This window comes from Lissotriton helveticus, chromosome 5_1 (assembly GCF_964261635.1).
Source record: "Lissotriton helveticus chromosome 5_1, aLisHel1.1, whole genome shotgun sequence".
Taxonomy (NCBI): Eukaryota; Metazoa; Chordata; class Amphibia; order Caudata; family Salamandridae; genus Lissotriton; species Lissotriton helveticus.
This window is the reverse complement of record NC_136065.1, coordinates 104,381,706-104,958,421: the sequence shown is the minus strand read 5'-3', so window position 1 is coordinate 104,958,421 and position 576,716 is coordinate 104,381,706. Positions and strand designations below refer to the sequence as shown.

General features: G+C 48.4%; 1 protein-coding gene across 1 annotated transcript; it reads left to right on the top strand.

Annotated features, from left to right (window-relative positions):
- Nucleotides 1–101,608: 101,608 nt before the first annotated feature.
- Nucleotides 101,609–573,034, top strand: LOC144754231 (butyrophilin subfamily 2 member A1-like). The gene is made up of 12 exons (XM_078641822.1): nt 101,609–101,738; nt 163,266–163,342; nt 408,254–408,613; nt 439,158–439,190; nt 470,413–470,433; nt 472,950–472,970; nt 473,059–473,079; nt 488,434–488,460; nt 488,549–488,575; nt 512,494–512,517; nt 512,605–512,625; nt 572,031–573,034. The coding sequence occupies exons 2-12, from the start codon at nt 163,267–163,269 to the stop codon at nt 572,543–572,545; spliced, it is 1,146 nt and encodes a 381-aa protein (XP_078497948.1). The 5' UTR covers nt 101,609–101,738; nt 163,266; the 3' UTR covers nt 572,546–573,034.
- The last annotated feature ends 3,682 nt before the right edge of the window (nt 573,035–576,716 follow it).

Genomic DNA, 576,716 nt, shown 5'->3' with positions numbered 1-576,716 from the left:
AATCAGAAAGTGATCGGTCCAGCCCAAGGGTTTCGGGATAGCTAAGGACAGCTCTGGGATGTTAGAAAAACAGGGTCGAGGGTATGACCGGCTAGGTGCGTAGCCCCACTCACCAGCGGGTTCAACGGTAATGCCGCTAGGTCTGCCAGTAAACTGTGTATAGTTGGGTCCCGAGCCAGATCAAAGTGCAGGTTCAGGTCTCCAAGAATTGTAAAGTTGGCAGACCTCGCCACAAGTGAGTTAGCTGTATCTAGTAAATCTTCAATAAACTTAGCGGCAGGCCCAGGTTGACGGTAGATAAAAAGTCCAGAGAGCGTGAAATGTGCATTGATGGTAATCTTAAAATGAGCACATTCCCCTCCACCTATCTCTTCCTTACTAAAGGAGCAGGGATACTGGGCTTTATAGATCACCGCGATACCACCGCCTCTAGTCTTTCTATTTAGTGCCTTCATTAGGTAGCCTGCCGGGAGAGTGAGATTGACTATCCCTGTCATGTCATCGTCTCGCAGCCATGTTTCACATATGAAAAACATATCCGGGGATTCCTCTCTAATAAGTGTCTGGACTTCTAGATATGGTTTACTAAGTGATCTAACATTTAGCTGGAGGATTGATATCGAGGCCAAAGTATCTGATTTTATATCCGATCTCACTCGACCAGGGACGGGGATTCTGAACTGACACACAGTGCATTCCGAGCAGGCTTCACCCAGCTGTGACAGTGAATTCGTACATTTCCCCCCCCCCCCTTGGTTCAAAGACAAAAGTACCTCTCTCTCATAGGACAGGGCGTCCGGTGTAATTCGGCCAGCGGTCCTGGCGAGAGGCGATGACTTGGCGAGGACGGGCGCAGACGGGCTTGACTTTGGTGTGCCTTCGGCGCGCCGCCGGCGCGCCCGCTGCGCGGACGACTATTGATTGCCATATATACGGGAGGAGGAAGGGGGCGGGGATCTCCCAACAACTAGACCGTCACCCCAGACTGGTCTACGTATGGCGCCTGGGTTCGCGGTGGCAGTGGCAGTGCAGAAGAGCAAAGCACCGCGTGGGGCGAGTGTAAGTTAAAAAGAATAACACAGTATAATTCACAATATAAAACGATTTAAAACGGGCACTTTTAAAAATTAGCAGTCAATCTTTAAAAATACACGTAAGCTCCTTGCTTTCCCGGCTGTGCCTCAGGAAGCGTTTCTATCAATCTGGCTAGCGCGCGAGGGCTTGTCGCGGTTGAAATAGCCTCAACTCCAGGGGGCGGGGATCTCCCAACAACTAGACCGTCACCCCAGACTGGTCTACGTATGGCGCCTGGGTTCGCGGTGGCAGTGGCAGTGCAGAAGAGCAAAGCACCGCGTTGGGCGAGTGTAAGTTAAAAAGAATAACACAGTATAATTCACAATATAAAACGATTTAAAACGGGCACTTTTAAAAATTAGCAGTCAATCTTTAAAAATACACGTAAGCTCCTTGCTTTCCCGGCTGTGCCTCAGGAAGCGTTTCTATCAATTATGTGTTGTGCTGTTGAATTCTGCGGCACAATGTGGAATTGTATGCTGTGGATTGGATGTATGTGGTGTGGTGTGTAATTGTGTTGTTGAGTTGTAATATGTGATTTGGTGTTACATTTGTGGTGTGGGCTGGAAATGTGTGGAGCTGAATTGTGTGGCATAGAACTGTCTGTATAGCTTTGCGTTTTTGGTGACAGAAAAGAACTAATAGGTAGGAGCTAAGCATCAGATCTCTGTGCTTAAAAAAAGGAACGAGTTGGCATTGTAGATTACTCTTACCTATGTGTTATGGATTGTAGTGGATGTATGTCATGTGTACCAACTATGTGGTTTGGATTGGACTTGTTAGTCGTGGTATTGTGTGGTGTGAAACTAACTGTGTGGTGTGGATTTGTGTAGTGGAATTAAGTTGTATTATGTGGATAGTAATTATGTGTTTTTGAGTGTATTGAAATTATGTGGAGTGGGACTGTGTATAATGGAGTATACAAGTGTGGAATGATATTTTGTGTTGTGGAGTGTTATGTAGTGGAGTTTAAAGAAGACATTATGTACAATTAAATGACTATTAAAAAAAGAATTAACAAAAAATGTTGTCTAGTTTTTTTTGTCCTTGCAATACTGGCAACCTCTCCTTGCCTGTTGTAATGCTAGTTTATTATAGCTTTTTGTTGTTGTTATGAATGAAGGGACATAACCAATAGGGGGAGGTGGGTAGAGATTGAGAAATAGTACCTGAATGACAACACGAGCAGTGGATGGGCACTAGGAGAGAATCAACAGATGCCAGATTTCAAGGGCACACTGAGGTGGTGCTAAGTAATGCGGAAGTGGGGCTGAGGTGGTGGTGTGCTGGTGCAGATGTGATGCTGAATGATACACAGGGGGTGTTGAGTGATGATGAGGTACTGTAGTGCTTGTGTGGAGGTAGTGCTGGGTGATGCAGAGGTGGTGCTGAGTAATGCAGAGGTGGTGCTGAGTGATGCAGAGGTGGTGCTGAGTGATGCTGTGGAGCTGAGTTATGCTGAGGTAGTGCTGAGTTGGTGCTGTGTTGCGGTGATGCTCTGCTGATGCTGAGGTGGTGTTGTGTTGGTAGTGGTGCACTGTTGCAAAATTGGTGGTGATGTTAAGGTGGTGCTGAGCGGGTGCTGAGCTGGTACTGTGCTGAAGCTGAATTGGTGAAAGTTTTAGAATATGAACTGAGAAACATTCCTGCCCCTGCTGTGATGACAATGCTATTAGTGAACAAAGACTCAAGTCAGGGATCATGTGTACCCTATAGGTAGGCGAGCTAGATTTTTACCATACGTGGAGCAATGGTTTAGTCTATCTATTAAATCAAACCAAAGTGTTTCTTGTACAGCAGACATGCTGAACTCCCATATTTAAAGGTACTCTTGCATGTGATAACGAAGAAAACACAATTCAGTCAAATAAAATATTTGCTTAAAATCACACAATTTGAGGTGAGTTTGTTGGTTAAGTGCATTACAGTTAGGTTGAGTAGATTATTCAAGTCACTAGACCGGCAGGTTCCGGTAACATTTTTCTGATGTCTTGAGACCTGCTATAATATTATCCTAGGGAAGGCATATTAGCAACTGTAGAAACTGGCATGGAAATGGTGCTCTACATACGGAAGAAAAACTGGTTTGACTATTCCACTTGCAAAGTAGGAAACAATGGTGCTTTACATACTGGAGCAATAAGGGATTGGCTCTTGTACTTCAGGTTCTGGAAAAGCAAAAATGGCTCCCCTAGAGTGCTTTACAAACAGGGGCACTAATGAAACTGGCATATCTATAGGGCTTCATATACTGCAGCATTGTAGGAAATTGCCTTCTAATATTAGATTACATACTGGAAACTGGTCAGAATCTGTATTTTACATATTGGAACTCTAAAAAGTGACCAGACAATGGCGCTTTACATACTGCAGAAATACAAAATGTTAGTCTGGCTATGGTGTGCAATATCTTGGTCTAATACTGGCCTTACTATTCTGCTGTACATACCAAGGAATCCAGATTTTTTTAAACTAAGGGTCTTTATTTTACCTTTCTGTTACCTAGAATTGATCCACTTCAATGCAAGTCAGTGGGGAAAATAAATTCTGGTTTGTTTTTCAAAAGCTCCCTCTTCTCGCAAACATTGTGCATGTATGCTAATGTGAACCCTGAAGGCGTGCTCTATAGACAGAAGTGGGATACATATATGGACACATACGGGCGCAGTAAACTTTCATATGGGAGATTACGTGATGAATGTCTAGTAAGGGCAGTGCTGTAAATAAACCGTGAATGAAGAATCAGCAAAGCGTGTCTAACCCAAGGCAGGTCATAAACACCCCGTAGATGCAAGCAAAGCAGAGGCGTGCAGCGGCTTGACTGCCAGCACTTCCAGAGGCGCTATGTTGACTAACGTTAAAACCTACAGGGGCTGTGTCTGCACTAGTCCACAATCCGGTGCTTGCCCGGATGTACACCTCTCTCTCCCCAGTAGGAGAGGGCTGTGCAGACAATTCACAACGCCGGAGAACACAGTTGCAATAAACAGCTGCGGCTCGTCTGTCAGCGTCTCAGCAGAGCCGGAGCCCGGGGAAGACCCTTTCATTCCACAAGGAGGCCTGCCGACACATGGCCTGAAGCAGCCATCAGGCTGCAAGCAAGCGTGCCTGAAAACAAGGGGAAGAGTTTGTCTTCAGCAGCACTGCACCTGCGCAAACAATATCACTCTACACTCTATCCCATATATTGTGGGCATAAAATATCAAAACGACAAAATAAAACAAAATCTTACAGCATCTGGATCAATCTGAGCCTGTCGCTGCCTGGCAAGGATGTGGGTGGAGGGCATGTAATCTGAAGGGACTTTTTGCTCACTTGAATGTGGGCATGGCCATAGTGCCATCTAGTGACCACATACCGAAATGGCAACACAACGTTAGCATTGTGAAGTTGAAAGAAGACTAAACAAGCATTGGCAATGCAATAGGACTTGCATTTACGCGAGACCTATTGCATTGAAAATGGGCGGGCGGGCGCGAGAAGGCACGAGCACGATCGGGAGGGTGTGGGAGGTGGGTGTGTGGGGCCCCAAGAAGTCACGGACTGCGGTAAGGAGGTAGGGAGGGACGGGAAGAAAGTAGACTGTGCAGTAAAGGGGCCAGTAGCCATGGAAGGATACAAATGACTGACATGACTGTCATGGGGAGGGACTTACAAGCTTAAAACCAATCAGAAGGCAGCATTTATAACCTAAGCCAATGAAGAAGATGGGCCGGAGAGTGGGTGGAGCTTCCAAAAAGCTTCCACACTACAGTGTATACTGCATGCCTCGCAAAGCGATGGCAGCGCATCCGCACTTCAACGCTAGGCGAGACCTAAAATGGCAAGGTTTATTCAAGTTCAGTATCTCCCTGCAGCAGGATAGCTGCTCCTCCTTTGCCAGCCAGTATTCAACAGTTTTTCTTGGGATGCCACTTCCACACAGGAATGTGGAAACCGAGCGTAGACCGTAACGTGATAGATGATGGCAGAACAATCCCTCTCCTTACCACAACCAAACAACAACTGGTTACAGAACAACAATCAAGAAAAAATAAAGTAAATAGAACAACAAGGTAATAAATAAAAAATGGCAGAAATTATCATTGGAAATGGTGAGTTAACATGGGAGGTTTTTTAAGACCTCACATAATCATCAAATACCCAGGCGGATGACGAGTTCTGATACTCCTCGTCCTTTCACCAACGGCATCACCAGGGCTGCCAAGGATTCAGATTGCTTATGTGTGACATTTTCATAATTTAAGTGTAACTATAAGTGACATTCAATGACTATGAGTGCGAGCAGAATAATGCAACAAAGTGTATGGAAAGAAATATCAGAAATGCCACTTGAGCAACGAGAAGCTTTAAAGAGATCTTGAAACTGCTACAAAATATCTGGAATGGAATGTCTCTAATCGACTCGAAAACTCTTCCATACACTTGCACGATCTGTACACGTTTTAAATTTGACACCTGCTTGCACTACTATGGACAAATCGCATTGCCTGACCATGTTTGACTCTATACACTTTATCATAAGGCAGATCATTAAATCCAAATCTTCCTTTTCATTGGTAAATAACAAATTACACCTCTCCAACGAGACATCACTCTCTAACCAGTGTATGCCCCTTTTGGACTGGCTACTTACCCATTGATGGGAAATGCTGCAGCTCAGCTGAAGTGTTTTCTAGTAGTGGTGGACTTCTGTTCTTTGCTACAGTGATTTTGCCTCAATCACACATGCCAATAGACCCGATTCCGATGGGAGACTTCCGAATTTTCAAGCAAAAAAATGCTTTTTTTCTGTCTCCCGCATGAAATTGCATTTTCTTCAATAGATGTCAATGGGGAAGTTGCATTCTCCTGATTTCTGTTTCATAATCTCCCACTTCCCTGTCCTAAAATGTTGGTTGTATGCCCACTGGTGTGCAGTGCTTGACTCCTTGGCCCTGCTAGCATGCACAGGTGGGCAAGCTCTGAGCCACCTTCTCTGGACTCGGGGTGGTTCAGATGGTGCTGCTGTAGTCAATGGTGAGCTGACTCTTTAAACTTGTCAGCCACACCTTTTAAAGACAGCAGCAGTGTAGCGCCCATCGCCAGGCACAAGCCTGTGCCCCCCTGCCCTCCAAACACAGGGGGAGAATAGATGAGTGGTTTATAATCGTGAGCCCCGTCCAGACAGCAGAGATGTCTGCCTGGGGGGGCCATGGCTGCTGGTGCGGAGGGGGAGGGTGGCTGCAGGCGCCAAACCCTCAGAAGATCTGCTGAGGATTTGCCTCATCTCTTCTGCTTCTGATGTAAATAATCGGTTTCTTCTATTTTGTAATCTCCAGTACTCCTGCATCAGCATTTAGGGTCACCTTTCCCTTAATGGCCGTGGGCCTCAGAGCGTTCAGAATCCTGGAGCCGGGCCTGGTGTCAGCTCTCCTGCTCCCCACCCGTGCACCCTGATCCCCCCATACATTTCAACATGAACCACTGAGCCCTCTCGCTGTCTCTCTCTCACTCTCCTTGTCTGGCTGTGTCCCTCTTACCACCATGCTATTTGTTCCAAGATAGTCACACGCTGCTCTAAATGCCCCTCAGTCCTGAGTATTACACACAACTTTTAAAAATCACCTTAACTTTTACCTGCAGCACCCGCTGCAATGACGTTCGCGGGGCTCATATGATGCAGCAAACTAAAGAGTACTGGAAGCTATATAAATGAAATTCGTTCATTAATTAAGTAGTGTGTGTGGATCTGCCTGATTTTTGATTGCAGAAAGTAAGGCAGCCCAGAAATGAGGTGTTTTAGCTGTACTGGCGCCGTGCTTTGCGCTTACTTTTCACCTTTTCTCTCACAAGAGGTGTGGGATGCAGCCACCAACAATAGCTGCCGAGGTTTCAGATTGCCGGTGTTCTAACTAAATTTCCACCCCCGTCGTTTTGTACACCCCCTACGTCAGAGGGGTGCCGATTCATGCAGGTTCTGCCTGTCTGTTCGTGCTCCGCTGTCTGGCTGTGCACGCCCTACGCGTGTCACTCACTTTGCGCATGCGCATAACTCTGTGTGTAAGAAATGCTATGTTTTCACAATTCTATTACAGGACCGGAGGCTTCAGATTATGCTTCTCAATCTTTACTGCATAAAACACAGCAGCCAATGAAAATGTATATTTTCAATAAACAGTAACAATAAAACTTCATTACCCATGAACACCCATGAGTATAGGCACGCCCCCACAGTCCATAAGAACCCCTTGCGTGCTCCCATCATCCTCTTTCTTTGCTGCTCAAGCCAGAGTTAAGTGCACCTTCCCTGTTCCCTCACTCTGCTTGTTGGTTTGGGGGTGCTTGGGAGACTGTTGTGTATAGTCTTTGGATTGAGGCGGGTCGCTCCGCTGCCTGATTGAGGACATACGTTTTTTATATGGTGCGCTTGTTGGGTTTATTTGGCCTGTTATGGTGTTTTAGGACTATTTGTAGTGCAGGCGGATCGCGAGCGCTCACCTTGCGCTGCGCTCGTCTTGGGCCGGCTTTTGCCTCAGGCAGCTCCCGCTGTGGAGCGCGCGCGTCCAGCGCTATTAGGACGGTCTCTGACCGGCGGGGGGCCGCCGCGATCAACAGTTGGGCCCGTTTCACCGGCAGCCTGAGGGCGCACGGGAGCTCCCTAATGCGCCCCGTGTAAAGGCCGGGTGGCTCACGGCCGACGCGCGCGCCCAAAAACGCTGCTCAATTGGGCTGCTTTTTAGTAGCTTTTGGTAGCGTTTTGGGCGGCGCGCCTCAGCTCGTTCCCCAGGCTCACTGGAACGCGCGTTTTCTCGTTCCACACACCGGCTGGCCCCTCGTTTTACCGCCAGTGCTGGCTGTAATAATCTAAGGTCCAGAGTGAGCACACACTCTTTATATATTTGGGACCTAGGTCTTTGACCTTGCTGAATACAGCTTTGCTGAGGGGGTTTGGGTACAGTTGCCTGATTTTTACCTTATTGTGTGCAGTGGGCTGACCCCCCCCACCACCCCCTACACCTGCCTCAGTGGTATATTATCAGAGAGTGAGCATGGAAAATTGGTTTAAATACCCCGAAGAAGAGGAGGCAGATGGGGAGGATAATAATGACGGGCAGCAGGAAGCTGTTCTTGAAGACAATATTGTCGAAGCCTTGGATGCCTCGGTCCAAGCTTCGGTTGAGAGAGCAATGGAGACGAAGGTCCCCCAGACTGTGCAGCAAGCACTCGCAGTGGCCCTGCACCCCATTCGCAAGCAGTTAGAAGGCTTTGCTAAGCGCCACGGATATGACAAGGGTAGGAAGCAGAAGCGTGCTACTCCCTCTACCTCTACTTCTATTTCTGAAGAGCGCAAAATGTGGCCGCATGCACAATCCATGGCCTCATTGCCGGCTCGTGACGTCCCAACTGACCATCGTTCTGGGGGCAAGGCGAAGAGTAAGCGCCAGATCGTGATAGACACGGATACTACCACCACTAATACAGATACCAATACGGACACTGATACCTCGGAGGAGCAGCCTCCTCCCCCTAAGAAGGCCAAGCCGGCTTCCAAGTCAGTGGAGGACAAAGCCTCTAAGGCTTTCCACTTTGACCCTTCGGACATCGTGCATCCCCGGTCTTCGGACTGGGTTCCGCCGGCGGACGTCTCTGATTATATTCATGACCACCTCCGGAAGAGCTTCACTCGGGAGGTGCGCAACCGACTGCGGTCGGAATGCCCGCGTCCAGATATTCCGGACTGTGTCGCGGACACACCGGAAATAGACGCAAGCATGCTGACATTTCTAAAGAAATTTTCCAAGGATCCTAAGAGAGGGCTTGACAGGGCCTGGCGGGGCTGTCAAGACAAAATGCTGGATGTCATTGGGCCCCTGGCGAAGATCCTAGAGATGGCCTTAGCGGCCAAGGAAGGGGCGACTCCTGTGGATCCGGACATCTTGGCTGAGTGGACTCAGCGCGCCATTTGCTTTCTGGGTAACGCGAATTGCGCTGTCTCTTCGGAGAGGCGCAAGTCCTTACTAATGCGCATGGACAGCAATTTAACGGAACTGGCGGAGGCTGAACCGGGCCCTCTGGCCGGTGGGTGTCTCTTTGGAGACAGGTTCGTGAAGGACGTCACCAAGTATGTTGGCACCTTCACCGCATTGGATAAGGCCCAGAGTGGTATTAAGCGCGCCCTCACGCAGGGTGTTTTCAACAGGGCCGGGCGAGGCGGGGGTCGCTCGTCAGGCCGAGGGTTCCAGAGAGGCTCCCAGAGAGGTGATTTTGGCCGCGGCCGCGGCGAGTGGGACTCTACCCGCGGAGGAACCTTCTATCCATCACGAAGAGGCTTCAACAAAGGCCGTTTCCAGTCGGGAAACAACAGGGCGAATTTCAAGGCCCATCAAAGTTCCGGTGAGTCTGACAGATGTGTCTTTCCTTCCTTTGGGGGGTCGCACGCAGCATTGTCTGCAACAATGGCAAGTGTTAACTCAAGATGTTTGGGTCTTGCAGACTGTTCAGGGATTCAGGCTGGAATTCTACTCTCCTCCTGCGCAAGCGTTCCCCCCGCCACCTCTCCATTTTTCCCAACTAGATCACAGTTTTATAGAGGCAGAGGTGGCAGACTTGCTGAGGAAGGGCGCGATCGCTTTTTGCCAGAGAAGTCCTCGCGGCTTCGCCAGCAATGTCTTTCTGGTCCAAAAGAAGGGAGGTGGCAACAGACTTGTACTCAACCTCAGAGATTTCAACCAGCATCTGGTGTACAACCATTTCAAAATGGAGGGTATCCACATGTTAGCGGATTTGTTACAAGAAGGAGATTGGTTAGTGCGATTAGATCTGAAAGATGCATATCTTTCTATTCCGATTTTTCCTCCACACCGCAGATTCCTGCAGTTTCAGTGGAACGGCCAGTGGTACGAGTATTTAGCTCTTCCTTTCGGTCTCTCCTCGGCTCCCTGGTGATTCACCAAGGTAATGAAACCAGTGGTGGCCTTCCTCAGAGAGAGGGGTGTGCGCATGATCATTTACCTAGACGACATTCTGATCATGGCGCAGGACCGGTCAGTGTTGCAGCAACACTTGACCATGACTATTTCCTTGTTGCAAAGCCTGGGGTTTGTGATAAATCTAGCAAAGTCAGTGGTGACCCCGGCTCAGGTGATAGATTTTCTGGGGTTCACGGTCAACTCCCTCACGGCGCAGCTGCTTCTTCCACAAGCGAAGTTGAGGGACCTGAAGAAGGAGATCAGGAAACTACTGGACAGTCAATTGGTCTCGCTCAGAACACTGGCCAGGATTGTAGGAGTCCTGGCGTCCTCTATCCAGGCGATATTTCCAGGTCCTTTGCACTACAGAGCCCTCCAACGTCTGAAGATCAGACACCTTCAGAAGGGTCTCTCGTATACGGACTCGGTTCCGCTTACGGACGAGGTTCGGCACGAACTCCAATGGTGGCTAGGCCACGTGGATGCCTGGAACGGCAGAGCGATCTTCGGGTCGCGACCAGATGTGGTAATCGAGTCGGACGCCAGCAGATGGGGCTGGGGCGCGCGCTGTGGAGAGGTTTCCACAGGCGGCAGATGGTCGTCTCAGGATCTGGAACTTCACATAAACTGTTTGGAATTACTGGCAGGATCGTTCGCGGTCCGCACGTTATCCCCGAAGCAGACATCATGTTGCATCCTCCTGCGCCTGGACAATGTGTCCGCAGGGAGGTATATCAACAAGTTGGGCGGCACGAGGTCGTCTCTTCTTGTCCAGATAGCCAAAGAGTTTTGGCATTACTGTCTGCAGAACCAGATATCAGTCATAGCGGAGTACATCCCGGGTCAGGCCAACCAAGTGGCAGACTGGCATTCCAGACACTTGAGGGATTACAGCGACTGGAAGCTGCTTCCCCAGGTCTTTCTCTGGTTACAGGCGATTTGGGGTCCTTTTCAGACGGACCTGTTCGCATCCAGGTTGACGTATCAACTTCCCCGGTTCTTCAGCTGGAGACCGGATCCGATGGCAACGGCGACGGACGCATTTCTCCAGGATTGGTCGGAGGGGACCCAGTATGCATTTCCCCCCTTTCTGTTGATTCCCAGAGTAATGACTCATGTGATACGGCAAGCGGCGGAAATTGTCATGGTGACTCCGTGGTGGACATCACAAGCGTGGTTTCCCAAATTGTTGCAGTGGAGCTGCGACCGCCCCCGGCTACTGCCGGATTTGAAGTGGTTGTTGCAGGGCCCTCGTCAGGAACAGCACCCGTTGCTGTTGGAGGGCAGGTTATCCCTGATGGCATGGAGGCTTTCAGGGAACAGTGGCAAATGCCAGGAATTTCGGACAAGGCTGCTGACTTTATCAAGCAGGCTTGGGCACCTTCCACCAGGAAGCGATACTCCGCTGCCTGGAAGAACTGGGTGGATTGGTGCGTGGGACGACGTCTGGATCCCGTGGGGGCAGGATTACCCCAAGTGTTGAACTTTCTATCCGAGAAGGCGGCAGGAGGCCTAGCGTATCGTTCGGTCAACAACTTTCGCTCAGCCCTCTCGGCGGGGCATGCCCTGGTGGATGGTAAACCAGTAGGCATGCATCCGGTTGTTTGTAAGTTGTTGAAAGGCATCAGGGTGGCCAACCCTCCCAAACCCAAGTATACGGGTTTGTGGGATGTCTCAGTGGTGATTTCTTTGCTCGACAGATGGCCGGTTAATTCTCTCCTGTCTAGGAAGCAATTGTGGGCTAAATTAGCCATGTTGCTTTGTCTATCCTCTTGCAGAAGATCTTCAGATGTCAGAGCGCTCGACGTAACAGGTAGAGCGTTTACCCCGGAAGGGGTTTCTTTTCATATTACAGGTTGTACTAAAACAATGTCTCGACATATATCTTATAATGCTTTTCCTGACAATGAAAAACTATGTGTGGTCCATTGTTTGAAGACCTACGAGGAATGTACAAAGGCCTTGCGGCCGCAGGGCTGTTCCCAATTATTGATTTCTATTCAAAAGCCCTTTAAACCAGTGGCGGCTGCCACTATTGCTAGATGGCTTCGGTTCATTATGAAGGAAGCTGGTGTTGATACAAATATTTTTGGTGCTCATTCAGTTAGAGGCGCGATGGCGTCCAAGTCATATGGTTTAGGATCCAGTATCCAAGATATTATGCATTGTGCAGATTGGTCCTCTGATTCAATGTTTAAGACGTTTTATTACAAGCCGGTGGGAGATATTACTTCTGTGGTATTTAATCAGCGTTAAACTAGCATAATCTGAAGCCTCCGGTCCTGTAATAGAATCAAAAATTTGCTAGCATTCGCGACAAGAATTTTCAATTCTATTAAGGACACGGAGGCGAGGATTATCCCACCCGGCTTAATGTACTGTATGTATTAAGCTTACCCACCCTTTTATGCAAGGATTACGGTGGTGTTGTTTCCTTTATTTCAGGATCTGATAAAAAGTCGGATTGATCGACTCCGGAGGTCAGGATGTTCCGCCTGAAGATGTTCTTCCACGTTGGAGGATTGTGACTGGTCAAGTTTTGTTGGACTTGTTTCGCCTCAAAGAAAGAGGATGATGGGAGCACGCAAGGGGTTCTTATGGACTGTGGGGGCGTGCCTATACTCATGGGTGTTCATGGGTAATGTAGTTTTATTGTTACTGTTTATTGAAAATATACATTTTCATTGGCTGCTGTGTTTTATGCAGTAAAGATTGAGAAGCATAATCCTCGCCTCCGTGTCCTTAATAGAATTGAAAATTCTTGTCGCGAATGCTAGCAAATTTTTGATCCATTGCACAATGAGTCACACCAACACTGCTGTGCAGACTCGCAGCAGATCAGCGTTCGGGCAAAATACACCACACTCTCGGGGTGATTCTCCAGATCAGTTCTTGCCACAAAGTCTCATTAAAAAACATATAGTTAGACTGTGGGCGGCGTGCCAAAAGCTTTTTTACTGGTAAAAAGTCTTTGGATTCAAAAAGAGGAAAAAATCCAAAAAATAACTTGCTCAGCTATCAACATCCTAGTATGTGAGCCTGGCCTGGGTGCAGTTATTTGGTTAATGTGTGGGCTTCCACATGATCTCTTTAGGCGCAAAGTTGCAGTAGCGTCAAATTTATAATCATGGGATTCCAGACACTGTATACACATATGTTTTAGGCATGGGGTGATTACGTGAATCGCCCAATCGCAGGTTATTGCGCTGAGACTGGTTATTTGAGCCTTGTAATGCTTACCTAGTTCCAGGGTTGGCATCTCTAGCCCCAAGGTCACACCTCCTCCCCAGGTATATCCCCAATGCTTCCTCCCCAGGTGCCTCTGACATCTGCTAAACAAGAACTCGTCCAACAATGTCTAACATGTTGACACATACATGTATCTGTGTGTGTTAAAACTTTAACCAAGCTATATAGATCAACATAGCACCGCAGAGCTCCTTTGATCTACAGCTTGGTTAGAGTTTTGGTGCTACCAGCCTAGGTGAGTCACGCACTCTGTCTCAGACTGCACAGTTCACTCATCTGATCTGTGCCGCATGTGCTTTAACCATATTAGGTCACTGGCTGCAATTACTCAAGTTCGTTTCCACATGAGGCTTAATATTTTTCCAAAATGCCTGGGGTTTGTATGAATGTTTTGTTTCTAACACGGAAGAAACATAGTCCAGTACTGGTTAGCACAGTGGTAAACAGCGCCATCTGTATTATAGTGCTAGGAGGCCCCAGGCAGCGACAGAAAGCACTGTGGAAATGCACATTGTTTTAAACTGAAATTGCATACAGTATATGATAGGCTGATGAAAAATGCAGAAACTTGGTGTTCATTATAAACCTAGTCTTAACTTTCCATTTGAGGGGTTTTGTAGAAGTTTCATGTAGTTTTCACAGCTTCTCATTCCTCAAAAAGGTGTAATTCCTGACATTATCTCTTTCCAAGAACTTCATTGTTTGGATTTACTTGCGAGAAAGTGTCACTCATAGTCGTTGAAATGTCACTCATAATCACACTAAAATTATGAAAATGTCACACATAGCAATCTGAAACATTGACAGCTATGTATCATTGTTTCTTTAAACTGATTCGTTCAATCCATGGACCAGCATTCGAAGTGCAATAAACAAGCATTGGCATAGTGTTAGGTCCAGGGATGATGAGATACAGTCGAGTAGATGATATAAAGATGAGTTTATTCCAAATAAAAGAGTACAGCACCAAGGAGGCTCTCCAAAGCATCTCTCTTCCCCATCCTATAGCATATAACTGCTAAACTGGAGCTTACAAGATGATAACATTCTGAAGTGCTAGGCAACAGTACAATTGAAGGATACACGCTAAGTTACATGCATAAAATGTGAGGGAGAAGAACATAACACACCTTCCCCCTAAACAAAAACAAGCATTGGCATAGCCAATAGGTCTCGCCTTTGGGACCTTATAAGTATTTCGTTATGCAGCACAATATCCTTGGTGCAACAACATCAACTGTTGCATGGCCAAACACTTATAAGGTCCCAAAGGCGAGACCTATTGGCTATGCCAATGCTTGTTTTCTCTCTCCTAATCTGCCTTCTCATGCTCTCTTCACTTGATGCCCTCATTTCCAACATTGAGAAATCAAATAAAAAAGTGGATTTGCTTGCATAGCATTCATTATGGAAAAGCACACTTTAAAAGTAATGTGTTAAAAGTAAAACAGATACTTCAGGATAAGAAAATGCGTTCCCAATGTCCCTAAAATACCACTTTCCAAAGGAAGCATTTCATATCAAACCTCATTTGTTTGTAACACCGTCCTGAACATCTCATCCATATCTATGAAGAAAAGCGCACTGATTCCATTAAGTGGGAGCTCTTCTTCTGCAGCACAGCGGTGGCCAGCTGCCAACCTGTCAGTGGGCAAAGTTTGAATGGAATCTGAACATAATGCTAGGGTTCATATTTGGATTCAAAATATTCACCAAGCCCCTAGTATTGCCACGTGGCACAAGAAGAAAATCACAAATGTAATTTAAGTACACTTTTATTAATTAGATCATATTAAAGTTAAAGTTACCATTGATGATGTTCACACCATAAATATTTCCCCACCTCGTCACCTCAGCTCCGTTCTTGCTGAGTTGCACAGAATGTTTCCATGTTGAGTTGGCGACCAGGCAAGTGCCTTGGGATGATAAAGTTGGAGCGCGCGCAATATAAGAATTATGATCACATGTGTCCCGCCCGCATCCTCAGTACACTTCATGTGCCCCAAAAGAGTGATAGTGATAGGGATGTGCAAGCTGGAAGCCTGTTTCACAAAATGACAGCGAGCCTGACCCTGTTTATAACAGTACGGAGGCCAAGTAAAGAAAAGAACAATTTTAAAAGTATGTCAAGCGCTGTGACTGAAAAAGCTTATTTTCCACCAAGAGTTCTTATTCGTACATTGTACAGTATTGTGGTACATGCAACGTGTATAATAACATAATAAATAAATCACGCCTTGTAGAAGGGCGGGTGGAATCACATAAAAGTATTACTGTCACGGTTATAGGAGTTTGTTTTTTCAATTGTGTGATAATGTTATGTTCCAAATAACACATTGAGGTGGGGCCTACCTAGCTGCATTCTTCCCAGACAATCAGCGTAGGAGTACAAGGAAAGAAGAAACACAAGCAGAGAGGGAGGGCGAAGGGCTAGGTGAGGAGGAGGAGAGAGGAAGGAGAGTGAAGGGGTGAGCAGAAGCGAGAACCGATAGGTGGAAGATGAAAGAACGGAGCAAAAAGAAGGCAAAGAGGGCAGGCTGAAAGCAAAGGAGAGTTAAAGTGTGGCAGAGGGCAGAAAAGGCAGACAGAGGAAGAAGGGTGGCAGGAGCGAAAGGAGCTGAAGAGCAAACATGGCGAGGCAATCGGAGAGGCAGAAGGGCATAGGAAGGGAGAAAAAAGGAGATTAAGTAGACTGGAAAGACGTGACGGGTCAAGATAAGAAAAGGACGAAGAAAAGATTATGATGAAGCTGACGAAGAGGGAAGGAGAGAAGGGAGGGGAGAGTGTGAGCAGCGGAGCATTCACAGCAATAGGAGACACAAATGAAACTGACAAAGAGGGAGGGGTGAGGAAAATTGAATTTTGCCTTGTCATGTGTCCCTACGTGTTCCCCATTATATGTTATATGTGCATGATCGATATGCATATGTTCCCCCATGACCGAATAAAGACGCAATTATAGTTGTGTCCAACGTTAGTATGCCAGTTATCCAGTCCTCGTGAAAGCAACGAGTATTAGGCCTATGTTGCCAACGTTTTACATTGTGCACGTTAATTCATCGAGTTGTCCCCGTTTCTAGGCCTCATGGGGCCCGGACACCAGATTCGAGCTCCAGTCTCCTGAAACCACTCCGAGGAGCGATGCAGCCCCTCCCGCATCCCTAACCCTTCGCTTACTTTCTGCCAAGCAGCGCGGTGCCCGGCCTGGCCTGCCTGCCTGTCTGCCAAGAATATGTTATGCCTCTAGTTATCAGTTCAGCTTCCCGGCTTTACATTCCTAAGCTAACGAACCGCATAAACATCTTCAGCTATAGTCTAGTCTTCCTGTCTCCATGCAAGAGAATTACTGAATTAGTATCCATAGAAGATTCATCGCACACGCAATACATGTAGAATATATGCATGCACCAGCCTTAGTGTCAAGTAGCCTTTGCCCTGATGACTTTTAGATTCAATCAACATGTACTCCAAACACAAGATACCAGATATACTATAGGTACATGTCGTCCTGACATCCCAGACTTTAGTCTCCTCTTCTAGTGCAGAAGTCAGAGCCCCAGCTCTCACTAGTTACACGTCATGGCCCGTTTGCGCGCACCAGTAGGTTAAAGGTTCCAGCTGCCCAGGTAGCCCCCTCCATGTATCCACCCATTTATGACACTTCTGTGACGTTTTCATCACATGTCTACGTGCACGCCCTGTGCACGCCTTCTTTGTACGCCCATATGTTCTTATCTTACGTTTGTCACTTGTTACGCCTACTGTATGCAATGCAATTATACTGTTTTACTATATATACTGTGTAATGTTAATGAGACGGTGCAGCTGCCATTCCATTCCATTGCATGCCACTTCATGGTCTTTAGGCTCGAGCCATCCGATTAAAGCCCATTCTGACTCAGATATCACGGATCCTGCCTCTTATTTATTGAGCTATCTGTTTTAGTTAATGTATAGAAAAATAGTACCGGTAATTAATTATTAATTTACCACATAAAATGGCGCCCGAATAGGGACGAGCCCCTTCCCCACGCGCCGGCGATGTAACGCAGGCCCCCTGACCCTTCTACAGCCGTGACGGAACCTCTACCGTGCACGTGCAGATATTTCTGCTTCAAGTCTCCCTCAGGCCCACGGAGGAGACGGAGACTGCGGTCCGGCATCCAGACGAGGCGGTGAGGAAGGCGGGTCGTTCCGACCAGAGCCCAAGCCGAGAGAGCAAGGTCCGAGGTATCCGGAGGCCCACCTGTAAACCGAAGCCCGAAGCGCATGCGTAGTGCGTAGCAGTAACCAGACGTCGTAGCAGTCCAGTCCAGTCCGAGGCCTTCAGTTTTGCTTCCCGGTGAGTACCGTTGCTGGGGGTATCTAGACGGGTGTTCATTAATTGTGCCCGGTCCGACGGGTTTGGGTACACAGATCCGGTCCGACGTGTTCACCTAGGTGGATACGGTATGACGTTTCTCTTTAGGAGACCGGTATGTTCTGTACTGTTTTAGCAGTGCATCTAGTAATTCTAGTAAGTCCGTTCTCGAGAAATTCAAGTATTACGTTCTTTATGTATCAGGTAGTATTTTGTTCGAACTGTTATTAATGTGTTCTTGATGTCGTGGTATGAATGATTGTTTTGCTATTCATTACTGTGTTCATTGTGTATTGTGTTCAAGTTCAAGTACGGTTCAAATATGCCGCTGTTTTCGAAATTACGACAGATAAAAACCAGAAAAGGGTTACTCGAAGAATCAGTTCCTGTCCCTCCTAGGGACAGTCCTGGACATTTCATGTATCATAAGCATGGCTTAGATGCCATACTGTATCTAGATTTATGGGTTGACTACACCAAACATCTTGAAGAGAAATATAGATGGCCTGTTTCAGGAACATGGGATGCCGAGTGCATCATGAGAGTAGAAGAAGCATTATGGAAAAAGAAAGCAAGACAGTCCCAGAAAGATGCCATAGAGTTATGGCGTAAAGAATCTCATAAAAGAACCGAGAAAGAATTCAGAAAAGCAGAATTAAGTAGGGAATCCTCAGAAAAAGCCCAAGAAAGGGAATTAATCGAAGAAGGTGAACGAGTTAGAGCAGAACAGTCAGACAGACAGAGAAATGCCCTTATTAAAGGTATGTATCCTCTTCTCGCCGAGGGTTTGCCGAAGGCGACCCCGGAAGCACTCCATAATTTACCGCCACCCTTGGTTCCGACTAAGCTGCGTCATAAACCGACTGCAGCCGAAATTTTTCTTTCTTCCTATTTAGACGACACTGTTCCCGAATATGCTAATACAGATCCGACTCCGCCGGTCCAAGTTCAAGTCCAGCCTCCTGTCAATAATGTAATTCCTGTGCCTCCAGTCGTTGGTCCTGTCCATGTGCCAGTTCCCCAGGATCAACCCACATTACGTATTCCTGTTTTGCCAGTCACGTTACCAGCACCCGCACATTCAGTATTAATTGATGATTCCAGTTCAGGAGGAGCAGGGGGAGGTACTCCTATCACCCCGCCTCAAACAAGGCGACGGACGCTGAGAGATGTAGCGTTACAGCGTATGCCAAAACTGGCTACGTATGACGCCCTCAGAAAGTATCTTACAGAGTGCGGACCCGATTGTAGATATGATCCAGTACCAGGCGAAGATAGCATGTTATTATATTCCATACGTTTACGTCGAGTTGCAAGCTTCTTGGTTACCATATCAAATATGGAACAACATCTAGACAGAATATATCACTTTATTCAAACAGGGGAGAATCCAGAAAGTATTCACGAAGCTATGGCACACAGGAAAGTCGAGATCCAAGGCATGATTTTGCAATTTCTGATAAATTGTTTAATAAGAGAACAAGATTATCCTGATAAAAACAAGGAAGATATGAAAGTCCTGACAAGATGGAGTGACAATATATCAGAAGGAAAACACAGAACACAAAATTGTATAGAATCCATGTACAAAAAGATTCGTAAAGAAATTATAAGTATACACCAAAAGGAGGAAGAAATGAGAGTAGCCGAGAAAGAGAATGACTCTTCAAACGAAGAGGTAGACAGCGAGATTCCCACTAGAATAGCGTATGTAGGTAGAACGAGACTTTCCGATAGACATACACGCCTAGATTACAAGAAAGCTTTTCCTCCTCCCGTACCAGAACAGTGTTCTCTTGAACAAGTATTCCAGGCTACAGATAAAGTTCTGAAACTACGAATAGGTTACAGTGAGCTTAGTACCATGCATGAACAAGAACTAGCCCGATCAGCAGTCCGATGGGTTAGTGATTCGGCCATGTTTCCAGACGAAGTAGTGGCCCAAATGTTTCTGAAACTGCCCCCAGCCGAGCAGCGACTGGTGGGTATGTACATGACCCAGCACCTCATCACACTGTACGAGAGTCAGCATTCTGATCCAGGTCCCTTATATACTGTATTGAACGAGTTACTCCTAAACAGATGGAAAGGTCTAGGTACCGATTTGATTAGTGTCATTTTAGAACAGCGCCACAAATACAGAACGTTCCTGACTCCGCATTTTGTTCCTGTTTCCCCCTCGTTCTACATAGACGGACAGAATCCGTTACGAGAAGTGCATCCAGTTAAGGGAGCGGGAGGTAATCTCGAACGAGTATTTGTTTACACCCCTATCACGAAAATAGAACTTCTAGAAATGAAAAAGTTAATACCCTGTCACGATAAGGATCCAGCAGGGTTCCATCGAGAATTAAAAGATATGCTCCGTATGGGAGAATACACGTATCCTGATATCATAAAAATGTTAAAGGTCCTGTTGCCTGCGGGCATATATGAAAAACTTAAAGAAAAAGAATGGGAGGTGGGAGAGAAAAAGATAGATTGGACCGCGTTAGAGAACGAAGATAATATACGAGTCCCAGGTACTGGTCTTGGGGATAAAGCCAAAGAGTTGCCCGAACTGTTAATACAAGTCTTGCCAAGATTATTAGCCACGAAAAAGGAAGATTGGGATGCCATCTCAGCCTGTAAACAGAAACAAGACGAAGACACTAGTGATTTTTATTCCAGATTTGAGAAATGTTTTATTATAAATAGCGGTCTGAAAACAAGTAGTGAGTCGTATCCACATCTTTTTGTTACCAAACTAGTTGAGAATTCTTTACCGCAAGTTAAAAATAGAGTATTGAAAGTCGAGAGTACTTGGCAAGCTAATACCCCACCTCAAATGCTCCAGATGCTACAATACCACCAGAACAGAATCAGGGAAGAGCAAGAACACGAAAGGAGACGTATGAAAGACACGAAAATGAAAGTACTAGTTGCACAGTCTGTTCAACCAGATAGTCAGAAGAGGGGCCCGAATCAGACTAGTCATTCTGCAGCTCCTGTTAAAGGGACCTGCAATTACTGTAAACAGCCAGGTCATTATATAAACGAATGTGCAGTTCTGAAACACAACATAGCTACAGGTAAGACAAAAGAGAGACCACGTCCTCCTAGACAAGAACAAGTTCCGCAGAATTCCCAGCCACCGCAGAACGCACAACAGACAGTTACAGTACCGCAGCCTATCGCTGCCACACAACACGTTACACAACAGATGTACCAGTACGCACAGTCAGATTATCCAGAATATCAGCAGTATTCATGAAACAGCCTAGAGAGGGAGGTTGGCTTGCCTCTCATCGAGGTTCCTGTAGATCAAGAGGGTCCCTATGTACACAGTCAAGTATTAGGGAAAGACAGAAAGTTTCTGATTGATACAGGGGCAAGTAGGACTACCATCAGTCATGACGAGGTTCCAGGGGCTCCACTCTCAGGCTCAAGAAACGTTTCCCTGGGATTTTCAGGAAAGCCTATTGTTAATGAAATATCGAAACCAGTTTCCCTAGAAGTTGGTCCATTGTCCCGAACTACAGACTTGTTGCTTACGAAATCCTGTCCTGAAAATTTACTTGGTATTAAAACATTGAAAGAATTAGGAGCGGTTATATGCTGCTCCCCAGAAGGAGTGAGATTGTTTTTACGTGATTTTAAAGGTCATTATGTGTTACGAGATTTTGATCCAAGATTACTGAATGTACCACAGCATTTATGGGCGCAAGGTCCAACTGATGTAGGTTGTATGCACATTACACCATATCGTGTCACTCTGAAACAAGGTGTTGTATTACCACGAATCCGACAGTACAAATTGCCTCCTGAGGCTGTAGCAGCCTTATCGAAAATTATTGACCAGCTCATTGCTCAAGGAGTGGTTGTAGAAACTGACTCCAATGTATGTAATTCTCCTATCATTCCGATTCTTAAACGTACTGATCCAAATGCACCTCCAGTATATCGATTAGTGATTGACCTTCGAGAACTTAATAAATGTATTATACCCCAGTACCCTGTGGTTCCAGATATCTCTTCCCTATTGACTGCCATTGATTCTGAAGCTACGTTCTTTACTGTTATTGATCTCAAGAATGCATTCTTTAGTGTCCCCATTCATCCAGACAGCCAGTTTCTTTTCGGTTTCTGTTTAAATGGAAGAAGCTATAAATTCACACGAGCTCCTCAAGGTTTCAAAGAAAGTCCTAGTATTTACAGTCAAGCGCTTAAAAGACAACTAGACAGTATTCACATGCCGACTGACACTGCCCTGCTCCCGTATGTCGATGATCTATTGGTCACAGCCCGTACAGAACGTGACTGCGAACGTGCGTCACTTACAGTCCTGTATTTTCTGGCCGAGATGGGGCACAAGGTGTCCCCTTCGAAATTGCAATTCTGTGTCCAGCAAGTGGTATACCTTGGACACTTACTGTCCAAGAGGGGTAGACAGTTGACACCTGACCGTATCCAATTAATAGCACATCTTCCACAGCCCAAGACACAGAAGGAGGTACGAGCTTTTATCGGCCTCACTTCTTACTGCAGACAATGGATTCCTCAGTATGCATATCTAGCTAAACCACTGATACAGTTAACAACACAGGAGGCAGCGACATCGACTGTCCTCCCTTGGACCCAGGAACATACACTTGTTTTTAATGAGTTAAAGAAAGCTTTATGTAATGCACCTGTATTAGCGACACCAAACTACAGTAAGCCTTTTACACTTTTTGTTACTGAACGTGATGGTACAGCATTATCTGTTCTCACACAAGATCAAGCAGGACAACACAAGCCTTGTGCTTATTTTTCTAGCACATTAGATCCAGTAGCCCAGGCTCTGCCTGCGTGCCTCAAGTCAGTTGCAGCCACAGCTCTAGCTATCAGACAAAGTGATTCCATAGTGTTAGGACACTCCCTGACAGTACAAGTTCCACACTCCATGGAAGTTCTTTTAAACCGAACACAGACTCAGCACTTGACAATTGCACGATTAACAGGATATGAACTGACACTGTTTCAGCCACACATAGAAATCAGACGCTGCAACATTTTAAATCCTGCTACACTGTTACCCTCGATTACATCAGATCCTGCCACACATGACTGTGTGGAAGTTATTAACATCATGACAAAGCCAAGACAAGACTTGACCGACATTGCATTACCTGATCCCGACCTGACACTTTATGTGGATGGTTCATGTATGAGAACAAGTACAGGAGAGTTAGTAGCCGCGTATGCAGTGACTACTGAAACTGAAGTCATAGAAACACATCGTATTGACACCCTGTCTGCTCAAGCAGCAGAGCTCATCGCTCTGACCCAAGCCTGCATACGAGCTAAGAACCTGAAAGTAAACATATATACAGATTCACGTTATGCATTCGGAGTCGTACACGACTTTGGAGTACTTTGGCAAGAAAGAGGTTTCATGACCTCTCATGGAGCCAAGATTCAGCATGGCCCCCTCATTCAAGCTCTGTTAGAAGCAATACATTTACCGACAGCCATTGCCGTTATGAAGTGCAAAGCACATACGAAAGCTACTGACACCATTTCTCAAGGTAACGATCTAGCAGATCGAACAGCCAAGCTTACAGCCCAGATTCCAGACATTCCAGTTAACGCGATCAAGATACATATTCCAGATCAGACTGCTTGTATGACGGTTAAGGACCCTACACGAGATGTACTAGACATACAGACACATGCTACCCCAGACGAAATCAAGAAATGGTCTGAACAAGGAGGGGTCCAGACAGATCAGGGATGGTTGACGAAGGGAAAAGCCACATGGTTTCTCCCCGACTCTATGGTTCAAGTCATTATTAACACCGCACATAGTCCAGCACATTTGGGAGAGAAAGCCATGTTAGACAGCATCCAGAATATTTGGTTTAACAAGCATTTACGAGCAGCAGCCAAACAGAAAGTACGTACCTGCATGATATGTTGTCAGTTCAATCCAGGTAAAGGTGTTCCGGTGGAACAAGGTGGATTCCATCCTCCTGACCACCCTTTTGAAGTCCTCCAGATGGATTATATTCAGATGGATCGATGCCGAGGTTTCAAGTATGTCCTCGTAGTTGTATGCGCTTTGTCCAGATGGACAGAAGCATATCCAGTCCCAGATTACACTGCCGCGACCACTGCCAGGCAGTTGGTTCGTGAGTATTTTCCTCGCTATGGTTTGCCTAGGGTCGTGTATTCAGACAACGGCCAGCCATTCTCATCCGAACTCATGAAACAAGTATCTCTTCTGTTAGGGTACCAGTGGAAGTTCCACTGTGTGCGACACCCCGAGGCAGCTGGCCTCGTCGAGAGACATAATCAGACTCTGAAAATCCGCATTGCAAAGGTTTGCGCAGAAAAAGGCGTAGATTGGATGGTAGCACTGCCAGTCGCCCTTTTTTACATGAGAATGGTCGCTCACTCCCGTTCAGGTCTGTCACCTTTCGAGGTTGTTTTCGGTCGTCCCCCGAATATGTGGGGTACACCAATGCCACGTAAAATAACTGATGTTGACAGTAATATGCTGACAGATTACCTGGCTTCCTTGATGTCTGCACTACTCTCTTGTCGTTCACAGGTTGCGGCTGCCTTTCCAGACAACACCCAAGTAAAACCGCACGAGGTCATACCAGGCGACCTCGTTTTAATAAGGAACTTTGATCGTTCAAGTCCGCTGGAGCCCCGCTGGAAAGAGCCGAAACTCGTTCTGATGACCACAAGGACCGCGATAAAAGTGGAGGGCCGCAAGGGATGGATCCACTCCAGTCACGTCAAGCGATTTCATGGACTCCGTCCAAAGACTTTTTTCAAGGACTGCCCAGATACTGACTCTAAACTCCCCCTGTTAGAGAAAACTCCGCAGCAGGAGTATAAACTAAAGCTTCGGTCTAGTAAGTCAGACAGTTTAATTGTCTAAGTCCCTCTCGGGTGAAGCGGTTAGACAGGTTCCTGACATGTATGAGATAGACCCCCATAGTGAGAGAGTTAGACGAAACTCTAAGAAAATACGTTACTGTAAAAATTTGCGCAGCCGATGCGTGGTCACTTTAATGTTTATGTTATTTCTGAGTCTTATGGTTACCTGCATAAGTTATGTTTTACATGTATATTTTCCTCCTATTGATTCACATGTACATCTTTCCTCTAATGATACAGTAGAGCACACTTTTAGTGAACTACCTCCTCACGAGTTATCCTATAGACTTGCCATGCGCAACAATACTTTTATCCGAATGTTACACTATTCACACCAGACTAGCAATGCCACTAATTGTTGGGTGTGTGGTCGACTCCCCCCTTTCCAGACACCGAAGGGAGTTCTAGCACTCTTTCCCTATCCGTTTTCACACAATGGTTCGTGTGGAGCATGGTTTACGATAACGTCATCCTCAGACGATAAGTCCCTTTTGAATAGAACATGTTTCCCAGACAAGGAAGGACTTTCCCATAGAACAGGGTTAGATCTAGAAAATGAAGTATATGATCTAGGTAATTATTCCTCGAATTTCATGGTTTTGAATGTTCAGTCCGAGACTACTCCAGATTTGCCTGCTATTACAGTCCTACCGGTGAAAGGCGAATTATGTGTCAGAAAGAATGGTTCAATACATCTAGGACACAGTGATTGTACTACTGTGGTCGAGTATAGAGACAGTGGGAAATGTAATTTCAAAGCCTCACGTCATTCGTATTTTGTGTGTGGTCAGACCGCATATGTACGTCTGCCCCTAGATTGGGATGGAACATGTTACATTGCCTTCCTACTGCCACCAGTTTTCCTAGCCCCATCAGATTATCACAGAAATACACATCTAGTACACATTAGACATAGAAGGGAGACTGAGTCCCCAATTGTCGATCAAACTGAAACTGCCTTAGAACAGTATACAGACTTCAATAAAGGTTTCTTTTTCTTCATAGGTCCTGTCCAGAATAGTAAGCTAATACGTAGGCTAACCAGAACCCTTGAAGCAGTAGTGAATGAGACTACTTCCGCTCTAGGTAACTTAACTGAAGAACAATCTGCTATGAGATTTGTTGTCCTTCAAAATCGCCTTGTCCTTGACGTCATACTGGCCGATAGGGGCGGAGCTTGTAGAGTCATCGGATCTAGTTGTTGCATTTTCATTCCTAATAACGCACCGTCTGTTTATTCAGCTATAACCAGACTTCATAAAATAGCCCATCAGTTGCACCAGAATCCAGGCACCTGGACATGGTCCGGTTGGCTCTGGAGTATAATATCTGCCTGGGGATGGAAAGTATTGTCATTCCTAGGAATAGTGGTAATGATCATATTCAGTTGTTGTCTATGTTTACAATGTGGCCCTGCGATTTGCGGCTTGTGCGCTACCTCTTGTATTCCTAGTCCTAAGTCCCGTTCCAAGAAAATTCGAGATGAGCAAATGATGCTATATGAACAGATAGATGGTATCATGAATATTGATGTTTCCTGAAAGAAACGTAGGGCACAAGGAGGGAATGAGGAAAATTGAATTTTGCCTTGTCATGTGTCCCTACGTGTTCCCCATTATATGTTATATGTGCATGATCGATATGCATATGTTCCCCCTTGACCGAATAAAGACGCAATTATAGTTGTGTCCAACGTTAGTATGCCAGTTATCCAGTCCTCGTGAAAGCAACGAGTATTAGGCCTATGTTGCCAACGTTTTACATTGTGTTTGTTAATTCATCGAGTTGTCCCCGTTTCTAGGCCTCATGGGGCACGGACTCCAGATTCGAGCTCCAGTCTCCTGAAACCACTCCGAGGAGCGATGCAGCCCCTCCCGCATCCCTGACCCTTCGCTTACTTTCTGCCAAGCAGCGCGGTGCCCGGCCTGGCCTGCCTGCCTGTCTGCCAAGAATATGTTATGCCTCTAGTTATCAGTTCAGCTTCCCGGCTTCACATTCCTAAGCTAACGAACCGCATAAACATCTTCAGCTATAGTCTAGTCTTCCTGTCTCCATGCAAGAGAATTACTGAATTAGTATCCATAGAAGATTCATCGCACACGCAATACATGTAGAATATATGCATGCACCAGCCTTAGTGTCAAGTAGCCTTTGCCCTGATGACTTTTAGATTCAATCAACATGTACTCCAAACACAAGATACCAGATATACTATAGGTACATGTCGTCCTGACATCCCAGACTTTAGTCTCCTCTTCTAGTGCAGAAGTCAGAGCCCCAGCTCTCACTAGTTACACGTCATGGCCCGTTTGCGCGCACCAGTAGGTTAAAGGTTCCAGCTGCCCAGGTAGCCCCCTCCATGTATCCACCCATTTATGACACTTCTGTGACGTTTTCATCACATGTCTACGTGCACGCCCTGTGCACGCCTTCTTTGTACGCCCATATGTTCTTATCTTACGTTTGTCACTTGTTACGCCTACTGTATGCAATGCAATTATACTGTTTTACTATATATACTGTGTAATGTTAATGAGACGGTGCAGCTGCCATTCCATTCCATTGCATGCCACTTCATGGTCTTTAGGCTCGAGCCATCCGATTAAAGCCCATTCTGACTCAGATATCACGGATCCTGCCTCTTATTTATTGAGCTATCTGTTTTAGTTAATGTATAGAAAAATAGTACCGGTAATTAATTATTTATTTACCACAGGGGGAGAAGGGAGGTGGGAGTGTGAGCAGAGGAGCATTCACAGCGATAGAAGACACAAATGGAACTGACGAAGAGGGAGGGGGAGAAGGGAGTGGGAGTGCGAGCTGAGGAGCCTGATTACAGCAATAATACACAGATGGCAGCTGTGCATGTGCACACGCTTGTGAACGCAAGCTGGAGGCTAGCAAAAGCCTCTGGTGGCACTTTTCAAACCCACTTACTAAATGTCTCGAAGAGACAGCATGCGCTGTCTCAGGCAAGACCTAACAAGGAGAAAGTATAAAGAGAACAAAAACTGCATGGAAAGAAAACTGAAATAAGAACCCAAAGTTAAGTAATATAAATTTCAAGATACTTAGGTTTGAACTTTTGTCTGATCCAGGAAGTATCGAAAGTATTAGAACAGCTAGGTACGGAGGATCCTTCAAACCTCCACGTGGCTTCCTTTGACAAAATTTATTTGGAAGATTATAGGTTAGAGTCTCTTTGCTGTAAGACATTTTCGTGCACATACTCTTGCTCAACAGCAACAGAAAAGTCATCTTCAAGCTTAGATGGATCATTATGAATCGGAACACTTTTCTGTAAAAGATCATATTTTTGTACAGAGTCAGGATCTACAGACACCTTCACATCAAAAGGAAAATTAGACATTCTTTTGGGACCATTTGTAGAATTAGCGCTGCAAAGAGAATCAGTAGAAGTAACAAGGCTATTTTTGGGATTGTTCGCCCCGTAAGTCAGGCAGAGGGGAGGAGTCAAGGAACCCTGCGTGAGGCTGAAAACCAGAAGACGACGCTCTAGCAAAAACATCTGGAAACCATAATGAAAAGCCGGAAGACGCAAAAAGCACAGCAGGAGGACTAAAGCGACCTATGACCCTGCTTGCAGGCAGGTCACTCCCCATGCACCTAAGGCAAGCCCGTCTGTGCCTGTCAGTGTCTGGACCGTGCCTAGCGCAAGGACCCCTTGATCCCACGAACGCCACGACACCCCTATGATGCCAGAACCCTCCACGCACTCAACACGGGCCGATCACACACCTGCTTCCTGGCCGCCCGAAGCCACTGGCGTAACGAAAAGTGGGCTGCGGGGGCCTGTGTTACGCCCCTGCCCGAAGCGCACCCACGGAGCTTTCACCTGCTGGAAGCGCAGCTTTACAAGCATCCGCCCCACCATGCTGCTGACCAGGAAAGAACCCAACCACCTCAGATGCATCCTTCTCAACACCTGCTCCGCCCGCAAACATGCTTTCGAACTCTGTGACCTACTCGACTCAACCTCCCCAGATGTCGCCTTCCTGACGGAGACCTGGCTGAACCCCGCCTCGGCACCCGACATAGCCATAGCCGTCCCGGAAGGCTACAAGATCACCCGCAGGGACCGCAGCATCAGAACAGGAGGAGGAATCGCCATCGTCCACAGGAACACTATCAGAGTCTCGACCAACACAGACGACACCCTCAGCACCGCCGAACACCTGCACTTCCAGATCCACACAGACCCAACACCACCCTCAGAGGAACACTCATCTACAAATCCCCCAGAACCCGACCACAGTTCTGCGACTCCATCACTGACTTCGTCAGCACACATGCCCTCGCCTCCACGGACTACATCCTCCTCATCCTCCTCAGGGACCTGAACTTCTACCTCGAGAACAACGAGACCAACTCAACCACCCTGATCGACAACCTAGCCAACCTCGGACTCAGACAACTCGTCACAACACCCACCCACTCCGTTGGTCACACTCTTGACCCCATCTTCTCCGCAAGCCCCCATGTCTCCTTCAACCACACCATTGAACTCCACTGGACCGACCACCGCTGCATCCACTTTACCTTCAAGAAACCCACCACGCACCACCGCACCCAACAGATGACCAATTCTGTTTAACATCTACATGGCACCGCTCGCCCGTGTCGCCCGTCGGCACGACCTCAACATCATCTCCTACACTAATGACACCCAGCTGATCCTCTCCCTCACCAAGGACCCCCACACCGCCAAAACCAACCTTCACGAAGGAATGAAGGCCGTCACTGAATGGATGAGGAACAGCTGACTGAAGCTGAACTCGGACAAGATGGAGGTCCTCATCCCCGGATCCAACCCCTCAGCCTGGGACGACTCCTGGTGGCCAACCACACTGGGAACCGCTCCAACACCCACCGACCACGCACGCAAACTAGGGGTCATCCTCGACTCCACCCTCTCCGTGACTAAACAGGTCAACGCCATCTCCTCCTCCTGCTTCAACACCCTCCGCATGCTCCGTAGGATCTACAAGTGGATCCCCACTGAAACGAGAAGAACGGTCACCCAGGTCCTCGTCAGCAGCAGGTTGGACTACGGAAACGCCTTCTACGCAGGAGCCTTGGCCAAACTCCTGAGACGGCTCCAACGCATCCAGAACGCCTCTGCATGCCTGATCCTCGACATCCCTCGCTGCAACCACATCACACCCCACCTTAAAGACCTGCACTGGCTCCCGGTCAACAAGAGGATAACCTTCAAGCTCCTCACCCACGCACACAAGGCACTCCATGACACCGGACCAACGTACCTCAACAGACGACTGAGCTTCTACACCCCCACCCGCCAGCTCCGCTCCGCCGACCTCGCCCTCGCCACAGTCCCCTGCTTCGGAAGACCGACCTCAGGCGGCAGATCATTCTCCCACCTCACCGCCAAGACCTGGAACACCCTCCCCATCCACCTACGGCAGACCCAAGACCTGCTGACCTTCAGAAAACTCCTCAAGACCTGGCTTTTCGAGCAGTAGCAGCATTCTCCACCCCAGCGCCTTGAGACCCTCACGGGTGAGTAGTGCGCTTTACAAATGATATGATTGAGTGATTGATTGAAGGAGAGCGAAGATGCCAATCCACTGTGCACAGAGGGAGAAACTAAGCCCACCGGGAGAAGGAGCGGGACAGCGCCTCGAGATTCCCAGAGAAGAGGAGGAGCCTCCTGCCCGTTTGGAACTATGCCAATCCAGCCACACCCCTGGAGGGTAGTGGCTACACCACATGCATGAAAAGTTCACCCTAAGGGGCTGGAGGGCAGTTTTGGGTGCGGGAGTGGCAAAATAATAAAAGGGGAAAACCACACTGACAGCAACCTGATAAAGAACCATTAGAGAGTAAACAAGGGGAAAAAAATATTTTAACAATTGGAAAACCCTTCTCCACCTTACATCCTGACCCAAAGAGAACCCTTATTTCCTCTTTCCACTCCCCAGCACTAACAGGCACTAGCTGCCTTCTATAGTAGAAAAAGCTTCTCTACTGCACCCAGAAGTCTGTACTAATTCACTTGAAGTACTTAACCATCTCAAAGAGCACATTTTTATCTGTAATTTTTAGGTCGAGCGTACAGCGCATGCGCTGCCTCTTAGCGACCTACTGTGTATCGTTTAGGAGTTGAACTCCACCCATTCTTAGCGGATTGTTTTTATTGGTCTCTCTTAGTGCTTGCTTTCCAATGGGCAACCCACCGTCTTGCTCCCTCCTCCTCGTTTCCCGTTTCCCCCATGCAGTACCGACCAACTACTACATTATTACGCCCCACATGTTTACGTCTTCGTTGGGGGACTACTTTTGTTCTTTATGCGTTTTCCTGCCTCAGTGCCACACTTGTTTTAAGTCCACTTCGCACCTTTGTTCCTTGTTTAACTTGATATCCTTGTTTAACAAAGTTGCTAAGCTGGTCACCCCCTCCCACCCTCACATCACAGCCATGGCATCCCACGAATGCCAGTCCCTGCTTTGTGTGAGCAGCGGTGATGCGAGGGGCCGATTGCCATTACTCTTAGAACAGGCGTCTGTTCTTTTTTAGGTCTCGTTTTAGACAAAGCGCATGCGTTGTCTGCGAGAATTATGTAAAGGGACTTTCAGAAATGTACCCAAAGGCTTTTCCAAGCGGATTCTCTGCAGTGCATGTGTGGGATCGTGTGCACATCGCACACCAAGTGTCAGCCTGGGAGCCGCCTCTCTCCGCACTCATGCTGGTTTATTTACACTTCAAAGGAATCGCTCTCCCGCCCCCCTCCGCACAATGCCAGAGCTTGTTCTAATGGCTCCTTTGCTCGCACTTCCCCTCCCTTCTCCTCCGCTTTAATCAGGCTCCTTTGTTTGTGCTCACTCCTCCCCCCTTCTCGTCACCTCTATCAGCATTACTTATTCACTCGTGCACGGCTTTTTCATGCAACTAGACAATTTGTTCACTTTGGAGATACCTAACACAACGGTGAGAGCTTAATGGAGTGTCTTATTTAATGAGTTTCAATTTGTTTAAGTAAACCTTTGTTGAGCCCTATGGCTTCTGGTCCTACTAGCGTCCGTACAAGTAGCAGGCAAAATGTAGAACTGTAGGAAGCTTCTAATTAGTATAAAATGTCAGCCACATTTGATTCAAATGTGCCATACATTCGGGGATGTATGTGGAGTTATTAGAGTACATTAGCATAATACAAACAAGTTCTTAAATTTGTTTTCACATTTGCTTACTTTAAACAAGTAGAAAGAGCTGCTTGCAACACTGTGTTAAATGCAGCCGACAAAATGCAACAAGAACAGGTCAGCAACTCTCTCTAATATCCCGAATATCCCCCTACACTCCGGGTAGGACTCTGCGCTCGTCAGATGCCACTTTCCTGTCCCAATCCCGCTTCAAGCTGACGACGGTGGGGGGCCGTGCGTTTTCCAACGTGCTTCCAGCATTGTGGAATAAATTGGACTCAGATCTCAGGAAGGAAAGTAGTCTACTTCCCTTTAGAAAAAAACTAAAAACTGTGTTGTACAAACAAGCATGGAGTAGCTTTTAGGTGCACAGCCTTTCGTTTGTAACATCTCATTATGTAACATCTTGCATGTAAATCTGGACAGACAGCGCTTAGAGACCCCTGTGGTTATAACGCGCCATATAAATTAAATAAATAAATAAATAAATAAATAATCCTGTACCATCTACAGCTTATTCATAAATGCATATCAAAAGAGGGAGTTTGGAAATGTTTTTTGATGAGAACCTGAAGCCTCCTCGTATCTATTTCCAATATTAAGCTGGCAGAGGTCTGTTCTTTTCATTTTAGTACCACCTTCTCAGTCACAGATGTGTTGATTTATCTCCCACCTCGGACAGCTACTAATTTCTGCTATCAATTTGTTCGTCAGGCATCTACGTTGGAAATGAAAGCACCCTAATTAATAATATTAGGTGATTTTAATTTTAAAGTTGAAGAAATAGAACCATTGGTTACATCGCCCATATTCTGACAGACTGCTTTCATTATTTTTTACTGTCCTCACACACAGACTCATGCTCTCTCACCCCACCCCTCGCTGCGTCCCTCCTTTCCCCGCTAACCGCTCGCACCTTTCCTCCTAATCATTTACTGAGCACTTTGTTTCTAGTTCATACTCACTGCTGCCTTGTCTGTCTGCACGCCCGGTGCGTGTGCTCACTAATTCCACTTTAGCCACTGAGAAACAATGATTCACGGTACATTTCTGTACAAGGAACGCTTCCGCACTTGGAATCACATGCTGCTATCAGTTTATTTATACTCTTAGTCAAATTATAATGAAACCTCTCCACTTTTACTTATACTTGTCTCTGTTTTTTTTCTTTCTCTTTTGCGTCACTCTACATGTCTTTCTCCTCACTCCCTCTCTCTTTAGTTTCTCATTCCTCCACCTTCTCTCACCCTTTTTAAGCCTTTTTCTTTTTTGCTGACACATTTTTCCTTACTCCTTCTCCATCACTCAGTTTCACTCCATCTCACCGACTCTTTCTTTACCCCCTCTTCTCTCTCTACCCCATCCTATCCACTCCAATTAGTTTCTGTGCCCTTCCCTCTTAGTTTCCCACTCTCCTTTAGTCTCTCCCTGTTTAACCTGTTCTCTTCCTCTTCTTTTAGTACTCTCTCTATTTACTCTAGACCTTTCACTTACTTCTTTGCTCAAAATTCCCACTCTCTAGTTCCATTGGCCTCTCCACGATGGGGATGCTCTCCCCTTCTCCCTTTCCCTCTGTCAACTGTCTGCACATCTCTATAAGCGTTCCTCTCTCTCACTCAGCCCACACCTCCCTCTGTATTTTACACTCTCCTTTTCCTTCTTTTGGTCTCTTTCTTTCGAACCTAACTCCACCTGAGAAAAACCCTTCTTTCATTCTTTTGCCTCCACTATCTCTCTCCCGTCTCTATATTATTCATTATCTTGCACTCTATAATCTCTCAGTCCTTATCAATGTATTTCTTCCTGCCTCAGTCCCCACTCCCTCTTCTACTCCTTCCTCCTTCATTCTTTACCTGTTTCTCCTTCCCATCTCTTTCTTTCAGTCTCTTTTTCTCCCACCCAACTCCAGGTTTCATATTTCTATATCTCTCCCCACCAATCTCTCCTTCTCCTACTACTTCCATATCTCCTTATTCCTCTCTAGCGACATCTCTCTCCAAGCTCTACATTCCTATCACATACTTTTCTCTCTTACTTCCCTCGTTTGATCTCTCCCCTTCTACCTCTCCCACCTCACTATCCCTTCCTCTCTATCCAACTCGCCATTTTTAGGTCTCGCTGAAGCAATGCGTAAGCATTGTTTTCGGCAAAATTCTAGAAAGCTGCTTTCAAAAGTGTACCCACTGTGGATCGCATACAGTTCATGTGAGGTAGGCGCGTGCACAGGAATTCGCTCCCCCTACCCCTCCCACAAAGCAAGACAAGACTCCTGTATTGATCTGCTGTTCATTTCCACCGCCTCCTTCTGTGACTCCCGGTTCTCTTCTCCTGTGATGATCTGCTGTTCTCTTCCACTCCGCCTCCTTCTTTAACTCCCTATTCTCTTCTCCTGTGCTGATCTGCTGCTCTCATCCACCCACCTCCTTCTTTAACTACCTGTTCTCTTCTCTCGTGCTGATCTGCTGTTCTCTTCCACCCCACCTCCTTCTCAACCTCCATGTTCTCTTCTCCCATGCTGATCTGCTGTTCCCTTCCACCGCCTCCTTCTCTAACTCCCTGCTTTCTTCTCCCGTGTTGATCTGTTGCTCTCTTCCACCTCACCTCCTTCTCTAACTCCGTTCTCTTCTCTTCTCCTGTGCTGATCTGTTGCTCTCTTCCACACCCGCCTCCTTCTTTAACTCCATGTTAACTTCTGCTCATCTGCTGCTCTCTTCCACCCCACCTCCTTCTTTAACTCCCTGTTCTCTTCTGCTGTGCTGATCTGTTCCTCTCTTCCACCCACCTCCTTATCTAACTCCCTGTTCTCTTCTCTTCTTCCCGTGCTGATCTGCTGCTCTCTTCCACCCTGCCTCCTTTTCTAGCTCCCTTTTCTCTTCTCCTGTGCCGATATGCTGTTCTCTTCCACCCACCTCCTTCTCTACCTCCCTGTTCTCTTCTCCCGTGCTGTTCTGCTCTCTTCCACCCTACCTCCTTCTTTAACTCCCTGTTCTCTTCTGCTGTGCTAATCTGCTGCTCTCTTCCACCTCACCTCCTTCTCTAACTCCCTGTTCTCTTCTCTTCTCCTGTGCTGATCTGTTGCTCTCTTCCACCCCGCCTCCTTCTTTAACTCCCTGTTAACTTCTGCTGATCTGCTGCTCTCTTCGATCCCACCTCCTTTAACTTCCTGTTCTCTTCTGCTGTGCTGATCTGCTGCTCTCTTACACCCACCTCCTTCTCTAACTCCCTGTTCTCTTCTTTTCTCCCTCTGATGATCTGCTGCTCTCTTCCACCCCGCCTCCTTCTTTAACTCCCTGTTCTCTTCTGCTGATCTGTTGCTCTCTTCCACCCCGCCTCCTTCTTTAACTCCCTGTTAACTTCTGCTGATCTGCTGCTCTCTTCGATCCCACCTCCTTTAACTTCCTGTTCTCTTCTGCTGTGCTGATCTGCTGCTCTCTTACACCCACCTCCTTCTCTAACTCCCTGTTCTCTTCTTTTCTCCCTCTGATGATCTGCTGCTCTCTTCCACCCCGCCTCCTTCTTTAACTCCCTGTTCTCTTCTGCTGATCTGCTGCTCTCTTCCACCTCACCTCCTTCTCTAACTCCCTGTTCTCTTCTCTTCTCCTGTGCTGATCTGTTGCTCTCTTCCACCCCGCCTCCTTCTTTAACTCCCTGTTAACTTCTGCTGATCTGCTGCTCTCTTCGATCCCACCTCCTTTAACTTCCTGTTCTCTTCTGCTGTGCTGATCTGCTGCTCTCTTACACCCACCTCCTTCTCTAACTCCCTGTTCTCTTCTTTTCTCCCTCTGATGATCTGCTGCTCTCTTCCACCCCGCCTCCTTCTTTAACTCCCTGTTAACTTCTGCTGATCTGCTGCTCTCTTCGATCCCACCTCCTTTAACTTCCTGTTCTCTTCTGCTGTGCTGATCTGCTGCTCTCTTACACCCACCTCCTTCTCTAACTCCCTGTTCTCTTCTTTTCTCCCTCTGATGATCTGCTGCTCTCTTCCACCCCGCCTCCTTCTTTAACTCCCTGTTAACTTCTGCTGATCTGCTGCTCTCTGCGATCCCACCTCCTTTAACTTCCTGTTCTCTTCTGCTGTGCTGATCTGCTGCTCTCTTACACCCACCTCCTTCTCTAACTCCCTGTTCTCTTCTTTTCTCCCTCTGATGATCTGCTGCTCTCTTCCACCCCGCCTCCTTCTTTAACTCCCTGTTCTCTTCTGCTGATCTGCTGCTCTCTTCCACCCTGCCTCCTTCTCTAACTCCCTGTTCTCTTCTCCTGTTGAGGTTACGTCGTTTTCGGCCCGCTTCGCTACAGCCGCCATTTTGCGCTTAGTCGCCATTTCATGTTGCCTCACTCAGGCAGCACGGCTAACGCGGAAAAATGGTCTTTCTGCCACTTTCAGCTGCTCGATGTTTTTCTCGTTGAAGAACAACCTTTGTCCTTGTGTGCGATACTGATGTCAGGGTCTGGCCGAGTTCGCAAAGCCATGTCTAGACTGATTAATCCATGACTTACTCCACTGTTTGGGTTCCACCATTCTTTTCTACCTTATCTTATTTAACTGGCCTTCACTATTCTCCTCGTGTGTTCTCTTGTTACATAGCTCTTCTTTTGAAGCATTCTACACATGTTTTGCCACCTGCAAATTGAATTACGGGCACTAGTGTTGATTAACCTGATGGGAGGAGAGCACACGGGGTCTGAAAGGAGTGTGTGCTTTAGACATCTGATAGCTTGTTTTCGAACTATTCCTATTTGTCAGTTTTGTGTATATTGGGAGTTGTCATTGTAAACTTGTGTTGTATAATAGACTGTGCGCCACAGATTGAAGTGGCAGTCTCTTGAGAACCTACCTGTGTGGTACTTCTTAGATAACTGTGCTTAGCTGCAGCTAATAAACTACTTTTCTACGCCTAACAGAGTGTCCCGTGTCTCTGTCGGTCGAGGCAGGTGAACTCGGAGATCTTAGGCGTGCCCTGCGCCGCCTGGCCCATAAGGCCGGGTTCTCCACTGTACTGATCTGCTGTTCATTTCCACCGCCTCCTTCTGTGACTCCTGGTTCTCTTCTCCTGTGACGATCTGCTGTTCTCTTCCACCCCACCTCCTTCTTTAACTCCCTGTTCTCTTCTCATGTGCTGATTTGCTGCTCTCATCCACCCACCTCCTTCTTTAACTACCTGTTCTCTTCTCTCGTGCTGATCTGCTGTTCGCTTCCACCCCACCTCCTTCTCAACCTCCCTGTTCACACACACAATCACACACAACCACACACACAACCACACACACAACCACACACACACAACCACACACACACATATATCTATCGCCCTCTCTCTATCTATCTATCGCCCTTACTCTATCTATCTATCTGTCGCCCTCACTCTATCTGTCACCCTCACTCTATCTATCTGTCGCCCTCTCTCTATCTGTCGCCCTCACTCTATCTATCTGTCGCCCTCACTCTATCTATCTGTTGCCCTCACTCTATCTATATATCGCTCTAACTCTATCGATCTATCTATCGCCCTCACTCTATCTATCGCCCTCACTCTATCTATCTATCTATCTATCTATCTATCTATCTATCTATCTATCTATCTATCTATCTATCTATCTCTCTGCCTCACTCTATCTATCTATCGCCCTCACTCCATCGATCTATCTATCGCCCTCACTCTATCTATCTATCTATCTATCTATCTATCTATCTATCTATCTATCTATCTATCTATCTATCTATCTATCTATCTATCTATCTATCTATCTATCTATCTATCGGCCTCACTCTATCTATCTATCTATCTATCTATCTATCTATCTATCTATCTATCTATCTATCTATCTATCTATCTATCTATCTATCTATCTATCTATCTATCTATCTATCTATCTCCCTCACTCTATCTATCGCCCTCACTCTATCTATCTTTCGCCTTCACTCTATCTATCTATCTATCTATCTATCTATCTATCTATCTATCTATCTATCTATCTATCTATCTATCTATCTATCTATCGCCCTCACTCTATCTATCTATCGCCCTCACTTTATCTATCTATCTATCGCCCTCACTCTATTTATCTCATTCTGTACTCCACCACCTGGTCTTCTAAAAGTACAGCCCTGCCACCTTACATGCCTTCTCCAAAAGGTGCCAGGATACAGGAACCCTGCAATGATCTATCATCTCCAATGTTGCCTTAAGAGGTTTCTGGGAGAGGGGATCTTTTAAGTGGATGCATTTTTTTTTATAGCTGACCCACTCCACAGTGTCAGAAATGAGGCCAAATTAAATGCAGGGGTGCAGGTTGTCAGCTGGTCGCCATGCCTGCTTCCAGCAGGCAGGTCATAGCTGCTGAGTCGGCCAGTGGTGCCAGTCAGCAGTTATTATAGACTGCATGGCCATACAATGGGGGTTTCAGGCCAGTGGTGGATAGGATATTTGTATAGCCGTGCTGTCCCTGTGGTCCTGTCTTTTGCTGTGCTCTGCCTGTTTAGCAGAACACAGCACCACTGTTTGTAGATGGACATTTCTGAGAGTTTTCATTTCTATTACCTACAAACATAGCACCCAATTAGTAGACTGCAAGTGCAACCCCCAGAGTTTGGTTGTGCTATTGAATGGTCAAAGATCCTCTGTTCAATGGTACTCATTTTATCGACCCTAGAAGGATGAAAAGCTATGTAAACTCACGTGGAATCAAACAAGTGAACATGTGAGTATAGGAGAGCAAACACAGATCCTTGGAGTAGGCACATTAGCTCCTTGGGCCACCAGTGTAATATATAACTGTTACCATACCTCATGTCCCAGTAAGATAACGGTGTTCGGACAGTGTAGTGACACACGCAGTAGAGTGTTTTGCTGCTACTGCCATTCGTCCCTGCAATATTGCTGATTAAACAACAGCAGGGAAAGGGCCAGTGGGGGACAAAGATGGCAGATTCTGTTGCTGCTGAGGGCGGGCTCCCTGTTTTCTAGGCGTGCCTGTCTTCAGAGCAGCCTGTGACCGAAAAGGGGGCTCTCTGTACGCTCACTGACTCCTAGCAGTCACTGCAAACCATCCTGGCCTGATAAACATGTCAACCTTGCTGAGCTCTGATTCTCTCCAAACCCACTGACCCCTGTCCACTCTGCTGTGACACCTAACACACACTGCAGCCCTAACTTACTCAGTAAACCACACACCTTCAACACACACTGCAGCCCTAACCTACTCAGTAAACCACACACCTTCGACACACACTGCAGCCCTAACTCACTCAGTAAACCACATACCTTCAACACACACTGCAGCCCTAACTCACTCAGTAAACCATACATTCCGCACACACTACAGCCCTAACTTTCTCAGTAAACCACACACCTTCAACACACACTGCAGCCCTAACCTACTCAGTAAACCACACACCTTCGACACACACTGCAGCCCTAACTCACTCAGTAAACCACATACATTCGACACACACTTCAGCCCTAACCAACTCAGTAAACCACATACATTCGAAACACACTGCAGCACTAACCTAGTCAGTAAACCATATACATTCGACACACACTAAAGCCCTAACCTACTCAGTAAACCACATACATTTGACACACACTGCAACCCTAACTTACTCAGTAAACCACATACATTCGACACACACTTCAGCCCTAACCTACTCAGTAAACCACATGCATTCGACACACACTTCAGCCCTAAACTACTCAGTAAACCACATACATTCGACACACACTTCAGCCCTAACTTACTCAGTAAACCACATACATTCGACACACACTGCAGCCCTAACTTACTCAGTAAACCAAGTACATTCAACACATACTGCAGCCCTAACCTACTCAGTAAACCACATACATTCGACACACACTGCAGCCCTAACTTACTCAGCAAACCACATACATTCAACACACACTGCAGCCCTAACTTACTCAGCAAACCACACACATTCGACACACTGCAGCCCTAATTTACTCAGCAAACCACATACATTCGAGACACACTGCAGCCCTAATTTACTAAGCAAACCACATACACTCGAGACACACTGCAGCCCTAATTTACTCAGTAAACCACATACATTCGACACACACTGCAACCCTAACTTACTCAGCAAACCACATACATTCGAGACACACTGCAACCCTAACTTACTCAGCAAACCACATACATTCGAGACACACTGCAGCCCTAATTTACTCATCAAACCACATACACTCGAGACACACTGCAGCCCTAATTTACTCAGTAAACCACATACATTCGACACACACTGCAACCCTACCTTACTCAGCAAACCACATACCTTCAACAGACTCTGCAAACCAGCTAACCCACAAAACATTCTGCAAATCTTACCAACCGAAAAAACAATTAAACCCTCATTGTGCATACAATATACTGCAAGCATGCACAACACACACGGTGTAAAACAACAAAAGCAGTAAAATGTATTTCTAATGCCAGAAATAAAGACCTACTTGAAAGCCCTAGTGTAGTGATGAGGGCAATAAGGAAAATGTCTTAGCTAAAATAAAGTGCAGTGCTTTAAATGGCCAGTGTTTTCATTTATCTAAGGCTGTGATGTGCTTGAGACTGAATCTCCGATCTGCACCAGGAGGATGGGACAAGCTCTGGGTGCTCTGGGCTTGCTTGAGCAGTGGTCTAAGAACTGCAAATAAGTAAACTACAACCTACAGGTTCTCGACCTTCGGCTGTGTGTCTGTATGTGTGGTGAATACTGTATGGTCAGTAGGAGATGCTCAGTCAGGGTCATGTGTCACCAAGGCAGGTGTAGCCTGTTTAATGCTTGTGGAGGTAATGGGGGGGGGGTCGCCATTGGGATGGTGCCAGTGCGCAGGGCCCGCGCTCCAGGTTAAGACCAATTCACTGCATTGGGGGCAAGATAATGTGCATACATGGGAGTGGTGGTACTAGACCCCACCCCCCTGCGGGAGGGGTGGAGATGTTATGCAATGTCACAAAGTAATTCCAACAGCTTATGTATATTTGTAAATTGGTGTATAGTATTGAGTGATGTGTGTGTTTAATAAATGTACTCTTACTTTTATAAAGCAAAGTACAGACTGGACAATCAATTATTGAGTGTTATTTTTGCGCACCTGCAAATGGCGATTACTAGCCCTCACCACTTGAGTAAGCCTCAGACTGCTCTGCAACGCTACCCTCTGAGAGTCAGGCGCTGACCTAGGGTGTTTGGTTCCCAGTGAAGGACAAATGTGTCATGTTATTTGTGCAGGCCTCACAGATACTGCCTCATTTTCCAACATCACTTTAAAATCACTTTAAACATGCTAATTTTAGCTCTTAAACTGATGATCTACCTACAAATGTGAACTGACGTTCAAAAATAAAACATTTGAAAACGGACCATTTTTCACCTTTCTGAAGCATGACGTAATGGGGGGGTGTTATCTCTTTTGTCAAAAATCACCTGTTTTTGCTTGAACATTAAATGCCTCCAAATGGTATTTAATTCACTTCCCGGGGTGAAGAAACCCTTTTTGAGACCTCAGAGTGAGTAAATTGGCCATTTTCATGCACTTTTAACTGTTCCACAAATCTTGTGTTTAGGGCCCCTGGAAGCATGAAAATCACTTTAAACATGCTAATTTTAGCTCTTAAACTGATGATCTACCTACAAATGTGAACTGACGTTCAAAAATAAAACATTTGAAAACGGACCATTTTTCACCTTTCTGAAGTGTGACGTAATGGGGGGTGTTATCTCTTTTGTCAAAAATGACCTGTTTTTGCTTGAACATTATATGCCTCCAAATGGTATTTAATTCACTTCCCGGGGTGGAACTCTGGAACCTCCTCGACGCTACATCACGCTACATCACCGGACATCGCCTTCCTCACGGAAACCTGGATGACCGCCTCCTCTGCACCCGAGATCGCCATCCCAGACGGGTACAAGATCATCAGGAGGGACCGCATCAACCAGACCGGAGGTGGCATCGCCATCGTCCACAGGAACACCATCCGCATCACGACCGACGCCAACGACTCCTTCGCCACAGCCGAACATCTCCACTTCCAGATTCACACCGACCCTAAGACGACCCTCAGAGGCACCCTCGTCTACAGACCCCCGGGACCACGCACACAATTCAGCGAAGACATCACAGACTTCATCAGCCCGCACGCCCTCCCCTCCACTGACTACATCCTCCTCGGGGTCCTCAACTTCCACCTGGAGAACAACAAGGACCGCAACACCACCGCCCTGCTGGAAAACCTCGCCAACCTCGGACTCAAGCAACTGGTCAACACCCCCACCCACTACGCCGGCCACACGCTTGATCCCGTCTTCTCTTCCAGCAAGTACATCAGCTTCAGCCACGCCACCGGACTCCACTGGACCGACCACAGCTGCGTCCACTTCAGCTTCAAAAGATCCACGACTCACCACCAACCGCAACAGGTACCTCACAGGAATTGGAGCAAGATCACCGCAGACCAGCTCACCACCTCCCTCAGCCAGAGCCCACCCGCCAACACAATGGACCCCAACGAAGCAGCCCGCAACTTCACACAGTGGCTGACCGCCTGCGCCGACGACCTCGCGCCACTAAAGAACCCTCCCAGCAGACCCAGAAGCAAGAAGGCATCCTGGTTCACCGATGACCTCAAGGACTCCAAGAAGACCTGCCGCACCCTCGAGAAAGCCTGGCTCCTCGACCGGACCACCGACAACATGACTGCCCTCAAACACGCTACCCGCAGCACCACCAGCTCATCCGCACCACCAAGAAGAAATCCCTGAAGGAACGACTGGACAACAACGCCCACAACAGCAAAGAGCTCTTCACTATCGTCAAGGAGTTTTCCAACCCCAGCACCGGCACCAACGACATCACTCCGTCACAAGACCTCTGCGACTCCCTCGCCTTGTTCTTCCACCGCAAGATCGCTGACATCCACAACAGTTCCGGCGCCCCACCCACGCACCCAACCGTCGAACCAACGCCCCCCACCGCCACCCTTCGCACCTGGACCACGGTGACCACCGAAGACACAGCCCGCACGATGAACACCATCCACTCCGGATCACCGACCGACCCCTGCCCACACCACGTCTTCAACAAGGCCGACTCCACCAACTCCGGAACATCATCAACGCCTCCTTCAACACCGCCACCTTCCCGGAGAGCTGGAAGCACGCCGAGATCAGCGCCCTCCTGAAGAAACCTACAGCGGACCCCACCGATCTCAAAAACTTCCGCCCCATCTCGCTCCTCCCTTTTCCTGCTAAAGTCATCGAGAAGATCGTCAACAGACAGCTGACCGCCTTCCTCGAGACGAACAGATCCCTCGACCCCTCGCAGTCCGGCTTCAGAGCAAACCACAGCACCCAGACCGTCCTCATCGCAGCCACCGACGACATCCGGACCCTGCTCAACAAGGGGGAAACAGTGGCCCTCATCCTCCTGGACCTCTCCGCTGCGTTCGACACGGTCTGCCACCGCACCCTAGTCCAGCGCCTCAGCAACATCGGTATCCAAGAGAAGGCACTGGAGTGGATCATCTCGTTCCTCGCCGGTAGAACACAAAGAGTCCGCCTCCCCCCGTTTCGCTCCGAGGCCACCGAAGTCATCTGCGGCGTCCCGCAAGGATCTTCACTCAGCCCCACCCTCTTCAACATCTACATGAAACCTCGCGCAGCCATCGCACGCCAGCACAACCTCAACATCATCTCTTACGCCGACGACACCCAGCTGATCCTCTCCCTCACCAGAGACCCCGACACCGCCAGAACCTGCCTACACGAAGGGATGAAAGACGTCGCCGAGTGGATGAAGGGCAGCCGCCTGAAACTGAACTCGGACAAGACGGAAGTCCTCATCCTGGGATCTTCGCCCTCCGCCTGGGACGACTCCTGGTGGCCCCCAGCCCTGGGCACCGCACCCAAGCCAACCGACCACGCACGCAACCTGGGCTTCATCCTGGACCCCTCCCTCTCGATGACCAGACAAGTCAACGCCGTCTCCTCATCGTGCTTCAACACCCTGCGTATGCTTCGCAAGATCTTCCGCTGGATCCCGACCGAGACCAGGAAGACGGTCACCTAGGCACTTGTCACCAGCCGACTGTGGTTCCTCTACGCCGGAACCACAGCCAAGCTACAGAAAAGACTCCAGCGCATCCAGAACGCCTCCGCCCGACTCATCCTGGATGTCCCCCGACGCAGCCACATCTCCAGCCACCTGAGGAACCTGCACTGGCTCCCCGTCGACAAGAGGATCACGTTCCGGCTCCTCACCCACGCACACAAGTCTCTCCACGACCTGGGCCCCAAGTACCTCAACGACCGCCTGACCTTCTATACGCCCACCCGCCAGCTACGGTCCACCAGCCTCGCCCTCGCAGCCGTACCACGCATCCGAAGAGCCACCGCCGGAGGAAGATCCTTCTCTTCCTGGCTGCCAAGACTTGGAACTCCCTCCCCATCCACCTTCGGCTGACCCAGGACCATCTCGCCTTCAGGAAACAACTCAAGACCTGGCTGTTCGAGCAGTAGCATACCCCTCCCCCCAAGCGCCTTGAGACCCTCCCGGGTGAGTAGTGCGCTATACAAATGGCATGATTGATTGATTGATTGATTGATTGAGGGGTGGATGGATGAATGCATGGGTGGATGGTTGACTGTGGGTGCTTAGAGCATGAATTGATGGATGAATTCGTGGGGAGGTGCGTTTGTGCACTGCTGGATGGGTAACTGAAGAAACTGTGAGGCCAGAGGCCTAACGGCCCCCAAGGCCTGAAGTGCGGTGTATTCGCCATTCACGCTGGCTTGTGACCTCTGTGTGTTTGCAACAAGGTGACCCGTTGCCACCGAAGGTGCTGCATTTTCTGTATTTGGCATTTAGTCAGTTTATTGGAAGTAAACCAAGACTCTTGCCTCAGAATGTATTGTTGAAGTGAATGCTTACAAATTAAATCCTCGTTTCCCTGTGACTTAGGAATATACGGTCACCTCCCTGGGCACCATAGAGATGTATGAGTGGGAGTCCCACAGGTGAGGGCCAGTCTCTCCCCTGAAAGTGTAGTTATCCTCTTCTCCACCGGATGTGATTTCACGCTATAGATTAGTGATGATATTTAAAAACCCTGACCGCTAGATCTCTGCAACCCGCCCTTTCACCGCCTGCCTCTCCATTCAGATCCTCCTAGTTATCAAGCCAGATAGACATCCACCCATTCATCCACCACCACTCCACTCATCCTTTCATCCACACAACCACCTTTCCATCCACCACGCATAGAATCACATACATCCACCTATTTAGCTCCCGTCCACCTGCCCAGGTATCACATCCCCTACCCAGATGTCCTTAAACGAGAGAAAAGCTCCAAGTGTCAGACATTTGGTTGTAGAAGTTACTCGTGGGGGGGGGGAGCACTTTGAGCCCAATGGGCGTTGCACAGCGTATGGTTGTGTTTAGTGCACGACCAGCATGTGCCGTGTGCACGTGGCTTGTGTTTTGGAAGGTCAGGCTGTGGATGGGGAGGGGGTGGCCCCCGGCTGTTCCTGGGACTTCAACCGCTGCCGTGGGGAGTTTCAAATCAAAAAACATATTATATAGTGCGCATGCGTGCAAGGACACGCATGCGCACTAAAACGGCAGAACACCGGGGAGCTTAAAAATACTTGTATGAAGCCAAAAGTACATTGTGCGGTTGCGTAGGATAGTGTGCATGCGCACACACGAGGGGGGAGTGCATACAGACGGGGAGCAGGGAACCACGGAACACCAGCACGTTTGTGAGACAAACGCATGCGTGGCTACTGTCAACCACACCACACACACAACCACACACACAACCACACACACAACCACACATACAACCACACACACATACAACTACACACACATTCAACCACACGCACAACCACACACACAACACACACACACACAACCACAAACATCTATCTATCGCCCTCACTCTATCTATCTGTCGCCCTCACTCTATCTCTCACCCTCACTCTATCTATCTATCGCCCTCACTCTATCTATCTGTCGCCCTCACTCTATCTATCTGTCGCCCTCACTCTGTCTGTCGCCCTCACTCTATCTGTCGCCCTCACTCTATCTATCTATCGCCCTCACTCTATCTATCTGTCGCCCTCACTCTATCTATCGCCCTCACTCTATCTATCGATGGCCCTCACTCTCTATCTATCAATCTATCTATCGCCCTCACTCTATCTATCACCCTCATTCTATCTATCTATCGCCCTCACTCTATCTATCGGTCATATCGCCCTCACTCTATCTATCTCTCTATCGCCCTCCCTCACTCTATCTATCTATCGCCCTCATTCTATCTATCTATCTATCTATCTATCTGCCTCACTCTATCTATCTATCTGTCTATCGCCCTCACTCTATCTATCACCCTCATTCTATCTATCTATCGCCCTCACTCTGTCTATCGGTCATATCGCCCTCACTCTATCTATCTATCTATCTATCTCCCTCACTCTATCTATCTATCTATCGCCCTCACTCTATCTATCTGTCTATGTATCTATCGCCCTAACTTTATCTATCGCCCCACTCTATCTATCTATCTATCTATCTATTTATCTATCGCCCTCACCCTATCTATCTATCTATCTATCTATCTATCTATCTATCTATCTATCTATCTATCTATCTATCTATCTATCTATCTATCTATCTATCTATCTATCGCCTTCACTCTATCGCCCTCACTCTATCTATCGCCCTCACTCTATCTATCTATCTCTCTATCGCCCTCACTCTATCTATCTCATTCTGTACTCCACCACCTGGTCTTCTAAAAGTACAGCCCTGCCACTTTACATGCCTTTTCCAAAGGTGCCAGGATACAGGAATCCTGCAATGATCTATCATCTCCAATGTTGCCTTCAGAGGTTTCTGGGAGAGGGGATCTTTTAAGTGGATGCAATGTGTTTTTATAGCTGACCCACTCCACAGTGTCAGAAATGAGGCCAAATTAAATGCAGGGGTGCAGGTTGTCAGCTGGTCGCCATGCCTGCTTCCAGCAGGCAGGTCATAGCTGCTGAGTCCGCCAGTGGTGCCAGTCAGCAGTTATTATGGACTGCATGGCCATGCGATGGGGGTTTCAGGTCAGTGGTGGATTGGATATTTGTATAGCCGTGCTGTCCCTGTGGTCCTGTCTTTTGCTGTGCTCTGCCTGTTTAGCAGAACACAGCACCACTGTTTGTAGATGGACATTTCTGAGAGTTTTCATTTCTATTACCTACAAACATAGCACGCATATTAGTAGACTGCAAGTAAAACCCCCAGAGTTTAGCTGTGCTATTGAATGGTCAAAGATCCTCTGTTCAATGGTACTCATTTTATCGACCCTAGAAGGATGAAAAGCTATGTAAACTCATGTGGAATCAAACAAGTGAACATGTGAGTATAGGAGAGCAAACACAGATCCTTGGAGTAGGCACATTATCTCCTTGGGCCACCAGTGTAATATATAACTGTTACCATACCTCATGTCCCAGTAAGATAACGGTGTTCGGACAGTGTAGTAGCACACACAGTAGAGTGTTTTAGTGATACTGCCTGTCTTCAGAGCAGCCTGTGACCGAAAAGGGGGCTCTCTGTAAGCTCACTGACTCCTAGCAGTCACTGCAAACCATGCTGAGTGCTCGGGTGGCAGCTATAGAAGCTATATCAATATTCCATTGCCACCAGTTGACCCGTGATCCTCCGGTCCTAATGGAGCAGAGCCTTTGAAAGTCAGCAGGATAGTATGACATTGACAGAGCTCTCCCTGCCAGTGCACCTCCCTGAGCCCGCGGCGCCGGCGTATAGGTGCAGCTGACCTGCTGTGGCTGCCATTAATAAATACAATTGATGCTTCATTCGCTCTGAGCTGCCTTTAGTTTACTGTGTCTGAGAGCTGTGCAGCCGCTGCCGGACTCCCTTCTGCTCTGTTTTCAGTTGCAGGCCTTATCCCAGGGTATTCCTGGGGTTGGAGTGTCTGCCTCTTTGGAGTATTTTCCATGTACCTGTGTTCGGTGCCCTTGTGTAATATGCACACACCACTTTGCCCTTGTAACACACGGTTGCTACCTCTCACATGTTTTTACCTTTGATACTTGCACAAGTGCCACCTTGCCTACATAACGCTTGTTCGTGTGCCTGAGTGTCTAGCACCTTTTGCAGTATTACACCTCAAATGATACTTTGTTCTCTCTTGTAACTGCACACTTGTCACTTTTTTTCTTCCTGTGCACTCTTTACTACCTCATGTATTTTTGGCTGCTCACAATTCTCACTACCTCATGTTTTCTGTGTGCTCACAACTGTCACTATTACCTTTACTACCTCATGTATTTTTGGTTGCTCACAATTTTTAATACCTATATTGTTTGATCACAAATGTCACTATTACTTTATGTAACGTAACGTATGCTTTTGTAATGTTTCTCATTATGTTCCATTTCTGTTCCTTTTGTGAAGCGCTCTGACACCTTCGAGTAAAGTCCGCGCTATATAAAAATGCATAAAAATGCATAAATAAATTGGCTGGCAGCTATGGGGTTAACGCTGCTCGAGCAGGAGGAGTGTTCGCCGCTGGATCTTAAAAGCGCATGCATGCAATCACACGCATGCGCAGTACACGGGCAGTAAAGTGGGGTGCTTCAAAATACATACAGCCAAGACATGGGGTTTCCACGCATGCGCATAATTATGCGCATGCGTGGAAACGCGGGGGGTGTAAAGCCAGATGGGGTGGCTCTATCGATAGTACACCGGCCCCTACTTTCATTTTCAGTGCTGCTGCATGAGCCCTTAATTCTTTTCTAAGTGGGATCCTCTAGCCCTAGGCCTCAAGTTTACATCCAAATAAATAGGCCTTCACCTGCGCTGCCTATGCGGAGTTCTTCATGGCAGCGGACCCAGTGACGGCTCTGGCAGGGTTCCACAGCTGCATGCAGCGCGCCTCGTGCGTGTGTGTCACGCTTATGTCACACGACTGAGAGGCGACTTGTGTGTACCTCGTCTTCGGAGAACATGGCCTACACGGTGGATGGCCAGAGCCATAGGGTCCATCATGGGCACGGTCTCATCTCTCATCTCTCTGCACCTGACACTTCCCTATCTCCCAACCTCTACTCCCCCCACACGTAATTCTGAGAGTGTCAGGCGTTGCAAAGGTTCTGCGCAGCCGGCAGTACTGAGCAGTGGCTGTGTATGATACGCTTAAATTGCATTTATATAGCACATACTTACCTTCATCGTTGTGAAGGTATGGACATTGTCCGCTACGTGCTACCAAAGGTCATCACCCATGCTTCGGTTAGTTGACTTGACTACAGTGCTAGAGCGTGAGGCCAGCTCATGAGCTATTTACAATGGCTCGGGTCTTGGTGGATATGCTCAGTTCACTAGTAGAACGGCGGCCAATGAAGCGATACACTATTTATAGGGCTATAATAGGGGTGGTGAGAGCGTCGGAGCGGGCAGTGCCGGGAGAAGGCTAGAAACGCTCTCTGCTGAGGTGGAATATAGCATGTTACAAAGCATGCCATCACATCGCGTTCTATTACAACACAGTCGTTTCAATGACCGCGTTGTTAGAACGCGATACCTTGACATCGCAAGTCATTAGATCGATTGCTGTAGAGGGTGCGCTGGACTTAGGAATAGTATAATTTACTATTCCAACTCCAGCCTGCGCAACAGTAGGGAGGGGTTTGGAATGGTAAATTATACTATTCCTTATGTTAGAGCACCTTCTACAGCAAGTTAATCTAATGACTTGCGACGTAAAGGTATCGCGTTCTAACAACGCGGTTGTTGTAACGACCGCCTTGTAACGGTAACGCAATGTGATGGCAGCGTTGTAAACGCTGTTTCCCGCTGAGGTGAGATGGTAATGCGAACAGAGAGCAGGTGGTCAATTCCAGGGCTCCTGTTCTAGAACCCCACGGTGCAGGAGCCGGCTATACTGCCCCTCCATGGCTGTGCTCCTGCCCTCATTCAGTGAGCACTTGGACGCCTCCCTCGCCGCTGCTGTGAATGCTGTAAATGCAGCTCGGATGGCGCTCTCAGTCACTAACTGCTTCACCCAGGCTGAGACACAGGTGCTGTCAAGGCACTAAAATGTGTGATTAATGCATTTTAATGAGATGATGGTGACCACCACATTAAAATGCATTAGTCTATCTCCTGATGCGTTGTACTTGGCAGGGCTTCATCACTGAGCCCAACATAGACATCAGCATCATCTCTGTCATGGGAAGACATCCTCATATTTGCACTAACGCTTGAAGGAGGGTTTAAGTCATCATCCGTCTTTAACATAAAGGCACTGTTGGTTGGTGACACTTTCTGATTCACCTTGATATCACACTTCCCTCCCTTTTGGTACAATGCAACATACCTATAGTTCCATCTCTCACCATTCACCAACACCACAGAATGAAGTACGGGTCATACCAGTCTAAACGGTCCTTTGAACTTGAATAAGCCAGTCCCACACCGTCCAGACCTAAGTTTCACCCAACCACCCTGAGAGATGCGATGAAGCGACTCGCAACACCACAGGTCTATCACCAGAACACTGTACGATTTCCTTGATCCTAGTGGTGACTAATTTAGTTCCCAGCAATCACCCACACATAACCGCAAAAGGTGTTTTACCAGTCACTCCAGGTACACTTAAGCGTAACACCCATAACATTTCTGAAACCATAGCACTCACATCTCTTCCTCCATCTAGTGCCATCTGAATGGTACCCTTGAGCAACTGATTCACCCTCTCAACCATTCCATTCCCCTGGGAGTTATAAAGTGAAGTGTGATTGTGCTGAACCTCAGAAGCCTCCAGAAATTGTCGCATTTCCTGAGACGTCAACTGCGTTCCATTATCAGTAACAACTACAGAAGGTATACCTTCCTCACACCACACCTCTCTCAACACATTCACAGTCGCCGTGGTACTAATTTCATTCATGAACCTCACAATCAACCATTTGGAATACACGACGATCAGCACTATAGCAAATCTCAAATCACCACTTAGTTCTTTCATGGGACTAATAAAATCTAAACAGACGGTGTGCCAAGGTCGCCCAGGATCAACTATATGTCCTAAATCGACCTGTGACCCTACTTTCAAACGTTTCTCACTCTCTTTGCACACAATACATCTCTCTACCCACAGATCAACTTCCATGTCCATTCCAGGCCACCACCAATCCACTCTCAATCTCTTTGTTCTGGTTTGGCCCAAATGTCCTTCATGCGCTAGCTCAATAAGTTTACTTCTCAAACTCTGAGGTGGGATAAACCGCTTTCACCTCATCACTAAAGCATCCTCATGTAGAGATACTTCATCCAGGACCTTAAAGTAAGGCCTGACAGAGGGAGACACAGCACTGTCTCTCCTACTCCCTTGCAATACCAAACTCTTCACCTCGCACAGGGCCACACCTGTTTTGTGATGGCATGCGCTCCTACTACATTCATCACATCATGAACAGAAGCAACAACTCCTTCACTTTCTTTCTTTAGTATGGAAGGTCCATCCACCTTTTGCCATTCCAAGGATAGCCTGCCCTTGATAAACAGTCTGCTTGAATGTTTCGCCAACCTTGGATGTGTTCAACCTTATAGCAATACTGTTGTAAATGGGCAGGCAACCTGGCAAGTCCGGCCGAACGTTTGCTTGTTTCACCTGGCAACAACACCTTTACTAGGGGCTAGGGGTCAGGCTGTAAGAGAATATTGGCACCCCACAAGTATGTTCTGAAATATTCCCAACCCCAAGCTGCTTCCAGGGTTTCCCGATCAATAATGGAATCATTTTTCTCAGAGTTGGATAATGTCCTGGAAGCGAATGTTACTGTTTTCTCCTGCCCTCCTTGCTCCAATACTAGTAGCACTAGCATTCACAGTAAGGATGGACGTGAGGATGCCCGCTCCACAAACCTCCTCCTTAATGAGATCAAAACAACATTGATGTTGTCCTTTCCAATCAAGAATAGAACCTTTTTTCAAAAACAACCTTAACACCTCAGTTTTCTCAGAGAATCTTTGCACAACTTTTGAGTAGTGCTCAGTGAGGCCCAAAAAATACCTCAACTTATCTTTATCGTCAGGGCTGGGGCTAACTTAACGGTATCCAAAAGATTTTGCTTAGGTCTAACCCCTTTAGCAGCAATGTCATAACCCAAATACTACACCCTGTCAACCAAAAACCTGCACTTCTCACGCCTGAGGGATAACCCCCTTCTTTTATCTTGTGCAAGGTTTGTCTGAGTACTAAGTTGTGCTGATCAACAGTACTACCAAAGACAATAATGTTGTCTTGAAAATAAACAATATTAGACATGTCTTTGAAAAACTCACTCATCTGGGGTTGAAAAACGCTCGCAGCTGAACATAGGCCAAATGGCAACCGTGTGCATTGAAAGACTCCCTCCATGGTAATGAATGCAGTAAGGGGTTTAGATTGATCATGCAGTTTGATTTGGTGCTAATCATTCTTTAAGTCCAATTGGGAAAAGTGAAAATAAGCTCATTTATGTTTGCCATGGATAGGTATCTACTACTACTTACTGGTTCAAGGATCTCAAATCAATACAAAACGTGAGCTTACCATCAGATTTTTCAGTAATAACCACCTGAGAAACCTACATGGAACTCTCAATAGGTTCGATCACCCTAGACAAAACCATATCCTTGAACATTTTATTGATAGCTGCTTGAGCTTCTAAAGGAATACTTTGTAATTTGTGTTGTACAGGCACTGCATCTGGCCTCAAAATGATTTTATGCACATACCCCTCCAGGCATCCTGGCGCCCCTCTTTAAAAACCTCCTTGGCTTCTTCCAAGATGTCTTTCAAACATAAGTCTTCAACAACCATAAACTGAATTGGAGCTCAGGAATTAACAAAAATGCAAAGATCATATTGATGCATCCAGCCCTAAATAGGTGGCCCATCTTCTGCCACATAAACATTCCCTTGTATAGTTCTTCCACTAAACTTTATGTTGGCTGCCATGTAACCCAACAAGTCTAAAACCTCACCTTGGTACCCCCCATGATTAATATCTTTTGGGGACAAACTCACTCCTGACCAACATTTCTCAATCACCACCCATAGTGTACATGGAGCCGGAATCCTCCATGAGTTGAATTCCCTTCCAATTGACAACAAAATCAGCCTTGGGTCTAGTTTTCCTACCCATTTTGTTTCAGTTTCAGTTACTCCCAAAATCCTATCCTCTTGTCCTACAACGCTATGTGTCTATTACAATAGCTTCGATAGGTTTGCCCACTTGTGTAAATACTTAATTTAATTAATTTAATTAATTAAATTAATTAATTAATTTGTGTAAATACTTGCTGCAAAGTGCCCTTTACGACCACACTTCCTGCAAATTTTATCCAAAGGTACACTTCTATGATAATCAGCAGTATGGAAGATGCTACCACACCTATAATAAGACTTAGGGCCCAATGTAGGTAATCCCAGATTACCGATTCTTAAATACCGAATCATACCGATTCGGTATTTAAGAACTGGCAATCGGGATGTAGGTAATTGTTCTTAAAAAATTACCGAATCGGTAAATTTCGGTAATTACCGAATCGTTATTTACCGATTCGGTAATTGCCATTGATTCCTATGGGCCTGGAGGCCCATAGGAATGAATGTCAATTACCGAATCGGTAAATACCGATTCGGTAAATGGGGGAAACATTGAAGGGTGGCAGGGTGTCACTTTGACACCCTGTTGCACCCCTCAAATGTGCATGGGTGCACATGTTGCAGACATGTATGTCTGCAACATGGCACTGTTTACAAAGCAAAAAAAATGCTTTTTAAAGTGTTTTCATTATTTACCACCAACTTCTAGTTGGTGGTAAATAACGAATTCTTAGACCTCTGTAGCACTGATTGCAGTGCTACCTACATGTCAAAATACAGAATCGGTAATTTTACCGATTCGGTATTTTACAGAATCGGTAAAATTACCGATTCTGTATTTTAACATGCCCCTACATCTCCATCTTCAAATACCGGTCGGTAACGACCGAAATCGGCCGTTACCGACCGGTATTTGGGGACCTACATCGGGCCCTTAGTAAGTTGTTTGGGTCTTGACACATTGCGACCAGACTAACACAACAGCTACCTCAGAATCATCCTTGACCACGGTAGAAACTACATCATTGTTACTACTCCCTTTCTGATCCATTTCTTGCATACAGCATTGTGATTGTTCAACCACTTTAGCAATGTCGTTCTTGCAAATTACCAAAGTTGTTCTTGTTATTTCTTGCAACTACAATAAACAATCAATTGGTCGCATATTAGTTCATCAGTCATGGATGCAAATTTGCATTTAAGAGAAAGCTCCCTCAAATTAGCAACAAAGTCATCTATTGGTTGACCTTCTTCTTGTTGATGAGTGTAGAACTTGTAGCGATTCATAACTGAATTGACTTCCTTTGCAAATTTAGCTTCCAACCTTTTTTTGCTTTAAGATAAACATTTTTGGTAAAGCTTCCATTGGGCTGAGTTGCTGAAGGTAAATATTTAAATATATGTTGTCCCTCTTTGCCCAAGCTATTTGAGAGTAGGGTCTTCTTGCGGGATGCGCTAAAACGTATACCATCTAAAGCTTCTATGTAGGTTTCAAACATAGTTACCCAATCTTCTGATTCTAGAAGAAGCAACAAATAATGGAGGAGACACACATAGCCCCATGAGATTGCATGACGAGATTATGGATATATATTTTTCCCTTTTTTTTAAAAAAAACTTTGAGCTGTTTAATCTGCAAACTGCAGTGAATACAACATTTTCCAGCTATCGTGACAAGAATTTTAGATTCTATCAAGGACAGAGAGGCGAGGACTGGTTTTTCGCAAAGAAAGTGGAAGACAAGATGGTGTCTCTCTATTTTGAATATTTTGACATGTTGCCATTGGCTGTTTGAGGAGGCGTGGTTCAAAGCCTCATGGGATATGATGTTTGTTTACTTGTGTAGTCTACTTTTAATTGGCTGCTGTTGAGTCAGTAAAGAAATTGAGACAGCATAATCAGAAGCCTCCGGTCCTGACATAGAATCACTGAAAAGATGACTCACCGGGATATTTAGCAGTGAACTCCTTAAATAATGAATGCAGTGGCAAAGGTGTGTGAATCACCGAATGGATGACTCACCCAGGTGTTGATTTCTTCCTTGTAAATATTATTATAACCAGAGAATGGTGTGCGAGTCACCGATGAGTGACGCGCTGGGCCCATACAAAGTACTACTCTCAAACCGATTGAAGATGGAGACAGCTGTATAAATATTGTTTTCAACATGGGGAACAGAGGCAAGGACGGGGAAAAAATGGCAGCTCACAACATGCTAGACTACGTGCAGACTGTGGGTGATAGGGCTTGCTTTGAAGCATGCTGATGCTCCATGCTTCACTGAGGTTGCGTGCGATGGCATTGAAGGTTGCAATATCGTTCGCGTGTGCAGATGCTCGACTGAGCTACGCACGATGTCTCTGTCTTGCTCGCGCTCACTCGTGCACTTTGCTTTGCCAGTGCCTATGCATCTTCGCCCAAATGAAAAGAAAGCAGCAGAACTCACCCACCAGACCGTGAATTGAAGGATGCCCTCAAGCACTCCAAACTCAGACTCACGACTGCTCCAGTACTTCTGGTCGCCGGCTGGGTTCACAGCTACCGCTTCCCTTCTTGGTCGGCTGGCTCAGCTCGTCGCCACATTCTTGTGGTGTAATTGATCACACAGTCAAGACTCGTGGAAAGAAAGGTAAGGTTTATTCAAGATCAGTATCTGACTGCAGCAGGACAGCTGCTACTCCTTTGCCAGCTAGTATTCAATTGTTTTTTCTTGGAACTCCACTACCACACAGGAATGTGGAACCCGAGCGGAGACCGTGTTCCACATTACTAATGTGATAGATGATGGCAGAGACCAAGTACAACAACAGACACATTGGTTAATCACTCTTGATCAGACGTAAGTATTCTATCCACCAGGATCTCAACTACCTTGGTTATGTGACCTCTCTATCTAAATCATTGCTTTAACTGTGTATGACCTTTGACCAACTGCTGTAACTGTCTCATGTGGTAACTCCTGCACGCATCTACAGATTTAATCGTCCAAGTTTAAATACTGGAACTGAAACTCGCTGTAACCCATGTATCCTGCTACTGTTGTAAAGCGCTCTGTTGGCTTTGGGCCAGTAATCTACCATTACTTCGCGGCCACTACTAAGACTTACCATTACTACGCATTTTTTACTTACCAGAGTCTTTTACTTCGCATCCTTTAAGTTCGCATGCTTCTACTTCGCATATACCATTACTTAGCAAAGTCAACTACTTTGCTGACTATTCACATCGTTGTTTGGTAAAGGAGGCGCTTCCGTTTCCAAACAACGATGTGTAGCTCTGACGACGCCTGAAGCAGGAGAAGAGAGGAAGCACGGTGAAGCGAGGGTCCACAAGGAGAGAGAGGTAAGTGGGGCAGTGTAGTTTTTGGGGTCATGCAGGGGGTTGTCTTTTAGGTTTTAGGGTTGTATTTATATAGTGCAGAGTAGTGTATTTGGGTTTAGGGTAGTGGTCGTGCGGGGGTTGTCTTTTAGGTTTTAGGGTTGTGTTTATGTAATGTAGAGTAGTGTATGTGGTGTTGTCGTGTCATACCTGGAATCAGGAACACTGCTGGGTTCCAGATTCCAGGGAAGACGGTTACGACCCAGGCTTCATGATTAGACTTGTAAATATATCTCTTAATAAATACTCTACTTCTACCTTTTGAATCTCAGAGTAACATCATTTCACTGGCGACGATTGGACAAGAACCGAAAAGATAAGAGCCTGGAGTCCCTACCTGCATCGTTGTATGGAGGATCACGAACTGTCCTTGAATGCCTTGAATGCTGTCAGCTCTGTGTCACGGACCGTAGCGGAAACGTACAGGTGAAATCGCCACAATTTTGTACCCATCCGTGACTGAAATATTTAATTTTCACCATTTTGCGCATTTCGAATGGTACGTCTACGCGAGTCAAGTGGCCCCATGACAAGCTTAAGCGCATGCGCGTGACGTCACAGCGTGTATGCACGCATTTTGACGCACGGCGGCCATCTTTTGGGACAAATCTAAATGAAAACCCATTGAGAACGCGTTTTAACGAATAAATGTCGGTAAAAAGCCTCGCATGTCAGTAAAAAAGTCTCGAATTTGGCACTATCTTTGCCAAACAGTTTGACATTGCAATTATCAACAGATAAACAACAAAATTTCAACTTCAACATTTTACACTGCAAAATTCACCTACTGTTAATTTAAATTTTTATTGGTCAAGATGGAAAGTTTTTCAGCTCCACCTCCTTTTCTACCAAGTCCAGGTGAACCAATTCTTGAATGGAAAAGGTGGAAAGAAGGTTTTTATGCTTACATTGAAGCTATTGGTGTAGATGACTACACTGATAAACGGAAACTAGCTATTTTAAAACACTGTTTAGGTGCTGAAGGAAGACATGTCTTAAGTCATTTACCTTTGAATTCAAGCAGTGTAACATCTTCTGAAGAAGGGATAGATGTTTTCGAAGAAGCGATCAAACAGTTGGATAAACAATATATAAAGAAAGTTAATGTTGTGGTTTCCCGTCATAAATTCTTAAGTAGAGGTCAATTACCAAGTGAATCAATCGACTCATTTATGAATGACTTGAGAATTTTAGCATCTAAGTGCAATTATTCAACCTTTCATGATCAAATGTTGCGTGATCAAATGGTCCATAAAGTTGCTGATGTCAAGCTTCAAGGAAAACTTTTGGACACTGAGGATCTGACTTTAGACAAGGCGTTAGATATTGCTCATCGTTTTGAGAACATGAAACTGGGTGTGAAAGAACTTGCGGAAAGAAAAATTGCTGAAGTCAATATTGTAAAAAAATCTAATTTTGAGGAAAGAACTTCAATTAGGAACAGAAACCAACCATTCCAAGAGAGGAAAGAATATGCATGCTTCAAATGTGGTAGTCCTGATCACCTAGCTAATGACTGAAAATGTCCGGCAATTGGACAAGTGTGCAGATATTGCAGATTGAAAGGTCATTTTAGTAAAATGTGTAAAAATAAGAACAAGTTTAAAAGTAAGGGTTTCGTTCAAAAAAGGAATTCTGATGAGCATGTACATGAAATTAATGACGATTTCATAGAAGAAGAATTTCTTTTCGCAGTGTATGAAGTTAATGCGAGTGCTAAGGATTCTCCATTTTGCACTGTGGCTATTGGGGGGAAAGATATCAGTGTTATGGCAGACTCTGGTGCAAGACATACTCTCATTGGTGAGGAATGGGTAAAAGAATTTCCGGGTTTAAAATTATCTCCTCCTGATATAAAGTTACTTGGATATGGGAAGAAACCCATTGACATTCTTGTTTTTTTTACAACATCCCTAAGTTTCAAGGGTAAAACCATCAATTCCAAGGTTTATGTAGCAAAAGATGGCTCTTGTTTATTAGGATGGCCTTAACAGAGGGACTTAATGATAAAATTGGATCCTAATCATCCTGAACAAGTGCTTAGTTTTTCAGACCTAGTCATGAATGTAGAATCTGATCTAGGTTCTGAGTGTGAAAAGAGGTTTCCTTCTGTTTTTTCTACATCTGCATTAGGTCTCTTAAAAAATTTTGAGCATAAAATCATTCTTGGATAAGATGCCGTACCAAAGGTCCATAAACTTAGGAATGTCCCTTTACATTTAAGAGATGCTGTAAAGTCTGAACTCAAAAAGTTATGTGATTTAGATGTCATTGAGGAGATAGAATCTTCTGTTTGGTTGTCCCCAGTCGTTGTCGCTCACAAACCCAACGGCAAAGTGAGACTTTGTGTGGATTTGAGAGATTTGAACGGGAACGTATGGGTGGATAGGCATCCGTTGCCTAATATTAATGAAATGTTCACAAAATTGAAGGGGGCATCCATTTTTTCTACTTTAGATCTGTCTAATGCTTACCACCAGATAGCGTTACACAAGGACAGTAAGCATTTGACATCTTTCATCACTTCGGAAGGTGCTTTCAGGTACAAAAGGATGCCTTTTGGTCTAATATCAGCATCTTCTGTCTTTCAAAGAGTAATGCACAACCTTTTTAAGGATTTTGATAATGTCTTGTATTTCCAGGACGACATCTTAATCTTTGCATCTAATCCATCTGATCATTCTGAAATTCTGTATAAGGTGTTATGTGTTTTGCAAGATAGTGGTCTCACACTCACAAAAGAAAAATGTAAATTTGGTGTGTCTTCTGTTGATTATTTGGGACATACTATTAGTAAGGAGGGCATTTCCCTGAAATTAAATTTAATCAGGGCCATTGAATTAGCTCCAGATCCTGTGAATAAAGATCAGCTCAGGTCTTTCTTGGGGCTTGCCGAATATTACTCCAAATTCATTCCCCTGTTCTCTGATAAAACTGCAAGCATGAGGAATTTGATGAAAAAAATGTTCAATTTAATTGGGATGAAAATTGCAAAAAAGAATTCTTGTTGTTGAAGCAAAACATTGCATCTGCACCTGCTTTGGCAACGTTTAATACTGCACATTGTTCATTTATCATCACTGATGCAAGTAATGTGGGAATTGGTGCAGTTTTAATGCAGCGTCAAAAGGGTCAAATGGTAACAATTGGTTTTGCGTCAAGACCTTTAAGGGATGCTGAGTGCAAATATTCTACTTTAGAAAAAGAAGCTCTTGCTTGCTGGTGGGGTATAGAGTATTTCCGCAAGTATGTATACGGTACTGTTTTTAAACTCTGGTCTGACCATCGTCCTTTAGTAGATTTATTTACTACGAAAGGTTGTGGGAAAGCGACTTCAAGGATTGCTAGATGGCAATACAAGCTTCAGGATTTTTATTTTAAAGTGGAGTATATTCCTGGTGTTAGGAATGTGTTAGCTGACTGCTTGTCTAGACTGCCTGTGCCTGATGACAATATTGTGAAGGAAGACAAGGATGATGATAATGTTGTATCAATTTGTGAAATTTCCAAGGGTTGTGTTCATGAGGATGCATGGAAATTGGCATGTTGTGGTGACTCTGTTTTTAATGATGTTTGTAATTTTGTAAAAACTCAGTGGCCACGCAAAGTTTTGTTGTCTGATGATATACTACCTTTCTTTCACGTTGCTCAAGAGTTGTCTGTAGTTGAGGGAGTATTGTTTAGAGGTCTGCAATTGGTGGTGCCTCGTGAATTGCAACCTAAGATTTTAGAAATGGCTCATGAGGGACATCCTGGAATGACATCTATGAAAAGGAGGATTAGAAGTGAATTCTGGTGGCCAGGGATGGATAAAAACATTGAACGGCATGTCAGAGACTGTATGGATTGCTGTTTGAGTGATAAGTCTCAAAAGCATGTTGCATATGAACGTCTTCCCATTTCTAGACCTTCACGGGTTTGGGAAAGTGTATCTTTGGATATTGCCGGTCCTTTGTCGTTCAACAAGAATGCGATGTATGCTATTATCTTGGTAGATCAGTTGTCCCAATGGCCTGAGGTAAAAATGGTTTCTAGCATAACGTCTAGTGCGGTGATCAAGTTTTTAAATGAAGTATTTGAAAGAGAAAGTTTCCCAGAGTCTATCACAACTGACAACGGTGTGCAATTTGTATCTTAGGAGATGAAGGAGTTTTTGGTGCGTCATGGTATAAGACATAAACGTGTGTCAGTTTACTATCCCAATAGTAATGGTATTGTGGAGAGGTGGATCAGGGTGTTTAAAGAGGGTCTCCAATTAGCATTACATAATGGTAGAGATTGTAAACAGACCATAAGTGAAGTTCTGTGGTGCTACAGAAACACACCTAGGAGTATGGGTGATCTCTCTCCTTTTGAGAAGATGAGAGGGAGGAAGAGTGTCTCCAACATGAGTCAACCTTGGATGAGAATGCTTGGTTCAGAAAGGGCAGTTGAAGTTGATCGTTCTCTGAGTAGCGATTATTCCCAGTTCAGTGTCAATGATTGGGTGCGTGTTAAGAAGTGCAGATTAGTCAAGTCTGGGGAGTCACGGTATTCGGGTCCTTTGATGGTCAAGCGTGTTGGTCGACAGGTTGTTGAACTCTCTGATGGTAATGTGTGGAGTATGTCTAAAGTAGTAAAGATTCCTAGGTGGTTGTGGCCTAAGGATGTGTCCCCAGAGTCTGGAATTCCGTCCTACTTAAGGTCCTCCAACAGTGCTAGCAATTGGAGGAAATTCTCTGATTCTACAACTCTTCACAAAGTTCCTAAAAATAAGTCTTCCTGTGCTCCTGACGACTCTGTTCCTGTCCAACGAGCACAGAGGAAATGTCTCACTCCAATGTGGTATAAGGATTATCATCTTTATAGATGATCCGATTTGTTTATCATGCAATTTGTAATCTTGTTATTTATGCCACTGTTTTTCTATTCAAAGTTCAAATTGTACTTTGTTTATTTGTTTTTGTTCTTTAAAAGTTACTTTAAAGTGTTTCTTTATTTCTCTTTACGAAGGGGAATGTGTGGTGTTGTTGTGTCATACCTGGAATCAGGAACACTGCTGGGTTCCAGATTCCAGGGAAGACGGTTACGACCCAGGCTTCATGATTAGACTTGTAAATATATCTCTTAATAAATACTCTACTTCTACCTTTTGAATCTCAGAGTAACATCATTTCAGTGTATTTGGGTTTAGGGCAGTGGTTGTGCAGGGGGTTTTCTTTTAGGTTTTAGGGTTGTGTTTATGTAGTGTAGAGTAGTGTATTTGGGTTTAGGGTAGTGGACGTGCAGGGGTTTGTCTTTTAGGTTGTGTTTATGTAGTGTAGAGTAGTGTATTTGGGTTTAGGGTAGTGGACGTGCAGGGTGTTATCTTTTAGGTTGTGTTTATGTAGTGTAGAGTAGTGTATTTGGGTTTAGGGTAGTGTTGTGGTGCAGGGGGTTGTCTTTTAGGTTTTAGGGTTGTGTTTATGTAGTGTACAGTAGTGTATTTGGGTTTAAGTTAGTGGTCATGCAGGGGATTGTCTTTTAGGTTGTGGGGTTGTGTTTATGTAGTGTAGAGTAGTGTATTTGGGTTTAGGGTAGTGTTGTGGTGTTTGTGTAGTGCAAGGTAGTGTTTTAGGGTAGTGTTGTGGTGTTTGGGTAGTGTAGGGTAATGCAGTGTATGAGGGTAAGGGTAAAAGAGTAAAAAATGTGTAGAAGTTGTATACTTCGTAATATACTGCAAAGTAAATGCATATTTAGTACTTTTAAATGCATTTGCGAACTAAAAGCATGCGCATTTAAATCTTACGTAGTAATGGTATTTGCAATGTAAAAACATCGTCGTAAAAACCTGCGAAGTAATGGTCTGCTAAGTAACATCATATATTCCTTTGGGCCATGTCCACACTATATAAAGTTGCAAATAAATGGGTACTAGAATAATAACTGTTTTATTGATTTACTAAGAACCTGGCACGCCTCCTGGCAGGTGCCTTCTCAGGATTTATCAGAGGTTTTTGTGGAAGGTTAATTTACTTATCCTAACTCCAAAATATTGAAAATTTTAATTTATCCATAAAATAGTCTTTAGTGGTTATTTTCTAGTCTTACTCTATTCCTCGAACACGACAAGGAAAGTTTGAAATTCTCCAATATTTCAAAAGAGGTTTGAAATGTTGTTACATAGTAATGCAGAGCTCTGACCACTCATGTCCACAATCAATGGAAGTGCCTGTATTTCAAAACTTCCCCTTGAAGTTTCAAGGAAAGTCTTTTACATAAAATATTGGCAGAGTAGATGATTTACTATTCTAACACTATTCTATCTGTGGTCCTCCAATATTTGGGAAACGTTTTTATGTGTTTCGTAGTTTCCTTTTTTTATAATACATTTTAATAGTTTTAGATGTATTTGTAAACCACATCAGAGCATGTGTGTGTCAGTTAATCAAGACAATGAATAAGGTCCTTTAACAGGTGCATAATCTGTCCCAACTAATATCACAGTTATATTACAGTCCATCCCTCTTTTCGCACCCCATTCACTAATGTCTTGTACTTTCAGGAGACATGTACTTGCCAACATTTTTTGATCAAAAAGAGGTAGGAATCCTTAGATTTCAAAACCACTACTTCACCAGGAATGAGAACTGTATAACAGAAATGTTCTTAATATGCACAAAGTTAATTTGTGACAGTAATTTCAGAAGAAAACAAAAATGACATTTAAAAATAAGATCATACAGGAAAAGAAAGCATGTTAAACACAAAACGGTAAATCTGTTGCTCTGAAGCTGTTACTTCCCTGCTCAAGTGTCTAATACTTTATATTTTATTAGCTGTGCAAGTGATCTCCAAAATGGAACAATGTCAGGTAGGCAGACTGCTAACCAGTGTCCTGCAGGATTAATGAATGTCTGGTTAAAGGGCCACCCTGTAATGAGATACCCCCAGCCTCCCTCATCCCCAGGAACATGGTGGGCTGACTCTGATGCCATCAGGCTGATGCTCATTCCCTGACCTCGATTCTTCACAGAGCTCGCGCAAATTTTTGAAAGGAAAGCTCTAAGAATCCCAACAATGCCCCTGGCCTGAATTGTTCAGCTGCTGTACCATGCTGATGATTGCTATTTTTGTATTTTACATGCAATTCACAAGGGGAGGACATTTCTGGTTCTGCCTGAACCTAAATAAAGCTGTTGGAAGCCTGTAACAAATCAGTAGGCTTGCTGTAAAAGCAAAAGCCTACTTCCTAAATCGGCAGGTATGAGACATGGAGAGCAAAAATACCGGTAGGTAAGTTCACAAGCTTGAATTGATTTCTCATGCACACCAGAAATTGAGAGGCATTGACAAATTGGAAGCTCGAACAGATGGAACACCACCAGCGACTGTCTTTTGGGCATCACATAACACAGAAAACTAGAAACGTCATCATTGTTTATTTACTGATCACATACACCTGAGTGTATGATATAGTCTGATATGAGTATTTGTAAAGCGATTAAAACCCCTAACAAGGCACGCTGCGGAAGATAGCATGCTACTCTGTGGGAATCAAGGGGCATATGTACAAGAAAGTGGCGGAGCATGTGTTAGCTCCAAAATTGCTAATGCTGCGCTACAACACTTTAGAAACGCAGGTATGTACCGTATTTACAATAATACAGCACACCCCCTGTGTTTCTTCCTTCGCTGGTGCTAAATTCAGCTGCCTAGCACAGTCACCCGTACATCATAGTGCAAGGGTGCCTACGTTGAGGGAATGATTGTTTATGTGCAGGAAGGTGTCCCTTCCTGCACATAACCAATCCAGAATGACGATTCGCAACTCCTATGTGTGCAGTGCACATAGAAGTTGGAAATCGTCATTTTTTTAAATGATTGTTTATGTGCAGGAAGGAACACGTTCCTGCACATAAACAATCATTCATGGCGATTTGCTGTTTCTATCTGTGCTGCACATGCCGCACACATAGAACTGCAAAAGCGAGGAGAAATAAAGTATTTCTCCTCGTTTTGCAATGTTAAGACCAGGTTTTTAATTTTGACACTGCCTCCTATTTATGCCACCCTTGTAAATAGGGGGCAGCGCCAATGGGTGTTGCGGCGGAACACCCACGGCAACACCCATTGTCCACCCCTTTCAGGTTAAGTCCAGCGTGAAAGGGAACCTTATTAACAGGCGGTGTTAGTGGCTTAAGGCCGCCTTTTGCCACAGGATCGTCGCAAAAAGTGACTTTCCTGTGGTGATAGGGGCTTGTAAATATACCCCAAGTGTTAGTGTGCGGTCAAGAATAAGGGTTCTAATCAGTCACTGTTTCTATTTGTTGTCATAGGGCAATCCATTAAAGGCACTGTTAAACCACCAGGGTCACTGGTTCGGTCACATGACCTCAAATACAGCTGCCAATAAGTAGCGTATCAACCACGGGGGAGTGAAGCAGTAAAAGGAGGGAGTGGGTGGGAGATTCAGAGACTGACACTGAGAGATTGGGAGACAAACCCAGGCACTCAGACAGTATATGGTGATGGAGCGAGGATGAAAACAAAAATTTTTGTATACCCCTCGTGAAATCACTTCCCCATAACAGTAATATGAATTACTCGTGTGGTTTTGAAAATAACCAACATAGAATAGAATGCACACTCACAAATACACATGGGATACTAATTTGCTTATGTTGCGAATTATAACTTACTAATTAAGTGAAGTTGTTACACTAATCCTGTGCGTAAATGTCATAATCTAACCAAAATCCATGTGTATATGCTTTCTATATGTCTAACTGTGGCAGAAATGATGGAGAATGGTGAGTAAACTATGCTTATTTGTTGCTAAATCTGCTAGGTATAACTAACTGGGTTACCTTAGAATGAGGGGAGGTGAACAGTAGGGCTATACTTCAAAAATGAATGTTTAATTGTGTTTGTTTCTATGACAGTTCCCATTATGGCCTATGCAGCCTATAAAAAGATGGAGGTTTTCCGCGACTCCGAGATTGTGATAATGTAGGCATGCGCGACTGAGCTCGAGAGAAGTGCAAGCAGCCTGTGCCTGTACAGCGTGGGTCAAGATCAGCGTGGCCTGGATGTTCGAGCTGGTGCCAACAGTTTGTATGTCCACATTGTGAGCCTGGGAAAATAATGAGAAATAATAAATTAAAGGACACAAGCGGAGAAGAACTGCTAAAGGACAATTGAGACTTTATTTTTTGATTATAACAATGACTTAGCGGAAATGTGAACAATGAGGAGATGAGGTTATGCTCAGGGGTGGGTGGACATTTCCGTTCCGCCCGCGGAATGGGCGGAAATATGCACCTTCCGCAAAGATGGCGGATAAATGGGGCAAATTTCCGCCCATTCGCGGGCGGAATGGAAGTTGGCCGCCCGCCTCCCGCTTCCCGCCCGCCTGCCTCCCGCCCACCTTATTACATTAAAATTAAAAGGCTAAATATAACTTAAAATGAAACTTACCTTATTGCGCCACAATCTTCCCAATCGCGGCTTCATCTTTAGAAACTGCGGCGGGCGGCCACGCGAAACGGAAATATTGCGGAGAGGCACGCAGATTGCTTCAATCTCCGTGCCTCTCCACGATAGTCCCTTCCGCGACTTCAGCCCACCCCTAGTTATGCTCATCCACCCCTCGATTTAACCAATCAGAATGAATGAAGACACCAAAAGTTATGAATTTTAGATAGATAAGTCAGGGAAAAAGGGTATAAAAGAGGAAGTATGGAAGTAAGAAGGGAGCTTGCTTTTTGATTTTATTTCATACCACGACATGCTGTCGGATTGATGAACCTTTGCTATGGTGCAAAGACTTTGAAATTTTTATGAACTTTACCTTTTGAATGGGTGCGGAGTCCTGATTGGAGGTGATCATCAAGAAAGAATAGAGAGGTGGTTTTTGGGAACTATTTTGTCCTTGTTCTGATGTCCTTATCCTGAAATCTTGGTAATATATTTCAAATTATTTTCTGAACTGTTATGCTAATAAATATAAATGTTTGAATTGAACTTCTCATTCTCTCTAGGTTATTAAATGTTTTGAATGATTATTAAAATAGAGTGAATAAAGTAAGGTCATGCTAGGAGATTTAATCTCTAAATAAAAATTAAATAAATGGAGAATTAAGCTGGTCTTGTTGTCCATTAGTTAACTTTTACTAGCAGATCCATTGACAACAATGGTGGGGTGTTTTAATAGTTTCTAAAAAGAATAAAAACCATGGTAATATTGACACACTGCAGATGTATATAGTGTATAAAATGTTGTTTATGAAATAAGACACTCCGCTAATATCCAGCAGCTCTCCTCTAGTCTTCACCAATCCTGGGAGCAGGGTGAATGTGTGTATAGATGACTCGGTGTGTAAATGGGCCCCACTGACGGGTAATGTGTGAATAGCTCCTTGGGGGGTACGGTGATGTTTTGAAGGTGTTTTCTGGAGCCGCGCTGGATCAATGGTTACTGTGGCTAGGAAGTAGGAACAAAACTTTTACCCAGAAAGGCAGATGTTTTACGCAAACAACAGCAAAAATGATTTATGTATAGTCTAGAACTATTTCTGAGATGCCATACACTACAATGTTACTTTTAAATAAAAAACTGTTTTTGCTTGGGTTGTAAGGAAACATTTCTGTCAGCAAGCGGTTTTTAATATGTATTAAGGTGAAAGAGGAAATTAAATTAAGAGAGGTGAGGTCCTGGAGGTCCTATTTCAATGAAGCAATAGGCTGCTCCTCGAAACAAAATAAAAGCAAAACATTGGAAATCCTATTATGATATTAATAGGCTTATAGTACTGATTTATAAAAGTGAACCCCCCGAATATCTAAAAAACATACTCCTTCATCACAGCTGGGAATCTCAGTTGGTAGCAGGCTATAGACACATAGGTTTGTTTGTAATAGCTACACTACAGGAGTCACAGATCACCCTGATAAACACGTATGCCCAAATGTAGACTCACCACAAGTTTTTTGAAGGGGTGATAGCATTTTTCAGACAGCACCGGGTACATAATATACTACGGGGAGCTCATTTTAAATTAACCCTGCAGCTGTCACAGCAGTAACCCATGAAGGACAGACCACCCTGGATCCACAAAGGGGCTGAGGCATGTACTAGACATGGACAGACTAATGGGTGTCTGGTGGGATATTATATTGTATTGTATTGTAATTGCATTTATATAGCGCTTACTAACCCTGACGAGGCGTCCAAGCGCTTTTTCAGAGAGTAGCACGCTACTCCGGGACCCATAGAGGATTATTGTTGAATTAGTATAGTGAAACATGCAAATACATTTTAAGTGGTGGATAGTTTAGTCAGTTATTTAGATGAGAGGTATAGACAGAGTATATTCTTATATCCACACACTGACCTCAGGTTCTTCTCCGTTGAGACAATCCAGTGGATAGTGGGCATGGAATATCTCCCTCAAACAATATTAGATCACTCCATGAAAGATCGCCGAACCAATGAGTCGACAATATGGGTGGAGACTTCCCTCCAGCTTTCTCAGAGACTCTATTTAGAAGTGAGATGCAGTTTCCCTTAAATTAGATTTTTGACAACAATAAAGGGTCTGTTCAACAGTTTCTACTGGTCTGGGAGATGTTTATACCATATATTAGGGACCATTAATAGACAAAGAAACACAGTGCTCCAATCAATATGACCACAAGTGGAAAAAATAGAACAAACCCTAGCAGTGCTTGAGGCAAGATATGAATGAGACAGACCACTGCACCATAAGAGTTATTGGGGCTCAGTTATGGAGAAGGAAAGAGACAAAGAAGGATATTGTCACGATTACTGTGGAAAGCCCATCAGCAAACATATTGTTCACTCACTAAGAATAGCCCCTGGAGAGGCAGTAGATTGAAACAGTTATATTGAGGAATTTAAGATGCATTACAAAGAGGAGTTGGCCTTACGGCTAGGGCGGTCAACCTCGAATCTGGGGAACTAGGCTCTAGTCTCGGCAATGACGCTGAACATCCTGTTTTTATTTATTTATTTTCATTTATTTAATGCGATTTTATATAGCGCAAACATTACCAGAAGGTGTCAGAGCGCTTTACTTATGAACCAGTTGAGATACATAAGGACTTGGGATTACATGAGTTACATAAAAGATACAAACAGAAAAAAATTGCAAACGTACAAGTTGCAAGTCACTCAAGGAAGAGATTCAAATGGATATACTCTAAGAGTCACATAGGAATGGTAGAGAGTATAGGTCTACTACATATACTAGTGGGTCAAGTTATCTCTATATACATATATATACAAATAGTAGATTTTCTCAGGTCAAGACCCAAAAACCAGGAGAGCAGAGTTCTATTAAGTGGAGTTGGAGGGGGACGTAGTCACAGCACCAAGGGTGGGTGGGAGGGATACAAGGGAATGGAGAAAAGGCAAATCAGAGGATCGTCAAGGGGGAAACGAGGGAAAAGGGTTAAAGGACGAGGGAATGGACAAGATGGCGGGTCAGAGTCCAGAGAAAAGCGGCCGAGAACAGCAGTAAAATGACGGGCAGGACAAAAGTAAAGCAGTCCATGGGAGTGACCCAGTGAGTATGAATCAAAGTGCCAGAAGAAGTCCGGGGGGGGTACACAGTCCAAAAATCAAAGACAGGAAGGGAGAGGAGGCATGCAGGCTCGGTCCCCTGGAGCAACGTCGAGGACAGTCAGCCGGTCGTGGCTCCTGCGCCCCCACACCTGGAAAAAGTTCACTGGGGTCTCAAAGTCGATGAAGAGGCGAGGCAAAATCCAGGAAGATAGCCTGCATGAGGGTAGCGGGGCGACGGTGAAACTTTCAGGCAGCCGGTGGGGGCAAAGCTGCGCCAAGGCTGGCACCACTCTCAACAGCGGCGATTCAGTCTGAGGCAGAAGCAGTGAACCGCAGCGGCAGCGGGACGTGGAAAGTCCCTCTCCAATGTCCAGCTGGGTAGGGGACGGTCACGGGAGAACCCATGCCCGACTCCCCAATAGTCTGTGGAGCGTCTATCCTCCCACAAGATCCTCGGCGCACCCAGAATCAGCAGCCCGCTCCACCAGCTACGGTAAGTGGAATGTCGCTGCAACGTCAGCTCCGCTCCCCAATCTCCTCACAGGAAGCCGAGGATCCTCGCCACTCGTGGGGCGGTGGGCGCCATCTTGGTGAGCACCGGGGTCCGTCGGTATTTGCAACTCTCCCGATCGCAGGGACAATTCAGCAACTGTTGCAAAAATGCCCAGTTTGTGCCTCGTGTGTTCAGCCCGCCAATGGTGTGCTTCACTGCAATCAACACGCGGGTCAGCCGCAGCTGGAGGCTCAGGAGAGCAGCGCGGACCGGGAGCCGAGTTCCCCTGTTGCGCCGGACACACCGCTGCCCTTGACGCCATTTGGTCGGGTCCAGGAGCTCTGGTCTGGCGTTTGGTTTCTGTTCAGGTGAGGGCATGGGTATTACCAGTCCCCTACCTCACCCAAAGTCTTTGACCTCTGTAGAATGGCGCTGAGTAGTTGGAATTCGATGCTCCCGGTGATAGATGGCATGGGCCCTGTAGGTTTCACGGGCGCATGGGGGTTAAGGAGCCCCAGCTGTGGTGGTGGACAGGGAATGGTGACCCGTCCGACTGCTGACATCCGAGCACCATCCAGCTTCCCAGAGTGGAGAGGGAGCTCGATTTGGCTGAACTGCCTGGTGGAGGGGGCTCAGGCTGCCCGCTGCACCGCAATTTGGGGATTTGGGGAATCACTTAATCTCCCTGTGCCTAACAAAAATGAATGTGTTCTCATGTAATGCAACTGGTGCTATGTAAAGCACTCAGATTCCCGATTCGGGTCAAGTTCGCGCTATATAAAACTCTGAATAATGTATATGCGCTTTTGACAAATGTAGACCTCTCCCACATTGAGGAATATTTAGAGGAAATAGTGCTTACTTGGCTTGGGGGATGTACTCGATCCTACTTTCAGGAACTCTTAGGATTGTAGGGGATTATAAATGCCATTGCAGGGAGGTGGTGGGTGGAGACTCTGAGGTCCTACAGACTGAAACCAGAGGTCCATAGGGAATTAAAGGAACTACGCCCCTCACGACGTGGGCTTTATGTCAGGAAGAACAGGAACAGGATAGTCTACCATCCACAATTTGAGGGGCTGGTTTCAAGGAGAACTGGTCTTGCAGCTTGAAAGCCCAAACTGGTCCAGGTTTACACAAACAACCCGTTGTACAAACTAGTCAATATGGACCACGGTCAAAGTGGCTGTAATGTGGCAGACCCACTTTTTTTTACAGTTTTATATAGCGCTATGAATGTTCCTGTCTGCATTTATTCTTAAATTTGGATAAAAATGGAAATTAAATTGCCTTTTGAGTGATTATAAATATTTTCACTCATGGCTACTAGTCTCATAGCTGTCTGAAGTGAAAGATTGAAGAGCTAAACAAGTGATACGTGTTAGGAATGAGACTTAAACAGCTGCAGCTGTGCACAAGTGTGATACTAAAATGTTCATGTTTTCATAAAAGTATATTACATTTATTATCTAATGGTGTTCATTGCATTAAAATCTGTCAGGTGTTCAAGTACAAGTGTGCTTCTATCGGTTTAATAAATGTGGAATATACTAGTTTCAGCTTCAATTTGTTTGACAAAAATCAAAATTAATTTGAATAAACATTGATAAAATGAGCAAAAAGTAAATATGGATAAATACAGGTGGAAATGTCCAAAAAATAAATACCATAAAAGCAGGAGCCATATTTATAAATGCTTTGCACATATTTACTTATTACACAGAGCATGCAATATCGGTGAAGTGGCGACTGGGGCTTACAAGGGGGGAGGACTGCCCATTTCTTTCCCTTCTTCGATGCTCTTTGCAGCACTTATGCCTCCAGAGTGGTCTTCTTCACAGTGGGGTAACCACAGACTGCTCTGGTGTTCCTCTTGCCTTTTATTAGTCAGGTTTTGTGCAGTGGGTTTACTGGAGAGGGAAGAAGCTATTAAACCAGGCAAGAATATATGATGAGCACCCTCAGGGCTGTGGAGCGGGGCTGCTCCAGCGCAGCTTTCATCAGAAGCTCTGAGGTGGAAAATGGCCTGTTTAAATATTTATGGGCCTTGACTGCTCCAAAGCTGCCTGCAGCATCAAGGCAGGGCCCTGTGGTCTGCAGGCTTGCTGCTGTGCAGGCCAGCGGTCTGCAGACAAAACGCTGACCTCAGTGGGTTTCTTCAGGTTTGTGATTACAACCTCGGTGCAGGAAAAGCCTTAAATGTACTTACAGCCATGTCCATAACATCTCTCACATCCCCTCACCCATCACACCGCCAGGTGCTGCATGCCATATCACTGCAGCCACACTTTGTTGTTTATCACGCATGACATGGCAAAACTTCTCTCACCTACTTCCTTTAGCAGGTGAGGGAGGGGCCCGCCCTTAGCAGGGGAGGGAGGGACCTTCCTTTAGCAGGTGAGGGAGGGGCCCACCCTTAGAAGGTGAGTGAGGGGGCCAGCCCAGGTGAGTGAGGGGACCGCCCTCAGCAGGAGAGTGAGGGGGCCCACCCTTAGCAGGTGAGTGAGGGGACCGCCCTCAGCAGGTGAGTGAAGGGGCCCACCCTTAGCAGGTGAGTGAGGGGCCCGCCCTTAGCAGGTGAGGGAGGGACCTTCCTTTAGCAGGTGAGGGAGGGGCCCGCCCTTAGAAGGTGAGTGAGGGGCCCGCCCTTAGAAGGTGAGTGAGGGGCCCGCACTTAGAAGGTGAGTGAGGGGCCCGCCCTTAGCAGGTGAGGGAGGGACCTTCCTTTAGCAGGTGAGGGAGGGGGCCAGCCCAGGTGAGTGAGGGGGCCCGCCCTTAGCACGAGAGTGAGGGGGCCCACCCTTAGCAGAAGAGTGAGGGGGCCTTCCCTTAGCAGGAGAGTGAGGGGGCAACCCATAGCAGGAGAGTGAGGGGGGCAACCCTGGTGAGTGAGGTGGCCCACCCTTAGCAGTGAATGAGGGGCCCGCCCTAAGAAGGTGAGTGAGGGGCCAGCCCTGGTGAGTGAGGGGCCAGCCCTGAGCAGGTGAGTGAGGTGGCCCACCATTAGCAGGTGAGTGAGGGGGCCAGCCCTGGTGAGTGAGGGAGCCCGCCCTTAGCAGGTGAGTGAGGGGGGCCGCCCTTAGAAGGTGAGTGAAGGGGCCCGCCCTTAGAAGGTGAGTGAGGGGCCCGCCCTTAGCAGGAGAGTGAGGGGCCCGACCTGAGCAGGTGAGTGAGGGGGGCAGCCCTGGTGAGTGAGGGGGCCAGACCTGGTGAGTGAGGGAGCCCGCCCTTAGCAGGTGAGTGAGGGGGCCAGCCCTGGTGAGTGAGGGAGCCCGCCCTTAGCAGGTGAGTGAGGGGGCCCGCCCTTAGCAGGTGAGTGAGGGGGGCCGCCCTTAGAAGGTGAGTGAAGGGGCCCGCCCTTAGCAGGAGAGTGAGGGGCCCGACCTGAGCAGGTGAGTGAGGGGGGCAGCCCTGGTGAGTGAGGGGGCCAGACCTGTTGAGTGAGGGAGCCCGCCCTTAGCAGGTGAGTGAGGGGGCCCGACCTGAGCAGGTGAGTGAGGGGGCCAGCCCTGGTGAGTGAGGGGGCCCATCCTGAGCAGGTGAGTGAGGGGCCCCACCCTGAGCAGGTGAGTGAGGGGGCCGGCCCTTAGCAGGTGAGTGAGGGGCCCCACCCTGAGCAGGTGAGTGAGGGGGCCGGCCCTGAGCAGGTGAGTGAGGGGGCCGGCCCTTAGCAGGTGAGTGAAGGGGCCCGCCCTTAGCAGGAGAGTGAGGGGGCCGGCCCTTAGCAGGTGAGTGAGGGGCCCCACCCTGAGCAGGTGAGTGAGGGGGCCGGCCCTTAGCAGGTGAGTGAGGGGGGCAGCCCTGGTGAGTGAGGGGGCCAGACCTGTTGAGTGAGGGAGCCCGCCCTTAGCAGGTGAGTGAGGGGGCCCGACCTGAGCAGGTGAGTGAGGGGGCCAGCCCTGGTGAGTGAGGGGGCCCATCCTGAGCAGGTGAGTGAGGGGCCCCACCCTGAGCAGGTGAGTGAGGGGGCCGGCCCTTAGCAGGTGAGTGAGGGGCCCCACCCTGAGCAGGTGAGTGAGGGGGCCGGCCCTGAGCAGGTGAGTGAGGGGGCCGGCCCTTAGCATGTGAGTGAAGGGGCCCGCCCTTAGCAGGAGAGTGAGGGGGCCGGCCCTTAGCAGGTGAGTGAGGGGCCCCACCCTGAGCAGGTGAGTGAGGGGGCCGGCCCTTAGCAGGTGAGTGAGGGGGGCCGCCCTTAGAAGGTGAGTGAAGGGGCCCGCCCTTAGCAGGAGAGTGAGGGGCCCGACCTGAGCAGGTGAGTGAGGGGGGCAGCCCTGGTGAGTGAGGGGGCCAGCCCTGTTGAGTGAGGGAGCCCGTCCTTAGCAGGTGAGTGAGGGGCCCCACCCTGAGCAGGTGAGTGAGGGGGCCGGCCCTTAGCAGGTGAGTGAGGGGGCCGGCCCTTAGCAGGTGAGTGAGGGGGCCCGCCCTTAGCAGGAGAGTGAAGGGGCCCGCCCTTAGCAGGAGAGTGAGGGGCCCGACCTGAGCAGGTGAGTGAGGGGGCCAGCCTGGTGAGTGAGGGGGCCCATCCTGAGCAGGTGAGTGAGGGGCCCCACCCTGAGCAGGTGAGTGAGGGGGCCGGCCCTTAGCAGGTAAGTGAGGGGCCCCACCCTGAGCAGGTGAGTGAGGGGGCCCACCCTGGTGAGTGAGGGGCCCCACCCTGAGCAGGTGAGTGAGGGGGCCAGCCCTGGTGAGTGAGGGAGCCCGCCCTCAGCAGGTGAATGAAGGGGCTTTTGCGCGATGCTGATCCATTGTCAATGTGTAACATCCTTTTCTTAGGGGTCCTCTCTGTAGGCTGACCCACCATGTCATCTGTGTGACTCAGCACTTCTTTCACAAGAATATCTAGATCTTAACCCAATCCCACCATAGTGTAAAAGTGTGCCTATCTCGGTTCTACGCCTCCAGCAGCTGTCTGAGGTGTGTGGGTATGCAGTATGCAATCTGTGTGGTATGAGGTACCACCACATCCTCAGTTTGTATTCGATCTCTCTAGGGCTACACCCTGAAGCTGTTTCTGTGTACCTTGACAACTGTCCTTCCATTGAGCCCCAGTCATCTCCCTCCTCACTTCTAGCCCCCATTGTGACTGGTAGTTCCACTTTGTACAGTGTCCCCCAGGGTTGAGGATCACAAATATGTTTGAGATCAGAACTTCAGTGGCTTTCAATGTATATAGACATGCTTCAAAGGCAGTTGATGGTCTGGTAGTTGCCATTTTGTTACATTGTAGTCACATGGCTAGAATGCAGTATGCCCAGATACACCAGTGGCATAGTTGGGCACACTGTATTCTATCCTGCTCAGTTGTCCCAAATGCATGTTTACACTCAATGATGAATGACATAAAATTGCCCTTCGCGAACAGGTCTCTGAGCACGAGGCACTCACCCAATTGTCTTTTACAAACAGTTTCCCAAACCTGGGCTGGAGTAAAGCCAGGATTCTGAAAAAGGGCGATAAAAGGCGACAGATAGTGGACAGGGCCTTTGCAAATTGCGATCCCCTAAATGCAATGCAACAAAAAAAACAGGCATTGGCATAGCCAATAGGTCTCGCCTTTTGGACCTTATAAGTGTGTAGCCATACAGCACATTATCCCGGGTGTTGTGCTGCCAGGGATTGAAGAGCTAAACAATTACTACACAGTGTGTGTGTCAGGGTGTTATTCTGAATGTGTGTGACCTATGTATAACCACGCTAAAAGTACCCTATGAATAATGCATTGTTTACAGTCTGTGTCTGGCTGCACGGAGCTCGTGATACACTATTTACAGAGTGTGTTTTGTATATGCGGGGAGCACATGACACCAATTGTGAAGCAGTAATCATCCCTGCAGCTACACCGAGCTGACAATGCATTTTATTATCATGAAAACAGAGAGATGCCTCTTGGCTAGGTCAGTGCCCAGCCTCTCAGTGCAAACGTAAACATAGTAAAAGATGCAGTCTGTAATTTGGTGAAATATTTACACTCACATATTCAGGATTGGGGGCATGTCTTGCTAAAGTGACACAAGGAAGTAGTGAATTGTGTCTGTGAGAGCAAAGATGGGGGAGCCGGTGGAGCACTTCCTGTTTGTGCGCCTTGAAATGCCAATGCGGGGACAGCTGGGCACTACAATGAACCGGCTGTATGAGCGCGGGAGCTGAATCTGTCTTCAGTGTCTGCATCTAGAGCTACCGACCATGGAGCTGGGGACCCACATTCAAGCCTCGGCTCAGCATCCTGTGATTCTGGTTGTATCACTTAATCTCCCAGCACCTACAAAAAAATGAATGTGTCCTTGTGTATTGTAACAGGTGCTCATGTAAAGCGCTCCAATACCTTTGGGTCGAGTTCCCGCTATATAAATCTGCACAAAAAAACTATGCAAGAGGCAGATGAAGTGGGGGCATTGTCAGCTTTGTGGTCCTAATCACAACACACTGTGTGACTGAGGATGCCTAGGATAAGGAGGAACCCAATGCTTGTAGCATGGACTCGGCAGAGTACCATGGCCACTGACTGCTTTTTGGTGTCATGAAATTGGAAGCAGCACGGCGCAGCTTGTGTTGCAGGCATTGGGACAGATAACAATCTTAGGTGATAGATTATGGAAAGTGCTTCATATGTTCGATGCCTGGAGACATTAATCTAAAGCAGGGCAGAGCATCCGGGCTTCACACCATCGGGGTTGCATAGATCTACTGCAGAAAGAAACCTGCATGTACACTGCATGCACCCGGCATCGCCCCGCGATTCCCAGCATGAACATCTAGCACTGCGAAGCCACTTTTGGCGATGTCAGTGAAGCGCTATATAGATACACGGTTTACAAAATACACACGTGTTGAGTTAGCATCGCTGCTGCTTCATGCATGTATCCATGCCTCGGCTCAGACATGCATCGCTAGCGAATAGCTCGCCTGGAAACGCGGAGACGTGTTTGTGTCATGACGAATACATTCCAATGACGTCTTTTAAAGCCTCGATTGCTGCTTTGTTGTATGTGTGCACATTCAGTGTTTCTGCGAGGGTCTGTTAAGGGACTGAGTTTATAGGATTACTTTTGTTCTGACAGCCCCAGGCAGGGGCTCACTGATACCGGTTTGTAAATGAGGGAGGCTTTGAGAATTCACACAGCAGCAAAGTTTGTCACCTTCACATAATTCTCCGATGCCAGGGGGCAGGAGGGTGAGGTATGACCCCATTTCTCCGGGATGCACCGGCTATTAAATGTAAACTGCTCTGACAGTTCCTGCCTGTGAGGGAGCTCCCACTAGGGAAAGGGAAGAAAGCCAGCCAGAAATATCTGCCACTTGCCAGGTCGGAGCGTATATGCTCGGTTCAACAAAAGGGCACAAGCGGATGGGGGAGAAACAAGCAAAAGCGAAAGCACGGATCGTTGTGTGTAACCCGACCCATGAGGAATGCAGCTGCCCCCCTGCACGCTGCTGCTCGCTCCCGAGAGCAAAACGCCGTGGGAGTGGACATTAAAAACAAAGGTGGGACATGCACCGCCTTTAGACATTTGCGTGCTTTCAATAGTGAAAGACACACGCAAAAGCCAATCCTATGTGTGGGAGGAGTCAGAAATCAATCAACAAAAACTATTGCTGTTTTTAATATTTTTGTTCTACTTGTATTATTTTAATCCTGCTACAACTCTTCTCAAACAGTATACTGTATAGGCACTGAAAGTGTTAATGAATATATGTATTTTTAATAAATTGTACAACTGTTTTTAATTCAAATCAACATTGTGTTTGCATGATTCAGCCAATTGACAATATTGTTATCTACATTGTGGTTTCTTAAAGTCCAGGGTGTGTGTGTTCCTTAAAGAGGGGTACTAGCATAATTCTCCCAAAGTTGTGGAATATAGGGACTCCCCTCTCTTGACTTTTGGGAGGAGTCAGACCCATACGGAGTAGTTGCGAGTGCTTACAAGAAGCCTCTCAGAGCAGTGCATGCGCGCTGGCTCAGGCTCGATCTAAAAATTTGCGATTTCGCTTTTAAGAGACACAAATTACCTTCAACTTAAAGTTGATGGTAATTTGCGAAAACTTTGAAAAATGAACAATATTACATTTTTCAAAGTTCTATGTTGCACACAAACATGCCCTGGGGATGTGTGTGTGCAACATGGTTTTTAATTGCACTTCCAGGGGTGCATATGGGTATCCTTTTGGCACCCTTGAAATTGCATGCGCAATTTGGGAGTACCTATTTGGCATTCGTGCAGGCTCAGGCTCAACCTAAAAATTTGCGATTTTTCTTTTAAGAAACGCAAATTACCATCAACTTAAAGTTGATGGCAATTTGCAAAAACTTTGAAAAATGAAAAATAGTGCACTTTTCAAAGTTCTATGTTGCACACAAACATGCCCTTGGGGCATATGTGTGTGCAATATGTTTTTTAATTGCACTTCCAGGGGTGCATTAGGGTGTCCTTTTGGCACCTTTGCCCCGTTGAAATTGCATGCGCAATTTGCGAGTACCTATTTGGTACTCGCAAATTGCGCATGCAACTTCCATTAATTCATTCCCATAGGAATCAATGAAAAGCCATTCCTTATTTGCAATTCGCAACTTGCGAGTCGCAAATAAGAATGTGTAGGAATCACAGTTTTTTGTGCGATTCCTACATGCATAAGGAATTGCGATTCCTAAAGTGCGAATTCTTATAAATCACAATTTAGAAATCGCAATTCCTAAATTTGATGCATGTGGCCCTTTGAGAGGGCCAGTTAAGCTTCATCCAATTTGCAATTGTGCTTGAGATGTTAATGCCCAAGTGTGTTATAGTAGATGTGTTCCATCGTAAGGGACTCTACGGCTACTTTTCCTACCAGAAGGTTAATGTTGAGGATTTCTGATTGATCCTCACTGATTCAGAACCCCGATATGTGCTGAAATACCTCTAAGGCTTTACTGATCTCTGGGAGGGTAGATTCAGGGTCTGTGAACATTGTAAGCAGCACATCGGCTGCAAATATACCTGTCGTCAGGGCCACTGGAATTATGCGCCAGGGCTGAGTAAATTATGTGGCAAGAAAATGCATATTATGCAGCATATTTTGTGAAGAAACTACTTCATTATTTTGGTATTTAGAAGCTTGTTAACAGTGTGTGAGCATTAGGTGTGTCTTATTAGCACCAGTTTAACACTCAAATATAACAATAAGCTATATAAAGGTGGCCAGTCAATCTTTGCAAAGGGCTTTCCACTGTGCAGCAACATAAGTCGCTATGTTTTTTCTAACTTTTGAACCGTTTGATCCAGAAACAAATCTGCAGATTGTACAGCAGATAAAGATTATGTTGCAAATGCAGAAAAACTACAATTATGCAAAAATCACATAGGTCCAACAAGTGCATAATTCCATTGACCATGTTGTATGCTCAGTATGCTCAGAGATTATCACCATAATCTCTGAAGATTTTCGTATATGCGCTGCCAGTGGCTCAATGGCCAGGGCAAAGAACGAAAGCAATAAGGGACACCCCAGTCCCCCAGAAAAAATGTAAAGGATGACTCATCTGGCACCTAAAATACGTATAATGTTTCTGTCTAGCCACACAGTGATGCCGGCTTCGGTGCTGCTGCAGGAGGAGAGTCAGTTAAAGGGAGAGAAGTGGCGGCAGGGACGGACACTGGTAAGTCATATAATTACTTGCTTATTGACAATTACTAAAATACTTAATAGCTAGAACCAGAGCGTCTTCAACAAGTGACCATGAATCCCTCAGCTTTACCAACTGCAGCTGTCATTGAGTTATTATGTCCTGGGTTTAATCCATCGGTGATGGATTAAACCCAGATCTGTTGACTGGGTGTGAGTGTTTGATTGGTTCAGATGCTCCGTCCATCACCACCCCCTTTTGTACCACTTTGTTCGCCATAAGTTGGCAGGGTATGCTCAGACGTGAGTCCCTTGCTCCTTTTGCCACTGGATTCAAGCAAGCTGGGCTGAAGACGGCTGAAATGCCAGAAACCGGTCCTCGGAAGCTTGTTTCACTTATTCAAACAAGTCATCTTTACTGAATTTTAAACTAGATAGACCTGTGGTTTTGGAGCCGTGGGAGAATGCCTTCCTGAACTAACAACATACTTTGAATGGTTACAAGTGAATTAGCGTAAGTAGTAAATAAAGATGGAAATGTACCCCTGTACTTGTTATGTAGACACAAGGCTCAAAGAAAAGACGCGCTCAAAGAGAGAGTAAGCGGTCAGCTATTTGAAGGGGAGGGTGTCTTGACGGATTCTACCAAGGAACAAGACTTAGTTTACAGTTTTATCGAATCTAGATGTCCTGCGTCTGTCGTTGCACCACTTACAGACACCAAACTGGTCTTGGGCGGTAAAAATATTGTCTTTTTTGTTTGGTTTTAACAAAACAATTGTTTTTTTGTTTTTTTAGCAAAACAATCATTTTCATAATAAAGTTGGTGAGGAATATTCTGTAGCTTTTGGATTTGACTGAGTGTGTTATTGACAGTTACGCGGACGTTTTTGTGTAGGGACTTTTAATTGACTAACATTGGCTCTGTGTTCTTTACATGGAGAGGCGCCTGTGGGCAAAAGAAAATGACGGGAGAGGGAGAAATATGTTGTCTTATTTCTTAATGAAATGTCACAGTCATTTTAGTTTAGTATGTCTATCGCAGAAAGTCTTGTCGTTTCGAAGAGGAATTATTTTCTTTTTATGGGCCTGTATATTAAATGCAACTCTTTTCAACTAGGTGAAGTTTTGAGGGTTTCTTTTTTTTTTTGCATTTTCCACCATTTACTCTTATTATCAAAAATAGTTGATTCCTCCTGCAAAAACGGAAAGAGGGTGTGGGTAAAGTACAGACTCAACATACATCACATTGTTATTCTTCCTATGGCTTTAACCCTCCCTCCCACCAGAAACAAAATAAAACTACCGAACCACATTCACAGAAATGACACCAGGGTATACTACAAAACAGAAGGTGGTGCCATACCATCTGTATCCTAATATTCCACCTGCAGTTTATAGAGGACACTAGTACCCATCCATGTACATGCTGTGTGCTAAATCAAAACACTGTTAAGTTTTCAGTGTTCCGGGGCACAGGGAAACCAAGTAATTTTCAAAGAGAAAGGGTGGGGGAGCACAGACTGACACATTTTGGGTTCTTAGGTCAGGCGCACTAGAGATCCCAAAAAAGACTGTCAACTGCACTTCGAATGATTGAGGCATAGGCACTTATCTTTGGGCATTTGAGAAACTGACCGCTTCCAAATGCATGCATCAAGCATGGAAACTACCGATGCATGGGGCGCCGCCGCCCAGGCTGCCCTCTGGGCCCGGTGCTCTCCGCCTGACTGCATTTCTTCTTCCCCTGGATTCCCGCGGTGCCGCGGCGTCTGCAATGAACCCAGTGAAAGCCACTGCTCTCTACATTTCCGTGAGCCACCTGGTGCTCCATTATCAGCCCGGGGACCTGCAGCACTTTTCTGACATCAACAAACTACTGCCCTTCTTCCGCCAGTCTCTAGCCTGCTGTTTATAGTAGTGCTGGAGATGATATCAAAACCGAAGAGCTTTCTGGCATGCAAAGTGTCTGTGATGCAGTCTCAGCCAGTGACCTTTGCACAGAGGATATGGACATTTGTGCTTTTGATGATGATATAAAATCTGGCGACTCTTTGTTGATTAGTGTGGAGGAAGTGCTCTGTATTTTGGAAAACGTTTTACGGGTTTCTTTTAACTTTCTAAAGAAACAAAGTTTTCTTCTCTTTTGGGTTTACCGGCAGCCAGGTCACGGGGGTTTCTGTTGCCCTGCCACTTATTTTGGCACACATGCGGAGTTTTCTGCTCCGCATATCATATACAATCCCACTCCAGAGTGTGTAGGAGACCTGCCAGGGACCTGTAAAAGAATGTTAGGGGACCATAAAGACAACCGTGGTGACAGCGCATTGCCACTCATGTAGGGAGGAGTCAAATGGGAATAACATCACCATTTAGAGACTGTGTGGGGAAAATAAAGGGATTGAAGCGAGATTAGTATGCGGCCACGAGGGCCAATGGCGTGAAGCCCTTGCTATGGACACTGACACATCCTTACGAATTAGGGCTTTGGCACGCCTCCAGCCACCTCTTGTGGAAAGTCACTGGAGGCTGCGGACAAAGCCTCATTAACAAGTCAATGGTCTTTTAAAGACCTGCAAAGTACTCGGGTGCGGCTCGCAGATTAAAAACTTGTCTTTGTGTGTGCCCTGGAGCTGCTCAGCCCGGGCTGACACACACAATGGGGGGGAAGAGGTGGGAGGGGGGGACGGGACTGTAGCCCCCTGAGCCAAATAGGTGTCTGCTTACAAGCTCCCTGGTGGAGGGTCGGCTGCCAGACATGGCACAAAACCGCAAGCAATGAAGATTGTTTGTGCGATCAGCCCCGCCCCAGGGAAGCCAGACGAGGGGTGGCACTATTGACTGCACCCGAGCATGGGACACAATAGTGGATAGCTTTACCAGTCCTGACTCTGACACTCCCACATTACCAGCGGGGTAAGTAATAAACCCTCAGAGAGACCCTCGGATAACTAAGGCTGCTCCAAGACGCTACCGTAACCTAGAGGGACTCAGTCCCTGTAAGGAAACTACACAATCCCGTCTGGTCTCACCCGACAGTAGCACACCCAAACAGGGTGCGGGAGGCATCACACACAAGACAAAGAAGGGGCTCAGGGAGGGAGGGGGCTGGGATTGTTTTGTTAGCAGGGGGTGACGGCAAATGACTGTAACTAAATGTTGAACCTTAAACCTTGCTAAAGCAGTAGACCGCTAGTATCTCACTCATCTGTAGTGTGTAAAATCCCATTCTGAAACTCTAGTACAATGGGTGCTAGGGAAGATTCATGCCTAGTCAGCATTTGTAAGGCTGAACACCCGCCCCCTCTTTGCCGATTTTATAGCCTCTGAGCCAAGACAATGGCTCTGATATGTGCTCCGGTATTTATTCTGAAGTATTTGAAAATGCATATGCATCACGTTATGCACGTAAAGTACAAATACTTTGGACTTTGATAAAAAAATAAAAAAGTATTCTGGGCTTTCCTATACTGAAGGTGGGTTACAATCGTTTAGAGCAGAATGGTGTCCCAGTCCAGCAGCCCGCTGACGTAAAACACCCCAGGCTGATCTTCAAGGGTGTGCGGGGGCAGAGAAATATGCCCTGGCAGCCAATAAAGTAAACAGACAGGAGGGGGAGCAAACAGCTAAAGATCTACCTTCGAGAATACTCGGCAAATGAACAGCGAAGCCCTTTACCATAATTTCTCACAATTAGATGCACACTCCGGGGCGGGAGAGGGTGCTGGGGGCGCAGTGGGAGACAAAAAAAAGTGTAAGCATTGCTGTGAGCCGTGGTGGAGATAGGGTAGCCAGAAATAAAAACAAATATGCTGAAGACAGGTCCGATTGCATATTCAAATTTTGCTCCGGCATCCAAAGACAATTATTTGCACTGCAATAGGGGAGTTTAAGCTATTGTCATTTATAATGGCAATAGATCCAACTCTCGTAAATGAGAGCCAAAGAGGTCGCCATTGTCCCGAGCTGCCATCCAACAACAAAGCCTCGTTATGCACATGGTCATTTTAAAGACCTGTGAAGTAACTGGGTGCGACCGCAGGCAAACGGCAGACCACAACAGCTTCTCTCCCCCATGTTAGCCAGGCGGGGGGCCCTTGCAAAACTATGCACGTTCGGAGCTGCTTCCTACTCGGGCCGAAATTGCAGTTTGATCTGCGGTGCTTTGGCTCCATCAAGTGGACAAAAGGTGCAACAGCAATGAAAATCAGTGACACTCGGGTTCAACCGAGTCAGCTGATTTTCATTCGGTAGGGTACTATCGGTCAGGTTCGGTTTTAACCGAATTCCGGAAAACCTAATTATACGTTTGTTAGTGATAAAAGGTGGTCTATTAGGTGTAATTACAGCAGGGAGAGTGTGTCTGAATGGGTTGTAGTTATGTATGGTGTTGATTGGTGTTGTGTTAGTGATGAGTGTATTGGTTAGTGGTATAGGATAGCGTTGTGTACTGTTTGTAGGTGATGGTGGATATGTGTGGTAGTTGGGATAGTAGGGTGTGTAGATGTGGTTTGGTTGGGTTTGTAGTGCAGGCTGGTATATTGATCTGTGCATAGTGTTGTGCGTGGTGTACATTTGGTCTTAGTGTATTGCTCTGTTTGTGGATGTGGATGGTGTGGGCTGGGTATTGCTAAATGAGAAAAGGGCAGCATTTCTGGCCCTAGTCCCGACCAGTCTCGAACAGGCTCAAACAGGAAACTGCCCTTGCCCTCTCTGCCCTTAGCCTCGACTCCCGGGCTGAGACGCCCTAAGCCTGGCCTTTTTTATAGCCCTAGTAATCAGGTGACCCCTTCAGCCAATGGGAACCCTAGCCCTAACACTATCCAATCACAACACTAGCCCTAAAATCTAGGAACCAATAGGAGACCAGGACCTTACAGCCAATCTTAGCCCTAGTCCAAGCACCCAATCAGTTCAAAAACCCTGATCTCTACGTCCAATAAAGGCCCTAGCCCTACCAGTAGTCCCAAAACAAATCCATGCAACCAATGACACAGGTAGCCCTACTTCCAATAGAAAGCCTAACCCTACTAAGTCCTACACCTAGTCCAGCAACCAATCACACCAGAAGCCCTAATCGCTACTTGCAATTAAAGGTCTAACCCTAGCCCTAGTGCCACCCTACTCCCAACAACCAATAACATAGGAAGCCCTAGTCCCTACTTCCAATAGAAATCCTAACCCTAGACCTAGTCCCAACCCAACATTGAATCACAGACCCAGAAACCAATCAGAACCCTCAAATACCCAACCAATGAGGACATTAACCCTAATCCAATAGACACACCAGATACAACCACCAATCAGTGTAGACATGTACCACCCACTAGCAGACCATATAAGGTCCCAGCGACCTTAGACAAGGTTTGCTGGCCAGGGAGTTGGAAGCTGCTTCTCCTGTTCAGAATCTCCTAGGAGACAGACAGGCTCAATCCATACTTGGACTTCAGCAGGTAACTTGAAATCTAACAATACTGTTAGAATAAAACTTTACTCCCCCTGCTGGCCAAAAAATGAAGTGCACAGGCCCTAGTAAAACACAGTTTAAACAGCTCACAGAGGCACCCTCTGATGTAGAAAAATCCCCGTTGCTTGGGGGGGGGGAGCAGGGGGGGCTGGTTTCACTGGCTTGTGAACACAAAATGGTGGCTGGGAGTGCACTGTTTTAACATACAGGTCTTAGCACAGAGCAAAGGAGAAATTTGGAGGGAAAACAGAATTGTCACCAAGGAATGAGAGGGACAAACTACAGAGGTTGGACTGCAAATCCCACAATTCAGCACACTAAATGGAGGCAATCATGGGCAGGGAAAACCACAAATTCAAAACACAACACAGGTGATAAAATATGCAATTACAGGCAGGCTAAAACTACAATTTTTAACTGTAACAACCACAGGCATAGACAGTAAACACAGAAAGTGAAAATCGTTTTTTAAACAACTTTTTGTCTTGGGAAGAGACAGCACTAGTCTGTCTTCTTACCACTTCCTAGACTCTGCTCACTGCAATCTGGGGCACAGGTAGGCTGTAACTCACAAGATGGAGGAGAATGATTTGGGGTGTACCCAGCAAGGCCTTAAGGGGGCTGGGCAGGTGTGAGAGGAGGGCTCAGACTTGCCTGGTAGCTGAATAGCCAATGGTCTGCTGGCCTGGGGGTGAGGGCTGGGCAGCTGCTTCTCCTGTTCAGTATCTCTTAGGAGACAGACAGGCTCAATCGACACTTTGGACTTCAGCAGGTAAGGGCCTCACTAACTTGAAATCTAACAATACTGTTTGAATAAAACTTTACTCCCCCTGCTGGCCAAAATACGAAGTGCAAAGGCCCTAGTAAAACACAGTTTAAATAGCTCACAGAAACACCATCTGATGTAGAAAAATCCCTGTTGCTGGGGGGTGAGGGGGACAGGGGGGCTGGTTTCACTGGCTTGTGAACACAAAATGGTGGCTGGGAGTGCACTGTTTTAACATACAGGTCTTAGCACAGAGCAAAGGAGAAATTTGGAGGGAAAACAGAATTGTCACCAAGGAATGAGAGGGGAAAACTAAAGAGGTTGGACTGCAAATCCCACAATTCAACACACTAAATGGAGGCAATCATGGGCAGGGAAAACCACAAATTCAAAACACAACACAGGTGGTAAAATATGCAATTACAGGCAGGCTAAAACTACAATTTTTAACTGTAACAACCACAGGCATAGACAGTAAACACAGAAAGTGAAAATCGTTTTTTAAACAACTTTTTGTCTTGGGAAGAGACAGCACTAGTCTGTCTTCTTACCACTTCCTGGACTCTGCTCACTGCAATCTGGGGCACAGGTAGGCTGCAACTCACAAGATGGAGGAGAATGATTTGGGGTGCACCCAGCAAGGCCTTAAGGGGCCTGGGCAGGTGTGAGAGGAGGGCTCAGACTTGCCTGGTAGCTGAATAGCCAATAGTCTGCTGGCCTGGGGGTGAGGGCTGGGCAGCTGCTTCTCCTGTTCAGTATCTCCTAGGAGACAGACAGGCTCAATCCTCACTTTGGACTTCAGCAGGTAAGGGCCTCACTAACTTGAAATCTAACAATACTGTTTGAATAAAACTTTACTCCCCCTGCTGGCCAAAAAACGAAGTGCAAAGGCCCTAGTAAAACACAGTTTAAATAGCTCACAGAAACACCCTCTGATGTAGAAAAATCCCTGTTGCTGGGGATGGGGGGGGCAGGGGGGCTGGTTTCACTGGCTTGTGAACACAAAATGGTGGCTGGGAGTGCACTGTTTTAACATACAGGTCTTAGCACAGAGCAAAGGAGACATTTGGAGGGAAAACAGAATTGTCACCAAGGAATGAGAGGGGAAAACTAAAGAGGTTGGACTGCAAATCCCACAATTCAACACACTAAATGGAGGCAATCATGGGCAGGGAAAACCACACATTTGAAACACAACACAGGTGATAAAATATGCAATTACAGGCAGGCTAAAACTACAATTTGTAACTGTAACAACCACAGGCATAGACAGTAAACGCAGAAAGTGAAAATCGTTTTTTAAACAACTTTTTGTCTTGGGAAGAGACAGCACTAGTCTGTCTCCTTAGCACTTCCTGGACTCTGCTCACTGCAATCTGGGGCACAGGTGGGCTGCAACTCACAAGATGGAGGAGAATGATTTGGGGTACACCCAGCAAGGCCTTAAGGGGCCTGGGCAGGTGTGAGAGGAGGGCTCATACTTGCCTAGTAGCTGACTAGCCAATGGTCTGCTGGCCTGGGGGTGTGTGCAAGTCCTGTCAATGTTTACAAAATTAAAAACTAGAATAAGATATAATCATCAGACAGATACCATAAAAACCCAGGTATCAGACTTTAGCTAAATAGATGCTTCACTCCAGGGATATTGAAGCAGAGGTCATGCAGGCTGGGAGCAGAAACATCAGTCGGAGGTGACAGCAGTGAGAAGTGGGCTGCTGCCAGTCACTGTTTATGTTCTAGCTTCCCCTGCAACTCCGAGGGAGGCCGTCCAGACAATGTACCTTTATAGCACAAATGGCAGGGCTCAGAACATCTGGATCTTTGAGCAGTTATTGATGACACACTCAAATAAACAATGATTACAGTTTAAGGGGAACTTCTGATGTAATATCTGGTACCTCCTTCATATGAGATGGGTAGCCCTTGTTTACTGTAGGTCTTTGGAGCTAGACCCCATCCCTGCCAAGTACAACTCATCAGGCGCCAGACTAACAATTTCAGTGTGGTGGTCCACATCACTGCACTAAATGCATTGTCACACATTTATTGCACCTCTACTGTCTGCCTGAGCACTGCTATTTAGCACCGCCACTGAATGAGCAAAGCTCTTAACTGGCAGAGCACTGTCCCACTGTGCTCTGCTTGTGGCAGGCTTTGGGGTTGATTCAACTTGCAGTTGGCTACAATGTTTCACTGACTTCATGTCACAAGAGGCTTCAGTCTCATAATTTCATTTTGACCATAGCTACTGCCAAGACAGCCAGGAAAGACAGTGACTCAGTGTCACACACACTTAAAGGTGGGCCCGGCTGCCCACTGTCCCAGTGGGTGGGAGTGGCACAGTTTACGTTGTTTGGCAGGCAGCACAGCTGGGAGCCCGCTGCTGCAGCTTGCACTGCGGAGCCTGGTGTACATTAAGACCCTGACCGACCCTTGGACTGCAGCCGCCGCCGGAGAGTGGTGGTGCATGCCTAAGCAGGTGGCCTGGCCGCCCTGCAGCCATGAATCAATACTGCTCAGGTAGGAGTGTCCTGGACCGCGGCGCTGCCCGGACCAAAAAAGGGACAGTGCAGGGGTAGACCAGAGAAAGTGCCACTCACTGTACTACTTTTATTCTCCTTGGCTCCCAAATTTAATTTAAATTTAGGTGTGCATAATTCAGCTTAAAGCTACATCTGAGGGGGGCATGGTCCCACTGAGCAGGAAGAGGGCCACTCTATAGAGGTCTCTGCCAGCGGTACTTACAATCCGCTCAATAGCTGGCTATATTAGGGCCACCCAACACCGAAAGATTTCTGCACAGAATTAATTTACACTCAGGATCCGACTGTTGCAGTCTGGGGTCAAGAATAGCTTCTGGGGTCCACAGTGGGGGGCCTACATGTTGCCTGGTGTAGCCTATTCAGAGCTGTGCATTCGACTGGGTCTGCTGTCCTGGGCCAATCTATCCCGAATCATCAGGTGATGTGACTGTGGCTTCATTCCCTTACTGATTCCTGCCACACTACCACAATTTCTAGGGCCACAATTGCTCACTACTCTTCATGTGACACAAGTCACACACAGATCCACAATATGCCTCCCCCAATAGATAGTATAGCCACCATCACATGTATCACTTAGAACATTTGTGGACTCAATAACCACAGAAAGGCATGCCTTGTCCATATGCAGGGCTCATCGGTCCCAGGCTATGCTCCCGGCGGTGGGGGAAAACCTACTCTTCAGCTACAATACTTCCAATCCAACAACACTGACACCCTGGACAGGGTCCAGGATAATCTATCGGAATTCCAGGAGAAAGCCATCTGCAACACTCAGTACCTACACAGCAACACTCAAGCTAGACGCTCTGGGAAAGGTGACTGTCTGAGCAAAACACGTACAAATCTTCTATACCCTCCGAAGGAATCTAATTATGTTGCTGAGCTCCTAGATCCAGAGTTCAATCTCATGTTTTCCATGACAAAATGACTAGATGTCTTGACATCCTTTTATACTCAACTATATTCTGTAACCCCAACTCTTGGCCCAGCTGCACTGACTGACAATTTGCAACAGCTCTAGCTTGATTGTGCAGACCACGAATATCTAGACTCACCCATTTCCACTGAGGTGTTGTGTGGTTCCTATAAATTTATATAAGATCTGTGCGTTTAGACAACATAAACTGTGGGATTGGTGTCCAGACTGATTCTGGACGCCCCCACCGGATATGTTTGTCGGTATACCACCTAGCTCACAGTGCCACTGTAAACTCCTCTTACCAAGGAGAGAATAGTTCCTGGCAACTCCAGAACATGACAACCCTGTCCCATCAGGGATCGTGGAAACAGTATAGAACTTTTCGCTCAGTCACTCGTGCTCACTTTGTCTCAGGAAAATACACAGAATAAATGGTGGGGACGTTTTCAATTAGCATTTATTGAACCAGCATTATTCTAGTGTAAAATAGGTGTGCTGAAACAACCTTAAGACAGAAACAGATATAAATGATTATAAGCACCAACAGAGTAAATGGATGGTAGATTTCTACCATGGTGCAAAAACAAGGACTATAGGCAGGTATATAACTACATGACAACATAATGTGTACCCCTACAATGCAACCCTAACTAGATGTACCTAAATGTACCTATCATGTATGTAGGTGTAGAGCCAAGAATCCCCCTAGGATGAAGCCAACCCCATTACCTGGTGTGAGAGAAGGAAGGACCGCGTCCTGGTCTCGGGATGGAAACCCTGCAAGGGATGTCAGACTACTGCGTGCTGGAGTGTCTGCATGCAGGAACCTCAGTGTCTCGTCTCAGTGTGTCAGCATGGAAGTCTTTCTTCTCTGCCTGCCCCAGCAAAGATATGGTGTATGTATACCCAAAAGGTGCCCTCAGGGGTTCTGCTTTGCTGTGTCATGTCGGCCGAGGATTGCGGAATGGAGGACCCTTATACATAGTTATTATGCAGAGATGGCAATCCTGCTGTGGTTTCAAGAATCCTTTTGCATAATTAATGAGGCTAGTTTTCAGGGAAAGCCACACAACATTTATGCAGCGCTTAACAAGGTAAAAGGTTAGTACAAAAAACCTGTTATGCAGTACAATGGTACGGTAAATGTAGGTGAAGGGTCAGGTGACTACTCAAGCCTATATTGGGGTACCGTACGAAAAATAACACCCACTCCTCATCCGACCAGACAACATATTAAAAAAGGAAATGTCCTTCTAATCAAGCATTAAACATTGTTAAAAAGACTTTAAAAAATGTTCTAGAAGTTCATAAAATCTCTAAAAAATAAAATCTAAAATTCCCTTAAAATATGTTCATATATATAGTCTGAGCAATTGAGTTCGTTTGAAAAGGCCATGGTGCTCAGCAAGAGTAGATAAGAGAGGGAGAAATCCAATTTCTGTTTCTTTTTGGAAAAACAGACAAATGTTTATGTGTCCTGTGTGGGAGACACAACATCATTGCTGCTTGCCTTAGCAGACGAAGGTCCCTGTAACACCTCATAGACCAGGTCAATCTAGCAAAGATGATTTTCCTCCGTTCCCACAGCTTATGCTGGGGGAGCATTTGAAACCTCCAAAGCATGTGTGCCTGTAGTGGAGCAGGTATCCAATCCAACAGGAGCTGAAGCATCTCATGGTGGCTCCAAGAATGCCGACCTCATCATGGGAATACACTGGGGACACTGCAGTACGTGGACCGTTAGTGGGTCCAGTAATACATCTACGTCCAGAGCGCAACCGATGGAAGTGTTAGACAGAGGTCCAACAAGCATTCATATCCACAGAACAAGCAGCGGAGAACAGGTAAAACACAGTCAATCCAGACTGATCAAAATGATAGGAACCAAGACTCGCTTAGCTCCCAAAGTCAGGTGTGCCAGGATGGAGTACCATGCAATCACGATAACGTCGCTCCAATAGTGCTTTTTCCATTACCTCGGTGACTGGAATGTCCATTGCGTAGTAGAAAAATAAAAATCAGGATTCCCACTACCAGTAGCAGGCTTAGCGGAAGTCCTCCAAAAATGCTTCCAAATATGGAGTGTATAAAAGCTGGAATCACTCCGAAAACTGTCTGAAAGGTGCTTAACAGTCCAGAATCTATTGTCTTAAATAGGTGTACTATACCCTTCGTTCTCTGAAATGGAAAGGGCAGTTAGTTCGTACCAGTGCCTGTATCTTAGCAGAGGACCTTGCAACCTGGAGATCAAAAGTCTCTCAGGCTGAGGTTAAGAGCACATCTTTCTGTAAAAGCTTGGCTTTCTTTCGACTCAGAGTATAAAACCATATAAAGTAAACATTCAACGAAGGCCATAACGGTTCCTCCCAGACTGTGTGAGTCGGTAGAAGCAATACTTGCATACAACAAGAACCCTGGAACTTACAGTAACAAGATAGGCGATGCCTAGAAGCATCCCACAACAACCTTAATCATTCAGCATCGGTGACTCCCATTTGAGAGCAGCGAACACTGGATTAATCACAGCAGCTGGGGAACCCTGCAACTGAACTGTTACAGGCCCTGTGAAGCATAATATCCTTGCAAATGAGAGATCCACTAAAACAATTCTCACAGTCTGTACCGCTGAGAAACACTTCAGTGTTCCCGTTCCTGAATCTAAATCTACACGGTAATTCCCAAGATTCATAGATGAATTCCCTACCCATTGCTTCATACCTGCCTACCTGGTTGTGTTGTAGGCAATATTAAAACTGGAAAGTTGTTACTGGTAATGTTATATGGCCATGAATTAACCATTCTGTGGACGGTGACTGTGTGCCACAGTGAAAGGTAATCAGTCTAATTTCTCAATGCAAAGCATTGTATATTTCTCATCCCTTTGTGCCATGGTTATCTGCTTTTCAGTCAAATTATATTCAAAGAACAGAGACATAGGGTTGATATATCGCCAGGGCACAAAACCAGAGCGCAATGCTTGTGGCGTCCATCTTATTGACACAATAGAATGCAACTGTGATTGTCCGTGTTGTAAGATGGACAGATCCTGTTCCATTATATCTATAGGAGAAGATACAATGCTGCTCAGTAAATAAATTCTGGATGGTAGTGTCCTCATACCATTGTCAACCACAGCCAAAGCTTTTTCTAGATTAATTCTGTCAATTTCACGTAATCTCTACGCAGCTTCTTGTCGAGAGATTTTCCAAATTTCATTATAAACAGCATAAAGAAAGCATTTCTGACTTGGCTTTCAGGGACCTGACAAAAAATCCCTAAGATCCATGTCATCTGAGAGTAAGGATAAGTATTGTTTCACAGTGTTGAGGTTCTTAGCTAATCTAGGCATAACTTCTCAACACTGTGTGATGTCACCACCCCGGATTTTCTAGTTATAAATAACATACGTCAGGCATATGGATGCTAAACCCTTTGGCGGTACCCCTGAATATGGAATGACACCTATCTGTGTTGATAGGCCAAACTAACAATCCATTCCAATTGGTATCTGTTGAATTGTATGAAATGCCATGCATGATGTCATTGAGTGTACCCTCACCATTTTCTGCATAGTTTTGCCATCCCTCCAAGTTTGAAAGGGAGGGAATACAAGGTGTGTTCAAGTCCTTAATCTTGGCTAGCCCAAGACAGGAAGTCTGTTGCACAGTGTTATTCAGGAAAATTATCTTTTGTGTAATGAGGCATGCTCTAAATAGTGCCTCTGTTTCCTGAGCCCCCTTAGTACCCCAGACTAATTTTTGTGTCTATAGTGTCTTTCCATACGTCGAAACCCTGTTCAAACAGTTGAGCATTAAAGGATGCAGAGTATATCTGTTTCAGTTAGTAAGCATAATTACATTTACAGATATAGGTGCTAAATTATAATAATATGAGCATGGATCTGATGTATTAAACCCAGCAAAGTAAGCAAATGTTTGTGCAAATGTTTATGATCTACCTTTCGGTGGTGTTGGGCAATGTTCCCATTGGTGATATGTGAGAACATTACATGGGGCACTTGCTTTATGCAGAAAATGATTACCATAATGTTGGTAACAGTACATTGTGTCAAAATCAGACGGGTCATCAAACATTTCATTTTTCGTAAATGCTGCAGACAGTTCTAAATCAGACAACATATTATTAACAGTTTCAAAATCCTAATCATCAGAGTATGTACTGGAGGTGATAATATCATTTCAAGAAACTTTGAATACATGTAGTATTTTTAAAAGTTAAGTGGGACCAAATACATCATATGAAACTCTGATCCAAACTATACCGTCAGGAACTGTAACTGCTGTAATGTTCACATAGGACAGGACTCTCTGTTCACGATGAGATGGGGTTTGAGTACCAAGTTCACATGTGATACTTCAGAGCGTTTTGGGAGATAGTGTCCATTCACGATCAAGGAAAAGATAGTCACTAAACATATCCAGAAGAGATGGAACAGTATTCCAATGATTATCCAGAGCTGTGGCAATGGTGATACTAGGTATGTCTTTTCAGAAAAATGCTAAAATCATGTTGTTTTTTGCGGGAAACTGAAGCTGACGGTGACTTAGGTTTACTTGAATCCAGAGAAAACGTTTCAAAATGAATGAAGTAGCCAGATGCAGTTCGATCTATCTTTGGTAGCTCAGTAGGTTTTGTTGAACTGGCAGATGTCTCCTGTAGAGGCATATTGATATAGATAAGCGAAATTGATATCTGTTGTTCATTTGTGTTTTGATGATCAATTTAAGTAGGAACGAGTTCCATTTCATTGTTGGTGACTCCATTACTAAGTATAGAGGATTCTTCAAATGTTATCAGTCTTTCTGTCTGAAACTCCTGTATGGTAGTGAGACGAGAGTGGCAGCTACCCAGGAGCCCATGCGGCCTGCTATTCGGAATTGGCCACATAGTGAGGTTTAATCAGATCAATGGAGACAAATCTCTTTTCTTTCTTGCAGGCAAGAGGCGGAAGAAGTACTGTTCTTGTTCTTTTGACAGCCAGGAGAGGTACAGGCTTATGATGGCCCAAATTGATGGCCCAAATTCTTCCTTGTCCACAATCATTTCTCTCACCAGATCACTGACTTTTGGGATCCAGGCAGGTCTTGCCGTGACTGTTTTTACTTCCCCAGTGGTGGTGCGTTTTACTTGGACGTTGCTTTGTAGTGCCCGGAATTCATTGAGTTCCAGTAAAACAGGCAAAAGTTTATTGATGTCTAATGCTTTTTCATCCACCACTGTGCTGCCACAATCGAGGTCAGGTACCCACATTCTCATCCCAAATAGGACTTCGTAAGGGGTGATACCTTTGAGGGAACTTCTTGGCATGCTATTAAGTACCCTCTGGACCCCATATAGGTCATTTGCCCAACTAACACCCAAACCTAATACCCAAGCTGTTAAAGATTGCATTAAGTCCCAGTTTTTCCTCTCCACTACCAAATTTCCCTTATGGGGGTACGGAGAGGAGTCCCGCAATGTAACATCCAAACTTCCCATTGCTTCCTTGCAAGCCCTAGAGCTAAACGCAGACCAACGGTCAGAATGTAATATGCCAACTGCGCATGTCCCTATGAAGACTCACATATCTTTTATAACAGTTAGAGCGTAAGCCGAGCGCTGAGGCCAAACCCACAGGAATCTAGACATGAATCCACTGCAACCAAGATGTACTTGTAAGCACCATCAGATTGTAAGGGTCCGCAGTGGTCCACATAGACACATGCGAGAGGTCTGTCTGAAATTAGTAGTGGTGTTTGTGCCGGACGTGCTACAGTGGAACCCTTCATCTGCTGACAGATGTCACACTTAAGGACAAAAGCTTTTGTCTGTTTTGTTAAGCCTGGCCACCAATAGCGTTGCTTCAGTAAAGAAACTGTTGCGCTAATCCCTGCATGTGCCGAACCCAGACCCTCGTGTGCAGCTAGAATTAAACCTAATCTGTGATCCATGTTTGGTATTACCCTGTCCCCCACTGGAATTTGAGCATACGGAATATTTTTTGCATCTAACTTGTAGGAGTACTTATGTGGAAAGACTTTTGGCAAGGCTGTGCTGTTTTTGGGTGAAGCAATGACAGCTATCATTGTGCTTCCGTCTATTCTCATGCTCGAATGAGTGACTGCAGCTACGGCAGCAGTTTGCAATGTCACCTTGGTGGCTTCATCAGCCAATGAATTCCCTTCAACTTGAACGCCATCATGTTGATGACTCAGTGTGTGTATCACGTGAGCTCTTGGCAAGTCTTTTTCCAGCTCTGCTACTTGTTCCCAATCCAATTTGTGCTTTATTGTGCATCCTTTTGAGTCTTTAAACCCATTCTGACCCCAGTGGTGAAGATATTCATTGTAAGACTGGGTACAGTAAAATGAATTGCACACTATAAGAGTAGGGAATTCCCTATCCATTTATATTAGTGCCAGTAATAGGGTATATAAATCCGCCAGCTGTGCCATGCAGTCTCCCAGAGACTGCGTCTTCGTACTGCTAGTACAGAACTTGCCTTCCTGCCTACGTCCTTTTACAATTGCACAAGCTGCACTGTATTGCTATGTATTTCCTATGGCAGACCGAGCAGAACCGTCAGTGTAAATAATGTATTCATACTGATCTAGAGGCCTTATTTTATTCGGAAAAGGATATGCTTGTTTGTTTGCAAAAGGTTTGTGTTTTTTTATGGGGAATCAAATTTGTAGTCTGCATCTGTTGCAGTGAGAGAATTTGCCCATTGTGTCCATTGCGGTTGTAAGGCTTTTGCATTTGGAACGCTTGCCTTTGTAACAGCCTCTAAGGCCGGTACTGGAGTTATGACAATTATTTGTTTTCCCTGTGCAAGTGCTCTTTCTCTCACTACAGCAGTCTGTACTTCAGTCAGAATTTCTTCTTTAGAAGAAAAGCATATTTGAGCATTTGTGTACAAGTGTGATTTGTATGCTCTGGTTACTGTTTCGTCTTCATTGAAGGTTAGGTCAGTGTACCCTGATTGACCCGCAATTATATGGATCACCAGATTTGTGGTATTTACACGTGTGTGTAGGTGTTTAGAAGCTATCATGTCAGCTTATAAGGAACAAAGGATATTTGTGTGTTCCTGTGTCCAATAGCTAATTGAAAAATCAGGTCTGATTAGATCATAGAAAGGTTTTACTTTTTCTGCGTAATCCAAAATGTATGTTTTGCCAAAATTTAGGAATCCCAAAATAGATTGTACATTTTCCAGAGTTTTTGGAGTTGGAACAACACACACTTTTTAAAAAAGTTAGCTGCTAGGCTTTTCCCTTCACTTCATAATTTGTATCCCAAAAATTGATCATTGAGATGGGCTATTTTCGGTTTTTAAAGTAGAATTTTGTAGCTCTCAGAGGCGAACCCCAAAATTATATTGCTCCCCCTGGTCAAGTGGTCCATTAAATCAGTGGTTCGCAAACTTTTTTAACCCACGGCTCCCTTGACCTATTGCCCATTGGCCTGGCCTCTGGAGTACTTCCATTTTTCTCCCCGAAAATAATTGGGATGAAGCCAATGACTGTATTACATCATAGATGTAATTAAATAAAAATATAACCGTTGTTTAATATAAAAAACTTTAATTACTTAAGTCAGAAACAATACTAGGGAAACTCTTCAGCACTGGGGTCTGCATATGGAATCATGGGTGTACAAAATACTAAACAATACTACAGGAATATGAGAGATAGGTCTGCGCCTTTAAGGCTATTGTCCTTGGAAATACACTGCTGTATATATGTAACACAGAGCTCCTTGGACGACAAGGAACTTCATCAGTAACAGATTCTGCTGATACTCCAACACGAAAATCATCTGTGCCCTCTACTAGTGTGTGTTAAAGGAAGTCTGAGGACCTGCTGGAGGGAAACACCAGATTGGTGTTTGATGAGCTGTTAAATGACCCTGAGGTGAAGACGTGATTAACTCTAAACCCCTCTGACCAGATCACACCTCTAAACAGCACATTTTAGACGTTACGAGGAAACACCCAGTCATTACATTTTGTTGGTACTGTGACCAAGTGAAGGGCAACACAGGTCATCACTCCTTTCTTTAATGAGGAAGCTGTACCTTAAAGATTGTGTTTTTCCTGTAAGTTACTTTAGTTAAGCAGAGCCTAATAAAATGTGTTGGCCACTTCCCTGAGATAAGCTAAGAAGAAACTGAGACTGAATGATATTGGGAATAGTGGTCCATGGGTCCCTGGCCTGTAATCTGAGGATTCCTGACCTACTAAACACTGTCCATCTGCATTAAATCCTTTTGCTCTTCTTCTGAGCTTGTTTTCAGTTCAGGCAGAGGTAGCCATGTTCTGGCACAAACACACCATCTGAAGACATGAGCACACCACGCCAAGCACAGTGCAGTCTCCTGCCTTCCGCCGGTCTAAGAAGCTCCTTTAGCTTCCTTAATATCTTCCTTGCATACCCAACGAGCTATGCCTCGTTTTATGTACTTCATGCTCTCTAGCGAGGCCTCTAGTCCAGGAGGGGCAGATTGGTTTCCTTTTCTATCGCTTATTATGCTACCAGGCTCTTATTAGAAAAGACGGGTGCTTTCTTCCCACCTCGCATGCCTCTGAGCTGTGACGGTGCGAAGTGATTCTGGTTTGTGTAGGGTTTACTTTGCTTGAAGCTTTGTTTTGTGGTGTCAGAGGTTCAAAAACATACAAACAAATACCCAGTTGGAAAGCGTGTGAACGCTATGTTGGAATACCAACAACGTAGAAAGAACATAGGGGCACATGCATCAATGGAAATTGCATTCGCAAATGGTGCGAATCGCAAAATTCGGCCGTTTACGAATGCAATTCCAATTTTTGGGATGCATTATCATTTTTGTAATTTCGCAATTTAAGAAATCCCAAAATTGCGATTCTCAATTAGAGAATCGCAATTAAGGAATTTTAAGAAATCGCTATTTTTTTTAGCGATTTCTTGATGCATTGCAGTTTGCAATTCCTTAATTGCGATTCCTTATTTTTCGCAATTAAGGAATCGCAAAATGCAATATTGATGCATGTGCCCTATAGCTGCCTTCCCTGCCCAAGGGCTTTTATGCTTGTGGACTCTGCAAAATGCACAAACTGGCACACAATTATGCAAAATATTTTGGAAAGAGGGAAAAAGAAATCTTTTAATTACCATATTCATTTATTTTTAAACTGTTTAGCATCTTTTTGATGTTCATTATAAAATGCCTTTGCGGTAAGCAACACATTGGGAGCATGTCCAGAAGTCTGAAAATACACACTGCGTGACATAACAGAGCCACAGAAAATAAAAATATCAATTGTGCTGCAGCAGAATTTTATTTTAGAAAAATAAGAGTGTAAAGGGGATGGAGTTATACTTTTGGAACCAATAAGAGTACTACAAAATATAAAGAGGGGTGAAAAATGTACGCAAAACTAAAAGAAGAATGTTTACTTTAACCTATTGAACCTTTTGTTTCTGTGCTACAGATGAATGAATATTGCTGTAAAGGTGATTGATCTTGTTGGACGATGTTGAAAGCTTTAAGACTGTTATAGTAATGAATGTTCTAAAATTATTCCAGTAGATGGCGATAAAGATAAAAAGATACCTTTCGTCTTGGAACTATTATGTATGGTTAAGGTATGGTTAAGCTCGGGATTGAAGTGCACTGTTAAATCGTGATTTATATTGCTCTACCTTGCTTGCAGTGTGCTCGGTGCGCATAGAAATGAATGTGAAGTTATTCTCAATTTGCGATTCGCAATTTGAGAATCGCAAATTGAGAATAATTTTAAGGGTGCAAGGGTGTCATAAGGACACCCTGCTGCACCCCTGAAATTTACATGTGTGCGCATATGGCGCACATACCCACATGGCACCTTCACAAATGGCAAAAAGTGAATTTGTGAAAGAAATCGCAAATTACCACCAACTTGAAGTTGGTGTTAATTTGTGATTTCTTATTGTTGAAATGGCAAAACTTCAGTGGTTGCTGCATAGCATTTAAGGAATCTCAATTTGTGATTCCTTAAATGCTTTCGCAAAGTTAAGGAATCGCAAATTTCGCAATTCCTTAAATTTGCGATGCGATTTTAATCATACATCACATTTTCCGAAGTTTTAGTCGCAAACGCTGCTTTTTTGCGAATCGCAGCGTTTGCGACTAAAAAAACGGATGATACATATGCCCCTCAGAAAGGTAAGTTTCTACTAGAACCTTTATTACTAGTAAAATTATTAGTAAAGTAACGAGCAGTGAAATTACTAGTAGTAAAGTTACTTTGTAGTAACTTACCTTTGTGAATACAGAAAAGTAGTATAGTTAGACTGGTCTAACTATAACTTTGTGAATTGGGCCCTGAATCTCTGAAGGTGGGATCCTCAAAAAGGGAAGGTTGGAGTCGTCAAGTGGGGATGGGGAGGAGAATCTTCCGCAGTCTATGTTTGCTATCAGAGGGCTATGAGCCAATAGTTCTTGGCCCAGGTAGTCTAGCGAGGAGATAGAGGGGCACAGCTCCAAGGAGCCAACCAACCTATCCTGGCCATCGTATACATCATGGACTGGTGTATAGTAGAAATAAAATTGGATGCCTAGGTTTTGATGGTGCAAGAAGTCTGCCAGGGACCACCGCTGAAACCACATTGCTGGGCTCAGTGTGTTTGTAATCACAGGGGCATTGTGGGAAGGAGGCTATGGTAGGGTCCAGCACACAATTAAAGTCAGACCCTATCAGCCATTGGTTAATGGATTCGGTAGGCAGGTGTGAGGACAACCGGTGGAGGAATTGTGGTGTAAATTAGACTGATCTAGGTCTCCCTCCAGATCCATATCCTGGAAAATCACCTGGAGAGGGACCCCCGCCACCAGATGAGCCAGAAGACCTGGCCTCACCAGCATCTTTGGAGCCTACACCCTTCAAACCCAGTAGTATGCGCCTCTTCTAAGTGGCCCGTCTGAACTTCCCGGTGCTAGAGATAAATGTGACTCTTGTAAAGCATGGTGGGAGTATGCATGCTCCTTATATACCAAGAGGTGATGTGGTAGGATTGTCTGCTGGTCATTCCATGTGGGGTGTACCTTTCAGTCACTTCCATAAGGCAGTGGGTGCATTTCACTGTGGTAATTATTGGGTAGCGCCCAGTAGGGGCCCAGGTGATTAGGAAGGAAGAAGACCATAGTTGGGGGAGTAGGAAACATTGTTAACAGTAAAGCTGCAAACAAAAAGAATTCCGCAGGCAAGATGCCCGGGCCAGCAAAGGGGCGAAGGCTGGTGAGCTGAGTACATGGATGCGGGCCAGGCTCTGCAATGGAAGGATATCTTGTTGAGGCGACCTGTGCTCAGCCAGTCCAGGAGGATGTCCTGTCATCGAATCAATGAGAAAAAGGAGCCCAGGAGTCCAAGGCCAGGTCCCCCCCCCGAGGCCACCGCCAACCAGGATGGAGGAAGGGTCCCCCGAAGAATCCCTTCCTGGACCAATGGGCCAGGAGGGTGATAGTTTGTTCGAAAGGTGGACTTTGCAGTAACTGATCTGGTGTTGCGGAGTCACCCTGGGAAGCAAGTCAAGGTACTGCAGAGGGGTTTAGGCAGAGGAGCCAGCGTCTGAATCTTCTGATGAGCAGGATGAGAGCCCAGAGGGGTACCGGAAGGCAGCCGCTGTGTCCAGGTAAGATTGGCATCTTCTTTGAATTGTTACCTTTACTGGACAAGGGGGTGCCCCCAACGGAGGGCATTTTGCTTGCACTTTGTGGGCCCTTTCAATTGAGAAGAATGGAGTGAGGTCCTGAGGGGGCAGTTGGTCTCTGAACCAGTCCTCCAAGTAATCCTCTATGTTGGTGCCTTCACTATCCCTTGAATTCCCACTATCCTTATGTTGCTGTGCCGGGTTCGCCTTTCAGTGTCCTCTGCACAATTCTCAGTGATCTGCTTTTCAGATAGTGCGACCCTTTCTGCGAGCTTATGCTGGTCATCCACAGGAGGTTGATGTCTTCTGACATGACATCTACCATCCAGCATAGCCTCCAGGTAAGACCCTGAAGCTTCAATTGCCTGCAAGATGGTGTCCAATTTCTCTGGGCAGGCACCCGGTGAGGCAGGTCCATCCGCACCTGATGAAGGCAGTTGTGCTTCCATCCGTGTTTGCTTTGTGTTCCCCATTATGCCAAGCACATTCTTCATACTCTTCTTTTGCTGTAGCACCCATTCCCTTCTAGAACTCCGACAGGGTACCCACCAATGAAGTCTTTGAGTTGACAAATGCAGTTACCACAGCAACTCCCCTACCATCTGGGAAAGCATCACTTCCTCCTACAAACTCTCCATCTGTGATTCTGCCCGGGTGGGATCAGGATGAACATCTTTCTGTCTCTGATAGACAAGGCCTCCTTCTCACCAAGGGTCATGTGGTGCTCAGCAGGACAACGACAGCCACTACTTAATTCTGACCATATAGACCCTTCTTACAAATGACCATGAAAATAGGCTGGTATCTAGACATTCCTGGTGTTACCATTACTGGGGGTAGCCGTAAATTCGGGGGAAAAGAAAAATCTGGTCCTTTATCAGTTGGAACCTTGGAATCCGCAACGAAATGGGTAATTACAGGAGAAATCAATATTTCAGGGTCTGATTCCCACAGTAATTCTCTTTTTACCCCGGGATTTGAAACAGCGATTGCGACTGGTTTTGGCAGCCAGAATCCTCTTAAAGTAAGTAGGTGGTGGGTGTTCTTGCGGTTATCACAACTCCAATGAGGCAGTGCCCATTGTCTTATCAGCAGGGTGGCAGAAAGAAGGCAATGTGGAAATACACATACATGTGCCTCATCCTTTGTGCAGTGCTGGAGAAGCCCATCAATACATCAAGGATAGAAAAGCTGTAATGAACTTTCAGCGAACCTGGCTGTGCTCTTCTGTGTACTTAGCTCTGTTTTCTCTGAATCGCACTGTTTACATTTCCACATGTGGACATCACCTCCAAGGTCTGGCTTCAGACTTTGGTCCCCTGTCACTGCCTTTTATACCAAAACTCCTGCCTGGCCTCTCTTGTGAGAGGGTTCTTCGCTGTGGCTGGTGATCTGAGAGGCTAGAGAGGTGCTTGTCCAGCAGGAGGTGAGTTTTGCTACCACTCGTTATATATGCTGCTTATTTTTAAGAATCTCATGCGTCCTCTTTCCTGTGTAATCTCAAAAGTGAATATAGCCAATTCTGAGCACTGCTTTCCCTCCCAGGCCACTATCATCTCTCTTGTGAAACATGGTATAACGCCAACTGCAGCCAAGCTCCTCAGCAGCTCTTGAAATGTGAAAACAAATGGTAGTTCCAATCTGGAGAGAAGCAGGCCGACAAGAGACATTTGGACCTGGCAGCCATTAGAGCAGAGGTCTTCAAACTTTTGTTGGTTGAGCCTCCCCCAGCTCAATTTTTTTAGCTGTTGGGCCCCCCACCCCCACCACCACCCGACAGAATTTTCTGGAATCTGGTACACTACATAATCGACTGCCGCGCGCATATCCCGGGCCATATCCAGCAAATAATGTTCAACACAATAAGAGTGTTTAGTAAAGTGCAGGTTTGTGAGTGGGTGTGCTGAAATGACAGAGGCTAATTACACAGCTCAAACCACCATTTTCCTAGATAAAATGTGGGCAAATTGTTTTCACTAGGATGCTTTGTTTTACACATGACATTGATTGATAACACCACCAACATAATTGTGATGGGTGGGCCTATTTTTCACCACAGACGGTCAATCTGTGGATGGATTTTCGCTACTGCCATTCTCAGGTTGTGCTCCACATCCAGGGGCAGATCTACAAAGAAGTGCCGCAGCGTGGCACCGCAAGCCCTTTGGCTGTGCCACGCTACAGCACTTCCGAAGCTCAGGGATGTGACATATTTACAAGAATATGACACATCTCTGTACTTCCCCCCGCGCTGGCGCAAAAACTGCAGCCATGAGCTGGCATAGGCATCCTTGCAATATGGTGCAAGGATGCCTGCATCGTGGGGAGATTGTTTTTGTGCAGGAAGGGGCACTTTCCTGCACATAAACAATCACTACAGGCATTTCCGTCTTTCAGTGCATGCTGTAAAATGCAGCACACATTGAAAGAGGGAAAAATGAGGAGAAATGAAAACATTTCTCCTCGTTGCGCCTCGCTACGCCACCTCTAGGGTGGCGTAGCATTCAGACACATTTTCAGATTTACGATTCTTCGTAAATCTGGGGATATGCCTTGTTCCATGGGTGTTGCGTGGGAACACCCACAGCAACACCCATGGAACAACCCTTCAACACAAAGTGCTGCGTGTGAAGGGGCCATATTTACAAGGAGAGGAAAAGTCACGCAGGGTGGCTTTTCCCGTCCTTGTAAATATGGAGGAGCCCCCTGCACCACCAGTACGTCACGAAAAGTGATGTACTAGTGGCGCAGGGTGCTTGTAAATCTGCCCCCTAGTCTTTAATACCGCAAGTACTGAGAACCCAATCTAACATAAATAGGACGAGCTGAAAGGCAAGAGAGTTTTGATAGCAGTTTCCCTCAAAGCTGAATATTCTGCAGACATTTTCAGCCAAAACAGGGACTTTAAGGGAGACAGTGTTTTCAGATTTTCCGAGCACCCCCTAGCTCAGAGATGGTACACGAGAAACAAATCTTCTCTAGAAATCATTAACAAACGTTTTAGGCAGCATTATAATGGGATAATTGCCCACCAACCTGTTATGGACCCGAAGACAAAGTTGAAAGTCCACAGAGAGGGCGTTGAATGAACACCTAATTGAGAATCCCTTAGTGAACAATAAGTTGCTTGCCTGAAGCAGTTGGGGTTAAGGGCTCGTCGGGCTTATGTTTTGAAAAATGAGAACTAATAATAAAGGAATAATGTCTATTTTACTTCAGAGCAATGTTGTCTGACAGACTTTGTGGTGGCAGGGACATGTTAAGGATTTTGTGTGCCCTGGGCCAAAACTATTTTGGGGGCCCCTGTTCAGTACAGCTTTGAGTCTAAATGATACTAACGGTGCACAGTCACTATGGTTGAAACTCTAAAAGCGTTTACATCTAATATTCATAGAGAGTGATGTGAGTTTTCACTGTTGTAACAAAGCAGCAGCCCACTAATTTTACAGCGAATAATATCTGTGATATCCTTCCATTTCTCACATGTGAGGACCCGCTTGGATCTAAAATAAACTTTTTTATGGTTGATGCAGGAAACAAACACATCTCTCTGCAAATAGTTATAGACTCCTTACATTAATTACATTAAAAAGAAATGAAACAAAACGGTATTTACAAGAATCTGTTTAGGAATTATTCCAGGCCATCAGGGCAAAAACAGAGCTGTTTCTATCAAGGGGCCCCCTGGAAGGCTGGATTGCAGTGCATGTAAATGTGTCCTTTTGTAATTTAGAACTACATGCCCAAACTGGTGTACAGGGACGCAACTAGACCCAAACTTCGGGTGGGGGCTAACACTCCCAGCCATACTGGCCCTAGCACTTGCTGCACACAGTGCAACCGTCTTTTTTTGCGCCCCCTCCCACATTTCCTCCTTCTCCATGAACTACCTCACTACCACTCACCAATGATGCACCTCATCTCTCTTCATTTTTTTATAGCGCTACTCATTGTTTACTCACACTCAGTTCCGTGATTTGCATGGTACACATTCTATGGAGCAGGCACATTAACCCTCAGCGCTGTGTGGGTGGCAGGAGTGCTCATGTGAGTGTGCGGTGAGCCATGCGACAGTTTGCGAGTAGGGTAAGAGGAGTGACTGCAGAGTGCTTGAGGTGACCATATGAATTTGGGTGCAGATACAAGTGCAGAGTGGGACGAATGAATGTATGGTTAGTGTGGGCTTATTTGAGTGAGATTGCAGATTGAGCAATAAGGGGGACAGTTGAGTGAAGTGTCACATGAGCGCAGGTTGAGTAGTGTGCTCGTGTGATTGCAGGGTGAGGTACAGGGTGAACAGCGCAAGTGCATTGTGAGTACAGAGTGATCACTGAGAGTGCAGTGTAAGTGGGTGAATGGTGTGAGTGCAGGGTGAGAGGGAAAATGAAGGGCGAGAATGAGGAGTGAGTTGTCTGAATGCAAGGTGCATTCACAGACACTTGAAGTAACTCAGAATGTTATTGACGGCGGCATAGGGTTTGAAATGTGTTAAACTATTGCTAATGTGGCAGTAACCAGGCATCAGGGTGGAGGAAATAAATATTGCGGTGATCCTGCAACAAACTCCCAGTCTTGTGATTAGGGTTGCCAGCTCATCATTTTGATGACCCAGGCGGTACAAAAATAGGCAGTCACCTAAAGCTGTATTGTCTGTACTTGTCAGTGCATACTTTGACCAGCAAATATAAATAGAAATAACTTTTACTTGTGTTCTAGGGCTGCCTGAATAATCTATGGCTGATAATAAAAGGGAACATGCTTCTTTATTTATACCCATATTTAGTGTCAAGACAAGCAGTTTGCAGTCTGTTTAAACAACACATGGCTGGCTGGCATTTTGCACACCTACCTGTGTAGCTTTAAAATAAACCTTGTCTCCTTTCTGGGAAGAGCTAACCCTCCCAGGAGAGGGTTACTTCATAGAGCTGAAATGCTTCAGCTGCAGTGGGAGGCAGGATGTCTCCACTGCTTAAACTGAAAACAAAGGAACAGACAGACATTAAAGCTGCAGTGGGAGGCTAGAAGGCTCCTCTGCTATAATATCGGGTTTTAGCAGAGGAGACTTCCTGCCTCCTCACTGCAGCGGAAGCATTTCAGCTCTATGAATTAACCCCCTCCTGGGACGACATAACAAAAGCATGGGCACTTCGTGCCCTATCAATTTGCCCTCCCTCGTCCCTCCAACCATACCGGAGTTTTCTAAGAAGACTTGCGACACAGGGAAAAAAGGGAAAATTAGAGTGGAGTGCGCGCCCCCCCTAGGATGGAGGTGCGCAACACAGATTGAAGAACTCTGCATTAGAGCGACCTATGGTTCCTTTTCTAACAAGCATCGGCAAAGTCAACTGGTATAGATCACAGACATGTGCACATATATGAAGATAGCAGCCCACATACAGACATCCAAACACATCTTTAGCAAAATGCTTGCAGACATCAATGCGCACACAAACCAATATACAGACAGAAACTGACTCTGGAACCGTGGAACCAGCTTCTGTCCGATGTCGGCTCAGCATCTGACAAATCTCTCTGTGATGTGGTACTCACGTAAAGCGCTCCGAGGTCCTTGGATCGAGTTTGTAATTTATGAAAAACGAAAAAACAGCACAAAACAGCACCACTAACGGGCTGCTAGAATTCAATCAATTAAATAGGGAATTGTGAAGCGTGCTACTCACCCGTGAGGGTCTCAAGGTGCTGAAATACATCATGTCAATGCGCACATGACCTACATACATCAGTGCGCGTGGACCACCACCACCAGACATGCCGTCACTTATGCACACAAAGACTGTGAGGCTCACAGAGACAACACTGTCAGCCACACGCAGATTCACAACACACATGGGCAGTCACAAATCACACACAGACTCACGTTGGTAGGCAAGGTGCCTGACGGAAAGAGGAACGGACAAACAGATGTGTTCCGGCTTCACCCCCATGTAATGTTTAACTCCTCTGTACATCAACATAACAATCAGGGTTGTGAAAATAGTCGTTAATGCCTATTGAGTTCTTGGCCTCTCCTTCTGTGATGGGTATTGTTGCAAGTAAGCATACTGTGTTTTCAAAACCCTTCCCAAAAGGCAGTGGAGCGCCGCACATAATCAAAGGCAGGGAGGTGGTTCCCAGATGGGAGGTGGCTGTGTATGTAAGTGTGCGGCATTTGTGGATCCTATCCGAAAGGCAGTTGAGCTCTGTCCATGATGGAAGGCAGAGAGGCAGTTCTGAGATGGGAGGTGGCTGTGTGTGGCATTTGTGCAGTAGCGGCTGACATGACTCGCATGTGGGGGGTGGGAGTGAGGGGTTGTGAGGGGGATCTGCAAGGGGTCTCGCCGGGAAATAAAAATAAATACATAATATTACACTTACCTTTCCACTGGGTCCCACGTCTTCTCTGCTCCTGCTCTCCTGCACCCCTGCCTCCAACAGGAACAGGAAGCAGGCAGCCAGGCTCCCTCCCCTAAGCCAATCACAATGCTGTAATGCAGCATTGTGATTGGTTGGAATTGTGCCCAGCCAGGGGGTGGGCATGTTCTCCAAGCAGGCTGCAATGCAGCCTGCATGGAGAAGGGCAGATTGCGCATAAATGGTTTGGGCAACCCGAGAGGGCCGACCAAACAGTCGTTGTGCACTTAGGAGTGGGCAAACTACTCCTCCCCTGGCCTGCTCAAAGAGCAGAGCAACCCTGCCCACCCGCCCGCTTGCAATTCGCAAAGCAAACATAAAATGGTAATAACTAAAAGTATTTTTAAGGAAAGTTCTTTGGTTCACAAGTTTGTGGTCGTGTGGCTATTTGGGTGGGTGAATGTGCGTTAAGTTAACGTTTAGATGGAGGTGTGCATGAGTCATATAGCGCATAGATGAGATGCACCATTATGAACAGCACAAGGAGAATGGCATGCAGTGCAAATGTAGCAGTATATCAGGTGGTTCAGCAGAATGAGAGCTTCAGGAGCTGCAGAATGCGATGGGCAAAGATGGAGATGCAGCAGAATAAGGGGTGCAGGTGCAGTGGAAACAGAGATAAAGCAGTATAGGAGGTGTCAGAGAATGGTGAAAGGTGCAGCAGCGGGTGCAGCATAAAGAGAGGTGCTGAGGATAGGAGGTGCAGGTGCAGCCATACAAGAGGAGTCAGAGAATGGTGAAAGGTGCAGCAGGTGCAGCAGAAAGAGAGGTGCTTAGGATAGGAGGTGCAGGTGCAGAAGTGTGGGATGTGTCAGAGAATGGTGAAAGGGGCAGCAACAGGTGCAGCATGAAGAGAGGTGCAGAGGAGAGGAGGTGCAGGTGCAGCAGTATGGAAGGTGTCAGAGAATGGTGAAAGGTGCAGTGTAAAGAAAGGTGCAGATGAGAGGAGGTGCAGGTGCAGCGTACGGAGAGGTGCAGAGGATAGGAGGTGCAGGTGCAGCAGTATGGGAGGTGTCAAAAAATGGTGAAAGAGATGGGTGCATCAGAATTGAACCAAAACTACAATACAGAGCACAGCACCAAAATAAGTTTTAAACTGACCCTTACATTTAATTTCAATAATACACCAAAGAAAGCAACATGGACAAAGTAATGCATTCCAAATGTGAGCCTAGAATTAAATAAGTTCTTAGATTGTTGACACGTAGTTGAAGCATAGATGCAGACAGCCGACACGTCTTTCGTCGTGTAGACGACTTTCTTAAGGCTCAGTCTGTAACTGTTGTGGCTCAACTTGTTAAATTCAAATCCAATTCAAAATTCCCTGGGTATGTCGGGGAATAGTTATAACGCAAGCTTATGGATTATGCTGGGTGCAGCGGATAATATCCCAGATTCGGACGTTGTCCCTCACAAGTGAGAGTGACACTTGTGCTGGATTGGGGCTGTGTTACAAGATAACAGTCCTAAGATTTAAAAATGAAGTCCATAGTTCCTACGGAGCAGCCTGTGTGTAAGGTGCTCCCTGCTTCTTTTGGAGAAGTCAGAATTGAAGATGCATTTGAAATATTTCGATAGATGCAGAGTGACCTAGACTGACCTCGTCAGTGCCGGTCGCTCAACCTGTCGCATGGCTCCTCCTTAGGTCACCCGGTCCCCCTGCTGCCGCCCCCCGCTCGTATTTGCCGCCTTTTCCCGCTGTGCCCCTGATTATTTGTTTTTTCTACTTCTGCTGTGCCCCTGATTTTGTCCTCTGTTTTTAGCCCCCTGATTTTGTTTTTTTACTTCTGCTGTGCCCCTGATTTCGTCCTCTGTATCTAGTGCTTCGGCCGCCTTTCCCCGCTGTTCCACCCCGCTCCCTGCCGCTGCTTCCCCGTGGCCCGCCCCCTCTCCTTCTGTTCCCTCTCCCCTCTCCCATTCGCCACCCCGCTCCCACCTCCCAGCTGCTCCTCCCTCCCACTGGGCATTTAAGGCAGTGGCCAGGCGACGGGGAGCTGTGACCTAGCCTGACCTCGTCAGTGCCGGTCGCTCAACCCGCTGCGTGGCTCCTCCTTAGGTCACCCGGTCCCCCTGCTGCTGCCACCTGCTCGTATTTGCCGCCTTTTCCCGCTGTGCCCCTGATTATTTGTTTTTTGTACTTCTGCTGTGCCCCTGATTTTGTCCTCTGTTTTTAGCCCCCTGATTTTGTTTTTTGTACTTCTGCTGTGCCCCTGATTTCGTCCTCTGTATCTAGCGCTTTGGCCGCCTTTCACCGCTGTTCCACACCGCTCCCTGCCGCTGCTCCCCCGCGGCCCCGCCCCCTCTCCTTCTGTTCCCTCTCCCCTCTCCCATTCGCCACCCCGCTCCCACCTCCCAGCTGCTCCTCCCTCCCACTGGGCATTTAAGGCAGTGGCCGGGCGACGGGGAGCTGTGACCTAGCCTGACCTCGTCAGTGCCGGTCGCTCAACCCGCCGCGTGGCTCCTCCTTAGGTCACCCGGTCCCCCTGCTGCCACCGCCCGCTCGTATTTGCTCCCTTTTCCCACTGTGCCGCTGATTATTTGTTTTTTGTACTTCTGCTGTGCCCCTGATTTCGTCCTCTGTATCTAGCGCTTCGGCCGCCTTTCACTGCTGTTCCACCCCGCTCCCTGCCGCTGCTTCCCCGCGGCCCGCCCCCTCTGCTTCTGTTCCCTCTCCCCTCTCCCATTCGCCACCCCACTCCCACCTCCCAGCTGCTCCTCCCTCCCACTGGGCATTTAAGGCAGTGGCCAGGCGACGGGAGCTGTGACCTAGCCTGACCTCGTCAGTGCCGGTCGCTCAACCTGCCTCGTGGCTTCTCCTTAGGTCACCCGGTCCCCCTGCTACCGCCGCCCGCTCGTCTTTGCCGCATTTTCCCGCTGTGCCCCTGATTATTTGTTTTTTGTACTTCTGTGTGCCCCTGATTTTGTCCTCTGTTTTTAGCCCCCTGTTTTTTTTTTTGTACTTCTGCTGTGCCCCTGATTTCGTCCTCTGTATCTAGCGCTTCGGCGCCTTTCCCCACTGTTCCACCCCGCTCCCTGCCGCTGCTCCCCGCGGCCCCGCCCCCTCTCCTTCTGTTCCCTCTCCCCTCTCCCATTCGCCACCCCGCTCCCACCTCCCAGCTGCTCCTCCCTCCCACTGGGGATTTAAGGCAGTGGCTAGGCGACGGGGAGCTGTGACCTAGCCTGACCTCGTCAGTGCCGGTCGCTCAACCCGCCGTGTGGCTCCTCCTTAGGTCACCCGGTCCCCCTGCTGCCGCCGCCCGCACGTATTTGCCGCCTTTTCCCGCTGTGCCCCTGATTATTTGTTTTGTGTACTTCTGCTGTGCCACTGATTTTGTCCTCTGTTTTTAGCCCCCTGATTTTGTTTTTTGCACTTCTGCTGTGCCCCTGATTTAGTCCTCTGTATCTAGCGCTTTGGCCGCCTTTCCCCGCTGTTCCACCCCGCCTCCTGCCGCTGCTCCCCCGCGTCCCTGCCCCCTCTCCTTCTGTTCCCTCTCCCCTCTCCCATTCGCCACCCCGCTCCCACCTCCCAGCTGCTCCTCCCTCCCTCCCTCCGCCCCCCACTCTCCACTTATGGCAGAATCCGCACGTACGCACAGCGTTCACGCGCAGCAGGTGCGCCGATTGTACGCCGAAGGCGTGCCAAAGGCAAGCCCGTCTGCGCCCGTCCGCGCTAGGACCGCGCCCAGCACCAGGACCCCTGGCCCCCACCGACACCAGGCCACACGACGGACCTACGCCGCCACCACCCTCAACGCACTCAATGCTGGCCGAACCCCCGCCTGCTACCAAGCCACCCCGAGGCGCACCCACGGCCCCTTCACCTGCCAAGCCTGCAAATTCACCTGTCTCCAAACCTGCACCGCACCCGCCAAGCCAAGCACCAGCAGCAACCACCTCAAGTGCATCCTGCTCAACACCCGCTCCGCCCACAGACACGCAGTCGAACTCTGGAACCTGCTCGACACAACAGCACCAGACGTCGCCTTCCTCAGGGAAACCTGGATGAACACCTCCTCAGTGCCCGACATCGCCATCCCGGACGGATACAAGATCACCCGGAAGGACCGCGTCAACCAGACTGGAGGAGGCATCGCCATCATACACAAGGACACCATCCACATCACAACCATCTCCGACTACACCTTCAACACCGCCGAACACCTCCACTTCAAGATAGACACCGACCCCAAGACCACACTCAGAGGCACCCTCATCTACAGACCTCCGGGACCACACACACAATTCAGCGAAGACATCGCAGACTTCATCAGCCCGCACGCCCTCCCCTCCACTGACTACATCCTCCTAGGGGACCTCAACTTCCACCTGGAGAACAACAAGGACAGCAACACCACCACCCTGCTGGACAACCTCGCCAACCTCGGTCTCAAGCAACTGGTGAACACCCCCACCCACTATGCCGGCCACATGCTGGACCCAGTCTTCTCCTCCAGTAAGTACATCTCTTTCAGCCACTCCACCGGACTGCACTGGACTGACCACAACTGCGTCCACTTCAGCTTCAAAAGAACCACCACCCGCAACATGTTCCCCGCAGGAACTGGAACAAGATCACCACCGACCAGCTCACCACCTCCCTCAGCCAGAACCCTCCCGCCAGCACAACGGACCCCAACGAAGCAGCCAGCAACCTCACACAGTGGATCACCAACTGCACAGACAATCTCGCACCACTGAAGACCCCTCCCAGCAGACATAACAGCAAGAAAACCTCTTGGTTCACCGACGAACTTAAGAACTCCAAGAAGAACTGCCGCACCCTCGAGAAAGCCTGGCGCAGTGACCAGACCACAGGCAACATGACAGCCCTCAAGCACGCCACCCGCAAACACCACCAGCTGATCCGCACCACCAAGAAGACAGCATTCAAAGAACAACTGGACAACAACGCCCACAACAGCAAGGAACTCTTCAGCATCGTCAAAGAGCTCTCCAAACCCAGCGCCGGAAACAACGACATCACTCCCTCGCAAGACCTCTGTGACTCACTCGCCTCGTTCTTCCACCGCAAGATCGCTGAAATACACAACAGCTTCGGTGCAACAACCACGCACCCAACTGCCGAACCCTCGCCACCTACCGCCACCCTGTGCGCATGGACCCCGGTCAGCACTGAAGACACCATCGGCACGATGAACACCATCCACTCCGGATCCCCAACCGACCCTTGCCCCCACCACGTCTTCAACAAGGCCGACTCCATCATCGCACCCCAACTCGGGGACATCATCAACGCCTCCTTCAACACCGCCACCTTCCCAGAATGCTGGAAGCACGCCGAGCTCAACGCACTCCTGAAGAAACCAACAACGGACCCCACCGACCTCAAGAACTTCCGCCCCATCTCGCTCCTCCCTGCCAAAGTCATCGAGAACACCGTCAACAGACAGCTTGCCGCCTTCCTCGAGACGAACGGATCCCTCGACCACTCGCAATCCGGCTTCCGAGCCAACCACAGCACCGAGACCGCCCTCATCGCAGCCGCTGACAACATCAGATACCTCCTCGACAATGGGGAAACAGCTGCCCTCATCCTCCTGGACCTCTCCGCAGCGTTCGACACTGTGTGCCATCACACCCTAGTGCAACGCCTCAGCAACATCGGAATCTGAGAGAAGGCACTGGAGTGGATCACCTCGTTCCTCACCGGAAGAACCCAGAGAGTCCGCCTCCCCCCGTTCAGATCCGAGGCCACCGAAGTCATCTGCGGCGTACCACAGGGATCATCGCTCAGCCCCACCCTCTTCAATGTCTACATGAGCCCCCTCGCTGCCATCGCTCGCCAACACAACCTCAACATCATCTCCTATGCTGACGACACCCAACTGATCCTCTCCCTCACCAACGACCCAGCCACCGCCAGGACCAGCCTACACGAAGGGATGAAAGACCTCGCCGAATGGATGAAGAACAGCCGCCTGAAACTGAACTCAGACAAGACGGAAGTCCTCATCCTGGGATCATCGCCCTCTGCCTCGGACGACTCCTGGTGGCCCCCTGCCCTTGGCACCACTCCCAAACCTACGGACCACGCATGTAACCTGGGGTTCATCCAGGACTCCATCCCTCGCGATGACCAGACAAGTCAACGCCGTCTCATCATCATGCTTCAACACCCTGCGCATGCTCCGTAAGATCTTCAGATGGATCCCCACCGAAACTAGGAAAACGGTCACCCAGGCACTTGTCGCCAGCCGACTGGACTACGGAAACACCCTCTACGCCAGAACCACAGCCAAACTTCAGGAAAGACTCCAACGCATCCAGAACGCCTCCGCACGCATCGTCCTGGACATCCCCCGACACAGCCGCATCTCCGGCCACCTGAGAGACCTGCACTGGCTCCTCGTCAGCAAGAGGATCACGTTCAGACTCCGCACCCACGCACACAAGGCTCTCCACGACCTGGGCCCCAAGTACCTCAACAACCGCCTGACCTTCTACACGCCCACCCGACAGCTATGGTCGACCAGTCTCGCCCTCGCCGCCGTTCCACGCATCTGCAGGGCCACCGCCGGTGGAAGATCCTTCTCCTGCCTGGCAGCCAAGACATGGAACTCTCTCCCCATCCACCTTCGGCTAACCCAGGACCATCTCTCCTTCAGGAAGCAACTCAAGACCTGGCTGTTCAAGCAGTAAAGGACCCCTCTCCCCCAGCGCCTTGAGACCCTTCCGGGTGAGTAGCGCGCTATACAAATGTCATGAATGATTGATTGATTGATTGAGAATAAGAGATGCAGGTGAAGCTTAATGAAATTTACAGGAAGATAATAGTTGAAGGTCTGGCAGAGAAAGACATGCGGGTTCAGCATAAGAAGAGAATCTGAGATGCATTCACTTGTGAGAGCACATGCTTCCTATGCTTGTAGTCACTGTGCATCTATGCAGACTGAGGTCGACCCATGCCCTGGATCATAGAAGGAGGAATTGCCATTGTCCACAGAAACCCTCTCAAAATCTCGATAGACGCTGACGACACCCTCAGCACCGCCAAACACCTGCACTTCCAGATCCACACCAACCCCAACACCACCCTCAGAGGCACCCTCATCTACAGACCCTCCCTGGACCCAGACTGCAGTTCAGCGACTCCGTCGCTGACTTCATCAGCACACACGCCCTCGCCTCCACGGACTACATCCTCCTCGGGGACCTGAACTTTCACCTCGAGAACAACGACGCCAACTCCTCCACCCTGATCGACAACCTCAGACTCAGACAACTTGTCACAACACCCACTCACTCCGCCAGCCACACGCTTGACCCCATCTTCTCTGCAAGCACCCACGTCTTCTTCAACCGCACCACCAAACTCCACTGGACCGACCACCGCTGCATCCATTTCACCTTCGGGAAACCCACCACACACCACCACACCCAGCAGATGCCTCGCCGCAGCTGGGGCAAGATCACCGAGGACCAGCTAACTGCCGACCTCGCCCAGAGCCCACCCGCAGACCGAACCGACCCTGACACTGCAGCCTGCAGCCTCAGACAATGGATCAATGACTGCACCTACACCCTCGGCCCGCTTAAGAAGCCCCCCAACACCCACACCATCAAGAGAGCCAGCTGGTTCACCGAAGACCTCCAGGCCTCCAAGCGAACCTGCTGAAAACTAGAAAAAACTGGACCCGCGAAAGAACACCAGAAAGTTACACAGCCCACAGGAGCGCCACCCGCCGACACGCCAACTCATCAGATCCACCAAAAGGACCGCCTTCAGAGACTGCATAAACAACAATGCACACAACAGCAAAGAGCTCTTCAGCATCGTGGAGGAACTCTCCAACCCCAGCTCCAACACCAACGACATCCCACCGTCACAATACCTGTGCAACTCGCTGGCCACCTTCTTTCATCGCAAGATTGCAGTCATCCACGACAGCTTCGATGCCATCACCACCTCGGCAACCGCCGACACCCCCGATCCCACAACCACCACCCGTACCAACCACCTGCTCGCCTGGACCACCATCAACGACGATGACACCATCAAGATCATGAACACCGTCCACTCCGGATCCCCGGAAGACCCCTGCCCACACCACAACTTCAACAAAGCCAGTAGCACCATCGCACCCCACCTCTGGAAAACCATCAACATCTCCTTCGAGACGGCCACCTTCCCAGAGAGCTGGAAGCACACAGAGATCAACGCCTTACTAAAGAAACCCAAGGCGGACCCCAAGGACCTCAAGAACCTCTGACCCATCTCCCTGCTCCCATTCCCTGCAAAGGTCATCGAAAAGGCCGTCAACAAATAACTGACCAGCTTCCTCGAAGAGAACAACATCCTGGACCCATCCCAGTCCAGGTTCCGCAGCAACCACAGCAACTAAACGGCCCTCCTCGCCACCACCGACGACATCAGGATCCTGCTTGACAACAAAGAAACAGCGGCCCTCATCCTCCTGAACCGGTCAGCAGCTTTCGACACAGTCTGCCACCGCACACTAGGAGCACGCCTCCACGACGCCGGAATCCAAGAGAAGGCCCTGGACTGGACCACCTCCTTCCTCTCCGGGAGAACCCAGAGTGTCCGCCTCCCACGCTTACGCTCCGAAGCCACCAAGATCATCTGCGGCATACCCCAAGGCTCATCCCTCAGCCCAATTTTGTTCAACGTCTACTTAGCACCGCTCCCCCACGTCGCCCGACGGCACGACCTAAACATAATCTCCTACGCCGACGACACCCAGCTGATCCACTGCCTCACCAAGGACCCCCACACCGCCAAAACCAACCTCCACAAAGGAATGAAGGCCGTCACCGACTGGATGAGGAACAGCCGACTTAAGCTGAACACGGACAAGATGAAGGTCCTCATCCTCGGGTCCACCCCCTTTGCCTGAGATGACTCCTGGTGGCCGATGGCACTAGGAGCACCCCCTACACCCACCGACCACGCACAGAACCTAGGAGTCATCCTCGACTCCACACTTTCCATGACAAAACAGGTCAACGCTGTCTCCTACTCCTGCTTCAACACCCTCCGCATGCTTCTCAGGATATTCAAGTGGATCCCCACCAAAACTAGAAGGACTGTAGTGTAGTTCCTATATTCCCAATAAGCTCTGCACATTGGAATAATATAAACAGCAGTGTAGACGTAGGACTGAGATTGACTAGGTCTCTACTGACTATATTAGACTTAATTAGTTTTGCCAGCTAGCTCAGAGGTCACTAGAAACTTTCTCGAATGTTCAGGAAAGAGTTAACTCTCCGGATTTAGACATGAAGGGATTAGCTTCTGACAACCATATAAACATGACAACTTTGCTCCCTCAGAATAAAGATTGTATCTCTAGAGTCGTGTGAAAATAATAGACAGTTATTTCACTCAGTCATTCGTGCATACTTAGTTTCACCAGAGTGCAGAGAAATAGAGAGACAGGCGTTTTCAATAAAAGGTGTTATTTTATTCAGCAGTCTTCTTTCTCATGCAAGAGAAATGAGTTGCCACTATTGCAATACTTATCATAAAGTAAAGTGCGTACAGTAAAAGTAGTATTATGAAATAATACTGTAAAAGCATTGATATGGTTTCTTAGCCATATGATACTTTAAAATAGATCAAATATATACATACATAAAAACATTGACTAACGTACTCAACTGGTGCTTCTAAATACGCCTACCCCGGTGTACCTGACCCAAGCCTAATACGTGGGAAGTAGTAAGTAAGTTGCAGTTTAAGTTAAGTTGGTTTTTGCCAAGAATCTGAATCAAGAATTCTCTTAAGGGTTTAGTCAGCTCCGTACCTGGGTAATAGAATGTAGGAGGTCTTGTATCTCTCTCTCAGGACTCGATATCCCAGCAACCCGCAAGGGTGACTGGAAACACCGGAGCTGGATTTTCTCGGCAGGAGAAAAGACAGCGTCTCTCTCAGTGCGTCAAAATGGAGGGGCGGCTTCCGTGGGCTCTCGCATCAGCTGGGCTCTCGGGCAAGTAGATAGCCGCTCTGCTCCAAACCACCGTGTGTTTGCTTAAGGCAACTGTTGGTTTATTTATACCTGAAAGGTGCCGGGTTTGACGTAAGGTTGGACATAAGACGTCACTAAGAACTAACAGTTCTTTCTGGACTCCAGGAGTTCTTGTTCAAATCAAAACAAAAGCAGGGGGGATTTCCCGGGCTGCTGGAGGCTTGGTTTGTTTAAAGAACGCGTTGTACTTTCTAGGAGTCTAAGGGGAGTAGCCTTGCCGTATTTGGACTGCATGGGCTATTACTAAATATGGATATGATTCTTATGCCTTTCTAAGGATATCGTTTATTATAACCAAATAAGGGCATAAATCGGGAATATCGAATTAGGGTCCTAGATAGAAACACAACACCCACTCCACGGATTAATGTCCATCATTACTAAAACTAAGCAATAGTAAACATATACGATGCATGTGTGTTTTCCAACCCACGCCAAAATACATATTTCGCATTTGAAATGGTATATGGTAAATACACGAAAATGAGTATTGGTACTGTACGCTTTTCAAGCAGTGTCATCATTCAGTTAAATGCATATATATATCAGCTGAATAAATTGCGAAAATTACACATGAAATGGCTCTGAATACAGAAAAGAAGGTCGAGACCATTCCATCACATATTTATACAAAAATGCTGTACATGTGCTAGAGGCTGAGGTAAAATATTGTCTCTAGAGTTCCTAAAATAGAAGCTCTGTTCTCTAAGAATAGACTTTAAGCAGAGTACCATGTGCCTGAAAAAGGGTAAATATGTTGGAAGTGAAAAAAAATAATTTCGCTTTGAGGGCAAAAAATAGTTCCACATGTTTTCAGTAGCTTTGTTTATCAAAACTGAAGGCCGAATTCAGAGTTCAGGGAACGCTGTGTGCTCATTGTTTTTAAAAGTTATTCTCGTTGACTGGAGAGAACATCATATCAGACAGACTCGCAAAAAATTGGTCAACAGCATCAGGTGAAACAAAGAAACTGTGCATATGTGAGAATGATTGCTATCATCGATGTCAGGATCAGCAATGCTCACAGAAGGTTGTACCTGTTTGGTGCTGCTTTCCTCTCGTACCTCACCGCCACCTACTCTTAGTGGTGAAGTCTCAACGAATGCCGTCATCAGAATAGGTAGCCGCTTGGGACAACACGATGCATGAGTCGTTACAGGACCTAGCAAAGTATCGATATCCATTGGTACTGCTGATGGTAGTGTAAGACAGACGTCCAACACGCATTCTTCTCCGCATAGCAGGCATCGAAGCACAGGTAAGATGCAATCTTGCCAGATTGGTCTGAATGAAAAAAACCAGGTTGCACTCAGATCTCTTAGCCGGGCTAATCTGAGGACTTTAGTGATTTTGTCTCGGTAGCGTATTGCTAGGATCGTTTCTTCCATTGTAGCTGGAGTCTTGTCTGTGGCTTGGCTTGCCGTATCGGAGCAGAAGGATCCAAAATAAAATTCCTGCTACGAGTCCCAAAATAAGAGGCAGGCCGCCAAATATCGAATGGACAAAATTCGGGAAGATGCCCAGAACTGTTTCAAAGGGTGCTAACAGTCCCGAAAAAAATGTCTTAAATACATGTGCGATGCCACTGGTATCAGACATGTTTAAGTTTTGACTTAACATTTCTATGAAATGCACGGGGCAATTTGTCGATAAAAGGGAATGTATCTCTGCTGCTGTCCTTGCAACTTGCAGATCATACGTTTCTTTGGATGACGTTAAAGGCACAGTTGTCTGGAAAAGAAAAGACTTCATTCTGCTTAAAGTATCAATTCAAATAGAATAAATATTCAAAGAAGGCCATAAAGCAGCCTCCATGTCTGGATTGCTGTGTGGATACAAAACTTGCATACAGCAAATGACCCTGGAAGTAACGGTTACGAGATAGGGTTTTCCTGGCACCATTCCATAACAGCTGTGGTTACTTATTAGAACGCAGCTGCCGTTGGATAGCTGTCTGAAAAATGGCTCTATCTGTGTTGCAGGAGTGCCATGCAGGTGACATGAAAGGTTATTTGAGGACCCTTCACAGGCTCCATGTAAGTTAATACCTTGACACAGAAGTGTACCGCTTAGTGATTTTTTACAATTGTTACCACTAAGGAATACCTCCTTTTTCCCTTCACTATAACATTTGTGTGTGTAAGGTAAATCCCAGGTTGATTTGATGTATCCTTTACCCAACTTTTTATACTGGCCTGCTGGTATATACTCTTGGCAGTATTTAAACTGGAAAGTTGTTATCGGAATTGTAATTGTTCCGTGTATTATCCATTCAATGACAGGTCTTTCTGACATTGTCAATGGTAATCTCTCAAGGTTTTCAACGCTCAGAAACGTATAGTCTGCCCCATTTTGTGCCAAACTGATTTGTTTATCAGTAAGGTTAAAGATACCGAATAATGACGTTGTGTTGATTAAACGCCATGGTACGTAGCCTGAACGCAGATTTTGCAACGTCCAGCCAAGCTGTACAATAGAACGCAATTGGGACTGACCATGTTGTAACATTAGCAAGTCCTGCTCTATTATATCAATAGCAGATGATACAATGCTGTCCAGTGAATATATTCTGGAGGACAGAGTCGTTAACCCATTGTCCACTACAGAAAGTGATTTTTCCAAATTAATACGATCAATTTCTCGTATTTTTTCTGCTGTTTTAATTTGCATTGCTTTCCAAGCTTCGTTGTATGCAGCGTATATGCCGGCCGCTATGAAACGTTTTTGGCGCTGTTTGCGTGGTCCCAGTATGAAATCACGCAAGTCAGCACCGTCTTTAAGTAAAGTCAAGTGTTGCTTAATTTCAGCCAGTGTGGATTTCTGTAGCCACTCAAGGCATAGTTTCCCTACACTGTATGTTGTAACTATCCCTGGATGTTGTCTCTGGGAGTATCTTGGGTCTGGCCTGGTCAGTTTGAACCCCTGTGTTTTGTTCAGGAATCTATCTTGACAGTTATTTGTATCTGTGGGCCAGATCAACCATTTATTCCAATCAGGATTTGTTCTCTTTGGTGTAAAATATGGGATACGTCTATCTCCACATCTGTAGTGCTATTACTATCAGTTATGGGCTTCGGAATAGACGGTTTATTTAAGTCTTTTATCTTAGCTAGGCCAAGACAAGTAGTCTGTTGAATGGTGTCATTCAAAAATATTATTTGTTCTGGGATCATGCAGGCTCTAAATAATGCTTATAGACCTTGTACCTGCCAAACTTTGGTACCCCAGATGGTTTTTGTTTCAATGTTGTTTTTCCAAAATTCAAAACCAAATGTAGACATTTTGTCATAACATTTTTCAGAATAAATCAATTTAGTATTTGTCAACATTGTTTTCATTCCTGTCTTATTTAACATTTTGAAATAAAACGTTTCTGGATCACTGTTGTTAAACCCTGAGAAGTACTGGAATTTCTCATAAAATGTTTTCGAGCTGCCTTTTGGCGGAGTTGGACATTGTTCCCATTGATTATAAGTTAAAACATTTCTAGGCTGAGCAGTTTTATGCAAATAGTGATCACCAAATGATTATAACAGTATAAGTCTTCATAATTCGATGAACCCTGTATGTAATCATGTTCTGTAAATTTGGCTGACATTACTAAATCTGACATCATATTATTAATGTTTTCAAAGTCCCAATCATCAGAGAAAGTACTTGGTGTCACAAAGTCACTTAATGAAACCTTGAACTGATGTGGATATTTCAAGAGCTCAATCAGGCCATAGATTTCATAATCCGTTTTGCCCCATGCTACCCCACCGGGTATTGGATTGGCTGTGATGTTCACTGATGACAGTTCTCTTTTCTCGATGTGAGAGGATGTGTGAGGCTTTAGGACCAAGTTGATGTTCTGACTCGCTCTGTCCATTGTACTATATTTTCCATCAATGAATTTTCCCAAACATAGAACCATGATGAGCCAAAGCAGGAGGAAAAGTATACCTAACACAATCCAAAATTCAATCCATGGTTGAAATCAGATATGTTTCTTTTTGTTGGTGAAAAAGTTCAGTCAATTTTTCTTTGAAAGTTTTTGTTGCTGGCGTTTCTTCATGCTCACTTGGATCATCAGAAAAGTCATCGAAATTGATGAAGTAGCTAGATGCAGTTCTGTCAACTGGTGGAATTGCTTCCGGATTTTCATTTGCTTTTGCATTTTTCTTTGTTTCATTGGCATAGTCTGAGGCTACATCATTGTAGACTGGTGTTTCTTGACGAACTGTTGCAATTTTTGTTTCCAGAGGCACAAGTTCCATGGCTTTATTGCATAGTCCTTTTTTGTTCACTGCGGGTTTATCAAATGTAATTAGTCTCTCAGTTTGAACCTCTTGGATTGTAGCAAACTTTGGTATTCTGCTATTTCTTGGGAGTCCACTGGGCCTACTACTTATTATTGCCCACACGATTGTTGTTTTACCAGGTCGATGGACACAACTCGGTTCTCCTTTTTACCAGCAAGGGGCGGTAGTGCAACTGATCTTGTTCCGCTGACAGCTAAGACAGGTACTGATTTTCTGTAAGAAGGCCCAAATTCCTTCTTCACCGTGATCTTCTCTCTGACTAGATCCCCAATCTTTGGAATCCAGACAGGTCTTGCTGGGACAGGTGGTTTTTCTTCAGTGGTCGTTGGCTTTAACTTTATATTACTCAGACTTCTTCTTGTTTCATTTAAGTCCTGTAAAACAGCCAAACGGTCTTTGATATCAAAGGGTTTTTCTTCTACCACTGAAGTGTGACTATCTAGATCCTGAATGTGCATTCTAGTACCAAACAATAGTTCGTACTGAGTGAGACCTTTTAGAGAATTTCTTGGCAGATTGTTAAGACTACGTTGGACACTTGTTAAATGTTTGACCCACCCATCACCCGAACCTAATACCCTCGCCGTTATAGATTGCTTTATGTCTCGGTTTTTTCTTTCCACTACCACATTTCCCTCAGGATGGAAGGGAGAAGAGTACTGCAATGCAAGGCCCATGCTGGCCATGGCCTCCTTGTAAGCCCGAGAGCTAAACGCAGGACCCTGGTCAGAATGTAGCATGCCAATGGCGTATGTGCTGATATAGACTCAAAAATCTTTTATAACAGTTCTTGCGTCACCTGAGCGCTGGTGTCTACATTTTCAAGTGAATCTAGTCTTAAATCTTATGGGTACGCATTTCTCCGGCTGGATTTCTGCGCATAGATAGCCTGATGCTTTATAATAAAGGAGTCCTGGCAATTGTCTGGTCCGGTTCACAACTGCGATCTCTAATGCAGTCTGGACAATCCATTGCAAATTTGTAAATTTGCACGCTCATTCCCGGCCACCAGTATTCTGATTATAATTTTTTCGAGATTTCAAGATCTCTTGGTGCCTTAGACCCAATCCCATGTGTGCGTCTGCAATCAAGAAGACTCTCCTGTTCGTGTTTGGAATTACTCTATCCCCCACTCCAGGGATTTGAGCAAAAGGAACGGAGTTTGCATCAATTATGTATGTATTACTGAGTGGATAGTTCAGAGGTAATGCTGCATAATCGCCTTTTAATGAGGCTTTTACCGCCAGCATGGTTTCTCCGTCTATGTGTTTTTTAGAACGCTTTTTTGTGGCTACGGAAGCCGGTGGAACCGCTTCCGCTGTGGCTCTGTTACCCCTGCAACGTGAACGCCATCACGTCGATGACTCAGTGTATGTATCACGTGAGTCTTTCGTAGTTCTTTCTGCAAAAGAACTACCTGTTCTCAGAGCTTTTTATGCTTTATTGTGGCACCTGTGTCATCTTTGTAACCGTTTTTGATCCATGTCTGCATGTCATTGTTGTAAGACCTGACGCAGTAATGCAAATTGCACACTATCAGTGTGGGGAATTCGCGATCAGCATTTTCAAGCGCCATCTTTAAAGATCTTATTTCAGCTCGTTCACTTGATCAGTTTCTAAGTGATTCAGTTTTAGTGACTATTGGCCTGAATTTACCAAAGCGCCAGCGACCTTTAACAATCGCCCACGCTGCGTTGTAGGATGTTTCCTCTACATCGTAATGTTGTGCAAATCTGTCCATGTAGATTACACAAGTATTGTTGGAGAGGCAGAATTTCGATTGACAGAGGATATTCTTCTTCATATTCTAGATCTTCAATTTTTTTCATTTTCGGGTCAAAATAATATTTCACGTCTTCTGCAGCAAGATAATTTTCCCACTGTATCCATTTTGGATCTAATGTCACAGCATTTAAATTGCGTGGGCTTGTTAATGCCTCAAGGGCTGATTCTGCTGTTAAAACAGTTATCTTCCTGCCTTGGGCTTGAGTTCTTTCTTTTGCTACAGCAGTTTGAACCGCAATTAGGATTTTTTCAGTTGAACTGAATTTCATTTCAGCTTGTGTGTACAAATGAGATTTGTAAGCTATTGGTACCGTTTCTCCCTCATTAGAGGTCAGGTACGTGAATCCGCATCTTCCTGGGATGACTCGGATTACAAGGTTGCGTACGTTTTCGCGAGTTTGCAATTTTGTTTTAGTTAACATGTCTGTTTGCAATGATCTTAAAATTTCTGTGTGTTTTTGAGTCCAATTGGTTGGTTTGAAATCAGGTTTTATTAATTCATAGAGAGGTTTAACCCTCTCCGCATAATTTAGAATGTATGTTCTTCCGAAATTCAGGAAACCTAGTATTGATTGTAAATTCTTCAGCGTATTTGGAGCTTGGAGTACTGCACACTTCTCTAGGAAGTTGTCTGCAAGGCTCTTGCCTTCACTTGATAACTCAAATCCTAAAAATAGGACAGTTAGATGGGCAATTCGTGACTTTTTAAAGTTGAATTTGTAACCCTCTGATGCGAACCCTAGTATTATGGTGTTCACTCTTTTTAAGTGAGTCTCCAGGTCATCATCTGTGAGATAGATGTCATCGACATAAGATAATGCCTCATCATCATATATTCGTAGTAACTCTGTTACCCTTCCTGAGAATAATCCTGGGCTGTTCTTGAATCCCTGTGGGAGTCGACAGAAGTGTTTATGCGACCCCATTATTGAGAAAGCGGTCAAATACCTGCTTTCAGGTGCAATGTTTTGACAAAAGAATCCATTAGAGATGTCTAATGTCGTTTTATATTGTTTGCGCACGATGTTATTCATTAGTGCTGCACTGTGTGAGTTTTGTACTGCAAATGTCTTGCAACAGGAGTTTAAGTGTCTGTAGTCCAAAACTAGATGATATGAATCGTCTGGTTTGGAGACAGGAAACAAAGGATTGTTCATTTGTGAGGTGCATGTTTCAATCACCCCCTGATATTCAAGTTGATCTAAGATCTCCCTGACTTGCTTTTTAGCTTCTTGTTTAACTGGGTACTGCCTTTATGCAGTGGGTTGATTTTTTAACTGGATTTTGTGGTGAGGAGAATCCTCATCCCATCCTACATGATTTTTATATAATGCAGGAGCTTGGGCTACTGCCCATTTTCTAGCAAATGTGTATTTTTTATGAATTGGAATATGATTAGAGAAGGCAGGCATAATCATTTCTTCGCCATGAGGGCACTCCCTGACAAACTCTGGTGGCCAGTCTTTCTCAGCTAACAGTATGTCATAGCCTTTCGAAAGGTTATCCCAAAAGAGACCCTTTACTTTCCTGGTCTTGTCCCCCTCTATGCGCATTGGTATTTCGTATAATTTATGGGGTTTGCTAACTCTGGTGTCTGCAGTTTCCACTTGAATGTATTCGTTCGTGTCCACTGTCTCCAGACGATTTATCAGGATCTTGCGAGCTATGGTCACTTCTGCTGCGCTGTCTAGCATTGCTGGGCCCACTCTCCGTTTTTCAGTTGTGTCCTCAGTATCCTCGGCATGTTTAATTTTAATACTCGCTACCTTCTTCTTTGGAAAATGTCATTTTTTACTTTGATGAGCAGGTTCCTTGTCTTTGGACTTGACGTGCTCTTCTTTGTGTTCTGACCTTCCTCTTCTTTCCGATTTCTGTGAGGAAGTCTGAAAAGATCGAGAGGGACGTGTATCAACATCTTGATATCTATCAGGTTTTTTCAAATTGTCCCTATTTCTAAGGTTGTATCTTTTCTCAGAGGGCTCCCTTTGGGGAGACTTGCCTTCTTGGTCTGGAGATCTTTCTCTCCGTTGAGGAGACCTTCCTCTGGACTGGAATCTTTTTTCCCTGGGAGTGGACTGTTTATTACCCTCCCAGCTCCTTTTTGGAGTATTCAGATTATTTTTAATAAAGGTTTTTTTCAGGTTTTTCAGTTAGTTGGGGTTTTACTGGTTTCCCTCCCAAACTATCTCTACCTAGTTCTTCATAGGATTTTTCTATGATTCTGGCAAGTTCAAATGGTTGGTCTGCTACATCTGTCTCTTTTAATTTCTGGAGGTATGTTATATCGTCCATTTCCAATTGAACTAGTTCTCTATATGCCTTTGTTAATTCTTTTATTTTGACTAAAAGTTCATCGCTTGACATTTTGTTAATGTCGGGATGTGGTGTGTAGCTGGCTAGAACCGGCCACGTGGCTCCTGGTCTACCTAGTTGACCGTCCCTGGTGATGTGATTTTGATGTTTTAGGGCGCCTTTAAACCAGAGCAGATGCTCTTGGTAATTTAGTGGGATTTCAACGTCCTCGAAAGGAGTGTATTCATCCGGAGGTTCCTCTATTTTGTAATAGTGGAATTCTTTTGTTACAGCGTGTGCTGCTGGAAAATGTATCCATGAATAGAATACCTCTGTCTGCCGATATTCATGGGCCTCTACCACGAATATGACTGTACCACCTCTTGGTGATAGTCCATTCTCTATAAGTATAAGAGTTATAGTTCTTCTTACATTTACCGGAATGAATATAGCATTCGGGTCATTGTCTTGGATGGTTGTGTCATCCACTACGAACTGAGCCGCTATTCTAGCTCTCTCTGCTTCATCATCACTTTCCACCATTTTTACTGACAGAAAGGTTTTTGTTGCAGATCAAGTTTCAAGGAAACAAAGACTAGGTGCACAATATTTTGGAACACTGAATCCTTCAACGTTGACTAAACCAAAAACTAATACATAGGAATCTCTTCCTACTAAGTTCCGGCGGATATTAACCTTTTATCCACTCCAGACGTCTTTTGTAGTTTTTACGGGAAAAGGGTTCTGTGTGAAAAAGCACGTCTGAGTTACTCTAATGTCTTGCATTAGATTATCGCCTTACCAAACGTTGGGTGCCATGTAGTGTAGTTCCTATATTCCCAATAGGCTCTGCACAATGGAATAATATAAACAGCAGTGTAGATGTAGGACTGAGGTCGACTAGGTCTCTACTGACTATATTAGACTTAATTAGTTTTGCCAGCCAGCTCCGAGGTCACTAGAAACTTTCTCGAATGTTCAGGAAAGAGTTAACTCTCCGGATTTAGACAAGAAGGGATTAGCTTCTGACAACCATATAAACATGACAACTTTGCTCCCTCAGAATAAAGAGTGTATCTCTAGAGTCATGTGAAAACAATAGACAGTTATTTCACTCAGTCAATCGTGCATACTTAGTTTCACCAGAGTGCAGAGAAATAGAGAGACGGGCGTTTTCAATAAAAGGTGTTATTTTACTGAGCAGTCTTCTTTCTCATGCAAGAGAAATGAGTTGCCACTATTGCAGTACTTATCATAAAGTAAAGTGCGTACAGTAAAGTAGTATTATGAAATAATACTGTAAAAGCATTGATATGGTTTCTTAGCCATATGATACTTTAAAATAGATCAAATATATACATACATAAAAACATTGACTAACGTACTCAACTGGTACTTCTAAATACGCCTACCCCGGTGTACCTGACCTAAGCCTAATACGTGGGAAGGAGTAAGTAAGTTGCAGTTTAAGTTAAGTTGGTTTTTGCCAAGAATCTGAATCAAGAATTCTCTTAAGGGTTTAGTAAGCTCCGTACCTGGGTAATAGAATGTAGGAGGTCTTGTATCTCTCTCTCAGGACTCGATATCCCAGCAACCCGCAAGGGTGACTGGAAACACCGGAGCTGGATTTTCTCGGCAGGAGAAAAGACAGCATCTCTCTCAGTGCGTCAAAAGGGAGGGGCGCCTTCCATGGGCTCTCGCATCAGCTGGGCTCTCGGGCAAGTAGATAGCTGCTCTGCTCCAAACCACTGTGTGTTTGCTTAATGCAACTGTTGGTATATTTATACCTAAAAGGTGCCGGGTTTGACGTAAGGTTGGACATAAGACGTCACTAAGAACTAACAGTTCTTTCTGGACTCCAGAAGTTCTTGTTCAAATCAAAACAAAAGCAGGGGGGAATTTCCCGGGCTGCTGGAGGCTTGGTTTGTTTAAAGAATGCGTTGTACTTTCTAGGAGTCTAAGGGGAGTAGCCTTGCCGTATTTGGACTGCATGGGCTATTACTAAATATGGATTTGATTCTTATGCCTTTATAAGGATATAGTTTATTATAACCACATAAGGGCATAAATCGGGAATATCGAATTAGGGTCCTAGATAGAAACACAACAGGACGGTCACCCAGGCCCTCGTCAGCAGTAGACTGGACTATGGCAACACACTCTACACAGGAGCCCCGGCCAAACTCCTGAAGCGGCTCCAACGCATCCAGAATGCCTCCGCACGCCTGATCCTCGACATCCCCCGCCGCAGCCACATCACACCCCACCTGGGAGACCTGCACTGGCTACCCATCAACAAGAGGATAACCTTCAAGCTCCTCACCCACGCACACAAGGCACTTCACGACACCGGACCAGCGTACCTCAACAGCCGACTCAGCCTCTACATCCCCCACCCGCCAGCTCCGCTCCGCAAACCTCGCCCTCACCACCATCCCCGCATCTGAAGAGTGACCGCCGGCGGCAGATCATTCTCCCACCTCACCACCAAGACGTGGGACACCCTCCCCATCCGCCTACGGCAGACCAAAGACCTCCTAACCTTCAGGAGACTCCTCAAGACCTGGCTCTTTGAACAGTAGCAGCGCTCCCCCCCCTAGAGCCTTGAGACCCTCACGGGTATGTAGTGCGCTTTACAAATGCTATGATTGATTGATTAATTTATCATGGCAATTAGGTGCTTGAATAGCAGTAACTAGAAGGGTTTGTAGCTTTTTCTGCAGAAGCGTTTCACTTGGTATCTCTGAGTGATTTGGGTCTGCTGTGTACTCACACTTCTTCTATCAATAAAGCCATTTCACGTTCCTATTTAGTCACATACCCAGCAGAACAGTTCTTGTATATGGCGGGGAACGGGAGCCTGTGACTAACCTGCCAAGACCTTCTATACATGTGTCAACAAAATGCATCGTCTCAAAAGACCTCGATCTCCCTCTACTCGATGGAAGACAACGTTTATAACGATATCAACCACTATGTAAAGTTGTCACAAATATAACGATAATATGAACCACTATGCAACAGTGTCACGATTAGAATAATACCAACCACTATGCAACATTGTTACAATTATAATGGTAATACAAACCAAGATGCAACATTTTCACGAATAAAATTATTATGTGAACCACTATGCAACATTGCCACAATTATAATGATGATATCAACCACTACGCAACATTGTCACAATTAGAATGATAATATGTACCACTATGCAACGTTGTCACGTTTATAATGATAATATGAACCACTATGCAATGTTGTCACGATTATAATGATAACACGAACCACTATGCAATGTTGTCACGATTATAATGATAACACGAACCACTATGCAACAATGTCGCGATTATAATTATAATATCAACCACTATGCAATGTTGTCACGATTATAATGATAACACAAACCACTATGCAATGTTCTCATCCTGGGCTCCACACCCTCCGCCTTGGATGACTACTGGTGGCCTGCAGCACTTGGAACCCCCCAACACCCACAGACCGGGGACAAAGCCTCTGCATCATCCTGGACTTCTCGCTCTCAATGAACTGTCAAATCAACGCCGTCTCATCCTGCTGCTTCCACATGCTCCGTCTGCTTTGTAAGATCTTAAGTGGATTCCCACTGAGTCCACACCGGCACCTGTGAGATCTTCACTGGCTACCTATTAACAAAAGAATTACCTTCAAGCTCCTCACGCACGCCTACAAAGCACTCAGAACACCGGACCAGCATACCTCAACCACCACCTCGCCTTCTACACTCCCACCAGACATCGCTGCTCCACCCAATGAAATAAGCAGTGGACTGACTAAAATGCTGCCTCTTTAAGTACTGGCACTGTACAAAATAGATGTTAAACAAGATGCAGCTGTAGGCGAGACCAACAAATTCAGCAAACAAACACATTGAAAAGGGCATTTGAAATGCACCTTGTTGTACTCAAGATCATACTAAACTCTGCGAACGAAAGCCCCTCCCCTACTCCAAACACCAATCTGGGACACTCTGCCAATCTTGCAGCCTTTTGCCTTCAGTCTCCCATTACGGAATGTGGAGCTGGGAAAGATGTTGGGAATGGGAAGTGGAAGGGCTGGGGGTGCCACATCTCATATAAAAGAAGTAAATATATCTCTGACACAGGTACAACTCTTTAGTTTGTAATATATAAAGCATTGAGGCGCAAACATTCATATGGAACATATATTGAAGATGATTTATAGCACGCCCAGGCGAATCTTAGACTACAATGGTGTCATTTGAGTTAATTTGAATAATTTTGTGCTACGTTTCTAAAACAAAATCCTCAAAATTATGCCATTAAGTGATGTAATTATGTGCCATTCCTGGTAAAAATGGACAGTGTATATGCAATTTCTGGTAACAATTTACAGAGAATGAGCAGAAACAACAGAACAAGAGCAGCAGCTGTTTACAGTGCTATTTATTTTTTTCACTATTTCTTTACTCGACACAGCATTTTGTGCTAAAAGTAGACCTAGAAAACAGGTTTATATTTTGTGTAATTATGCGTAATTTAGCATAACTCGCTTAAATTTCAAATAATTGCGCAAAAACAAATTATGCAACTAACCCACACCCCTTATACATAGGCAACAAGGAAGCACATGCACTCTAAGCAAAGGTTGATATTAAAAATGACTGGTACATAAGCATAGATAATGAAAAATTAGGGGGGTCACACGATTCTGTAATAGTATAGTATGCATGTTACCACGGGCACGGCTCTAAATGGAAGATGATTATTATGCTGGTCGACTTAGAAAGATATGTTGGTTAAGTTCAGAGACCAACATTTACGCTATAAAGTCTGAATTACAGTTTGAAATAAATATGGACTACTGGGTTGTCTCTTAAACACTAACTGAAAGGAATGTAAACTCTCAACCAATGGAGTGAATGGAGAGTGACATCAGATGTTAGCTGTAGGTGACTCGACTGAATCATGCCTCACACTTTGAGTGATAGTGGATGGCCCCATCGAAGTGTACGACTCTCAAAAATAGTATTTGTTACTCCAAGACTGGATGTATTATTAGAACATCGGAGTGTTGTGAGCTCCATTGAAAACAATGGAATGCTCAGGGCATTTAATGGCTGGTAGAAGCCCGGAGCTCCAACATTCCAATGATGTTGTTCACAGCTGTTGCTGTGAACAAAGACCTCAGGGAGCCCCAGAGGATTTTAATTCCCTTGGGCTCCATAAGGCCTTTGGTTTATTTGTTAGAACAGTCTGCCCTCCAGTGGTGCAATGCTGTAATAGCCATATAGCCCTCCGTAGCTGGGGTATACCAGCATTAAAGTCCCGCTCCCTTGTTAATAGCTCACTACGGCGGGCTATAAGGCTAAAATAAGGCTATAATAAACATTTGAGTTTAATTTGGATGTCTTGCTGATTGCATGTCTTTACTGCATTTGTCAAAAAACATGGCAAATCACAAAAGTAGCAGATCACAAAAGTACAATCAAGCAGTACAGAAACACCTTTAAAAACATTTCACAAACAGTTAAAACAATCACAGTCAACAAAGAGCATGAAACCCCCCTGAAATAAACGTGACAATTAGCAGCATTCAATAGGATTCTCTAAAAACTGCAACTTCAATAAAGCTTGCCTTGCACGTTTAAATTTCAGAGGCAAAAGAAGAGGGTGTATATACTTATATCGTAATCTCGTCATTTTAGGGCAGAAAAATGTAATATGTAAAGTGTCTTGTGCAGTAAACCTATCCCATGAACAAATCAGAGGATCAGATGGATCACTGTACCTCACAAGGCTGACGGAAGCAGCCTTGCTACTTGAAAAGGCGGAGCGCTGTCCCGCAGGATATTTATCTACATTCTGGTTACAGTGCATTGTCACTGGTTAACATTTACCAAAGGGATTCCCCCCGCTACAGCTGTAGCAAAGTACGCCCTAAGCCCATCTGGCCGCATTCCAATCATTTTACTGGCAGTTTTTCCTCATATTGACGGACGGGTTCTAATGTGAGTAACTTCTTTTCTTCTATTTTTCCACATGTGGCACACAATTCACGAGACTGCCCAGTTACATCCTCAGATGTCCCTTCATTGTTTGTCCTGAAGAGACCCTACACTGACTATAGGGTTGAAACGCCGTCGACACACAGAAGAAGCAAACTATTACACAGCGCATGTCATTGCATGTTGCTGCTGTCTACATAGAGATTATTCTTGTTAATGGTCGACTTAAAAAATTGTGGCAACCTTGTATATAGAAATTCACACTGTCACTTAACTTTGGGTTCTCGTTCTCACTTGGGACATAATGCACTAATGGTTTTTGATTTTCAAAATATGTTTATATTGTTTTTGGTCCAAAAATGTATAAAAATGTTACATGAATTCTCCTGTGTTAGTGTTTCTTTCGCCCTCTGTCATTGAGGTACCCTCTAAAATATTGCAATTTTGCCTCCTTTATTACAAAGGTATCTTATCAATCCACAGGAACCGTTGTTTTTCCTTATATAACTATTACCCTGGTTCCATAGTGAGTAGGGTTCCTGTTTTCCTTCCTTGGCAGAAGAAATCAGGGCACAGCTGATTCTAGGGATCTGTGGTAAAGTCCTGCAAAGCCTCATCGTAAGGCAGCCGAACATACCGATGAACGACATGCTGGTGTTGGCATGGTCCCATGATCTTTCACCCACGTGTGCAGAAGAAATGGACTTGCCACTTGTGCGCAATACAGAAGAGGGCGTCACTGTCAAGACTGAATGTAACGATGCCGTCAGGACACGGGACAGGACCAACAAGCCAAGAGATCTCGCACCGCCAACCCCAGAAAGCCAATGTGGTTACTGTGGGTATGAGGAAGACCCACCACAGTCGTGTCCAGCACAAGGGAAAACGTGCACCAACTGTGGGATTGTGAACCATTTCGCCTCGGTATGCAGAAAGAAAGCACCATGAAAAGAAGGTTAACGACCCAAGCCTATGAGGAGACTGGTCCGTCAAATATCGAGCGTCTCACTATTGTCCTCTCCAGGAAGGAAGACGACCGGCACAACCGTCTACCAAGCAGACAACACCTCGTAGGATGAGGAAGGAGAGACGTATCTAGTCTCTTTCATCCTAGCCCTGAAAAGGCGGAGATGTCCCCAACCCCAATGCATGGTGCAGGTATCAAGGTCAGAAGTCAATGCAGTGATAAACACGGGAGTGTCCATCATCATTATGGGAATCCAATTATACAACAAATTGAAGCCCAAGCCAGAGCTGCGACCCTCCAAGATAAAGATCTTTGCCTATGGGAGTGATTTGCCATTACCCCTACAGGCTGACGACCCGGTGGCAGGGGGTCTACGCCTGAGGCTGGAGGAACAGCGGAAGAACTTTCTAAGTGTTTGGACACTTGTACATTGTATTTTATCTCACACGCGCTCTGCTGAAATAAGAGCAGGGGCGCGCTTTTAATTTGGGAACTCCTCTTCTCTCCGCTCCAAATCCCCTCCTGGACTTATTAAAATTTAAGTGGTCACTCACCTGCCTCTCACTCCCAGGGAGCAGCGGGTGCCATCTGGGTGCAGGATACACCGGCGGACTCTCGGCGGCCGGAGGCGCCATCTTGGGCTGGGCTGGCCAGGCGAGGGACACCATCGCCACGCCCCCGAGATCCTCCCCTATTTAGGAGTGCCATTTCCCTTCATCCAGTAACTACAGGCTGACAACCCGGTGGCAGGGGGTCTACGCCTGAGGCTGGAGGAACAGCGGAAGAACTTTCTAAGTGTTTGGACACTTGTACTTTGTATTTTATCTCACACGCGCTCTGCTGAAATAAGAGCAGGGGCGCGCTTTTAATTTGGGAACTCCTCTTCTCTCCGCTCCAAATCCCCTCCTGGACTTATTAAAATTTAACTGGTCACTCACCTGCCTCTCACTCCCAGGGAGCACCGGCGGCCGGCAGGGTGCAGGATACACCGGCGGACTCTCGGCGGCCGGAGGCGCCATCTTGGGCTGGGCTGGCCAGGCGAGGGACACCATCGCCACGCCCCCGAGATCCTCCCCTATTTAGGAGTGCCATTTCCCTTCATCCAGTAACTACAGGCTGACGACCCGGTGGCAGGGGGTCTACGCCTGAGGCTGGAGGAACAGCGGAAGAACTTTCTAAGTGTTTGGACACTTGTACTTTGTATTTTATCTCACACGCGCTCTGCTGAAATAAGAGCAGGGGCGCGCTTTTAATTTGGGAACTCCTCTTCTCTCCGCTCCAAATCCCCTCCTGGACTTATTAAAATTTAACTGGTCACTCACCTGCCTCTCACTCCCAGGGAGCACCGGCGGCCGGCTGGGTGCAGGATACACCGGCGGACTCTCGGCGGCCGGAGGCGCCATCTTGGGCTGGGCTGGCCAGGCGAGGGACACCATCGCCACGCCCCCGAGATCCTCCCCTATTTAGGAGTGCCATTTCCCTTCATCCAGTAACTACAGGCTGACGACCCGGTGGCAGGGGGTCTACGCCTGAGGCTGGAGGAACAGCGGAAGAACTTTCTAAGTGTTTGGACACTTGTACTTTGTATTTTATCTCACACGCGCTCTGCTGAAATAAGAGCAGGGGCGCGCTTTTAATTTGGGAACTCCTCTTCTCTCCGCTCCAAATCCCCTCCTGGACTTATTAAAATTTAACTGGTCACTCACCTGCCTCTCACTCCCAGGGAGCACCGGCGGCCGGCTGGGTGCAGGATACACCGGCGGACTCTCGGCGGCCGGAGGCGCCATCTTGGGCTGGGCTGGGCTGGGCTGGCCAGGCGAGGGACACCATCGCCACGCCCCCGAGATCCTCCCCTATATAATAATAATAACAGCCCCTATGTGTCGGCGCAGCGGAGGAGCGCAGCGGGCGCGACGAAGGCGCGCCGGAGTTGCGCCTGAGTTAAGCCCGTCTGCGCCCGTCCGCGGCCGACCGGGGCAAGGGGCATGTCACTCTGCCAGTCCTCCTGCATACACCCGCTCTGCCCTTATTTGTCTTCATGACCCCATGCTCCCTATCCCTGAGTCTTCCTCCAGGCTTGCATCTCTGGGTTTGCTCACGACTAGAACGGCTTTCCCTGAAATTACTTCCCTGCTGGGCGCCACTGAACCGACTAGTCTGACTTCAAGATCTAGCTCCCTTCCACCCACCAGGGCTTGCAACCCTAAGTACTCTGTGATTTATTTAAACACTCGCTCTTTGGTTAGCCACCAGCTGGACATTTTCCATCTCCTAGAGTCTGAGCAACCTGATATTTTATTCCTTACCGAGACCTGGCTCACTGAAGACTCTTCCCCCGACATTCTGGCTGCAATCCCGCCGGGTTATTATATTCTCCATGTAAATCGCCCTCCGGGCAAAATGGGCGGCGGTGTTGCAGCCATCATTAGGCACCCGATTCTTTTTTTTTCATTGGTCACTACTGACATCCCTTTGACCGACTGCATGGTGCTCAGACTGGAGCAGCCCGGTTCGTCCCTCATATGTGTTCTGGTCTATCGCCCTCCCCAACCTATGCCCTGTTTTGTGACCCAATTTGGCGCCCTAATTTCCCAACTCGCCATTAACAGCACCAATATATTGGTCCTTGGCGATTTTAATTATTGGCCTTTTGACGCCCATGAAACCCCTTGCTCACACGCCTTCTCGGATCTTATGTCAGGCTTGAACTGTATTCAGCACATTCTTTCACCTACCCACACTAAGGGCCACATCCTAGATCAGGTATGGACCTCCTGCCTTGACATCTCCACTCCTCTTGTCCTCCCTTGTCTTTGGTCAGATCACTTTATGATCACCTTTTCCTTGGCTGTGCCTTCCCCTATCATACACCCAATAGAAACCAACTTTACTGCTCGCAATTGGACCAGGGCTGACCTGAATAAATTTACTGTTTTACTTTGTACTTCCGTTCCCCCCACCACTGGGCCTATTGATTCACAAGCCCAGGCCTTGACCGGATGGCTCACTACGGCATCTGACTCAGTGGCTCCTTTAAAAATGGTTAGAGCTAGGCGCCTTCATGACGCCCAAAGATGGTTCACGGACGAACTGAGAGCACTGAAACTTGGCCTCCGTCAGGCCGAACGGCGTTGGCGCCGGGGCTATTCCCCTGAAACTAAATTGATTTTCTCCATCCGACTTAAAGAGTATAAGTCAGCTATATCTCTAGCTAAGTCTTTATATTTTTCCCAAAAAATTTTGAATTCTGATAACAAATCCAAGGACATCTTCTCAATAGTTGAGGAGCTGTCCAACCCGGAAAGAGTCACTATTGCACCTCTCCCCTCCCAGTTGGTTTGTGACTCCCTTAACCAATTTTTCGTTGATAAAATAGTTAAGATCAAAAATAGCATCCCCACCCAAGTTATGCCTACCTCTTTTCAACCTGTTGCTTTTTGCCCCCTATTAGATCCTCACACCCTAACCCAGATTCCCCTTATCTCATTGGATGGCTTTCTCGCCCTCCTACACAAAGTCCGCTCTGGTTCTCCTAGCGATTGCTGTCCTCCCACTGTTCTCCGTGAAGCCTTTACCGCTTGCCCTGAACCCCCCCTGGCCCTTTTGAACAACTCTCTTGCCACGGGCGAGGTTCCTTGCTCTTTTAAGCAGGCAGAGGTAGTGGCCATTTAAAAAAAAACCTCGGCAGACCCTTCCGTTATGACCAACTTTCGCCCAATATCCCTCCTCCCTTTCCTCAGCAAGGTTTTGGAGTCACACGTTACTCACATCCTTGGCTCATTTATTGAGGAATCTTGCTTTTTGGACCCCCAGCAGGCCGGATTCAGACCTGCGCACTCCACAGAGGCAGTTATACTATCTGTCATGGAGGAGTTGCGCAGAGGAGCCGACACTAACATCTGTCAGGCTCTGGTGCTTCTGGATTTATCGGCCGCCTTTGACACGGTCGACCATAATATTTTGGTCGGCCGTGTCAGGGAGGCCGGTATCCAGGGCACCGCAGTGGACTGGATCCGTTCTTTCCTGACCAACCGTCAACAGGCGGTCAGGCTGTCCCAATTTTCAGCGAGGCAGGTCGGGTTGACGTGTGGGGTCCCGCAGGGTTCCTCCCTGTCTCCCCTCCTTTTTAATTTATACCTGGCTCCTCTGATTCGATCCCTCTGAAGGCTGAATGTCACTGCGTTCAATTACGCAGATGACATTCAACTGGTCTTTACCATCGACAAATCGGAGGAATCTATTTCTACTTTTCAAACCACCCTCAGCTTCATTAGTGAGTGGATGAGCTTTAACCATCTGAAGCTCAACCCCGACAAGACCGAGCTGGTTCTTGTCGGGGGTCCCTCCAACCCCTGGCAACCATCCTTCTGGCCGACTAACTTGGGCAGTCCCCCCTGCCCGACTAACTCGGCTAGAAGTCTGGGGGTGATTATTAGTGCTGACTTGTCTATGAAACATCAGATCAGTGCGGTAGTGTCCTCTAGTCACTTCCAGCTCAGGAAGATACGAAAGATCTCCCGCCTCCTTACCACAGAGGCCCTTACCCTGGCGCTGTTAGCGCTAGTCATCTCGAGACTTGATTATGCTAATGCGCTTTATGTAGGCATCCCTGACTACCAAGCCAAGAGGCTACAACAGATTCAAAATCAGGCTGCTTCTCTGATTTTTCGCCAAGCCAAGTACCAACATGTTAGCCCTCTCTTGAAAAGCCTCCACTGGCTCCCGGTTAACGCTCGTTGCAAGTTTAAACTGGGCTGCATCATTTTTAAATCCCTTGCAGGTGGAGGCCCTTTTTTATTTCCTCCCTCCTTCACCCCTACCTTCCCTCACGCAACCTTCGTTCGTCCCAACTGGCTCTGTTATCAGTCCCCAGATTTAAGAGGAAGAAACACGGTGGTCTTTCTTAGCCCCTACCTTCTGGAATGCCCTCCCTCCCCCTCTAAGGTTGCCCCTTCCATACACCAGGTTTAGATTCCTTCTTAAAACTTTTTTGTTTACTGATGCCTATAACTAGTCCTGTTGTCCACTTCTTTATTTCTTTCTTTGTTTCCTCAGCACCAGCGCCAAGAAACCTTCAGGTGTTAGCTGCGCTATAAAAATCTTTTTAACATAACATAACATAACCCCTCAGAGGCAAAATAACCGTGCCTGTGAGGTCAGAAGACACCGAAATCACGATTGACATCCATGTCATCAACCACAAGGCAGACACACTGCCGAGCAGCCATGCAGCAGGAGACCTAGGGCTGTTGAAGTTTGCCAGAAGTTTGCAACATGACCACACCAAAGAACTACTCAGTCAGTTTAAGGGTCTGTTCGAGGGTCTGGGACGGATAAAGAAAGCTCCAATCAAACTACACATAGACCCAACCATCATGCCGGCGGCACTGAGGCACAGGAGGATTCCTTTCCACCTCCGACCGCTGGTGGAAGTAGAATTGCAGAAACTAGAAGACCATGGGGTCATAGAGAAAGCCTCATGGCCCACACCATGGGTGTCCCCAATGTTGATCGCTGAAAAGCCTCACCAACCAGGGAAAATAAGACTCTGCATTGACATGTGCCTTCCCAACTAGGCCATTCGGCGCGAACGCCACATTACGCCGACTATGGACGATATTGTGGCCGACCTGAATGGGTCCAGATGGTTTTCGAAACTAGACCTGAATGCGAGCTATCACCCCTCACAGTGGCCGAAATTCGCAGTTTCCTCGGGATGGCCACATATTGTGGCCACTTCATCCCAGATCTAGACACCATCGCGGAGCCACTCCAAAATCTCACGCGAGCCGATGCCATATGGTAGTGGGGCCCGGCCGAAGAAGCAGCGTTTCTAGCAGTCAAGAATGCTCTCCTTGACCACACCACGCTGGTGTATTTCAACCCCACCAAACGGACTGAAATACTAGTAGATCCCAGCCCCATAGGCCTAGGGGTCGTCCTTACCAAGGAGCAAGGGCCGGGATGGCTGGCTGTCCTGGCAGAACGCCGACCGAGCAACAATATGCCCAGATTGAGAGGGAAGCCCTAGCCATCCGCTGAGCGTGCCAGCACTTTCATCTGTCCATTTGTGGGCAACCATTAAAAATTATTACAGACCTTCAACCCCTGGTACCATTGTTTAAAGGTTCGGCGCCTCACCCCCGCCACGGATCGAACGGTGGGCCATTGGTCTCCAGCAGTACGAGATGGATGTGGCATAGCGGCCGGGTGCCAAAAACCCTGCCGATTTCCTCTTAAGACACCCGGGACCAGCAGATGACAAATGGGAAGAATCGGGCACCGACCCCACGTAGGCCCACTTGAACATGATCTCGGCACTCACGTACCCTCGAGCGATGACCCTATATGAGTTGTCAGCTGCAGCGGAAGTGGACCCAGTCATTGCAAAGGCCCAAGCAGCCGTCCAAGGAGGGCACTGGCATCAGTTCTTACAGTCAGCCAACTCATGGGCGGGCCAGAGAAGCAGAATCTAATACTCATGTAGAGAGTCAAGAATGAACTGAGTGTTACCCAACAGGGAATCCTGCTGAGAGGCTCTCGGATTGTGATCCCAGCATCACTCCAGTCGCGAGCGCCTTAACTTGCCCACGGAGGACACCAAGGCCTGCATGTGGGAGAAAGTCTGGTTCCCGGGTATGGATGCCCGAGTCGACGAGACAGTCTGGAGGTGTCCCTCCTGTCAGGTGAAAAGTGGCCCTGAAAGACCTGCGCCCATCCACACTGAAGAGCATGGGAAGAACCCATGGGAGACGCTGAGCGTGGACTTCGGGAGCTTCCGGATGGCAGAGTTACACTGGCTCTGATCGACAGCTACTCGAAATACCCAATTGTAGAGGTTGTCCCCTCAACCGTTTTCTACCACGTCAGCCCCATGCTGGAAAAGACATTTGCCATGTTTGGATACCCAGAAGAACTCTGAAGTGACAACGGACCCCTGTTCCAAGGGCATAAGTTCCAGGAGTTCATGCAATGCCATGACATCCGGCACAGACGCATCACCCCGCAATGGCCCCAAGCTAACGGCGAGATCAAATGATTCATGAGAATGATCAACAAAGCCCACCGCATCGCTTTTGCCAAGCATTCCGATCCAGAACAGTACCTACAGAAGTTCCGGCGAGAGTAACCGGAGCACCCCTCAAAGCTCCACACGTCAGGCACCATGGGCGCTAATGTTCAATGAGTCCCGCCGCGATGGCCTCCCTATCGCCCTAGGGTGGACACCTCCTCCCTTCGATGAAGAAGGCGCCTTCCAGAGGAGGAAACAATGCATCATCACGGCCAGCCAAACCAGAAGGAAGAGCTGTGTCTCGTCAGCTGCAACGAGGGGATACCGTCATCATGAGAAAACGGAGGCCTAGGGGGGAAGTTCCGAACCCGTTATGAACAGAGCTACTGGACTGTGACTGACGTGAAAGGAATCATGGTGACAGCCAACAAGGAAGAAGAAGTCGTAACCTGCAACATCTCATGGTTCAAACAGGTGGTCAACCGCAATAACTGTGATGAAGCAACCAGCGATCCTGGAGGGCAGAGGGCGACACCAGCGGAGCCAGGAGAGGCAGGGGACTACCATCCAGAGTCTGCCTCCCTGCCAAGATCCCCAGAAGTGACCCAAACGCCCCCAGAGACACCACCCGAGCCCAGCGAATCAGCTGCAGAATCCCAGTCCAGCCGAGGCCAGCACGGGTATGCTCTGAGAAACAACCCCCAGCCAAGCACTCGCCTGTGGGACTTTGCCTGGCAAGTAAGTTAACTATGAGACACTTGAGATCCATTCAAGGACAGAGTTGAGATGGGGTGTGGTGAGTTAGCGTGCCAGCTCTTGTGCTGACGAACGCGCCGGGAATATCTGGCCCCTGCGCTCGCGCTGGAAGGTGGAGCACGTAAATAAATAAACGGGGCGGGACCGCGCTAGGCAGTCTGCCGCTGACCTACTAAGTGTGTGGGAGTCCAGTTATTTCGGCAGCGCGTCTGCATGGTGTGAAAGGCCCGTGCAGCCACTGAGCCCCCCCCCCCCACTTTACATGTAGCAGGGCCTGCCCTTGGCCCGGGCTTTGCCAGGGTGCGGTATTGGCAGGTCCACGCGCCTCCTTTGCTGCAGGAGTACAGAGGGGCCTTAGAGGTGTCGGGAGGGCTGGCTCCGCCTCCCGCACCTCAGGTGGAATGCTGGGGGACAAAGTCCCAGCCCAGCTGGTTGCCGCTTGAGCCTGGTGAGTGTTGAGGCCTCGGATGGCCCTTCAAACAAGTCCAGCACTGTGGGAGGGCAGAGGAGCCATGGCAGTGTTGGGAGGGCTTAGTGGCATTGGATGGGCTGGCTCTGCCTCCCACCCCTCAGGTGGAATGCTGGGGGACCGAGTCCCACCCCAGCTGGTTGTCACTTGTGCCTGGTGAGTGCTGGGGCCTCAGACGGCCCTTGAAACAATACTAATAGCAGTCATGACCCTCTGTATCATCCTTTCAAGCACAGTGAGTGTGGGGGAGGGAAGGGCCACACTTACCCCTCCTCCTAGTTTTCTCAGAACTTCAGCACTCTCCCTTCTCAAACTGATGTGGACAAAAATATGTTCTACTGGCGTGGAAAATCAAAGAACCAAGGTGGAGTGCCTGCCCTGGCCTTCTCCGGTCTTGGACGGGCCCAAACTGGCCGCCCTTGGCCTTGTGCGAGTCCTGCGCTGCAGGGCTGCTGAATGCGTTGTGTAGCGTGTCACAGGAAGCCCGCCCCTTGCAGCATCTCTGCAATGGGGATCATGACAATGGGGCTGCTGGATGCTGGAGATCCCCATGCTCCTTGTGCTCTCTGGGGGCAAAACACACCCTCCTGCTGGTACTGAAGTCCCACACTGCAGGGCTGCTGAATGCACTGACTTTGTGACTCGTTGGCGAACGCTTTCGAGGAGAAGAGTGCTAAGATCCTAGAGGGTCTAACACACTCTTTACCTGCTGCTTTCGGCCCGGGAGCTCCGGTTGGCTCGCTCAGTCGACCCCAGCCAACTGTTTTCAGCACTGGCTTGGGAGCTCCGACCGAGTCATCCAGTCGACCCCGGTCGACTGTTCCTGCCCTTCTTTCAAGAGCGCCTGGTACGGGAGCTCCGGTTGGCCTGCCCAGTCGACCCCAGACGGGTGCTGCTGACCTTGGTCTGGGAGCTCCGGGCAGCTCATCCAGTCGACCTCAGCCGACCGGCTCTGCTCGTATATCGGGAGTCTCTGGTGCGGGAGCTCCGGCGGGCTTGCCCAGCCGACCCCAGACGGGTGCTGTTGACCTTGGTCTGGGAGCTCCGGGCAGCTCACCCAGTCGACCCCAGCCGAATGCCCCTGACCTCTGTTTGGGGGCTCCAGATACCCCCTCCAGTCGACCCCAACTAAGGTTTTTCCCTTCTCCTTCCTTTGAGGAATTCTGTAATGTGGCACATACGGTGTCCTCGGGGTCCCCGCTTGACCCGCTGCCCCCCAAATTTTGGAAGGCTTTCCACGCAGAACTTTTCTTGCCTTTGTTCTCGATCTGTCTCCAATCTTTGGAGTCGGCATCGGTGCCATAGTGCTGGAAGTTAGCAGTAGTGTCACCTCTGCTAAAAAAGCCAACTTTGGACCCGGCCTGCCTCTCCAATTATAGGCCTATCTCCTTGCTCCCTTTTCCGATTAAGATTCTGGAAAACTGGGCGACCCGCTCACTCTCAGGTTTCCTGGAGAACATCGGTTGGTTCGATGAGGCCCAGTTTGGCTTCCGCCCCGGACACGGGACGGAGTCCGCGCTGGTGACCGTGTTGGACAATCTTCGTTCGCGTGTCGACAGAGGCCGGGCAGCCTTTTTAGTATTGCTCGACATGTCGGCCGCGTTCGACACGGTCTGCCATCGGACCCTTGTCAGGAGACTGGAGGAGTGCGGGGTCACTGAGGGGGCTAGAGACTGGCTGATATCCTATCTTGGTGGCAGGCAACAGTTGGTTTCACTCCCGCCATTTAGCTCTGTGCCAAGGAGTGTAGGACAGGGGGTTCCACAGGGCTCGGCCATCAGCCCTATATTGTTCAACCTGTACCTTCGCCCTTTAGTCCAGCTAATAAAATCTTTCGGTGTCTCGGCATTTAATTATGCCGATGACACCCAGCCGGTCTTCTCTCTGGAAGGGAACAATGCGGTTTCGCTGGATACTTTCCATCGCTGCATGGCAGTACAGCGGACTGGTTACGAGCTAACTCCCTACAATTTAATAGCTCCAAGACGGAGGTGCTCCATTGTTCCATCGACCGGATTCCGCGGGCACTTCCAGAGAACTTTTGGCCTAGTACCTTCCTCGAGCCAGTGTTGGCGGCGGAATCAGCCCGTAACCTGGGGGTGATTTTTGGCCCTAATCTACAGCTTGACATACACGTCAATAAAACTACTGCTACGTGTATGATGCTGTTGCGCATGTTACGCAAAGTTCTGCCCCTTCTCCCCGTTCAAGCCAGGCCGGAAGTAGTTCGTGGGACCATACTAAGTCGTCTCGACTACTGCAACGGGCTTCTTCTGGAGGCCCCAAAAAACCTGACGGGGAAGCTACAGCGGGTGCAGAACATGGCCGCCAAGCTGGCTCTCTCCCGCCCTAGGTCCAGCTCCTCCACTCTTGCTTTACGTGACCTACACTGGCTCCCGGTAGATTTGCGGGTACAGTATAAAGCTGCATGTTTGGTGTTTAAAGCTGTACACCAACAGGGCCCTATTCCTCTGCAAAATATGTTTACGTGGTATTTTGCTTCGCGGCCCCTCCGCTCTTCATCGGCGCATCTTCTTGTGGTTCCGAGGTTTAACAGAGTGAGGATGGGTGGCCGCTCTTTCAGCGTTGCAGCGGCCAAACTCTGGAACTCCCTGCCACTCTCCTTGAGGAGTTACAAGGACTATTTTCCGTTTAGGAAAGCGTTAAAAACTCACTTATTTCCAAAAACGGCCTGAGCGGTTAAAGTGTACGGTTTCTTGATCAAAGCGCCAGGATGCCCTTTAGGTGACAGGTTTCTGCGCTCTATAAATACACTAAATAATACTAATAATAATTTACCATGTCACTGAAATCTCCACCCCCTTGCGGTGACTCTGCAATGGGGACTCCTGGCATGGGGGCTGCTGGATGCTAGAGTCCCCTGTGCTGCTTGGGGTGTTGGAGGCATTTGTAATAGTTTGTGCTTAACTTTTCAAAAGATATCAATTTATATCAGGATTTTCTTGATTATCAACGTTATGTTTTATGATTTTTAGAAGTCGGTCTTAATATGACAGGTATACATTCAATGCTTTATCAGTTACTTTACTGAGACATTGACTAACAGCCAGTGCTGACTTATATACTGCTAAAACCCCTTTTAACCTGAAGTTGAAAGATCCTCAGTATGGAAGTCAATGACGGCCATGTTGGATTGGTAAATCAGCTGCCATGTAAGAAACAGGCCATACATGGCAGTGGTAATTTTGAATTAGGAATAAGGCAGAGAGCATGATGAGCAAACAATATCCAGTGCTGCCCTGGTGATCATCACCACCCCCAAAAACGTGTAAGTGTGGATCTCTAAGACCCTGTAAAAGAGAAGCATGCCCCAATTTTCTGCTAATCCTGGAGTCCCCAGAACGCCTTTGTGAATAGGTCCAGTAGAAACAAGTCCACAGTAACAAGTTTGGTGGGTGGCCCCATTAGCCAGCATGTTAACCACTAGATCAAGGGTTTCCACTGGTGTAGCCAGGTAGGGCTCTTTTAGTGTAAAGCATCCTTCTCTACAATGAGGTAGAACTGCATGTTTGGAGAGGCTGCTGAACCACCAGTGTATGGCAGTTTACCTGCTCTGCCAAACTCGATGTGAACTGTGGTGTACAAAACTAGAAGGGTAAATTGGAGGATATAACATAAAAGTTCCTGGTAAAGGGGGATTTTCTCATGTGCTGAGATTGGCATATTTATGCCGTGTAAGGGAGAATGGTACAAAAGGGGGTGGTGATGGACGGAGCATCTGAACCAATCAAACACTCACACCCAGTCAACAGATCTGGGTTTAAACCATCACCGTTCTTTAGCGGACTCTGCAACCCCAGTTCAGACATGGCCATATGCAAATCAGTCTGACCCTGTGCCTTATGGGAACAGTCCAGCCCGAACTGCCAAGCCATGCCTTCCCTGGACCGGAAACAAGCTTCCGCGGACCGGTTTCTGGCATTTCAGCTGTCTTCAGCCCGGCTTGCTTGAATCCAGTGGATAAGTGAGCAAGGGACTCACGTCTGAGCATACCCTGCCAACTTATGGCGAACAAGTAGTTTTGGAGGCCGCATTTCTAAAATGTGGTGTCTGAATAAAAAAGACATAAAAGTGTTAATGCTCTAAATAAACTAGTTAAGAGGATTGATGCCCAAGATCTGGACTGTCAGAGTCTCTCATAGACCTATTCCAAGGCAGTAAGAAAACCTGCACTGGATAAGAATACTAAGTATCAACATTATATGTTTATTCAAAATGAATATCATTGCAGAAAGAAAAAAGATTCAATCAATCAAGTTGTATTTGTAAAGAGCGGCTTGTCACCCAAGAAGGTATCCAGGCACTGGCTGAAGGTCTCAGTCAAAAAGCTAGGTATTGAGCCCTTCCTGAAGTCGGGCAGGAGGGAGGTGTGGAGGTGGAGGGGTAGGCAGCACCAGGCTTTGGCGGCAAGATGGGAGAAGGAACATCCTCCGGTGTGGCAGTGGTGAATGCATGGGATCTGTGCGAGGGTGAGGTGTGTGGAGTGGGAGATCCTAGGGGGTCAGTGGAAGTGAATGAATGAATGAATGAATAACTTTATTATGTGGTTACTTAAAACCATTACATTAAAACCAAAATATAAAATTACAAAAGTTAAAACCGAAGATGTTTCTGCAGGCATTTATGAAAAGTTCCCAGGGTTCCAAGGGACACACGCAGTCGGGGACCTGGAGGGGCCGCCCAGTGTCCCGCCGCAAAGTCTCTAGTCCTGTGCGCCCTTGGCTACCATCAGCTCAGACCGAGTCTGTTGTATGAACTTTCCGAACGAGGCCATCTGTTTTACTGTACTCAAGGTGTATAATTGATGGATTGCCTCCTTGACTGTGTGTGACCCCACATCCCTGAGGATGGGCCTAAGGTAGAGGGTGCGGGGTGCACGTAGGGCAGGGCAGCAAAATAGTAAATGGGCCAATGACTCACGTTTGTAGTTACAGAGTCTACATTCCCGAGGGGGAGGGGGTGCAGTCTTTAGGCTAGGATCTTACGGAGGGCTGGGAGACCCACGGCCTGCGTGAGATGGTTTCGAGGGTTATACGCGGTGTGCGGCAAGCATAGGGACTCATGAAAAGCTCTTTTCACAAGAGACTCAAGGTCCAAGTCACGGGAGCAGGCACGCACTTGCTTGTTAATCGCGTGTTTGATGGTCGTGTAGTTGACGAGGTCTGGGTTCCACGACTCAATCGCAAGGTTAAGTTGGATCATTGCTGATTCAATGGTAGCTGACCAAGGGTTCCCGGGTTCCATGAAGATATGTTTCAAGACGGCCTTCAGTGTGTTGTCACGTGCCGCTGTTGTAAGATAGTAATATTTGCTTAGGGCTGCCATCTCCTCAAGATTTTGTTGGTTGAGTGAGAATTCCAGTCGAATTAGAGTGTTTCTTGTGCATTTTGGTAAATGGTACAGTCTCTTGTACGCCCCGCAGTGGATTTTTTCCAACTCCTTGTTCAGTTTACCTGGGTACGCCTGTTGTGCGTAATTGAGGGCCGGCATTAACTTGGCCTTGAGGACTCTTTGAATAGCCGTTGATGATGGGCTGTATAAAGAGGCCTGTAGTTTGCATAGGGCGAAGGTGATGGACTTCCCTTTACCCTGAATTTTCTTTAGGTGGGTACCACACAACCCCGATTCGTGGTAGCAGACCCCCAGGTACGTGTATTTCTGTATGCTGTCCAAGGTCAATTCGCCGAGTCTCCATTTTGCTCTTTTTTTTTTGGGGTAGTGCCCAAAGATGACTATTTTTGACTTGGTCGGGTTTGCTACCAGGCTGTTTTTGTTGTTGTATGTTGCCAGTGCAGTAAGTGCCTTTTGAAGCCCTGTTTTTGTGTGATCCAGGATTACAAGGTCGTCCGCGTATTGCATAAAATGAATTTTGGTTGCCCCGATCTTTGGCGTTGCTAAGGCGGCCCCCGACAGGGCTATCTCCATGTCGGCTGTGTATAAATTAAACAGCAGGGGTGCCAACACGCACCCTTGTTTTAAGCCACGGTTCGTGTCAATCTTGTCGGTTGCAGAGTCACTTGAGAGTTTAATTCTTACCCAGGTGTTTTGATACAAAGATTGTATCGCTCTTAACAAAGAGGGGTTGATGTTCCAATGGACCAGTTTTCTCCATAGAATGGTGCGGTCTACTCCATCGAACGCTGCAGAGTAGTCGATGAAACAGGCGAATAAAGGGAGACTTTTGCGCAACCGCGCTCGATTAACTAGGTAAGAAAGTGCGGTGATATTGTCTACAGTCGAGGACCCTGGTGTGAAGCCAGTTTGGCAGAATGGCAGGAGGTTTTCTTCACTTGCCCAGTCTGTGAGGTCCGTCAGGATGGTGCTGGCATAGGCTTTGCCCTCGATGTCCAAGAGGGCGATCATGCGGTAGTTCATTGGATCTGATTTGGTCCCTTTCTTGTGGATTGGGTGCAAGAGCGAGCCTCGCCCGTCAGCCAGCAGTCAGTATATAGGTGGGTCAAATTTTCGGACCAGAATTCAATGTTTGATTTGAACAGATGGCCTGGGAGGCCATTGGGGCCCGGTGCGCCGTTTGGTCTGATTTTTTAAAATATTTTGGACACTAGAGATTTTCCGGGAGGGGGCCTGGTATCGGTGATTAAAGCCAGATTCTCTCTTAAGGTGGGCGTGACATGTGGCTGGGTGATTGGTCGTTCTTCATTGTAAAGCACTTTTACGTGAGAGACCCAGACTGATGCCTCGAGGGAGTTTTCTCTGTGATTTGTACCACGACCAAGGTGACTTATGTAACTCCAGAACTCTTGTGATTTCCCGGGGCTCAACAAGTCGAAGATTTTCAGCCACTGGGCCTCGCAGTGGTTACGCTTTGCAGCCCATACTTTTTTGGAGTGGCTCTTTGCGGCCTCCTGCAGTTGTGTTTTGTTTGTGATTGTGCCGTTTTTACTGAAGGCTTTTCGTTTTTTGTTTAAGTCCTTTGCACTTGTTTTGATTTCTGCATTAAATCCGAAGGCCGTCGGAGGATACCAGTGAGTTGTCCTTTGTTTGTCCCCGGAGTTTTGCCGCTAGAGTCATGGTGATTCTGTCCCATATTGCTATTGCGTCCTGGCTGTGTTTGCACGGAGGCCAACCTTCCCACGAATTTGCCCAGTTGTTAAAAGTTGCAGTGGCTACCTGACCCCATTTAATTCTTCTAGGCAGCTTTATTAATTCTTGGCCATCCGTTGCCCCAATGCATACAGGCCTGTAGCGTGGTTTCACTGATAAGTTCATAGTGATTGTTAGGGCGGCATGGTCACTGTCATTGCGTTGGTGAACAGTGAAGTTTGTCATTTGGACTTGCAATTTATCGCTTAGGATGATATAGTCGATCGTCGTTTGATTGTTGTACGTGGGACCGACCAAGGCTCCCGGGGAGTTCTTTAAGAGCACTGTGTGCGCCGTCGCCAATTTGTAGGATTTTAAAAGTTCATTCAGTACTTTGGCGGCCCTGCCCTGTTGGTTTTGCTTGGTTGGGACCCCTATGTTGTGAGTGTTGAAGTCACCGAGGATGATGCAGTCTAATGATGAATGGTGTAGCAGTAAGGTTTCTAGTTGGTTTGCAAGTGTAAGCGAGTTAGCTGTGTTCTCCTGCAGGTTATGGTAGATGTTGATTAGTAATATTGGAGCAGTACCATTGGTGGAATGGGGGACTTTCAGGATGCCCGCCTGAAAGGTATCAGGTTGGTCGTGGAATTCCGTAAATTCTATGTTCAACGAGTGTTTTATGTAGACGCAGGTCCCCCCTGAGGGTCTTCCAAATATGTTGTTCTTTTTTGCTGCTTTGCCATATTCTGCGTATCCTCTTAGTGACAGCAGGTGGGTCAGCCAGGTTTCCTGTATACATATGATGTCTGCTTCCTCCAAGAAATTCACCGTGGTTTGGGTTAGTAGCAGCTTTTTGAGTCCTACGACATTCCACGTTACTATTTTTAAGCTCTCGATAACTCTCTTTTTGTTTGAAGGTTTTACACTAGTGGGAGTGTGTTGATAATATCGGGCTAAATTTGCAGGGCAGAGTGTATTAGGAGCTGGAATGTAATACTGATGACAGCCAGGACCAGTCTTTGCTTGCGTGAGTCCTAGTTATGCACAATCGATTTCCTTGGCTGGTGTTAGTTGTGATCTTGATTGGGGTTCCATTGATTGAACTGGTGTTTGTGCTGCCTTTACACCCCTGGAGGACGGAAACAACTTTTGGCCGATGGATGGAGGGAGCATTTGTGCGTGTGATGCCAGCCACGCCCTGTTCCTGGTTGTCCGGCTTAGGTTGTGGCATCAAGGTTTTTAAAATTGAGGGATATTTTTGTGCCGGCGTTATCTTTATCTTTATGCCCCAGCTTTCCAATAGAGAGTGTTGGCTCCTCAGTGCCTCTGCCGGGTCTGGGCTAATGAAAGTTAATTCCGTTGTTTCGTTTTTTTCCTCCGCGTCCGGGGGCAGGAAAGAGATGATTTCGATGTCTGTGGTTTTTATGCCTTCCAGTCCCGGGATGTTTGCGCAGAGTGTTAAAAGATTGCTGCGGTTAAGGATATCCCATTTTCCTTGCGAGGTGTATTCTGGATATAGCAGTATTTTCCGATCCTTAACGATTGCTTGACTTGCAGAGCTTGCGCTGAACTCGTTGAGCCATTTTTTTCCCTGAGTCCCAATTGGAGGTAGCGATGTCGAGCCGGGCTGGTAAGCGTTTATTTGGTGTTTTGGCCCTGTTGTGGGTTGAGGCGCCTCCGTAAGCATTAAGCTGGGTGGGCTGTTGTTCCATTGCCTGTTCGCAGCGTGCTCCAGTTTGGGGCATGTTAATCCGAGAGGGGCACTCTGGGGGTCTCCAGTGATGTCATTGGGAGTTTTTGAGTTAACAAGGTCAGATGCTCCACGCGATGTAGACTTAGTTTGCGCAAGGAGCTCAGAACTTGTTTGGTGGGGCTCCCGCGCGTGTGGCGTGGCTTTGTTTGCTTCATCGTGGCTGTATTCCTGCGATTCGTGCGCGTGATTTTGCGTTATCAAAGCTATAGCGGGTTGAGGGGCCGCAAGGAAAACTGGCAAGCTTGGATCCGTTGCTGAGGTATCTGTGTGTGGAATTTCAGTAGTTGGTTCACTTGCTTCTGCGGTGTATTTGATGGCTGCCAGGTTGGATGTTTCATCTGTTATGGAATTACCGGAAGGCTGCTTTTCGGGCCGTAACCAATTATGAATGACACTGGTGGCATATGCATTGTTTTTCTTCTCCTTGTTGAGTTTTCTTAATTTTTTCTTGTTTTTCCTTGACAGGTTTTGTGACTCTGGGCTGGGCAGTTTGGGGGGTTGTTGAGAGACTTGGTTTTTAGTCTTGTTCAGGATAACCCTTGTTCCACAAGCAGTGGACGTCGCAGGCGAGGCCGTGGGAGCAGGCTTATCCGAGCTGCTTGGGCAGAGGATTGCTGGGCCATTATCCATAGAGTGTGCCTGGGCGAGACCCTGTGTAATTAGAGGCTTGCTCTTCTGGCAGTTTTTTTTGTTTGCTTCACCCTTGAGGTCCTCTATTAATGTGGTCATGATGTTTGGTAGTTTTTCTAAGCTGTGCAGGATCGGGCTGCAACTACATGACTCTGGCTTGAGTTGTGTGCTGTCCTGCGCTCTGCGTATCAGAGCGTTCAAATTGTCCAGTTTTGAGTCTATCCCAGAGATCAAGTTTGCCACTATTTGTATTATATTGATCTGGGCGTCGAGCTTGTCCGCGTGCATTATCGCTGCTCCTGTCATTGAAATAAGGGCTTCGCTTATCAGTGATAGATGATTTGTGTTAGCAGGGCCGCTCTCAGGGAGCGGGGGCAGGGCCGATTTATCTTGTTCCGGGGAGCCCGGTCTTGGCGATTTCAATAGATGATTTGAGGTCCTGACGAATGGTTGTCGAGTTGCTCCTTCCTTTGTGTCGGGGGTACCGTTGGCCAGACCTGTGTGCGTCGCTGTGATGGAGGAAGTTGTTCCTTTCTTGTCCACGTAAGTGCTGTCTGAGGTGACGTGCGTATTCGCTTCGATTGAGGGAGGGGTGCTCCACTGACGGTCCTCTGATGGGGGGAGAATCGTGGCCATGGTGTTTGATTGGATGGGCCCGAGCACCACCCTGTCTGATGTCATAAGTTTGAGGGGTATTCCACTCTGGAGCGTTAATATTGTGGGTGAAAGGGGAATCCTGATGGCCCGAGGGCTTGCGAGTGTTGGACTCCGCCCTTCCTCCGTTGCTTTGGTAGTAGGTAAACTGTCCAAAGTCCTAGGACAAGCAGGAGGAGAGGTTGTTTTGGGGCTCAAAAAGCTTCTTATGTCTCTATTTCCTGCGGAGCAGTTTGAGCGTTCTTTGATGCTAGGACTAGGCTTGTGCACGTTTAACTTCGGGAGGCTATAAGGCTTCCCCGTGGTGTCGACCGGGGGGTGAGCTGTGGAAAAATGGGCCGGCAGTTCCACGGTAAAATCGATGTGAGGTTCCGGAAAAGTTGGAGTTGCTCCGGTCGCTCCCACTGATCCTGAGTTTTCCCCATCCCAGGGCCCTTGATAAGTCCCCCCCCCAGTTCTAATACTGGAGGGTAAAATAGCTTCGCCTTCCGTCTCTTGGCGGAGCTGTGGGGCTGGGGCCTCTCCTGGGATTGGATTAGTGTAGAGTTTCTAGTCCTCATTTTGAGGTTGGTTTAAGTGACTTACCGGGTCGCCTAGGCAGCTGCTGCTGGTTAGTGGAACCCACGTAGTAGATGGAATCTGTGGGATCTCTTGGAATCTCCTACTATGTTGAAGGGTGCCCTGTCCTCCCTGCTGCTATGAGTTCAGTGCTTGTACTGGTAGGCAAGCGCAAATTACCCGGGGAAAGGACCAAGCTGTGTGCCAAAAATGTGGGTGGCCCCCTGGTCCCCTGGTCGCAGGGAAGATGTTGTTCAGCTTCACGTGAGTAATGTTCTGCAGCTCTGGGTGTGGGTCTGCTGTGTGCTGGCCGCTGCTGTGTAAAGAATTGTAGTTTGGAGGCTTGGAGCTCTGGTTCTGGCCTGTTGCTAGGTGCTATGGCTCACGTGACCCCCGTTAATGAGTGCAGCACTGGGCTTGACGACCCCTGGCCTTCCTGGCCCTTCCTGGCCCTGTGGAGGGTTGTGGGGGGGTGGGGGGATAGCGCCAGTAAGATCTGTCCCACACCTGGGCAACCCTGGCCTCTAAAAGCGGTCCTGGCCCTCCCAGCCGTGCTTCCCCCTGATGCGCCCGGCCACCCCCTGCACCCAATCCCGAGCGAAAGTCCGCTGCTCCGGCAGCTCACTCGGGGTGGGGGGGGAGGCCGGGGAGCACAGGCAATGAGGTGGTAAGTACCTGTGAGCCGGGGGCTGTGGTGCCGCTTGCTTGTTGGCTCGCTTAGCCGCTTTCTGTGGCTTACGCCGTCCGCCGTCCGCCCGCTGCAGGTAAAAACTGTTTCCGCCGCTTTGCTTGCCCCTTTTCGCCTTTTCACCTTTTCGCTTTTCGCCGCTTGACACCAACCGCCAACCGCCCACCGCTGTGACAGGTGATCCGCTTCGGCTGCGGCTTGACAGATAGCGGCGGTGGAAATGGCTGGTGTACGCCTCTCCGCTTTTTCACTGTTTTTCACCACTTTTCCGCCGGGCTGTGGCGGGCTGTGGAGGCTCTGGCACCGGCTTCTGTCGGCTTCTGTCGTTTTGCCTCACACTGGCGTCTCACTGGCGTTTCTGGCGTCCTGCTTGCTGCTGCAGCTGCTGCTGCTGCTGCTGCTCTCTGGCTCTCTGGCTCTCTGCTGCTCTCTGCTCTCTAGCGCCATCCAAAGCTCCCTTGGCGGATGCCTGGGAGTGATTTTACACTGAGAGGAGCGCTGCTATTCGGCTCTTTACTTTTTAAATACTTTTAAATATGGACCTGATTTGGTTCAGCCAGTGATTCATGTAGGCAGGTCCTTAGTCGTGGATGGCTTTGTAGGCATTTGTCAGGAGATTGAACTGGCATCTCTTCTGGACTGAGCCAGTGGAGGTCTTTCAGCTGCTGGGTGATATGGGTTCTCTTGTGCAGGTTTGAGGATGCGTCTGGTGGCTGCCTTTTAGATCGTCTGTAGTCTTTTTATGATTTTGGCGGTGGTGTCTGTATTGAGTGAGGTGCTGCAGTCCAGGATGCTGGGGATGAGGGCCTGCGTTTCTTCCTTCCTGGTTTGATGGGGTGCATGCTGAGTGTGTGGATATGACATTGACCTGACATTTCATTGAGAATTCCCTGTCAAGAATCATGCTGAGGTCGTGGGAGTAGTCTTTTGGCATGGGGTGGGCCCAAGTTCCGACAGCCACTAGGAGTCGTTCCAGAGGGATGTGTGTGGGCCGAAGATGAGGACTTTCATCTTGTCTATGTTGAGCTTGAGGAAGCTTTTCCTTCATCCAGGCTGAGACGTTCTTCATTCAGTTGTGGAAGTTTGTTTTTGTGGAGGTGGGGTCGGCTAAAAGCGATAGGACGAGCTGGGTGTCGTCGGCCTATGAGATGATGTGGATGTTGTGCGATCTGACAATGTTTGCAAGTGGTGTCACGTAGATGTTGAAGAGGGTTGGACTGAGGGATAAGCCTTGGGGCATGCTGCAGATGTTGTGCTTGGCTTACGACATGACAGGAGGGAGTTGGATTCTCTGGGTGTGCCCAGTGAGAAAGGATGCCATCCATCTGAGCGTGTCGTCTGTTATACCGGTCTGTTGTAGGCAGTGGATGCGTGTCAAAGCCTGTGGAGAGGTCAAGCAGAATCAGGGCGGGTGATTCTCCTCTGTCGAGTAGGGTGCGGATGTCATCAGTTGCGGCAATCAGGGCTGTTTCAGTGCTGTGGTTGGTTCGAAAGCCTGATTTGGAGGCGTCTCGTAGGTTATTACTCTCCAGGTGTTCGGTGAGTTGGAGGTTGATGGTCTTTTCCAGGACTTTGGCATGGAACGCGAGAAGTGAGATGGGAAAGTAGTTCTGGAGTTCATTGGGGTCTGTAGAGGGTTTCTTAAGGAGGGGCTTGACCTCTGCGTGTTTCCAGAGGTCAGGAAAGGTGGCAGTGGTTAATGAGGCATTGCGGATGGTAGTGAGTTGGTGGCAGATCTTGTTACTTCTTAGGTTGAAGATTCAATGGGAGCAGGGGTTGGTGAGTGCCCTGAGTGGATGGAATTCATAAGGATGGCTGTGTTCTGTGTGCACAGCTGTTTCCAAGAAGAGAGCAGGTGGTCGGCGGTGGTTGTCGATCAAAGGCACAGTGGGTTAGATTGGTTGGGTATCGAAGTTTTTATAGATGGTCGCTATCTTGTTGGCGAGGGTGTTGCAGAGTTTCTGTGAAGATGGGATTGGTTTTCGGTGGCTGAGGGGCAGGTGAACTCTTTGAGGATGGTGAAGAGTTCTTTAGCTAGTTGGTGATAGTGTTGTCGGTGTAAATTGTTGAGGGCTGATTTGAAGGTGACTGTCAGTATTGTTCCTGTTAGTTCTCCATCTTCTATTTAGTTGTTTGCATATGCGTTTTGATGTGCTGAGTTCTGGGGTGTATCAGCTGGTTTGTTTGGAGGGTCTGTGTGTAGTGGCGGGTTTGATGGGGACGACTCTGTTGGCAATGTTGGCAATGTTGGTGATTAAGTCATGGACATTCTGTACTGCCTGCTCCTAGTTGGTGGTGTCTCTGAGCTGTGTTGTGGTGACGGCGTTGGTCCATTGTTGCTGTGGGACCTTGGACTAGCTGCGTAAGGGAGTGCTGTTTCTATTCGGGAGGGTGTAGGTGCATCGGGCGAAGGTGAAGTGTAGCGTGGAGTGTTCCGACCAGGTGGGTTCCGAAGTGTGGCTGCATTTGATTCTGTTGCTGGACGTGAAGATGGGGTCCAGTGTGTGTCCTGCTTTGTGCGTGGGGTCAGTAACTAGCTGCTTGAGGCTTATGTTGGCTAGTCTTTCCAGGATGTCAGTGGAGTTGGTGTTAGTGGCGTCGTCTAGGTGGAAGTTGATGTCTCCTAGTAGGACGTCACATAGAGTTAGGAGTCTATGGTGAGCAGTGTGATGAATTAGGTTATGGAGCCCATGAGTCCTGTTCGTGGTCCTGGAGGTCTGTACATGAGGGTGCCTTTTTATGGTGGTGTAATTGTCTGTGTGGAGCTGGAAGTTCAAGTGTTCCATAGTTGGAATGGGCTCCTTGTCTGTGATGGTGCAAGTGATCAATTCCTTGTGGATGATGGTGATGCCGCCTCCGTGTCTGTTGGTGAGGTAGTGTTGTTTTATCTTGTAGCCAATGGGTATTGCCATGGTAATGTCCGGGCCGAAGCTGGATTGATGAAGGTTACATCGGGGGTGAGGGTGGAGATCATGTCCCAGATTTCTGTGGCATGTTTGCAGAAAGTTCTGGCATTGAATATGATGCATCAAAGTGCAGGATCCTGCGGAGGTGGTTGGTCTTGGAGAGGAGGTGAAGCGGCAGTATAGGCAGGAGAAGAGTCCCGCTGTGAAGGGGAAGATGCAATGCAGGAGTTGTTGTTGTAGGGGGTGGCAGCAGAGTACCTGTGGTCATGGCGCTGGGCCCGGTCCAAGGGCGGACGGGTGTAGACTGACTTGCCTTTAGCATGCCTTTGGCGTGCCAGCGGCACCCTCCAGCTGCTAGACCGTGCTGTACCCACGCTGCAGCATTCATTGAGTAGGTCCTGGGAGGGACACAGGGGAGGTGGGGGATTGGGGGTGGAAATGGCAGTAAGATGGCAAAGGGCCCTGGAAAAAAAGGGCACAGGAACCTGGGAGCCTGGCGGGATGGGGCAGAGCAGCTCTGGGGTGGCAAAGGCTGCAGTGGCTGTCTGCTGAGGGTTTCTTCAAGCAGCAGAGGCCTCTCAGCAGTCAGCTGTGATAGTCACCAAGGGAGAGCCTGGGGACCTACTGAGTAGTTAGTAAATCTATTCAAATCAGTATACAGACTAACACAGAGTGTGCATCAATAGAAAGTCAACTAGCTCTCGAAGAAGACTGACATATGTGCTGCCTCCAAAGCAAAATGTAAATCTCTAATAGTCCGGCAGTGAGTTTTTCTCAATAGTACATACCAAAATCTAACTGGTACATCTCTGAAAAGCACGGCTTTTTATAATATTTTGGTACAGAAGGTACAATTCATTACATATTATTTAGAAGGTTTGGCTTAGCAATTTATTAGATGTTTTCGTTAATCAAAATATTATGCTATGTGACACCCCATTTAACACCTACTTCCTATCGAAGGCCAATTGGTTAAAGCAATGTATAATTCATTCAGCATATGAGTTAACATGGTATGAATATTGGAGTAAAATAGTTCATTAAAATACAACAGGACCAAGCTGAGTAGCCTTAAAAGACATACTTCTCTCTGTGACAAGTATAAATATTATTCATTTTGTAGTTAGAGAGAGACCACAGTTGAGACTTCATTTTCAATGTTTTTTGCAATGGAAAAACACACAAGCATGTAAAAAGTATGTTCACGTAAAATAAACATACTTTTTTTCTGCAACAAAAGAATAATTGTGAGTGCAGCAGGCTAAGGACTAGTCATGCAAACTAAAGCTCACCTAAGTTGATTATTCTTTCTCCATTGATAAAAATCTCTACTGCAAGAGGTTCCTTATATGTGTTATCCTAACCCATCATTGTGTTAATATTACTTACTGTATATTGTGGTTCAAGAAGATATGTGGGGAATTAGCATTGATTTTGGTCCTCTGCCTTTTGATGTGATATCAGTATATGAATGAATTATCTATGGATTGTTTATAATTCAAAATAAAATATATTGTATTGAATAAGTACAGTGAATGGAGAATGCTTTCTAAACACAGCTGTCACTAACTTAGTGACAGCAGCTAAGGGACTCTGCAATCTGGCAGAACATAACTAGAAACCAGAATAAGAGTGCTTACGGCCATAGAGTGTGACTAAGTCTCAAACCTACAAACAATTCTGTCGGGTAAAAGAATTGCTAATAAAGTTATTCATTAAACATTAGATACTAGAAGGGCCTCTAAGTGATCCCTTCAACATCTGGGAAACTTCTCCTGACTCAAATAACACAAATCTTTCAAGAAAAAGATTGCTTAAAACCACGGACACAACACAAATATCAAATGATGTTTTAAATTTTATTTTTCATATATATATCAACATACATAGATATCTCTTTACATATTTCTCTTCACAACGGCTGTCCAGAAAACGTAATGAACATAAAGAACAATATATCTCATTAACATATACATAGTGAAAATCAAAATCTACCAGTGATCACATACACAGACATGCGACCTTAAAACTATGTCTGGGGGGTGAACTCCACTCCGCTCACGGAGTTTGCGGAGTTTTACGCAGAGCTTGCAGAGTTTTTTTCCTTCGTCAATGTCAAGTTGGTGAACACAAGCAAGGAAAATCCACCTCTGGGTGATTTTTTTCCTCATTCGCGATCGTCAACATCAAGTTGGCGCCATGGAAAATCAACTTCTTTGTGAGATTTCTCAAAGTGGGTGGTCAGATTTCTCATTGCGAGTGGCCGCGTATGCATGCAACAGCTCGCGTTGAGAAACTGTCAGTTTGCGTGGAGAAAGCTGCCTCTTGAATAAAAATCTAATTGAGCGGCAGAAAGGAAGCAGCGCCCGCTTGCGCTGTGCATGGTGCCTTTTGCGATGATTGCTCAGTGCTGACAAGCACCTGGCACTAAAAATCATTGCGATGAACATTTATTTAATGCACACTGCCACTTGTGAAGCTCCGCGTAGAACGTTGGAGTTTTTTTGCACTTCGCGGCACTCCGCTCAGACTTACTTAGAACCACATATAATCAAAATGTCCAAAATGTTGTTTTTCAATGTATCCTTCTATCTTCATTGTGTAGGAACGAAAGAGAGCACTTGAAAAAAAATGAGAAAGTTACATTCTTTATGTTAATACTGCTGGGCATACAAACTTGATATTGAAATAAGTAGTTTATTTTTACATATATTATTCTGTGAATGTCTTGCTGCATGGAGCAGTGGGAGTCTAGACAGATGCGACCGATGAAAGTACCATACAGTTTTGTGAAGAGATCTATGGAACAAACGTTGACTTATTGGATCTATTGCTGATGTGTGTGGAACTGGAGAGAAAATTTATACTGAGCACATGAAATATACACAGTGAAAAAAACAGATAATCAGAGGATTTTGCTTGATAAAGATCAAAATAGCTGCACTCAGACAGTGATTACAAATGTAATTTATGGGGTGTTGAGTGACACGGATCGTTACACCGCGCTCACCGCATTTCTACCTCTTGTATTTTAACTGTCTAAACTGTACTTATTAAAATTTTTAAAACCATCACATTGAATTTGACTTTGTGCTGCTGCTCGTACCTACCTACACTCTGCACTTTAGGAAGGGTTAGACCTATATTCCCCTTCCTGCTGGTTACCAGGGTGGACAACTAGAGACGCCATTTTAGACAGTACGTGCTCCAGTTATTTAAGTGGCTTGCCTATTTATTTATTTTTTTGTGCATATTTTATATAGCGCACACTCGACCCGAAGGTATTGGAGCGCTTTACATGAGCACCGTATTTACATTACACATTCAGGCACGGGGAGATTAAGTGATTTTCTCAGAATCATAGGATGTGGACGCGACCTTGAGGCTCGAATCCTGGTTTCCAGCACCAGCGTCGGGCGTTTATACCGACGGACCACATCCTCTCCCCTATAAACATGCACAATGCGGTGGCCTGTTGCAGCAGCGACATGCTTCTCCTTGTTGCGTCACACTTCCATCTCCCAGTGACACACAGTCTTCTCAGAGGACCCAAACAACAGTAGGCACCTCTATGCAGGTAGAATTCCCAGCAAGGGAATTCAGGGGAGCTGGTGGTTAAGTCTTGTATCCCTGAGACTTCAGGCAGGAGGCAAGCACACTTCAAGCCCTTGGAGATTCTTCCTCAAGATTATGAAAAGTTCACAAAGTGATCTTGCCCGTTCCTTGGCAAATAAAGTAACCACTGCAGGCCAACCCCAGAAATAGCAAAAAAGCACAGGGTCTCCTCCTTCAGCTTCCTTGGTTCTTTTCCTTGGCAAAGGTTTGTCTTGATTCCCAGTAATAATCTAAAGTTCTGGGGTCTGGACCCCAATATTTATTCTGCAAAATCCTTTGTCCTCTGAAGGCAGAGGGTGCCTGTGCCCAGCCAATACCAGTTTTGTGCAACTTCCTGACAGGAGGTGGAGACAGCATTGTTGAAAGCAGACCTGGCCCATTTAGCTGGAAGGAAATCTCCTCCCCCTACTCTCTATTCTATGAGGGTGCAGGACAGTGAAAGGAAATCAATGCAGGTCCTATTCAGCCCAGCCCTGACCAATCAGACGGCTGGAGCCAAGGCCCTCTCAAGCCCCCTGACACTCACCAACCAGACATGGAATACACAAACCTAGCAGAGGCATGCTGGATGGTTAGGCAAGAAAATACCTCCTTTCTAAAGGTGGTATTTTCAAACACAGAATGTAAAAATCTCACTCACTAAAATATGTATTTTAACATTCTGAGTTCAGGCATACTAAACCGAAGTTCTACCTAGTTCCCTGGGTCAGTTAGGATTATAAGATGTTATAATCAAACTGCCCAATCTGGCCTATTGGAACAAATAGCCTTGCAATAGTGAAAAACGAAATTGGCTGTAATTCACTATCAGGACATGCCACACCCATCAGGGCATAGCCTTCCTTTTACATACAATGCACCCTGCCCATGGGGGTACCCTGGGCCTACCTTAGGGGTGACCAACATGTAGAAAAGGGAAGGTTTAGGGACTGGCAAGTGTGTGCACTTGCCAAGTCGACATGGCAGCCCCAGGCTGCACACAGGCTCTGCATTGGCAGGCCTGAGCCATATTTTACAAGCTGCTTCTGTGGGTGGCACAACCAGTGCTGCAAGCCCACCAGCAGCATTTTATTTACAGGCCCTGGGCACACATGGTGCACTGTACTAGGGTCTGACAAGTAAATCAAATAGCCAATGGTAAAGTCAATAATCCATTACACAATTTACAAAAGAGAGCATGTGCACTTTAGCACTGATCAGCAGTGGTAAAGTGTTGAGTGTCATGAAACCACCAACAACAGGTCAGAAAAAAACACAGGAAGAAGGTAAAACGTTCAGGGATGCCCCGGCAAAAAGGGCCAAGTCCAACATGGACCATTGAGAGTTTTCACCCACCTAACCGGCCTTGTAAAGGAGACCCTCCCACAAAAGTGATCCTGCCGCCTTCAGCCTAGTTTTGGCAGAGACTCAACCAGCCTTTGCCAAGGATCTGGGAGGAGCCCTGGGGAGTTTTACTAGCTGGATCTTATAGGCTGTTGAGCATCTATCTCCCATCTCAACATATAGGCGATCCAGAGACTCCCCTTCAAAACCATGGTTTTCAGATGAGCTCAAAGCACAGAAACATCACTGCAAAAAATTAGAGCGATGCTGAAGATTGGCATATTGTCCACTAGCCAAAGTGGCATTAAGGAAAGTGCAGAAATCATACTATGCATCAATATTTCAAGCTAAGAGCCTGTACTATGCCGAACGTATCACTCTCTCTAAAAACAATGCCAAAGAAATCTTCTCTATTGTACAGAGCTTCTTGGCCCCTAGTGCTGAGATTATTACACTCCCTACCTCGGTCGCCTGGTGTGAGAAACTGTCTAGCTTTTTCATCGATAAGATTCAGGCGCTCCAGGTGAATTTCAGGAGTATCACCATCTCTCCGGCAGGGAGTTCTCCTCTTAAAGTTCCAACCTCATCTCTTTCACCCTCTCTGGCGGCCTTTTCACATATTGCTCCGCAAGACTCCCTGATAACTCTCAAATCACTGAAATCTGTCTCCCCGTCGGACCCGTGCCTAGCCAGGTTGTTAGCCTCTGTTGCTGAAGTAGTTAATCTGGAGGTCAATACTCTGATCAATATGTCCCTACATCAATATGTCCCTACAGACCGCCACCATTCCCCTAGAGTAGAAGAAGTAGTAGAACATTTGTCTCTGTTGAAAAAACCTTCTTTAGATCCATCTATCCCAGCTAGCTACTGCCCTATCTCCCTCCTTGCGGCTGTGGCAAAAGTCCGTGAGAAATCTGTAAACAAACAGCTCACCAATTTTGTAGAAGGTTCTGGCCTGCTCCATTCAGCTTAACTGGGGCTCAGAGCCTCCTATAGTACAGAGACGGCCCTTGTTGAAATCTCTGAAGCAATTAGAGAGTGTTTGGATGCTGGGGGTAGAGCGGCTCTGATTTTACTAGATCTCTCTGCAGCCTTTGATACTGTGCCTCGCTCCCTACTTCTGGCCCATCTCTTGGATATCGGTATCCCTGGATCTGCATGGAACTGGCTTAAATCATTCCTGGAGGACAGATCGCAGCAAGGTTGGCTGCCCCCGTCTTCATCTGCTCTCCAAATTGTGACTACAGGAGTACCTCAGGGCTCCACCGTGAGCCCCATCCTCTTCAATAAATATGTCACCCCGCTGATTTATTTGGCATAGGAGTTAAGCGCTAAGACATTGCATCTACGGATGATACCCAGCTCCTTTTTACATGGAGCAAAAACAACTTGTCCCCCGCTCAAGCTAGAGCCTGCCTGATGGCTGTTTTCCTATGGCTCCTCTCTGTGCAGCTCAAGTGTAATGAGGATATGTCAGAAATCCTCTTGTTTGGGACCTTTCCTCCTCAGTTTAGGGAATCACTCTGGCAGGCTGACTATCCACTGCCTAATTCCCTGGGTCAGCCTGTTAAAAATCTCGGGATCTGGTTCAACGAAGATGTCACGTTCTCTACTCAGATTAACAAGCTTGCCGGGCAATGCTTCGGCACTCTTAAATCACTCAGGAAATTTCTCCCCCTTCTACCTAGGGCAGCTAAGAAAATGGTTACCCGTGCCCTGATCCTTTCAAACATTGATTATGTGAATGCCCTGAACATTGGCTTGCCAGGGTACCAGTTGAAGAGACTGCAGGTAGTGCAGAACGCTGCAGCAAGGTCTCTACTTAACATTCCGATCTGCACGATCTTCACTGGCTTCCCGTGGCTGAAAGAGTTCAATTTAAAGCCCTCACCCTGGCTCATTCAGCCCTTTACGGATTAGGCCCTGTGTACCTGAGCAACGCTTCAAGTTTCATGTGCCCCCGAGACATCTGCGCTCAGTAGTGCAGCGTCTGACAGTTATTCCGCATTTCCTCCTTACGAGAATGGGTGCTATAAATGGGGTCACCCGTCAGACCGCTGGAGCCGGGTATAAATATGGTACATAAGATTCCAGGTCACAGTGGAGAAATTATTCCAATCCAAGTAAACAGAAACAAATTCAGAAACATATACACAATTAAACTTCACCACGAGTAGTCGATGAGTGCTTGTGGTTTAATTTGCATCACAAAATGTTGATTTAATCAACCAAATAAACATAGTATGAGTCAATAATCATGAGATTGTGTGCTCAGAAAAAAAAGGAGGAGGGTGAGTGTTTAGGGAGGGTTGTGTGATGGTGTAAAGGAAAGGAAAGGTAATGTGGTTCATATATATCAGAATATTACACAACCTATCCCACCTTTTATTTGGCAAATACATATGAACAAAAACATAATATTATAGGTACAGATAGACATGTCTCTGTCACCTATGTTTGATACATAATAAAATGTCACGACTTTTCGACCCCTATAATCATAAAAGTGACTTCATCCTTATTGGGGGGTCTTCATCAGGACTCTGAGGGACTAGTGAAGGGGGGGACGGGAGCACCAATAAAATGCTTCACAAAGAATCCAGCTGTGTGTTTAAAAGGAAGGACCCGTAAGCTCTGTAAATGGAAGGGTGACCACAGTCCAATGTAGGAAAATGGTGGGTGCCCAAAGTACACCGGGGTAGGGTTGATTAGTAACCCAACAGCTTCTTGGATGTATATGAACCGAATTACCTTTCTTTTCCTTTACACCATCACACAACCCTCCCTAAACACTCACCCCCTCCTATTTTTTCTGAGCACCAAATCTCATGATTATTGACTCATACTATGTTTATTTGGCTGATTGATTCAACATTTTGTGATGCAAATTAAACCACACGCACTCATCGACTTCTCGAGGTGACGTTTAATTGTGAATACTTTTCTGAATTTGTTTCTGTTTTCTTGGATTGGAATAATTTCTCCACTGTTTCGAGAATGGGTGGTAACTCTCTGGCCTACAAGGCAGCGGTGGTCTAGAAGTCACTTCCTCTGGCCCTCTGCAGCACCCAGGACGCAAAGCTCTTCAAGAAACGGCTGAAAACTCTGCTTTTTATTTTATTATCCGTTGATTCTCAGCTCCCATTTAGGTGTCGCCCCGGGACACTCTTGAGTATCTGCGTGCGCTATAAATATCAATAACATAACATAACATAACATAACACAGAGAGCTGAACATAGGCTTGTTGGAGAGGACCTTTACCTTGTACGTGTTGTTATTGTTGAACTGTAACCACTGTACTAATCAATATACAGTTTAGACCATAGTTAATGCTAAGAGTCACAGTGAAATGATATCTGTTCAAGCAAAATAGTGGAAATGTAGTTAGTAGCTAATTGAGGAGCTGTGTACTAGGCGTACAATTATTCTATTCTGAGCTAATTGAATGAATTTCTTTCTATGTTAATTTTGTTACATTTTTAAGACATTCCATACAATAATATAGCACATTTAGTTTAATTTTTAGTTTTGTAAATTTCATGAATTAATGAACATTTATTGTAAAGATTAGTTTGGAAATGCACACTTGCCTCCCGTGGTCAAGTAGAAGCATGACAACTTGTAGCAAATATTGCAGTCTTCTGCACACACAACCTTAGTGAGAAGTATAGTTCTTTCAGTCACTGCATTGTTTTGTTCCTCACTGTTATCTCTATGAGTAACTTGTAGGCTTTGTTCTCCTATTCACAGAATGATGGCACTCCCGTGCCTCTCAGGACTCCTCCCATTACTGCTGCTGTGTATGTACCCTCAAACATCTGTTTCAGGTAGTAGAACAACTTTGTTTTCTTATTTTATAATGTTAGGCCTTATTTAAATTTACAATGACAGACTTTCAATGCTCTAGTCTAGCAGGGTCCCTGAACCCACCACATATGTGGAATCAAGTCCCTCATATTCAAAGATGCATCCAACTGTGGAGGGGGATTTTCTCAAAACGTGGCTTCTGGAGCAAAGGCTTGAAACCACCTTGGGGGTGTGAAAAGGTAGGACCGAATTCGACCAAGAACCCTTCAGTATTTGCCCGGCGTTAGTCGCCTCTCATACCATTCGAGATTACCAAACAAAGATGCAGGCGCTGGAGACAGGAAGACGAGAAACAGGAGTTTATTCCGACGGAGCAGAACACGTCAAATCAGACAACAGGGTATCTTCTCGAGGTGCTCTAACCGTATCTCTGAGGCCTGGCCTCTTATACACAAGTTTATGGCTTTATTACATTTATGACATCCGTGGTATTGCTTTGAAGTACGAAAAAGGCATCTTTGGAATCCCCGGTCCAGGCCCGTTCCCACACACATCTACAGTAGAGTTCCCACCCCGATCTCAGCATGTGGTGGTTATCGCGCAGCTGGACATTCCGCTGGGGACGGGGATGTGTGTGATCAGTCGGGTCTTCGGGGTGCGAAAGCATTGATTAATCCCCGCTCCTTTGATGTGAGGCGAGGTCCTACTGTAGGGGGCAATAAACTGCATCTGTTGGGCTAGGTGATGGCCTGGGATCAGGCCGGACAATCTGGCAGGGAGGAAGAGGTTATCAAAAGGGCCTGTTCTTTGAATGAGATGAAAAGAGCAAGGGGGTTCAGCGCGGGATGTGGCTCGGAGACAGGGTCGCGTTAGAGGTGCGTTTATGGCCCAAGCAGGGGAGACCGGGGGCTGTCGGGGCGCGGGGGAATGCTTGCGAGGCCGGGGAGTGAGGGGGAGAGACGCGCAGGCTATTGGCAGTGGGCAGAGAGGCCACGACACACAAAATGGCTGCCACTTACATGTATGATGGGGCCTAAAAGGGACAAGATGGCGTGGCCACTGTTTCACGATTTTCACTTTACTTTCAACAGTGGCTGTGGTGAACATAAATGAACGCCGCTTATATATACCTAATTTTAGTCATTTTCCACAGTCCCCAGTTTTTATCATAAGTTAGTTCATTCCTGTTCACGTCACAGGGGAGGATGTACAAGCTGACATTAGTTATACAATTCGCTTTGGTAGCCCATATGCATTACAGGCAGATGGAAATAATTCTGCTATCAATGCAGACAGAATCGTACATAACCATATGTAGTCAATGTGGTGGGCGGGGAGACAGTGCATACAAAATTACATTAGCTGCGTCATACGTTAGACCTTGGAGGCGGGGACATTACATTAGACGATGTAGGAGATTCGTTCGAATACAAACATGATGTCATACAAAAAGTGTTCTGGCAGGATAAGGGCTATTATCACTTGCGGTCTGGACTCCATGGGGGTCAAAACTAGACAGCATGTTCATGTGCATAACTGGTGTTCTACAATCATCAAGATACAGAGTTAACGCCTTCTTAGTTATCCATTTACAGTTGAAAGTGACCGATGTAAGGTTTCGAAAGCTCAATTGGGTGATAATCAATACAAAGCGGTTGGGAGAGGAATTCAACTTAATACAAGGGACAGTCAAGGGGTGGCAATGTTCAAAAAAAGTGTTTGTCTTTCCAGTGTCTTATTACAGCGAGCCATCACTGGTAGGCTCTCATTGTTCTTCTTCTTTCGTTGGCACTGTTGAGCACCGGCGGTGGAGCTATGCGTCCAGCTCGGATTCAGATTTCGCGTTGCAGGGTGTGGCCACTCTTTGCTCTCGGACCACAGTCCTGTTTGTCCTGTTAACTAACTAATCTACCATAGGTACTTTAGTCGGGGTACCCATATTCCGTTCTTCTTTCGGGACAAACCCTATTCTATCTTTTGTGCTGTGTATCTTCTTTAAGTCAAGTTCAAAAACTCCATATGGAAAAAGGGGGTGATGGGGGCGTGCTTTGGGAGGCCGAGGGAAAAGAGGGTGGAGTGGGATCAGATCTGAAACGGACCAAGGAGGGCAGAAATTTCAAGCAAGTGGGCCCATCAATCGGGCACAATGGGCTGGGACTTTCGGCACGAGCTCATCAACATGCAGGGGCTTCTGGACAGCCCTTCTTTCCTTCACTTTCCAGGTTGAGAATGGTGCCTTGTCCCGCAACTCTTTGCTCTGTGGCTCCACCTTGGTCGAGGTCATAGATATTCCCCGATCTGCAGCCAGGCAGTGCGTCACGTCTGGCCCCTCTCCTCCGACGACCTCACGTTATCTTTAAATGAGTACAAAAAAAAAAAACAAGTCTTATAGAACTGGCAGGGGAAGATGTTTACACACTTTAATTTCTCTCCCATCCCCAAGTAGTTGGGGAAACGTTTATTGATCACGATAGGGTGGATGCTTAGTAATCCTTACATCGGTGTATGCTGTTAACTCATGCATCATTGCTGTGGTGCAGGTCTGCAAGTATCTTTCTATTTTCAAACATCATGTCTGTCTGGTGTCTATTCCTGTTATATTCGCGAGCGTGCAAGAAGTCTAATATCCAACAATTACATGGTTCATCGAATTCAAACCGGCTCCTCCAGTAGAGACTTGTGTTTTTCTAAAACAAATCCTGTTGAGCTATATTTTTCTTCAAGGTCTGCTAATTCATAAAAAGTGTGAAGTGCTTATTATCATGGGCTTACAGCTACTTTTACCAGGGAAGGACATACGTTAAGCATTTTTTTTTCTCTTTCTTTTCTGACAGCAACGGCTAACTTTTATCAGTTTTTGGACGATTTATCTTTAAAAACAAGGTCATCGGCTACAGTCTTTAAGATTTTCTGGGACGGCTGGTTACAGAACTGGGACCATTCTGGAAAAACGGGGACGTTTCGGACATTCTACTTTTGTGCAATGGGCGGTGGTAATCCGAATGATGAGGGTGGTGTTACTAAAGCACTAAAACAAAAAGCCACTGACATATAGTTCCCTTTTAAGGGTCAGATTAGGGGACATTAGTCGTCTTACCTGTCCTTTCTTTCTCAGCCAATTAAGTTCCATCATTTTACAGAAAGGAGTGGTAGTAATATGGCAAAATACGATCGTTTTGTTTCTGTCAATTTGTTCAAACACTGTCATGTCTAAAGCCAATTATACCTGTGCCGGCGAGGTACAGTGTCGTCATTTATTCAAAAGGGAGCAAGGGAGCCCTCAGAGGGAGAGAGCGTCGTGTGCACAAAATAGGCTATTAGTACACGTACAACAAAAAGAGAGAGAGAGAGAAACGTGTATAATAATAGGTTATTCAGTGCACACACATATAGAACAGTACGGGTCGGTTTCACGTATAAAACACAAGCCGAGGGAAAACATAAATTCATAGTTTACGTACACACAAATACCAGATAGGGTGCGACAGCACATACATCAAGTACGGAAACCTAAGACAGAACACAGAGCTATTTTGGGCAAAAGGACTTTGTCATGCATGTTGCGTATTCTCAGTATTCCCTTTAATTCATTTTGGGGGTCGAGCTCTTTGTTTTCCTTCCTTCCTAATAGTAGACAATTTTTGTTGGTAACCTCGCTTCAAAAATACTTACTCCTTTTTAATTGGTTGGACACCAGTCCAGTCGCGCGTATACTCACGGTGGGGTCTTCCAACATCTAGCAAATGATGATCCAAGCTGAGGTAAAGGAGGGGTGTCAGTCGGACGTGCGATGGTACAATTCTGACTTTTCTATGAGGGTGGAAGGAGAAGGGGTAAATCTAAAAAATAACAATATCCCTAATATCTGGGCTGAGGGGGATTTTGGATGAACCCCAACCCGGGGTACTCTTAACTTTTCTTATTTAGTCAGCACATAAATTGACTCACTGGTGCGTATTATTTTGGGTGTACATTTGGGATATCGGTTGGGGTTGGGTTCGTCGTACTGAAATAAGCCTTCAGGTTTCTGGTGTAGGTCACTCTCCCATTCGCTAGCTCCAGAGAGAGTCGTTCCTAAGTAAGGAAAGTGCTATATTTTTATTCATCTTTCACATGCAGGTACCATGTTCGGGCTTAATTTTCCTATGCCATTAACCGTTCGATCAACGCCTCAATCATACAAAAAGCATTCTTTTATTGACCCAGACGTGCGCCACACATACGCATTCATACCGTACAAATCAGGGTCCATGCGCACATTCATACCATACAATTTTTCACGCTCCCAGAGATAGCTCCTACATATAATGTACCGTCTCACAGAGCTAGCCTATTTTCCTCGCGTGGAACACGGTGCGGTTTTAGGTCTTCTCCATACTTCAGCTGAAATTCCGATGTAACCTGCAAAAAGAAAAAGAGGGGGAGGGGGCAGCGTTCAAAGCACATCAGCGCGCATAAACACGAAAATGTTTTTACCTACCACGTACTTGAGTACAGACCGCGTGTAGGAGAGGGTCAAAGGTCAGGGGTATTCAGTATAGGGTGGGGTGTTTTCATTCGAGGAAAAGAAATGGTTTACGGTGGTATAGGGTCGTTCCAGTTCGCAGAGCATGGTATTTAAAAAAACAACCCTATCAATCTAAATGACTGTTACGATGCTAGTTCCATATATTTTTCTTTTAAAACCTTGATTGTAAAAATGTCAGCATTCAAATATGGGCCTCCAACCATACAGGCCGGCCACGGGGCAGACGGGAAACGCATGAGGTACAGAGATTACACTGTAGTATAGGAGTACGTAACGAGCGAGCCATTTTAATTAAAAAAACTAAAAGTGACAAACGGTTGCAGGATCAGTGAATGTTGATTTTATAATTGAAAGTATAACAGGATCAGTTACAATGAAATCGTTCATACGCATACCATGGGCGAGTATCATGGGTAACATTACTTCGGAGCTTTAATAATACAATAATCAACAGTAAAAAACCGACATCAATAGGGTTGTCCGCATGCCCAGTCAGTACACTTCCCCGCCCGCCATGTGCACAAAGACCGCATACATCCCCCATAACATCATGGCTTGAGCAACTAGAACGTCATAAGGAGTTGCAAGTCCCGCCCATACTGACGCCATTTTGGTCGAGGCCAGGCGGGTCCAGAGTATAGTTCAAATGCCTCCAATGACTAGCGGCCGGACCAGAATCCCTTTCGGCAGTTCAAAAAATTCCGTTAACGCCAGCAGAAAGGACAGGCGGCATGAACCGCGACTTAAAGGCGAGGAAGGCAAAATCTTCCCTACCGGGTCACGCTGAGGTCCCACCGGAGCTGATCGAGTTGACAGTCTACAGTGTCTCTTAGTAATTCGGACAAAGGCTGGTGTCAGCATGAGAGCATCACCATCTTGTGACAACGTTGTGGCCACTCCGGAGAGCGGGACAGCAGGCGTATCCCTCCACAGATGCGTTGAATCAGTCTTTCCTACGGCACCGGATGTGGATAAGGCGGCGGTCACCCGGGGCAGCGGCATATCCATGGGGGATAGTCGAGCAACAGTGGCGGTTGCCCCCACCGGAAGCCCGCGGGAGTCGAGGGCCAACGATTCTCGTAGAATCTTTAAAACTGGGAGGACGTCTTCAAGAGTGGGGCTCATGCCCGAGCAGGCAAGCATCCGAGTTCCATGGTAGCCCAGAGCCATCCTAGTGGACCAGGCCTAAATCCGGGGAGCCTGCCGCCATCTTGAGAGCCCCCCCCTTCCCGCAGCTGTCCTTCACCACAGCCGCCGGAGCGGGTCCCCCGGCCAGTCAACCATGGGGGCTCGCTGAGTGGAACGCTAATGGCAGTCTTAGTGCGGGAGAGGAACCTCCACCTGGGGGTGGAGGGGGCTGTCCGCGCCGCCTCTCCGCGGGTGCCCCACGCCATCTGCGGGCGCCCCACGCCATCTCCTGGTGCAGGTATAAGAAATGGCTGGACCAGGCAACAAAGGGGGGAGCCATCAGCAAGGCATCCCCCGCACACAACTTGCTGGACATCACCTCTGGACGATCTGGGGACGGGCCTCGGCGCGTGGGGTTGCCTCCGGCCTATTCGCACAACGGCCCTTCACCCCAGGCCGCCACCGATGCTACCTCGCTGGCTGATGGCTTTTGTAGACTTTCTATTGCCCAAAGCCAACTAAAAAGTAGCCCAAAGTAGCCCAACATTGCTACAGCGTCAAGCAGACGGCGAATGCATTGGGGTTGATGTTGCAGCCGGCTGCCATGTAAATAGTTGTATAATAAAACGTTTTAATATGTTACTTTGCTGGAGTGTTGTCTATATTTATAATATTTGCATAGGGTTCGTCGTTATTTGGGCGGGGTGGGTGGCGGAGCCGAGCTGTCTTGCGGCCATCATGGCGTCGATCTCTGCTCTTCTCACTAGTTTCATATTTCTCATGAGGGGTTGTTCCTAATGTTTCTATTTTAGCGGGGTCAAAAAGATCCCATCAGTGGCCTACTGATTTTGCTCGATTCCTTTTGTTTTTCCTAACGATTTTTATGTTATAGTTTGCTAGCACGATACAGTGGCTAATCCGTATTTTTATATATATGTCCTTTTTATTAGGGGTGTCCTCCGGTGGAGCCGGATGATCTACCTCTAATAACGGTCCGGGCTGAACAAACTACTGAACAACGGGGAGAAGATAGGCATGACGGGTTACAAAGGGGACAAAAGTCTGCACTACCTATCCTTCACTATCCGCAAAGACTAAACAGAGTATTGCGACTCTGTGCTTATTTGTGAATAGAGAATAACCCAAAGAGAACCAATTCCGAACAATCAATGTTCGGATAAACAATCAATCAAATGAGGGATAAAAATAGGCACGACGGATTACAACGGGGGCAAAAGCCTGCGTTACCTATCCTTCACTATCTGCAAAGACTAAACAGAGTATTGCGACTCTGTGCTTGTTTGCAAATAGAGAATGATCCAAAGAGAACCAATTCCAAAACAGTAAATGCTTGGAAAACAATCAATCAAATGGATAGGGAAGCAGGCACGACGGATTACAAAGGGGGCAAAGGCCTGCGTTACCTACCCTTCACTAGCTGCAAAGACTAAACAGAGTATTGCGACTCTGTGCTTGTTTGCAAATAGAGAATCTCTCAGAAACAATCAAATGAGTAATACTAGTATTTTCAAACAATCAAACAATCAATTCGCAATTTGTCGTGTTACACGACCTTACCCGGACCGCATGGACAGTTTCTCGTCTTCCGCTTCCAGCACCTGATCGTCCTCTATTCTCCGTAATTGCTGTGGCACTCCTGATGGTTCCCAGTCAGGACCGTAGATCACTCGAGAGAGGTCTGCTCGGAATCAGTGAAGTTCGGATGATCGGCTGCCAGACGAGGGTTTATCGGGCAGGTGCACTTTCCGATCGTTGCAGTCGTTCACTCTGTCGTTGGGACCTCTCCCACTAGATCCACGTGTCGCTGATGGGCCCCACGTTTGGGACGCCAATTGTGAAAAGGTAGGGCCGAATTCGACCAAGAACCCTTCAGTATTTGCCCGGCGTTAGTCGCCTCTCATACCATTCGAGATTACCAAACAAAGAGGCAGGCGCTGGAGACAGGAAGACGAGAAACAGGAGTTTATTCCGACGGAGCAGAACACGTCAAATCAGACAACAGGGTATCTTCTCGAGGTGCTCTAACCGCATCTCTGAGGCCTGGCCTCTCATACACAAGTTTATGGCTTTATTACATTCATGACATCCGTGGTAGTGCTTTGAAGTACGAAAAAGGCATCTTTGGAATCCCCGGTCCAGGCCCGTTCCCACACACATCTACAGTAGAGTTCCCACCCCGATCTCAGCATGTGGTGGTTATCGCGCAGCTGGACATTCCGCTGGGGACGGGGATGTGTGTGATCAGTCGGGTCTTCGGGGTGCGAAAGCATTGATTAATCCCCGCTCCTTTGATGTGAGGCGAGGTCCTACTGTAGGGGGCAATAAACTGCATCTGTTGGGCTAGGTGATGGCCTGGGATCAGGCCGGACAATCGGGCAGGGAGGAAGAGGTTATCAAAAGGGCCTGTTCTTTGAATGAGATGAAAAGAGCGAGGGGGTTCAGCGCGGGATGTGGCTCGGAGACAGGGTCGCGTTAGAGGTGCGTTTATGGCCCAAGCAGGGGAGACCGGGGGCTGTCGGGGCGCGGGAGAATGCTAGCGAGGCCGGGGAGTGAGGGGGAGAGACGTGCAGGCTATTGGCAGTGGGCAGAGAGGCCACGGCACACAAAATGGCTGCCACTTACATGTATGATGGGGCCTAAAAGGGACAAGATGGCGTGGCCACTGTTTCACGATTTTCACTTTACTTTCAACAGTGGCTGTGGTGAACATAAATGAACGCCGCATATATATATCTAATTTTAGTCATTTTCCACAGGGGAAAACACTGTCAGACTCTTCACCAAGGGATAAATGACAAAATATTGTGGTAAACAATATAGTTGTTAAAAATATTGTATCAAAAATATTGTTTACCAAACTATTGTGTCCCTATACTTATAATGGTAAGTACAGAAATATCAGACATAAAATATCGCTTCACACTAGTATTGTTAAAAAACAAACAATAATATTGTTTTTAATATGCATATATTTATATATGATGTGAGTAAGGCAAAAGCCGAAATGCCTCTGGGAAGTCAATAAATGTTTTTTTTTTACATTGGTGGAGTCTGAGCAAGTCTTCTTAGTAGCAGTGAGAATCTTGTCAGATATATATATATATATATATATATATATATATATATATATATATATATATATATATATGTATATATATATATATATATATATATTTATATATATATATATATATATATATATTACCTACTGGCGGTCGCCAGTAGGTATATATAGTTAGGATTTTTTCTCTATGGGATTTTTGAAAATTCTATGTCTAATAACTTTGGCGTTTGTGGACGGAATTGGCTGAAATTTTCAGGAAAATGGCACATTTTGTTTCTGAGCAGCCCTTGAAAATTTGGGGGGGGTTCGTCAAGGGGGGGCCGAGAAAAAAGGGGGGTCCCAAAACGTGTTTTTAACATTGAGTTTTCCATAGGGCGGTTGGCCTCACTTTTAGCCCGAACGGCTGAATGGATTTGCACGAAACTTGGCAAAATTGTAGGGACTGGTAGCCCGATGTGCCTTTTGTAGGTCTCAATATATGTGCTCCAGTGGATTTTGAGAAATTAACGTTTAAAAAAAGATATATATCTGTAACAGCGGACCGGGCAGCGTCCCAGGACGCGTACTTTTCGCGCAACGGAGCTTTGTGAAGCGAAGCTGATTGGTTCTCTGGCGTCTGTCAACATTCCAAAAAGTCCGTAGCGGCTGCCATCTTGTCTCTCGGTAGGATCGAGAGACAAGAGGAGGCCAAAACAAAGGGGGAAATAACCATAAGGGGGCATAGTAGATCCTCGCTGACCCCCTAGGTTTGATGTGGAGGTTTTAAAAGGGCCCCGCGGGGCAAAAAAAAAAAAAAATAATAATAATCGAACGGCTGAATGGATTTGCACGAAACTTGGCAAAATATTAGGGACTGGTAGCCCGATGTGCCTTTGCTATGTCTCAATATATGTGCTCCAGTGGATTTTGAGAAATTAACGTTCAAAAAAAGATATATATCTGTAACAGCGCTCCGCTTCGCGTAACGGAGGTTTGCGAAGCTGATTGGTCATTCTGTCACTGGGCTATAGTTGGGCTACATCTGGCTGATATTTGAGCTACATTTGTTTTTTTTGTCTCTGGCGGCCATCTTTGGGCTACATTGGGCTACATTGGGCTTCATTGGGCTATTAGATTTTTTCTCTATGGGATTTTTGAAAATTCTATGTCTAATAACTTTGGCGTTTGTGGACGGAATTGGCTGAAATTTTCAGGAAAATGGCACATTTTGTTTCCGAGCAGCCCTTGAAAATTTGGGGGGGGGTTTGTCAAGGGGGGGCCGAGAAAAAAGGGGGGTCCCAAAACGTGTTTTTAACATTGAGTTTTCCATAGGGCGGTTGGCCTCACTTTTAGCCCGAACGGCTGAATGGATTTGCACGAAACTTGGCAAAATTGTAGGGACTGGTAGCCCGATGTGCCTTTTGTAGGTCTCAATATATGTGCTTCAGTGGATTTTGAGAAATTAACGTTTAAAAAAAGATATATATCTGTAACAGCGGACCGGGCAGCGTCCCAGGACGCATACTTTTCGCGCAACGGAGCTTTGTGAAGCGAAGCTGATTGGTTCTCTGGCGTCTGTCAACATTCCAAAAAGTCCGTAGCGGCCGCCATCTTGTCTCTCGGTAGGATCGAGAGACAAGAGGAGGCCAAAACAAAGGGGGAAATAACCATAAGGGGGCATAGTAGATCCTCGCTGACCCCCTAGGTTTGATGTGGAGGTTTTAAAAGGGCCCCGCGGGGCAAAAAAAAAAAATAATAATAATAATCGAACGGCTGAATGGATTTGCACGAAACTTGGCAAAATATTAGGGACTGGTAGCCCGATGTGCCTTTGCTAGGTCTCAATATATGTGCTCCAGTGGATTTTGAGAAATTAACGTTCAAAAAAAGATATATATCTGTAACAGCGCTCCGCTTCGCGTAACGGAGGTTTGCGAAGCTGATTGGTCATTCTGTCACTGGGCTATAGTTGGGCTACATCTGGCTGATATTTGGACTACATTTGTTTTTTTTGTCTCTGGCGGCCATCTTTGGGCTACATTGGGCTACATTGGGCTTCATTGGGCTACATTGGGCTACATTTGGGCTCCAACATATATATAGGCCAATGTAGCCCAATATATATTTTTCAAAGTTAATTTTCGTAAAAACCACTGGAGCATATATCTTGAGACATAGCAAAGGCACATCGGGCTACCAGTCCCTACAATTTTGCCAAGTTTCGTGGAAATCCATTCAGCCGTTCGAGCTAAAAGTGAGTCCAACCGCCCTATGGAAATGAAGGAAATGAATGGGTAATTTGTAATTAGCAAATAGCTAATCGCAAACTAGGAATGGTAAAGAATCGCTATTTATTCCTTAAAGTTCGCTATTTAGGAAATGCAAAAAACTTTGATGATACATATGGCGGTTCATCTCTAACAAGATAAGAAGCATAGGGATAGATTTATGATGACTGGCGCATCACCAGGGATGTGTTAGTCATTCTGTGCCGCTGTTCCGTCACCTATGGTGTGCTGCATTTACAATGCGGCGCATCATGGGGCAAAAACAGCACAGATGCGTGATGTATCTGTGCCGTAAAGGTGGCGCATTGCTGGAGTTGTATCGCAAGTGTGATGAAGCTCCAGCAAGGGTCGGGGGTGCCCCTGTCGCAGGGTTTCTGTTCTCACACAGAACTGTGGACAGAGGATTGGAACCTCGGCGAATTAGGGTGTCCCAAAACTCGCGTTAGTAATCAAAAACCCCTTTGCAAGCTAGGTACAGTGTCACATTGGATATAACAAACTCTCAATGTTTAGACAATCCAGAATATGAACTTATAGTACCTCAGGATACGTGGAACTCATGAACAGTCGGTCGGTTTATATTTCTTAGAAACCAGAACATGGAGTTAAGAAGAACACATGTGTATTTGAAATGTTTATTTACTAATGCCGTCTTCTCAGGCGTAGTATCTTAGATAATACAAGTACACATATTATCAGTAGCAAAATTACCAGCATAGTTACTAGTACATAAAAAGCGAATGGTGATAGTATGTTAACATGCTGTAAATGAATAAGAGTTAGCAACACTTATAAGCAGCCGCGGGCCGTGGAGGGAGTTACGGTGGGGCAGGGAGGCGGGGAGGGGGAGGGGCAGGGTGGAGAGGGCTCCACCCTGCTTCTCCCCCTCCCCGCCTCCCTGCCTCACCGTAACTCCCTCCACGGCCCGCGGCTGCTTATATCTCACCCTCCCTAATACACATATTATATTATTTGCTAAGAAGGTCTCTTTGTGTTGGTTTAGGGCGTGCCCATACTTTAGTGTCTTAGATTTGAAGGAATCACATCAGCATACACCAGCTCTCTCTTCATGTGAACCGCATCAAGTGTTGTGTATGTGTGTTCGGCAAAGCAATATAAAACCCGCCTCATGCCCAGAATTGGCAGAAGTTGCACTTATGTTATGAGTATGAAGTCGTGGAGATCAGACCTCATAACAATTCTGTATCGTGTTGTTCTTGAAACTTTAGCACTCGCTGTACAGATATAGTTTAACAAGCAAAGCAGATAGTAGAGCAATAACATATTATTCTCATGTAAACCACGATGAACTACTAGGTTGAAAGCTAAAGCAACAACTAAGTGTCGTGTGCAGAAGTTGCAAAAAAGGAAAAATGGCGTTTAAACCGGTAATGAGCCCATGCTAACTTAACACGGTGTAAAGATATCCAGGACCTAGATGACACCTCCCCATGATCCGGAAACGAACTGAATAAGATAATAGAAGTGCCATCTCATGAGAGCAGATTGCAAGTTTATATGTGGACGGTCCGCAAGGTAAAGCATTAAAAACTAGGAAAATTTAATGCTAAAGAAAAATAAAACAGCCAAGTACTTTATCGAGTCTTAAGCCAATAGGCAAGGTAAATAATAAAAACTTGACAAATAAGTCAATGAATTGTCAATGAAATGCTAGTACTCAGCATATCAAACATGAAAAAGGTCTATGACATAACTGTGTATGCAAAATAAGCTGCTACAGCCTCCAATAGGAAGTCACCGTCTTCATCCGAAAACAGTTCAGCCATCCAATTTAAAAGCGGAAAAGAACATACGTGCTCTCCCAGCACCGGATCCTCTATCACCATCAGAGGACAGCTCGGTGGGTTTTCAAGAAAGCTCTGTTCCAAGAAAGACTGTGCTGCCGCCAGTAAATTCCAGGGACCAATTAGTCCATGCATCAATGCCACAGCCATAATCCTTTCGCCAGGACAAACCAACTCGTGAGTAATGATAGGAGTCATCAGCTGATTAAAGTCGACGTCAGGAGAAACCGGTCCGCAGAGACACAAATCAATGGCCCAATCGAAATCACAGGTCAGGCAGTGAAATACAGGCTGGACACAGGTGAAGTAGGAGAATCGAAAAGATAATCCATATGCCGTGCTTAATATCGCCAACGGCATTGTGCCATAATATTCTAGCATGCGATTGCGGAACAGTGTCAGCAGCTGCAGGGCGGGAGGTTGCATAGGAGGGACATCCATATTTAAAAATGTAAAAAAGCACAAGAGCGTCCGCTGGTAATGCAAGTAAAAATGGCAATCCACGAAGCAGAGTGGAGAAAATAGAATGAAAGAAAGCAGGGATGACTCCAAAGATTTTCTCAAATGAAGTCACGAGACCACTGGTAACAACTTTAAAAAAGTGCGCCAGGGCCTTTGTGGAGGATGCGTTAAAGATAGTCCGAACCATCTTGCTGAAATTGAAAGGCAAATCTGAATTGAAAAGGGTCTGCACCTCTGTACGGGTGTTCGCTATGTGAAGCACGAAAGTTTCACGGGCCGAACTCAAGGCCACCTCTCTCTGAGACAAAAGAGCTCTTATTCTTGCCATGCCATTGAAATCTGCTCCCAAGGTTGGTATTTGTGGCCAGATTGAAAACTCCCTATGTTCATGTGTGGGAGGAAATAGAACATTTCTGCAGCAAATAACCCGTTCACTTACTGTTACGATAAAAGGAATACTTTTAATTAACCCAGAACAATCTTCATTATTGAGCATCAAATAACTACCATTTTCCAACAACTTGAACGTGGGGATGATAGCAGGAACTGGCGTGCCTTGCAACACGCAAGCCATATTTGGTCGGTGTTTGTTGCATGAACCGTGTAACTGTATGTGCCTACACATTAGTGAATGATCTGGCGTCTCAGTGCATTCCTCTCCATTCAGATAAACTTCTTGATCATCTTTGAAACATCTGTATGTGTATGGAAGCGACCAGACCTCATGAAGAAAGCACTACCTAAAGGTTCATAACGACCTATTGGTATATATTTCATACAATTTGAAAACTTATATAAAGCAAAAGGCAGCGTTATTAAACCGTGGATAAGGCACGTTGCCAAAAAACCCGCAATCCTCTGCTGATGATGTCACTGAGCATGTCATGAATGATGTAATATGTGACATCATCAGCAGTGGATTACGGGTAATAGTATCTCTAGTTTACTCCCCTATAGCTGTCTTTCTTTTAACATAAGTGTCTGTTTCCTTCCCTTATACTTACTGTTTTTGGTTCGCTTCCGGTTCGCGTACCGGCGAGCGAACTGGGAAGCGAACTAAGAGAAATAGAGGTTGGCACAGTTCCAAATATTGTACCAATTTTTTAATACCGGGGAGGTAGTTCTGAAAAGAACATTTTTTTTTTATTTTTCTGAACATTTTTTTACTTTTTTTGAATTTTTCTGAACAGTTTTATATTTTTTGGGGTTTTTCTTGGAGGGGGCAATGAAAACGATTCATTGTAAAGGGCTCAACAGGAGCAACAAAACAAAAAAAAAGTATTTATTATTTTGGGCGTTTCGTACAAACTTGCATATGATAGTCAATAGCTCTGTTGATCAGAGTGATGCTTCTTTCTCCGTAGCAAATGAATCCATCGCAAAATACGCAGATGTGTTTTACTTCACCAAATCTCATTTGTATATTTGGCACCATCTCCCTGCCCTCTGGTCCCGTTACTTCCGGTACAACAGATCTTCTGGCCATAATAGGGAGATTATCTAGGTCGTTCCGAAACTGTGCAGCACTGTAGTTGTTAGGATGCCACCTAGTCATATGGCGATGCATTGTGTAGTTTCCGAAACTGTATTTTTTCTCGGTTCCTCTGGACAGTCTATCTTGACATATAAGGCAAGTTACGTATCTTGCATTTACTTTTTTCTGACCTTTGGGAATTTTAAAAAATTGCCAAATGAAGTTTTCTTTCCGGTGAGACGTCCTGGGCTCCTCAGGCAAAAACTGCCTCTCTTCGTGCTCGTCGTTCTGTTCCTCTTCTTCCTCTTCTTGTTGAATTATAACTTGAGCAGGTGGTCCACTCTTCCTTGGAGGTGGTGGAGGTGGTGGGGAAGCACCAGCTGAAGCTACTAAAGAAGCCATTGCTCAGTGATCACAAAGGGTCTTGCTCTCACAATGATGAAAGTCAGAGTGAGGAAAGAAGGAGGGATTTTCATCATTTGGGAAAAACAAGAGTTCTCAACCAATGAAAAGTGTTCATTTTAGATTATATGACCTAGTCTTACATCATTAGGAAACCAAAAGTGAAATGAACCAATGAAAAGTGTTATTACCAAGTCACATGACCTGCTGTGTTTACGTTAAGCGCTTTGCAGGGCCTCCCGGTTTGCTTCTAGAAACCTGCGCTTTGCGACTCGCTTCGCGTACCAGTTCGCTAACGTAGCACGTCATATGACGTATCACGCGACAACGTGAAACGTCATGCGGACGGGAGGCGTCACGATGTTGTTTTCTAACGCGGCACTTGCGGTAAAGAAACGTTTACCGGCTCGCGGTCTATTTCGCGGCATCAAGGTCAGCTAACGGGAAGCTTCCCGATTCGCGAAGCGGGAACGAAGAAAAAAAAATATTTAAAAAAAAAATTATTCATAAACATATAAAATATATTTTTGGATTTAAAGAAGAATACATTTTACAGCTACAGATATTAGCTGTTAAAAAACCAATGAAATTCACTGAAAAAACCATAGGTTATAGACCATATATAGTTAGGAATTAGCATTTACAAAACCTTGAAAATTCACTGAAAAAACCATAGGTTATAGACCATATATAGTTAGGAATTAGCATTTACAAAACCTTATTTTACTCACACAAAACCATTGAAATTCCATATGTAGTTAGTTGCACTAACTATATATCGCGCATCCGCAATCCACTGCTGATGATGTCACATATTACATCATTCATGACATGGTCAGTGACATCACTGATGACATCACTGATGACATCTCAAATGACATCACTGATGACATCTCATTTGACATCAATGACCACATCACTGATGATATAATTCATGTGACAATACAATGCATCTCCTCACATTTTAATATAACCTCTGTTACAACCAGTGTTAAATACAGAGTATAATTTTTGAAACCATTGACACACCAATACTAGTTACTACATACGCACTCACTGATTCCTACGTCTACACACACATTCACTCATTCATCCATACAATCATTCATACATACAATCACTCATCTTTACAACACTATCATATGCACTCATACACCTATACAGACATTTACACTCTGTTGCTCATCCATGGAGTTACTCACACACCTAGTCAGTCATGCAAAGAATCAATCACACCTCCATTTTCTAATCTATACAGTTAAACATAGAGCACCTTACATTTTCAAACATATACTAACACATACTTACTCTCTTATACAATCACTGATACAAGTACACATTGATCTGCACAGAGTCACACACCTCCCAACCAGCCACACACACACTCAGTCTCCCATACAAATACTTGGCCAACCAATCAATAACCCATATAGCCACTCATATAGCTACTGATCAACACATGCAGCAGCTTGCACAACAACAGACATACTGATGCAAACTTTCACACAGTTTAGTCACTAACCTATGCATTCAGTAGGACGCATTTAATCACTCACTCATACAGTCAACCACGCACCTACTAAAACCTTCATTCAGACACTTATACATCTACTCATTCTTCAATATGTAAAACATATTTTAACTTTACAGAAACATACAGTCACTGGATGTTGTCATCAGTGATGTCATTTGAGATGTCATCAGTGATGTCATCAGTGATGTCACTGACCATGTCATGAATGATGTAATATGTGACATCATCAGCAGTGGATTGCGGATGCGCGATATATAGTTAGTGCAACTAACTATATATGGAATTTCAATGGTTTTGTGTGAGTAAAATAAGGTTTTGTAAATGCTAATTCCTAACTATATATGGTCTATAACCTATGGTTTTTTCAGTGAATATATATATATATACATAGATACTATGGGGGTCATTAGTATGGCGGGCGGACCCCCGGGAATTCGGACCGCCCGCAATGGTTGCGGCGGTCCCGCAGCCACAATTAGGATGCGCCCGCCACACTGGCGGGCGCATTGGGCATTTGTGACATTGCGGCGCCCGCCGCAATGCCACAAAGGCAAGTTGTGCCTTTCAATGCACAATGTGACAGGCACCGCTCGGTGCCTGCCACGTTGTACATTGAAATGCAGGTGGGTACCATAGGTAGCCCCCATGTGCACATCCCACCCCCCAGAGTCCCTGGGGGCCCGTAACGGGCCCCCGCAAGAAAACTGCATGCCTTTCCGTGGCGGCAATGCTCCTCAGAAGTAGTGTGAGCATGGATCAGGCTCCTCAGAAGTGCTGTGTGCATGGATCACGCTCCTCATAAGTGGTGTGTGCATGGATCAGGCTCCTCAGAAGTGCTGTGTGCTTGGATCAGGCTCCTCATAAGTGGTGTGCCCATGCAAAAGCTTGCAGCAGAAAGAAATGTATGGAATTTATTTTTTAATTTAAGTTTTTAAGAGTACTTGTAGATCATACGTATGCTTTAATTGCACTAACAGTTGAAACAACCCAGTAAACTGAGAAAAGTTGCTATGGATTTTCAGCAAAGTTTTTGTGCAATATTAGCAAATGCAATTTTACACTCGACTACACAGGTATGAACTCATTTAGTGTTGTGCTGTCTCCCTCTGACGGTAGGAACTGTGTTCTTTTGAACAACATAAAGATTGGGCCTGATGTCAGACTGATTCTATGCACCCCCGCAGGATATGCTGGCCAGCAGTCTAGACAGCTCACAGTGCCCTTATTAGTTCCCCCACACGCAAGCAAGGTTACAAACCTTCTAGGCAACCGCAAAACATGACAGCCTGGCCCCCTCAGGAATCGTGATAACAGATATAAAACACTTTCGCTCAGTCAATTCAATGCAGTTCAGTTTATTAAAGTTTTGGTATTCATGAAAGAGGTCGCACACTGCTCGTCCTATCAGCGTGTTACCCCGGAGCATGACGGTTGATGAAGTCAGTATCGGCGGGTGCGCTTCTACCAGAGTCTTGAATCTTGAGTGTAATCACTGTTGTGCTGGCCATCCCTGGACACGTGTTTCGAGGTTGTTATCTCTCATTAGCAGGGAATAGGCATGTGTGAAGGGTTGCTGCGTAGGCTGCCAAAAATGTTCTTAGGTCCAGATACCTCTTGAGGCGCGCAGGTGCGTAACCTCAAGGTCGTCACCTCCACCGGCTCGAGGGAGCCTGTATAAATAGTATTCACGAAAGAGGTCGCACACTGCTCGTCCTATCAGTGTGTTACCCCGGAGCATGATGGTCGATGAAGTCAGTATCGGCGGGTGCACTTCTACCAGAGTCTTGAATCTTGAGTGTAATCACTGTTGTGCTGGCCATCCCTGGACACGTGTTTCGAGGTTGTTACCTTTCATCAGCAGGGAATAGGCGTGTGTGAGGGGTTGCTGCGTAGGCTGCCAAAAATGTTCTTAGGTCCAGATACCTCTTGAGGCGCGCAGGTGAGTAACCTCGAGGTCGTCACCTCCACCGGCTCGAGGGAGACTGTATAAATAGTATTCAAGAAAGAGGTCGCACACTGCTCGTCCTATCAGCGTGTTACCCCGGAGCATGATGGTCGATGAAGTCAGTATCGGCGGGTGCGCTTCTACCAGAGTCGTGAATCTTTAGTGTAATCACTGTTGTGCTGGCCATCCCTGGACACGTGTTTCGAGGTTGTTACCTCTCATCAACAGGGAATAGGCGTATGTGAGGGGTTGCTGCGTAGGCTGCCAAAAATGTTCTTAGGTCCAGATACCTCTTGAGGTGCGCAGGTGCGTAACCTCGAGGTCGTCACCTCCCCCGGCTCGAGGGAGCCTGTATAAATAGTATTCACGAAAGAGGTCGCACACTGCTCGTCCTATCAGCGTGTTACCCCGGAGCATGATGGTCGATGAAGTCAGTATCGGTGGGTGCGCTTCTACCAGAGTCTTGAATCTTGAGTGTAATCACTGTTGTGCTTGCCATCCCTGGACACGTGTTTCGAGGTTGTTACCTCTCATCAGCAGGGAATAGGCGTGTGTGAGGGGTTGCTGCGTAGGCTGCCAAAAATGTTCTTAGGTCCAGATACCTCTTGAGGCGCGCAGGTGCGTAACCTCGAGGTCGTCACCTCCACCGGCTCGAGGGAGCCTGTATAAATAGTATTCACGAAAGAGGTCGCACACTGCTCGTCCTATCAGCGTGTTACCCCGGAGCATGATGGTCGATGAAGTCAGTATCGGCGGGTGCGCTTCTACCAGAGTCTTGAATCTTGAGTGTAATCACTGTTGTGCTGGCCATCCCTGGGCACGTGTTTCGAGGTTGTTACCTCTCATCAGCAGGGAATAGGCGTGCGTGAGGGGTTGCTGCGTAGGCTGCCAAAAATTTTCTTAGGTCCAGATACCTCTTGAGGCGCGCAGGTGCGTAACCTCGAGGTCGTCACCTCCACCGGCTCGAGGGAGCCTGTATAAATAGTATTCACGAAAGAGGTCGCACACTGCTCGTCCTATCAGCGTGTTACCCCGGAGCATGATGGTCGATGAAGTCAGTATCGGCGGGTGCGCTTCTACCAGAGTCTTGAATCTTGAGTGTAATCACTGTTGTGCTGGCCATCCCTGGACACGTGTTTCGAGGTTGTTACCTCTCATCAGCAGGGAATAGGCGTGTCTGAGGGGTTGCTGCGTAGGCTGCCAAAAATGTTCTTAGGTCCAGATACCTCTTGAGGCGCGCAGGTGCGTAACCTCGAGGTCGTCACCTCCACCGGCTCGAGGGAGCCTGTATAAATAGTATTCACGAAAGAGGTCGCACACTGCTCGTCCTATCAGCGTGTTACCCGGAGCATGATGGTCGATGAAGTCAGTATCGGCGGGTGCGCTTCTACCAGAGTCTTGAATCTTGAGTGTAATCACTGTTGTGCTGGCCATCCCTGGGCACGTGTTTCGAGGTTGTTACCTCTCATCAGCAGGGAATAGGCGTGTGTGAGGGGTTGCTGCGTAGGCTGCCAAAAAATTTCTTAGGTCCAGATACCTCTTGAGGCGCGCAGGTGCGTAACCTCGAGGTCGTCACCTCCACCGGCTCGAGGGAGCCTGTATAAATAGTATTCACGAAAGAGGTCGCACACTGCTCGTCCTATCAGCGTGTTACCCCGGAGCATGATGGTCGATGAAGTCAGTATCGGCGGGTGCGCTTCTACCAGAGTCTTGAATCTTGAGTGTAATCACTGTTGTGCTGGCCATCCCTGGACACGTGTTTCGAGGTTGTTACATCTCATCAGCAGGGAATAGGCGTGTCTGAGGGGTTGCTGCGTAGGCTGCCAAAAATGTTCTTAGGTCCAGATACCTCTTGAGGCGCGCAGGTGCGTAACCTCGAGGTCGTCACCTCCACCGGCTCGAGGGAGCCTGTATAAATAGTATTCACGAAAGAGGTCGCACACTGCTCGTCCTATCAGCGTGTTACCAGCATGATGGTCGATCAAGTCAGTATCGGCGGGTGCGCTTCTACCAGAGTCTTGAATCTTGAGTGTAATCACTGTTGTGCTGGCCATCCCTGGACACGTGTTTCGAGGTTGTTACCTCTCATCAGCAGGGAATAGGCGTGTGTGAGGGGTTGCTGCGTAGGCTGCCAAAAATGTTCTTAGGTCCAGATACCTCTTGAGGCACGCAGGTGCGTAACCTCGAGGTCGTCACCTTCACCGGCTAGAGGGAACCTGTTTAAATAGTATTCACGAAAGAGGTCGCACACTGCTCGTCCTATCAGCGTGTTACCCCGGAGCATGATGGTCGATGAAGTCAGTATCGGCGGGTTCGCTTCTACCAGAGTCTTGAATCTTGAGTGTAATCACTGTTGTGCTGGCCATCCCTGGACACGTGTTTCGAGGTTGTTACCTCTCATCAGCAGGGAATAGGCGTGTGTGAGGGGTTGCTGCGTAGGCTGCCAAAAATGTTCTTAGGTCCAGATACCTCTTGAGGCGCGCAGGTGCGTAACCTCGAGGTCGTCACCTCCACCGGCTCGAGGGAGCCTGTATAAATAGTATTCACGAAAGAGGTCACACACTGCTCGTCCTATCAGCGTTTTACCCCGGAGCATGATGGTTGATGAAGTCAGTATCAGCGGGTGCGCTTCTACCAGAGTCTTGAATCTTGAGTGTAATCACTGTTGTGCTGGCCATCCCTGGACACATGTTTCGAGGTTGTTACCTCTCATCAGCAGGGAATAGGCATGTGTGAGGGGTTGCTGCGTAGGCTGCCAAAAATGTTCTTAGGTCCAGATACCTCTTGAGACGCGCAGGTGCGTAACCTCGAGGTCGTCACCTCCACCGGCTCGAGGGAACCTGTATAAATAGTATTCACAAAAGAGGTCGCACACTGCTCGTCCTATCAGCGTGTTACCCCGGAGCATGATGGTCGATGAAGTCTGTATCGGTGGGTGCGCTTCTACCAGAGTCTTGAATCTTGAGTGCAATCACTGTTGTGCTGGCCATCCATGGACACGTGTTTTGAGGTTGTTACCTCTCATCAGCAGGGAATAGGCATGTGTGAGGGGTTGCTGCGTAGGCTGCTAAAAATGTTCTTAGGTCCGGATACCTCTTGAGGCGCGCAGGTGCGTAACCTCGTGGTCGTCACCTCCACCGGCTCGAGGGAGCCTGTATAAATAGTATTCACGAAAGAGGTCGCACACTGCTCGTCCTATCAGCGTGTTACCCCGGAGCATGATGGTCGATGAAGTCAGTATCGGCGGGTGCGCTTCTACCAGAGTCTTGAATCTTGAGTGTGATCACTGTTGTGCTGGCCATCCCTGGACACGTGTTTCGAGGTTGTTACCTCTCATCAGCAGGGAATAGGCGTGTGTGAGGGGTTGCTGCGTAGGCTGCCAAAAATGTTCTTAGGTCCAGATACCTCTTGAGGCGCGCAGGTGCGTAACCTCTAGGTCGTCACCTCCACCGGCTCGATGGAGCGTGTATAAATAGTATTCACGAAAAAAGTCGCACACTGCTCGTCCTATCAGCGTGTTACCCCGGAGCATGATGGTCAATGAAGTCAGTATCGGCGGGTGCGCTTCTACCAGAGTCTTGAATCTTGAGTGTAATCACTGTTGTGCTGGCCATCCCTGGACACGTGTTTCGAGGTTGTTACCTCTCATCAGCAGGGAATAGGCATGTGTGAGGGGTTGCTGCGTAGGCTGCCAAAAATGTTCTTAGGTCCAGATACCTCTTGAGGCCACGCAGGTGCGTAACCTCGAGGTCGTCACCTCCACCGGCTCGAGGGAGCCTGTATAAATAGTATTCACGAAAGATGTCGCACACTGCTCGTCCTATCAGCGTGTTACCCCGGAGCATGATGGTCAATGAAGTCAGTATCGGCGGGTGTGCTTCTACCAGAGTCTTGAATCTTGAGTGTCATCAGTGTTGTGCTGGCCATCCCTGGACACGTGTTTCGAGGTTGTTACCTCTCATCAGCAGGGAATAGGCGTGTGTGAGGAGTTGCTGCGTAGGCTGCCAAAAATGTTCTTAGGTCCAGATACCTCTTGAGGCGCGCAGGTGCGTAACCTCGAGGTCGTCACCTCCACCGGCTCGAGGGAGCCTGTATAAATAGTATTCACGAAAGAGGTCGCACACTGCTCGTCCTATCAGCGTGTTACCCCGGAGCATGATGGTCGATGAAGTCAGTATCGGCGGGTGCGCTTCTACCAGAGTCTTGAATCTTGAGTGTAATGACTTTTGTGCTGGCCATCCCTGGACACGTGTTTCGAGGTTGTTACCTCTCATCAGCAGGGAATTGGCGTGTGTGAGGGGTTGCTGCGTAGGCTGCCAAAAATGTTCTTAGGTCCAGATACCTCTTGAGGCGCGCTGGTGCGTAACCTCGAGGTCGTCACCTCCACTGGCTCGAGGGAGCCTGTATAAATAGTATTCACAAAAGAAGTCGCACACTGCTCGTCCTATCAGCGTGTTACCCCGGAGCATGATGGTCGATGAAGTCAGTATCGGCGGGTGCGCTTCTACCAGAGTCTTGAATCTTGAGTGTAATCATTGTTTTGCTGGCCATCCCTGGACACGTGTTTCGATGTTGTTACCTCTCATCAGCAAGGAATAGGCGTGTGTGAGGGGTTGCTGCGTAGGCTACCAAAAATGTTCTTAGGTCCAGATACCTATTGAGGCGCGCAGGTGCGTAACCTCGAGGTCGTCACCTCCACCGGCTCGAGGGAGCCTGTATAAATAGTATTCACGAAAGAGGTCGCACACTGTTCATCCTATCAGCGTGTTACCCCGGAGCATGATGGTCGATGAAGTCAGTATCGGCGGGTGCGCTTCTACCAGAGTCTTGAATCTTGAGTGTAATCACTGTTGTCCTGGCCATACCTGGACACGTGTTTCGAGGTTGTTACCTCTCATCAGCAGGGAATAGGCGTGTGTGAGGGGTTGCTGCGTAGGCTGCCAAAAATGTTCTTAGGTCCAGATACCTCTTGAGGCGCGCAGGTGCGTAACCTCGAGGTCATCACCTCCACCGGCTCGAGGGTGCCTGTATAAATAGTATTCACGAAAGAGGTCGCACACTGCTCGTCCTATCAGCGTGTTACCCCGGAGCATGATGGTCGATGAAGTCAGTATCGGCGGGTGCGCTTCTACCAGAGTCTTGAATCTTGAGTGTAATTACTGTTTTGCTGGCCATCCCTGGACACGTGTTTTGAGGTTGTTATCTCTCATCAGCAGGGAATAGGCGTGTGTGAGGGGTTGCTGTGTAGGCTGCCGAAAATGTTCTTAGGTCCAGATATCTCTTGAGGCGCGCAGGTGCGTAACCTCGAGGTCGTCACCTCCACCGGCTCGAGGGAGCCTGTATAAATAGTATTCACGAAAGAGGTCGCACACTGCTCGTCCTATCAGCGTGTTACCCCGGAGCATGATGGTCGATGAAGTCAGTATCGGCGGGTGCGCTTCTACCAGAGTCTTGAATCTTGAGTGTAATCACTGTTGTGCTGGCCATCCCTGGACACGTGTTTCGAGGTTGTTACCTCTCATCGGCAGGGAATAGGCGTGTGTGAGGGGTTGCTGCGTTGGTTGCCAAAAATGTTCTTAGGTCCAGATACCTCTTGAGGCGCGCAGGTGCGTAACCTCGAGGTCGTCACCTCCACCGGCTCGAGGGAGCCTGTATAAATAGTATTCACGAAAGAGGTCGCACACTGCTCATCCTTTCAGCGTGTTACCCCGGAGCATGATGGTCGATGAAGTCAGTATCGGCGGGTGCGCTTCTACCAGAGTCTTGAATCTTGAGTGTAATCACTGTTGTACTGGCCATCCCTGGACACGTGTTTCGAGGTTGTTACCTCTCATCAGCAGGGAATAGGCGTGTGTGAGGGGTTGCTGCGTAGGCTGCCAAAAATGTTCTGAGGTCCAGATACCTCTTGAGGCGCGCAGGTGCGTAACCTCGAGGTCGTCACCTCCACCGGCTCGAGGGAGCCTGTATAAATAGTATTCACGAAATAGGTCGCACACTGCTCGTCCTATCAGCGTGTTACCCCGGAGCATGATGGACAATGAAGTCAGTATCGGCGGGTGCGCTTCTACCAGAGTCTTGAATCTTGAGTGTAATCACTGTTGTCCTGGCCATCCCTGGACACGTGTTTCGAGGTTGTTACCTCTCATCAGCAGGGGATAGGCGTGTGTGAGGTGTTGCTGCGTAGGCTGCCAAAAATGTTCTTAGGTCCAGATACTTCTTGAGGCGCGCAGGTGCGTAACCTCGAGGTCGTCACCTCCACCGGCTCGAGGGAGCCTGTATAAATAGTATTCACGAAAGAGGTTGCACACTGCTCGTCCTATCAGCGTGTTACCCCGGAGCATGATGGTCGATGAAGTCAGTATCGGCGGGTGCACTTCTACCAGAGTCTTGAATCTTGAGTGTAATCACTGTTTTGCTGGCCATCCCTGGACACGTGTTTCGAGGTTGTTATCTCTCATCAGCAGGGAATAGGCGTGTGTGAGGGGTTGCTGCGTAGGCTGCCAAAAATGTTCTTAGGTCCAGAATCTCCAGATACCTCTTGAGGCGGGCCGGTGCGTAACCTCGAGGTCGTCACCTCCACCGGCTCGAGGGAGCCTGTATAAATAGTATTCACGAAAGAGGTCGCACACTGCTCGTCCTATCAGCGTGTTACCCCGGAGCATGATGGTCGATGAAGTCACTATCGGCGGGTGCGCTTCTACCAGAGTCTTGAATCTTGAGTGTAATCACTGTTGTGCTGGCCATCCCTGGACACGTGTTTCGAGGTTGTTACCTCTTATCGGCAGGGAATAGGCGTGTGTGAGAGGTTGCTGCGTTGGCTGCCAAAAATGTTCTTAGGTCCAGATACCTCTTGAGGCGCGCAGGTGCGTAACCTCGAGGTCGTCACCTCCACCGGCTCGAGGGAGCCTGTATAAAGTGTATTCACGAAAGAGGTCGCACACTGCTCATCCTATCAGCGTGTTACCCCAGAGCATGATGGTCAATGAAGTCAGTATCGGCAGGTGCGCTTCTACCAGAGTCTTGAATCTTGAGTGTAATCACTGTTTTGCTGGCCATCCCTGGACACGTGTTTCGAGGTTGTTATCTCTCATCAGCAGGGAATAGGCGTGTGTGAGGGGTTGCTGCGTAGGCTGCCAAAAATGTTCTCAGGTCCAGATACTTCTTGAGGCGCGCAGGTGCGTAACCTCGAGGTCGTCACCTCCACCGGCTCGAGGGAGCCTGTATAAATAGTATTCACGAAAGAGGTCGCACACTGCTCATCCTATCAGCGTGTTACCCCGGAGCAGGATGGTCGATGAAGTCAGTATCGGCGGGTGCGCTTCTACCAGAGTCTTGAACTTGAGTGTAATCACTGTTGTCCTGGCCATACCTGGACACGTGTTTCGAGGTTGTTACCTCTCACCAGCAGGGAATAGGCGTGTTTGAGGGGTTGCTGCGTAGGCTGCCAAAAATGTTCTTAGGTCCAGATACCTCTTGAGGCGCGCAGGTGCGTAACCTCGAGGTCGTCACCTCCACCGGCTCGAGGGAGCCTGTATAAATAGTATTCACGAAAGAGGTCGCACACTGCTCGTCCTATCAGCGTGTTACCCCGGAGCATGATGGTCGATGAAGTCAGTATCGGCGGGTGCGCTTCTACCAGAGTCTTGAATCTTGAGTGTAATCACTGTTTTGCTGGCCATCCCAGGACACGTGTTTCGAGGTTGTTATCTCTCATCAGCAGGGAATAGGCGTGTGTGAGGGGTTGCTGCTTAGGCTGCCAAAAATGTTCTTAGGTCCAGATACCTCTTGAGGCGCGCAGGTGCGTAACCTCGAGGTCGTCACCTCCACCGGCTCGAGGGAGCCTGTATAAATAGTATTCACGAAAGAGGTCGCACACTGCTCGTCCTATCAGCGTGTTACCCCGGAGCATGATGGTCGATGAAGTCAGTATCGGCGGGTGCGCTTCTACCAGAGTCTTGAATCTTGAGTGTAATCACTGTTGTGCTGGCCATCCCTGGACACGAGTTTCGAGGTTGTTACCTCTCATCGGCAGGGAATAGGCATGTGTGAGGGGTTGCTGCGTTGGCTGCCAAAAATGTTCTTAGGTCCAGATACCTCTTGAGGCGCGCAGGTGCGTAACCTCGAGGTTGTCACCTCCACCGGCTCGAGGGAGCCTGTATAAATAGTATTCACGAAAGAGGTCGCACACTGCTCATCCTATCAGCGTGTTACCCCGGAGCATGATGGTCGATGAAGTCAGTATCGGCGGGTGCGCTTCTACCAGAGTCTTGAATCTTGAGTGTAATCACTGTTGTGCTGGCCATCCCTGGACACGTGTTTCGAGGTTGTTACCTCTCATCAGCAGGGAATAGGCGTGTGTGAGGGGTTGCTGCGTAGGCTGCCAAAAATGTTCTTAGGTCCAGATACCTCTTGAGGCGCACAGGTGCGTAACCTCGAGGTCGTCACCTCCACCCGCTCGAGGGAGCCTGTATAAATAGTATTCACGAAAGAACTCGCACACTGCTCATCCTATCAGCGTGTTACCCCGGAGCATGATGGTCGATGAAGTCAGTATCGGCGGGTGCGCTTCTACCAGAGTCTTCAATCTTGAGTGTAATCACTGTTGTGCTGGCCATCCCTGGACACGTGTTTCGAGGTTGTTATCTCTCATCAGCAGGGAATAGGCGTGTGTGAGAGGTTGCTGCGTAGGCTGCCAAAAATGTTCTTAGGTCCAGATACCTCTTGAGGCGCGCAGGTGCGTAACCTCGAGGTAGTCACCTCCACCGGCTCGAGGGAGCCTGTATAAATAGTATTCACGAAAGAGGTCGCACACTGCTCGTCCTATCAGCGTGTTACCCCGGAGCATGATGGTCGATGAAGTCAGTATCGGCGGGTGCGCTTCTACCAGAGTCTTGAATCTTGAGTGTAATCACTGTTTTGCTGGCCATCCCTAGACACGTGTTTCGAGGTTGTTATCTCTCATCAGCAGGGAATAGGCGTGTGTGAGGGGTTGCTGCTTAAGCTGCCAAAAATGTTCTTAGGTCCAGATACCTCTTGAGGCGCGCAGGTGCGTAACCTCGAGGTCGTCACCTCCACCGGCTCGAGGGAGCCTGTATAAATAGTATTCACGAAAGAGGTCGCACACTGCTCGTCCTATCAGCGTGTTACCCCGGAGCATGATAGTCGATGAAGTCAGTATCGGCGGGTGCGCTTCTACCGGAGTCTTGAATCTTGAGGGTAATCACTGTTGTGCTGGCCATCCCTGGACACGTGTTTCGAGGTTGTTACCTCTCATCAGCAGGGAATAGGCGTGTGTGAGGGGTTGCTGCGTAGGCTGCCAAAAATGTTCTTAGGTCCAGATACCTCTTGAGGGGCGCAGGTGCGTAACCTCGAGGTCGTCAACTCCACCGGCTCGAGGGAGCCTGTATAAATAGTATTCACGAAAGAGGTCGCACACTGCTCGTCCCATCAGCGTGTTACCCCGGAGCATGATGGTCGATGAAGTCAGTATCGGCGGGTGCGCTTTTACCAGAGTCTTGAATCTTGATTGTAATCACTGTTGTGCTGGCCATCCCTGGACACGTGTTTCGAGGTTGTTACCTCTCATCAGCAGGGAATAGGCGTGTGTGAGGGGTTGCTGCGTAGGCTGCCAAAAATGTTCTTCGGTTCAGATACCTCTTGAGGCGCGCAGGTGCGTAACCTCGAGGTCGTCACCTCCACCAGCTCGAGGGAGCCTGTATAAATAGTATTCACGAAAAAGGTCGCACACTGCTCATCCTGTCAGCGTGTTACCCCGGAGCATGATGGTCGATGAAGTCAGTATCGGCGGGTGCGCTTCTACCAGAGTCTTAAATCTTGAGTGTAATCACTGTTTTGCTGGCCATCCCTGGACACGTGTTTCGAGGTTGTTACCTCTCATCAGCAGGGAATAGGCGTGTGTGAGGGGTTGCTGCGTAGGCTGCCAAAAATTTTCTTAGGTCCAGATACCTCTTGAGGCGCGCAGGTGCGTAACCTCGAGGTCGTCACCTCCACCGGCTCGAGGGAGCCTGTATAAATAGTATTCACGAAAGAGGTCGCACACTGCTCGTCCTATCAGCGTGTTACCCCGGAGCCTGATGGTCGATGAAGTCAGTATCGGCGGGTGCGCTTCTACCAGAGTCTTGAATCTTGAGTGTAATCACTGTTGTGCTGGCCATCCCTGGACACGTGTTTCGAGGTTGTTACCTCTCATCAGCAGGGAATAGGTGTGTGTGAGGGGTTGCTGCGTAGGCTGCCAAAAATGTTCTTAGGTCCAGATACCTCTTGAGGCGCGCAGGTGCGTAACCTCGAGGTCGTCACCTCCATCGGCTCGAGGGAGCCTGTATAAATAGTATTCACGAAAGCGGTCGCACACTGCTCGTCCTATCAGCGTGTTACCCCGGAGCATGATGGTCGATGAAGTCAGTATCGGCGGGTGCGCTTCTACCAGAGTCTTGAATCTTGAGTGTAATCACTGTTGTGCTGGCCATCCCTGGACACGTGTTTCGAGGTTGTTACCTCTCATCAGCAGGGAATAGGCGTGTGTGAGGGGTTGCTGCGTAGGCTGCCAAAAATGTTCTTAGGTCCAGATACCTCTTGAGGCGCGCAGGTGCGTAACCTCGAGGTCGTCACCTCCACCGGCTCGAGGGAGCCTGTATAAATAGTATTCACGAAAGAGGTCGCACACTGCTCGTCCTATCAGCGTGTTACCCCGGAGCATGATGGTCAATGAAGTCAGTATGGGCGGGTGCGCTTCTACCAGAGTCTTGAATCTTGAGTGTAATCACTGTTGTGCTGGCCATCCCTGGACACGAGTTTCGAGGTTGTTACCTCTCATCGGCAGGGAATAGGCGTGTGTGAGGGGTTGCTGCGTTGGCTGCCAAAAATGTTCTTAGGTCCAGATACCTCTTGAGGCGCGCAGGTGCGTAACCTCGAGGTCGTCACCTCCACCGGCTCGATGGAGCCTGTATGAATAGTATTCACGAAAGAGGTCGCACACTGCTCGTCCTATCAGCGTGTTACCAGCATGATGGTCGATTAAGTCAGTATCGGCGGGTGCGCTTCTACCAGAGTCTTGAATCTTGAGTGTAATCACTGTTGTGCTGGCCATCCCTGGGCAAGTGTTTCGAGGTTGTTACCTCTCATCGGCAGGGAATAGGCGTGTGTGAGGGGTTGCTGCGTAGGCTGCCAAAAATGTTCATAGGTCCAGATACCCCTTGAGGCGCGCAGGTGCGTAACCTCGAGGTGGTCACCTCCACCGGCTCGAGGGAGCCTGTATAAATAGTATTCACGAAAGAGGTCGCACACTGCTCGTCCTATCAGCGTGTTACCCCGGAGCATGATAGTCGATGAAGTCAGTATCGGCGGGTGCGCTTCTACCGGAGTCTTGAATCTTGAGTGTAATCACTGTTGTGCTGGCCATCCCTGGACACGTGTTTCGAGGTTGTTACCTCTCATCAGCAGGGAATAGGCATGTGTGAGGGGTTGCTGCGTAGGCTGCCAAAAATGTTCTTAGGTCCAGATACCTCTTGAGGCGCGCAGGTGCGTAACCTCGAGGTCGTCACCTCCACCGGCTCGAGGGAGCCTGTATAAATAGTATTCACGAAAGAGGTCGCACACTGCTCGTCCCATCAGCGTGTTACCCCGGAGCATGATGGTCGATGAAGTCAGTATCGGCGGGTGCGCTTTTACCAGAGTCTTGAATCTTGATTGTAATCACTGTTGTGCTGGCCATCCCTGGACACGTGTTTCGAGGTTGTTACCTCTCATCAGCAGGGAATAGGCGTGTGTGAGGGGTTGCTGCGTAGGCTGCCAAAAATGTTCTTCGGTCCAGATACCTCTTGAGGCGCGCAGGTGCGTAACCTCGAGGTCGTCACCTCCACCGGCTCGAGGGAGCCTGTATAAATAGTATTCACGAAAGAGGTCGCACACTGCTCGTCCTATCAGCGTGTTACCCCGGAGCCTGATGGTCGATTAAGTCAGTATCGGCGGGTGCGCTTCTACCAGAGTCTTGAATCTTGAGTGTAATCACTGTTGTGCTGGCCATCCCTGGACAAGTGTTTCGAGGTTGTTACCTCTCATCGGCAGGGAATAGGCGTGTGTGAGGGGTTGCTGCGTAGGCTGCGAAAAATGTTCTTAGGTCCAGATACCCCTTGAGGCGCGCAGGTGCGTAACCTCGAGGTGGTCACCTCCACCGGCTCGAGGGAGCCTGTATAAATAGTATTCACGAAAGAGGTCGCACACTGCTCGTCCTATCAGCGTGTTACCCCGGAGCATGATGGTCGATGAAGTCAGTATCGGCGGGTGCGCTTCTACCAGAGTCTTGAATCTTGAGTGTAATCACTGTTGTGCTGGCCATCCCTGGACACGTGTTTCGAGGTTGTTACCTCTCATCAGCAGGAAATAGGCGTGTGTGAGGGGTTGCTGCGTAGGCTGCCAAAAATGTTCTTAGGTCCAGATACCTCTTGAGGCGCGCAGGTGCGTAACCTCGAGGTCGTCACCTCCACCGGCTCGAGGGAGCCTGTATAAATAGTATTCACGAAAGAGGTCGCACACTGCTCGTCCTATCAGCGTGTTACCCCGGAGCATGATGGTCAATGAAGTCAGTATCGGCGGGTGCGCTTCTACCAGAGTCTTGAATCTTGAGTGTAATCACTGTTGTGCTGGCCATCCCTGGACACGAGATTCGAGGTTGTTACCTCTCATCGGCAGGGAATAGGCGTGTGTGAGGGGTTGCTGCGTTGGCTGCCAAAAATGTTCTTAGGTCCAGATACCTCTTGAGGCACGCAGGTGCGTAACCTCGAGGTCGTCACCTCCACCGGCTCGATGGAGCCTGTATAAATAGTATTCACGAAAGAGGTCGCACACTGCTCGTCCTATCAGCGTGTTACCAGCATGATGGTCGATTAAGTCAGTATCGGCGGGTGCGCTTCTACCAGAGTCTTGAATCTTGAGTGTAATCACTGTTGTGCTGGCCATCCCTGGACAAGTGTTTCGAGGTTGTTACCTCTCATCGGCAGGGAATAGGCGTGTGTGAGGGGTTGCTGCGTAGGCTGCCAAAAATGTTCTTAGGTCCAGATACCCCTTGAGGCGCGCAGGTGCGTAACCTCGAGGTGGTCACCTCCACCGGCTCGAGGGAGCCTGTATAAATAGTATTCACGAAAGAGGTCGCACACTGCTCGTCCTATCAGCGTGTTACCCCGGAGCATGATAGTCGATGAAGTCAGTATCGGCGGGTGCGCTTCTACCGGAGTCTTGAATCTTGAGTGTAATCACTGTTGTGCTGGCCATCCCTGGACACGTGTTTCGAGGTTGTTACCTCTCATCAGCAGGGAATAGGCATGTGTGAGGGGTTGCTGCGTAGGCTGCCAAAAATGTTCTTAGGTCCAGATACCTCTTGAGGCGCGCAGGTGCGTAACCTCGAGGTCGTCACCTCCACCGGCTCGAGGGAGCCTGTATAAATAGTATTCACGAAAGAGGTCGCACACTGCTCGTCCCATCAGCGTGTTACCCCGGAGCATGATGGTCGATGAAGTCAGTATCGGCGGGTGCGCTTTTACCAGAGTCTTGAATCTTGATTGTAATCACTGTTGTGCTGGCCATCCCTGGACACGTGTTTCGAGGTTGTTACCTCTCATCAGCAGGGAATAGGCGTGTGTGAGGGGTTGCTGCGTAGGCTGCCAAAAATGTTCTTCGATCCAGATACCTCTTGAGGCGCGCAGGTGCGTAACCTCGAGGTCGTCACCTCCACCGGCTCGAGGGAGCCTGTATAAATAGTATTCACGAAAGAGGTCGCACACTGCTCGTCCCATCAGCGTGTTACCCCGGAGCATGATGGTCGATGAAGTCAGTATCGGCGGTTGCGCTTCTACCAGAGTCTTGAATCTTGATTGTAATCACTGTTGTGCTGGCCATCCCTGGACACGTGTTTCGAGGTTGTTATCTCTCATCAGCAGGGAATAGGCGTGTGTGAGGGGTTGCTGCGTCGGCTGCCAAAAATGTTCTTCGGTCCAGATACCTCTTGAGGCGCGCAGGTGCGTAACCTCGAGGTCGTCACCTCCACCGGCTCGAGGGAGCCTGTATAAATACTATTCACGAAAAATGTCGCACACTCCTCATCCTGTCAGCGTGTTACCCCGGAGCATGATGGTCGATGAAGTCAGTATCGGCGGGTGCGCTTCTACCAGAGTCTTGAATCTTGAGTGTAATCACTGTTTTGCTGGCCATCCCTGGACACGTGTTTCGAGGTTGTTACCTCTCATCAGCAGGGAATAGGCGTGTGTGAGGGGTTGCTGCGTAGGCTGCCAAAAATGTTCTTAGGTCCAGATACCTCTTGAGGCGCGCAGGTGCGTAACCTCGAGGTCGTCACCTCCACCGGCTCGAGGGAGCCTGTATAAATAGTATTCACGAAAGAGGTCGCACACTGCTCGTCCTATCAGCGTGTTACCCCGGAGCCTGATGGTCGATGAAGTCAGTATCGGCCGGTGCGCTTCTACCAGAGTCTTGAATCTTGAGTGTAATCACTGTTGTGCTGGCCATCCCTGGACACGTGTTTCGAGGTTGTTACCTCTCATCAGCAGGGAATAGGCGTGTGTGAGAGGTTGCTGCGTAGGCTGCCAAAAATGTTGTTAGGTCCAGATACCTCTTGAGGCGCGCAGGTGCGTAACCTCGAGGTCGTCACCTCCACCGGCTCGAGGGAGCCTGTATAAATAGTATTCACGAAAGCGGTCGCACACTGCTCGTCCTATCAGCGTGTTACCCCGGAGCATGATGGTCGATGAAGTCAGTTTCGGCGGGTGCGCTTCTACCAGAGTCTTGAATCTTGAGTGTAATCACTGTTGTGCTGGCCATCCCTGGACACGTGTTTTGAGTTTGTTACCTCTCATCAGCAGGGAATAGGCGTGTGTGAGGGGTTGCTGCGTAGGCTGCCAAAAATGTTCTTAGGTCCATATACCTCTTGAGGCCCGCAGGTGCGTAACCTCGAGGTCGTCACCTCCACCGGCTCGAGGGAGCCTGTATAAATAGTATTCACGAAAGAGGTCGCACACTGCTCGTCCTATCAGCGTGTTACCCCGGGGCATGATGGTCGATGAAGTCAGTATCGGCGGGTGCGCTTCTACCAGAGTCTTGAATCTTGAGTGTAATCACTGTTGTGCTGGCCATCCCTGGACACGTGTTTCGAGGTTGTTACCTCTCATCAGCAGGGAATAGGCGTGTGTGAGGGGTTGCTGCGTAGGCTGCCAAAAATGTTCTTAGGTCCAGATACCTCTTGAGGCGCGCAGGTGCGTAACCTCGAGGTCGTCACCTCCACCGGCTCGAGGGAGCCTGTATAAATAGTATTCACGAAAGAGGTCGCACACTGCTCGTCCTATCAGCGTGTTACCCCGGAGCATGATGGTCGATGAAGTCAGTATCGGCGGGTGCGCTTCTACCAGAGTCTTGAATCTTGAGTGTAATCACTGTTGTGCTGGCCATCCCCGGACACGTGTTTCGAGGTTGTTACCTCTCATCAGCAGGGAATAGGCGTGTTTGAGGGGTTGCTGCGTAGGCTGCCAAAACTTTTCTTAGGTCCAGATACCTCTTAAGGCGCGCAGGTGCGTTACCTCGAGGTCGTCACCTCCACCGGCTCGAGGGAGCCTGTATAAATAGTATTCAAGAAAGAGTTCGCACACTGCTCGTCCTATCAGCGTGTTACCCCGGAGCATGATGGTTGATGAAGTCAGTATCGGCGGGTGCGCTTCTACCAGAGTCTTGAATCTTGAGTGTAATCACTGTTGTGCTGGCCATCCCTGGACACGTGTTTCGAGGTTGTTACCTCTCATCAGCAGGGAATAGGCGTGTGTGAGGGGTTGCTGCTTAGGCCGCCAAAAATGTTCTTAGGTCCAGATACCTCTTGAGGCGCACAGGTGCGTAACCTCGAGGTCGTCACCTCCACCGGCTCGAGGGAGCCTGTATAAATAGTATTCATGAAAGAGGTCGCACACTGCTCGTCCTATCAGCGTGTTACCCCGGAGCATGATGGTCGATGAAGTCAGTATCGGCGGGTGCGCTTCTACCAGAGTCTTGAATCTTGAGTGTAATCACTGTTGTGCTGGCCATCCCTGGACACGAGTTTCGAGGTTGTTACCTCTCATCGGCAGGGAATAGGCGTGTGTGAGGGGTTGCTGCGTTGGCTGCCAAAAATGTTCTTAGGTCCAGATACCTCTTGAAGCGCGCAGGTGCGTAACCTCGAGGTTGTCACCTCCACCGGCTCGAGGGAGCCTGTATAAATAGTATTCACGAAAGAGGTCGCACACTGCTCATCCTATCAGCGTGTTACCCCGGAGCATGATGGTCGATGAAGTCAGTATCGGCGGGTGCGCTTCTACCAGAGTCTTGAATCTTGAGTGTAATCACTGTTGTGCTGGCCATCCCTGGACACGTGTTTCGAGGTTGTTACCTCTCATCAGCAGGGAATAGGCGTGTGTGAGGGGTTGCTGCGTAGGCTGCCAAAAATGTTCTTAGGTCCAGATACCTCTTGAGGCGCACAGGTGCGTAACCTCGAGGTCGTCACCTCCACCCGCTCGAGGGAGCCTGTATAAATAGTATTCACGAAAGAACTCGCACACTGCTCATCGTATCAGCGTGTTACCCCGGAGCATGATGGTCGATGAAGTCAGTATCGGCGGGTGCGCTTCTACCAGAGTCTTCAATCTTGAGTGTAATCACTGTTGTGCTGGCCATCCCTGGACACGTGTTTCGAGGTTGTTATCTCTCATCAGCAGGGAATAGGCGTGTGTGAGAGGTTGCTGCGTAGGCTGCCAAAAATGTTCTTAGGTCCAGATACCTCTTGAGGCGCGCAGGTGCGTAACCTCGAGGTCGTCACCTCCACCGGCTCGAGGGAGCCTGTATAAATAGTATTCACGAAAGAGGTCGCACACTGCTCGTCCTATCAGCGTGTTACCCCGGAGCATGATGGTCGATGAAGTCAGTATCGGCGGGTGCGCTTCTACCAGAGTCTTGAATCTTGAGTGTAATCACTGTTTTGCTGGCCATCCCTAGACACGTGTTTCGAGGTTGTTATCTCTCATCAGCAGGGAATAGGCGTGTGTGAGGGGTTGCTGCTTAGGCTGCCAAAAATTTTCTCAGGTCCAGATACCTCTTGAGGCGCGCAGGTGCGTAACCTCGAGGTCGTCACCTCCACCGGCTCGAGGGAGCCTGTATAAATAGTATTCACGAAAGAGGTCGCACACTGCTCGTCCTATCAGCGTGTTACCCCGGAGCATGATAGTCGATGAAGTCAGTATCGGCGGGTGCGCTTCTACCGGAGTCTTGAATCTTGAGGGTAATCACTGTTGTGCTGGCCATCCCTGGACACGTGTTTCGAGGTTGTTACCTCTCATCAGCAGGGAATAGGCGTGTGTGAGGGGTTGCTGCGTAGGCTGCCAAAAATGTTCTTAGGTCCAGATACCTCTTGAGGGGCGCAGGTGCGTAACCTCGAGGTCGTCAACTCCACCGGCTCGAGGGAGCCTGTATAAATAGTATTCACGAAAGAGGTCGCACACTGCTCGTCCCATCAGCGTGTTACCCCGGAGCATGATGGTCGATGAAGTCAGTATCGGCGGGTGCGCTTTTACCAGAGTCTTGAATTTTTATTGTAATCACTGTTGTGCTGGCCATCCCTGGACACGTGTTTCGAGGTTGTTACCTCTCATCAGCAGGGAATAGGCGTGTGTGAGGGGTTGCTGCGTAGGCTGCCAAAAATGTTCTTCGGTTCAGATACCTCTTGAGGCGCGCAGGTGCGTAACCTCGAGGTCGTCACCTCCACCAGCTCGAGGGAGCCTGTATAAATAGTATTCACGAAAAAGGTCGCACACTGCTCATCCTGTCAGCGTGTTACCCCGGAGCATGATGGTCGATGAAGTCAGTATCGGCGGGTGCGCTTCTACCAGAGTCTTAAATCTTGAGTGTAATCACTGTTTTGCTGGCCATCCCTGGACACGTGTTTCGAGGTTGTTACCTCTCATCAGCAGGGAATAGGCGTGTGTGAGGGGTTGCTGCGTAGGCTGCCAAAAATTTTCTTAGGTCCAGATACCTCTTGAGGCGCGCAGGTGCGTAACCTCGAGGTCGTCACCTCCACCGTCTCGAGGGAGCCTGTATAAATAGTATTCACGAAAGAGGTCGCACACTGCTCGTCCTATCAGCGTGTTACCCCGGAGCCTGATGGTCGATGAAGTCAGTATCGGCGGGTGCGCTTCTACCAGAGTCTTGAATCTTGAGTGTAATCACTGTTGTGCTGGCCATCCCTGGACACGTATTTCGAGGTTGTTACCTCTCATCAGCAGGGAATAGGCGTGTGTGAGGGGTTGCTGCGTAGGCTGCCAAAAATGTTCTTAGGTCCAGATACCTCTTGAGGCGCGCAGGTGCGTAACCTCGAGGTCGTCACCTCCATCGGCTCGAGGGAGCCTGTATAAATAGTATTCACGAAAGCGGTCGCACACTGCTCGTCCTATCAGCGTGTTACCCCGGAGCATGATGGTCGATGAAGTCAGTATCGGCGGGTGCGCTTCTACCAGAGTCTTGAATCTTGAGTGTAATCACTGTTATGCTGGCCATCCCTGGACACGTGTTTCGAGGTTGTTACCTCTCATCAGCAGGGAATAGGCGTGTGTGAGGGGTTGCTGCGTAGGCTGCCAAAAATGTTCTTAGGTCCAGATACCTCTTGAGGCGCGCAGGTGCGTAACCTCGAGGTCGTCACCTCCACCGGCTCGAGGGAGCCTGTATAAATAGTATTCACGAAAGAGGTCGCACACTGCTCGTCCTATCAGCGTGTTACCCCGGAGCATGATGGACAATGAAGTCAGTATGGGCGGGTGCGCTTCTACCAGAGTCTTGAATCTTGAGTGTAATCACTGTTGTGCTGGCCATCCCTGGACACGAGTTTCGAGGTTGTTACCTCTCATCGGCAGGGAATAGGCGTGTGTGAGGGGTTGCTGCGTTGGCTGCCAAAAATGTTCTTAGGTCCAGATACCTCTTGAGGCGCGCAGGTGCGTAACCTCGAGGTCGTCACCTCCACCGGCTCGATGGAGCCTGTATGAATAGTATTCACGAAAGAGGTCGCACACTGCTCGTCCTATCAGCGTGTTACCAGCATGATGGTCGATTAAGTCAGTATCGGCGGGTGCGCTTCTACCAGAGTCTTGAATCTTGAGTGTAATCACTGTTGTGCTGGCCATCCCTGGGCAAGTGTTTCGAGGTTGTTACCTCTCATCGGCAGGGAATAGGCGTGTGTGAGGGGTTGCTGCGTAGGCTGCCAAAAATGTTCTTAGGTCCAGATACCCCTTGAGGCGCGCAGGTGCGTAACCTCGAGGTGGTCACCTCCACCGGCTCGAGGGAGCCTGTATAAATAGTATTCACGAAAGAGGTCGCACACTGCTCGTCCTATCAGCGTGTTACCCCGGAGCATGATAGTCGATGAAGTCAGTATCGGCGGGTGCGCTTCTACCGGAGTCTTGAATCTTGAGTGTAATCACTGTTGTGCTGGCAATCCCTGGACACGTGTTTCGAGGTTGTTACCTCTCATCAGCAGGGAATAGGCATGTGTGAGGGGTTGCTGCGTAGGCTGCCAAAAATGTTCTTAGGTCCAGATACCTCTTGAGGCGCGCAGGTGCGTAACCTCGAGGTCGTCACCTCCACCGGCTCGAGGGAGCCTGTATAAATAGTATTCACGAAAGAGGTCGCACACTGCTCGTCCCATCAGCGTGTTACCCCGGAGCATGATGGTCGATGAAGTCAGTATCGGCGGGTGCGCTTTTACCAGAGTCTTGAATCTTGATTGTAATCACTGTTGTGCTGGCCATCCCTGGACACGTGTTTCGAGGTTGTTACCTCTCATCAGCAGGGAATAGGCGTGTGTGAGGGGTTGCTGCGTAGGCTGCCAAAAATGTTCTTCGGTCCAGATACCTCTTGAGGCGCGCAGGTGCGTAACCTCGAGGTCGTCACCTCCACCGGCTCGAGGGAGCCTGTATAAATAGTATTCACGAAAGAGGTCGCACACTGCTCGTCCTATCAGCGTGTTACCCCGGAGCCTGATGGTCGATTAAGTCAGTATCGGCGGGTGCGCTTCTACCAGAGTCTTGAATCTTGAGTGTAATCACTGTTGTGCTGGCCATCCCTGGACAAGTGTTTCGAGGTTGTTACCTCTCATCGGCAGGGAATAGGCGTGTGTGAGGGGTTGCTGCGTAGGCTGCGAAAAATGTTCTTAGGTCCAGATACCCCTTGAGGCGCGCAGGTGCGTAACCTCGAGGTGGTCACCTCCACCGGCTCGAGGGAGCCTGTATAAATAGTATTCACGAAAGAGGTCGCACACTGCTCGTCCTATCAGCGTGTTACCCCGGAGCATGATGGTCGATGAAGTCAGTATCGGCGGGTGCGCTTCTACCAGAGTCTTGAATCTTGAGTGTAATCACTGTTGTGCTGGCCATCCCTGGACACGTGTTTCGAGGTTGTTACCTCTCATCAGCAGGAAATAGGCGTGTGTGAGGGGTTGCTGCGTAGGCTGCCAAAAATGTTCTTAGGTCCAGATACCTCTTGAGGCGCGCAGGTGCGTAACCTCGAGGTCGTCACCTCCACCGGCTCGAGGGAGCCTGTATAAATAGTATTCACGAAAGAGGTCGCACACTGCTCGTCCTATCAGCGTGTTACCCCGGAGCATGATGGTCAATGAAGTCAGTATCGGCGGGTGCGCTTCTACCAGAGTCTTGAATCTTGAGTGTAATCACTGTTGTGCTGGCCATCCCTGGACACGAGATTCGAGGTTGTTACCTCTCATCGGCAGGGAATAGGCGTGTGTGAGGGGTTGCTGCGTTGGCTGCCAAAAATGTTCTTAGGTCCAGATACCTCTTGAGGCACGCAGGTGCGTAACCTCGAGGTCGTCACCTCCACCGGCTCGATGGAGCCTGTATAAATAGTATTCACGAAAGAGGTCGCACACTGCTCGTCCTATCAGCGTGTTACCAGCATGATGGTCGATTAAGTCAGTATCGGCGGGTGCGCTTCTACCAGAGTCTTGAATCTTGAGTGTAATCACTGTTGTGCTGGCCATCCCTGGACAAGTGTTTCGAGGTTGTTACCTCTCATCGGCAGGGAATAGGCGTGTGTGAGGGGTTGCTGCGTAGGCTGCCAAAAATGTTCTTAGGTCCAGATACCCCTTGAGGCGCGCAGGTGCGTAACCTCGAGGTGGTCACCTCCACCGGCTCGAGGGAGCCTGTATAAATAGTATTCACGAAAGAGGTCGCACACTGCTCGTCCTATCAGCGTGTTACCCCGGAGCATGATAGTCGATGAAGTCAGTATCGGCGGGTGCGCTTCTACCGGAGTCTTGAATCTTGAGTGTAATCACTGTTGTGCTGGCCATCCCTGGACACGTGTTTCAAGGTTGTTACCTCTCATCAGCAGGGAATAGGCATGTGTGAGGGGTTGCTGCGTAGGCTGCCAAAAATGTTCTCAGGTCCAGATACCTCTTGAGGCGCGCAGGTGCGTAACCTCGAGGTCGTCACCTCCACCGGCTCGAGGGAGCCTGTATAAATAGTATTCACGAAAGAGGTCGCACACTGCTCGTCCCATCAGCGTGTTACCCCGGAGCATGATGGTCCAAGAAGTCAGTATCGGCGGGTGCGCTTTTACCAGAGTCTTGAATCTTGATTGTAATCACTGTTGTGCTGGCCATCCCTGGACACGTGTTTCGAGGTTGTTACCTCTCATCAGCAGGGAATAGGCGTGTGTGAGGGGTTGCTGCGTAGGCTGCCAAAAATGTTCTTCGGTCCAGATACCTCTTGAGGCGCGCAGGTGCGTAACCTCGAGGTCGTCACCTCCACCGGCTCGAGGGAGCCTGTATAAATACTATTCACGAAAAAGGTCGCACACTCCTCATCCTGTCAGCGTGTTACCCCGGAGCATGATGGTCGATGAAGTCAGTATCGGCGGTTGCGCTTCTACCAGAGTCTTGAATCTTGAGTGTAATCACTGTTTTGCTGGCCATCCCTGGACACGTGTTTCGAGGTTGTTACCTCTCATCAGCAGGGAATAGGCGTGTGTGAGGGGTTGCTGCGTAGGCTGCCAAAAATGTTCTTAGGTCCAGATACCTCTTGAGGCGCGCAGGTGCGTAACCTCGAGGTCGTCACCTCCACCGGCTCGAGGGAGCCTGTATAAATAGTATTCACGAAAGAGGTCGCACACTGCTCGTCCCATCAGCGTGTTACCCCGGAGCATGATGGTCGATGAAGTCAGTATCGGCGGGTGCGCTTTTACCAGAGTCTTGAATCTTGATTGTAATCACTGTTGTGCTGGCCATCCCTGGACACGTGTTTCGAGGTTGTTATCTCTCATCAGCAGGGAATAGGCGTGTGTGAGGGGTTGCTGCGTCGGCTGCCAAAAATGTTCTTCGGTCCAGATACCTCTTGAGGCGCGCAGGTGCGTAACCTCGAGGTCGTCACCTCCACCGGCTCGAGGGAGCCTGTATAAATACTATTCACGAAAAATGTCGCACACTCCTCATCCTGTCAGCGTGTTACCCCGGAGCATGATGGTCGATGAAGTCAGTATCGGCGGGTGCGCTTCTACCAGAGTCTTGAATCTTGAGTGTAATCACTGTTTTGCTGGCCATCCCTGGACACGTGTTTCGAGGTTGTTACCTCTCATCAGCAGGGAATAGGCGTGTGTGAGGGGTTGCTGCGTAGGCTGCCAAAAATGTTCTTAGGTCCAGATACCTCTTGAGGCGCGCAGGTGCGTAACCTCGAGGTCGTCACCTCCACCGGCTCGAGGGAGCCTGTATAAATAGTATTCACGAAAGAGGTCGCACACTGCTCGTCCTATCAGCGTGTTACCCCGGAGCCTGATGGTCGATGAAGTCAGTATCGGCCGGTGCGCTTCTACCAGAGTCTTGAATCTTGAGTGTAATCACTGTTGTGCTGGCCATCCCTGGACACGTGTTTCGAGGTTGTTACCTCTCATCAGCAGGGAATAGGCGTGTGTGAGAGGTTGCTGCGTAGGCTGCCAAAAATGTTGTTAGGTCCAGATACCTCTTGAGGCGCGCAGGTGCGTAACCTCGAGGTCGTCACCTCCACCGGCTCGAGGGAGCCTGTATAAATAGTATTCACGAAAGCGGTCGCACACTGCTCGTCCTATCAGCGTGTTACCCCGGAGCATGATGGTCGATGAAGTCAGTTTCGGCGGGTGCGCTTCTACCAGAGTCTTGAATCTTGAGTGTAATCACTGTTGTGCTGGCCATCCCTGGACACGTGTTTTGAGTTTGTTACCTCTCATCAGCAGGGAATAGGCGTGTGTGAGGGGTTGCTGCGTAGGCTGCCAAAAATGTTCTTAGGTCCATATACCTCTTGAGGCCCGCAGGTGCGTAACCTCGAGGTCGTCACCTCCACCGGCTCGAGGGAGCCTGTATAAATAGTATTCACGAAAGAGGTCGCACACTGCTCGTCCTATCAGCGTGTTACCCCGGGGCATGATGGTCGATGAAGTCAGTATCGGCGGGTGCGCTTCTACCAGAGTCTTGAATCTTGAGTGTAATCACTGTTGTGCTGGCCATCCCTGGACACGTGTTTCGAGGTTGTTACCTCTCATCAGCAGGGAATAGGCGTGTGTGAGGGGTTGCTGCGTAGGCTGCCAAAAATGTTCTTAGGTCCAGATACCTCTTGAGGCGCGCAGGTGCGTAACCTCGAGGTCGTCACCTCCACCGGCTCGAGGGAGCCTGTATAAATAGTATTCACGAAAGAGGTCGCACACTGCTCGTCCTATCAGCGTGTTACCCCGGAGCATGATGGTCGATGAAGTCAGTATCGGCGGGTGCGCTTCTACCAGAGTCTTGAATCTTGAGTGTAATCACTGTTTTGCTGGCCATCCCTAGACACGTGTTTCGAGGTTGTTATCTCTCATCAGCAGGGAATAGGCGTGTGTGAGAGGTTGCTGCTTAGGCTGCCAAAAATGTTCTCAGGTCCAGATACCTCTTGAGGCGCGCAGGTGCGTAACCTCGAGGTCGTCACCTCCACCGGCTCGAGGGAGCCTGTATAAATAGTATTCACGAAAGAGGTCGCACACTGCTCGTCCTATCAGCGTGTTACCCCGGAGCATGATAGTCGATGAAGTCAGTATCGGCGGGTGCGCTTCTACCGGAGTCTTGAATCTTGAGGGTAATCACTGTTGTGCTGGCCATCCCTGGACACGTGTTTCGAGGTTGTTACCTCTCATCAGCAGGGAATAGGCGTGTGTGAGGGGTTGCTGCGTAGGCTGCCAAAAATGTTCTTAGGTCCAGATACCTCTTGAGGGGCGCAGGTGCGTAACCTCGAGGTCGTCAACTCCACCGGCTCGAGGGAGCCTGTATAAATAGTATTCACGAAAGAGGTCGCACACTGCTCGTCCCATCAGCGTGTTACCCCGGAGCATGATGGTCGATGAAGTCAGTATCGGCGGGTGCGCTTTTACCAGAGTCTTGAATCTTGATTGTAATCACTGTTGTGCTGGCCATCCCTGGACACGTGTTTCGAGGTTGTTACCTCTCATCAGCAGGGAATAGGCGTGTGTGAGGGGTTGCTGCGAAAGGCTGCCAAAAATGTTCTTCGGTTCAGATACCTCTTGAGGCGCGCAGGTGCGTAACCTCGAGGTCGTCACCTCCACCAGCTCGAGGGAGCCTGTATAAATAGTATTCACGAAAAAGGTCGCACACTGCTCATCCTGTCAGCGTGTTACCCCGGAGCATGATGGTCGATGAAGTCAGTATCGGCGGGTGCGCTTCTACCAGAGTCTTAAATCTTGAGTGTAATCACTGTTTTGCTGGCCATCCCTGGACACGTGTTTCGAGGTTGTTACCTCTCATCAGCAGGGAATAGGCGTGTGTGAGGGGTTGCTGCGTAGGCTGCCAAAAATGTTCTTAGGTCCAGATACCTCATGAGGCGCGCAGGTGCGTAACCTCGAGGTCGTCACCTCCACCGGCTCGAGGGAGCCTGTATAAATAGTATTCACGAAAGAGGTCGCACACTGCTCGTCCTATCAGCGTGTTACCCCGGAGCCTGATGGTCGATGAAGTCAGTATCGGCGGGTGCGCTTCTACCAGAGTCTTGAATCTTGAGTGTAATCACTGTTGTGCTGGCCATCCCTGGACACGTGTTTCGAGGTTGTTACCTCTCATCAGCAGGGAATAGGCGTGTGTGAGGGGTTGCTGCGTAGGCTGCCAAAAATGTTCTTAGGTCCAGATACCTCTTGAGGCGCGCAGGTGCGTAACCTCGAGGTCGTCACCTCCATCGGCTCGAGGGAGCCTGTATAAATAGTATTCACGAAAGCGGTCGCACACTGCTCGTCCTATCAGCGTGTTACCCCGGAGCATGATGGTCGATGAAGTCAGTATCGGCGGGTGCGCTTCTACCAGAGTCTTGAATCTTGAGTGTAATCACTGTTATGCTGGCCATCCCTGGACACGTGTTTCGAGGTTGTTACCTCTCATCAGCAGGGAATAGGCGTGTGTGAGGGGTTGCTGCGTAGGCTGCCAAAAATGTTCTTAGGTCCAGATACCTCTTGAGGCGCGCAGGTGCGTAACCTCGAGGTCGTCACCTCCACCGGCTCGAGGGAGCCTGTATAAATAGTATTCACGAAAGAGGTCGCACACTGCTCGTCCTATCAGCGTGTTACCCCGGAGCATGATGGACAATGAAGTCAGTATGGGCGGGTGCGCTTCTACCAGAGTCTTGAATCTTGAGTGTAATCACTGTTGTGCTGGCCATCCCTGGACACGAGTTTCGAGGTTGTTACCTCTCATCGGCAGGGAATAGGCGTGTGTGAGGGGTTGCTGCGTTGGCTGCCAAAAATGTTCTTAGGTCCAGATACCTCTTGAGGCGCGCAGGTGCGTAACCTCGAGGTCGTCACCTCCACCGGCTCGATGGAGCCTGTATGAATAGTATTCACGAAAGAGGTCGCACACTGCTCGTCCTATCAGCGTGTTACCAGCATGATGGTCGATTAAGTCAGTATCGGCGGGTGCGCTTCTACCAGAGTCTTGAATCTTGAGTGTAATCACTGTTGTGCTGGCCATCCCTGGGCAAGTGTTTCGAGGTTGTTACCTCTCATCGGCAGGGAATAGGCGTGTGTGAGGGGTTGCTGCGTAGGCTGCCAAAAATGTTCTTAGGTCCAGATACCCCTTGAGGCGCGCAGGTGCGTAACCTCGAGGTGGTCACCTCCACCGGCTCGAGGGAGCCTGTATAAATAGTATTCACGAAAGAGGTCGCACACTGCTCGTCCTATCAGCGTGTTACCCCGGAGCATGATAGTCGATGAAGTCAGTATCGGCGGGTGCGCTTCTACCGGAGTCTTGAATCTTGAGTGTAATCACTGTTGTGCTGGCCATCCCTGGACACGTGTTTCGAGGTTGTTACCTCTCATCAGCAGGGAATAGGCATGTGTGAGGGGTTGCTGCGTAGGCTGCCAAAAATGTTCTTAGGTCCAGATACCTCTTGAGGCGCGCAGGTGCGTAACCTCGAGGTCGTCACCTCCACCGGCTCGAGGGAGCCTGTATAAATAGTATTCACGAAAGAGGTCGCACACTGCTCGTCCCATCAGCGTGTTACCCCGGAGCATGATGGTCGATGAAGTCAGTATCGGCGGGTGCGCTTTTACCAGAGTCTTGAATCTTGATTGTAATCACTGTTGTGCTGGCCATCCCTGGACACGTGTTTCGAGGTTGTTACCTCTCATCAGCAGGGAATAGGCGTGTGTGAGGGGTTGCTGCGTAGGCTGCCAAAAATGTTCTTCGGTCCAGATACCTCTTGAGGCGCGCAGGTGCGTAACCTCGAGGTCGTCACCTCCACCGGCTCGAGGGAGCCTGTATAAATAGTATTCACGAAAGAGGTCGCACACTGCTCGTCCTATCAGCGTGTTACCCCGGAGCCTGATGGTCGATTAAGTCAGTATCGGCGGGTGCGCTTCTACCAGAGTCTTGAATCTTGAGTGTAATCACTGTTGTGCTGGCCATCCCTGGACAAGTGTTTCGAGGTTGTTACCTCTCATCGGCAGGGAATAGGCGTGTGTGAGGGGTTGCTGCGTAGGCTGCGAAAAATGTTCTTAGGTCCAGATACCCCTTGAGGTGCGCAGGTGCGTAACCTCGAGGTGGTCACCTCCACCGGCTCGAGGGAGCCTGTATAAATAGTATTCACGAAAGAGGTCGCACACTGCTCGTCCTATCAGCGTGTTACCCCGGAGCATGATGGTCGATGAAGTCAGTATCGGCGGGTGCGCTTCTACCAGAGTCTTGAATCTTGAGTGTAATCACTGTTGTGCTGGCCATCCCTGGACACGTGTTTCGAGGTTGTTACCTCTCATCAGCAGGAAATAGGCGTGTGTGAGGGGTTGCTGCGTAGGCTGCCAAAAATGTTCTTAGGTCCAGATACCTCTTGAGGCGCGCAGGTGCGTAACCTCGAGGTCGTCACCTCCACCGGCTCGAGGGAGCCTGTATAAATAGTATTCACGAAAGAGGTCGCACACTGCTCGTCCTATCAGCGTGTTACCCCGGAGCATGATGGTCAATGAAGTCAGTATCGGCGGGTGCGCTTCTACCAGAGTCTTGAATCTTGAGTGTAATCACTGTTGTGCTGGCCATCCCTGGACACGAGATTCGAGGTTGTTACCTCTCATCGGCAGGGAATAGGCGTGTGTGAGGGGTTGCTGCGTTGGCTGCCAAAAATGTTCTTAGGTCCAGATACCTCTTGAGGCACGCAGGTGCGTAACCTCGAGGTCGTCACCTCCACCGGCTCGATGGAGCCTGTATAAATGGTATTCACGAAAGAGGTCGCACACTGCTCGTCCTATCAGCGTGTTACCAGCATGATGGTCGATTAAGTCAGTATCGGCGGGTGCGCTTCTACCAGAGTCTTGAATCTTGAGTGTAATCACTGTTGTGCTGGCCATCCCTGGACAAGTGTTTCGAGGTTGTTACCTCTCATCGGCAGGGAATAGGCGTGTGTGAGGGGTTGCTGCGTAGGCTGCCAAAAATGTTCTTAGGTCCAGATACCCCTTGAGGCGCGCAGGTGCGTAACCTCGAGGTGGTCACCTCCACCGGCTCGAGGGAGCCTGTATAAATAGTATTCACGAAAGAGGTCGCACACTGCTCGTCCTATCAGCGTGTTACCCCGGAGCATGATAGTCGATGAAGTCAGTATCGGCGGGTGCGCTTCTACCGGAGTCTTGAATCTTGAGTGTAATCACTGTTGTGCTGGCCATCCCTGGACACGTGTTTCGAGGTTGTTACCTCTCATCAGCAGGGAATAGGCATGTGTGAGGGGTTGCTGCGTAGGCTGCCAAAAATGTTCTTAGGTCCAGATACCTCTTGAGGCGCGCAGGTGCGTAACCTCGAGGTCGTCACCTCCACCGGCTCGAGGGAGCCTGTATAAATAGTATTCACGAAAGAGGTCGCACACTGCTCGTCCCATCAGCGTGTTACCCCGGAGCATGATGGTCGATGAAGTCAGTATCGGCGGGTGCGCTTTTACCAGAGTCTTGAATCTTGATTGTAATCACTGTTGTGCTGGCCATCCCTGGACACGTGTTTCGAGGTTGTTACCTCTCATCAGCAGGGAATAGGCGTGTGTGAGGGGTTGCTGCGTAGGCTGCCAAAAATGTTCTTCGGTCCAGATACCTCTTGAGGCGCGCAGGTGCGTAACCTCGAGGTCGTCACCTCCACCGGCTCGAGGGAGCCTGTATAAATACTATTCACGAAAAAGGTCGCACACTCCTCATCCTGTCAGCGTGTTACCCCGGAGCATGATGGTCGATGAAGTCAGTATCGGCGGTTGCGCTTCTACCAGAGTCTTGAATCTTGAGTGTAATCACTGTTTTGCTGGCCATCCCTGGACACGTGTTTCGAGGTTGTTACCTCTCATCAGCAGGGAATAGGCGTGTGTGAGGGGTTGCTGCGTAGGCTGCCAAAAATGTTCTTAGGTCCAGATACCTCTTGAGGCGCGCAGGTGCGTAACCTCGAGGTCGTCACCTCCACCGGCTCGAGGGAGCCTGTATAAATAGTATTCACGAAAGAGGTCGCACACTGCTCTTCCCATCAGCGTGTTACCCCGGAGCATGATGGTCGATGAAGTCAGTATCGGCGGGTGCGCTTTTACCAGAGTCTTGAATCTTGATTGTAATCACTGTTGTGCTGGCCATCCCTGGACACGTGTTTCGAGGTTGTTATCTCTCATCAGCAGGGAATAGGCGTGTGTGAGGGGTTGCTGCGTCGGCTGCCAAAAATTTTCTTCGGTCCAGATACCTCTTGAGGCGCGCAGGTGCGTAACCTCGAGGTCGTCACCTCCACCGGCTCGAGGGAGCCTGTATAAATACTATTCACGAAAAATGTCGCACACTCCTCATCCTGTCAGCGTGTTACCCCGGAGCATGACGGTCGATGAAGTCAGTATCGGCGGGTGCGCTTCTACCAGAGTCTTGAATCTTGAGTGTAATCACTGTTTTGCTGGCCATCCCTGGACACGTGTTTCGAGGTTGTTACCTCTCATCAGCAGGGAATAGGCGTGTGTGAGGGGTTGCTGCGTAGGCTGCCAAAAATGTTGTTAGGTCCAGATACCTCTTGCGGCGCGCAGGTGCGTAACCTCGAGGTCGTCACCTCCACCGGCTCGAGGGAGCCTGTATAAATAGTATTCACGAAAGCGGTCGCACACTGCTCGTCCTATCAGCGTGTTACCCCGGAGCATGATGGTCGATGAAGTCAGTATCGGCGGGTGCGCTTCTACCAGAGTCTTGAATCTTGAGTGTAATCACTGTTTTGCTGGCCATCCCTGGACACGTGTTTCGAGGTTGTTACCTCTCATCAGCAGGGAATAGGCGTGTGTGAGGGGTTGCTGCGTAGGCTGCCAAAAATGTTCTTCGGTCCAGATACCTCTTGAGGCGCGCAGGTGCGTAACCTCGAGGTCGTCACCTCCACCGGCTCGAGGGAGCCTGTATAAATACTATTCACGAAAAAGGTCGCACACTCCTCATCCTGTCAGCGTGTTACCCCGGAGCATGATGGTCGATGAAGTCAGTATCGGCGGTTGCGCTTCTACCAGAGTCTTGAATCTTGAGTGTAATCACTGTTTTGCTGGCCATCCCTGGACACGTGTTTCGAGGTTGTTACCTCTCATCAGCAGGGAATAGGCGTGTGTGAGGGGTTGCTGCGTAGGCTGCCAAAAATGTTCTTAGGTCCAGATACCTCTTGAGGCGCGCAGGTGCGTAACCTCGAGGTCGTCACCTCCACCGGCTCGAGGGAGCCTGTATAAATAGTATTCACGAAAGAGGTCGCACACTGCTCGTCCTATCAGCGTGTTACCCCGGAGCCTGATGGTCGATGAAGTCAGTATCGGCCGGTGCGCTTCTACCAGAGTCTTGAATCTTGAGTGTAATCACTGTTGTGCTGGCCATCCCTGGACACGTGTTTCGAGGTTGTTACCTCTCATCAGCAGGGAATAGGCGTGTGTGAGAGGTTGCTGCGTAGGCTGCCAAAAATGTTGTTAGGTCCAGATACCTCTTGAGGCGCGCAGGTGCGTAACCTCGAGGTCGTCACCTCCACCGGCTCGAGGGAGCCTGTATAAATAGTATTCACGAAAGCGGTCGCACACTGCTCGTCCTATCAGCGTGTTACCCCGGAGCATGATGGTCGATGAAGTCAGTATCGGCGGGTGCGCTTCTACCAGAGTCTTGAATCTTGAGTGTAATCACTGTTTTGCTGGCCATCCCTGGACACGTGTTTCGAGGTTGTTACCTCTCATCAGCAGGGAATAGGCGTGTGTGAGGGGTTGCTGCGTAGGCTGCCAAAAATGTTCTTCGGTCCAGATACCTCTTGAGGCGCGCAGGTGCGTAACCTCGAGGTCGTCACCTCCACCGGCTCGAGGGAGCCTGTATAAATACTATTCACGAAAAAGGTCGCACACTCCTCATCCTGTCAGCGTGTTACCCCGGAGCATGATGGTCGATGAAGTCAGTATCGGCGGTTGCGCTTCTACCAGAGTCTTGAATCTTGAGTGTAATCACTGTTTTGCTGGCCATCCCTGGACACGTGTTTCGAGGTTGTTACCTCTCATCAGCAGGGAATAGGCGTGTGTGAGGGGTTGCTGCGTAGGCTGCCAAAAATGTTCTTAGGTCCAGATACCTCTTGAGGCGCGCAGGTGCGTAACCTCGAGGTCGTCACCTCCACCGGCTCGAGGGAGCCTGTATAAATAGTATTCACGAAAGAGGTCGCACACTGCTCGTCCCGTCAGCGTGTTACCCCGGAGCATGATGGTCGATGAAGTCAGTATCGGCGGGTGCGCTTTTACCAGAGTCTTGAATCTTGATTGTAATCACTGTTGTGCTGGCCATCCCTGGACACGTGTTTCGAGGTTGTTATCTCTCATCAGCAGGGAATAGGCGTGTGTGAGGGGTTGCTGCGTCGGCTGCCAAAAATGTTCTTCGGTCCAGATACCTCTTGAGGCGCGCAGGTGCGTAACCTCGAGGTCGTCACCTCCACCGGCTCGAGGGAGCCTGTATAAATACTATTCACGAAAAATGTCGCACACTCCTCATCCTGTCAGCGTGTTACCCCGGAGCATGATGGTCGATGAAGTCAGTATCGGCGGGTGCGCTTCTACCAGAGTCTTGAATCTTGAGTGTAATCACTGTTTTGCTGGCCATCCCTGGACACGTGTTTCGAGGTTGTTACCTCTCATCAGCAGGGAATAGGCGTGTGTGAGGGGTTGCTGCGTAGGCTGCCAAAAATGTTCTTAGGTCCAGATACCTCTTGAGGCGCGCAGGTGCGTAACCTCGAGGTCGTCACCTCCACCGGCTCGAGGGAGCCTGTATAAATAGTATTCACGAAAGAGGTCGCACACTGCTCGTCCTATCAGCGTGTTACCCCGGAGCCTGATGGTCGATGAAGTCAGTATCGGCCGGTGCGCTTCTACCAGAGTCTTGAATCTTGAGTGTAATCACTGTTGTGCTGGCCATCCCTGGACACGTGTTTCGAGGTTGTTACCTCTCATCAGCAGGGAATAGGCGTGTGTGAGAGGTTGCTGCGTAGGCTGCCAAAAATGTTGTTAGGTCCAGATACCTCTTGAGGCGCGCAGGTGCGTAACCTCGAGGTCGTCACCTCCACCGGCTCGAGGGAGCCTGTATAAATAGTATTCACGAAAGCGGTCGCACACTGCTCGTCCTATCAGCGTGTTACCCCGGAGCATGATGGTCGATGAAGTCAGTTTCGGCGGGTGCGCTTCTACCAGAGTCTTGAATCTTGAGTGTAATCACTGTTGTGCTGGCCATCCCTGGACACGTGTTTTGAGTTTGTTACCTCTCATCAGCAGGGAATAGGCGTGTGTGAGGGGTTGCTGCGTAGGCTGCCAAAAATGTTCTTAGGTCCATATACCTCTTGAGGCCCGCAGGTGCGTAACCTCGAGGTCGTCACCTCCACCGTCTCGAGGGAGCCTGTATAAATAGTATTCACGAAAGAGGTCGCACACTGCTCGTCCTATCAGCGTGTTACCCCGGGGCATGATGGTCGATGAAGTCAGTATCGGCGGGTGCGCTTCTACCAGAGTCTTGAATCTTGAGTGTAATCACTGTTGTGCTGGCCATCCCTGGACACGTGTTTCGAGGTTGTTACCTCTCATCAGCAGGGAATAGGCGTGTGTGAGGGGTTGCTGCGTAGGCTGCCAAAAATGTTCTTAGGTCCAGATACCTCTTGAGGCGCGCAGGTGCGTAACCTCGAGGTCGTCACCTCCACCGGCTCGAGGGAGCCTGTATAAATAGTATTCACGAAAGAGGTCGCACACTGCTCGTCCTATCAGCGTGTTACCCCGGAGCATGATGGTCGATGAAGTCAGTATCGGCGGGTGCGCTTCTACCAGAGTCTTGAATCTTGAGTGTAATCACTGTTGTGCTGGCCATCCCTGGACACGTGTTTCGAGGTTGTTACCTCTCATCAGCAGGGAATAGGCGTGTTTGAGGGGTTGCTGCGTAGGCTGCCAAAACTTTTCTTAGGTCCAGATACCTCTTGAGGCGCGCAGGTGCGTTACCTCGAGGTCGTCACCTCCACCGGCTCGAGGGAGCCTGTATAAATAGTATTCAAGAAAGAGTTCGCACACTGCTCGTCCTATCAGCGTGTTACCCCGGAGCATGATGGTTGATGAAGTCAGTATCGGCGGGTGCGCTTCTACCAGAGTCTTGAATCTTGAGTGTAATCACTGTTGTGCTGGCCATCCCTGGACACGTGTTTCGAGGTTGTTACCTCTCATCAGCAGGGAATAGGCGAGTGTAAGGGGTTGCTGCGTAGGCTGCCAAAAATGTTCTTAGCTCCAGATACCTCTTGAGGCGTGCAGGTGCGTAACCTCGAGGTCGTCACCTCCACCGGCTCGATGGAGCCTGTATAAATAGTATTCACGAAAGAGATCGCACACTGCTCGTCCTATCAGCGTGTTACCAGCATGATGGTCGATTAAGTCAGTATCGGCGGGTGCGCTTCTACCAGAGTATTGAATCTTGAGTGTAATCACTGTTGTGCTGGCCATCCCTGGACACGTGTTTCGAGGTTGTTACCTCTCATCAGCAGGGAATAGGCGTGTGTGAGGGGTTGCTGCGTAGGCTGCCAAAAATGTTCTTAGGTCCAGATACCTCTTGAGGCACGCAGGTGCGTAACCTCGAGGTCGTCACCTCCACCGGCTCGAGGGAGCCTGTATAAATAGTATTCACGAAAGAGGTCGCACACTGCTCGTCCTATCAGCGTGTTACCCCGGAGCATGATGGTCGATGAAGTCAGTATCGGCGGGTGCGCTTCTACCAGAGACTTGAATCTTGAGTGTAATCACTGTTGTGCTGGCCATCCCTGGACACGTGTTTCGAGGTTGTTACCTCTCATCAGCAGGGAATAGGCGTGTGTGAGGGGTTGCTGCGTAGGCTGCCAAAAATGTTCTTAGGTCCAGATACCTCTTGAGGCGCGCAGGTGCGTAACCTCGAGGTCGTCACCTCCACCGGCTCGAGGGAGCCTGTATAAATAGTATTCACGAAAGAGGTCGCACACTGCTCGTCCTATCAGCGTGTTACCAGCATGATGGTCGATTAAGTCAGTATCGGCGGGTGCGCTTCTACCAGAGTCTTGCATCTTGGGTGTAATCACTGTTGTGCTGGCCATCCCTGGACACGTGTTTCGAGGTTGTTACCTCTCATCAGCAGGGAATAGGCATGTGTGAGGGGTTGCTGCGTAGGCTGCCAAAAATGTTCTTAGGTCCAGATACCTCTTGAGGCGCGCAGGTGCGTAATCTCGAGGTCGTCACCTCCACCGGCTCGAGGGAGCCTGTATAAATAGTATTCACGAAAGATGTCGCACACTGCTCGTCCTATCAGCGTGTTACCCCGGAGCATGATGGTCGATGAAGTCAGTATCGGCGGGTGCGCTTCTACCAGAGTCTTGAATCTTGAGTGTAATCACTGTTGTGCTGGCCATCCCTGAACACGTGTTTCGAGGTTGTTACCTCTCATCAGCAGGGAATAGGCGTGTGTGAGAGGTTGCTGCGTAGGCTGCCAAAAATGTTCTTAGGTCCAGATACCTCTTGAGGCGCGCAGTTGCGTAACTTCGAGGTCGTCACCTCCACCGGCTCGAGGGAGCCTGTATAAATAGTATTCACGAAAGAGGTCGCACACTGCTCGTCCTATCAGCGTGTTACCCCGGAGCATGATGGTCGATGAAGTCAGTATCGGCGGGTGCGCTTCTACCAGAGTCTTGAATCTTGAGTGTAATCACTGTTGTGCTGGCCATCCCTGGACAAGTGTTTCGAGGTTGTTACCTCTCATCAGCAGGAAATAGGCGTGTGTGAGGGGTTGCTGCGTAGGCTGCCAAAAATGTTCTTAGGTCCAGAAACCCCTTGAGGCGCGCAGGTGCGTAACCTCGAGGTGGTCACCTCCACCGTCTCGAGGGAGCCTGTATAAATAGTATTCACGAAAGAGGTAGCACACTGCTCGTCCTATCAGCGTGTTACCCCGGAGCATGATAGTCGATGAAGTCAGTATCGGCGGGTGCGCTTCTACCGGAGTCTTGAATCTTGAGTGTAATCACTGTTGTGCTGGCCATCCCTGGACACGTGTTTCGAGGTTGTTACCTCTCATCAGCAGAGAATAGGCATGTGTGAGGGGTTGCTGCGTAGGCTGCCAACAATGTTCTTAGGTCCAGATACCTCTTGAGGCGCGCAGGTGCGTAACCTCGAGGTCATCACCTCCACCGGCTCGAGGGAGCCTGTATAAATAGTATTCATGAAAGAGGTCGCACACTGCTCGTCCCATCAGCGTGTTACCCCGGAGCATGATGGTCGATGAAGTCAGTATCGGTGGGTGCGCTTTTACCAGAGTCTTGAATCTTGATTGTAATCACTGTTGTGCTGGCCATCCCTGGACACGTGTTTCGAGGTTGTTACCTCTCATCAGCAGGGAATAGGCGTGTGTGAGAGGTTGCTGCGTAGGCTGCCAAAAATGTTCTTAGGTCCAGATACCTCTTGAGGCGCGCAGGTGAGTAACCTCGAGGTCGTCACCTCCACCGGCTCGAGGGAGCCTGTATAAATAGTATTCACGAAAGAGGTCGCACACTGCTCGTCCTATCAGCGTGTTACCCCGGAGCATGATGGTCGATGAAGTCAGTATCGGCGGGTGCGCTTCTACCAGAGTCTTGAATCTTGAGTGTAATCACTGTTGTGCTGGCCATCCCTGGACACGTGTTTCGAGGTTGTTACCTCTCATCAGCAGGGAATAGGCGTGTGTGAGGGGTTGCTGCGTAGGCTGCCAAAAATGTTCTTAGGTCCAGATACCTCTTGAGGCGCGCAGGTGCGTAACCTCGAGGTCGTCACCTCCACCGGCTCGAGGGAGCCTGTATAAATAGTATTCACGAAAGAGGTCGCACACTGCTCGTCCTATCAGCGTGTTACCCCGGAGCATGATGGTCGATGAAGTCACTATCGGCGGGTGCGCTTCTACCAGAGTCTTGAATCTTGAGTGTAATCACTGTTGTGCTGGCCATCCCTGGACACGTGTTTCGAGGTTGTTACCTCTTATCGGCAGGGAATAGGCGTGTGTGAGGGGTTGCTGCGTTGGCTGCCAAAAATGTTCTGAGGTCCAGATACCTCTTGAGGCGCGCAGGTGCGTAACCTCGAGGTCGTCACCTCCACCGGCTCGAGGGAGCCTGTATAAAGTGTATTCACGAAAGAGGTCGCACACTGCTCATCCTATCAGCGTGTTACCCCGGAGCATGATGGTCAATGAAGTCAGTATCGGCGGGTGCGCTTCTACCAGAGTCTTGAATCTTGAGTGTAATCACTGTTTTGCTGGCCATCCCTGGACACGTGTTTCGAGGTTGTTATCTCTCATCAGCAGGGAATAGGCGTGTGTGAGGGGTTGCTGCGTAGGCTGCCAAAAATGTTGTCACGTCCAGATACTTCTTGAGGCGCGCAGGTGCGTAACCTCGAGGTCGTCACCTCCACCGGCTCGAGGGAGCCTGTATAAATAGTATTCACGAAAGAGGTTGCACACTGCTCGTCCTATCAGCGTGTTACCCCGGAGCATGATGGTCGATGAAGTCAGTATCGGCGGGTGCGCTTCTACCAGAGTCTTGAATCTTGAGTGTAATCACTGTTGTCCTGGCCATACCTGGACATGTGTTTCGAGGTTGTTACCTCTCATCAGCAGGGAATAGGCGTGTGTGAGGGGTTGCTGCGTAGGCTACCAAAAATGTTCTTAGGTCCAGATACCTCTTGAGGCGCGCAGGTGCGTAACCTCGAGGTCGTCACCTCCACCGGCTCGAGGGAGCCTGTATAAATAGTATTCACGAAAGAGGTCGCACACTGCTCGTCCTATCAGCGTGTTACCCCGGAGCATGATGGTCAATGAAGTCAGTATCGGCGGGTGTGCTTCTACAAGAGTCTTGAATCTTGAGTGTCATCAGTGTTGTGCTGGCCATCCCTGGACACGTGTTTCGAGGTTGTTACCTCTCATCAGCAGGGAATAGGCGTGTGTGAGGGGTTGCTGCGTAGGCTGCCAAAAATGTTCTTAGGTCCAGATACCTCTTGAGGCGCGCAGGTGCGTAACCTCGAGGTCGTCACCTCCACCGGCTCGAGGGAGCCTGTATAAATAGTATTCACGAAAGAGGTCGCACACTGCTCGTCCCGTCAGCGTGTTACCCCGGAGCATGATGGTCGATGAAGTCAGTATCGGCGGGTGCGCTTTTACCAGAGTCTTGAATCTTGATTGTAATCACTGTTGTGCTGGCCATCCCTGGACACGTGTTTCGAGGTTGTTATCTCTCATCAGCAGGGAATAGGCGTGTGTGAGGGGTTGCTGCGTCGGCTGCCAAAAATGTTCTTCGGTCCAGATACCTCTTGAGGCGCGCAGGTGCGTAACCTCGAGGTCGTCACCTCCACCGGCTCGAGGGAGCCTGTATAAATACTATTCACGAAAAATGTCGCACACTCCTCATCCTGTCAGCGTGTTACCCCGGAGCATGATGGTCGATGAAGTCAGTATCGGCGGGTGCGCTTCTACCAGAGTCTTGAATCTTGAGTGTAATCACTGTTTTGCTGGCCATCCCTGGACACGTGTTTCGAGGTTGTTACCTCTCATCAGCAGGGAATAGGCGTGTGTGAGGGGTTGCTGCGTAGGCTGCCAAAAATGTTCTTAGGTCCAGATACCTCTTGAGGCGCGCAGGTGCGTAACCTCGAGGTCGTCACCTCCACCGGCTCGAGGGAGCCTGTATAAATAGTATTCACGAAAGAGGTCGCACACTGCTCGTCCTATCAGCGTGTTACCCCGGAGCCTGATGGTCGATGAAGTCAGTATCGGCCGGTGCGCTTCTACCAGAGTCTTGAATCTTGAGTGTAATCACTGTTGTGCTGGCCATCCCTGGACACGTGTTTCGAGGTTGTTACCTCTCATCAGCAGGGAATAGGCGTGTGTGAGAGGTTGCTGCGTAGGCTGCCAAAAATGTTGTTAGGTCCAGATACCTCTTGAGGCGCGCAGGTGCGTAACCTCGAGGTCGTCACCTCCACCGGCTCGAGGGAGCCTGTATAAATAGTATTCACGAAAGCGGTCGCACACTGCTCGTCCTATCAGCGTGTTACCCCGGAGCATGATGGTCGATGAAGTCAGTTTCGGCGGGTGCGCTTCTACCAGAGTCTTGAATCTTGAGTGTAATCACTGTTGTGCTGGCCATCCCTGGACACGTGTTTTGAGTTTGTTACCTCTCATCAGCAGGGAATAGGCGTGTGTGAGGGGTTGCTGCGTAGGCTGCCAAAAATGTTCTTAGGTCCATATACCTCTTGAGGCCCGCAGGTGCGTAACCTCGAGGTCGTCACCTCCACCGTCTCGAGGGAGCCTGTATAAATAGTATTCACGAAAGAGGTCGCACACTGCTCGTCCTATCAGCGTGTTACCCCGGGGCATGATGGTCGATGAAGTCAGTATCGGCGGGTGCGCTTCTACCAGAGTCTTGAATCTTGAGTGTAATCACTGTTGTGCTGGCCATCCCTGGACACGTGTTTCGAGGTTGTTACCTCTCATCAGCAGGGAATAGGCGTGTGTGAGGGGTTGCTGCGTAGGCTGCCAAAAATGTTCTTAGGTCCAGATACCTCTTGAGGCGCGCAGGTGCGTAACCTCGAGGTCGTCACCTCCACCGGCTCGAGGGAGCCTGTATAAATAGTATTCACGAAAGAGGTCGCACACTGCTCGTCCTATCAGCGTGTTACCCCGGAGCATGATGGTCGATGAAGTCAGTATCGGCGGGTGCGCTTCTACCAGAGTCTTGAATCTTGAGTGTAATCACTGTTGTGCTGGCCATCCCTGGACACGTGTTTCGAGGTTGTTACCTCTCATCAGCAGGGAATAGGCGTGTTTGAGGGGTTGCTGCGTAGGCTGCCAAAACTTTTCTTAGGTCCAGATACCTCTTGAGGCGCGCAGGTGCGTTACCTCGAGGTCGTCACCTCCACCGGCTCGAGGGAGCCTGTATAAATAGTATTCAAGAAAGAGTTCGCACACTGCTCGTCCTATCAGCGTGTTACCCCGGAGCATGATGGTTGATGAAGTCAGTATCGGCGGGTGCGCTTCTACCAGAGTCTTGAATCTTGAGTGTAATCACTGTTGTGCTGGCCATCCCTGGACACGTGTTTCGAGGTTGTTACCTCTCATCAGCAGGGAATAGGCGAGTGTGAGGGGTTGCTGCGTAGGCTGCCAAAAATGTTCTTAGCTCCAGATACCTCTTGAGGCGTGCAGGTGCGTAACCTCGAGGTCGTCACCTCCACCGGCTCGATGGAGCCTGTATAAATAGTATTCACGAAAGAGATCGCACACTGCTCGTCCTATCAGCGTGTTACCAGCATGATGGTCGATTAAGTCAGTATCGGCGGGTGCGCTTCTACCAGAGTCTTGAATCTTGAGTGTAATCACTGTTGTGCTGGCCATCCCTGGACACGTGTTTCGAGGTTGTTACCTCTCATCAGCAGGGAATAGGCGTGTGTGAGGGGTTGCTGCGTAGGCTGCCAAAAATGTTCTTAGGTCCAGATACCTCTTGAGGCACGCAGGTGCGTAACCTCGAGGTCGTCACCTCCACCGGCTCGAGGGAGCCTGTATAAATAGTATTCACGAAAGAGGTCGCACACTGCTCGTCCTATCAGCGTGTTACCCCGGAGCATGATGGTCGATGAAGTCAGTATCGGCGGGTGCGCTTCTACCAGAGACTTGAATCTTGAGTGTAATCACTGTTGTGCTGGCCATCCCTGGACACGTGTTTCGAGGTTGTTACCTCTCATCAGCAGGGAATAGGCGTGTGTGAGGGGTTGCTGCGTAGGCTGCCAAAAATGTTCTTAGGTCCAGATACCTCTTGAGGCGCGCAGGTGCGTAACCTCGAGGTCGTCACCTCCACCGGCTCGAGGGAGCCTGTATAAATAGTATTCACGAAAGAGGTCGCACACTGCTCGTCCTATCAGCGTGTTACCAGCATGATGGTCGATTAAGTCAGTATCGGCGGGTGCGCTTCTACCAGAGTCTTGCATCTTGGGTGTAATCACTGTTGTGCTGGCCATCCCTGGACACGTGTTTCGAGGTTGTTACCTCTCATCAGCAGGGAATAGGCATGTGTGAGGGGTTGCTGCGTAGGCTGCCAAAAATGTTCTTAGGTCCAGATACCTCTTGAGGCGCGCAGGTGCGTAATCTCGAGGTCGTCACCTCCACCGGCTCGAGGGAGCCTGTATAAATAGTATTCACGAAAGATGTCGCACACTGCTCGTCCTATCAGCGTGTTACCCCGGAGCATGATGGTCGATGAAGTCAGTATCGGCGGGTGCGCTTCTACCAGAGTCTTGAATCTTGAGTGTAATCACTGTTGTGCTGGCCATCCCTGAACACGTGTTTCGAGGTTGTTACCTCTCATCAGCAGGGAATAGGCGTGTGTGAGAGGTTGCTGCGTAGGCTGCCAAAAATGTTCTTAGGTCCAGATACCTCTTGAGGCGCGCAGTTGCGTAACTTCGAGGTCGTCACCTCCACCGGCTCGAGGGAGCCTGTATAAATAGTATTCACGAAAGAGGTCGCACACTGCTCGTCCTATCAGCGTGTTACCCCGGAGCATGATGGTCGATGAAGTCAGTATCGGCGGGTGCGCTTCTACCAGAGTCTTGAATCTTGAGTGTAATCACTGTTGTGCTGGCCATCCCTGGACAAGTGTTTCGAGGTTGTTACCTCTCATCAGCAGGAAATAGGCGTGTGTGAGGGGTTGCTGCGTAGGCTGCCAAAAATGTTCTTAGGTCCAGAAACCCCTTGAGGGGCGCAGGTGCGTAACCTCGAGGTGGTCACCTCCACCGTCTCGAGGGAGCCTGTATAAATAGTATTCACGAAAGAGGTAGCACACTGCTCGTCCTATCAGCGTGTTACCCCGGAGCATGATAGTCGATGAAGTCAGTATCGGCGGGTGCGCTTCTACCGGAGTCTTGAATCTTGAGTGTAATCACTGTTGTGCTGGCCATCCCTGGACACGTGTTTCGAGGTTGTTACCTCTCATCAGCAGAGAATAGGCATGTGTGAGGGGTTGCTGCGTAGGCTGCCAACAATGTTCTTAGGTCCAGATACCTCTTGAGGCGCGCAGGTGCGTAACCTCGAGGTCGTCACCTCCACCGGCTCGAGGGAGCCTGTATAAATAGTATTCATGAAAGAGGTCGCACACTGCTCGTCCCATCAGCGTGTTACCCCGGAGCATGATGGTCGATGAAGTCAGTATCGGTGGGTGCGCTTTTACCAGAGTCTTGAATCTTGATTGTAATCACTGTTGTGCTGGCCATCCCTGGACACGTGTTTCGAGGTTGTTACCTCTCATCAGCAGGGAATAGGCGTGTGTGAGAGGTTGCTGCGTAGGCTGCCAAAAATGTTCTTAGGTCCAGATACCTCTTGAGGCGCGCAGGTGAGTAACCTCGAGGTCGTCACCTCCACCGGCTCGAGGGAGCCTGTATAAATAGTATTCACGAAAGAGGTCGCACACTGCTCGTCCTATCAGCGTGTTACCCCGGAGCATGATGGTCGATGAAGTCAGTATCGGCGGGTGCGCTTCTACCAGAGTCTTGAATCTTGAGTGTAATCACTGTTGTGCTGGCCATCCCTGGACACGTGTTTCGAGGTTGTTACCTCTCATCAGCAGGGAATAGGCGTGTGTGAGGGGTTGCTGCGTAGGCTGCCAAAAATGTTCTTAGGTCCAGATACCTCTTGAGGCGCGCAGGTGCGTAACCTCGAGGTCGTCACCTCCACCGGCTCGAGGGAGCCTGTATAAATAGTATTCACGAAAGAGGTCGCACACTGCTCGTCCTATCAGCGTGTTACCCCGGAGCATGATGGTCGATGAAGTCACTATCGGCGGGTGCGCTTCTACCAGAGTCTTGAATCTTGAGTGTAATCACTGTTGTGCTGGCCATCCCTGGACACGTGTTTCGAGGTTGTTACCTCTTATCGGCAGGGAATAGGCGTGTGTGAGGGGTTGCTGCGTTGGCTGCCAAAAATGTTCTGAGGTCCAGATACCTCTTGAGGCGCGCAGGTGCGTAACCTCGAGGTCGTCACCTCCACCGGCTCGAGGGAGCCTGTATAAAGTGTATTCACGAAAGAGGTCGCACACTGCTCATCCTATCAGCGTGTTACCCCGGAGCATGATGGTCAATGAAGTCAGTATCGGCGGGTGCGCTTCTACCAGAGTCTTGAATCTTGAGTGTAATCACTGTTTTGCTGGCCATCCCTGGACACGTGTTTCGAGGTTGTTATCTCTCATCAGCAGGGAATAGGCGTGTGTGAGGGGTTGCTGCGTAGGCTGCCAAAAATGTTGTCACGTCCAGATACTTCTTGAGGCGCGCAGGTGCGTAACCTCGAGGTCGTCACCTCCACCGGCTCGAGGGAGCCTGTATAAATAGTATTCACGAAAGAGGTTGCACACTGCTCGTCCTATCAGCGTGTTACCCCGGAGCATGATGGTCGATGAAGTCAGTATCGGCGGGTGCGCTTCTACCAGAGTCTTGAATCTTGAGTGTAATCACTGTTGTCCTGGCCATACCTGGACATGTGTTTCGAGGTTGTTACCTCTCATCAGCAGGGAATAGGCGTGTGTGAGGGGTTGCTGCGTAGGCTACCAAAAATGTTCTTAGGTCCAGATACCTCTTGAGGCGCGCAGGTGCGTAACCTCGAGGTCGTCACCTCCACCGGCTCGAGGGAGCCTGTATAAATAGTATTCACGAAAGAGGTCGCACACTGCTCGTCCTATCAGCGTGTTACCCCGGAGCATGATGGTCGATGAAGTCAGTATCGGCGGGTGCGCTTCTACCAGAGTCTTGAATCTTGAGTGTAATCACTGTTGTGCTGGCCATCCCTGGACACCTGTTTTGAGTTTGTTACCTCTCATCAGCAGGGAATAGGCGTGTGTGAGGGGTTGCTGCGTAGGCTGCCAAAAATGTTCTTAGGTCCATATACCTCTTGAGGCGCGCAGGTGCGTAACCTCGAGGTCGTCACCTCCACCGGCTCGAGGGAGCCTGTATAAATAGTATTCACGAAAGAGGTCGCACACTGCTCGTCCTATCAGCGTGTTACCCCGGGGCATGATGGTCGATGAAGTCAGTATCGGCGGGTGCGCTTCTACCGGAGTCTTGAATCTTGAGGGTAATCACTGTTGTGCTGGCCATCCCTGGACACGTGTTTCGAGGTTGTTACCTCTCATCAGCAGGGAATAGGCGTGTGTGAGGGGTTGCTGCGTAGGCTGCCAAAAATGTTCTCAGGTCCAGATACCTCTTGAGGGGCGCAGGTGCGTAACCTCGAGGTCGTCACCTCCACCGGCTCGAGGGAGCCTGTATAAATAGTATTCACGAAAGAGGTCGCACACTGCTCGTCCCATCAGCGTGTTACCCCGGAGCATGATGGTCGATGAAGTCAGTATCGGCGGGTGCGCTTTTACCAGAGTCTTGAATCTTGATTGTAATCACTGTTGTGCTGGCCATCCCTGGACACGTGTTTCGAGGTTGTTACCTCTCATCAGCAGGGAATAGGCGTGTGTGAGGGGTTGCTGCGTAGGCTGCCAAAAATGTTCTTCGGTTCAGATACCTCTTGAGGCGCGCAGGTGCGTAACCTCGAGGTCGTCACCTCCACCGGCTCGAGGGAGCCTGTATAAATAGTATTCACGAAAAAGGTCGCACACTGCTCATCCTGTCAGCGTGTTACCCCGGAGCATGATGGTCGATGAAGTCAGTATCGGCGGGTGCGCTTCTACCAGAGTCTTGAATCTTGAGTGTAATCACTGTTTTGCTGGCCATCCCTGGACACGTGTTTCGAGGTTGTTACCTCTCATCAGCAGGGAATAGGCGTGTGTGAGGGGTTGCTGCGTAGGCTGCCAAAAATGTTCTTAGGTCCAGATACCTCTTGAGGCGCGCAGGTGCGTAACCTCGAGGTCGTCACCTCCACCGGCTCTAGGGAGCCTGTATAAATAGTATTCACGAAAGAGGTCGCACACTGCTCGTCCTATCAGCGTGTTACCCCGGAGCCTGATGGTCGATGAAGTCAGTATCGGCGGGTGCGCTTCTACCAGAGTCTTGAATCTTGAGTGTAATCACTGTTGTGCTGGCCATCCCTGGACACGTGTTTCGAGGTTGTTACCTCTCATCAGCAGGGAATAGGCGTGTGTGAGGGGTTGCTGCGTAGGCTGCCAAAAATGTTCTTAGGTCCAGATACCTCTTGAGGCGCGCAGGTGCGTAACCTCGAGGTCGTCACCTCCATCGGCTCGAGGGAGCCTGTATAAATAGTATTCACGAAAGCGGTCGCACACTGCTCGTCCTATCAGCGTGTTACCCCGGAGCATGATGGTCGATGAAGTCAGTATCGGCGGGTGCGCTTCTACCAGAGTCTTGAATCTTGAGTGTAATCACTGTTGTGCTGGCCATCCCTGGACACGTGTTTCGAGGTTGTTACCTCTCATCAGCAGGGAATAGGCGTGTGTGAGGGGTTGCTGCGTAGGCTGCCAAAAATGTTCTTAGGTCCAGATACCTCTTGAGGCGCGCAGGTGCGTAACCTCGAGGTCGTCACCTCCACCGGCTCGAGGGAGCCTGTATAAATAGTATTCACGAAAGAGGTCGCACACTGCTCGTCCTATCAGCGTGTTACCCCGGAGCATGATGGTCAATGAAGTCAGTATCGGCGGGTGCGCTTCTACCAGAGTCTTGAATCTTGAGTGTAATCACTGTTGTGCTGGCCATCCCTGGACACGAGTTTCGAGGTTGTTACCTCTCATCGGCAGGGAATAGGCGTGTGTGAGGGGTTGCTGCGTTGGCTGCCAAAAATGTTCTTAGGTCCAGATACCTCTTGAGGCGCGCAGGTGCGTAACCTCGAGGTCGTCACCTCCACCGGCTCGATGGAGCCTGTATAAATAGTATTCACGAAAGAGGTCGCACACTGCTCGTCCCATCAGCGTGTTACCAGCATGATGGTCGATTAAGTCAGTATCGGCGGGTGCGCTTCTACCAGAGTCTTGAATCTTGAGTGTAATCACTGTTGTGCTGGCCATCCCTGGGCAAGTGTTTCGAGGTTGTTACCTCTCATCGGCAGGGAATAGGCGCGTGTGTGGGGTTGCTGCGTAGGCTGCCAAAAATGTTCTTAGGTCCAGATACCCCTTGAGGCGCGCAGGTGCGTAACCTCGAGGTGGTCACCTCCACCGGCTCGAGGGAGCCTGTATAAATAGTATTCACGAAAGAGGTCGCACACTGCTCGTCCTATCAGCGTGTTACCCCGGAGCATGATAGTCGATGAAGTCAGTATCGGCGGGTGCGCTTCTACCGGAGTCTTGAATCTTGAGTGTAATCACTGTTGTGCTGGCCATCCCTGGACACGTGTTTCGAGGTTGTTACCTCTCATCAGCAGGGAATAGGCATGTGTGAGGGGTTGCTGCGTAGGCTGCCAAAAATGTTCTTAGGTCCAGATACCTCTTGAGGCGCGCAGGTGCGTAACCTCGAGGTCGTCACCTCCACCGGCTCGAGGGAGCCTGTATAAATAGTATTCACGAAAGAGGTCGCACACTGCTCGTCCCATCAGCGTGTTACCCCGGAGCATGATGGTCGATGAAGTCAGTATCGGCGGGTGCGCTTTTACCAGAGTCTTGAATCTTGATTGTAATCACTGTTGTGCTGGCCATCCCTGGACACGTGTTTCGAGGTTGTTACCTCTCATCAGCAGGGAATAGGCGTGTGTGAGGGGTTGCTGCGTAGGCTGCCAAAAATGTTCTTAGGTCCAGATACCCCTTGAGGCGCGCAGGTGCGTAACCTCGAGGTCGTCACCTCCACCGGCTCTAGGGAACCTGTATAAATAGTATTCACGAAAGAGGTCGCACACTGCTCGTCCTATCAGCGTGTTACCCCGGAGCCTGATGGTCGATGAAGTCAGTATCGGCGGGTGCGCTTCTACCAGAGTCTTGAATCTTGAGTGTAATCACTGTTGTGCTGGCCATCCCTGGACACGTGTTTCGATGTTGTTACCTCTCATCAGCAGGGAATAGGCGTGTGTGAGGAGTTGCTGCGTAGGCTGCCAAAAATGTTCTTAGGTCCAGATACCTCTTGAGGCGCGCAGGTGCGTAACCTCGAGGTCGTCACCTCCATCGGCTCGAGGGAGCCTGTATAAATAGTATTCACGAAAGCGGTCGCACACTGCTCGTCCTATCAGCGTGTTACCCCGGAGCATGATGGTCGATGAAGTCAGTATCGGCGGGTGCGCTTCTACCAGAGTCTTGAATCTTGAGTGTAATCACTGTTGTGCTGGCCATCCCTGGACACGTGTTTCGAGGTTGTTACCTCTCATCAGCAGGGAATAGGCGTGTGTGAGGGGTTGCTGCGTAGGCTGCCAAAAATTTTCTTAGGTCCAGATACCTCTTGAGGCGCGCAGGTGCGTAACCTCGAGGTCGTCACCTCCACCGGCTCGAGGGAGCCTGTATAAATAGTATTCACGAAAGAGGTCGCACACTGCTCGTCCTATCAGCGTGTTACCCCGGAGCATGATGGTCAATGAAGTCAGTATCGGCGGGTGCGCTTCTACCAGAGTCTTGAATCTTGAGTGTAATCACTGTTGTGCTGGCCATCCCTGGACACGAGTTTCGAGGTTGTTACCTCTCATCGGCAGGGAATAGGCGTGTGTGAGGGGTTGCTGCGTTGGCTGCCAAAAATGTTCTTAGGTCCAGATACCTCTTGTGGCGCGCAGGTGCGTAACCTCGAGGTCGTCACCTCCACCGGCTCGATGGAGCCTGTATAAATAGTATTCACGAAAGAGGTCGCACACTGCTTGTCCTATCAGCGTGTTACCAGCATGATGGTCGATTAAGTCAGTATCGGCGGGTGCGCTTCTACCAGAGTCTTGAATCTTGAGTGTAATCACTGTTGTGCTGGCCATCCCTGGGCAAGTGTTTCGAGGTTGTTACCTCTCATCGGCAGGGAATAGGCGTGTGTGAGGGGTTGCTGCGTAGGCTGCCAAAAATGTTCTTAGGTCCAGATACCCCTTGAGGCGCGCAGGTGCGTAACCTCGAGGTGGTCACCTCCACCGGCTCGAGGCAGCCTGTATAGATAGTATTCACGAAAGAGGTCGCACACTGCTCGTCCTATCAGCGTGTTACCCCGGAGCATGATAGTCGATGAAGTCAGTATCGGCGGGTGCGCTTCTACCGGAGTCTTGAATCTTGAGTGTAATCACTGTTGTGCTGGCCATCCCTGGACACGTGTTTCGAGGTTGTTACCTCTCATCAGCAGGGAATAGGCATGTGTGAGGGGTTGCTGCGTAGGCTGCCAAAAATGTTCTTAGGTCCAGATACCTCTTGAGGCGCGCAGGTGCGTAACCTCGAGGTCGTCACCTCCACCGGCTCGAGGGAGCCTGTATAAATAGTATTCACGAAAGAGGTCGCACACTGCTCGTCCCATCAGCGTGTTACCCCGGAGCATGATGGTCGATGAAGTCAGTATCGGCGGGTGCGCTTTTACCAGAGTCTTGAATCTTGATTGTAATCACTGTTGTGCTGGCCATCCCTGGACACGTGTTTCGAGGTTGTTACCTCTCATCAGCAGGGAATAGGCGTGTGTGAGGGGTTGCTGCGTAGGCTGCCAAAAATGTTCTTCGGTCCAGATACCTCTTGAGGCGCGCAGGTGCGTAACCTCGAGGTCGTCACCTCCACCGGCTCGAGGGAGCCTGTATAAATAGTATTCACGAAAGAGGTCGCACACTGCTCGTCCTATCAGCGTGTAACCCCGGAGCCTGATGGTCGATGAAGTCAGTATCGGCGGGTGCGCTTCTACTAGAGTCTTGAATCTTGAGTGTAATCACTGTTGTGCTGGCCATCCCTGGACACGTGTTTCGAGGTTGTTACCTCTCATCAGCAGGGTATAGGCGTGTGTGAGGGGTTGCTGCGTTGGCTGCCAAAAATGTTCTTAGGTCCAGATACCTCTTGAGGCGCGCAGGTGCGTAACCTCGAGGTCGTCACCTCCACCGGCTCGAGGGAGCCTGTATAAATAGTATTCACGAAAGCGGTCGCACACTGCTCGTCCTATCAGCGTGTTACCCCGGAGCATGATGGTCGATGAAGTCAGTATCGGCGGGTGCGCTTCTACCAGAGTCTTGAATCTTGAGTGTAATCACTGTTGTGCTGGCCATCCCTGGACACGTGTTTCGAGGTTGTTACCTCTCATCAGCAGGGAATAGGCGTGTGTGAGGGGTTGCTGCGTAGGCTGCCAAAAATATTCTTAGGTCCAGATACCTCTTGAGGCGCGCAGGTGCGTAACCTCGAGGTCGTCACCTCCACCGGCTCGAGGGAGCCTGTATAAATAGTATTCACGAAAGAGGTCGCACACTGCTCGTCCTATCAGCGTGTTACCCCGGAGCATGATGGTCAATGAAGTCAGTATCGGCGGGTGCGCTTCTACCAGAGTCTTGAATCTTGAGTGTAATCACTGTTGTGCTGGCCATCCCTGGACACGAGTTTCGAGGTTGTTACCTCTCATCGGCAGGGAATAGGCGTGTGTGAGGGGTTGCTGCGTTGGCTGCCAAAAATGTTCTTAGGTCCAGATACCTCTTGAGGCGCGCAGGTGCGTAACCTCGAGGTCGTCACCTCCACCGGCTCGATGGAGCCTGTATAAATAGTATTCACGAAAGAGGTCGCACACTGCTCGTCCCATCAGCGTGTTACCAGCATGATGGTCGATTAAGTCAGTATCGGCGGGTGCGCTTCTACCAGAGTCTTGAATCTTGAGTGTAATCACTGTTGTGCTGGCCATCCCTGGGCAAGTGTTTCGAGGTTGTTACCTCTCATCGGCAGGGAATAGGCGCGTGTGAGGGGTTGCTGCGAGGCTGCCAAAAATGTTCTTAGGTCCAGATACCCCTTGAGGCGCGCAGGTGCGTAACCTCGAGGTGGTCACCTCCACCGGCTCGAGGGAGCCTGTATAAATAGTATTCACGAAAGAGGTCGCACACTGCTCGTCCTATCAGCGTGTTACCCCGGAGCATGATAGTCGATGAAGTCAGTATCGGCGGGTGCGCTTCTACCGGAGTCTTGAATCTTGAGTGTAATCACTGTTGTGCTGGCCATCCCTGGACACGTGTTTCGAGGTTGTTACCTCTCATCAGCAGGGAATAGGCATGTGTGAGGGGTTGCTGCGTAGGCTGCCAAAAATGTTCTTAGGTCCAGATACCTCTTGAGGCGCGCAGGTGCGTAACCTCGAGGTCGTCACCTCCACCGGCTCGAGGGAGCCTGTATAAATAGTATTCACGAAAGAGGTCGCACACTGCTCGTCCCATCAGCGTGTTACCCCGGAGCATGATGGTCGATGAAGTCAGTATCGGCGGGTGCGCTTTTACCAGAGTCTTGAATCTTGATTGTAATCACTGTTGTGCTGGCCATCCCTGGACACGTGTTTCGAGGTTGTTACCTCTCATCAGCAGGGAATAGGCGTGTGTGAGGGGTTGCTGCGTAGGCTGCCAAAAATGTTCTTAGGTCCAGATACCCCTTGAGGCGCGCAGGTGCGTAACCTCGAGGTCGTCACCTCCACCGGCTCTAGGGAACCTGTATAAATAGTATTCACGAAAGAGGTCGCACACTGCTCGTCCTATCAGCGTGTTACCCCGGAGCCTGATGGTCGATGAAGTCAGTATCGGCGGGTGCGCTTCTACCAGAGTCTTGAATCTTGAGTGTAATCACTGTTGTGCTGGCCATCCCTGGACACGTGTTTCGAGGTTGTTACCTCTCATCAGCAGGGAATAGGCGTGTGTGAGGAGTTGCTGCGTAGGCTGCCAAAAATGTTCTTAGGTCCAGATACCTCTTGAGGAGCGCAGGTGCGTAACCTCGAGGTCGTCACCTCCATCGGCTCGAGGGAGCCTGTATAAATAGTATTCACGAAAGCGGTCGCACACTGCTCGTCCTATCAGCGTGTTACCCCGGAGCATGATGGTCGATGAAGTCAGTATCGGCGGGTGCGCTTCTACCAGAGTCTTGAATCTTGAGTGTAATCACTGTTGTGCTGGCCATCCCTGGACACGTGTTTCGAGGTTGTTACCTCTCATCAGCAGGGAATAGGCGTGTGTGAGGGGTTGCTGCGTAGGCTGCCAAAAATTTTCTTAGGTCCAGATACCTCTTGAGGCGCGCAGGTGCGTAACCTCGAGGTCGTCACCTCCACCGGCTCGAGGGAGCCTGTATAAATAGTATTCACGAAAGAGGTCGCACACTGCTCGTCCTATCAGCGTGTTACCCCGGAGCATGATGGTCAATGAAGTCAGTATCGGCGGGTGCGCTTCTACCAGAGTCTTGAATCTTGAGTGTAATCACTGTTGTGCTGGCCATCCCTGGACACGAGTTTCGAGGTTGTTACCTCTCATCGGCAGGGAATAGGCGTGTGTGAGGGGTTGCTGCGTTGGCTGCCAAAAATGTTCTTAGGTCCAGATACCTCTTGTGGCGCGCAGGTGCGTAACCTCGAGGTCGTCACCTCCACCGGCTCGATGGAGCCTGTATAAATAGTATTCACGAAAGAGGTCGCACACTGCTCGTCCTATCAGCGTGTTACCAGCATGATGGTCGATTAAGTCAGTATCGGCGGGTGCGCTTCTACCAGAGTCTTGAATCTTGAGTGTAATCACTGTTGTGCTGGCCATCCCTGGGCAAGTGTTTCGAGGTTGTTACCTCTCATCGGCAGGGAATAGGCGTGTGTGAGGGGTTGCTGCGTAGGCTGCCAAAAATGTTCTTAGGTCCAGATACCCCTTGAGGCGCGCAGGTGCGTAACCTCGAGGTGGTCACCTCCACCGGCTCGAGGGAGCCTGTATAGATAGTATTCACGAAAGAGGTCGCACACTGCTCGTCCTATCAGCGTGTTACCCCGGAGCATGATAGTCGATGAAGTCAGTATCGGCGGGTGCGCTTCTACCGGAGTCTTGAATCTTGAGTGTAATCACTGTTGTGCTGGCCATCCCTGGACACGTGTTTCGAGGTTGTTACCTCTCATCAGCAGGGAATAGGCATGTGTGAGGGGTTGCTGCGTAGGCTGCCAAAAATGTTCTTAGGTCCAGATACCTCTTGAGGCGCGCAGGTGCGTAACCTCGAGGTCGTCACCTCCACCGGCTCGAGGGAGCCTGTATAAATAGTATTCACGAAAGAGGTCGCACACTGCTCGTCCCATCAGCGTGTTACCCCGGAGCATGATGGTCGATGAAGTCAGTATCGGCGGGTGCGCTTTTACCAGAGTCTTGAATCTTGATTGTAATCACTGTTGTGCTGGCCATCCCTGGACACGTGTTTCGAGGTTGTTACCTCTCATCAGCAGGGAATAGGCGTGTGTGAGGGGTTGCTGCGTAGGCTGCCAAAAATGTTCTTCGGTCCAGATACCTCTTGAGGCGCGCAGGTGCGTAACCTCGAGGTCGTCACCTCCACCGGCTCGAGGGAGCCTGTATAAATAGTATTCACGAAAGAGGTCGCACACTGCTCGTCCTATCAGCGTGTAACCCCGGAGCCTGATGGTCGATGAAGTCAGTATCTGCGGGTGCGCTTCTACCAGAGTCTTGAATCTTGAGTGTAATCACTGTTGTGCTGGCCATCCCTGGACACGTGTTTCGAGGTTGTTACCTCTCATCAGCAGGGAATAGGCGTGTGTGAGAGGTTGCTGCGTAGGCTGCCAAAAATGTTCTTAGGTCCAGATACCTCTTGAGGCACGCAGGTGCGTAACCTCGAGGTCGTCACCTCCACCGGCTCGAGGGAGCCTGTATAAATAGTATTCACGAAAGAGGTCGCACACTGCTCGTCCTATCAGCGTGTTACCCCGGAGCATGATGGTCAATGAAGTCAGTATCGGCGGGTGCGCTTCTACCAGAGTCTTGAATCTTGAGTGTAATCACTGTTGTGCTGGCCATCCCTGGACACGAGATTCGAGGTTGTTACCTCTCATCGGCAGGGAATAGGCGTGTGTGAGGGGTTGCTGCGTTGGCTGCCAAAAATGTTCTTAGGTCCAGATACCTCTTGAGGCGCACAGGTGCGTAACCTCGAGGTCGTCACCTCCACCGGCTCGATGGAGCCTGTATAAATAGTATTCACGAAAGAGGTCGCACACTGCTCGTCCTATCAGCGTGTTACCAGCATGATGGTCGATTAAGTCAGTATCGGCGGGTGCGCTTCTACCAGAGTCTTGAATCTTGAGTGTAATCACTGTTGTGCTGGCCATCCCTGGACACGTGTTTCGAGGTTGTTACCTCTCATCAGCAGGGAATAGGCATGTGTGAGGGGTTGCTGCGTAGGCTGCCAAAAATGTTCTTAGGTCCAGATACCTCTTGAGGCGCGCAGGTGCGTAACCTCGAGGTCGTCACCTCCACCGGCTCGAGGGAGCCTGTATAAATAGTATTCACGAAAGAGGTCGCACACTGCTCGTCCCATCAGCGTGTTACCCCGGAGCATGATGGTCGATGAAGTCAGTATCGGCGGGTGCGCTTTTACCAGAGTCTTGAATCTTGATTGTAATCACTGTTGTGCTGGCCATCCCTGGACACGTGTTTCGAGGTTGTTACCTCTCATCAGCAGGGAATAGGCGTGTGTGAGGGGTTGCTGCGTAGGCTGCCAAAAATGTTCTTCGGTCCAGATACCTCTTGAGGCGCGCAGGTGCGTAACCTCGAGGTCGTCACCTCCACCGGCTCGAGGGAGCCTGTATAAATACTATTCACGAAAAAGGTCGCACACTCCTCATCCTGTCAGCGTGTTACCCCGGAGCATGATGGTCGTTGAAGTCAGTATCGGCGGGTGCGCTTCTACCAGAGTCTTGAATCTTGAGTGTAATCACTGTTTTGCTGGCCATCCCTGGACACGTGTTTCGAGGTTGTTACCTCTCATCAGCAGGGAATAGGCGTGTGTGAGGGGTTGCTGCGTAGGCTGCCAAAAATGTTCTTAGGTCCAGATACCTCTTGAGGCGCGCAGGTGCGTAACCTCGAGGTCGTCACCTCCACCGGCTCGAGGGAGCCTGTATAAATAGTATTCACGAAAGAGGTCGCACACTGCTCGTCCCATCAGCGTGTTACCCCGGAGCATGATGGTCGATGAAGTCAGTATCGGCGGGTGCGCTTTTACCAGAGTCTTGAATCTTGATTGTAATCACTGTTGTGCTGGCCATCCCTGGACACGTGTTTCGAGGTTGTTACCTCTCATCAGCAGGGAATAGGCGTGTGTGAGGGGTTGCTGCGTAGGCTGCCAAAAATGTTCTTCGGTCCAGATACCTCTTGAGGCGCGCAGGTGCGTAACCTCGAGGTCGTCACCTCCACCGGCTCGAGGGATCCTGTATAAATAGTATTCACGAAAGAGGTCGCACACTGCTCGTCCTATCAGCGTGTTACCCCGGAGCCTGATGGTCGATGAAGTCAGTATCGGCGGGTGCGCTTCTACCAGAGTCTTGAATCTTGAGTGTAATCACTGTTGTGCTGGCCATCCCTGGACACGTGTTTCGAGGTTGTTACCTCTCATCAGCAGGGAATAGGCGTGTGTGAGGGGTTGCTGCGTAGGCTGCCAAAAATGTTCTTAGGTCCAGATACCTCTTGAGGCGCGCAGGTGCGTAACCTCGAGGTCGTCACCTCCACCGGCTCGAGGGAGCCTGTATAAATAGTATTCACGAAAGCGGTCGCACACTGCTCGTCCTATCAGCGTGTTACCCCGGAGCATGATGGTCGATGAAGTCAGTTTCGGCGGGTGCGCTTCTACCAGAGTCTTGAATCTTGAGTGTAATCACTGTTGTGCTGGCCATCCCTGGACACGTGTTTCGAGGTTGTTACCTCTCATCAGCAGGGAATAGGCGTGTGTGAGAGGTTGCTGCGTAGGCTGCCAAAAATGTTCTTAGGTCCAGATACCTCTTGAGGCGCGCAGGTGCGTAACCTCGAGGTCGTCACCTCCACCGGCTCGAGGGAGCCTGTATAAATAGTATTCACGAAAGAGGTCGCACACTGCTCGTCCTATCAGCGTGTTACCCCGGAGCATGATGGTCGATGAAGTCAGTATCGGCGGGTGCGCTTCTACCAGAGTCTTGAATCTTGAGTGTAATCACTGTTGTGCTGGCCATCCCTGGACACGTGTTTTGAGTTTGTTACCTCTCATCAGCAGGGAATAGGCGTGTGTGAGGGGTTGCTGCCTAGGCTGCCAAAAATGTTCTTAGGTCCATATACCTCTTGAGGCGCGCAGGTGCGTAACCTCGAGGTCGTCACCTCCACCGGCTCGAGGGAGCCTGTATAAATAGTATTCACGAAGGAGGTCGCACACTGCTCGTCCTATCAGCGTGTTACCCCGGGGCATGATGGTCGATGAAGTCAGTATCGGCGGGTGCGCTTCTACCAGAGTCTTGAATCTTGAGTGTAATCACTGTTGTGCTGGCCATCCCTGGACACGTGTTTCGAGGTTGTTACCTCTCATCAGCAGGGAATAGGCGTGTGTGAGGGGTTGCTGCGTAGGCTGCCAAAAATGTTCTTAGGTCCAGATACCTCTTGAGGCGCGCAGGTGCGTAACCTCGAGGTCGTCACCTCCACCGGCTCGAGGGAGCCTGTATAAATAGTATTCACGAAAGAGGTCGCACACTGCTCGTCCTATCAGCGTGTTACCCCGGAGCATGATGGTCGATGAAGTCAGTATCGGCGGGTGCGCTTCTACCAGAGTCTTGAATCTTGAGTGTAATCACTGTTGTGCTGGCCATCCCTGGACACGTGTTTCGAGGTTGTTACCTCTCATCAGCAGGGAATAGGCGTGTGTGAGGGGTTGCTGCGTAGGCTGCCAAAAGTTTTCTTAGGTCCAGATACCTCTTGAGGCGCGCAGGTGCGTAACCTCGAGGTCGTCACCTCCACCGGCTCGAGGGAGCCTGTATAAATAGTATTCAAGAAAGAGTTCGCACACTGCTCGTCCTATCAGCGTGTTACCCCGGAGCATGATGGTTGAGGAAGTCAGTATCGGCGGGTGCGCTTCTACCAGAGTCTTGAATCTTGAGTGTAATCACTGTTGTGCTGGCCATCCCTGGACACGTGTTTCGAGGTTGTTACCTCTCATCAGCAGGGAATAGGCGAGTGTGAGGGGTTGCTGCGTAGGCTGCCAAAAATGTTCTTAGCTCCAGATACCTCTTGAGGCGTGCAGGTGCGTAACCTCGAGGTCGTCACCTCCACCGGCTCGATGGAGCCTGTATAACTAGTATTCACGAAAGAGGTCGCACACTGCTCGTCCTATCAGCGTGTTACCAGCATGATGGTCGATTAAGTCAGTATCGGCGGGTGCGCTTCTACCAGAGTCTTGAATCTTGAGTGTAATCACTGTTGTGCTGGCCATCCCTGGACACGTGTTTCGAGGTTGTTACCTCTCATCAGCAGGGAATAGGCGTGTGTGAGGGGTTGCTGCCTAGGCTGCCAAAAATGTTCTTAGGTCCAGATACCTCTTGAGGCACGCAGGTGCGTAACCTCGAGGTCGTCACCTCCACCGGCTCGAGGGAGCCTGTATAAATAGTATTCACGAAAGAGGTCGCACACTGCTCGTCCTATCAGCGTGTTACCAGCATGATGGTCGATTAAGTCAGTATCGGCGGGTGCGCTTCTACCAGAGTCTTGAATCTTGAGTGTAATCACTGTTGTGCTGGCCATCCCTGGACACGTGTTTCGAGGTTGTTACCTCTCATCAGCAGGGAATAGGCGTGTGTGAGGGGTTGCTGCGTAGGCTGCCAAAAATGTTCTTAGGTCCAGATACCTCTTGAGGTGCGCAGGTGCGTAACCTCGAGGTCGTCACCTCCACCGGCTCGAGGGAGCCTGTATAAATAGTATTCACGAAAGAGGTCGCACACTGCTCGTCCTATCAGCGTGTTACCAGCATGATGGTCGATTAAGTCAGTATCGGCGGGTGCGCTTCTACCAGAGTCTTGAATCTTGAGTGTAATCACTGTTGTGCTGGCCATCCCTGGACACGTGTTTTGAGTTTGTTACCTCTCATCAGCAGGGAATAGGCGTGTGTGAGGGGTTGCTGCCTAGGCTGCCAAAAATGTTCTTAGGTCCATATACCTCTTGAGGCGTGCAGGTGCGTAACCTCGAGGTCGTCACCTCCACCGGCTCGATGGAGCCTGTATAACTAGTATTCACGAAAGAGGTCGCACACTGCTCGTCCTATCAGCGTGTTACCAGCATGATGGTCGATTAAGTCAGTATCGGCGGGTGCGCTTCTACCAGAGTCTTGAATCTTGAGTGTAATCACTGTTGTGCTGGCCATCCCTGGACACGTGTTTCGAGGTTGTTACCTCTCATCAGCAGGGAATAGGCGTGTGTGAGGGGTTGCTGCGTAGGCTGCCAAAAATGTTCTTAGGTCCAGATACCTCTTGAGGCACGCAGGTGCGTAACCTCGAGGTCGTCACCTCCACCGGCTCGAGGGAGCCTGTATAAATAGTATTCACGAAAGAGGTCGCACACTGCTCGTCCTATCAGCGTGTTACCCCAGAGCATGATGGTCGATGAAGTCAGTATCGGCGGGTGCGCTTCTACCAGAGTCTTGAATCTTGAGTGTAATCACTGTTGTGCTGGCCATCCCTGGACACGTGTTTCGAGGTTGTTACCTCTCATCAGCAGGGAATAGGCGTGTGTGAGAGGTTGCTGCGTAGGCTGCCAAAAATGTTCTTAGGTCCAGATACCTCTTGAGGTGCGCAGGTGCGTAACCTCGAGGTCGTCACCTCCACCGGCTCGAGGGAGCCTGTATAAATAGTATTCACGAAAGAGGTCGCACACTGCTCGTCCTATCAGCGTGTTACCCCGGAGCATGATGGTCGATGAAGTCAGTATCGGCGGGTGCGCTTCTACCAGAGTCTTGCATCTTGGGTGTAATCACTGTTGTGCTGGCCATCCCTGGACACGTGTTTCGAGGTTGTTACCTCTCATCAGCAGGGAATAGGCATGTGTGAGGGGTTGCTGCGTAGGCTGCCAAAAATGTTCTTAGGTCCAGATACCTCTTGAGGCGCGCAGGTGCGTAATCTCGAGGTCGTCACCTCCACCGGCTCGAGGGAGCCTGTATAAATAGTATTCACGAAAGATGTCGCACACTGCTCGTCCTATCAGCGTGTTACCCCGGAGCATGATGGTCGATGAAGTCAGTATCGGCGGGTGCGCTTCTACCAGAGTCTTGAATCTTGAGTGTAATCACTGTTGTGCTGGCCATCCCTGAACACGTGTTTCGAGGTTGTTACCTTTCATCAGCAGGGAATAGGCGTGTGTGAGGGGTTGCTGCGTAGGCTGCCAAAAATGTTCTTAGGTCCAGATACCTCTTGAGGCGCGCAGGTGCGTAACTTCGAGGTCGTCACCTCCACCGGCTCGAGGGAGCCTGTATAAATAGTATTCACGAAAGAGGTCGCACACTGCTCGTCCTATCAGCGTGTTACCCCGGAGCATGATGGTCGATGAAGTCAGTATCGGCGGGTGCGCTTCTACCAGAGTCTTGAATCTTGAGTGTAATCACTGTTGTGCTGGCCATCCCTGGACAAGTGTTTCGAGGTTGTTACCTCTCATCAGCAGGGAATAGGCGTGTGTGAGGGGTTGCTGCGTAGGCTGCCAAAAATGTTCTTAGGTCCAGAAACCCCTTGAGGCGCGCAGGTGCGTAACCTCGAGGTGGTCACCTCCACCGGCTCGAGGGAGCCTGTATAAATAGTATTCACGAAAGAGGTCGCACACTGCTCGTCCTATCAGCGTGTTACCCCGGAGCATGATAGTCGATGAAGTCAGTATCGGCGGGTGCGCTTCCACCGGAGTCTTGAATCTTGAGTGTAATCACTGTTGTGCTGGCCATCCCTGGACACGTGTTTCGAGGTTGTTACCTCTCATCAGCAGAGAATAGGCATGTGTGAGGGGTTGCTGCGTAGGCTGCCAAAAATGTTCTTAGGTCCAGATACCTCTTGAGGCGCGCAGGTGCGTAACCTCGAGGTCGTCACCTCCACCGGCTCGAGGGAGCCTGTATAAATAGTATTCACGAAAGAGGTCGCACACTGCTCGTCCCATCAGCGTGTTACCCCGGAGCATGATGGTCGATGAAGTCAGTATCGGCGGGTGCGCTTTTACCAGAGTCTTGAATCTTGATTGTAATCACTGTTGTGCTGGCCATCCCTGGACACGTGTTTCGAGGTTGTTACCTATCATCAGCAGGGAATAGGCGTGTGTGAGGGGTTGCTGCGTAGGCTGGCAAAAATGTTCTTAGGTCCAGATACCTCTTGAGGCGCGCAGGTGCGTAACCTCGAGGTCGTCACCTCCACCGGCTCGAGGGAGCCTGTATAAATAGTATTCACGAAAGAGGTCGCACACTGCTCGTCCTATCAGCGTGTTACCCCGGAGCATGATGGTCGATGAAGTCACTATTGGCGGGTGCGCTTCTACCGGAGTCTTGAATCTTGAGTGTAATCACTGTTGTGCTGGCCATCCCTGGACACGTGTTTCGAGGTTGTTACCTCTTATCGGCAGGGAATAGGCGTGTGTGAGGGGTTGCTGCGTTGGCTGCCAAAAATGTTCTTAGGTCCAGATACCTCTTGAGGCGCGCAGGTGCGTAACCTCGAGGTCGTCACCTCCACCGGCTCGAGGGAGCCTGTATAAATAGTATTCACGAAAGAGGTTGCACACTGCTCGTCCTATCAGTGTGTTACCACGGAGCATGATGGTCGATGAAGTCAGTATCGGCGGGTGCGCTTCTACCAGAGTCTTCAATCTTGAGTGTAATCACTGTTTTGCTGGCCATCCCTGGACACGTGTTTCGAGGTTGTTATCTCTCATCAGCAGGGAATAGGCGTGTGTGAGAGGTTGCTGCGTAGGCTGCCAAAAATGTTCTTAGGTCCAGATACCTCTTGAGGCGCGCAGGTGCGTAACCTCGAGGTCGTCACCTCCACCGGCTCGAGGGAGCCTGTATAAATAGTATTCACGAAAGAGGTCGCACACTGCTCATCCTATCAGCGTGTTACCCCGGAGCAGGATGGTCGATGAAGTCAGTATCGGCGGGTGCGCTTCTACCAGAGTCTTGAATCTTGAGTGTAATCACTGTTGTCCTGGCCATACCTGGACACGTGTTTCAAGGTTGTTACCTCTCATCAGCAGGGAATAGGCGTGTGTGAGGGGTTGCTGCGTAGGCTACCAAAAATGTTCTTAGGTCCAGATACCTCTTGAGGCGCGCAGGTGCGTAACCTCGAGGTCGTCACCTCCACCGGCTCGAGGGAGCCTGTATAAATAGTATTCACGAAAGAGGTCGCACACTGCTCGTCCTATCAGCGTGTTACCCCGGAGCATGATGGTCGATGAAGTCAGTATCGGCGGGTGCGCTTCTACCAGAGTCTTGAATCTTGAGTGTAATCACTGTTGTGCTGGCCATCCCTGGACACGTGTTTTGAGTTTGTTACCTCTCATCAGCAGGGAATAGGCGTGTGTGAGGGGTTGCTGCGTAGGCTGCCAAAAATGTTCTTAGGTCCATATACCTCTTGAGGCGCGCAGGTGCGTAACCTCGAGGTCGTCACCTCCACCGGCTCGAGGGAGCCTGTATAAATAGTATTCACGAAAGAGGTCGCACACTGCTCGTCCTATCAGCGTGTTACCCCGGGGCATGATGGTCGATGAAGTCAGTATCGGCGGGTGCGCTTGTACCAGAGTCTTGAATCTTGAGTGTAATCACTGTTGTGCTGGCCATCCCTGGACACGTGTTTCGAGGTTGTTACCTCTCATCAGCAGGGAATAGGCGTGTGTGAGGGGTTGCTGCGTAGGCTGCCAAAAATGTTCTTAGGTCCAGATACCTCTTGAGGCGCGCAGGTGCGTAACCTCGAGGTCGTCACCTCCACCGGCTCGAGGGAGCCTGTATAAATAGTATTCACGAAAGAGGTCGCACACTGCTCGTTCTATCAGCGTGTTACCCCGGAGCATGATGGTCGATGAAGTCAGTATCGGCGGGTGCGCTTCTACCAGAGTCTTGAATCTTGAGTGTAATCACTGTTGTGCTGGCCATCCCTGGACACGTGTTTCGAGGTTGTTACCTCTCATCGGCAGGGAATAGGCGTGTGTGAGGGGTTGCTGCGTAGGCTGCCAAAACTTTTCTTAGGTCCAGATACCTCTTGAGGCGCGCAGGTGTGTAACCTTGAGGTCGTCACCTCCACCGGCTCGAGGGAGCCTGTATAAATAGTATTCAAGAAAGAGTTCGCACACTGCTCGTCCTATCAGCGTGTTACCCCGGAGCATGATGGTTGATGAAGTCAGTATCGGCGGGTGCGCTTCTACCAGAGTCTTGAATCTTGAGTGTAATCACTGTTGTGCTGGCCATCCCTGGACACGTGTTTCGAGGTTGTTACCTCTCATCAGCAGGGAATAGGCGAGTGTGAGGGGTTGCTGCGTAGGCTGCCAAAAATGTTCTTAGCTCTAGATACCTCTTGAGGTGTGCAGGTGCGTAACCTCGAGGTCGTCACCTCCACCGGCTCGATGGAGCCTGTATAAATAGTATTCACGAAAGAGGTCGCACACTGCTCGTCCTATCAGCGTGTTACCAGCATGATGGTCGATTAAGTCAGTATCGGCGGGTGCGCTTCTACCAGAGTCTTGAATCTTGAGTGTAATCACTGTTGTGCTGGCCATCCCTGGACACGTGTTTCGAGGTTGTTACCTCTCATCAGCAGGGAATAGGCGTGGGTGAGGGGTTGCTGCGTAGGCTGCCAAAAATGTTCTTAGGTCCAGATACCTCTTGAGGCGCGCAGGTGCGTAACCTCGAGGTCGTCACCTCCACGGCTCGAGGGAGCCTGTATAAATAGTATTCACGAAAGAGGTCGCACACTGCTCGTCCTATCAGCGTGTTACCCCGGAGCATGATGGTCGATGAAGTCAGTATCGGCGGGTGCGCTTCTACCAGAGTCTTGAATCTTGAGTGTAATCACTGTTGTGCTGGCCATCCCTGGACACGTGTTTCGAGGTTGTTACCTCTCATCAGCAGGGAATAGGCGTGTGTGAGGGGTTGCTGCGTAGGCTGCCAAAAATGTTCTTAGGTCCAGATACCTCTTGAGGCGCGCAGGTGCGTAACCTCGAGGTCGTCACCTCCACCGGCTCGAGGGAGCCTGTATAAATAGTATTCACGAAAGAGGTCGCACACTGCTCGTCCTATCAGCGTGTTACCAGCATGATGGTCGATTAAGTCAGTATCGGCGGGTGCGCTTCTACCAGAGTCTTGCATCTTGAGTGTAATCACTGTTGTGCTGGCCATCCCTGGACACGTGTTTCGAGGTTGTTACCTCTCATCAGCAGGGAATAGGCATGTGTGAGGGGTTGCTGCGTAGGCTGCCAAAAATGTTCTTAGGTCCAGATACCTCTTGAGGCGCGCAGGTGCGTAATCTCGAGGTCGTCACCTCCACCGGCTCGAGGGAGCCTGTATAAATAGTATTCACGAAAGATGTCGCACACTGCTCGTCCTATCAGCGTGTTACCCCGGAGCATGATGGTCGATGAAGTCAGTATCGGCGGGTGCGCTTCTACCAGAGTCTTGAATCTTGAGTGTAATCACTGTTGTGCTGGCCATCCCTGAATACGTGTTTCGAGGTTGTTACCTCTCATCAGCAGGGAATAGGCGTGTGTGAGGGGTTGCTGCGTAGGCTGCCAAAAATTTTCTCAGGTCCAGATACCTCTTGAGGCGCGCAGGTGCGTAACTTCGAGGTCGTCACCTCCACCGGCTCGAGGGAGCCTGTATAAATAGTATTCACGAAAGAGGTCGCACACTGCTCGTCCTATCAGCGTGTTACCCCGGAGCATGATGGTCGATGAAGTCAGTATCGGCGGGTGCGCTTCTACCAGAGTCTTGAATCTAGAGTGTAATCACTGTTGTGCTGGCCATCCCTGGACACGTGTTTCGAGGTTTTTACCTCTCATCGGCAGGGAATAGGCGTGTGTGAGGGGTTGCTGCGTAGGCTGCCAAAACTTTTCTTAGGTCCAGATACCTCTTGAGGCGCGCAGGTGTGTAACTTTGAGGTCGTCACCTCCACCGGCTCGAGGGAGCCTGTATAAATAGTATTCAAGAAAGAGTTCGCACACTGCTCGTCCTATCAGCGTGTTACCCCGGAGCATGATGGTTGATGAAGTCAGTATCGGCGGGTGCGCTTCTACCAGAGTCTTGAATCTTGAGTGTAATCACTGTTGTGCTGGCCATCCCTGGACACGTGTTTCGAGGTTGTTACCTCTCATCAGCAGGGAATAGGCGAGTGTGAGGGGTTGCTGCGTAGGCTGCCAAAAATGTTCTTAGCTCTAGATACCTCTTGAGGCGTGCAGGTGCGTAACCTCGAGGTCGTCACCTCCACCGGCTCGATGGAGCCTGTATAAATAGTATTCACGAAAGAGGTCGCACACTGCTCGTCCTATCAGCGTGTTACCAGCATGATGGTCGATTAAGTCAGTATCGGCGGGTGCGCTTCTACCAGAGTCTTGAATCTTGAGTGTAATCACTGTTGTGCTGGCCATCCCTGGACACGTGTTTCGAGGTTGTTACCTCTCATCAGCAGGGAATAGGCGTGTGTGAGGGGTTGCTGCGTAGGCTGCCAAAAATGTTCTTAGGTCCAGATACCTCTTGAGGCGCGCAGGTGCGTAACCTCGAGGTCGTCACCTCCACGGCTCGAGGGAGCCTGTATAAATAGTATTCACGAAAGAGGTCGCACACTGCTCGTCCTATCAGCGTGTTACCCCGGAGCATGATGGTCGATGAAGTCAGTATCGGCGAATGCGCTTCTACCAGAGTCTTGAATCTTGAGTGTAATCACTGTTGTGCTGGCCATCCCTGGACACGTGTTTCGAGGTTGTTACCTCTCATCAGCAGGGAATAGGCGTGTGTGAGGGGTTGCTGCGTAGGCTGCCAAAAATGTTCTTAGGTCCAGATACCTCTTGAGGCGCGCAGGTGCGTAACCTCGAGGTCGTCACCTCCACCGGCTCGAGGGAGCCTGTATAAATAGTATTCACGAAAGAGGTCGCACACTGCTCGTCCTATCAGCGTGTTACCAGCATGATGGTCGATTAAGTCAGTATCGGCGGGTGCGCTTCTACCAGAGTCTTGCATCTTGAGTGTAATCACTGTTGTGCTGGCCATCCCTGGACACGTGTTTCGAGGTTGTTACCTCTCATCAGCAGGGAATAGGCATGTGTGAGGGGTTGCTGCGTAGGCTGCCAAAAATTTTCTCAGGTCCAGATACCTCTTGAGGCGCGCAGGTGCGTAACTTCGAGGTCGTCACCTCCACCGGCTCGAGGGAGCCTGTATAAATAGTATTCACGAAAGAGGTCGCACACTGCTCGTCCTATCAGCGTGTTACCCAGGAGCATGATGGTCGATGAAGTCAGTATCGGCGGGTGCGCTTCTACCAGAGTCTTGAATCTTGAGTGTAATCACTGTTGTGCTGGCCATCCCTGGACAAGTGTTTCGAGGTTGTTACCTCTCATCAGCAGGGAATAGGCGTGTGTGAGGGGTTGCTGCGTAGGCTGCCAAAAATGTTCTTAGGTCCAGAAACCCCTTGAGGCGCGCAGGTGCGTAACCTCGAGGTGGTCACCTCCACCGGCTCGAGGGAGCCTGTATAAATAGTATTCACGAAAGAGGTCGCACGCTGCTCGTCCTATCAGCGTGTTACCCCGGAGCATGATAGTCGATGAAGTCAGTATCGGCGGGTGCGCTTCTACCGGAGTCTTGAATCTTGAGTGTAATCACTGTTGTGCTGGCCATCCCTGGACACGTGTTTCGAGGTTGTTACCTCTCATCAGCAGAGAATGGTCGTGTGTGAGGGGTTGCTGCGTAGGCTGCCAAAAATGTTCTTAGGTCCAGATACCTCTTGAGGCGCGCAGGTGCGTAACCTCAAGGTCGTCACCTCCACCGGCTCGAGGGAGCCTGTATAAATAGTATTCACGAAAGAGGTCGCACACTGCTCGTCCCATCAGCGTGTTACCCCGGAGCATGATGGTCGATGAAGTCAGTATCGGCGGGTGCGCTTTTACCAGAGTCTTGAATCTTGATTGTAATCACTGTTGTGCTGGCCATCCCTGGACACGTGTTTCGAGGTTGTTACCTCTCATCAGCAGGGAATAGGCGTGTGTGAGGGGTTGCTGTGTAGGCTGCCAAAAATGTTCTTAGGTCCAGATACCTCTTGAGGCGCGCAGGTGCGTAACCTCGAGGTCGTCACCTCCACCGGCTCGAGGGAGCCTGTATAAATAGTATTCACGAAAGAGGTCGCACACTGCTCGTCCTATCAGCGTGTTACCCCGGAGCATGATGGTCGATGAAGTCAGTATCGGCGGGTGCGCTTCTACCAGAGTCTTGAATCTTGAGTGTAATCACTGTTGTGCTGGCCATCCCTGGACACGTGTTTCGAGGTTGTTACCTCTCATCAGCAGGGAATAGGCGTTTGTGAGGGGTTGCTGCGTAGGCTGCCAAAAATATTCTTAGGTCCAGATACCTCTTGAGGCGCGCAGGTGCGTAACCTCGAGGTCGTCACCTCCACCGGCTCGAGGGAGCCTGTATAAATAGTATTCACGAAAGAGGTTGCACACTGCTCGTCCTATCAGCGTGTTACCCCGGAGCATGATGGTCGATGAAGTCAGTATCGGCGGGTGCGCTTCTACCAGAGTCTTGAATCTTGAGTGTAATCACTGTTTTGCTGGCCATCCCTGGACACGTGTTTCGAGGTTGTTATCTCTCATCAGCAGGGAATAGGCGTGTGTGAGGGGTTGCTGCGTAGGCTGCCAAAAATGTTCTTAGGTCCAGAATCTCCAGATACCTCTTGAGGCGGGCAGGTGCGTAACCTCGAGGTCGTCACCTCCACCGGTTCGAGGGAGCCTGTATAAATAGTATTCACGAAAGAGGTCGCACACTGCTCGTCCTATCAGCGTGTTACCCCGGAGCATGATGGTCGATGAAGTCACTATCGGCGGGTGCGCTTCTACCAGAGTCTTGAATCTTGAGTGTAATCACTGTTGTGCTGGCCATCCCTGGACACGTGTTTCGAGGTTGTTACCTCTTATCGGCAGGGAATAGGCGTGTGTGAGGGGTTGCTGCGTTGGCTGCCAAAAATGTTCTTAGGTCCAGATACCTCTTGAGGCGCGCAGGTGCGTAACCTCGAGGTCGTCACCTCCACCGGCTCGAGGGAGCCTGTATAAAGTGTATTCACGAAAGAGGTCGCAAACTGCTCATCCTATCAGCGTGTTACCCCGGAGCATGATGGTCAATGAAGTCAGTATCGGCGGGTGCGCTTCTACCAGAGTCTTCAATCTTGAGTGTAATCACTGTTTTGCTGGCCATCCCTGGACACGTGTTTCGAGGTTGTTATCTCTCATCAGCAGGGAATAGGCGTGTGTGAGGGGTTGCTGCGTAGGCTGCCAAAAATGTTCTTAGGTCCAGATACCTCTTGAGGCGCGCAGGTGCGTAACCTCGAGGTCGTCACCTCCACCGGCTCGAGGGAGCCTGTATAAATAGTATTCACGAAAGAGGTCGCACACTGCTCATCCTCTCAGCGTGTTACCCCGGAGCAGGATGGTCGATGAAGTCAGTATCGGCGGGTGCGCTTCTACCAGAGTCTTGAATCTTGAGTGTAATCACTGTTGTCCTGGCCATACCTGGACACGTGTTTCGAGGTTGTTACCTCTCATCAGCAGGGAATAGGCGTGTGTGAGGGGTTGCTGCGTAGGCTACCAAAAATGTTCTTAGGTCCAGATACCTCTTGAGGCGCGCAGGTGCGTAACCTCGAGGTCGTCACCTCCACCGGCTCGAGGGAGCCTGTATAAATAGTATTAACGAAAGAGGTCGCACACTGCTCGTCCTATCAGCATGTTACCCCGGAGCATGATGGTCGATGAAGTCAGTATCGGCGGGTGCGCTTCTACCAGAGTCTTGAATCTTGAGTGTAATCACTGTTTTGCTGGCCATCCCTAGACACGTGTTTCGAGGTTGTTATCTCTCATCAGCAGGGAATAGGCGTGTGTGAGGGGTTGCTGCTTAGGCTGCCAAAAATGTTCTTAGGTCCAGATACCTCTTGAGGCGCGCAGGTGCGTAACCTCGAGGTCGTCACCTCCACCGGTTCGAGGGAGCCTGTATAAATAGTATTCACGAAAGAGGTCGCACACTGCTCGTCCTATCAGCGTGTTACCCCGGAGCATGATGGTCGATGAAGTCAGTATCGGCGGGTGCGCTTCTACCAGAGTCTTGAATCTTGAGTGTAATCACTGTTGTGCTGGCCATCCCTGGACACGAGTTTCGAGGTTGTTACCTCTCATCGGCAGGGAATAGGCGTGTGTGAGGGGTTGCTGCGTTGGCTGCCAAAAATGTTCTTAGGTCCAGATACCTCTTGAGGCGCGCAGGTGCGTAACCTCGAGGTCGTCACCTCCACCGGCTCGATGGAGCCTGTATAAATAGTATTCATGAAAGAGGTCGCACACTGCTCGTCCTATCAGCGTGTTACCAGCATGATGGTCGATTAAGTCAGTATCGGCGGGTGCACTTCTACCAGAGTCTTGAATCTTGAGTGTAATCACTGTTGTGCTGGCCATCCCTGGACAAGTGTTTCGAGGTTGTTACCTCTCATCAGCAGGGAATAGGCGTGTGTGAGGGGTTGCTGCGTAGGCTGCCAAAAATGTTCTTAGGTCCAGATACCCCTTGAGGCGAGCAGGTGCGTAACCTCGAGGTGGTCACCTCCACCGGCTCGAGGGAGCCTGTATAAATAGTATTCACGAAAGAGGTCGCACACTGCTCGTCCTATCAGCGTGTTACCCCGGAGCATGATAGTCGATGAAGTCAGTATCGGCGGGTGCGCTTCTACCGGAGTCTTGAATCTTGAGGGTAATCACTGTTGTGCTGGCCATCCCTGGACACGTGTTTCGAGGTTGTTACCTCTCATCAGCAGGGAATAGGCGTGTGTGAGGGGTTGCTGCGTAGGCTGCCAAAAATGTTCTTAGGTCCAGATACCTCTTGAGGCGCGCAGGTGCGTAACCTCGAGGTCGTCACCTCCACCGGCTCGAGGGAGCCTGTATAAATAGTATTCGCGAAAGAGGTCGCACACTGCTCGTCCCATCAGCGTGTTACCCCGGAGCATGATGGTCGATGAAGTCAGTATCGGCGGGTGCGCTTTTACCAGAGTCTTGAATCTTGATTGTAATCACTGTTGTGCTGGCCATCCCTGGACACGTGTTTCGAGGTTGTTACCTCTCATCAGCAGGGAATAGGCGTGTGTGAGGGGTTGCTGCGTAGGCTGCCAAAAATGTTCTTCGGTCCAGATACCTCTTGAGGCGCGCAGGTGCGTAACCTCGAGGTCGTCACCTCCACCGGCTCGAGGGAGCCTGTATAAATAGTATTCACGAAAAAGGTCGCACACTGCTCATCCTGTCAGCGTGTTACCCCGGAGCATGATGGTCGATGAAGTCAGTATCGGCGGGTGCGCTTCTACCAGAGTCTTGAATCTTGAGTGTAATCACTGTTTTGCTGGCCATCCCTGGACACGTGTTTCGAGGTTGTTACCTCTCATCAGCAGGGAATAGGCGTGTGTGAGGGGTTGCTGCGTAGGCTGCCAAAAATGTTCTTAGGTCCAGATACCTCTTGAGGCGTGCAGGTGCGTAACCTCGAGGTCGTCACCTCCACCGGCTCGAGGGAGCCTGTATAAATAGTATTCACGAAAGAGGTCGCACACTGCTCGTCCTATCAGCGTGTTACCCCGGAGCCTGATGGTCGATGAAGTCAGTATCGGCGGGTGCGCTTCTACCAGAGTTTTGAATCTTGAGTGTAATCACTGTTGTGCTGGCCATCCCTGGACACGTGTTTCGAGGTTGTTACCTCTCATCAGCAGGGAATAGGCGTGTGTGAGGGGTTGCTGCGTAGGCTGCCAAAAATGTTCTTAGGTCCAGATACCTCTTGAGGCGCGCAGGTGCGTAACCTCGAGGTCGTCACCTCCACCGGCTCGAGGGAGCCTGTATAAATAGTATTAACGAAAGAGGTCGCACACTGCTCGTCCTATCAGCATGTTACCCCGGAGCATGATGGTCGATGAAGTCAGTATCGGCGGGTGCGCTTCTACCAGAGTCTTGAATCTTGAGTGTAATCACTGTTTTGCTGGCCATCCCTAGACACGTGTTTCGAGGTTGTTATCTCTCATCAGCAGGGAATAGGCGTGTGTGAGGGGTTGCTGCTTAGGCTGCCAAAAATGTTCTTAGGTCCAGATACCTCTTGAGGCGCGCAGGTGCGTAACCTCGAGGTCGTCACCTCCACCGGTTCGAGGGAGCCTGTATAAATAGTATTCACGAAAGAGGTCGCACACTGCTCGTCCTATCAGCGTGTGTAGGAAGGGGGAGTCTCTGGTTGGCGCAGTGCAACACTGGCGACAAGCAGGGCCTCTCTCTTCCTCGTCAGGGCTGAGGGTTACCTTCAAGACAACCTCTGCTTACCCTCTAGGTAGTGTGGCTTAAGCAGTCTTAGGCTAATCTCTGGGGCATGTAGGGTTAAACATTTGCAATATTACACCATCACAACCAACCCACCACACAATGACACCAAACTGTATTTGTGAAAATATATCTCTTTATATAAATCTCAAGCAGGCTTGTAAATACAGTCTTGGTTACTTTTCAAAGCAGGTTCCAGTTACTCTTTTATCAATGTCACAGTTCTTTCTTTAGGGTTTCTTACAAATAGTTCTTATTCGGCTTATTTCCCCAAAAACGGGGATTCCAGGCTCCTCACGATACTTTTCTCCTTTCTGATTGTTAACCAGGATTCCACCAGCTGCCCGTGGCCTCTCTGTGCCCCTTCGTTACTCCGTGATCAACATACGGGCCCGGTCGGCCTCCTCTCACGCTTCTGGCGGGGAGCGGCGGCCGGGGAATCAGTGCCTGCCTCGCCGGGCGGCGGCGCGGCTGACAGGGGGAGAGAGCGGGGGCCCTGGGAGCGCTCCACACGCAGCTCCGAGGCTGGGCGGACAGAGGGAGAGAAACAGTACCTTCGCTGGGGAGTCGGCTGGGCGCAGGTCAGCGCTGTAGTCCGCGTTGCGTTGTCTTCCGTCCGAGGTCAGGAGCGAGCGGCGGCTCGGCTCTGGCTCGGGGGTTGGCGGTGCGGCGCGGGCCGGGCTGCTCTGGACAAGCGCCTCCGGATTTCCTGACGGGAGGGCACACACAGAGGGCGGTGATCCTCGGGGCAGGCTTCTTTGGTTCCAGGCGACGATCAGGCACCCCACGCAACAGCTGTGTCAGCGGCGGCGCGTTCAGGGGCACAAGACTCGAAGGGGTGCAAGCAGGCACCGGGCGCCACCCTCTCTTCACGATGCGAGCTGCCGCTCGGGGCCAGTCACGGTGTTTAGATCAGCCGGGCTGGTCCTCACGTTGCTTCTGGGCCAGGCAGGCGGCAGTTACTTTGTTCAGAGCGTGGGCAGCTCCCAGAGTGGTGCTAGAAAGCGCGATTATCAGAGCGCGCTCTGCTTTTCCTGGAGAGGCTCGCAAAAGGGAATCAGCGCCTTGTAGTGGTTCCGCTGTCAGGGGGTAGCGCTCACTGTTCCTGGAGCGCTGGTCAGGGGGCAAGTTCACAGGCAAGCCCTTGGAGATCTTTAGCAGAGTTTGGCACAAAGTTCAATAAAAGCAAAAGTCTCTTGTAGTCTCTTCTTTTCCTCTCCTTTGGCAGCAAGGCACCAGACACAGGCCAGAGTCAGCACTCCTCCTTGTAGTCCTTCCAGGTCCTTCTCTTCGGGCAGAGTTTCTTCTGTAGCGCAAACAGGATCTAATTTACAAGGAGCAGGGCTCCTACTTTTATACCCAGTTTCTTTTGTTCTAGCAAGCCAGGGGGGCCTCTGCATAACTGCTCCAGTCTCTGAGTACTTGTTGTGGGTACTTATGACTTCTGCATTCAGTGTGAGGGCAGGCACATCAGCCGCTCCCCAGGGGGGCGGAGCCGGCATTGAGAGGGCAGGAGTGGCCTGAGCACTTTGTTTACAAGCTTCGGTCCTTCCTGGGCCAGGTGCAGGCTGAGTCATCAGTCGCTCCCCAGGAGGGCGGAGCCAGCATTGTGGTGGCAGGGGCACAGCCTGATGCATCATTCAGGGGAAACTCCCACCACCCATTAAGGGGTCCTCCTGCTAATCACTACCTGTCAACTCCCAGCCCTGTCACTCACACACACCAGACAGTCAGATCCACATCCAAGCAGAGGCGGGCTGAAATGGTTAGGCAAGCAAATGCTAACTTTCTAAAAGTAGCATTTGCAAACACAGGATATTAAAATAAACTTTACTAAAAGAAGTATTTTATTATTCTGAGTTCAGGCATACTAAACACGAATTTCTACCATGTTCCCTGAGCCTGCTGGGATTATAGAGTGTAATAATTCCAGCAGCCCATCTGGCCTAGAAGGGAACAGGTAGCCTTACAATAGTGAAAAACGAATTTGGTAGTAATTCACTATTAGAACATGCCACACACATCAGGGCATGTTCTACCTTACACTACAATGCACCCTGCCCTCAGGCCTACTATAGGGGTGACTAATATGAAGTTAAGGGAAGGTTCAGGGGCTGGCAAGTGTGTGCACTTGCCCAGCCAGGGTGACAGTACCAGACTGCATGCAGGTTCTGCAATGGCAGACCCTAGACACATTTTAAGGCTGCTTCTGTGGGTGGCGCAACCAGCGCTGCAGGCCCACTAGCAGTATTGGCATTCACCAGCCCTGGCACTCCTGGTGCACTTTACTAGGGACTAACAGTGAATCCAATGAACCAATCATGGACATCAATCACATGTACACTTTACAGTAGGGAGCACTTGCACTGCGGCACGGGTTGGCCGTGGCGCAGTGCCCTGAGTAGCAGACACCAGCAAAACATTCGAGGCACAACAGCAAAAAGTGGAAGGGAAACTCACGCCAAGGTGCCAGGTCTAACACGTGTCCCCTCCAGCTGAAATGTGGGGAGAACTACCCTTCCCCAGGGAGTTCCTCATCACTAAGGCGGAAAAATCTGGACAGACCATCAGCGTTGGCGTGATCTGTGCCAGGGCGGTGTTCCACCGTGAAGTCCATACCCTGTAGGGAGATGGACCACCTCAACAGTTTTGGGTTCTCACCCCTCATTTGCATCAACCATCTGAGGGGCCTGTGGTCCGTCTGAACCCGGAAGTGAGACCCAAACAAGTAGGGTCTTAGCTTCTTCAGCGCCCAGACCACAGCAAATGCTTCTCGCTCTATTGCACTCCACCTACTTTCCCGTGGAAGTAACCTCCTACTGATGAAGGCTACGGGTTGGTCCCAGCCCTCCTCAGTCATCTGTGAGAGAACAGCCCCTACACCATGCTCTGAAGCGTCTGTTTGCACTATGAATTCCTTGGAGAAATCAGGAGCCAAGAGCACGGGCGCCGTGCACATGGCAGTCTTCAGGGTGTCAAAAGCCTTCTGACAGGTGTCAGTCCAAATCACATTCCTGGGCTGCTTCTTAGAAGTCAGTTCTGTCAAGGGGGTCACAATAGTGCCATAGCCCTTGACAAACCTCCTGTAATACCCAGTGAGCCCCAGGAAGGCTCTCACTGCTGTCTGGGTCTTGGGGGGTTCCCAAGCCAGGATGGTCTCAATTTTGGGTTGCAAGGGTGCCACCTTGCCACTCCCCACTTGGTGTCCCAAGTACACCACGGAACCCTGCCCAATCTGGCACTTGCTTGCCTTGATTGTGAGGCCTGCCTTGCGCAGCGCCATCAACACTTCCCAGAGGTGCCGCAGGTGTTCTGGCCAGGTGCCACTGAACACTGCGATGTCATCCAGGTAGGCGGCACTGAACTCATCCAGCCCGACCAACACCTGGTTGACCAACCTCTGAAAGGTGGCAGGGGCATTCTTCATCCCAAATGGCATAACCCGGAACTGGAAATGCCCATCTGGTGTGGAGAATGCTGACCTCTCCTTTGCCCCATCGGTCAAGGCGATCTGCCAGTACCCAGACGTTAAATCAAACGTGCTGAGGAACCGGGCAGCCCCTAGCCGATCAATGAGCTCATCAGCTCTGGGGATAGGGTGCGCGTCAGTCTTGGTGACTGAATTGAGTCCTCTGTAGTCCACACAGAACCGGAGTTCAGGTGTGGCTCCCGGCGCAGCAGCCTTTGGGACCAAGACCACGGGGCTGGACCAAGGACTGCTGGAAGACTCAACCACCCTAAGAGCAAGCATCTTGGAGACCTCCTCCTTGATGCAGGCCCGGACCCTGTCAGTCACCCTGTAAGCCTTATGCTTCACAGGTAAGCTGTCTCCTGTGTCCACATCATGGACGCACCAATCTGTGACACTAGGAACCAGGGAGAACAGGTCTGGAAACTGCCCCAGCAACTGGCGGCAGTCTTCCTGTTGCTCAGGGGTCAGGGTGGGTGAGAGGTTAACTCCATCCACTGACCCATCCTTCTCACAGGCCACTAAGAGGTCAGGAAGAGGCTCAGACTCCTCTTCCATTCCATCATCAGTGGCCAACAGCATGCCCACTTCGGACCTTTTCAAGTGGGGCTTGAGGCGGTTGACATGTAAGACCCTTAAAGGATTCCTGGGCGTCTTCATGTCCACCAAGTATGTCACTGAGCTCTTGCGCTCCACAACCTCAAATAGGCCTGTCCACTTATCCTGAAGTGCACAGGGTTCCACTGGGGCCAAGACATACACCTCCTGTCCAGGCTGAAGCTCTACCAGAGTGGCATTCTGGTCGTACCACCGCTTCATCTCCTCCTGGCTTGCTTCCAGATTTGCCTCAGCAAGTTGTCTGAAGCGCCTGGTTTGGTTTCTGAAGGCCAGCATGTAGCTATATACATTCTGGGGAGGTTTCCTGGGAGATTGCTCCCAGCCTTCCTTTACCAAACTCAGTGGTCCTCTCACGGGGTGACCATACAGCAGCTCAAAGGGGCTGAACCCTAGAGACTTCTGTGGCACCTCGCGGTATGCAAAGAGCAGGCATGGTAAGAGGACGTCCCACTTACGCCTCATTGGACCTTCCAGGCCCATGATCATGCCCTTCAGGGTTCGGTTGAATCTTTCAACCAACCCATTTCCTTGGGGATGGTAAGGTGTGGTGAACTTGTAGGTTACACCACACTCTTGCCAAAGGGACTTCATATACTTGGATATAAAGTTGGTCCCCCTGTCGCTCACCACCTCTAGAGGGAACCCCACTCTGGAGAAAATTCCCATTAGTGCACGCCCCACCACGGGGGCCGTCACTGTCCTCAGAGGGATGGCTTCAGGGTACCGGGTGGCATGATCCACCAAGACCAGGATGAACCTGTTGCCCATGGCTGTCTTGGGGTCCAGAGGCCCAACAATATCAATACCCACTCGTTGGAATGGCGTACTGACCACAGGGAAGGGTTGGAGGGGAGCCTTGTTCTTCCCTCCGCTCTTCCCACTTGCCTGGCAAGTTGGACAGGTCCTACAATGAGCATCTGAGCTCTTGTGCATTTGGGGCCAGTAGAAGTGGGTGACAAGCCTGTCATAGGTCTTGTCCATCCCCAAATGTCCTGCTAAAGGCACATCATGAGCCAGTCCCAGTAGGAAGGCTCTGAACTTCTGGGGTACCACCAGCACACGGGCTGACCCAGGTTCAGCAGCCTTAGGCTCTGAGTACAGGAGGTCATTCTCCCAGTACACATAATGTGTTTTGGCCTGAACACCATTGGCCTGGTCTGCAGCCTGCTGCCGCATACCCACGAGAGAAGGGCATTCTTTCTGCTCCCTGCAGAATTCCTCCCTGGAGGGGCCTCCTTCTTGCTGCCAATGGGTCAGCTCAGGCAGGTCCCCCAGTTCGGCAATCTGTTCCCCAGTAGGCTCCAGGGCATCCCCCTCAAGGTCTGCTTCCTCCTGGACCGTGGGAACTTCAGGGGCCGGTTTCCCGCGCACCCTGCGCCTTCTCCCTAAGGCCGGTTCCTGGGCCTCTCCGTCAGGCCCCAGGATCTCTTGATCACCCGTACTGGCTGCCATTGACCGGGTGGTCACGCACGCCCAGTCAGGTAGACCCACCATCTTCAGGTGAGTCGTCTTCTCCACCTTTTCCCAAGGGGAGTCCTCCAAGTCATTCCCTAGCAAACAGTCAACAGGCATGGTTTTCCTCACACAGACCTGCAGAGTACCAGAGACCCCCCCCCACTCGAAGGGAACTTGAGCCATCGGACACTGACTCTCTGAATTGTCAGCGTTGACAACCCTACAGTAGGCATGGGGTACAACCTGCTCTTGAGACACCAGGTGATGCCTCACTGCAGTCACACTGGCTCCTGTGTCTCTAAGAGCCTCAGCTTTCTTACCATTGATGGTAACCACCTGCCCATATTTTTTAGTGTTAGAGGGCAGGTAGCTTGTAGGGACCATCTCACTGTCTCCTAGTGAGACTAGGGTCATCTGAACAGGATCTCCACCCCCCGGGACCATCACTTCTTCTCCTAAGTGAACACTGGTCACTTGTCGGGGCGGAGCACCAGTGGGTGCTGGTTTTCCAAACAGGCGACACTTGGGGTCACTGGCTATGTGCCCCGGGTCACCACATTTGTAACAATTGAAGGGCCCCCTTGGAACAGGTCGACCTGTCGGGGCCCCATTCTGCTTAGGGGGTGGGGGAGGCTGAGAACCTTTCTGCTGGTCCCCTTGGGGATTACTTTGGGGGCCTTTTTGGAACCCTTTCTGTTTTCCCTTGTCCCCCCCACTCTTCTGCTGGGGACCCTGCCCACCCTTGGCGGAGTCTCCCACTGGACCCTTGTGGACCCTGGTGCTGAGCCAGCGGTCCGCCTCCTCAGCAAGTTTCCTCGGGTTGGACAACTTGCTATCAATCAGGTGCTGGCGTAACTCAGGAAAACATTGATCAGACAAGTGCTCCCATGCAATTAAATCAAAGAGACCTTGAAAATCATTCACTTTGTTACCCTTCACCCAACCATCCAGTGCTCTGCAAAAAAAAGTCACAAACTCCACATACGTATTCCCAGGCCGCTTATTACACCCCCTAAACTTCTGCCTATACATTTCAGGGGTAAGCCCATACCTGGTCATTAAAGCTTCTTTCATATGGGGATAGGATCTCTGGTCTTCAGTGGGCAAATCTAGCAGGGTGTCCCTTCCTTCGCTAAGGAACCTTCCCCATAACCCCGCTCCCCAATCCTTCTCAGGGACCCGGTGGGAAAGCATGGCTACCTCATATGCCCTAAACCACTGTCCTATGTCATCCCCCTTAAAGAACTCTTTAACTACATCTTTGGGGATGTGCACTCTTGACTCTACCTGCACCGGCGTTGTGCTGCCACCAGAGGGAGGACGATCCAAGGCTTTCTCTTTTAGACTCATCTCCCTCATTTTCATATCAAACTCAAACTGGAGTTTTCTTTCTTCCAGAGCCATTTTTTTGCTTTCAAGCTCCATTTGGCCCTTCAAATTCAATTCTGCCATCTTGATCTCATGATCCCTGGTTGCCTGTCTGTCTGCCAGCTCCTCTGGCGACAGGCCTCTGCCAAAGCTAAGAACGCTGTCTGGTTTTTCCAGACCCACAGGATCCACAGGTGCATTCTGATCCTCAGGTGCCTTCCTAGATTCAATCCAGGCTCTCATGGCCTTGTAGAACTCAGGTTTGTTTCTGCATCCTGCGTGTGGAACCTTGAGTTTCCTGCAAAAATAACTCAACTGCTTCTTTGTGTAGTCATCCAGCTTTGATGCATCCCATTCTAGCCCCTGCGCACTAGAGGCTATGGACTCTCCTCCATCAATGCTGTTTGTGCCAGGCATGTTTGCAACACTAGGGATCTTCTTCTTTAGCAAAATCAAAAAATCAAAAAGTCTGTGGCTAAGTTACTGGACTGTAATCACTATGCAATGGTCAGTAGCTAAGGTAAAACACTGCAAATGTAAATTCGCGAATCCTCACCGCTGCGTCCAATGTAGGAAGGGGGAGTCTCTGGTTGGCGCAGTGCAACACTGGCGACAAGCAGGGCCTCTCTCTTCCTCGTCAGGGCTGAGGGTTACCTTCAAGACAACCTCTGCTTACCCTCTAGGTAGTGTGGCTTAAGCAGTCTTAGGCTAATCTCTGGGGCATGTAGGGTTAAACATTTGCAATATTACACCATCACAACCAACCCACCACACAATGACACCAAACTGTATTTGTGAAAATATATCTCTTTATATAAATCTCAAGCAGGCTTGTAAATACAGTCTTGGTTACTTTTCAAAGCAGGTTCCAGTTACTCTTTTATCAATGTCACAGTTCTTTCTTTAGGGTTTCTTACAAATAGTTCTTATTCGGCTTATTTCCCCAAAAACGGGGATTCCAGGCTCCTCACGATACTTTTCTCCTTTCTGATTGTTAACCAGGATTCCCCCAGCTGCCCGTGGCCTCTCTGTGCCCCTTCGTTACTCCGTGATCAACATACGGGCCCGGTCGGCCTCCTCTCACGCTTCTGGCGGGGAGCGGCGGCCGGGGAATCAGTGCCTGCCTCGCCGGGCGGCGGCGCGGCTGACAGGGGGAGAGAGCGGGGGCCCTGGGAGCGCTCCACACGCAGCTCCGAGGCTGGGCGGACAGAGGGAGAGAAACAGTACCTTCGCTGGGGAGTCGGCTGGGCGCAGGTCAGCGCTGTAGTCCGCGTTGCGTTGTCTTCCGTCCGAGGTCAGGAGCGAGCGGCGGCTCGGCTCTGGCTCGGGGGTTGGCGGTGCGGCGCGGGCCGGGCTGCTCTGGACAAGCGCCTCCGGATTTCCTGACGGGAGGGCACACACAGAGGGCGGTGATCCTCGGGGCAGGCCTCTTTGGTTCCAGGCGACGATCAGGCACCCCACGCAACAGCTGTGTCAGCGGCGGCGCGTTCAGGGGCACAAGACTCGAAGGGGTGCAAGCAGGCACCGGGCGCCACCCTCTCTTCACGATGCGAGCTGCCGCTCGGGGCCAGTCACGGTGTTTAGATCAGCCGGGCTGGTCCTCACGTTGCTTCTGGGCCAGGCAGGCGGCAGTTACTTTGTTCAGAGCGTGGGCAGCTCCCAGAGTGGTGCTAGAAAGCGCGATTATCAGAGCGCGCTCTGCTTTTCCTGGAGAGGCTCGCAAAAGGGAATCAGCGCCTTGTAGTGGTTCCGCTGTCAGGGGGTAGCGCTCACTGTTCCTGGAGCGCTGGTCAGGGGGCAAGTTCACAGGCAAGCCCTTGGAGATCTTTAGCAGAGTTTGGCACAAAGTTCAATAAAAGCAAAAGTCTCTTGTAGTCTCTTCTTTTCCTCTCCTTTGGCAGCAAGGCACCAGACACAGGCCAGAGTCAGCACTCCTCCTTGTAGTCCTTCCAGGTCCTTCTCTTCGGGCAGAGTTTCTTCTGTAGCGCAAACAGGATCTAATTTACAAGGAGCAGGGCTCCTACTTTTATACCCAGTTTCTTTTGTTCTAGCAAGCCAGGGGGGCCTCTGCATAACTGCTCCAGTCTCTGAGTACTTGTTGTGGGTACTTATGACTTCTGCATTCAGTGTGAGGGCAGGCACATCAGCCGCTCCCCAGGGGGGCGGAGCCGGCATTGAGAGGGCAGGAGTGGCCTGAGCACTTTGTTTACAAGCTTCGGTCCTTCCTGGGCCAGGTGCAGGCTGAGTCATCAGTCGCTCCCCAGGAGGGCGGAGCCAGCATTGTGGTGGCAGGGGCACAGCCTGATGCATCATTCAGGGGAAACTCCCACCACCCATTAAGGGGTCCTCCTGCTAATCACTACCTGTCAACTCCCAGCCCTGTCACTCACACACACCAGACAGTCAGATCCACATCCAAGCAGAGGCGGGCTGAAATGGTTAGGCAAGCAAATGCTAACTTTCTAAAAGTAGCATTTGCAAACACAGGATATTAAAATAAACTTTACTAAAAGAAGTATTTTATTATTCTGAGTTCAGGCATACTAAACACGAATTTCTACCATGTTCCCTGAGCCTGCTGGGATTATAGAGTGTAATAATTCCAGCAGCCCATCTGGCCTAGAAGGGAACAGGTAGCCTTACAATAGTGAAAAACGAATTTGGTAGTAATTCACTATTAGAACATGCCACACACATCAGGGCATGTTCTACCTTACACTACAATGCACCCTGCCCTCAGGCCTACTATAGGGGTGACTAATATGAAGTTAAGGGAAGGTTCAGGGGCTGGCAAGTGTGTGCACTTGCCCAGCCAGGGTGACAGTACCAGACTGCACGCAGGTTCTGCAATGGCAGACCCTAGACACATTTTAAGGCTGCTTCTGTGGGTGGCGCAACCAGCGCTGCAGGCCCACTAGCAGTATTGGCATTCACCAGCCCTGGCACTCCTGGTGCACTTTACTAGGGACTAACAGTGAATCCAATGAACCAATCATGGACATCAATCACATGTACACTTTACAGTAGGGAGCACTTGCACTGCGGCACGGGTTGGCCGTGGCGCAGTGCCCTGAGTAGCAGACACCAGCAAAACATTCGAGGCACAACAGCAAAAAGTGGAAGGGAAACTCACGCCAAGGTGCCAGGTCTAACAGCGTGTTACCCCGGAGCATGATGGTCGATGAAGTCAGTATCGGCGGGTGCGCTTCTACCAGAGTCTTGAATCTTGAGTGTAATCACTGTTGTGCTGGCCATCCCTGGACACGAGTTTCGAGGTTGTTACCTCTCATCGGCAGGGAATAGGCGTGTGTGAGGGGTTGCTGCGTTGGCTGCCAAAAATGTTCTTAGGTCCAGATACCTCTTGAGGCGCGCAGGTGCGTAACCTCGAGGTCGTCACCTCCACCGGCTCGATGGAGCCTGTATAAATAGTATTCATGAAAGAGGTCGCACACTGCTCGTCCTATCAGCGTGTTACCAGCATGATGGTCGATTAAGTCAGTATCGGCGGGTGCACTTCTACCAGAGTCTTGAATCTTGAGTGTAATCACTGTTGTGCTGGCCATCCCTGGACAAGTGTTTCGAGGTTGTTACCTCTCATCAGCAGGGAATAGGCGTGTGTGAGGGGTTGCTGCGTAGGCTGCCAAAAATTTTCTTAGGTCCAGATACCCCTTGAGGCGCGCAGGTGCGTAACCTCGAGGTGGTCACCTCCACCGGCTCGAGGGAGCCTGTATAAATAGTATTCACGAAAGAGGTCGCACACTGCTCGTCCTATCAGCGTGTTACCCCGGAGCATGATAGTCGATGAAGTCAGTATCGGCGGGTGCGCTTCTACCGGAGTCTTGAATCTTGAGGGTAATCACTGTTGTGCTGGCCATCCCTGGACACGTGTTTCGAGGTTGTTACCTCTCATCAGCAGGGAATAGGCGTGTGTGAGGGGTTGCTGCGTAGGCTGCCAAAAATGTTCTTAGGTCCAGATACCTCTTGAGGCGCGCAGGTGCGTAACCTCGAGGTCGTCACCTCCACCGGCTCGAGGGAGCCTGTATAAATAGTATTCGCGAAAGAGGTCGCACACTGCTCGTCCCATCAGCGTGTTACCCCGGAGCATGATGGTCGATGAAGTCAGTATCGGCGGGTGCGCTTTTACCAGAGTCTTGAATCTTGATTGTAATCACTGTTGTGCTGGCCATCCCTGGACACGTGTTTCGAGGTTGTTACCTCTCATCAGCAGGGAATAGGCGTGTGTGAGGGGTTGCTGCGTAGGCTGCCAAAAATGTTCTTCGGTCCAGATACCTCTTGAGGCGCGCAGGTGCGTAACCTCGAGGTCGTCACCTCCACCGGCTCGAGGGAGCCTGTATAAATAGTATTCACGAAAAAGGTCGCACACTGCTCATCCTGTCAGCGTGTTACCCCGGAGCATGATGGTCGATGAAGTCAGTATCGGCGGGTGCGCTTCTACCAGAGTCTTGAATCTTGAGTGTAATCACTGTTTTGCTGGCCATCCCTGGACACGTGTTTCGAGGTTGTTACCTCTCATCAGCAGGGAATAGGCGTGTGTGAGGGGTTGCTGCGTAGGCTGCCAAAAATGTTCTTAGGTCCAGATACCTCTTGAGGCGTGCAGGTGCGTAACCTCGAGGTCGTCACCTCCACCGGCTCGAGGGAGCCTGTATAAATAGTATTCACGAAAGAGGTCGCACACTGCTCGTCCTATCAGCGTGTTACCCCGGAGCCTGATGGTCGATGAAGTCAGTATCGGCGGGTGCGCTTCTACCAGAGTTTTGAATCTTGAGTGTAATCACTGTTGTGCTGGCCATCCCTGGACACGTGTTTCGAGGTTGTTACCTCTCATCAGCAGGGAATAGGCGTGTGTGAGGGGTTGCTGCGTAGGCTGCCAAAAATGTTCTTAGGTCCAGATACCTCTTGAGGCGCGCAGGTGCGTAACCTCGAGGTCGTCACCTCCACCGGCTCGAGGGAGCCTGTATAAATAGTATTCACGAAAGCGGTCGCACACTGCTCGTCCTATCAGCGTGTTACCCCGGAGCTTGATGGTCGATGAAGTCAGTATCGGCGGGTGCGCTTCTACCAGAGTCTTGAACCTTCAGTGTAATCACTGTTGTGCTGGCCATCCCTGGACACGTGTTTCGAGGTTGTTACCTCTCATCAGCAGGGAATAGGCGTGTGTGAGGGGTTGCTGCGTAGGCTGCCAAAAATGTTCTGAGGTCCAGATACCTCTTGAAGCGCGCAGGTGCGTAACCTCGAGGTCGTCACCTCCACCGGCTCGAGGGAGCCTGTATAAATAGTATTCACGAAAGAGGTCGCACACTGCTCGTCCTATCAGCGTGTTACCCCGGAGCATGATGGTCGATGAAGTCAGTATCGGCGGGTGCGCTTCTACCAGAGTCTTGAATCTTGAGTGTAATCACTGTTGTGCTGGCCATCCCTGGACACGAGTTTTGAGGTTGTTACCTCTCATCGGCTGGGAATAGGCGTGTGTGAGGGGTTGCTGCGTTGGCTGCCAAAAATGTTCTTAGGTCCAGATACCTCTTGAGGCGCGCAGGTGCGTAACCTCAAGGTCGTCACCTCCACCGGCTCGATGGAGCCTGTATAAATAGTATTCACGAAAGAGGTCGCACACTGCTCGTCCTATCAGCGTGTTACCAGCATGATGGTCGATTAAGTCAGTATCGGCGGGTGCGCTTCTACCAGAGTCTTGAATCTTGAGTGTAATCACTGTTGTGCTGGCCATCCCTGGACAAGTGCTTCGAGGTTGTTACCTCTCATCAGCAGGGAATAGGCGTGTGTGAGGGGTTGCTGCGTAGGCTGCCAAAAATGTTCTTAGGTCCAGATACCCCTTGAGGCGCGCAGGTGCGTAACCTCGAGGTGGTCACCTCCACCGGCTCGAGGGAGCCTGTATAAATAGTATTCACGAAAGAGGTCGCACACTGCTCGTCCTATCAGCGTGTTACCCCGGAGCATGATAGTCGATGAAGTCAGTATCGGCGGGTGCGCTTCTACCGGAGTCTTGAATCTTGAGTGTAATCACTGTTGTGCTGGCCATCCCTGGACACGTGTTTCGAGGTTGTTACCTCTCATCAGCAGGGAATAGGCATGTGTGAGGGGTTGCTGCGTAGGCTGCCAAAAATGTTCTTAGGTCCAGATACCTCTTGAGGCGCGCAGGTGCGTAACCTCGAGGTCGTCACCTCCACCGGCTCGAGGGAGCCTGTATAAATAGTATTCACGAAAGAGGTCGCACACTGCTCGTCCCATCAGCGTGTTACCCCGGAGCATGATGGTCGATGAAGTCAGTATCGGCGGGTGCGCTTTTACCAGAGTCTTGAATCTTGATTGTAATCACTGTTGTGCTGGCCATCCCTGGACACGTGTTTCGAGGTTGTTACCTCTCATCAGCAGGTAATAGGCGTGTGTGAGGGGTTGCTGCGTAGGCTGCCAAAAATGTTCTTCGGTCCAGATACCTCTTGAGGCGCGCAGGTGCGTAACCTCGAGGTCGTCACCTCCACCGGCTCGAGGGAGCCTGTATAAATAGTATTCACGAAAAAGGTCGCACACTGCTCATCCTGTCAGCGTGTTACCCCGGAGCATGATGGTCGATGAAGTCAGTATCGGCAGGTGCGCTTCTACCAGAGTCTTGAATCTTGAGTGTAATCACTGTTTTGATGGCCATCCCTGGACACGTGTTTCGAGGTTGTTACCTCTCATCAGCAGGGAATAGGCGTGTGTGAGGGGTTGCTGCGTAGGCTGCCAAAAATGTTCTTAGGTCCAGATAGCTCTTGAGGCGCGCAGGTGCGTAACCTCGAGGTCGTCACCTCCACCGGCTCGAGGGAGCCTGTATAAATAGTATTCACGAAAGAGGTCGCACACTGCTCGTCCTATCAGCGTGTTACCCCGGAGCCTGATGGTCGATGAAGTCAGTATCGGCGGGTGCGCTTCTACCAGAGTCTTGAATCTTGAGTGTAATCACTGTTATGCTGGCCATCCCTGGACACGTGTTTCGAGGTTGTTACCTCTCATCAGCAGGGAATAGGCGTGTGTGAGGGGTTGCTGCGTAGGCTGCCAAAAATTTACTCAGGTCCAGATACCTCTTGAGGCGCGCAGGTGCGTAACCTCGAGGTCGTCACCTCCACCGGCTCGAGGGAGCCTGTATAAATAGTATTCACGAAAGCGGTCGCACACTGCTCGTCCTATCAGCGTGCTACCCCGGAGCATGATGGTCGATGAAGTCAGTATCGGCGGGTGCGCTTCTACCAGAGTCTTGAATCTTGAGTGTAATCACTGTTGTGCTGGCCATCCCTGGACACGTGTTTCGAGGTTGTTACCTCTCATCAGCAGGGAATAGGCGTGTGTGAGGGGTTGCTGCGTAGGCTGCCAAAAATGTTCTTAGGTCCAGATACCTCTTGAGGCGCCTAGGTGCGTAACCTCGAGGTCGTCACCTCCACCGGCTCGAGGGAGCCTGTATAAATAGTATTCACGAAAGAGGTCTCACACTGCTCGTCCTATCAGCGTGTTACCCCGGAGCATGATGGTCGATGAAGTCAGTATCGGCGGGTGCGCTTCTACCAGAGTCTTGAATCTTGAGTGTAATCACTGTTGTGCTGGTCATCCCTGGACACGTGTTTTGAGTTTGTTACCTCTCATCAGCAGGGAATAGGCGTGTGTGAGGGGTTGCTGCGTAGGCTGCCAAAAATTTTCTTAGGTCATTATACCTCTTGAGGCGCGCAGGTGCGTAACCTCGAGGTCGTCACCTCCACCGGCTCGAGGGAGCCTGTATAAATAGTATTCACGAAAGAGGTCGCACACTGCTCGTCCTATCAGCGTGTTACCCCGGGGCATGATGGTCGAAGTCAGTATCGGCGGGTGCGCTTCTACCAGAGTCTTGAATCTTGAGTGTAATCACTGTTGTGCTGGCCATCCCTGGACACGTGTTTCGAGGTTGTTACCTCTCATCAGCAGGGAATAGGCGTGTGTGAGGGGTTGCTGCGTAGGCTGCCAAAAATGTTCTTAGGTCCAGATACCTCTTGAGGCGCGCAGGTGCGTAACCTCGAGGTCGTCACCTCCACCGGCTCGAGGGAGCCTGTATAAATAGTATTCACGAAAGAGGTCGCACACTGCTCGTCCTATCAGCGTGTTACCCCGGAGCATGATGGTTGATGAAGTCAGTATCGGCGGGTGCGCTTCTACCAGAGTCTTGAATCTTGAGTGTAATCACTGTTGTGCTGGCCATCCCTGGACACGTGTTTCGAGGTTGTTACCTCTCATCAGCAGGGAATAGGCGTGTTTGAGGGGTTGCTGCGTAGGCTGCCAAAAATGTTCTTAGGTCCAGATACCTCTTGAGGCGCGCAGGTGCGTAACCTCGAGGTCGTCACCTCCACCGGCTCGAGGGAGCCTGTATAAATAGTATTCACGAAAGAGGTCGCACACTGCTCGTCCTATCAGCGTGTTACCCCGGAGCATGATGGTCGATGAAGTCAGTATCGGCGGGTGCGCTTCTACCAGAGTCTTGAATCTTGTGTGTAATCACTGTTGTGCTGGCCATCCCTGGACACGTGTTTCGAGGTTGTTACCTCTCATCAGCAGGGAATAAGCGTGTGTGAGGGGTTGCTGCGTAGGCTGCCAAAACTTTTCTTAGGTCCAGATACCTCTTGAGGCGCGCAGGTGCGTAACCTCGAGGTCGTCACCTCCACCGGCTTGAGGGAGCCTGTATAAATAGTATTCAAGAAAGAGTTCGCACACTGCTCGTCCTATCAGCGTGTTACCCCGGAGCATGATGGTTGATGAAGTCAGTATCGGCGGGTGCGCTTCTACCAGAGTCTTGAATCAAGAGTGTAATCACTGTTGTGCTGGCCATCCCTGGACACGTGTTTCGAGGTTGTTACCTCTCATCAGCAGGGAATAGGCGAGTGTGAGGGGTTGCTGCGTAGGCTGCCAAAAATGTTCTTAGCTCCAGATACCTCTTGAGGCGTGCAGGTGCGTAACCTCGAGGTCGTCACCTCCACCGGCTCGATGGAGCCTGTATAAATAGTATTCACGAAAGAGGTCGCACACTGCTCGTCCTATCAGCGTGTTACCAGCATGATGGTCGATTAAGTCAGTATCGGCGGGTGCGCTTCTACCAGAGTCTTGAATCTTGAGTGTAATCACTGTTGTGCTGGCCATCCCTGGACACGTGTTTCGAGGTTGTTACCTCTCATCAGCAGGGAATAGGCGTGTGTGAGGGGTTGCTGCGTAGGCTGCCAAAAATGTTCTTAGGTCCAGATACCTCTTGAGGCGCGCAGGTGCGTAACCTCGAGGTCGTCACCTCCACCGGCTCGAGGGAGCCTGTATAAATAGTATTCACGAAAGAGGTCGCACACTGCTCGTCCTATCAGCGTGTTACCCCGGAGCATGATGGTCGATGAAGTCAGTATCGGCGGGTGCGCTTCTACCAGAGTCTTGAATCTTGAGTGTAATCACTGTTGTGCTGGCCATCCCTGGACACGTGTTTCGAGGTTGTTACCTCTCATCAGCAGGGAATAGGCGTGTGTGAGGGGATGCTGCGTAGGCTGCCAAAAATGTTCTTAGGTCCAGATACCTCTTGAGGCGCGCAGGTGCGTAACCTCGAGGTCGTCACCTCCACCGGCTCGAGGGAGCCTGTATAAATAGTATTCACGAAAGAGGTCGCACACTGCTCGTCCTATCAGCGTGTTACCCCGGAGCATGATGGTCGATGAAGTCAGTATCGGCGGGTGCGCTTCTACCAGAGTCTTGAATCTTGATTGTAATCACTGTTGTGCTGGCCATCCCTGGACACGTGTTTCGAGGTTGTTACCTCTCATCAGCAGGTAATAGGCGTGTGTGAGGGGTTGCTGCGTAGGCTGCCAAAAATGTTCTTCGGTCCAGATACCTCTTGAGGCGCGCAGGTGCGTAACCTCGAGGTCGTCACCTCCACCGGCTCGAGGGAGCCTGTATAAATAGTATTCACGAAAAAGGTCGCACACTGCTCATCCTGTCAGCGTGTTACCCCGGAGCATGATGGTCGATGAAGTCAGTATCGGCAGGTGCGCTTCTACCAGAGTCTTGAATCTTGAGTGTAATCACTGTTTTGATGGCCATCCCTGGACACGTGTTTCGAGGTTGTTACCTCTCATCAGCAGGGAATAGGCGTGTGTGAGGGGTTGCTGCGTAGGCTGCCAAAAATGTTCTTAGGTCCAGATAGCTCTTGAGGCGCGCAGGTGCGTAACCTCGAGGTCGTCACCTCCACCGGCTCGAGGGAGCCTGTATAAATAGTATTCACGAAAGAGGTCGCACACTGCTCGTCCTATCAGCGTGTTACCCCGGAGCCTGATGGTCGATGAAGTCAGTATCGGCGGGTGCGCTTCTACCAGAGTCTTGAATCTTGAGTGTAATCACTGTTATGCTGGCCATCCCTGGACACGTGTTTCGAGGTTGTTACCTCTCATCAGCAGGGAATAGGCGTGTGTGAGGGGTTGCTGCGTAGGCTGCCAAAAATTTACTCAGGTCCAGATACCTCTTGAGGCGCGCAGGTGCGTAACCTCGAGGTCGTCACCTCCACCGGCTCGAGGGAGCCTGTATAAATAGTATTCACGAAAGCGGTCGCACACTGCTCGTCCTATCAGCGTGCTACCCCGGAGCATGATGGTCGATGAAGTCAGTATCGGCGGGTGCGCTTCTACCAGAGTCTTGAATCTTGAGTGTAATCACTGTTGTGCTGGCCATCCCTGGACACGTGTTTCGAGGTTGTTACCTCTCATCAGCAGGGAATAGGCGTGTGTGAGGGGTTGCTGCGTAGGCTGCCAAAAATGTTCTTAGGTCCAGATACCTCTTGAGGCGCCTAGGTGCGTAACCTCGAGGTCGTCACCTCCACCGGCTCGAGGGAGCCTGTATAAATAGTATTCACGAAAGAGGTCTCACACTGCTCGTCCTATCAGCGTGTTACCCCGGAGCATGATGGTCGATGAAGTCAGTATCGGCGGGTGCGCTTCTACCAGAGTCTTGAATCTTGAGTGTAATCACTGTTGTGCTGGTCATCCCTGGACACGTGTTTTGAGTTTGTTACCTCTCATCAGCAGGGAATAGGCGTGTGTGAGGGGTTGCTGCGTAGGCTGCCAAAAATTTTCTTAGGTCATTATACCTCTTGAGGCGCGCAGGTGCGTAACCTCGAGGTCGTCACCTCCACCGGCTCGAGGGAGCCTGTATAAATAGTATTCACGAAAGAGGTCGCACACTGCTCGTCCTATCAGCGTGTTACCCCGGGGCATGATGGTCGAAGTCAGTATCGGCGGGTGCGCTTCTACCAGAGTCTTGAATCTTGAGTGTAATCACTGTTGTGCTGGCCATCCCTGGACACGTGTTTCGAGGTTGTTACCTCTCATCAGCAGGGAATAGGCGTGTGTGAGGGGTTGCTGCGTAGGCTGCCAAAAATGTTCTTAGGTCCAGATACCTCTTGAGGCGCGCAGGTGCGTAACCTCGAGGTCGTCACCTCCACCGGCTCGAGGGAGCCTGTATAAATAGTATTCACGAAAGAGGTCGCACACTGCTCGTCCTATCAGCGTGTTACCCCGGAGCATGATGGTTGATGAAGTCAGTATCGGCGGGTGCGCTTCTACCAGAGTCTTGAATCTTGAGTGTAATCACTGTTGTGCTGGCCATCCCTGGACACGTGTTTCGAGGTTGTTACCTCTCATCAGCAGGGAATAGGCGTGTTTGAGGGGTTGCTGCGTAGGCTGCCAAAAATGTTCTTAGGTCCAGATACCTCTTGAGGCGCGCAGGTGCGTAACCTCGAGGTCGTCACCTCCACCGGCTCGAGGGAGCCTGTATAAATAGTATTCACGAAAGAGGTCGCACACTGCTCGTCCTATCAGCGTGTTACCCCGGAGCATGATGGTCGATGAAGTCAGTATCGGCGGGTGCGCTTCTACCAGAGTCTTGAATCTTGTGTGTAATCACTGTTGTGCTGGCCATCCCTGGACACGTGTTTCGAGGTTGTTACCTCTCATCAGCAGGGAATAAGCGTGTGTGAGGGGTTGCTGCGTAGGCTGCCAAAACTTTTCTTAGGTCCAGATACCTCTTGAGGCGCGCAGGTGCGTAACCTCGAGGTCGTCACCTCCACCGGCTTGAGGGAGCCTGTATAAATAGTATTCAAGAAAGAGTTCGCACACTGCTCGTCCTATCAGCGTGTTACCCCGGAGCATGATGGTTGATGAAGTCAGTATCGGCGGGTGCGCTTCTACCAGAGTCTTGAATCAAGAGTGTAATCACTGTTGTGCTGGCCATCCCTGGACACGTGTTTCGAGGTTGTTACCTCTCATCAGCAGGGAATAGGCGAGTGTGAGGGGTTGCTGCGTAGGCTGCCAAAAATGTTCTTAGCTCCAGATACCTCTTGAGGCGTGCAGGTGCGTAACCTCGAGGTCGTCACCTCCACCGGCTCGATGGAGCCTGTATAAATAGTATTCACGAAAGAGGTCGCACACTGCTCGTCCTATCAGCGTGTTACCAGCATGATGGTCGATTAAGTCAGTATCGGCGGGTGCGCTTCTACCAGAGTCTTGAATCTTGAGTGTAATCACTGTTGTGCTGGCCATCCCTGGACACGTGTTTCGAGGTTGTTACCTCTCATCAGCAGGGAATAGGCGTGTGTGAGGGGTTGCTGCGTAGGCTGCCAAAAATGTTCTTAGGTCCAGATACCTCTTGAGGCGCGCAGGTGCGTAACCTCGAGGTCGTCACCTCCACCGGCTCGAGGGAGCCTGTATAAATAGTATTCACGAAAGAGGTCGCACACTGCTCGTCCTATCAGCGTGTTACCCCGGAGCATGATGGTCGATGAAGTCAGTATCGGCGGGTGCGCTTCTACCAGAGTCTTGAATCTTGAGTGTAATCACTGTTGTGCTGGCCATCCCTGGACACGTGTTTCGAGGTTGTTACCTCTCATCAGCAGGGAATAGGCGTGTGTGAGGGGATGCTGCGTAGGCTGCCAAAAATGTTCTTAGGTCCAGATACCTCTTGAGGCGCGCAGGTGCGTAACCTCGAGGTCGTCACCTCCACCGGCTCGAGGGAGCCTGTATAAATAGTATTCACGAAAGAGGTCGCACACTGCTCGTCCTATCAGCGTGTTACCAGCATGATGGTCGATTAAGTCAGTATCGGCGGGTGCGCTTCTACCAGAGTCTTGCATCTTGAGTGTAATCACTGTTGTGCTGGCCATCCCTGGACACGTGTTTCGAGGTTGTTACCTCTCATCAGCAGGGAATAGGCATGTGTGAGGGGTTGCTGCGTAGGCTGCCAAAAATGTTCTTAGGTCCAGATACCTCTTGAGGCGCGCAGGTGCGTAATCTCGAAGTCGTCACCTCCACCGGCTCGAGGGAGCCTGTATAAATAGTATTCACGAAAGATGTCGCACACTGCTCGTCCTATCAGCGTGTTGCCCCGGAGCATGATGGTCGATGAAGTCAGTATCGGCGGGTGCGCTTCTACCAGAGTCTTGAATCTTGAGTGTAATCACTGTTGTGCTGGCAATCCCTGAACACGTGTTTCGAGGTTGTTACCTCTCATCAGCAGGGAATAGGCGTGTGTGAGAGGTTGCTGCGTAGGCTGCCAAAAATTTTCTTAGGTCCAGATACCTCTTGAGGCGCGCAGGTGCGTAACTTCGAGGTCATCACCTCCACCGGCTCGAGGGAGCCTGTATAATTAGTATTCACGAAAGAGGTCGCACACTGCTCGTCCTATCAGCGTGTTACCCCGGAGCATGATGGTCGATGAAGTCAGTATCGGCGGGTGCGCTTCTACCAGAGTCTTGAATCTTGAGTGTAATCACTGTTGTGCTGGCCATCCCTGGACAAGTGTTTCGAGGATGTTACCTCTCATCAGCAGGGAATAGGCGTGTGTGAGGGGTTGCTGCGTAGGCTGCCAAAAATGTTCTTAGGTCCAGAAACCCCTTGAGGCGCGCAGGTGCGTAACCTCGAGGTGGTCACCTCCACCGGCTCGAGGGAGCCTGTATAAATAGTATTCACGAAAGAGGTCGCACACTGCTCGTCCTATCAGCGTGTTACCCCGGAGCATGATAGTCGATGAAGTCAGTATCGGCGGGTGCGCTTCTACCGGAGTCTTGAATCTTGAGTGTAATCACTGTTGTGCTGGCCATCCCTGGACACGTGTTTCGAGGTTGTTACCTCTCATCAGCAGCGAATAGGCGTGTGTGAGGGGTTGCTGCGTAGGCTGCCAAAAATGTTCTTAGGTCCAGATACCTCTTGAGGCGCGCAGGTGCGTAACCTCGAGGTCGTCACCTCCACCGGCTCGAGGGAGCCTGTATAAATAGTATTCACGAAAGAGGTCGCACACTGCTCCTCCCATCAGCGTGTTACCCCGGAGCATGATAGTCGATGAAGTCAGTATCGGCGGGTGCGCTTTTACCAGAGTCTTGAATCTTGATTGTAATCACTGTTGTGCTGGCCATCCCTGGACACGTGTTTCGAGGTTGTTACCTCTCATCAGCAGGGAATAGGCGTGTGTGAGGGGTTGCTGCGTAGGCTGCCAAAAATGTTCTTCGGTCCAGATACCTCTTGAGGCGCGCAGGTGCGTAACCTCGAGGTCGTCACCTCCACCGGCTCGAGGGAGCCTGTATAAATAGTATTCACGAAAAAGGTCGCACACTGCTCATCCTATCAGCGTGTTACCCCGGAGCATGATGGTCGATGCAGTCAGTATCGGCGGGTGCGCTTCTACCAGAGTCTTCAATCTTGAGTGTAATCACTGTTTTGCTGGCCATCCCTGGACACGTGTTTCGAGGTTGTTACCTCTCATCAGCAGGGAATAGGCGTGTGTGAGGGGTTGCTGCGTAGGCTGCCAAAAATGTTCTTAGGTCCAGATACCTCTTGAGGCGCGCAGGTGCGTAACCTCGAGGTCGTCACCTCCACTGGCTCGAGGGAGCCTGTATAAATAGTATTCACGAAAGAGGTCGCACACTGCTCGTCCTATCAGTGTGTTACCCCGGAGCATGATGGTCGATGAAGTTAGTATCGGCGGGTGCGCTTCTACCAGAGTCTTGAATCTTGAGTGTAATCACTGTTGTCCTGGCCATACCTGGACACCTGTTTCAAGGTTGTTACCTCTCATCAGCAGGGAATAGGCGTGTGTGAGAGGTTGCTGCGTAGGCTGCCAAAAATGTTCTTAGGTCCAGATACCTCTTGAGGCGCGCAGGTGCGTAACCTCGAGGTCGTCACCTCCACCGGCTCGAGGGAGCCTGTATAAATAGTATTCACGAAAGAGGTCGCACACTGCTCGTCCTATCAGCGTGTTACCCCGGAGCATGATGGTCGATGAAGTCAGTATCGGCGGGTGCGCTTCTACCAGAGTCTTGAATCTTGAGTGTAATCACTGTTTTGCTGGCCATCCCTAGACACGTGTTTCGAGGTTGTTATCTCTCATCAGCAGGGAATAGGCGTGTGTGAGGGGTTGCTGCTTAGGCTGCCAAAAATGTTCTTAGGTCCAGATACCTCTTGATGCGCGCAGGTGCGTAACCTCGAGGTCGTCACCTCCACCGGCTCGAGGGAGCCTGTATAAATAGTATTCACGAAAGAGGTCGCACACTGCTCGTCCTATCAGCGTGTTACCCGGGAGCATGATGGTCGATGAAGTCAGTATCGGCGGGTGCGCTTCTATCAGAGTCTTGAATCTTGAGTGTAATCACTGTTGTGCTGGCCATCCCTGGACACGAGTTTCGAGGTTGTTACCTCTCATCGGCAGGGAATAGGCGTGTGTGAGGGGTTGCTGCGTTGGCTGCCAAAAATGTTCTTAGGTCCAGATACCTCTTGAGGCGCGCAGGTGCGTAACCTCGAGGTCGTCACCTCCACCGGCTCGATGGAGCCTGTATAAATAGTATTCACGAAAGAGGTCGCACACTGCTCGTCCTATCAGCGTGTTACCAGCATGATGGTCGATTAAGTCAGTATCGGCGGGTGCGCTTCTACCAGAGTCTTGAATCTTGAGTGTAATCACTGTTGTGCTGGCCATCCCTGTACAAGTGTTTCGAGGTTGTTACCTCTCATCAGCAGGGAATAGGCGTGTGTGAGGGGTTGCTGCGTAGGCTGCCAAAAATGTTCTTAGGTCCAGATACCCCTTGAGGCGCGCAGGTGCGTAACCTCGAGGTGGTCACCTCCACCGGCTCGAGGGAGCCTATATAAATAGTATTCACGAAAGAGGTCGCACCCTGCTCGTCCTATCAGCGTGTTACCCCGGAGCATGATAGTCGATGAAGTCAGTATCGGCGGGTGCGCTTCTACCGGAGTCTTGAATCTTGAGTGTAATCACTGTTGTGCTGGCCATCCCTGGACACGTGTTTCGAGGTTGTTACCTCTCATCAGCAGGGAATAGGCGTGTGTGAGGGGTTGCTGCGTAGGCTGCCAAAAATGTTCTTAGGTCCAGATACCTCTTGAGGCGTGCAGGTGCGTAACCTCGAGGTCGTCACCTCCACCGGCTCGAGGGAGCCTGTATAAATAGTATTCACGAAAGAGGTCGCACACTGCTCGTCCCATCAGCGTGTTACCCCGGAGCATGATGGTCGATGAAGTCAGTATCGGCGGGTGCGCTTTTACCAGAGTCTTGAATCTTGATTGTAATCACTGTTGTGCTGGCCATCCCTGGACACGTGTTTCGAGGTTGTTACCTCTCATCAGCAGGGAATAGGCGTGTGTGAGGGGTTGCTGCGTAGGCTGCCAAAAATGTTCTTCGGTCCAGATACCTCTTGAGGCGCGCAGGTGCGTAACCTCGAGGTCGTCACCTCCACTGGCTCGAGGGAGCCTGTATAAATAGTATTCACGAAAAAGGTCGCACACTGCTCATCCTATCAGCGTGTTATCCCGGAGCATGATGGTCGATGAAGTCAGTATCGGCGGGTGCGCTTCTACCAGAGTCTTGAATCTTGAGTGTAATCACTGTTTTGCTGGCCATCCCTGGACACGTGTTTCGAGGTTGTTACCTCTCATCAGCAGGGAATAGGCGTGTGTGAGAGGTTGCTGCGTAGGCTGCCAAAAATGTTCTTAGGTCCAGATACCTCTTGAGGCGCGCAGGTGCGTAACCTCGAGGTCGTCACCTCCACCGGCTCGAGGGAGCCTGTATAAATAGTATTCACGAAAGAGGTCGCACACTGCTCGTCCTATCAGCGTGTTACCCCGGAGCCTGATGGTCGATGAAGTCAGTATCGGCGGGTGCGCTTCTACCAGAGTCTTGAATCTTGAGTGTAATCACTGTTGTGCTGGCCATCCCTGGACACGTGTTTCGAGGTTGTTACCTCTCATCAGCAGGGAATAGGCGTGTGTGAGAGGTTGCTGCGTAGGCTGCCAAAAATGTACTTAGGTCCAGATACCTCTTGAGGCGCGCAGGTGCGTAACCTCGAGGTCGTCACCTCCACCGGCTCGAGGGAGCCTGTATAAATAGTATTCACGAAAGCGGTCGCACACTGCTCGTCCTATCAGCGTGTTACCCCGGAGCATGATGGTCGATGAAGTCAGTATCGGCGGGTGCACTTCTACCAGAGTCTTGAATCTTGAGTGTAATCACTGTTGTGCTGGCCATCCCTGGACACGTGTTTCGAGGTTGTTACCTCTCATCAGCAGGGAATAGGCGTGTGTGAGGGGTTGCTGCGTAGGCTGCCAAAAATGTTCTTAGGTCCAGATACCTCTTGAGGCGCGCAGGTGCGTAACCTCGAGGTCGTCACCTCCACCGGCTCGAGGGAGCCTGTATAAATAGTATTCACGAAAGAGGTCGCACACTGCTCTTCCTATCAGCGTGTTACCCCGGAGCATGATGGTCGATGAAGTCAGTATCGGCGGGTGCGCTTCTACCAGAGTCTTGAATCTTGAGTGTAATCACTGTTGTGCTGGTCATCCCTGGACACGTGTTTTGAGTTTGTTACCTCTCATCAGCAGGGAATAGGCGTGTGTGAGAGGTTGCTGCGTAGGCTGGCCAAAATTTTCTTAGGTCCATATACCTCTTGAGGCGCGCAGGTGCGTAACCTCGAGGTCGTCACCTCCACCGGCTCGAGGGAGCCTGTATAAATAGTATTCACGAAAGAGGTCGCACACTGCTCGTCCTATCAGCGTGTTACCCCGGGGCATGATGGTCGATGAAGTCAATATCGGCGGGTGCGCTTCTACCAGAGTCTTGAATCTTGAGTGTAATCACTGTTGTGCTGGCCATCCCTGGACACGTGTTTCGAGGTTGTTACCTCTCATCAGCAGGGAATAGGCGTGTGTGAGGGGTTGCTGCGTAGGCTGCCAAAAATGTTCTTAGGTCCAGATACCTCTTGAGGCGCGCAGGTGCGTAACCTCGAGGTCGTCACCTCCACCGGCTCGAGGGAGCCTGTATAAATAGTATTCACGAAAGAGGTCGCACACTGCTCGTCCTATCAGCGTGTTACCCCGGAGCATGATGGTTGATGAAGTCAGTATCGGCGGGTGCGCTTCTACCAGAGTCTTGAATCTTGAGTGTAATCACTGTTGTGCTGGCCATCCCTGGACACGTGTTTCGAGGTTGTTACCTCTCATCAGCAGGGAATAGGCGTGTTTGAGGGGTTGCTGCGTAGGCTGCCAAAAATGTTCTTAGGTCCAGATACCTCTTGAGGCGCGCAGGTGCGTAACCTCGAGGTCGTCACCTCCACCGGCTCGAGGGAGCCTGTATAAATAGTATTCACGAAAGAGGTCGCACACTGCTCATCCTATCAGCGTGTTACCCCGGAGCATGATGGTCGATGAAGTCAGTATCGGCGGGTGCGCTTCTACCAGAGTCTTGAATCTTGAGTGTAATCACTGTTGTGCTGGCCATCCCTGGACACGTGTTTCGAGGTTGTTACCTCTCATCAGCAGGGAATAGGCGTGTGTGAGGGGTTGCAGCGTAGGCTGCCAAAACTTTTCTTAGGTCCAGATACCTCTTGAGGCGCGCAGGTGCGTAACCTTGAGGTCGTCACCTCCACCGGCTTGAGGGAGCCTGTATAAATAGTATTCAAGAAAGAGTTCGCACACTGCTCGTCCTATCAGCGTGTTACCCCGGAGCATGATGGTTGATGAAGTCAGTATCGGCGGGTGCGCTTCTACCAGAGTCTTGAATCTTGAGTGTAATCACTGTTGTGCTGGCCATCCCTGGACACGTGTTTCGAGGTTGTTACCTCTCATCAGCAGGGAATAGGCGAGTGTGAGGGGTTGCTGCGTAGGCTGCCAAAAATGTTCTTAGCTCCAGATACCTCTTGAGGCGTGCAGGTGCGTAACCTCGAGGTCGTCACCTCCACCGGCTCGATGGAGCCTGTATAAATAGTATTCACGAAAGAGGTCGCACACTGCTCGTCCTATCAGCGTGTTACCAGCATGATGGTCGATTAAGTCAGTATCGGCGGGTGCGCTTCTACCAGAGTCTTGAATCTTGAGTGTAATCACTGTTGTGCTGGCCATCCCTGGACACGTGTTTCGAGGTTGTTACCTCTCATCAGCAGGGAATAGGCATGTGTGAGAGGTTGCTGCGTAGGCTGCCAAAAATGTTCTTAGGTCCAGATACCTCTTGAGGCGCGCAGGTGCGTAACCTCGAGGTCGTCACCTCCACCGGCTCGAGGGAGCCTGTATAAATAGTATTCACGAAAGAGGTCGCACACTGCTCGTCCTATCAGCGTGTTACCCCGGAGCATGATGGTCGATGAAGTCAGTATCGGCGGGTGCGCTTCTACCAGAGTCTTGAATCTTGAGTGTAATCACTGTTGTGCTGGCCATCCCTGGACACGTGTTTCGAGGTTGTTACCTCTCATCAGCAGGGAATAGGCATGTGTGAGGGGTTGCTGCGTAGGCTGCCAAAAATGTTCTTAGGTCCAGATACCTCTTGAGGCGCGCAGGTGCGTAACCTCAAGGTCGTCACCTCCACCGGCTCGAGGGAGCCTGTATAAATAGTATTCACGAAAGAGGTCGCACACTGCTCGTCCTATCAGCGTGTTACCAGCATGATGGTCGATTAAGTCAGTATCGGCGGGTGCGCTTCTACCAGAGTCTTGCATCTTGAGTGTAATCACTGTTGTGCTGGCCATCCCTGGACACGTGTTTCGAGTTTGTTACCTCTCATCAGCAGGGAATAGGCATGTGTGAGGGGTTGCTGCGTAGGCTGCCAAAAATGTTCTTAGGTCCAGATACCTCTTGAGGCGCGCAGGTGCGTAATCTCGAAGTCGTCACCTCCACCGGCTCGAGGGAGCCTGTATAAATAGTATTCACGAAAGATGTCGCACACTGCTCGTCCTATCAGCGTGTTACCCCGGAGCATGATGGTCGATGAAGTCAGTATCGGCGGGTGCGCTTCTACCAGAGTCTTGAATCTTGAGTGTAATCACTGTTGTGCTGGCCATCCCTGAACACGTGTTTCGAGGTTGTTACCTCTCATCAGCAGGGAATAGGCGTGTGTGAGAGGTTGCTGCGTAGGCTGCCAAAAATTTTCTTAGGTCCAGATACCTCTTGAGGCGCGCAGGTGCGTAACTTCGAGGTCGTCACCTCCACCGGCTCGAGGGAGCCTGTATAAATAGTATTCACGAAAGAGGTCGCACACTGCTCATCCTATCAGCGTGTTACCCCGGAGCATGATGGTCGATGAAGTCAGTATCGGCGGGTGCGCTTCTACCAGAGTCTTGAATCTTGAGTGTAATCACTGTTGTGCTGGCCATCCCTGGACACGTGTTTCGAGGTTGTTACCTCTCATCAGCAGGGAATAGGCGTGTGTGAGGGGTTGCTGCGTAGGCTGCCAAAAATGTTCTTAGGTCCAGATACCTCTTGAGGCGTGCAGGTGCGTAACCTCGAGGTCGTCACCTCCACCGGCTCGAGGGAGCCTGTATAAATAGTATTCGCGAAAGCGGTCGCACACTGCTCGTCCTATCAGCGTGTTACCCGGGAGCATGATGGTCGATGAAGTCAGTATCGGCGGGTGCGCTTCTACCAGAGTCTTGAATCTTGAGTGTAATCACTGTTGTGCTGGCCATCCCTGGACACGTGTTTCGAGGTTGTTACCTCTCATCAGCAGGGAATAGGCGTGTGTGAGGGGTTGCTGCGTAGGCTGCCAAAAATGTTCTTAGGTCCAGATACCTCTTGAGGCGCGCAGGTGCGTAACCTCGAGGTCGTCACCTCCACCGGCTCGAGGGAGCCTGTATAAATAGTATTCACGAAAGAGGTCGCACACTGCTCGTCCTATCAGCGTGTTACCCCGGAGCATGATGGTCGATGAAGTCAGTATCGGCGGGTGCGCTTCTACCAGAGTCTTGAATCTTGAGTGTAATCACTGTTGTACTGGCCATCCCTGGACACGTGTTTTGAGTTTGTTACCTCTCATCAGCAGGGAATAGGCGTGTGTGAGCGGTTGCTGCGTAGGCTGCCAAAAATGTTCTTAGGTCCATATACCTCTTGAGGCGCGCAGGTGCGTAACCTCGAGGTCGTCACCTCCACCGGCTCGAGGGAGCCTGTATAAATAGTATTCACGAAAGAGGTCGCACACTGCTCGTCCTATCAGCGTGTTACCCCGGAGCATGATGGTCGATGACGTCAGTATCGGCGGGCGCGCTTCTACCAGAGTCTTGAATCTTGAGTGTAATCACTGTTGTCCTGGCCATCCCTGGACACGTGTTTCGAGGTTGTTACCTCTCATCAGCAGGGAATAGGCGTGTGTGAGGGGTTGCTGCATAGGCTGCCAAAAATGTTCTGAGGTCCAGATACTTCTTGAGGCGCGCAGGTGCGTAACCTCGAGGTCGTCACCTCCACCGGCTCGAGGGAGCCTGTATAAATAGTATTCACGAAAGAGGTTGCACACTGCTCGTCCTATCAGCGTGTTACCCCGGAGCATGATGGTCGATGAAGTCAGTATCGGCGGGTGCGCTTCTACCAGAGTCTTCAATCTTGAGTGTAATCACTGTTGTCCTGGCCATACCTGGACACCTGTTTCAAGGTTGTTACCTCTCATCAGCAGGGAATAGGCGTGTGTGAGAGGTTGCTGCGTAGGCTGCCAAAAATGTTCTTAGGTCCAGATACCTCTTGAGGCGCGCAGGTGCGTAACCTCGAGGTCGTCACCTCCACCGGCTCGACGGAGCCTGTATAAATAGTATTCACGAAAGAGGTCGCACACTGCTCGTCCTATCAGCGTGTTACCCCGGAGCATGATGGTCGATGAAGTCAGTATCGGCGGGTGCGCTTCTACCAGAGTCTTGAATCTTGAGTGTAATCACTGTTTTGCTGGCCATCCCTAGACACGTGTTTCGAGGTTGTTATCTCTCATCAGCAGGGAATAGGCGTGTGTGAGAGGTTGCTGCTTAGGCTGCCAAAAATGTTCTTAGGTCCAGATACCTCTTGAGGCGCCTGGTGCGTAACCTCGAGGTCGTCACCTCCACCGGCTCGAGGGAGCCTGTATAAATAGTATTCACGAAAGAGGTCGCACACTGCTCGTCCTATCAGCGTGTTACCCCGGAGCATGATGGTCGATGAAGTCAGTATCGGCGGGTGCGCTACTATCAGAGTCTTGAATCTTGAGTGTAATCACTGTTGTGCTGGCCATCCCTGGACACGAGTTTCGAGGTTGTTACCTCTCATCGGCAGGGAATAGGCGTGTGTGAGGGGTTGCTGCGTTGGCTGCCAAAAATGTTCTTAGGTCCAGATACCTCTTGAGGCGCGCAGGTGCGTAACCTCGAGGTCGCCACCTCCACCGGCTCGATGGAGCCTGTATAAATAGTATTCACGAAAGAGGTCGCACACTGCTCGTCCTATCAGCGTGTTACCAGCATGATGGTCGATTAAGTCAGTATCGGCGGGTGCGCTTCTACCAGAGTCATGAATCTTGAGTGTAATCACTGTTGTGCTGGCCATCCCTGTACAAGTGTTTCGAGGTTGTTACCTCTCATCAGCAGGGAATAGGCGTGTGTGAGGGGTTGCTGCGTAGGCTGCCAAAAATGTTCTTAGGTCCAGATACCCCTTGAGGCGCGCAGGTGCGTAACCTCGAGGTGGTCACCTCCACCGGCTCGAGGGAGCCTGTATAAATAGTATTCACGAAAGAGGTCGCACCCTGCTCGTCCTATCAGCGTGTTACCCCGGAGCATGATAGTCGATGAAGTCAGTATCGGCGGGTGCGCTTCTACCGGAGTCTTGAATCTTGAGTGTAATCACTGTTGTGCTGGCCATCCCTGGACACGTGTTTCGAGGTTGTTACCTCTCATCAGCAGGGAATAGGCGTGTGTGAGGGGTTGCTGCGTAGGCTGCCAAAAATGTTCTTAGGTCCAGATACCTCTTGAGGCGCGCAGGTGCGTAACCTCGAGGTCGTCACCTCCACCGGCTCGAGGGAGCCTGTATAAATAGTATTCACGAAAGAGGTCGCACACTGCTCGTCCCATCAGCGTGTTACCCCGGAGCATGATGGTCGATGAAGTCAATATCGGCGGGTGCGCTTTTACCAGAGTCTTGAATCTTGATTGTAATCACTGTTGTGCTGGCCATCCCTGGACACGTGTTTCGAGGTTGTTACCTCTCATCAGCAGGGAATAGGCGTGTGTGAGGGGTTGCTGCGTAGGCTGCCAAAAATGTTCTTCGGTCCAGATACCTCTTGAGGCGCGCAGGTGCGTAACCTCGAGGTCGTCACCTCCACTGGCTCGAGGGAGCCTGTATAAATAGTATTCACGAAAAAGGTCGCACACTGCTCATCCTATCAGCGTGTTACCCCGGAGCATGATGGTCGATGAAGTCAGTATCGGCGGGTGCGCTTCTACCAGAGTCTTGAATCTTGAGTGTAATCACTGTTTTGCTGGCCATCCCTGGACACGTGTTTCGAGGTTGTTACCTCTCATCAGCAGGGAATAGGCGTGTGTGAGGGGTTGCTGCGTAGGCTGCCAAAAATGTTCTTAGGTCCAGATACCTCTTGAGGCGCGCAGGTGCGTAACCTCGAGGTCGTCACCTCCACTGGCTCGAGGGAGCCTGTATAAATAGTATTCACGAAAAAGGTCGCACACTGCTCATCCTATCAGCGTGTTACCCCGGAGCATGATGGTCGATGAAGTCAGTATCGGCGGGTGCGCTTCTACCAGAGTCTTGAATCTTGAGTGTAATCACTGTTTTGCTGGCCATCCCTGGACACGTGTTTCGAGGTTGTTACCTCTCATCAGCAGGGAATAGGCGTGTGTGAGGGGTTGCTGCGTAGGCTGCCAAAAATGTTCTTAGGTCCAGATACCTCTTGAGGCGCGCAGGTGCGTAACCTCGAGGTCGTCACCTCCACCAGCTCGAGGGAGCCTGTATAAATAGTATTTACGAAAGAGGTCGCACACTGCTCGTCCTATCAGCGTGTTACCCCGGAGCCTGATGGTCGATGAAGTCAGTATCGGCGGGTGCGCTTCTACCAGAGTCTTGAATCTTGAGTGTAATCACTGTTGTGCTGGCCATCCCTGGACACGTGTTTCGAGGTTGTTACCTCTCATCAGCAGGGAATAGGCGTGTGTGAGAGGTTGCTGCGTAGGCTGCCAAAAATTTACTGAGGTCCAGATACCTCTTGAGGCGCGCAGGTGCTTAACCTCGAGGTCGTCACCTCCACCGGCTCGAGGGAGCCTGTATAAATAGTATTCACGAAAGCGGTCGCACACTGCTCGTCCTATCAGCGTGTTACCCCGGAGCATGATGGTCGATGAAGTCAGTATCGGCGGGTGCGCTTCTACCAGAGTCTTGAATCTTGAGTGTAATCACTGTTGTGCTGGCCATCCCTGGACACGTGTTTCGAGGTTGTTACCTCTCATCAGCAGGGAATAGGCGTGTGTGAGGGGTTGCTGCGTAGGCTGCCAAAAATGTTCTTAGGTCCAGATACCTCTTGAGGCGCGCAGGTGCGTAACCTCGAGGTCGTCACCTCCACCGGCTCGAGGGAGCCTGTATAAATAGTATTCACGAAAGAGGTCGCACACTGCTCGTCCTATCAGCGTGTTACCCCGGAGCATGATGGTCGATGAAGTCAGTATCGGCGGGTGCGCTTCTACCAGAGTCTTGAATCTTGAGTGTAATCACTGTTGTGCTGGTCATCCCTGGACACGTGTTTTGAGTTTGTTACCTCTCATCAGCAGGGAATAGGCGTGTGTGAGGGGTTGCTGCATAGGCTGCCAATAATTTTCTTAGGTCCATATACCTCTTGAGGCGCGCAGGTGCGTAACCTCGAGGTCGTCACCTCCACCGGCTCGAGGGAGCCTGTATAAATAGTATTCACGAAAGAGGTCGCACACTGCTCGTCCTATCAGCGTGTTACCCCGGGGCATGATGGTCGATGAAGTCAGTATCGGCGGGTGCGCTTCTACCAGAGTCTTGAATCTTGAGTGTAATCACTGTTGTGCTGGCCATCCCTGGACACGTGTTTCGAGGTTGTTACCTCTCATCAGCAGGGAATAGGCGTGTGTGAGGGGTTGCTGCGTAGGCTGCCAAAAATGTTCTTAGGTCCAGATACCTCTTGAGGCGCGCAGGTGCGTAACCTCGAGGTCGTCACCTCCACCGGCTCGAGGGAGCCTGTATAAATAGTATTCACGAAAGAGGTCGCACACTGCTCGTCCTATCAGCGTGTTACCCCGGAGCATGATGGTTGATGAAGTCAGTATTGGCGGGTGCGCTTCTACCAGAGTCTTGAATCTTGAGTGTAATCACTGTTGTGCTGGCCATCCCTGGACACGTGTTTCGAGGTTGTTACCTCTCATCAGCAGGGAATAGGCGTGTTTGAGGGGTTGCTGCGTAGGCTGCCAAAAATGTTCTTAGGTCCAGATACCTCTTGAGGCGCGCAGGTGCGTAACCTCGAGGTCGTCACCTCCACCGGCTCGAGGGAGCCTGTATAAATAGTATTCACGAAAGAGGTCGCACACTGCTCGTCCTATCAGCGTGTTACCCCGGAGCATGATGGTCGATGAAGTCAGTATCGGCGGGTGCGCTTCTACCAGAGTCTTGAATCTTGAGTGTAATCACTGTTGTGCTGGCCATCCCTGGACACGTGTTTCGAGGTTGTTACCTCTCATCAGCAGGGAATAGGCGTGTGTGAGGGGTTGCAGAGTAGGCTGCCAAAACTTTTCTTAGGTCCAGATACCTCTTGAGGCGCGCAGGTGCGTAACCTTGAGGTCGTCACCTCCACCGGCTTGAGGGAGCCTGTATAAATAGTATTCAAGAAAGAGTTCGCACACTGCTCGTCCTATCAGCGTGTTACCCCGGAGCATGATGGTTGATGAAGTCAGTATCGGCGGGTGCGCTTCTACCAGAGTCTTGAATCTTGAGTGTAATCACTGTTGTGCTGGCCATCCCTGGACACGTGTTTCGAGGTTGTTACCTCTCATCAGCAGGGAATAGGCGAGTGTGAGGGGTTGCTGCGTAGGCTGCCAAAAATGTTCTTAGCTCCAGATACCTCTTGAGGCGTGCAGTTGCGTAACCTCGAGGTCGTCACCTCCACCGGCTCGATGGAGCCTGTATAAATAGTATTCACGAAAGAGGTCGCACACTGCTCGTCCTATCAGCGTGTTACCAGCATGATGGTCGATTAAGTCAGTATCGGCGGGTGCGCTTCTACCAGAGTCTTGAATCTTGAGTGTAATCACTGTTGTGCTGGCCATCCCTGGACACGTGTTTCGAGGTTGTTACCTCTCATCAGCAGGGAAAAGGCGTGTGTGAGAGGTTGCTGCGTAGGCTGCCAAAAATGTTCTTAGGTCCAGATACCTCTTGAGGCGCGCAGGTGCGTAACCTCGAGGTCGTCACCTCCACCGGCTCGAGGGAGCCTGTATAAATAGTATTCACGAAAGAGGTCGCACACTGCTCGTCCTATCAGCGTGTTACCCCGGAGCATGATGGTCGATGAAGTCAGTATCGGCGGGTGCGCTTCTACCAGAGTCTTGAATCTTGAGTGTAATCACTGTTGTGCTGGCCATCCCTGGACACGTGTTTCGAGGTTGTTACCTCTCATCAGCAGGGAATAGGCGTGTGTGAGGGGTTGCTGCGTAGGCTGCCAAAAATGTTCTTAGGTCCAGATACCTCTTGAGGCGCGCAGGTGCGTAACCTCGAGGTCGTCACCTCCACCGGCTCGAGGGAGCCTGTATAAATAGTATTCACGAAAGAGGTCGCACACTGCTCGTCCTATCAGCGTGTTACCAGCATGATGGTCGATTAAGTCAGTATCGGCGGGTGCGCTTCTACCAGAGTCTTGCATCTTGAGTGTAATCACTGTTGTGCTGGCCATCCCTGGACACGTGTTTCGAGGTTGTTACCTCTCATCAGCAGGGAATAGGCATGTGTGAGGGGTTGCTGCGTAGGCTGCCAAAAATTTTCTCAGGTCCAGATACCTCTTGAGGCGCGCAGGTGCGTAATCTCGAAGTCGTCACCTCCACCGGCTCGAGGGAGCCTGTATAAATAGTATTCACGAAAGATGTCGCACACTGCTCGTCCTATCAGCGTGTTACCCCGGAGCATGATGGTCGATGAAGTCAGTATCGGCGGGTGCGCTTCTACCAGAGTCTTGAATCTTGAGTGTAATCACTGTTGTGCTGGCCATCCCTGAACACGTGTTTCGAGGTTGTTACCTCTCATCAGCAGGGAATAGGCGTGTGTGAGAGGTTGCTGCGTAGGCTGCCAAAAATTTTCTTAGGTCCAGATACCTCTTGAGGCGCGCAGGTGCGTAACCTCGAGGTCGTCACCTCCACCGGCTCGAGGGAGCCTGTATAAATAGTATTCACGAAAGAGGTCGCACACTGCTCGTCCTATCAGCGTGTTACCCCGGAGCATGATGGTCGATGAAGTCAGTATCGGCGGGTGCGCTTCTACCAGAGTCTTGAATCTTGAGTGTAATCACTGTTGTGCTGGCCATCCCTGGACACGTGTTTCGAGGTTGTTACCTCTCATCAGCAGGGAATAGGCGTGTGTGAGGGGTTGCTGCGTAGGCTGCCAAAAATGTTCTTAGGTCCAGATACCTCTTGAGGCGCGCAGGTGCGTAACCTCGAGGTCGTCACCTCCACCGGCTCGAGGGAGCCTGTATAAATAGTATTCACGAAAGAGGTCGCACACTGCTCGTCCTATCAGCGTGTTACCAGCATGATGGTCGATTAAGTCAGTATCGGCGGGTGCGCTTCTACCAGAGTCTTGCATCTTGAGTGTAATCACTGTTGTGCTGGCCATCCCTGGACACGTGTTTCGAGGTTGTTACCTCTCATCAGCAGGGAATAGGCATGTGTGAGGGGTTGCTGCGTAGGCTGCCAAAAATTTTCTCAGGTCCAGATACCTCTTGAGGCGCGCAGGTGCGTAATCTCGAAGTCGTCACCTCCACCGGCTCGAGGGAGCCTGTATAAATAGTATTCACGAAAGATGTCGCACACTGCTCGTCCTATCAGCGTGTTACCCCGGAGCATGATGGTCGATGAAGTCAGTATCGGCGGGTGCGCTTCTACCAGAGTCTTGAATCTTGAGTGTAATCACTGTTGTGCTGGCCATCCCTGAACACGTGTTTCGAGGTTGTTACCTCTCATCAGCAGGGAATAGGCGTGTGTGAGAGGTTGCTGCGTAGGCTGCCAAAAATTTTCTTAGGTCCAGATACCTCTTGAGGCGCGCAGGTGCGTAACCTCGAGGTCGTCACCTCCACCGGCTCGAGGGAGCCTGTATAAATAGTATTCACGAAAGAGGTCGCACACTGCTCGTCCTATCAGCGTGTTACCCCGGAGCATGATGGTCGATGAAGTCAGTATCGGCGGGTGCGCTTCTACCAGAGTCTTGAATCTTGAGTGTAATCACTGTTGTGCTGGCCATCCCTGGACACGTGTTTCGAGGTTGTTACCTCTCATCAGCAGGGAATAGGCGTGTGTGAGGGGTTGCTGCGTAGGCTGCCAAAACTTTTCTTAGGTCCAGATACCTCTTGAGGCGCGCAGGTGCGTAACCTCGAGGTCGTCACCTCCACCAGCTTGAGGGAGCCTGTATAAATAGTATTCAAGAAAGAGTTCGCACACTGCTCGTCCTATCAGCGTGTTACCCCGGAGCATGATGGTTGATGAAGTCAGTATCGGCGGGTGCGCTTCTACCAGAGTCTTGAATCATGAGTGTAATCACTGTTGTGCTGGCCATCCCTGGACACGTGTTTCGAGGTTGTTACCTCTCATCAGCAGGGAATAGGCGAGTGTGAGGGGTTGCTGCGTAGGCTGCCAAAAATGTTCTTAGCTCCAGATACCTCTTGAGGCGTGCAGGTGCGTAACCTCGAGGTCGTCACCTCCACCGGCTCGATGGAGCCTGTATAAATAGTATTCACGAAAGAGGTCGCACACTGCTCGTCCTATCAGCGTGTTACCAGCATGATGGTCGATTAAGTCAGTATCGGCGGGTGCGCTTCTACCAGAGTCTTGAATCTTGAGTGTAATCACTGTTGTGCTGGCCATCCCTGGACACGTGTTTCGAGGTTGTTACCTCTCATCAGCAGGGAATAGGCGTGTGTGAGGGGTTGCTGCGTAGGCTGCCAAAAATGTTCTTAGGTCCAGATACCTCTTGAGGCGCGCAGGTGCGTAACCTCGAGGTCGTCACCTCCACCGGCTCGAGGGAGCCTGTATAAAGAGTATTCACGAAAGAGGTCGCACACTGCTCGTCCTATCAGCGTGTTACCCCGGAGCATGATGGTCGATGAAGTCAGTATCGGCGGGTGCGCTTCTACCAGAGTCTTGAATCTTGAGTGTAATCACTGTTGTGCTGGCCATCCCTGGACACGTGTTTCGAGGTTGTTACCTCTCATCAGCAGGGAATAGGCGTGTGTGAGGGGATGCTGCGTAGGCTGCCAAAAATGTACTGAGGTCCAGATACCTCTTGAGGCGCGCAGGTGCGTAACCTCGAGGTCGCCACCTCCACCGGCTCGATGGAGCCTGTATAAATAGTATTCACGAAAGAGGTCGCACACTGCTCGTCCTATCAGCGTGTTACCAGCATGATGGTCGATTAAGTCAGTATCGGCGGGTGCGCTTCTACCAGAGTCTTGAATCTTGAGTGTAATCACTGTTGTGCTGGCCATCCCTGTACAAGTGTTTCGAGGTAGTTACCTCTCATCAGCAGGGAATAGGCGTGTGTGAGGGGTTGCTGCGTAGGCTGCCAAAAATGTTCTTAGGTCCAGATACCCCTTGAGGCGCGCAGGTGCGTAACCTCGAGGTGGTCACCTCCACCGGCTCGAGGGAGCCTGTATAAATAGTATTCACGAAAGAGGTCGCACCCTGCTCGTCCTATCAGCGTGTTACCCCGGAGCATGATAGTCGATGAAGTCAGTATCGGCGGGTGCGCTTCTACCGGAGTCTTGAATCTTGAGTGTAATCACTGTTGTGCTGGCCATCCCTGGACACGTGTTTCGAGGTTGTTACCTCTCATCAGCAGGGAATAGGCGTGTGTGAGGGGTTGCTGCGTAGGCTGCCAAAAATGTTCTTAGGTCCAGATACCTCTTGAGGCGCGCAGGTGCGTAACCTCGAGGTCGTCACCTCCACCGGCTCGAGGGAGCCTGTATAAATAGTATTCACGAAAGAGGTCGCACACTGCTCGTCCCATCAGCGTGTTACCCCGGAGCATGATGGTCGATGAAGTCAGTATCGGCGGGTGCGCTTTTACCAGAGTCTTGAATCTTGATTGTAATCACTGTTGTGCTGGCCATCCCTGGACACGTGTTTCGAGGTTGTTACCTCTCATCAGCAGGGAATAGGCGTGTGTGAGGGGTTGCTGCGTAGGCTGCCAAAAATGTTCTGCGGTCCAGATACCTCTTGAGGCGCGCAGGTGCGTAACCTCGAGGTCGTCACCTCCACTGGCTCGAGGGAGCCTGTATAAATAGTATTCACGAAAAAGGTCGCACACTGCTCATCCTATCAGCGTGTTACCCCGGAGCATGATGGTCGATGAAGTCAGTATCGGCGGGTGCGCTTCTACCAGAGTCTTGAATCTTGAGTGTAATCACTGTTTTGCTGGCCATCCCTGGACACGTGTTTCGAGGTTGTTACCTCTCATCAGCAGGGAATAGGCATGTGTGAGGGGTTGCTGCGTAGGCTGCCAAAAATGTTCTTAGGTCCAGATACCTCTTGAGGCGCGCAGGTGCGTAACCTCGAGGTCGTCACCTCCACCAGCTCGAGGGAGCCTGTATAAATAGTATTTACGAAAGAGGTCGCACACTGCTCGTCCTATCAGCGTGTTACCCCGGAGCCTGATGGTCGATGAAGTCAGTATCGGCGGGTGCGCTTCTACCAGAGTCTTGAATCTTGAGTGTAATCACTGTTGTGCTGGCCATCCCTGGACACGTGTTTCGAGGTTGTTACCTCTCATCAGCAGGGAATAGGCGTGTGTGAGAGGTTGCTGCGTAGGCTGCCAAAAATGTACTGAGGTCCAGATACCTCTTGAGGCGCGCAGGTGCGTAACCTCGAGGTCGTCACCTCCACCGGCTCGAGGGAGCCTGTATAAATAGTATTCACGAAAGCGGTCGCACACTGCTCGTTCTATCAGCGTGTTACCCCGGAGCATGATGGTCGATGAAGTCAGTATCGGCGGGTGCGCTTCTACCAGAGTCTTGAATCTTGAGTGTAATCACTGTTGTGCTGGCCATCCCTGGACACGTGTTTCGAGGTTGTTACCTCTCATCAGCAGGGAATAGGCGTGTGTGAGGGGTTGCTGCGTAGGCTGCCAAAAATGTTCTTAGGTCCAGATACCTCTTGAGGCGCGCAGGTGCGTAACCTCGAGGTCGTCACCTCCACCGGCTCGAGGGAGCCTGTATAAATAGTATTCACGAAAGAGGTTGCACACTGCTCGTCCTATCAGCGTGTTACCCCGGAGCATGATGGTCGATGAAGTCAGTATCGGCGGGTGCGCTTCTACCAGAGTCTTGAATCTTGAGTGTAATCACTGTTGTGCTGGTCATCCCTGGACACGTGTTTTGAGTTTGTTACCTCTCATCAGCAGGGAATAGGCGTGTGTGAGGGGTTGCTGCATAGGCTGCCAATAATTTTCTTAGGTCCATATACCTCTTGAGGCGCGCAGGTGCGTAACCTCGAGGTCGTCACCTCCACCGGCTCGAGGGAGCCTGTATAAATAGTATACACGAAAGAGGTCGCACACTGCTCGTCCTATCAGCGTGTTACCCCGGGGCATGATGGTCGATGAAGTCAGTATCGGCGGGTGCGCTTCTACCAGAGTCTTGAATCTTGAGTGTAATCACTGTTGTGCTGGCCATCCCTGGACACGTGTTTCGAGGTTGTTACCTCTCATCAGCAGGGAATAGGCGTGTGTGAGGGGTTGCTGCGTAGGCTGCCAAAAATGTTCTTAGGTCCAGATACCTCTTGAGGCGCGCAGGTGCGTAACCTCGAGGTCGTCACCTCCACCGGCTCGAGGGAGCCTGTATAAATAGTATTCACGAAAGAGGTCGCACACTGCTCGTCCTATCAGCGTGTTACCCCGGAGCATGATGGTTGATGAAGTCAGTATCGGCGGGTGCGCTTCTACCAGAGTCTTGAATCTTGAGTGTAATCACTGTTGTGCTGGCCATCCCTGGACACGTGTTTCGAGGTTGTTACCTCTCATCAGCAGGGAATAGGCGTGTTTGAGGGGTTGCTGCGTAGGCTGCCAAAAATGTTCTTAGGTCCAGATACCTCTTGAGGCGCGCAGGTGCGTAACCTCGAGGTCGTCACCTCCACCGGCTCGAGGGAGCCTGTATAAATAGTATTCACGAAAGAGGTCGCACACTGCTCGTCCTATCAGCGTGTTACCCCGGAGCATGATGGTCGATGAAGTCAGTATCGGCGGGTGCGCTTCTACCAGAGTCTTGAATCTTGAGTGTAATCACTGTTGTGCTGGCCATCCCTGGACACGTGTTTCGAGGTTGTTACCTCTCATCAGCAGGGAATAGGCGTGTGTGAGGGGTTGCAGAGTAGGCTGCCAAAACTTTTCTTAGGTCCAGATACCTCTTGAGGCGCGCAGGTGCGTAACCTTGAGGTCGTCACCTCCACCGGCTTGAGGGAGCCTGTATAAATAGTATTCAAGAAAGAGTTCGCACACTGCTCGTCCTATCAGCGTGTTACCCCGGAGCATGATGGTTGATGAAGTCAGTATCGGCGGGTGCGCTTCTACCAGAGTCTTGAATCTTGAGTGTAATCACTGTTGTGCTGGCCATCCCTGGACACGTGTTTCGAGGTTGTTACCTCTCATCAGCAGGGAATAGGCGAGTGTGAGGGGTTGCTGCGTAGGCTGCCAAAAATGTTCTTAGCTCCAGATACCTCTTGAGGCGTGCAGGTGCGTAACCTCGAGGTCGTCACCTCCACCGGCTCGATGGAGCCTGTATAAATAGTATTCACGAAAGAGGTCGCACACTGCTCGTCCTATCAGCGTGTTACCAGCATGATGGTCGATTAAGTCAGTATCGGCGGGTGCGCTTCTACCAGAGTCTTGAATCTTGAGTGTAATCACTGTTGTGCTGGCCATCCCTGGACACGTGTTTCGAGGTTGTAACCTCTCATCAGCAGGGAAAAGGCGTGTGTGAGAGGTTGCTGCGTAGGCTGCCAAAAATGTTCTTAGGTCCAGATACCTCTTGAGGCGCGCAGGTGCGTAACCTCGAGGTCGTCACCTCCACCGGCTCGAGGGAGCCTGTATAAATAGTATTCACGAAAGAGGTCGCACACTGCTCGTCCTATCAGCGTGTTACCCCGGAGCATGATGGTCGATGAAGTCAGTATCGGCGGGTGCGCTTCTACCAGAGTCTTGAATCTTGAGTGTAATCACTGTTGTGCTGGCCATCCCTGGACACGTGTTTCGAGGTTGTTACCTCTCATCAGCAGGGAATAGGCGTGTGTGAGGGGTTGCTGCGTAGGCTGCCAAAAATGTTCTTAGGTCCAGATACCTCTTGAGGCGCGCAGGTGCGTAACCTCGAGGTCGTCACCTCCACCGGCTCGAGGGAGCCTGTATAAATAGTATTCACGAAAGAGGTCGCACACTGCTCGTCCTATCAGCGTGTTACCAGCATGATGGTCGATTAAGTCAGTATCGGCGGGTGCGCTTCTACCAGAGTCTTGCATCTTGAGTGTAATCACTGTTGTGCTGGCCATCCCTGGACACGTGTTTCGAGGTTGTTACCTCTCATCAGCAGGGAATAGGCATGTGTGAGGGGTTGCTGCGTAGGCTGCCAAAAATGTTCTCAGGTCCAGATACCTCTTGAGGCGCGCAGGTGCGTAATCTCGAAGTCGTCACCTCCACCGGCTCGAGGGAGCCTGTATAAATAGTATTCACGAAAGATGTCGCACACTGCTCGTCCTATCAGCGTGTTACCCCGGAGCATGATGGTCGATGAAGTCAGTATCGGCGGGTGCGCTTCTACCAGAGTCTTGAATCTTGAGTGTAATCACTGTTGTGCTGGCCATCCCTGAACACGTGTTTCGAGGTTGTTACCTCTCATCAGCAGGGAATAGGCGTGTGTGAGAGGTTGCTGCGTAGGCTGCCAAAAATTTTCTTAGGTCCAGATACCTCTTGAGGCGCGCAGGTGCGTAACCTCGAGGTCGTCACCTCCACCGGCTCGAGGGAGCCTGTATAAATAGTATTCACGAAAGAGGTCGCACACTGCTCGTCCTATCAGCGTGTTACCCCGGAGCATGATGGTTGATGAAGTCAGTATCGGCGGGTGCGCTTCTACCAGAGTCTTGAATCTTGAGTGTAATCACTGTTGTGCTGGCCATCCCTGGACACGTGTTTCGAGGTTGTTACCTCTCATCAGCAGGGAATAGGCGTGTTTGAGGGGTTGCTGCGTAGGCTGCCAAAAATGTTCTTAGGTCCAGATACCTCTTGAGGCGCGCAGGTGCGTAACCTCGAGGTCGTCACCTCCACCGGCTCGAGGGAGCCTGTATAAATAGTATTCACGAAAGAGGTCGCACACTGCTCGTCCTATCAGCGTGTTACCCCGGAGCATGATGGTCGATGAAGTCAGTATCGGCGGGTGCGCTTCTACCAGAGTCTTGAATCTTGAGTGTAATCACTGTTGTGCTGGCCATCCCTGGACACGTGTTTCGAGGTTGTTACCTCTCATCAGCAGGGAATAGGCGTGTGTGAGGGGTTGCTGCGTAGGCTGCCAAAACTTTTCTTAGGTCCAGATACCTCTTGAGGCGCGCAGGTGCGTAACCTCGAGGTCGTCACCTCCACCGGCTTGAGGGAGCCTGTATAAATAGTATTCAAGAAAGAGTTCGCACACTGCTCGTCCTATCAGCGTGTTACCCCGGAGCATGATGGTTGATGAAGTCAGTATCGGCGGGTGCGCTTCTACCAGAGTCTTGAATCATGAGTGTAATCACTGTTGTGCTGGCCATCCCTGGACACGTGTTTCGAGGTTGTTACCTCTCATCAGCAGGGAATAGGCGAGTGTGAGGGGTTGCTGCGTAGGCTGCCAAAAATGTCCTTAGCTCCAGATACCTCTTGAGGCGTGCAGGTGCGTAACCTCGAGGTCGTCACCTCCACCGGCTCGATGGAGCCTGTATAAATAGTATTCACGAAAGAGGTCGCACACTGCTCGTCCTATCAGCGTGTTACCAGCATGATGGTCGATTAAGTCAGTATCGGCGGGTGCGCTTCTACCAGAGTCTTGAATCTTGAGTGTAATCACTGTTGTGCTGGCCATCCCTGGACACGTGTTTCGAGGTTGTTACCTCTCATCAGCAGGGAATAGGCGTGTGTGAGGGGTTGCTGCGTAGGCTGCCAAAAATGTTCTCAGGTCCAGATACCTCTTGAGGCGCGCAGGTGCGTAACCTCGAGGTCGTCACCTCCACCGGCTCGAGGGAGCCTGTATAAATAGTATTCACGAAAGAGGTCGCACACTGCTCGTCCTATCAGCGTGTTACCCCGGAGCATGATGGTCGATGAAGTCAGTATCGGCGGGTGCGCTTCTACCAGAGTCTTGAATCTTGAGTGTAATCACTGTTGTGCTGGCCATCCCTGGACACGTGTTTCGAGGTTGTTACCTCTCATCAGCAGGGAATAGGCGTGTGTGAGGGGATTCTGCGTAGGCTGCCAAAAATGTTCTTAGGTCCAGATACCTCTTGAGGCGCGCAGGTGCGTAACCTCGAGGTCGTCACCTCCACCGGCTCGAGGGAGCCTGTATAAATAGTATTCACGAAAGAGGTCGCACACTGCTCGTCCTATCAGCGTGTTACCAGCATGATGGTCGATTAAGTCAGTATCGGCGGGTGCGCTTCTACCAGAGTCTTGCATCTTGAGTGTAATCACTGTTGTGCTGGCCATCCCTGGACACGTGTTTCGAGGTTGTTACCTCTCATCAGCAGGGAATAGGCATGTGTGAGGGGTTGCTGCGTAGGCTGCCAAAAATGTTCTTAGGTCCAGATACCTCTTGAGGCGCGCAGGTGCGTAATCTCGAAGTCGTCACCTCCACCGGCTCGAGGGAGCCTGTATAAATAGTATTCACGAAAGATGTCGCACACTGCTCGTCCTATCAGCGTGTTACCCCGGAGCATGATGGTCGATGAAGTCAGTATCGGCGGGTGCGCTTCTACCAGAGTCTTGAATCTTGAGTGTAATCACTGTTGTGCTGGCCATCCCTGAACACGTGTTTCGAGGTTGTTACCTCTCATCAGCAGGGAATAGGCGTGTGTGAGAGGTTGCTGCGTAGGCTGCCAAAAATTTTCTTAGGTCCAGATACCTCTTGAGGCGCGCAGGTGCGTAACTTCGAGGTCGTCACCTCCACCGGCTCGAGGGAGCCTGTATAAATAGTATTCACGAAAGAGGTCGCACACTGCTCGTCCTATCAGCGTGTTACCCCGGAGCATGATGGTCGATGAAGTCAGTATCGGCGGGTGCGTGCGCTTCTACCAGAGTCTTGAATCTTGAGTGTAATCACTGTTGTGCTGGCCATCCCTGGACACGTGTTTCAAGGTTGTTACCTCTCATCAGCAGGGAATAGGCGTGTGTGAGGGGTTGCTGCGTAGGCTGCCAAAAATTTTCTTAGGTCCAGATACCTCTTGAGGCGCGCAGGTGCGTAACCTCGAGGTCTTCACCTCCACCGGCTCGCGGTAGCCTGTATAAATAGTATTCACGAAAGAGGTCGCACACTGCTCGTCCTATCAGTGTGTTACCCCGGAGCATGATGGTCGATGAAGTCAGTATCGGCGGGTGCGCTTCTACCAGAGTCTTGAATCTTGAGTTTAATCACTGTTGTGCTGGCCATCCCTGGACACGTGTTTCGAGGTTGTTACCTCTCATCAGCAGGGAATAGGCGTGTGTGAGGGGTTTCTGCGTAGGCTGCCAAAAATGTTCTTAGGTCCAGATACCTCTTGAGGCGCGCAGGTGCGTAACCTCGAGGTCGTCACCTCCACCGGCTCAAGGGAGCCTGTATAAATAGTATTCACGAAAGAGGTCGCACACTGCTCGTCCTATCAGCGTGTTACCCCGGAGCATGATGGTCGATGAAGTCAGTATCGGCGGGTGCGCTTCTACCAGAGTCTTGAATCTTGAGTGTAATCACTGTTGTGCTGGCCATCCCTGGACACGTGTTTCGAGGTTGTTACCTCTCATCAGCAGGGAATAGGCGTGTTTGAGGTGTTGCTGCGTAGGCTGCCAAAAATGTTCTGAGGTCCAGATACCTCTAGAGGCGCGCAGGTGCGTAACCTCGAGGTCGTCACCTCCACCGGCTCGAGGGAGCCTGTATAAATAGTATTCACGAAAGAGGTCGCACACTGCTCGACCTATCAGCCTGTTACCCCGGAGCATGATGGTCGATGAAGTCAGTATCGGCGGGTGCGCTTCTACCAGAGTCTTGAATCTTGAGTGTAATCAATGTTGTGCTGGCCATCCCTGGACACGTGTTTCGAGGTTGTTACCTCTCATCAGCAGGGAATAGGCGTGTGTGAGGGGTTGCTGCGTAGGCTGCCAAAAATGTTCTTAGGTCCAGTTACCTCTTGAGGCGCGCAAGTGCGTAACCTCGAGGTCGTCACCTCCACCGGCTCGAGGGAGCCTGTATAAATAGTATTCACGAAAGAGATCGCACACTGCTCGTCCTATCAGCGTGTTACCCCGGAGCATGATGGTCGATGAAGTCAGTATCGGCGGGTGCGCTTCTACCAGAGTCTGGAATCTTGAGTGTAATCACTGTTGTGCTGGCCATCCCTGGACACGTGTTTCGAGGTTGTTACCTCTCATCAGCGTGGAATAGGCGTGTGTGAGGGGTTGCTGCGTAGGCTGCCAAAAATGTTCTTAGGTCCAGATACCTCTTGAGGCGCGCAGGTGCGTAACCTCAAGGTCGTCACCTCCACCGGCTCGAGGGAGCCTGTATAAATAGTATTCACGAAAGAGGTCGCACACTGCTCGTCCTATCAGCGTGTTACCCCGGAGCATGATGGTCGATGAAGTCAGTATCGGCGGGTGCGCTTCTACCAGAGTCTTGAAACTTGAGTGTAATCACTGTTGTGCTGGCCATCCCTGGACACGTGTTTCGAGGTTGTTACCTCTCATCAGCAGGGAATAGGCGTGTGTGAGGGGTTGCTGCGTAGGCTGCCAAAAATGTTCTTAGGACCAGATACCTCCTGAGGCGCGCAGGTGCGTAACCTCGAGGTTGTCACCTCCACCGGCTCGAGGGAGCCTGTATAAATAGTATTCACGAAAGAGGTCGCACACTGCTCGTCCTATCAGCGTGTTACCCCGGAGCATGATGGTCGATGAAGTCAGTATCGGCGGGTGCGCTTCTACCAGAGTCTTTAATCTTGAGTGTAATCACTGTTGTGCTGGCCATCCCTGGACACGTGTTTCGAGGTTGTTACCTCTCATCAGCAGGGAATAGGCGTGTGTGAGGGGTTGCTGCGTAAGCTGCCAAAAACGTTCTTAGGTCCAGATACCTCTTGAGGCGCGCAGGTGCGTAACCTCGAGGTCGTCACCTCCACCGGCTCGAGGGAGCCTGTATAAATAGTATTCACGAAAGAGGTCGCACACTGTTCGTCCTATCAGCGTGTTACCCCAGAGCATGATGGTCGATGAAGTCAGTATCGGCGGGTGCGCTTCTACCAGAGTCTTGAATCTTGAGTGTAATCACTGTTGTGCTGGCCATCCCTGGACACGTGTTTCAAGGTTGTTACCTCTCATCAGCAGGGAATAGGCGTGTGTGAGGGGTTGCTGCGTAGGCTGCCAAAAATGTTCTTAGGTCCAGATACCTCTTGAGGCGCGCAGGTGCGTAACCTCGAGGTCGTCACCTCCACCGGCTCGAGGTAGCCTGTATAAATAGTATTCACGAAAGAGGTCGCACACTGCTCGTCCTATCAGCGTGTTACCCCGGAGCATGATGGTCGATGAAGTCAGTATCGGCGGGTGCGCTTCTACCAGAGTCTTGAATCTTGAGTGTAATCACTGTTTTGCTGGCTATCCCTGGACACGTGTTTCGAGGTTGTTACCTCTCATCGGCAGGGAATAGGCGTGAGTGAGGGGTTGCTGCGTAGGCTGCCAAAAATGTTCTTAGGTCCAGATACCTATTGAGGCGCGCAGGTGCGTAACCTTGAGGTCGTCACCTCCACCGGCTCGAGGGAGCCTGTATAAATAGTATTCACGAAAGAGGTTGCACACTGCTCGTCCTATCAGCTTGTTACCCCGGACCATGATGGTCGATGAAGTCAGTATCGACGGGTGCGCTTCTACCAGAGTCTTGAATCTTGAGTGTAATCACTGTTTTGCTGTCCATCCCTGGACACGTGTTTCGAGGTTGTTATCTCTCATCAGCAGGGACTAGGCGTGTGTGAGGGGTTGCTGCGTAGGCTGACAAAAATGTTCTTAGGTCCAGATACCTCTAGAGGCGCGCAGGTGCGTAACCTCGAGGTCGTCACCTCCACCGGCTCGAGGGAGCCTGTATAAAGTGTATTCACGAAAGAGGTCGCACACTGCTCATCCTATCAGCGTGTTACCCCGGAGCAGGATGGTCGATGAAGTCAGTATCGGCGGGTGCGCTTCTACCGGAGTCTTGAATCTTGAGTGTAATCACTGTTGTCCTGGCCATACCTGGACACGTGTTTCGAGGTTGTTACCTCTCATCAGCAGGGAATAGGCGTGTGTGAGGGGTTGCTGTGTAGGCTGCCAAAAATGTTCTTAGGTCCAGATACCTCTTGAGGCGCGCAGGTGCGTAACCTCGAGGTCGTCACCTCCACCGGCTCGAGGGAGCCTGTATAAATAGTATTCACGAAAGAGGTCGCACACTGCTCGTCCTATCAGCGTGTTACCCCGGAGCATGATGGTCGATGAAGTCAGTATCGGCGGGTGCGCTTCTACCAGAGTCTTGAATCTTGAGTGTAATCACTGTTGTGCTGGCCATCCCTGGACACGAGTTTCGAGGTTGTTACCTCTCATCAGCAGGGAATAGGCGTGTGTGAGGGGTTGCTGCGTTGGCTGCCTAAAATGTTCTTAGGTCCAGATACCTCTTGAGGCGCGCAGGTGCGTAACCTCGAGGTCGTCACCTCCACCGGCTCGAGGGAGCCTGTATAAATAGTATTCACGAAAGAGGTCGCACACTGCTCATCCTATCAGCGTGTTACCCCGGAGCATGATGGTCGATGAAGTCAGTATCGGCGGGTGCGCTTCTACCAGAGTCTTGAATCTTGAGTGTAATCACTGTTGTGCTGGCCTTCCCTGGACACGTGTTTCGAGGTTGTTACCTCTCATCAGCAGGGAATAGGCGTGTGTGAGGGGTTGCTGCGTAAGCTGCCAAAAATGTTCTTAGGTCCAGATACCTCTTGAGGTGCGCAGGTGCGTAACCTCGAGGTCGTCACCTCCACCGGCTCGAGGGAGCCTGTATAAATAGTATTCACGAAAGAGGTCACACACTGCTCGTCCTATCAGCGTGTTACCCCGAAGCATGATGGTCGATGAAGTCAGTATCGGCGGGTGCGCTTCTACCAGAGTCTTGAATCTTGAGTGTAATCACTTTTGTGCTGGCCATCCCTGGACACGTGTTTCGAGGTTGTTACCTCTCATCAGCAGGGAATAGGCGTGTGTGAGGGGTTGCTGCGTAGGCTGCCAAAAATGTTCTTAGGTCCAGATACCTCTTGAGGCGCGCAGGTGCGTAACCTCGTGGTCGTCACCTCCACCGGCTCGAGGGAGCCTGTATAAATAGTATTCACGAAATAGGTCGCACACTGCTCGTCCTATCAGCGTGTTACCCCGGAGCATGATGGTCGATGAAGTCAGTATCGGCGGGTGCGCTTCTACCAGAGTCTTCAATCTTGAGTGTAATCACTGTTTTGCTGGCCATCCCTGGACACGTGTTTCGAGGTTGTTATCTCTCATCAGCAGGGAATAGGCGTGTGTGAGGGGTTGCTGCGTAGGCTGCCAAAAATGTTCTTAGGTCCAGATACCTCTTGAGGCGCGCAGGTACCTAACCTCGAGGTCGTCACCTCCACCGGCTCGAGGGAGCCTGTATAAATAGTATTCACGAAAGAGGTCGCACACTGCTCATCCTATCAGCGTGTTACCCCGGAGCAGATGGTCGATGAAGTCAGTATCTGCGGGTGCGTTTCTACCAGAGTCTTGAATCTTGAGTGTAATCACTGTTGTCCTGGCCATACCTGGACACGTGTTTCAAGGTTGTTACCTCTCATCAGCAGCGAATAGGCGTGTGTGAGGGGTTGCTGTGTAGGCTGCCAAAAATGTTCTTAGGTCCAGATACCTCTTGAGGCGCGCAGGTGCGTAACCTCGAGGTCGTCACCTCCACCGGCTCGAGGGAGCCTGTATGAATAGTATTCACGAAAGAGGTCGCACACTGCTCGTCCTATCAGCGTGTTACCCCGGAGCATGATGGTCGATGAAGTCAGTATCGGCGGGTGCGCTTCTACCAGAGTCTTGAATCTTGAGTGTAATCACTGTTGTCCTGGCCATACCTGGACACGTGTTTCGAGGTTGTTACCTCTCATCAGCAGGGAATAGGCGTGTGTGAGGGGTTGCTGCATAGGCTGCCAAAAATTTTCTTAGGTCCAGATACCTCTTGAGGCGCGCAGGTGCGTAACCTCAAGGTCGTCACCTCCACCGGCTCGAGGGAGCCTGTATAAATAGTATTCACGAAAGAGGTCGCACACTGCTCGTCCTATCAGCGTGTTACCCCGGAGCATGATGGTCGATGAAGTCAGTATCGGCGGGTGCGCTTCTACCAGAGTCTTGAATCTTGAGTGTAATCACTGTTTTGCTGGCCATTCCTGGATACGTGTTTTGAGGTTGTTATCTCTCATCAGCAGGGAATAGGCGTGTGGGAGGGGTTGCTGCGTAGGCTGCCAAAAATGTTCTTAGGTCCAGATACCTCTTGAGGCGCGCAGGTGCGTAACCTCGAGGTCGTCACCTCCACCGGCTCGAGGGAGCCTGTATAAATAGTATTCACGAAAGAGGTCGCACACTGCTCGTCCTATCAGCGTGTTACCCCGGAGCATGATGGTCGATGAAGTCAGTATCGGCGGGTGCGCTTCTACCAGAGTCTTGAATCTTGAGTGTAATCACTGTTTTGCTGGCCATCCCTGGACACGTGTTTCGAGGTTGTTATCTCTCATCAGCAGGGAATAGGCGTGTGTGAGGGGTTGCTGCATAGGCTGACAAAAATGTTCTTAGGTCCAGATACCTCTTGAGGCGCGCAGGTGCGTAACCTCGAGGTCGTCACCTCCACCGGCTCGAGGGAGCCTGTATAAATAGTATTCATGAAAGAGGTCGCACACTGCTCGTCCTATCAGCGTGTTACCCCGGAGCATGATGGTCGATGAAGTCAGTATCGGCGGGTGCGCTTCTACCAGAGTCTTGAATCTTGGGTGTAATCACTGTTGTGCTGGCCATCCCTGGACACGTGTTTCGAGGTTGTTACCTCTCATCGGCAGTGAATAAGCGTGTGTGAGGGGTTGCTGCGTTGGCTGCCAAAAATGTTCTTAGGTCCAGATACCTCTTGAGGCGCGCAGGTGCGTAACCTCGAGGTCGTCACCTCCACCGGCTTGAGGGAGCCTGTATAAAGTGTATTCACGAAAGAGGTCGCACACTGCTAATCCTATCAGCGTGTTACCCCGGAGCATGATGGTCGATGAAGTCAGTATCAGCGGGTGCGCTTCTACCAGAGTCTTGAATCTTGAGTGTAATCGCTGTTGTGCTGGCCATCCCTGGACCCGTGTTTCGAGGTTGTTACCTCTCATCAGCAGGGAATAGGCGTGTGTGAGGGGTTGCTGCGTAGGCTGCTAAAAATGTTCTCAGGTCCAGATACCTCTTGAGGCGCGCAGGTGCGTAACCTCGTGGTCGTCAACTCCACCGGCTCGAGGGAGCCTGTATAAATAGTATTCACGAAATAGGTCGCACACTGCTCGTCCTATCAGCGTGTTACCCCGGAGCATGATGGTCGATGAAGTCAGTATCGGCGGGTGCGCTTCTACCAGAGTCTTGAATCTTGAGTGTAATCACTGTTGTCCTGGCCATCCCTGGACACGTGTTTCGAGGTTGTTACCTCTCATCAGCAGGGAATAGGTGTGTGTGAGGGGTTGCTGCGTAGGCTGCCAAAAATGTTCTCAGGTCCAGATACTTCTTGAGGCGCGCAGGTGCGTAACCTCGAGGTCGTCACCTCCACTGGCTCGAGGGAGCCTGTATAAATAGTATTCACGAAAGAGGTTGCACACTGCTCGTACTATCAGCGTGTTACCCCGGAGCATGATGGTCGATGAAGTCAGTATCGGCGGGTGCGCTTCTACCAGAGTCTTCAATCTTGAGTGTAATCACTGTTTTGCTGGCCATCCCTGGACACGTGTTTCGAGGTTGTTATCTCTCATCAGCAGGGAATAGGCGTGTGTGAGGGGTTGCTGCGTAGGCTGCCAAAAATGTTCTTAGGTCCAGATACCTCTTGAGGCGCGCAGGTGCGTAACCTCGAGGTCGTCACCTCCACCGGCTCGAGGGAGCCTGTATAAATAGTATTCACGAAAGAGGTCGCACACTGCTCATCCTATCAGCGTGTTACCCCGGAGCAGGATGGTCAATGAAGTCAGTATCGGCGGGTGCGCTTCTACCAGAGTCTTGAATGTTGAGTGTAATCACTGTTGTCCTGGCCATACCTGGACACGTGTTTCGAGGTTGTTACCTCTCATCAGCAGGGAATAGGCGTGTGTGAGGGGTTGCTGCTTAGGCTGCCAAAAATGTTCTTAGGTCCAGATACCTCTTGAGGCGCGCAGGTGCGTAACCTCGAGGTCGTCACCTCCACCGGCTCGAGGGAGCCTGTATAAATAGTATTCACGAAAGAGGTCACACACTGCTCGTCCTATCAGCGTGTTACCCCGGAGCATGATGGTCGATGAAGTCAGTATCGGCGGGTGCGCTTCTACCAGAGTCTTGAATCTTGAGTGTAATCACTGTTGTGCTGGCCATCCCTGGACACGAGTTTCGAGGTTGTTACCTCTCATCGGCAGGGAATAGGCGTGTGTGAGGGGTTGCTGCGTTGGCTGCCAAAAATGTTCTTAGGTCCAGATACCTCTTGAGGCGCGCAGGTGCGTAACCTCGAGGTCGTCACCTCCACCGGCTCGAGGGAGCCTGTATAAATAGTATTCACGAAAGAGGTCGCACACTGCTCATCCTATCAGCGTGTTACCCCGGAGCATGATGGTCGATGAAGTCAGTATCGGCGGGTGCGCTTCTACCAGAGTCTTGAATCTTGAGTGTAATCACTGTTGTGCTGGCCTTCCCTGGACACGTGTTTCGAGGTTGTTACCTCTCATCAGCAGGGAATAGGCGTGTGTGAGGGGTTGCTGCGTAAGCTGCCAAAAATGTTCTTAGGTCCAGATACCTCTTGAGGCGCGCAGGTGCGTAACCTCGAGGTCGTCACCTCCACCGGCTCGAGGGAGCCTGTATAAATAGTATTCACGAAAGAGGTCGCACACTGCTCGTCCTATCAGCGTGTTACCCCGGAGCATGATGGTCGATGAAGTCAGTATCGGCGGGTGCGCTTCTACCAGAGTCTTGAATCTTGAGTGTAATCACTGTTGTGCTGGCCATCCCTGGACACGTGTTTCGAGGTTGTTACCTCTCATCAGCAGGGAATAGGCGTGTGTGAGGGGTTGCTGCGTAGGCTGCCAAAAATGTTCTTAGGTCCAGATACCTCTTGAGGCGCGCAGGTGCGTAACCTCGAGGTCGTCACCTCCACCGGCTCGAGGGAGCCTGTATAAATAGTATTCACGAAAGAGGTTGCACACTGCTCGTCCTATCAGCGTGTTACCCCGGAGCATGATGGTCGATGAAGTCAGTATCGGCGGGTGCGCTTCTACCACAGTTTTGAATCTTGAGTGTAATCACTGTTTTGCTGGCCATCCCTGGACACGTGTTTCGAGGTTGTTATCTCTCATCAGCAGGGAATAGGCGTGTGTGAGGGGTTGCTGCGTAGGCTGCCAAAAATGTTCTTAGGTCCAGATACCTCTTGAGGAGCGCAGGTGCGTAACCTCGAGGTCGTCACCTCCACCGGCTCGAGGGAGCCTGTATAAATAGTATTCACGACAGAGGTCGCACACTGCTCGTCCTATCAGCGTGTTACCCCGGAGCATGATGGTCGATGAAGTCAGTATCGGCGGGTGCGCTTCTACCAGAGTCTTGAATCTTGAGTGTAATCACTGTTGTGCTGGCCATCCCTGGACACGTGTTTCGAGGTTGTTACCTCTCATCAGCAGGGAATAGGCGTGTGTGAGGGGTTGCTGCGTAAGCTGCCAAAAATGTTCTTAGGTCCAGATACCTCTTGAGGTGCGCAGGTGCGTAACCTCGAGGTCGTCACCTCCACCGGCTCGAGGGAGCCTGTATAAATAGTATTCACGAAAGAGGTCACACACTGCTCGTCCTATCAGCGTGTTACCCCGAAGCATGATGGTCGATGAAGTCAGTATCGGCGGGTGCGCTTCTACCAGAGTCTTGAATCTTGAGTGTAATCACTTTTGTGCTGGCCATCCCTGGACACGTGTTTCGAGGTTGTTACCTCTCATCAGCAGGGAATAGGCGTGTGTGAGGGGTTGCTGCGTAGGCTGCCAAAAATGTTCTTAGGTCCAGATACCTCTTGAGGCGCGCAGGTGCGTAACCTCGTGGTCGTCACCTCCACCGGCTCGAGGGAGCCTGTATAAATAGTATTCACGAAATAGGTCGCACACTGCTCGTCCTATCAGCGTGTTACCCCGGAGCATGATGGTCGATGAAGTCAGTATCGGCGGGTGCGCTTCTACCAGAGTCTTCAATCTTGAGTGTAATCACTGTTTTGCTGGCCATCCCTGGACACGTGTTTCGAGGTTGTTATCTCTCATCAGCAGGGAATAGGCGTGTGTGAGGGGTTGCTGCGTAGGCTGCCAAAAATGTTCTTAGGTCCAGATACCTCTTGAGGCGCGCAGGTACCTAACCTCGAGGTCGTCACCTCCACCGGCTCGAGGGAGCCTGTATAAATAGTATTCACGAAAGAGGTCGCACACTGCTCATCCTATCAGCGTGTTACCCCGGAGCAGATGGTCGATGAAGTCAGTATCTGCGGGTGCGTTTCTACCAGAGTCTTGAATCTTGAGTGTAATCACTGTTGTCCTGGCCATACCTGGACACGTGTTTCAAGGTTGTTACCTCTCATCAGCAGCGAATAGGCGTGTGTGAGGGGTTGCTGTGTAGGCTGCCAAAAATGTTCTTAGGTCCAGATACCTCTTGAGGCGCGCAGGTGCGTAACCTCGAGGTCGTCACCTCCACCGGCTCGAGGGAGCCTGTATGAATAGTATTCACGAAAGAGGTCGCACACTGCTCGTCCTATCAGCGTGTTACCCCGGAGCATGATGGTCGATGAAGTCAGTATCGGCGGGTGCGCTTCTACCAGAGTCTTGAATCTTGAGTGTAATCACTGTTGTCCTGGCCATACCTGGACACGTGTTTCGAGGTTGTTACCTCTCATCAGCAGGGAATAGGCGTGTGTGAGGGGTTGCTGCATAGGCTGCCAAAAATTTTCTTAGGTCCAGATACCTCTTGAGGCGCGCAGGTGCGTAACCTCAAGGTCGTCACCTCCACCGGCTCGAGGGAGCCTGTATAAATAGTATTCACGAAAGAGGTCGCACACTGCTCGTCCTATCAGCGTGTTACCCCGGAGCATGATGGTCGATGAAGTCAGTATCGGCGGGTGCGCTTCTACCAGAGTCTTGAATCTTGAGTGTAATCACTGTTTTGCTGGCCATCCCTGGATACGTGTTTTGAGGTTGTTATCTCTCATCAGCAGGGAATAGGCGTGTGGGAGGGGTTGCTGCGTAGGCTGCCAAAAATGTTCTTAGGTCCAGATACCTCTTGAGGCGCGCAGGTGCGTAACCTCGAGGTCGTCACCTCCACCGGCTCGAGGGAGCCTGTATAAATAGTATTCACGAAAGAGGTCGCACACTGCTCGTCCTATCAGCGTGTTACCCCGGAGCATGATGGTCGATGAAGTCAGTATCGGCGGGTGCGCTTCTACCAGAGTCTTGAATCTTGGGTGTAATCACTGTTGTGCTGGCCATCCCTGGACACGTGTTTCGAGGTTGTTACCTCTCATCGGCAGTGAATAAGCGTGTGTGAGGGGTTGCTGCGTTGGCTGCCAAAAATGTTCTTAGGTCCAGATACCTCTTGAGGCGCGCAGGTGCGTAACCTCGAGGTCGTCACCTCCACCGGCTTGAGGGAGCCTGTATAAAGTGTATTCACGAAAGAGGTCGCACACTGCTAATCCTATCAGCGTGTTACCCCGGAGCATGATGGTCGATGAAGTCAGTATCAGCGGGTGCGCTTCTACCAGAGTCTTGAATCTTGAGTGTAATCGCTGTTGTGCTGGCCATCCCTGGACCCGTGTTTCGAGGTTGTTACCTCTCATCAGCAGGGAATAGGCGTGTGGGAGGGGTTGCTGCGTAGGCTGCTAAAAATGTTCTCAGGTCCAGATACCTCTTGAGGCGCGCAGGTGCGTAACCTCGTGGTCGTCAACTCCACCGGCTCGAGGGAGCCTGTATAAATAGTATTCACGAAATAGGTCGCACACTGCTCGTCCTATCAGCGTGTTACCCCGGAGCATGATGGTCGATGAAGTCAGTATCGGCGGGTGCGCTTCTACCAGAGTCTTGAATCTTGAGTGTAATCACTGTTGTCCTGGCCATCCCTGGACACGTGTTTCGAGGTTGTTACCTCTCATCAGCAGGGAATAGGTGTGTGTGAGGGGTTGCTGCGTAGGCTGCCAAAAATGTTCTCAGGTCCAGATACTTCTTGAGGCGCGCAGGTGCGTAACCTCGAGGTCGTCACCTCCACTGGCTCGAGGGAGCCTGTATAAATAGTATTCACGAAAGAGGTTGCACACTGCTCGTACTATCAGCGTGTTACCCCGGAGCATGATGGTCGATGAAGTCAGTATCGGCGGGTGCGCTTCTACCAGAGTCTTCAATCTTGAGTGTAATCACTGTTTTGCTGGCCATCCCTGGACACGTGTTTCGAGGTTGTTATCTCTCATCAGCAGGGAATAGGCGTGTGTGAGGGGTTGCTGCGTAGGCTGCCAAAAATGTTCTTAGGTCCAGATACCTCTTGAGGCGCGCAGGTGCGTAACCTCGAGGTCGTCACCTCCACCGGCTCGAGGGAGCCTGTATAAATAGTATTCACGAAAGAGGTCGCACACTGCTCATCCTATCAGCGTGTTACCCCGGAGCAGGATGGTCAATGAAGTCAGTATCGGCGGGTGCGCTTCTACCAGAGTCTTGAATGTTGAGTGTAATCACTGTTGTCCTGGCCATACCTGGACACGTGTTTCGAGGTTGTTACCTCTCATCAGCAGGGAATAGGCGTGTGTGAGGGGTTGCTGCTTAGGCTGCCAAAAATGTTCTTAGGTCCAGATACCTCTTGAGGCGCGCAGGTGCGTAACCTCGAGGTCGTCACCTCCACCGGCTCGAGGGAGCCTGTATAAATAGTATTCACGAAAGAGGTCACACACTGCTCGTCCTATCAGCGTGTTACCCCGGAGCATGATGGTCGATGAAGTCAGTATCGGCGGGTGCGCTTCTACCAGAGTCTTGAATCTTGAGTGTAATCACTGTTGTGCTGGCCATCCCTGGACACGAGTTTCGAGGTTGTTACCTCTCATCGGCAGGGAATAGGCGTGTGTGAGGGGTTGCTGCGTTGGCTGCCAAAAATGTTCTTAGGTCCAGATACCTCTTGAGGCGCGCAGGTGCGTAACCTCGAGGTCGTCACCTCCACCGGCTCGAGGGAGCCTGTATAAATAGTATTCACGAAAGAGGTCGCAAACTGCTCATCCTATCAGCGTGTTACCCCGGAGCATGATGGTCGATGAAGTCAGTATCGGCGGGTGCGCTTCTACCAGAGTCTTGAATCTTGAGTGTAATCACTGTTGTGCTGGCCTTCCCTGGACACGTGTTTCGAGGTTGTTACCTCTCATCAGCAGGGAATAGGCGTGTGTGAGGGGTTGCTGCGTAAGCTGCCAAAAATGTTCTTAGGTCCAGATACCTCTTGAGGCGCGCAGGTGCGTAACCTCGAGGTCGTCACCTCCACCGGCTCGAGGGAGCCTGTATAAATAGTATTCACGAAAGAGGTCGCACACTGCTCGTCCTATCAGCGTGTTACCCCGGAGCATGATGGTCGATGAAGTCAGTATCGGCGGGTGCGCTTCTACCAGAGTCTTGAATCTTGAGTGTAATCACTGTTGTGCTGGCCATCCCTGGACACGTGTTTCGAGGTTGTTACCTCTCATCAGCAGGGAATAGGCGTGTGTGAGGGGTTGCTGCGTAGGCTGCCAAAAATGTTCTTAGGTCCAGATACCTCTTGAGGCGCGCAGGTGCGTAACCTCGAGGTCGTCACCTCCACCGGCTCGAGGGAGCCTGTATAAATAGTATTCACGAAAGAGGTTGCACACTGCTCGTCCTATCAGCGTGTTACCCCGGAGCATGATGGTCGATGAAGTCAGTATCGGCGGGTGCGCTTCTACCACAGTTTTGAATCTTGAGTGTAATCACTGTTTTGCTGGCCATCCCTGGACACGTGTTTCGAGGTTGTTATCTCTCATCAGCAGGGAATAGGCGTGTGTGAGGGGTTGCTGCGTAGGCTGCCAAAAATGTTCTTAGGTCCAGATACCTCTTGAGGAGCGCAGGTGCGTAACCTCGAGGTCGTCACCTCCACCGGCTCGAGGGAGCCTGTATAAATAGTATTCACGACAGAGGTCGCACACTGCTCGTCCTATCAGCGTGTTACCCCGGAGCATGATGGTCGATGAAGTCAGTATCGGCGGGTGCGCTTCTACCAGAGTCTTGAATCTTGAGTGTAATCACTGTTGTGCTGGCCATCCCTGGACACGTGTTTCGAGGTTGTTACCTCTCATCGGCAGGGAATAGGCGTGTGTGAGGGGTTGCTGAGTTGGCTGCCAAAAATGTTCTTAGGTCCAGATACCTCTTGAGGCGCGCAGGTGCGTAACCTCGAGGTCGTCACCTCCACCGGCTCGAGGTAGCCTGTATAAATAGTATTCACGAAAGAGGTCGCACACTGCTCGTCCTATCAGCGTGTTACCCCGGAGCATGATGGTCGATGAAGTCAGTATCGGCGGGTGCGCTTCTACCAGAGTCTTGAATCTTGAGTGTAATCACTGTTGTGCTGGCCATCCCTGGACACGTGTTTCAAGGTTGTTACCTCTCATCAGCAGGGAATAGGCGTGTGTGAGGGGTTGCTGCGTAGGCTGCCAAAAATGTTCTTAGGTCCAGATACCTCTTGAGGCGCGCAGGTGCGTAACCTCGAGGTCTTCACCTCCACCGGCTCGAGGTAGCCTGTATAAATAGTATTCACGAAAGAGGTCGCACACTGCTCGTCCTATCAGCGTGTTACCCCGGAGCATGATGGTCAATGAAGTCAGTATCGGTGGGTGCGCTTCTACCAGAGTCTTGAATCTTGAGTTTAATCACTGTTGTGCTGGCCATCCCTGGACACGTGTTTCGAGGTTGTTACCTCTCATCAGCAGGGAATAGGCGTGTGTGAGGGGTTGCTGCGTAGGCTGCCAAAAATGTTCTTAGGTCCAGATACCTGTTGAGGCGCGCAGGTGCGTAATCTCGAGGTCGTCACCTCCACCGGCTCGAGGTAGCCTGTATAAATAGTATTCACAAAAGAGGTCGCACACTGCTCGTCCTATCAGCGTGTTACCCCGGAGCATGATGGTCGATGAAGTCAGTATCGGCGGGTGCACTTCTACCAGAGTCTTGAATCTTGAGTGTACTCACTGTTGTGCTGGCCATCCCTGGACACGTGTTTCGAGGTTGTTACCTCTCATCAGCAGGGAATAGGCGTGTGTGAGGGGTTGCTGCGTAGGCTGCCAAAAATGTTCTTAGGTCCAGATACCTCTTGAGGCGCGCAGGTGCGTAACCTCGAGGTCGTCACCTCCACCGGCTCGAGGGAGCCTGTATGAATAGTATTCACGAAAGAGGTCGCACACTGCTCGTCCTATCAGCGTGTTACCCCGGAGCATGATGGTCGATGAAGTCAGTATCGGCGGGTGCACTTCTACCAGAGTCTTGAATCTTGAGTGTAATCACTGTTGTGCTGGCCATCCCTGGACACGTGTTTCAAGGTTGTTACCTCTCATCAGCAGGGAATAGGCGTGTGTGAGGTGTTGCTGCGTAGGCTGCCAAAAATGTTCTTAGGTCCAGATACCTCTAGAGGCGCGCAGGTGCGTAACCTCGAGGTCGTCACCTCCACCGGCTCGAGGGAGCCTGTATAAATAGTATTCACGAAAGAGGTCGCACACTGCTCGACCTATCAGCGTGTTACCCCGGAGCATGATGGTCGATGAAGTCAGTATCGGCGGGTGCGCTTCTACCAGAGTCTTGAATCTTGAGTGTAATCACTGTTGTGCTGGCCATCCCTGGACACGTGTTTCGAGGTTGTTACCTCTCATCAGCAGGGAATAGGCGTGTGTGAGGGGTTGCTGCGTAGGCTGCCAAAAATGTTCTTAGGACCAGATACCTCTTGAGGCACGCAGGTGCGTAACCTCGAGGTTGTCACCTCCACCGGCTCGAGGAAGCCTGTATAAATAGTATTCACGAAAGAGGTCGCACACTGCTCGTCCTATCAGCGTGTTACCCCGGAGCATGATGGTCGATGAAGTCAGTATCGGCGGGTGCGCTTCTACCAGAGTCTTGAATCTTGAGTGTAATCACTGTTGTGCTGGCCATCCCTGGACACGTGTTTCGAGGTTGTTACCTCTCATCAGCGTGGAATAGGCGTGTGTGAGGGGTTGCTGCGTAGGCTGCCAAAAATGTTCTTAGGTCCAGATACCTCTTGAGGCGCGCAGGTGCGTAACCTCGAGGTCGTCACCTCCACCGGCTCGAGGGAGCCTGTATAAATAGTATTCACGAAAGAAGTCGCACACTGCTCGTCCTATCAGTGTGTTACCCCGGAGCATGATGGTCGATGAAGTCAGTATCGGCGGGTGCGCTTCTACCAGAGTCTTGAATCTTGAGTTTAATCACTGTTGTGCTGGCCATCCCTGGACACGTGTTTCGAGGTTGTTACCTCTCATCAGCAGGGAATAGGCGTGTGTGAGGGGTTTCTGCGTAGGCTGCCAAAAATGTTCTTAGGTCCAGATACCTCTTGAGGCGCGCAGGTGCGTAACCTCGAGGTCGTCACCTCCACCGGCTCAAGGGAGCCTGTATAAATAGTATTCACGAAAGAGGTCGCACACTGCTCGTCCTATCAGCGTGTTACCCCGGAGCATGATGGTCGATGAAGTCAGTATCGGCGGGTGCGCTTCTACCAGAGTCTTGAATCTTGAGTGTAATCACTGTTGTGCTGGCCATCCCTGGACACGTGTTTCGAGGTTGTTACCTCTCATCAGCAGGGAATAGGCGTGTTTGAGGTGTTGCTGCGTAGGCTGCCAAAAATGTTCTGAGGTCCAGATACCTCTAGAGGCGCGCAGGTGCGTAACCTCGAGGTCGTCACCTCCACCGGCTCGAGGGAGCCTGTATAAATAGTATTCACGAAAGAGGTCGCACACTGCTCGACCTATCAGCGTGTTACCCCGGAGCATGATGGTCGATGAAGTCAGTATCGGCGGGTGCGCTTCTACCAGAGTCTTGAATCTTGAGTGTAATCAATGTTGTGCTGGCCATCCCTGGACACGTGTTTCGAGGTTGTTACCTCTCATCAGCAGGGAATAGGCGTGTGTGAGGGGTTGCTGCGTAGGCTGCCAAAAATGTTCTTAGGTCCAGTTACCTCTTGAGGCGCGCAAGTGCGTAACCTCGAGGTCGTCACCTCCACCGGCTCGAGGGAGCCTGTATAAATAGTATTCACGAAAGAGATCGCACACTGCTCGTCCTATCAGCGTGTTACCCCGGAGCATGATGGTCGATGAAGTCAGTATCGGCGGGTGCGCTTCTACCAGAGTCTTGAATCTTGAGTGTAATCACTGTTGTGCTGGCCATCCCTGGACACGTGTTTCGAGGTTGTTACCTCTCATCAGCATGGAATAGGCGTGTGTGAGGGGTTGCTGCGTAGGCTGCCAAAAATGTTCTTAGGTCCAGATACCTCTTGAGGCGCGCAGGTGCGTAACCTCGAGGTCGTCACCTCCACCGGCTCGAGGGAGCCTGTATAAATAGTATTCACGAAAGAGGTCGCACACTGCTCGTCCTATCAGCGTGTTACCCCGGAGCATGATGGTCGATGAAGTCAGTATCGGCGGGTGCGCTTCTACCAGAGTCTTGAAACTTGAGTGTAATCACTGTTGTGCTGGCCATCCCTGGACACGTGTTTCGAGGTTGTTACCTCTCATCAGCAGGGAATAGGCGTGTGTGAGGGGTTGCTGCGTAGGCTGCCAAAAATGTTCTTAGGACCAGATACCTCTTGAGGCGCGCAGGTGCGTAACCTCGAGGTTGTCACCTCCACCGGCTCGAGGGAGCCTGTATAAATAGTATTCACGAAAGAGGTCGCACACTGCTCGTCCTATCAGCGTGTTACCCCGGAGCATGATGGTCGATGAAGTCAGTATCGGCGGGTGCGCTTCTACCAGAGTCTTTAATCTTGAGTGTAATCACTGTTGTGCTGGCCATCCCTGGACACGTGTTTCGAGGTTGTTACCTCTCATCAGCAGGGAATAGGCGTGTGTGAGGGGTTGCTGCGTAAGCTGCCAAAAACGTTCTTAGGTCCAGATACCTCTTGAGGCGCGCAGGTGCGTAACCTCGAGGTCGTCACCTCCACCGGCTCGAGGGAGCCTGTATAAATAGTATTCACGAAAGAGGTCGCACACTGTTCGTCCTATCAGCGTGTTACCCCAGAGCATGATGGTCGATGAAGTCAGTATCGGCGGGTGCGCTTCTACCAGAGTCTTGAATCTTGAGTGTAATCACTGTTGTGCTGGCCATCCCTGGACACGTGTTTCAAGGTTGTTACCTCTCATCAGCAGGGAATAGGCGTGTGTGAGGGGTTGCTGCGTAGGCTGCCAAAAATGTTCTTAGGTCCAGATACCTCTTGAGGCGCGCAGGTGCGTAACCTTGAGGTCGTCACCTCCACCGGCTCGAGGTAGCCTGTATAAATAGTATTCACGAAAGAGGTCGCACACTGCTCGTCCTATCAGCGTGTTACCCCGGAGCATGATGGTCGATGAAGTCAGTATCGGCGGGTGCGCTTCTACCAGAGTCTTGAATCTTGAGTGTAATCACTGTTTTGCTGGCCATCCCTGGATACGTGTTTTGAGGTTGTTACCTCTCATCGGCAGGGAATAGGCGTGTGTGAGGGGTTGCTGCGTTGGTTGCCAAAAATGTTCTTAGGTCCAGATACCTATTGAGGCGCGCAGGTGCGTAACCTTGAGGTCGTCACCTCCACCGGCTCGAGGGAGCCTGTATAAATAGTATTCACGAAATAGGTCGCACACTGCTCGTCCTATCAGCTTGTTACCCCGGACCATGATGGTCGATGAAGTCAGTATCGGCGGGTGCGCTTCTACCAGAGTCTTGAATCTTGAGTGTAATCACTGTTTTGCTGGCCATCCCTGGACACGTGTTTCGAGGTTGTTATCTCTCATCAGCAGGGAATAGGCGTGTGTGTAGGGGTTACTGCGAAGGCTGACAAAAATGTTCTTAGGTCCAGATACCTCTTGAGGCGCGCAGGTGCGTAACCTCGAGGTCGTCACCTCCACCGGCTCGAGGGAGCCTGTATAAATAGTATTCACGAAAGAGGTCGCACACTGCTCGTCCTATCAGCGTGTTACCCCGGAGCATGATGGTCGATGAAGTCAGTATCGGCGGGTGCGCTTCTACCAGAGTCTTGAATCTTGAGTGTAATCACTGTTGTGCTGGCCATCCCTGGACACGTGTTGCGAGGTTGTTACCTCTCATCGGCAGGGAATAGGCGTGTGTGAGGGGTTGCTGCGTTGGCTGCCAAAAATGTTCTTAGGTCCAGATACCTCTTGAGGCGCGCAGGTGCGTAACCTCGAGGTCGTCACCTCCACCGGCTCGAGGGAGCCTGTATAAAGTGTATTCACGAAAGAGGTCGCACACTGCTCATCCTATCAGCGTGTTACCCCGGAGCATGATGGTCGATGAAGCAGTATCGGCGGGTGCGCTTCTACCAGAGTCTTGAATCTTGAGTGTAATCGCTGTTGTGCTGGCCATCCCTGGACACGTGTTTCGAGGTTGTTACCTCTCATCAGCAGGGAATAGGCGTGTGTGAGGGGTTGCTGCGTAGGCTGCCAAAAATGTTCTTAGGTCCAGATACCTCTTGAGGCGCGCAGGTGCGTAACCTCGTGGTCGTCACCTCCACCGGCTCGAGGGAGCCTGTATAAATAGTATTCACGAAATAGGTCGCACACTGCTCGTCCTATCAGCGTGTTACCCCGGAGCATGATGGTCGATGAAGTCAGTATCGGCGGGTGCGCTTCTACCAGAGTCTTGAATCTTGAGTGTAATCACTGTTGTCCTGGCCATCCCTGGACACGTGTTTCGAGGTTGTTACCTCTCATCAGCAGGGAATAGGTGTGTGTGAGGGGTTGCTGCGTAGGCTGCCAAAAATGTTCTCAGGTCCAGATACTTCTTGAGGCGCGCAGGTGCCTAACCTCGAGGTCGTCACCTCCACCGGCTCGAGGGAGCCTGTATAAATAGTATTCACGAAAGAGGTTGCACACTGCTCGTCCTATCAGCGTGTTACCCCGGAGCATGATGGTCGATGAAGTCAGTATCGGTGGGTGCACTTCTACCAGAGTCTTCAATCTTGAGTGTAATCACTGTTTTGCTGTCCATCCCTGGACACGTGTTTCGAGGTTGTTATCTCTCATCAGCAGGGAATAGGCGTGTGTGAGGGGTTGCTGTGTAGGCTGCCAAAAATGTTCTTAGGTCCAGATACCTCTTGAGGCGCGCAGGTGCGTAACCTCGAGGTCGTCACCTCCACCGGCTCGAGGGAGCCTGTATAAATAGTATTCACGAAAGAGGTCGCACACTGCTCGTCCTATCAGCGTGTTACCCCGGAGCATGATGGTCGATGAAGTCAGTATCGGCGGGTGCGCTTCTACCAGAGTCTTGAATCTTGAGTGTAATCACTGTTGTGCTGGCCATCCCTGGACACGAGTTTCGAGGTTGTTACCTCTCATCGGCAGGGAATAGGCGTGTGTGAGGGGTTGCTGCGTTGGCTGCCAAAAATGTTCTTAGGTCCAGATACCTCTTGAGGCGCGCAGGTGCGTAACCTCGAGGTCGTCACCTCCACCGGCTCGAGGGAGCCTGTATAAATAGTATTCACGAAAGAGGTCGCACACTGCTCATCCTATCAGCGTGTTACCCCGGAGCATGATGGTCGATGAAGTCAGTATCGGCGGGTGCGCTTCTACCAGAGTCTTGAATCTTGAGTGTAATCACTGTTGTGCTGGCCTTCCCTGGACACGTGTTTCGAGGTTGTTACCTCTCATCAGCAGGGAATAGGCGTGTGTGAGGGGTTGCTGCGTAAGCTGCCAAAAATGTTCTTAGGTCCAGATACCTCTTGAGGCGCGCAGGTGCGTAACCTCGAGGTCGTCACCTCCACCGGCTCGAGGGAGCCTGTATAAATAGTATTCACGAAAGAGGTCACACACTGCTCGTCCTATCAGCGTGTTACCCCGAAGCATGATGGTCGATGAAGTCAGTATCGGCGGGTGCGCTTCTACCAGAGTCTTGAATCTTGAGTGTAATCACTGTTGTGCTGGCCATCCCTGGACACGTGTTTCGAGGTTGTTACCTCTCATCAGCAGGGAATAGGCGTGTGTGAGGGGTTGCTGCGTAGGCTGCCAAAAATGTTCTTAGGTCCAGATACCTCTTGAGGCGCGCAGGTGCGTAACCTCGTGGTCGTCACCTCCACCGGCTCGAGGGAGCCTGTATAAATAGTATTCACGAAATAGGTCGCACACTGCTCGTCCTATCAGCGTGTTACCCCAGAGCATGATGGTCGATGAAGTCAGTATCGGCGGGTGCGCTTCTACCAGAGTCTTCAATCTTGAGTGTAATCACTGTTTTGCTGGACATCCCTGGACACGTGTTTCGAGGTTGTTATCTCTCATCAGCAGGGAATAGGCGTGTGTGAGGGGTTGCTGCGTAGGCTGCCAAAAATGTTCTTAGGTCCAGATACCTCTTGAGGCGCGCAGGTACCTAACCTCGAGGTCGTCACCTCCACCGGCTCGAGGGAGCCTGTATAAATAGTATTCACGAAAGAGGTCGCACACTGCTCATCCTATCAGCGTGTTACCCCGGAGCAGGATGGTCGATGAAGTCAGTATCTGCGGGTGCGCTTCTACCAGAGTCTTGAATCTTGAGTGTAATCACTGTTGTCCTGGCCATACCTGGACACGTGTTTCAAGGTTGTTACCTCTCATCAGCAGGGAATAGGCGTGTGTGAGGGGTTGCTGTGTAGGCTGCCAAAAATGTTCTTAGGTCCAGATACCTCTTGAGGCGCGCAGGTGCGTAACCTCGAGGTCGTCACCTCCACCGGCTCGAGGGAGCCTGTATGAATAGTATTCACGAAAGAGGTCGCACACTGCTCGTCCTATCAGCGTGTTACCCCGGAGCATGATGGTCGATGAAGTCAGTATCGGCGGGTGCGCTTCTACCAGAGTCTTGAATCTTGAGTGTAATCACTGTTGTCCTGGCCATACCTGGACACGTGTTTCGAGGTTGTTACCTCTCATCAGCAGGGAATAGGCGTGTGTGAGGGGTTGCTGCGTAGGCTGCCAAAAATTTTCTTAGGTCCAGATACCTCTTGAGGCGCGCAGGTGCGTAACCTCAAGGTCGTCACCTCCACCGGCTCGAGGGAGCCTGTATAAATAGTATTCACGAAAGAGGTCGCACACTGCTCATCCTATCAGCATGTTACCCCGGAGCATGATGGTCGATGAAGTCAGTATCGGCGGGTGCGCTTCTACCAGAGTCTTGAATCTTGAGTGTAATCACTGTTTTGCTGGCCATCCCTGGATACGTGTTTTGAGGTTGTTATCTCTCATCAGCAGGGAATAGGCGTGTGGGAGGGGTTGCTGCGTAGGCTGCCAAAAATGTTCTTAGGTCCAGATACCTCTTGAGGCGCGCAGGTGCGTAACCTCGAGGTCGTCACCTCCACCGGCTCGAGGGAGCCTGTATAAATAGTATTCACGAAAGAGGTCGCACACTGCTCGTCCTATCAGCGTGTTACCCCGGAGCATGATGGTCGATGAAGTCAGTATCGGCGGGTGCGCTTCTACCAGAGTCTTGAATCTTGAGTGTAATCACTGTTTTGCTGGCCATCCCTGGACACGTGTTTCGAGGTTGTTATCTCTCATCAGCAGGGAATAGGCGTGTGTGAGGGGTTGCTGCGTAGGCTGACAAAAATGTTCTTAGGTCCAGATACCTCTTGAGGCGCGCAGGTGCGTAACCTCGAGGTCGTCACCTCCACCGGCTCGAGGGAGCCTGTATAAATAGTATTCATGAAAGAGGTCGCACACTGCTCGTCCTATCAGCGTGTTACCCCGGAGCATGATGGTCGATGAAGTCAGTATCGGCGGGTGCGCTTCTACCAGAGTCTTGAATCTTGGGTGTAATCACTGTTGTGCTGGCCATCCCTGGACACGTGTTTCGAGGTTGTTACCTCTCATCGGCAGTGAATAAGCGTGTGTGAGGGGTTGCTGCGTTGGCTGCCAAAAATGTTCTTAGGTCCAGATACCTCTTGAGGCGCGCAGGTGCGTAACCTCGAGGTCGTCACCTCCACCGGCTTGAGGGAGCCTGTATAAAGTGTATTCACGAAAGAGGTCGCACACTGCTCATCCTATCAGCGTGTTACCCCGGAGCATGATGGTCGATGAAGTCAGTATCGGCGGGTGCGCTTCTACCAGAGTCTTGAATCTTGAGTGTAATCGCTGTTGTGCTGGCCATCCCTGGACACGTGTTTCGAGGTTGTTACCTCTCATCAGCAGGGAATAGGCGTGTGTGAGGGGTTGCTGCGTAGGCTGCTAAAAATGTTCTCAGGTCCAGATACCTCTTGAGGCGCGCAGGTGCGTAACCTCGTGGTCGTCACCTCCACCGGCTCGAGGGAGCCTGTATAAATAGTATTCACGAAATAGGTCGCACACTGCTCGTCCTATCAGCGTGTTACCCCGGAGCATGATGGTCGATGAAGTCAGTATCGGCGGGTGCGCTTCTACCAGAGTCTTGAATCTTGAGTGTAATCACTGTTGTCCTGGCCATCCCTGGACACGTGTTTCGAGGTTGTTACCTCTCATCAGCAGGGAATAGGTGTGTGTGAGGGGTTGCTGCGTAGGCTGCCAAAAATGTTCTCAGGTCCAGATACTTCTTGAGGCGCGCAGGTGCGTAACCTCGAGGTCGTCACCTCCACTGGCTCGAGGGAGCCTGTATAAATAGTATTCACGAAAGAGGTTGCACACTGCTCGTACTATCAGCGTGTTACCCCGGAGCATGATGGTCGATGAAGTCAGTATCGGCGGGTGCGCTTCTACCAGAGTCTTCAATCTTGAGTGTAATCACTGTTTTGCTGGCCATCCCTGGACACGTGTTTCGAGGTTGTTATCTCTCATCAGCAGGGAATAGGCGTGTGTGAGGGGTTGCTGCGTAGGCTGCCAAAAATGTTCTTAGGTCCAGATACCTCTTGAGGCGCGCAGGTGCGTAACCTCGAGGTCGTCACCTCCACCGGCTCGAGGGAGCCTGTATAAATAGTATTCACGAAAGAGGTCGCACACTGCTCATCCTATCAGCGTGTTACCCCGGAGCAGGATGGTCAATGAAGTCAGTATCGGCGGGTGCGCTTCTACCAGAGTCTTGAATCTTGAGTGTAATCACTGTTGTCCTGGCCATACCTGGACACGTGTTTCGAGGTTGTTACCTCTCATCAGCAGGGAATAGGCGTGTGTGAGGGGTTGCTGCTTAGGCTGCCAAAAATGTTCTTAGGTCCAGATACCTCTTGAGGCGCGCAGGTGCGTAACCTCGAGGTCGTCACCTCCACCGGCTCGAGGGAGCCTGTATAAATAGTATTCACGAAAGAGGTCGCACACTGCTCGTCCTATCAGCGTGTTACCCCGGAGCATGATGGTCGATGAAGTCAGTATCGGCGGGTGCGCTTCTACCAGAGTCTTGAATCTTGAGTGTAATCACTGTTGTGCTGGCCATCCCTGGACACGAGTTTCGAGGTTGTTACCTCTCATCGGCAGGGAATAGGCGTGTGTGAGGGGTTGCTGCGTTGGCTGCCAAAAATGTTCTTAGGTCCAGATACCTCTTGAGGCGCGCAGGTGCGTAACCTCGAGGTCGTCACCTCCACCGGCTCGAGGGAGCCTGTATAAATAGTATTCACGAAAGAGGTCGCACACTGCTCATCCTATCAGCGTGTTACCCCGGAGCATGATGGTCGATGAAGTCAGTATCGGCGGGTGCGCTTCTACCAGAGTCTTGAATCTTGAGTGTAATCACTGTTGTGCTGGCCTTCCCTGGACACGTGTTTCGAGGTTGTTACCTCTCATCAGCAGGGAATAGGCGTGTGTGAGGGGTTGCTGCGTAAGCTGCCAAAAATGTTCTTAGGTCCAGATACCTCTTGAGGTGCGCAGGTGCGTAACCTCGAGGTCGTCACCTCCACCGGCTCGAGGGAGCCTGTATAAATAGTATTCACGAAAGAGGTCACACACTGCTCGTCCTATCAGCGTGTTACCCCGAAGCATGATGGTCGATGAAGTCAGTATCGGCGGGTGCGCTTCTACCAGAGTCTTGAATCTTGAGTGTAATCACTTTTGTGCTGGCCATCCCTGGACACGTGTTTCGAGGTTGTTACCTCTCATCAGCAGGGAATAGGCGTGTGTGAGGGGTTGCTGCGTAGGCTGCCAAAAATGTTCTTAGGTCCAGATACCTCTTGAGGCGCGCAGGTGCGTAACCTCGTGGTCGTCACCTCCACCGGCTCGAGGGAGCCTGTATAAATAGTATTCACGAAATAGGTCGCACACTGCTCGTCCTATCAGCGTGTTACCCCGGAGCATGATGGTCGATGAAGTCAGTATCGGCGGGTGCGCTTCTACCAGAGTCTTCAATCTTGAGTGTAATCACTGTTTTGCTGGCCATCCCTGGACACGTGTTTCGAGGTTGTTATCTCTCATCAGCAGGGAATAGGCGTGTGTGAGGGGTTGCTGCGTAGGCTGCCAAAAATGTTCTTAGGTCCAGATACCTCTTGAGGCGCGCAGGTACCTAACCTCGAGGTCGTCACCTCCACCGGCTCGAGGGAGCCTGTATAAATAGTATTCACGAAAGAGGTCGCACACTGCTCATCCTATCAGCGTGTTACCCCGGAGCAGGATGGTCGATGAAGTCAGTATCTGCGGGTGCGTTTCTACGAGAGTCTTGAATCTTGAGTGTAATCACTGTTGTCCTGGCCATACCTGGACACGTGTTTCAAGGTTGTTACCTCTCATCAGCAGCGAATAGGCGTGTGTGAGGGGTTGCTGTGTAGGCTGCCAAAAATGTTCTTAGGTCCAGATACCTCTTGAGGCGCGCAGGTGCGTAACCTCGAGGTCGTCACCTCCACCGGCTCGAGGGAGCCTGTATGAATAGTATTCACGAAAGAGGTCGCACACTGCTCGTCCTATCAGCGTGTTACCCCGGAGCATGATGGTCGATGAAGTCAGTATCGGCGGGTGCGCTTCTACCAGAGTCTTGAATCTTGAGTGTAATCACTGTTGTCCTGGCCATACCTGGACACGTGTTTCGAGGTTGTTACCTCTCATCAGCAGGGAATAGGCGTGTGTGAGGGGTTGCTGCATAGGCTGCCAAAAATTTTCTTAGGTCCAGATACCTCTTGAGGCGCGCAGGTGCGTAACCTCAAGGTCGTCACCTCCACCGGCTCGAGGGAGCCTGTATAAATAGTATTCACGAAAGAGGTCGCACACTGCTCGTCCTATCAGCGTGTTACCCCGGAGCATGATGGTCGATGAAGTCAGTATCGGCGGGTGCGCTTCTACCAGAGTCTTGAATCTTGAGTGTAATCACTGTTTTGCTGGCCATCCCTGGATACGTGTTTTGAGGTTGTTATCTCTCATCAGCAGGGAATAGGCGTGTGGGAGGGGTTGCTGCGTAGGCTGCCAAAAATGTTCTTAGGTCCAGATACCTCTTGAGGCGCGCAGGTGCGTAACCTCGAGGTCGTCACCTCCACCGGCTCGAGGGAGCCTGTATAAATAGTATTCACGAAAGAGGTCGCACACTGCTCGTCCTATCAGCGTGTTACCCCGGAGCATGATGGTCGATGAAGTCAGTATCGGCGGGTGCGCTTCTACCAGAGTCTTGAATCTTGAGTGTAATCACTGTTTTGCTGGCCATCCCTGGACACGTGTTTCGAGGTTGTTATCTCTCATCAGCAGGGAATAGGCGTGTGTGAGGGGTTGCTGCGTAGGCTGACAAAAATGTTCTTAGGTCCAGATACCTCTTGAGGCGCGCAGGTGCGTAACCTCGAGGTCGTCACCTCCACCGGCTCGAGGGAGCCTGTATAAATAGTATTCATGAAAGAGGTCGCACACTGCTCGTCCTATCAGCGTGTTACCCCGGAGCATGATGGTCGATGAAGTCAGTATCGGCGGGTGCGCTTCTACCAGAGTCTTGAATCTTGGGTGTAATCACTGTTGTGCTGGCCATCCCTGGACACGTGTTTCGAGGTTGTTACCTCTCATCGGCAGTGAATAAGCGTGTGTGAGGGGTTGCTGCGTTGGCTGCCAAAAATGTTCTTAGGTCCAGATACCTCTTGAGGCGCGCAGGTGCGTAACCTCGAGGTCGTCACCTCCACCGGCTTGAGGGAGCCTGTATAAAGTGTATTCACGAAAGAGGTCGCACACTGCTCATCCTATCAGCGTGTTACCCCGGAGCATGATGGTCGATGAAGTCAGTATCGGCGGGTGCGCTTCTACCAGAGTCTTGAATCTTGAGTGTAATCGCTGTTGTGCTGGCCATCCCTGGACCCGTGTTTCGAGGTTGTTACCTCTCATCAGCAGGGAATAGGCGTGTGTGAGGGGTTGCTGCGTAGGCTGCTAAAAATGTTCTCAGGTCCAGATACCTCTTGAGGCGCGCAGGTGCGTAACCTCGTGGTCGTCACCTCCACCGGCTCGAGGGAGCCTGTATAAATAGTATTCACGAAATAGGTCGCACACTGCTCGTCCTATCAGCGTGTTACCCCGGAGCATGATGGTCGATGAAGTCAGTATCGGCGGGTGCGCTTCTACCAGAGTCTTGAATCTTGAGTGTAATCACTGTTGTCCTGGCCATCCCTGGACACGTGTTTCGAGGTTGTTACCTCTCATCAGCAGGGAATAGGTGTGTGTGAGGGGTTGCTGCGTAGGCTGCCAAAAATGTTCTCAGGTCCAGATACTTCTTGAGGCGCGCAGGTGCGTAACCTCGAGGTCGTCACCTCCACTGGCTCGAGGGAGCCTGTATAAATAGTATTCACGAAAGAGGTTGCACACTGCTCGTACTATCAGCGTGTTACCCCGGAGCATGATGGTCGATGAAGTCAGTATCGGCGGGTGCGCTTCTACCAGAGTCTTCAATCTTGAGTGTAATCACTGTTTTGCTGGCCATCCCTGGACACGTGTTTCGAGGTTGTTATCTCTCATCAGCAGGGAATAGGCGTGTGTGAGGGGTTGCTGCGTAGGCTGCCAAAAATGTTCTTAGGTCCAGATACCTCTTGAGGCGCGCAGGTGCGTAACCTCGAGGTCGTCACCTCCACCGGCTCGAGGGAGCCTGTATAAATAGTATTCACGAAAGAGGTCGCACACTGCTCATCCTATCAGCGTGTTACCCCGGAGCAGGATGGTCAATGAAGTCAGTATCGGCGGGTGCGCTTCTACCAGAGTCTTGAATGTTGAGTGTAATCACTGTTGTCCTGGCCATACCTGGACACGTGTTTCGAGGTTGTTACCTCTCATCAGCAGGGAATAGGCGTGTGTGAGGGGTTGCTGCTTAGGCTGCCAAAAATGTTCTTAGGTCCAGATACCTCTTGAGGCGCGCAGGTGCGTAACCTCGAGGTCGTCACCTCCACCGGCTCGAGGGAGCCTGTATAAATAGTATTCACGAAAGAGGTCACACACTGCTCGTCCTATCAGCGTGTTACCCCGGAGCATGATGGTCGATGAAGTCAGTATCGGCGGGTGCGCTTCTACCAGAGTCTTGAATCTTGAGTGTAATCACTGTTGTGCTGGCCATCCCTGGACACGAGTTTCGAGGTTGTTACCTCTCATCGGCAGGGAATAGGCGTGTGTGAGGGGTTGCTGCGTTGGCTGCCAAAAATGTTCTTAGGTCCAGATACCTCTTGAGGCGCGCAGGTGCGTAACCTCGAGGTCGTCACCTCCACCGGCTCGAGGGAGCCTGTATAAATAGTATTCACGAAAGAGGTCGCACACTGCTCATCCTATCAGCGTGTTACCCCGGAGCATGATGGTCGATGAAGTCAGTATCGGCGGGTGCGCTTCTACCAGAGTCTTGAATCTTGAGTGTAATCACTGTTGTGCTGGCCTTCCCTGGACACGTGTTTCGAGGTTGTTACCTCTCATCAGCAGGGAATAGGCGTGTGTGAGGGGTTGCTGCGTAAGCTGCCAAAAATGTTCTTAGGTCCAGATACCTCTTGAGGCGCGCAGGTGCGTAACCTCGAGGTCGTCACCTCCACCGGCTCGAGGGAGCCTGTATAAATAGTATTCACGAAAGAGGTCGCACACTGCTCGTCCTATCAGCGTGTTACCCCGGAGCATGATGGTCGATGAAGTCAGTATCGGCGGGTGCGCTTCTACCAGAGTCTTGAATCTTGAGTGTAATCACTGTTGTGCTGGCCATCCCTGGACACGTGTTTCGAGGTTGTTACCTCTCATCAGCAGGGAATAGGCGTGTGTGAGGGGTTGCTGCGTAGGCTGCCAAAAATGTTCTTAGGTCCAGATACCTCTTGAGGCGCGCAGGTGCGTAACCTCGAGGTCGTCACCTCCACCGGCTCGAGGGAGCCTGTATAAATAGTATTCACGAAAGAGGTTGCACACTGCTCGTCCTATCAGCGTGTTACCCCGGAGCATGATGGTCGATGAAGTCAGTATCGGCGGGTGCGCTTCTACCACAGTTTTGAATCTTGAGTGTAATCACTGTTTTGCTGGCCATCCCTGGACACGTGTTTCGAGGTTGTTATCTCTCATCAGCAGGGAATAGGCGTGTGTGAGGGGTTGCTGCGTAGGCTGCCAAAAATGTTCTTAGGTCCAGATACCTCTTGAGGAGCGCAGGTGCGTAACCTCGAGGTCGTCACCTCCACCGGCTCGAGGGAGCCTGTATAAATAGTATTCACGACAGAGGTCGCACACTGCTCGTCCTATCAGCGTGTTACCCCGGAGCATGATGGTCGATGAAGTCAGTATCGGCGGGTGCGCTTCTACCAGAGTCTTGAATCTTGAGTGTAATCACTGTTGTGCTGGCCATCCCTGGACACGTGTTTCGAGGTTGTTACCTCTCATCGGCAGGGAATAGGCGTGTGTGAGGGGTTGCTGCGTTGGCTGCCAAAAATGTTCTTAGGTCCAGATACCTCTTGAGGCGCGCAGGTGCGTAACCTCGAGGTCGTCACCTCCACCGGCTCGAGGTAGCCTGTATAAATAGTATTCACGAAAGAGGTCGCACACTGCTCGTCCTATCAGCGTGTTACCCCGGAGCATGATGGTCGATGAAGTCAGTATCGGCGGGTGCGCTTCTACCAGAGTCTTGAATCTTGAGTGTAATCACTGTTGTGCTGGCCATCCCTGGACACGTGTTTCAAGGTTGTTACCTCTCATCAGCAGGGAATAGGCGTGTGTGAGGGGTTGCTGCGTAGGCTGCCAAAAATGTTCTTAGGTCCAGATACCTCTTGAGGCGCGCAGGTGCGTAACCTCGAGGTCTTCACCTCCACCGGCTCGAGGTAGCCTGTATAAATAGTATTCACGAAAGAGGTCGCACACTGCTCGTCCTATCAGCGTGTTACCCCGGAGCATGATGGTCAATGAAGTCAGTATCGGTGGGTGCGCTTCTACCAGAGTCTTGAATCTTGAGTTTAATCACTGTTGTGCTGGCCATCCCTGGACACGTGTTTCGAGGTTGTTACCTCTCATCAGCAGGGAATAGGCGTGTGTGAGGGGTTGCTGCGTAGGCTGCCAAAAATGTTCTTAGGTCCAGATACCTCTTGAGGCGCGCAGGTGCGTAATCTCGAGGTCGTCACCTCCACCGGCTCGAGGTAGCCTGTATAAATAGTATTCACAAAAGAGGTCGCACACTGCTCGTCCTATCAGCGTGTTACCCCGGAGCATGATGGTCGATGAAGTCAGTATCGGCGGGTGCACTTCTACCAGAGTCTTGAATCTTGAGTGTACTCACTGTTGTGCTGGCCATCCCTGGACACGTGTTTCGAGGTTGTTACCTCTCATCAGCAGGGAATAGGCGTGTGTGAGGGGTTGCTGCGTAGGCTGCCAAAAATGTTCTTAGGTCCAGATACCTCTTGAGGCGCGCAGGTGCGTAACCTCGAGGTCGTCACCTCCACCGGCTCGAGGGAGCCTGTATGAATAGTATTCACGAAAGAGGTCGCACACTGCTCGTCCTATCAGCGTGTTACCCCGGAGCATGATGGTCGATGAAGTCAGTATCGGCGGGTGCACTTCTACCAGAGTCTTGAATCTTGAGTGTAATCACTGTTGTGCTGGCCATCCCTGGACACGTGTTTCAAGGTTGTTACCTCTCATCAGCAGGGAATAGGCGTGTGTGAGGTGTTGCTGCGTAGGCTGCCAAAAATGTTCTTAGGTCCAGATACCTCTAGAGGCGCGCAGGTGCGTAACCTCGAGGTCGTCACCTCCACCGGCTCGAGGGAGCCTGTATAAATAGTATTCACGAAAGAGGTCGCACACTGCTCGACCTATCAGCGTGTTACCCCGGAGCATGATGGTCGATGAAGTCAGTATCGGCGGGTGCGCTTCTACCAGAGTCTTGAATCTTGAGTGTAATCACTGTTGTGCTGGCCATCCCTGGACACGTGTTTCGAGGTTGTTACCTCTCATCAGCAGGGAATAGGCGTGTGTGAGGGGTTGCTGCGTAGGCTGCCAAAAATGTTCTTAGGACCAGATACCTCTTGAGGCACGCAGGTGCGTAACCTCGAGGTTGTCACCTCCACCGGCTCGAGGAAGCCTGTATAAATAGTATTCACGAAAGAGGTCGCACACTGCTCGTCCTATCAGCGTGTTACCCCGGAGCATGATGGTCGATGAAGTCAGTATCGGCGGGTGCGCTTCTACCAGAGTCTTGAATCTTGAGTGTAATCACTGTTGTGCTGGCCATCCCTGGACACGTGTTTCGAGGTTGTTACCTCTCATCAGCATGGAATAGGCGTGTGTGAGGGGTTGCTGCGTAGGCTGCCAAAAATGTTCTTAGGTCCAGATACCTCTTGAGGCGCGCAGGTGCGTAACCTCGAGGTCGTCACCTCCACCGGCTCGAGGGAGCCTGTATAAATAGTATTCACGAAAGAGGTCGCACACTGCTCGTCCTATCAGTGTGTTACCCCGGAGCATGATGGTCGATGAAGTCAGTATCGGCGGGTGCGCTTCTACCAGAGTCTTGAATCTTGAGTTTAATCACTGTTGTGCTGGCCATCCCTGGACACGTGTTTCGAGGTTGTTACCTCTCATCAGCAGGGAATAGGCGTGTGTGAGGGGTTTCTGCGTAGGCTGCCAAAAATGTTCTTAGGTCCAGATACCTCTTGAGGCGCGCAGGTGCGTAACCTCGAGGTCGTCACCTCCACCGGCTCAAGGGAGCCTGTATAAATAGTATTCACGAAAGAGGTCGCACACTGCTCGTCCTATCAGCGTGTTACCCCGGAGCATGATGGTCGATGAAGTCAGTATCGGCGGGTGCGCTTCTACCAGAGTCTTGAATCTTGAGTGTAATCACTGTTGTGCTGGCCATCCCTGGACACGTGTTTCGAGGTTGTTACCTCTCATCAGCAGGGAATAGGCGTGTTTGAGGTGTTGCTGCGTAGGCTGCCAAAAATGTTCTGAGGTCCAGATACCTCTAGAGGCGCGCAGGTGCGTAACCTCGAGGTCGTCACCTCCACCGGCTCGAGGGAGCCTGTATAAATAGTATTCACGAAAGAGGTCGCACACTGCTCGACCTATCAGTGTGTTACCCCGGAGCATGATGGTCGATGAAGTCAGTATCGGCGGGTGCGCTTCTACCAGAGTCTTGAATCTTGAGTGTAATCAATGTTGTGCTGGCCATCCCTGGACACGTGTTTCGAGGTTGTTACCTCTCATCAGCAGGGAATAGGCGTGTGTGAGGGGTTGCTGCGTAGGCTGCCAAAAATGTTCTTAGGTCCAGTTACCTCTTGAGGCGCGCAAGTGCGTAACCTCGAGGTCGTCACCTCCACCGGCTCGAGGGAGCCTGTATAAATAGTATTCACGAAAGAGATCGCACACTGCTCGTCCTATCAGCGTATTACCCCGGAGCATGATGGTCGATGAAGTCAGTATCGGCGGGTGCGCTTCTACCAGAGTCTTGAATCTTGAGTGTAATCACTGTTGTGCTGGCCATCCCTGGACACGTGTTTCGAGGTTGTTACCTCTCATCAGCATGGAATAGGCGTGTGTGAGGGGTTGCTGCGTAGGCTGCCAAAAATGTTCTTAGGTCCAGATACCTCTTGAGGCGCGCAGGTGCGTAACCTCGAGGTCGTCACCTCCACCGGCTCGAGGGAGCCTGTATAAATAGTATTCACGAAAGAGGTCGCACACTGCTCGTCCTATCAGCGTGTTACCCCGGAGCATGATTGTTGGAAATGGGATCCCTGGCTGGCCAGGGCTTTCGCCAAAGTCAGTCAGAGACCACCACACCCAAGTCAGGGCAAGGGAGTTACACGCCAAGATAACCCCTACTCACCCTCTAGGTAACGTGGCGCGAGCAGCAAGGCTAAACTTGGAGGCGATGTAGGTTAAGTATTTGCGCACGCACTCCAGCAACAACAACCAAAGGCCCACCACAAAGGAAACTCCACACAAGGTTATATAAAAATAGCCTTTGTATTATAATAAATAAACATCAGATAAAACACACATCTTGTTACACTGTGCCAACAGGCACGGGCGGAATTTACAAGGGATATTTGTACAGGACAGGGCCACTTGAACCACTGTCAAGGGTATCAACACTTTTAGCAGCAATACTTTCAGTAATAAAGCAATACCTTCAGTAATAAAGCAATACTTTCAGTAATAGCACTTTAGCAATACCTTCAGTAATAAAGCAATACTTTCAGTAATAAAGCAATACTTTCAGTAATAAAGCAATACCTTCAGTAATAAAGCAATACTTTCAGTAATAGCATACAACCAGTAATTACTGGTAACAGGGCCTCACTAGCACCACCTGTACTAGGGAGAAAACAACCACCTACACGTCACACTACCTGTAGGGGTGCAAAAGCAACACACATGATGTCGTAACATTCAGAGGTGTAAAAGGACAAAGAGAACACATGATGAATAATCTACCCATTCAGAGGTGTAAGCAAAACACATGATGCCGTAACATTCAGAGGTGTAAAGGCACATGACGCATAGTCAATACATTCAGAGGTGCAGAACAAATACCAATTTCCCCAAACTCACCAGTCACCACCTGTGACTGTCCCGGTGTCCCAATGTCAGGGCCTAAACGTGGCAGTTGCCCACAAAGTGCTGGGCAACTGGAGCAGGGAAAGTTAGCGCAAAGTTGGAGCCTCTCTGGGCTCAAAGAACCACCACTGTGGCACTGGTGAGCCTCTCTTAGGCTCTCTCACCAGTAAGGGGGGGGGCTGCTGAGCCTCTCAGGGCTCCAGCAATGACCAGGTGCAGCCTCGCTGGGCTGGGGGGTCCCTCGCTCTGGGGACCCGGATTACGGACAATTGCTCCTCAAGAGCCTTGCAGGCTCACGGACGAAATGCCCCTCAGAGCCTCTCTGGGCTCGTAGTTAATGTACTCGCGAGCCTCTCTGGCTCGCCAAACAAGAAATGCGCCGGTCGTTGGAGCCTCTTTTAGGCTCGGGTTGGAGTCCCCCTCTTGGGGACTCGGGTCGCTCGACAAGGCCCCCTAAGAGCCTCTCTGGCTCTGACTACAGGCGCGAGGTCGCGCTACAGAGAGGGGGCGGGGCGGACACCGGCAATGTGTCCCGACGCTCCCCCCCTCCTCTGCAGGCACCTTCACTCACCGGGTTCGCGCTGGGCTCTCCAGCGGCGGCGGGTCTCTCCCGCTGGTCCCGGGGCTCTCCTCTCCTCTCGGGGAGCCTCGGCAGGCTCTCTCGCGGCTCGGTGGAGGAGGCGGGACTTCCGGGTTGACTCTCCCGGGCCGCGCGGTGATTGGACGGCCGTCCCTTTACTTCCGGGTCGCCGCGGGCAGCGCGGCGGCTCGCTTTAGGCAGGCAGGCGGGCTCCCAGATGATCCGAGGAGTGGGCTCCCTCGTAGATCAATCAAAACCGGGCACAACAACGCGGCAATGAGCGGGGTAGCACCCGCGCCGCCAAACCACCACACGGGGCGGACAAAATACAGCGCTCACGGCGCTCGGGCAAAATCCAGCGTTTTCAAGCGCTAGGCAGGCGATCTCAGCGCTCCTAGCGCTGAAGGGCAGAGAGCAGCGCTCTCAGGCTGCAGGCAACGAAGTCCTCAGTGCTCCCCAGCACTGGAGGACAGGACAGGGCTCCAGCAGGGGCTGGAGGCAGGCAGGGGGGCAAGGCTGGGCCAGCGCCAGCACATTGGGTCTCCAGGCAGGGAGACAGTCCAAGTGGCGGTCCTCCTGGCCCCAGCAGCAGCAACAGCCCCCTCTGGCAGGATCCAAAAGCAGAACATTTTCTAAGGGGACACAGCCCCTTCTTATAGTAACAAATCCTTTGTTTCAAGGTGCAGGGTGGGGGGAAAACCAGTTTCAGCTGGCTCTGGAGCACTCTTAATGGCCCAACCACCCATTTCATTCACTGGGGAGGCTAGGGTCGTTAGACACACCACAGGGGGGCGGAGCCAGCATTGTGTGGGGAAAACCCAGCCCATCCAGGACACAGGTACACTCCTCCCACACATCACTCATGCTAATCTCCCACTCACCACCGGGCAGACCCATCCAGACTTCCTGGAGCCTGGCATGCCAGCCAGCTCCAGCCAATCACGCTCCAGCACCCTCACAGCACACGCACACATATCTCAATGTCCAGAAGTAGCACTTCCCAACTAGACACATACATGTCGCAGACACCATCTCGCAGCATTCACTCTCACGAGTTTACACATACTAAACTCGAGCCTGCACTCCCCACGCATCAGGAACTACCAGGGACACACACATTCCCCATGCATTCCTATGGGAGGGCAGGCCAGCCATGCTACACGCACGCACTTTCACTCTGGGACCCAGGGAAAGTGCGCAGAGACCCAAAAATCACTGACACAGGGTCACACATATGGCAAAAAGTTCAGGGGTGAACCAGCCCTGCGGGCCAAGTCCAACACAACCCCCTTCCAGCCAAAACGCAGGGGAGAACAATCACCACTGTGATGGACTTCCCTGCTTGGGGCGATAGAACACGGACGCAGGCCCGCCACTGCCGGGACACCCTCCTGTTCTATGCCACGGTGAACCCCTAGGGTTCCTTCTACAGCTACTGTACGGACCAGCTGGGCTACCCCACTGGTACTCCTCAGCTGTCCGTGGCCAGGACCAGGCCCTAGGCCACCCAGGTGCCACTGGTTCCTGCCTACTCACGAAGTGGGGGGTAGTAACCCCTGGCACATAGTAGCCATTCTCCACTCCTCTTGTCTGCAAGACAGGGCTAGACTGCAACTGGTTCTCCAGCCTAGGGTCTACAACCTCAGGCGGACCAGGAGTCTCAGGGAAGGCTCTCCTCCCCTTACCTCTTCTTTTAGGGTTCCTCCTCCCCGTGCGAGGGGGACACCTAGAACGCCATTCCAACCCCGGGTTTAACCCCTCAGGTTGCACCGGGGTCAGAGGTGGGCTCTCCCACGCTCTGCACCCCCTTCCAGAGGTCTGCCCTCTCCCACCTGGAGAAGTTCCTCTGGAAGAAGAACTGGTCAGGACACTGGTTACAGTCGTCCTACCCTTCAGGTCAGGCTGATCCTGAACCTGGCCATTCAACCTCCGGTCTAAAACCTTTGGTGGAACAATTGCCTGGCACTCCAGGACTTCTTGGGACTCACACACAATCCCTCTGAGGCTAACAAATGACACATCTGTTGTGTGACTGTCTGTCTGGCGCAGATCTCCCGCCCTCTGTCCACCTGACAGTGCGTGACGATCCCCCAGACCAGAAGTGGCACCACCCGGGTCCCTCCAAGAAGATCTAGCCCAACTGGCTAGTCTCTGGTCCACTGGTGCATCCACTGGGAAACTCATCCCCCAATCACTCCTCACGCTGGACTCCTGTACCCTCCCTACCGGAGCGGTACTGCCAGCCTCTGGAACCACAGGAGCTCTGGTTACAGACGCTCCAGGTCCTCTACTCACTAGGAGATCCTCCTCAAATGGGCTAACAGGACAGCCTAGGTCCCCAACCTGGTGTTCCCTCAAGAAACCACCCAGGCTCTGAGACAGGGCTTCGGGCCTCTGGGGGCTCTCAGCCACCCACTGACTCCTGCTCCACTGAGCCAGGCAGTCAGCCCCTACACCCTTCTCACTATACTGGGACCTAGCTGGGCTACACTGAGCCCCTTCCACCACGCTGGGCTGGAAGATCCCTGACCCACTACTTTCGGAGTCACTCACCAATGACTCTACAGAACCTCTGGCCCTTTCCCAGCGGTCTGCTTCCTCTGCCAGGTCACATGGTTCAGACAATCCACACCCTACTAGGTGTTGGCGCAACCCTGGTGAACAACAACTGAGCAACTGCTCTCTGAGAAACATATCGAGCAATAGGTCCCAATCACATTTCGTGGGCTCCCGTACCCAATCACACAGGGCTCCACAACAGTCATCCTCAAAGTCTACCCAAGACTGGTGAGACGGTTTCCTAAGGTTCCTAAACCTCAACCTATTCTCCTCCTCTGGGGAAACAGGAACCATACTCTGGGAACTGGGACTTTCTAGACGGAGATTTACATAGCTGCCACCACTGGACTCAACCCTCCCTGGGGGATCCAGAAAATTAAGACTGCGGTCAGGGGATAACCTACACTCTAGGGCTATCTTCTCCCTGGCCAAGGCCCTCTCAGCCTCTGCAGTCCGCTCATTCACACCCAGCTGCGCCATCTCTCTGGCATACTCTAACCGGAGCTTCTCCATGGCCAGCTGGTGCTCCCTCTCTTCTCTCCTATCCACCCACTCCTCTGGGGACAGGGAAAGGGATGGGGTGCTACACCTGACACTGGACCCAGCAAGGGACTCCCTATCTAGGGGGTACTCACTCTCTGCTGGCGCCCATCCACTGTCACACTCACTCTCAACATCAGACTCTTCAGGGCTCCCCTCAGACCCACCACCCTCATGGTGTGCGGTCCGGGCCCTCTCCCTCTCACTGTGCTCACGCTCCCAGTCACTCTTCTGCCACAGGATCAGGTTATCCCTAAGCTTGGACTGGGTGTCTGACTCACTCACTGGGATGTCTCTCTCCTTACATAACCGTACCAACTCATGCACACTGTACTTAAACAGGCCACAAAGGTTAAAAGGAGATTCCATCTTGACAGGATGCTCACAGACACGTGCAACACAAGGGATCTAGCAATCTGAAGTAGGAGTACACAATTCCAAAACTTCCACACTCTCCTTAAAAAAAGAGAACTCACTCATGCGTCCAGGAAAACACCATTCATCCACACACACCCTCCCCTCGGATCGGTAAGGCAGTTTCTACCACCCCTGACTTCTCAACCTGACCAAAAGTGACACAGGTACCAAACTCTGGAAGCAGGGCGGGGGACAAATGTACTGAACACAATTATAAAATGACACTCTTCAGGAGAAGAAACAATGGAATTTCACCAAAAACAATAATCCCCAAAATGTGGTTATCTAACAAATGTAGAGCTTTGAAGTGCGGCCAGCCGCTACTGTGGTATAACGCAAACACAAATCCTTATCCCACCGCTTGCCGCCAATGTTGGAAATGGGATCCCTGGCTGGCCAGGGCTTTCGCCAAAGTCAGTCAGAGACCACCACACCCAAGTCAGGGCAAGGGAGTTACACGCCAAGATAACCCCTACTCACCCTCTAGGTAACGTGGCGCGAGCAGCAAGGCTAAACTTGGAGGCGATGTAGGTTAAGTATTTGCGCACGCACCCCAGCAACAACAACCAAAGGCCCACCACAAAGGAAACTCCACACAAGGTTATATAAAAATAGCCTTTGTATTATAATAAATAAACATCAGATAAAACACACATCTTGTTACACTGTGCCAACAGGCACGGGCGGAATTTACAAGGGATATTTGTACAGGACAGGGCCACTTGAACCACTGTCAAGGGTATCAACACTTTTAGCAGCAATACTTTCAGTAATAAAGCAATACCTTCAGTAATAAAGCAATACTTTCAGTAATAGCACTTTAGCAATACCTTCAGTAATAAAGCAATACTTTCAGTAATAAAGCAATACTTTCAGTAATAAAGCAATACCTTCAGTAATAAAGCAATACTTTCAGTAATAGCATACAACCAGTAATTACTGGTAACAGGGCCTCACTAGCACCACCTGTACTAGGGAGAAAACAACCACCTACACGTCACACTACCTGTAGGGGTGCAAAAGCAACACACATGATGTCGTAACATTCAGAGGTGTAAAAGGACAAAGAGAACACATGATGAATAATCTACCCATTCAGAGGTGTAAGCAAAACACATGATGCCGTAACATTCAGAGGTGTAAAGGCACATGACGCATAGTCAATACATTCAGAGGTGCAGAACAAATACCAATTTCCCCAAACTCACCAGTCACCACCTGTGACTGTCCCGGTGTCCCAATGTCAGGGCCTAAACGTGGCAGTTGCCCACAAAGTGCTGGGCAACTGGAGCAGGGAAAGTTAGCGCAAAGTTGGAGCCTCTCTGGGCTCAAAGAACCACCACTGTGGCACTGGTGAGCCTCTCTTAGGCTCTCTCACCAGTAAGGGGGGGGGCTGCTGAGCCTCTCAGGGCTCCAGCAATGACCAGGTGCAGCCTCGCTGGGCTGGGGGGTCCCTCGCTCTGGGGACCCGGATTACGGACAATTGCTCCTCAAGAGCCTTGCAGGCTCACGGACGAAATGCCCCTCAGAGCCTCTCTGGGCTCGTAGTTAATGTACTCGCGAGCCTCTCTGGCTCGCCAAACAAGAAATGCGCCGGTCGTTGGAGCCTCTTTTAGGCTCGGGTTGGAGTCCCCCTCTTGGGGACTCGGGTCGCTCGACAAGGCCCCCTAAGAGCCTCTCTGGCTCTGACTACAGGCGCGAGGTCGCGCTACAGAGAGGGGGCGGGGCGGACACCGGCAATGTGTCCCGACGCTCCCCCCCTCCTCTGCAGGCACCTTCACTCACCGGGTTCGCGCTGGGCTCTCCAGCGGCGGCGGGTCTCTCCCGCTGGTCCCGGGGCTCTCCTCTCCTCTCGGGGAGCCTCGGCAGGCTCTCTCGCGGCTCGGTGGAGGAGGCGGGACTTCCGGGTTGACTCTCCCGGGCCGCGCGGTGATTGGACGGCCGTCCCTTTACTTCCGGGTCGCCGCGGGCAGCGCGGCGGCTCGCTTTAGGCAGGCAGGCGGGCTCCCAGATGATCCGAGGAGTGGGCTCCCTCGTAGATCAATCAAAACCGGGCACAACAACGCGGCAATGAGCGGGGTAGCACCCGCGCCGCCAAACCACCACACGGGGCGGACAAAATACAGCGCTCACGGCGCTCGGGCAAAATCCAGCGTTTTCAAGCGCTAGGCAGGCGATCTCAGCGCTCCTAGCGCTGAAGGGCAGAGAGCAGCGCTCTCAGGCTGCAGGCAACGAAGTCCTCAGTGCTCCCCAGCACTGGAGGACAGGACAGGGCTCCAGCAGGGGCTGGAGGCAGGCAGGGGGGCAAGGCTGGGCCAGCGCCAGCACACTGGGTCTCCAGGCAGGGAGACAGTCCAAGTGGCGGTCCTCCTGGCCCCAGCAGCAGCAACAGCCCCCTCTGGCAGGATCCAAAAGCAGAACATTTTCTAAGGGGACACAGCCCCTTCTTATAGTAACAAATCCTTTGTTTCAAGGTGCAGGGTGGGGGGAAAACCAGTTTCAGCTGGCTCTGGAGCACTCTTAATGGCCCAACCACCCATTTCATTCACTGGGGAGGCTAGGGTCGTTAGACACACCACAGGGGGGCGGAGCCAGCATTGTGTGGGGAAAACCCAGCCCATCCAGGACACAGGTACACTCCTCCCACACATCACTCATGCTAATCTCCCACTCACCACCGGGCAGACCCATCCAGACTTCCTGGAGCCTGGCATGCCAGCCAGCTCCAGCCAATCACGCTCCAGCACCCTCACAGCACACGCACACATATCTCAATGTCCAGAAGTAGCACTTCCCAACTAGACACATACATGTCGCAGACACCATCTCGCAGCATTCACTCTCACGAGTTTACACATACTAAACTCGAGCCTGCACTCCCCACGCATCAGGAACTACCAGGGACACACACATTCCCCATGCATTCCTATGGGAGGGCAGGCCAGCCATGCTACACGCACGCACTTTCACTCTGGGACCCAGGGAAAGTGCGCAGAGACCCAAAAATCACTGACACAGGGTCACACATATGGCAAAAAGTTCAGGGGTGAACCAGCCCTGCGGGCCAAGTCCAACAATGATGGTCGATGAAGTCAGTATCGGCGGGTGCGCTTCTACCAGAGTCTTGAAACTTGAGTGTAATCACTGTTGTGCTGGCCATCCCTGGACACGTGTTTCGAGGTTGTTACCTCTCATCAGCAGGGAATAGGCGTGTGTGAGGGGTTGCTGCGTAGGCTGCCAAAAATGTTCTTAGGACCAGATACCTCTTGAGGCGCGCAGGTGCGTAACCTCGAGGTTGTCACCTCCACCGGCTCGAGGGAGCCTGTATAAATAGTATTCACGAAAGAGGTCGCACACTGCTCGTCCTATCAGCGTGTTACCCCGGAGCATGATGGTCGATGAAGTCAGTATCGGCGGGTGCGCTTCTACCAGAGTCTTTAATCTTGAGTGTAATCACTGTTGTGCTGGCCATCCCTGGACACGTGTTTCGAGGTTGTTACCTCTCATCAGCAGGGAATAGGCGTGTGTGAGGGGTTGCTGCGTAAGCTGCCAAAAACGTTCTTAGGTCCAGATACCTCTTGAGGCGCGCAGGTGCGTAACCTCGAGGTCGTCACCTCCACCGGCTCGAGGGAGCCTGTATAAATAGTATTCACGAAAGAGGTCGCACACTGTTCGTCCTATCAGCGTGTTACCCCAGAGCATGATGGCCGATGAAGTCAGTATCGGCGGGTGCGCTTCTACCAGAGTCTTGAATCTTGAGTGTAATCACTGTTGTGCTGGCCATCCCTGGACACGTGTTTCAAGGTTGTTACCTCTCATCAGCAGGGAATAGGCGTGTGTGAGGGGTTGCTGCGTAGGCTGCCAAAAATGTTCTTAGGTCCAGATACCTCTTGAGGCGCGCAGGTGCGTAACCTTGAGGTCGTCACCTCCACCGGCTCGAGGTAGCCTGTATAAATAGTATTCACGAAAGAGGTCGCACACTGCTCGTCCTATCAGCGTGTTACCCCGGAGCATGATGGTCGATGAAGTCAGTATCGGCGGGTGCGCTTCTACCAGAGTCTTGAATCTTGAGTGTAATCACTGTTTTGCTGGCCATCCCTGGATACGTGTTTTGAGGTTGTTACCTCTCATCGGCAGGGAATAGGCGTGTGTGAGGGGTTGCTGCGTTGGTTGCCAAAAATGTTCTTAGGTCCAGATACCTATTGAGGCGCGCAGGTGCGTAACCTTGAGGTCGTCACCTCCACCGGCTCGAGGGAGCCTGTATAAATAGTATTCACGAAATAGGTCGCACACTGCTCGTCCTATCAGCTTGTTACCCCGGACCATGATGGTCGATGAAGTCAGTATCGGCGGGTGCGCTTCTACCAGAGTCTTGAATCTTGAGTGTAATCACTGTTTTGCTGGCCATCCCTGGACACGTGTTTCGAGGTTGTTATCTCTCATCAGCAGGGAATAGGCGTGTGTGTAGGGGTTGCTGCGTAGGCTGACAAAAATGTTCTTAGGTCCAGATACCTCTTGAGGCGCGCAGGTGCGTAACCTCGAGGTCGTCACCTCCACCGGCTCGAGGGAGCCTGTATAAATAGTATTCACGAAAGAGGTCGCACACTGCTCGTCCTATCAGCGTGTTACCCCGGAGCATGATGGTCGATGAAGTCAGTATCGGCGGGTGCGCTTCTACCAGAGTCTTGAATCTTGAGTGTAATCACTGTTGTGCTGGCCATCCCTGGACACGTGTTGCGAGGTTGTTACCTCTCATCGGCAGGGAATAGGCGTGTGTGAGGGGTTGCTGCGTTGGCTGCCAAAAATGTTCTTAGGTCCAGATACCTCTTGAGGCGCGCAGGTGCGTAACCTCGAGGTCGTCACCTCCACCGGCTCGAGGGAGCCTGTATAAAGTGTATTCACGAAAGAGGTCGCACACTGCTCATCCTATCAGCGTGTTACCCCGGAGCATGATGGTCGATGAAGCAGTATCGGCGGGTGCGCTTCTACCAGAGTCTTGAATCTTGAGTGTAATCGCTGTTGTGCTGGCCATCCCTGGACACGTGTTTCGAGGTTGTTACCTCTCATCAGCAGGGAATAGGCGTGTGTGAGGGGTTGCTGCGTAGGCTGCCAAAAATGTTCTTAGGTCCAGATACCTCTTGAGGCGCGCAGGTGCATAACCTCGTGGTCGTCACCTCCACCGGCTCGAGGGAGCCTGTATAAATAGTATTCACGAAATAGGTCGCACACTGCTCGTCCTATCAGCGTGTTACCCCGGAGCATGATGGTCGATGAAGTCAGTATCGGCGGGTGCGCTTCTACCAGAGTCTTGAATCTTGAGTGTAATCACTGTTGTCCTGGCCATCCCTGGACACGTGTTTCGAGGTTGTTACCTCTCATCAGCAGGGAATAGGTGTGTGTGAGGGGTTGCTGCGTAGGCTGCCAAAAATGTTCTCAGGTCCAGATACTTCTTGAGGCGCGCAGGTGCCTAACCTCGAGGTCGTCACCTCCACCGGCTCGAGGGAGCCTGTATAAATAGTATTCACGAAAGAGGTTGCACACTGCTCGTCCTATCAGCGTGTTACCCCGGAGCATGATGGTCGATGAAGTCAGTATCGGTGGGTGCACTTCTACCAGAGTCTTCAATCTTGAGTGTAATCACTGTTTTGCTGTCCATCCCTGGACACGTGTTTCGAGGTTGTTATCTCTCATCAGCAGGGAATAGGCGTGTGTGAGGGGTTGCGGTGTAGGCTGCCAAAAATGTTCTTAGGTCCAGATACCTCTTGAGGCGCGCAGGTGCGTAACCTCGAGGTCGTCACCTCCACCGGCTCGAGGGAGCCTGTATAAATAGTATTCACGAAAGAGGTCGCACACTGCTCGTCCTATCAGCGTGTTACCCCGGAGCATGATGGTCGATGAAGTCAGTATCGGCGGGTGCGCTTCTACCAGAGTCTTGAATCTTGAGTGTAATCACTGTTGTGCTGGCCATCCCTGGACACGAGTTTCGAGGTTGTTACCTCTCATCGGCAGGGAATAGGCGTGTGTGAGGGGTTGCTGCGTTGGCTGCCAAAAATGTTCTTAGGTCCAGATACCTCTTGAGGCGCGCAGGTGCGTAACCTCGAGGTCGTCACCTCCACCGGCTCGAGGGAGCCTGTATAAATAGTATTCACGAAAGAGGTCGCACACTGCTCATCCTATCAGCGTGTTACCCCGGAGCATGATGGTCGATGAAGTCAGTATCGGCGGGTGCGCTTCTACCAGAGTCTTGAATCTTGAGTGTAATCACTGTTGTGCTGGCCTTCCCTGGACACGTGTTTCGAGGTTGTTACCTCTCATCAGCAGGGAATAGGCGTGTGTGAGGGGTTGCTGCGTAAGCTGCCAAAAATGTTCTTAGGTCCAGATACCTCTTGAGGCGCGCAGGTGCGTAACCTCGAGGTCGTCACCTCCACCGGCTCGAGGGAGCCTGTATAAATAGTATTCACGAAAGAGGTCACACACTGCTCGTCCTATCAGCGTGTTACCCCGAAGCATGATGGTCGATGAAGTCAGTATCGGCGGGTGCGCTTCTACCAGAGTCTTGAATCTTGAGTGTAATCACTGTTGTGCTGGCCATCCCTGGACACGTGTTTCGAGGTTGTTACCTCTCATCAGCAGGGAATAGGCGTGTGTGAGGGGTTGCTGCGTAGGCTGCCAAAAATGTTCTTAGGTCCAGATACCTCTTGAGGCGCGCAGGTGCGTAACCTCGTGGTCGTCACCTCCACCGGCTCGAGGGAGCCTGTATAAATAGTATTCACGAAATAGGTCGCACACTGCTCGTCCTATCAGCGTGTTACCCCAGAGCATGATGGTCGATGAAGTCAGTATCGGCGGGTGCGCTTCTACCAGAGTCTTCAATCTTGAGTGTAATCACTGTTTTGCTGGCCATCCCTGGACACGTGTTTCGAGGTTGTTATCTCTCATCAGCAGGGAATAGGCGTGTGTGAGGGGTTGCTGCGTAGGCTGCCAAAAATGTTCTTAGGTCCAGATACCTCTTGAGGCGCGCAGGTACCTAACCTCGAGGTCGTCACCTCCACCGGCTCGAGGGAGCCTGTATAAATAGTATTCACGAAAGAGGTCGCACACTGCTCATCCTATCAGCGTGTTACCCCGGAGCAGGATGGTCGATGAAGTCAGTATCTGCGGGTGCGCTTCTACCAGAGTCTTGAATCTTGAGTGTAATCACTGTTGTCCTGGCCATACCTGGACACGTGTTTCAAGGTTGTTACCTCTCATCAGCAGGGAATAGGCGTGTGTGAGGGGTTGCTGTGTAGGCTGCCAAAAATGTTCTTAGGTCCAGATACCTCTTGAGGCGCGCAGGTGCGTAACCTCGAGGTCGTCACCTCCACCGGCTCGAGGGAGCCTGTATGAATAGTATTCACGAAAGAGGTCGCACACTGCTCGTCCTATCAGCGTGTTACCCCGGAGCATGATGGTCGATGAAGTCAGTATCGGCGGGTGCGCTTCTACCAGAGTCTTGAATCTTGAGTGTAATCACTGTTGTCCTGGCCATACCTGGACACGTGTTTCGAGGTTGTTACCTCTCATCAGCAGGGAATAGGCGTGTGTGAGGGGTTGCTGCGTAGGCTGCCAAAAATTTTCTTAGGTCCAGATACCTCTTGAGGCGCGCAGGTGCGTAACCTCAAGGTCGTCACCTCCACCGGCTCGAGGGAGCCTGTATAAATAGTATTCACGAAAGAGGTCGCACACTGCTCGTCCTATCAGCGTGTTACCCCGGAGCATGATGGTCGATGAAGTCAGTATCGGCGGGTGCGCTTCTACCAGAGTCTTGAATCTTGAGTGTAATCACTGTTTTGCTGGCCATCCCTGGATACGTGTTTTGAGGTTGTTATCTCTCATCAGCAGGGAATAGGCGTGTGGGAGGGGTTGCTGCGTAGGCTGCCAAAAATGTTCTTAGGTCCAGATACCTCTTGAGGCGCGCAGGTGCGTAACCTCGAGGTCGTCACCTCCACCGGCTCGAGGGAGCCTGCATAAATAGTATTCACGAAAGAGGTCGCACACTGCTCGTCCTATCAGCGTGTTACCCCGGAGCATGATGGTCGATGAAGTCAGTATCGGCGGGTGCGCTTCTACCAGAGTCTTGAATCTTGAGTGTAATCACTGTTTTGCTGGCCATCCCTGGACACGTGTTTCGAGGTTGTTATCTCTCATCAGCAGGGAATAGGCGTGTGTGAGGGGTTGCTGCGTAGGCTGACAAAAATGTTCTTAGGTCCAGATACCTCTTGAGGCGCGCAGGTGCGTAACCTCGAGGTCGTCACCTCCACCGGCTCGAGGGAGCCTGTATAAATAGTATTCATGAAAGAGGTCGCACACTGCTCGTCCTATCAGCGTGTTACCCCGGAGCATGATGGTCGATGAAGTCAGTATCGGCGGGTGCGCTTCTACCAGAGTCTTGAATCTTGGGTGTAATCACTGTTGTGCTGGCCATCCCTGGACACGTGTTTCGAGGTTGTTACCTCTCATCGGCAGTGAATAAGCGTGTGTGAGGGGTTGCTGCGTTGGCTGCCAAAAATGTTCTTAGGTCCAGATACCTCTTGAGGCGCGCAGGTGCGTAACCTCGAGGTCGTCACCTCCACCGGCTTGAGGGAGCCTGTATAAAGTGTATTCACGAAAGAGGTCGCACACTGCTCATCCTATCAGCGTGTTACCCCGGAGCATGATGGTCGATGAAGTCAGTATCGGCGGGTGCGCTTCTACCAGAGTCTTGAATCTTGAGTGTAATCGCTGTTGTGCTGGCCATCCCTGGACACGTGTTTCGAGGTTGTTACCTCTCATCAGCAGGGAATAGGCGTGTGTGAGGGGTTGCTGCGTAGGCTGCTAAAAATGTTCTCAGGTCCAGATACCTCTTGAGGCGCGCAGGTGCGTAACCTCGTGGTCGTCACCTCCACCGGCTCGAGGGAGCCTGTATAAATAGTATTCACGAAATAGGTCGCACACTGCTCGTCCTATCAGCGTGTTACCCCGGAGCATGATGGTCGATGAAGTCAGTATCGGCGGGTGCGCTTCTACCAGAGTCTTGAATCTTGAGTGTAATCACTGTTGTCCTGGCCATCCCTGGACACGTGTTTCGAGGTTGTTACCTCTCATCAGCAGGGAATAGGTGTGTGTGAGGGGTTGCTGCGTAGGCTGCCAAAAATTTTCTCAGGTCCAGATACTTCTTGAGGCGCGCAGGTGCGTAACCTCGAGGTCATCACCTCCACTGGCTCGAGGGAGCCTGTATAAATAGTGTTAGACTTGGGCCTTATGGCAGGTTCACCCCTAATCTTTTTGCCTTTATTTGTGACCCTGTGTAGTGATTTGTGGGTCTTGGCGCACTTTTTCCCTGTGTCCCAGAGTGAAAGTGCGTGCGTGTAGTATGGCTGGCCTGCTCTCCCATAGGAATGCATGGGGAATGTGTGTGCCCTGTTAGTTCCTGATGTGTGGGGAGTGCAGGCTCGAGTTTAGTATGTATGAACTCGTGAGAGTGAATGCTGCGCAATGGTATGTGCGGCTTGTATGTGTCTAGAAGGGAAGTGCTACTTCTGGACATTGATGTATGTGTGCAGTGAGGATAGTGGAGCGTGATTGGCTGGAGCTGGCTGGCATGCCAGGCTCCAGGACGTCTGGATGGGTCTGCCCGGTGGTGAGTGTGAGATCAGCATGAGTGATGTGTGGGAGGAGTAGATCTGTGTCCTGGATGGGCTGGGTTTTCCCCACACAATGCTGGCTCCGCCCCCCTGTGGTTTGTCTAATGACCCTAGCCTCCCCAGTGAATGAAAGGGGTGGTTGGGCCATCAAGGGTACTCCCAAGCCAGCTGCAACTGGTTTCCCTCCACCCTGCACCTCCTAACAAAGGATTTCTCTGTATAAATATGGGGCTGTGTCCCCACAGAAGTTGTTCTACTTGTGGATCCTTGCCAGAGGGGGCTGTTGCTGCTGCTGGGGCCAAGAGGACCGCCACTTGGCTGTCTCCCTGCCTGGAGACCCAGTGTGCTGGCTCTGGCCCTGCCCTGCCCCTCTGCCTGCCTCCAGTCCCTGCTGGAGCTTTTGCTTTTGACTTAGAGTGCCTGGAGGCGCTCTTATTTGATTTATAGCGCTAGGAGCGCTTTCCTGGTGCCACAGCGCTCAATAGCGCTTTTGCTGATATCAATAGCGCTAGGAGCGCTTTCCTTTAGCCCCCAAGCGCTGGGTGCGCTTTATTTCTATTATAGCGCTGAGGAGCGCTTTTTGCCGCTTTTTGGCATAGCGAGTGCCTACCTCGCTTTACCTTTATTTTGAGCGCCGGTGCCCACCCGGCATTGCCCCGTTATTGGATATTGTAAATACCTCGAGGGAGCCCACTCCTCGGGTACTGGGAGCCCGCCTGCCTACCTGGAACGGGCCGCCGCGCTGCCCGCGACGACCCGGAAGTGCTGGAACCGTCAGCCAATCGCTGCGCGGCCCGGGAGAGGCGATCCGGAAGTCCCGCCCCCCGGAGCCGAGCAGCGAGGAAGGAAGCAGCCGGCTCTGTCCTCGAGGCTCCCAGAGTGAAAGGGAGCCCCGCGCCGAAGAAGAAGGAGACGCATCCAGCCCCAGAGACCCGGTGAGTGCGGGGGCGTTTACCTTTGTGTCCCGAGCGGCCCCAGTTGGCAGAGGGCCGCTCCCACGACGCCGCATTCTTGTTGTGTGGAGCCCCGAGGCTCCTGGGAGGCATTTCTTCGAGCCCGAGAGGCTCTTTGGGCATTGTTAATTCCCGGGTCCCCCGTGAGGGACTCCAACGACCGCCCTGAGTATATTTACAAGCCTGCAAGGCTTGAGGGGGCATTGATTTGTTCATTGAGAGCCCAGCGAGGCTCATTGCCACAGTTGTTCTTCGAGCCCAGCGAGGCTCATCGCCCTCATTGATTGCGAGCCAGAGAGGCTCTGGGGGCATTTTTATGATTTTAAGAGCGCTGAAGCTCTAATTGCGCATTTGTTTTGCGAGCCACAGAGGCTCTAGGGGGACACAGGCAGCTAGTTGGTTGCAGCCCCGAGGCTCCCACGCTGTGTCTCCCCACCATTGTTCTTGAGCACACCTGGCTCCAACGTTGCCTACTTGCTATTTACAACTGTCCAGCACTTAGTGGACAGTTTTTACGTTTAGGCTTTTGTGACTGTGCTGCCTGCGCAGACTTCCCTGACTTTGAGACTCAGGGCATTCTGCCCCTTTCGAGGCCAGTTGGCCTGAGGGACATTTTGAGTGTTGTGCTACATGCACCCTGCGCATTGTGATTTCTTTGCTATATGATTCTTGCGCAAAAGTTCTAACCTGCACCTCTGAATGTGTTTTAATGTTACATGTGCAATTCTTGTTTATTATTACCTTTGCTAAAAGTGACCTGCTTAGGTAATTCTTTATGTGTTTATCCCCTTTGCTAAAAGTGACCTGCTTAGAGGATTGTTGGTGTCATTACCTTTGCTAAAAGTGACCTGCTTAGGTAATGCCTTGTTCTTTTATTCCCCTTTGCTAAAAGTAACCTGCTTAGAGGAATGTTGATGTTTGATTGCCTTTGCTAAATGTTACTTGCCTAGGTGATTATTTTAGGTTTCCTTCCCCCTGCGTGATTTCCCTACAGAGACTAGGGTGGCGTAGGAGGTGATAGGTTTTCCTTCCATAGGTCCTGATGATAAGGTCCTAGCTCCCTGCGTGATTTCCCTACAGAGACTAGGGTGGCGTAGGAGGTGATAGGTTTTCCTTCCATAGGTCCTAGCTCCCTGCGTGATTTCCCTACAGAGACTAGGGTGGCGTAGTAGGTGATAGGTTTTCCTTCCATAGGTCCTAGCTCCCTGCGTGATTTCCCTACAGAGACTAGGGTGGCGTAGTAGGTGATAGGTTTTCCTTCCATAGGTCCTAGCTCCCTGCGTGATTTCCCTACAGAGACTAGGGTGGCGTAGGAGGTATTTTCTCTTTACCAGTAGTAACTGGTTGTATGCTACATTTTCTATTTCTGTGTTACAGTCATTATATGTTGATGTGCTAAAGTGTTATACCTACAAGTATTATTTCTAAAAGTGCATACCCCTGACAGTGGTCCAGGTGGCCCTGTCCTGTACATAATCCCTTGTAAATCTTGCCCGTGCCTGTTGGCACATTGTAAAGTGTGTGTGTTATCTAATGTGTTCTTATTATTATAATACAAAGGCTATTTTTGATATAACCTTGTGTGGAGTTTCCTTTGTGGTGGGCCTTTGGTTGTTGTCGCTGGGGTGCGCGCGCGAACGCTTTACACATCGCCTCTGAGATTAGCCTTGCTGCTCGCGCCACGTTACCTAGAGGGTGAGCGGGGGTTATCTTGGTGTGTGACTCCCTTGCCCTGACCTTGGAAATGGTGATCCCTGACTGACCTTAGCGCAAGCCTTGGCCAGCCAGGGGTCCCGTTTCTAACAAATAGTATTCACGAAAGAGGTTGCACACTGCTCGTACTATCAGCGTGTTACCCCGGAGCATGATGGTCGATGAAGTCAGTATCGGCGGGTGCGCTTCTACCAGAGTCTTCAATCTTGAGTGTAATCACTGTTTTGCTGGCCATCCCTGGACACGTGTTTCGAGGTTGTTATCTCTCATCAGCAGGGAATAGGCGTGTGTGAGGGGTTGCTGCGTAGGCTGCCAAAAATGTTCTTAGGTCCAGATACCTCTTGAGGCGCGCAGGTGCGTAACCTCGAGGTCGTCACCTCCACCGGCTCGAGGGAGCCTGTATAAATAGTATTCACGAAAGAGGTCGCACACTGCTCATCCTATCAGCGTGTTACCCCGGAGCAGGATGGTCAATGAAGTCAGTATCGGCGGGTGCCCTTCTACCAGAGTCTTGAATCTTGAGTGTAATCACTGTTGTCCTGGCCATACCTGGACACGTGTTTCAAGGTTGTTACCTCTCATCAGCAGGGAATAGGCGTGTGTGAGGGGTTGCTGCTTAGGCTGCCAAAAATGTTCTCAGGTCCAGATACCTCTTGAGGCGCGCAGGTGCGTAACCTCGAGGTCGTCACCTCCACCGGCTCGAGGGAGCCTGTATAAATAGTATTCACGAAAGAGGTCGCACACTGCTCGTCCTATCAGCGTGTTACCCCGGAGCATGATGGTCGATGAAGTCAGTATCGGCGGGTGCGCTTCTACCAGAGTCTTGAATCTTGAGTGTAATCACTGTTGTGCTGGCCATCCCTGGACACGAGTTTCGAGGTTGTTACCTCTCATCGGCAGGGAATAGGCGTGTGTGAGGGGTTGCTGCGTTGGCTGCCAAAAATGTTCTTAGGTCCAGATACCTCTTGAGGCGCGCAGGTGCGTAACCTCGAGGTCGTCACCTCCACCGGCTCGAGGGAGCCTGTATAAATAGTATTCACGAAAGAGGTCGCACACTGCTCATCCTATCAGCGTGTTACCCCGGAGCATGATGGTCGATGAAGTCAGTATCGGCGGGTGCGCTTCTACCAGAGTCTTGAATCTTGAGTGTAATCACTGTTGTGCTGGCCTTCCCTGGACACGTGTTTCGAGGTTGTTACCTCTCATCAGCAGGGAATAGGCGTGTGTGAGGGATTGCTGCGTAAGCTGCCAAAAATGTTCTTAGGTCCAGATACCTCTTGAGGCGCGCAGGTGCGTAACCTCGAGGTCGTCACCTCCACCGGCTCGAGGGAGCCTGTATAAATAGTATTCACGAAAGAGGTCGCACACTGCTCGTCCTATCAGCGTGTTACCCCGGAGCATGATGGTCGATGAAGTCAGTATCGGCGGGTGCGCTTCTACCAGAGTCTTGAATCTTGAGTGTAATCACTGTTGTGCTGGCCATCCCTGGACACGTGTTTCGAGGTTGTTACCTCTCATCAGCAGGGAATAGGCGTGTGTGAGGGGTTGCTGCGTAGGCTGCCAAAAATGTTCTTAGGTCCAGATACCTCTTGAGGCGCGCAGGTGCGTAACCTCGAGGTCGTCACCTCCACCGGCTCGAGGGAGCCTGTATAAATAGTATTCACGAAAGAGGTTGCACACTGCTCGTCCTATCAGCGTGTTACCCCGGAGCATGATGGTCGATGAAGTCAGTATCGGCGGGTGCGCTTCTACCACAGTTTTGAATCTTGAGTGTAATCACTGTTTTGCTGGCCATCCCTGGACACGTGTTTCGAGGTTGTTATCTCTCATCAGCAGGGAATAGGCGTGTGTGAGGGGTTGCTGCGTAGGCTGCCAAAAATGTTCTTAGGTCCAGATACCTCTTGAGGAGCGCAGGTGCGTAACCTCGAGGTCGTCACCTCCACCGGCTCGAGGGAGCCTGTATAAATAGTATTCACGACAGAGGTCGCACACTGCTCGTCCTATCAGCGTGTTACCCCGGAGCATGATGGTCGATGAAGTCAGTATCGGCGGGTGCGCTTCTACCAGAGTCTTGAATCTTGAGTGTAATCACTGTTGTGCTGGCCATCCCTGGACACGTGTTTCGAGGTTGTTACCTCTCATCGGCAGGGAATAGGCGTGTGTGAGGGGTTGCTGCGTTGGCTGCCAAAAATGTTCTTAGGTCCAGATACCTCTTGAGGCGCGCAGGTGCGTAACCTCGAGGTCGTCACCTCCACCGGCTCGAGGTAGCCTGTATAAATAGTATTCACGAAAGAGGTCGCACACTGCTCGTCCTATCAGCGTGTTACCCCGGAGCATGATGGTCGTTGAAATCAGTATCGGCTGGTGCGCTTCTACCAGAGTCTTGAATCTTGAGTGTAATCACTGTTGTGCTGGCCATCCCTGGACATGTGTTTCGAGGTTGTTACCTCTCATCAGCAGGGAATAGGCGTGTGTGAGAGGTTGCTGCGTAGGCTGCCAAAAATTTTCTTAGGTCCAGATACCTCTTGAGGCGCGCAGGTGCGTAACCTCGAGGTCGTCACCTCCACCGGCTCGAGGGAGCCTGTATAAATAGTATTCATGAAAGAGGTCGCACACTGCTCGTCCTATCAGCGTGTTACCCCGGAGCATGATAGTCGATGAAGTCAGTATCGGCGGGTGCGCTTCTACCAGAGTCTTGAATCTTGAGTGTAATCACTGTTGTGCTGGCCATCCCTGGACACGTGTTCCGAGGTTGTTACCTCTCATCAGCAGGGAATAGGCGTGTGTGAGGGGGTGCTGCGTAGGCTGCCAAAAATGTTCTTAGGTCCAGATACCTCTTGAGGCGCGCAGGTGCGTAATCTCGAGGTCGTCACCTCCACCGGCTCGAGGGAGCCTGTATAAATAGTATTCACGAAAGAGGTCGCACACTGCTCGACCTATCAGCGTGCTACCCCGGAGCATGATGGTCGATGAAGTCAGTATTGGCGGGTGCGCTTCTACCAGAGTCTTGAATCTTGAGTGTAATCACTGTTGTGCTGGCCATCCCTGGACATGTGTTTCGAGGTTGTTACCTCTCATCAGCAGGGAATAGGCGTGTGTGAGGGATTGCTGCGTAGGCTGCCAAAAATGTTCTTAGGACCAGATACCTCTTGAGGCACGCAGGTGCGTAACCTCGAGGTTGTCACCTCCACCCGCTCGAGGGAGCCTGTATAAATAGTATTCACGAAAGAGGTCACACACTGCTCGTCCTATCACCGTGTTACCCCGGAGCATGATGGTCGATGAAGTCAGTATCGGCGGGTGCGCTTCTATAAGAGTCTTGAATCTTGAGTGTAATCACTGTTGTGCTGGCTATCCCTGGACACGTGTTTCGAGGTTGTTACCTCTCATCAGCAGGGAATAGGCGTGTGTGAGGGGTTGCTGCGTAGGCTGCCAAAAATGTTCTTAGGTCCAGATGCTTCTTGAGGCGCGCAGGTGCGTAACCTCGAGGTCGTCACCTCCACCGGCTCGAGGGAGCCTGTATAAATAGTATTCACGAAAGAGGTCGCACACTGCTCGTCCTATCAGCGTGTTACCCCGGAGCATGATGGTCGATGAAGTCAGTATCGGCGGGTGCGCTTCAACCAGAGTCTTGAATCTTGAGTGTAATCACTGTTGTGCTGGCCATCCCTGGACACGTGTTTCAAGGTTGTTACCTCTCATCAGCAGGGAAAAGGCGTGTGTGAGGGGTTGCTGCATAGGCTGCCAAAAATGTTCTTAGGTCCAGATACCTCTTGAGGCGCGCAGGTGCGTAACCTCGAGGTCTTCACCTCCACCGGCTCGAGGTAGCCTGTATAAATAGTATTCACGAAAGAGGTCGCACACTGCTCGTCCTATCAGCGTGTTACCCCGGAGCATGATGGTCAATGAAGTCAGTATCGGTGGGTGCGCTTCTACCAGAGTCTTGAATCTTGAGTTTAATCACTGTTGTGCTGGCCATCCCTGGACACGTGTTTCGAGGTTGTTACCTCTCATCAGCAGGGAATAGGCGTGTGTGAGGGGTTGCTGCGTAGGCTGCCAAAAATGTTCTTAGGTCCAGATACCTCTTGAGGCGCGCAGGTGCGTAACCTCGAAGTCGTCACCTCCACCGGCTCGAGGTAGCCTGTATAAATAGTATTCACGAAAGAGGTCGCACACTGCTCGTCCTATCAGCGTGTTACCTCGGAGCATGATGTTCGTTGAAGTCAGTATTGGCGGGTGCGCTTCTACCAGAGTCTTGAATCTTGAGTGTAATCGCTGTTGTGCTGGCCATCCCTGGACACGTGTTTCGAGGTTGTTACCTCTCATCAGCAGGGAATAGGCGTGTGTGAGGGGTTGCTGCGTAGGCTGCTAAAAATGTTCTCAGGTCCAGATACCTCTTGAGGCGCGCAGGTGCGTAACCTCGTGGTCGTCACCTCCACCGGCTCGAGGGAGCCTGTATAAATAGTATTCACGAAATAAGTCGCACACTGCTCGTCCTATCAGCGTGTTACCCCGGAGCATGATGGTCGATGAAGTCAGTATCGGCGGGTGCGCTTCTACCAGAGTCTTGAATCTTGAGTGTAATCACTGTTGTCCTGGCCATCCCTGGACACGTGTTTCGAGGTTGTTACCTCTCATCAGCAGGGAATAGGTGTGTGTGAGGGGTTGCTGCGTAGGCTGCCAAAAATGTTCTCAGGTCCAGATACTTCTTGAGGCGCGCAGGTGCGTAACCTCGAGGTCGTCACCTCCACTGGCTCGAGGGAGCCTGTATAAATAGTATTCACGAAAGAGGTTGCACACTGCTCGTACTATCAGCGTGTTACCCCGGAGCATGATGGTCGATGAAGTCAGTATCGGCGGGTGCGCTTCTACCAGAGTCTTCAATCTTGAGTGTAATCACTGTTTTGCTGGCCATCCCTGGACACGTGTTTCGAGGTTGTTATCTCTCATCAGCAGGGAATAGGCGTGTGTGAGGGGTTGCTGCGTAGGCTGCCAAAAATGTTCTTAGGTCCAGATACCTCTTGAGGCGCGCAGGTGCGTAACCTCGAGGTCGTCACCTCCACCGGCTCGAGGCAGCCTGTATAAATAGTATTCACGAAAGAGGTCGCACACTGCTCATCCTATCAGCGTGTTACCCCGGAGCAGGATGGTCAATGAAGTCAGTATCGGCGGGTGCGCTTCTACCAGAGTCTTGAATCTTGAGTGTAATCACTGTTGTCCTGGCCATACCTGGACACGTGTTTCAAGGTTCTTACCTCTCATCAGCAGGGAATAGGCGTGTGTGAGGGGTTGCTGCTTAGGCTGCCAAAAATGTTCTTAGGTCCAGATACCTCTTGAGGCGCGCAGGTGCGTAACCTCGAGGTCGTCACCTCCACCGGCTCGAGGGAGCCTGTATAAATAGTATTCACGAAAGAGGTCGCACACTGCTCGTCCTATCAGTGTGTTACCCCGGAGCATGATGGTCGATGAAGTCAGTATCGGCGGGTGCGCTTCTACCAGAGTCTTGAATCTTGAGTGTAATCACTGTTGTGCTGGCCATCCCTGGACACGAGTTTCGAGGTTGTTACCTCTCATCGGCAGGGAATAGGCGTGTGTGAGGGGTTGCTGCGTTGGCTGCCAAAAATGTTCTTAGGTCCAGATACCTCTTGAGGCGCGCAGGTGCGTAACCTCGAGGTCGTCACCTCCACCGGCTCGAGGGAGCCTGTATAAATAGTATTCACGAAAGAGGTCGCACACTGCTCATCCTATCAGCGTGTTACCCCGGAGCATGATGGTCGATGAAGTCAGTATCGGCGGGTGCGCTTCTACCAGAGTCTTGAATCTTGAGTGTAATCACTGTTGTGCTGGCCTTCCCTGGACACGTGTTTCGAGGTTGTTACCTCTCATCAGCAGGGAATAGGCGTGTGTGAGGGGTTGCTGCGTAAGCTGCCAAAAATGTTCTTAGGTCCAGATACCTCTTGAGGCGCGCAGGTGCGTAACCTCGAGGTCGTCACCTCCACCGGCTCGAGGGAGCCTGTATAAATAGTATTCACGAAAGAGGTCGCACACTGCTCGTCCTATCAGCGTGTTACCCCGGAGCATGATGGTCGATGAAGTCAGTATCGGCGGGTGCGCTTCTACCAGAGTCTTGAATCTTGAGTGTAATCACTGTTGTGCTGGCCATCCCTGGATACGTGTTTCGAGGTTGTTACCTCTCATCAGCAGGGAATAGGCGTGTGTGAGGGGTTGCTGCGTAGGCTGCCAAAAATGTTCTTAGGTCCAGATACCTCTTGAGGCGCGCAGGTGCGTAACCTCGAGGTCGTCACCTCCACCGGCTCGAGGGAGCCTGTATAAATAGTATTCACGAAAGAGGTCGCACACTGCTCGTCCTATCAGTGTGTTACCCCGGAGCATGATGGTCGATGAAGTCAGTATCGGCGGGTGCGCTTCTACCAGAGTCTTGAATCTTGAGTGTAATCACTGTTGTGCTGGCCATCCCTGGACACGAGTTTCGAGGTTGTTACCTCTCATCGGCAGGGAATAGGCGTGTGTGAGGGGTTGCTGCGTTGGCTGCCAAAAATGTTCTTAGGTCCAGATACCTCTTGAGGCGCGCAGGTGCGTAACCTCGAGGTCGTCACCTCCACCGGCTCGAGGTAGCCTGTATAAATAGTATTCACGAAAGAGGTCGCACACTGCTCGTCCTATCAGCGTGTTACCCCGGAGCATGATGGTCGTTGAAATCAGTATCGGCTGGTGCGCTTCTACCAGAGTCTTGAATCTTGAGTGTAATCACTGTTGTGCTGGCCATCCCTGGACACGTGTTTCGAGGTTGTTACCTCTCATCAGCAGGGAATAGGCGTGTGTGAGGGGTTGCTGCGTAGGCTGCCAAAAATTTTCTTAGGTCCAGATACCTCTTGAAGCGCGCAGGTGCGTAACCTCGAGGTCGTCACCTCCACCGGCTCGAGGGAGCCTGTATAAATAGTATTCATGAAAGAGGTCGCACACTGCTCGTCCTATCAGCGTGTTACCCCGGAGCATGATAGTCGATGAAGTCAGTATCGGCGGGTGCGCTTCTACCAGAGTCTTGAATCTTGAGTGTAATCACTGTTGTGCTGGCCATCCCTGGACACGTGTTCCGAGGTTGTTACCTCTCATCAGCAGGGAATAGGCGTGTGTGAGGGGGTGCTGCGTAGGCTGCCAAAAATGTTCTTAGGTCCAGATACCTCTTGAGGCGCGCAGGTGCGTAATCTCGAGGTCGTCACCTCCACCGGCTCGAGGGAGCCTGTATAAATAGTATTCACGAAAGAGGTCGCACACTGCTCGACCTATCAGCGTGTTACCCCGGAGCATGATGGTCGATGAAGTCAGTATTGGCGGGTGCGCTTGTACCAGAGTCTTGAATCTTGAGTGTAATCACTGTTGTGCTGGCCATCCCTGGACATGTGTTTCGAGGTTGTTACCTCTCATCAGCAGGGAATAGGCGTGTGTGAGGGGTTGCTGTGTAGGCTGCCAAAAATGTTCTTAGGACCAGATACCTCTTGAGGCACGCAGGTGCGTAACCTCGAGGTTGTCACCTCCACCCGCTCGAGGGAGCCTGTATAAATAGTATTCACGAAAGAGGTCGCACACTGCTCGTCCTATCACCGTGTTACCCCGGAGCATGATGGTCGATGAAGTCAGTATCGGCGGGTGCGCTTCTATAAGAGTCTTGAATCTTGAGTGTAATCACTGTTGTGCTGGCTATCCCTGGACACGTGTTTCGAGGTTGTTACCTCTCATCAGCAGGGAATAGGCGTGTGTGAGGGGTTGCTGCGTAGGCTGCCAAAAATGTTCTTAGGTCCAGATGCTTCTTGAGGCGCGCAGGTGCGTAACCTCGAGGTCGTCACCTCCACCGGCTCGAGGGAGCCTGTATAAATAGTATTCACGAAAGAGGTCGCACACTGCTCGTCCTATCAGCGTGTTACCCCGGAGCATGATGGTCGATGAAGTCAGTATCGGCGGGTGCGCTTCTACCAGAGTCTTGAATCTTGAGTGTAATCACTGTTGTGCTGGCCATCCCTGGACACGTGTTTCAAGGTTGTTACCTCTCATCAGCAGGGAAAAGGCGTGTGTGAGGGGTTGCTGCGTAGGCTGCCAAAAATGTTCTTAGGTCCAGATACCTCTTGAGGCGCGCAGGTGCGTAACCTCGAGGTCTTCACCTCCACCGGCTCGAGGTAGCCTGTATAAATAGTATTCACGAAAGAGGTCGCACACTGCTCGTCCTATCAGCGTGTTACCCCGGAGCATGATGGTCAATGAAGTCAGTATCGGTGGGTGCGCTTCTACCAGAGTCTTGAATCTTGAGTTTAATCACTGTTGTGCTGGCCATCCCTGGACACGTGTTTCGAGGTTGTTACCTCTCATCAGCAGGGAATAGGCGTGTGTGAGGGGTTGCTGCGTAGGCTGCCAAAAATGTTCTTAGGTCCAGATACCTCTTGAGGCGCGCAGGTGCGTAACCTCGAGGTCGTCACCTCCACCGGCTCGAGGTAGCCTGTATAAATAGTATTCACGAAAGAGGTCGCACACTGCTCGTCCTATCAGCGTGTTACCCCGGAGCATGATGTTCGTTGAAGTCAGTATTGGCGGGTGCACTTCTACCAGTCTTGAATCTTGAGTGTAATCACTGTTGTACTGGCCATCCCTGGACACGTGTTCCGATGTTGTTACCTCTCATCAGCAGGGAATAGGCGTGTGTGAGGGGTTGCTGCGTAGGCTGCCAAAAATGTTCTTAGGTCCAGATACCTCTTGAGGCGCGCAGGTGCGTAACCTCGAGGTCGTCACCTCCACCGGCTCGAGGGAGCCTGTATAAATAGTATTCATGAAAGAGGTCGCACACTGCTCGTCCTATCAGCGTGTTACCCCGGAGCATGATGGTCGATGAAGTCAGTATCGGCGGGTGCACTTCTACCAGAGTCTTGAATCTTGAGTGTAATCACTGTTGTGCTGGCCATCCCTGGACACGTGTTTCGAGGTTGTTACCTCTCATCAGCAGGGAATAGGCGTGTGTGAGGGGTTGCTGCGTAGGCTGCCAAAAATGTTCTTAGGTCCAGATACCTCTTGAGGCGCGCAGGTGCGTAACCTCGAGGTCGTCACCTCCACCGGCTCGAGGGAGCCTGTATAAATAGTATTCACGAAAGAGGTCGCACACTGCTCGTCCTATCAGCGTGTTACCCCGGAGCATGATGGTCGATGAAGTCAGTATCGGCGGGTGCGCTTCTACCAGAGTCTTGAATCTTGAGTGTAATCACTGTTGTGCTGGCCATCCCTGGACACGTGTTCCGAGGTTGTTACCTCTCATCAGCAGGGAATAGGCGTGTGTGAGGGGGTGCTGCGTAGGCTGCCAAAAATGTTCTTAGGTCCAGATACCTCTTGAGGCGCGCAGGTGCGTAATCTCGAGGTCGTCACCTCCACCGGCTCGAGGGAGCCTGTATAAATAGTATTCACGAAAGAGGTCGCACACTGCTCGACCTATCAGCGTGTTACCCCGGAGCATGATGGTCGATGAAGTCAGTATTGGCGGGTGCGCTTCTACCAGAGTCTTGAATCTTGAGTGTAATCACTGTTGTGCTGGCCATCCCTGGACATGTGTTTCGAGGTTGTTACCTCTCATCAGCAGGGAATAGGCGTGTGTGAGAGGTTGCTGCGTAGGCTGCCAAAAATGTTCTTAGGACCAGATACCTCTTGAGGCGCGCAGGTGCGTAACCTCGAGGTTGTCACCTCCACCGGCTAGAGGGAGCCTGTATAAATAGTATTCACGAAAGAGGTCGCACACTGCTCGTCCTATCAGCGTGTTACCCCGGAGCATGATGGTCGATGAAGTCAGTATCGGCGGGTGCGCTTCTATAAGAGTCTTGAATCTTGAGTGTAATCACTGTTGTGCTGGCTATCCCTGGACACGTGTTTCGAGGTTGTTACCTCTCATCAGCAGGGAATAGGCGTGTGTGAGGAGTTGCTGCTTAGGCTGCCAAAAATGTTCTTAGGTCCAGATGCTTCTTGAGGCGCGCAGGTGCGTAACCTCGAGGTCGTCACCTCCACCGGCTCGATGGAGCCTGTATAAATAGTATTCACGAAAGAGGTCGCACACTGCTCGTCCTATCAGCGTGTTACCCCGGAGCATGATGGTCGATGAAGTCAGTATCGGCGGGTGCGCTTCTACCAGAGTCTTGAATCTTGAGTGTAATCACTGTTGTGCTGGCCATCCCTGGACACGTGTTTCAAGGTTGTTACCTCTCATCAGCAGGGAATAGGCGTGTGTGAGGGGTTGCTGCGTAGGCTGCCAAAAATGTTCTTAGGTCCAGATACCTCTTGAGGCGCGCAGGTGCGTAACCTCGAGGTCTTCACCTCCACCGGCTCGAGGTAGCCTGTATAAATAGTATTCACGAAAGAGGTCGCACACTGCTCGTCCTATCAGCGTGTTACCCCGGAGCATGATGGTCAATGAAGTCAGTATCGGTGGGTGCGCTTCTACCAGAGTCTTGAATCTTGAGTTTAATCACTGTTGTGCTGGCCATCCCTGGACATTTGTTTCGAGGTTGTTACCTCTCATCAGCAGGGAATAGGCGTGTGTGAGGGGTTGCTGCGTAGGCTGCCAAAAATGTTCTTAGGTCCAGATACCTCTTGAGGCGCGCAGGTGCGTAACCTCGAGGTCGTCACCTCCACCGGCTCGAGGTAGCCTGTATAAATAGTATTCACAAAAGAGGTCGCACACTGCTCGTCCTATCAGCGTGTTACCCCGGAGCATGATGTTCGTTGAAGTCAGTATTGGCGGGTGCGCTTCTACCAGTCTTGAATCTTGAGTGTAATCACTGTTGTACTGGCCATCCCTGGACATGTGTTCCGATGTTGTTACCTCTCATCAGCAGGGAATAGGCGTGTGTGAGGGGTTGCTGCGTAGGCTGCCAAAAATGTTCTTAGGTCCAGATACCTCTTGAGGCGCGCAGGTGCGTAACCTCGAGGTCGTCACCTCCACCGGCTCGAGGGAGCCTGTATAAATAGTATTCACGAAAGAGGTCGCACACTGCTCGTCCTATCAGCGAGTTACCCCGGAGCATGATGGTCGATGAAGTCAGTATCGGCGGGTGCACTTCTACCAGAGTCTTGAATCTTGAGTGTACTCACTGTTGTGCTGGCCATCCCTGGACACGTGTTTCGAGGTTGTTACCTCTCATCAGCAGGGAATAGGCGTGTGTGAGGGGTTGCTGCGTAGGCTGCCAAAAATGTTCTTAGGTCCAGATACCTCTTGAGGCGCGCAGGTGCGTAACCTCGAGGTCGTCACCTCCACCGGCTCGAGGGAGCCTGTATAAATAGTATTCACGAAAGAGGTCGCACACTGCTCGTCCTATCAGCGTGTTACCCCGGAGCATGATGGTCGATGAAGTCAGTATCGGCGGGTGCACTTCTACCAGAGTCTTGAATCTTGAGGATAATCACTGTTGTGCTGGCCATCCCTGGACACGTGTTTCAAGGTTGTTACCTCTCATCAGCAGGGAATAGGCGTGTGTGAGGTGTTGCTGCGTAGGCTGCCAAAAATGTTCTTAGGTCCAGATACCTCTTGAGGCGCGCAGGTGCGTAACCTCGAGGTCGTCACCTCCACCGGCTCGATGGAGCCTGTATAAATAGTATTCACGAAAGAGGTCGCACACTGCTCGTCCTATCAGCGTGTTACCCCGGAGCATGATGGTCGATGAAGTCAGTATCGGCGGGTGCGCTTCTACCAGAGTCTTGAATCTTGAGTGTAATCACTGTTGTGCTGGCCATCCCTGGACACGTGTTTCAAGGTTGTTACCTCTCATCAGCAGGGAATAGGCGTGTGTGAGGGGTTGCTGCATAGGCTGCCAAAAATGTTCTTAGGTCCAGATACCTCTTGAGGCGCGCAGGTGCGTAACCTCGAGGTCTTCACCTCCACCGGCTCGAGGTAGCCTGTATAAATAGTATTCACGAAAGAGGTCGCACACTGCTCGTCCTATCAGCGTGTTACCCCGGAGCATGATGGTCAATGAAGTCAGTATCGGTGGGTGCGCTTCTACCAGAGTCTTGAATCTTGAGTTTAATCACTGTTGTGCTGGCCATCCCTGGACACGTGTTTCGAGGTTGTTACCTCTCATCAGCAGGGAATAGGCGTGTGTGAGAGGTTGCTGCGTAGGCTGCCAAAAATGTTCTTAGGTCCAGATACCTCTTGAGGCGCGCAGGTGCATAACCTCGAGGTCGTCACCTCCACCGGCTCGAGGTAGCCTGTATAAATAGTATTCACAAAAGAGGTCGCACACTGCTCGTCCTATCAGCGTGTTACCCCGGAGCATGATGTTCGTTGAAGTCAGTATTGGCGGGTGTGCTTCTACCAGTCTTGAATCTTGAGTGTAATCACTGTTGTACTGGCCATCCCTGGACATGTGTTCCGATGTTGTTACCTCTCATCAGCAGGGAATAGGCGTGTGTGAGGGGTTGCTGCGTAGGCTGCCAAAAATGTTCTTAGGTCCAGATACCTCTTGAGGCGCGCAGGTGCGTAACCTCGAGGTCGTCACCTCCACCGGCTCGAGGGAGCCTGTATAAATAGTATTCACGAAAGAGGTCGCACACTGCTCGTCCTATCAGCGTGTTACCCCGGAGCATGATGGTCGATGAAGTCAGTATCGGCGGGTGCACTTCTACCAGAGTCTTGAATCTTGAGTGTACTCACTGTTGTGCTGGCCATCCCTGGACACGTGTTTCGAGGTTGTTACCTCTCATCAGCAGGGAATAGGCGTGCGTGAGGGGTTGCTGCGTAGGCTGCCAAAAATTTTCTTAGGTCCAGATACCTCTTGAGGCGCGCAGGTGCGTAACCTCGAGGTCGTCACCTCCACCGGCTCGAGGGAGCCTGTATAAATAGTATTCACGAAAGAGGTCGCACACTGCTCGTCCTATCAGCGTGTTACCCCGGAGCATGATGGTCGATGAAGTCAGTATCGGCGGGTGCACTTCTACCAGAGTCTAGAATCTTGAGTGTAATCACTGTTGTGCTGGCCATCCCTGGACACGTGTTTCAAGGTTGTTACCTCTCATCAGCAGGGAATAGGCGTGTGTGAGGTGTTGCTGCGTAGGCTGCCAAAAATGTTCTTAGGTCCAGATACCTCTAGAGGCGCGCAGGTGCGTAACCTCGAGGTCGTCACCTCCACCGGCTCGAGGGAGCCTGTATAAATAGTATTCACGAAAGAGGTCGCACACTGCTCGACCTATCAGCGTGTTACCCCGGAGTATGATGGTCGATGAAGTCAGTATCGGCGGGTGCGCTTCTACCAGAGTCTTGAATCTTGAGTGTAATCACTGTTGTGCTGGCCATCCCTGGACACGTGTTTCGAGGTTGTTACCTCTCATCAGCAGGGAATAGGCGTGTGTGAGGGGTTGCTGCGTAGGCTGCCAAAAATGTTCTTAGGACCAGATACCTCTTGAGGCGCGCAGGTGCGTAACCTCGAGGTTGTCACCTCCACCGGCTCGAGGAAGCCTGTATAAATAGTATTCACGAAAGAGGTCGCACACTGCTCGTCCTATCAGCGTGTTACCCCGGAGCATGATGGTCGATGAAGTCAGTATCGGCGGGTGCGCTTCTACCAGAGTCTTGAATCTTGAGTGTAATCACTGTTGTGCTGGCCATCCCTGGACACGTGTTTCGAGGTTGTTACCTCTCATCAGCAGGGAATAGGCGTGTGTGAGGGGTTGCTGCGTAGGCTGCCAAAAATGTTCCTAGGTCCAGATACCTCTTGAGGCGCGCAGGTGCGTAACCTCGAGGTCTTCACCTCCACCGGCTCGAGGTAGCCTGTATAAATAGTATTCACGAAAGTGGTCGCACACTGCTCGTCCTATCAGTGTGTTACCCCGGAGCATGATGGTCGATGAAGTCAGTATCGGCGGGTGCGCTTCTACCAGAGTCTTGAATCTTGAGTTTAATCACTGTTGTGCTGGCCATCCCTGGACACGTGTTTCGAGGTTGTTACCTCTCATCAGCAGGGAATAGGCGTGTGTGAGGGGTTGCTGCGTAGGCTGCCAAAAATGTTCTCAGGTCCAGATACCTCTTGAGGCGCGCAGGTGCGTAACCTCGAGGTCGTCACCTCCACCGGCTCAAGGGAGCCTGTATAAATAGTATTCACGAAAGAGGTCGCACACTGCTCGTCCTATCAGCGTGTTACCCCGGAGCATGATGGTCGATGAAGTCAGTATCGGCGGGTGCGCTTCTACCAGAGTCTTGAATCTTGAGTGTAATCACTGTTGTGCTGGCCATCCCTGGACACGTGTTTCGAGGTTGTTAGCTCTCATCAGCAGGGAATAGGCATGTTTGAGGTGTTGCTGCGTAGGCTGCCAAAAATGTTCTGAGGTCCAGATACCTCTAGAGGCGAGCAGGTGCGTAACCTCGAGGTCGTCACCTCCACCGGCTCGAGGGAGCCTGTATAAATAGTATTCACGAAAGAGGTCGCACACTGCTCGACCTATCAGCGTGTTACCCCGGAGCATGATGGTCGATGAAGTCAGTATCGGCGGGTGCGCTTCTACCAGAGTCTTGAATCTTGAGCGTAATCACTGTTGTGCTGGCCATCCCTGGACACGTGTTTCAAGGTTGTTACCTCTCATCAGCAGGGAATAGGCGTGTGTGAGGGGTTGCTGCGTAGGCTGCCAAAAATGTTCTTAGGTCCAGATACCTCTTGAGGCGCGCAGGTGCGTAACCTCGAGGTCTTCACCTCCACCGGCTCGAGGTAGCCTGTATAAATAGTATTCACGAAAGAGGTCGCACACTGCTCGTCCTATCAGCGTGTTACCCCGGAGCATGATGGTCGATGAAGTCAGTATCGGCGGGTGCGCTTCTACCAGAGTCTTGAATCTTGAGTGTAATCACTGTTGTGCTGGCCATCCCTGGACACGTGTTTCGAGGTTGTTACCTCTCATCAGCAGGGAATAGGCGTGTTTGAGGTGTTGCTGCGTAGGCTGCCAAAAATGTTCTGAGGTCCAGATACCTCTAGAGGCGCGCAGGTGCGTAACCTCGAGGTCGTCACCTCCACCGGCTCGAGGGAGCCTGTATAAATAGTATTCACGAAAGAGGTCGCACACTGCTCGACCTATCAGCGTGTTACCCCGGAGCATGATGGTCGATGAAGTCAGTATCGGCGGGTGCGCTTCTACCAGAGTCTTGAATCTTGAGTGTAATCACTGTTGTGCTGGCCATCCCTGGACACGTGTTTCGAGGTTGTTACCTCTCATCAGCAGGGAATAGGCGTGTGTGAGGGGTTGCTGCGTAGGCTGCCAAAAATGTTCTTAGGTCCAGATACCTCTTGAGGCGCGCAAGTGCGTAACCTCGAGGTCGTCACCTCCACCGGCTCGAGGGAGCCTGTATAAATAGTATTCACGAAAGAGATCGCACACTGCTCGTCCTATCAGCGTGTTACCCCGGAGCATGATGGTCGATGAAGTCAGTATCGGCGGGTGCGCTTCTACCAGAGTCTTGAATCTTGAGTGTAATCACTGTTGTGCTGGCCATCCCTGGACACGTGTTTCGAGGTTGTTACCTCTCATCAGCGTGGAATAGGCGTGTGTGAGGGGTTGCTGCGTAGGCTGCCAAAAATGTTCTTAGGTCCAGATACCTCTTGAGGCGCGCAGGTGCGTAACCTCGAGGTCGTCACCTCCACCGGCTCGAGGGAGCCTGTATAAATAGTATTCACGAAAGAGGTCGCACACTGCTCGTCCTATCAGCGTGTTACCCCGGAGCATGATGGTCGATGAAGTCAGTATCGGCGGGTGCGCTTCTACCAGAGTCTTGAATCTTGAGTGTAATCACTGTTGTGCTGGCCATCCCTGGACACGAGTTTCGAGGTTGTTACCTCTCATCGGCAGGGAATAGGCGTGTGTGAGGGGTTGCTGCGTTGGCTGCCAAAAATGTTCTTAGGTCCAGATACCTCTTGAGGCGCGCAGGTGCGTAACCTCGAGGTCGTCACCTCCACCGGCTCGAGGGAGCCTGTATAAATAGTATTCACGAAAGAGGTCGCACACTGCTCATCCTATCAGCGTGTTACCCCGGAGCATGATGGTCGATGAAGTCAGTATCGGCGGGTGCGCTTCTACCAGAGTCTTGAATCTTGAGTGTAATCACTGTTGTGCTGGCCTTCCCTGGACACGTGTTTCGAGGTTGTTACCTCTCATCAGCAGGGAATAGGCGTGTGTGAGGGGTTGCTGCGTAAGCTGCCAAGAATGTTCTTAGGTCCAGATACCTCTTGAGGCGCGCAGGTGCGTAACCTCGAGGTCGTCACCTCCACCGGCTCGAGGGAGCCTGTATAAATAGTATTCACGAAAGAGGTCGCACACTGCTCGTCCTATCAGCGTGTTACCCCGGAGCATGATGGACGATGTAGTCAGTATCGGCGGGTGCGCTTCTACCAGAGTCTTGAATCTTGAGTGTAATCACTGTTGTGCTGGCCATCCCTGGACACGTGTTTCGAGGTTGTTACCTCTCATCAGCAGGGAATAGGCGTGTGTGAGGGGTTGCTGCGTAGGCTGCCAAAAATGTTCTTAGGTCCAGATACCTCTTGAGGCGCGCAGGTGCGTAACCTCGAGGTCGTCACCTCCACCGGCTCGAGGGAGCCTGTATAAATAGTATTCACGAAAGAGGTTGCACACTGCTCGTCCTATCAGCGTGTTACCCCGGAGCATGATGGTCGATGAAGTCAGTATCGGCGGGTGCGCTTCTACCACAGTTTTGAATCTTGAGTGTAATCACTGTTTTGCTGGCCATCCCTGGACACGTGTTTCGAGGTTGTTATCTCTCATCAGCAGGGAATAGGCGTGTGTGAGGGGTTGCTGCGTAGGCTGACAAAAATGTTCTTAGGTCCAGATACCTCTTGAGGAGCTCAGGTGCGTAACCTCGAGGTCGTCACCTCCACCGGCTCGAGGGAGCCTGTATAAATAGTATTCACGACAGAGGTCGCACACTGCTCGTCCTATCAGCGTGTTACCCCGGAGCATGATGGTCGATGAAGTCAGTATCGGCGGGTGCGCTTCTACCAGAGTCTTGAATCTTGAGTGTAATCACTGTTGTGCTGGCCATCCCTGGACACGTGTTTCGAGGTTGTTACCTCTCATCGGCAGGGAATAGGCGTGTGTGAGGGGTTGCTGCGTTGGCTGCCAAAAATTTTCTTAGGTCCAGATACCTCTTGAGGCGCGCAGGTGCGTAACCTCGAGGTCGTCACCTCCACCGGCTCGAGGTAGCCTGTATAAATAGTATTCACGAAAGAGGTCGCACACTGCTCGTCCTATCAGCGTGTTACCCCGGAGCATGATGGTCGTTGAAATCAGTATCGGCGGGTGCGCTTCTACCAGAGTCTTGAATCTTGAGTGTAATCACTGTTGTGCTGGCCATCCCTGGACACATGTTTCGAGGTTGTTACCTCTCATCAGCAGGGAATAGGCGTGTGTGAGGGGTTGCTGCGTAGGCTGCCAAAAATTTTCTTAGGTCCAGATACCTCTTGAGGCGCGCAGGTGCGTAACCTCGAGGTCGTCACCTCCACCGGCTCGAGGGAGCCTGTATAAATAGTATTCATGAAAGAGGTCGCACACTGCTCGTCCTATCAGCGTGTTACCCCGGAGCATGATAGTCGATGAAGTCAGTATCGGCGGGTGCGCTTCTACCAGAGTCTTGAATCTTGAGTGTAATCACTGTTGTGCTGGCCATCCCTGGACACGTGTTCCGAGGTTGTTACCTCTCATCAGCAGGGAATAGGCGTGTGTGAGGGGGTGCTGCGTAGGCTGCCAAAAATGTTCTTAGGTCCAGATACCTCTTGAGGCGCGCAGGTGCGTAATCTCGAGGTCGTCACCTCCACCGGCTCGAGGGAGCCTGTATAAATAGTATTCACAAAAGAGGTCGCACACTGCTTGACCTATCAGCGTGTTACCCCGGAGCATGATGGTCGATGAAGTCAGTATTGGCGGGTGCGCTTCTACCAGAGTCTTGAATCTTGAGTGTAATCACTGTTGTGCTGGCCATCCCTGGACATGTGTTTCGAGGTTGTTACCTCTCATCAGCAGGGAATAGGCGTGTGTGAGGGGTTGCTGCGTAGGCTGCCAAAAATGTTCTTAGGACCAGATACCTCTTGAGGCACGCAGGTGCGTAACCTCGAGGTTGTCACCTCCACCCGCTCGAGGGAGCCTGTATAAATAGTATTCACGAAATAGGTCGCACACTGCTCGTCCTATCACCGTGTTAACCCTGGAGCATGATGGTCGATGAAGTCAGTATCGGCGGGTGCGCTTCTATAAGAGTCTTGAATCTTGAGTGTAATCACTGTTGTGCTGGCTATCCCTGGACACGTGTTTCGAGGTTGTTACCTCTCATCAGCAGGGAATAGGCGTGTGTGAGGGGTTGCTGCGTAGGCTGCCAAAAATGTTCTTAGGTCCAGATGCTTCTTGAGGCGCGCAGGTGCGTAACCTCGAGGTCGTCACCTCCACCGGCTCGAGGGAGCCTGTATAAATAGTATTCACGAAAGAGGTCGCACACTGCTCGTCCTATCAGCGTGTTACCCCGGAGCATGATCGTAGATGAAGTCAGTATCGGCGGGTGCGCTTCTACCAGAGTCTTGAATCTTGAGTGTAATCACTGTTGTGCTGGCCATCCCTGGACACGTGTTTCAAGGTTGTTACCTCTCATCAGCAGGGAAAAGGCGTGTGTGAGGGGTTGCTGCGTAGGCTGCCAAAAATGTTCTTAGGTCCAGATACCTCTTGAGGCGCGCAGGTGCGTAACCTCGAGGTCTTCACCTCCACCGGCTCGAGGTAGCCTGTATAAATAGTATTCACGAAAGAGGTCGCACACTGCTCGTCCTATCAGCGTGTTACCCCGGAGCATGATGGTCGATGAAGTCAGTATCGGCGGGTGCACTTCTACCAGAGTCTTGAATCTTGAGTGTAATCACTGTTGTGCTGGCCATCCCTGGACACGTGTTTCAAGGTTGTTACCTCTCATCAGCAGGGAAAAGGCGTGTGTGAGGGGTTGCTGCGTAGGCTGCCAAAAATGTTCTTAGGTCCAGATACCTCTTGAGGCGCGCAGGTGCGTAACCTCGAGGTCTTCACCTCCACCGGCTCGAGGGAGCCTGTATAAATAGTATTCACGAAAGAGGTCGCACACTGCTCGTCCTATCAGCGTGTTACCCCGGAGCATGATGGTCGATGAAGTCAGTATCGGCGGGTGCACTTCTACCAGAGTCTTGAATCTTGAGTGTAATCACTGTTGTGCTCGCCATCCCTGGACACGTGTTTCGAGGTTGTTACCTCTCATCAGCAGGGAATAGGCGTGTGTGAGGGGTTGCTGCGTAGGCTGCCAAAAATGTTCTTAGGTCCAGATACCTCTTGAGGCGCGCAGGTGCGTAACCTCGAGGTCGTCACCTCCACCGGCTCGAGGGAGCCTGTATAAATAGTATTCACGAAAGAGGTCGCACACTGCTCGTCCTATCAGCGTGTTACCCCGGAGCATGATGGTCGATGAAGTCAGTATCGGCGGGTGCGCTTCTACCAGAGTCTTGAATCTTGAGTGTAATCACTGTTGTGCTGGCCATCCCTGGACACGTGTTCCGAGGTTGTTACCTCTCATCAGCAGGGAATAGGCGTGTGTGAGGGGGTGCTGCGTAGGCTGCCAAAAATATTCTTAGGTCCAGATACCTCTTGAGGCGCGCAGGTGCGTAATCTCGAGGTCGTCACCTCCACCGGCTCGAGGGAGCCTGTATAAATAGTATTCACGAAAGAGGTCGCACACTGCTCGTCCTATCAGCGTGTTACCCCGGAGCATGATGGTCGATGAAGTCAGTATCGGCGGGTGCGCTTCTACCAGAGTCTTGAATCTTGAGTGTAATCACTGTTGTGCTGGCCATCCCTGGACACGTGTTTCGAGGTTGTTACCTCTCATCAGCAGGGAATAGGCGTGTGTGAGGGGTTGCTGCGTAGGCTGCCAAAAATGTTCTCAGGACCAGATACCTCTTGAGGCGCGCAGGTGCGTAACCTCGAGGTTGTCACCTCCACCGGCTCGAGGAAGCCTGTATAAATAGTATTCACGAAAGAGGTCGCACACTGCTCGTCCTATCAGCGTGTTACCCCAGAGCATGATAGTCGATGAAGTCAGTATCGGCGGGTGCGCTTCTACCAGAGTCTTGAATCTTGAGTGTAATCACTGTTGTGCTGGCCATCCCTGGACACGTGTTCCGAGGTTGTTACCTCTCATCAGCAGGGAATAGGCGTGTGTGAGGGGGTGCTGCGTAGGCTGCCAAAAATGTTCTTAGGTCCAGATACCTCTTGAGGCGCGCAGGTGCGTAATCTCGAGGTCGTCACCTCCACCGGCTCGAGGGAGCCTGTATAAATAGTATTCACGAAAGAGGTCGCACACTGCTCGACCTATCAGCGTGTTACCCCGGAGCATGATGGTCGATGAAGTCAGTATTGGCGGGTGCGCTTCTACCAGAGTCTTGAATCTTGAGTGTAATCACTGTTGTGCTGGCCATCCCTGGACATGTGTTTCGAGGTTGTTACCTCTCATCAGCAGGGAATAGGCGTGTGTGAGGGGTTGCTGCGTAGGCTGCCAAAAATGTTCTTAGGACCAGATACCTCTTGAGGCACGCAGGTGCGTAACCTCGAGGTTGTCACCTCCACCCGCTCGAGGGAGCCTGTATAAATAGTATTCACGAAAGAGGTCGCACACTGCTCGTCCTATCACCGTGTTAACCCTGGAGCATGATGGTCGATGAAGTCAGTATCGGCGGGTGCGCTTCTATAAGAGTCTTGAATCTTGAGTGTAATCACTGTTGTGCTGGCTATCCCTGGACACGTGTTTCGAGGTTGTTACCTCTCATCAGCAGGGAATAGGCGTGTGTGAGGGGTTGCTGCGTAGGCTGCCAAAAATGTTCTTAGGTCCAGATGCTTCTTGAGGCGCGCAGGTGCGTAACCTCGAGGTCGTCACCTCCACCGGCTCGAGGGAGCCTGTATAAATAGTATTCACGAAAGAGGTCGCACACTGCTCGTCCTATCAGCGTGTTACCCCGGAGCATGATCGTAGATGAAGTCAGTATCGGCGGGTGCGCTTCTACCAGAGTCTTGAATCTTGAGTGTAATCACTGTTGTGCTGGCCATCCCTGGACACGTGTTTCAAGGTTGTTACCTCTCATCAGCAGGGAAAAGGCGTGTGTGAGGGGTTGCTGCGTAGGCTGCCAAAAATGTTCTTAGGTCCAGATACCTCTTGAGGCGCGCAGGTGCGTAACCTCGAGGTCTTCACCTCCACCGGCTCGAGGTAGCCTGTATAAATAGTATTCACGAAAGAGGTCGCACACTGCTCGTCCTATCAGCGTGTTACCCCGGAGCATGATGGTCAATGAAGTCAGTATCGGTGGGTGCGCTTCTACCAGAGTCTTGAATCTTGAGTTTAATCACTGTTGTGCTGGCCATCCCTGGACACGTGTTTCGAGGTTGTTACCTCTCATCAGCAGGGAATAGGCGTGTGTGAGGGGTTGCTGCGTAGGCTGCCAAAAATGTTCTTAGGTCCAGATACCTCTTGAGGCGCGCAGGTGCGTAACCTCGAGGTCGTCACCTCCATCGGCTCGAGGTAGCCTGTATAAATAGTATTCACGAAAGAGGTCGCACACTGCTCGTCCTATCAGCGTGTTACCCCGGAGCATGATGTTCGTTGAAGTCAGTATTGGCGGGTGCGCTTCTACCAGTCTTGAATCTTGAGTGTAATCACTGTTGTACTGGCCATCCCTGGACACGTGTTCCGATGTTGTTACCTCTCATCAGCAGGGAATAGGCGTGTGTGAGGGGTTGCTGCGTAGGCTGCCAAAAATGTTCTTAGGTCCAGATACCTCTTGAGGCGCGCAGGTGCGTAACCTCGAGGTCGTCACCTCCACCGGCTCGAGGGAGCCTGTATAAATAGTATTCACGAAAGAGGTCGCACACTGCTCGTCCTATCAGCGTGTTACCCCGGAGCATGATGGTCGATGAAGTCAGTATCGGCGGGTGCACTTCTACCAGAGTCTTGAATCTTGAGTGTAATCACTGTTGTGCTCGCCATCCCTGTACACGTGTTTCGAGGTTGTTACCTCTCATCAGCAGGGAATAGGCGTGTGTGAGGGGTTGCTGCGTAGGCTGCCAAAAATGTTCTTAGGTCCAGATACCTCTTGAGGCGCGCAGGTGCGTAACCTCGAGGTCGTCACCTCCACCGGCTCGAGGGAGCCTGTATAAATAGTATTCACGAAAGAGGTCGCACACTGCTCGTCCTATCAGCGTGTTACCCCGGAGCATGATGGTCGATGAAGTCAGTATCGGCGGGTGCGCTTCTACCAGAGTCTTGAATCTTGAGTGTAATCACTGTTGTGCTGGCCATCCCTGGACATGTGTTTCGAGGTTGTTACCTCTCATCAGCAGGGAATAGGCGTGTGTGAGGGGTTGCTGCGTAGGCTGCCAAAAATGTTCTTAGGACCAGATACCTCTTGAGGCGCGCAGGTGCGTAACCTCGAGGTTGTCACCTCCACCGGCTAGAGGGAGCCTGTATAAATAGTATTCACGAAAGAGGTCGCACACTGCTCGTCCTATCAGCGTGTTACCCCGGAGCATGATGGTCGATGAAGTCAGTATCGGCGGGTGCGCTTCTATAAGAGTCTTGAATCTTGAGTGTAATCACTGTTGTGCTGGCTATCCCTGGACACGTGTTTCGAGGTTGTTACCTCTCATCAGCAGAGAATAGGCGTGTGTGAGGGGTTGCTGCGTAGGCTGCCAAAAATGTTCTTAGGTCCAGATGCTTCTTGAGGCGCGCAGGTGCGTAACCTCGAGGTCGTCACCTCCACCGGCTCGAGGGAGCCTGTATAAATAGTATTCACGAAAGAGGTCGCACACTGCTCGTCCTATCAGCGTGTTACCCCGGAGCATGATGGTCGATGAAGTCAGTATCGGCGGGTGCGCTTCTACCAGAGTCTTGAATCTTGAGTTTAATCACTGTTGTGCTGGCCATCCCTGGACACGTGTTTCGAGGTTGTTACCTCTCATCAGCAGGGAATAGGCGTGTGTGAGGGGTTGCTGCGTAGGCTGCCAAAAATGTTCTTAGGTCCAGATACCTCTTGAGGCGCGCAGGTGCGTAACCTCGAGGTCGTCACCTCCACCTGCTCGAGGTAGCCTGTATAAATAGTATTCACAAAAGAGGTCGCACACTGCTCGTCCTATCAGCGTGTTACCCCGGAGCATGATGTTCGTTGAAGTCAGTATTGGCGGGTGCGCTTCTACCAGTCTTGAATCTTGAGTGTAATCACTGTTGTACTGGCCATCCCTGGACATGTGTTCCGATGTTGTTACCTCTCATCAGCAGGGAATAGGCGTGTGTGAGGGGTTGCTGCGTAGGCTGCCAAAAATGTTCTTAGGTCCAGATACCTCTTGAGGCGCGCAGGTGCGTAACCTCGAGGTCGTCACCTCCACCGGCTCGAGGGAGCCTGTATAAATAGTATTCACGAAAGAGGTCGCACACTGCTCGTCCTATCAGCGTGTTACCCCGGAGCATGATGGTCGATGAAGTCAGTATCGGCGGGTGCACTTCTACCAGAGTCTTGAATCTTGAGTGTACTCGCTGTTGTGCTGGCCATCCCTGGACACGTGTTTCGAGGTTGTTACCTCTCATCAGCAGGTAATAGGCGTGTGTGAGGGGTTGCTGCGTAGGCTGCCAAAAATGTTCTTAGGTCCAGATACCTCTTGAGGCGCGTAGGTGCGTAACCTTGAGGTCGTCACCTCCACCGGCTCGAGGGAGCCTGTATAAATAGTATTCACGAAGGAGGTCGCACACTGCTCGTCCTATCAGCGTGTTACCCCGGAGCATGATGGTCGATGAAGTCAGTATCGGCGGGTGCACTTCTACCAGAGTCTTGAATCTTGAGTGTAATCACTGTTGTGCTGGCCATCCCTGGACACGTGTTTCAAGGTTGTTACCTCTCATCAGCAGGGAATAGGCGTGTGTGAGGTGTTGCTGCGTAGGCTGCCAAAAATGTTCTTAGGTCCAGATACCTCTAGAGGCGCGCAGGTGCGTAACCTCGAGGTCGTCACCTCCACCGGCTCGAGGGAGCCTGTATAAATAGTATTCACGAAAGAGGTCGCACACTGCTCGACCTATCAGCGTGTTACCCCGGAGCATGATGGTCGATGAAGTCAGTATCGGCGGGTGCGCTTCTACCAGAGTCTTGAATCTTGAGTGTAATCACTGTTGTGCTGGCCATCCCTGGACACGTGTTTCGAGGTTGTTACCTCTCATCAGCAGGGAATAGGCGTGTGTGAGGGGTTGCTGCGTAGGCTGCCAAAAATGTTCTCAGGACCAGATACCTCTTGAGGCGCGCAGGTGCGTAACCTCGAGGTTGTCACCTCCACCGGCTCGAGGAAGCCTGTATAAATAGTATTCACGAAAGAGGTCGCACACTGCTCGTCCTATCAGCGTGTTACCCCAGAGCATGATGGTCGATGAAGTCAGTATCGGCGGGTGCGCTTCTACCAGAGTCTTGAATCTTGAGTGTAATCACTGTTGTGCTGGCCATCCCTGGACACGTGTTTCGAGGTTGTTACCTCTCATCAGCAGGGAATAGGCGTGTGTGAGGGGTTGCTGCGTAGGCTGCCAAAAATGTTCTTAGGTCCAGATACCTCTTGAGGCGCGCAGGTACGTAACCTCGAGGTCGTCACCTCCACCGGCTCGAGGGAGCCTGTATAAATAGTATTCACGAAAGAGGTCACACACTGCTCGTCCTATCAGCGTGTTACCCCGGAGCATGATGGTCGATGAAGTCAGTATCGGCGGGTGCGCTTCTACCAGAGTCTTGAATCTTGAGTGTAATCACTGTTGTGCTGGCCATCCCTGGACACGTGTTTCGAGGTTGTTACCTCTCATCAGCAGGGAATAGGCGTGTGTGAGGGGTTGCTGCGTAGGCTGCCAAAAATGTTCTCAGGACCAGATACCTCTTGAGGCGCGCAGGTGCGTAACCTCGAGGTTGTCACCTCCACCGGCTCGAGGAAGCCTGTATAAATAGTATTCACGAAAGAGGTCGCACACTGCTCGTCCTATCAGCGTGTTACCCCAGAGCATGATGGTCGATGAAGTCAGTATCGGCGGGTGCGCTTCTACCAGAGTCTTGAATCTTGAGTGTAATCACTGTTGTGCTGGCCATCCCTGGACACGTGTTTCGAGGTTGTTACCTCTCATCAGCAGGGAATAGGCGTGTGTGAGGGGTTGCTGCGTAGGCTGCCAAAAATGTTCTTAGGTCCAGATACCTCTTGAGGCGCGCAGGTACGTAACCTCGAGGTCGTCACCTCCACCGGCTCGAGGGAGCCTGTATAAATAGTATTCACGAAAGAGGTCGCACACTGCTCGTCCTATCAGCGTGTTACCCCGGAGCATGATGGTCGATGAAGTCAGTATCGGCGGGTGCGCTTCTACCAGAGTCTTGAGTCTTGAGTGTAATCACTGTTGTGCTGGCCATCCCTGGACACGTGTTTCAAGGTTGTTACCTCTCATCAGCAGGGAATAGGCGTGTGTGAGGGGTTGCTGCATAGGCTGGCAAAAATGTTCTTAGGTCCAGATACCTCTTGAGGCGCGCAGGTGCGTAACCTCGAGGTCTTCACCTCCACCGGCTCGAGGTAGCCTGTATAAATAGTATTCACGAAAGAGGTCGCACACTGCTCGTCCTATCAGTGTGTTACCCCGGAGCATGATGGTCGATGAAGTCAGTATCGGCGGATGCGCTTCTACCAGAGTCTTGAATCTTGAGTTTAATCACTGTTGTGCTGGCCATCCCTGGACACGTGTTTCAAGGTTGTTACCTCTCATCAGCAGGGAATAGGCGTGTGTGAGGGGTTGCTGCGTAGGCTGCCAAAAATGTTCTTAGGTCCAGATACCTCTTGAGGCGCGCAGGTGCGTAACCTCGAGGTCGTCACCTCCACCGGCTCAAGGGAGCCTGTGTAAATAGTATTCACGAAAGAGGTCGCACACTGCTCGTCCTATCAGCGTGTTACCCCGGAGCATGATGGTCGATGAAGTCAGTATCGGCGGGTGCGCTTCTACCAGAGTCTTGAATCTTGAGTGTAATCACTGTTGTGCTGGCCATCCCTGGACACGTGTTTCGAGGTTGTTACCTCTCATCAGCAGGGAATAGGCATGTTTGAGGTGTTGCTGCGTAGGCTGCCAAAAATGTTCTGAGGTCCAGATACCTCTAGAGGCGCGCAGGTGCGTAACCTCGAGGTCGTCACCTCCACCGGCTCGAGGGAGCCTGTATAAATAGTATTCACGAAAGAGGTCTCACACTGCTCGACCTATCAGCGTGTTACCCCGGAGCATGATGGTCGATGAAGTCAGTATCGGCGGGTGCGCTTCTACCAGAGTCTTGAATCTTGAGTGTAATCACTGTTGTGCTGGCCATCCCTGGACACGTGTTTCAAGGTTGTTACCTCTCATCAGCAGGGAATAGGCGTGTGTGAGGGGTTGCTGCGTAGGCTGCCAAAAATGTTCTTAGGTCCAGATACCTCTTGAGGCGCGCAGGTGCGTAACCTCGAGGTCTTCACCTCCACCGGCTCGAGGTAGCCTGTATAAATAGTATTCACGAAAGAGGTCGCACACTGCTCGTCCTATCAGCGTGTTACCCCGGAGCATGATGGTCGATGAAGTCAGTATCGGCGGGTGCGCTTCTACCAGAGTCTTGAATCTTGAGTGTAATCACTGTTGTGCTGGCCATCCCTGGACACGTGTTTCGAGGTTGTTACCTCTCATCAGCAGGGAATAGGCGTGTTTGAGGTGTTGCTGCGTAGGCTGCCAAAAATGTTCTGAGGTCCAGATACCTCTAGAGGCGCGCAGGTGCGTAACCTCGAGGTCGTCACCTCCACCGGCTCGAGGGAGCCTGTATAAATAGTATTCACGAAAGAGGTCGCACACTGCTCGACCTATCAGCGTGTTACCCCGGAGCATGATGGTCGATGAAGTCAGTATCGGCGGGTGCGCTTCTACCAGAGTCTTGAATCTTGAGTGTAATCACTGTTGTGCTGGCCATCCCTGGACACGTGTTTCGAGGTTGTTACCTCTCATCAGCAGGGAATAGGCGTGTGTGAGGGGTTGCTGCGTAGGCTGCCAAAAATGTTCTTAGGTCCAGATACCTCTTGAGGCGCGCAAGTGCGTAACCTCGAGGTCGTCACCTCCACCGGCTCGAGGGAGCCTGTATAAATAGTATTCACGAAAGAGATCGCACACTGCTCGTCCTATCAGCGTGTTACCCCGGAGCATGATGGTCGATGAAGTCAGTATCGGCGGGTGCGCTTCTACCAGAGTCTTGAATCTTGAGTGTAATCACTGTTGTGCTGGCCATCCCTGGACACGTGTTTCGAGGTTGTTACCTCTCATCAGCGTGGAATAGGCGTGTGTGAGGGGTTGCTGCGTAGGCTGCCAAAAATGTTCTTAGGACCAGATACCTCTTGAGGCGCGCAGGTGCGTAACCTCGAGGTTGTCACCTCCACCGGCTCGAGGGAGCCTGTATAAATAGTATTCACGAAAGAGGTCGCACACTGCTCGTCCTATCAGCGTGTTACCCCGGAGCATGATGGTCGATGAAGTCAGTATCGGCGGGTGCGCTTCTACCAGAGTCTTTAATCTTGAGTGTAATCACTGTTGTGCTGGCCATCCCTGGACACGTGTTTCGAGGTTGTTACCTCTCATCAGCAGGGAATAGGCGTGTGTGAGGGGTTGCTGCGTAAGCTGCCAAAAACGTTCTTAGGTCCAGATACCTCTTGAGGCGCGCAGGTGCGTAACCTCGAGGTCGTCACCTCCACCGGCTCGAGGGAGCCTGTATAAATAGTATTCACGAAAGAGGTCGCACACTGCTCGTCCTATCAGCGTGTTACCCCGGAGCATGATGGTCGATGAAGTCAGTATCGGCGGGTGCGCTTCTACCAGAGTCTTGAATCTTGAGTGTAATCACTGTTGTGCTGGCCATCCCTGGACACGTGTTTCAAGGTTGTTATCTCTCATCAGCAGGGAATAGGCGTGTGTGAGGGGTTGCTGCGTAGGCTGCCAAAAATGTTCTTAGGTCCAGATACCTCTTGAGGCGCGCAGGTGCGTAACCTCGAGGTCGTCACCTCCACCGGCTCGAGGTAGCCTGTATAAATAGTATTCACGAAAGAGGTCGCACACTGCTCGTCCTATCAGCGTGTTACCCCGGAGCATGATGGTCGATGAAGTCAGTATCGGCGGGTGCGCTTCTACCAGAGTCTTGAATCTTGAGTGTAATCACTGTTGTGCTGGCCATCCCTGGACACGTGTTTCGAGGTTGTTACCTCTCATCAGCAGGGAATAGGCATGTGTGAGGGGTTGCTGCGTAGGCTGCCAAAAATGTTCTTAGGTCCAGATACCTCTTGAGGCGCGCAGGTGCGTAACCTCGAGGTCGTCACCTCCACCGGCTCGAGGGAGCCTGTATAAATAGTATTCACGAAAGAGGTCGCACACTGCTCGTCCTATCAGCGTGTTACCCCGGAGCATGATGGTCGATGAAGTCAGTATCGGCGGGTGCGCTTCTAGCAGAGTCTTGAATCTTGAGTGTAATAACTGTTGTGCTTGCCATCCCTGGACACCTGTTTCGAGGTTGTTACCTCTCATCAGCAGGGAATAGGCGTGTTTGAGGTGTTGCTGCGTAGGCTGCCAAAAATGTTCTGAGGTCCAGATACCTCTAGAGGCGCGCAGGTGCGTATTCTCGAGGTCGTCACCTCCACCGGCTCGAGGGAGCTGTATAAATAGTATTCACGAAAGAGGTCGCACACTGCTCGACCTATCAGCGTGTTACCCCAGAGCATGATGGTCGATGAAGTCAGTATCGGCGGGTGCGCTTCTACCAGAGTCTTGAATCTTGAGTGTAATCACTGTTGTGCTGGCCATCCCTGGACACGTGTTTCGAGGTTGTTACCTCTCATCAGCAGGGAATAGGCGTGTGTGAGGGGTTGCTGCGTAGGCTGCCAAAAATGTTCTTAGGTCCAGATACCTCTTGAGGCGCGCAGGTGCGTAACCTCGAGGTCGTCACCTCCACCGGCTCGAGGGAGCCTGTATAAATAGTATTCACGAAAGAGGTCGCACACTACTCGTCCTATCAGCGTGTTACCCCAGAGCATGATGGTCGATGAAGTCAGTATCGGCGGGTGCGCTTCTACCAGAGTCTTGAATCTTGAGTGTAATCACTGTTGTGCTGGCCATCCATGGACACGTGTTTCGAGGTTGTTACCACTCATCAGCAGGGAATAGGCGTGTGTGAGGGGTTGCTGCGTAGGCTGCCAAAAATGTTCTTAGGTCCAGATACCTCTTGAGGTGTGCAGGTGCGTAACCTCGAGGTTGTCACCTCCACCGGCTCGAGGGAGCCTGTATAAATAGTGTTCACGAAAGAGGTCGCACACTGCTCGTCCTATCAGCGTGTTACCCCGGAGCATGATGGTCGATGAAGTCAGTATCGGCGGGTGCGCTTCTACCAGAGTCTTGAATCTTGAGTGTAATCACTGTTGTGCTGGCCATCCCTGGACACGTGTTTCGAGGTTGTTACCTATCATCAGCAGGGAATAGGCATGTGTGAGGGGTTGCTGTGTAGGCTGCCAAAAATGTTCTAAGGTCCAGATACCTCTTGAGGCGCGCAGGTGCGTAACCTCGAGGTCGTCACCTCCACCGGCTCGAGGGAGCCTGTATAAATAGCATTCACGAAAGAGGTTGCACACTTATTTTATTTATTTTATTCTCTTGTATAGCGCTGAATAGACCCCCGGAGGGGTATCTCCGCGCTTTGCCGGTGGAAGGAACACAGATAGTGCCATTTCGTGATCGGAAAAAGTGATTGAGTGGATGGGTAGATGTTTAATTATTAGTGAAAAGATAGGTTTTGAGGGTTTTTCGGAAGGATAGATGATTGGTGATTTGTTTTAATGTCAGGGTCAGAGAGTTCCAGAGAACGGGACCAGTGTGGGCCAGGGCACGTCCTCCCTGTCTGGATTTTTTAATTCTGGGCACTTGCAGTAGCTGGAGGTTGCTGGAGCGTAGTGAGCGCCCTGGGGTATAAGGTAGGAAAGCCTTTGTTAGATATTTGGGCCCTGAACCTGTCAGGCATTTGTGAATGGTACATAGAGTTTTGAATTTAATGCGTTGCCGCACTGGAAGCCAGTGTAGTTTAGCCAGTAGAGGGCGGGAGGGAGTTCTAGGTGGGGCGTTGAGGACCAACCTTGCCGCAGTGTTTTGGACTATCTGCAATTTGTTGAGATGATCTTCATTAGTTGATAGTAGGAGACCATTGCAGTAGTCCAATCTGCTGATGACTAATGCCTGGACCAAGGTTTTTCTGTGTCTGTCAGGTAGATATGGGAACACCCTTCTCAGCAATCGGATGGCCCTAAAACACGTGCCGGCTACTTGGTTGACATGGTCTTTAAAAGTCAGAGCTTGATCGAATAGCACTCCCAAGTTTTTCACGGTATGTTTAGGATTAGGAACTGGTCCAAGTTCTAAGGGCCACCATTCGGGGGACCATAGTGTCACTGCCTCCCCGAACAGCAGCACCTCCGTTTTGCCTACGTTACACTGTAGGCAGTTCTTGGCCATCCACTCCGATACTGCCCTCATCCCATCCGCAAAAGATTTTTTTAAGGCAGGTGTGAAGGTTTTAAAAGGGAACAGGAGTTGGGTGTCATCGGCGTATGACACTGGGATGAACCCAAAGGATTTCACTAAGTCAGCCAGGGGAGCCACGTACACATTAAATAATGTGGGGCTTAGGCATGAGCCCTGTGGCACTCCCCTGGTGAGCTCCCTAGAGATGGATTTGTGGGAGCCCAGTCTGACTTCTTGAGATCGGCCAGAAAGAAAGCTCTCCATCCAGGACAGAGCTACCCCTCCCAGTCCCACATTTTGCAGACGGCTGAGAAGCACTTCGTGTGATACCGTATCAAAGGCAGCGGATAGATCCAACAGCACCAGAATCATTGACCCTCCCCCGTCAAGTGTCATCCTGATGTTATTGGTCACTGCTAGGAGAGCCGATTCGGTGCTGTGGTTAGGCCTGAATCCAGATTGTGAGTGATCCAGGCCTTCCGATGCCTCGATGTGATTTGATAGGTGGGTATTCACGTGCTTCTCAGTCATCTTAGCGATGTGTGGCAGGAGGGAGATAGGCCGAAGATTTGAAAGGTCTGTCCAAGGGGAGGCTGCTTTCTTTCTTATTGGGTTCACCACTGCTGTTTTCCATTCCTTTGGGACCTGCCCTTCTGTCAATGAGATGTTAATCACTGACTGAATGGACGGTCCAAGGAGGGAGATCAGAGGGGCGACCATTTTGGCAGGGAGGAGGTCATTAGGGGACCCAGATTTTATATGGCTGATGAGAGGAGGTAGGTCTAAGTCACTGACTGGTGGAAAAGTCAGTAGAGGGTTTTTATTTTGTGGGGGAGGGTCTTTAGGAGGGGGGCCGAGATTTCTGCACCTCTAGAGGCCATGATTTTATTGTAGATAAGATTAATTTTGTCCTCAAAAAATATTGAAATCTCATCACAAAGTATTTGGGAGAATTTGTTAGGGCTTTCACTGGCTGAGGGTTTAACAAAACTCTGCAGTATTTTGAACAGCTCCCTGGGACAGTTGCCTGCCTCTGCTAATTGTAGGGTAAGACTATTTTTCCTAGCTTGTTTTATGTTTTTATAATAGGTTGACTGGGCCTCTTGGTAAGTTCTCCTTTTCTCCTCAGTTTTCAATTTCCCCCATGCTTTTTCAAGTCGCCTACATTTCTGCTTTTCTATTCTGAGGTTTTGTGTATACCATTTTTCTTGCTTGGTGGGAGAGTATTGCTTATGAAGTTTTATTGGGGCCAGAGTGTTGATGGCTGACTCAAGTGAGTTATTGAGTTTTCCTAACGCCATGTCAACTGAGTCTGTATTAGTGAATATTGGTAGTATCCACTTTTCTCGCAGTTTTTCCACCGATATTTTGTGCCATTGGCGGCACAGGATTGCTGGGAGCAGTGGTTTGTGTAAAGACTTAACCGGGCCCATTAAATGAAATTCTATCAAAAAATGATCTGACCAGTTAATTTCTTTAGCGGGCAGACATCTTATTTTGGTGCAATTAGAAAATAATGAGTCCAGAGTATGGCCACCACTGTGGGTAGCACCATTGTTTATAACTTGTAACCCTAGGTTGGACAAATCTGTAGTTAGTGAGATGGTTTCGGGGTGTGTCAGATTGTCCATGTATATGTTAAAGTCTCCGAGGAGGATGATATCCTCCCTGGCTTTAAAATGTGGGGCTAGTAGCTCCAGAAGGGACAAGGCAAAATCCGGATTGGGTCCTGGTGGGCGGTACACTAATGCGCCTTTCCAAGAAATGTGGCCAGCCAAGTTGATCTTAAAGAACATTATTTCCAGTTGAGGGCTAGCTCTTTGTTCTAGTATTGTTACCTTTAGTGTGTCTTTATGTATAATGGCTAAACCACCGCCTGTTTTATTTATGCGGTCAAAATGCACGATTTTATAGCCTGAAGGAACCCCAAGTGTGATTGCTGTGACTGTATGGGGTTTCATCCATGTTTAGGTTAAGAAACAGATGTCCGGTTGCGTGGAATAGATAAGATCCCATATCTGAAGCTGATGTTTGGGGAGAGATCTGACATTCTAAAGAAAGCATTTTAGTCCCTCTAGAGGTGGAAAAAGTGGAACATTTCCAATAGTACTGGGTCTTACTGCTAATGATTGGTAGCGGCAGTTTAAGCACGAGAAACAGCCCTCAAGAGTCTGACAAGGTATTTGATTACCACAATCTCCTGTAGGTCGTAGATTAAGGAGGTATTGGGCGGGGTATGTAATATTTCTCGTACCTGCGGTGTCATGGTCGGCGGGGGTTAAGCCCATAGCCCCGATGCCACGTACTGGCGCGGACGGGCGCAGACGGGCAGCTCTTTGGCTGGTCTTCGGCGACGCTTCGGCGATGCTGCTCGCGATCGCTGTGCGCTTGTGAGGGGCGATGGCTAAATAGGCCAGCAAAAGGCATCCGCTAGAGCGCTAACCGCTCAGGAAGTGCCCCCGCAGGAAGTGCCTGGCTCTCCCTGACCCGCCCTCCGCGCAACGGTATTGGCTACCGCGTCGGACCGGGGCGGGCAGGAGTAAGAGACGAGCACAGGCTTCCTTTTGCCAACAGTAAGTGTTTCCTCTCCCCCTTATTAATCAGGATGGGAAGGTGATTAAATGAGTATGTGAGTTTGTCAGATATTTTAAAATAGGTGATGAAGATAAAATTCCGTTATTAAATCAACAGAAGCAACATCGTTAGTGATTCAACAATGAGGTATTAAAAGCAAACAGTTCAGATTCAATTCAGTTCTATTTCCTTACATGCAGCAAATCTCAATCAAATCACAGGGCACAATCGTATTACCTTCGGTAAGCAAAGCGGAACGGGGACTCTGCCACCGTCACCCTTCCGCAGCTTGCCGATGACTGAGCTCCGCCTAAATAGGCCAGCAAAAGGCATCCGCTAGAGCGCAAACCGCTCAGGAAGTGCCCCCGCAGGAAGTGCCTGGCTCTCCCTGACCCGCCCTCCGCACAACGGTATTGGCTACCGCGTCGGACCGGGGCGGGCAGGAGTAAGAGACGAGCACAGGCTTCCTTTTGCCAACAGTAAGTGTTTCCTCCCCCCTTATTAATCAGGATGGGAAGGTGATTAAATGAGTATGTGAGTTTGTCAGATATTTTAAAATAGGTGATCACGATAAAATTCCGTTATTAAATCAACAGAAGCAACATCGTTAGTGATTCAACAATGAGGTATTAAAAGCAAACAGTTCAGATTCAATTCAGTTCTATTTCCTTACATGCAGCAAATCTCAATCAAATCACAGGGCACAATCGTATTACCTTCGGTAAGCAAAGCGGAACGGGGACTCTGCCACCGTCACCGTCACTGCTCGTCCTATCAGAATGTTACCCCGGAGCATGATGGTCGATGAAGTCAGTATCGGCGGGTGCGCTTCTACCAGAGTCTTGAATCTTGAGTGTAATCACTGTTGTGCTGGCCATCCCTGGACACGTGTTTCGAGGTTGTTACCTCTCATCAGCAGGGAATAGGCTTGTGTGAGGGGTTGCTGCGTAGGCTGCCAAAAATGTTCTTAGGTCCAGATACCTCCTGAGGCGCGCATTTGCGTAACCTCGAGGTCGTCACCTCCACCGGCTCGAGGGAGCCTGTATAAATAGTATTCACGAAAGAGGTTGCACACTGCTCGTCCTATCAGCGTGTTACCCCGGAGCATGATGGTCGATGAAGTCAGTATCGGCGGGTGCGCTTTTACCAGAGTCTTGAATCTTGAGTGTAATCACTGTTGTGCTGGCCATCCCTGGACACGTGTTTCGAGGTTGTTACCTCTCATCAGCAGGGAATGGGCGTGTGTGAGGGGTTGCTGCGTAGGCTGCCAAAAATGTTCTTAGGTCCAGATACCTCTTGAGGCGCGCAGGTGCGTAACCTTGAGGTCGTCACCTCCACTGGCTCGAGGGAGCCTGTATAAATAGTATTCACGAAAGAGGTCGCACACTGCTCGTCCTATCAGCGTGTTACCCCGGAGCATGATGGTCGATGAAGTCAGTATCGGCGGGTGCGCTTCTACCAGAGTCTTGAATCTTGAGTGTAATCACTGTTGTGCTGGCTATCCCTGGACACGTGTTTCGAGGTTGTTACCTCTCATCAGCAGGGAATAGGCTTGTGTGAGGGGTTGCTGCGTAGGCTGCCAAAAATGTTCTTAGGTCCAGATACCTCTTGAGGCGCGCAGGTGCGTAACCTCGAGGTCGTCACCTCCACCGGCTCGAGGGAGCCTGTATAAATAGTATTCACGAGAGAGGTCGCACACTGCTCGTCCTATCAGCGTGTTACCCCGGAGCATGATGGTCGATGAAGTCAGTATCGGCGGGTGCGCTTCTACCAGAGTCTTGAATCTTGAGTGTAATCACTGTTGTGCTGGCCATCCCTGGACACGTGTTTCGAGGTTGTTACCTCTCATCAGCAGGGAATAGGCGTGTGTGAGGAACTCCAATGAGGTCCACCTTAAAAGATACATACCAATTAATACATAAAGTGCAATAAAACCATGTGATAATGCAGTAATGACAAGGGAGCCCGAATAATGTTTTTTTCAACATATAGCAGTTTCAAGGGATAACATTTTGGAATTTAGCAACAAATAATAGGGAAACAGGGCATATCCTGAATTGTGCAAATAACAAATAGAAAGCATCTGGATCATGTGCAAATTTTTCAATTTAAGTTAAAAATTAAATAAGCAAAAACCTTTAAAATGGAAGACAGAACAATGCAAAATACATTCATAATTAAGAGAGGATAATAGACTACAAAGAAATTATATTTCACTTGGAAAACATACAATTAAAGTATGTACATAAATTCCTTAAAAAGTTGAACAATTTTACACACACTGCTTAATTTTTGGGATTAAAAAGAAAGTTGCGAGCTGAAGCTACATCCTTAACACCATTTTGTAAAAACATCAGCCTAAGCCAGCGCCGACGATGAAAGGCCAGTGCCGGACAAACGAACAAAACATGATCCAGGTTCTGGATGTTCAGTTCACAAAAATTACAATTTTTTCCATTTTTTGAATTCTGGGACCAATATGCTATTAAATCATTTCTTTTGCTCAGCGACTCTGCTCTCTTGAGCATAGATGCATCAAGGTAAAATCCGCTCGCAAAGGGGCAAATTCTCAGAATTTACCCCTATGCGACCGGTATTTTCGCATTTGGGATGTATCATCCCAAATGCAAAAATCGCAATTTTAGAAATCGCAAAATTGCAGTTACTTGCATTTAAGGAATCTCAAATTGAGATTCCTTAAATGCAATGCCTTAAAGTTAAAAAAATAGCGATTTCGCTAATAGGGGTCGCAAATTACCATGAAGTTGAAATTCATGGTAATTTGCAAAAACTTTGAAAAATGCACTTTTGTGCATTTTTCAAAGTTTCATGTTGCGCACACACATGCCTTAAGGGCATGTGTGTGTGCAACATATGTGTGCAACATATGTGCACAGATCAATTTCAGGGTTGCAACAGGGTGTCCTTTGGACACCCCTGCACCCTTGAAATTGCATTCTCAATTTGCGATTCGCTAATTGCGATTCGCAAATTGAGAATGTCTTCCAATTTATTCCTACGGGCCTCTAGGCCCATAGGAATGAATGGGGAGGTATTCCTTAATTGAGACTCGCAATTTGCGAGTCGCAATTAAGGAAATTTAAGAAATCGCTATTTTTTGTGTGATTTCTTCATGCATAGCATTTTGCTATTCCTTATTAGCGAATCGTTATTTTTCGCTATTAAGGAATAGCAAAATGGGTTCTTGATGCATCTGGGGGTTAGAGAAGTATACAAATAATACACAAATAGGTGTTTTCAATGTAAGCAGACAAATGTAATGATTAGTACGAGGACAGTGAATAAAATGAACAGTTGCACCATTGTGCTAATACAATGAATATATGCAAGCGTAACATTAGTATAGCATACTCCTACGATGCGTCCCTAATTTAGGTGTCTAGGGTGCATCAGTGGTCTGCCATGAATCCCCTTATTGGATGATCTCACCCCAGTTACCTGAAGGCAAAGGATGTAGATCCCCGTTGTGGTCATGAAGTGGACATCCCCCTTATGGAGGATGCAACAGGAAGCAGCTGGGATGAACAGCCAACGTAATGATCATCTTGAAGTGTCAGCCGAGTGTTCCACAGCCAAAATGCAGAAGTGAGTGTAAATTTATAACACTGGTGGTTATGCTTCCATGTTGGTGCTTCAGCAAAGCTGAATTTTTTTAATATTTTGTGCGATAGCTAAGCTGCCATGGTCGGAAAAAAAAATTCACCTCGGGCCCGATTCACAAAAGTAATCTGAGACAAAATCCTAATTTTACGACTTTCGGTATTCACAAAGGGCATTTGGGAGTAGTAAAGTTGGGATTTTGTCTCTGTTAAACTTGGTCTTAAGTTAAGCTTAAAACCAAAACTTAAGTTTAACTGAGACAAAATCCTAACTTTACGATTTTCAGTATTCACAAAGGGCATTTAGGAGCAGTAAAGTTAGGATTTTGTCTCTGTTAAACTTAAGTTTTGTTCTTAGGTTAATCTCAAGAACAAAACTTAAGTTTAACTGAGACAGAATCCTACCTTTACAACTTTTGGTATTCACAACGGGCATTTAGAAGTACTAAAGTTAGGATTTTGTCTCAGTTAAACTTAAGTTTTACTTATGCTAAACTTCAGAAAAAACTTAAGTTTAACTGAGACAAAATCCTAACTTTATTACTTCTAAATGTCCTTTGTGAATATCGAAAGTTGTAAAGTTAGGCTTTTGTCTCAGATTACATTTGGGAATCGGGCCCATCATTTGCACAGTATGTTGAGGCCTTGTACAAAGTGTTCAAGGCATCATGATAATCTACATGTGAAGTGATCTTGTTGAAACTAAATTTTCCAAGAAACTGCTTCAGCATTGTCACACACGCAAATGTGTGTCAGAAGCAAATGTGTCGAAGATGGGCAACTTTAGAAACACATGTGCATGTTTAAATGGCAGTGTTTCTAACTAGTCCTAAAAAGAGCCACATGACATTAGTGCTATTATCTTTTATAGAAGTGTGTTGTTCTGTCTCATATTGACTTGGCCTCAAACTAGGCAGCACACAGTAAAGCAGGTGTATTCTTGGTTATTTCCATAGTTGTTTTTCATGCTGTTCTTGATTAAATCTTCCCCGGTTCATTCATTAAACTGTATCTGTTTCCAAGATCCTTCCATTAGTTCACTGTACCTTATTCATTCGTAATAGTTTGCTGTTGTTCATTTATCTAGTTTGTCCTACCACCTGCGGATGAGGTGAGCATACCGTGAGCATTATAACTACTAATGTAGTGGGCCAGCGCTTAGGTGTTAAGGCAATATGACGCTGAATAGAACTGTGGTGTGATTTTCTGAGATTATAACTTTTTTCATCACACCACAGTGATTCCGCACTTTTATTACTTTACTATGTAAAAATAATGGATAAAATCCCTTGATTTGGGGGTGCCAAAATAAATTTCTGAAGACGTAGATCCAGCTGGAGGTGCATTCCATTTCCCTTTTGATTTTGCTGATTTTTTGATATTTCATGTCTCTGTATTGCCCTATTCATTAAGGGCCTTCATGGAGGGGCATGGTCAGCCATGGCAAGATGGAGAGTATGACTTGAGCCGCTCTGCTGGGAAGACCTGTGTATCGGACCCATCCAGGCGTCTGCCGGCACCGTAGAGCCTCACAAATTGTGGGGTGCTACAGGAGAGGAGGCTGGGAGCGTGCCACGGGACTCTTTCCCAATTGTGAGAACCGCAGGTGATGGCAGGTGCCAGAAGCAGCCGTACAGAGCTGTGAGGCGTGGGAAGTCACTGAGGCTTAGTGCACAGACCCCTGGGTGCGACGGCCCAGGGAGCGGGCAGGCTGAGGGCCTGGACGGGGCTTGCTGAACCCCCCCTGGAGAGAGGAGGTGACCACGCGGGTGGACGGGCTCGAGTCGGGGTACCACGCGGGTGGGCGGCTTCCCCCCACTTATTTTCTCGGTAGCTCGATAACTGGAGCAAATGGAGCCACACATTCACTCTTTGGCCTCCCTGGGGCAAGATCGGAGCTCATTCAGAACGCTGCTCACGCGCTGGCTTCTCCGATGCAATCGCATCTAAGGGTAGGGTGTCCAACTGGCATGGGTGTAAATTCAGGACAGTAGGTGTAAAAATTCAGGACAAAGGGTCAAAATTCAGGACATAAATTCAGGACAGGAGGTCAAAATTCAGGACAAAAGGTACGTTTTAAAGACACATCAGAGGAGCTTGCGCAATAGTATATAAGTAAGTAAATAGACAACCACTTCCGTGCAAGTGAAAATAAGTTTATATGAGGTTGAGACAATTGTGCACTTCATGGTTTTTCAGTATGCACGCAGCTTTAAGCAAATGTGCAGGTCTTTTTGTGGTAACAAAACCGCCCCCACCTTTCCAGCTCCCAGAGAAAACTCCTGATGCCCGGTCTGGCCAGTCTGGCCTTGCTAACATCCTCCAATGGCGCCCCTCCTCTTCACGTAGACCCTCTCTCATGTGTATTTAATTTCTTCTATAGTGTTACTCATCCCAAGTATGTGGGGCAGAGTGTTGGAGTGCATTACAACACACATATAGAGACAATCACTCATATAAATGTGAAAGTCAATGTATAGGAAATGTTGCTTAAGATAATGGGGCTTACAATGTGTAATCATACTTTCATCCATTATTCAGTCTTTCACCATTCATTCTGCCCTTCCATCTGTGTGCCCATCCATGTCCATATTCAACCATTTACAAACCTATCTATCACCTATCCTTCAATCCATCATTTCACTCATCCATCCCTCCATCCACCCTTTTACTCATCCATCCGTTATCCATCCATCCACCCTTTTACCCTATCTATCCGTACACTCATCCATCCACTCTTCCACCCATCCATCCATTCATCCATCCAGCCATTTATCTATCCAGCCATCCTTTCACTTACTCATTCATCCACCCAGTCACTAATCATTCCACCCATTCACCCGTTCAGTCATCCGTTTACCCATCGTCCCTTTCTCTCTCAATTCCCCTTTCACTTAGCCATCCATCCTTCCATCCACCCACCCATCCATCTACTCATCCACTCATGAATCCATCTATTGAACCTATCACTCATCCATCCTTTCACTCATCCATCCATCCTTTCTCTCATCCATCCACCCTTTCACTCCTTCCCTTATCTATCCATACTTTTGTCGATCTACCAGCCCTTTCACTCACTCATCCATCCTTACATCCACCCATTCACTCATCCATCCATTCAGCCTTTCAATTATCGATTCATCAATCCACCCTTTCACTTATCAAGTCATCAATCCATCCATCATTTCACTCATCCATCCACCCATTCACTCCCCCATCATCCACCCTTTCACTCATCCATCCATCCATCATTTCACTCATCCATCCAGCCATCCATCCACCCATCCCTTCACTTACTCACTTGCCCACCTTTTCACATTAATTATGAGTTGCGCCTTTGTTTGCAGAGTTGTAGACAAAAGAGGCCCATCTAGAACTCCACCCTCGCTGTAGTTCCTAAAGCAAGGGGTGGGGTGGGGGAGGGTTCACTGTGCCCCTACAATCTGAACCAGTGGAAGGCATGAGTTATGCATGATGCACAGTGCCTGGACGTGAGGCGACTGTGACATGGTGATGTTTCCAGAGCTTTAAGTGGGATGAAAAAACTAGGGGGTCTCTCCAAAAGGGTGTTAGATGTAATTAAGGGCGTGGCTTAAAACACATAAGCAAAAAATGTGTGCTTAGTATAATGTGCCGCTCGACTGGTATTTTTGTTTGCATCCAGATATATAATACAACAAGAAACGTTACACCTAGAACAAGTGAAGTTACACCTACAACTAGACAGAACTCTTGGCTTTGTCAATGGTTGTTGTTTGCATAAAATAAAGAACCAGCAACCATGGCTTCCATGAATATAGTATTGAAAATGGGTAAGTTCTAAAACAATGAGCCTCTGAGAGACCGATAATCCTTTCCTTTGAACTTCTTTTACCCCTTCCTTCGATGAACTGGATTCTCACCTAGCAGCAGCATGGGCATTTTTGCACTTCCACCAGTTGACAGAATGCCCTTCCCTATACCGAGGAGGGAGGACGCCACCACATACTGTGTCAGCCAAGACTGACCCATTGTCATACTGTATGTGCAATCAGCCGGCATACAGAATGCCAAAGGGCAGGGTGGGGCTGCTCTTTTGCTCCAAGGAGGAGTGCAAGGCGGCCCCATCAGGGAGCTGAGGCCTTTCGCGGGGGAACAGCTATGTTCCCATGAAAGGCCCAAAATTACAGACAAAAGGCATCCGTAAAAGGGATCCTCAAGGACAACGGACGTGGGGTCCAATTTACGGACTGTCCGTGAAATTTACGGATGGTTGGTCACCCTATCTAAGGGGTTAGAGAGGGGAGGCAATGAGTCTGATGGTGCAAGCCACCTATCATGACGTCACTTCCTGTTGTGACGTCAGCGTCCCCCCACTTCTTTTTTTAGGACTTGTGCCCTGCCTAGGATAGACATGCTGGACAACAGGCATGAGGCAAGAGCTACAAGGTCTTTAGGACTACCGGGAGTGGGTGGAGTCAGCCTTCCGGGTGCGTTCCTCGCTCTTCTCGGATAGAAGGCCTGGGGGTTGAAGGACGTCTGGGCCAGAGAGCCCTGCAAGAGGAGATTCTGGTGAGTGGTGGCAATCCTGGGTGCCGCAATGTGATGGGCAACCGGTGCATACATGCCAACATTTTAGGACAGGGACGTGGGAGATTTACAATAAAAAATCGAGAGAATGAAAATTCCCCGTTGACTCCTATTGTAGAAAATGCAATTTCTGGTGGGAGACACATTAAATAAAGCCATTTTTGGCTTGAAAAATCGGTAGTCTCCCTCCTGAATCGGGACTATTGGCATGTATGCCGGTGGTCCACATAAAACCACTGTCTCAAAGCCCCCCTGCTTGCATAGAGGACTAAAGGTGATGACCCATCTGCGGTACATCCGCCCAGCAACAAGCAGCCTGCGTGACTTTGGGACGATCCTCCCATTTGTGGGCTGGACTTCTGAGACTTGCCCTGATGCGGGGGCATAAGAAGAGAGGCGTGCATCAAACGGGGGAGAGAATGAGACACAGAGGGAGTCCACCCTGCCTTATGGCCCCTAAGGTGCACCCAGGTCAGATTATACTGTAGCAAGGGAGGCCTCTTTGAACAGCTAAAGAAGTCCTCTCCCCGAGGGTTGCCCCTGACCTGGAGAGCTATTGGACAGCTGGTGTCCCCCTTACAGAAACTGTGAAACAGTGAAGGTATCGGATCCTACAACTGCCCAACCCGGATCTCAACAATAGGGAAAACAGAACAGGGTGGTTGGACAGGATTATTCACACAACAGTTCCTTAGTCACACAGTCAATCTGTACCATGTGACCCCTGGATTAGTATTCCAAACGAATTTATTTTTCTTTTTTATACATTTGTCAACAAATTTTGGAAAACAGACACAAACAGAACCACTGTCAGATCAAAAGGTTCATATATACAGTATTTACAAATGTACACATTTACAAACTTGCAACAATGAATTAAACAAAAATGATTTGACACACCAAAGAAAACAATAACATATACAATAGTCCAAATGAATTGCAATTATATACAGTGCAAAAAATAGTCCATAAACAGAAAACGGGCACCAGTCCTAGGAATTGAAGAACCAGGTGACAGGCGGGATTGAGATTGAAAACAAGCCTGCCTGTCTACAAAAGCCTGTGGTAAATGTTTTTCAGGGTTACGAAGCTAGGGTACAGAGTGGAAGTATGATTTACATCCTAGCGGCACCCTTAGTTGTAGCCACAGGGTGGTATTGTCCCCGTCCTGAAGAGAACCTCGAACATTGAGGTTCGAAACGCGTCGACAATACCACCCTGTGGCTACAACTAAGGGTGCCGCTAGGATGTAAATCATACTTCCACTCTGTACCCTAGCTTCGTAACCCTGAAAAACATTTACCACAGGCTTTTGTAGACAGGCAGGCTTGTTTTCAATCTCAATCCCGCCTGTCACCTGGTTCTTCAATTCCTAGGACTGGTGCCCGTTTTCTGTTTATGGACTATTTTTTGCACTGTATATAATTGCAATTCATTTGGACTATTGTATATGTTATTGTTTTCTTTGGTGTGTCAAATCATTTTTGTTTAATTCATTGTTGCAAGTTTGTAAATGTGTACATTTGTAGGTACTGTATATATGAACCTTTTGATCTGACAGTGGTTCTGTTTGTGTCTGTTTTCCAAAATTTGTTGACAAATGTATAAAAAAGAAAAATAAATTCGTTTGGAATACTAATCCAGGGGTCACATGGTACAGATTGACTGTGTGACTAAGGAACTGTTGTGTGAATAATCCTGTCCAACCACCCTGTTCTGTTTTCCCCTTACAGAAAAGCAGCATTCCTATAATGACTTGTGGGGTGAGGCGGGTACTAGAATGCCAGGTGTTGTGTTGGATACAGGCCCTTCAGGCTGAACGTTTGGCTGAATTGATCGCCTCCTGCACTGGAAGGACTCTAGGGGGACTCAGATATCCACCTATCTACTGCAGTGGACCAGTCTGAACTTGGTCCTTGTTAAGCGGCCCTACCACACTGCCCGTGCCACCCTTCGGATTAGTGGGTGACGATATGCTAGCCTGAGAGGTGTGGCGGGTCCAGAAGCTGATGCAGGGGTGAATTCAACTAGTGTGAAAATTCTGGGACACTTTGACCCCTTCTTTGATCACTTAGTGGGGGCCCCTCTGTTTGGACTGCATGGGACCCCCTGGTGAATAGCCCTGGAGATAAGTTTAGGATAAAGGAGGGTCGATAAGAACTGGGGGCCAGTGGTCGGGCCAGCAGAGTAGATGTGTTCTATTCCCTCTCCTATTTTCTTCTGACCCTCAAAATCCATAGGGAAAGACTAGAGAGAGGATAAGGACAACTAAAGTAACAGAAAAAGTCTCCACCCGTATTCAATCAAAAAGGCGCTATAAAGTTTCCCAACAAAGCTCGCCTAAAAACAAAGATAAACAGTGTTCATAAGTTCCAAATAGTCAAAATGTATTTAGAAATCAATTCATTAATTTTCAACAAAATGTAATCACAATATAACAAAAAAGTAAACATCCCCACAAGTCATTCATTCAACCATTCAAACCAACAGTCTTATCAAACAATCATTCTCATTCGTCCTGATCCTCAAGGATCCTGCCATACCAACAAAAATTAAACATGATTTGAAAAAACGAGGGAACCACAGTAACTTCGTCCATGAGACGCAGACGCCTGTAGACGCCTGACCATCTACCTGCAGACCGGAGACGAGGAGCCATGGGACCTTGATGAACATTTAGGGGCAGTTTACCATAACTGGCGCATCCCCGGGGATGCGCCAGTTATTGTGCGCCGCATTTACAATGCGGTGCACCAAGGGGGCAAAAACGGCACAGATGCGTGACGCATCTGTGCCGTAAAGGCGGCGCATTGCTGGAGTTGCGTGGAAACGCGACGCAGCTCCAGCAATGCTCTGGGGGGCCCTATCTTGTTAATGCTGCATCAATCCTTACGCCTGCTTCAAGCAGGCGCAGGGGTTTGTCGCAGCATTGGCCTAAAAGTGACTGAGTGAAATCTTGTAGATTTCACTCAGCCACTTTTAGGAGGCGTTCCTGCGCAGGAACGCCCCCCCCTGCGCCGGAACGCCTCCTTATGGGGCAGGGCTTTACAACGTGACGCATCTCCCAGATGCGTCATGTTGTAAATACCCCGCACCATGGTGCATCTTTTGCGCCGCCGCTGCGTCCCAAAAGTGACGCAACAGCGGCGTAAGAGAGGCGCAAGGGGCTTGTAAATCTGCCCCCCAAAGTCTCTCCAGTATTCCTGCGCCGTCCATATTTTCGTTTTTCGTGTGTCAACACATTTCCCTGAAGCTGCGGCCCGTTATTCGTTCCTCTTAGTTATGTCTCAACACCTTTGAACTAACACCGAGGAGGATACTGATCTCGTTTACCTGTTCAGGCTTCATTTTCCTGCTACTTGTAGAATTTTCCTCACTTGTTTATATTTTGAAGACACTGCTTCTGCCATGCATTCCTTCAATATGCAGAGCCTCAGTCCGACAGAGCGATACTTCTGATTTCAGCTAACCGCGCCCTGATCAGTAATTGTGCCTTTATATATTTGTCTTAAGGTACACCCACAATAGTCTCTATGGTGACACCCGCCCTGAGAAAGGTGAGACCTGTAATAGGTCATACATCGAAACGCGCGTCGGCACTGTTAAAAAGAAACTCTTGGTGGACCACATATATACAAATACAAATTGTGTTGTTTTTTCTATATTTCCTTTATTTATGTTAGTTTGCTGGATTTTATAATATCAACTGAAAGAATCCTTAAGACATCCTGATAAATCGATCTTTAAGATATTTTGACAAATTGACATATATGCAGGATATTTATTGCTAGTTTTGATTTTTCCTTATTACTGTGGTTCCCTTGTTTTTTCAAATCATGTTTAATTTTTGTTGGTATGACAGAATCCTTGAGGATCAGGATAAATGAGAATGATTGTTTGATAAGACTGTTGGTTTAAATGGTTGAATGAATGACTTGTGGGGATGTTTACTTTTTTTGTTATACTTTTATTACATATTGATGAAAATTAATGAATTGATTTCTAAATACATTTTTACTATCTGGAACTTATGAACACTGTTTATCTTTGTTTTAGGCCAGCTTTGGGGAGATCTAATTGTTGGCGACTTTATAGCGCCTTTTTGATTGAATACGGATGGAGACTTTTTCAGTAATTTAGTTGTCCTATTCCCCTGCGTCTCCGCATTCATCTAACATCAGGGGCCCCCTTGTTATAGTAGGTAGAGGATAAATAAATAAATAAATAAATAAGGCACATGTCCTGCTTGGGCCAGCAGGTGGAAGGGAGCTCCCGCCCTGTGTGGTGCCTGGACGCTGGGTGCCACAGGCTGAACTGTACAGCTGCACCGTAGACTGAAACTTAGTTCAGTTCAAATAACTTTATTCGATTCGCAAGAATCTTAAAAGTGTTCCATACACACATAAAACAATTCGATACAACTAAAAACCTTCTATACAACAATTGGGGTGAATACATACAATAATTCGCGATTAAAAACAAATTTCGATAATATACAAGATTTCATCAATATGATTCTCCAGTCACCAAGGCCGGACTGGCCGTAGCGGGCACCGGGCAATCCCCCGGTGCGTCGCACGGGTGGGGGGCCGGTTCGGGGCACATGGGGGCCGTTTTTGTTACAGGGCTGTTTTTGCAGCATAGCTGCAAAATTGGCCCTGTAACAAAATCGGCCGAAAACCGGCCCTGGCAAAGAGCTCGGCGTCACCTCCAACACCCTAGGGGAGGGGAGGGGGGCGGCCGAGCACTTTGCCAGGGCCGATTTTGGTTCCCAGTACGGCCCTGCCTGTCACAGTTCATACCGTTTCCTAATTAACAACGCAGTTCTGATGAAGTAAAGCACGGCATGACAAATTGCAGTAGTAGACAAAGATTGTAAATAATTAAAACCTTCTTGAAACAGGGGCAAATTTCTTTTAAAAGAGGCTTAAGAAAGCGTGCCCTAATATCTTTATAAAGTGTGCAAAACAGCATAAAGTGCATTGTACTCTATGGGCTAAATTATTGCATGGACAGGAAGTCAGTCTCTCACACCTACTTGCCTGTTTGGGAAAAGCCACAAGAAAGTGCAATGTGCCAAGACGAAACCTAGTTAAAAGGAAACACAACTGTGTATGAATAGTAAAAGACAAGTAAAATTGTTGATGAGATAGCGGCACATGAGTAAACGTATCATCATCCTGATTGGTCGTTCTTATTTCATTATAATATGCATTTTTTATGATGAATTTCATATTAGATTGTATACCGTCAGGATTATCATAGTAGTGTCCCAATCTGATCCTATAAAAGTGTTCTTCACATAACAAAGCCAGGGGATAGACAGGGCCTTTTCCAAAATTCATACAATCTCTAATAATCGCTCTGGAGAATGATAACTCCTCCGATATTCACACCTTTCCCCATAAGATCAACGGGGCAATATTAAGTCTATCTGGAACTCACTTACTAACTATTGTTATGGCTTAAACTGAAGGTAATGGTGAACCGTTCCAGCTACTTCTGCACTGAAGCAGCAGCCACATGGGACTGGGTGGAACAGCATTACTAAAAGTCGTCTGTACTCACTACACCGGCAACACGAGTGCAGCTGTCTGGCGCGGTTGTATGTTCTTACTTCGCATTCCGTTGCAACGCATGCCTTTACCACGCATGCGTTACAACGGAATGGTATTTCTACGCACTAGCTTTTCATCGAATTATTGCGTGGTGACGTCATACGTCGTTAAAAAAAAAGGAAGTTTTTTCTGTTTTCTCTTAAACCACGCTGTTTGCCTGCATATCCCGACGTGACTTCTGGTGAGTTTTTTTTTGGGGGGGAGACCCCTCCAAACCCCCCTTTTTTACTTTTAACCTTTACCACATATGCCTTTACTACATACCTCGTAGTAAAGGTAGGCGTGGTAAAGGTTATCGTGGTAACCACGCATGCGTTGTACTGCATGCGTGGTTAAGGTATCCGTGGAAACGGCCGCGTTGTAGTGGCCGTTTCCCGTCTGGCGCACATCACAAATGGAGGCACCGAAGCTGAGGGAGCAGGGGCAAGGTCGTTGCTGAAGCCCTTGCCCCAGGTGTGTGAAGAGCAGATACAGGCCCTGTTGAAGGGCACCAACCTGTGAGTGGAGAGACGCTCCCCTTCTGAGCAGGCCCTGGAAGAGACGCCACCTGAGGCGGGTTCCAGCCCGTCCAAGAGGAGCACTGCCTCTATGGTCCTACCAGCTGTTACACTACAGAGAGCAGAGGACATTGCCTGACTCCAACTGCAGAGTAGCATCGCAGGCTCGCATGGAGTGGTCGCTCTTTCCTTTCTGAGCTGTGACAGCCTTCCCCTCCCCCCTCGGACTCCGACCGTACCCATTTTTTTTTCGTAAACACATTTTATTGATTTGCTATAAAACAGTGAAAGACAACCAGCAGGTTATTGCGGAAGGCACGACGTCCATCTCAAGATTCAACACAATGGAATAGAAAAGTGCGAAAATAATCCTTCAGGTTCAATTTCCAGTCCACCTGTTATGGAAATATGGTAATGCACAAAAGCCAAACCCCGCCCACTGCTCGGGATCCTGTATTGCTTATTATGACTCCGACTATACCCATGTGGCTGTGCCCCCTTCCTCTGAGTACAAAGCAGTCATGCTGTGACCAAGGGATGTGCACGGTAGGGCCGGCCTGGTTGACTTTTCAACATCAATGCAAAGATTGACTTCGAAAGGGTCGTACCCCTCCTTTCACCACACATGTATTACCCAGATGTGCACTAGCTCTGCACGAGCTGACTGTGGTGCATTGTCCCCACCCCCCACTCTCCAAGTCAGCTGTTGTGTGCAATGGCATACAGACTGGAGGACCGCGCAAGTGGGATTATATGTTGCTTGTTTGGGCAGTTAGATGTTGCTCTTCTGCCCTGGTAATTGGAGTTAGGAGTTCTGTTCTTAGTTTGACTTGAGCCATGCAGCATGTTTGACACCTGCCCCAAACACCGCCTGCCCCCTGTTTTCGTGCCCCCCTGTGAGTGCATCTCTGACCCCTTTGCCCCTCCCCACCTTTGATAAGACCTAGTATGACTATATTGCGTTCTGTCACCTGGAGTGTCAGCGAATGAGAACAGCAGCAGTGCAACAATACATCAAGAGGCGAGATGGCCAGATTGCATTAATTCAAGAAACCCACATACCTATAGGAGAAGATATGAATGCTTACAGAAATGGTGGCGGGCTCAGTGTTTTTGCACCACATACTCAGGAACTGCTCATGTGGCCCTTATATGGGGGAGACCATCATTGGCCTTTTAGGGAACAGTAACAGAAATAGACTCAGAAGGGTGTTATGTCTTTGTAGCATGTTACGAGTGCTGAATACTCAGGGACCGATTCACAAAGGTAAAGTTAGACCAAAAGTCCAGTTTCAGATCTGAAGTCTAAGTTTAGACTTAAAGTCTAACTTTACATTTTAAATTCTAACTTTTTTTTTTTTAAAACAGATTTTATTGATTGCATGGTAGACATACATCGAGTAATTCTCTGACAGCCAGAGATAATCACCAGGAGCAAATCATCAATCGCAAATCACATGCAGTTTCTGAGATAAAGAGACAAATGAAGTAGAACAATACAACATGCTAAAGGTAACCCCCACCCCCCTCCCAACTACCCCCCAGCCCCCCTCCCCCCTGCGCGCGCCTCTGCCTGCTCCGCCTGTATTTCATGCAGTAAGTATTGCACCTGACAAACGTGCCACAGTGTCCGTGTGTAGTCCTGGCTGTGGGGCTGTCATGGGGACCGGAGGGCACTGTCCTCGGGTGGTGGTTCCAAATCCAGGCCCCGATAGTCTGCCCACCTCTTCCATATCTTATAGTGTTTATGAGGACAGCCCCTGGCCACATACACCGGCTGTTCCAGGCCCATACAAAAGTCCATCCCATTCTTCCATGCAACGAGCGATGGGGCCCGGGGTGACTTCCAGGATCGTGCAATGTCCCTTTTGGCCAGGGTTAGCCCCAGCAGTAGTAGGTGGCGCTTATTATCGGTTGCCCCCAACACCGGCCAGTACATGCAGGAGGGCCAGCCTAGGGTCTTTCTGAAGCACCCAGGCCAGAACCTCATTCATACATCTGAACACCCCATCCCAGAACCTCCCCAGGACCCTGCAGTCCCACACTGTATGCAGCAGCGTGCCCTCCTCCGTCCCACACCTAAGGCAATTTGGGGAAACTATCAGGCCCGCCCTCCACAAGTGCTGCCTAGTGTAGTAAGTACGATGGAGGTACCTAAATTGGTTAGTCGCAGGCGCGTGGATATAGCTGCTCCCCTGGGTCCCTCCAGTGCCTCCACCCAGTCCTCCTCATCGAGCTCCCCAACATCCCCCTCCCAGGTGGCCTTAAGGTGTAGTAGGTCTGTGGAGCAATGTCGCACTAGGGTTTGGTAGATGCGGGATATCTTCTTATCAGGCAATTCCCCCATGAAGACCTTCGCCTCGATGGGACTGAAATCCGGCAGGTCCTCCACCCCTGCAAGATACGGAGTAAGGGCGTGTCTGAATTGGAGATATTTGTAGAATTGGGTGCGTGGCATGTCAAATTCCACCCGTAAAGTGTCAAAGGATTTAAGTACACACCCGGACATAACATCCCCCAGAGTAGATATGCCAATCGCATCCCAACCCCGGAAGCCCACTAGGGCAGCGAGCTGTGGCAATCTACCATCACGCCACAATGGGGTCTCCAGAGTTAGTACATTCCACCACCCCATCCTGCGCAGGGCCTGTCGCCATATTTGGAAGACCAATTGTGTGTTGGACGGCAGGGACCTCCGGAGGGGAGCCGAATATAGCAAGGTGTGCAATGAAGCAGTGCCCATCAAAGCCCATTCTACTGCATACGTGGGATCACGCCTGTCGGCATACCACCACTCGTTCAGGACCAGGAGGTGGGACGCCTGATAGTATGAGAGGACGTCCGATGTGGCCAGCCCCCCTGTGTAGGTGGAACGAAAGCAAGTACGCAAGGCAACCCGTACTGCGCCCCCCTCCCATAGGAAGCCACTCAACGCCGTGTTAAGGCGCCTAAACCAGCCTTGTGGGTCCAGCACCGGATGATTTTGCAGTTGATAAAGTATTGGCGGGAGCGCCACCATCTTAAAGATGGCAGATCTGCCATGAATGGAGAGTGGCATCCTGGCCCACGCCTTGAGGTCCCCTCGGACGCGCTCCCACACTGGGGCCATATTGTGTTCACGGGCCACAGCCGCGTCCTCCGTGAGGAACACCCCCAGGTACTTCACGCCATCCGTTGCCACCTGGATCCCCTTCGCCCACTCTCCAACTGGCTGCGGACCCCCTAGGATCCAGAGGGTAGACTTCCCAGGGTTCATGTAGAGGCCCGACGTTTCGCCAAATATTTGGAGAATTCGCAGGATGCGAGGCCCCGACCGCTCCAAATCAGTAAGGAAGAACAGTACGTCGTCTGCGTATAGGGCTATTCTATCAGCCACATCGGCCGACCACTGAAATCCCTTTAGCTGAGCGTCGATCCGCACCCACGCCGCGAGGGGTTCCATTGCTAGTGCAAATAAATATGGGGAGAGGGGGCAACCCTGTCTCATCCCCCATTGGATGCGAAAGGAGCGGGATATCCCTCCGCCCACTCGCACCGCTGCTGGGAGGTCTGTGTACAATAGCTTTATATAAGCCAGGAAGCGTGGGCCAAGATTCAACCGCCCCAACAGAGCAAATAAATATGTCCAGCTCAGGGAGTCAAACGCCCTATCCATTTCCGCCAACAGCAATGTGGCCCGATCGCCCAGTCCCCGCCAGGCCGAGATCGCAACCTGAGCCCGTCTGATATTATGACGAGTGGCGCGTTGTGAGCATAAATCCAGCCTGGTCTGGATGGACCAGGTCCGTGATATGGGGCTTGAGTCTATTCGCGAGGGCCTTTGAAAGTATCTTGGCCTCGATATTAAGCAATGAGATTGGACGGTAGGACTCATGTCTCTCCGGACGCCTCCCTGGCTTCAGAAATATGACTACCTCCGCATGTCTCCAGTCTGGGGGCAGTTTACTACATTCGCGCACCTCCTCAATGACAGGTCGAAAGTGGGGAGTCAGCTGCGTCGCATAGTGTCGAAAGAATTCACTCGGGAACCCATTTGGGCCCGGCGCCTTGCCGGGTTCAATTCACCCAAGGCCGTGGCTAACTCGTCATCTGTCAATGGGCGGTCCAGCACATCTCGAACCTCGTCAGTGATGGCCCTCGGAGGGAGGTCAGCTATAAACTGCTGCACCATCGCCGCATCTAAGCACTCCCTGGGTGCATACAGAGTCTCATAGTACGAGGCAAAACTGCCGGCTATCACGTCCGGCTCCAGGAGCGGCTCCCCATCTGGGGTCACTATGCGGGGCAGTGGTTGGGCGTGCATGATGCCCTGACATAAGCGGTGAAGCATCTTGCAGGACTTGTCGCCCCACTGATAGATGCGGCTACGTGTAGCCAGCCAGGCTTGTCGGGCTTCATCGAGCAACACCGACGCATACTGCTGTTGCGCCGATACCAGTTGACGCCTCGCCTGTCTACCGTCATCTCCATGCCTTCCAATTCCGCCTCGCGCCGCACAAGGTCCGCGCGCCTCTCCCTACGCGCCGCCGCACACCACGAAATATGAATCCCCGCAGCGTGGGCTTCATCGCCTCCCACAGCGTCGCTGGAGATTCCACTGTGCCCGCGTTTGTAGACAGAAAATGCGCGAGTTCACAAGTCATATGTGCGCGGTATGGAGCCTGGGCCAAGTGCCAAGGTGACATACGCCACCAAAATGGCTGCCTAGTGCGGCCATTGTCGATAACGACATAAACCGGCGAATGATCGGACAGTGCACGCGGTAGTATCTCAGCTGACATGACCCTATTGGTCATCATTCTGGGAACAAAGATATAATCTAAGCGCGAGAATGAGTCCCGCGCTGAGGAAAAGTATGTGAAGTCCCTACGCGCCCCATGTTTGTGTCTCCATGTATCAATCCAATCCAGCCCCGCAACCATCGCCTTCAATCTGGTGGCCTGCCTCGCATCTCCCACTACCGATCCCACACCGGAAGTGCTCCGCCATCTGTCGCATGAGGTCTCCATGACATCATTCCAGTCCCCTCCCACAACAGACAGGGCGGAGGGCATGTCCACCCACATAGACATCAGCCTCTCTACCAGGGCCCACTGTAATGGGGGTGTGCATACACACTGCCCAGGACCACCAGCTCGCCCCCAATCTCTCCCTGTACAAATACATATCGGCCCTGCGCATCCAACCATGTGCGTCTGTGAGTAAAGGGGACCCTACGGTGTATAAGAATGGCCACTCCTCGTGACCCCCTCGTAAAACCAGAAAGATAGGCCTGTGTGAAGCCATTCTGCTGAAGGCAAGGCGCTTTGGTACCCATCAGATGAGTTTCTTGCAGCAATAATATATCGGTTCCCCTTTTCTTTGCCCAGGCAAACACAGCTCCCCTCTTTACCTTGTCAAGCAATCCCCGCACATTCCAACTCATGAGACGCGTCCCGCTAGGGCCTATCCGTGCCCCCCCCTATCAGACGACATTTGTACAAAAGAATGCAATTTTTACACACCCCACTGTAGGCAGCAGCGGCAGTTCCCACCACAAGTCGGTAGCAGCATATCACGTGCAGTCCCTCCCCCCTTACCCAAACCAACCCCAACAACTCCCCCTCCCCCTCCCCCCCCACCCCGCACCTCCCAAACGTGGAAGCACCTGTCGTGGCCGGAGTATGGTCCCGGCCCCAACTGGGAGCCAACGACCACCCCCTCCAATGGATCCCCATACAGCAGCCCATTTGAAACTAGGCTGTTGTCCCCTCCCTACCCCTGGACAAACGTGGCCACCAGCCAGAGCCACAGCGCCCTGGTCATAGTTATTGAACATGTAGCAATGCAAATGTCAGTTCCCTCTGAGTTCAGGGCACATCCTCTTGGACCTCCTGCGAGCCTTTATCTCGATGAGATTTTGATCTCGAGTGCGAGCTGCGGCTCGAGCGTGATCTGCCACGGCGCTGTTGCTGTCTCTCAGGGCCCCTACTGGGTGGGCCCCCGGTTGAAGAGTCAGACTCCCCACCTTTCGCCGTGTTGACACGCACCTTCACGGTTTCATCTGTCCACCGAAAGACGTCCTCCGGAGTGTCGAAGAAGAAGGTGCGGGATTGGAAGATGACCCGCAGCCTCGCCGGATAGATTAGAGCATATGGTAGTTTGAGGTCCCGAAGGCGAGCCTTGGTGAACGATTGTCGCTGCTGCTGGACCAGCTTCGTGTAATCCGGGAAAATAAGGATATTAGAGTTCTCATACAGGAGATGGCCCTTCAATCTCGCCTGTTTCAGGACAGCGTCCCTGTCTGCATAATTCAAAAGCTTGGCGATCATGGGGCGAGGGCGCTCTCCCACCGGAGGCGTCTGCGTCAGTGCCCGGTGGGCCCTTTCCACCATGAAGCAGCGCGAGAGAGTGTCGGCTGGCATCCAGCTCTCCAGCCATTGTGTCAGGAAAAGCTCTGCATTGCCCTTCTCGCAATCTTCTGGAGAACCCAGGAAGCGAAGGTTGCTGTGCCTCGCACGCCCCTCCGCATCCTCAGCCCGCAACACCAGACCCTTCTGTATCCTCTCCAGGGCCACGACCTTCTTTTTCAGAGTGGTCACGTCATCCTCCACCGCAGATATGCGCGTTTCCACGCCCGTAATGCGTTCCACTGCGTTCCTCAAATCCTGTCGAAGGAGCATTACATCCGAGCCCACAGCTCCGATCTTGGCGTCCAGGGCATCTCTGGACTGTGTGATCGCCGCCAACAGCGCCGCATTGTCTGGTATCGGAGTTTGTGCCCCCTTCGAGCCAGCAGCTTGAGTAAATTTGTCTATCGGGCCCTGTTTGCCCTCACTGTCACCTCCACCCCTCGTCATGTTGACTTCGATGAGCGGGGTCGTCCCCCGGCCCCAGCCCGATGAGGCTCAGCGCCAGCAGCGTCCTGAAAACGGTTTCTAAGCGCCGATCCCCTGTCCAATATGAGGACGACCAACTCCGCTCCACAGTCCACTATCAGCGATGGCACACATACGCCGGCTCCCGAGGACGCCGGGCAGGGTCCGTCGGCCACGTAATCTCTTCAGCCGAGGGGGGAGTTTTAGATGAATGGGTTGTCGCCGTGTGGTCAGTTCCTGGGGCCCGACTCGACCCCCGATGAGCTGTAGCGCCCTGCAGCCGCCCGTACCTCTCACCACAGGGCCAATCCCGACTCGCTGCCACCACTCCCGCGTCTCATCGCGGTCCCCCTCCTCTTGGTTTTAGGCCTCCGGGGCAGAGAAGGGCCCGTCTCCTCCCCAGGTGGTGCAAGCCCGAGGCCCGATCTGACCCCCGACAAACGGCCCGCGACCCTGCCCGTCCCACTGCAGGGCGCCGCACTGACCTTGACTGGACTCGGGGCAGCCACTGGACTCGGCTCCCCTCCGGATGGTGCCAACCCCTCACCAAGCAAGATGGTGGTCGCTCTCCTCAGCTGTCCTTGTCTCCGGCGCCTTCCAGGCTCACCTCACCTCCGCGGCCCCGGCGGCACCACTCTGCAGGGGTATCAGCCCCAGGGGTCCAGGCCCCTTCGATGTTCAGCTGGACTGGCGTCTCCCCAACACTCGGCGCCGCCTATTGGATCCCCCTCAAAATCGAGGTCCCGGCTTCGCAGGCCGCTCCGGGCCGCCCCTCTCGCGGCCTCTCTCCGGAGCGTCTTTCAGCCTCAGGAGCTGTCTCGGGGGGTCCCCGGCGCCACCGTTTGAAGCCTCCGGGACCGGGCACCCAACAGCAGTTCAGGGAACTATGGAATATGACCAGGGCCAGGATATTAGATAAGGATATTCGGCGGCTGGTCGGAGCTCCGGCTCTACACGACCGCCATGTTCGCTGGCCAAGCCACGCCCCCTTAAATTCTAACTTTACACCTGAAGTCGAACTTTACACCTGAAATCTAAGTGTAGACCTAAAGTTTAGCTTAGACCAAAAGTGTAACTTTACTGCTTTTCAGTATTCACAAAGGTAAGTTACTACAAGTAACTTTACTACTGGTACTTTTACTAGTAGTAGCTTAACTTTACTGTTAGTAGGTTTACTAGTAGTAAACTCAATAGTATTAACTTTCCTTTGAGAATACCGAAAAGTAGTAAAGGTAGACTTTTGGTCTAAGTTAGACTTTAGGTCTAAACTAAGATTTCAGGTGTGAAGTTAGACTTCAGGTGTAAAGCTAGGCTCAAGGTCTATACTTAAACTTCAGGTCTAAAGTTAGACTTTCATCCAACTTTACCTTTGTGAATTGGGCCCTTAGGGAGGACTGTATCAGATCATTACCCCCTTCGGTTACAACTAATGTGGTGCCAACCTGGTGAATTCAGCCTGCTGCATTGGAGGATGTAGGATTCTGGGACTCAACAAATACTGCACTGTCAAAATATTTAAAAGTCAACTGTTGCACCGCTACCACCATACTGACCGATTGGGAAGCCATGAAGTTAGTGATGCAAGGCCACATCATACACACAGAGATAAGCCTGTGAGCGGCCCTTCATCATGATCTGGTTTGGATAAAGGCTTCGCTGGGAGCTCTTGAGACTGCAGTGTGGGACCCAGCTGAGAAGCCAGCCCTGACTGCAGTGAGAGAACAACATGCCCACCTTATCGAATGGATGAGGTGCTTGGACTACTGAACATATTAAGTTAAGATGCATGCAGAGTGCGACAAACCAGGCTGACTATTGACCAACTATTGGCACGGTCATTAAAGACTGCTGTGTTGTCCACCCTCATAACTGAAATATGAGTGGCCCAACATGACTCACCACTAACCAAATTGACATACACACAGCGTTCACCACACAGTACTGATCTCTCTATGATCCTCCCCTGGATGATAGTAGGGTCGGATCCACGAATTCCTCAGCATGATTACACTACCTGTCATTAAACTGATAGGGAGAGATGAACTTAACACTCCCATTATGGAGCAGGACATGCAGTGCACAATCCAGATAGCTGCTACAAGTAAGACCTCCAGGTTGGAAGGGTTACCCATAGAGTTTTACAAGGCGTATGAAGCGCTGCTGTTCCAAAAACTGTTAGAATAAAATAACTTCCCGGCATCTCCTGCATCGAGGGATGCCACCTGCCGCCCATCCCTCTAGGAGGTGTCTCCCCTCCTGCTGCTGCATGTTGGTGTGCGCTAGTGAGCACCTCAAACTCCCTCCCTCCCACCACCTAAATACATTTCCCAGTGTCCCTGGAGACAGGACAGCTGGTTTCCTGATTTTTGTGCCTCCAGGCACCTAATATAGCTACCATTCACCTCGTACATCCTGGAATGTGTGCAGGTGGTGGCCAGGGTAAAGCCTGGGCTAAAGATGGGCCCATCAAAACCCATCTTTCGCCTGACCCCAGCTTAAGGTACTGTTCCCGCCACCCCCATCACCTGCATTGCTGCTTCCCCGCACTGTCCGTGGGCTACCAGCTGTCCCTTTGCTGCCTGATGTCCCTGACCCCGCATTGCCTGTCCCAGGTCCTTGTCAAGCTACCTACACCACTAGGACTACCCACCAGGATCACTAATGAAGGCCGCTTCATGACCACGCAGGGGACGCGTGCAGTGAGTGTGCCACCAATACATTGATGGCTGGACAACGCCCAGCACCAGGATCCCTGGCCCTCCTGCCATCCAACAGTACACCACCAAGGTCTCCTCCTCCCCACTATCCACCAAAGAACCCTTAACCTGCCGACACTGCCACTGCTCCTGCGACACAACCTACAAAATATATTGCACCACTCCTGCCCACAAGACCAAGAACACCCCACAACTGAACCACTGTATCTTGTTCAAAGCCCGCTCTATCTACAAACATGCCACAGAAATCTGAGACTCCATCACCACCCTCGCCACGGATGTTGCCTTCATCACTGAAACGTGGCTCAATACCGCCTTGTACCGCAACATCGCAACAAGACAATACACCAAGACTGTGCCAACAAACAAGGTGGAGACATCACCATCATCTTTGAGAAAACCATCAGAGGCACCATCACCAATGACAAACTCACGCCTCTCATGGAACACCTCAACTTCCTACTATAAACCTACGCAAAAAACTCGATAGGTGGCACCCTCTCCTACAGACCCCGGGGAATCCAAGCAATATTCTGTGACTCCATCCCCAACCTCATCGCACACCAAGCAATCGACTCTCATCACTATGTCCTACTCAGTGACATCAACTTTCACATCGACGACCCCCAATGATGCCAACTTCATCCATCTCCTAGAGAGCCTGAACAACATAGGCCTTACCCAACTGGTCATTAAGCTCACGCACAAAGCCAGGCACACACACAACCCCATTTTCACCTCCAGTAACAAAATCAAATTCAGCCACGCAGAACTCACCTGGACTGACCACACCATCATACACTTCACCATCACCATCACCAATGCCCAGCACACCATCACCAGACATCGGCTCCCCCCAGCGCAGCTGGAGCAAGGTTACTGAAACTCAGTGGTCAGAGGTCATCAGCACCTCTCAACCCGAGGCCTCAACAGACCACAACCAGTCTGTCCAGAACTTGCCATCTGGATCACCAACAGCGCCGACAGAGATGCCCCACTGAAACCTACAAAATCCAACAAAACCTCCATACATGCCTGCTGGTACAACCCAGAACCCAAAATGATGGTGCGCTACTAAAACCCCCCACCAACAGAGCAGCCCACAAAACAGCCCTTAGCAAATATCACCGGGAAATCAAGGAAGCCAAGAAAGAAGCCATCACCACCCACATCAACTCTGAGGCCAACCACACAAAGGAAATCTCCAAAATAGTAATAGAATTCTCCAACCCAACAGCCACAGAGAACACCATCGACCCCTCCCAAGAACTGTGCGCACCCTCTCAAAATACTTCCCCAGCATGATCACCAATATCTACAACAATTTCAACCATTACCACCTGGTCTCCGCTCACTGCCCTGACCACCTCAGCCATTATGTTTTCCATCCACTCCAGGATGTCCACCACCACTACAACCTTGCAACAAACCCAATCAGCAAGCAACTCACCAGCATCCTCAACATATCCATCTCCGACAGATGGAAACAGGCAGACTTCAGACCCCTCCTAAAGAAAGCCTCAGCTGACCCCAGCAATCTAAAAAATTATTGGCAAACTTCCTGCTGCCCTAACCAGGCAAAGTTCTCAAGAATGTCATCAACCAGCAGCTCATCAAATCCCTGGAACAAAACCACCTCATATTCAGGATTCTGTGTCAACCACAGCCCAGAGAACACACTGATTGTTGCCAAAGGTGAGATCAGAACACTCCTCGACCACGGAGAAACTGTGGCCCTTATCCACCTCGACCTCTCTGAGGCGTTCAACACCCTTTCCCACAACACCCTCATGAACAGACTCTACAGCACAGACATAGAGTAAGACAACGTCAAGTCAATCGCATCCTTCCTTACAGGATGTACACAGAGCATCCGATTGCATCTCTTTGCCTCGGCCCCCAAAGGCATCATATGCAATTTACCACAAAGATCTTCCCTCAGCCCCACCCTGTTCAACATTTATATGACCCCCTTCCAAACGTCGTCAGACACCATGGACTCAACATAACCTCCTACACAGACGACACTCAACTGATCCTCTTGCTCACCAAAGAACCTTCCAATGCCAAAACCAACTTCTGCAATGCCATGACCAACGTAGCCAAATGGATGAGAGACAACTGCCTCCAACTCAACTGTGTTAAAACTGAAGTACAGATTTTTGGGAAGAAAATCTCTGCATGGGACCACAACTGATGCCCTGCAGAACTCGGACCTACGCTGACACCGGTTGACCATGCACGCAACCTCTGCATCATTCTCGACAGCCAACTGAATATCAAAAAACACTTCAAGGCAGTTGCCTCCTCCTGCTTCCGCACACTTTGCTTGCTCTACAGAATCTGAAGATGGATCCCAGCCAACACCAGAAAGACATGTCATTCAGGACCTTGCCGCCAGCCGTCTCAACTACAGAAACGCCCTCTATGCAGGCATCTCCACCCTGCTCCTCAGAAGACTCCAGAACATACAGAACACTGCAGCCGGACTCATCCTGGACTTGTTCAAATGAACCCACATCATCCCCCACCTGAGAGACCTCTACTGGCTCCCCATCCAGAAGAGATGTTAGTTCAAGATTCACTCCCTCACCTACAAATCCTTCTATGACCTAGGACCTGCCTACATGAGCCATCAACTGACCTTCCACCAACCCTCTTCATAACTGCACACTTCTTCACTCACTCTAGCCTACACCCCTGGCATCCGTCACAGCAGTAGCAGTGGTGTGCTCTTTCTCCTACATCACTGCAAAGACCTGGAATGACCTTCCGCTCTAGCTCTGTACAGCCCCTGTCCGGCATACTTGAGAAAGAGACTCAAGACATGGCTCTTGGACAGAGACACAGCACCCAGATACCCATAGGGGTGACAGTGTCGCACTTTACAAATGGTGATTGATTAACTGATTGAATGTAGATGAAGAACAGCACTGTTCAAGATGCAGCTCTGGTGGAAAGGGGAGGCCTTAGGGCTCCAAGTTTCAAACACTATTACTTGGCAGCATAATTGCAGCAGCCCACTCGCTGGACGGTGGGAAGATGCATGATGAATTGGGGCTAGTCTCTAGATACCATGTGCAGCGGATGGTGGGGGAAGCTTCCCTCCCACAGAGAATGATCCCCGAAGGGCCAGAGATCTGTTGCCGGTGGCCAACAGAAGCTTTCGGATGAGTCGCATCTCATGCCGAATATACCTCAATATGCACCTAGGATCTTCTTAGATTATATCTGTTGATTGCTGCTTGGTGGGGGGTGGTGGTGACATGGAAGGCGACTGGGGTGCGAACCTTGGGAGACCTGTTCCAAGATGGCCTATGGCCAGCTGATGGCTGAGCTTGGACGACTGTGGCAAATCACTGCTACAGAACCCAATCAGCACCCACTCATAGACACAATGTACACTCTGGGTGGAGGCGGTCACCTGATATCATGGCTGACCTGAGCCCTTTCGCATTTATCACAGGATCCCCTAATAACACTTAGCAGGGCCTGGGAGAGGGACATAGTCCAGGAATTGACACAGAAAGAATGGGACAAGATCCTCCTACACACGAGGAAGGTCTCCTGGAAATCCAGATTCCAGTGCATTCAACATAAAATCCTTCACAGGGCATACCTCACTCTGGCCAGACTCCACTCCACAAGATCTTTCCCGGATACTCATTAACATGCCCACAGTGCATGGAGCCCGGGGTAGCGTTGCTACACAAGGAATTAGCAATTCATTGTCTAATTGTCCCATAGGTCCTAGTTCTTACTCCAAGTTTCGCCTTGGGATTTTGTATGATGTACAAACTCTCAATGAGCATCTAAATGTTCAGTTCATAATAATATGTGTAGAAGATTTTATGTAATGCTTGTATATGTACTTATATTAAAGAATAATTAAAACTGTAAACGTTAAACTCTACCAAATGTGTGCTTTAAAATATAAAATCTTGATAATTAAAGCAAAAAAAGAGCCTTCTTGGAATTGACGCCTTAGTTTTGAATTTTGTAATAAAACCCTTTGACTGTTCTGCTGATCTAGAAGTCAGTTATTGAGTGAGCGCTTTTACCTAATTTAATGTATTTTCTGATTTTTCATGGTTTGGGAGGTGCCTTGCCTCGGGAACACATTGCTTTATGAACCTGAGGTTTAGCACTGTTTCTGCTTCATCTAGTTGTTGCCCTTATGATTGAATTTCATTTTGTTGCGTCATAATTATGGGTCCCAGCGCTCGCCCACACCACCTCACATTTTTTAAATTTACTTTACTGCTGTACCTAACCCCATATCTTTCTACATCATCTTTATCTCTACCTCCTTCTCTTGCTACTTCACATCTCTTGCATAACTGTTCTCTTTATGTTTGTGTCTATCTCTCATATCCTTTCCATCTCATTACTCTTACTCAGCAGGGTCATAGGTGACTGTCTAGTCAGAAAAGTGTACACACAGAAAGAGAAGAAGAAGAACAAGGTCAGTGAAGAGAAATAATGGGAAAACTGTTATGTCCATGGAATAGGGTAAATCCTGAAAGCAGTGTTTTGATTTTTACAGTTTCATTCCAGGAGTGAAGGGGGGTGTATTTGTTGTTACAAATATTCAGTAACTAAAACTTCATTTTCAAGCGCTGTGTGAATGTGTCCAGTTTTAGCATTATGCATGAGCTCACTAAACATTTAACAAGTCACCCTTAGGATATTTATTCCTACAGTAGGAGTAATAAGCTGGTTAGATACTGGAAGAAGAAAGCAAATTGGTCACCAGGCAAAGAAAGGAAGGACAGGGTGCTCAGGGAATATAAAGGGCAATGTAAAAATACAGCACAAATATTAGTTGGTGCTCCAAGGGGAGAGTGGTTGGCTACCAACTCGACCACAGTTGATCCCCACAACCGAAGGAATACAATAATACAATGATTCACCCCTGATGACTCCAGATGATAGCGAGCCATAAGCCCTGAAGAAGTCATATGTGTGCTACGACACACGACGAAACACGTGTTGGCTGTAATATTTCAATTGTACCACAACATCAAGCTGTGTCTTGGAAACCTTATACTGCTGAGTACCTGACACTGGGTACCCGAATAAAGAGCTTGGAACTAAGAAATCATATAAGACTTTTTGCATTTCTGTTGAACCGAACATTACTCATCTGGAGTGCTCAGGGGTGAATTATTGTATTACTGGCTAGATACTGAATTCCACATAAAATGTTGTTGTTGCAAGTAATATATTTGAGACCAAACTCAGAACACAAAGCTCTATTAATGCCAGTTCAAGACTTCTTTTGCTACTGTTTGACTGGCAGACACCAGGCAGGTCGATTTTTTTGCTGTGTTGTATGTCCCAGTTTCGAAAGTTTTAACAAATCATATTCATTTAATATATTAAATTCAAAGTTGTTCAAAACAGGGGGTACCAAAATATTAATTGCCCAGAACCCACAAATCCTTAAGATGTAGCTATTTATGCTGTACAAAACGTGGACGACAGAATGGGCTCTCCCTTCATAGACAAGGGTTGAGACCTGTTGCCGGTGCATGGCCAGCTGGATGCCTAGACTCACCTCTGCACATGTAGGAAGATAGTTATGTACAGCAGCAACATCACTGGAAATAAAACCGTATACAGGCGTTCACGCAGTGCACAGCAGCAAGCAGAGCAGCTGCACTCATTACATGAACAGGAGATAGCTGAAAAGTGGCGCTTCAACTAAGATATGACGCTCTTCGGCTCTCTTCTAGCGCTAGCACACTTGTGGCTGCCCAGCGCCAATGCAGGCACCATTGCACTATGGTATAAGGGTTCCTGTGTTACGGGATGGATTTACTCTGTGCAGGAAGAAATCTCTTCCTGCACAACAACAATCCACAGGGGCTTTTTCCTCTTTCTATGCGTGATGCAGAATGCATCACGCATAGAAAGTGGAAGTAACAAGGAGAAATAAACATGTTTCTCCTCGGTATGCCTCTCTGTGACAGGCATATCGATGTCACTCAATTCAAGATCTACACACCTTAGTAAATCTGGGATTGCATAACATCCATGCTCCACACATGAAATGCCTTAGATTAAGAAATGTAACTCAACACAATTAAAGCTGCTGCATTATTTATGATTCACTCCTTCACAAAGCCATGCAAGGCCATACAAATCCGGCCTTGACTGGCTTTGTAAATCGTAAATAAACCTTGGCATTGCGTTGCCTTATGCGATACAACGGTGATGCAAAGGCTTAGTACATCTGGGCCTTAATGTCTGGTTATATTGTGTGCACCCCTTCCCCAGCTCGAATTTTGTGGTGAACGACCGCACCTGCAGAAGGCGGGCGCAGAAGCCCATTTATATAGAAAAGGTCTACTTATAGTGTGGGTTGCCACTTGAGTATCACCATGGCAATGTTCACCACCACCGGTGGTGGAAAATGGTGCCTCCTTCCTGCTTGTGCAGTAGTGCTCTGCTACCTGTTGTATAATGATACCCTCTTTTCTAAAGAAATTGGAACTTAGATGCAGAATAGCTCAACTGATACATTTGATTTGGCTTTTGAAGGTTCAAGACATAAAGGGGCCCATAAGCATGTCAGGCGGATCGCCACCGCCCACATGGCGGTGGCGATCCCCCCGACATTTGTGCCCGCCCGTATGCCAATTCCCCCCACCATATTACCATGGCGTGGGGGACCCTGGCGTACGGAAAGACCGTCCGCCGATTTTCCGCCGGTAGGCGATCCGCCCGATTGCCTACCGGGCGGAAAAGCTGTTAATATGGTGGCGTTGTCTGGTAGACACCGCCATCCAGATTAGTATGCATGCGGTCTTCAACATTGGGGGCCAATAGCGCGCCCCCGGGGATTATGGGGGGTGCACATGGGGGGTACCTATGGTACCCCCCTTGCATTTCAATGTACAACGTGGCAGGCACTGCGCGGTGCCTGTCACCTTGTGCATTGAAACGCACACCTTGCACTTGTGGCATTGCGGCAGGCGGCGCTTACAAATGCGGGATGCGCCTGCCAGTGTGGCGGGCGCATCCTAATTGTAGGTGCGGGACCGCCGCACGCATTGTGGGCGATCTTGTTTCCTGGGGCTATGGCGGGCGGACAAAGTCCACCCGCCATACTAATGAGCCCCAAAGTGTTGAGTTCAGTGACACAATGGGCAAGTAGCTCTCTGCTAATAACATGACCTAATAACATGAAAGAAAATATAAATTTAGCTCAGATTTGTAAGCGTAGAAAATAAAACCCTTACAGAATAAAACATGTCTGGGCTGCTTCCTTCCAGTGTGTCCCCTATGAGCAGAACCACCGCTGCACTATCATCTTTGCTAAAAGCTGTTATCTTCTGTTTTCCTTGGCAGGTGCAGCTGTGCAGTCTGTGGAGGCTGTTGGTCCCAGTCAGCCAATTTGTGCCACTGTTGGTGGGGAGACCATGTTTTCCTGCCATCTCAGCCCCCCTATTAGTGCAGTGGAAATGGAAGTCTTCTGGGAAACAGAACATCAAATCTACCTTGTGCATCTGTATGACAATGGGACGGAATACGATGATAAGGCAGATGACCAGTATAAAGGGAGGACCAAAATGATCAAAAAAGACATTGCACAAGGAGGCGTGGCCGTGTCATTGACCAATCTCACCCGCTCCGATGCCGGGAGGTACATGTGCGCCTTCAGAACTCGGGATATGGACACCTATGCGGAATTTGAGCTACAGGTAGCAGGTCAGTGGCCACGTGGAGTCATTTGTAGTTTTGGAATACTATAGGAGCTGAAAATCATATGTACAGAATTGAATTCACTGATAGAAAAGTGTTGTGCTAATATGCACATTCAACATTGGCAAGAATGTCACCCCTCCACTCTTGTATTATGTTTTGTCAAGAGTTTTGTTTTAGTTCAATGTGACAATTCAGAGTAGCTCTCTTGATTCCACCATAACCTTCCGTGGACATATCTGCGTTAAAGTGTGATTGTTGCACTTCATATGAACCCCTTCTAAGTGGCAGAGCTGGTCTGAATAATACCTTTGGACAGGCCACTTCTTGCTGTTTCATTCTTTTTTCATATGGAATGTTAATGTATGAATGTATGTATGTACGTATTTATGCATGTGGTCTAATTTCACTGTGATGGAGCCTTGTGTCTGCATTAGATTCACTTTCTGCTCAAATGGAGTGATTGCTAGTGGTAGGTGCAGGGTGTGACTGGGACAAAAACAATAGGCCTGGGACCCAAAATAAAAGTGTACCGTTAGAAAAATCAGATAGCTGAAACAGTGACCCACATTTTGAATCAAGACAATCTAGAAATTTTGTAGACATCCTGTATGGGGATTTTGCAAGGTATGGGAGACTGCATGCATTTGTGTTTGCTGCAGGCAATGTTTGTTTTAATATTGGGGAAATCAACGGTCAAAACTACCCCCGCCATATAACACATCCAAAAACTACAAAAAAGCAGTCCTTACCATAGAGGTGCTTCGTGAACTAACCTTGAAATTTCCCTTTGCCACCTACGTGCGTAGTTTTGTAGTAGCATTGTTACGGAGTGAGTATTTGCTAAACAAGTGCTGTCTGGAGAGCCTTTCTTAGTGACTGATTCTTTCCATTTATCCAATGCACGTATGGTGTGACTGTGACCAGTAGAAATCTTTATGAATGTACCTTTCACAGAACCCCTTATTCCCAATTTAATCCTGTGCCTTTATGTGGATCACTGACTGAATATCGACGGACCGAATTTCGACCTCCAAGAATATCGAGTACATAATATCAATGGACAAAATATCGACATCCTTTCTCTTAAAGGTAAGTACAAAAATCTCGAAATCAAAATATCGTTGTTTGAAATATCGTTTTTTTTATGTATTAAAAATAATAGAAAATGTATTAAATAATAAATATAATTAATAAAAACATTGTTAGAATTATTTTTAAAAGATAAAAAAGATAAAAAATGTAATAAAAAATAAATAAATATACATATTTAACATTTTTTATATATATTAACTTAATAACATTAATAAATAATTATTTAATTTAATTATAAAATGTTAGAAAATAATAAAAATTATATATATATATATATATATATATATATATATATATACATAAACCTGGAATATAAATATAAAAATAACATATTTATATAATAAATTAAAATATTTAAAATAATATTTAATTGTAAAAAAATATTTTACACTACATGAATTATAACAGTAGGGAAAAAGTTGGATAGAGTAGCGGATAAAATTACTATTCCCACTCCAATGAGTGCAACAGTAGGGAAAGTGTTGGATAGTGGATGGGAATAATTTACTATTGTGTATACAAAATGGGGGGAGAGAGTGATCCAATGGGATCAGTGAGGGCGTAATTACCACTCAAGAAGAGTGGAAGGTCCAGCCGCAGTCCGTGCCCTCCGCAAGTATTAATCAAAAGAAGATGGACAAGGCTGTTCCTGGAGGAAAGAAGGTAGTGTGGTGTGCTGGTCACGAGGAAGAGGAGGCGTGGTGGTTAGCGTGTGTAAGCCTCTCACTGGGTATCCATTGTGTTGGATATGGTTGCCTCACACACCCTTGCAGGTGTCATGCTTCATCATAGGCAGTGCTCCTCGTTGGGTAGGCGGTGCAATACCCAACGGGCACACCTCATAGAGGGGCTCTTTGGTGGAGATCTTTTAAATCCAACAGCCTATGGGTGAAGTGTGGGTATGGGGCCAGGTGGGTTGTAGACTGAATTGTGAATTAAAATGTAGTGAAGGGTACCTGAGACTACTTTATTCGGGTGGTCCCTTGATACAATTAAAAGTGAAGCTAGTCTGGGCTTGCTGGAATTTAATGTTTCCTTGCTCTAGACTAGACTAGGAAGTGTAAAAATCGGTCGACATGTTTCTCGCTGTGGTACATTGACTCGCGATTCATCAGGACCTATGTGGTATAGTCTACAAACAATAGTTATAATGCCTATATCAAACTTATGTGCTCGTTACCAATTACGGGAAAGTTGAACCTCTGTTGCACTGTTCCTTGCCTAGAGTGGGGAACAAAAGAGGCTGGTTATGAGCATAAGTGGCATAGTGTCCACAGTATAAGTGACCAGGTGCACACAACGTGACATGCTAAAAGGTGCAAATGCGCGCTTAGCATGTGTAAGGGTGAAGGCTGGACCGTGTGACATGCTTTTGTGTGGTCCAGCGTTTATTTAAATGCAGCATATAGTGAAGAGAGGCTGCACATGAACAAGCATTAAAAAATGAGTATTAAAAACAATGTAGCAGCATTCTGGTTGTTCTTATGAGGAATAGAGTCCCCAACTCACCTAAAAGTCAGGATTTATCTGCCACATCAATGCCCGGCGGGTCGTACATCAGGGATGATGCCTCTGTGTTTAGGGCTGAGCATTGGGGGGTTTAAAACAGAGATTGCATAGTATGACCTTTTAAATAAACAAATAGTCAAGTGTCAGAGTCCCTGTGTAGGTGAGGTGGTTGAGTTGCTAGGTAGGGAAGCAATGATGTAAGTGTGGTCACTCTGCAGGAGCGATAAATCGGTGGTGGTCCCTCATCTTATGTACACGGAAATCCTACATAGTACAATACATATGGACTAAAAATCGGGAACTCTCTTCAACATTAGGCAATGGGACACGGTATAGTTATGAGTCATGAGTCCCTACCAGTTGGGTGTTTGATCGGGTGGTCGGAGAGATATCTTCAAAAGTAACAAGGAAATAAATACATAAACCCGGAAAGAGGTGTCCCCCTGTGGGTGTGTTTTTAGTCTCATGCCCGGGCTCAGTGTAGTGGATAATCAGGGGTTCATGGAGGGGCGCGAGCTGTGCAGCTATGGTAAAGCCTGCCACCGGGACCTTGCGTCTGTCTAACAGCGCTCCACTCTGTTAGGTTGAAAATCAGGGGTTTAAAGAGGGGCGCGGGCCGCGGGATGCACGTGAAACACGCCCCGGTGACAGCACCTTTAACCCTGCAGCAATCACCTCTAATCTCCTGTGTTGTAGGCCAGTGTCCTACCCCTCACTCCGCCGGGACCGGGCAGATGGAGAGTAGCGCGCCTGTCCTCCATTATGAGTATGCGTGAGGCGTGGCCAAACCATAGACGAGGCCAAGGGGCGTGAGTGTCACGTAATTTAGATGGTAAACGTGGCGGCCATTTTGTAGTGAGTGAATTATGTACAGTGTATTATGAACAGTGTAGTCCTCAGTTGTATTATGCGGATGTAGAGTAAGCATGGTAGAGTCTGTCTGATTTAACATACTCCTACTCAATGCGCCTATAGTTAGTACCCTGTGATTCTCGCATTAATTTTGGTCTTGAGTATTAGACTGGTATCTCTCAGTAGGCTATATTTCATGTCATCAGTAGTCTCCTGACCCACTCGTGGTGTGTTAAATACTCATTGGGGACAACAGTTGGTGATAGGTTGACTATCCTCGAAGTGGCAGGCTCATGGTGTCTGGTGGTGGTCAAGGATGAGACACGATTACAGCTTGATCCCGGGTGGCCATTTTGTAGTGGATCCTATTCTGGGAGGTTGGAGCCATGCACAACAACCCTTATAAGGTTTGTCATCTGTGAAGGTCCAATGTTGGTTGTAATGCACCATTCCTCATGTCCTAGGTGCCCATGGTTAAGAAAACATGTTAGAGTGTGGTATTTATGAAGGGCGTGTAGTGCGTCCCGTGTTTAAAGCGAACTCCACGGGATATCTTCATTTAAACCCTCTCTATCTGTGGCTAAGCAGTGAACCCACCGTTGTTCCTTCAGGAAGAGGTTCTGCTTTGAACAGTTAGGGCTGGCTTCCAGTACCAAACACTTAAGTGAGTCAGCGGTATGGTTGTGCTCAATGAAATGCCTACACATTTTGGTGTTATTCTTTTTGCAGCGAAAATTGCTGCGATGTTCTGTGATGCGTGTTTTGATGGGACGTGAGGTCATGCCAATGTATTGGAGTCCACATGGGCATCTTAATAGGTATATGCAATGTGAGGTGTTGCAATTTGTATGCCCCCGCAGTTCCCACTCAAAGGACTCTGTTAGATGTATTGTCTTGTATATAGCGGTGTAAGGGCATGCACTGCAGGATCCACAAGGATAGTGCCCTTTCACCGGAGGTAGATGCCATAGGGTAGACTGGGTGGTCTTTTTGGCTGAATTAGTTCTAGTCTTATTCAGAATATCCTTAACATTTTTAGATCTTTTGAACGCAAACCTCGGCATTTCAAAGGAGAGATCACCAGTATTCAGGATTTGCCAATGGCGTTTGATAATACTTTTAACTTTAGTTGATAATGGTGTATGGGTAGTTACACAAGTCATCAGTTCATTCTCCTTGGAGGTTTTCTCCCTGTGCTCCAGGAGAGCCTCTCTGTGATTATTTCTGGCTCTTTTTTGGGCTTTTGCTATGTCTCTAACTGGGTAGCCTCTCTCCGCTAGATTTCTAGATAAAATGGCGGATTCGTTCTTGTACTCAGGCAGGCTACTACAGTTCCGCCTCACTCTCAGGAACTGTCCAAAAGGCAGATTGGTTCGTAGAGCTTTAGGGTGGTGGCTGCAGAAATGGAGTAAGCTGTTCCGGTCAGTCGGTTTCCTGAATATGGTGGTACTCAGCTGACCTTCTGTCAGTTTGATTGTCAAATCCAGGAAGGGGATCTGTGTCCCAGACACTGTCATAGTAAAATGCAGGTAGGGATTCAGTGTATTAATCCAATCAAAGAATGCCTGATAAGAGTCACTTGTTCCTGTCCAAAAGATCAGAATGTCGTCGATGAACCTCTTCCACAATTTGATGTTATTGTGGTAAGGGTTCATCTGGTGGTGTATAAATTTACCCTCGAAGTCTGCCATGTACAGACAGGCTACCGAAGGGGCAAAAGTACTGCCCATAGAGGTACCCTGTGTCTGGTGGTAAAAGCTCCCCTTGAACTCAAAATAATTCTCTGTTAGAGCCAAAGTAGCGCATTCCATAATGAATGCCGGTGGTGTATTGGACTCCCAGACTTCGTTGTTGAGAATTTCTTCTATCACCCCTAGTGTGGCCCTCTGTGGGATGTTGGTGTAGAGGGCCTCCACGTCCAGGGTGATGAGAAAATCAATCTGTCTGCTCTCCTGAAAGGTGTCAAGAAGGCGTAGTACATCTGTGGTGTCCTGTATGTAGGATGGTATACGTTTGACCAAAGGTTGGAAGAAGTGGTCACAAAATTGAGACAAAGGCTCAAGTATTGAGTCTATACTTGATACTATCGGGCGTCCGGGTACTGGGGTAGTCTCCTTATGGATCTTGGGGAGTACGTAGAAGTAGGGGACCCGTGGGTCCTTCTTAACCAAAAACTCTGCTTCTTTTTTACTTATCCACTCCTCACATTCTGCCCCCTCAATCAGGCCTGTGATTGTGCATTTGAGGCGTTCAGTGGGGTCGGATAGAATAGGGGTGTAATAGCGCCTGTCTCCCAGTTGTCTGAGACATTCTGTCTCATAGTCCTTGGTGTTCATGAGTACAGTGGCACCCCCCTTGTCGGCCTGTTTGATGGTGATGACCGGATCATTAGCTAGAGACTCTAGTATCAGCATTTCTGCTCTCGAGATGTTTCGGTGATTTTGTTCATGATTCATGGTCTTGATTTCTTTGAGTACAGCCTGTTCATATGTGAGGACTTCATTAGGAACCATCCCACTGTGAGGGGTAAAAGTGGACGGATTATGTAGGCCAGAATCCTCAATCGTTTCATGTGGCCTCCCTTCAAAGAAAGCCCTGAGTCTTATTTTGCGGAAGAATTTCTGTATCTCACACATTTGTTGGAAATGGTCTACTTTTGGGGTTGGTACCAAACCAAGACCCTTCTGTAAGACTTTTTCCTCTTCCTTGGAAAGTTGGCGGTCCGAAAGGTTAACCACCAAGCTTATTTGCGTGCCGTCCTGCTCCTGGTGTCCATCCCCTGTTGGGGTGTTTCTTCCCACTGCACTCTCTTCTCGGGTGCATTTCCTCGCCTGCGCCCGCGCCCTCTGCACCAACCTCTGCCTAAAAAAGGTTGGTTACCACCTTGTGGGGCAAATTGGGGGGGATACTGGGGGCCGTATGGAGGTAGTGTCTGCGAGAATTCGGGGTACTGCCAGAGCGGTGGTCCTGGGTAAGGGGGGTGCTGGTAGACCTGTTGTCCACGTCTTACGCTTCGCCTACCTCTGCGTTGTTGTTGTTGTGGTTGCCAGTCGTCTCCACTAGAATCACTCCCGCTGTTTGAGCCCCTTCTGGATGAGGCGGCACTCGAGTCTGACTGATAACTAGTACCTGGTGGGACATAGTCGTCCTTTAAGTATGGATACACTTTCTCTTTGGAGAAGTGTTTGATGTCTTTTTGTAATTTTGTTATTTTCTGGTTCATAAGGTATTCCTTATGTTCAGCCAGCTCTTTATTCAGTTCTGTCAATTTGGTTTTGAAACCCGGATTGGGGACGGCTGCCTTGAGAGCACTCTCCGCAGCTTGTATGCGGGTCAGCAGTTCGTCTGCCAGGCGTTTGGCCGTGTTCACGATCAGAATGAGCAGGTCATGGGTGCATTTCCATGAGATCTGTGACCATTCAATTTTGAATTTTCCGTCCTCCCAGAAAATTTTGGGGAAGTTTTTTAAAATTAGCCCATTGGGAGCAATTTTGGCCTTAAAATATTCGGCCATAAGTGCGCCGTGGAGAGTGATTCTGACCCATTCCCTTTTTAAATCGGAAAGGGCTTGCCAGTCGGCTGTGTTACTGCCTGTGGCTGTATCTATCTCTAAGCCAAGGATTGATGGGAATCTCAGAATAGCTGCTGCATCTTCTTCCCCAAAACTCAAACCCTGGCCGTCCATCTTGTGGAGGCCTCAAGGGAATCAAGGGGAAGGGGTTGTTCCTAGGGAACAGAAAGATGTTATGATCGGGATGTGAGTTTGTGGAACCACTCCTTTTGAGCGGCGTATGCACCTTCTCCAGGTCCGTAGAGGTGTAAGTTGGGGGATAGAACCGGTCTTACCCGCCGGAAAACAACTCCCACGGTGGTTAGCTGTGCAGGGAATGTATACAAAATGGGGGGAGAGAGTGATCCAATGGGATCAGTGAGGGCGTAATTACCACTCAAGAAGAGTGGAAGGTCCAGCCGCAGTCCGTGCCCTCCGCAAGTATTAATCAAAAGAAGATGGACAAGGCTGTTCCTGGAGGAAAGAAGGTAGTGTGGTGTGCTGGTCACGGGGAAGAGGAGGCGTGGTGGTTAGCGTGTGTAAGCCTACCACTGGGTATCCATTGTGTTGGATATGGTTGCCTCACACACCCTTGCAGGTGTCATGCTTCATCATAGGCAGTGCTCCTCGTTGGGTAGGCGGTGCAATACCCAACGGGCACACCTCATAGAGGGGCTCTTTGGCGAAGATCTTTTAAATCCAACTGCCTATGGGTGAAGTGTGAGTATGGGGCCAGGTGGGTTGTAGACTGAATTGTGAATTAAAATGTAGCGAAGGGTACCTGAGACTACTTTATTCGGGTGGTCCCTCGATACAATTAAAAGTGAAGCTAGTCTGGGCTTGCTGGAATTTAATGTTTCCTTGCTCTAGACTAGACTAGGAAGTGTAAAAATTGGTCGACATGTTTCTCGCTGTGGTACATTGACTCGCGATTCATCAGGACATATGTGGTATAGTCTACAAACAATAGTTATAATGCCTATATCAAACTTATGTGCTCGTAACCAATTGCGGGAAAGTTGTACCTCTGTAGCACTGTTCCTTGCCTAGAGTGGGGAACAAAAGAGGCTGGTTATGAGCATAAGTGGCATAGTGTCCACAGTATAAGTGACCAGGTGCACACAACGTGACATGCTAAAAGGTGCAAATGCGCGCTTAGCATGTGTAAGGGTGAAGGCTGGACCGTGTGACATGCTTTTGTGTGGTCCAGTGTTTATTTAAATGCAGCGTATAGTGAAGAGAGGCTGCACATGAACAAGCATTAAAAAACGAGTATTAAAAACAATGTAGCAGCATTCTGGTTGTTCTTATGAGGAATAGAGTCCCAAACTCACCTAAAAGTCAGGATTTATCTGCCACATCAATGCCCGGCGGGTCGTACATCAGGGATGATGCCTCTGTGTTTAGGGCTGAGCATTGGGGAGTTTAAAACAGAGATTGCATAGTATGACCTTTTAAATAAACAAATAGTCAAGTGTCAGAGTCCCTGTGTAGGTGAGGTGGTTGAGTTGCTAGGTAGGGAAGCAATGAGTGTAAGTGTGGTCACTCTGAAGGAGCGATAAATCGGTGGTGGTCCCTCATCTTATGTACACGGAAATCCTACATAGTACAATACATATGGACTAGAAATCGGGAACTCTCTTCAACATTAGGCATGGGACACTATGCCACTTATGCTCATAACCAGCCTCTTTTATTCCCAGCTCTAGGCAAGGAACAGTGCTACAGAGGTACAACTTTCCCGTAATTGGTAACGAGCACAGAAGTTTGATATAGGCATTATAACTATTGTTTGTAGACTATACCACATAGGTCCTGATGAATCACGAGTCAATGTACCACAGCGAGAAACATGTCGACCGATTTTTACACTTCCTAGTCTAGTCTAGAGAAAGGAAACATTAAATTCCAGCAAGCCCAGACTAGCTTCACTTTTAATTGTATCGAGGGACCACCCGAATAAAGTAGTCTCAGGTACCCTTCACTACATTTTAATTCACGATTCAGTCTACAACCCACCTGGCCCCATACCCACACTTCACCCATAGGCAGTTGGATTTAAAAGATCTCCGCCAAAGAGCCCCTCTATGAGGTGTGCCCGTTGGGTATTGCACCGCCTACCCAACGAGGAGCACTGCCTATGATGAAGCATGACACCTGCAAGGGTGTGTGAGGCAACCATATCCAACACAATGGATACCCAGTGGTAGGCTTACACACGCTAACCACCACGCCTCCTCTTCCCCGTGACCAGCACACCACACTACCTTCTTTCCTCCAGGAACAGCCTTGTCCATCTTTTTTTGATTAATACTTGCGGACGGCACGGACTCCGGCTGGACCTTCCACTCTTCTTGAGTGGTAATTACACCCTCACTGATCCCATTGGATCACTCTCTCCCCCCATTTTGTATACATTCCCTGCACGGCTAACCACCGTGGGAGATGTTTTCCGGCGGGTAAGACCGGTTCTATCCCCCAACTTACACCTCTACCGACCTGGAGAAGGTGCATACGCCGCTCAAAAGGAGTGGTTCCACAAACTCACATCCCGATCATAACATCTTTCTGTTCCCTAGGAACAACCCCTTCCCCTCGATTCCCTTGAGGCCTCCACAAGATGGACGGCCAGGGGTTGAGTTTTGGGGAAGAAGATGCAGCAGCTATTCTGAAAACCCCATCAATCCTTGGCTTAGAGATAGATACAGCCACAGGCAGTAACACAGCCGACTGGCAAGCCCTTTCCGATTTAAAAAGGGAATGGGTCAGAATCACTCTCCACGGCGCACTTATGGCCGAATATTTTAAGGCCAAAATTGCTCCCAATGGGCTAATTATAAAAAACTTCCCCAGAATTTTCTGGGAGGACGGACAATTCAAAATTGAATGGTCACAGATCTCATGGAAATGCACCCATGACCTGCTCATTCTGATCGTGAACACGGCCAAACGCCTGGCAGACGAACTGCTGACCCGCATACAAGCTGCGGAGAGTGCTCTCAAGGCAGCCGTCCCCAATCCGGGTTTCAAAACCAAATTGACAGAACTGAATAAAGAGCTGGCTGAACATAAGGAATACCTTATGAACCAGAAAATAACAAAATTACAAAAAGACATCAAACGCTTCTCCAAAGAGAAAGTGTATCCATACTTAAAGGACGACTATGTCCCACCAGGTACTAGTTATCAGTCAGACTCGAGTGCCCCCTCATCCAGAAGGGGCTCAAACAGCGGGAGTGATTCCAGTGGAGATGACTGGCAACCACAACAACAACAACGCAGAGGTAGGCGAGGCGGAAGACGTGTACAACAGGTCTACCAGCACCCCCCTTACCCAGGACCACCGCTCTGGCAGTACCCCCAATTCCCGCAGACACTACCTCCATACGGCCCCCAGTATCCCCCCCAATTTGCCCCACAAGGTGGTAACCAACCTTTTTTAGGCAGAGGTTGGGGCAGAGGGCGCGGGCGCAGGCGAGGAAACGCACCCGAGAAGAGAGTGCAGTGGGAAGAAACACCCCAACAGGGGATGGACACCAGGAGCAGGACAGAACGCAAATAGGCTTGGTGGTTAACCTTTCGGACCGCCAACTTTCCAAGGAAGAGGAAAAAGTCTTACAGAAGGGTCTTGGTTTTGTACCAACCCCAAAAGTAGACCATTTCCAACAAATGTGTGAGATACAGAAATTCTTCCGCAAAATAAGACTTTGGACTTTCTTTGAAGGGAGGCCACATGCAATGATTGAGGATTCTGGCCTACATAATCCTTCCTCTTTTACCCCTCACAGTGGGATGGTTCCTAATGAAGTCCTCACATATGAACAGGCTGTACTCAAAGAAATCAAGACCATGAATCATCAACAAAATCACTGAAACATCTCGAGAGCAGAAGTGCTGATACTAGAGTCTCTAGCTAATGATCCGGTCATCACCATCAAACAGGCCGACAAGGGGGGTGCCACTGTACTCATGAACACCAAGGACTATGAGACAGAATGTCTCAGACAACTAGGAGACAGGCGCTATTACACCCCTATTCCATCCGACTCCACTGAACGCCTCAAATACACAATCAAAGGCCTGATTGAGGGGGCAGAATGTGAGGAGTGGATAAGTAAAAAAGAAGCAGAGTTTTAGGTTAAGAAGGACCCACGGGTCCCCTACTTCTACGTACTCCCCAAGATCCATAAGGAGACTACCCCAGTACCCGGACGCCCTATAGTATCGGGTATAGACTCAATACTTGAGCCTTTGTCTCAATTCTGTGACCACTTCTTCCAACCTTTGGTCAAACGTATACCATCCTACATACAGGACACCACAGATGTACTACGCCTTCTTGACACCTTTCAGGAGAGCAGACAGATTGATTTTCTCATCACCCTGGACGTGGAGGCCCTCTACACCAACATCCCACAGAGGGCCACACTAGGGGTGATAGAAGAAATTCTCAACAACGAAGTCTGGGAGTCCAATACACCACCGGCATTCATTATGGAATGCGCTACTTTGGCTCTAACAGAGAATTACTTTGAGTTCAAGGGGAGCTTTTACCACCAGACACAGGGTACCTCTATGGGCAGTACTTTTGCCCCTTCGGTAGCCTGTCTGTACATGGCAGACTTCGAGGGTAAATTTATACACCACCAGATGAACCCTTACCACAATAACATCAAATTGTGGAAGAGGTTCATCGACGACATTCTGATCTTTTGGACAGGAACAAGTGACTCTTATCAGGCATTCTTTGATTGGATTAATACACTGAATCCCTACCTGCGTTTTACTATGACAGTGTCTGGGAAACAGATCTCCTTCCTGGATTTGACAATCAAACTGACAGAAGGTCAGCTGAGTACCACCATGTTCAGGAAACCGACTGACCGGAACAGCTTACTCCATTTCTCCAGCCACCACCCTAAAGCTCTACGAACCAATCTGCCTTTTGGACAGTTCCTGAGAGTGAGGCGCAACTGTAGTAGCCTGCCTGAGTACAAGAACCAATCCGCCATTTTATCTAGAAATCTAGCGGAGAGAGGCTACCCAGTTAGAGACATAGCAAAAGCCCAAAAAAGAGCCAGAAATAATCACAGAGAGGCTCTCCTGGAGCACAGGGAGAAAACCTCCAAGGAGAATGAACCGATGACTTGTGTAACTACCTATACACCATTATCAAGTAAAGTTAAAAGTATTATCAAACGCCATTTGCAAATCCTGAATACTGGTGATCTCTCCTTTGAAATGCCGAGGTTTGCGTTCAAAAGATCTAAAAATGTTAAGGATATTCTGATTAAGACTAGACCTAATTCAGCCAAAAAGACCACCCAGTCTACCCTATGGCATCTACCTCCGGTGAAAGGGCACTATCCTTGTGGATCCTGCAGTGCATGCCCTTGCACCGCTATATACAAGACAATACAGCTAACAGAGTCCTTTGAGTGGGAACTGAGGGGGCATACAAATTGCAACACCTCACATTGCATATACATTATTAAGATGCCCATGTGGACTTCAAAAAAATTGGCATGACCTCACGTCCCATCAAAACACGCATCACAGAACATCGCAGCAATTTTCGCTGCTAAAAGAATAACACCAAAATGTGTAGGCATTTCATTGAGCACAACCATACCGCTGACTCACTTAAGTGGTTGCTACTGGAAGCCAGCCCTAACTGTTCAAAGCAGAACCTCTTTATGAAGGAACAACGGTGGGTTCACCGCTTAGCCACAGATAGAGGGGTTTTAAATGAAGATATCCCGTGGAGTTTGCTTTAAACACGGACGCACTACACGCCCTTCATAAATACCACACTCTAACATGTTTTCTTAACCATGGGCACCTAGGACATGAGGAATGGTGCATTACAACCAACATTGGACCTTCACAGACGACAAACATTATGAGGGTCGTTGTGCATGGCTCCAACCTCCCAGAATAGGATCCACTACAAAATGGCCACCCGGGATCAAGCTGTAATCGTGTCTCATCCTTGACCACCACCAGACACCATGAGCCTGCCACTTCCAGGATAGTGAACCTATCACCAACTGTTGTCCCCAATGAGTATTTAACACACCACGAGTGGGTCAGGAGACTACTGATGACATGAAATATAGCCTACTGAGAGATACCAGTCTAATACTCAAGACCAAAATTAATGCGAGAATCACAGGGTACTAACTATAGGCGCATTGAGTAGGAGTATGTTAAATCAGACAGACTCTACCACGCTTACTCTACATCCGCATAATACAACTGAGGACTACACTGTTCATAATACACTGTACATAATTCACTTACTACAAAATGGCCGCCACGTTTACCATCTAAATCACGTGACACTCACGCCCCTTGGCCTCGTCATTGGTTTGGCCACGCCTCACGCATACTCATAATGGAGGACAGGCGCGCTACTCTCCATCTGCCCGGTCCCGGCGGAGTGAGGGGTAGGACACTGGCCTACAACACAGGAGATTAGAGGTGAGTGCTGCAGGGTTAAACGCGCTGTCACCGGGGCGGGTTTCACGTGCATCCCGCGGCCCGCACCCCTCTTTAAACCCCTGATTTTCAACCTAACAGAGTGGAGCGCTGTTAGACAGACGGGAGGTCCCGATGGCAGGCTTTACCATAGCTGCATGGCTCACGCCCCTCCATGAACCCCTGATTATCCACTACACTGAGCCCGGGGATGAGACTAAAAACACACCCACAGGGGGACACCTCTTTCCGGGTTTATGTATTTATTTCCTTGTTACTTTTGAAGATATCTCTCCGACCACCCGATCAAACACCCAACGGGTAGGGACTCATGACTCATAACTATACCGTGTCCCATTGCCTAATGTTGAAGAGAGTTCCCGATTTCTAGTCCATATGTATTGTACTATGTAGGATTTCCATGTACATAAGATGAGGGACCACCACCGATTTATCGCTCCTGCAGAGTGACCACACTTACACTCATTGCTTCCCTACCTAGCAACTCAACCACCTCACCTACATAGGGACTCTGACACTTGACTATTTGTTTATTTAAAAGGTCATACTATGCAATCTCTGTTTTAAACTCCCCAATGCTCAGCCCTAAACACAGAGGCATCACATTTACATTTACATTTACATCATCCCTGATGTACGACCCGCCGGGCATTGATGTGGCAGATAAATCCTGACTTTTAGGTGAGTTGGGGACTCTATTCCTCATAAGAACAACCAGAATGCTGCTATATTGTTTTTAATACTCGTTTTTTAATGCTTGTTCATGTGCAGCCTCTCTTCACTATACACAATTCAGTCTACAACCCACCTGGCCCCATACCCACACTTCACCCATAGGCAGTTGGATTTAAAAGATCTCCGCCAAAGAGCCCCTCTATGAGGTGTGCCCGTTGGGTATTGCACCGCCTACCCAACGAGGAGCACTGCCTATGATGAAGCATGACACCTGCAAGGGTGTTTGAGGCAACCATATCCAACACAATGGATACCCAGTGGTAGGCTTACACACGCTAACCACCACGCCTCCTCTTCCCCGTGACCAGCTCACCACACTACCTTCTTTCCTCCAGAAACAGCCTTGTCCATCTTCTTTTGATTAATAATTTACTATTCCCACTACAGCAAGTGCAACAGTAGGGAAAGTGTTGGATAGCGGAGGGGAATAATTTAATATCCCCACTACACTAAGGGGCCGATTCCGATATCGGCCGGAAGGGCCCCGAATCGGGTTTGGCATTACACGGATCCGATTCGGAGACCGGATTTCCGTCAGAGTCATACACGGGTCCGGATGTCGAAGTACGATGCGAACAAGTGCGACATCTCCGTCCGAATCGTTTCCGGGTCCTAACCGCTCCATACAACTCGGTCACAGGCAAACCGTGGCATGCAATGGAGACGTTTCACGACCGAGCTAGTACGATGCTCGAATCGGACAGCCTGTTTGAGTCGGAGCGTCCGGCTCGCAAAATCTCCCGGAGTCAGACTTCGGGGGTCCACGTCAGACCCCCTATTACCCGCAGCCTTACGAATCAGACACACGGGGAGACCCATGGGTCTCCCCAACACAGGTAGGTATGGTGCAGAGGGCACCGACGTATACCCACTGTAGGGGGCACACTTGTCCGCCACATACACATTCAGTCAATGGGAGCCAATGTACGCGTTGTACGACCGGCTCCCATTGACTTCTATGGGAGCCTGACCTAACCGAGTCCGACGGCATACGGCCGCATCGTACTCACTTGGTCGAACTGCAGGAGTCCGGATCGGTCGGAAATCACCCCGGATCCGGCTCGGTCGGAGTGCTTTCCGACCCAGATCGTAATCGGCCCCAGAGTGTAACAGTAGGGAAAGTGTTGGATAGCAGAAGGGTTAAAATTATTATTCCCACTCGAGTAATTGCAACAGTAGGGACAGTGTTGGATAGTGGGAGGGTACAAATTAATATTCCCACTCCAGTGAGTGGACCAGTAGGGAAAGTGTTGGATAGCGGGTGGGTAAAAATTACTGTTCCCACTCCAGCAAATGCAACAGTAGTGAAAGTGTTGGATAGCGGGTGGGTAAAAATTACTATTCCCACTCCAGCAAGTGCAACAGTAGGGAAAGTGGTGGATAATGGAGGGGAATAATTTACTATTCCCACTCAAAGGAGTGTAACAGTAGGGAAGGTGTTGGATAGCGGGAGGGTAAAAATTACTATTCCCACTCCAGTGAGTGCACCAGTAGGGAAAGTGTAGGATAGCGGAGGGGAATAATTACTATTCCAACTCCAGCAAATGCAACAGTAGGGCAAGTGTTGGATAGCGGGTCGGTAAACATTACTATTCCCACTCCAGTGAGTGCAACAGTAGGGAAAGTGTTGGATAGCGGGTGGGTAAAAATTACTATTCCCAATCCAGCAAATGCAACAGTAGGGAAAGTTTTGGATAGCGGGTGGGTAAAAATTGTTATTCCCACTCCAGTAAGTGTAACAGTAGAGAAAGTGTTGGATAGCGGGAGGGTAAAAATTACTATTCCCACTCCAGTGAGTGCACCAGTAGGGAAAGTGTAGGATAGCGGAGGGGAATAATTACTATTCCAACTCCAGCAAATGCAACAGTAGGGCAAGTGTTGGATAGCGGGTCGGTAAACATTACTATTCCCACTCCAGTGAGTGCAACAGTAGGGAAAGTGTTGGATGGCGGGTGGGTAAAAATTACTATTCCCAATCCAGCAAATGCAACAGTAGGGAAAGTTTTGGATAGCGGGTGGGTAAAAATTGTTATTCCCACTCCAGTAAGTGTAACAGTAGAGAAAGTGTTGGATAGCGGAGAGGTATAAATGAATATTCCCACTCCAACAAGTGGAATAGTAGGGAAAGTGTTGGATGGTGGAGGGGTAAAATGTACTATTCCTACTCCAGTGAGTGCAACAGTAGGGAAAGTGTAAGATAGCGGGTGGGTAAAAATAACTATTCCCACTCCAGGAAATGCAACAGTAGGGAAAGTGTTGGATAGCAGATGGGTAAAAATTACTATTCCCACTCCAGTGAGTGCAACAGTAGGGAAAGTGTTGGATAGCGGGTGGGAATAATTTACTATTCCCACTCTACCAAGTGTAACAGTAGGGAAAGTGTTGGATAGCGTAGGGGAATAATTTACTATTCCTACTCCAGGTAATGCAACAGTAGGGAAAGTGTTGGATAGCAGAGGGGAATCATTTAGTATTCCCACTCCTGCAAATTAATTAACATTAATTAAGAAATAATTAACTAGTCAAAAATAATTTATCTCCCACCATACTCCCCTATAAACAACACCGCCAATATTGTAAAATAATACACAATTAACAACATTAGTTAACAATAAATTAATTAATTAATAACTCTTAACAAGCAATTTAAAAACATCTAAAATAAACTATATCACACAATTAACACTATAAAAAACATTGAAATAAATATTATAGAAAAAAATTCATAACATTTTTGTTAAAATTAAATTACTTTCCACCCTACTCCCCTATAAACCCACAACCCACTCCTAAAAAACACACACAATTTACATATTTACCAATTAATTATTAATAATTAATATCCAACGGATAACGAATAAATATTTTTTAACACAATTAACAATATAAAATATGAACTACATAAATATTAATAAATAAAATAATAACTTAATTAATGACCCTACTCCCCAATAAAACCACAACCCACTCCTAAAGAAATTACACAATTAACATATCTACCAATTAATAATTAATAACCAATTATTAACTAATTAATAGCAAATTAATTACACAACTAGCAACATAAATTAAGTACATAAATATTAAATATTAATTAATACAATTATTAATTAATTAATTATAATTACATTACTTCCCACCCTACTCCACTATAAACCCACAACCTGCTCCTATAAAAATGACACACTTAACATATTTAGCAAATCATAATTAATAATTAGTAACCAATTAATAACGAATTAATAACAAATTATTAACACAATTAAGAACATAAATTATTAAATACAGAAATATTAATTAATTTAAAATTATTAATTGATCAATTATAATTAAATTACTTCCCAACGGGTTTGAAAACATGCTTTTCCGCGGCGGATTTACCGCAGTGGAAAATAGCTTCTTAGGGGGCCTTGCGGGCCCCTAGGGTGTCGGGGGTGGGGGTGCACATGGGGGGTACCTATGGTACCCCCCAGCATTTGCATGTACAAGGCGGCAGGCACCGCGCGGTGCCTGCCGTTTTGTGCATGCAAATGGAAAGCATGCATATTTAACCTTGCGGCGGGTGCTGCTTCAAGCAGCACCCGCCACAATGTTAAATATACAGGATGTGACCGCCAGGGTGGCGGTCACATCCTAATTCGCACGGAGGGACCACCGCTTCCCCTGCGGACGGTCCCTCCACCTCGGGGGTGGCGGACGGACGCTGGTCCGTCCGCCATCCTAATAGGCCACTTAGGAAAGAAAAACTTAACATAAAATTAATTAGTTCTAAAAATGTTAAATATACATTAGAAAAACAAACTATACTTTTAACACATATACTAAAATACAGAACACTAAAATAAATTTTGATATTATTAACAACGATATTTTGACTAACGATATTACTAACTTCGATATTAACAAAAACAAAATTTCTTACCTGCATGTTGATATTCTGGTCGACGATATTCTTGCAGGTCGATATTGTGTTACATCGATATTTAAACATTGATATTATGGCAAACCGATATTTAAATATCAATATTATGACTCTATACCTTTCTAGGGTTAATAATTCAACAAGGGAACCCTCTAGGTAGTTAAGGACCTAGGGTAGCAATTAATAAAACAACAACGGTCCTTATCGCTTTTGATAACCACAATATAATGAGGTATAGTCAACAATGTGTACTATAAAGCAAAAGGTGTCCAGCCGGACACTGCATTTAATCAATGGAAGGTATAAAGGAATATTGTGAGCACAAATGTACAGTGGGATACAAGTTTTCCTTGCCTTCTCTCTCCCATTCTTCCACAGGCTTGCATTTAATATTCAGGTATATAACATTTGTCCTGATGATGATCCGAGTATCTGTTTGTTAGGGATCGAAACGCCGTCGACCAGTAAATATAGTTACACACAAGTTTTCCAATGTGTTTTATCCATGTGTTAACTATGTATGGATAGCTCTGATATGCTTTAGTATTGATTATTAGCCTCCTTTTGGCTTTTGCCTGAAAAACCCTTTCTGTTTATTTCTGTTTTGGTTTTGTGTTTCATGTATTGGATACAGGATTGTATCCCACTGTATATTTGTGCTCACAATATTCCTTTATACGTTACATTGATTAAATACTGTGTCCGTCTGGACACCTTTTGCTTTATAGTACTCATTGTTGACTATACTTCATTATATTGTGGTTATCAAATTCGTTAAGGACCGTTGTTGTTTTATTAATCTACACCTTTCTAGAGCACTTCTGGAATCAAATTGATATTAACGTGCTTTACAGAAAACAAAGTCATATAACACCATGGAATCGTTATGAGTTGCAAAAGTGTTTCTCACATTTCTTGTGCTAGTAACCTCTTGTTCCCTCTTCATCCAGTCCCAATGTGGATGTTGCTTGTTCCTGATGCATTTAATCACGTTTTCCTCTGTGTACAGTGATTCCTTATGAGTAGTAGAAAGTGTTTCCATTGGTTCCAGTGCCTGCTGCCCAATGATTTTTGCTTCATCCTCTGTTCGGATAGCTATTTACACAATGGATTCCTTGTGCTTCCGGTGTTGCTTATCTGTTGATGAGGATGCCTGTGTCTTTAAGAATATGTGAGTAACATGCTGAGTGTCCTGACTTGCTCATTCTTTGGGCACACCTAATTCTTTGCCCATCTGCCCTTCCCAATCAAAATGTCAGATTTGTTCCCTCTCCTGGGAGACACACTTAGCCCATAAACAAGTCTCTAAATCACAGCAGGTCTTTAGTCAGTCCCAGTGTTCTAGACTCGTCGTAGATATGACACTAGGGAAATAGCAGGGTAGGCAGAGAGCTCAACGCCGAAGGATCCATGCATGGAGGTCCACAGAGGAGTAAAACCTTAATTTTCAATAGAGCTGCACTGCATTTGCTCTTGGTGACATTTGATCTTTATCATGCACTATCGCAGGCAGGAAGGGCCTTCAAAGTCAATATCTTACCCCGATAGAGTTAGAAGATTTTACAAACGGTCTTGTTTAATTTTACCAACATTGCGCAGACTTCCTATTCTATGAATGAATCTTAATGTTTGTGTTTTTAATGCAGTTTGTTGTGTAGCCTTCCATTCATTCTCTCTGTTATAGAGGGCTACTCTTTAGCTCTGCCAGGACCACCACAAAGGGAAGTAGCTGCTAGGTTTTTAGATTGCTCATGTGTGACATTTTCATGATTTCAGTGTAGTTAAGGGTTCCATTCAGTGACTGAATGTGTAAGCCTTTGGGTTGATACTTTTTGGCATGCAAAACCAAGCAATGAAGTCCATAGAAACAGATAAATGCCAGAAACTACATTATTTGGACCAACAAGAAACTCTAAGTGCGTTCAGTCTCAGGCTGGGACTTCATAGCACTGTATATATACACATGCCACGATTTCCCTTGTGCCACCCGGTATTCAGTTCCTTTTCTCTCTGAGTACACAGACATCATCTGCAGTGATTGGGATGCACTCTGACCTCTCACTGGACTCCCCCTCAAAAGAACCCTGCTCTTCTTCAGCTTCCTGCCCTGCACACCCCCACCAACTTGCACACCCTCCTCACATCCTGCATGATTTATCACCATTTCTGAGCACTGCAGCTGAGCTGCCTGGAGTACCGTGGACAAATTATGTCTTTCATTGGTGTCTCTGAACAGCCAGTGAGGCATTGACAGGCCATTGTAACTTGGCAATATGAACACCTTTCATCACAACTCAGGGGTCGATTCGATCTCACTCGGAATGGCTCCAAATGGCTCCAAACGCGATTCGGCCGGGAAAAGTACAAGCCGGACCGGGTTTTCTGCCCGACTTGTACAACTATATGAGCGAGCAAGTATGATGTGGGAAACGTGAAATTGCCGACTGAGACGTTTCCGGGTCCGGATCACTGCGTACGTGTCAGCCGTAAGCAAACAGTGCCGTGCAATAGAGGCGATTTCCGACCGAGCCAGTACAATGCACGATTCAGACAGTCGGATCGAGACGGAGTTTCTGACTCGTAAAAGCCCCGGGAAGTGGACTTCGGGGGTCCGCGCCAGACCCCCTTCATCCGTAGCCGTATGAGTTGGTCACAGGTGGGGACCCAAGGGTCCCCCAACACGTGCATGTACGGTGCAGGTGGCACAGATGCGTCCCCACTACAGGTGGCGCACTTTTGTGCAATGGGAGCCTATGTACGCGTCGTACAACAGGCTCCCACTGACTTCAATGGGGCTCCGAGCGACCCGTGTCTGTAAGCGCGTGTTCGCATCGTACTCAGGCGTTCGGAGCCCCGGAGAGTGAGTCGGTCAGAAAGCCCTCTGGATCCAACTCGGATGGAGGGCTTTCCCAACTAGATCGGAATCAGCCCCTAAGAAGTTAGAAATCCAACTCCTTTCATCTGTCTTTAAAGTACTTCCACATTAGAATGATATCAGTCTCAAAAAGCAGAGTGACTGACATCACTGATTCACTCTCCCATTGTCGGCTTTAGAGTTAGGTCCCCTAGTGCAGCAATCTTTTAAGCCCCCCCCCATTAACCTACTTCTCCACAGGTGCCTGTCATCTCTCCATCCTTCCAGTGCCCCTATCTAACCTCCATTTCATTTGTTTTATAGAGCTAATGAAACCACTGTAGGGTGTCAGAGCACTTTTCATCACACACACATTATAGAGAAACAATCAATCATACATGTGCAAATCAGTCTATAAGAAATGTTCTTTAGACAATCAGGATTTGTTATTTTCGAAATCAAGTCATCAATAGTAGTAGGCAGTATATTTGAAAACTGTTTGGTCTGGAGAAGCACAGCTGTGGATTTAAAATGTACTACAGTGCTTGACGTTACTACTAAGAATGTATTTCTACCCAAACTAGCCCTTTCCGGCAGCATTAGGATAATGAAAGACCGGGGGGAAAACATAATCTTCTAACCCATACCATTCAGTTTGCATGCAGCTTTTTTATGGCTTCATAGCTCACTGTACTATATCAGAATTGCAGCAACTTATGAACTGCAAGTAACAAAAGGAGCTCTGTGACAAAAATAGTAACCCAGTGAGCTATACAACATTTTTATTTTTGCCTGAAAACAGTCTTGTGCTAGCTTTAGGCTTTATTTTAAGGGGGGTTGTGCTTGCTTAGTATTTCAAACCTGACCACGGAGCAGCAGTTGATAAACAGCAGCAAAACAGTAATGCAGACAAATAGGAGGTATCTGGGCCTTAGAGGGAGTGGCAGGTACCTTAGGAAAGCGGTGCTTGGGGGCTCAGTGCTTTGGAACACTTGCAGGAGGTACATCGAGTAATGAGGCTTCTGTGGAATGCGGAAGTAAAAGCAGGGGACGGGAAAGTAATGCTCCTGGGTATTTCACAGGAGAAGTTCACCATGCTGTCTGTAAATAAACCCACATCTTAATAGTATTTACCCAGCGGAGTGGTTTACAGGCATGGATGTTTTTCAGTCCCATGTCATGAGCCGCCCCTTCAGCCCCCCTGACCTTTTTTAGACACCTGCACAATATATCTTGTGAATGGTAGTTTTTATTTTTAACACGCGAAGTAGTGCTTTAGGTGGGCAAGATCCGGTCTCTGCTGATCCCTCATTTCTGTCCTTGACATTGTTGTGTCAGCAAAAGAAATCTTTAAGCCACAGAATAAAAACATTATCTGGGTGACAGAATTAGAGCCTTACCGAAGGACAGTGGGGTGGAGGCCTGAGGGAGGAAGGAGTATGACCTGTAGGAGCAGGATTGATGACAAGTAGGAGAGTAAAAGTCAGAAGGTGGACAACCAGTAGGGCTAGGAAGACCAGAGTCACAAGGGCCAGGAACAGAAAAACCAGGCCAAGCGAGAGCTGATCCTCAAGGACCAGTGTTACCAATGCCAGAGAGGACCTCGAAGAAGTAGATGATAGGGAACAGGACAAGAGAAAAACAGGACTAGGGGCACCTGGACTAGAGTGAGAAGGATCGGGTGGGCCAGGATGTTGTGGAACAGGGGGATCTTGACCTAGTGGACCAGGGCCCAATAGAGAAGAAGGACCAGAGGTAGAAGGAACAGAAGGGCACGGACCAAAATGATAAGGCGGGCTAGGAAGGCCTAGGAGCATCAACCTGGACTAGAGGAATCAGTACGACCAGGGCTGGGAGTAGCAGAGCCGGGAAACATCACTTACAATGCAACTTTTACCACGCGATGCTTTTACATCGCAACTTTTACAACGCAAACCATTACAATGCATTGCGCTGGGGGGCGCTCTAGGATAGGGAATACATTTCATTTACTATCCAACACCTTCCCTACTATCCACGGGGACTGGAGTTGGAATAGTAAATTAAACTATTCACTATCCAGCGCCCCAAAGCACTATGCGTTGTAATGGTATGCGTTGTAAAACTCGTGTTGTAAAAGCATGCGATGTAAAAGCATGCGTTGTAATGTCGTACATCCAGCAGAGCCAGATAGAAAGACCAAAGAGGACCAGTACCAGGAGACCAATAGAAAGAAGGACCAGAGACAGGAGGCCCAATACAAAAAAGATCAGATAAAGAAGGATAATGGGGCCAGAAGCGTACTGACTGTTTCAGAAATTCGATGACCAGAAAGGACCTGGGATAGCAGAACCTGGAGACCCTAGATTAGAATGACCAGTGAGATATAAAGGTCCAAGGATTCTAGGCAAATTGGATTTAGGATCAGAAGGTCCATTAGGGTCAGACTCAGGAGACTCCTATAACAGGATGACAATGACTGCATGAACCAGGATGACCCGCAGCATGGAGACTAGAAGACCAGTGCCAGAGGGATGAGAAAGACCAGACCCAGGAGGATCATTACTTCAATTACCATGATAGAAAGGACCAGGGTCAGATTGACAAGAACAAAGTAGAACAGGCAAACCATGAGATCAGGAGGACTATTAGGGCTAGGATTGGTCAGTAGGACCAGTGGACTGGGGGTGCTAGGGAAACCAATGCCAGTGAACCAACATCAGAAGATCCAATACATGAGGACCCAGGCCAGACAAAAATGCTAAAACTAAGACCATGAGTGCTTGAATACAAGAGGTCAGATGGACATGGACCAGCTGTCTGAGGGCTAGGAGGTTCAGAGTGAGAAGAACTAAGACCAGGTGAGCCAAGACAAGAGGGCCAGAATGGAAAAGGGGCAGATGAGCCAAGACTGGGGAAACCAAAAAAGGCCATGATGGCCAAAATGCAAGGTGCACCATAGCAAGCGAAATAGGATAAGAAGGACCAAGATGACCAGGACCATGGAGACCATGGCAAGGATGGTTGGTGAACCAGGTCCATGAGAACTAAGCCCAGAAGAAACCAAACTATAGGTACGAGGACCAAGGGGATCAGGGCAAATGAGCACATAATCTCTAGAAGGACAAGGACTATTAAAAGCAAAGATAGCACTACTATGGCTAGGAGAGCCATGGAGGAGAGTCCAGGGATGCAGGCAACCAGAGCCAGAAGGGAAAGTTCTAAGAGGACCAGTAAACGAAGAACTAGGGACAAAAAGGAAGATTAGTGCAAAAAGGATCAGGACATTGAGTACCAGGGTTAGGAAGATCAGTACCAGGGACATCAGGACTTGGATAATCACAGGGCTAGGAATAGTTGGGCCAGGAAGATAAACAACAGGATGGCCAGGACCTGGAGAACCAGTTAAAGGAGGACCATGATCAGGAGCAGATCCAAGAAGACAGATCAAGGCTAATAGGACAAGGGGGCCAGAATAAGCAAGGGAGACGAGGATTGCGGTACCAAAATACCAAAAAGGACCAGGACAAGAGCAAGGAGGATTAGAGGGATCAGCACCAAGAGGACCAGGAACAAGCCTAGGAGTGCTAAGGTGACAAAAACCAAAGGACATTCGCTCATATTTCCAAGTGGAGCAGAAAGACAAGGACCTGGGGGTAGCAGGACCAGGGTGAGGAATATCAGGAGGACCAGAGAAGTCAGAGCCAGGAAGACTAAGGGGATTGGTCCTGAATGTCCAGGAAAAACAGGATCTTAATGACAAGGTTTCAAAGGACCTAAACAAAGAGAACCAGGACCAACAATGCCCAGACCATTGGGTGCAATGCGGACCATGTGACAAGGCTGAGGGCCAGTAAGGCAGGGGGCTAAGTGGGCAAGTCCTAAGAGGACAGGGAGACGGGGGGACCAGTTATACCAGGAACTGATGTACTAGGATTCAGATGAGCAGGGTGTGAAAGATCAGAAGAACCAGGTCAAATGGACGAGGGTCTAGAGGATCACGAGAGAAAAGAAATATCACAAAGTAGGGGGCCTGAAAGAACTAGGATGGACGGAAGGACAAGAACCAAGAGCGTTAGGCCTACAAAGACTCAAACAAGGAGGGCCACAAACAAAAGGATCATGTCTAGTGGGCACAAATCCAGGAAGAGAACACAGACTGTGAGGACCAGGACTAGGAAAATCATTGCTACGTAAGTCAGACTGAGTGGGAGAAAAATTAGGGGAACAGAATTAATGAATTAATAGGAGATGGGCAGGCAACCAAAGCTACCAGCACAAGAGCCAAGAGGATCGGGCAAGAATGACCAGTGGGGCCCCAATCAAAAGGAAAAGGAAGCTCAAGTCACAGAGGCCCAAGGGTATTATGTCCTGCTGTATCAGGACACCCATCACCTGGGTGAGGAGGAAAGGGAGGAGACAAGGACATTCGAATTTTAGGAGCCATAATGTCCGAGTCCAGTGGCTAAGAACAGAATGGCCTGAACAAGGAGGATGTGGACAAAGTGGACAAGTTATTCTAGGATGACAATGACCAGGAGGACCAGAGCCAGGAGTATCATGGCATGATGGAGAAGGACCCGGAGAATTAGTCAGGTGGGGAGCAGGTGGACTAGGGCCAATAATACCACAGATAAGATTGGGGAGGATTAGGTGGAATAGAAGCAGTAACAGGGTTAGGAGGACCAGAAAGGTCAGAGCGAAGGGCACCAGGACCTGAAGTTCCAAGTGGAGCTGGAGGACTAGGAACTGGGGTAGTAGGACCAGGCTGGAGATGATCAGGAGAACCAGAACAACCAGAGTCATGAGGACTAATGGGATCAGATGAGTGACCAAGCCCAGCCAAAGAGGACCTACTAAGGATGACCAGTACCTCTGGATGCAGTACCAGGTGAACCACAATGACCAGGGCAAGGACAATCAAGATGACCCAAACCAGGAACATTAAGAGTGGCAGGTAACAGGGCTAGGTAGATAAGTACCCAGCAGACCAGCAGGATTAGGGTGCGACTCAGTAGTACCAGAATCAAGAGGTCCAGGAAGGGCTAATACAAGGATGATCCAGGAGCAGGGCCAAGCAGAACCCAGACCAGGTAGGACTACAACACAACCAGTAGCAATAGATCCATGAAACCTGTTTCAAGGTGACCAGAACTAGTAAGACAAGGGTCAGGGTGATGATCAGGAGGACTAAAGGGCAAAGAGGAGGACAAATGTCTAAAGGCACAGAATTAAATGAATGAGAAGGAAGATGACCAAGAGCAAGAGGACACCAATGTGATTCTTGGCCACATGCATTAGATATTTCTTTTGTAAATTGTTCTTATTCATGCTTCTTATGGTGCCAACCATTAGAATCCCTCACCTCTTTAGCCCACAAATAAAACTGGCAAGAATTGTCTGAAAAATCAGAGCACGCAAAGTGAATAAAAAGCTTGGAGTGTTACACTATAACCTCTGAGTGATAGAATACACTGTTTGCCACTGGTACAGTATTGTGAGGATGTATCTGAGAGCATAGGGACTGAAACTTGGCAGAGGAGTTTAACGGTGAATGGATGAAAATGAGTGTTGTCTGTGAAGGATGGCAGAAAGGGTTTGAGAAACTAAGATGGCTGAAGTCAGGAAAAATGGTTAATGGCTAACAAATAAATCAACAGGCTTGGGAAGTTAGCAAAGGGGAGCTCAGGATCATAATAATGTTATGATGAGCAGAGGGAGAGGGATGGAGGCTCCAGATAGATCATCTCAGATGGCCCAAATAGAGATTTGTGTGACACATAGATCTTTGCACTTACATTCTTAGTGTGTGTATATGTTTGCTAGGTGTGTAGTAGTAAGAACTCTTGTGTGATGAAAGTCTAAGTGCAGAGAACATCACCACCAAATTAGACCATATGGAAGAGGAAGCACGCTGGGAGCCTAGATCCACTAGAAACACGTATCTCTGTTGTTGAAGATGCTCATACAGCCACTAATGAACATCTTTTCAAAATGGGAAACGTTTTGGAGCTCATCAAGACTTGGAAGCTGAATGCAGGCGGAACAACATCTGCATAGTTGGACTCCCTGAAAGCACTGCCATGGACAGAATGGACACCTTGTGGAAACCATGCTGCATTCTTTGTTCGGAGAACACCTGTCCTCATTGTTTGCAGCAGAATCAGGGCACCAATCCTAGGGCCCCTGCCCTTCTCCTAGAGCCCCGGTACAGAAAATAGTGGCCTGCATCCACCAACTACACCCTGATGGGAGACCTCAACTTCCACCTCGACAACCAACTGGACCCCAACACCACATCCCTCCTGGACAACCTCCACAACATAGGACTCCGCGAGATCGTGACCGAACCCCTGCACTCTGCAGGACACACCCTCGACCCCCTCTTCACAACAGGAAACACCATCACTTTCAACCACACCTCGAACTCTGATGGACAGACCACCAATGAGTCCATTTCACCTTCAGAACATCCACCATCCACAGACACCAGCACCTGCTCCCACGATGAAACTGGACAAAAATCACCGACGACCAGCTCACCCCCTCACTTAACAACTCCACCCCAACCACCACGGAAGACGACGACCCCAACACCGCAGCCTGAACTCTACACAGATAGATCTCCGACAGCGCCATTACCATAGCCCTCTTCAAGAAAAACAACATCACTCATGCCAGGAAAGCCAGATGGTTTACCCCTGAACTTCAAGAGTCCAGACACACGTGCTGCCATTTCAAAAAAGGCCTGGAGGAACTCCAAATCCACAGAGGCCCACAACAACTTCAGAGCCTCCACCAATGCTCATCACCAACTCATCAGAAAAACAAGAAAAAAAGCAATTGAAGACTGAATCTCCACACAGGCTCACAACAGCAAAGAACTCTTCAGCATCCTCAAGGAGTTTTCTCAACCCACCACTGAGTCTACTGACTCAGCACCTTCTTCCACCTCAAAATTAAGAACATTTACAACAACTTTAACAAAGACAACCAACACACTGAACCCTCACCAGCCACCCCGACACCCGGAAGCCAATGATTGACAACTGGACAGCCCTCACCGCAGAAGACACACTGAAGACAATGAAGTCAATCCACTCTGGGCCCCCCCCGGACCCCTGCCCCCACCACATCTTCAACGGAGCCACCGACACCATCGCACCCAGGCTCCGCCACACCATCAACTGCTCCATGATGAACGCCTCATTCCCCGAAACACGCTGAGATCAACCCCCTCCTGAATAAGCCCTCGGTGGACCCCACCGACCTCAAGAACTACAGACCCATCTCCCTGCTCCAGTTCCCAGCGAACGTCATTGAGAAAGCCTTCAACAACCAACTCGCCACCTTTAGCAAATAGCACAACATCCTCGACTTCTCCCAATCTGGCTTCAGAAAAAACCACAGCACAGAAACCGCCCTCCTTGCCGCAACAGACGACATCCACTCCCTATTGGACAGAGGAGAAACAGTAGCTCTCATCCTCCTCGACCTCTCAGCAGCACTCGACACAGTCCCTCACCGCACCCTAATTCGGAGACTCCACTATGCAGGGATGCAGGACAAGGCCCTCAACTGGATCCACTCCTTCCTCTCCGGCAGAACGCAGGGGGTCAACCTCCCCCCTTTCCTCTCGGACCCTAGATCTACCTCCTGCAGAGTCCCCCAGGGGTCCTCCCTCAGCCCCATGCTCTTCAACGTCTACATGGCTCCACTAGCCCCACTTGTCAGAACCTACGGACTCAACATTGTGTCATAAGCAGACAACACACAACTCATCCTCTCCTTATCCAACTAACCCAACACCGCCAGACACAACTTTCAAGAAGGCATGGAAGCTGTCGCCAAATGGATGAAAAGCAGCTGCCTACAACTCAACACCGACAAAACAGAAGTACTCATCTTGTGTCCAAACCCCGACACCTGGAGCAAGACCTGGTGGCCCCCCGCCCTCGGAAGCCCACCCACCCCCCACGGACCATACACGCAACCTTGGAATCATCCTGGACTCCGACCTCAAAATGGACCGCCAGATCAACTCTGTCTCATCCTCCTGCTTCCACAACCTCTGCCTCCTACATAAGACCTTCAAATGGATCCTCCTTGAGCACAGAAAGACCGTCACTCATGCCCTCGTCACCAGCAGACTCGACTACGGCAACGCACTCTATGCCGGAATAAACAAAAACCTCACCGGCAAGCTACAAAACATCCAGAATGCTGCTGCAATACTGGTCCTCAACCTGCCAAGACACTGCCACATCTCTCAGCACCTGCGCACACCACTGGCTCCACATCGAGGCTAGAATCACCTTCAACTTTCTCACCTAGACACACAAGGCACTCCAAGACACCGGACCAGCATACCTGAACAGCCGACTGAAATTCCACGCACCCCAAAGGACCCTACGATCAGCCCAGCTCTCTTACGCCGTGGTCCCCCGCACCAGAAAGACCAGATCGGGAGGCCACTCCTTTTCTTTCCTCGCGGCCAGAGCCTGGAAAGCCCTTCCGCTCTACCGTAGACAGACAACATTGCTCCCCAACTTCGCGAGAAACCTCAAAACCTGGCTCTTCGACAGACCCCCTCCTTCATGGACTGGAACCTGCAATATACAGGTGGCCAGAAATGCAGACCAACTGCTGCATCGCGCCCTTCCCTTTTCCTCCTTTGTCAGCCAGGACGAAACTAAGTCAGTGATGCCCCTGAAGCCGGCCCGCTCTGTATCTTCTGCAGGATCCCCAAGCTGCATCTCTGGCTGTGCTTCCCAATACCGGCACCCAATCATGTGATTAGCAGATATAAATTGGCCCGTTGGTACGAAACTGGTATTAATGAGGTGGCATATTGCCCAGACAGTAAAAATAGCTGGTAAAATTAAATAAAAAAATACCGAAAATTTCCCTTTTTTGCTGTATAATTTTGTCAGCATTCTCACATTATTTAGTCGTCCACCGCCACATAATTCTAGTAGTCCTGGATATATTCTGACATTTCAGCCACACTCTCCACTGTTTGTGGTTTTTACTTACTGGGGTGGATTCAATGTTACATTCCTGTAAACTGAATTACTACTTAAGATTACTCTTGTCAGCCTTCTAGTTCATCACTTGGTGTTCATTATGTCATTATAGATAGCAACCAACCATATGCTAATCCTTCTTAATGCCTAAACCCCCCGACACACTTTGATGGATCTATCTGTTGAGGTGAAGCATGATTCTGGGGCACAGCTACATGGCCAATATCTGCCACACCAGTACTACAAAGGAATATGCTGCGGTGATACTTTCAATAGTCCTTTGTTCTGGTTTGCTGATGGGGAAACTGTGAGCTTTACTCTTTTGAATTATATCTTAAAGTATATTGTCGTTGTCCATGGTCCTCTTTTAGCTATGGGGAATGAGGAGGGTGATGATGACTAATATAAGTGTGAATTCAGTGTATGCTCCTAGTGTTCATTCATGTTCTTGTGTACGGTCACACCTTCATCATGAGATAGACACATTGCTAAATAGATTGTGTTTGATATTTTTTTTCTCCCCTCAGGAGCGTCAGCCTGTGACCTGGAGAAGGAAAGAGGTAAATTAAATATAAATGAATTAGGATATTTTTGGGCTAAAGATAAAAACTGTGGAGATGGGAATATGGTTCTAGAATTGTCAAATGTAAACACAAACATTTTAATATGTTTTACATTGAAGGAGTACCTTTTAGAGGTGTGAGAAAATCAAGTAGTTTGCTTGTGTGTAAATATGTGAAATTTCAGATAATGCAAGATTATGCATAACTAAACAAAATACAAATCTGCCAATCTGCACTGAATGTTATCACAAAATGAGTCATTGCTGCACTTTCTACATGAGGGCGCAGCCTGTGCTACAATAATAGTGCAAAAAAAGCAACATGAACAACACCCATTGTGTTCTGTTGTTCCTCTGTGTTCGCTGTCTACTTTTACAAGGATAGTATGACAAGTTACATGAAGTGGCATCAAAAACAAACTGATGGCTGGAACGCTGTTGCGGTTCAGAAGAGTTAAAGGCACAGTCCTCCTGCTTGGTCCACCATTCGTCTGTCTCCGATCCCCAAGAGTTCTGTGGCAGAGAAGGGGCGTGATTACTGTCAGGGGTCCACCAGTCCGTATCTGTAGCGATACCCTCCACCCCGTTACAAACGCTTGAATTAATTTCATCCACTGGCAATTGCTATGAGCTACATCCCAATTCATCATTTTTCACCCACCATGCAACCCCAGTTTCGACCCACTCATATGCAAATCATTTTTGTGATCATAATCCAATCAGAACAGTCCAGTTGGAACTGCCAGGCTAGGACCTCCCTGAACCCGAAAACAAGTAACCAAGGACTAGTTTTGCCAATATTATGGGCTCATCAGCTAGGTATAGCTTGATTCCAGTGGCACAGAGAGCATGACACCCATGTCTGGCATCACTTAGGATGTCAAAAACAAAGTGTTAAATAGAATGCTTGAATTAATCTCAGACACTGGCTATCACTCCGGGCCACATCCCAAAACCTTTGTTTCTCGCCCACCATGGCACCTCATTTTGTACCCAGCCATTAGCAGATTAGTCTTGACCCTGCTCCAATGCCATTCACTACCGATCATTCTCAGCCACATCCCAATCCATCATATTCATCCACTATGCCACGTCAGTTTGGACCCAGCCCTGTGTAAATCAATCTTGACCCTATTCAAATCAGAACAGCCCAGCCCGAACTGCCAGGCCAGGTCCTCCTTGAACCAGAAAACCAGCAACTAAGTAACAGTTCCAACTTTATTATAGGCTCAGGCATGGCTTGATTTCGGTTGCATAGTGAGCAAAAGACCCATGTCTGGGCATGCCAGTCACACTTAGGGCATCAAAAAGCAAAGTGATGGATGGAATGCTTGAGTTATTCTCAGCCACTGACGATTTCTCAGTACCACATCCCAATCCATAATGTTTCACTCACCATGCCACCTCAGTTTGGACCCAGCCATTTTCAAATCAGTCTTGACCTTGCTCCAATCAGTACAGTCCAGCCTGAACTGCCAGGCCTGTTACTGCCCTGGGAAGGTGTTCCATGGATGGAGGGTGGGTGTCTGCTTGGCGCAGAGAGAAATCAGAATTGCGACATATCTTAGTATATGCATCACATTCCTGTCCTCTCTCGGTCACACAATGTAGCACAGCAAGGTATCTTGCTGTGTTGCGTTGTGTGATTTGTTAGTAAATCTGGGTCTAAATGAATATAAGCTAGGGATAGGAAAAGAAACCTTGCAATTATAATTGTTCCCAGTTTCTCAGGCTACACATGCACAGCTTATAATGAGGGACAGCCGAATCCCAGAATTTCAAATATATATTTGTATACCACAGCCGAAGCCCGTTTCACTCTCATAGAGTAAAATCTTTGCTGGAGTGCACATGGCTATATTGAAGGAATGCCCATTAACACAGGGAAAGCTAAATATCATAGAATCCCACATTCCCACACTGAAGGCAATGATAAAAGCATGTATAACTAATCTGTGCACTTTATACCTGCAATAGGCTGTAGGGCTATTCATGTAGGGGCAGTATCTGCCATGCTGGAATGAGTGCCCCATTAACAGTGCTATACCAAAAATGCTGATGGCAATATTGACCTAAAGAGTCTTTAATTATGTGCAGCAACATAATATTGGAAACAAACAAATGTTGCCAATAAATATCTCTACCTTTTCAAGGACGGCATAGAGACTCCCTACTGGCTATGATCGCCCGTTTAGAATAATTTGCCTTGATCCTATCATACCAATCATAACAATAAACCAATATATTAGTTGCTGCTAAATCATGCTCCATATTTGTGTGTGTTTGACCACAAAGAAATGTTGATATCTGAGGAGTCATAAAAGACTTGCAATGCCTAATAGCAATGGGAGCAGTACATGCATTTCATTCAGACAAATGTCCTGCATTCACCGCTAAAGCATTCAGGGATTTCATGGGCCTTAGTCACAAAGATAAATATACACTTTTACTGTAAATTTACTATTTTCTGCTATTTACAGACTACAAGTGCAGTTTTGCATGTAGTTTCTCTACAACTACTGAGATTGTCCAATCTATTTTCATGAAGATACTAAATGTAAAGCTGCACTCATAGTGTGTCAAAGAAAACTGTTAGAAATGGGAGTCTATAGTTGGCAGAGGTAGGCACCTTTGTACAAATAGGGACTCTTGCTTCTAGTCATGGCAAGGGCGATACACTTCTAAAATAACCCCTGCTCACCCCCTTGGTAGCTTGGCACAAGCAAACAGGCTTATCACAGAGGCAGTGTGTAAAGCATTTGTGAACACATACAGTAATACAGTGAAAACACTACAATTGGACACCACACCAGTTTAGAAAAAAAGTCATCTTTATCTAAACCAAAACAAGACCAAATGATAAAAAAACACAATACAGAAATGCAAATATGACTTTCAGATGGTAGAAATAGTTCAGTTCAAAGCAAATTGCAGATGCAACACTTTTCTCACAAAGTACCTGGGATGCATCACGCAAACAATCAAAACGGGCTGCAGGGAAGGTGATGAGTTGGTTCCTGACACTCAGGGGAGGTGATGCATCGGTTCCTTACTGCAGCGCATCTGCGGTGATGCGTCGGTTCCTCACAGGAGAGGAGGTGATGCGTCAGTTTCTTACTGCAGGGGGAAGTGATGCATTGCTTTCTTACTGCGTCCCCCAACGATGCGACAAACTTGGCGCCTCGATGCGATGCGACGATCCGGAACAATGTGTGAACTCTTGCAGCCGCACAGCAGGCCTTGCGTTGAACTCGGTGCTGTGATCTCAGACTTTGGAGATCAGTGCATTCGACGCAGTGTGCGGAGATTTCTCGAGCCACGGCAAGCGCTGTGACAGTTTCTTTGGCGATGCATCGGAAACAGGTGCGGATGTGCCTCGCTTCTTCGAAGTCGCATTGATATTCCAGCTCCCAGTGGAAAACAGTTCTCTAGAGGTCTAAAACAGCAGGCACCTCTTTGCAGGTCAGAACTCCCAGCAAGGCACTTCAGGGGAACTGGTGGTGAAGTCTTTGTGTCCCTGAGAATTCAGAACAGGAGGCAAGCTCAGTTTCAAGCCCTTGGAGATCTTTTCCTCAAGCAGGTGACAAAGCAAACAGCAAAGTCCTTTTCTCCTTTCCTTGGCAGCAAGTAGACACTGCAGGCCAACCCCGGACAGCAAACCGCACTGGGGCAGTATTTCTCGTCAGCTTGTCCAGGTCTTCTCCTTGGCAAAGGTTCCTCTTGATTCCAAGAAGTGTTCTAAAGTTCTGGGGTCTGGCTCCAATATGTATGTCACAAACTCCTTTGTTCTCTGGTGGCAGAGAAGCCCTGTGTCTATTCAACCCAGCCCTCACTCATCAGGCTCTCTGGAGCCACTGCCCCTCCCCACCCCCTGTTATCCAAAAGCCAGACATGCAATACACAAACCAAGCAGAGGCACCCTGGATTGCTAAGCAAGAAAATACCTACTTTCTAAAAATGGTATTTTCAAACACAGAATGTAAAAATCACCTTCACTAAAAGATGCATTTTAACATTCTGAGTTCAGGCACACTAAACTTTATTTTCCTACCTGGTTCCCAGGGGCAGTTATGTTTATAAGATGTTATAAACAAACTCCCCACTCTTTCTTATGGGAGCAGGTAGCCTTGCAATAATGAAAAACAAAATTGGCAGTAATTCACTATCAGGTCTTGCCACACACATCAGGGCATGTCCTACCTTTCACATACACTGCACCCTGCCCACAGGGGTACCTTGGGCCTCCCTTAGGGGTGTCTGACATGTAGGAAAAGGGAAGGCTAGGGCTGGCAAGTGAATGCATTTGCCAGGTCGATATGGCAGTACCAGACTCCTCACAGGCTCTGCAATGTCAGGCTATACTTACATTTATAGGGTGCTGATGTGGGTGGCACAATCAGTGCTGCAAGTCCACTAGCGGTACAAAAGGGGGTGGTGATGGACGGAGCATCTGAACCAATCAAACACTCACACCCAGTCAACAGATCTGAGTTTAATCCATCACCGTTCTTTAGCCCACTCTGCCACCCCAGTTCAGACATGGCCATATGCAAATCAGTCTGACCCTGTTCCTCATGGGAACAGTCCAGCCCGAACTGCCAAGCCATGCCTTCCCTGGACCGGAAACAAGCTACCGAGGACCGGTTTCTGGTATTACAGCCGTCTTCAGCCCGGCTTGCTTGAATCCAGTGGCAAAGTGAGCAATAACTCACGTCTGAGCATACCCTGCCAACTTATGGCGAACAAAGCGGTACAAAAGGGGGTGGTGATGGACGGAGCATCTGAACCAATCAAACACTCACACCCAGTCAACAGATCTGGGTTTAATCCATCACCGTTCTTTAGCCCACTCTGCCACCCCAGTTCAGACATGGCCATATGCAAATCAGTCTGACCCTGTGCCTCATGGGAACAGTCCAGCCCGAACTGCCAAGCCATGCCTTCCCTGGACCGGAAACAAGCTACCGAGGACCGGTTTCTGGCATTACAGCCGTCTTCAGCCGGGCTTGCTAGAATCCAGTGGCAAAGTGAGCAAGGGACTCACGTCTGAGCATACCCTGCCAACTTATGGCGAACAAAGCGGTACAAAAGGGGGTGGTGATGGACGGAGCATCTGAACCAATCAAACACTCACACCCAGTCAACAGATCTGGGTTTAATCCATCACCGTTCTTTAGCCCACTCTGCCACCCCAGTTCAGACATGGCCATATGCAAATCCGTCTGACCCTGTGCCTCATGGGAACAGTCCAGCCCGAACGGCCAAGCCATGCCTTCCCTGGACCGGAAACAGGCTACCGAGGACCAGTTTCTGGCATTTCTGGGATTCAAGCAAGCCCGGCTGAAGACGGCTGTAATGCCAGAAACCGGTCCTGGGAAGCTTGATTTCGGTCCAGGGAAGACATGGCTTGGCAGTTCGGGCTGGACTGTTCCCATGAGGCACAGGGTCAGACTGATTTGCATATGGCGATGTCTGAACTGGGGTGGCGGAGTGAGCTAAAGAACGGTGATGGATTAAACCCAGATCAGTTGACTGGGGGTGAGTGTTTGTATTGTCAACGCTCCGTCCATCATCCCCTTTAGTCCACTAGCTGCATTTCATTTACCGTCCCTGGGCACACACAGGACACTATATTAGGGACTGAATAGTAAATGAAATCAGCCAATCATGATAACACCAATCCATAATAACAATTTACAAAGGGAGCACTGGCACTTTGGCACTAAACAGCAGTGGCAAAGTGCCCAAAGCATATAGACCAGCAAAACGGAGTCCAACACACAGCAAAACACAGGAGTCAAAGGCAACAAATGTAGGAGAGACCCATGCCAATGGTACCAGGTCTAACAAAAACCAATTGTGAACTTATATCAAAAGTGTTAGTTTACCTTTGTGAATAAGCTTCTATGTATGCATACATGCACCTGTTCCACTTGGAAAGTAACAGTGTAATAGAGTATTAGAGCATGCCAATTGTATTCCTAAAGAGGCCTTGACTTCTAGGGTAATAAGAACAGCACTGAACTGATGACATAATATTTATGAATTTCAGTGAGCATTAAGTAATCTGCCTAAAGGAGTATTAGGTGGTCACGGTCTATGCAAGATGGTATTTGGCGCGTCTTTGCATGTTCTTGATCTTGATAGCCTTGGAAAGGTGGCAGAAGAGAAAATGTTCGACCTGTACACTCGCTTTAATGGTTTACAAAATGTCAGAGTAGTCAGACCAACCTAGCTCATGTGAGGCGTTCCAAATCGACCGCTGGTGAAGATAAGGTTTCTAAATCTGCTTGCAGGTCGCTCCCCATAGTGGAACTTCTAGCTCAAGAAAAGATCCCTGATAAAGAAGTTTTCAAGTTTCAAGACCACCCTTTCCAGTTCTTGAGGTAAAGACACAAACAGTAATCCTACTCTGACCGGCTGGTTCGAAGTAAAATAGGAAGGATCCATTGATCATATCAAATAGCATTATGTGGCCGATTCGATTCAGCAGACCCCTCTTGACACCAAAGTGCCTTCGGAGTGGAACTGCACAACCTCTCCCTACTGCCTAGAAAAGGAGGACAGCCATGTTGAAATTCTGAGTCTCATTCTGGTGACTGCAAAGCCTTACATGTCTCCAGCGTGGCACCAAGTTCCAGTTTCCATGGAGGTAGCTGATGCCACAAGTTCATCAATACGAATGATTTTAGCAAAAGCTGTAGTTTATTGTGAAAGCTTTACAAGAAACTATATATGAAATTTTCAATAAAACAATAACACACGCCAATCTGAGTCCACATAGATTGATTGACTGAGGAGACATTGCCAAACGACTATCATAAGTCATTCTTATATTGAGTGAACAATACTATTCTCTGTATGTCTGGTTAATGGTTTGTGCATTTAAGTTATGCATTTATTTCATTTGGACATTTCATGTATTTATGTGAATTGATAATTCAGTTTTCATTTGAAGATGTCCTTTATGCATGTCTAAGATCTGGGTATATTCATGTTAGCAATAATATATGTTATGTCCTATTCTCTATCAAAGAAGTATTAGAATAAGTAAAGAGCAGTTGCAATCAAACTGAATTGTTTCTTTCTGCTTTTTTACAATGGTTAAAGGGGGATTTGCTTTTCACAATGTTGTTATTGATACTTCCCCACAGTGCCTTAAGATTAACACACCCCATTTCTTGTTTAGGTAGTGTATTATGAGCCATCCACTTAGCCAACACCATTTTAAATTATGGCATTTCAAGAAATGTCACTGTATGAGAATGGGATTCATACAGATTTTGAATTTAACATCATATACACACTCCACGGTTACTCCACACCATTGAAGGTTTCTTGTTTGCTACTGGTTTCGTGACAGGTTTTTCATACTACGTGGTCCTATTTCTGGATTGCTACTGGAGTACTTTTCCTCTTAGTTTGGATTATCTTGCTGATTGCAATGTTGCTGCTAATGAATGGAAATTATATTCCTGATAAAACTGCTGTTTATCGTGGTTCTTCTCAGATAGCAATTTGGGATCACAATGCTGTGAGCTTTGCTGAAAATCCTGTGCTGGATGATGTAGTTTGAGACAAAGTTCCCTATCTGATCCAGGGATCCACCGAGTTTTTCCCGATTCCAATATGTTTCAATACCTCTTGGGGCATATTTGCAAGCCCCCATTGCCACGGGAGAGACACTTTTAATGATGTTGCTGTGGTGATAGGGGCTTCGCCTTATTTGCAAAGCAATGTTAAGCCACTTAACGTGGCTCAACGCCGCTTTGTAAGTAAGGAAGCACTCTTTCATACTATAGTTAGCGTGAAAGGGACGGGCAATTGGTGTTGTGGTGGGAGTTCTGCCGCAACACCCATTGATTTTGACGCTGCCCCCTATTTACACGGGTGGCGTAAATAGGAGGCAGAGCCAAAATTAAGACCAGGGAAAATCTGGTCTTAACATGGTGAAGCGAGGAGAAATGTTTTATTTCTCCTTGTTTTTGCTGTTTCTATGTGTGCTGCATTGTGCAGCACAGATAGAAACAGTAGACTGCCATGAATGATTGCTTATGTGAGGGAAGGTGTTCCTTGCTGCACATAAATAATCATTAGAAAAATGACGATTTGCAATTTCTATGTGTGCTGCACAATGCAGCACAAATAGAAGTTACAAATCGCAATTCTGGATTGTTTATTTTGCGGGAGGGGACATCTTCCTGCACATAAACAATCATCCCATCAATGTAGGCACACTTGCACCATATTGCAAGGGTGCATGCGTTGGTGCAAGGCAGCTTAATTAGTGCCAGAGCAGGGAGAAACACAGGGGTGTGCCATATTATTGTAAATACAACGCATCCCAGTGTTTCTAAAGTGACGGAGAGCAGCGTTAGCAATTACTTGTGAATATGCCTCTTGTTTTTTTTTTCAGAGCAATGGGACACTAAAGCAGTTAAACAAATGCTCAAAAAATTGTATGCCACACTTGGTAATGAAGTGTGTGACAAAGTAATGTATTGTTTTCATCATTATGGTCATCATGATATTCACAGAACCAGTAGCCCCCGAGATATATTCATTTTTATACACAACTAGCTGTACCCGGCCACGCATTGTTGTGGCTCTGTCTGGTTAAATGGAAGAGAAAGAAAAGAGTAAGCGCACGTTTCTAATATGTTTAATTTCACAATGCTTGTGGGTATGCAATATGTTTTTGTCCATCCTAATATATGTAGACTATTGTCTATATGCGTCCCTTGTATTTGTTGCGCAGCAACCAAATCAATAGGGTCTGTTCGGGTTGCAAAGTGAACCAACTCCTCCCCCCACTGAGGTAACGGGTTTTTAGGAACCCGCTGGTGTCAGGGGATAACACCCGATGACCTCTGAGTTCTCCCTTGTTCCGGACCACAGAAACACGGAGTCTTCTAGTCGCAGTCAAAGATCAAGTTTATTGGTAGCTACCAAGTAACACGTGTCCCAGAAGTACACCACACGGAGAGTAGGTTCTTGGGAGACTGTTCGTTTTTACAGAACCAGCCGTCTCCTTATATACAAAATACATGGCTTCAAGCAAGAATTCTTGAGTTTATGGTATGGCAACATACATATTTCTACAACAATACAAAGAGCGAAGTCATGTAAGCAAGCCCATATTTTAGATGTCCAGTTTGCTGATAGATTACCTAGTTGGATCGGGAACTCCCATCAGATATCGATGAAACACCAATAAAGGAAGGTACAACCCAGCCATAAAACTGGCCATAAACAAGATACGTGGACAGGTGCATGTTTGTAGAAAGCATGGTCTGTATGTAGTGAATGGTTTGTGGAATGTTATGCGTAGATGCTATCGTATTCGGCCACTGGGCGAGGGGCTGCCCAAACAGGTTTGGCCAAAGGCAGCGGAGTCAGTTAGGACGGGTCAGGGGGAAGTCAGAGAAGGTGGACGTGTCCTTCTTGATCAAGCTCGACCTTTAATTGACTTAACATGAGGGCAAGATGTAAGATGGATGCCGTTCACAAAATGGAGTCTAAGGGGTTGGGACGGAAACTACGATTTTGGGGTGTTGGCAACCCTCGATTGTGACGAAATTACATAGGAATGATGTCCTACTCATTATCGGTTCATAGATACCATAATCGTCATGGTACGTTGAGGTTTTGTGATACGGGTATTGGACCTCGATATAGACAGAACAACAGGGTCCAGATTTTCAGTACCACAGACCCTCCTTTTGCCCTCATATAAGGCAATAACTCATGCTAATCTGAGTCCAAATCGGTATGACGAAATTCGTGGAGATGTTGCTGTAGCATCATTCTGTTACTCAGCTCGTTCTGTGACACAGGCTTCCGTACACACGAGGTAGCACAGAGGCCACATAGTGCAGGAGCGCACTGTATACACAGGCAAAACATGAACAGAAGTGCCAAGATCATCCCAATGAAGATCAAAGTTTTCCATCCCCAGGCAGTGATCAGTTCCCAGAACCACCCCAGCAAGGACCAATCCCCTTTCTCAACGTGAAGGGAACCAGATATTTCGTGCAGTTTGGAGATGGCCTGGTATACTGTCGGTGCGTTATCAGGGATGAATATGCAGCAACTGGATTGGATGACTCTACACACACCACCACGATCGGCGAGTATAATGTCTAAGGCAATTCGGTTCTGAAGGGTCATAAGTCGATCCGACTGAAGCTCGGTTTTCAAATTGCCAAGGGCTCCGGCCGTCGTAGTCACGGCGGATTCAACTATCCTTGCTAACTGGCGAATATTCCTGCTGTTCACCATAGGCCCCCAAAATGCCAGAAAACCCTTTGTAAAGTCAGCGAATTCCTGACCCGCGGTGTCGTCTTTACTCACGACACCCCTAGCTGTTCTTGTCTGATGGTAATCTGCTCTGGCCGTGTAGGTGGGAGGCAGCAGAAATTAAATGAAACACGTGCCTGAGAAATCAGGGGGCAACCACGTGTAGGCTTGGTCGTGGCAAACGAAATACGTGCCTTTGGCTGCCAAGAGTATAGGGGAAGTTCGGGAAGCAAATACGTATGTTTCCGTGCAAATGCTCTTTCCTAGCTGTGCTGTGGGGTCCCTACCAATACCCTGTAAGCATAAATGACCTCGGTGGGGCACTATCCAAACTGGGCGGGATTTCTTTGCTGCCTGGCTCTTGACCAGGTAAACCCCATGTTTGGTCACGTTCCGACGGGTGTAGGGACTGAGTTCCTCTTTGGGCATTGTCAGATATGTGTCGATATCCCTACTCATATTCCTTATCCCTGCAATCAGTGCCTTGTTACTGGAATCGCTTGCAGGGGAACGGGTCGGATATGGTTCTAGGGCGAATAAAAACATGGTCTGGAAAGCCCACAGAGAACCATAGTAGCTAAATGGCAAAATGAAGTATGGGATTCCCTTATCGGTTGTGTGTGGCATAAGTCCGCATATCCAACAGTTGGATGTGTTCATTATGAACTGGTGTTGGTGTAGAAGCTGAATGAAAGAGTTGTTTACAAATTCGAGTCTTCGGGCAGACTCGTGTTCAGGTAGAGGGTGAAAGTAGTGTGGAGAAATAGTGGGAGGAGGTGGTGTCTGGGTGTCATTCGAAAAGGTAACTTTAAATACGAACAAAGTATAACCAATAAAACCACAAGTATGCTACATAACATTAAAACACATAATATCAGGAATCTTCTTTTGGACAGTATCGTGCATAACTGCTTTTTGAAGTTCGTGAGTCTGATAGGTCTCTCTACCCTCGGAAACTCCATCCTCTAGTTGCTGCCCGCGGTGGTTGATTGATTCTCCCAGGGAGCGCGCTCTGCTCAGTCCGGGGTAACTCCCGTGGACCAATCAGAACCGTGGACCTAGAACTTCCCAGTTGCACTCCCCAGACTTCAACCGCGACCCTAGCAGCAGAACCGGATGGCGGTTCGAAAAATCAAAAATGAGCTAGTTCCCATGGGACGAGAGAGCTGAAAAATCCAAAAATAGTTCTTAGGGAAAAAGGGAAATTACATTAGATCAAACTTTTATTAGTTCTTTTGTCTAGACCGTAAGTTGTATCGTCGTTTCCCAGGTACGGTGTGATCTTCAAACAATGTCTCAGGTTCAGTAGTGTCCAATTGCATAGACGGTGACACAGGTCCTTGCAAAATATGATCACTCTCTTTTTTGGTACTAGTTTCTTTCAACCGTGCATCGCTGAACGGGATGAAACGAGGTACGGATTCTGTCTCAGAGTCGGCAAGTCCTTTGTTGACCCACCGGTCGTATGGAAGGGGTAGAGGGACCCGTTTGCAGTGGGTCCCATGTACCCAGTTCTTCTTGCCTTCCACTCGCACAGCAGATCTTGTTGAAAGTAGTACTAGGTGCGGTCCGGTCCACCTCGGTTGTCCGTTGTTGGTGCGCTGAAAGTTTCGCAACAAAACCCACGAACCGGGTTCATTGAGGTGACCAGGATCGTCAGAGGCTGGTGGAGAGGAACTGTGAACCTGTTGGTGTAAAACACGCAATTTAGTTGTCAATTCGCACAAATAGTCTAGCAGCACGGGGTGCTCTATCTCGCTTAGTTTCTTGGGTCTTGGCACGCCCCAGACGTTGGCTAGGCGGCCAAACACAATCTCATGGGGGCTAAGTCCTAATCTGGAGTGGACAGTCGTCCTGGTTGACAAGAGTGCTAGAGGCAAGGCATCAGGCCATTTAAGACCTGTACTGGCTTGGATCTTGGCTAGTTTGAGTTTCAGAGTGCCATTGTAGCACTCTACTAATCCAGCTGATTGGGGGTGATTGGCAGAGTGGAATTTCTGGTGGATCCCTAAACACTCACACACTCTCTTCATCACGCATCCTACGAATTCACTTCCGTTATCACTCCAGACAATTCTAGGCATATCGAACCTCGGGAAAAACTCTTTGACAAGTGCTTTGGCAGTTGATAAAGCGGTATTGTCCCTGAGGGGGTACGCTTCCACCCACCTTGAAAAGGCGAAAACAACAACGAGAACGTACTTCAGATTGTTGCACCTCTCCATGTGGATGAAATCGAGCTGCAAAACCTCGAACGGGTACGTTGGAGGCGCAAAATGACCAGCTGGAGTTGGCGTTCCCCTACCGGGATTGTACTTCAAACACACCATACAGTTTCTGACCACGTTTTCTGCATACTTTGGGATATTGCTATTCTGCCATACTGGGGCCAATAGTTTACATATTCCTCTCGAACTAATGTGTGCCATTCCGTGAGCCATCGTCACTACTGCAGGTACGTATGCATTAGGTAACAGCCATCGCTGGTGTTCCGATAGTTCGACCCAACAACCATTCGCATCCAATCTACCTGTGCTTTCTCTCCATTCATTCACTTCGTTCTCAGTGGCCTCGGCTTGTATCGATTTTACGCTTTCAATGGTGTCCTCACACATTCCCACATCAGCAATCCATCTAGCGGGACCCATAACATACATTCGAGTCATTGTGTTCCTTGCCGTCTCTTTCGCAACCTCATCTGCGAATGCATTCCCGCGGCCAACATCATCCTGAATCTTTTTGTGTGCACTACATTTTATAATGGCGACTTGTAGGGGCAAGGTGAGTGACTCAAGGAGCTCATTGACTAGCTGGCCATGTTGTATCTTTGCACCGTGGGACGTAAGGAATCCACGTTCACGCCATAATCTCCCAAAACTGTGAGCCACGCCAAAGGCATATTGGCTGTCAGTGTACACATTCACTCGCTTTCCTTTGGCCAGCACACATGCTCTGGTAAGCGCAATCAATTCTGCGGCTTGTGCAGAACCGTGGGAAATACGTGCAGTCTCTAAAATGGTATGTAATGTCGTTACGGCATATGCTGTAGTCGTATCACCATTCGGCAACTTGAAACATGAACCATCAACCCATAAAGTATCATTGCATTCGGGAAGGGGAGTGTCTTGTAAGTCTACTCTCCCTTTTGTCTCTTCCTCTGTCCTGAAACAGCAGTCATGTTTGTCAATCTTGTCTGTCTCTGTCGGGATGGGTAATAACGTAGCGGGGTTGAGTGTATCACACCTCTTTATGTGGATGTGACTTGCTAGCAGGGTAAGTTCGTAACTGGATAGTCGAGCGCTAGTAAGATGTTGTGTCTTTGTCCTATTTAGCAAAATGTCTACTGCATGCGGAACCATAACGATCAGAGTGTTATTCATGACTAATCCAGCAGACTGTCGAATGCAGACAGCTGCTGCGGCGGTTGCTCTCAGACAACTTGGCAGTGCCTTAGCCACAGGATCCAAAGTTGCCGAAAAATACGCGCATGGGCGCTGTTTGTCCCCAAAGTATTGCGTTAAGACTGATAATGCACAACCTTCTTTTTCGTGGACATACAATGTAAAAGGCTTACTGTAGTTGGGGTTTCCCAACACAGGAGCCGAACACAATGCATCGCGCAACTCGTGGAAACTTGTCTGACAATCTTCAGACCAAGGCATAGGATTAGGCATGTCTTTGCGGAGTAGTGCCAGTAAGGGTTTGGCTAGTAGTGAGAAATTCGGTATCCATTGTCTACAGTACGATGTAATGCCCAAGAAGGCTCGAACTTCTCTCTGTGTCCTTGGGGCACTTAGTTCTGTAATTGCCTGTATTCTTTCTGGTGTCAGTCTCCTTCCCTCCTTCGACAAGATGTGACCTAGGTAGGTCACTTCTTGTCGGCAAAATTGCAATTTGGAAAGGGAGACTTTGTGCTTCATGTCACATAAGTGACGCAATAGCGACAACGTAGCTTCCTTGCAAATCTCTTCAGTGTCTGCAGCGATTAGTAAATCGTCTACGTACTGGACCAAAGTTGACCCATCTGGCAGCACAATTGTGTCTAGTTGTGTTTTCAGAGCCTGACTGAATATTGATGGGCTTTCGCAGTAGCCTTGAGGGGCGCACTTGAAGCGGAAGCTTCGTCCTCCTAAATTGAAGCCGAAAAGGTCTCTACTTTCTTCAGCGATCGGGATGCTGAAGAAAGCGTTCTTTAGGTCAATCACCGAGAACCATGCTGCTGAAACTGGAACTATTGTCAATAAAGCAGTAATGTCGGGGACGACTGGAAACTGCGGGATAACTACCTTATTTACTTCTCGGACGTCAATCACAAACCTATACACAGGGGGCTGTGAAGGATCAGTACGTTTCAAGACCGGTAAAACTGGACTGTTGCAAACGTTACCTGTTGTTTCTTCGATAACATCTTTATCGATCAAATCATAAACGATCGTTAACAACGCCTGTTCGCAGTCGTTAGAAATTTTGTATTGGGGAATACGTGGCAATCTGACGTTGGCTTTCAAAGTTATGACATACGGTGCTATCTCCAAACGACCTACATCGTTGGAACCATTAGCCCACAGTGTATCAGGAAGTGATGACAATTCTGTCGGAATACCTTCTTTTGACAAATACATTGGAGAAATGACTTTTCTCCCCAAAGTAAGTTGTACTCCCGAGGGAGAACAGTACAAAGTCGCATATAACCGTTTTAGTAAATCCAAACCTAACAAATTTTCACCGCAACCTGTTGTCAAAATGAGGGGTGCTTCTAATTCATAGGGACCAACAAAAAGGGAAACAGGACTAGAGATCGGGTTTCTAACAGGGGCGCCAGAGAAGCCTACTGAGACATTCATTTCGCCAGACAACGGTGCGCCAGGAAGTTTTGAGTGCATAATAGAACTTTTCGTAGCACCAGTATCCAGCAGAAATGGCTCTGACACTCCTGAGGTAATCACCTCGACATAAGGTCCATCCTGATCTACTGGAACTGAAACAACTCCCTCTCTTTGTCCATGGCTATCCTAGCAATCATTACCCTCGTTTTCGTGTTCGGTGTAATAGTCGTCGGCATAGTACTGAGCTGACTTGGACGATGAATTATTCTGTTGATCAAAGCTATTCATGGATTTCTGAGGCGGAAAAGAAGTTATATTCTGAGTGAAATTTCCACGGCCTCTACCTCTAGGTGCATGCTGAACACCTCTTCCCTTTACACCTTGAGCACCGTTTAAACGTCGCGCAAGAGCCGGACAATTACCTTTAAAATGACCCTCTTCTTTGCAGTACGCACATTGATTCGGGCCATATGTAGGACGCTGATGGGAAAGCTCGTTTCCTTGCGCGTCTCTAGAATACTGCTGATTCTGTTGATAATTGGGCTGGCTAGCCATACGAGGCGGATAGGCCTGTTGGAGAAGAACTTTAGTTTTTAAATCTTTCGTCTTTTTGTCTGCTTTGTCTAGCTCGTCTTTACGCCTATTCTCATAATACTGGGCCGTAGCTAAAATCTGTGCTGACGTAGAGACAGCCCAAGCGCTTTCAGAGTCTTTTAGTTTATTACATAGTTCAGGGAGCAAATTATGTACGAACTTGTCCACAAACAATCTTTGGCCACCCTCGGTAGCCATATCTTGACCACTATGGTCGGTGAAAGTTTCCTCAAATCTCGTGAAAAAGTCAGACACATTCTCATCTTTCTTCTGCTTGCACGCGGATAGCTTGTCCCAGTTTACACGTACTTCAGGCATAATTGTCTTCATGTACGCAATAATTCTACCAGGAAGTTCAGCTATTAACGGCTCAGGTTTGAAACCACCGACTTGTCTAGCATCTGTAGTCGCAATGTTCGCCCATGAGTCACCTAATTCCTGGTCATGATCCGTATGACGTATCTTGCTCCATAAAGGATGTGGAACAACGTTCCCAAATAACATGTCTATATCCGCTAAATTCATTATACATGAGCTTGCAGTTTGGGACAACTCCTTATAATACCCAGTTGGGTTTTTACGGGGGTCGGGTAGTGCCTGCTTGAGTGCTAGAACTTCGGATCTCTTCCAGGGGACATGTACCCATACACGCTGGAAATGAGGCAGAACCGGTGGAACTGCAGTTGCATCACCTTCCCTCCAGACCGGAGGAACCTCTCTCATGGGGTACTGTCTCGCTCTCTTCCTACTAGATGTACCACATTCAGATGATGACGCAGAATTACCACCTGTACTTTGATGTGATAATAATATCTCTACTGCTCTTTCAACGTCGGGACCAACTATCATACCCTCCCCGAATCTAAATCGTAACCTACACAACTCTTGCAGGTTGCTCTTCTGACCATTATCTTCCAAATCCTCACACAGGAAAACACACATCTGCTCAAAGACGTATCTTTGTGTTGGTTCATCCCATTGACGGAAAACGTTCATGACAGATTCTACATCATACCTCGCTGTATCCATAGCCCAATTCCGTGCTAACTTATTCAACGATTCCCTTTCCTGATAATCGGGCATTTGGCTTCGTAATTGTCTTCGTTCCGTGTTAGGGGTCGTTTTAGGTGACCGAAAAAGTGGTGAAGGAAAGTTAGTAACAATGCTGGCCATTTTATGCCAGACGGAAGGTGAAAGTGGAGGAATGACTGGTGGTAGAACAGAGTCACGCAAAGCAGAAACAGAAATGTTCGTAGAACGAGTATCAGAGAGACTAGAAGGTGCGCTAGGCGAAATTTTAGAAGGAACAGTAGGAGAAGTAGATGTGATCGGTGAGCCTTGAGGAGGCTGCGCCAGAGAAACAGGAGCCAGCTGAAGAGTAGCTGGTGGGTGCGGTAAAGGAGCCTGTATAACAGCTACCAGAGGCGCAACTAAAGGTTGCGGAGGTGCTGTGGCATTTTGTGCATAGGGTGGTGGCGAATTTAGCAAATGTGCCATTAATGGATCTTTTTCGCGCTCTTTTACTATCTCTTGCTGAAGAGATGGAAAAACAGGATAGCATTTATCTATTGCCATTTTACGTTGCCTGTGCAACTGCTCACTCATTTGATCTTCTTCGTTGTCTTTAAATTTTAACGCGGCTTGCATTACCGAAATACCTCTTTCTCTCTTATTTTTCTTTTCTAATTTAATTTCTTTTTGTTTGGCCTCTTTACGCCATAAACGGAAAGAGTCAAACATCGCCGGCCGGGCTTTCTTCTTGAACAATTTGACCTCTAAGTTATCTAATATTTCTGGGTCGAAACTACCATATTGGGGCCATTTTAAAACACCATCCTTGCGGGTGTATCTCATCCATACTTCGTTATATGTTATAGGACCTACGCCGTGCTTTACATAGAGCTCATACGTTGGAGTTCCAATTGGAGGAACCGGACAAGAATCCTCTAATCGGGAGTCCTTACTATAACCAAGACAAAACAAGTTTCCAAGTTTGCTAAAACCAGGCATCTTCGCTCACTAGTCTAGCTTCAAACTTCAAAGGATTATCTGTTACGATATGTCTCGTGAATACACGAGTCCTTCGGCTTTGGGGCTTGCAAGTTCCAAATCAAAGTGTATCTCAAGGATACCAAAAACTAAGGACAAACTAAGGACTGGAAGACGTTCCACTTATACTTAACTGAAGTAATTGAAGATCGATGACGTCGCTAGAAGACTCGTCTATCGTTTCGCTCTACCAAGGATCACTGGGTCCAAAACAAGGCGATAGTCAGGGCAGCAGTCCTTCGTAGCCGTCGGGACGCGGGGAACCTCGCAGCAAAGACCTTCAGAACCAAGTCGACATACAGGGGTCGCTGAAGTGGCTGGCCGTCCTCCGGAATTTTCACACGAACCTCCTCACGAACATCTGGCTTGGACCGTCACCGCTTGATATCGCCCCGAGTTGGGCGCCAACTGAGGTAACGGGTTTTTAGGAACCCGCTGGTGTCAGGGGATAACACCCGATGACCTCTGAGTTCTCCCTTGTTCCGGACCACAGAAACACGGAGTCTTCTAGTCGCAGTCAAAGATCAAGTTTATTGGTAGCTACCAAGTAACACGTGTCCCAGAAGTACACCACACGGAGAGTAGGTTCTTGGGAGACTGTTCGTTTTTACAGAACCAGCCGTCTCCTTATATACAAAACATATGGCTTCAAGCAAGAATTCTTGAGTTTATGGTATGGCAACATACATATTTCTACAACAATACAAAGAGCGAAGTCATGTAAGCAAGCCCATATTTTAGATGTCCAGTTTGCTGATAGATTACCTAGTTGGATCGGGAACTCCCATCAGATATCGATGAAACACCAATAAAGGAAGGTACAACCCAGCCATAAAACTGGCCATAAACAAGATACGTGGACAGGTGCATGTTTGTAGAAAGCATGGTCTGTATGTAGTGAATGGTTTGTGGAATGTTATGCGTAGATGCTATCGTATTCGGCCACTGGGCGAGGGGCTGCCCAAACAGGTTTGGCCAAAGGCAGCGGAGTCAGTTAGGACGGGTCAGGGGGAAGTCAGAGAAGGTGGACGTGTCCTTCTTGATCAAGCTCGACCTTTAATTGACTTAACATGAGGGCAAGATGTAAGATGGATGCCGTTCACAAAATGGAGTCTAAGGGGTTGGGACGGAAACTACGATTTTGGGGTGTTGGCAACCCTCGATTGTGACGAAATTACATAGGAATGATGTCCTACTCATTATCGGTTCATAGATACCATAATCGTCATGGTACGTTGAGGTTTTGTGATACGGGTATTGGACCTCGATATAGACAGAACAACAGGGTCCAGATTTTCAGTACCACACCTCCCTCCACCCACTTCCCGGTCTGCCATCCTGACATCAACTGTCCATCCTAATATATGTGGACTATTGTCTATATGTGGACTATTGTCTATATGCGTCCCTTGTATTTATTGCGCAGCAACCAAATCGATGGATCTATTCGGCCTTTCGATTAAAAACATGCCAGTTTGGACACGCGCGTATTCGAATCCAATGTTGTGTATATATAAACACGCGCTAATGTTGCAAAGTGAACCAACTCCTCCCCCCTCCCTCCACCCACTTCCCGGTCTGACGCGTTAATGTTGCAAAGTGAACCAACTCCTCCCCCTTCCCTGCACCCACCTCCCGGTCTGCCATCCTGACACCAACTGTCCATCCTAATCTATTTAGACTATTGTCTCTATGCATATTTTCTTAATGTTGCAAAGTGACCCAACTCCTCCCCCCTCCCTCCACCCACTTCCTGGCCTGCCATCCTGACACCAACTGTCCATCCTAATATATGTAGAATATTGTTTATATGCGTCACTTGTATTTGTTGTGCAGCAACCAAATCGATAGAGTCTGTTCGCGTTGCAAAGTGAACCAACTCCTCCCCCCATCCTCCACCCACTACCCGGTCTGCCATCCTGACACCAACTGTCCATCCTAATATAGGTAGACGATTGTCTATATGCGTCCCTTGTATTTGTTGCGCAGCAACACACATTAATTGGGTCTGTTCGGCCTTTCAATTAAAAACACGTGCGTATTGGACACGGGCATTTCGAATCCAACGTTGTGTATATAGAAACACGCGCTAATGTTGCAAAGTGAACCAACTCCTCCCCCCTCCCTCCACCCACTTCCCGGTCTGCCATCCTGACACCAACTGTCCATCCTAATCTATGTAGAATATTGTCTCTGTGCGTCCTTTCTTAACGTTGCAAAGTGAACTAACTTCTCCCCCCTCCGTCCACCCACTCCCCGGTCTGCCATCCTGACACCAACTGTCCATCCTAATATATGTAGTCTATTGGCTCTATGCGTCCATTTTAGTTGTTGCGCAGCAACCCAATCAATAGGGTCTGTTCGTCCTTTAGTTTAAAAACACGCGCGTATTCGACATACAAGTATTCAAATCCAACGTTGTGTATATAAAAACACGCGCGTATTCGAATGCAACGTTGTGTCAAAATTTCAAAGCAATTGGTGAAGAACTTTCGGAGATTTGAGATTTTGAACAAACGAACAGTTACATTTTTATTTATATAGATGGGAGAAGGTAACTTGGGATTTGTGAATAGGAGCACTGCTGGCTTCCACCCATAAAAAGCCATCCACATTTCTCAAGAAAGATTTCTTATTCAGTACTGCTGACAGGTCAGACTCATGAGCTTGTATTATTCAGAGAAACCTTCAAAAAGTCTGCAAAATCCCAAACATATATTTTACCCAGTTTCTTGACAATCTTGCTATAAAGATTTATGGGAATTGAAAAGAAAACATTATTGAGAGAAAGTATTTAGGAAACAATTAATGTGTGGAGGCTTATTTAGATCATGAATAATACCCCAAATAATTATTTGACTGAAAAAAAACTGTTCAGCAACTACTTGCTTGGGATTGGGGTTTATTAGAGGTTTGAAAACACCCTCTATTCCAAATGTCAATTCAACTCTGTTTTCCAATTCAGAGAAAAAGATATGGATAAAGATTTAAAGTAATCGAGGCAAAATAGTACTTATAACTTGGCTGCGTCCCAGTGTGAAGGAATAGCTCTGTGCCCAATTGATTCTGATATACTTATGACTCGATTTCTTTGGAAGACTCCTAGTCCCTGAGGTAATCATCTATCACCAGAGATAATAAATACACTCCTGCTATAAATACAGTATGGGTAAGCAGTGCCAAAGATGACAAGTACACTAATGGTTCTGAAGGAGCATCAGACCACAACTGGGGAATACATTAATTTTAATGATTTTCTTCAGGGTCCACATCTCTTACAATAACACGTTTTGTGCTGTTGTTGGGTTTTGCCATATATATAAGTGTGGAGTTATTCAGAAATAGAAGCAGCAGAAAGCATTAGAGAAACTGATAGAGCAATAATGCAAACCAGATTTAAAGGTACTGAAAACACTTCTAAACACTGTCAAAATGTGTGTACACTATTAGCACTACAATGCCATTAGCCCGTACTTTTGTAAAAGAAGACTTCAGACTTTTACAACCTGGACAGGCTCAGATGTGAGCGATTACAACGCTAACTTGGGCCTTACAAACATTACAATCTGTCAAGTGACATGGCAGCTGATAAATACGAGTGCTGTGTCTGAACCTTATCATGTAACTTTGGTCCAAAGGACAATGGCTAAGAAAGAACCCTTTAAAGCATTACAGCAGAAGAATTCCATATTACATGACTACAACATTGAATAATCTCCTTAACCATTACTGTGTTTCACTTTTAGTGTCAAAAACATAGGTTCTTCGCTTTATAAAAAATACACAACAATTTCCTTCCTCACACATGAAAGTTTCTATTCGAATTCCACTGTCTCACCCATGGCAATGCAGCGTTCATAAATACAGCTATACATAGACCAATCCTTTAGGTCACTCATTCCTCCGCAGTTCCATCACTCTGCACGGAGCCTGTAACCCTTTGACCAGGTTCATTTGTTAACTGTTAGTCTCACCTGTTCCTTAAATCCCTTCCCTTCATACACTCCTCAGTAATGGTGCTTATTTGATAAGGACAAATGGAACACGCTGCAGCGTGGCTGCCTGGTCCTCCTATGTGTTAACTGGGATAAAACATTTTGTGGTATAACCTTGTATTTTCACCTATGCAGGATATTTGCTCCTTAGCCTGAAATAAATAGGAATGATATGCACCTGATTAGTGCAGCAAACTTGCTTTGTGTTGTATTTCAGCAGTCATATAGCGCTAACTATTCATATATGGTACGTTGAAGTGCTTGCCTACATGAGCAGCATTCTGCACTGTGTAGGGTGTGTTGGTGGAAGGATGCTGTATTGTGTGGATCCCATGTGGAAAGTGTTTTCATGTCATTCATGATGACCGCCAAGGTGCAGTTATTGGACACAGCACGCAGCAATGAGTTGGATGCTGAAGTGTGAGAGATAGACTCCAGTTTTATTGTTTTCAGAGTGCTGGTAGCTTTAAACAGCTCTGGAGATCCCTTTATGGTATTTCATATGATATAGTCTGCTTAGCTGGTCACTGCACTGGGTTGTCCAATCTGAGATTTTGTGCATACTTGTCCTGAGCTGGCATGCTTGCGGAAAGAGAGAAGTGGAGAGATCTGTTGAGGTGAACATTTTAATTATCATTTGATATCTGAGTGTCTTTGTGAGATATAAAGAAGAGGTCAGATTGTATTGATATTTGGACAAGCAGTGGGGACATATACCTCTAAATCTTCCAGTGGTCTGAGACAGATCGCTTCAGGTATTCCACGCTTATTTATTTGTTGATGGCTGTTTATTTGGCTGTACAATGCTGGTGATGGATAACTCTCTTAGCAGATCTGTTTTATGTGAATGGTTGAGGAATAAGTTACAATTTGTTGCTGACAGCTGCATTTTATGGTTTTAGTATTATTGTGAGTATTAACGGGTATATATGGAAGTACAGAAGTGTATATAGAACGCCACCGGAAATCATAGGTCATCCCATCTTAGTTTACTGGCATGTCAACATCAGTTTGCTGGTTGAGTTGTTTACAATTTGTGGGTTGTAATCTGAGGATTGTGCTTGAGAGTGCAGCTCTTTTCTTTGCTCTTTTTCTGGGATCTAGGTGGTGCAGTTATCTAGGAAATAGCTGTGTTTTTTAGGAGGCTCTGTACCTCAGGGGTAGCCAGTGGAGTGATTGCGGGACTGCAGTAATGAGTTCTCTTGGGTGAGGGCAGTGAATAAGCCTTTGCAGCAGCCTTATGGATGAGATTTATTTTGAGAATAATGAATGTGGGTGCACCAAGGTAAAGACATTTAGCATAGGCAAAATAAGATATTATGTGTGTGAGGATAGCTTGCAGTTTATGTTGGTGTGCAAGATATGGGAAAAGGCAAAGTCACGTTTTCATGATGTAAGAGGCACTCTTCGTGACATTGTTAGCATGCGATATCAAGGATCGGGCCGAATCCTTGGTTGCTCCTAGGTTTCTAAATTCTCTTGCTAGTTAAAGAAGGTAAAGAAGAAGTGGTAAAATTGAAAAATGAGATGTAGGGAAGCCCTGAAATACCGATTTTTGCGTCAAATTCGGTATTTAAGAGTCGGTATTTACCATGGATTGGAATCAGGTGGTAACCAGGTGCAACCTATAAAAATGGACCCAAAATGCAATTCTTCTTGCACAATGGCGGCATTTTATGTCATTGCAAGATGACTACGGCTACAGGAGGAAGGAGAGAGGGAATGGCAGAGAGAGGTGCAGGTCTACAGACAGAGGATCACCCTGTTCATGCTCACAGAGGCAGAGATACTCAAGAGGTACAGGTTGGCCCCAGACACCATCACAGACCTCATCAGGGACCTCCACCCACTGTTGGAGCATACTACCACAAGGGCACACGCAAATCCACCCCACGTGCAGGTGCTGTGCAGCCTACACCTGCTCGCGTCTGGGAGCTACCAGAGTGTGGCTGCTGCGGTAGGGGGGGTGACACAGAGCAGTCTGTCAAGGTTTTTCCACAAATTCCTTGATGCCATGTTACAGAGGATGGAGCATTATATATCTTTTCCTGCAACCCATGCTGAACTGGTCCAAACAAAATCTGACTTTTACCAGATGGCACGATTCCCCAATATAATTGGCTGCATTGATGGCATGCACATTCCCATTTGTCCCCCTGCTGCCACCGAATATATATACAGGAATAGGAATTCAACGCACACCATTAATGTGCAGGTGATTTGCAATGCAAAGTGCGCCATCACTGACCTTGTGGCAAAATTTCCTGGGAGTACCCACGACTCCTATATATTTCAAAACAGCGGCATCTATGCACGGCTGACTGCAGGGGAATTTGGTGAAGGATACCTCCTAGGTAAGACACAGTGTTTGACCCCCATAACACCTATTGCAGTAAGAAGTACATGTATGCATGTGAGTGATGTATTCCCATTTCATTTCAGGAGACAGTGCATATGCCCTCCGCTCCTTCATACTCACCCCCTACCTCAACCCCTCAACACCCAGCCAAAGGAGATATAACCGGGCCCACAAGAGCACAAGAAATGTGGTTGAGCGTACGTTTGGTATCTGGAAAAGCAGGTTCAGGTGCTTGCACAAGAGTGGAGGTGCAAGGCAGTATACCCCCATCACCTGCTGTAAGATCATTGCTGCCTGTGCTATGTTGCACAACCTTGCTGTGAAGAAGGGTACTGAGGTGGAGTTGTCAGACTATGAGGATCATGACGACGACATTGCTGTACCTGAAACACAACCTGCTGGAGTGTCAACACCAAGTGATGGAAGATACAGACGTGAGGAGATTACACGCAACTATTTCTGAGTAAGTAATGAGACTGAGACCTATGTTGAAAGCACAAAAGTTAGTTTAATGTAGTAAATATCTTGTTACGTTAAAGAACAAAAGTGCACCAGTAAGCATTTCACTGCAATGCTCACAGTGAGTAAACACACACAGACAGGTGAGAATGCACCCACCGTAGTTGTATATTGTCACTACCCAGGTTTAAATGGCACAAATGTGCAACACAAACTTTCAAAATCCTAAATTGTCTGTCCCATGGCAGTAGCCCATGCTAATAACTGTTCATTTGTGACCACGCTTTGCACTGGCAGGTGTATGTGGCTCACTCTGTTCACTGGGCGTTTGGCCTGTAGCCTCACCCAGTCGCCTGCTGCGCCTCCTTGTCTCTAGAATATGGGGGCTTGCCATGCTGCTCCTACTGGTGCTACCTTCACTCTCCGGCACGTCAATAGCAGCAGTTTGTGCAGTTTGAGCATTGAGTAGGGCCTCTAGCGCACCGGTCATTCCGGCTATGCCCCTTGTCAGCTGATTGCTCCTGACTGGTCATGCTGTTGCCAGGCGGTGAATGGCTTTCTCGGTTCTCTGTGCACACTGCTTCTCTCTGCGCCTTGATGTGATTTCAGAGTCCAGTTTGGTGCACAGTTGCTGCATGGATTGGGTCATGTCGTGTATCCCCGTGGCCATGCTCTTGTTTACTTCCACCAGTTCCCTGATGCCCTTACCAATGTCCTGCATGTTTATATTGAGGTTGCGCATTTGTCTTTGACAGGACATGATGCCCTTCCCCTGCATCCTCTGAATCCTGACCATGGATCCCTCCAGACCTTGGAAGACACTGGACCCCTCCCCACGTGCACCTACACGCCTTCCTTGTACTGTGCGGCGTCTAGTGGCAGTAGGTACAGGCTCTGTGCTGGGCTGCAGTGTGGCAGAGATGTCAGCTCCAGGCAAGTTGTGTGAGTCTTCACCCACCATTTCACCAGCAGCTGACTCCATTTCTATCAGTGGGGAAACTACATGCCTCCTGCTACGTTGTGCTGCAGGTGTTTGGATATCCAGTGATGCTGGCATTTCTGGTGAGGAGACCAATAGTGGGGACTGTGATGGTCTTGGGGATGCCTGCATTTCTTCAGTGTTGTCAGGTTCTGGGGAAGGTGGCTGCCCACTCGGTACACCTGTGTCCCGTGATGCGCTGGGACCTGGCTCATGACTTTCATCCCTCTCGGGTGCCGTGTCCTCTGCCTCCTGTGACTGCCTTCTTGAAGTGTGACCTGTGGACATATGAGCACATATCAGCTAGGTGCAAATGTGTCACAGCCACTACAATAAAACTTTCGAAATTGCACTTATTACATGCTGCCTGCCCTTCATTATGTCTGCAATCATTTGCCTGACTGGTGGTTACTGTACTGTATGACATGGTCTTTCATTAAATGACTACATGTACCATGATGCATTGCTACTGCTTTGCACTAACACACTGGGACTGGGGTAACTTAGCTTCAAGGGGTGAGGGATGGATGAGGGTGTGAGGGGGATTGCTGTGCATGCATCTTACTTTTTCTACTTGCAGCTTTCGCCGAGCTGTCCACTTCTCCCAGTCCATGGACGCTTTCTGGCTCCAAGGTTGTGGCCACCAACTCCTCCAGGTCAGTGAGGGGGGGTGCTGTGTTCTTTTCTCCACCTGTTTGCGAGGCCTGTTTGTGGTGGTCAGCAATTTTCTTTTTGGTGAGGCTCCTTAGATCATAAAACCTCTTTTTTAAATCTTCTGTGACTCTGGGGGTCACTCCCACTGCATTGACTTTCTCTAGGATTTCAAGCCAAATCTTCCTCTTTGCAGATTCAGGCACAGAGAGGGACTGCCTTCCAAAAAGTTTGTGGTGCACCTTTACCACCTCCTCCACAAGAACCTGGAGCTCCATGCTGCTGAATTTGAGCTTTCTTTTTCTTTCTGTCTGCTTAAAAAGTGCACAAACTCCGTCTGCTGCTGCTCCCAGTCTCTCTGCTCCAACTGCCTCTCCAGAACCTTCTAATTAGTTGCAGCTGCCTGGGTAGCCACTTCCTGGTAGGGGGGGGGAGGGTGGTAGCACCTGATTGGCTGTTTTCTTAAGTTCCACTTTTGCTTGCTTCCCGATTCGGTATTTACCGAATCGGTATTTACCGATTCGGTATTTACCGATTTGGTATTTCCAATGCATTCCTATGGGCCTTTTGGCCCATAGGAATGAATGGGAAATACCGATTCGGTAAATACAGATTCGGTAAATACCGATTCGGTAATTTCCGAAAGTCCGATACCGAATTTTACCGATTCGGTAAAAAATACCTAATTTTTCCCTACATCTCATGTACCGATTTTTTAATACCGAATCGGTAAAATTCGGTATTTAAGAATCGGTAAATGACATTTACCTACATCTGGCCCTATATTATTGTTCACTGCGATTTTGAGATCATCTCAGTTGGATATGATGACTAATTATGTGCCTCTGCCTGATCTGAAACCAGACTTTTGGTCTGACAGTAAGCCAAAATGTTTGATACAGATAGAGAGTTGAGCAAACAATTTTCTCTTAAAATATTTTCCTAAGAATGGCCCATTTGATATTGGCCTGTAGTTTTCAGGGTAAGATAGGTCAAGGTTTTTCTTTTTTATGAGGGGTCTGACGTAGGATGTTTTGAGCTCATGGCGTAATTAACCTAATTCCACCGATCTGATGGGTTTGTAAATAGGCTTAGAGGTGTTCTGTGGGAAGTGTTTTTTATAGTATGTAAGCGATATCACCCCTTTTGGCCAGGGCCTACAGTTATCATGCATGTTGTTTTAAAGAAAAAGTTGAAAGCATTGATTTCCAATTGCAGTTAATTTAATGCTTCACAGGTGATTGACCTCAGAAGGTGAAGGGCTACGATGGCCATGCAAGTGTTCAAACTTGTCGGCATTGAGTTTCACACAAATGCTAGAGGCAACTACTAAACTTAAGCCGCCATCTTACATGTTTCCTAGACAGTGTAATAATCTCCAAGATTTAAGGATGTTGCAGGCATAAATTACCTCATTTAGTCAACTCATTCCCCAGATTAAAAGCAATGCTAATAGCAAAACCTTATTCTGCAGATGTGCCACTCAGCTTGCATTAATCTTATTGAAATACCCATAGAGAGCCATGCTATAATTATTGCTGAAGTAGCAGATGAAGTCAGAGACCCAGGCTTCTAAGCTGTGCAAAACATAAGTGTGCAGCTGGAAGTTGGGATAACTTAACTTGAAAGAGTGATCTACTGGTTGATGGCATTTTTTCAAACTCAGGAGAATGATGGCACTTCATCAGGACACCCTAAGCATTCTGCAGGAGCAGCACCATCTCTTGTGAGGCCTCAGTTACTGAACTGTGACTTGTGAGTGCCAGTAAGTGGGAGTTTTCCATACCATGATGTAGGCGAATATCCCACCAGTGGCTCTTTCCGGAGCTGTCTTGGCCTGTGGCCCAAGCAACATGGTGGAAGGGAGGGTGTAAGGCAGCACAGCGTGAGGGAGCGCAGAAGATAAGGATGTAGCTAGGGAGGAGAGTTGTCCTTAACCTCAGCAGTAGAACCAATTTCCTTAGAAACAGCCCAATTTGTGCCAGAGATTCAAATCTCCTACAAACCCAGTTGCCATCTCTTTTTGTGTAGATCTTTTCACACTATTGTTGATTTACCAAACATGATTGGCATAGCACACTTTTTCAAAAGTATTCAATCTGGCTTGTTGAGTGGTTTTCAGACTACCCTTTAGTTCATAGTTCTAAAGCCTGTTTGGTTGATTTTCAGCAACTCTTCCCTTCATTGGTGGTGGTGTTTTGGTCTTTTTGTTAGTTTAGAGATAAAACCAGTTCAACCAACAACATGGATTGCGACTAACCAACCAAGAAGCAGTGCCAGGCAAATATGCCATTGTATCGTGGAATCAAATGGCCGATTGATCTAAGTGAGCCTTGGACTTTATACTTTCACAAGTTAAATGCTGCACAAGTGGGACACGTCTTTTGGTGCATGAACTGCTTCCAAAACACTCTTAGAAATCCTGCTAGAGATGCCCCCGATGGCATCCATCAAGATGAAAGAACTTCCACTTCTGAGCCTCCACCAAATCTACTGTTGTGCCCTGCAATTAGCAATACTAAAATATGCCTCGTAGGATGGACGACCTATTTTTCCAGTGTGTCGAGCACCTGAGCCACCTGTTCTGACAAGAATCGAGTCACAAGCAATGGCTCCATCACTGGATTTTCTGGACATTGATGATCTGTTCCAATGCATATGCTCATCCACCCCATTGTGGATTACTGAATCAAGGGTAAAAGATCAATTTATGGACCATTCCTATGTCATTCAACAAAGTACTTACTCTCCTCTGGCAGCAACCCTAGATTTCATGAAAAATTCATGACATCACCATCATTAATTGGGAAAAGTAGAAATGAATAAATCGCCTTGTAGTGCAAAAATAAAAGAGACTGTTCCCTACATTTTGGTGTTAAAATGAAGGAAATTGGAAGGAAAATATTTACCTTTTATATTTTTTAAACATTTCTTTTTCACTTAACGTCAATAGTGAATAACAAACTAATTTGCTTTACTTGCGTTTTCAATTAAAAATGTTCGTAGAGTCTATTTTGATCATATATACCATATCATGAATATCTTGAATATCTTAAATTCACCTATTGGCTATAGAGGCAAACGTTATGCTGGTTTGCAGCACAAACCTTCACTGGAGGTCTCAGTGGGGAGAAGTGGCCTTCATCTGGTAACTGTTTATGTTCCAGCTTAGCACACAGTGCTAGGCTGTGATAGGAAATAGCTAATTTGCTATTCCATAAGAAAACTTTGTTATGCAAACCATCTTAGAAACTCAAGAAGAAAATGACTACTTCTATAGCAAATTAGCATACCACCTTAAAAAAACATGGAGGAGTTAGGACGATAAGGACTCAACATCGATGTTAGAATTTTTCTTGCTGTTTTCTCTCACCATGACAATATTCACTACATTTCACTGAATTAGGAGTTTAAAATAAATATTTTAAAAAACGTGTCCTGTTTCTTAGTGGTCTTGTGAGTGTTATTCATCAATCAAGAGGGGTGGGAGTTCCACGGTTTCCCTGAGCATATCAGATATTGTAATGATTTGGCACTCCCCCACCTCAAGGATGGCATCATCAGAAACCTTAATCTGATTTCTTCTTTTGGATATTGGATAACACTGCTGTGTTTATTAGCTAGCCTCTAGCCTAGTAGCTGGGGATTTGCATTTTTATCCTACTGGTAATGTTAGCATTTTCTTTCAGTTCAAGTAAGCTTATTAACATCTTAGGGGCCGATTCCAATCTCGGTCCTTAGGGCACGGAATCGGGTTTGGGATTAGCGGATTGGATTCGGAGGCTGAATTTCCGTCCGGGTCGTACACGGGTCCGGACGGCGAAGTACGATGCGAACAAGTGTGAAATCTCCGTCTGAATCGTTTCCGGGTCCAAACCGCTCCGTACGACTCGGCCACAAGCAAACCGTGGCACGCAAAGGAGACGATTCACGACCGAGCTAGTATGATGCTCGATTCGTACAGGCGGATCGAGTCAGAGCCTCCGGCTTGCAATAGCTCCCGGAGTTGGGCTTTGAGGGTCTGCGTCGGACCCCCTGTTACCCTTAGCCATATGACTCGGACACAGGGAGAGACCCATGGGTATCCCCAACATAGGCATGTATGATGCGGTTAGCACCAACACGTATCCACTCTAGGGGGCACACTTGTCCGCGACATACCCATTCAGTCAATTGGAGCCCATGTAAGCGTTGTACGACTGGCTCCCATTGACTTCAATGGGAGTCCGACCGAACTGAGTCCGACTGCATACGGCCGCATCGTACTCGCACGGTCATACTGCAGGAGTCCGGTTCGGTCGGAAATCACCCCTGATCCAGATCGGTCGTAGTGCTTTCCGACCCAGATCGGAATCGACCCCTAGGTCTGGGATTTGTACAAGGGTAGGTGGTTGAACAACATCCATTTACTTTTCCTTATCGAGAAGCATCTGATATATTCCAGGATTTCCCAACTGAACCATCTAAGGAATATAGGCTTGGCCTATAATTTATACTTTATTGCTGCTGATGTGAGTGGACATAAGTATCATCTATGGCTATGGCATACATAAGAAACAAATAGAAGAATGAAACAGACACATATCTATGTTGAAGGGGTGGCCTGTGGTAATTATTTAAAGTAGTAATATGGAACTTTATTTAAAAATATGTTTTATGCTTCATAATATGAAGGTTTCATGAAAGCTGAATGCGAGCACAGACACAATGTTTTTATACAGCTGCTCAGATGGTGCACATGGTTCTTGTCTTGTAATGTTACAAATGCAGATTAATTTGCACTGTTCAATCTTGACTTTCACATTTTCATTGTGGTTTGAAATTTTCAATCTCATCAATTCTAATATCATGCCCCTAATTTTTGTGTATAGCTTGAATTTAGAGAAATTCACCCGACCACAGTTGCCATAATATTGTTTATGGAATAACTCTTGAAAGTTTGCCTTTTAAATTTGGAGCAATGGTGTATTGAATCTGCATAGGTAACACATTTGTTGTTACTATTTCAGACACTCTTCAAAAGGAAAAAGGTATGTGAAATTGCATTGAAACAAAGGTGAGAGCAAGGACAAATCTATTCAAGATAGAGTATGTCTGTTATACAACTTGTCTGAAGATTGTTACTGCCTGTCTTGCATCATTTGCTTTTGATGAAGTTGGGAACTACAATTTGCCCTGTAGAGGGACTATTAGCTGAACTATTATTTCCTTTATAGAAAAACAGATGTCCCCTACACAGTGAGCAAAGCAATGGCCACTCTGCACCGTAACACTAAACATCAAGACATGCACCTAGGAATTTTATTCAATTTAGACTCTTCTACTCCAGCTTGAAAATATTCAAAAATGATCATCTTCCAATTCATAAATCATTTGTTGGCTATCTGAGCAGACAAATCTAAATAAAGAATTTCCAAATGATAGTAGTTTAAAAAAAATGTTTTAAGGTTTACAAAATCTTAAAACGTTGTTTGTTACATATCTTTACAGCCTTTGTATGAAGTGCATTACATTTATTACTATTTTACAGACCCCTAATCATTATTGTACAAGGCAGCTTGATGTCGTAATCTTTAAAAAAAATGCCAATAAATTAAGGGTTCTAGAAAAGTATAATAATTGTAAATGTGATAGGTCAGTTTGAAACACATAAACTATCAATACCTATATAAACAGAAATAGCTTATGATTATCACATTTTCATATGTTTTTCAAAAAGTAAAAAGAATATTTAAAAAATCCTCCTAGATAGATAATACTACACTTTTTGAGTTTTCTGTATGTGTCTAGTTTCACCAGTAGGCAATGTAGAAATAAATTGCACATACATCAAAACAAAATTAAATTAGTCTTCTCTATATCTTAAAGGTGATTTATTTAAATCAAGAGGTAAATTTATAAATTGAGCAATAAAAGATGGATCTTAAAGAAAAGAAAATTAAATGATGCACCTAGCCTGGGTGCCCGCAAAATCACTCTCCTGATCTCAAGACCCCAAGTGGACTACAATGTTTGGTGAATAATTTCGAAGACTTTTGCACTGAACGAGGGGTTGTAATATACCATTCTAAGACCAAGTTTATGGCCCTTCGCCCTCACAAAAAGTTAAGGGTTATATAATGCTATGGGGTCGTCGTCTGGATAGGGCATATGAGTTGGAGTGTTTGGGGGTTAGGTTAACCAGATCTATGTCATGGGCATCACAGTTTGAGAAGAGCAGCCTAAATTTAACTCAGCACTCTGCTACAATTCTAAGACGTTATAAGAAATCCCGGACCAAGTGTATTTCTCCTGCACTCTAGGTGCACAGGGAGGGTAGTACCCTATATGGGGGAAAAGTATAGGGCATTTTGAATCTGACTAAACTTGGGGGTAGCCGAGAATAGCTGCTTGAGAGCATAAACAAACGTTCCTAATAATACTCTGCTAAAACCCTTAAAACAAAATATGGGTCTCAATTTAATGGCACATGAGGTCCAATTGAGGCTGTTTCTTTATCAGAGAAGGTTGAAATACTTTGCAGACCTGGATGACCACCACGAAGACTTGGAGGAGATAGTATCACTGGTGAGTTGTAGTAAAATTAAGTGGTTATCTTATGTCCAATCGTTGATAGTACACATCCGTTTATGGGTCTATTGGTCTTTCTGGGCATTAACAACCTTCTACCCAAGTTACACTTAAGGATGCATTCTGGGACCAGGTCAATTCCATTAAATTCCAGAATGTGTCCGAGGGGTCGCTTACTTCCCTTTTTTAACATTTTAATCTTGATTTTCAATTTGAGCCCTTCTTGGATTTTTTTAACCCATTAGCTGCAAAGTCCCTTAACCTTAAATTCTCCTATAGCACTTTACCATTAATGTTTTTCCTAGCAAAGTGGAACCACTTAACTCCAATAAGCACTGCATATCCATTTTGCCAACAGTCAGAGGAATGACTACTGCACTTTATTTTTTTCTGAGCTGGTTATACTAGCCCAAGAAAAACATGGGTCATCCCTATGTGTAAGCAATTTGGATGCTGCTAGAGGTTGTCATACGGCTCCTCCATACAGAATCCTCTCAGTTAGTTGTCGGTGTGGTATCCAAGTACCGGAGCTGGTCTATTAGGGGCTGGGCTTTGGAATGATTAGCAAGATTGGCTCACATATTATGCCCTCTCTTTGTCTCAGTCTCCCAGTACCAATGTATTTGTTATATGGCACTTACCTTCGGTGTCCTTTATTTGTTGTATTTGAACTATATCTCTTTTTTATTGCCAATTTTTAACTAATCAATAAGTATTTATTGACAAGTTCTTATGGGGTTTTTGACACTGTGATTTATTAAAATTTAAACTCCCATTGATCTATACAATTTTGTAATGGCATGACATAGCGCTGTGTTCTGAAATTTGAGTTTGTGTGGCTTTCGTTTTACATATGTACTGTATATGTTTATGCACTTCTATAGTTGAAAACACCAAATAAAATATTTGATGATGAAATAAATTGCACTTCCTGAAAACAAGATTAAGTTAGTCTACTCTATATTTTATTTGATAGGTGACTTAATTAAAGAAAGAGGTAAGTTTATAAATTGAGCAAAAATAAATTGATCTCATATAAAAAGTTATTCTAGTGAGCTCATATTAATGTGTTTTTTTGTACACAGACAATCTCCTAAAAGAAAAAGGTGAGTGTGATGGTCTTTCTATTAATATAGCAGCATTTCATGCTTTATGAACACGTTAACTGGTATTTTGCTGTCACTGTACACAGTAGATCATCTATCCCAGTTCAACATTTGAAACCGTTTTTGTGGCATCATAATCAGGAACCATAATGGATTCTTGTCTAAATTTCTCAACTTTTGAAATCCTTATATTCCTAGATGCTTTGATTCTGGAATACTGTCTAGAAAGACGTTAACAGTTTCTGAAATAATGGGTTATAAGAGCTAGAGTAATACAATACACATGTTCCATTCTTTAGATTGATAATATATGAAAAGTGAAGAGGACCAGTGCTAAATTGCTTTTCTCTCCCAGATCATTGAGATGTACTGACCAGGAGCAGCTCATATCGGATTAAAGAGGCAGGATAGGGGAGGGGGTGAGGGGGGGATGGGGCACAATGGAGACAAACAGAAAAAAAGTACCTGCTGCCCTCCAGTATTGCTCTCCTCTGCTCCTCTTCACTGCAGGCAGGCACAGGCTCCAAGCCTGCCCTATGGCCAATCTTGAAGCTGCTCTTATGTGAGAGCAGCTTCAAGATTGGCCTGCGCTGCAATGATTTGCGTTCCAGTACAGACTGGGAGCCTGTGTATGTTCTCTCTCAAACCCAGCAATGCAGCAGGGTTAGAGAGAGCTTCACTGCGGATGTGGGTTTGGTCGACCTTAGATGGCCGGCCAAACCTACATGTGCAGTGAAGGCAGTGCAAAATACTCCCCCTCCAGCCTGTCACCACCCTGGCCCTTGCCCCAAGCCCCGGCACCAGCAAAACAAAACGATAATAAAACGGGTTTAAACCCATTTTACTATTATTTTATTTTTCACATTTTTAGTGCTGGTAGGGGGGGCGACGCCCTAGCGGAGGAGCCGTCCCTGGTACTGACTCTACTAAATGTGCTCTACTTTTTTCAGCTACTAGATGTATACCAACTTTTCTTATGAAAACTTCCAATCCTGCTTCTGACTATATGGGCCCCTTCCACTGCGATGATGCATTTTCTATTTGACATCTGACAGTGTCAGATCCTTGTTTGTCTTAGGCCTGCCTTGCCTATATATCTAAGAATAAACATCTTCATAAGATGAGATGTACTGACCAGGAGCAGAAGGAAGCTGACAAGATGAGAAGGAGCTGGATTGCGTCGTTTTCTTTTTGGTCAAGGGTGGGAAAAGGAGCGGAGAGTTTGTACTTCTCAATGATCGAGAGCAGCCTGCCGTGTAAGTTCACAAGTGAGATATCGCAGGTTCTCTTGATGAAGGGCTTTGTGCGCAATGAATGCAGTCTTGTAGGTGGATGGGCCTTCTATGGGTAGCCATTTAAAGGTCTAAAGGGCAGGGGAGATGTGATTGAAGCATTTGCAGTCGGTGATTAGTCTGGCTGCTATGTTGAGCACCAATTTGATTGGTGCTAGATGAACTTTTGGGGTTCCGGAGACGATAGCATTACCATAGTCAATTCTTGAGAGGACTAGAGATTGGACAACCGATTTGAAGTCGTTGGCTGTAATGAAGGGTTTCGTTTTCTTGAGGGGATGGAGCTTGAAGAACGCTCCTTCCCCCAAGTTTTTTATGTGGGTCTGAAGGGTTAGGTTGTTGTCAATGGAGATACCGAGGGATTTTACTGAGTTAGTTAAGGAGAGCGGACAGTTGATGGCATTAAGGTCAGAGATCCAAGTTTGGATAGGCAGAGAGTTGTTTTTAGGAGAGAATAGAATAATTTCAGTTTTTTGGGGGTTAAGTTTGAGATGATTGGTGTGGAACCAGGATTGGATTTTGGTCAGGGTGTTGTTGAGGTGCAGAATATCAGAGTGGGATTTGATCTTATAGTAGAGTTGGGTGTCATCGGCATAGAGTTGGTAGTTGATTCCAGCTTGTTTTAGGATGAGGGTAAGGAGTTCCATAAAGAGGTTAAAGAGAGCGGGGGAGAGAATAGATCCCCGAGGGACACCAAGGGAGACAGGTGTAGGGTTTGAGATGCAGTTAAGGATTTTGATTTGTTGTCTTCTGTGTTGGAGGTAGGATGAGTACCAATTGAGAACAGGACCATTAATGCCAAAACAAACTTTGAGTAAGGCCGGGTGGTTATCAAACACGGGAGAGAGGTCGAGGAGAATAAGTAGGCAAGTCTCACAATTGTCAATGGAGTGGCAGATGTCATCCACAATTTTAAACATGGCCGATTCAGTACTGTAGCATTTTCGGAAGCCAGATTGTAAGGGATCCAGTAGGTTAAAAGCGGCAATGTGTTTATCTAGTTGGAGCAGGGCACACTTTTCCAGGGCTTTAGAGAGTAGGGGGAGGTTGGAGATTGGGCAGAGGTTGTTAGGGTCAGCATGGGGGGTGTTGAGTATAGGAGTGATTTGTCCAAGTTTGAGGGAGGCAGGGACCCAACCCATGGAAAGGGAAGAGTTGATGATAGTAGTCCAAAAAGGCGTGATGATGTGCTTAACTTTGAGGACAAGGTTGGAAGGAAGAGGGTCATTAGTATGTGAGGATGGTTTGCGATTAGATATGATGTTAGAGACATCAAGCTCCATTACGGGGTTGAAGTTATGCCAGGAGGCATTGTTTTTAAGTTGTAGATTGGGCAGGCAGTAATCAAGGGGTAAAGTGGCATGAAGGGGGGAGTGGGAATCGGGGGGAGCTGACGAGGAGGGAGAGTTGGTAGTGGAGATAGCGTTAAGGTTGGGGCTGGGAGAGATCTGAAATGCTGGGAAGGATTGATCTAATTAGGTGATTTGTTTCAGAGAAAAAGTTTGCAATTTCTTCGCATCTGTCGGTAGTGGCTGTCAGCATGGGTTAGGCAGAGGATGTTTAGGTTCGAACAATGTTGAATAGCTCTCTGGGTCTATTTTTGGCCCAATCAATTTGAGTACGGAAGAAGGAGGCTTTTTCAACGAAAATGTGTTTCTTGTATGTTGATCTAGCAGATCTGAGGAGGGCAAGATCGGCGGGAGTTGGGAGTTGTCTCCATGTTCTTTCCGCAAGTCTAAGTGTGCGTCTTTCGTTATTAAGATTGGAATTGTACCAAGATTTGGATGGCATGTTTCTTATGGTTTTTAGTTTGGATGGGGCAATTTTGTCTAAGATATCAGTGACGGATGTGTATAATATTAGGTAAGTTCATTGGTATTTTGTGAGAGAAGGGAGAGAAGATGTTTTACTTGGAGTTTAGACTCCAGTTTGCCAGGAAGGATACAGTTGAGATTTATAGTCCATTTCTTAGTTTTGGTGAGTTTAGTGAGGAAGGGAGGAGCTCAGGTGGTGATTGAGAACAGAATGAGGTGGTGGTCGGACCAGTTGATGGGGATGATGTTAGAAAAGGAGGCCAAGTCATTGTTAGCAATGATGACATCAAGAATGGCCCCCTTAGTGTGGCTTGGAGAGTGGCAAAGTTGTTGATCTCAAGGAGATTAGTGAGGAGGTTGATTGTGTGTCATTGGGCTTATTCCAGTGAAGGTTAAAATCACAGAGGAAGAGATTTTTTGAGTTAGAAAGTCAGGAGTGGGTAAGAAGTTCAGGTAATTCCTCAGTGAAGGGAAGGGGATCGCCAGGAGGATGGTAGATATTATGAAGTCAAATTAAGAGGGACCACTGAAGCTTAAGTTCGGCTTCAAGGTATTCAAAGGTATCACAGTCAGAGTTCATGACGAGGGAAAGTTGAATTTCATTTTTAAAGATTATAACTAGTCCACCCCCTATTCCCTTAGAGCTGTCTTTTCTGATGATAGAGTAACCGGGGTGAGCGAGGAAGTCTAGGCTGGCAGTTGAGTGGTCATTGAGCCAGGTTTCCGTGGGGAAGGCAATGTCAATGGCTTCACTAAGGATAGTCTCGGAAATTTCGATTGCGTGTCGGACAGCCAAACGGCAGTTCACTAGCATGCAGGAGAGGGGTTTAGAGTTGTTTTTTGGGGCAGAGCACAAACGGATGGTGGGAAGGTGGAGTGGGGGATCTAGGTGATGAGGGACAGGTTAGGATTCTGCAAGTCCCCACGATAACGGAATGTTGTGGTAGGGAGAGGAAGGATCGTTAATCAATGAGTTAGGTCGAGGAGGTCGGAGGATGAGAGATTGTTGAAAGCACGGAGGGGTCTGTGGGTATGACAGTCGCGGGGCGTAGTGCTCCACAGTTTAGGATTTGAGATGCGTTGTGGGCCAGGGGTGGGTGGCTGGGACGGTTAATGAGGAGTCTGGAGTTGAGGGAGTTAAAGTCTTTTCTCAGTCTTGTTAGTTCATCCGTCAGTGTTGAGAGAATGCACTCAATGTTGGACAGAGTCTGGATTCAGAGAGTGAGGGGTGATGTGGTGGAGAGAGGCGTGGGTGATAGGAAACGTTCAGTGTTGGATGGAGGAGGAGAGGGTATGGGAGATAGCATTAGCAGTTGGGGTGTCTCCGGGGAGGGAAGGAATTGAGGGGGAGGGAGAGAGCAGCTGGGTATCGAGAGGTTGGGAAGATGGGGAAATATTGGATAGTAGCTAGGACAAGGTATTGAAATGGTGCTCAAAGATGGCAAGGTGGTGTTCAGAGGCTTGGATGAGAATATTGCCCGTTTTAAATATGGAGTTGTCAATTTCGCCAGGGAAGGATGGGCAGGGGGTAGTAGACAGTTTAAATCCATATGGGATTTTACTTGATTTGGATACTGTTAGGTGGCAGAGGAAAGTGCTTTTCCATTTGGAGGGGCGTTTGGAGTAGAAGATGTAATTAATTTTAATAGGGGAGGAGAGGCTGAGGTAATTGTCGACAATTAAGGTTTTCCGGGTGTCGAATCAGTAATCGCGTTTAAAAATTTTCTTTGCATTTTTGTAGAGGTGGGGGGTAGAGAATGGTCCAGGAATTGGGTCCATGTCTGCTGAGGGTAGCGTCATGTATACTGGGAGGGTGATTGAGGGGTGGCATGTTGTTACGGTAAGGTTGCAGAGGGGGGAGGAGAGAGGGAGGAGGCAGGATGTGGAAGGGGAGGAACCTCCCGTTGAGAGGGGCTAAGTTGGGTCATCCGTGTTAGGGGGCAGAGAGCGGATGAGGTGTGGAAAGGGGGAGGTGAGGGATCCGTGGGGGAGGATTTGGGGAGGGAGGATAGTGTTGACTTGGGTAGTTGCTGGGGTGTTAAGGAGAAAATAACAAAAAAGTGAGAGGTAAGAGGGGGTGAGGAATCCATGGGAGAGGGGTAGGAGAGGGAGGACAGGTAAGATAAAAAGGAGAATGTAAACAATCAGAGCAGAGAATAGAGGGAGGACAGAGCTGGACAGATGGGAGAGTCCGGTAAGAGACTAAGTGAAAGATAAACAATCTGTGAACGTATAGGAAGAGAGGGAGGTCCATTCTAGGGGGAGGAGAAGGAGGTCAGTGTTTGGGGTAGGGGATGTGGGATGTGGGAGTGTCAGTGTAGATACATAAAGAAAGAAGGTTGAACAATTTGATTCAGCGCAGGCCGACAAAAATTACAGGAACAATCACAGGCAAAACTTACAATAAAAAATGAACACTGGGTGAGGGTTAAATAAAAGCAAGCACAGGAATCTGTAACAATTAAGTAACAGTCAAGGAATAAACAGCCTGGAATGAAGAAGAAAAATAGGACGATCTATATTAAAAGCAAGCACAGGCATGTGAAACAGTCAAGGAATAAACTGTGAAGAAATTGTGATGGCTTCTTCAACGCACACTGGTCCAACTGCAATTTGACAACATGTGTTAATACAACATGGTGGACTAGCATAATTCTGAAACAAAAATAATAATGTTCTACTAGCTGCTTTTTGTTGTTGTTGCAAAGATAGACGTTCAACGAGAAATAATTAAAAAGTTCTATGGGTGCACTGGCATACTTAGTCCGTGAGTTAGAGTTTGTCTTAAAACTAAGGTCATTTGCCCAGAAGTTGATCATGTAACACACTTGATTTTGACCAATCCTCCTCCTCCTGTGCTGTTTCAGGAATGGTGTAATTGTGTGGCATGAAATGTTGGTTAATTTTAATCATAGTCAATGTCTTCATGTTTTGAGGTAAGAGACTGGTCCTTCTCACTGTAACAACCATGCCTGCTGCACTGAACACATGCTCAACAGACACACTGGCTACAGGACAAGCCAGATACTTTATTGCTAACCGTAAAAAAGACCAAAACTGGGGAGAAGTACTTTTTTACTGTGCCACTACAAATGCCTGGAGAATAACTGGAGGTAGGTGGGCGTGTCGTCGATTGCCTCTCTGCTTCTCCTCAGGTAGGGGTTGGTTCAGGTCTCAACTGGGGATTTGCAAATATGGGAGCTGGTGCTGTTACCTGTACCAAATCCCTTGGAGCATGTTGAATAGTAATGTTGGATTACTCTGTGTGACCTTCCACAATGACTGCCTCGTCTTCATCCTCCTTATCATCCCCTTCAATAAGTCTAAGTCTTTCAGGAATTTTTCTTTTTGCTTGCCTCTCCTGTTGTCTTCTGAACTCTGCTGGGGTCCACTCCATGTCCATATCATCATCATCATCATCTTCAGAAGTGTTTCCTTGCTGGAGATCTGGGAGCCAATGATTCTAAAAGAGGAGGTTCTTGCTCTAAATGATGCTCAACATCCTGTTCTGCTCCAGCATCAGGAAAATGTACTATTGCTGGCTGTGACTGCTGTCCACTTTGCTCTGTTTCCTGAAACGATTGTGTACTACTTTGTAAAAGGGACACATCCAATTCAACATCAATACTCATCAGGGGGTAGTGCTGTTGATGCAGGAGTGCTGCTCTAAGGCTGCTCCATCGAGACCGGTGTGGTAGGCACACAATGTGGTGGTCCAAGAAAGATTTGGGACAACATGCCACCGGTGGGAAGCTGCTACTTCTCACTGACCATTTTTTTGGAAGCATTTTTCTTTAGGGCCATTTTAAATCTCTCAAATGGCAGTTCCACCAAGCTGCATAAGCAGAATGATTAGAGGACTGATGAGTGACTGCACTGGCCTTCTGTTTGGCAGTACTGCAGGTGATGTCTCTTCTCTTGACTTGTGCACCTAACAGCAAACAAGCAAGAAAAACATTTAGTGTGATACATGGCATTGTTTGCAGTTTAAATTAGTACATACAAAGGCAATATTATTGTGGTTTGTAGGAAAGTGGGTTTCTGTTGCAGTAACCCCCCCCCACACTTTTTGCCAGACTACTGATGTACTTTTCCTTGGTGTGCCCTGGGTCCCTGCCAATCAGGTTTCCAGGGTCTGTGTTCTACCCCGAAAAACTACCCCAATTGGCATCTCTGGCCACAGGTCATCCCCTGGTAAATGGTACCACAGGCACCCAGGGCACTGTGACCAGGGAAGACCTCTAAGGGCTGCAGCACCTATTGTGCCACACTTAGAGGCCCTGTACCCTGACACTCACTCACTGCCTTGGCAGGCTGCGTGTCTTGGCGCAACGCAAAGTGAAGAGTCAATACGGGAGACATCCCTGTGTGCCATGCCCACAAAACACTGTCCTGGCATACATCAGTCACCCCTCTATCTGGGTGCCCTATGCCAGTGGTGAGGGTACATGTGTATGAGCCCTATACCCCTACAGTACCAAGGTTCATTCCTGGGCACTGTAAGTGCAGTGCTGCCATTAAGAGTATATGATGCTGGGAGTTTGTCATGACTAACTCCACAGCACCATAATAGCTGCACTGAAGACTGGGAAGTTTGGTATCAAACTTCTCAGCACATTAAACCCACACTGATGCTAGTGTGGGATTTAATGTAAAATACACAGCAGAAGGCATCTTAGAGATGCCCCTTGAAACTCAAGCAACTCCTAGTGACCTGACTGAGTGGCTGCCTAGGTTGCCACCACCAGACATGATCTGGAACCCTAAATCGAGAGCTCACTGCTCTCAGGAGCCTGAAACAAAGCACATCCTGGGACAAGGTGTCAAGCCTCCTCCCAAGGATGGGCAGGGTTCACGAAGGAGAAGCTTCAAAGTCATACCGCCTTTGTGAGCCTCTCCAGACCACTTGCTGTACTCAGCAACTGGCCCCCACTGGTTCTACCCCCCACTTTGGCTGGGAGAACCAGCAAGAAAAACAAGTGAGGAAGAGAGGGGTGCCCACCTCTGCCAACTTCACCCCTAAGTTGGGGGAGGCGAGGTGAAGCACAACCTCGAGTCCCCGCCATCTTGAGGATGGGGGGACCCAGCCAACCAGGGACAGGCTCCTGCCCCCTGTCACTAGCGAGTGGCATAATAGGGGGTATACCCGCCCCAGGGAAGGGACCCATTGGTCCCTGCCCTTGACCTACCTGTAATGCCCCTAAATTTAGTATTTAGGGGCACACTGATCCTTCCTTCCTTAGATCCAGCAACAACGAGAAAAGAAGGACAAGAAGCCGTGCAGAGCTAACAAGAGGACGATGCCCACTGACTTGGCCCCAGCCCTACAGGCATGTCTCCCCTCAAACCTGCTCCTGGGAAACCCCTGCATGTCCAGCGTCCAGCAACCTCAAAAACCCCAGAGGACCTGCCTGTTTATTCACTTTCCAAGCTGTGGTGCCAGCCAGAAACCGCGAATCCAGCACACTGTGCACCCGCCGAGCCCGGCCCGTGTTTGAGTAAACAAACAACATGAGGAGGTCCCCCGCTGATCCTGACTCAAGATCAGGCGACCCCTGACCTGCCTCAAGCCTCCAGACGACGCCTGCAGCCTCAATCCAGAGGACTCCCCCACCACGACCAGAGCGGGTAAGAAAATCCGACGTCCTAAGGCACCCCTGCACCCGATGCCCCACGGCCTTGTCTGCCCAACCCAGCGGTGCCTAACCATCCCTCTACATCCCAACTTACCCCTCGAAGTGGTAGTCACTCCTGAAAGATCGTCGTCCCCGAGCCTGCAGTGTTTCTTTGTCCCAGAGAATCTCCATTGAAAGCAACAGGGCACCCGACCTTGACACAGCACCCTGCACCCGGCCGCCCTAGTGCCGCTGAGGGTACCCTTTTTGTGCTAACCTGGTCCCCAACTTGCCCTGAACTTAAGCCTAGGAGCTTTGCTCCCACAACTTCGTGGCCTGCTTGCCAGCAGCCACCAACCAGAGCCCCCCTATCCTCCATAGGAAAACATTGGGCCTCAAAACTCTGCACCCGGCCACCCGAGTGCCACTGAGGGTGCAACAACAGTGCATTACTGACCCCGGGAGACCCTGAGTCTAACCCCAGGACCCTAACTCCAAAGATTGATTACCTACCTGGAAACCGATAACCTCTTTTTCCTCATAGAATAAGATTGACAATTTTTCTCCCAAAAAGTTTCTAATCGTCGACTTTTGAAAACTACAAATATTCCTTAAAAGTCAGTCGAATAACAAAAATGCATTTTTTCAACTGTTTTCATGAAATGTCCCAGTGCTGAATCTAGGATCCAGCACTGAGTAATACAAAGTATCGATAACCTAACTTACCTGCTAAGTGAATTTCCTCCAATAGGATAACATTGGCGATTCTATGTGAAAAAGTTTCTGTGTCAACTTTTGAAATGCAATAATATTCTTAAAAAATCGTACCTTTAACCAAAGCACATTTACTCACCTGTTTTCAGGAAATGTCCCAGGGCTGAGGCTAGGATCCAGTCCTGTGTTAGCAAAAGTAATCTGAAAAGTAATAACTGCATTTTACTTAAAAAGCCCATTCAATTGAATGTACTATACCTTCAATGTGCTTACGTAAAACTGTAACCAAAACCAGTACAAGTTACACTGCAATTTTGAACTGTGTTCATACAAGTAATTTACTACTGAAAAGTATTTTTATGCTTACCTGTACCAGGCTTGCTTGGTTATAGAAATAAACCAACAGTATGTTTTTTATACAAAACAATTGGCCTAGAGTTCAGTTCTTGGGTGTGTGAATTCATTTGCTGACTGTACCTCAATTTGGTGCAGTATATATAGAGTCAGTTTCTAACAGTTGTTTTGTTAACTTAGGTAACCACTTTAAAGTCAAACCACATCATCATCCCATAATTACCCATCAGAATATAACATACAATATACAGAATGATAGAGCTCTTTCCTTTATGTTCATATATTCTATTTAATATGTGCAACTCCTGTCAGTGTTTACAAAATTAAAACTAGGATTAGATATAATCATCAAACAGATACTATAAAAGCCCAGGTATCAGACTTTAGCTAAATAGAAGCTTCACTCCAGGGATAATGAGGCAGAGGTCATGCAGGCTAGTAGCTGAAACCTGTGTCAGAGGCGACAGCAGTGAGAAGTGGCCCTCAGCCAGTTGCTGTTTATGTTCTAGCTTACCCTGCAACTCTGAGAGGGGCAGCTCCAGACAACGTATCATTTTGGTACACATGGCAGGACTCAGAATATCTAGAACTTTGCGTAGTTGTTGATGGCACGCTCAAATAAACAACGATTGCAGGATGAGAAAAACTTCTGTTGTATTATTGGGTACCTTCTTTGTGTGAGATGGGTATCCCCTGTTACTGTAGGTCTTTGAAGATTGACTTATAACAGGGTCAAAAAAAGTATTCGCCCTTCTGTGATTTCTAAATTTTGAATCTCATGTTTGTTTAACCTGTTCAAAATGACACAACCTCTTGTAATAGATATAAATTAAGGGTCACCAGTTACAAAACACCTTCTTAACAGTGAACAGTAACATTTGTTGTAATTGCACATGCTGCATAAGCCTTTGACATTTTTCACTCATGGAAGGAGTTGATGGTGTAGATGACAACTGTATGAAATTAGGCAATTTGCCAAAAGGGGCTGATTGCAGTTGGGCCTTTTTAGCTTGCATTTTTATTTTATTTACATATATGCAAATAGTCTTTTTTATCTTATATATGATATCAAGATCATCTCAAATACATATATGTGAATTATATTTACGGGATGTCATGATTACTGTGGTGGGACCCACTCAGGCTTTTCTATTTCCATCGTATCTTCCTTTCAGACCTTCAGTCTTTTCCATTCTTTGTCTTTTTTAAGGCTCTTCTATTTCTGTCATAGAAAGAGAGAAGTTTTAGACGTGCGTAGGAATACTAGAAATGATTGTACAATACTCACCTGCTGTCCAGGATTGTATATAAATGTTAACAGTATCCCCTCACTAGGATACATGAGTTGGCACATTTGCCGTCATGCTTGTCTTGTCCTATTCTTGCTTTAATATCTTAAAATCCTGTTATTGTTTTCAAAATAAAAAGTAGGATAAGATCAAATCGGAAATCAGATACTAAAGAAACTCCGATATTGGATCATAGATAGAGAGGGCCTTTGAGCCATGGCTATCAAGGCAAAAGTTTGCTGGTTTGCCGCAGAAACCACAGTTGGAGGAGACAGTGTGAAGAAGTGGCCTTCAGCTGGTCACAGTTTATGTTCCTGCCTCGCACACGCTACTAAGCTGTGGTAGGAAATAGCTAACTTGCTATTCCATATCGAAACCACAAGTATGTTGTGTGAACCATTTCAGAAACTCAAGAACAGTCTTGCTGTGTATTGCTTTAGCAAAGTTAGCATAACACCTCTAAAAAGCATGAGGAACTCAATAAGGAAGTTAGAGATTTTCTTGCAGTTATCTCTGACCATGGCATAGTTCACTATATTTCCTTTTATATTCTGTGCTTTACATACTAGGTAAGTAGTTTAACATAAATATTTTAAAATATATATCCTGTTTCTTAATGGTTTTGAGTGTTATTCATCAATGGAAGATGGGTTGTACTTCATCTGTGTCCCTGAACTCAACTTGTCTGACTACATAGTCTTGCTCACTGGGTTATGTATGGGCTACAGTCCAACTGGACATATAGTTCATACTGGCACATTGACTAAGTCCTTACACCTTCGGGTGATAAACCCGAACCCTGTCACTCTGGGGCTAAGGAGAGGCTGTGGAGAATGCTATATACCTAGAGTACGTATCGGATATTGTAACGATCTGGCACTCCTCCACATCTAGGATGGTATAATCAGAATCTCAAATCTGACTTCTTCCTTTGGGTATTGGTTAATGTTTGCGGAGCTGATTGATAAAGGACCTCCGCATTTGTGGCGGGGTCCCCACACTCGTGACAGGGGCATCACACTCATGGCGGGGGCCCTATGCTTGTGGCGGAACCTCTACAATCAGTGACTGCAGTGCAAAATTCCTGCCATGATGCGAGGCCTCGGCCACAAGTGCGGAGGCCCTCTGTAAATCATGGCTTGTGTGATTATTAGCTAACCTGATGCCTAGTAGCACAGGATTTACAGTTTTATCCCAGCTGTAGCATTTGTTTCATTTCCAGTCAACACAATAGCATCTTAGGCCCAGATTTACAAACATTTTTCGCTGTGTTTGCAATATGAAAGTGACGCAGACCAGAGCAAAATGTTTGTTTCTGCTATTTACTTTCCAGCACAAAACATGTATTGGAATGTAAAGTTGGGTGGTACATGGGCATTCCCATGAAATGACTGATGTATATTCAAGCAAAACCCTATGTACTAACCAGGTTTTGTGCAAAAAAAGTACACCACTTTAAAGCCACTTTAAAGCAGGTGTTAAAAGAAGAAATGCTCTTATTTCTTCTAATGCTTTCCACTTTGCATGTGAGTTGTACTGTGCAGCATACGTCCAATCAGTGGCAACATTTAAATTCAGCCTAAGCATAGTATTTTGTACTGGAATGGTACCTTTCCAGTTCAAAAGAACCTATGTTAGATTCACGCACTTGGCACAAAGTTGTGTGAATGACGATCAGCACCCTGATTGTGCACCATTGGTAAAGAGAGTGCCATATCTCTGTTGATATGGTGCTGTCCTTCTCTCGCCCTCTCATGCAACCCAGCATTTGTGCGTGCTGCTCTGATTTTGAGCGTGTTTTGTAAATCCGAGCGTTAGTGTGGGATTTCTACAAGGGTAGGCAGCTGAGCAGCATCTCTATACTTTTATTTATCGAGAAGCCTCTGGAATCTTACAGAACTTCCCAACAGACACATCTGAGAAATATAAGCACATCGAGGAATATAGGTTTAAGCTAAAAGTAAAACCTTATTGCTGAGGGGAGTGAACACAAGTATCAACTTTGGCTAGGAGGTACAGACAGAGACAAATCTATGAGGAATGGATGGTCTCCTGGCTATGGTTTAAAGTGGTAATATGGGACTTATATTAACATTAGATCCATCAGAGACTGTGTCTGATAGTGATTCTGTAAGAGACCTCAGCGGTAACATAGACAGTGTTGATCATACAGATAAAAATACAATTCTCCTTCCTGTCTTAGCCTAGAATATTCATAGACATTAATCGCTTTGTTGTTCTGGTTGGATTAGCCCAGGATGCTGAAATGCTTGAAGACATCAATAGAATATTCTCAGTAGTTACCTGCATGACATTATGAGAAATGAAACTCTCCACAGTAACACAACTGAAAAAAGGCAACTTTTGTTTTTCTAATGTGTGGGCTTTGGTGACCCTATTTAGATTCAAGAGAGTCCGAATGCCAGCGATGTTCGCATTTCTGACTATCATTGTCTGTGCTATTTATGTCATGTAAAGCTCTTTTCTCATTTTGATATTTAATAATATTGTGAAAAATATGTTTCTAATTTTTTGCATGCATCATGTAAGTTGAGTCTGCACACAGACACAATGGGCAATGAGCCCCTGAGAAAGTTCACACAGTTTAGGTCTTGTAATGTTCCAAATGCAGATGTATTTGTTCTTTGAAATTGTGAGCAATGGAGTATTAACCCCTTCGCTGCGGCGGCTATTCCGCCTCAGCGCTAAGGGGGCGGGGCGGCCGCGCGGCGGCCGTGCGGCGGGTCCATGCTGGTGACAGAACCGCTCCGTCACCAGCCGCGGTTGAGCTGTGCTGATGACGGAGCGGTTCCGTCATGGCCCCGCCCGCTCAATAGAACGCCCAGCGCAGGCCCGGAATCCGCGCCGCGCAGGCGCGTCGGGCGGGCTATGACGGAACCGCTCCGTCATCAGCACAGCGCCACCGCGGCTGATGACGGAGCGGTTCCGTCATCAGCACGGAAAAGGTTAAATCTGCACAAGTAACACATTTGTTGTCCCTATTGCAGACAATCTCCTGAAGGACAAAGGTATATGAAATTGCATGAAAGAAGGGTGAGAGCAACCACCAATCTGGTCAAGATAGACTATTTATGTTAAACAACTTGTCAGAAGATTGTTACTGCCTATCTTGCATCATCTGTTAAAGAAGATGTTAGGAGCCATATTTTGCTCTAAAGAGGGGCTATCAGCTGGCCTATGTCTACTTTTAACGAACACAGAAGTCCCCTACACAATGAACAAGGATATGCCCACTCTGCACAGCAACAGAAAACACCAATACACACACAAAGGTATTTCAGTCAAATTAGATTCTTCGACTTCAGCTTGAAAATCTTCAAAAATGCCCGTTTTGAAAATCATAACCTATTGTTGGCAATCAGAACAGAAATATAAAAAAAATTTTTTTGCAATTGATCGTAAGTTTACAAATGTCTGAATGCATTGTTTGTTAAATATTTGTGAAGCATTTTTATAATCTGCATTGAATTGAATATATTACTATTTTACAGTCCTCTAACAGTTACAGTTAACCCAGGGCATAGTTCACGTAGTAGTGCTACGCGTAGCTACGCGTAGCTACGCGAAGTGCACTTCGCACTACGCAAGCTACGCGAACTGCGTAGTGCGGTAGGGAAAATGCTGTTCGCACTGATTGCACAGTGCCGGATGCTTGTCCGCACTGTGCAATCATTGCAAACTGCATCTTGCACAGTGCACGCGGTCGTTTTCTGCCGCTCGAGTAGATTTGTACCCGAGCGGCAGCTTTCTCAACACGGACTGGTAGTATCTCATCGCGAGCGGTCGCGAGCAGACGCTACCACTCGCAATGAGAAACCTGACCTCACCGCATTGAGAATCTCACCGGGAGGTTTATTTTCCTCGCTCGCGATCGGCAACTTGATGTTCCTGCTCACGAACGAGGAAAAAGTCTCGCCGGGATGTTATTTTAATCGCTCGCGGTCGCCAACTTGACGTTGAGGGCAGCGAGCAAGCAAAAAATGCCCGCTACGCGACGCGGTTTTGCACTGTGCTACATGCAATTCACGTAGCGCGTAGTTGCGCAAACTACGCACGCTCCGCGAGTGTAGCATAGTCCTACGCCCAGGGTTAGTTATAGTGCAAGGCAACTTGATGTTGTATACTTCAAAATACCATGCCAATGGTTGAGGCATTCTGAGTTTTCCTTTATCTGTCACGTTTCACCAGTATGCAATCAAGAAATTAATTGTACATCCTCAAAACAAGATTACATTATTCTTTTCTATCTTTTCAGTGATAGGTGATTTAATTAACACAATAGGTAAGTTTATAAATGCAGCAATATTAGATGCATCATATATAAAAACGAATTCTAGTGACCTTGTATTAATTTGTTTTTGTGTACTCAGACAAACTACAGAAAGAAAAAGGAAAAGGTGAGTGTGATGTTCTTTCTATTAATATAGCATCTTTGGATGCCTTATGATCTCTTTAAATGGTATTTTGCAGCCCCTGTAAACAGTAAAACATATATCCCAGTTCAAGTTTTCAAGCTTATGTGCCATCAGGAACCTTAGTTATTTCTTCACAGAAGCTCTCAGATTTGGAAATCCTTCATTTCCTACATGCAAGGCCCATAGTCAGAAGTATAATTTTAGAGGGACATGGTCCTCATCTATGAGCAAACATTAAAGCTGTGCGCTATTGGTATGTTCTTTCCCAAATATTTGAAGAGAGAAAAGCATAGTATGCGAGTTTTTAAAGCAAACAATGCTTTTTGGTCATTTTTTATGTGATTACATTAGAATAAATAAATGGATTTTGTTAAGGTTTATTTTATTTATTTATTTATTTATAACAGTTTTCTATAGCGCGACCATTGGGTATCAGAGCGCTTAACAACACATGGTATATAATAAGAACAGCATTAATATACATATAAGTAGCCTGTAACAATATAGTATATATCCGAACGAACATATTAGGGGCAGATGCAAGACTGCCGTCAGTGTCTTCTTGCTGTGGGTCATTATCTATATGATTCCCAGTATGTTATCCCAATGACCCTCACTGTTGAGTCATCGATGGCAAAATGCCTACATACTGGAGGAATTTGTTCATGAGAAACGTCTTAGTTTCCTTCTTGAATGTTGCAGTATTTGAGATCTTTCTGATGTTCGCAGGAAGGGAGTTCCATATTCTAGGGGCTGCACCAGAGAATGATCTCTCATAAGTTTTTTTTTCCTGAAGATAGGTGGTCTCAGCATCAGCAGATTGGCATTCCGGACAGGTCTGTTTCCTCCTGCAATTTTTATTTTCTGGGCAAGATATCTGGGTGTGTTGTGATGAATCGCTTTAAGGGCGATACATGCCATTTTTAGTTGTATCCTGGCTTCATAGGGTAGCCAGTTTAGAGCTTTCAGGTGAGGGGAGATGTGGTCAAATTTCCTCGATCCTGTGATAAGTCTAGCCGCTGCATTGAGGCATGCTTTTAAGGGAGCTGTGGAGATTTTTGGAAGGCCTGCAAGTGTTGTGCATCCATATTCAGTTCTTGAGATCACCAGTGATTGCACTGCTAGTTTTAGGTCGTTCTCTGATAGAAATGACTTCATTTATCTTACGTAGTTCAGATGAAAGCGTGCGTTTTTTGCCATTAATTTGATGTGGGTTTTCATATCAAGGTGTTCATCCAGTGTGATTCCGAGAGACTTAGCTGACCACTGCGCCTGTAACAAGGCCTGGTCGCCCCCTCCTGCTCCTGCTGACGCCGCTTGCAAAGGCAAACCCGTCTGCGCCCGTCCGCGCCTCGACCACGCCCAGCGCCAGGACCCCTGGCCCCCGAGGATGCCAGCCAACACGGCGGACTTACGACCCCACCACCCTCAACGCACTCAACGCTGGCCGGAACCCCGCCTGCTACCGAGCCACCCCGAGACGCACCCACGGACCCTTCACCTGCCAAGACTGCAAATTCACCTGCCTCCGGACCTGCACCGCTCCCCCCAAGCCGAGCCCCAGCAACAGCCACCTCAAGTTCATCCTGCTCAACACCCGCTCCGTCCACAGGCACGCCGTCGAACTCTGGAACCTGCTCGACACAACAGCACCAGACGTCGCCTTCCTCACAGAAACCTGGATGAACGCCTCCTCAGCGCCTGACATCGCCATAGCCATCCCGACGGATACAAGATCACCCGGAGGGACCGCGTCAACCAGACAGGAGGAGGCATCGCCATCGTACACAAGAACACCATCCGCATCTCGACCAACTCCGACGAAACCTTCACCGCCGCCGAACACCTCCACTTCCAGATACACACCGACCCCAAGACCACCCTCAGAGGCACCCTCATCTACAGACCCCCGGGACCATGCACACAATTCAGCGAAGACATCGCAGACTTCATCAGCCCGCACGCCCTCCCCTCCGCTGACTACATCCTCCTAGGGGACCTCAACTTCCACCTGGAGAACAACAATGACAGCAACACCACCACCCTGCTGGACAACCTCGCCAACCTCGGACTCAAGCAACTGGTGAACACCCCCACCCACTACGCCGGCCACACGCTTGACCCCGTCTTCTCATCCAGCAAGCACATCTCTTTCAGCCACTCCACCGGACTCCACTGGACTGACCACAGCTGTGTCCACTTCAGCTTCAGAAGAACCACGACCCACCACCACCCGCAACAGGTTCCTTGCCGGAGCTGGAGCAAGATCACCGCCGAGCAGCTCACCGCCTCCCTCAGCCAGAACCCTCCCACCAGCACAACGGACCCCAACGAAGCAGCCAGCAACCTCACACAGTGGCTGACCGCCTGCGCCGATGACCTCGCACCACTAAAGAACCATCCCAGCAGACCCGGCAGCAAGAAAACCCCCTTTTTCACCGACGAACTCAAGGACTCCAAGAAGAACTGCCACGCCCTCGAGAAAGCCTGGCGGCATGACCAGACCACAGACAACAGGACCGCCCTCAAGCATGCCACTCGCAAACACCACCAGCTGATCCGCGCCACCAAGAAGACAGCACTCAAAGAACGACTGGAAAACAACACCCACGACAGCAAGGAACTCTTCAGCATCGTCAAAGAGTTCTCCAACCCCAGCGCCGGAAACAACGACATCACTCCCTCAGAAGACCTCTGCAACTCACTCGCCTCGTTCTTCCACCGCAAGATCGCCGACATACACAACAGCTTCGATGTACAGACCATGCACCCAACCACCGAACCAACGCCCGCCACCACCACCCTCTGCAACTGGACCCCGATCAGCACCGAAGACACCACCCGCACGATGAACACCATCCACTCCGGATCCCCTACCGACCCCTGCCCCCACCACGTCTTCAACAAGGCCGACGCCATCATCGCACCCCATCTCCGGGACATCATCAACACCTCCTTCCACACCGCCACCTTCCCGGAGAGCTGGAAGCACGCCGAGCTCAGCGCCCTCCTGAAGAAACCAACAGCAGACCCCACCGACCTCAAGAACTTCCGCCCCATCTCGCTCCTCCCTTTTCCTGCCAAAGTGATCGAGAAGACCGTCAACAGACAGCTCGCCGCCTTCCTTGAGACGAACGGATCCCTCGACCCCTCGCAGTCCGGGTTTCGGGCCAACCACAGCACCGAGACCGCCCTGATCGCAGCCACTGACGACATCAGATCCCTGATCGACAACGGGGAAACAGCGACCCTCATCCTCCTGGACCTCTCTGCTGCATTCGACACTGTCTGCCACCGCACCCTAGTGCAGCGCCTCAGCAACATCGGAATCCAAGAGAAGGCACTGGAGTGGATCATCTCATTCCTCGCCGGAAGAACCCAGAGAGTCCACCTCCCCCCGTTCAGATCCGGAGCCACCGAAGTCATCTGCGGCGTACCACAAGGATCATCACTCAGCCCAACCCTCTTCAACGTCTACATGAGCCCCCTCGCAGCCATCGCACGCCAACACAACCTCAACATCATCTCCTATGCCGAAGACACCCAACTGATCCTCTCCCTCACCAACGACCCCGCCACTGCCAGAGCCAGCCTACACAAAGGGATGAAAGACGATCTCTCCTTCAGGAAGCAGCTCAAGACCTGGCTGTTCGAGCAGTAACGTACCCCTCTCCCCCAGCACCTTGAGACCCTTCCGGGTGAGTAGTGCGCTATACAAATGCCGTGATTGATTGATTGATTCGACTAGCGTCGGGGTGCAGTTCAACGCTGTGATCATTTTGGACCATTCTTTCACTTCTGCTTGATTCTTTTGAGGTGCGATGAGTAAGAATTCAGTTCTATTAGCGTTTAGCTTGAGGTGATTGCAAGATAGCCATTTTAGCGACATTTTGAGGGCCTCATTCATAATGGTAGTGTCTTCCAGCGACGCGATCTTGATGTAAAGTTGCGTGTCGTCCGCGTACATATGGTAAGATATTTTAGAATTTCGTAGGATTTCTGTAAGTGGTTCGATGTATAAGTTAAACAGTGAAGGAGATAGAGTTGATCCTTGGGGTGCTCCAATTGTATTTGGGCAAGAAGGGGAAAGAGATTGGTTTACTAGGAATCTCGGAGTTCTATTTTGTAAGAATGATTTGAACCAATTCAATACAGTGCCTGAAATTCCCAACCTGTTGTGAAGTCTGATTAGAAGTTTTTCGTGGTTAACTGTGTCAAACGCCGATGACAAGTCCAGGAGGATGAGTAGACAAGATTGGTTGCGATCTAGTGCTTGAAGTGCATCATCGACTATGTGAAGGATTGCTGTTTCCGTGCTGTGGCCAGTTCTGAATCCCGATTGGCAGTCATCCAATAGAGAGAAGTTGTCTATATGTCTGCTTAACTGATTTTGTACATATCTCTCTATTAATTTGGCAAGAAGAGGGAGGTTGGTCGCTGGGCGATAGTTATTTGGATCAGCCGGGTCTGCTGTGGGTTTTTTGATGATCGGGACTACTTGTCCTGTTTTGAGACAATCTGGGAGGACCCCTTGGGAAAGTGAGGCGTTAATAATTTCAGTCCAGATTGGAATCATTATATGGCTGATTTCTTTCAGGCATTTTGATGGAAGCGGGTCGTTGAAGTGATTGTTTGGTTTAGTGGCAGCGAGCGTTTTGGTAACCTCATTCTGGTCTAGTAATGTGAACGTGTCCCAATATGCCTTGTTTTTTGTCTAATTGTTCGCAGCGTGCTGTGCAGGTTGTGATGATGTTGTATTGTGGTTGGGGTTATCTGCAGCGATCCTGAGTTCTTTTTCCAGTTCGTTGGCTTTGTTGTTGAAAAAAGTTGAGAATTCCTCGCAGCTTAGTTGTGTTTTAGTGACTTCTTGGGCAGATTTTGCCAGTTTATTAGATTGTAGCTTTATAATCTCAAACAGTTTCCGTGGTCTGTTTTTGGCGTTATCCAGTTCCGATCTGATAAATTCCTTTTTTGAATTGATGATCTTTTTATTATATTCCTTTCTGATCCTTCTGAGGGATTTCAGCTCCGGGGAGGACGGGTGTTGTCTGTCTCCATTTTCTTTCTGCACGTCTCAATTTTCGCCTATCTTCGTTCAATATTCCGTTGAACCAAGGGTTTTTAGTCTTCTCCGAGACTCTTTTCAATTTGAGTGGTAAGGTGGAGTTGACTATTTGCGATATTGTGGTCATGTAGTGGTTTGTTAGATCCGTCACATTCTGTACGTTGTCAGGTAGGATGAGGTATTTTTTGCAACTTTCCCTTAGCATATCCATGTTTGAATCTCTGGTTTCACGTATCCATCTTTTCATTTTGCTAGGATGAGTGGTTTTTATCTTCTCCCTTGATGGTATTAAGAATGTTATGGCGTGGTGATCTGACCAGTCGCATGGTACTATTGAGAGGATTGATATGTCATTATTCTTTGAAATAATCCAGTCTAGTGTTGCTCCTTTTTCGTGTGTAGGTTCCAGACAGGCTTGTGATAATTTTAGCTCTGTTAGAAAATCTTTAAAGGCGTTGACCTGTCTGTCGCTGTTGTCGTTCCAGTGTAGATTAAAATCGCCTAGAAATATGTTATTGATGTCTTTGCAAGAATTGGCAGTGATGATCTCCATTAGTTGGTCTATGAAGTTCATATTATTTCCCGGTGGGTGATATATGGCATGTAGGTTGCAGATCAGTTTGTTAGCCGATCTTATATGGAGCCCAAGGTATTCGCATGATTCGAGAGGGTCTGATTGAAATTGGCCAATTTTTAAATTTGATCCGTAGATACAGGCAATACCACCTCCTGACTTTTTTTGTCTGTCAAGTCTCATTATGTTATAGTGCAGGGGCACCAGCAGGTCTAAGACTGGGGACGAGCATTCAGATATCCAAGTTTCGGTAAGGATAGTAACGTCTATTCCCTGATTGATAATGATATCGGCTATGTCAGACGCATGTTTCGTTGCCGATCGGCAGTTGAGCAATAGGCATTTTAAAGATTTTTCTGTATCATCTGTGATCCTATTAGACGTATCGGTGGTTAGTTGGATTTGTTGTAGGTTGTTGAGATTGGGTTTCCTTCCATTTCTCGTGGATGTTCTATTTGCGTCAATCGGTACTCTTTTAATTGCCTGCCCCCTAATGGGGTCCGTCTGCTCATACTCTCTGAGTAGTGCTAGTATTTCTGTTTCTGATAGAGGGTTTTGATTCCTTTCTGGTCTGTTTTGTCTGGTTGACAGTGGCATCACTCTCTTCTTGCTTTTGATTTCGGATGTGTTTAATAGCTGTTTGATGTGTTCTATTTCCGTGTGAGTGTTTTCTGTGATATCACGTAGTTTTTCTATCCCTTTCAAGGCGTTTAATAGATCCAGTGAAAAGATACTGATTTGTGTTTGGATCTCGTGAATTTTTCTCATGATCTTAGGTGACATGATGTGATTCTTAGTCCGTAAGTTTCGGTCTTCACGTTTACCGTTCCTGAATTTCCGTTCTGACCTAGGTCTCGTTGTCTTCTTAATTCTTTCTTTAGATCGTTTTTCTCCTCGGGCTATTTTTGCTGGGATGGATGTTTGGTCTAAGCTTGGTGATCCAGCGTTGTTGTTGATGTTATATGTGTTTCGTGTTCTCTCGATTTCATTCCTTGTCAACTTACTTTCTGTTCCGCATGATGTTCCTGTTTGATTAACCTGTTCCTGGAGGTCTCTGGATGTAGTACTAATTTTTTCAGATCTCCGTCCGTTACTGGTGGAATTTCTAATAGTGGAGATATTGTCAGATGAGTTTGCTGGGATGGACGTTCTGTCTAAGCTTGGTGATCCTGCGTTGTTGTTGATGTTATATGTGTTAGGTGTTTTCTCAGCTTCATTCCTTGCCAACGTACTTACTGTTCCGCATGAGGCTCCTGGTTGCGAAACCTGTTCCTGAAGGTTTCTGAATGGGGTGCAAAATTGTTCCGATCTCCATCGGTTACTGGTGAAGTTTCTAATTGTGGAGGTATTGTCGGATGAGATTAAATTGTCTTCTGACGGGTTCTGAGAATGTAAAGGTCTAGTGACTCTTAATTGCAATGATTGATCTGGTTTCTGGCGTACACTTGTTGTTGTGTCTACTCTCCTGGTGTTGTTGGGTGTGTCTGGGTTGTCTTCTATGTTTCTCAGGTGTATTAGTGGCTTCGTGGACTCTACGTTTCTTTTTAGGAATGAAAAAGAGTTGTCAAACTCTTCCAGGTTGTTGTTAGAGGCTTGGATCAACACTATCCCATTCTTGAAGATAGTAATGCAGAGGTCGGCTCTCAGGTTGGGTGATGCTCTTGTCATATATTTTGTACCATGAGGGATGTTAGTAGTGGATTTTATATAGAGTAACGTTGTAAGGGCATTGCGCCATTTCGCCTTTCTTCTGGTGAAGAATATCATATCTTTAATTATGACTCCTTTAGCCATACACACGGAGATGTCAGAGAACAGTGTGTCAGGGTTTTTTCTCATAATGTTATGCTTACATTTTTTGGCTGCATTTTTAGAAAGATAGGTTGGGTATTTTATGATGTAGGCGTTCCCACTTGTCTGTTCCAGGTAGTTTTCCTCCATTTCTGTGATATGTGGTGAGTACTAAAATACGTTTCCCTTATCTAGTAGGTAAGAGTTTTCTCATAGATTAAATGCAGGATTATAATTATAGAAGTACCTGGATGAGTAAAGATCTCTCTCGCCTGTGCTGCTTAATTTCCGTTATCTATATTAATTTATCTTCCAGGGATATACATCTTCGTATTAATTTAATTTAATTTAATTGTGCTGACTTTTCAAAGCATACTCAATCAACTTTCCGTTCTCTGCCACTTCCCTGCAGACAATGTGTTTTTAGCCTTGAGAAAGCCCCAGGCATGTGTGCCAAAAGACGCAAAACATGTTGACTGCCATTCGTGTGAAGCTCCCAAAAATATTTTGGGTAGAACTTTGAATGTAAAATGTACAAATAAACAAGTGAAAGAATATAAAATTCAGCATAATTCAAAGAAACTTACAAGTAGAAACTTTAGCACTAGTAGCTGGTAGTGAAGTTACTAGTAGTAACTTAACTTTGAGAATACTGAAAAGTAGTAAAGTTAGACTTTTGGTCCTACTTTAACTGTGTGAAGTGGGCCCTAAGTTGGTCGCAAGTCAGAGCAGCTCCAGGTCTTGATAAGTTTTTTGGCAAGCCCTCAGATGTCGGTCTGAGGTCCCATTGACTACTTCAGATGCCATCACACCATCTGCACCGATGGTGCGGAGGGAATTGGAAATGGAACTAAGCGCATCCCCTAATCTCCGCCTTTGCTGCTCCTCTTTCGGCAGTGGAAGATGGCAGCCGCTGGAGGCTGTTCAGTATCCATGCTGCGGGCTTAATCGTGGTGGTTTCAGTGTTTTCGGTGGCTTTGACAATGCAGCCTCAGTGCTTTGGCATCATCCTGAGGAGGCAACATCAGAGGGCAAGTTGCCATATTAGAGAGCTCGCTGAAGCTGAGAGGGGCGGATATCTTGTGAATTAGGGAGGCGAGGCCCTTGGGGACTCTGTATAGCAACGCCATGTAGAGAGCATTACTTCTTCTTGTTTGCTTTGAATCCTGGGCCGCTGCTTTATTTCGATTCATCACAACTTTCGGGAGAACGCTCTCTCCGCTGAGCATGGCACTCGAACTGTGTCATTATTAGTAACATTTACGGACTTTTTTTGGGTCTAGTAGTAAAAGAGCCCCCTCTCTCTGCTCCTATGCAGCCAACATACCTGCGTTCTCAGTGACCGCGGCTTTGTTGCTGATTTCTTCCCTGCTGTTTGGAGAATGCCCTCTCTTCTGAACTGACCTTTCGAACTGTGTCTTTATTAATTATTTTACAGACTTTTTAGGGTCAAGTAAACAAAAGAGTCTCCTCTTCACCTCTTATGTGGCCAGAATATTTGTGACCTCAGCCATTAGGGTGCTCCAAGATAATGCAGGCTAAACAAGCCAAATCATTGAAGACATCAAAGCACTCTAATGAGAACAAGAAAACCTCACTGGGCAAGTTATTGGATGCTCAGAAACATTCTGCCAAGGCTATAGATGCTTCATGTGGGCCATGCATCTCTCTGGGAGAAGACTAGGGAATACCTGCTAATATGTTAAGCCATACACCTGCCTTGGACACTGAGGCTGTTGAGGCCCGATGCACTCCAGAAAGTGAGCTAGGGTCAGAGTCCCAGAGATCAGGGGATACCATTGTTGTACCTACTTGCTCAGTGAGGAAATACAGACATTGCAAGATCAGGTAAAGCATTGGGAGCAAATAGAGCAGGCTACTTAGTGTAGAGAGGTGGATCTAGGAATTATGTGCAATGGGTATTTGGAAAATAGCCAGGAGGGAGTATCATCCTCTGATAATGCTGAAGGAGGGGCCTTGCTATACTCACTGTTCTAGGTCAGTAGGAATAGTATCTAAAGCGGAATTAATACTGCTGGGAGAAGCCAGAAAGAGTCTCCTTGAGGACCTGGCCCAGGTGCTGAATCCCCACCTAAGCGAAATGTTCAAGTGACTAGACTCTCAGTTTCTGACAACCTCTACACAAGAACAATAGGCACGCTGAAACATTCTGCAGGGCATGCCAAGAAGAAGAGCAGCTGAGACAATCACAATGTGAGAGATACTTTCTAACTATACCAGCTGGGGGAGAAGGAGATGCCTCAGGTTTACTGAGTATGTTAGAGGAGGTGTTAAGAGACGTCAAATCAATTAAACCAACACAGTCAAAAATGGCAGATGAATTAAAAGAGCAGTTAGACTCAGTGTGTGTACAACTGGGGAGCCTCTCTAACAGGCTAAATGAGATGGAGCAGAGAGTGTCTGAATGTGAGGATAAGGTTCACTCACTTGAAGAAGGCAATGGAAATCTCAAGAAAGAGCTATGTTGGCTCAAGGAAAAGCAGGAGCAAATGGAGAATCTTGCAAGGAAGTACAATTTATGGATAACTAGAATTCCAGAACGTAGCGATGACGCCATTGGGTGTATACCCTGGGTTAAAAATTTAATAAAGGCTCCTGTGATTCCAGATTATAATCAGACTTGACATTCATGCCGACTCACACATTCCCAGCTCAGGTTGCTGAACAAGCTAACTGTCCTAGGAATATGTTGGTGAACAGTGAAGATGAAAGAATCAAAGGGCGAATACTGGCCAAGGCAATGACGGAGAAGTCATTTAGGATGCCTGATAACTTTGTGTTTCTAATCTTTTCGGATATGACTTCAGAATCCGCTCGAAGGCAAAAAGAGTTTAAGAGCATGATCCCAAGGTTTCAAGCAGCTGAGGCGCAGGCTTAAGCACTTTTTGAAGGAAATGGGAAATAGCATAACTCATACAGAGATGTGTGAGTTGTCGACATTCACTGAGCATCAGGTGCACTTCAGCAAGATAATCCTCTTTAATGTATGTTTTAGCACTTTAAGCAATTTTATGCTATATGTTTGCTTGCAGAAATCTGAGGGAGGCAGAGACTCAAAGGAATATATTGAAGTTTATTTCATATAATACCAATAGGCTAAATAATAAATCGAAAATGTGTGACATTGAAGCATGTATAGAGGAGAGTAATCCGTGCCTTGTGTTATTACAGGAAACCCATATTCCGTCGTACAGGCTAGCGAAGTTCACAGTGTTTAAGAAATGGGCTGGTCATTGAGCCTTCTCACCCACCTTGGCAAACCATAGTGAAGTCAACATTTTTATAGCTCAGAATTCGATTGTGGAAGTTCATGACTGGGTGAGCAACATGGAGGGCAGTTGGTGTTGGGTTAACTGCTCTGTCTCATCGGTCCAATTTTCTTCTATTAACTGTTCTGTCTCTGCAGAGGATAACACTAGGCCATATGAGGAGTTGTTCCAATCTTTATTACAAGTCCTGGATGCGATTTTTATTGGTGGAGATTTTTATTTTCTGCAAAACCCTGAAGTGGACTCCTCTTCAGGTTGTAAAAGATAGCAGAAACCCAAGGTAGCTAAAAACATGCAAAACTATCAAAGGGTCCTGTTTTGTGTTGATCTTTGAGTGAAACCTTCTCAAAAAAGATGGAATTTACATGCTTTTCAGGCAGATTTCGAACTGCCTCTCAGATTGATTTCTCCCTTGTCTCAAAGAACCTGGGTTTTAAATGTCATCAGATATTCCCCAATAGATTTCCGGATCACGCAACTCTTGAGTTTCAGATTTGGGTAAGTGGCAGAAGGCCCAAGTTAAGAGTTGGGTTTTTAATAAATAATGTCTGCAGGAGGGGATATGGGTTAGAGTTTGTAAGGCGGAGATATGCAAGATTTCAAGGTTTGGCTCCACCAAACACCGTGTGGGATGTCTTAAAAGCTTATCTGTAGGGACAGCTGATATATAAATCTTTTACTATTAATAGAAATGCTAAAGAGCAAAAATTGGCCCTGGAGAAACTTGTGCAGGAAACACACGATAAACTTTCCCAGCAATATTCTGAGATGAACAGAAAATGGATCGGTAAAGCTAAGTGCCCATTGAATGACTATTACTATGCAAATTGTTGTATAACTAATGTGGTTACAGGCAGAAGATTAACAAGTACAGTAATTATGTCAGGAAGTTTATGGCTAGGCAAGCCGTTAGGCAAGCAGCCAAGAATTCTAGACATATTTGAACCCCTCCCATTCTCATGACGAGCTCAGCTCGTCATGAGCCACGGTTCTCATGAGCTCATGACGAGCTGAGCTCGTCATGACCTTTAGAATGCTCGCATGCTGGGCAAATTCCCCTGCTGTTCGAGCATTCTAAAGAAACGGGTGTGGTCATGACGAGCTCAGCTCGTCATGAGCACACGAGCACTGTGTTGCATGAGGACCTGAGCTCGTCATGAGCACGGGGGCGCTGTGCGCACCCCCTCTCCCTCCAGCACAATGTGGGAATGTGCCCAGCAGGGAAGGGGTTAAAATGTTCCACAATGTGGTTACTCAGTACAAAACAGGGACATATAAATTAAATCTTTCTGGAACATTAAAACAGGATTTACAACTGTACTCAGGTATTTGATACAGTGGTTCTGGAGATATTCCTGGGTGGGGCTAGATGTGCCTACAGTTTTAGAGGAAGATAGGCAAGAAATGATCAGCCCCTTTTCCAAGGAAGAGATGTTTGAGGTAGTTAAAAGCTTTCTAAATGGACAATGGTTTTCTACCGTAATTCTATAAAGAATTTTTAGAATGTTTTAATAGAGCGTCTGCTTTTAGCTGCTAACTCTATATTAGAAAGAGGTCTCATACCACCCTCTTTTAAATTCAGATTATCTGGTCAGCTTTTTGAAAAAGGAAAGGATGCAGAGGATCTAAATTCATATCGACCAATAACATTATTGAATTCAGACAGCCAATTAATTATTAAATTGCTGGGAAACAGATTTAATGAGATTGGTGCTTAATTATTTATTTATTTATTTATTTTAAGGTTTTATAGAGCGCGTAGTAACCCTAGAGCATCCCAGCGCTAGAACCAGAACTCAGGAGAGGTCAGAATCGAAGGGGGGGGGGGATTTAAGGAAAGAGAAAGGTTTTCAAGGCCTTCCTGAATTGGAGAAGATTAGGTTCAGTTCTCAGTTTCCGAGGAAGGTTGTTCCAGTGTTTGGCCGTGTGGACCGAGAAGCGGCGTCCTCCGGACCGGGCCTTTTTGACTCTGGGAACAGTGATGAAGTTCTCTCCGCCTGAGCGGAGGACCCTACTCGCATTGTAAGGGATGATGAAATCCTTGAGGATGGGTGGGCCTTTGTCATGGAGGGTCTTATGGGCCAGACAGAGGGCCTTGAAAGCCACCCTTTCTCTGACTGGGAGCCAATGCAGGAGCTTCAAGGCTGGCTTTGCCGAGGATCTGGCGGGGGTGTCGGTAAGTAGGCGGGCCGCGGCGTTTTGGACTTTCTGCAGAGTATTGAGGGTGGCTTCGGGGGCACCCAGGTAGATTGCGTTGCAGTAGTCCAGCCTCGCCATAATGAGGCCCTGAATCAGGAGTTTCTTGGAGGTAGCGGGGAGCAGGGGGAAGACCTTTCTGCAGGCCCTAAGGAGTCCAAAGCAGATTCCTGCCGTTTTTTTGGCCTGTGATCTGAAGCTCAGGTCCTAATTAATCAACTAGTATCAGAATGACTTTATTGCTGGGCATCAGTTTGGTTATTTATATGTTAATCAAGTTCCTGCTGCAATCCGTCTACTGGATGTTGTAAAGAATTCAACCTCATGGTCTGGGAGACTCTTTTTCATATTCTGGAGGAATTTAATATACACTCCTAGATTGCGAGGTTGATAGAGAAAATGCATTTGAGAGCAGAGGTAGGGATTACCATTAATGCGCCAGAGGCCGGAACGGTTCGAATATTGTGAGGATCTAGGCAGTGCTGTTGCTTGTCCTTTATGCCTTCTTTAACGAACCTTTGATGATCACAATACGGAAAGATGCTGAGGTTCGCCCTTCAATACCACAGATGGATAAGAGCTATATGAGGATGCTACAATGTTGCTTCTAGATACTATGAAGAGTACGCAGGAAAGAGTGTTTGGGATTAATTTTATGTATCAGGGATTTGGGGTAATAGAACTAATGAAAAGTGAAGTAATGTTATGTAATAGTGAGGCTGAAATTCTGCTTCCATGTATTGCTACCTGTGTGAATGAGCAAATGAAGCATTGTTGGGTATTAGATACACATCTAAACTTGAAGATTTGGTTGAACTAAATTTTGTCCCAGTAGTATTGAAAGTTAAAGTGTTGTTGTACAATGGAATTCAATTCCATTTACCGTTTTAGAGAGGGTGGCATTCAGGGCTGGACTGGCCGTAGCGGGCACCGGGCGTTTCCCCGGTGGGCCGCCGGGGTGTGGGCCGGTTTTGGTGCCCTGCGGGCCGTTTTTGTTACTGGGGGTCAAAAAAATCGTCCTCCTGTAATACAATTGTGCGAAGCCGGCCCTAGCACATCGCTCAGCTGCACCCCTCTCCCATCTAGGGAGGCCCGCCGAGCAGTTTGCCAGGGCCGGTTTCGGTTCCCAGTCCGGCCCTGGTGCCATTGATATATTTGGTACATTCATTTGCTTTTAAGTCTCTAGTATATGGTACCACCTGTAGCCATGGCCTGCAAAATAAATGCTACTTGTGGGCTGTAGCACCCATTGTGCCACCCACTTCAGTAGGAGTGCAAAACATGTCTCTAGGCCTGACACTGCAACCTGCAAAAAACACAGTTGATGGACAGAATGTAGAACAATGTCATACATTCACCCCAGTACAAGGATCTGGGCCTCAATCCATCATTTTTTTGCACTCCACACCACCCTGGGTTAGACACTGGCTATATGCCAATCAGCTCTGACCCTGTGCCTCATGGGAACAGTCCAGTCCGAACTACCAAGCCATGCCTTTCCCAGACCGGAATCATGCATCCAAGGACCGGTTTCTGGCTATCAGCCTTCATCAGCCTGGATAGCTTGACTCCAGTGGTGTGGCGAGCCTGGGACTCACGTCTGAGCATACCCAGCCCACTCGGGGTGAAAATTGCAAAAAACACAGTTGATGGACAGAATGTAGAACAATGTCATACATTCACCCCAGTACAAGGATCTGGGCCTCAATCCATCGTTTTTTTTGCACTCCACACCACCCTGGGTTAGACACTGACTATATGCAAATCAGCTCTGACCCTGTGCCTCATGGGAACAGTCCAGTCCGAACTACCAAGCCATGCCTTTCCCAGACCGGAATCAAGCATCCAAGGACCGGTTTCTGGCTATCCGCCTTCATCAGCCTGGATAGCTTGACTCCAGTGGTGTGGAGAGCCTGGGACTCACGTCTGAGCATACCCAGCCCACTCGGGGTGAAAATTGCAAAAAACACAGTTGATGGACAGAATGTAGAACAATGTCATACATTCACCCCAGTACAAGGATCTGGGCCTCAATCCATCGTTTTTTTTGCACTCCACACCACCCTGGGTTAGACACTGACTATATGCAAATCAGCTCTGACCCTGTGCCTCATGGGAACAGTCCAGTCCGAACTACCAAGCCATGCCTGTCCCAGACCGGAATCAAGCATCCAAGGACCGGTTTCTGGCTATCAGCCTTCATCAGCCTGGATAGCTTGACTCCAGTGGTGTGGAGAGCCTGGAACTCACGTCTGAGCATACCCAGCCCACTCGGGGTGAAAATTGCAAAAAACACAGTTGATGGACAGAATGTAGTACAATGTCATACATTCACCCCAGTACAAGGATCTGGGCCTAAATCCATCGTTTTTTTGCACTCCACACCACCCTGGGTTAGACACTGGCTATATGCCAATCAGCTCTGACCCTGTGCCTCATGGGAACAGTCCAGTCCGAACTACCAAGCCATGCCTTTCCCAGACCGGAATCAAGCATCCAAGGACCGGTTTCTGGCTATCAGCCTTCATCAGCCTGGATAGCTTGACTCCAGTGGTGTGGCGAGCCTGGGACTCACGTCTGAGCATACCTAGCCCACTCGGGGTGAAAATTGCAAAAAACACAGTTGATGGACAGAATATAGAACAATGTCATACATTCACCCCAGTACAAGGATCTGGGCCTAAATCCATCGTTTTTTTGCACTCCACACCACCCTGGGTTAGACACTGGCTATATGCAAATCAGCTCTGACCCTGTGCCTCATGGGAACAGTCCAGTCCGAACTACCAAGCCATGCCTTTCCCAGACCGGAATCAAGCATCCAAGGACCGGTTTCTGGCTATCCGCCTTCATCAGCCTGGATAGCTTGACTCCAGTGGTGTGGAGAGCCTGGGACTCACGTCTGAGCATACCCAGCCCACTCGGGGTGAAAATTGCAAAAAACACAGTTGATGGACAGAATGTTATGTTAAAATGTTATGTTAAAAAGTCTTGTAACACGCACGTACACCGAAACGGTTTCTTGGCGCTCATGACAAACACAACGGACAAGGGCAGGTGATTACTCAAAGCAGTTTTAAAAAGGAACGTTTTTAATGACTTACGAAAGGACTCATAAGAGGGACAGTGACGAAAAGAGGAAGGGAGAGAATTCCAACAAGAAGGACCTAAAAAGGAAAAGCGCATACCACCATGTTTCTTGCGATGGTTGAGGGGAATACACAGAAGATTGTCGGCGGAAGAACGCAAGTGGCGAGTTGGTACATACCGCCTTAGTTTGGAAGAGATAAAGGCGGGCGCCCGATTGTGGAGAGCTTTAAAAATGGTGCAACCGAGTTTAAAGGTGCACCGTTTGGCCACTGGAAGCCAGTGGAGACTCCTCAGCAAAGGTGAGACATGCTGATGTTTGGGCTGATGGAAGACCAAACGGGCAGCCTGATTCTGGATCAGTTGGAGTCTCTGGAGTTGGTAGCCAGGAATCCCCACATATAAGATATTAGCAAAGTCAACCCTGGAGATGACTAGGGCCAAGATGACTAGGATGAGTGCCTCTCTGGTGAGGAATCGACAGATCTTGCGGATCCTGCGCAGGTGGAAGAAGCAGGATGATGTTACTGCCGAGATCTGCGATTTCATGGATAGATCACCAGAGATGACAACTCCAAGGCTTTTTACAGTGCTGACCGGGCAAGGAGGGGCGCCAAGAGAAGAGGGCCAAAAACTGTCATCCCACGGATTGGTCGGTCCACCCACCAGGACGAGTTCCGTCTTGGACGGATTTAACTTGAGCTGGCTGTGGGCCATCCAATCAGAGATATATAACATGGTGGTTTGAAAATTAGTGCGGGAAGAGGGAGAAGTGTCCAAAGGAAAAATCAACTGCAGGTCGTCTGCGTAGTTATAGATGGTGGCAGGGGAATGACAAAGAGAGACCATAAGGGCTTGCATATATAAATTAAAAAGAATGTAGAACAATGTCATACATTCACCCCAGTACAAGGATCTGGGCCTAAATCCATCGTTTTTTTGCACTCCACACCACCCTGGGTTAGACACTGACTATATACAAATCAGCTCTGACCCTGTGCCTCATGGGACCAGTCCGGTCCGAACTACCAAGCCATGCCTTTCCCAGACCGGAATCAAGCATCCAAGGACCGGTTTCTGGCTATCAGCCTTCATCAGCCTGGATAGCTTGACTCCAGTGGTGTGGAGAGCCTGGGACTCACGTCTGAGCATACCCAGCCCACTCGGGGTGAAAATTGCAAAAAACACAGTTGATGGACAGAATGTAGTACAATGTCATACATTCACCCCAGTACAAGGATCTGGGCCTAAATCCATCGTTTTTTTGCACTCCACACCACCCTGGGTTAGACACTGGCTATATGCCAATCAGCTCTGACCCTGTGCCTCATGGGAACAGTCCAGTCCGAACTACCAAGCCATGCCTTTCCCAGACCCGAATCAAGCATCCAAGGACCGGTTTCTGGCTATCAGCCTTCATCAGCCTGAATAGCTTGACTCCAGTGGTGTGGCGAGCCTGGGACTCACGTCTGAGCATACCTAGCCCACTCGGGGTGAAAATTGCAAAAAACACAGTTGATGGACAGAATATAGAACAATGTCATACATTCACCCCAGTACAAGGATCTGGGCCTAAATCCATCGTTTTTTTGCACTCCACACCACCCTGGGTTAGACACTGGCTATATGCAAATCAGCTCTGACCCTGTGCCTCATGGGAACAGTCCAGTCCGAACTACCAAGCCATGCCTTTCCCAGACCGGAATCAAGCATCCAAGGACCGGTTTCTGGCTATCCGCCTTCATCAGCCTGGATAGCTTGACTCCAGTGGTGTGGAGAGCCTGGGACTCACGTCTGAGCATACCCAGCCCACTCGGGGTGAAAATTGCAAAAAACACAGTTGATGGACAGAATGTAGAACAATGTCATACATTCACCCCAGTACAAGGATCCGGGCCTCAATCCATCGTTTTTTTTGCACTCCACACCACCCTGGGTTAGACACTGACTATATGCAAATCAGCTCTGACCCTGTGCCTCATGGGAACAGTCCAGTCCGAACTACCAAGCCATGCCTTTCCCAGAACGGAATCAAGCATCCAAGGACCGGTTTCTGGCTATCAGCCTTCATCAGCCTGGATAGCTTGACTCCAGTGGTGTGGAGAGCCTGGGACTCACGTCTGAGCATACCCAGCCCATTCGGTGTAAAAATTGCAAAAAACACAGTTGATGGACAGAATGTAGAACAATGTCATACATTCACCCCAGTACAAGGATCTGGGCCTAAATCCATCGTTTTTTTGCACTCCACACCACCCTGGGTGAGACACTGGCTATATGCAAATCAGCCCTGACCCTGTGCCTCATGGGAACAGTCCAGTCCGAACTACCAAGCCATGCCTTTCCCAGACCGGAATAAAGCATCCAAGGACCGGTTTCTGGCTATCAGCCTTCATCAGCCTGGATAGCCTGACTCCAGTGGTGTGGAGAGCCTGGGACACACGTCTGAGCATACCCAGCCCACTCGGGGTGAAAATTGCAAAAAACACAGTTGATGGACAGAATGTAGAACAATGTCATACATTCACCCCAGTACAAGGATCTGGGCCTAAATCCATCATTTTCTTGCACTCCACACCACCCTGGGTTAGACACTGGCTATATGCAAATCAGCTCTGACACTGTGCCTCATGGGAACAGTCCAGTCCGAACTACCAAGCCATGCCTTTCCCAGACCGGAATCAAGCATCCAAGGGCCGGTTTCTGGCTATCAGCCTTCATCAGCCTGGATAGCTTGACTTAACACTGCAACCTGGCTGTGCAGTGTTAAACTTCCATTTCAACATGGCAGAATGAACCTTTGCCAGGCCTAAACCTTCCATTTTAATACTTATAAGTCACCCCTAGGGTAGGCAGGAAAAGCCCTTATAGTGGAAAGTAACTTGATGTCATATACTTCAAAATAAAATGCCAATGATTTAGAGATTTTAGAAAAGTATAATGAATGTGAATGTGATAGGTCAGTTTGAATCATGTAAAATATCTACGAGTATATGAACAGAAATATTTTATGGGAATGACAAAGAGAGACCATAAGGGGTTGCATATATAAATTAAAAAGAATGTAGATCAATGTCATACATTCACCCCAGTACAAGGATCTGGGCCTAAATCCATCGTTTTTTTGCACTCCACACCACCCTGGGTTAGACACTGGCTATATGCCAATCAGCTCTGACCCTGTGCCTCATGGGAACAGTCCAGTCCGAACTACCAAGCCATGCCTTTCCCAGACCGGAATCAAGCATCCAAGGACCGGTTTCTGGCTATCAGCCTTCATCAGCCTGGATAGCTTGACTCCAGTGGTGTGGCGAGCCTGGGACTCACGTCTGAGCATACCTAGCCCACTCGGGGTGAAAATTGCAAAAAACACAGTTGATGGACAGAATATAGAACAATGTCATAAATTCACCCCAGTACAAGGATCTGGGCCTAAATCCATCGTTTTTTTGCACTCCACACCACCCTGGGTTAGACACTGGCTATATGCAAATCAGCTCTGACCCTGTGCCTCATGGGAACAGTCCAGTCCGAACTACCAAGCCATGCCTTTCCCAGACCGGAATCAAGCATCCAAGGACCGGTTTCTGGCTATCCGCCTTCATCAGCCTGGATAGCTTGACTCCAGTGGTGTGGAGAGCCTGGGACTCACGTCTGAGCATACCCAGCCCACTCGGGGTGAAAATTGCAAAAAACACAGTTGATGGACAGAATGTAGAACAATGTCATACATTCACCCCAGTACAAGGATCCGGGCCTCAATCCATCGTTTTTTTTGTACTCCACACCACCCTGGGTTAGACACTGACTATATGCAAATCAGCTCTGACCCTGTGCCTCATGGGAACAGTCCAGTCCGAACTACCAAGCCATGCCTTTCCCAGAACGGAATCAAGCATCCAAGGACCGGTTTCTGGCTATCAGCCTTCATCAGCCTGGATAGCTTGACTCCAGTGGTGTGGAGAGCCTGGGACTCACGTCTGAGCATACCCAGCCCACTCGGGGTGAAAATTGCAAAAAACACAGTTGATGGACAGAATGTAGTACAATGTCATACATTCACCCCAGTACAAGGATCTGGGCCTAAATCCATCGTTTTTTTGCACTCCACACCACCCTGGGTTAGACACTGGCTATATGCCAATCAGCTCTGACCCTGTGCCTCATGGGAACAGTCCAGTCCGAACTACCAAGCCATGCCTTTCCCAGACCGGATTCAAGCATCCAAGGACCGGTTTCTGGCTATCAGCCTTCATCAGCCTGAATAGCTTGACTCCAGTGGTGTGGCGAGCCTGGGACTCACGTCTGAGCATACCTAGCCCACTCGGGGTGAAAATTGCAAAAAACACAGTTGATGGACAGAATATAGAACAATGTCATACATTCACCCCAGTACAAGGATCTGGGCCTAAATCCATCGTTTTTTTGCACTCCACACCACCCTGTGTTAGACACTGGCTATATGCAAATCAGCTCTGACCCTGTGCCTCATGGGAACAGTCCAGTCCGAACTACCAAGCCATGCCTTTCCCAGACCGGAATCAAGCATCCAAGGACCGGTTTCTGGCTATCCGCCTTCATCAGCCTGGATAGCTTGACTCCAGTGGTGTGGAGAGCCTGGGACTCACGTCTGAGCATACCCAGCCCACTCGGGGTGAAAATTGCAAAAAAAACAGTTGATGGACAGAATGTAGAACAATGTCATACATTCACCCCAGTACAAGGATCCGGGCCTCAATCCATCGTTTTTTTTGCACTCCACACCACCCTGGGTTAGACACTGACTATATGCAAATCAGCTCTGACCCTGTGCCTCATGGGAACAGTCCAGTCCGAACTACCAAGCCATGCCTTTCCCAGAACGGAATCAAGCATCCAAGGACCGGTTTCTGGCTATCAGCCTTCATCAGCCTGGATAGCTTGACTCCAGTGGTGTGGAGAGCCTGGGACTCACGTCTGAGCATACCCAGCCCACTCGGGGTAAAAATTGCAAAAAACACAGTTGATGGACAGAATGTAGAACAATGTCATACATTCACCCCAGTACAAGGATCTGGGCCTAAATCCATCGTTTTTTTGCACTCCACACCACCCTGGGTGAGACACTGGCTATATGCAAATCAGCCCTGACCCTGTGCCTCATGGGAACAGTCCAGTCCGAACTACCAAGCCATGCCTTTCCCAGACCGGAATAAAGCATCCAAGGACCGGTTTCTGGCTATCAGCCTTCATCAGCCTGGATAGCCTGACTCCAGTGGTGTGGAGAGCCTGGGACACACGTCTGAGCATACCCAGCCCACTCGGGGTGAAAATTGCAAAAAACACAGTTGATGGACAGAATGTAGAACAATGTCATACATTCACCCCAGTACAAGGATCTGGGCCTAAATCCATCATTTTTTTGCACTCCACACCACCCTGGGTTAGACACTGGCTATATGCAAATCAGCTCTGACACTGTGCCTCATGGGAACAGTCCAGTCCGAACTACCAAGCCATGCCTTTCCCAGACCGGAATCAAGCATCCAAGGGCCGGTTTCTGGCTATCAGCCTTCATCAGCCTGGATAGCTTGACTTAACACTGCAACCTGGCTGTGCAGTGTTAAACTTCCATTTCAACATGGCAGAATGAACCTTTGCCAGGCCTAAACCTTCCATTTTAATACTTATAAGTCACCCCTAGGGTAGGCAGGAAAAGCCCTTATAGTGGAAAGTAACTTGATGTCATATACTTCAAAATAAAATGCCAATGATTTAGAGATTTTAAAAAAGTATAATGAATGTGAATGTGATAGGTCAGTTTGAATCATGTAAAATATCTACGAGTATATGAACAGAAATATTTTATGGGAATGACAAAGAGAGACCATAAGGGGTTGCATATATAAATTAAAAAGAATGTAGAACAATGTCATACATTCACCCCAGTACAAGGATCTGGGACTAAATCCATCGTTTTTTTGCACTCCACACCACCCTGGGTTAGACACTGGCTATATGCCAATCAGCTCTGACCCTGTGCCTCATGGGAACAGTCCAGTCCGAACTACCAAGCCATGCCTTTCCCAGACCGGAATCAAGCATCCAAGGACCGGTTTCTGGCTATCAGCCTTCATCAGCCTGGATAGCTTGACTCCAGTGGTGTGGCGAGCCTGGGACTCACGTCTGAGCATACCTAGCCCACTCGGGGTGAAAATTGCAAAAAACACAGTTGATGGACAGAATATAGAACAATGTCATACATTCACCCCAGTACAAGGATCTGGGCCTAAATCCATCGTTTTTTTGCACTCCACACCACCCTGGGTTAGACACTGGCTATATGCAAATCAGCTCTGACCCTGTGCCTCATGGGAACAGTCCAGTCCGAACTACCAAGCCATGCCTTTCCCAGGCCGGAATCAAGCATCCAAGGACCGGTTTCTGGCTATCCGCCTTCATCAGCCTGGATAGCTTGACTCCAGTGGTGTGGAGAGCCTGGGACTCACGTCTGAGCATACCCAGCCCACTCGGGGTGAAAATTGCAAAAAACACAGTTGATGGACAGAATGTAGAACAATGTCATACATTCACCCCAGTACAAGGATCCGGGCCTCAATCCATCGTTTTTTTTGTACTCCACACCACCCTGGGTTAGACACTGACTATATGCAAATCAGCTCTGACCCTGTGCCTCATGGGAACAGTCCAGTCCGAACTACCAAGCCATGCCTTTCCCAGAACGGAATCAAGCATCCAAGGACCGGTTTCTGGCTATCAGCCTTCATCAGCCTGGATAGCTTGACTCCAGTGGTGTGGAGAGCCTGGGACTCACGTCTGAGCATACCCAGCCCACTCGGGGTAAAAATTGCAAAAAACACAGTTGATGGACAGAATGTAGAACAATGTCATACATTCACCCCAGTACAAGGATCTGGGCCTAAATCCATCGTTTTTTTGCACTCCACACCACCCTGGGTGAGACACTGGCTATATGCAAATCAGCCCTGACCCTGTGCCTCATGGGAACAGTCCAGTCCGAACTACCAAGCCATGCCTTTCCCAGACCGGAATAAAGCATCCAAGGACCGGTTTCTGGCTATCAGCCTTCATCAGCCTGGATAGCCTGACTCCAGTGGTGTGGAGAGCCTGGGACACACGTCTGAGCATACCCAGCCCACTCGGGGTGAAAATTGCAAAAAACACAGTTGATGGACAGAATGTAGAACAATGTCATACATTCACCCCAGTACAAGGATCTGGGCCTAAATCCATCATTTTTTTGCACTCCACACCACCCTGGGTTAGACACTGGCTATATGCAAATCAGCTCTGACACTGTGCCTCATGGGAACAGTCCAGTCCGAACTACCAAGCCATGCCTTTCCCAGACCGGAATCAAGCATCCAAGGGCCGGTTTCTGGCTATCAGCCTTCATCAGCCTGGATAGCTTGACTTAACACTGCAACCTGGCTGTGCAGTGTTAAACTTCCATTTCAACATGGCAGAATGAACCTTTGCCAGGCCTAAACCTTCCATTTTAATACTTATAAGTCACCCCTAGGGTAGGCAGGAAAAGCCCTTATAGTGGAAAGTAACTTGATGTCATATACTTCAAAATAAAATGCCAATGATTTAGAGATTTTAGAAAAGTATAATGAATGTGAATGTGATAGGTCAGTTTGAATCATGTAAAATATCTACGAGTATATGAACAGAAATATTTTATGAGTATGACATAACAGACATTTTGTTTTGCAAAAACTAATAAAATATTTAGAAAATCCTCATTGGTAGCTGGTACTACCCGTTCTTAGTTTTCCTTTATCTGTCTATTTTCATCAGCAGGCAGTGCAGAAATAAATTACACATCCTCAAAACAAAATTAAAGTATTTTTCTCTATCTTTTTTCTAATAGGTGATTTAATTAAAGCAGCAAGAGGTAAGTTTATAAACTGAGCAATCATAGATGGATCTTATATAAAAACAAATTCTAGTGAGCTTATATTAATTTTTTTTGTGTACACAGACAAACTCCAAAAAGAAAAAGGTGAGTGTGATGGTCTTTCTATTAATATAGCGGCACTGGATGCTTTATTGTCTCTTCACGTGGTATTTTGCTGTCACTGTACACAGTAGTTAGTTTATAAAGACAGGTGCCTCTGAAAACCATAAATTACAACTTTTCTTTTTAGCCTGCAAAAGTCCTTTTTATTGACTTTGGGCAACCATTTCTTTTTTATTTTTACTTCAAGCCTTTTTTGTTTGTTTGACGTTTCATACATCTGAAGGCTTTTTGTTTCTTTTTTTTCATTTTTTTTCTTTTCAATACATGAAAACAGTTATATCACAATACACTTATGTATATAGAAAATACATCATTATTACAATTGCACATACGCCGCAAGTGATTAAACCAAAAAGTAATATTTACAATTAGATACCACTCTTTTTACCCATATAAGGGATACATTTCAAAAGTCCTATAGTTTTCAATGATGTTTCCTGGGACCAAAGCTGCCTAAGTCCTCAAAGTGTCCTAATTTTGTATGGTCCTAAATAGGGTCGGAGGTTTAGTTTTACAGTCTCTTGCAAAGGAACTTGAACGTTTTCCACTCAACTGCCCTGACGGGGTCAGTGTTTCTTTTTCTTGGATTCCTTCAAACCTCTATCTGTTTCCTACCAACGCGTTTCGACCTTATGTTTATGGGACCAGAAACTTCAAGTTTAAAAGGTCTTCATCAGGGCTCTACTTTATTTTAGTAGAACATCGTATGTACCTATCTACAATGACGCTCTCACGCGTCTGTTCCACTTTTTTTTATATATATTTGGTTTTAATGTGTTTCTATTGTTTCTATTCTTTACGAAGGTGGATGCCGATATGTGTAGGAAGACAAGAGTATTCGGTGTTTCTTAAGTTCGTACTCTTATTTTTGAAGTTTTTGGCACCTTCTGTTTTTGCTTTTCAGATTCCAGTTTTCGATTCTCTGGGCTGCTACTTCCTTTCGCTCTCGGTGCTCTGTCTGTCCTTCGTCGGAACTGGAGGAATGTCATTTCCCAGCCCAGAGAATCGAAAACTGGAATCTGAAAACCAGTTTTTGGGTCAATTCTTTTTATTTTAACTAGTACCTGTATTTTCCTTCATTCTTTTGTCCCCTGATGACAGGTAAAATCTGAGCCAAACATTAGTGGAGCTCTGAAAATGATCTTATCTGCTTGCTTCCTCAGAATCATTGACCTTGATTCTCCAAATGCAAGGGGTAGCAGAACTGCCATCTCTACCTTTGATCTCAGTGACATCATAGAAATTGAACACAATCTTGGCAGAAAGTGACTTCACAGAACTTTATTTTTTTTTACGTCTTTTCATTAAATAAGCACACCTGACAGTAAGTACATTCTGGGCAAATGCTTCACTACCAATTCCACTTGTCAACATTTGTTACATGCCGCACAAAATCCCTACGACAAGGCATGATCCAGTACAACTTTATACATTGCAGTATTCTATCTCCCTCAATTCCCACACACACTTGAATAACCCGTGATTAAAGTCCCTTCTACTGTACCCAGCTTCCCCATATCTAATCCCACTTCTTTGGGCACCCCCTACCCTTGTAAACCACCTTCTCAGTATTACAACACCAATCTAGATCTTCCTGTCATTTCAGCATGCTTGGGGTTTGGCTCCCACCACTCCCTTGCTATGTGCCGTTTAGCAACTATGCTAGCTAACATAAGCCATATCTTGGAATATTTGGGCAATTTTACCTCATCCTTCACACAAGGATGTGCTACCCCGCCTCACTTGGAACCACCTGCTTAGTTACTTCCGACATGACCTGGATGGCCTCTCTCCAAAACTGTTGTATCTTGGGGCAGAACCATAATATATGAAAGCATGTACCCGCATCCCCACACTTCCGTACACATAGGTCGGAATCCCTCCTCCTTATCCGATGCAAAAGCACTGAAGAGGTGTATGATCTGTGTAGTATGCACAGTTGTATTATTGAAATCTTGCCCGTATCACCACCTCCCTTGGACTCTGGATTGCTTCTATCCAGTTGTCGTCTTCCAATGTTTCTGTTGCTGCAGGTGTTGCATTGACATTCAGTGAGCTGTAACTGTCCAACACAATGTCAACTTGGTGCCATGTTTCTTGGAGACAAATGATATCGAAATCCTTAATGTAGTTCACCCAATCCTCATTGGTTAATTTTGCGCGTATTACTGCAATATTCCATGAGATGATTCTGCACATGGCGGTAGCGGGGATCTGGTTCACCTGACCTGCCTTGGTTAGTTGTGATACAAATACAGTGGGCGTGGATAAAATACCGGGTCCCTCCCTCCCAAGTTCGAATTGGGAGCAGGAATTGAGTCCACAAAGAGAAGTTCAGCAGTCTTCATATTATTGTCGCAGATGCTGGTATTTAGCAAAAGAGGAGCAGATAGATCTGTTAATTGTTTACTCCCGATATCCTCTTTGTCTAAGTTTTCATGGCTGTGAACTTTTCGGATCAACTATACTGCCTGAGTTTACAGGCAGTCACTCAATGTCTGTCAAGCCCGAAAGAACATCAAAATGGATAGGGTGGGCAAATGAAAGGGGCTGAAAAGGAATGTGTCTTCTTGGCCCATACCCTGGAAGATATTGCCTCACACTCGTCCCTTGTTGGGGGGTAGAAAAGACCCAGAGGACAGAACTTTATTGAATCATTTAGTGAATACCTGGTGTGCTTTAATGTCTATAAAAGATTGTCTCTGCTGATGCACCTTCTGCGTAAAGTCCGGATAAATAGTAATGAGGGCATTCTCATATTTCAACTGTGGAGTGCTCCTGGCCACCTGGGGGATCACGTTCTTGTCTCTGTGATTAAACACTATCGCAATTATAGGTCGTGAAGGGGCTCCCAGTATTGGTCCCTATGGGCGCACTCCACCGAAAACAATTTAGAGGGGTTTTGTGGCTTGAGTGAATATGTAATCAGGTCTTCACGACCAGATCCACCACTGGTCCCTTCACTCTCAATGGCACCCCAATAATGCAGGTAATATTGTGGCAGGAGCGCCCTCTTGATCCTCCATCTTGGCTTCTAAATCCCTTGTATTCTGTGTTAGATCTTTCACCTGCTTCTGGAGGTCCTTCATGTCCGTTACCAGTTCCTTTGTTGTTCCCTCCACTTCAGTCACTCTGTCCCTCATGTTGCGAGGATCTGGGATCAGGGATACCTCCGTCGTTACAGTGTCGATCTTTACAGCCAGGTCTTTTTTAATCACTTGAATTGCAGCCATAACATCCTGCAGGGTCAGTTCTGGATGCTCCATTTGAGGGACCCCCTTGCGTGGCCCAGAAGCCACTGCCCCTTCTATACTGGTCGGTTGGTCCTGGGGTACCGTGTATTTATCCAGTTTAGTTTGATGGGGCACACCTGACCTCTGCCCCCAGTCATGGCCGCAATAGCTTGCGCACATCAAATCTGCTCTCCAGGGGTGGGGACCAGAAGCCTCAGATTGCCCCCGACCCCACGGTCTGTCGGTTCTTCACTAGGGGCAAATGCCGGCCTCTCAGAATATTAAATGGAACCCCCTAGACCCCTTGGTATCACGGCTCAAACTGCACCTCTCTCTCTTTCCGCCTCCAGGCTGTGATTGCAATGGACCATTGTGTGGGGCAAATGGCAGCGAGGCCGTATCAATCAGGTGAGCCTCCCAGCCGGTTTTGCCAATATGGCCACCCGGGGCTCAATCTGAATGCACCAGTGTATTTGCACCCTCTCTAGTGTTCATCTATCGTGCCCTTCGCCTGCTCACCCTCACTTACTGCCAAGTTTCTGCCTGAGATACTGTAGGCTGTGCGGGTATGTTCGTCCCTGCGGCGCTCTTCAGTCTCGTGGGGTCCGGGATCGACCTTGGATCTGCACCTCCTTCTCTGCAATGTTCACAGCGCTGTAGGTATCCTGCATTGCACTTCGATGGCTGCTCCAACCGATGGCACTTCCAGCATTCCCACGCGCCCTTGAGCTGGGCCACACGCCTCCTCTTCAGCTTCCTTTCGGCACTCTGTTCTCCGGCTCTGCAAATCGAGATCCGATCCAGATTTTTTCAGGGTCTACTTCTCGCCCGGGGTTCCTGTGATGCCCAGTGCCTCAGTAACGGATGTATGACAGTACAACGCAATCATTTTGATCGCGGTACTTTACATCGCAGATTTTACAACCCAAGCCGTTACAACGACTTGCGCTGGAGGGCGCGGATTGAGGATTAATATGATTTTCTATTCCAACTCCAGCCCACATAACAGTAGGGAAGGTGTTGGAATAGAAAATCACAATATTCCTTAACCAAGAGCGCCATCCGGCGCAAGTTGTAGTAATGATTTGCGTTGTAATGGCAGCATGGTAAAGGTCATGCGGTGTAAACACCACGTTGTAAACGATGTTTCCCCTCAGTAACACTCCTCATTGCGGGTGTGTGTGACAGATATTACGGGGAAAATCAGGTCAGGCCTGCAGAGCCGCTCCATCAAGCAGCCATCACGTTCCACGGCAAGCCACGCCCCCTCCGACTTCACCAAACCTTTGATCGCACACATCACATAAATTAACATCAATATTAAAGACTGTATAATAAGAGCCAGATTAGTAACTAGTAATAAGTATGGGTGAAATGCGCGATTCGCGGTACGCAAATTCGTGCAAAAGCGGATTCGCGAACTGCAAAATTTGTGAATTTGTGCAAATTTGCGGGGGTTTTTTGTGCGTGTTCGTAGGGTTTTTTGCATATTCGCGGGCCGCTTGCAGCGCACCGACGGCGAAGTTACCCATGCGGTCGTACATGCGCGCGGCCGTCTTGTGCGTGTTGCGTATTTCCGTTTCCGGGTGCTATTTGCAAGCTCGCGTTGTGTGCGGGACGCGATTACGTGTTCGCGTGCGTTTTTGCGTGCTCGCTGGGGAAATATCGCGCAAACTTACCCACGCGGTCCTCAATGGGTGCGGCCATCTTGTTTTGCATTCATTGCTATGGTCCTGGGCATGCTTTTTGTATCCAGCTTGAATCTTTGCCATCCTTTCTTTGTTAGAAGTTTTTTTTTATCTTTTTTACTCATTTTCTATCCCTCTCTTTTTCTACATCTATATTTTGTGTTTTTTTCTACTTTTGGTTACTTTAAAACTACTTTTCTCTTTTCTTCACTTTTTCCCTATTCTTTCCTTTTTTTAATTTTACTTTACTGTCCAGGACCATGGCAAAGGGAGCCGGCAAAGATGTGAAGGGGAAGGGTCCTGCACCCCGTAGCCGGCTCCCTTGCGGGCACTTAAGAGGGGAGGATGTGACGGCCAGGGAGATTTTCAGCCCGGTGGAGGTGGCTGCACTGATCTTTTACGTGCAGCACCACCTCCCCAAGACCGTGGCAGCAGGGGGCAGGCTCGCGTCAGGGTATGGCCTCCGGGAGCGTCGCCCGTTGTGGGCTAAGGTGTGCTGGGCAATGTGGAGGGAGTCGAGGGTCCGGCGCACCTACCATCAAGCAACGCACCGGTGGTAGGACCTCCTTGACTGCGAGCAGGACTTGCTCCACCTGCTAGGTGTGGAGATCCCTGGCCTTGGTGAGTAGCTATTTAATAACTACTTTGTTTTCTTCTGCTCTGTGTTATATTGCTAATATATGTTTTTCCCGAAGAGCAAGAATGCTGCCGATTCGATTACATTGCAGGTAAATTAACGTTTAAATAGCTTCTGTGATTGCAGGTGCTTGCCTGCCCAGTGGCGTTGCTACTACGCTTACTTGTTTGCAACTTTGTGCTTATTTGAGAGCAGAACTGCGTAATGCTAGAGAGACTAGAGACTCAAGTCTAGTCCTTCCTTTGTACTCCTGCTGCCAGTAAGAAGAGATAGTGGTGGATTGATAGGTTGAGTATATTATGATTTGTTATTTAGTAGATTGAAATTTTTTTAGTGGTCTGCAATCATGATGACAGACTGTGTCTGTCACGTCGCGCGTTGCTGAGTGCTGGCAGTCGTAGTAGAACCTTTTTGTTGTTGGTTTAGTTAGTGATTTACATAACTTTCCAAGTAGACTGTCTGCGAATCCAGTACTGTACTATCTATCCTAGTTGACCAGATCAGATAGGTCAATCAATACATGTAGTGCAATTGTTGGTAATTTGTTTCCCCGAGATAATTTTAGATTGTGGTCAAAGAAATCAAATATTAAAAAAAAAAACAATCAACCATGTTTGTGTTTAATTCATGATTATCATCTCCTCCCAGGGGCAAGAAGACTGAAACTCCGGCGGAACAAGGTGGGCAGGAACGGTCCTCTGCAGGCTCTTCTGCTGGCCCCAGTAAGTACTTCTGTTGTTAATATTAATAATTATACTTCCCTAACTTTTACAGGTCCTATTCATTCAAAATTGCTTCCTAATTCTATGTTTTACAAAATAGTCTTTGATCTTCTTGTACACTGTTTCTACATTCTTATCCTGCCTCTACCATCACTTCCTGTGCTACTACTATTATTTACTATTATTTACTATTATTATGAGTCGGTCTGTGTAGGTAGCTAAGCTTGCCCAGTCGGCAAACGGTGTTAAACAAAACTCTGATCCAGGTACTGAGTGCAGTCCTCTGGCTTGCCCTTGCTGTCTATTCCAGTCTTCTTAATGTAAGTGCGTTGACAATTTCCAACAACAAAATGTCAATGTGTCCAGCAAGAATAAGCTAGTAGTTGGCTTTTTTGATTTGATAGGAGCAAATACCATACCGCTAGTGTTTCAGGGACTATTCTGCACATACAGAAGTATGGACAAGAGAAATAGGACATTGTTGATGATAGGTGCAGTTCGACTTTCCACATACCTCAGTCCGAACAGGAGTTGAACCCCCAATCCCCTGACCGACTATCTAGTGTGTCTGACCAATGATTACGTTACGACCCAGAAGAACAGAAGAAGACTACCGCAGAGTCCCAACCTATCAGAGTCACGGAAACATGCCTGCACAGTTCAGTAGTTCAAAGTTCAAATCCTTCCGCTCACTCACTCGTGAATAAAAACCACACAGTGTTAGTTTTAAAGTTTTATTTTCAAATAAATAAAAAAACGATATCTTCATTTTTAATAGCGCAGTATTGCGAGGGAGCACTGGTGATAGATGACGGTAAAGTTTAAACAACATTCCCCTGAATCAATATAACTTAACACATCAAATTATTAGAATAACTGTGCGGGAGCCCCCACCTTCTAAAGTACTTAAAGTACTGCTGGTGATGAGGAGTAGGTGGTGAATTGTCCTGTTGGCAGAAGGGCAATGGAATCTTCTTGAATTGTCCTGTTGGCAGAAGGGCAATGGAATCTTCTGTCTGTAATTATAAAAATGGTGCACGTTAAAAAGCAAGCATTCATCAGTTGTGCCAAAATGGTGTAGCATTTAATGGCTAACCATATAAAATGTTATCATCCTCCCCAAAGCCGTCACTTATTTTCATTCCCAATAAAAATTGGTCATGTATTAACATTTTTTTTCATTACGAGACGACATAGGGGGTGGTGTATGGCATCTGAAAATATGACATGTTTTTTCTAGACGTCACAACATCGGATGCGGCACCTAACACCAGTGCCGGGGCCAGCAGTGAGGAGGGGTCCACTCCAGGTGATGTGGCAGCGCCACAACCAGTGCCACCAGGAGGAGTTGGGAGGGAAGGCTAAGCGGCGGCGGACGGTGGTAAGTTATTATACTCCTTACTTATTGACATTTTTGAGTAGGCTCGCAAAGGAGTGTATGATGTACTGTACAGTAGACAGTAAACTAGTACAAGTACACTTTACTGTTAAGAACAGTTACTAATTTAGAACTACATTTTTTGCCAATCACGGAGAAGACAGTCAACCTTGACTTAGCCATAGCATTAGCGGCGGTAGTTCTCGGGTAAGCAATGGCCCCCTCTATGACTTCAACTCATCTGGGAAATTTTTATCGTGAAGCCAAGTCATATCAGATGAACTTGAGGGATGTGAAGAACGAAAAGGGAAAGAAGGGCGAAAGGAAGGACGATCGAGTCGTAACATTTATGACTGTAAAGAACGATACATGTTTTTGAATGCAGGCAGAGGTGGCTGATAAGAAGGAATCACATGCATGGCTGCTTGAAGCAAGGATGGTTGGAGGAGAAAGAAAAGATGACTGCATGTGTGGGTGAATCAGAGAAAATGCATGTGTGGTGTGCATTGCAATATATCATTTGGGTCAAACTCAAATGCAAGTCAAGACGGTGGTTTACCAAATAAAATGAAAAGGGTTTTAGTTGGTTGTTGAGAAAAAGTAAACTTGGTACAGTTGAGACATTAAGAAGAATGATAGACGTTTACTTTGGGAACCTGGATGGTATCTTCTTCTTCCTCATAGATAGCAGAGGTGTATGTAGTAGAGCAGATGCTCAGTGGATGAAGAGTGTTACTTTGAACAGCATGTCCGTGCCAGAGTAGCAAAGCTGAGGAAATCCAAATACTAGAAGTTGTGATTGTTCAGAAATATTCCCTTGACTAACAGTACAGTAGTTTACTTTGCAAGCACAGCATATATTGTCAATGTATTGTATAGTTGACATTATATCAAGTAAAGTCCCTTCCTCCGGCAATTATGGGTACCACACTCACTCCCTATGTTAATAATTTTCTTTCAGCTGTGTCATGGGTGGACTATCGCTGTTGTTCACTCAATCTATCAAAACAAAGCACCTAAAGACATCCATCATATAAGCAAAGATCATGTGATCGGCAGGATATAGCATCAGAAATGAATAATCTTAATTTTCCTTTTGTAGTAGTCAAGGCCTGGGGGGCAGTGCGAAATATAAATTACATTGAGCAGTAGCCCTTGAGGTAACCGAGTATGGCCAGTGCCACCCATATAGAAAAGTAAGAGCTTCCCTTTCACCACCTGCATGTACTGCTTAACGTAATGCGAGTCTGCGTCATCATGGCTTGTGTCTGTTTTTCTTGGGTGCAAGCTGAGTGAGCTGGCATTATGCTGCCGGCTAGGCTACCACAAGTTCACGTACAAGTAATTTCTTTTGCAAAACAAGAGAAAAAAAGAAGACTGAGGTATTGTCTGACTCTCTGACTTTGTAGTAGTGAGCCCATAGTGCTGCTAGTAGAATTCCTGAAACATCCACTAATGTCATAGGCCTACAAAGACGGCGGAAAGATACATGCCAAAATGTTGTACTGTGCTTGCAAGTTGCTAGTGTTACTGACTGTGAGACAACTTTGTGATGAATTATTTTGAGTTAATGGTAAAGACTATTGGCTACAGTATTTTTCTTTCTTTCCTCATATAGATGCTCTGCAACAAAAGCTCACCCGGAAGGAGATGGCTGTCCGGGCCAGGGCCCGTAAGCTGGAGGCCATTTGCGCTGAATATCGGCGGCTGTGGGCCTGGGAGCAGGACGAGGAGGTGGCAACTACTGCATCCTCCTCCAGTGCCCCCGGATGCACCAGCCAGCAGCCTCCAGCTAAACGGCGCCGTGGCCCGGCAGCCTCCCGCCGCCGCCGCACAGCAGCAAAAACAACTGCTGCCCCCCCCCAGCGCGGCCTCAGAAAAAGAGTGGACTTCCCGGAGCGCTTGGCTGAGAAACAACAACGCCAGATGCGGGACCTCCGCAAAGAGCTGCGGGACAACCTGTCTACAGGATACCACCGGAGGAAGTGACTGTCCCTTGCCCCTTTTTTAAAGACTGTTGGGGGGGCGGGAATCGGGAGTTGGGGATTATTTGGGACTTTTCAGAGGACTATTTGAAATGGACAATTGTTTGGGTAAGGGAGGGGTGGGACTAGTTTATTTTTGTTAGGGTTAATACAATTATTTATTTTACATACTTCAACATAGGGTACGCGTTGATGTTATTTTGTGGGGTGGTGGGCGGGGGTTACGGCACGTTTGGTTTCCTCAAACTTACCAGCATGAATTATCTAAAACGTCCAAAAATTTTCAAAATTATTGTTGTAATTTACTCACACCTCAATGAAAACCACACAGCTCGGGGGAGAGGGTTAGGGTTTGAAACTTGGATGGGAATGGGGTTTGTGGGGAAAGTTTTGTGGAGAGAGGAAAAAAAAAGCATACCATGGACAAACAACAAATGAAGATAAAAAAATCTTTGGCTACAAACCTATCCATAAATCTTTTGAGGGACATAAAGGAAGTGCATGCACTACTGCATGCATTAAGTTGTTTGCTAAATGGATAGGTTACTGAAAAGTAAGTAGTACTTTCTACAATGTACTAACTATGAAGAAACAATGTGACAGTACAGGGCTGCAGTAATTACGCAATTTCACTTGCCTATCTGCCCTCAGAGAGAAGAACCACTTAGTACATTAAATTAGTTTAAAAAATAGCAAAGAAAAAAGTATACAATGGCTGGAGGGATGAATTGAAGCAGAGAGCAAACAAATGCACAGAGTCACACTCATAGAAGTTCACAGCAATAACATTAATTAAAAGATAAGTAGAAATGAAGATGGATACTGTAACTGTATGTTGTTGCAGTTGTCCTGTTGAATTTGGGAAGTTGCATGCATCCAGCTATTCCTCTTTTTCGCGGTACTCCTCCATTCCATCTGACGCTCCCTCGACCAATGTTGGGGACCAGAAGACACCTTGTCCACTGCCTGCCTGGCGGATGCTGAATTGCGGCTCGCATTGGACAGGGTAAAAGTCGGCCTGTAATTGTTGATGGAAAAACAGGAAGTGATATTAAAACACCACAGAGAAAAAATATATAAGGTACGCTGTGTAGTGCAAAATAACACTTTCAGTTTCAGAGTCGACAGTATTACAAATTACATACAAGCATCATTTCGAAAGTGCGTACTCTTCAAGGATAAATAAGTGTGGGCGAAATTTGCGGATCTTTCCCCTCAAGCTAGGTGTAAAGTGTAAACTGCGATTTTAGAACAAAATTAGACCCTCCCAGCAGTGACCCCAGACCCCTCAACCCACCCCCAAAAAAGAAGAACACCCCCAAACAGGCCAAAAGCAAAAATGGAAAAAGCTGCACTAGAAAATCTACAGAGGCCTACCATTAAATCGCTCCAAACGCGCTCTGCAGCTAGGCCCTAACCCCCCTTTCCCACCATGGATTTTCTTCAAACCACTTGCAATCAAAATTAGACCTTCCCAGCAGTACCTCCAGACCCCTCAACCCACCCCCAGAAATGGAGAACACCCCCAAACAGCCCCCCAAAAACACGCAGGAGTGCTATCCTCAGCTAGGTCTACCTCTAAAATCACTCCAAACGCGCTCTGCAGCTAGGCCCTAACTCCCCTTTTCCACCATGGATTTTCTTCAAACCACTTTCAGTCAAAATTAGACTATCCCAGCAGTGCTCCCTGACCCCCAAAAACCTAAACCCCCCCAAACAGCACCCCAAAAACACGCAAGCGAGCTAAAAAGGAAAAACTTTTTCACCATGGATTTTCTCCAAACCACTTGCATCCAATATTAGACCTTCCCAGCAATGCCCCCAGACCTCTCAACCCATCCACAAAAAAGTAGAACACCCCCAAACAGGCCAAAAGCAAAAATGGAAAATGTGACACTTAGAAAATTTGAGGCCTACCTCTAAAATCACTCCAAACGCGCTCTGCAGCTAGGTCCTAACTCCACTTTTCCACCATGGATTTTCTTCAAACCACTTGCAATCAAAATGAGACTTTTCCAGCATTGCTCCCAGACCCCCAAACCCACCCCAAAAACCTAGAACCCCCCCCAAAGAGCCCCCCAAACATGCGCAATACTGCTAGGCCTCAGTTTAAATCGTGCCAAAACGCTGTCTGCAACTAGGACCAAATCCCCCTTTTCCACCATGGATTTTCTTGAAACCACTTGCAATCAAAATTAGACCATCCCAGCAGTGCTCCAAGACCCCCCGACCCACCCTCACAAATATAGAACACCCCCAAACAGCCCCCCAAAAACATGCAATACTGGTATATCCAAAACGTGGCAAATTGCGCTGTTCACAAAAAATTGCTGTTTTCAGCACTTCCACTACTTCGATCCTCTTGAAACTTACCTGGACACTTGTTCCAGCGATTCCCAAGAATCTTAGCGAGGCAGAACAAAATCGAACCACTGCGATCTTCGAAGAAGAAGAAGAAGAAGGTCTACGACTAGTTTTCACTTTTCACCCAAACACACGTGCCCGCAAAACACCCAAAAAGGTCAAAATTCTGCCAATTCTGGACCTAAGAAAGCCAAACCCCCCTAAAACCTTGCCAACATCATTATGAACGAGTGCCTGAGCCCTAGACTCAGTAGGAACCCTACCAACTTAAACCCAAAAACCCTAGTACATCGCACTGAACCCTAAACCCTAGATATGCTTTGTCTGTCTGTGTCAAAGAGCCTAGGTATGCTACGTCAGGATGCTTCACTCAGTGGTGCCTGCCTTGACTATCTGCATGGCCCTGCTGCTAGCATGGGGCAAAAATCCGTTCCGCTCAAGAATTTGCGAATTTTCGGTCAATTTGCGAGATTCGCGAAAAACCGAAAAACAGCAAATCTCGCAAACATAATGGATGTTTGGCCCAAGCTTGAGGCAGGGCCATGCAGACGGTCAAGGCAGGCACCACTGAGTGAAGCAACCTGATGTAGCATACCTAGGCTCTTTGTCAGACAGACAAAGCATATCTAATTGTATGCAGCAAGCCACATAGCCCCACTTTTACATGAACTGCTGTCTGGAGTGGAGTGGACTCTGCCGGGCATAGCAACAACACTACACTGCCTCGCCCTCGACGACTACAACCACGAATAGACAGACATGTAGTTCTGCTGTAGAAGTGGTTGTAGACTGGTCTACCTGTTTGCCACTCACAAATTGGCCATAGTTCTTCCGTAAACCGACGCTGATGATCCATCCATCCCAGTGAGTGACTACAAAGAAAAAATATATATTATTTAATCAATCATCATGGTATATTGGTAAGTGAGTCCACTCCAAGGACATTTTGCATATTAGAAAATGCAACATAGTGGCCCCTGAAGTTGAAGTACAATTTGAATTAAACAAGGTAAAAAAACAGAGTAGTAGACATGAGTTACAATTACTGTGTAAAAGATTAAATACTAACTAAGACAAGACATATGATTCATTTCATGCAACAACAAAAAAACAGCAATTGGTTTCATCAGAGCCAGACAGCCATTGCTGTCCACTGCATGCCATCTTCTCATTATTCATTACTTATTCTACTTTTTGTCCGCATCTTCTTCGGAAAATGAGGGCCCACAGGGCAGCATCTCCTGTCAATTTCAGAAGTAACTCTGTCAGCAATCAGCAAGCATGTAGTCAGTCAGTAATTTCAGTCCGACTTGAGGGGACTCGTCTACGAAGACAAAGTTTCTTTATTCTTCGTAATCCATCCATCTGCCTTGAGGGAAATGGATATGGGGAGTCTGGAGGAGGAGGATAGAGGAGCATGATTGAGTTGTGAACTTGTGAACCTCAGGAATGCAGACTGCGGCACCTTCAAATCAATAAGGAAAATAAGATGAAGACAGTGCTGCTGATGGACTTGTTGTGGTTAGGTGATTAGAGTTTTGTTGTGGTAAATGTTGCAAAACAAAGAAAGACACACAGGAATAAAAGTGAATAAGGATGAAAAAAAAAGGAAGTAATTTTCAGGCTTCGGTGTCAGGGAAGTAGAGCTCGTCCTCAAACTCTATGAATTGAGACAGGAGTAGGTCAGCTAACAGGGAAGATCTTCTGTCACCTAAGTCGGTGTCCTCTTCTTCCTGCGTTCATTCACGTATTTTGTAATCTGGTGGTATGAAGTGCTGATTCATCTTGATCAGTGTTAACCTCTCCACATTTTTGGGAGAGAGGCGGGTCCTTTTTGAAGTTACAATGGCACCAGCAGCACTGAAAACACGTTCAGAAGACACACTTGCGAGTGGGCAACACAAATAATTTAGAGCCAGGTTGGTGATCAGTGGCGATAGAGCACTTTTCCTATACCAATACAGCAATGGCTTCTGATTAACAAAGACCTCTGTTGGGTCATCCAGATAGGTCTGCACCATCCACTCAAGGTTCTCCACAGTTGCTCCACTTTGCGTACCATCTGTGGCCTTTGCAGCACTGGAACGAGCAAACCCTTGATGAGTTAGCCAGTCCGCTTCCGACAATATTATGGCTGGGCCTGGTGCAGGTGAGGATGATGATACGGTTGCTGGTATCGTTAACGGCTGTGAGGGAAAGTGACTCCCTTCGGCCACAGATTCAGAAGTGAAACTTGACGCAGGATGGCTTGCTGATTCAGTTGTACTTCTGCCGGCTCCTTGAATTTTCTGCTGCTCTTTTTCAAATCGAGTGGCTGACACAGCTAGCCAATGTTCGTACTTTGAAACATCTGCTTCATCAAAAGGAATGAATGCTTTGCTGGCCACTGCCTTTTTGTACTGTGGATCCAGAATAGTGACACAAATGTAATGTTGTTCTGTATGTATGTTTTTAAGCCTTTCATTGGCAACTAGGCGGCTTAATAACCTCTCCGCCAACTGATATGCGTCTTGCTTTTCAGCATCATCTCGGAACGTTGAAGACACCGCCTTCAGTTGGTGCTCTAGCATGCGCAACAATGGGATAGCTTTGCCCAAAGAACAGTCCTCCCTCCTGACTTTACACGTGAAGACCTCAAAAGGACGAAGCATGTCTGTCAGGCTTGCAACTAGCTTCCATTCCTCAAACTCTAGCCTCATGTCTTTCATAGTAGAACCCAGTTTATAGACATAATCATTTATTCCCCCCACTGCTCAGACGCTCAAGCATGTAAAAGGTTGAGTTCCAACGTGTTGCCACCTCCTGGATGAGTCTTTTGACTGGCAGTCTGCGTACATGTTGAATGCTGCTCAGCTCCTGCCGGGCCTTAAAAGAATGGCTGAAATGTGTGCAGATTCTTCGGCAGGTGGTGAGTAACTTGCTGACTGTGTTTTCTTTTTTCAAGAAATCTTGCACCACGATGGTAATACTGTGCGCCAAACACGGCACTCTGAAATAGTCACCTTGCTGCATGGCCTTTACTATATTACTGCCATTATCCGTGGAAACATAACCAACTATGCGATTTCTTGGATGCAGCCATTCATAGACCTTCCTATTAAACTCCTCCAAAAGGTTAGGTGCAGTATGAGTTTTCTCCATGGCAAACATGGCTACTGTTGCATGTTTCCGACTAGCTTGAAAAATTGTGGCAGGGTCAACACCTGCAGACATCTTTTCTCTAACCCTGCAAAAGAGACCCAGTGTGCAGGGATACACATGTAATCAAGGGCTTGGCAACTGGTCCACATGTCTGTTGTCAGGTGGATAGCGTGAACAGCACTCTTCTGCAAAGCTGCCCCAATAACCTCCAGCACATCTTCATATAGTGCTGGAACCGCAACTCTGGCAAAATAGGAATAGCTAGGAACCTTCCATTTAGAGCAGACTGTTGCCACAAATTCTAGAAAACCCACCTGTGAGAAGTTGGCCTGGTATATGATGTTCACTATTCTAGTGAGCACCTTGCACCAGTCCAAACAACCCTTATGGTGATGGTTGTAAAGTCATCCTTATAGACCAGCTATCCTGGGGGTAGCATGGACAAAGCAGTCTTAGGCTAAACTCAAGAGGGCATGTGAAGCCAGTTGTTTTACCATATGAAATCCCTTTAATACCAACTGAAAGGACACCACACAGGATATATATTCAAAAATATATATGTATTTATTTCTAAACAAACCCCTGAACTCTTTATGAGCACAGAAGCACGAGCGCAAAACAAGTAACTTAATAGAATAGACAAAAGTTGCACAACTATGGATAGGGCGGGGTGGCCCGTCAAACCATATATTAAAAAAAGTGCTATAAGTACCATGTCACAAACAATGGTAAGGCCTAGGGCCTTGGGAATCGCTGGGGCTACACTGGATTACCAATGGTTAGGGAGCAGGAGGCCCATGGGATGCGTGTGCAGTGTCTAAAAGCACACGAGTGTACACATTGAATTCAATGGGTGCGTAAAAGTTATAAAGTTAAAGATTTAGGAGTCTTCTGACTGGAATAGACCTTAGCCACGTGAAACTAGGACACTAGGAGTGTAAACCTCTACAGGAGCACCGTAGTACACGCGTTACCTAACCCACAGGAAGCGGGTGCATAAGTCCCAAAGTGTGTCGGGTTTCGTCGTGGAGATCTATGGAGCCTTGGAGAAAAGATGCTGCAGGCGGCCAGAAGAGAAGAGTCCGGGTGGATCCAAGGGTGGATCGAAGATGTAGAGGACCTGAAAGCAGAGGGGACAGAGTCTGGGTCACTCGCCAGTGACCAGGATGGAACCAGGACGGAACCAGGCGATGTCGGGATACGATCAGGTGCTAATGGGAAGCTTGTCTCTGCAGCCACGTGGTCCAGGAGTCATCGACGATGACCAGGATGGAGGCACAGACTGTCCCATAAAGGTTCTCACTGTCGGCGGTGTCGGCTTTAAGATTGGAGACAACAAGCCTTGACAAAGGCAACCCACGCAGGAATCGATGTAGGCTTCTTACTCAGACCAGCAAGGTCTGAGGGGCTGCTTCTTTTGAGGGAAGCAAGGGCCAGTCTAGAGCAACCAGACCAGCAGTGTAGTTTCTCAGTTTCATTGCCAAGATGGCCACTAGCCAATGGGCGAGTGACCTGGCAGACACGTCAAGCAGGAAAATGCAAAAGGGCCCCACGCAGTACTCGTGGAGTGTGCAGGGCTGATCTTTGATGCAGATGCTGCTCGGGGCTGGGGCTTCTCAATCCCCAATGCACAGCTTCGAGGAGGTCTCGGGGGCTGCACAGTTAGCAGGTCACATACTTTTCAAGATGGCCGGTCCCATGACTCTCGCCGCCTCCACGGGTCTCAGCTTTGCAGGCACTGTGGAATGGGCTGTTGGATGTCTGGGAATCTGGTTCTTGTCAGGCTCTGGGCTCGGGCTCCAGAGAGAGGCAGTGGCAAAGCAAGTCATCAATTGCTGGATGGTGCCTGCTTGTGCAGGGTGGTCACTCCTTGACCACATGGGAGATTCTTCAGTCGTCTTCTTCCAAAGTAGAGTGATGAAGGTCCAGAGTTTCATTTCAAAGTTTCAGTCAGGATAATCTAAAGTCCTGTGACTCAGCTCCTACCTATATACGAATCTTAGGGGCTGGATTACCTGCTAGGTCCCTCCTATGGGTGGGACCAGGGAAGGGGGCGGTTACACCCCTTTCTCTTTATCCAGTTTCGCGCCAGAGCTGGGGCAGGGAAGCCCCAGCACCGGTTTGAACTGGACTATGCATGGGACACCTTGTGTGCCCCAGGCAGTGTCTCAATCCTTTCAGCCCTCCCTGTCTCAATACACAAAGTCCTGTCTGGGGTGGTGCTAGCACCTCCCAAGGCAGGAAACCTATTGTCCAAGCCTCCCTCGCTGGAAGGGCTCCCAGCAGCAGGAGGTCAGACTTGTGTCTGTGGCAGCAGCATCCATTTTGTGATGCTGAGGCTCTGGTTAACTTTAACCGGGAATAGTAAGAACAACATGTCTTCTCCCTCTAGAAGGGTGGAATGCTACCCCCGTCGCCAGGACTGATGAGGGGGTAGTATTCCAAATCATATGACACCTTACTCAACATGTTTCGATAAAGCCAAACCATAGTTAGCATCTGACCGCGAGGTACATAATGCACTTAAGAGTATATGGTATGGCAATATCCAAGAACAGCTAAAGGACATGGTTTCGAAAGCTGCAGATAGGCTCAGCTCATGCTAGAGCACCATCTCACATAAAACCAAGCACTCTGGCTCCAGGATTGTTAAGGCCTGCCATAGGAGTGACTTATAGGTGTATATGTGTCCAGACATAAGGTTAGATATAGGTATACTATATCTAAGCAAGGGGTGATTACACCACCTTGCCCCAGCTGAGTGATCAGCCAGTTGTGTCGATTTGAATGGCCAGCCATGGGTAGCAAAAGATGTGCTGCAGCCCCTGGTAGGCCTTGGATGCACCTATGCCCTGGGTACCTATGGTACACTGTACAGGGGCTCATAAGGTGACCCAGTATCCAATTGGTAATGTACCTAAAGTACATTGTAGTGGATTTAGAGAGAGAGTAGCTGGGCTGTGGGTCTGATTAGCAGGCCCACAGCCACATTAAGTCGAAAACCAGTGAAGCAAAAAGCAAAACTTGGGGTGACCATAGGAAAGGAGACCCTACTCTCCTACACAACCCCCCCCCAAACGCAGGGACATTAGACTAACCTTGACCAGTTGTGTCTTCATGTTGTAAGTGGAAGTACCTGGAGAGACCATCTGCATTACTATGGTCAGTCCTTGGACTTTGGTTGTGTAGAAGAGTAGGGACTGCTTTCCTATGGTCACCCCACTTTTTGCTTTTTCTTGGAAGTTTGGGACCCCCCACATTGGTCTTTTGGGGCCCTGGAGAAGACTTCTGGTCTTTTTGTGTCTGTTCCCCACCCTTCTGGTCTGCCTTTTTCTGATCACCACCTTGGCCCTGGTTTTTCTGCTTAACCCTGGTTCTGACCCATTTGTCCGCCTTCTTACCCAATTCTTGAGGGAGGTCAGATCTGAGTCAATCAGGTGTTGGTGCAACAACTGGTTCTGACAATTATTAAGGATTTGCTCTCTCATGATCAAATTATACAATCCTGTATAGTCCTTAACTTTACTTTCCAACAACCAGCCTTCCAGAGCCTTAGTGGCACAATCAACAAAATCAGTCCAGTCCTGAGTCTGTGTCTTCTGGGTGTCTCTGAACATCAACCTGTACTATTCAGTGGTTAAGCCAAACTCATCAATCAGAGCACTCTTCAGGACAGTGTAATTGTTAGCATCATCATCACTAACTGTGAGGAGCTTATCTCTACCTTTTTCAGAAAAGGAGAGCCACAAGATTGCTGCCCACTGACTTTGGGGTACCTGCTGTACTTTGCAGGCCCTCTCCAAAGCAGTAATCCATTTGTGGATGTCATCCCCTATCTTGTAGGGGGGCACAATCTTACTCAGGTGTCTATTGTCATAGGACCTGTCTTTATCCTTAGGGATACTGCTGCCACCAGTGGGTTCTACCCCACCTAACTTCCTTTCTCTGTCAAAGGCAAGTTTCTCTTTGGCTAGGGCAAGTTCTTCTCTATCAATTCTGAGATTGACTACCCTCATCCTAGCCTGGTGTTCTCTCCTCTGAGGAGATGTCATTCCCCTCTGAGAACCCCTAGAAGCATTTGAGTGATGAGAATCTCCTGAGTGAGATCTCCCTCTCCTATACCTCTGGTTAAACCCACTTGTAGGCCTGAATGGGGCTGTCCCATTCTCAGCTCCAAATTGGCTTAAGTTAGCCTGGCTAAGTCTCCTGACCTGGACCTGGCTACCATCCTCATCAGACTCATACCCCACCTCATCCTCATCATCCTCCTCATCATCTACAATGGGGGGATCAGTGGCATCTTCAGTGGAGGGTAGGACCTCATCTGTATTCCCTGTAGGGACTACACCAGAGGCCTTTTGAGCCTCATACTCATCTAAGAGATCTAAGAGGTGTTGAAGTATAGGGTTAAACCCTTGCTTCAGTTTTCTTGTTCTTCACAAGTGCCTCAGTTCCTTGAAACTGAGGATAGCAAATCTGGAGGGTACCTTGGGAGGGTTATCTTCCACAGGTTGGAGTCCACTGGGCTCTCCTGTGCCAGACATTGCTCTAGTGAGGTGAAAGTGATACACTTACCTACACTATGTGTTTACCTACTAAACCTCTCTAGTAGTTGTAGTCAGGGTGTGCTAGGCCCTTTGCTCTACAACAACTACGTTCAGTAGAACTTAAGTATTCTAGACTTGTTTTATATGTACCTATAGGTACCTGTATGATCTTTCAAATGATATTGCAAAGATTCCAATTGGTAAAACAACAGCAAGCTCAAATCCCAACCGCTGCACACCAATGTGAGCACCTTGCACCAGTCCAAACAACCCTTATGGTGATGGTTGTAAAGTCAACCTTATAGACCAGCTATCCTAGGGGTAGCATGGACGAAGCAGTCTTAGGCTAAACTCAAGAGGACATGTGAAGCCAGCTGTTTTACCATATGAAATCCCTTAAATACCAAATGAAAGGACACCACACAGGATATTTATTCAAAAATATATATGTATTTATTTCTAAACAAACCCCTGAACTCTTTATGAGCACAGAAGCACGAGCGCAAAACAAGTAACTTAATAGAATAGACAAAAGTTGCACAATTATGGATAGGGCGGAGTGGCCCGTCAAACCATATATTAAAAAAAGTGCTATAAGTACCACGTCATGAACAATGGTAAGGCCTAGGGCCTTGGGAATCGCTGAGGCTACACTAACAATGGTTAGGGAGCAGGAGGCCCACGGGATGCGTGTGGAGTGTCTAAAAGCACATGAGTGTACACATTGAAGTCAATGGGTGCGTAAAAGTTATAAAGTTAAAGATTTAGGAGTCTTCCGACTGGAATAGAACTTAGCCACTTGAAACTAGGACACTAGGAGTGTAAACCTCTACAGGAGCACCGTAGTGTTCGCGTTACCTAACCCACAGGAAGCGGGTGCATAGGTCCCAAAGTGTGTCGGGTTTCGTCGTGAAGATCTATGGAGCCTTGGAGAAAAGATGCTGCAGGTGGCCAGAAGAGAAGAGTCCGGGTGGATCCAAGGGTGGATCGAAGATGTAGAGGACCTGAAAGCAGAGGGGACAGAGTCTGGCCAGTGACCAGGATGGAACCAGGACGGAACCAGGCGATGTAGGGATGCGATCAGAAGCTGATGGGAAGCTTGTCTCTGCAGCCACGTGGTCCAGGAGTCATCGACGACAACCAGGATGGAGGCACGGACTGTCCCACAAAGGCTCTCGCTGTCGGCGGTGTCAGATTCAAGATTGCAGGCAATAAGCCTTGGCAAAGGCAACCCACACAGGAATCGATGTAGACTTCTTACTCAGACCAGCAAGGTCTGAGGGGCTGCTTCTTTTGAGGGAAGCAAGGGCCAGTCTGGAGCAACCAGACCAGTGGTGTAGTTTCTCGGTTTCGTCACCAAGATGGCCACTAGCCAATGGGCAAGTGACTGGGCAGACGCGTTGAGCAGGAAAATGCAAAAGGGCCCCACGCAGAACTCATGGAGTGTGCAGGGCTGATCTTTGGTGCAGATGCTGCTCGGGGCTGGGGCTTCTCAATCCCCAATGCACAGCTTCGAGGAGGCCTCGGGGCTGCACAGTTAGCAGGTCACAGACTTTTCAAGATGGCCGGTCCCACATCTCTCGTCGCCTCCACGGGTCTCAGCTTTGCAGGGACTGTGGATCAGGCTGTTGGATGTCAGGGAATCTGGTTCTTGTCAGGCTCTGGGCTCGGGCTCTGGCGGGAGGCGGCGGCAAAGCAAGTCGTCGATTGATGGATGGTGCCTGCTTGTGCAGGGTGGTCACTCCTTGACCACAAGTCAGATTCTTCAGTCGTCTTCTTCCAAAGTAGAGTGACGAAGGTCTAGAGTTTTGTTTCAAAGTTTCAGTCAGGATAATCTAAAGTCCTGTGACTCAGCTCCTACCTATATACGAATCTTATGGGCTGGATTAACTCATAGGTCCCTCCTATGGGTGGGACCAGGGAAGGGGGCGGTTACACCCCTTTCCCTTTGTCCAGTTTCGTGCCAGAGCTGGGGCAGGGAAGCCCCAGCACCGGTTTCAACTGGACTATGCATGGGACACCTTGTGTGCCCCAGGCAGTGTCTCAATCCTTTCAGCCCTCCCTGTCCCAATACACAAAGTCCTGCCTGGGGTGGTGCTAGAACCTCCCAAGGCAGGAAACCTATTGTCCAAGCCTCCCTCTCTGGAAGGGCTCCCAGCGGCAGGAGGTCAAACTTGTGTCTGTGGCAGCAGCATCCATTTTGTGATGCTGAGGCTCTGGTTAACTTGAACCGGGAATAGTAAAAACAACATGTCTTCTTCCTTTAGAAGGGTGGAATGCTACCCCCGTCACCAGGACTGGCGAGGGGGTAGTATTCCAAAATGTATGACACCTTATTTGACATGTTTCGATAAAGCCAAACCATAGTTAGCATCTGACCGCGAGGTACATAATGCACTTAAGAGTATATGGTATGGCAATATCCCAGAACAGCTAAAGGACATGGTTCCGAAAGCTGCAGACATGCTCAGCTCATGCTAGAGCACCATCTCACATAAAACCAAGCACTCTGCCTCCAGGATTGGGAAGGCCTGCCATAGGAGTGACTTATAGGTGTATATGTGTCCAGACATAAAGTAAGATATAGGTATACTATATCTAAGCAAGGGGTGATTACACCACCTTGCCCCAGCTGAGTGATCAGCCTGTTGTGTCGATTTGAATGGCCAGCCAGGGGTGGCAAAAGATATGCTGCAGCCCCTGGTAGGCCTTGGATGCACCTATGCCCTGGGTACCTATGGTACACTGTACAGGGGCTAGTAAGGTGACCCAGTATCCAATTGGTAATGTACCTAAAGTACATTGTAGTGAATTTAGAGAGAGAGCAGCTGGGCTGTGGGTCTGATTAGCAGGCCCACAGCCACATTAAGTCGAAAACCAGTGAAGCAAAAAGCAAAACGTGGGGTGACCATAGGAAAGCAGACCCTACTCTCCTACACAACCCCCCCAAACGCAGGGACATTAGACTAACCTTGACCAGTTGTGTCTTCATGTTCTAAGTGGAAGTACCTGGAGAGACTCTCCTACACCACCCCTTCCACGAAAGAAAAAGGGAGAAGGTCCAGCGCTAAAATTTTAGCCAGCTTTGCGTTATACAGACGTGCCATTGGGTGGTTGCGTTCAAATGGCGCCTCCGACCAAAACATTCTGCTAATGGTGGGCTGGACCGTTTTACGTGATGATGATGATGACTTTTTCAAACCAGTTAGGCTCAGTGATGTACTTTTTCGCATTCGTGTCTCTCCCAGACTCTTAGTGTGCCTCATACATGTTGCAGGGGTAGAGGGTGTGGGCGCTACCACTTCAGGATTGCTGCCAGGGGTACTGGGTGTACCAGAAAAAATATCCGTCACTTCTTCACTTCCCCCCTGCACGATCAACCCCTCGTCATCATCAGATGCAATATCAATGGATACATTTGGATTTGTTTTTATTTTGTCTTCCTGGATCTTACTTAGGTGCGCCTCCCACTCGATAGTGTGGTGTTTTTTTAGATGACCTCTCTGGCCTCCGGTACCATAGTTGGTACCAAGCTCACCCCGACTAACTAATGTTTTACAAATCAAACAAACGACCATGTTTTCCGCCTTTTGGCTAACAGTAAAGAAGTCCCAAACTGGGGACTGGAGATGTCTGCTGGTGATGGAGGTGCTACTTTGAGTTTCAATGCCAGATGAAGTGGAGGATGGGCGTGGCTGAATTAGTTTCTGTTGTTCACTTACAGCACCACTACTTGAGGTAATGGAGGTCGAGTTGGATGGAGGTCCCTGCCGGCCATTCTGCCTAAAAAATATGGAAGCTGTAGGTCGTGTTGGTGTTGTAGTTAACTGCGTTGGTGGTGGTACCAGTGCCCCGCTGCCCACATCCCGCTCAGCAGCCATTCGGGATAGGGTAAAAATGTCTGTCTGCTGCATGCCCGCTGGGGCTGGAGTGACGACTGTGATGACTGGGCCGTCATCAGACTGTTCATCAGCGGCAGAAGACACCACTTCTTGTTCGTCGTCATCACCCATAAGTGGAAGCCTTGCGGGAACCTTCCTTTTAGGCTTAGCTACCTATGTCGGCTCATGGCGTGCCTCATTCTCAGAGTGCATTGGTGGGTTCCAATCAAGATCAAGGTCATCAGAATGAAGGGGGCTTGAAGAAGAACTTGTAGTATTTGTAGTAGTATCCCTCCATGACCTTTTTCTTGCTGGGGATCTGGAAGACAATGGATCATCATCAGGAGGAGTGGCTTCCTCGGATGATACCTCCGCTTGAATATCAATTTCCTGATGTGCCCCTACTTCTGGAGGAACAAGCATTGGAGGCAGTTGTGCCGCTCCATGAACCTCTAGTTGCACCTCTCCATGCACCTCTCCATGCACCTCTACTTGCGCCTCTACTTCTGCCTCTACTTGCGCCTCTCCTTGTGCCTCTCCTTGCGCCTCTCCTTGCCCATGTACTTGCGCTTGTACTAGTTGCACCTGTGGTTGTCGTTGCAGCTGTGGTTGTTGAAAACTCGTCAGCTGAGTTACACCCGCCGTTGATTGGATGGTACTTTCTTGTGATGAGCCAACATCACTGGTCGATGGTGATTGAGAAATTAAAGTGGCTGCCTCAGCAGCACTCATGGTCTTGGACCTAACTTGGCTTGGTGGCACTGAGCCCAATGAAGCGGAGGCGCTGCTTCCAGCTTGGTCCCCGGCGGACACCGCTGCTGCTGCAGGCGTACTTTTTTTTTAACCAAAAAAGGTGTCGGTGGACCCACCAGTCTCCTTGGTAGGTGGTGCCACTTGCTTCTTCTGCTCCTTCTTACTGGCAGTGGCACTGGCAACTTTTTTCGCTGAGGCGCTACGGCCACCTTTCTTTGGGCCCATCTTCCTCAGATATCAGAACAGCAGGCCGCAGTTGCACGAGTTGCAGAGTTGTCTTGTCTGTGGCCACACGTGACGTCACGTGACGTTGTGCTGCACACACCGCTGCAGGACTTCTTCCTGGCACTGGTGGTTCTCTTGTGCACCTAAAAGCAATGGACCCCAGAGGAACATCAGTTAAACACCCCACAAAGTCGAAAAACACACAAAAATCACCACAATCCAATGCCATCCATGCCCTCAATGATCTTTAAATTCAAGACGCCACACAGAAAGACTTGGTCCATGCACCACTCACTACCCCTGGGCCCAATGGAAGAAAGCAAGGCAAACTGGGTGCAGGCCTGAGCACACTGCCTGGCTTCAAAATGGCCCCTTGACCCCCAGCCACATGGCCAGGCCCTGCCTGGACCAGGCCTCAAAATGGCCCCCACCCACATGGCCAGGCCCCAACAACCACCAAAAATCGAAAAACACACACAAATCACCACAATCCAATGCCATCCATGCCCTCAATGATCTTTAAATTCAAGACGCCACACAGAAAGACTTGGTCCATGCACCACTCACTACCCCTGGGCCTAATGGAAGAAAGCAAGGCAAACTGGGTGCAGGCCTGAGCACACTGCCTGGCTTCAAAATGGCCCCTTGTCCCCCAGCCACATGGCCAGGCCCTACCTGGACCAGGCCTCAAAATGGCCCCTACCCACATGGCCAGGCCCCAACAACACCCCAAAAAGTAAAAAAACACACAAAAATCATCACAATTCAATGCCATCCATGCCCTCAATGATGTTTAAATTCAAGAGGCCCCACACAAAGCCTTGGTCCATGCACCATTCACTTCCCCTGGGCATAATGGGTGAAAGCAGGGCAGGCTGGGTGCAGGCCTATGGCTCAAAGCACACTGCCTGGCTTCAACATGGCCCCTTGTCCCCCAGCCACATGGCCAGGCCCTACCTGGACCAGGCCTCAAAATGGCCCCTACCCACATGGCCAGGCCCCAACAACACCCCAAAAAGTCAAAAAACACACAAAAATCATCACAATTCAATGCCATCCATGCCCTCAATGATGTTTAAATTCAAGAGGCCCCACACAAAGCCTTGGTCCATGCACCATTCACTTCCCCTGGGCATAATGGGTGAAAGCAGGGCAGGCTGGGTGCAGGCCTATGGCTCAAAGCACACTGCCTGGCTTCAAAATGGCCCCTTGACTCCCACCCACATGGCCAGGCCCTGCCTGGACCAGGCGTCAAAATGGCCCCCACTCACATGGCCAGGGCCCAACAACACCCCAAAAAGTCGAAAAACACACAAAAATCACCACAATCCAATGCCATCCATGCCCTCAATGATGTCTAAATTAAAGACACCCCACAGAAAGACTTGGCCCATGCACCACGCACTACCCCTGGGCCTACTGGCTAGTGAGGCTTTACAGGCACCTCAAAATAAAAAAATAAAAAAACATATAACAGTGAGCTAAAATTCCATGACATAAATGAGAATTTAGTTTAAAAAAAAATCACAGAAACAGTTGTATCATGCACCCATGACTAACCCTGGGCCTACTGGATACTGGGGCTACCCAGAATATATATTTTTTCAAAGTTGTGAAAAAAGCTTTAAAACTGTAGTTGCAGCAACTGCAATACCCCAAACAAACAACACCAACTTACTTGTAAAATCTCAAGTCCAAAAGTGATCCAAACTCCAAAGTCCAAAAAGTCCTCAAATACAAATATCCAGCAGCAGCCACAAAAAGTAATCCTTCCAGCTCCAGATCCAAATCAAAAGTGACCAGGACATGGACAAAGCACTGGGAGGAGCCTGCTGGACAGGAAGTTGGAGACTCTGGGGCACTTCCTTCCTCCCAACCCCCCCAAAAATGGATTCCCTGCACCAAAAAGTGCAGCCAAATGTCAATCTGAGGAGTTATTCTGATCAAAATCATCATTTTCAGAAGGTTTATGCTGCCTGCGGTGGATTTTTTGTGCAGAATTGCAATTTTTGCAATTACGGGAAAGCGAGCTGTTCAAATCTCCCGCCGGAAGTCAGCTGCGCGCCGCATCTACGTGTTCGGCATTGTTTACTCCCGCGATGCGTGATCGCGGGCCCTTATGACGTACTCGCATTGTCAAACTCTCGCTGTGCAAGATGGCGGGCCGCGATGACGTAATCGTGGTCGAAAAACTCTCGCAAGATAACGCAGCAAGTTCCAAAATGGCGCAGCACACGCAAACCAGGAGAAAAACAACTCGGCGGACTCAGAATCACGGTAAGTCAACGCAGCGCCCGCGATATTGTATTTTTCAAGCGCGACCAAGCAAAAAATCCGCAGCTTGCGAATTTGCGGATTTTTGGGCAAATTCACACGATTTGTGGAACGCGAATTTGCCAAAAATCCACAAATTTCACGAACTAAACAGATTTAAACGCCCACGCTTAGTTAGTAAGGCACAATGCCTTTTTCAAGCCCCTACATTCTAACTAGGGTACTGCCATGATATTCCAGGGGCTCTGTAATCACATGCCCGGATACATCCATTATATTACTGAAACAGTTATACATTGTTACTACCTAGACACAACCATATTATGTCCATCCAGTATTTAATAGTAATGTAGGTCCTACTTCATGATACAATGTTGAGTGCAACCTCTGCTCCGACCTTCTTTACTTAAGTCTATTCTCTAGAGCCTGTTACATCCTTTCCTTCCTTTCAGGCATTGAGAAGCAAACAGTCCACCATGGTGATATATATTTAAAGAACAGATAATGTAACAAATAGATTATTAGAGACACACAGGGACTGATTCACAAAGGTAAAGTTAGACCAAACATCTAACTTTGATCAAAAGACCAACTTTACTACTTTTTGGTATTCACAAAGGTAAGTTACTAGTAGTAACTTTACTACTAGCAAACTTACTAAAGTGACTTTACTATTAGTAAATTTACGAGACTTTGATCTAAGTTAGATGCTTGGTCTAATTTTACCTGTGTGAATCAAGCCCTTTGAGGTCTAAACCAAGGGCCTGATTCACAAAGGTAAACTTGCACTTTTGTCTAAGTTTAACGACTTTTCTGTATTCACAAAAGTAAACTTAGACCAAAATTCTAACTTTACTACTTGTTGGGATTCACAAGGTAAACTTAGACCAAAAGTCTTAACTTTACCGATTTTCGGTATTCACAAAGGTAATCTTAGACCAGAAATCTAACTTTACTAGGAGTAGCTTACCTTTGGGAATACCAAAAAGTAGTGAAGTTAGGCTTTGGTGTAAGTTTACCTTTGTGAATCCTGAGAAGTAGTAAAGTTAGACTTTTGGTTTAAGTTTATGTTTGTGACTACTGAAAAGACCTAAGATTTCCTGTTCTGGCCCACCTTCATTTTCGAGCTTTCGGCAGTGGGAGATGGCGGCCACAGGGTGCTGCTCGGTACGCTTGCTGCGGGCTTACCCATGGCCCAAGACACTGCAGAAAGTGTTCAAGGGTCAGATCCCAGAGATACCATAGTCCTACTGCCCTGCTCAGCTGGGGAAATACAGATGTCACAAGCTCAGGTAACACAGTAGGAGCAACTAGAATGGGCTCCTGAGTGTAGAGAGGCGCATCTAGAATGTATTTGTAATGATTCTTTCAAAATAGCCAGGAGATTTTATTATTCTCTGAAAGTGCTGAAGGAGGCTGTGATGCTGCCTGGCCATATCCACTTTTCCAGGTCAGCGGGAATTGTATCAGAAGCGGAGTTAATACCACTTGGAGTACCAGAAAGGGTCTCCTTGTGGTCCTGGTTGAGGTACTGATTCCATTCCAAAGGAAAATGTCTGACAGACCAATGCTTCAGACTCTCAGGGCCTATTTAAGATGTCAGGCAGACTTTCGTCCATCCAACACCATTGTGGATAGGAATCGCCCGACCATAGGTCGACAGTTCTGACTGCACTGTTATGATGCGACTGCCCATAGGGTGGTCGCAAACATCCATTTCACAATGGAAGCTTGTGTGGTGGGCGGAAAAGGTCCGCAGTAGAAGCTTCCATTAACAATGGCTGTTTTGAAACATCTCTGTACTGTGTGGCAGCCGCACAGTGCAAGAATGTTTGAGGGGGCACGATAGGTGACACCCAGGCCCAAATGCGGAGGGACAGGGGGGAAGAGTGCCCTGCTAGGGTACTCCAATGTAGCTTTCTGACAGCCTTTCCATGTTGGAAAGGCCAACATGGAATAAGTGTTGGAAACTGACATCATAATCCCAACGGCAGGGCCGCCGTCATTAAGTTATTATGCAGACTTTCAGACGGACCAACAGGCTCCTTGAGCCCATCAGTACCACATTGGAATCCCCCTGCAGGTTTAGACTCTGACCGCGGTCATCCTAATAAGACAGTCAGACTTTAAACCTACCATGTCGAGTGGTAAGCCTCTGACCGATCGTTCGCGGCTTACAGTCCGAAATCGTAATCAGGCCCTACATGTCAGACAATCTCTACATTCAGCAGCTGAGACCTGCACAATGTGGGGGAAACTCTCTCATTAGACCAGCTGGGGGAGGAGGAGAGGCCTTAGGTTGACTGAGTATGTTAGGGGAGATGTTAAGAGAGGTTAAATCAAGTAAAACAACACAGTCAAAAATGGTAGATGAATTAAACGAGTGGTTAGACTCAGTGTCTGAACAGCTGGGGAACCTTTCTAAAAGGATAAATGAGATGCAACAAAGAGTGTCTGAATGTGAGAATAAGTTTTAGTCACTTGAAGAAGCCAATGCAAATCTGCAAAAGGAGCTAATGTGGGTCAAGGATAAGCAGGAGCAAATGGAGAACCATACAAGGAGGTCCAAATAACAGATAACTAAAATTCCAGAACATAGGGCCCGATTCACAGAACTAATCTGAGACAGAATCCTAAACTTACTACTTTTGGTTAAACTTACTACTTTTGAAAAGTCCAAGGAATGTTGTAATTAGTATTGGAGATTTGGCGCCTACGGTTGATTTGCACTAACCTATTTTATTCAGTTTAGATTGACGGTGCTCAAAGGTGTGGGGAACCACCAACCCTCACAAAAAAAGAGAGCCAAGCTCTCAAAACATGAATGAACTCCCAAGCACACGTTAAAATTAAGACAAGGTTTCCCAATTAGTGAGCGAACAAAATATAGTAATTCACAAGACAAAATATATACAATTTCTTTGGATGTTCTTTTTTATCCCATGTTTTATTCTGTTGATTTCAGCCACAGCCAACACGTGTTTCGTCGCATTCGGGGCGTTATCCCACGACTTCCTCAAGGCTGTTCAAATACAAGCATACCAAGTTCTATTGTATTTGATACTACCACATCATTAAGTTTCAACATTGTTAAAACTCACATGCACTAATCATTAGAAGTTTAAACAAAAACACCAAATCATGTCACGTATTTCACACAATTTGTAAGTTTAACTAAATAGTAGATCAATCTAACAGATGGAGAGAATGAAGAAATATCCAAAATAATCCAAGAATCACTAGATGTGCAACCTTATTGCCCTGATTTTGTTGTGGGGTGAAAGATGGAAACCTGATAACACGTACGTGCGCATACGGACCAGTGTGAGATACGTGTGAAGTGAGTGATAGTAGCTAGTTAAAGTGAAACAGCTCAACGTGTAGCACACAATATGTTCACCAAATCCTTTATAACCCGTGTTAGGGTCATATTTGACAACGTATGTAAATACCTATAAAGTCCAAGTGTAAGATCTGCAGATCAAATAAGACAAGCGCGAATAAATTAAGGTAAATAATCAATGATGTCAAGCCATATTATCCCAATATTATTATCCAAAACATAATCCCAATCTCGTTTCTAAAATCCACATTTAAACCAGCCTATTGATTTGGCCCGACACTTGGACATGAATTAAATAATTGTCCATAGATACAGCCCAGCGTTAGAACGCGCTCCTGCTTATAGCGATCTTAGTCTATTACTCAATTATATACGCAAGATTCACTCTCCATTTCGTTTTCAAACTATATTTTGAGCATTCCTATTAATTGAATCCGGCGATGGACATGCTTTAAAATTTGTCCATACATGTATCCCAGCGTTAAAACATGCTACTGTTTAGAGTGTAAGAGTCTATTTCCGATTATCCCCTTAAAAACCGTCGATAGTTCCTTACCTCATTTTCGGCCCGCAGAGTACCGCAGAGACCTCCAAGAGCATACTGTACCACTGTGTTCAGTCGGTAAGCTACTGAGATTTCCTGCCATTGCCATTTAAAACTTCCAACAAAGCAGCCACTTCCGTATTGCGACCGCTTCCGGATTGCGATAGTAAACAAAAACGAAGGACTGTCGCCTAATGCCTCGACGGCTGACATCTTGGGAATATCTTTTTATACGCAAAACCTTTTCTTTATAGTTTATTAACCTGCCAAATCTAAAAATATATACGGTCTCTTGACGGGGGTAACCCAATTAATAGTTAATAAATTGGTCAAATGAGTCCGGTGTTGCATTAATCCATAAAAACGAAACTAAGAGGTATATGCTAATCCGAACTGAGTGTGATAGTTGTTCTCATCCACTCCTTACTGTGATAGTTTTACTGTGTTTGTGACTATCATAGGTTATCCATTTCTTTCTTGCGCGTGATTTTTGTGTGACATATAGTAAAGTCTACATAAGTGCATCGTGGATTGGTACTTTTAGAATTCACTACCGTCTCTCCCTAAGGCAGTGGTTGCCAAACTTTTTTAACCCGTGGCTCCCTTGACCTAATTGGCAGTTGGCCGTGGCTCCCCACCATTTTTTTACCGGTGGGCGGGTGGTAAACGAAAGAAAGAAAATGGGTCTTTGCTTGTTACAAATTAAGCCTGTGCGCGGCGTTTGTTCAGTTGGTGGTGTTTGTGTGTTGGTGCTGTAGGTGTTTTGTTAGATGATTGTTGGTGTTTGATATTGGTAGTAGTGCAAAAGGAGTTGTTAGCAGTATAGTGTAGTTAAATATAGTAAATGTTTTTGTTAGATCTGTTAATGTTACATGTTAGTGCATATTAACAAATCGTAATACAATTTTGTTTTGAAAGTTCACGTTTATTAAGTATACATGTGATACAGCGAGTGCTGGAACCTGCCTTAAACCCGCACATCTGGCCCGTGATCCAGGGGTATTTCCTCTTTAGTGCCTCTCCACGTGCTGGGCACTTCGTAGAGGTCTGTAGAATTTCTGCCCCTCGGTCGTGGGGTATTAAGATAACAAGAGCAGGTGCTGCCTTTTCATGAGGTTTGGAGGGGGTGGGGGTAGCTATGACAGGATTAATCACCCTAAACTGCAGTTGTCGATCGTGCAGCAGGTGGAGTGGCACAGGAGTGAAAAAGTCAAGACAGCAAGAGAGAAGGAGTGTTAGTGGGTGGATGGAGAGACTGAGTCGACGGGTGGATTCATGGATCTTTTGGAAGGGGGTGGTAGATGGACGGTTATGTCGGTGAGTGGGGGGCTTGGCAGATGTCCATGGGACCGCCATGACATGTATCCTACGGATAAGAATGCGGCACCGACAGAAGGGGGGGTGCTCATGAGAGGGTAGCAATGGAGAGGCGATGTGATGGAAAGTGGGCCTCTGGGCAAACCGAGAAGGAAGAGATATGTGTTACATGCACCAAGGGCTTTCTCAACCCATATTTATTTATTTATTTATTTATAAAGTTTTATATAGCGCAAACTTGATCCCGAAGGATATCAGAGCGCTTTACACAATACAATAGTGTTTGCACTACCATGTGTTACAATTGATTTCACTCCTTCCTCCCTCCCTCCAAAACAGTACAATAAACTATGATAATTAGAACACAGATCATTGAACTATATAGTAGACCGTACTTTTCTTTACTTTCAAGCTGAACACATAAAAACATACTCAGGTTGCACAATTGTTTATACCAGAACTTCATGTCAAATATACATTTAGAAACCCTCGTGGCATGCTTAAACAGCCAGTATAAGTCTGTTTTGTAGTTTGTACAATTCGAAAAATCTATTTGCATCACATAAATCTCACTTACAATGAAATACAAGGGAACTTCTCAAGGCACCATTCCTGTTTTATGCACCTCTTTCCGAATCTGACCACTAACCCTTCCACGCCCCTACGAATCCATCTGTCCATGAGCAACAGCGAGATAGGACTAGAATGTCCGGGCCACCAGCAGGTCGGTAAACCCTGCATCCAACCCCTTACCCACCTCAACCTCTCTTAGACAGCGCAGACATCAAGAAACACAAGATGCCAGTGCGCCATAATGTTAGCTTTTTCTATGTATTTCGTCAATTTACCCGTAGATTGTTCAAGAATTGGAGGATGAGTGGATTGATTGTTTTTTTGCCTCTCCGCATGATCTTATCTCAAGGCGGTGAGGACAATGTGCGGGTAACTCACTTCTGACCCCCCACACTAATCAACGCCACCTTAAAAGCGGCGCAAAGCCTCCTGCACGAGGCGCCCGTGCGGCTGACTCTCATCGGAGGGCTCCGAGATGTAAAGAGCTGGCTAATGTCCCGGAACTGCTGCCTGTCCCAGGGGCACAGTGATGGTGTGACCCCCGGAGTCTAGGCGCTGACCGATACTCACACCTGCAGTGATGGGTGAACGCCCCGAGTCAAAGTGCTTAATTAGGGGCAGGGCAGCCTAATCATCGCGGAGGCAGGGGGGCGAAAGAAAGTTACATGCTTAGTGCGACTTTTATACTTCCTTTCCCAAATCGTGCGCGGCGCCCCTGGCTCCTGATAACGGCGCACCAGGGCGTCGCGGCGCACAGTTTGGGAACCACTGCCCTAAGGGTATCTTCACGTTTTATTGTGTTTATTCTATTGTCCGCCTTTTTTAGTGTGATCCCATCAAAAAAAGGCGGAAACTAGAATAAACACGATAAAACGTGAAGATACCCTTAGGGAGCAGAAGAAAACTAACAATGAGGCTAACACAATCCGGTTGATCACTGGTTACACTAACTGGTTAGAGGTTCTTAGACGTAGTATGGGAAAACACTGGCACCTGTTACGCACCGCTACACTTTTAGACAAGTATGTCACGAAAAAAATAACAATACATACAGAAGAGGCATTAGGCGATAGTCCTTCGTTTTTGTTTACTACTGCAATCCGGAAGCGGTCACAATACAGAAGTGGCTGCATTGTTGGAAGTTTTAAATGGCAATGGCAGGAAATCTCGGTAGCTTACCGACTGAACATGGCGATACAGTATGCTCTTGGAGATCTCTGCGGTACTCTGCGGGCCGAATATGAGGTAAGGAACAATCGACAGTTTTTAAGGGAATAATCGGGAATAGGCTTTTAAAGCATGTCCAGCACCGGATTCAATTAATAGGAATGCTCAAAATATGGTTTGAAAATGAAACCGAGAGTGAATCTTGCGTATTTAATTGAGTAATAGACTAAGATCGCTATAAGCGGCAGCGCGTTCTAACGCTGGGCCGTATCTATGGACAAATATTTAATTCATGTCCAAGCGTCGGGCCAAATCAATAGGCTGGTTTAAATGTGGATTTTGGAAACGAGATTGGGATCATGTTTTGGATAATAATATTTCTGAAGAGAATGTTTTGAATGAATATAAGTACTAACTATACCTCTAAATTTACTATGATTTGGAATATTTATGGTGTAACACGGATCTTTACTAATGGGAGATTGGGTATGGTTTAGGATATTGCGAGGTGGCTCCTGATAAAAGTTACTATCATGACGACTTCTTATCTGGATTAATTTACCAAGAGAAGGAAGAATTCTAGAACATTAATCATGTATGGTTTATAGCGAGGGTGTAGAATTATGGGACCTGATTGTTTCATATTGGATTTCAGATTATGATTATCAACACATTGAAAACTTGGATTTGACATTGAAAGGAAACTTATTGCTGGACGATTACTTCACGAATTAGAACCCCTTTGTGGGTCGGAAGTATCACCACATTTACAGTAGGTGTTTCTCATTGAAATCTAACAGATTTGGGATAAGGTATTGAGATTGGGCTAATATGGCTTGACATTATTGATTACTTACCTTAATTTATTCGCGCTTGTCTTATTTGATCTGCAGATCTTACACTTGGACTTTATAGATATTTACATACGTTGTCAAATATGACCCTAACACGGGTTATAAAGGATTTGGTGAACATATTGTGTGCTACACGTTGAGCTGTTTCACTTTAACTAGCTGCCATCACTCACTTCACACGTATCTCACACTGGTCCGTATGCGCACGTATGTGTTATCAGGTTTCCGTCTTTCACCCCACAACAAAATCAGGGCAGTAAGGTTGCACATCTAGTGATTCTTGGATTATTTTGGATATTTCTTCATTCTCTCCATCTGTTAGATTGATCTACTATTTAGTTAAACATACAAATTGTGTGAAATACGTGACATTATTTGGTGTTTTTGTTTAAACTTCGAATGATTAGTGCATGTGAGTTTAACAATGTTGAAACTTAATGATGTGGTAGTATCAAATACAATAGAACTTTGTATGCTTGTATTTGTACATCCTTGAGAAAGTCTTGGGATAACGCCCCGAATGCGACGAAACACGTGTTGGCTGTGGCTGAAATCAACCGAATAAAACACAGGATAAATCAGAACATCCAAAGAAATTGTATATATTTTGTCTTGTGAATTACTATATTTTGTTCGCTCACTAATTGGGAAACCTTGTCTTAATTTTAACGTGTGCTTGGGAGTTCATTCAAACTTACTACTTTTGGTTAAACGTACTACTTTTGGTATTCACAGAAGGCACGTACTACTTTTGGTATTCACAGAATGCGCTTAGATGTTCCTGGCTTCTTAGTTAGGGCAGACCCGATTCTGGCAGACTTTCCACCACTGTCTGCTTCCTCGTCCTTGGACCTGATGGCCTGCCTCAAATCAGGATCACCTCGTGACGCATGTCCGGCTAAATTTCTGGCGAAAATGGCTGAAGTCGTTAACCCGATTGTTAATCCTCTTTTGAATCGCTCTCTTAGGGAGGGTGTAGTCCCTCAGATCTGGAAGCATGCGATGATCATCCCTCTGCTTAAAAAGCCCGGTCTGGACCTGGAGGTATTGGCTAATTACAGGCCTATTTCGCTTCTGCCTGCTTTTGCCAAGATCATCGAGAAGCACGTGCATGGGTGCTCTCCGACTATCTGGAATCGCATGGTCTTCTACACTCCACTCAATCCGACTTCCGCACTAATCTAAGCACTGAAACAGTGCTCTTGGAAGTTTCGGAGGCTATTAAGGAGGTGCTGGATTCAGGAGGCAAAGCGATGCTTGTGATGCTCGATCTGTCGGCGGCCTTTGACACCGTCCTCCACGAGGGTCTCCTCGTCAGACTTCATGAGATTGGTCTGAGGGGGACGGTGCTCAGCTGGTTTCAATCTTTCTTGGCTGGCCGCCGACAAACGGTATGGGCCTCCGCGTGCTCCGCCGAGATGCCGCCACTGGGTGTCGGAGTCCCTCAGGGCTCAGTGTTGAGCCCGACTCTTTTTAACATCTTTATGACCCCTCTGGCGGCACTGGCGGAGTCTTTCGGGGCTCAGATCGTTTCCTATGCCGATGATACCCAGCTCCTCTTTAGTTGCAGGAAAGGATCGGACTTCGATGGAGAGTGTATCCGGGGTTGCCTTGGGGCTGTTTTTAACTGGTTCCAACTTAACAGCCTCAAGTGCAACTCGGATAAATCGGAGGTACTCTTCTTCGGCGGCAGTTCGGATCCAGACTGGCAGGAATGGTGGCCTGCGAATATGTTTCCTCCCGCAGGATCCTCCCAGTTGGCCAAGAACTTGGGGGTGAAGATCGATAATGGCCTGACATTGCGATCCCAGATTCTGGGTCTTACGGGCACCTGTTTTGGTCTGCTCCGGATGCTTCGTAAGTTTCTTCCTATACTATCGGAGGAGCACAGGAAGATCACGGTTCAGGCCATAATCGGTTCGAGATTGGATTACGCTAACATTCTCTATCTCGGCCTACCGGAGTATCTGTTGCAACGACTGCAGGTGGTCCAGAATTCGGCAGCACGGGCCATTTTTGGACTACCTGGCCGTGTTAGAACCTCGGGCCTCCTGCAGTCACTCCACTGGCTCCCTATCCGGAAGCGGATAATTTTTAAGGCCCTGAACTTGGCCCATAAAGCCTTACATGCTTCAGGAGCAAAATATCTGCAAAAAAGGTTGGCTTTTTACCATCCTGCCAGGTCTCTGAGATGGGGGTCTTTGTTTCTAGCTGTGGTCCCTCGTATAAAAAGGGCTCGCATAGGAGGTCGATCATTCAGACTGCTGGCCCCGCAGCTCTGGAACACTCTGCCAGTGACACTGCGTAGCACCTCAAATCTACTGGCGTTCAGGAAGGGCCTTAAAACTTGGCTGTTTACTTTGTAGTTATAAGGTTCCACCACTAGCTGGGGATTTCCCTTCTTGTCTGCCTTCTTCCTCTGTTGTGTTGTGATACAGGTCTGAAATAAAGCGCCTGGATACTCTTTTGAGTGGCCGTGCGCTATACAAGACAAAAATAACATAACATAACATAACACTTCCTACTTTTGGTTAAACTTACTACTTTTGGTTAATCTTACTACTTTTGGTTAAACTTACTAATTTTGGTATTCACAGAAGGCATTTAGTAGTAGTAAAGTTAGTTTACTACTACTAAATACCAAAAGTAGTAAGTTTAACCAAAAGTAGTAAATGCATTCTGTAAATACCAAAAGTAGTAAGTATAGGATTTTGTCTCAGATTAGTTCTGTGAATCGGGCCCATAGATAGGACTCCGTTGGGTCTATACTCTTTGGTCAAAAATGTAGTAAAGGCTCTTGTGATTCCCGATTACAATGAAGACTTGACAATCATGTGGGCTCAGAGAGTCCCAGCTCAGGTCCTGGCCAAAGTAATGAAGGAGAGGTAGTTTAGGATGCCTGATAACTTTGTGTTTCGAATCTTTTTGGATATGACAGCAGACTCAGCTTGGAGGCGAAATGAGTTTAAGAGCATGATCCCAAGTTTCCCACAGCTGGGGCACAGGCCTTGTTAAGAGAGCTTCCTGAACTCAAAGTATTGCTTAAAGGTGGATTTCAAGCATTTTCCATTGAGTAAGAATGGAAGCTCAGGCTGTGGTTTCAAGGCTGAACAGGAGCGAGGAGCCTGAGGGAGAGGCGGGGAGTCTGGCACTGGTGCCAGAGTTTTCAAGAGAAGGAAGGGGTGCGAGAAGTGGCAGAGAGCGAGGGTTTCCCTCCAGGGCGTGGGCTGAAAGGAGAAGAGAGAGGGATGTTGTGGAGCAGTGTAAAAAGAGATCCAGAGCAGTTAAATCAGGGAAGATATGCAATTGGGCAAGAAAGCAGTAAAAGCCCATTAACAGGGGAAGCCACCTAGGTTGTGATGGTATAACCGAGGTGATTTGTACACAAGTTCCTTGACTAATTGTATTCAAGTATGTAATGTACTTCAGCACTTTTATGCACTCTAAGGTAGTAGAGTATTTTATGGCTTGAAATTTGAATGTTGAAAATCATGACAGTGTGAGCGACAATGCTGAGCCGGTGGTTGTGGGTCAACTGGTTCGTCATTAGCGTTTATGCCCCTGTTGAGGAACACATTAGTCCATAGTCCAATCTTTAATGCAAGTCCCAGGTGAGATTATTAGAGGTGGAGATTTTTATTTTCTACAAAACCCAGGTGTGGTCTCCTCTTGAGTTTGTAAAAGGCAGCAGAAGTCGAAAGTAGCAAAAAACATGCAATACTAACAAAGGGTCCTGTCTCTTCCTGGAAAATAGGGAATATCAGTCAGATTTTGAACTGCCTCTCGGATTGAGTTCTTCCTTGTCTCAAAGAACTTAGGTGTCAAACTTCTTAAGATTTTCCCTAAAGAGTTCTCGGAACATGCAACTCTTGATTTGGAGATTGTGGGTGAGAGGTAGAAGCCCCAAGTTAAGAGGTGGGTCTTTACTAAACGCTATCTGCAGGAGGAGGAATGGGTTAGAGTTTCTAAGGGTGAGAGCTGAGAGATTTTCATAAGAAATCATGGGGCAGCTCCACCATACATCGCAGCTTATCTGCGGGGACAGCTGATATCTAAAGATGTGGCCATTAATAGAAATGCCAAAGAGCAGAAATTGGTCCTGAAGTAACTTGTGCATGAAGCACACTATACACTTTTCTGGCAATATTTGAAGAAAAATAGATGACGGCTCAATAAAGCTAAATGTGCGTTGAATGACTATTGTCAAGCGTTATGTAACTAATATGGCTTACAGGCAGAACATTTACAAGAAGAGAAATTATGCTGTGATGTTGATGGCTTGGCAGGTCAGTGAACAAGTAGCCAAGAATGCAATACATACTGTTAAATGCCCCATAATGGAGTTATGCTGGAAGGCACAGGGAAAGATGAATGAAATCTTTCTGAAACAATATTGCAAGTTTTACAACTGTACTCAGGTAGTTGATAAGGTGACACAAGATATATACCCGAAGAAGGTAGATATGCCCACACTTTCGGAGGAAGATAGGTAAAAAATGATCCGCCGCTTTTCCTTTGAGGAGATAGTTGATGTAGAAAGCCAGAAGCAATTGCTGCAGTGCAAAATCCTTTTGTTGGAAATGCATTTAAAATGGGTGCAAACAAAAGGTTAGTGTGGGCCGTACTCCGCCTCTAGGCGCTCGGGGTGTAGGTTTGAGCGTTGTGAACGAACACATGTGCCATTGAGTTGTTCTCAACTTTCCGTGTGAAAGGGGCGGGGCTAGTCCTGTTAGCAATCGTCACGTATTTTATTTTAAAACCGCAGCAGGCGAGTTACCAATGCCTGTGTTTACTGAATCTACATTTCCGCTCGCTGGCGGCCACCCCAGAACCACGAGTCAGCGACAAGACTCCCGCATGGGCGCCTGCCGGAAAATCTAATTTTTTTTGGTCTTATCTTTGAACGGCTTGTTGGGTTGGTGGAGTGGGTGGGAGGCCGGGTGGTGCCTCGTGGGGAGGGTGGGTGCTGTGTCAGGTGGCGAGCTCATTGTGAGGGCGCTTGCCGCAGAGGCTGGAATATTCCCATGTTTTTTTTCTCTCGAATAGCAGAATTATATTTTCTTCTCTCTATGTAATGAGTGGGTCCTTTGCTACTGAACAAAGATTTCATTGGCAATGCCTGTCACGAGCTGTCGGCGTGACACCTGTTCCGGTTTTCTAGTCACGATCATATTTCTTTATTTATGGCAGCAATTAAGGCAGAATTAACATGCTCTTCTTTTGCTATTAAAATTGTTGTTAGCAATAATAAAAACATAACAATAATACATATTGTTGCTGCTGCTAGGTGTATTAATATTAGCATTATTACCATGTGTGTCATTAATAACGAACACATAATTGTACCACTAGCCATTTTAATATCAGCAATGGAAATTCTAATAGTGCTACGGATAATAATCAAATAATTAAAGATAATAATGCAATACTAGTGTGGTGTAGATAATGATATCATGTATTCGGAGTCCTTTATTAATATGAAACACCTTCTTGATTTGAGATTGCATGTCCAGATTTTCAGTGCTGCAAACGCCATGACACAGATATTTAAAGGGCCCCATTTTGTGGTTGCGACCAGAGAGCATGTTTGACGATAAAACAAATGTTGCATGCTTCCCCCTGCTTTGTCTCATTAAACCCGCCGCGCCTCCTGCCTTCTGAGGTGGGCGTGGTGCCTGGCCCTCTTCTTGTGCTCCGAAATGTGCGTATCTTGAAGGTGCTTGTGCTGGGAGCGGTGTCGATTCCGAGAAGGCGTGCAGCCCACACCGGTGCTCTCTGCCCATGTCCTGGTGCTGGTGTGGCATCCTGCCGCCCTGGAGGGTCCATGGGGCTTGGTCATGTGTCTTTAAGGGACATGTCCCCAGATAATTGCCTTCGCCATATGGCACACCCATGCTATGGGAGGTATGAGAAAGGCTGGGTCCTCCGAGCAGGAATGCCCCCTCCCCACTGTGCAGAGTCACTGTGGGCGCCAGCCTGGCACATGCCACCCCTGGCAGCCGCCTAGCTCAAGAACGCGCGACCAGTCCATGTGTTGCTGCTGCAATGTTCTCCCAGCCACACCACACCCCTCTCCCTTTTAGATCCCCGACATGTAATTCTGCAATCCGCTAGCTTTGCTTTCTTTGTCTGATGGGGCATTTGATGGGCCTGTCCTGCACTGTGGTGGGGCAGAAAACGTGTTCCTTCACCTAAAATGTCGGCTGGCGTGAACGCAGCTATCATACAACTACCCACAGTTTCCCCATCTTCCAAAGGCTAAAAATTATTCATTTTCCCAGAAAAATTGAAATCCATTTGTATGTACTTCTGTTCTCTTGCACGCCCAGGAGATGCTCTGAGGGCAGGACTTCTTTTTAACCTCTTCCAATCAGGGTTTCTATCGCCACCAACACATCATTTTTCAGTTCACAACTGGTCATTTTTCACCCATATTCGTATTGTGCACATTGATTTTCTTGACAGATGTGCCCAGGATTCCCGGTGATTATTCAACAGTATGGAAATCGGCAAGTCCTATAAACACCGGAAGTGTTGGTAATAGAACTTTTGTTCTCTTCCATCCTGTGGTTGCAGGTGGTGGGCACCGGCGCTCAATTTTTGGGGACCAAGATTTATTTTTCAATGTCAGAATTTGCTGCAGAGACGGAGGGAGAAAGGCAGAACATGGAGCAAGAAGAAGGAAGACAAAAAAAGGAAAACAGTGTCAAAGGAAGAAAGCAGTGGTAAAAAAAACTGCATGGTTGGGAAAAATCGAAAGGAAATGTAAGGTGGTGAAAGAAAGAGGCAAGGTGGAATCAAGACTTGGCGGCCTTGGTTTTTGGCAAGCCTAACGTTCAGCAGTGCCAGTGGGGAGCTCCAAAGAATTTTTTTTAGCCCCTCCATTTAAAAAAAAAAAAACATTTAGCCCCTCCATTTAAAAAAAAAAAGTCGCTCTGAAAATCCTTTCTTTCACTTTTTTCAAATTCACAAGTACATCATTGTAAGTACACAGGTGTTAATTAAGGAAGAACCAGGCAATTCTATTGAAATTGCTCTATCGATGTATTAAGGTGCCTGCTTACCTACACCGAACTCCCTTGGCCCTTACTGGGTAGGCAAGGGTAGGCTGGTGTCCCGTAAGCATCTTATAGTTGCATTACTGAAAAGACGGTTCATTCATTATCTGATCTTGATTAACTGAGTGCTGCTTCCTTATCAATGTTATTGAAGCAAGGTAATCTGGTGTGAAAACATTAATAAATAAATATAAAGAGGAAGGGAAAAATAAAACTAATAGTTACAATTATACATTGCCTATGTTTGATACATATCGATACATTATGTACTGTTTACAGTACAAATATTTATGATGGTTTAATGTTCCCAAGGCACATATCCTGTTTCTCCCATGTGCGCCTCGTTCTGGCCTTCCAAGGGGATTTTTGTAGGGTGCATGACTTTCAGACAAAAGTATTTATGACACCTGTGAATAAAGTTACTTTGGATGACAATTCACCCTGCCAACCATGCCAGAACACAGTTCTGCGGTTGTGTACACTGTCCCCCAATGATTATGCTTGACAGTAATCTGAGCATCCGGCCTAGGGCTATACATGAAACTAGAGGTGGGTGGAACTCTGTGGAATGTCACAGAGCAGAGGTAGGGCTTAATTTCATGTTTAATCTGACTGCAGATAGAGTTTCAATTATCCTTAATATGAGATGGTGTTTTACTTTTACCTGGTATTGAGCAAATAGTGGTCACTCTCTACCAGTTGCGTTCCTTTGGCAGGTGTCTTATTTCTATATGTTCAACCTATTGCACTTGTACAAGGCATATCACAGGGCTGTTGAAGGCCCCCCCTAACTCCCATCAAATTGTCCTTAAGAAGAAGGCTGGCAATGCATTGTTTCCCCCTTTCTCTGTGTTTCTTAACACAGGTTCAACTGCTGCTCTCTTTGTTCTGGTAAATAAAATCTTTCTTAGCCTGGTGGTTTTTCAAAGAGTGTTCGTGTTAGCCCATTGGCTGTGAGATGCTTGCATTTGTAAGACTACCCCTGCTCTCTCATCCACTGTGGTGTAATATAGCTGTGATTTCATACAAGAAAACAAGACAGAATGCCAGGATCTCATTTTGCTATGCATTTTACAAGTCCGTCAAGTGGCATTATGACATACGATACAAGCAGTTAGTGTTCTCACAGCCTGTTCTAAGAAACAGGCCATGCCCACGCTACCAAGCCAAGTTTGCAACTGACTAGGATGGGCAGTGGGCACACGTAGGCCTTGAGACCCCGAGTCATAATCCCACAACACCCAAGCATCTCCTACCTGGCAAATAACCCCAATACTGTAAGACGGTTATGGTCCGGTCTCATAATTCTGGGCTGCCCCTGTGTTGCATCCTGTCTGGAAAATCTGCTCTGCATGAACAGCTGTTAGCACAACCAGTCCTGCAGCAAGTGTTGCTGACTATCATTTTATTTATGGCAGAGCTATGAACATTTGCATTATTTATTTTTTAAAGTATTTTTTGGATTGGTTCTCTTTAGTCTGTATCGTTGCACTGATTGGTCTTCGTTTACTAAGGTGAGTGAGCCACAACACGTCTTCTCTGACAATTGTATTAACCCCTTCGACGCTCATGACGAGCTGGGCTCGTCATGAGGTAGCCTCCTTGCACGCTCATGACGAGCCCAGCTCGTCATGAATAATGGGTTTTTGCATATTCCAGCACAGCAAGGGAAAATGTGCCGCAAGGATGCGGTTAATGACTCGAGGCAAGTCAGTTGTCTTGTTCCTCATATGTAAGCCTTTGTTGTTATATATAGAGCAATACTATGGCCTACCATATACAAGAGAGATGTTTGATTGTTTGTACAGTGGCATCCTGAATTGAATCATTTTAAGATTCTCTCAAAATTGATTATCATGGATAACAAGCCACAGTGTAGAAAAGTAATTGCCCAGAGTGTCACAGTTTGGTCATGCTAGAAAGCTAGAAGTGAAACCAGAGTCTCTAGTTCATGGCTCTGCCCCTTAGTTTTTGCCCCAGTTCATCAAAATGTTCGGACTGGCCTGGGCATGCTGCACTAGTGACTTTATTTAATTGCCTCAAGCTGTGCATGGTGGGAGCATGAGCCACACTGTTAAAACATGGTATTTCAAGCTGGTATTTATTTAAAGTCTTATAGTTTGAATTCAGCAGCTACCTATGTTATGCCATCTATTAATGTAATAACTGCACTTTCACAATTGCTTTATTTACCTTCCTGCTTTCTCAAATTTGCTTGAAAATGCACGATTTTTCTTCTTTTTTTTCAAAATTTTCGTGGGGGGTTATCCCCCCCAAACCCCTCTTTTGGGGTTCGAGCACGCTCGCTGCGCTCGCTCGCTACGGTGCTGTATGCAAATCACTTTGCGCCTCACCACTTTCAAATATTACCCACCGCCCCTGGCTGTGAGTTTAGCCCGAGCCCAATTCCTAGAACAGATAGTGGGGCCAACAGGGGAGATTCCATTTAAGGCAGAGACACTACAAAGGACATCACATGATGATCGGACCACCCACATGGAGCTATACTCAAATTCTGCACAGGGAATTTTGTGGTCCATATTTGGTCGAAGGTGTGCCCTTTGATGTGAGTTGGACAATTCACTAAGGGGCAGATTTACAAGCCCCTTGCGCCACTTTTGTGTCACTTTTCCCATGTTAAAAGTGACGCAAAAGTGGGGCAAGGGGCTGGTAAATCTGCCCCTTAGTGTTCAGATTTAAGTCAGTCGGGACAGCTGTCAAGTCCTTGGCTTGTTGTCCCCCTTCTGACTCATTTCCCCAATAGTTGAAATCTCGAACCATAAGAACATTAGCTTGATCAACAATGAGATGTTTAAAGATTCGGCCAGGGCCTGAAGGAAGTCTGGCATGTATTTGGGGGGTCGATATGACAGCACACAAGTAAAAATACTAGGATGAAGACTCCCAGTGGATAATAAGATTCTCCACCGAGGGGAGCTCTAGAGGGGTCACTTTTTACAAGGCGGGCTCTTTCTTGATGATAGCCGCCACCCCTCCTCCCTTTTTCCCTATGTTCCTATTGATTTGTAGGATATAATAGTTGTTGGAGAGAGCCGCAAGTATGTCTGGAGAGGACACCTCCGTGAGCCAGGTCTCTGTTTATAACAAGATGTACGGGGATTCGGACTCCAGGAGATAGAAGACCTCATCCTGGTGCTTCACTAGAGAGCGTATGTTCAAATACACTACCCGGAGGTCAGTAAGGTTAGGCTGAGAGAATCTAGGGGTAGTGTTTGGTGCTGACAATATTTGTTGAGGGTTAGAATGCCGTCTTGCCTCCTGGGCCCCATGTTGTGGGGATACCAGGATCCTTATTGACTTTACTACCTTTGTGATTGAGGGGGAGATATAATGCCTCCCATGAATGTAGACCAGCAATTAATTTCTGGAGTAAGTGATTACCAGGGCATAGTAACTGGCCCTTGGACCCGTTTGGACGGGTGCAGACAGGCTTTCCAATGGCCTGCGCCTGCTTCACGCGCCCACCGCACACACACGCCATACTGCTTCTTAAGTAGGAATTGTGAAAACCCCCTCCACTGCCTACGACCAACTGAGAAACTGATTGGTTCTCCCCCAGCCAATCGCACTCGACTAGCCCTGATTGACAACGTCCATGAGGTAAAAAGCAGTCAGAATCAGATTCACTTCTAGAATATACAACAGTTTAACACAGTTTTTTAAAAGCTCAGTTTTTCTAAGTGAAATTAATAGGTACAATAAATAACACACATACATATTTTACAATTTTTATATTTGAATAAATATCAAGCATTGCAATATTTTAGTACATTTATTAAATAAAACAAAATAAATGTATGTAAATACATGACATATTTTTTTACAATTATAAAACAAATGCAGAAACTAATAATCTGTATTACTTTTTCCATAATATACATTTTCATATTTCAAAAAATATTGTACATTTTTAACACCTTTATATACATTTCATAAGTGTTGTTAAATGTGAATATTCTTAGTTTATATTCAATCATTGGATATATTTTATAGTATTATTTAATTTTAAATAATTCTTACAACATTTTTATACATGTATAATATAACATTGTTACTATTTTTCACATTGATTCCAATGGGGAGATAGTCTTTTTTTAACTTTTATTAGGAACCCATTTTTTTTCTACGACTATCTATATTTTGTACTCTATTGGTGTTATTAGGGTTGTCAATTCCAATTGGCACATTTTAAACAACCTGTTATTTGCTCACTGGCAAAAAAAACCACTTCAAAGATATTGTTGGACTATCTGTGGCGCCGCGGCCAGGGCGACTGACGCTGGAATCTGGAGACCACGGTTCGATCCCCGGCTCCGGCGGCAGGTTAGCCCAGCACCATGTGACTCTGGGCAATAGCTCGCTTAATCTTCCCGACGGCCCCCCAGCGCCTAGAGACCCTTACGGGTGATTGTGCGCTTTAGTGGACTTTACTTTACTTTTACCACCAGCCCCTCACTTGTACAAAAGACAATAGATGGTAGCAAGCCTGTAGTTTGCACATTAAGATGTACCCAAATGCAAAGCCTGTGCTTCAGTGATACAGACAGAATCGATTACCCACAATAGCGTTACAGTTAAGGTAAAAAAAACACAAATTGCAAAACCAAAAATGGGATTTACTATCTTTTATGCCCATGTCACTTAGGCTATAAAGGGGAAACCTCTCAAACTATGGCTACACGCCTTACAGAACACCGCTCAGCTATTAAAACATCTAAAATGTTGCTCCCTTTGGTCAAACACTATTTAGATCACCAACATAATCCAGAAGAGATACAATAGGTAATTCTAGAGAAAACCGATAATTCCTATGTTACCCTTAGTACAGAAATAAGGAAAATGAGAGAAGTCTATTGAATTTTCACCCTTAATACGTTTAAACAAGGCTTGAATAATGAGCCTCAGTGGGAAAATGCTATACGATATAGTAACAACTAATATTGGAACGATATGCCCTTCTCTGCCTCTGTGGATAATGAGTCATGCTCTGTTTTGATTTCTGGGAGAAAAATGGGGGGTTTCGTCCAAATGACGCCAGGTAGGACTATTGAATACAATTTCAGAAACGGAGAACCTGGCTCTCAATTTTACAAGCTGCTTTTTATTATAGCAGACTGGAGCTTAGACCAATAGGTTCTTAAGCCAATTATGTTTTATTCACCAAACTTTCATCACATTTGGTATTTTTATATAACCTTTACTTCATGTATAAGTCAAATACACATCAAATACACAATGGCTATCAAACTTAAAATGTGACTACATACAACAAAGTCCGCAAAAAAGTGTGAGCATAAATCATATATAAATCAATGAACAAAACTGACAATTACACCAGTAGATAGTTGACACAAATAATACAAAGCAGTTCCATCAGGCCCTGTTAATTGGCAAGATTCACGAGTCTGCTGCTGCAAGGGATACATGCTACTCTATGGGATACATCTTGAATTTGAGCCCCCTATCTATACTAATATAATAAAGAGAGAGCCCAAACCTTTGAGGCGGGTATTCTCAGGAACCACAGCATCAATCACAACACCCAATACAGCGTTGGAAAGGGCAGTTGCAGCAGAAGGACATAGGCTATGCAGACACCCACCATATACATTTAAAAGGTAAAAGAACCGTGCCAGCAAAGTAGTCCCTTGTGGGCGTGTCTGCGTTATGCTGTGGGCGTGTGCTGGGGGGCGTGTCAAACGCTGGGGGCATGTGGTATGTTCCGCCCTTCATGCCATGTCTCATATCGTGTGCTGTGGGCATGTGCTGGGGGTGTGGGTGTGTGCGGGGCGCGGGGTTACGGAAAAAAAAAGCGAGCGTTGTGCCCAATATTTCATTGTTTTTTCTTCCCAGGTTCTGTACATTCCAGCTCCGGGTGTCGACCCTGCTCCCTTTAAATACCCCTGCACCCCATAATCATAACCCACCCTTACTCCTTAAAATACCTCAACACCCTTAAACACTAACCCATCTTAACCCTATAAATATACCCTGTACCCCAAAACCCAAACCTATCCCTAAACCCTAAAAATACCCCTGTACCCCAAAACCCAAACCTAGCCCTGAACCCTATAAATACCCCTGTACCTCAAAACCCCAAACTACCCCTGAACCCTAAAAATACCCCTGTACCCCTAAACCCAAACCTAGCCTTGAACCCTAAAAATACCCCTGTACCCCAAAACCCAAACCTACCCCTGAACCCTAAAATACCCCTGTACCCCAAAAGCCAAACCTAGCCCTGAACCCTTAAAATACCACTGTACCCCAAACCTACCCCTGAACCCTAAAAATACCCCTGTACCCCAAAACCCAAACCTAACCATGAACCATAAAAATAACCCTGTACCCCAAAACCCAAACCTACCCCTGAACCCTAAAATAGCCCTGTACCCCAAAACCCAAACCTAGCCCTGAACCCTAAAAATACCCCTGTACCCCAAAACCCAAACCTACCCTGAACCTTAAAAATACCTCTGTACCCCAAAACCCATACCTATCCCTAAACCCTAAACTTACCCCTGTACCCCATAACCCAAAACTATATCTGAACCCGTAAAATACCAAAACACCCCAAAACATATACCTCAGTACCCCAAAACATATACCCCTTTACCCATACTTACCTTATCCAAACATTCAAAAAAACATGCTTTTATCATTCATGCATTTACAACGGATTTCGTTGTAAATGTATGCGTGATAAAAGCATATAAAATGTAATGCCATGCGTTATAATGGCATTGCGGAGTCATGGTACTTTCGTAATGAAAGTATGTGGAGTGATGGTATGCGGAAAGAAAGTTGCGGAATAATGGGTGTTTACCCTCCCCCGGTAAGTACATTGGTGGCACGGCGGCCCACATCTCCAGCAACATACTCATATTGTTTCACCACCGATTTGAAAAATGCACAGGTCTCTCTCATTGATGGCCAGCACTGACAAATACTTTTAGATACACCTCCCGCCACAAGTTCTAGAATTGCGAACTTTAGAGCTAGGGAGCTACGTTCGAATCTCTGCATCAGCTCAACATCCTGTGATTCCAGGCAAATCGCTTTGTCTCCCCGTGCCTACCACAAATGAATGAGTTCTTCTGTAATGTAAATTGCGCTCATGCCATGTTGTCGAGTTCGCGCTATATAATATTTCAAGGAAAAATAAAGTAGGGAAACTCGAGTTCACACACTACTGAACGCGGACTCTTAAGTGCATCAGCAGTGCACTGTGAATTGGAGTGATTCACAGGCCTGTCACAGATAAGAAATGCTATCAAAACGAAATCCTACAAAACAATATACTACTGGCTGGCAGCAATTCATACCCGGACAAAGTCGGGACGGGCTGCTAGTAGAGGATAAAAGCATCTCTTGAAGCCCTTTGTATCAAAATAAGAAAGGAAATGCCGACGCGTTTCCAATCCCGCATTGTAATTACGGGATTTTTATCAGGGCCGAAGCACGGCGTAACCTGATATTGTAGTCCTGAGCGTTTTAAGCTTCCTGGTTTAACTGGACATTCTCAAGGACAATAGTATCCTGAAAAAGGTAATGTAATTTTGAGCATCCAGATGTGTTTAGGTGATGACTTCGTCAATGAAATTTTCGCATGCGCGGGTCAATTTCAGCACTGATTATAGCTGCGTGTTTCAAGTGGCAGCCTTTGTTCTGCTGTAGTGTCTTTCAGTACAATTGCGCTGTTAATTTTAGTCTTCGTTAGGGGCCAGTTTTTCAAGCGTCATTAGTCCAGCTTTTTCCACTCAGTCGGAAGGACTATTGTCCTTGAAAATGCCCAGTTAAACCAAGAAGCTTAAAACGCTCAGGACTAAAATCTCAGGTTACACCGTGCTTCTGCCCTGATGAAAATCCCGTAATTACAACGCGGGATTGGAAACGCGTCAGCATTTTCACCGCTAGATTGATCACATAAATATTTCTTCTATATAGAGTTCTAACAAATATTATCAGTTTGGTTGCATGGAGCTCTTTTGACTTGAATATAGTTTCATCGCTAGGATTACGACTTTTGTGCCCCCTTCTCAGGTACTTATTTTTGCACTTTAGCTTTCCATTTTGGCTTTTAGGTAAGTTATACTACTGGGTACGTCCCGTATCTTTTGTTATTCCATCTTTCATTTTCTACCTCTCTGGCTGGTGGCCGCTTGGTAGATTAGTCCTCTATCATTACCGACGTGTTCACCTAGACAAATCTGGAGCCCTACAGAAGGCTCACGCATCTTGGGATTCTGGTATTTTGATCCCTTCCGGACTCTAGTGGCATCCCCATTTGGAACGACTAAGCATTGATACATCCCGGTGAGTTTTACTCATGTTCACTCGTGTGGGACATTTATAAGTTTGCCCTATCTCAATGTAGTTTCTTCTAAAATTTCTATAGAGAGAGAATGGCCAGATGTAGGATGGCTATTACCGGTCGGTATCGGCCGAAATCTGTAGTTAACGACCGGTAATAGGCTTTTCCTATGTAGGTGGCAAATTTACCGATTCGGTAAATAACGAATCGGTATATACCAATTCGGTACTTACCAAATCATCATTTACCGATTCGGTATTTACCGAATCGGTAAATGACATGTAGGAAGCACTTGAAAGAGTGCTTCTGTGCTTTAAGGATTCGTTATTTACCACCAACTATTAGTTGGTGGTAAATAACGAATACCTCCGTAAATGCAAATCTGTGCATTTACACCAGTGCCATGTGGCAGACATACATGCCCGCTGGGGGGAAGTAAGTCTTAGGGCATGTATGTGTGCCACATGTGCACACAAGCACTATTCAGGGGTGCAACAGGGTGTCAAAGTGACACCCTGCCACCCTTGACTCTGTCCCTATTTTACCGAATCGGTAATTACCAATTCGGTAATTGACATTCATTCCTATGGGCCTCCAGGCCCATAGGAATGAATGGCAAATACAGAATCGGTAAATACCGATTCGGTAAATACCGAATCGTAACGATTTGGTATTTTTTACCGATTTTTTACCCACATAGCATTTACCGATTCGAAAATACTGAATCAGTAAAATTCGGTATCGAATCGGTAAATTACAATTACCTACATCTAGCCCATAATTGGCCTTAGATGATATCCGTGGGTTGCATGCCATGCCTAAACACCTTGGGCACACAGGCCCTTCTTATCCCATGGTGCATCTGCATCGGCGGATGGCTTTTCTGATAACCGAACTGTTAAGTGGCAAGGTAATTAAGTATTTTTACTGTGTTGATATTTACACACATCTGCCTATATTGGTCTCATTAATAGACACTTTCGATAGGAAATTAAAGGTACTATCTTACCTTCTAGATATGTTTGCCTATTGATATATTACACTAATAATCGTCATCCACTTGCATAGGTTTCTATACCATTCCAGTTTGTTTATGCTGCTGATTCAAAGAGAACAGTATTCACTATTAAGCTCAACTTATGCAGCATGCAACATAAGTAACTTTTGATCCCTGTTTTCTCAAACATTCTTTATATACTCAGTTGACCCACTAAATATATCCTCACCTAACCAGCTGGGCGACCTTGGCTTCATCTCTTTACAGCATAGATTGGAAGCAGGCGGTCATACATAAGACAGTCTTATTAGTGAGCACAAACTACCCCCCCCCCCCCAACTTACTCTACTTGATAGGTAAACTTAACTAACTAGTTAGTTGATTCTGCATCACCTTATGTCAAGTAATATACCTTATAATGTTGGGTTTCTATTCACTAGTGTCTCTGGACAGCAAAATCAGACCATTACAAAATGTATTTTCAATCAATAACTGACTACATATTTAAGGGTAATTATTTCAACCGTACTCCCATTTGTTCATTACTGGGTCCTACTGTTCATAACATTGGTCATTATGTTTGGTCATGCATGATGATCAGCTAATGGCACAGGCGCAGTACTAAGAAACTTTATAGCATGTTACTATCACATGCACGTAAACGTATACATCATTTTCACAACATTGGGCTTCTTGATTCTTTCTGTGTCTTCTTTTTAGATTTTCTTTATTTTTCTTTTCTTCTTTTTTGGGCGCACCTGACAAGGCTTTTCTTTTTGAGATGCGTTTCAATTATGTAAATGTAAATGTAAATGTAAATGTATGTGTCTTGTAAAGCGCACTGCTACCCTGAGGCGTCGTGGCGCTGTAGACCGCTGGGGAACCCGTCCTGGCTATCCCTGTGAGATGGTCCCTACTGGGTATCTCCAAGGTGAAACCAGGCATCCCCGGCGAATGTGGGGGGCCGTTGTAGAGATGTGGCAAGCTAATGCCCAGAGTTGCCGATTGTGATCCCTGGTTAGAGTAGGCACCGAGGCGAGAATTATCGAGTCCGCTGACCCTGGTCCACGACCCTGCCGCGTCGGGAATTGAACCCTGGTCCCGGGCCGTTCTCTGCTTCCGGGTCTGCTGCCTCTAACCAGTGAGCCACACCACACCACAATTATAAATATATAATTATTTAAATGGCCATTAAGAACATCATGTACATTGCAGGTTTTCATTGCACATCCGGTGGCTTTTTCCTGAAGAAGGCGGGTCAGCTCGCTGAAACACACGTAGAAAAATCAGTCATCTTCATCATGTATATATACTCTTTTTAGCCATTTTATTAATTGGCTGTATATGTTGCAATTCGATCCATAATGATGTATCATGATGTTATTATTTTTGTAGCCTTTTATTTGTATATACCACATGGTTTTAAATGTTGATGCATGTGATATTTGGATGTCTTCTGTCGTGTCTCATTCTGTTATCTTGTGGACATGGAACATACATTATTTTATAATGTGTTTGTGCAATTAAATATTTATCTAATTGTATAGAGCAGGTATTGATTACCCCATGTCGAAGAATATGATTGTATATGCTTTGTGATATTATATATATATTTTTGGGATACATTTAATAAAGTATACTGCTTTTTTCACATGATCTGATTGCCTAAATCAATTTCCATAATTTAATTATAGTATTGGCTGCCAGAGTTTTTTTTGTTGCTTTTCTCGTAATTGAGTGGTATGAAATGTTGGTTCATTTTGATCATAGTCAGACTTTCCACGTTTTTTGGCCAGAGACTGTTCTTTCTCACTGTAACATCCGCACCAGCTGCACTGAACAGACACTAAGATAATACCCTGGCTACAGGACTTTATTGCCAGCCAGTTGAGCTCTGGCCATTGGCCATCTTCCCATCCCACTGCATCAATGGCTTTTGATCCACATTGACCTCTTTTGATTCATCCAGATATTCCTGGAACATGCTGTGGATGGTCATTGGTATTGCCACTTGCTAAACCTCTTTTGCCATCTCCTCTGCACTTGACTTAAGCCCTGCCGATTTAAACCAACACGATGCAGAGGTTGTGCCCAGTCCTACTGTTGCTGTTGTTGATGATGTTCCGGTTGATGCTGTTGTTGGCTGCTGTGAGACAAGACTCTCTGGAAGTTGAAGGTGGCACCCCAGAACTGAGGGGTGGGACTCAAAGTTCCAGCCGTTCTTCTTCCAGGTCTACAGCTTGCTCAACAATCCACCTGTTTCACAAAATGGCTACCAACAACGTGTGGGGAGCTCCGCTCTGCACCGACGAACCTTGCTGGCCGGATTGCGCGGAAGCTTGGGCGTGTGCTCGAGCGCCCACGCTCGGAGATGTCCTGGACGCCTTGATGTCTTTGTACGCTGTCTTGGCCCCCCGTGCTTCTACCGACCCCATGCGGCCCGCCGCCATTTTGGGTCGTCGCTCTTTCATGCACCCCTCTCGTCCTGATGCCTCCCTTGCTTTGCCCCCTTCGGCTGCGCCAGGAGTTGCTGTCGCTGTTCTTCGGCCGCTTGACGGGCCGATGGCTTTTGAACCTCTGCTTTCTCACCGCCCGGACTTCGAGGACTTGCACACGACGCGGAGATCTGCTCCTTCCCGGGCAATTGGGAACTATGGTGGACCGCTGTTTGCTCCCGCTTCGATGGGTTCGAGCTTCTGTCCTGGTGGGGCACCTTTGCATTGTCAAACTGCGAAACTGGACTCCGGCTTGCTTTTGCTTGCCCTGTCGTTGCTGCTACGATTGACTTGCTTCATTGACTTTTTGTATTCCATTAGTATGGTGGCTCTCCCTACTCTATATCACTGCCGTAACCCTGGTCAACATTACGATTATTCTGTGCTGGGTGGTCCGCTCAATGTTATCCTTTATCGGGTTGGTTTCGTGATTAGGAAGGGTTGGGGGTAAGTTGCAAGATACTGATAGATTGCTGGTTTGCCTGTCCGTTGCACTGATGCTTGTACTCTCGATATTGTGAAACGTTAAACTTTCACCCCCTCCCCCCCCCTGCGGGTTTTTGCTGTAAGTGAAGGTGTAGCATTGATTTGATAATTATTCATTTGCTGGTCGGGGGAGGGTCGTAGCCGAGTGTGTTTGTTCATATCCTCTGGCTCCTCCCTCACATTTTCATTTTATTTTTGTTTTATATTCCCTTTCCTCCTTCTTTTTGTCTCCTTATTCTACTTCTTTCTTTACTATATTTCGGGTTTCGGATTAGGGCGACAGGCACGCTGTTTGGAGGGTAGGCCGTAGCCTTCTGCAGGGGTGCGGGGTGGGACGGGTGGGCGGGGTCTTTCAGATGTTTCTTTTTTGGTTCTATGGCCCTCTTCTATCCCTTTATAGCGGTGCCGCTTCTGTCCTCGCTTCTCTGGCATGATTGGGTTGAGGTCTGTCGCTATGCCACTTTTATCTGTTTCAATGCTCCGTCGCGACTGCCATACCCTTCTTCTCGCCAGCTCTCTACTTTCTTCTGCATTGTTCGCCGCGGGATGCCTGGCCCGGGGTGGCGCCCATCTTGCACGATTGTGTTTCTCCTTTTATATTTCTTTTATTTCTTTTCCTTTTTCATTTTTCGTATATTTTAGATCAGACCGGGGGTCGGGTGGTGTTCCTTTTGGGTAGGATTTAGTACTCTGTGCTTATGTTGTTTGCACTGTTTATTGGATTTGTGTGTACGGCGTTGATATTAGTACACAGCCATTGAATGCTCGCATATCCTGTTTTCGCTTCCTGACTATATTTCTTAGAGGGCCTGTATCCTCCTACATGGCTTGTTCCGCGTAAAACTCGCTTTATTGTATGACACTGGATCCTTTCTTCCTGCTGTAAGAATGTGCCCTCTCACATCCTGCTATATAGTGGTTAAGTTTGCAAATAAAACCTGCAGTGATATATTGACTGGGTGGGCGCTGACTGGCGCGGAATGAAGTATAGTGTTTATGTATCCTGTCTACGATGTTCACCGCACAAATCCTAACTATTGCTGCTTCTTTAGTTGATAATATGTCGCATGGCTCGCCCTTTCGGTTGTCTGGTCTGAATGTATGACACCTCTTTAAATTTATAAAATGAAACCTACGTTATTCTTCTTATTCCGCAGAATGGCTTCAGGCCCGGTCACAGTACTGAGACTGCGCTCCTATACATGGCTGAACACCTTCGCATGTTGGTTGATTCGGGTCATACGGCGGCACTTGTGCTTCTCGATCTAGGTGCCGCCTTTGACACTGTCTCCCATGACATTTTACTCCAACGTCTGGTTGAGGCTGGGGTAGATAAGGTGGCCCTTGATTGGTTCAGATCTTTTTTATCTGATCGCTCCTTCAGGGTCAGCATTCCCCCCTTCGAATCTAAACCACATGCGATTGCCCAGGGAGTACCACAGGGATCGGCTCTAAGCCCCACCCTATTCAATCTTTATGTCCAGCCGCTAGCTGATGTCGCCATGCGTGGGAACCTTTCCATCGTGTCCTACGCAGACGACACTCAGCTGGCGGTTGCGATTAGTGGAGCCTCCGATCTCGAGGCAGCCAAGTTCCGTGAGGGACTTATCTCTGTGGCACACTGGATGAATGACAATTTCCTACAATTGAACGCAAAAAAAACCGAGGTGCTCATTGTGGGAAAGCAAATTCATCTGTGGGATGATAACTGGTGGCCTCAAGAGCTCGGACCCATTCCTATCCCTGTTACTGAAGTAAAAAATCTTGGGGTGTGGTTTGACTCCCATTTGAGTTTCACCACCCATACAAAAAAGACCGCTGCTTCCTGCTTTGGGATTTTGCGTCAGCTTCGGTCCACCTTCAAATTTTTTGACGCTCCCACTCGTCAGCTTATCGTGCAAGCCATGATCCTGTCCAAACTGGATTATGTTAGCTCTCTTTTTCTTGGAGTCAACCAGGCTGAGCTTTCTCGCCTCCAACGCATTCAGAACGCCGCCGCCAGGGCTCTGGTTGGCCTGCCCAAATTCTGTTCAGCCAGGAAAACCATCTACAATCTTCATTGGCTCCCGGTGGCACAGAGAATAAAGTTTAAATCTTTGATCCTAACTTTCAAAATTCTTAAACTTTCTTCCCCTCCGATCCTTCAGCATCTAATCTCTCCCTATGTGCCAGCTCGTACTCTGAGGTCCTCTGCTCTTCATCTTGCTATCGTTCCTCGTTTTAAGAGATCCAGGACAGGCGGACGTTCCTTCCAAGTTCTTGCCGCCAAGTTGTGGAACTCTTTGCCTGTGCATATCCGTGCCATCGAGGGGCTTTCTGCTTTCAGGAAGGCAGTAAAAACCTTCCTCTTTCCCCTGGTCCCCTAGTTATGTTTGCTGTGTTGTGTTCTTGGTCTCTGTCCGGTTTATGGTTGTGTTCTCGCGCCAGGACGCCCCTTTGCTGGGGCATCTGTGCGCGTAATAAATCCGGTTAACATAACATAACATAACATGTCTGCTGCTAATATACTGTGGCGCTCTTATTTTTTAGCTTTTCCGCATAGCAAGACGACCTGGAATGTTGTTGATTGTCATAGCGGCCGGCCCGTAGTGGTTGTAGGCAGACGCTGTGTACTATGCATAAGATAAATAAAGGTTTTCAAAAAACAAACAAACAAAAAAAAAAAAACAATCCACCTCTTGTATTTTGAAACATTCCCTTCAGAAAAAGGAATGAAAGTGGGCAGATTATGTTTTGTATCATGGATCAAGTAGTGTGCCACAGATGTACTCTTTGGATGCAATTATGTTATGTTGCAGCCTTGTATTACAAGCCAAGCGAAGGATTAAGCTCTCAACCAAGGCATGCGCTTCTGTCTTTCCATTCACACTAGCGGCGTTGAACCTTTCAGACACCTTCCTTACCGGGATCTGTAGCAGATGCAACAATGGGATAGTTTGGCCCATGGTACTGTCTTCCATGCTAACTTCCTGTGTAAAAAAACCTCAAAAGAGAGTAGCATCTGTCTCAGGCATTTGACTAGGCCCCATTTGACAGCATCCATGGTCATAGCTTTCCCAACTGAATCCCCACCTCTTAGAATGAAATATTCATTGATCGGTTTGTACTGCTCAAACAGAAGTTGCAGCATGTAAAATTTCAAGTTCCAAAATGGTGGCACATCCTGTATCAGGGATTTAACTTGTGCTCTATTAGTATGCTGAATAATCCGCAACTGCTTTCAGGCTTTAAAAGAATTGCTCAAATGAGTGCAGATTCTTCTGCAGGTGGTCCGTATGTTGCTGACTATGTCTTCTTTTTTGAGAAACTCTTGCACCAACAGGTTGATGCAATGGGCCAAGCACAGAACCCTGAAATAACCTCCATCTGATGTGGCCTTCCCTATGTTATTGCCATTGTCAGCAAGAACACATCCAGGTTGGTCCCGGGTCTTTCCCTTTGCTCCTCGTCACCACTATGTTTGGTGCTGGATCTTCCCAATGTACTCTGGACTGTTGTCTTGAGTGTTTTTGTTTCGTCTTCCCCTGCCTCTGTATAAAAAAGGAGGAGGACCTTGTTCAAATGGAAATTCTTGCGGGTAATAGGGTTGTTGCCAGTAGCCAAATGGGTGCATTGGTGGATGCATAGGCGGTTGCTGGTGGGGGTCCTAGTAATATTGTTTTTGATGACGTCTTGTCCCCTCGTCGCTGCTGCTGTCACTAATGCTCCTTACATCTCCTGAGCTGAAGGTCCAGTCCAATGGTGCTGGTCTGAATCTCTGTTGTCTTCTCCCAGCAGTTTGTGTTTGAGGTTTCTCATAATGTTCGTCTGTAACGAATGGGTAGGTTTTCTCATGGTTGAACTTCTGGACATCTTCTAAAGTTTGGTTAGTTTTGATTGTGTCAAGTACTCTTTATCTTGGGAGTGATCATTGTTAATCTCTTCCAGTTTCTTTTTGAAAACGGAAATGTGCACTGTTGTCCTTAATTTACTCTCACTGTTTTATTTCTATGAGTAGTAAGTCGCCCGAATTTCCTTGCTGTATTGATTATTAATACCAGCCAGTCTTTTGTGCATTTCCTTGCACTATATGACCAGTTCTTTCGGAACTCCTTGTTGTTCAAGAAAATCCTTGGTTCGCTTGTGACTATCAATCCTTTGGGAGCTGTGTTCTTTCGAAGGAATTCAGTCATGAAAGCGCCATGTAGGGCCATGCAGATCTGGTCTTTTTTGTTTGTAGAAAGAGTTGGTAAAGAGAGCGCTTTCAGTATTCCTGCGATTGTGGTCTCATTGAATGTGAGTTCGTTGTTTACCTCCATAGTAACTACAGGGTGAAAATATATACTAAGGACATAGGTCACCCTACACAGTGGTAATTTCGGACCAATCTTGGTAAGATAGGAGCCCACAGTTTTTTTCCGTCCTGATGAATGCCATGGATCCTCAGGGCCACTTTGGCAGAAACATGTTAACGACTACAATCACAGTGGTGATGAGGTACTAATTCCCCCATTCCACAAATTTACTTTTAATACCAAGTGATTGCCCAGTGAATAAAGTTATATCGGCTTTTACATTGGTTTTTAAATCATTCAATTGCACAGGCCCCCACTTAGATTTTAGAGGTGCCTCCCAGTCTCCAGGTGTAAGCTGCTCTCTACCAAACGCAGTTTCTAGAGAATGAGGACTGCCATGGATGAAGCATGACACCTGGTGGTGTGTGAGGACAGTCCTTCACTTTTTTGAGATGCCTGGTACTCCATTTAGTGCATTGTAATTTCTCGGTCGCTTCTTTTCAGGGTAGCTACTTTTTGTGTACATGTTACGGTTGTAGTGCAGCATGTGCCATGTGTGGTAATGTGGTGTAATGTAGATGCGTTATGTATGGCAGGTTGGTGTAGTGTCATTTGGGTCATGTGTGGTGTAGTGTGGTATGTGTCATGTGTGGTAGTGTGATGTAGAGTACTATGTTTTATGTCTACTAGTTTGATGTAGTGTATGCTTCATGTGTGATAGCGCGGTGTAGTGCAGTATGCGTCATGTGGATTGTGGTGTAGTGTATTTTGGGTCATGTGTGGTAGTATAGTATGTGTCATGTATGGTAGTGTGGTGTAGCAGGTGTAGGGTAGCATGCTTCATGTATGGAGGTTTGATGTAGTGTAGTATGGTGTGTGGTGCAGTGTAGTGTGTAGTAGAATGTCCTGTCTATGTAGTGCAGTGTGATGTTTGGTGTAGTGTGTGCTCTAGATGAATGCACGCTGTAGTGTAGTGCACAGTCTAGTGCTGTGCACTTTCTAACAAAGCGTGCCCCTTCCAGATGTGGTGTATATTAACCAAATGTAAAACAGAAGCAGTAATTACAGCCTTTATTTGTGTCATTAAATCTCTAATTCTGAATCTCTTCTCTGCAGTGATGGTGACTCTGGATCCTGACACGGCTCATCCTCTGCTCCTCCTGTCTGAAGGGCGGAGACGCGTGAGGCAGACAGACACAGCACAGTCCCTGCCGGACACACCCAGGAGATTCACCTTCCGCTTCCCCTGTGTACTGGGGAGCGAGGGGTTCACCTCCGGCAGACATTACTGGGAGGTGCAGCCGCTGCAGGAGGGAGTAGTGTGGTTTGTGGGGGTCGCACCAGAGTCTGTGAACAGGACAGCACTCTTCACAGTGTCACCTGAGGGGGGAGTCTGGGCTGTGCAGGTTGGGGGGGGTCAGTACATGGCTCTCACCTCCCCTCCGACCCCTTTGCCTCCTCGTGAGAAGCTCCTAAAGCTGGGTGTATATCTGGACTACGATTTGGGGCGGCTGTCCCTGTACAATGCTGACTCCATGGAGCTTCTCTACACCTTCCCGCAGGCCTCCTTCACAGAGCGGCTCTTCCCGTTCTTCTATCTCTGGGGAGGAGTGGAGCTGAGGCTGGTGTGAGAGCTGCAGGGAGCTTCAGCCCCTCATCCTTCCCTCACACCGGCCTACAGGGGAGGAGCGGAGCTGAGGCTGGTGTGAGAGCTGCAGGGAGCTTCAGCCCCCCATCCTTCCCTCACTTCCCCTCCAGGATTGTTCTCATGGTGACAGAGATGGTGTCTCCTAGTAAACAGGCAGCCCTGTGAATTGCCCTTATTAATAAATCACTTTCCTTGTATACCTCACTGACTTATATCCCACATTTCTAAGTCCCTGCACTCTGCCGCAGTCTCTTATGATTTATGCAATGTATGCATTGTTTGGCAATGGGGTCTGTTTACTGTGTGCTGGGTCAGATTCAGGGCCGGCTTTCGGACAGTGTGACCGGTGCAGCCACACCTGCACTGACCTGGGAGAGGGGCAGTGTTCAGAAATAACCATTGGCTTGAAGCTCCTGTTGTTTCCTTGTGTCCATCAGTTTTCAGCAAACAATAAAAATGTCAGTAAATTGCATGTAATTAATGTTTCTTCTGGAGAGAGATCGAAGTTTTATGGCAGTTTTGATTCTTCATAAAGTAGCATAGAGGGTTAATATGCCTGCTGCAGAGAACCCGTACATGCACATCACAGAACGGTAATACTCATTTGTTTTTGTAACATGTCCTGTACACTGATTTACACATATAAGAATCCTTGCCTCTCTATAAGGTGTGTGTGATGTAAAGTACTCTGTCACACTAAGGTTGCCATGAGTAGCGCTATAAAACTAAAGATTTGTATACTGAGAGAGGAGCTGTGGAGACATGAGTGGCACTGTTGGAAGGCATTAGGGGCATATCAGCAACAACCGGCGATAATTATCGCAAAGCGCACTTAGCACTAGGATAACTATCGCCGAATTTTATCGCTGAGAAAGCATGCTATTAGCAACGCTTATCTCAAAAGCGATAAAATTACAGGCGCAAGCTGCCAACTGTGCGATTATCGCTGGAAATACAGCGATAATCGCACAACGTTTGGCGATAGCTTGCTGATAGGGCAGGGCAAACTTAGCCATGATATCCACCTTCCATTGGATATCATGGCTAAGTCAAACTAAAAGCAGGCGTAAGGAAAGTAGCGATAACCAAGGTTAGCGCTACTTTTCTGATCGCTATGCTTGTTAGCGTACCCATTGATAATTTGAGAAATGTCGGTTAGCGACATTTCTCCAGTTATTTTGAGCTGGAACACCCACTTTGCATCTCATTAGAGATGCAAAGGTGGGCGTCACGGTAAAGGGCGCTAAAGGCAAGGATTCACGTGGTAGCGTGACCTTGCTGATATAGCGATAAAATTATCGCCGCTTTTTGGCCTAAAACCCCCTTGCCCAGTTTCTTATAAAGCTACAGGGTAGACCATTAAATGAAGCACCTTAGGTTTTTGTACCACTGATATTCTAAAGTCACAAATTTGAAGGTGCTTTCATATGCAATAGTAAAGAAAATGGAGGATCACTGAAGTCAAATATTTGGCTAAAGTCACACAGTTTTGTTAGGCAGAGAAGCTGCGAATAATCCAGTTTTTCCGGTCTCACTTTATGCAAATCGACTCCTAAATGGGTTTCTATCTGTCTCTCCTTTTTACCTTAAATGTTAATGATTTTGTGTTGCATCACCAGTGAATTATGCTGGTATTTTTTGCCAGGATTTAAATCGTCTTTCTGTGAACAGTGTTTTTGTAACGTGAGCATGGCGAAGCCAGTGAAAATATATCACAATACAAAACAATTTTTTATATATTACAGTCCCTAAACTGTAAAGATTCCATCACAATTGCAGGCTGCCATGTATACTTTGTTGTCTTGTGAAACAGCTGCACAAGCCACTCTTGCAATTTACAAAATGTGCTCTGTGCAAGGACATGCAGACTCAGGTATTTTGAAATACTGGAGTCTACATGTGACCGATGTGCAATAATGTTAGATTGCAGCACAAATACAACACAATATCAGCCTACTTCAGTGCTTTTGTGACTCCACAAACAGTTCCAGGTTGTGCAGACATATTAGATAGAATTGCCTTGTGTTTAAACATGTATTCCAGATGTCATTGTGATTGTGTATATACAGGCCATCCTGTATTACAAGCAGAATCTATTTTTGTCATGAAACTTTAAGAACAGCAGCTAGATGTGTGACACTAGGAAGCAAATCTGCCTTTCAAGCCAACACCAAGTGCATGCTGGGACATAATGCACAGATATATTGATGCAAAAAATCAGGAGTGGAGAATCACTTGCAGTGATGCTCTGAGTCCAGAGTAAACAAACCAGAATGATTTTGTAATCATGCTTGAAATGCTGCCCCAGGAAGAGCAAAATGATGTATAACACTCGTGTTTAATGTGCGAGTCTCTGCTTGATGGGCGTTGGTTGTAATTCTTTTCTCTTGAGTAAGACCTGGGCTGAGTGTGTTCTCTTTCAGCGTTCGTGTCATGACATCCATTTAAAGGTAGCTCAGTAGGTTGAGGCACTTCTGCAAGATCCACAATCTAGAGGTCACAGGTTAAAATCCTGACAAGGACTCCTCCAACATTCAAATGATTGCACTGTATTGTATCATTTATATTCACCCCCATGCTGTTACCAATGGCTGCAGCTGACGTCACTGTGAAATGGACCACCAAGCCCTAGACATTCATTTAATATCCTTATGAATTCTATGATTGTAGTTTTAGTATACTTCAATACAAATATTAAAACTACAAGGTTAGAATGGTTTCACTTGTGATAAATTAATAGTACGGGTGAAACATTTGACAAAATCATATTAAACAGATCAATTTACAATACTTGTAATTGCCAAACTTTTTTCAGGAGTGCCGTCGCAAACTATAGCGAAGAGAGTCTGTTGCCGCTGGTGTCCTGGGGGCTTCACCTTACTGTGGGGTCCAAGACTGAGCTCCAAGTGAGCCCCTCACTTCTCGACCGCCAGAGTAGCAGTCAAGAAGCCCAAGGCTTATTCAAGTTGAAGGTGTGGGTAAGAATTCAAGAATTCAGAAAAGCATAAAACAGTTAAATGAGTGTCCATCCAGTGCAATTACTTGCAAAATAAACAAAAACTAGAGGGGGCAGAAAGATGCACCTAGTTATACTCCGAGGGTGGTGGGGGATTGGGGGGGAGAATAAGTCCTTGGGAGGAATCATCAATGAGGACTACGGCTCTTCTTGACTTCTCTTAGTAAAGAGTATTGTATGGATGCAGTAAAGTGCAGTGGGGCAGTTGTGAACAAGGACAGTTATGCATTAGGACAAAAGGTTGAATAGGACTTGGTCCTCAGGCTCTCACTGCTCTCTCTCGCCTTCCTTCTGGAATGGGCTGGGCCAGTTATGGAGCTGTAGTGGTGCCAGTGTCTGTGGTGGTCCCTTCCTGCAGGGTCTCAGTTCACACTGTACCTTAATTCTAGTTCTCTAGAGGGTGTTCTCACTGGACTCGTCAGGGGGCGCCGCTCCAATAGTGCACGCGCTCCTCAGAGCTCCTGGGGCAGCCAGGCTGACGCTGCCTCGGCCCTACCTTGAGCACTTATCCCCATTGGTGCCCAGGCGCATGTCTCCAGTCCAGGTGAGGGGGCGAGGGAGAGAGAGTTGCAGAAGTGGAGGGGATGAGAGAGAGAGACAGAGAGAGAGAAAGTGGGTGAGAGAGAAGGGGTGAGAGATACACTGTGAAGGGAGAGAGAAAAAGAAATGGGTAAAAAGGAGGGAGGTGGAGCAGAGAGGGAAAGAGAGAGATGAAGTGAGACTGGGAAGTGGTGTGAGTGTGAGAGAGAAAGGGGGAGGGGTGGAGAGTGAATGTGGGAGACAGAGAGAGAGAGAAAAAGACTGCCAGCGTAAGTTTACAGGATGAGGGACAACTCCAATGAAGGAGCTTCACGCCTGAGGGTTGTCCGGCTCCCCCCACCTGTGATGGACTGAGGTGACCCGGGCCCTTGGGATCTGCATTAAGTGGACATCATGCATGTGCCCCGTCTTGAGGATCAAGGCTGCCCAGATAAATTGCACCAAAGCACTGACGGGTACCCACAGGTCCTGTCAGGGGGCCCAAAAGCTTCCTCGGTACTTAAAATATCTTCGAGTTCTCTGTGGTTCTAGAATAAGAATCCTAGGGTGAGGGTTAGCGCTTCGTCCTGCGAGGAGAACCTCTAATTCGTCCCCGTAG

What these genes read in the sequence shown, in the direction of transcription:
- LOC144754231 (XM_078641822.1), top strand. Translation starts at nt 163,267, where the DNA reads ATGATGGCACTCCCGTGCCTCTCAGGACTCCTCCCATTACTGCTGCTG. An exon ending in ATTTGAGCTACAGGTAGCAG is followed by an intron (nt 408,614 to 439,157) that starts GTCAGTGGCCAC and finishes TTCTCCCCTCAG; the next exon opens with GAGCGTCAGCCTGTGACCTG. An exon ending in CAATCTCCTAAAAGAAAAAG is followed by an intron (nt 473,080 to 488,433) that starts GTGAGTGTGATG and finishes CTATCTTTTCAG; the next exon opens with TGATAGGTGATTTAATTAAC.